Source organism: Capra hircus, chromosome 2 (genome assembly GCF_001704415.2).
Source record: "Capra hircus breed San Clemente chromosome 2, ASM170441v1, whole genome shotgun sequence".
In the NCBI taxonomy this organism is placed as follows: Eukaryota; Metazoa; Chordata; class Mammalia; order Artiodactyla; family Bovidae; genus Capra; species Capra hircus.
In genome coordinates this window covers 112,207,536-112,784,251 of record NC_030809.1, presented here as the reverse complement: position 1 = coordinate 112,784,251, position 576,716 = coordinate 112,207,536, and the positions used below count along the sequence as shown (strand labels likewise).

Here is a 576,716-nt window from a genome sequence, read left to right as displayed (position 1 = left end):
GTGAAGACAGAGGCACCAGCGGAACCTCAGAAGCCACAGAGGTTTCACTTTGTCGTCAAACATCAATCTTAGTCTTGGAGCTACACAAAGAAGCCACAAAATTCAAGAGGGACCATTTCATAAACATCAGCAAAGGAACCAACATTTACATATTTCCTGTTAAGCAATCTGTGCACAGTTTTCAAGCATCATTAGGAAGATAGAAAAGATGACCCGTGGTGAGGGGGAGACAGGAGAGTGAAGCTTTCTTTATCGCTCAGTGCTCTGAGCTTGCCAGCTTGCCTGGGAGAAAGCTCAGTCAGAATCCATGCCACTCATACAACTCATCCCTACAGTATCACGAAATAGTGACTACATTCCAAGTTGCTTTAGAAGGACAAAATAAAGGAGAAGCTCTGGAGCTGAATGTGTCCTGAAAGCCACTAAACATCCTGCCTCTCATAGCCTAACATTTTACTAAGAAGTGTTCAGAAGCTTTTCATGTTTCTTCACATGTTTAGTAAATTTTTATTGTATACTGGTCAAGAATGTAATTTAGTATAACAAAAGAAAAGTAAACAAATAAATACTATTTAAATACAAAGTATAAAGGTTATTAAAAAGAATGAGGTGGCTCTATCCATACTCACATGGCAATTATATATAAAGTTAAAAATTCAAGTTGCAAGATAATATATATATAACAGAACGATCTAATTTTTAAACTTCTTTTTAAAAAGATAATTGTGGATTCACAGGCAGCTATAAAAAATAATTTAGAGAGGTCCCATACACTCTTTACACAGTGTACCCTGATGGTAACATCTTGCATAACTACAGTACAATAATATAACCCGAAAACTGAGGTTGGGACAATCCACAAACCTTATTCAGATTTCACCAGTTTTATACGCATTGTATGTGTGCGTGTGTTTAGTTCTACACAATTTTATATTACCTGTATTCAAGTGATCATCACAACAGTCAAGATACAGGCAGATACAAATTTCTCTCCTGCTGCTCTTCTTTGGATGATCCATTTTTTCATGGAGCGGAGAGAGTATTGCTGTTAGTCACTAAGTCATGTCCAGCTCTTTGTGACCCCATGGACTGTAGCTTGCCAGGCTCCCCTGTCCATGGGATTTCCAAGGCAAGAATACTGGAGTGGGTTGCCATTTCCTTCTCCAGGGGATCTTCCCGACCCAGGGAGAGAATCCGTGTCTCCTGCATTATAGGCAGATTCTTTACCACGGAGCCACTTGGGAAGTGGAAAGAGTATTAGTACTGTCATAAAAGCAGAGGGAAAAAAAAATCAATCTGTTAAGTCATTCATAAGCTGAGAATTTTTATAAAATAGGATTGTAGGCAGGAGAAATTTTTTTCTATTTTACTTTTTACACTGCTATAATGTTTGATTTTTAAAAAATAAACATTTATCACCTTTTTAACATAAAAAGTAAAATATAGGAAATAAATATAACATGGAAATGTCTGGTTTTAAGTATAGCAGGGTCACAGTGAGCAAGTGGACAAAAGTATAAACATTAAAAAGAGGTATGATACTGAAGTGTATAAAATATAATATTTAGGGCTCTATTTTTCTATTATTAGTATACTACATCCAGTTGGGTTCTTCACTTAAGTAAGAACTAGTCACTTTAGAAAGAGATTCCAAAAAGCAAGAAAAAACTTTAAAAATTGACAGAAAACTAAAAAACTACAATAAATGACACTATATTACTTATCATTACAAGTTAGGGGACAATTAAATGCTTAATAAATGCCATTTGGTAAGAGTTTTCTGAGGAGCATAACTTTAATGATGTTTTTAAAAATCACATTCTTATACAGTGTTACTTAATTCCTTTTATGACTGATCAAAGATGTACTGTTAGCGTGTGGTATAGACTCAGAAAAACTCAGAAAAGAACTCCGTGATGGTCACAGTTTTCCAAAGGTGAAGGTTCCAGGAGCATTGAGAATGTTCTGGTGAGTTCTCTAACAGTGGTAATCAGAATTCAAACAGATGCTCAATGCCCATCTGTGGCAGGAATTTTGCAGAGGAGATCCAGGCATCTAAAATACTGTCAATTTAGGTCTTTTCCAAAGCTGAGATTCTATCTTGGGTAAAGAGTACTGGATCCAGAGCCAAAAACCCTAAGATTCAGCTCTGGTTTCTAAGGTATAATTTTGGGAGTCATACTGAACCTGTTTCATCATTTTGTATACGGAATGATATAATTAAGAGTGCTGTGTGAATGGTAAAAGTGCTGTCTGAATAATGTTATTTATAATCATTTGAGGATAATGCAAGGGATCTAAGCTAAAACCTTAACAGACATTATTTAAGCCAGCCATGAAGCTGACTTCTAAATGGTAAGGATTACAGAACCCATTTTCCAGAGAGGTTGTGGAATTTTACATGATGTATATAATTCTCAGTCTCTGGGACGGCATAGATACAGTCTTGATCACGAACAAGAAGTTGAATTGTGATTTATGCGGTACTATTTCTTAGTTGATAGAAATACTATGAAGAAGAAAACCAAAATGACCTTTTACCACGAATGTTGAAGTGTTATCACATGCCTATCATTTAAGCATGTCTAACCTTCTCTCTTATAACAAGCATAGGGTAGGCAATTTAATGTCATTCAAAAAAATAACAGAAGCAGTAGGAACTTGACAGTGTGCTCCTGACAAGAGCTCCAAACTGGCAAACCAACGGCCTGGGCCCTACAACTGAATTTACTGCTACCCAGTGTAACAGTTCTGAACTTTAAATAACTGATTTTTAAAATAGGGGTTTAGGATTGTTAGACTAAAATAGCTATTAAACTTTCAGTTTGAGTATCATAGATTTCTCAGATAACAGACCTCTTCACAATTATGTGCAAACCTACCTATTAAGCGAAATACCTCCCACAGTATCAATCCTTCATCACCTTTCAAATCTCCTTTCTCTTATTATATTGATGAGACTATGTACAAAATGGCCAAATTTTTATCCACTCATAATTAGGAGTTCACAACACACCACAGTTCATAGTCATGCCACTTCTGGATTTTATATATCTTAAAATGACAAATCCTTACCAACCTACGTATCTTTTCAAATAAGCTATTTCTCTGAAATAAATGAGGATTGTTAAAGTACAAAGAAATTGCTATGTAATTGTTTACGTAGATTTTTATAGGTTGGTTTTTTGAAGAGCACTCTTATTTTCTTTTACTTAAATCTCACTGCCCAAGAGCCAACAATTCTAGTGTTAGGATATTTTATGTGGATTACAATTAAGTCAGTACTTTAAACACTAGACAAAATAAAATTTCCTGCTGTTTCTGTTCTTGGATTTCCATTTCTTTCTTTGGACCCACAAATTTTCTACCGAATATAAGATACAATAGTAACACTTATTCATTGAAAGAAAGAAAAGAAAGCAAAAAGAAACACACATATGCCTTTTTTACTGTTATTTAAGCTTATTAGACGATCTCCCTTGTAATATAAAATTACTCCTCCAGGGGAAAAGAAAAGTCTTCAGAAGTTGACATTTTAATTAAGATGGATGCTTCTGTCTTCTGATGGCTTCATACTGATACCTACCTCCTCAAACAAGAGAACTCAGGATATCTGTAATTCTCTTCTCTACACACCTGCACCATCCTGTATGCCTTGATAACAAAGTGACTAGCAAAATACAAAAGATTTAATACCACCATAACTGCTATTATTCTTTAGGCCAAGTGTTTTGGCAGATTCCTAGCCTAGATTCTGAGAGTACTTGGGGGAAATCTGCATGTAAATTTTATGGTATATGATTATATTTAAAATATTAAAATTGAATGAAGAGCTTAATAAAATCTAACACTTGAACACAACCCAGCAACCAACCCAGGAAATCATGTTTTCCCATGCAAAGTTCACAAACATAGCTATGGATCCATTTCAGATTGAGAGAGAAAATGGGAAGACGAATCGTCTGAATATTTTCATAGCTACTGCTCCTGAAGAGTGGTGCTCCTTGCAAGAAAAGGATAGAACAAAGCTCTTAATGTTGCAGGTCTGAGAGACAGCTACATCAAAACCAGGTATAGTGGTCCCAACCCGAGCAGCTGGCAAACTGCAGGATGGATGTGGGCACTCTTCTGCCTAATAAAATCTGAATCAAACACTTTGCATCTCATTCTCCATGTGAGCTTTTTATGCAAACTTCTAAAGTGCAAGGAATCCTGGGGTGGAAGAGCTATTCTGAGAGATTTCACATAGTTCATGTAATTAGGGAAACCACTTCCTTTGATTGTAAGTGTTCAAAACAGCTGAATTTCTCCTATCAAAGGCACTCTGTGATTTGGGTCACCTCTTTTACTTTCTCTTTCATCTTTCTCAGGATGAGAGGTGAAGCTGGAGAGCACATTATTTAGCAGAAAAAAAGATCGTGCTTTTTGTTTTAGGGATTGAACTTACACTATTCAAAAGACTGTCATTTAGACTCTCCCTCTCTTTCTCACCCTCTGTCTCTTTCCTTCCCTGTCCAGGCTCTTCAGTAGCTACAGAGAACACAAGGAAAATGTTAGGGCTGACGGGAAACTGTCATATCATATGTAAAAGGATTCTAATGCTCATGTTTGGGTTTAAAAGATAATTAGAAAGAATCATAATCTGCAGGTTCTTGATCTTCACATTATGAATTTTTGTTGTTATAACAGTTGAGAGAGAAAGAGGATGCAGAAAAGGAGTCTCTTACTGCTTCCCCAAAAAGCACAGCCACCAGCAGCAAAGAGTGTAAAAGAATACTACCAATCTGTTCTTTCCTATATTCCTGGAGTATCCTTTTCCACTAAAAGTAGAACACAAGCCATTCAACGAGGTAGCTCACACTGCTTTTGCTATAGCTAACCTCAGCCCTGGATGCTCACGAGGTTTTCACTTATTCTAAAATACCTCCGTCAGTTTAATGCACAGTTAGGTTTGCCAGTGAATATACAAACTAAAAGAGGTAAAAACAAAAAATAATTCACCATTCACCAACTACTTTAATGTCCATATTCCTACTGAATGTAAAGCAAGATGAACAATACTGTCTATGCCACAATCTCAGTTTTCAGATTTCAGTTAAATTTTAGTTAATTAAAATTCCAGATGATTAATAAAACTAGTAATATTATCAGTCATATCAAGGAAAAACGGTTTTGAATCATATAAATAGAATGTGACAAAATTCTCTATAGTGACAGCAATCTCACTTGTATTCATTATATTTGGTCTTTATAGTTCAAAGTAAATATGACTAGGAAGGAATTATCCCTATTTTATAGGTGAAGAAACTTCGTTCCAGTGATGTTAGCTGACTCGCCCGACCTCCCAATTAGTAAAGGAAAAGCAAGAACAGATCTAGAACTTTAAAGAGAGCAGGGCACGATCTTCAATCATTCGGGACCCTAAATTTTTCTTATCATGGCTTGAAAAAAATCACATTAACTTTTCTTATCACATATTAACTCATAATAAACCAAGTCTAAAACATCTTTCCCTTAAGCTGTATTTTCCTCATCTTCTACCGACACTTGGCTTTCCAGAGTCTATGTATAAAATGTTTCATTTCCATCTTCAGACTCAATGTGCTCATTGATTGAAATCTTTTTAGGTTCTTATTCTTACCGAGTCTTTTAACACATCAACTACTTTTCCTATTATTATATTAACTGAATTAGATGCCACCTAAATTATTTAAGTAAGTGTTAAGAAGGACATGAGTAAATGTATTTAATTCCAGAAGGATTAAGTGGGTTTTAGGTACTCGTAAAAGCATGTACAAATTCACCTAATTTGTACATGGAAACTTTATTTCAATATTTTTATTTCAGAGACATCCTGGGTAGTCCAGAGGCTAAGATTCCATGCTCCCAATGTTGGGTTCAATCCCTGGTCAGGGAACTAGATCCCACCTGCTGAAACTAAGCCTGGCACAGCCAAATAAATACCTAAATAAATAAAATATTTAGAAGTATATATTTCAGTACCAGATAAACTTTGCCTTCCAAGTCGTAATACATCTTCTTTGTTCCTATCACTATTATAGCTCTTAGCTTATTTTTTTAGCCAGTGTAGTGAACACTTACTGTATGCCAAGCATTGTACTGAAAACCTCTAATTCCCTCTAAGGTACTCTGCAGTAGGTCAGAGTAGCATTCTCATCCCATTAATAGAAATGAGGAATCGGGGTACCAAGAGCTTGCAGAAAGAGGAAGCTAGTCAAGTGGCTGAGCTAGGGATACCACACAGGTCTGACTACAGAGCCCACACTTTACACCACTGCCTCTGTACCGAAGGCATTTATTTACAAGTTCATCTCTTCCCAGTTCACCTGTAAGATCCCCATGGGTTCTTCAACTTGCAACGCAGTTCTGGCATCCACTAAGCGCTTTATATATGGTGACATGGCTTCTGAATTAAGTTGCAACACTAAGGATAGACAGGGTTCTACATCCTAAATAAAAGAAGGTTTTAAAAGGGCATCATAACTGTCTGCAAATATCTGGAGGCTGCAGTGGAGGCAATGCTAAATGATTTATATGGCTCCAGCAGACAATACTAGAACCAATGGGCAGAGCTAACAGGGAGCAAATTCTAACTAAAACCAGTGAAGGCCTATAAGAGAGAGCCATGCAAAAGAAGAAAGGGTGTCTTTTATAAATTCCAATCACCACAGGTATTTAAAGTGCCCAGATAACAAGAGGATGAAGAAAATCATCTTGTAATGAGAGTCTCTGATTAGGGGAGATCAAGGCTCCCCAAATGCCAGTGTCAGTCTGCTGATGTGCTACATCCGGGGATAAATATTTGAACACACACACACACACACACACACACACACACACACACATGCCTAGATTCTAATCTGGAACTACTAAATCAGAATCCTTGGAAGTAGGGTCAAGCTATATACATATATTAATATTAACTTGAGATGTATTAATACATCTTCTGTTACCTGAATGTTATTGACTTGCAGATGTTTTAATATTCATTTACATAAATCGCTGGCCACAGGCATTAGTTTTCACAAAAATCCCCCAGTCAATAATGCCCACCAGGTCATTCTGATGTGCAGCCAAAATTAGGAAAATTGGGCTTGTGAGATCTTTGTCAATTTTTAAATTTCTGTAATTTTATGAAGGTATGCGCTCAACTGTCTCTTAATTTTATGACATGACTAAGCCTAGCACAGCGCAAGGTTTCCATAGAGGTGTAAACAGTCTTCTATGAAAACAGAGGGACAGTTTAACCCCCCTGGGAGGAGTGGAGGAGGGGAAGAACTTTTATGGAGGGGTATTTTAAGGACAACAGGCTTCTGACAGGCTGGAAGCAGGTAGAAATGCATTCAGTTGGAGGCAGGAAAGTACATTGCCCATTTGGAGAACATCCTGTCCTCTCACGAAGCTGATACATAGCTTGCATGAATGGAAAGCAGAAGAGGTTAAACAGCTTTTTTGAGGGCGAACTTTCTTAGAGGGGGCTAATGTCATATTTTTTTTTAATGTGCACTAAAAAAAAACCCTTATTTCTTGTATTATTTACTTTTTGTAAACTTATTTATTTAGATCAACGGGCTTGTGAGGGCTTAGTTTCCCACCAGGGATGGAACCTGGGCCCCCTGCAGTGGAAGCGCAGAGTTCTTATCACTAGACCACCCATCAGGGAATTCTCTGATGTCATATTAAGGAGTTAGAATTTACTCTATAAGTAACAGGAACCATCAAAAGTGCCTGGAGCAGAAAGGACATGATCTGATCTGGTGGGGTTTCTGTTTGTTTGCTTTGGTATCCACATGGCCGAAGTATCAGAATGGGAAAACAGATATTGGAAGGCAAGCGAAGAATGACTTGTATTAAGGGAAGCAAAGATGGAATAAGCAAACACCGATTCCAAAAAAATCTTCCTGTTTTCAACAAAATGTACACGGTTGAGAACACACCTAGATGAACACCAGAGCCCGGTCTTTCCATTCCAGGAACTTGTTTGGGAATCTGTGTGATTAGAGATGAGAATTCCACTGAGTAGTGTTGGGATGAAGTCATGGATACCTCCAGGAAATCCAAGAACTGGAATCAGTCCTGGTTGCAAACTGTTCTTAGTTACAGGGGAAGACATGAAATCATATCACACTAGTTAGTTGCCATCCTTACTACTGCTTCTGTTGTATCTTATTAATTCTTAAAACTTGTTCCTTTTCCAAATCTTTGCTTTGTAATCTACCCAAAGGTTACCTGAGGGTTCACAGTACTGAGTGATCTGAGCAAACCCTTGGAGAACTTACCTCCTACTAGCCTCCTGCCATTTCTGTAATTCTACTCTTGATTTTTTTTGGGTTTTAGTCATCTTTGATTATAATATTTTCTCTTATCTATATGCCACACAGTTTCCTAGCTGAAATGAAGAATTCTGCCCAGCCTTTTGGCTTACAAAACAACAGACAATACAGTCGTTAATTGATACTCATTTTGAAAGACTGATGATTTTGAAAACAGCTATTTGTATATGTAACAACAACTACTTTAACGGTTCCTATTTCTAAGCAGTTTATTTTTTCACTTCACCTCAAAATGAAATCACTGAATTCCTAAGCAACTCTTTCCCCACCTCCATCACACTGGGTATCCATGGCAACATGTCCGGAAGAACTGGTACACTGTGACATTTCATTGTTTAATGGAGCACCTAATGTCAATTACCATACATGCAACTTTATACGCGTATGCATTATTCACTCTCCTTTAGACTATGTAAGACATATAAGATAGTCTCTGAATTCCCTGGAGAAAATGCATTATCCCCTCTAGTGGGTAAAAGCCAGGCTAGAAAAACAAAATGAGTGTACGCACAAAGAATATTTAAGACCTCTGGGCTGCCGCTGGTTCTGCTGTTTCCACCAAGTTAGGATACACAGCCAATGGTTTGATTGAGGCAGACAAAAACTCTGCACAAATGCCACTACATGTAAAGCAACTATCATCCCTAAGGAATTGCTTTTTGTTTTTGAAGGTGCGGTGCTCACAGACAAGTCAAATTCTGTCTCTGACAGTATCTTAGTTATTTTAGTCACAGCCACATGTTTCAGCAGAGTTTTGATAGGTTCCAAAATCTTGTCAAACTCTGAATCCTAGGGCACTTAAGTTTCTGTTTAACGCTGATGTGATGATCCTCCAGTAGCAGTAACAATTACCAGCCTGACTTTCCTTCTCTCTTATTGATGATTTCATTATATCTCCTAAATAGCCACAGTGAAAAGAAATGCAAAGCCCATTGCACAGGGCACTTGCCTAGCAAGGCGCCTGGTACCTCGCTGAACCACTGAACTTGGTAATTCAGTTAACTAGCATGCCCTGGATGAAGTCCAGCACATACTTGTGTCATATTTAAATCTGCTCTTTAGTGAACATGCATTTAAGTTTTGGAACTACGAAGATTCTAATCCTTCTATTTTTCATAACCTCCTCTTTTACAGAGGAGGGAATCAGAAAGGTGAGGGACTCATTTCAGAGTCAAAGATAAAAATGTGAATTCCACTCTCTCCTTGACAGCATAAAAATACTGATATAGTCTCATAACCGCCTCCCCTCCCCTTTTGGTAACAGTGATGGAAATTCAGCAGATATCAATCTCCTTAAGCAAATATACATTGTCTATAAGCTGCTTTATTTTTCCATGTCAGTAATTATGGATCAAGATCATTGTTTTCCAAAGCAGTTTAATTTTCATTGAATGGGAATACTAGAATTCGTTTACCCAGTTCTCTATCGTTGAACATTCAAGTTGTTTCTAATTTTTCATGATTATAAAAAAAACCACTGTATACTCATCAGATGCACTTCTGTTACTTTCTTTTTAAATTATTTTATATATTTACCTGGCAGCACCAGGTCACAGCTGCAGTACTTGGCATACTGAATCTTCACAGCAGCATGAGAACTCTTAGTTGCAGCATGTGGGATCTAGTTCCCTGGTCAGCGATCTAACCAGGACCCCCTGCATTGGGAACATGGAGTCTTAGCCACCGGACCACAGGGAAGTCCTCAGACACACTTCTTTGCCCATGAACTCAGCTTATATTCTTAGTTGGGAAATGCCTGGGTCAAAAAGTATGCCTGTTTTGATACAGAATACACAGATGCCCTTTAGAAGTATGTCAGCTTAAGCTCCCTCCAATAAATTAAGAGAGTATCCATTTTCCCAGCCTTCACAGCAGTGAAAGTTTGCATATATTTTTATCAGTATCCACAATAGCCTATTTTTGGTGAAGTGTCTCTTGGTGTCCTTTTTATGTCAGTGTGTTTGGTCCCGCTTTAGTTCTTTACCATGTTAGGTAAGTGGGTTCCAATTCTAATATCTAATATCTAATTCTAATATGTAAAATTTTGAAAGCACAGTTTCAACTTAATTTTAATAAGTCAAATATAGATAAATCATTCAGTTAAGTTTCTCTTCTAAATACTCCCAGATCCAAAGCATTTGTGAGAGCATAAGTGTTAACAGTTTGAACACAAAACGTAGTCAGAGCCTTAGGCTGATCTCAGCAGACTATCTGGTCTTAACAATTTATTTGATTCTCTTAGTTTCCTCATACGCAAAACTGCTGACGTTGTACTTCATGGTCTCTAAGATGTACGGTTATTCCTTCAAGTATCACTGCAATCAAGGTTATATTACAACTGGTGTCATTTTAGGATTTTCATCAGTAGCATTCTTTTCTTTCGTTGTTGTTGTTGTTTAGTCTGATTCTTTTGCAATCCCGTGGACCGTATAGCCTGCTAGGCTCCTCCGTCCATTGGATTTTCCAGGCAAGAATACTGGAGCGGGTTGCCATTTCCTTCTCTGGGGGATCTTCCCTCCCAATCCAGGGATCAAGTAGTGCATAAAACAGTGACATATTTTAAACTGAAGGCATCTTAGATTTGATGAGACATGGTAGTACCTACCTTACAGAGTTGTGGTGAGAATGAAATGAACTTACCCTCCCTAGCAAACACTAGGAATGTTACTAACTATTGATACAGTGTTACATATTTCTATAACCTTGTTCTCAATATTTAACACTTACAAAATTGAGTTGAAGAATGTTTATAGTTCCCTGAAGCATATTTTATTACAAAACAGTGGAAAATCTTTCATTTTAAAATTATCACAGATAAAACAGGCTCTTGTTTAATGGAATTTAAAGGAAATTCTATTTGAGCAGGAAATGATCTATCATTTTGCACTTTCAGGAAAGAACCAGCTCACTAAATCCTAAAATCATGATTTTAAAGTCTTCAAATAGCTGTAGGAAAAATAATGCAAAGAACAGCACAGAAACTTTTAATTAAAGTCAGTGTAGCCATAATGTTTTCCATCTGCTACTCTGTCAAAAGATCGTTAGCAGATGCATAAACCCAAACCAAGCTGCTTCTTGGGAGCTGCAATTAGCAAACTACCCTGAGAAATACTGGAGAGGCCATCAAGGAGGCATGTGAGACAAACCCAGAGTCAGAGAAAAAATAAAACTTCTCTTTCTCTTGTTATTTCAATAGTTTCCATAAATCTTTTGCCTCTAAATTAATTCATTGTATTTCTTTTCAGTTCAGTTCAGTTCAGTCGCTCAGTCGTGTCCAACTCTTTGCGACCCCATGAATCGCAGCACACCAGGCCTCCCTGTCCATCACCATCTCCCAGAGTTCACTCAGACTCAAGTCCATTGAGTCAGTGATGCCATCCAGCTATCTCATCCTCTGTCGTCCCCCTCTCCTCCTGCCCCCAATCTCTCCCAGCATCAGAGTCATTTCCAATGAGTCAACTCTTCGCATGAGGTGGCCAAAGTACTGGAGCTTCAGTTTTAGCGTCATTCCTTCCAAAGAAATCCCAGGGCTGATCTCCTTCAGAATGGACTGGTTGGATCTCCTTGCAGTCCAAGGGACTCTCAAGAGTCTTCTCCAACACCACAGTTCAAAAGCATCAATTCTTCGGCACTCAGCTTTCTTCACAGTCTAACTCTCACATCCATACATGACTACTGGAAAAACCATAGCCTTGACTAGACGGACCTTAGTCAGCAAAGCAATGTCTCTGCTTTTGAATATGCTATCTACTGGAGTCAAAAAGAAATTTATAACTAAGGTGTGAGAGGTCTTCAACTAGGTATGCTTTAGTTAAAAGAGGTACAGTTGAAAGAATGTGTATGGTGGGAGCCAGGAAGGTCTGGATTCAAATTCTGGTTCTACCCCTTACTATGTGTCTTTGGGCATATAAATCCACTTCTCTCTATTGCTTCACCTGTGTATAGGTAGTAACTCCTAATTCATAGAGGTGTTACTTATGCACAAAGAGTGCATATAAGAGTTCAATAAGGGACTGCACATGTTATGTTTAGTTGATCTGCATAAATTATGGGGCTTCTGACTTCATGTCTTAATGCCTTTGCCCTAATCTAAGATAAATTTTACTAACATTATATTCCAAGCTAACATATACATTTCTGTATCCCTGTCTCAATACTCATCTTATTTAGATATTAGGCAATTGTTTCTTAAAGCTTTCCCAAGCAAGGTTTGGTTTGTTTACTAAAGATGAAGTACATTTTAGCTTTTTCTCATATTTATACCAGTTCCCATCATCTTTCTTCCTTACCAGTCTCTAAAATGTAAACATGCTTTTTTTTTTTTTCCAGAGATTCTTGATTTGAAAGATGCTGCTAATTCTTTTTTTACAGGTGATCTTTTTAACAGGATCCTCAGAAAAGCAAAATTTCTGTTTCTAAATAAATCAGTTATCAAAGTATCTTTCCACCACTGTGAAGAGCAGAGCAAGTCTAAAGAAAAGGAGTGAGAGTAGTAAGTCAGTATTAGACTTGTTTACATAAGAACAAATTGTTTAAATGAGGTAGAAACTGAAATGAGGGAAAGGGAATCCAGCTTCGGAAGAGTTTCCCATCAATGCAGATCCATCCATCCATCTTTTCTTTCTTTCTTAGGCTGGCTGAGGTAATTAGAAGGAAATGACCACTGGGTGGTCCTCTGCAGTGGAAATCTGCACTCTTATTTCTTGTTTCATTCGTTTTGTGATCAAAATACTGATGTTTACTGAGTGGTCTGACTGCTAATCCCTACTTCCTGTTGCATGTCCAAAGAAAACCACAAAAATAGCCCAAGTAGGATTGCGGTTTGATGAGAAAGCAAATGTCCATTCCAAAACCACAGGGCTGTCACATAAGCGAACAAAACTTGCAGGCTATTTCATTTTCTAAAATCCAGAAAACACAAACCTCCTGCTTGTTGCAGTGGTCACCACAAGAACTGAACATGTGGATGCTGCCTATCTGAGTATGTATCATATTTTTCTAAGCAAACCTTACTGCCCAAAATAGTCTGAGAGTTTCTGCAGTCCGAGCATTTCTCACTCTCCTTCCTTCTGGACTGATGATGAGAACAGGAAATGAATACTCTCTTTGTAAAGAAGCTTGCTTTACTTTGGACACCACCCTCTCCTCCATATCACTACTGGAATATTACAACATCATCTCTTTTTTGCCCATGATGGTCATTCTTTTCCTTGCCCCAACAATAAAGTATGAAACCCTGAATTTGATACCCTAATTTATATAAACCCTATGTAAGTGCCACAGGCAAGAGCATCGCACAAAACACTTTTGAACAATATTATATTTAGAGACAATGCCTCATTCTGTGGATTAAACATATTAAAGTTCCATAAGGAAATGTAATTATATTGTTTCCCAAGCACTTATTTTAATTATTCTTCAATGTATAATTTCCTGTTCATTTATAACGTACAGATGACAAGTGGCAAGCATACATCCCTCAATCTAGAAAATTAAAGGGAAATAAAGAAAAGAAAGCTTTCTGAGAAAACTCTTCTCTGGAATGAAATGCATCTTCTCTTCCACTCCCCAGTGGACTGACATTTTTAGTGTTAGGCAAGAAATACTAGTATGTAAGATAAAGCTCTGTTTCCAAAGACCGTATCTGAAATTTAACTTTGTTTTCTATTTTCAAACAATAAGGTAAAGGCTTCTAAGCAGAAAAACACAAGTAAGTGAGACTGCATGTGTAAGTCACTTCAGTCGTGCCCGACTCTGTGACCCTATGGACTGTAGCCTGCCAGGCTCCTCTGTCCATGGGGATTCTCCAGGCAAGAATACTGGAGTGGGTTGCCATGCCCTCCTCTAGGGGATCTTCCTGACCCAGGGATCGAACCCGCGTCTCTTGTCTCCTGCATTGGCAGGCAGGTTCTTTACCACTAGTGCCACCTGGGAACCCATGTAAGTGAGGTTGCTATAAAGATACTCTGAGATCCTTGTATTGCTGTGATGAGAGCTCTCATCAAGCTAAAAAGCCATAAAACAATATATGTTCTTTAGTTGTGGTCTCAGGACTAATACTGGAAAGCTGACATACACGGGCAATAAATTACTGCACTGAGAACATTCTTTCTGTTGTTGTTTAGTCACCAAGTTGTGTGAGGCTCTTTGCGACCCCATGAACTGCAGCATGCCAGGCTTCCCTGTCCTTCACTATCTCTCTGAGTTTGCTCAAACTCATGTCCATTGAATCAGCAATGCCATCAAACCATCTCTTCCTCTCTCACTCCCTTCTCCTCCTGCCCTCAATCTTTCACAGCATCAGGGGCTTTTCCAAAGAGTCAGTTCAGTTCAGTTCAGTCGCTCAGTCGTGTCCGACTCTTTGCGACCCCATGAATCGCAGCACGCCAGGCCTCCCTGTCCATCACCATCTCCCTGAGTCAGTTAGGAGGTACTATATGAGAGATTCTGGGCTTCCCAGGTGGTGCTAGTGGTAAAGAACCCGCATGCTAATGCAGGGGATGCAAGTTCAAGCCCTGGGTGGGGAAGATCTCCTGGAGGAAGGAACGGCAGCCCACTCCAGTATTCTTGCCTAGAGAATCCCATAGACAGAGACGCCTGGAGGGCTACAGCCCATATGGTCGCAGAGTTGGACACGTGACTCAGCACGCATGCATATGATTTTGCAGGGGATATAATTAAATGTGGATTAGAATGCACATCTTCCACAAAACATGTCAACTAATGACTAGGCAGTTGATTTTCAATATAGGAAGGAAAAAATGGTATATTCGTTTCTTCTCATTGTCACCTAATACTTTACTTATTTTTTAAAATATTTATTTGGGTGCACTGGGTCTTAGTTGTAGCATGCAAGCTCTTAGGTGTGGCATGTGGGATCCAGTTCCCTAACCGGGGACCGAACCTGGGCCCCCTGCACTGGGAGCAGAGCCTTAGCCACTGGAGCACCGAGAAGTCCCGCCTCAGTCTTTTAAAGATAGGTGCCAGTTGCCAGTTACTTGCCTCTCAAGTTCTGCACCCACACTTTGCTCTCCTTTGTAATGTCAATACTTGAGCTGGCTCCCATAACCACTTCTCCTTCGTTAGTGGGTGTGGTCTCAGGCTTTGTGAATGCAGACGCTGGAGGGTCACCACAGGCGTAGCAGAGGAAGGGGTGTCTCTCCCTTGCTCCTCGGTGTCTCCCTCCTCCAGCGTGACTCCAGGGCGCTTACCCTTCAGCAGGTCTCTCGGGCGCCCCAGGAGCTGGCTTCTTGTAACAAGCTCTGGACGCCACACCCTAGTGGGCAGCTTTCTGCCTGCCAGTTCTGGCCCACTGGTACCCAAGCAGGTGGCTTTATGTTCCCCAACTCTTGCCCACACGTAACCCACAGCAGGGATGTGTGTGGAACCACTCCAACCTAGGGCACTACATGCAACATTACCAGCACCCTCAAAAGTGGCTTCTTGTGAACCAACCCTGGGCCATGAAATGGCACCAAACTCCTTTGTTACCCATTCACAGCTACATCCTCTACAATGGGTCTCAACTACAGTGTGGGCAATGGGCCCTCTTCCAAGTTTGTTCCTTCCTTGAATATTCTCCCTCAGCTCCGGGGCTAGTGGCTGCTCCCTGTATTTCTGTACTCCTGAGTCTCTTTTACTCAGTTTGGAGGTTAACCACCTTTTACTAGTTAATAATTCTCTACATTAATTTTTCTGTGTGATACAGAGCTGGTACTGGGTGTGGTCCTAGGTTACAAACCCTGAAAAATAAGATTTTAGGGTTAGTTTGGTCGTGATGCAGTACAGTGGTAAAATTCCCCCATAAGGGGAAAGAGGATATTACAACCCATGGCAATAAAGAGGCAGCAACATGAATCATTTTGTCATCTGCGGTTAATTGAGGTGAAGCCCCAACTGAAACAAGGCCTGGAAGCCAAAGCGGCTGCTGTCCTTGACCATCATCGCAGAGATGATGAATATAAGGACAGAAGGGCAGGATGGGTTCTTCTCAGTGCAGTGAGGTAGTTACCAAGAGAAAATGAGGAGTCAGGTCCTTTAAACCCCAGCCCAAGCTCTAAGAACAAAAGCGCTTCAACAGCAGCTCTAAAAGGATTTTTTTTTTCCCCGCAGTAGCCACAGGACTACTTCTTCCAGAAATTAAAACCTAAGTTTATTGTGTGTGTTGGTGAATTGCAACATCAGTTGATTTCATAACCTCACTAAGTTCCCCTTGTGCAGTTAGAGCACTGACTGGGAAAGAATGGGACCTGAAGCCTGGAAAGGGGTACTGGATTCCATCCAAGATGGCTCAACCCCCAACGTCTCTCGGAGGCTCCCTTGCCTATGGAAGTATCTTGCCCTCCTATGTCTTAAGAGACAAGCCTTCTTTTGCTGGAAACTTTTTCCTGGAGAGCCTCATCTACGTACATGCTTTGCAAGGGGATGCTCATTGTTCTCAAGACTGGCCATAACCACTCACTGTCTCCAAATAAAAAGCTGCAGGGGGTCAGGTACATGGCATAATCCTGAAGTAAATCTATGTTATAGGCCAAAAAGATTTTTTTTTTAAATGTAAGATTTTGTTTATATTGGAAAAACTCAGGCAATATGTATAGGAATAAATATCAAAGGTGTTAGACCAAGGAGGGTGGCAATATATAGATAAGGATGATTACAGAGATATGGATGCACTTATCAGGGATTCCAGACTATTTCATTGGCGGACTAAAACATGAATGGCAGCCTACATGTAATGAACGAGGTTGAGATGCTAGAAGTTTCCTCGTATGATGTGGAGGAAGGAACAAAAGGCTCAGGAAGAAAAGAATACTGGAGTGGAGTTACGATGGGCAAAGTGTAAATACAGCCACCCAACTACATCTCCTGAGAAGGACCAGAGACACTCCCTTCACTAATACATTGCCAAAGGCATTAGAGAGAATAGCACTGTATCTCTGAAAAACTCCGTGGCTCTTCTCCTTTACAAACCAGGCATCACCAAAGAGGATGCCACCACTGGGACAGGCTTTCTGATTTCCCCAGGGATGAAGGAATACAGGAGTAGCAGAGGCCAAGCAGCAGCATTTTTTTTTTTTTTTTAAGATGAGAGTTATTCTGACTAGGGAGGGCATTGTCCACCTGGGAATTATTTATGTATTTATTTAAAAAAACATTCTGTTTTTTTATTTGTGTCATGTCTTGGTTGCAGCATGTGGGATCTTCGATGCAGTGTGCGGGCTTCTCTCTACTTGTGGCATGCGGGCTCTAGAGAGAACAGGCTCAGTAGCCCTGTGGCATGTGTACTCTTAGTTCCCTGACTAGGGGGGTCAAACCCACATCCCCTGTATTGGAAGGCAGATTCTTAACCACTGGACCACCGGGAGAGTCCCTAAGCAGCAGCACTTAATGCCAAAGGCAAGACTTTGGTGCACTTACCATAAAAGACAGCAGAGATGTACTGATAGCCAAAATGCTAAGGGACATTGGGTGTCCTTAGGAATGAAATCAGTGTGGAATCTACCAGAATATGACATCATCTATTAAACAGGAAAATCTCTAGTTCTGGCAGCCACTAAGTCACCACCAGGGAGTCAAACATCACACCCATTTTCTAGATCCAGGCCAGTTTACAGACCAGAGTCCTTTGATCGCAGGGAAGGCCAGGTATCTTTGAGGAAGGGCCCTGCTGTACTCTCACAGGCATAGGAAATCCTCCTCTGAGCATTCGCCAAAGGACCTGCTATTAATTACTGGATGGATAGGGTACTGGGGAGAAGGAAATGCCCAGTAGTTTCAGGAGTTATGAAACACTAGCTCTGAATAGATACCAAGTTCCCTGTAACAGGCTCACTGAGAAAGAAAATGTGTGTGTGTGCGTGTGTGCATGCTCACTCAGTTGTGTCCAACTCTTTGCAACCCCATGGACCATTAGCTCGCCAGGCTCCTCTGTCCACAAAATTTTCCAAGAGAAAGAAAAGACATGAACTCAATTTATAAATGGTTCTGTGTGATATGTTAGTACCAACTAAAAGTAGACATCTGCAGCCCCAAGCAGGGGTCACACCCAAGGAACAGCCTTTTAAGAAACAGATTTATTTACTGGTTGCTCTGGGTCTTCGTTGCAGCAGGAGGGATTCTCTTGTTGCAGGGCACATGCTCTAGAGAGAGTGGACTCAGTAGCTATGGCACGCGGGCTTGGCTGCCCTGTGGTATATAGGATCTTAGGTTCCCTGACCAAGGATTGAACCCACGTCCCTGGCATTGGAAGGTAGATTCTCAACCACTGAACTACCAAGGAAGCCCCAGAAACAGCTTTCAGGGAAAATCCTCCCAGTGGGCAGAACCTGGGTAGTACATGTAGAGACCCACTTTGTCTGGAATGAGAGATGGCCTGAGGTAGTATGCATTTATGCTAACTCATGGGTTATTACTTACAATTTGTCTGAATGATCAAGGACTTGAAAGTAACAGGATTAGAAGACAGATGACGAAGAATCTGGGGGAAGAGGTATGTGGATAAACGTCTAAGATCGGGCACAGACTGTGTCCCATATGAATGCTCACCAAAGAGCATCCATCGCAGATGAGGTGCTCAATAATCAGGTGAACAGATTATATCTTCTGCAGACATCATTCAGCCTCTTTCCCAGCCACTGCAATGCTAGCTCGATGGGTCCATGAACCAAGTGATGATGGTGCTGAGGATGGAGACTTAGCAACACGGACTTCTGCTTATCAAGGTGGAGCAGTCTGTTGCTCCTGTAAGGAACAGTAATGACTGTGATGTTTCTGCCAGCATCTCCATCAGCTGCCTCATGGCATGCCTTATTCACCACTATTTCCTTCCCTTTACTACACCTCAGCACCTCTGAGGAAGGAAACCACTTCACAGCAAAGGAAGGGCAGCAATGGGCTCATCCCCATGGAATTTACTAGTCTCACCACACGCCCCTTCTCTCAGAAGCAGAGATTCCAACCAGAAGGGGGAATGACTTACTGAAGTCTCAGCAGTGTCACGAGTTGAGAGACAATATCCTAAAAGCATTTCTGACTTAGAGGATGACGTATATATACGTTTTGAATCAGAGACCACTGTCTCCTGTATAATAGAATACACCGATCTGGAATAGACAGACAGAAGTAGGAGCGACTCCTGTCACTGTTATACCTAATAATCCCCTCAGAGGATGTTTTTTACATGTTTTTATTTATTTTTCTCCATGCCCAGCAGCATGTGGCATCTCAGTTCCCTGAACAGGGAGCAAACGGGCACCTGCTACATTGTAAGTGCAAAGCCTTAACCACTGGACTACAAGGGAAGTCCCCACTCAGAGAGTTTGTGCTCCCCATCCCAAATTTGAGCTCCGCTGGTTTGGAAGTCTTAGTCCCAGAGGATGAAATGTTCCCACTAGGGGACACATAATAAAGATTCTACTGAATTGGCTATTTGCCAGTTGGCTATTTGAGGTTTTCTTAATGCCACTGAATCAACAAGTATAGAAAGAGATTCCTCTGCTGATGGGAGTAATTGATCCCAATCACCAAAAAAAGATTTAGATTGTTGCTAAACAGTAGGAGCAAAGAACCCTGTCTGAAACTCAGGGGTTTCTATGAGATGAGTCCTAACACTTCCATGCTCAATAATAAAACTTAATGAAATACCATGACAACCAATGACAGCTGGGACTACTGAGGACTCAACCTTCAGAAATGAAAGTTCAGGCCGCCCCACCAAGCAAAGAGCTCTGACCAGCTGAGGTTTCGGCTGAGGGAAAAAGGAAACATGGAATGGGAGACAGGAAGACAGAAGGAAGACAGAAATCATGGCTAGTTACAGAAATGAGGACTGTAAATTAGGATAGAGCTTTGTGTATTTTTCCCTTTGTTTGACATCTGTATATTTATATCTGTATAATATACGTACACTTACTTGTGTATATTAACCATTTCTTTTTATCTCTTTTTCTTCTCTTTATTTTTCCCTAGCTTTATGGAGGTGTGATTGACAAATAAAAATTGCATATATTTAAGGTGTACAACATATTTCGATTTATGTATACATTATAAAATGATTACCACGATCATGCTAATTAATACATTTAACAACGCATGTAGTTACCTTTTTGTGTTGTTTGATGAGAACACTTGAGATCTACTCTCTTAGAAAATTTTACACATTATTAATGTCACCATGTGTTACTTTAGGTCTCCAGGACTTAATTCATCTTATGACTAGAACTATGTACCTTACACACAACTTTATCCACTAATCCATCAATGGACACTTGGGTTGCTTCTATATCTTAGCTACTATAAACAATGCTGCAATGAACATGTGAGTGCATGTATCTTTTCAAGACAGTGATTTTATTTCTTTTGGATATATATCCAGAGGTGGGATTGCTGGATCGTATGGTAGTTCTAGTTTTAATTTTTTGAGGATCCCTCCCCCATAACTGTTCTCCATAAAGGCTGTACCCATTTATATTCTCACCACAGTGTACGAGGGTTCCCTTTTCTCCACATCCTTGTCAGCATTTGTTATCTTTTGACTTTTTGATTTCAGCCATCCTAACAGGTGTGAGATGATATCTCATTGTGGTTTTGATTTGTATTTCCCTGAGGATTGGAAGAAAAGTTATGGCCAACCTAGACAGCATATTCAAAAGCAGAGACATTACTTTGCTGACTAAGGTCCGTCTAGTCAAGGCTATGGATTTCCTGTGGTCATGTATGGATGTGAGAGCTGGACTGTGAAGAAGGCTGAGTGCCGAAGAATTGATGCTTTTGAACTGTGGTGTTGGAGAAGACTCTTGAGAGTCCCTTGGACTGCAAGGAGATCCAACCAATCCATTCTGAAGGAGATGAGCCCTGGGATTTCTTTGGAGGGAATGATGCTAAAGCTGAAGCTCCAGTACTTTGGCCACCTCATGCGAAGAGTTGGCTCATCGGAAAAGACTCTGATGCTGGGAGGGATTGGGGGCAGGAGGAGAAGGGGATGACAGAGGATGAGATGGCTGGATGGCATCACTGACTTGATGGACGTGAGTCTGAGTGAATTCCGGGAGTTGTTGATGGACAGGGAGGCCTGGCGTGCTGCGATTCATGGGGTCACAAAGAGTTAGACACGACTGAGCGAACGAACTGAACTGAGGATTAGTGATGGTGAGCATCTTTTAATATACCTGCTGGATATTTTTATGTCTTCTCAGAAATAATGTCTATTTTCCCCATGTTTTACACACAAGTTGTTAGGGGTTAAGCTTATGATATTCTCTTTTGGTAAAAGAGTATTCAGAGAGATTACAATGGAATCTGAGGAGAAATTAATAGTCAGCAATGGATGACTTTTGGGATGGTATGTCTCCTTATTTTGGGGAAAGGGCGAAAACGTCTTCATTTATAAAAAGGACACATGTTCTTTAACTGTAAAAGCATAGCTATTTCATTATTATGAAAAAAGTGAAAGTGAAAGTCGCTCAGTCTTGTCCAGCTGTTTGCAACCCCGTGGACTATACAGTCCAAGGAATTCTCCAGGCCAGAATACTGGAGTAGGTAGCTATTCCCTTCTCCAGGGGATCTTCCCAACCCAAGGATCGAACCCAGGTCTCCCGCATTGCAGGTGGATTCTTTACTAACTGAGCCACAAGGGAAGCCCAAGAATCCTGGAGTGGGAAGCCTTTTGCTCTTCCAGTGGATCTTCCCGACCCAGGGATAGAACCAGGGTCTCCTGCATTGCAGGAGGACTCTTTACCAACTGAATTATATAGAAGTTCAAATGTGCATGGAGGTTGTACATAAAAGCTGAGTAGCCAAAGGGGCAAACTGTGCCAGTTACTGATCAGGTGCCTCTCAGAACCATATCTGTTGCTTTGTCCTGCCTAGGATGCTGGAGATAGACCCTATAAACATTTTTATTTTGCCAATAAACATTTTTATTTTGCCAGCTGGCGGAGTGCTGGGCGGTCAGTCAAGGGCACTAGAAGGCCACTGTAAGACATGGTAGAGGACTCCCCTTCCTCTCTACTGTGTGATTCCCGCCCCCGTGGCTACAGTTGCCAGCAGTATACGTGACAATGTTACTCACCCTCAAGTGGATTACTGGCACCTCAGTGGACCAGCTTCAACCTGCCAGCTCCCCAGCAGGTGGCTTCTTACATGCTAGCCACAATACTCCTGAGAACCTCACTGGAACCCCAGCAAACGGCTTCCTGTGAACCAGCTTCAGACGGTGGCACCATAGAAACCCCTCCACCAGCCAGGTGCAGCTACGTGCTCTCCACTGAGGTCTAAATTTCTCTCCCAAGTCTGTTCCTTCCTTTGGTATTCTCCTTAGGTTCAGCGGGGATAGCTGCTCCCTACCTTTGCCACTCCCATATTCTTTAGAGACTATTACTAGTTAGTAGTGTTGACCATGCTAGTTAGTAATTTTAATGTTGAGTCTTCACTGTTCAAATTACTGGTGTGGTTTCTGTTTCCTGATTGGACCCTGACTGATAATCTACTGGTTTGTACTGAGGCATCTCTTATATCATGGTATTACTCATTGGGCAGGACTTACTAACCTTACCAATGGTATGCTTTTCAAACTTAATTACCATTATTTTGATAATATTTTAAGTAAATAACAGGAAGCAATTGCAATTTCTTGAATTAAAGAAGAAGAGTTTGAAATCAAGCCCTATATACATGACAATGTAGACGCAAAAAATGATGGTGAACGGACACAGCTACCACCAACTTCTAAGGCAAGCCTTGCTGTTAAGGACTTCCTCCCCTTTAAAGAGTCTGGTCTCTGTCAAACACAATCTTCATTCCTTGCCTTATACTGTAAAATCACTGATTTCACAAGAACAGGGTCTTGCGAAAACTAAGGGGGAAAGCGTGTAGGTGTATTTGTGTGTATGTGTATATGTTTATGGCTCCTGCGTATTCACAGAGATCAAAATAATACAGTCACGCCAAGGAACCAACACATACAATATTTATAGGGTACTTTCTTGCTTGCTGCTTTTCTAATGTGCTTCCCTGCCACAAACTCGTAACATGGAGTCAAGAATCTGGAAATAATTTCAAAAAATTGACAAGTCCATAAAACTGTGGTTTCCCCCAACCAGATTTGTTAATGTTACTAATAACAGATCTCACTCTTTGGGGCACATGTATTTAAAGAAAGATTTTTATCTCCTTAAACATAAACAATACAATTAACTAAGAAATATTCTGACTTGATTAGAAGAAAATGGAGTTATAAGAAAAAAAGAGATGAAATATAATTAATCTTAAGGTCAAATACATGGCTAGATTTGTAAAACAACGGGAACAAAAATAGTTGGCTTCAGATAGTATGCTTTCAGGTCCCAAAGTTTCTGAGTCTAACTGTAGAAAGCAGAGAAAACCCCTTGGGGTGGGTCTCCTGCCGTGCCAGAGATTTAGATAGCATATTCTTGCCGCATCTTTCCATTGATCGATCACTCCCCCAAGCACCTGCCACCCGCTTCTCACCCTCTTAACCTTGACAAATGGCAGGTATTTTGCTCTAACTGAACAGAGAAGGCATTTATATATAACTTAGATGTTTTTCTAATATACCTCAGGGGAGAGGGTCTCTGGTATTAGACGATAAAGGAGATTAACAAAAATTTCCATAGCCAAAAGTGATGTATGTCTGTTTGCTCCACTCAGAGGCATTTTCTAGATGAGCACTCCTTTAAGCTATCCTAACATTTGTTCTATCCTGTATCAGTTCTTGTGCAATTAAGGATAGTGAGGCTACACTACCATGTGTAAAATAGATAGCTAGTGGGAAGCTGCTGGGTAACACAGGGAGCTCAGCTAGGTGCTCTGTGATGACCTAGAGGGTGGGATAGGGGTGGGGTGGGGTGGGATGGCAGGGAGGCTCAAGAGGGAGGGGATATAAGTATGTATATATAGCTGATTCACTCTGCTATACAGCAGAAATTAACAAAACATTGTAAAGCAATTATACTCCAATAAAGAAAAGGATATTGAAGTTATAATTTTATTGTTAAAAATAAAATTTTGTTAAGTAAAAACGTTATTAAGAAAATAAATAACAAAATAGTTGAAGCATATAAGAACCCTGGTATTATTTTCATTTATGGGTAAATCCTCAAGGAGCCAATTCATGTAAAATTTTATCTTTTTATTGTCACAAACCATCATTTTTTAAAAACTTTCTTATCAATAAAACAAAAAATTAAATCTATCAATGCATTCAACACTCCTTATATTTTGGGGGAAACTTCCAAAAGAAGTAAGAGTGGGAGAAGCCTTTAAATGGAATGGAAATGTCTGCAAATATAATATTCTACTATGCATAAAATGTTATGTGTTTCATTTCTTTTGTTATCATAAAAGCAAAGAAGTAAAAACAAGAGGAATATGCACAGCCTGATTGTTTTAGAATAGCCAAAGGAAAAAAAAAAACATTTTTTTTAAAGTAGTCTTAGAGACATAGAGACAATTGAGAACAAGAGAGAGAACTTCATGTGGAAAAAGAAAATGGAAGAGTCAGCGAGTGATCTTTTTGTTATCACTGTTCTTGGGTTTTGTCTCATTCTTCTATTGCCACATAGGACAGAAACAAAAGAGCCACTCCATTAACACTTCGTCACATTAAAATAATCATCCATGTCTATAGTTCAGGGAAATGAATAGAGATATTGCTATCAAATCAGAAATAATTCGGGAAATATGATATTTGCACTTTGCAAAGCTGCTGCTGTTGCTACTAAGTCACTTCAGTCGTGTCCGACTCTGTGCGACCCCAGAGACAGCAGCCCACCAGGCTCCCCCGTCCTTGGGATTCTCCAGGCAAGAACACTGGAGTGGGTTGCCATTTCCTTCTCCAATGCATGAAAGTGAAAAGTGAAAGTGAAGTCACTTAGTCGTGTCCGACTCTTCGTGACCCCATGGACTGCAGCCTACCAGGCTCCTCCATCCATGGGATTTTCCAGGCAAGAGTACTGGAGTGGGGTGTCAGTGCCTTCTCCACTTTGCAAAGCTGCTTCTTGCTTAAACATACATTTTAGCTCATGTCTTTTACATTTTGTGGTTCTTAAAAAAGTATTTATTTTTACTTATTTATTTGGCTGTACCTGGTCTCAGCGGCAGGATGTGGGAACTTCAGACACTTCTTTGGGGTATGTGGGATCTTTAGTGGCAGGATGTGGAATCTAGATCCCTGACCAGGGATTGAATCTGAGCCCCCTTCACTAGGAGCGCAGAGTCTTAGTTGCTGGACCACCAGGGAAGCTCCTACATTTTGCATTTCTGTATTGGTGCTTTCCATTTCTGGGTTAAAAGTCCATTCCAAGAACAGAGTTCAGTATGGTTTATAGGAAAAAAATCAATGAGGAAGTTTAAAAACTTATGAGAACATATCCCTTCTCCATAAGAGGAACTCTTTGCATTCTTAAGAGATTCAACTTAACATTCCTTAGTCCTTTAAGATACACTTCATAGATAAACTTTCTAGAAGACCAATTCTTTATTTTATTGATTGCATTGTTAAATACTATTGAAAATTGCACCTTACTGAATGAGACATAATTATAAAATTATAATACTGATCTTTACTAAATCTTCTAGAATTAGTACTCCCAGATGAGCCATGCCATCATCAAGGAAGTCATCAGTGTCACGACTCAACAACAGGAACCCAGCGTGCTGCTCAAGGAAGCTAGAAATCTGGATTTTCATATAAAATCACCTAAGTTTTAAATGCTGACAATAAACTTTTTAAAATTAAAGTACTGTGTGTATCAAACACAGAATATCTGCAGCACAGAAACAGCCACGGACTACCAGTTGGTAACACGTTTAATAATGATAACCGTGATGGACTAGCACACAGCTGTACACAGTGAAGCCACCCTCTCCACCTCCCCAGAGCCCTCCACTTCCTACCGTGTGATGCCTGGCTCACTTCACTCCTTTAAATTAGATTACCATCTGCAGACTCTGCAGTTTGCAGCCCTGATTTAAAACTACAGGTCTTCCTTGCAGTTCTCATTAGTTGGGTTCCTCAGTGTTGTAAATATTTGTCCTCTGACAGAAGGTTTAATTTTCGACACAGTCAAATTATTAAAACTAAACCTGTGAATACATATGTTAATATCATTTGCCCATTAAGGAAATAGTGAGCACTGAGCAAGGTGATGCACAGATGCACAAAGCCATTGTCTTCAAGGAATAGGTCAAGGAGATAAGAACAAAGGGATTTAACAGGATTAAAGAGGTGAACACTGAAATAAATGCAGTGGGAAACCTGCAGGCCAGGAGGCAAATGACTCCAAAATGGAGTGCTGAGTTGGGAGAATAAAGGCTAGATGCATGATAAGGATGAAGAAAAGCAGAGCAGCTGGAAGACTGGGGTAAATAAATTATGGGCAGAGAAGGGAAAGGCAGGCTTGCTGTTCTGAAGGTAGAGAAGTTCTAAGCTATGAGGTTTTACCCATAAGTGGCTGGAGGGAAGTGGAGCTACAGGTCAGGGAAGCGGTAGTGACAGAAGTCTGCAGTTGGCTCGGGGGTCCTTAAAGGGGATGCCAAATTCACTCAGGAGGGCTGACAGTCGAGGCCAGGACAGAAAACAGTGAGGCAGGCGCTGAAATCAAGGAGGACAGGGATGTGAGTGAGATGAAGTGACTGAAGTAGGCTGTATGGAGAGTGAGTCAGGGACGGGGGTGATGAACGCAAAGCAGGCTGATTTTCTTACATGGCTTAGAGGCCCATTCAGTCAGAGAGGACACCACCTTCTTTGATTTATAAGTTGTATGAAAAAAGGACGTTGTTTCTTTTTATAGTTAAAAGGTCATTCATTTTCCTTCTCATGCCTTACTTATTACTGAATCAAATTAATATCTTGAAAGGAAGCAGATTACCAAACATTACTTTAGAGGAGACAAATACATCACATCACACCCCACCCCACCTGTCTCCATGACTAGATTTCTTAATACAAGAGGATAAGAGAGATATTTGCTGGATCAAATGACTAAAACTGCACGGTAGTTTTCATTAAGGAAAAAAATTCTAAAGTGTGCTTCTGAAAATGTCCTATAGAAGCACAGACTATTCCTAGGTGAGTTGAAAGAACGTACAGAGGGGCCTGAAAAGAGAAATGGAGGACAGGTTTTCTTCTGTAGACACCAAGGGCGGCACCCTCCCCACACGTCTGGCTCTGAGTGCTCTTATCTGGGGCTGACAGGGTCACAGGAGAGTCTGTCTCTTTTCTAAACTCTTCTCTGAATGGAAGAGTTAATGGAGAATCAGCCTCCCTTCCTTGCAGGCCCTGCTAAGATAAACAGGTGTGAAATGTTTTTCTCTGTTTATATACAGTTCTTAAAAAGGAAAATTTCGTCCTCACTCATTCTGACAAATGGCTGTGGGTAAACATTCCAGAACCCTTATGCATTTGCTAAAACAAAAAGATTAAAAAAAAAATCCACCATAATAAAGGAAAAGACACATTTCAGATGCCACCCAAGTACTGGTTCTGTGTTCTTTAAATGCTTTCACCTACAGAACTCATATAGATTTCTTCCCCTTATAATTACCAACTCTGGAGCAAGCTAGAAACAAAGGAAAAATTCTAGAGCCCTATTGGTTAGTAACCACGTGTTCTACTTGTCTTCCTAAAGAATACTAAAAGATTAAGATGGCAAGTCCAGATAAATGTGCATTTAACTTTAAATGTCCACAGTGTTTCTCTGTCTATCAACTAAGAGCTGGAGAGACTCCTAAGTAGAATTCATGTTTACTTTATGCCACGTGTATGCAGAACCTCATGACAGCAAAGAAATCAAGGGAAAAAAGTTAACATAAACAGAAAGATTAAAATTGGGGACCATCGGGAATTCCCTGGCAGTCCAGGGATTAAGACTGTGGTTTCACTGCCAAGGGCCTAGTTTGATCCCTGGTCTGGGAACTAAGGGGGCTTCCCAGGTGGCACAATGTTAAAGAACCCGCCTGCCAATGCAGGAGAAGCAAGATACACAGGTTCAATCCCTGGGTTGGGAAAATCCGCTGGAGAAGGGAATGGCAACCTGCTCTAGTGTTCTTGCCTGACCAATCCTATGGACAGGGAACCTTGGCAGGCTACAGTTCATGGGGTCACAAAGAGTTGGACACAATTGGGCAACTGAGCACAGCACAGGACAACACTGGGAACTAAGATCCCACAAACCACGCAGCATGGGGAAAAAAACAACCTTCCGTGTGCCGTCAGTGATACTCTAGGGGAGCTGAAGCGGAAAACATCAAGAGCATATGAGTATACTTTCAAGGTGCTCTGCTCCGCATGATCTAAAACTAAGCAGGGGGTGAATCACCCATGTGTACAAAGCTGACAAATCACAGAGATGTTTTCCCTGTCTCCACGCTATTAGTTAGCTTAGTTGTTTTTTTTTTTTTTCTGATTATAAAAGTAGCATATGCTCACTGTTTCTTAGCACACATGGTCATAGTTTAGCTGCTAAGTCATGTCTGACTCTTGCCCTATGGACTGTAGCTCACCAGGCTCCTCTGTCCGTGGAATTCTCCAGGCAAGAATACTGGAGTGGTTGCCATTTTCTCCTCCAGGGGATTTTCCCAACCCAGGGGTCAAACTCTCGTCTCCCGCATTGCAGGTGATCTCCTGCATTGCAAGCCAATTCTTCACCAAAGCCCTTAACATACACACGTGCCCTTTTCCAACCATTTCCTTAGGACAAATTCTTAAAAGTGATGGATCAAATGGCATTTGAAGCCCTTAACACATATGCGTGTGCCCTTTTCCAACCACTTCCTTAGAACAAATTCTTAAAAGAGATAGATCAAATGGCATTTCATTTAAAGACTTTTGTCAGTCTCCTAGACTGCCCTCCAGCAGGTGATGTCATCTCAGACTTCCATGGAAAGTCGAACCTTCCCTAAACTCTCTCTCACCTTCTGACAGGAGCTGGCTCTCTTCTGCATTCCTCCCCATGGTAGCTACTGTCTCTTTCAGCACTTGCTCCTTGGGGCCTGGAGGGGAGCAAGGCGTCCTCCCGGCTCCTCAAGACTGCTTCCAGACAGCTCTCTCCCTCCCATGTCTAAAAGCTGAATCTATCATTAGATTGCATCATCCATTATCCTTTACAGTTGTCAGCATACAGTAACTCCAGGCAGCGCCCCTTCATCGCCTGAGGATTTCAGCTCCTAGTTCACTGCCATTTTCTCCAATTACAATTCCTGTCTCATAGAGCAGGAATGCTTACGTGCACATAAGCGAGCCTTGGACACTTGTCCTCTCAAGTCCTTGAACTCAGCTGCAACAATCTAATCCTTCATCACACCTCAGTGTGCATACCTTTGGTCACACCCTAGACCCTGCATGACCAGTAACTTCATCCTCCGTCATCCGACATCCACCCATCCCACGCTTAGATTTCCCTCTCCTTCCTTCCAGTACCTGGACTCCCACAACCTCCTGGCCTATACATTTTCATGCCACTCCCTTCCCAGAGGGGCTTCCCAGGTGGCACAAGTGGTAAAGGACCCACCTCCCAATGCAGGAGACTTAAGAGATGTGGGTTTGATCCCTGAGTTGGGAAGATACCCTGGAGGAGCATGGCAACCCACGCCAGTATTCTTGCCTAGAAAATCCTATGGACAGAGGAGCCTGGTGGGCTACAGTCCATAGGGTTGCAAAGAGTCGGATATGACTAAAGCGACTTAGCACGTATGGCCTTCCCAGAGGTCTTCCTTCCCCTCTTCCCCTCACTTAAATTCCAAGACAATTCACAGAATCCTTCCTTTAGATCCATCCTCCACTCCTCTATTCTGTTTTTACTTCACTGTACTCAGGAAAACTGCAACCCTGAATAAATTCCATGCTGTATCTACTCCACTCCTGTACCTGTAGAGCTGAATATGGCTGCAGAAAACCATCGCTGCTCAGTAACCAACAATATTTCTCCAGTCCAGTGGTTCTCAAATTTTTGGCATATAGATACTAACTGTTCCAGCACCATCTGTTGAAAATATGATCCTTTCATCTTCTCATCCTCATCTGAATTGCCTTGGGACCGCTGTCAAAAAGCTACTGACTAAATACGTATGGGTCTATGTCTAGACTCTCAGTTCTGCCTTGATGACCCATCCATACATCTTGACACCATATAATGTGGGTAACTGTAGCCTTAGAGTAAGTACTGATATAAAGAAGTAGTATAAGTCCTCTAACACTGTCCTCTTTTCCAAAATTGCTTTGGCTCTTCCAGTCCCTTCACATTTCCATATATGTTTTATAATCTGCTTATCAATCTCTGCAAAAAGCTGGCTGGTGTTATGATTTGGATTGTACTGAATATACAAATCAATTTCAGGAGAACTGACATCTTGATAACATATATTCTAACCCATAAACGTAGCATCTCTCTCCATTTATTACATCTTCTCTCACTCGTCTCAGCAATGTTTTATAGTTTTCAGCATAAAGACACTGCACAATTCTTTTGTTAAATGTATCCTTTAGCATTTCATTTATTTTTTCATAAATAAAACTTTACATTTTAGTTGGGGTACGTATATAAAACTTACTATCTTAATCATTTTGAGTGTACGATGCATTAAGTGTATTCACACTGTTGTGCAATCATCACCATTAATCAAACTCCAGAACTTATCATCCTAAATAGAAACTCTGTATTAATTAAACAATTCCCCACTCTCCACAGCTGCTATTAACGGTAACCACTATTCTACTTTCTGTATCTGAGTTTGCCTAGTTTAAGTATCTCATGTAAGTAAAAATCACATGATATTTGTCCTTTTGTGTTTGGCTTATTTCATTTAGCATACTGTTTTCACGATTCATCCATGTTGTAGCATGTAACAGAATCACACTCCTTTTAAAGGAATGAGGAGTGTAATTTCAATTAATTATACACCGTATTCGGAGAAGGCGATGGCACCCCACTCCAGTACTCTCGCCTGGAAAATCCCATGGACAGAGGAGCCTGGTAGGCTGCAGCCCATGGGGTCGCGAAGAGTCAGACACAACTGAGCAACTTCCCTTTCACTCTTCACTTTCATGCATTGGAGAAGGAAATGGCCACCCACTCCAGTGTTCTTGCCTGGAGAATCCCAGGGAAGGGGAGCCTGGTGGGCTGCCGTCTATGGGGTCGCACAGAGTCGGACACGACTGAAGTGACTTAGCAGCAGTAGCAGCTTACACCGTATTTTGTTTACCCATTCACCTGTCAATGGACATTTGGGTTATTTCCAACTGTTTCATATTTTTGTTGTATTGTATATAGTATTTTTTAGATGGTTAATTCCTTCCCTAGTTCACTGCCAGTATCAAAAAGGAACTCTTCATCTGCTCTCACAAACCTGCTCCACCCATGATTTTGCCAATCTCCCAAGATGGCAAATAAATCTTTCCATCGCCTCGGTGCAAAACCTGTGAGACTTCTTGACTCTGCTTTCACATAGCATGTCCAATGCCTGAGCAAATCTGGCTAGAACTACCTTTAAAATACCCCTCAAGAGCAACTTCTTTCTGCCTCCAATGCAACCTTCCTGGGCCCAGCCACAAACATCTCTTTGTCTGGATTATAACCCCAACTGGTCTTTCTGTCCCTGCCTCTGCCCCATATAGTCTTAACTCAACAAAGTATCCAGAGTGGTCATATCAAAACATTATAGTCATTTCATTTCTCTACTCCAAAGCACTGGTTGCTCACCAATTCCTCCTAATTGGAATCAGAAGCTCTTACAATTGTCTACAGGCCCTATCTTGTTTGGCCTTTTTACCTCTCCGGCCCCATTTCCTGTTTCTTCCCTCTTACTCACTCCAGGCAGCATGGCCTCCCGGCTATTACCCAACATACCAGGCACGCTCCCACCTGGCATCCGCGTGTTCCCTAGGCCTGGACTGTTTCATTTCCATGTTAAGTATACGGCTCCCTTTCTTTCTTCAAGCGTTTACTCAAAGACCACCTTCCCAAGTAGGCCTACCCAGATCAGCCCCGATAAACTGGCAACATCAGCTCCCTGCTGGCGTTCCTGCTTCCCCTTACTCTGCTCTATGTTCTTCTTTTCTTTTTTGATATAAGTTGTTTACTTTGGGACAATTTTAGATGTATAGGAAAGTTAAGAAGATAATGCAGATCATTCTTCTCACCCTGGCTCCCCTCATTTCAACATGCTGCATCACCAGGGAACGCTAATCAGAACTAAGAAACCATTACTGCTATGTTACTATTGACTAAACTCCAGACCTCATCTGGATTTCACCATTTTTTACACTGATGTCTTTTTTTCTTTCCTGTTCTAGAATCCATTTCAGGATATAACATTCTGTTTGGTCATCATGCCTCAATCAATCTCCTTTGGACTGTGACGGTTTCTCGGTCTTTGTTTCCCGAGATCTTAACAACGCTGAGGGGTAATGGCCACGTATCTCATAGAATGTCCATCAGTTTGGGTTTATCTGATATTTCCCTCATGACTAGACTGAGGTTATGGGTTTGAAGGGAAGAGGACCAGAGAGATGAAGTGGTTTTCTCATCATATCTTTTTGGAGACAGGTTACCATGTGACTTAACACTAGTGCTAATAACCATGATCACGGGGTTAAGGTGATATTTGCAAGATTTGTCCATTATAAAGTTACCCATTTTTCTTTTTCTATACTCTAGTCTTTGGAAGTGAGTCACTAAGTTCAGCTTATATTTAACAAGGGTAAAGATCTTTATAGTGTTTTAATATACTCTTTAGTTGGGGCTCCCCAGGTGGTGCTAGTGGTGAAGAACCTGCCTGCCAAGGCAGGAGACGAAAGAGACACAGGTTCGATCCCTGGGTCAGGAAGATCCCCTGGAGGAGGGCATGGCAACCCGTTCCAGTATTCTTACCTGGAGAATCCGATGGACAGAAGAGCCTGGTGGGCTACAGTCCACGGGGTCACAAACAGTCGGGCACAATGAAGCGACTAAGCACGCACATACATCTTAGGACAGACTCTACAACTATAGTTAGAATAACAAAAGCAATTGTTTTCCCACTAAAGGAAGCACTGTTCTATACGTTTTTAAAATACAGCGAGATAAACTGATTTTAGTCATTAATTGCTTAATATAATCTGTCTTCAAAAGCAGACCGGCTGTGTAGTCCCCTTCTTGAGCAGAGCCTACACGAACACTCACCAGACATCCCCATCCTTATCAGTGGAGCTGCTGTAGTGTAGCTAATTTTACCAAGCGCTGTTCTCCTGAAGAATAGTATCAGGGATAGGAGTCATATTGTCAAGTCATTAAGATTCCGATGGTCTCATTTCATTTAGGACATCTTAATTTTTCTCAGGTCATGAATCATGAACATCTGATATTAACACAGCTAAGAAAAAGCATCTTGGATTCCTTTCTTGGAAACATGTTAAAAACAACAAACCAGATAAGAACCATGGTCAGGAAAATCCTGCCTAACTGCCATAGAGCAGAACCTTTCATTCAAAGACGAACTAGTTTATTAAGAACTCAAATAATCAGCCAAACACGGAGAAGAAGAGGCGAAGAATGAAGCAGACTAGGGATGCAGGCTGTTCTTTTCTGTAGATTCAGGAAGAGCAAAACTTTTCTGAAAATCTTGCAAAAGAAGAGAAAGCTGAGATGTGATCTTTATTTTATTCCCTAAGTATTTCTCAATTATTTATGGTGGGCTGGGTACAATGCAGAGTTAAAAAAAAAATCAGATACAGATCCGGTGCTCAAGAAGCAGACACATGAGAGGAAGAGGGTAAGATTTGCTCTGTATGGTCCCAGAGAAGAAGACCACTAACTATGGCTGGAAGCTACATTATAAAGGACTTTCTAAGAATTAAGCTGTTCCAAAATTGAAGAGCCTGCATCGCACATGTCATCAGTGGCAGCAATCAAACAGAAACTGGTTGTCCTAACCAGGAGCAGGAATCAAGCATGAGTGAAAAAAAACTGATACAATGATCTCTGTCTTAGGGACTTTCTTATGAGTGACTTCTCGCCTTCACTAGAAAGCAGAGGAGGAAATTCTAGGCATCTTTCTAATACCCAAGTGATACAATTTTATTCTGAAGACTGGGATCCAATCATATCGATTTAAAAGCTATCTGAAATATTCACAAGTATTTCAGACAGTTTTGTGAATATTTGTGAATATTCACTTGTGAATATTTCAGATAGTTTTAAACTCTCCTCCAATTTTTCAGTTTTTAAATTGTTCTCTCTATATTAGGCTTTGTGTTCTCAAAAATTAAATATGTTCTTCATACTATTTTTCTTCTAGCAGCAAAGGCCAAGGTTTGTATAGCACCAGTTAGTCAGGATATAACAGCTTTACTGGAACACATTCATTGGTTTGATTTCAGCTCAGTACTTAGAACATGGCTGGAGAAAAATTATTAACTGAAATGTTTATTGCCTAGTATACTGAGATCAATAATAACTTTAATGAAAAGCTGAAATAACTGTTGTAACAATGTTATATATGGCAAATCAAAAATAACCTCCACGGGCAAGTAAATATGTAATCTGACAAAATTCTGAGAGAATTTTTTAAAATTTAAATGACTGAGAAGCAAAAATAAGAAGAATAGGGCTTTTGATTGCAAAGAGAAAAGACTCTGATAGTCAAATCAATGATCTGAAATATCATAGAGTGATGTTTATCTTAATGTAACTGCATTTCACATCACATAGTAAGAAAGTCATTTGTAATTCAGGTAACTTTCTAAAGTCCTCTTGGTCCCAGGAGAAGCCATTCTTAGAGCTTTTCCTCACTGTAAGTTTACCTCTCCAAAAGGTTTGTGTTAGCGTCTGACACATCAGTAGTACCATGCTTCCTCATTTAATTTACATATTTGTTCAACATGTGTCCAATTTTCTGTTTCTCTTTATAGCAGTTCACTTTGGGATGTCTTATCAGCTCCCAGGAACAGAAACATCTCACAGAAAACAGCTGAGTGATAAATAGCTGTTTTCTATATACCTCTGGAGTAGTGAATGCATCATGATCAAATACAGTGATTCATTATTCCATTATTTAAAACTGCTTATTCTTTAATTCAAAGTGATTTAGGTATGTAGGACAAAGTCCAAGCATGGCACTGTGAAATGTTTAAAATTCCCTAAGCGAAAATGGCATGTATGCCAGTCTAAAAAAGGTGCCAAAGCAAAGGTATTTATAAAAAAAAAAACTAATAGCTAAGAGCACTGTTACTGTGTAGCTAAATGAGAGCGGTACGGTTGATACAGTGAAAACAGATGAGCTCTATCTTCTTCCCAGCTCAGAGAGTAAAGGAAGAAAGTGCAGACATATCCATACAGGATGAATGAGAGGGCTGTCTACAGTGATATGATTTGGTCCCAAGTACCAAGGAACAGATACCTGACTCTGAGCAAGGCACAGTCCCAGGTGCTGTGAGACCGGCAAGAAGGGTGCTGTTTATATTAGCCAAGACTCTCTGAGTCTTGATTTCTGATCCACCAAATGGAGGTTATAATCTTGTAACGCAACTGTGAAGAGGAAGAGGGCGTGATGGAAAGCCCCTAGCCAAGTCCCCACTCACAGTGGTAGCTGTACTTGGTACAGCAATGACGAGCAGGACGGTGACAGCGTCAGTGACTAAGGCAATGGCTTTTCTTGCCCACAGAGAGTTCCCACCAGAGGTGCTGAATACACAGCATATACACGCTTGCCATTCCACACCCATGCTAAACCTTGGCACGGCTCTTTCCTGCAGAGTGTAAACGCAGCCTCTGGCGCTTTCTCAACAGAAGTTCTAGGAACCAACAAGTTGAAGTTTTTACAAAACATGACACCTGTCTGCTATTCTGACTTTACAGCATGGTTGTAAAGCTATAACAGGCAGTGAACAGTCACCCAAGTCTTCCTTGGTGCCAGGCACTCTTCTAGATACATTAAGTCAACTTAATTATCTCGACAACACCGGCATGGAGGTACAGTCTTAGCCCCACTTTTCAGAGGAGAAGACATGTTCATGTGAAGTCAAGTGACAGTCCCTTCCAGTCTTTCTAGAGTCACAAGGCAGTTTTATTCACATGTTGGATTAGCACATGAGCGTTAATTGGTATAAATTCAAAAGAGAAAAACTATGATTGTAGGACCTAAGAATGTTTCACAGAGAAGCTTCAGATGAAAGCTGAAGAATGAGTAGGACCTGCTCAGGCAGAGAAGACAAAGGTATTAGAGGTGAGGAAAAGAACGCGGATGACGTTACAGAAATGGAAAAGTAGGACAGAAGAACAGGTGGGGTAGAGGTGGTTTCAGGTCAGAAAATTAAAGGCAACGCTGGAAGGTCAGATGAGGACCCAAGTGGAAACGGTTTGGAATCTGAAGGTGCTTGCCTGAGGTTCCCATCTGTTTGATGTTCCTAATTCTGCCTTAAATTCATTATGTCCAATGACATTGCCAAGCAGGGCCTGTGCACAGGAGGTTCACCTGAGCATGGTGAATTAAGGGTCTCAAAAGCCTCCAACAGCAACAATGCCTCCACCACGAGTTGCACAAGGTGCCTAAAATTCCAAACTGGAGTTAACATACGGGTGGCCTGCACCTGACATGATTGGGCTAGGTACAGCCTAAAGTTCCAGTGGCATCAGAAACGTGGGAAGCCTGTTAGAGCACAGATTGCCAGGCCCCAGGCCCCAGGCCCCCATGACTCAGTAGGTGTGGACTGAGGCCCAAGAATTTGCATCTGTAACACATTTCCAAGTGATGCTTGATGCTATTGGTCCAGGGGCCACACTTTGAGAACCACTGACCTAAAAGAAGAGACCACAGAATGGGTAAATTCTGATTGGAGACAGAAAAATCCTGGGTGGGATTATCTTAATAATAACTCATGAAGGGACTTCTGAGTGAAAAGGAAGAGACTAATTATGTGAAGATACTGTAACAGATAAGTAAGGCACTAAGAATTGGGGCATCTGAAATAGCAACTTAAAATGGTAACTCTGGCATCCTTAAGTTCACCCTCTTGATGTTTAAAAATACCAAGTGGCAATTCTTGAGCATCATTTTGGACAAATTATCACAGAAACTATACCATAACTCAACGGCAGTTTATCAAGTATCCAAGATGTTTAATTTTTGTTTCTATTGGTCCCACCGATACATTGACATGCTAAGAGGATTTACAAAGAAAGTAAATAGTGTTATTCTTCTTTATTGTGCTCAAAAATGGGGGAAAATAGTAAAACAGCATTCCTACAATTAAGTGAATGCAAATAATTCATTCACAGCTGAAATGAACGAAATGAAATGAAAGTCACTCAGTCGTGTCCGACTCTTTGCGACCTAATGGACTATAGCCCCCCAGGCTCCTCTGTTCATGGAATTCTCCAGGCAAGAATACTGGAGTGGGTTGCCATTTCCTTCTCCAGGGGATCTTCCTGACCCAGGAATCAAACCCGAGTCTCCTGCATTGCAGGCAGATTCTTTACTGACTGAGCTATGAGGGAAGCCCAAAAAGCCATCTGCTGCTGCTGCTGCTGCTGCCAAGTCGCTTCAGTCGTGTCCAACTCTGTGCGACCCCATAGACGGCAGCCCACCAGGCTCCCCCGTCCCTGGGATTCTCCAGGCAAGTACACTGGAGTGGTCATCTACAGAACTGCAAAGAAGAGGAAAAAGGGTCTCTCAAGAGTTAATAAGATGGCAACAACATTAGCTATACTTCTATGAATCACTAAATGCTGTCATGTTGATAAAATCTATATAATCAAAGCTCTTATTTTTACTAAAGTTCCTTCTGAGTTCTGTTTCAATTTCTATTGCATTTTCTATCTCACACCAGTATTTCCCCCTTTATATAAAAAGTTACTGAGAGTTCCTGTTCTTATGACCAGTTTTGATATTTTTATCTTTTCTCTCTACCTATAAATGTTTACACTGTAGGAAAGTTTTGAATCTTGAATTTATCTGGCTTTCAATATTTCTACAACGGTAAAGGGGCTTCCCAGGTGGCTCAGTGGTAAAGAATCTGCCTGCCAATGCAGGAGAAGCAGGTTTGATCTCTGAGTTGGGAAGATCCCCTGGAGGAGGAAATAGCAAACTACTTCAGTATTCTTGTGGAGATAACCCCATGGTAAGAGAATACTGGCAGGCTACTGTCCATGAGGTTGCAAAGAGCTGGACATGACTCAAGTGACTTAGCGAGCATGCACGCACACAGAAGAGTCAAATCTGGTAGGAAAAAAAATATTTTTAATAAAGGAAGTGGGGTTTTATAAAAGGCAAGGCAGTTGAAGAAAGGGTCTCATATTTCAGCTTTTGAGGATTCTGCTTCCTTTTTATTCTTTTGGGGAAGAATGTTTCCTTCAAATCTTATACTTAAATCTGGTTTCCTACTTTGGTTAAATATCAATAGATTACAAATGCTTGCAGGCTTCCATCTCTCAGACAGGAAAAAAGTGCCAGGTACAGACTTGTCTGGTTCACACTATGAAGATGATGAACCACTAGTGCACAGGCTGCTCTCCTCTGGGTCGGGGGTTGGAAAGAGGGCACTGGGATCCATGGTGTCTTCCTCTGCCCTCTCCACTCCTTGCTTCAATTTCTGCCTAAGCAGTTTGGTTTGATCTCAGCTCATTGGGAATTTACCAAAAAGTATAATAATGACTTCTTTTCTTACCTTTGGCATATGAGCTTAAGATCAAACCATTTTTTCCTATTGAAAACTTTTTTAACAAAAATATGTAGCACTCTATAGGTAAATCTGCAACTAATAAAAACAAACTAAATTACCACTGAAAATCCTATAGCACTGCTATGAGAAAGCAAGGAGACGTGAACATTAAACATTTAAAAAGCACATACAGAGACTGGAAAATTTGTGAGTTGTGACCTACTAAAGTGGCTTATAAAAAACTTAACTCACTTGAACATCCTTAGAAAGTGACAAAGGTTGTCAGAACTATGACTTTTTTTGATTTTTTTTTCCTGTAAATATATGGGTTACACTGTGTTTACATTTGTCAAAACATAGTGATATGCATATTTCACTGTATGCAAATTTTATCTCAAAAGAAAACAAGCCTGCAAACACATAACTCTGGTAATAATACACACACTAAAATATTTAAAAGCAAACGACTGACACCTGCAACTCATCTTGAAATGCATCAAAATGGACTGATGGATGGAAGAACACACAGACACACATATGATAAAGTGAGTGTTTATGCTAATAACAGATCCTACAGGGTAGACATATAGATGTTCAATTTCACCCTTTCAACTTTTCTTTACGTTTGAAAATTTTCATAATAAAATGTTGGGGGGAAAAAGAAATATGAAGTCAGCATAGAAAAATATGAAAAACAAAGGAAAGTATAATAAAAATACCACACAGACACCAAGAAGACACCTGGATGATAGTGTATATGTTACTTTGTAACTTGTTTTTACCACTTAGCAATATATTATGAGTATCTTCCTAGCTTTTTAAGTAGTCTTCCAAATGCAATGGAATTCCACTATACAGATGTGGCATAATTTTCTTCATATTCATTTCTGTATAACTGAAAAGTAGAACTGTAATATATTTAAAGTATACAACATGATGATTTCAATATACGTATGTACTGTATAGTGTGATATGATTCGCATGATCATGATAATTAACATAGTCATCACCTTTCACATTTTGGGGGGAGGAAGGGTAAGAATACAGCATAATTTAAAAGATAATTTGTTTGTAGGACACTTGAATTATTTCCAATTCTTTATTATTTATTTGAAATAAGCAACTTATTAAATCCTTCTTCCTGCATATCTCAAATTACTTCCTCAGGATAAAGTCCTCAAAGTAAAATTTCTGGCTCAAAGGAAGGAAACATTTTAAGATTTTTTATATATTTGCTAAACTTTTCCCCAAAACATATATCAATTTACATTTCTAATAGGAGTATATCACAGCTCATAACTATCCAGATATATGATATTTAAATTGTAATTAAAAGCTTCCATAAATAAAAGTTATCTATGACCATTTGTTCTCCCAAAAGGACAAAGGCTCCTTTTTAAACAGTCTACAATAAGCAAACCTGTTAGCCAAATCTAGGTTTCTGAATATCATACTCCCACATCAGGTACCCTGAATCAGGGCTTCCTGAAGAAATGTCTGACTCCAGGAATGGAACTAACTGAGCCTGGAGCATCTTTTCATGCCAGGGAGTAAGGAAAGGCTAAAAAAACGATGGCGACACATCAAAAGGACATAGGAGCCAAACTGAAGGGAACTTACTTGCTAAATCTGGAACAATTTAAGCATGAAAGTGAATAACAACAGTAGTGAACTGTAACATTCCAAATTCGAAAAAGAATCCTTAAGTCTACAATGAAACAATAAAAAAATGGATCAATAAGCAATAAATAAATAAATGAATCAATAAACAAGTGAAGAAAGGAAGGAAGAAAGGCTCTCATTTATGCTAGAAACTTTTGCTTTCTACACTGTAACTGTCATAATAATATTTGATTCAAACGAGTCACCAATGGATGCTAAAGACATTGGGTAATATTTGTTGAGGGAAGATATTTACATAACCTCAAAGTATCTATCAATATCTTAATTATTAATTATGAAGAGAAAACAGGTATTTTTACTGGGGAGAAATTGGGTGAGCCTCTCTTAATCAAAGATTCATAATTAATGTCACCAATAATGGGACAAACTGACATAATAGGTCTTCCATTAAGATCTGCCAAGGACATGTATTGTTATGTAGCATTCCTACCAAAACTACATAACCTTAAACTAGGCGAGAGGGAAAGGAAATCAGATTAACCCCAAATGATGGATATTCTACAAAAACTTCCCAGCACACTTCAAAAATGTCAAAGTTTAAAAAACAAAGAAAGGCAGAGAAATTGTTGCAGATTAAAACAGACTAAATAGATTTACCATGAAATGCAGTATGTGATTCTGGATTGGGAAAAAAAAATGCCATAAAAAGCCATTATTGGGACAATAGGAAAAATCTGAAAATAGACTTGCATAATAGGTACTACTGAATCAATGTTAAATTTCCAATAGTTGCATTAGAGTTGTGTTCTTCAGAGAAGCTAAAGTATTTAGAGATAAAGGTACATTGCATCTGCAATTTACCCTTATGTTCGCTAGAAAATATGTATGCTGCTGCTAAGTCGCTTCAGTCATGTCCAGCTCTGTGTGACCCCATAGACGGCAGCCCACCAGGCTCCCCCGTCCCTGGGATTCTCCAGGCAAGTACACTGGAGTGGGTTGCCATTTCCTTCTCCAAAGCATGAAAGTGAAAAGGGAAAGTGAAGTCACTCAGTCATGTCTGACTCTCAGCAACCCCATGGACTACAGCCTACCAGGCTCCTCCACCCATGGGATTTTCTAGGCAAGAGTACTGCAGTGGAGTGCCATTGTCTTCTCCGAGAAAATATGTATGAACATACCCAAATTGATTATGTATAGAGAGAAAGCAAATGTTGCAAAATGTTAATTAGCTGTGATTCTGGAGGAATGATATGCTACAGTTCACGGTACCTCCTTGTAGTTTCTCACTAGGTGTAAAGGTTTTTCAAACAATGAAGTTTTAGAAGATATGGAAGCAACCTAAGTGTCCATCAACAGATGGACGGATAAAGAAGATGTGGTATATATTATATGCACAATGGAACACTACTCAGTCATAGAAAAGAATGGAATTTTTCCATCTGCAACAACATGGATGGACCTAGAGCTTAGTGAAATGAGTTACACAGAGTCAAATCCTACTGCTATCACTTATAGGTAGAATCTACAAAACAAATGGATGAATATTTTTAAAAACTAAGTTGTAAGGAACTACCAAAATTTTAAGCAAATGCCATTTTTCTTTTCTTTTTCTAAATCAGAAAAGTAACATATACTCATTAAACTAGAGGTCTACAAATAAAAGTGAAAATAGACAGCATTCCTCTAAATGCCCACATAAGCAGAATTAAAGAGTTCTATATAAACTTTTTCTACCTTTCACAAAACATATATATATATTTAACCAGACATTAGGTCATTCTTAAAGAGTTCCATGAGTGAGCCACAAATATGTTATTAAACGTTTCATTGTTTCTAAAACTCATTCGCAAAAATGACCAAGTGACACAGGACTGAATCCATAAACTGAAAAAAATCCAGAGCTTATAACTTTTATCTTATCACTGAGAAAACATCTAGCCACCAAGCCAACACATAGTTCATAAAGTATAACAAACATTTACATAAGAAATGCATATTTCCTTTCCAATAACTGCTAACCCCTAGTCAAAATTATTTACATCTTGAACACACGTTAAGTCAGTAAGCATGGAGACACTTTGCAATAACTTAGCGTGCATCTGTATCACTCACAGTCACTGGCTAAACCGAGCCCCAAAGCTGAAACTGAGTTTCTGTTTTTCCTACTTAGAAGTTTATGAGGCGTGCTCCCGTGGTTTGCTGTAATCAGCTCCAATTCTGAGTGATATGCACTCAAGTTAAATATCTATACGAGAGCAGGATTTGGCAGTTTCCAGTTCCTGCTTTCACTCCTGGGCTTCCCTCTGTCATTTTCCTGATGCTCTCTCAGACAGTAAAAAATGGTGCTGGGTATGGATGGTGGTGGAGTGAATGGGTTGCAATTACCATTTTCCTATCAAAACTTGTTTCACGTCTCAAAGTCTTTCTCATATCCAACAATCACGTTAAGAACATGTTCACTGTACTGAAGTCGTATGATGCTTAAAAATATTAGCAGACTTACATACTTCTTTGAATATAAATTTGATGGGACTGGTTTATTATCTGTTCTTATCTGGTCAAACTAGAGGTTTCAGAATTAAAAACTAGAGAATAGGGGGTCCGATCTGGATTTCATCCACCTCTACTGGGGCAGCTGTACATATTTCGCAAAGCTCTATTTCCCAACCTGCAGAATGAGTACAACAATGCCTGCCTATAAAGGGCTCAAGAGTTCACCAGATTTAAAAAAAAAAAAAGATAGGTTCAACTCCAGAGTAAAAAATAATTTTATTATTTGGCTACTATTTAAAAATTTGTTGATCACCACATGACTGGGAGAAAACTTTTGCTACATAGTAGCCTTTTGGTTTGGAGCACACGTTCGCTTTAAAAGCTATCACTTCTTAACGCTTTCTACAACCTACAGATAGCCCAAGGCAGAGGTATCTTAGTCCTCTGGCTTGGGTTCACAAATCATAAACACAACTGCTGGTCACACAGTCACAAAGCAGTGCTGGGAGGGAACAACACAAAGCGCTTTCTATTTTGGCCATTTCGGTTTCCTTCCTGAATCAACTGCTGTGGTTCCCTGACAGCAGTTAATGAGAAAAAGGAAATCATTCAGGGAGATTAAAGGATATTTATGGAAAAGTTCACTTTAAAAACATACTGAAAAGAACAATAATTAGCCAAAACACGGCATAAATAGAACTGACCAAAGCAAACTCCAGAGGGTAGCTATTTAAAGTTACTGACACCCTGAGCTCCTGCAAGTCGTCTCTGCAGCTAGCTTTACTGTGGGGTTTGGGTACCAAACTGAACGTGGGGACGATGCTGTGTCACTTTCCTAAAAAAGATGAAGGGCCTGTGTACAAGTTTTGAGCTCCACTAGGACCAGCGCCAATTCCAGACTCTGAAAGTCAAAATGTTTTTTCCAATTTTACAAGTAGAGCAGCTCTCTGTGTAGCACTTTTATTAAACAAAGTCCATCACTCTGCACTTCAAGTAGAGGTGAAATCCAAGAAGCTGGTATTGCTTCTATTTCAGTAGAGAAATAATGCTTTTTTGTTTTTCAAAAAGACAAGTCCTGGGGACCACAAATTCACCAGAAAGTGGAAAGGGGATGAAAACTTTACACACTACTCTTTACTGACCCCTTTTGGCTGACCCAGGGCAAAGCCTAAAGTCTGGGAAGACCTGAGCGCTCACCTCCCCAGGACAAGAGCTCAGAGAACATTCGGTCTTGCACGCCATGGAAAGAAATCCTCTCAGTTCGGATGACCCCTAGTAAAACTCAACCCTACAGCACACGTGGCACTGATTGCTATTTATGGGGCTCCCAGAATGGAAATTTGGGAAACAGCCTCGTGGATCAGCCCCGAAGGCTCTGCTAGGTCCCTGGCAGCCTGTGACCTCTGACTCTAGGTTGAAACGCTTACATAAGTGCTATCATGACCACTTCTGATAGCAGGAAAAGACCTTACCTCTTTCTCTATCTTGAGTAGCTTCTTTACAGCCACCTCCTTGTCCTGTGATATCCATTTGGCTCGATAGACACTCCCAAAACTCCCTCCACCGCAGTTTTCAAAAAACTGCAAGTCATCAAATTTAATTTGCACAAAGGAGGTACCGAGAGACGACATCTCATAATGACAAAGTATTATACTTCCACAAAATCTGCAGAGGGAAAGGGAAAAAAAAAAGCTGGATTAGAAACACTAGAATGAAACCTCTGAATTCCACTTTAGCTAATGTATACCAGGTCCTGTGGTGCTCCCACAAAGAGCCTTGATGACTTAGGAGGAAGAAAAGCAGAAGTATAAACAAATCAACATGAAAACACTTACCCTGGTAGCCCGAGCAAAATTCAACAGCAACCTGTCCAGACTCTGAAACACAGCTGTCCCCAGAGAAATGGCTCAGATTTCCCCCCCGACAAAGCCTGCAACAGCACTTCCTGCACATCCCCAGCAGCTCTGCCTAAAGGCTACCGTGTAACCAGGTCTCTCTCCCACCGCAAAGACAAACGGGAAGTGTGCTCTCAGCAGGAGGCTTGCACAGCTCTTCTGGCATCTGAGGCATGCCATCTCTCTGCGTTGTACTCACTTAACATAAAATATACATAACCTAAGCATCTGAGCATGCTGGCACAGGAGGGCCCAAACACTGCAAACAGAACGCACGCTCGGGGCTGGGATTCCAAAAGCAAGTGGTCAGCTTTGGGATGAGAGAAGAGCTGGCCAAGTGTTTTCCAGAAGTGGCTCCCTGGACTGTGTCCTGTAGCAGAACTTAATTAAAGAGCAGAAAATTTGCCCTTGACTACAATATATTAAGTCATCCAGTGATCTCTGCCAAGAATGTTTTAAAAAAAAACATTATGCTTGTTTCCAGAGGAACAGATTACCTTTCACAGAGATGACAGTGATATTTTCTGCAGTCTAAGGAGTTTCACTGTTCTCCAGGTAAGGGGTAATTCTTCACACTCTATGCCTAACCACAGATTAGCAGGAAAAACAAAACAAAAACCTACAACCAAGAACAAGAAGGTCTAAAATTTTGAACCCGCAAAAAAAGCAGATGGATAAAGAAGTTTTTAGACATGTTCTTCCCAAATTGTAAATCAGAATCTTATACTGAGGGAGCAAAAAGATGAACCCATATGTACCGGACATTCTACAAAACAATTCCCCTGGTCTCTTCATAAATGTCAAAGTCATGATTTAAAAGGCAGAGAAGCTTCTAGTACATGGAAGACTTCAAGAAACATGACTAAATGCAATGCATGATCACTGACTAAATTTTGGATCCCCTCAAAAGTGCAGGAGTCAATTATGAGGATTTTAGGGAAATTTGAATATTAACTAGATACATTAGATAATATTATTTTCTGCATGGCAAATAATGGTATTTTGGTTTTGGTTTTGTAGAAGGATGTCCTTGTTCTTGGAAGATATACTGGGTGCTATATCAAAGTATGATATCTCCAATTTAATTTAAAATAGTTCAACTCCCCTTCACCCTCCAAAAAAAAAAAGTGAATGGGTATAGAAAGGAAAGAGGCAAATCCAGCTCAATGTGAAGAACTGGTGAATCTCGGTGCCAAGTATGTGGGTGTTCTACTACTTTTCTGCGGAATCTGATTATTTTCAAAAGAAAAAGGAGGAGGGGCAATTTATATCTATTACACATGATAGTACAAATTCATATCTATTATAGATCTTAATGTGCTGCTGACTAGCCAATCCATTTTAGGAGCATCAGGTCACTGAAGAATGCTGATTTCTTAAGTGAAGTCAAAATTGACTCTACTTTGGGATGAAGGCAAGAGAGAAGACTGTTTATCCTCTGAAGTTTAAAAGATAGCTTTAGAATCTACATAAGTAAATAAAGTATCAAAATACAGTCAGTACATATTTGAGGCAAAAATGTTACCTAACTTTTGCTTCGATTCATATTTTGTTAATTAGAGAAAAAAAAGACCCCCCAAAATACAAAATTTAAGACCATGCCAAAGATAGGTACATAGAACATGCAAGTTTGTTCTTATCTGCAAAATGTTTGTTCAAAAAAATGCAAAACACTGCTTGTAAAAGTCCCTCAGTGTTATAAATACTATATTTCTACCATTTTTACTTTTATAAAAAAAAAATAAAAAATAGAACTCCCCTGTCCTACCCCTCCCACACCCAATTCTCTCTTCAGGGGGAACTAATTTCAACTCACTTAGGATTTTATTCTGATATTTATATTTCATATGATATTTTTATATCTATTAGTACATTCCTAAAAGTGTATTTATATAGCTAGTTCCTGATTGCCCCATTTTAGTTATTACCTATTCACTTCTCCCTGTGGAAGAAAAAGATTAGTTCTCATCCCCCATCCTTTACCTCCTTACATCAAACACGTCACACGTGCCCTATCCTCCCAGCGTCCGGCTCTACTGTAACATTCGGTTAAGTCAATAATCACTGTTTACAGCAGTCTGGCAAGGTAAACATTATTCCTGAGAGTGCTGAGCAGGACTCAATGACTTTTTCTTTCTTGGATAATTGTTCATTTCTGCCTGAGTTATTAGTTGTTCGGTTTGGTTTTTGCTGTTTGTTTAGCCGCTGGTAAAGAATCCACCTGCAGTGCGGGAGACCTGGGTTCAGTTCCTGGGTTGGCAAGATCCCCTGGAGAAGGGAAAGGCTACCCACTCCAGTATTCTGGCCTGGAGAATTCCATGGACTGTATATGTATAGTACATGGGGTCACAAAGAGTCAGACACAACTGAGTGACTTTCACTTTACTTTGTATACATCTAAAACGTATTCACCTCAAACTCTCTGAACTGCAAAACTCCTCTCAGTAAAGTAAAAACATCAGGTAACGGGGGAGGAGGGTCTATTTTTCTCTAGGAGACACTTCTCCCATACCTTTCACCTTGAGCAGTTTGGCTGAAGCAGTGGCTTTCCAGGTCTGATTGCACTGGCTTGTCCATCATCCTCCGCATCCTTCACCTCTTCCTCTGTGGGAACTCCTGGCTTCCCTTTCTTGGTTTAGTCTCTTACTTTGACAGAGCACATCTCCTGTTAGCTACCTGAGCAGAGTGCCCAGAACGCAGTTTTGCGGGGAGAATCTGTATGTCTTCAAATGTCTTGATTGGTAGTATGCAATTTCAGGTAGGAAATTATTTCCTGATGATTTCAAAATTGTTACCTCATACTCATCTAGTTTCTAATGTGTCTGTAAAGCAAGTCTGAAGTTACTCTGGTTACCAATTCTGCTTACATTATTCTTTCCTTTCTGAAATCATTTAGGACCTGGTATTCAACCCTAGAATCCTGAAATTAATAGGATATGCTTAGGAGTGAGTCTTTTTCATTCATTGGTGGCATATTCAGTATACTCTCCATCTGTGACTCATGTCTTTTAATTCCAGAAAATTTCCTTGTGATCTCTTTACACTTATAGCCATTCTTACTTCTTATTTCCTCCTCCAGCCCCCTAGACACACAGGAGGACAGATTTGCAATTCCCAGAACATGCTTTCCCATCTTCACACCTTTGCCCAGGCTAGGGTTTCTGTTCTGAATGCCTTTGCCTGCCCAGTGATGTCCCTGACCATCTCCTCTGAGCCCCACGAGCACAGTTAATTCTCCTTTTTCTGTGCCACAGCCCCTTTCTTTATCCTTTCATCTTTCCCACTTACTTCCCACCAGACTATAAATTCTTTAAAAGTGAAACACATTTCTATTTTCATATGAATCTTCAGTAGCTACTATGCAGCCAGCACATCACACCTATTCCATTCAAAAATATGTGTTGAATGAATGAATCAAAATCCAATCAAATAACTTCTGGCTATTCCTGTTATACCATTTGCAGCTGGAAAGATTACAATAAAAAAAAAAAAGATTACAATCAGATTAAGTAAAATCTGAGAACTATAGTTTTTATAAGTGCCCTCCAAAGGATTCTGAAGCAAATCCTGATCTGGAAACAGCTGCCTAGGCTTTCTGGGAGACTAAGAAGAGTATATTTGGGATCTCTAGGGTTAGGTCTCTGAGACTGGAGGAAGAGGAGAAGGGTGGAGAGAAGATGAGGAAGGTGGAAGAGGAGGGAGGAAATTCTTCCAGAACAAACAGAGATCTGAACCAGGATGAGATCAATACGAATAAATCCGAACCCTCTGGTACAGAGCAAGTCCAGGGTAACCTGAGGCAGGATCAGTCCCATCTGAAACTGAGCCGGAGGTACCAGAGAGAGGCAGACCTCTGAGAAGCATAGTTCTCAGGATCTTCACTCTGAGATGAGGCAACCAGTCAGCTCTTCCCAGAATCACTGTTACTCACTTTGTGATACATCCTGCCTTTTGGAAACTGGCTGTGTATGAATGGAACTATATAATTACTTGAGTGTTTTATTGGGACCATAAAAATTAAGTACCATCTGATTACCAAAGAGACTAAAAATTCTGGGGTGTATGAATACAGGTTTCACTCCAGTAAGCTTGGCAAAGCATCATGGGCTTAGCTAAAGAGCCTGACTGAGATTCCCACTGCCATCTACATGACTGTCTGACCACATATATCTCCTTTTCCCTTTGAGCTTTCCCTCCTTGAAAATCATTATTCTAAGAGGATCGATTTATGACCAGAAGAAAGGATAATCAGAGTTGCAGATTAATTATACTTAGAGCATCTTGGGGAAGATTGCTACCTGATCAAATTATGTTCTAAAGTTTTAGGTGTATTCTCCAGTGAAGACACTAGAATTTAATAAAAGTCATCCATATTAATGTATTTACATAGTACACCCAATCAAATGATGCTGTCATTCCACAATGTTAAAATAATTGCTTTTACACAAGAAAGAAAACTTTCCTCCATGCAATAATTCCCAGTCCTGATTCTGTAGCATCCTAACTCTGGTTTCATAAACTCTCAAAGCTGTTTTTAAATGCTAATGCTAAGTATCTACCACAGAGCACTGAAGAGTAAGTTAGAACAGGGATATGACAGAAATGAAAGTACAAGAGAGCATCACAACTCTGAAAATACTGAAAATCACTAACTCAGAGGTTGAATCGAATCACTAGAGTCCTCAAGTGGTAAGACTTTAATAACTACTTTAGTAGTAGAACTACTATGTTAGTAGTGGTAACATTTTTTTAATGTTTAAAAATTTCCTTAGGGAATTCCCTGGTCATCCAGTGGTTAGGACTCTGCATGTTCACTGCCTGAAGCCCAGGGTCAATCTCTGGCTAGGGAACTAAGATCCTGCAAGCCACAGGGTGCAACCAAAACATTTTTTTGTTTTCCTTAAATTAAAATTTAAATATATTTTTAAACTATTAATTGCTGAAAGCATAAATAGTACCATCAGCTTATTATCAAAAGTGGAACTATAGGAAGAAAACCTTAAAGGGAAAATTATTTTACTTTTCAAAGTTTTTAGCCTTCCAGTCCAAAAAAAAAAAAATGGGCTTTTGTCCTGGATTTTTGAAAAAGAGGAAAAAAGAAACCCATAAAGTTTAGAATGAGATAGATGTGAGTTAGAATTCTGCCTCTAGGGAATTCCCTGGCAGTCCAATGGTTAGGACTCCGCACTTCCACTGCAGAGGGCACAGATTCAGGGAACTAAGATCCCACAAACCGCCCAGCACAGCCAAAAAAAATAAAAGCTCTGCCTCTACCTCTTAGTAACCTTGAATCAATCACTCTTCTCAAGTCCATGGTATTTCCAGACCCAATAAATGAAATATCTGTTCTGTTACCAAACATTTAAAAATTGATAGTCCAAAAGTTACATGTTTGCACAGTATTATTTGACTTCTTAAGTCTTATTTCCAAGTAACAGATATTTGAACACAACATAGCTTTGATCCAAGAGAAAGACCCAGTTAGCTCTAGTAGCAAATCTGCACTGACCAGCTGTTAGGCCTTGGGCAGGACACCGAGCCTCTCTGAGCAGTTTTCTCCCTGGCAGTAATACCCATTCCATGTGGTTGTTGCGAAGCGGGAGATGCTGTGAAAGGCCTTGCACAGGGCCCTGCACACAGTACATGCTGCTGCTGCTGCTAAGTCGCTTCGGTTGTGTCCGACTCTGTGTGACCCCATAGACGGCAGCCCACCAGGCTCCCCCATCCCTGGGATTCTCCAGGCAAAACATTGGAGTGGGTTGCCATTGCCTTCTCCAATGCATGAAAGTGAAAAGTGAAAGGGAAGTCGCTCAGTCGTGTCCGACTCTTCGCAACCCCATGGACTGCAGCCCACCAGGCTCCTCCATCCATGGGATTTTCCAGGCAAGAGTACTGGAGTGGGGTGCCATTGCCTTCTCCGGCACACAGCACATAATACTCAATAAATGGAAACTGGCTACCTAATTATTTTAAGAAAGCTTGATATCATATTTAACCATCTACTTTTCAGCCTTTGTAGTTAGGATTGCTTTCCTCAATACTTTTCCTCTCCTTGTTTTCAGAATTGTTCTATATTATATCTCCATTAGTTTTGCAGAGCAAAAATAGATTACTGTATCATTGATCCCCTAAATCCTTATTATAGTATCTAAGTTTCTTTGTGTATGTTTTATATTTTCTCTTAATCCTCTCTTTGCAGCCCCATGGACTGCAGCACGCCAGGCCTCCCTGTCCATCACCAACTCCCAGAGTTTACTCACACTCATATCCATTGAGTCGGTGATGCCATCCAACCATTTCATCCTCTGTCATTCCCTTCTCCTCCCGCCTTCAATCTTTCCCCGCATCAGGGTCTTTTCGAATGAGTCAGTTCTTCACATCAGGTGGCCAAAGTATTGGACTTTCAGCTTCAGCATCAGTCCTTCCAATGAATATTCAGGACTGATTTCCTTTAGGATGGACTGGTTAATTTAAAAAAATGTAAATCTACTTATAAAAGGATTAACTTTATTAGAAAACAGACTCTTGGACTTTTTCTGGATTTTTTTATCTTTTAGGTTTATATGGGCCTATTATTTCTCAATTCAGAGCCTTTCTCCATCCTTTACGTATACTACTCTATTTCCTCTCTTCACAAAAGTAAAGTTAAAAGTTTATTTTCTGATACAATATAGGAAAAAAAAATGCATTTGTTTTGTCATGACCTGAATATGACAAAAAAAAAAAAAACCCCAACCCTCAACAAATTCCTTTGCCAGACTTGCTGCCCTAGTATTTATTTATGCTAGCATTATTTCAGCCTCCTTAATGAAGATCAGTGAATAAACTAATAAAAATGTGCTTCATCATCATGTGTATAAAAACAATACCACTTGGATTACAGTTCGGCAATTCTTTTTTTTTTTTTTTGCAAGTCTTTTTCAAAAAGGAGGAAAGCTCTGGGTTTGATAAACTTGTTCATAACATCAAGATCAAGGATGCAGAGATTCTGTTCCTGAACAGGACTGCTATTCTGCTATGATAGATAAGTTCTAGAAGACTAGCTAGAGACTAGGTATGAAGAGAACTAACCAGTACTGTGTCTACCCTAGCTGTTGCCTTCCTTCCTCCAAGGCTGCCAACAGAAAGCAGACTCTCTTGTCTAGAACAGGTTGCAGGGCACCATGAAGAGGATCTGGGTATCTAAGAGAAGCCAACTTTAAAAGCCTAAAACCTAGACCAGCTATTGGTCCACTTCCTTTCCACTCTCTCCTTTATCACATAAATAACATAAATCTCCTCAATAACATAAACATAATATAAACATAAATAAAAGATCACGGCATCCGGTCCCATCACTTCATGGGAAATAGATGCAGAATGGTGGAAACAGTGGCAGATTTTATTTTGGGGGGCTCCAAAATCACTGCAGATGGTGATTGCAGCCATGAAATTAAGAGACGCTTGCTCCTGGGGAGAAAAGTTATGACCAACATAGACAGCATATTAAAAAGCAGAGACGTTACTTTGCCAACAAAGGTCTATCAAGTCAAGGCCATGGTTTTTCCAGTAGTCATGTATGGATGTGAGAGTTGGACTATAAAGAAAGCTGAGCACAGAAGAATTGATGCTTTTGAACTGTGGTGCTGGAGAAGACTCTTGAGAGTTCCTTGGACTGCAAGGAGATCCAACCAGTCCATCCTAAAGGAAATCAGTCCTGGGTGTTCACTGGAAGGACTGATGTTGAAGCTGAAACTCCAATACTTTGGCCACCTGATGTGAAGAGCTGACTCATTTGAAAAGACCCTGATGCTGGGAAAGATTGAGGGCAGGAGGAGAAGGGGACGACAAAGGATGAGATGGCTGGATGGCATCACCGACTCAATGAACATGAGTTTGAGTGAACTCCAAGAGTTGGTGATGGACAGGGAGGCCTGGCGTGCTGCAGTCCATGGGGTTGCAAAGAGTCAGACACAACTGGCCAACTGAACTGAACTGAACATAAACCTCTACTTGAAGCACAGGTTAAATACTTCAGTTAAAGAAAAGAGACTTCCATGACATATTTTTTGCCAGAAATGTTACTAGAAGCAAAATACATGAGGAACAGAAATGTAGGGAGAAGGGGTACTGATGCCCAGAGATGCCCTGTGGAAATGTGCCCATGTTCAAACAGAAGCCTAGCTAGGAAACTCCGAGTAGGTACAACCCAGGACACGGGTCGGTGCCTTGTGTCAAACGACTACAAGTTTTGAGTGCTGAATGACTGGAGGCCTGAGGAAGAGAAGGAGGTCACAGTCTGACTATAGCAAAAAAGCATAAAGTGGGCATATTTCTATGAGTCGGCTAGAAGAGGAATTCATAGGTCTTGAGGGTGTAGGTTGGGGTGGGGAGAAAGCAGTTGCTAATAAGTAAGAAAGATTTACTCAGTCAATAAGCCCACCCATTCAAGGTCCTGCTTCTACTCAGCTCTTGTTTCTATTCTTATTTCTATTCTTGTCAAATAGAAAGTATCTCACCTTCCTGGCTGAGCACAATTTTGGACAAACCTAGAATGAAGGTTCCCCGAGAAGGGGAAGTATGAGAGTTAAAACTTGGTAACCTTGAAGTAACATGAAAACAAACAAACAAAACCCGGGGCATTAAAATTAGATAAGCCCAAAGGAAGACTCTACAGTATGTATCACAGAGCCAGAGGCCACACTATCTGTAGACAAGTTACAGATGGAATTCAGGGTTATCAGAGCTGCCTAACAAGAAAATATGCCATCCTGTTTAGTAGTGAGTTCCTTATCACTGAGCATGTTCAAGGGGAGTTGGGGAGGAGACTAGGAGAGGAATGAAGAGTTTCGTAAAGACCCACTCCAACCCTGTGAGTACACCATGACTAACTGACCTCTCCCTTCCCTTCTTAGGGATATAGTCATGAACCTGATACAGAGAGCCCCCCCCACTCCTGGAGGAACACGGTGATCAAAGTCAGTGACGGGATTAATGGAGATGATTGGGCTGTCCTCCTAAACTTCCCCTCCTAAACTGGCTGAGAAGGTGAAATTATATTTTACATTTCTATCCCACAACTATCTCTCCCTCTTCTTGACTTCCAAAGCAAAGAGCTTTTCTGACCTTGAAAGCCCCAGTGTGACCACAGAAAAATGAAAACTCTTTGGATGACGATGTACACTATTCTTTTCTCAGCATAATGGCATTGCATTACCCCATGCAGTGTGCTGGGCTGTGAAGCTCAGTGGTGCAGTACCATTTACCAGAACCAGGCTCAAGCTCCTCAAATGTGGGTGCTCCCTCAGGGGGAGTACCCAGCACTGTGAAGAAGGTATATGAACAAACATACATCTTACAGCATTGATTTTTCTTTAAGATTTGGGGGAAGAAACATGCTTGGCATTTGTATTGGTTTGTTCAATTAGTCAAATAGTACAGAAAAGAATGCCAAGGTCACATAAATTTTTAAGATTAAATGCAAGATCTGAGAGAAAGTGCTTGCTTATACCAGAAGTATTTATGGTTATACCTACAGATCCCTGAAGGAATACATTCTTCCCCTAAATAGGGGAACTTTTCTACATTTTAGTAGAAAAGTTCAATCAGCAAAGATTTACTCCATAATCTTCAGGCAGCAACCCTTGCCTTCTCTTTTCAATTTTCTTCTTTGGAGGTCCAGAGATGAGTCCATAAAGAATGTTGGTCCCTGAAGGTAATCTGTGCTCAAAATTAGCTGTAAGAATGGTTCCAACATTGGTCTTCTAGGTCATAATCAACCACTATTCCTATAGCTCTGAAATTCTTCAAATTAAAATGCACTAATTTTCAGATTCTCCTCCCCCTCCCCAAGAATATTACAAAGCTGTGTATAAATCGTGTATAAACCCAGAGGTATGCACAAGGCTGCTTTAGAAATCCTTATATGCAAAGCAAGAAAATAGTTATGAAAATCTGCTAGCCCTCCATGTACACATTAGTATAATCTGGAAACAGGGCAGGCTACCAAGGGCAAGCCTTAGCTGGGAACAGGTGAGACAGGCAGCTTTCTCTGAGTATAACTTGAGAATGTGGAAAACCCCTTCTCTACCACTTAGTGATGGCGGCTAAAGTTTCGGGCGCTGGTTGAAGCATTTCCATGTGCTGTCTCATATCCTTATGAAGCAGGGATTACTGTCCCCAATTTGCATGTGAGGAAATTGAGGATCAAGCATGTAAAAGTTGCCTAACTTAAAAATGACACAGCTGAGATTCAAATTCAGGTCTGAGTTCAAAGTCACAGCATTTTTTCCACCATAGTTTCCCCATGCTATCATTTGCCTTCTCCTTCTAACTTGTATTTTTCTTTCCCTCCCTTTAAACAAACTCTTTTCTTACTCTAGTAATTATCAGATTGCTTACCATTTACCTAAAGTTCAACATGAGGCTTTAATTTCCTAGAAGCCATCGTGACGTTGGGATTAGGATGTCAAATGCCTGGCTGCATTGTTCTCACAGCATCTTCTACTGTGGTGGGATTATTTAACTGCTATTAGGGCATAATCGATGGTTCAGGGGTCCATAGGATGGTCTGACACAAAAGCACCCACATATCAGTCAAACCAATCTACGCTCGAGCATTATAGCTCTCTTTCCTTACCAGGTAGTTTTCTGGTCACAGCTGGAACTCTGCTTATTTGTGTGTAGTGGGGCAAGGTTAACAGCCACACAAGAAGTAGCCTAAATGATCCCTGCAGTATACCAAAAGGTGCCTGAGCTGTTTCTATTGCATTCAGATAGACAGGACACCCTCTCTGTCAATCTGCCCTTGTCAAATAAAATGGAATAAATAAAATAAAATGGAAATAAAATAAAATGGAAAGCAAATGATGCAAATTAATTTTGATTTCCAACATCTCTGGATACAGATATAAGGCTATCTTATTCCAAGAAGGGTTATATCACCACAAACACTCTTCTCTGTTTTTTTTTTTTTTTTAATCACTGATTCTCTTTCTTTTCTCTGAAGCTAACAATTTCTAAAATCAACTATTTTCTTTCTCTTTCACTCCACACTAATAGTTTCACTCCATGTCTGACCCCTTTTCATGAAACATCACTGTCATTTCTCCAGTGTTTTCTCTGATGACCAGATTATTCACTCCACGCCCCTCTTAACTCCTGTTTATAATTTTGAAGCCCTATCAAAGTCAGTTTCACTGCTCCTTCCAGATAGGCACTCAGCCAATATATTGCCAATAACACTCACTCTTGTGCTAACTTAAAATACACAGCGTAGCCTGCCAAGTATCCTTATTTGGCAAGAAGGTCCCTTAGTTCCCAAGATCTTTGACCATCCATTTTTAGATCCTAATCCTCAGTGCTTAATATTTGGATATTTCTCTTTTTAATTTGTCCTTATGTGTTCCCTGCAAGAATAAGGAAAAGAGATCAATCATCTGTTTGCTTTCCTAGACAAGAAAAAAAATGTCCTTGCCATTATGGTCATTTACTCTGGAATTATTACCACTAAAACTTTTGATATAAACAAAAATATTTTCCAGTTTAAAAAAACTCTCAAAATAACCTCCAAAAAGTTATAATAAAAATTAAATTGCAAAAGATTAAACAGTACACATTGCTCTGAAAGACTATGTTTCTTTATCTTAATTCTCTCTTTCCAAACAAACTAAATTCGCATTCATTTACAATCTCCCAAATCTCTCACTATTGTAGAGGAACAGAAAACAAAGGCTCCACAAATGACTAAAACTATAATTAAAATGAAGCCATTCCATATTTTTTGAAAGTCAAAAAACGACATGATATTTCATTGTGGCGATGGGCCGGCTACAAAGAAGACATTAACTGTCTTGGATCTCCTGTTTACATTTTGTCTAAATGTGTCTGTCGGTTTGGTTCCACGGAATCCTAGCTGTTCATTTCAACGGAGGGTCAGGAGAGCAAGGTTTCTCCTAGAACAGCTTTAAGATTAAAATATGAATATACTTTAACAACCACCTTAGCTCAAAAATCATTGAATTAATTCTGTAAGTCGATTCTAATTCACTATCATTCATGAGAAGCTGCTTATTGTAATATTACTGGAATAGGACGCTAAATGGTGTTGCTTTCATTATTAAAGAAAGTAACAACAATAGTAATAAAGTTTCCCCATGAACAGTGCTTATGCAAGACCCAGAGGCGCATCAGAAAGGAACATTTTCAGCACTCTAACAACGATTGCCCCGTTCAGTAAGCAACTCGATGTCCTCTGGTCAGTTTTGTGTTAAAGTTTGTCTGCAAGCTGTCAGGAGCCAACGCGGCTTGGCGGCCGCCTCAGCCTTTACCCCCAGGCCTGGTGCACTTTCCCGGGCCCAGGAATCCGAGACGCCAGCGGGTCGGCAAAGGGGCCACCCTGGCGCCCGCGGGAGGCTCGGGGGCCCCTCGAAGTGCGGGAGGGCGCGGGCTCCACGCTCACGGCGCAGGGCCGGCGCGGTCGCCCTTGGCGGGATGCGAGCTCCTGGGCCGGCTGGCAGGAAAGCAGAAGTTAGTGGGCTCTCCTCGCCCGCGAACACCTCCGCCGGGAAGCGGCCTGCACCCTGCGCTGATTTGGGAGACTCGCGCCTCGCCTCGCGAGAGACGCCCGGGTCACCGCCGGCGAGGCCGGCGCTCTGGCGTCCGGGGAGGGAAGCGGCGACCCGGAGGCGCCGCACGGCTGGCCGAGACGGCCGGAGACGCCCCGGCTGCGCCCCACTCTTCCGGGCGCCAACTTCTGCATCGGATCCGCGCGAACTTCCCGAGCCGCTCCCGGCTGCGCAAGGCCGCGGGAGCCCGGGACGCCGGCTCCGGATCGGGCGGGGGTCCTGCCGCGGGGGCCCGGACCGCGGCAGGGCCTGGGCCCGCGACGCCGGGACGGGTCGCGATCGCGATGGGCCTGCCCCCCGCCCTCTCCCCCGCGGCCTCCGGCCTGGCCCCTTACCTGGCTCCCAGGCCGGGCGCGAGCAAGAGCCGGGGGCGCCGAGGCCCCGCGCGCGGCGAGGGCAGGGACGGCTACCGGGGTTCGAGGGGACGGCTGCCCGCGGCGCGGCTCCCACGCTTCCGCCCGAGTCAGGAGTTGAACATTCCGCCTCTCCGCCCCGCGCCAATGAGGAAGACAGCCACGGCAACAGCACCACCTACCTCCGAGCGCGGAACCGCCGGGCCTCCCTGCAGGCGTCCCGCACGCCCGCCCGGCTGGCCGCCCCGCAGACGCGCCAGACAGCCAGGCGGGGGAGGGCGCTCCGGCTCCCGGGCCGGCCCCCTAGGGCACCTTGCGTCCCGCGCCCTGGAACCCTGCCAGGCCGCCGCAGGCTTCACACGGCACCCCATACTGTGGGGGCGCGGGGAGAGGGGGTATATCTCTGCGCCCCTTTGTGCCTTCACATCTTTGCACTCAACTCATCCTTATCCATAAACATTTACTATGAAAAAAGCGCTGGGATACAAAGACGAGGGAGGTTGCCTCGTGCGGGCCAGAAGTTAATTATCCACTTGGGAAGAGGACCGACGTGTACAGATATTTCTAGGGAGATAGGGCTGAAAGCTGCTTCAATGAAATTATCAGTAGATAACCTGCATAATTTTGAGGAGGGGTCCTGGTCTGTTCCCCTGGTTGCTGACGTTAGCGAAGCCGATTTCAGATGAAACTAGAATGCATTCCAGGGGTGAGTAAAGGGTGGAAACCAGCACCGGGGAGAGAAGTTACGATCAGTGAGGAGGCTGGTTCTATGAAGCAAACGGGAGACGAGGTTCCAAAGATACGGGCAGCACAATCCAGGGCTCACTGAGTTTGAGTTTTATCATCTATGGACACAGGGGAACTGGGGAAAGTTAAGACTCCAAGGAATGAAATAGCTTTTGTGGGTTGTTTTTTTTTTAATGGTGATTTCGAGCAGTCCACAGTAGATGCAGGATGGGTTGCTAGGGCAAAACCAGGAAGCAGCATATGGTGACCACCTGGTTATGCGGTTATCAGGACTTGGCGCATACAGAATAGAATTAGAAAAGAAGAAACGGACTTGAGAGACATGTTTCAGGAAGAAGCCACAAGAACTGGTGATCCACTAGAAGTGAAAAGAAGAAAAAGTCAGAGATGATGCCAAGATTTCAGACCTGGGTGACTGGAAGAATGATGGTGTCATTGACAGAAATAGAGATAAGCAGACTAGGAGCTGGCTTTCTGTTGAGTTTGAGGTCATGGGAGGAAAAACCGGTAGAGATGCCACAGCTGAAACGGGAAACCGATTCAGAAAAGTGGTCGGGAGGGAAATACAAAATTTCTAAACCATTCATATAGTTAAAAATATCAAAGTGGAGATATGAGTGAAAAAAAAAAAACCCCACTTTCTAGTCTGTGATTCAGATTAATTATTTGAACTTTCCCTTTGATTAAAAACTGGAAATTTTAGCATTGATAGATTCTATTTGGGGAACTGAAAATTAGGATTAGTGAAAACTGTCACACTAAAAATGAAAAACAAAACTCTGGTATAGGTAATCAAAGAATTCCATAAACCATCTAACCATTAAAGGGAAAACTAAGGCTCTTTAGCACAGACCTAGGTATAGAGTGTGGAGAGGGCAATGGCAACCCACTCCAATACTCTTTTTTTTGTTGTTCAAATTTTATTTTATTTTTTATTTTATTTTTTTTCACTTTACGATATTGTATTGGTTTTGCCATACATCAACATGAATCCGCCACGGGTGTATAGTTCCCAACCCTGAACCCCCCTCCCACCTCCCTCCCCATACCATCTCCCTGGGTCATTCCAGTGCATCAGCCCCAAGCATCCTGCATCCCACTCCAGTACTCTTGCCTAGTGAATCCCATGGATGGAAGAGCCTGGAAGGCTGCAGTCCATGGGGTCGCTGAGGGTCGGACACGACTGAGTGACCTCACTCTCACTTTTCACTTTCTTGCATTGAAGAAGGAAATGGCACCCCACTCCAGGGCTCTTGCCTGGAGAATCCTAGGGACAGGGGAGCCTGGTGGGCTGCCATCTATGGGGTCACACAGAGTCGGACACGACTGAAGCGACTTAGCAGCAGCAGCAGCAGCAGCAGCAGGTATAGAATGATTCCGGTTATTTTACCCCACCTTCAAAGGCACTAGATTGTAATGGAAAGGACACTGGTATAGGAGCAGAGAACCTGACTTCTGGTTTTAGGCCTGCCAATTATCAGCTGGGGTATTTTGCTAGACGGGCCTCAGTTTTCTTCCCTGCAAAACAATATTGTCCATCAAATGTTAGCTGAAGTTTCCAGCTTTAAATTTCTGAATAATACTGCTTTAAATTTGGAGCATATGTCACAATATTTTTAGCCACAATCCCCTTCCTTTCCACCTGTTCTTTTCTTCATTTTATTTTTCCTCAGTTAATTAGGCTAAGAGAATAACCAGCAGGAACGGTGAATACTAAAGGGTAGTCTCATAGATATGCTGAAAGGATAACCCTGTAAGCATTCTCTTGTCTTCCCAGCTAGATTGCAAGGTCCTTGAAGTCATATATTCTATTGTATCTGTTTATAGTTGAAAGAAATATATAATAATTGTGTAATAAACTGATTTCTTCAAGTCTGATTTTTCTTGGGTCAATTTGCCTGTTTCCTTATGGCTATACTGATCTCTTTAGGTCCCAAACTTAATAAATATACTCTAGTGTTTATTCCTATGGTCAATTTTTATTCCCAAGGTCAACTCTGCTTTTTCAGACTTTCTAATCTTTTTTAAAGCATATTGGTTAATTCTTACCAGGCAGAGTATAAGTTAACAAATGTAAATAGCCATAACAAAGGAGAGCTAGTCAAACCTCTCTTATCAAGCTTTCCTATTCCTTTATTTCACATGTCTCTGAACTAAAAATAGATGTACTTTCAGCAGTGGGGTGAGTTAGAAGTCCTTAGCACCCTCTTATATCCAAGAATACCCTCCAAAATAAACAGGCAATGTCAGTAAAAAATCAGTATTTGCTATGCAAATATAGCTTAAAAGTCTCCTAGCCCCTATTCAATCAGATTGCCACTAAGTTCCTCTAAAATAGAAATTCCGGAGCTGCTATCAGTGGATCAGAGAAGTGCAGGCAGACCTTCCACTAAGAATGGAAGGAAAGGCAACTTGAAAGGCAGAAAGCATTCTGAGTATTCTTCACCCTTCTTGTAGCAATAAGACCTGCCATGCTTGTACATTGGAGCATTTTTTTCTAGCCACCTCAGGTGTCCGTCTTAGATTGTGACTGACTTGTGTTTGAATCATAACTAAGAATTGACCAACTTTAACACAAAAGTTGATGTTTTACCTCCTGCGCAATTTTGGATCCCCAGGAAAAAGGACATATAATCAAGCATGTTTTAAGATAAGTAGCCTTTACCTTAAACTCACAGATGAACCCCAGGTCATTTTCTGAGCTTAGATTTCACATCAACTTTGAGGACTAAAGGACTCACAAGAGTATTTTGGGTACCAAATTTGCTTAGGTTTTCTAGGACATGAAAGGAGCAGTAGGTCAAGAATAGAAATTGGAGACTTTTACAAAATTAATTCAAAAAGCATTTCTGAATGGCAGGCACTGTGCTGAGCTTTTTGATTGTAGCAGTGACCCAAATATGGTCCCTACTTTCAGAGTGCCATGGAAAAGCCAGTAAAGATACAAGTAGTGTGCTAAGTGAGCAAATATCCGGACCTACAGCAGGGCACCTGACACAGTTTCTGCGAGTCAATAAAGGCTTCCAAGGAAAAGAAGCCCTAAGTCCATATGAGAATGATGTTGAAAATTTGCTGGACAGAAAGGTAGGAAAGCTATTCTAGGTGAAGGAAATGGCAAGTACAAAGGCCCCAGAACATTTAACAAGTTCAAAGACTAAATCCCCTAGTAGCTGAGTAAAAGACATTGCCAAGAGGGAATAATAATCCTCATAGTGGTTGTAATAATAGTAGCCATAGCAATAATAATAACAGTGATGGCTAATATTTTCTGAGACCTCATGTCCCCTGCACTGAGCTAAGAGTTTTACACAAGCTCACACCACCTTATCTTCAAAATAACCCAACAAGGCAGTTTAAATAATCATCCTATGCTGTAGGGCAGGAAGAAGCCTTGGAAATCTTAGGCAACTTATCTTCCCTCATGGAGCAAGACACAAACTTTAGAGCTTATTCTTTTAGATTAAGGAGTTCTCCAACTATTTGGTCTTAGGATTTCTTTACATTCTTAAAAATCCTTGAGATAAAATAAATAAGCCATGCGATGTAATATATAGCATAAGATATATGGTCAATAATAGTGTATGGGTAGAAGAAAGCTGAGCGCCGAAGAATTGATGCTTTTGAACTGTGGTGTTGGAGAAGACTCTTGAGAGGCCCTTGGACTGCAAGGAGATCCAACCAGCCCATTCTGAAGGAGATCAGCCCTGGGATTTCTTTGGAAGAAATAATGCTAAAGCTGAAACTCCAGTACTTTGGCCACCTCATGCAAAGAGTTGACTCATTGGAAAAGACTCTGATGCTGGGAGGGATTGTGGGCAGGAGAAGAAGGGGACAACAGAGGATGAGATGGCTGGATGGCATCACTAACTCGATGGGCATGAGTCTGAGTGAACTCCGGGGATGGACAGGGAGGCCTGGAGTGCTGTGATTCATGGGGTTGCAAAGAGTCGGACACGACTGAGCAACTGAACTGAGGTGAACTGAATACACTAGTAATAGTGATAGTGTATGGTCAGTAATAGTGTAACTTTGTGAGGGGAAAGACTTACTGCAATGATCATTTCATATTGTATGCACATGTCAAATCACTTGATTTCGTGAAACTAACATAATATTACACATCAACTGTATTTCAAAATAAATAAATTTTAAAATACATTTTATATAAGTAAATAAGTCCTTGAGGATGTCAAATAGCTTTTGTTTATGTGAGTTATACCTGTTATAACCTGTCAATATTTATCATATAAGAAATTAAAACTGAAATCTGTTAATTTCATTTAAAAACAATAAAGCCATAGATTAATGTGAATAACATATTTTAGTGAAAAATAGCTATTATCCAAAATAAAAAAGCTAGTGAGAGAAGTGTCATTGTTTTATATTTTTTCAAATCTCTTTAATATCTGGCCTAATAGAACAGCTGGATTCTCATATCTGCTTCTGCATTAAATCTATTCCAGGATCACGTTACATTTACCCTGTGGAAGATTCTGCCATACACTCAAAAGGAGGACAGTAAAAATAACGTCTTAGTATTCTTATGAGAAGAGCTTTGACCTTACAGACAAAGGGTTTCTGGGCTGCATTTTGAGAATTGCTATCTTGGAATTTAAAGATGAACTCTTTGGGAGAGTTCATTGCTCTGTGCTTTGCCTCAAGAGGCAGCATCATGGGACAGCTGTGTTGAGCAGGATGCTAGACATTAGAAGTTCTGGAATGTGGTGCCAGTCCTGTCCCTAAGCAGCTGTGACTTAGCTGGGACAATGCTGCTTGACGGTTATGTGGGATGATAAAGGCCTAGGTACTGAATCTGGGGTTCTATTCACTGCTCACTCTTGCTATTGTTTGCTGTGCTCATCTTTAAAAATCCTAGATCTAAGACATTGAGCCTGCCATTTTTGTTTGCCCTTAGCCCTACATTATTGCAAGAAACTCATGTGCTCCTTCCCCAAAGAAATGACAGTTGGTTTTATTTTCTGGCAAGATTCTAGAGTTATTATTAAATGGCACTATTAAATGAAAGGCTGATAGTCACTTTGAAAGTGAACATTAGGAAGCCGCATAGACTCATTGAAGTTAAGATATATACGAGACAAATCTAGTTTCCTCTATTAGGATCATTGAGTACTGTGAGGACTTCTGCCAGTGGAACATGTCAAAATTTCTCATGATGACTTTATAAGTCAGAAAAGGATTTTAACTGATGACAGTATAATATAATAAATTGCTGTTAGAAACTATACCCCCAAAGTGCTGATGTCACTGAAGCTGCAGCGTTCTTTTTAGAAGGATTGTTAGACTTCCCTGGTGGTACAGTGGATAAGAATTCGCCAATGCAGGGGACATGGGTTCGATCCCTGGTATGGAAAGATTCCAGACCAGGAGAAACTGGTCATGCCATGGAGCAACTAGGCCCGTGTGCCACAACTACTGAGCCCATGTGCTGCAACTGCTGAAGCCCATGTGCCCAGAATCTGCTCTGCAATAAGAGAAGCCACTGCGATGAGAAGCCCGTGCACCGCAAAGAAGACTAGTGCCTGCTCACCACATCTACAGAAAGCCTGATCACAGCAACAAAGACCCAGAGCAATCAAAAATTAATTAATTAATTTAAAATAGAAGAAGAGATGTTGTTGGGTTCTCTCTAGCCTGCCCAGTTCAACATTTCTACAACTTGGATAAAGATGTAGGTGGCATGCCTATCTAGTTAGAGAATAACATGCATTTTGAAGGAATAATTAGCATATTATGTAAGAGAATCATATCAAAACTCAAAAACCTTTACTCACAAATCTTTATTGACACCTCACTGCCAACTAAATGAAGTCCAAGATCCTTAAGGCGTATTTAAAACCCTCTATTAGCTCACCCAAATTTTCCTCCCCAACATTATCTCCTGTCTCCACGGGCTTCATGTTGCTCCTCTCCCGCCGGCTCCTTCCCTCCCTCCTTGAAACTTTTCTCCATCAGCTCTCACTCTCATCATCACGTCTGTCCACCCAAGCATACTCTGTTCTTCCTCCATCACAGATGTGGCACTGGCAGGGTCTATTCAAAGATTATGTTACTGAAATCAAAAGGAAACATAAAATGTTACAATAGTCTGATTTCTGAAACAGATTTCTGTCTTAACAGATCCAGTAGAGATAGGTTTTCATCCACAGATAACTGTATCCGAGAGCCAGATGAGCTGGTAAAACATTATACATTATTTGGTTTTGTAGTCCCCAGAGCTTCTAGGAGACAGGTGGTGCTATTTTTCTGGATAAACCAAATTCTCAGACCAAAGCATCCAGACATTCTAGGAAGACCAATAGTATCCCATGTGATATTCAGAATATCACCAATTTCTTGGATTTAGGCACATAAGATTAGGAAGAAGGACTGTTCTATTTTTGCTATCTGGAAAAGCTAGAATTGTATTTCATAAGGTAATTATCAGCTGCAGTGAATAATTGCTCAAAGAATCAAGTGACAGCAGCCGTTTTTTATATAAAATTTTTAGTTATCTATATATTTTAAAAACTTTTGTTTTTATTTATTTATTTATGGCTGTGGTGGGTCTTTGTTGCTGTGTGAGGGCTTTCTCTAGTTGCGGCAATCAAGGCCTACTCTCTAGCTGTGGTGCACGGGCTGCTCACTGCAGCGGCTTCCACGGAGCAGAGTCTAGAGTGCAGGCTTCAGCAGTTGTGGCGCAGCAGCTTGGTTGCCCTGCAGCACATGGACTCTTCCCGAAGCAGGGGTAGAACCCATGCACCCTGCATTGGTGGACAGATTCTCAACCACTGGACCTCTAGGGAAGTCCAGATATCTGTTTATAGATTTTTCGTGGCCCCTCTTAACTGTAAACAGCATTCAGTTCACTATTACTATTACTAGTGTATTTAGTTCAGTCACTCAGTCATGTCCGACTCTTTGCGACCCCATGAATCGCAGCACGCCAGGCCTCCCTGTCCATCACCAACTCCCGGAGTTCACCCAAACCCATGTCCATTGAGTCCGTGATGCCATCCAGCCATCTCATCCTCTGTCGTCCCCGTCTCCTCCTGCCCCCAATCCCTCCCAGCATCAGAGTCTTTTCCAATGAGTCAACTCTTCGCATGAGGTGGCCAAAGTACTGGAGCTTCAGCTTTAGCATCATTCCTTCCAAAGAACACCCAGGACTGATCTCCTTTAGAATGGACTGGTTGGATCTCCTTGCAGTCCAAGGGACTCTCAAGAGTCTTCTCCAGCACCACAGTTCAAAAGCATCAATTCTTCAGCGCTCAGCTTTCTTCACAGTCCAACTCTCACATCCATACATGACCACTGCAAAAACCATAGCCTTGACTAGACGGACCACTGTTGGCAACGTAATGCCTCTGCTTTTGAATATACTATCTAGGTTGGTCATAACTTTCGTTCCAAGGAGTAAGCATCTTTTAATTTCATGGCTGCAATCACCATCTGCAGTGATTTTGGGGCCCAATAAATAAAGTCAGCCACTGTTCCCACTGTTTCCCCATCTATTTGCCATGAAGTGATGGGACCAGATGCCATGATCTTCGTTTTCTGAATGTTGAACTTTAAGCCAAACTTTTCACTCTCCTCTTTCACTTTCATCAAGAGGCTTTTTAGTTCCTCTTCACTTTCCGCCATAAGGGTGGTGTCATCTGCATATCTGAGGTTGTTGATATTTCTCCCGGCAGTCTTGATTCCAGCTTGCTCTTCTTCCCCCCAGCGTTTCTCATGCATTAGATGATGCCAATAGTCTAGTGTTTTCACTAGCCATTTTTCCTCTTCAATATGCAATTTTTAAATAACTGATATGTCTGGTCTCTATTTTCTTCATTTTGCTTGCCTGCAAAATGTCTGCAACCGGGTGATACAGTTTTTCTGGTCTACCTAGAAAGAGGCTGGAGGAAGGAATAAAGGAATGGCTACTTTCCAGCAGCTGGCCCACGACCTCTCAAGAGGGGATTCATTAGTTTATCAGAATCAGAAAATCCTGATCAAATGTCAAAGTCACATTTTTTATATTTTTATTTTGAAGTTAAAATTCTTCTACCAAATACTTTTATAAGTTCTACTTGGGTTTTTTTTTTTTTTTTTTTTTGGTCACCATTTTTTCTCACTTTTCAATGTCCACTCGTATTAAGGCCCTGTCCTAGTTGTAACACCTTCCAATTTAGTATCATCTGCAAATTTCATTAACATGCTATTTACTCCCTCTTCCAGATCATTAATAAATGCTATTTTCTTATGTATTAAATTTTGCAGCCGAATAGATTTAATTTGCTGTTGTAATTTCAGTGCATGTTTTCTAAAGATACGATGCAGTTAAGAATGGTCTTAACATAGGCTTAAATCCATACCTAGTTTATAGCTATTTTACTATTATGCAATTCATTTGTGTTCTCTAATCAGCACTGTTGTGAGCTCCATTGAAGCAATAATCTATTGATTTTCTCTTCCTTCTTTTTCAATACAGTCATCATCTTGGCTTTAAATACACAGCAATAGCAGAGTTAGCACTATTGTGTGGAGGTAATCCACCACTATTTATAAAAGCAAATTAAGTCTTTTATTCTCAGTGGATATTTTTCCACTGTTAAAGAAATATTCTAACATTAAAAATTATTTTATGACCATAATATTTGATTTAGTTAAGCATAGTATCAATTTTCTAAAAAGAAATAGATTCTAGAATTTTAAAGCAAGTAAATGTAATGTATATTACATTTATATATACTTACAACAGATATTTTATATAAATAATATATTCTATATATAGAGAGATAAAGATACGTTAGAAGTGTGTGCTAAACATTTTCTTTTATAACTAATCAGTTCACTGACTCCCTGACTCCTATAGGCTCTGGGGTGACTTTGTTCTTTATAATGGACTCAGACATGCCACCTTCAAATCACAGAATGAGATTCATTAAGCCTTTTTTTCACTTTGTGTCACACATTATCCTCCTTATTATAGCCAGTTTTCACTTTCAATGAGATGAGGCTTCTCACATGCCACTTATTTCTACTTAATGTTCACATATTCGGAGAAGGCAATGTCACCCCATTCTGGTACTCTCGCTGGAAAATCCCATGGACGGAGGAGCCTGGTAGGCTGCAGTCCATGGGGTCGCTAAGAGTCAGACATGACTGAGCGGCTTCGCTTTCACTTTTCACTTTCATGCATTGGAGAAGGAAATGACAACCCACTCCAGTGTTCTTGCCTTGAGAATCCCAGGGACGGGGAGCCTGGTGGGCTGCCGTCTATGGGGTCACACAGAGTCAGACACGACTGAAGCGACTTAGCAGCAGCAGCAGCAGTTCACGTATTGCAATTTTAAATCATTTTTTCAGGAGGTTAGCCTTCATGTTTCTGCATAATATTTCCAGGAAATAGTTTCTCTTCCCTCACTGTCAGTTTCTCTCTCTCTATTCCTCCTTATAAAGTTAACTGAGTATAAACCCACAGTAATCTTTTCGTTTCCATACTGAGAAATTTATTTAATCTCTACATCTCAATTTCCCCATCTGTGAATTTGTAATCTGTGAATTTGTAATCCTATGTGAACTTCCTGGGCCAGACCCCTCCCCTATATTCTGTGCTTTAACTCCTCTCTGAAGTACCTAGATAATTGTATCTGATGCACATTTCCTGAGTAGTTTTACAGATGCTAAAACCATCACCAAGTGGAAGAAATGAACTACTTGATCATGAGCATGTAGCTTCCAGACCTGCTAGTATCTGAGGATGAATAAACCCTGTGACACCACCCTGTAACCTCATCATCAACCAATCAGAGAATCATGCACAAGCTGATCTCAAACCCTACAAGTCCCCTCCCTCACATCGCCTTTAAAATATGTTGACTGCGACCTGCGGGTATGGCTCAGGGGTAGAGCATTTGATTACAACTTTGAAAAAAAAAAAAAGTCGACCGGAAAAAAAAAAAAGCATACCATGAAGAGTTGCGAGTTAAGTTTTATTTGGGGTAGAATGAGGACTACAGCCCAGGAGACAGCATTTCAGATAGCTCTGAGAGACTGTTCCAAAGAGGTAGGGAGAGGGTCAGTATATATGTGATTCTGGTGAAAGCGGAGTATATTCAATCAAGCACATATTTTTTGCAGCTGGCTGCTGCTATTCTCGTGAAAGTTACTGCTAGGTCATGGGGAGCAGACCTCAGCATGAAGGATGTTTTTTTCTTCTTCTTTTGGTTGTACCAGGCTGCAGGTGGGATCTTAGTTCCCCGATTAGGGATTGAACCCATGCCTGTTGCATTGGAAGCACAGTTTTAATCACCGGACTGCCAGGGAAGTCCCACCATGGATTTTTTTTTTATTTTCTAGATATGAGGAGATGCAGGAAGTGGGCTCATAAAGTCTCCTGAAAATATCTATCTGAAGGCTTATTCCGCCAGTTTTTCCCAGAGCTCCACCCACCCCAAATTTTTTTCAGGGGATATTGAAGGTTGTCTTCCCTGGTGGCTCAGTGATAAAGAATCCACCTGTCAATACAGGAGACATTTTTGGGTCAGGAAGAGCTCCCGGAGGAGGAAATGGCAACCATTCAAGTATTCTTGCCTGGGAATCCCCATGGACTATAACCCCATGGACAGAGGAGCCTGGCAGGCTACAGTCCAGGAGGTCTCATAAGAGTTGGACACAATTTACTGACAATGGAAGGTCAGCAGCTGCAGCAGTTCATGATTTAATTTTGTAGAGATAGATGGCAAGTATCAACTTGTAGTTGTCAAATGCTTTCCTGAAATCCATAGAGAGTTTTGGGCCTTTTGAACACTAGCTGTCTTGAACTCCTTGCTTGGCACCGTGCAATAAATGCTGCACCTTTCTTCACCATAACCTGATGTCAGTAGACTGGCTTTACTGTGTGAGGGCTAGGGACCCGTTTGGTTTGACAACAACTTGTCCTCTCATGGGCTTCCCTGGTGCTCAAATGGTAAAGAATCCACCTGCAGTGCAGGAGACCTGGGTTCGATTCCTGGGTTGGGAAGATTCCCTGGAGAAGGGAACATCTACCCACTCCAGTATTCTTGCCTGGAGAATTCCATGGACAGAGAAGCCTGGCAGGCTACAGTCCATGGGGTCGCAAAGTGTCTGACAGGACAGAGTGACTTTCACTTTTACTTTCTGTCCCCTCCTAATTGGCCTATTCATCTCAGAGTGTTGTTGTCAAGTTCAAATGAGATAGTTTATGCAAACATGTTTTATAAGTGGTATACAAGCAAATTAATGGTATTATGTTGTACTGAAATATAATAAAGGCAAATAGAAGACATTATTTTCATTGAGAAATTAAAGCTGCATTTCCACAGATTTTCCATGTAGAACTGTCTATTTTTATGACATGTTATCCTTTCATAATTGGCCCTAATCCTAATCCTAATTTGAATGCAATTCAGTACTAAATCTAAGATTTGAAGAGAAAAATGTCTGCATTTTAGATAACTAAACAACATGCGATTTTACATTCCAAGTTCCTAAATAGTTTCACAGTAAGCCTGTGAGTTAGAAAAGACATAAGTAAGTAAATTCTGTTTTCCTATGGGAAACTTTTTATTCTTTTTTCTTACTTTTGAAGTCTTAAAGAGTTGAATTTCAGCTGAAAACATTGAGCTAAAATTTAATTTTCTATCTAGAGCAAGTATTCTTAGGTAATATTTGAGATTCTATGAAATTCTCTTTTGTTTTCCTGCAAAAAACTTTGTTTCCCTCTGCTCCAAGGCTTAGGATAGTGCTCCAGGGTGGTTAAAAAGCTGAGTAGTGGCTGCAGTGGTAAAGAATCCTCCTGCCCATTCAGGAGATGCAAGAGACTCAGGTTTGATCCCTGGGTCAGGAAGATCCTCTGGAGAAGGAAATGGCAACACAGGCCAGTATTCTTGCCTGGGAAATCTCAGGGACAGGGAAGCCTGGCAGCTACAGTCACCGGGGGAGCGGGGTGGAGGAGGGAGGGGCGGAGGGGGGGCGGGTGTTGCAAAAGAGTCAGAGATGACTTAGCAACTAAAAAACCAAAAAGTTGCAAAGAGACTTCATGCAGAAGTGCTGACACAGGAGAAGCTCCTCAAAGGCCACTAGGAGACAAACTGGAACCTGGGGCCCGTTACTGGAGTGCTTGCACCTGAACAAATGTCTCCTCCAACGGGAGATGGTGCTGGACAGGGAGACCTGGCATGCTGCGATTCATGGGGTCACAAAGAGTCGGACACGCCTGAGTGACTGATATGATCTGATCTGAGCAGCAGAATACAAAGTAACTATAAGGCATTAAAAATAAGTGTATACATGCACAGTTGGGGGCAAATTATGAACAAGAAGATACAAAAAGGCCAAAATGCAACTGTCACTTCTGGAGGTTCAGGGAGCAAAAGCAGAGTACCATGCATGGTCCCTGCAAACAGCACCATCAAGGGGTGGGCAGACCACCTGAGCCAGCCCTCCAGCGCGACCCTCCAATCTACCCCATCCTCTCATCATTTGAGAAAATAGCTCACCCTCCTTCCCGAGGGGTTAGCAAAGGCACATGTTACTTGTTTTTGTTCCCTCTTGCTATAGCACGGATCCCAGCAAAGCCTTGCCCAAGTTTCCCGTCTGGCCTCTAATAAATTTCTGTTGATTAAAGAGTCCAAGGCCCCAGGGCTGGGCTCCAGAAGCCCCTCATCCTGCTAGAGGGTGAGTGTTTGGAGGAGAACTCGTCCCGCCCAGCCTGGGGGCCAACCAGCCTGCAGAGGGGAGCCACGTGGTCGCCATCTTCTCGGTGTGTTTCACCTGTTCCTCCAGGATGCGGCTCTCCCCCAAGGCAGAGCCCAGGGCCTGCGGAGCCAACAAGGCCTGGTTCCGGTTCTTCTTCTTGAGAATGGCAACTCCCATGGCGTCCTGGGTTTTACCCCACTCTTCTTGGGGCAGCTTCCACGCATCCTGGAAGAGAGCACAGCTGGCTGCCCCACTGGTTTTGTATTTTCAAGGGACCGCTGGGTGCCCTCATGCTTCTCTTTGGCTGATTCGTGGAAAAAGTGGCCCCTGCCCTCCAGAGCCACATCGTCCCAGTGGAAATAGAAGCCCAGAGAGAGGTAGGTGTTAGAGGACTGCAGAGACGGGTTGACTGCGGAGTGGACTGCGGCCTCCACCTCTGTGGAATAGTTCTCAAGCATCTGGGAGCTCTTGAGTAATTGGTAATAAGGAGAGAAGCTGAAAAAATGGTGTGGCTTGTCCTGGTGGCTGAGGATAGCTGAGTGGTTGGTTCTGAAAATTGTGACTAGAAAGAGGTTGGAGGGTGGTCAAGGTGTCGATGAAAATAATAGACAATCTGTAATAAGACTAGAAAAGTTTAATTTGAGCCAAGTTGAGGACTAGCCACTTTCACTTTCATCAAGAGGCTTTTTAGCTCCTCTTCACTTTCTGCCATAAGGGTGGTGTCATCTGCATATCTGAGGTTATTGATATGTCTCCCGGCAATCTTGATTCCAGCTTGTGTTTCTTCTAGTCCAGCATTTCTCATGATGTACTCTGCATAGAAGTTAAATAAGCAGGGTGACAATGTATAGCCTTGACGTACTCCTTTTCCTATTTGGAACCAGTTTGTTGTTCCATGTCCAGTTCTAACTGTTGCTTCCTGACCTGCATACAGGTTTCTCAAGAGGCAGGTCAGGTGGTCTGGTATTCCTATCTCTTTCAGAATTTTCCACAGTTTACTGTAATCCACACAGTCAAAGGCTTTGGCTTAGTCAATAAAGCAGAAATAGATGTTTTTCTGGAACTCTCTTGCTTTTTCCATGATCCAGCGGATGTTGGCAATTTGATCTCTGGTTCCTCTGCCTTTTCTAAAACCAGCTTGAACATCAGGAAGTTCACGGTTCACGTATTGCTGAAGCCTGGCTTGGAGAATTTTGAGCATTACTTTACTAGCATGTGAGATGAGTGCAATTGTGTGGTAGTTTTAGCATTCTTTGGCATTGCCTTTCTTTGGGGTTGGAATGAAAACTGACCTCTTCCAGTCCTGTGGCCACTGCTGAGTTTTCCAAATTTGCTGGCATATTGAGTGCAGCACTTTCACAGCATCATCTTTCAGGATTTGAAATAGCTCAACTGGAATTCCCATCACCTCCACTAGCTTTGTTCTTAGTGATGCTTTCTAAGGCCCACTTGACTCTTGATGAAAGTGAAAGTGGAGAGTGAAAAAGTTGGCTTAACGCTCAACATTCAGAAAATGAAGATCATGGCATCCAGTCCCATCACTTCATGGGAAATAGATGGGGAAACAGTGGAAACAGTGGCACATTTTGATTTTTGGGGCTCCAAAATCACTGCAGATGGTGATTGCAGCCGTGAAATTAAAAGACGCTTACTCCTTGGAAGAAAAGTTATGATCAACCTAGATAGCATATTTATTTATTTTATTTTATTTTTTTAGATAGAATATTTAAAAGCAGAGACGTTATTTTGCTGACTAAGGTCTGTCTAGTCAAGGCTATGGTTTTTCCAGTGGTCATGTATGGATGTGAGAGTTGAACTGTGAAGAAGGCTGAGCGCCAAAGAATTGATGCTTTAGACTGTGGTGTTGGAGAAGATTCTTGAGAGTCCCTTGGACTGCAAGGAGATCCAACCAGTCCATTCTGAAGGAGATCAGCCCTGGGATTTCTTTGGAAGGAATGATGCTAAAGCTGAAGCTCCAGTACTTTGGTCACCTCATGCGAAGAGTTGACTCATTGGAAAAGACTGATGCTGGGAGGGATTGGGGGCAGGAGGAGAAGGGGACGACAGAGGATGAGATGGCTGGATGGCATCACTGACTCGATGGACGTGAGTCTGAGTGAACTCCGGGAGTTGGTGACAGACAGGGAGGCCTGGCGTGCTGCGATTCATGGGGTCGCCAAGAGTCAGACACGCCTGAGCGACTGAACTGAACTGAACTGAACTGAGGACTAGCCCAGAATCCTGCTTCCAAGATTACTTTGAGAAACTGCTCTGGAGAAGCAAGGTTTTCAACATAGTTTTATATCGTGTGAAAACAAAGAACATTGAACAAGTCAGGGTTACGTTTCTTCAACGTTTCAAAAAAAAGAAAGCAGGGAATTCCCTGGCGGTCCAGCGGTTAGGCCTCCATGCCAAGGGCCCTGATTCAATCCCTAGTCAGGGAACTAAGATCCCACAAGCCATGTGGTGTGGTTAAAAAAACAAACAAACAGAAAAAAGACAAAACCAAAACCAGAACAGAGCAGTAGGTACCCAGTGAGTCAATGCAGTCTTGGCACCTGGGAAGGGAGGCTGATCATCAGAGGAGAGCCAATGTCAATGTCCAAGGGAAAGCGGTGTTGAACCTTAATTTTTTAACATGGACATTATTTACTTCTGGTCAGTAGGCCCTTTTCTTTAATAATTAGAGCAGTTGTACAATGTATGTTTGATAGGCCATAAGCAGGCTATTGGTTTTTTTTTTTTTTTTTTAGGCTATTGTATTTAGCATAAAATTCAAATTAACTCATGTGTAAACCAGAATGACTTCCCTGTATCTCCATATGTGAAAATTTCTTTCATCAGAGGCTGGAGGAAGGGGTGTCCCACGTCTGTTTGTCCAAACACTGTTAAGCAAGAGACAGACCCAAGGGACTGCCAAGCACACTGCTGAGAGTTGATTCTTTTCTTTTTATGTATAGACGGATTCTTTTATGTGCTCCCAATGCAGGAGTATTGGGATACATTTATATATAAGTGTATTCTTTTTTAAAAATTTATTTATTTTTAATTGAAGGATAATGGCCTTACAGTATTGTGTTGGTTTCTGCCACACATCAACATGAATCAGCCAGAGGTATACACATGCTCCCTCCCTCTTGTACCTCCCTTCTGCCTCCCACCCCTCTGGGTGGTTACAGAGCCCTGGTCTGAGTTCCCTAAAAACATGGAATGCTTCACAAATTTTCACGTCATCCTTGCACGGGGGCCATGCTAATCTACCCTGTAGGCATCCGATTTTAGTATATGTGCTGCCGAAGTGAGCACTGAGAGTTGATTCTTCACTATTTGCATCTCTCACAAACTCATCCTCCTGACACGTTCCAGTCTATTCATTACAAATCAGGTTGAATGATAAATCTCTGTATAATTTTCCCCACTTACAGTTCTTTCTTTAGAAGATCTTTTAGTTGAACTATGTAGGATCTTTATTTGCAGCATGTGGGATCTAGTTCCCTGACCAGGGATCAAACTCAGGCCCCCTCCTGCATTGGGAGCACAGAGACTTAGCCACCAGACCACCAGGGAAGTTCCCTGGATAGTAGTTTTTTTACTTCATTAATGTAAAGCAAACCTTACCAAACTTTTGTGGGGGACATTTCAAAATAATTGTAAGTCAGATGTGCAAAATCCTACTGAATTATTTCAGTTGAGTAATCAAAATTCAACCTCACTGAGCCAACCTTTGGAGAAGGAAATGGCAACCCACTCCAGTATTCTTGTCTGGAGAATCTCCATGGACAGAGGTGTCTGGCGGGCTACAGTCCATGGCATTGCAGAGTCAGATATGACTGAGCGACTAAGCGCAAGCCAGCCTTGGTCAGTGTAGACAACCAGTTTATCTGGATCATTTCACAGACCTCTCTAACAAGTTTCAGTGTTTCAGTTACATAGCTTAAGATCTATGACTAACACCCCCAGCCTCTGGAGGAATATGCTTTACGCACCTCTAGATGGTTCCGATTATTTCTGGTTCTGAAAGATCTAGATGCACAAGTTTTAGTGTTGACATCCTGTTATGAAATAAAGCTCATGGATATTCTTGAAGTCATAGGCTGATTTTAGTAGTTTTATTTCCCAAAATGTATGTAAGTGGAGGCCAAATTCAAGTTCTTACCCAGACTCTTTCTTAGACAAGTCACAGTGGACTTTGAGTGGTCTTATTCCATGAAAAGTTGGGAGATTGGTGGATCCTTTGGGACAAATGTTAATGAGGACTTTGACGTGTCAGACTCAAAGATTAAGGCTCTGACTACAATACAGCATAGGGACTAAGAACATGGGCTTTGGGTTGGATAGACCTTGACTGAGGTCTGCTTCTTACGAGCTGTGTGACCTTGAGTGTTTTGCTCAGCCTTTCTAAGCCTCATTTTCTTCACCTATAAAAATAGGATTTTTGTTTGGATTGAATAAGTCAACATATGTGCAGTGTTTAAAACAGGGCTTTGAGTTAGTGTTGCTGTTATTATTAGCCATATTTCATGCTAAATATTTTTTATTATCATTATTCAGTTATATGAATTGTTTTCTCTGGAATTAGTTTTTCTCTTTTATGGTACTAGTTTTCCTAGACATCTCTGATCAAATTAATCATTTTTAAAAATAACGTTATTTGTTTATTTTAGGCTGTGCTGGGTCTTCATTGCTATGCGGACGTTTTCTCTAGTTGTGGTGAGCGAGGGCTACCCTGCAGTTGCGGAGCACTGGCTTCTCGTGGTGCTGGCTTCTCTTGTTGCAGTTCACTGGCTGTAGGGCTCAAGAGCTTCAGTAGTTGCAGCTCGTGGGCCTAGTTGCTCAGTGGCATATGGGATCTTCCTGGATCAGGGATTGAATCTGTGTGTGTCCTGCAGTTGGCAGGCAGATTCTTTACCACTGAGTCACGAGGGAAGCCCAATCATTAGTTATTGTTTATATGTAAGAATGAAGAATTAGATTTGACTATTTTAGTTAGCTGTCATGGATTTTCTTTATTGTTGAGACATAGATTTTTTCCTGTAGGATACTTCCCTGAATAGGAAGACTGTATGGTAACCTCAAGTACATGGAGGAACTAGTGTGACAAGCAGTCCTGCTTTAGATGCAGTGAACTTGTACACATATTTTCATGGTGGACTTAGCCAGAACAGCAGAAGTAGAAATCTTGCCTTGGATTTCTTTTCTTCCTCATTTTGTGAAGTTATAACTTAAGATAGCTAATGAAAAAGTGTGCAGAAGGTGACCAAAAAGGTACTGAGGAAGAGTATCCCACTGGATGTTTAAATGAAAGTTTTGCTACAGCTTGTGAGGCCAGTTATCAAGTAGGCCAAAATCAGGAAAAATTAAAAATTGATAGAAATCCTTTGATATTAGGAAGGGCATCTAAAGTATCACTGCAGTCTTTGAGGGGTTGTCAAAAATAGCAGGGAAAAAACTGTCCCCTAAGCTTATTATAACTTAGGGGATTTTAAGAGAAAGGAAGAATGATGTCAGTGTGTATTCTGGGGATTTATCTTTACGTGAAAGGTAATGGCTTGGTTAGGCTCCCATGTCTCAGAATGCATCCCATGCTGAACGATGCCTTAGCACAGAACTGGGGAGGGCTTGAAGTTTCAGTCTTTCTTTCTCTCCTCACTAGTCTCTGAAATGAAGAGTTAGAGAAGAGAGGTTTACTTTCCCTGATATAAATTATGACACTTACCCTTATGAGGCAGAAGGAGAGGTAGCTAGTTTTGGTTTTAATTAAGACCACTTGCTGTTATCTAGTATAACTGGTTTTGGTTTTTGTTTTTGTTTTTGTTTTGTCATTTATAGTTTCCTTTCAAAGAGGATGACCCTAGTGATAGGAGGGTCTTCTGTTTGAACAATATCTTCATTCCCAGTCAGAATGGATATTTTTAGGTCTGGAGCTAAGAAGTAGCATACAATTAAGTTGATCTGCATAAAGAAGAAAGTGTGACTTAGGGTTCCTAAGGATTATCTGCAGACTGGAGGGGGTGGGGAGAACCTGGACTAGAAAGAGCAGAGCCTATGATACGCAGCAAAGAAGAAAGCTTTGGAGGACATATTATATTCAATGAGGATTTTTTTTTTTTCAAGGAAGATTTTTAAAAATGAAATACTGTGCAGTTCTGGAATGAAACCCACTTCTCCCATCTTATCTGCCAAAAAAAAAAAAAGTAAATCTGCATCGTTCAATAATGCTCTGATTTCAGTGGATTTAGTTTTTAATGAAATAAAACATAGCAAACAATGTGAAAACACACATGGGCTAACCAGACACTCAGCTTCAGGGATAAAAGCATATCGAATACAATGGAAGTCCCTCCCTGAATACGACTGGATAATTTATGGCGAAGGCTTAAAGGCTTCCAGTAACATGTATATGGTATATTGATGAAGGGACACACACATACATTTTTGTTCTAAAGAGAAAACTTCAGAGAAAAATACTCCCAAATCTCTTCCCTAAACCTCGCAATATTTTGGCAAAATTAATCTCATGATTTGGTTCCCAAACTTTTTTCGGTTATTTTTAGCTTTTTCCTCCTTGGGGACAATAAGACAGGCCGATAGTGAAGTCTCGTAGTTAATAACATAGACTTTGTAATTTTTTTTTGTTTACTTTTTATGTTGGAGTATAGTTGATAGTTTCAGATGTACAGCAAACTGAGGCTGTTATTCATATACATGTATCTGTTTTCAAATTCTTTTCCCATTTAGGTTTGTTACTTATCATTGAGCAGAGTTCCCTGTGCTATACAGTAGGTCCTTGTTGGTTATCTATTTCAAATACAGCAGTGTGTACACACTAGTCCCAGACTCCCTAACTGTCCTTCCTCCCTTCTCCTCCCCCCCCATAACCATAAGCTCATTCTCTGTTAGTCTGTTTCTGTTTTAACAGTATGCTTTGGAATCAGATACACCTGGTTTGAAATCCCACCTCTACCTTAATCGAAGCATGTCTCCTATATTGCAGATGGATTCTTTACCGCTGAGCAACCAGGGAAGCCTCTTATTTCTCTAGCCATCATTTTTTCTTGGTGCTCAATATCCATGCCCCATGTACAGATTTGATTCAGTTGCTCCAAAGCAGTTTTTTCTAATGACTAACAGAACTGTGCACAATAGACCTATAACACAACTGTGTATTTCAATTATCCCCATAACCCCTCCCCCCACAACTGTCTCAATGTTGACTTAATATTATTCATTTGCTTGTGTTGGTATTGAAAACAAACTCTTAATTAAAATGGCCCAGCATCACCTGGCTCACATAGAGTGCCACAAGCAATAATCCCTAACTTAATGTACCCTTCGGCTCATACCTCCAATTTAGTTTTTGAAACTAGGAATATAAATGGATTTCATAATGGCCTGTGAGCATCAGGTGACAGATTAGAATCACTAATGAAGAGCCACTTTCTTGGGAGGATTAACATTGTGTGATTGTTTCTAGGTTCCATGGTTCCTGTAATTGAACACCCAGGTGAGGCTAAAATCGAACTTCTTGAGTGAATTATGTATGTATGACTTGTGTTAACACTTTGGTTTGGTTCCTCATCTATTCTTGCACGGTGGTGGTTTAGTCACTAAGTTGCTAAGTCATAGACTCTTGAGACCCTATAGACTGTAGCCCGCCAGGCCCCTCCGTCCATGGAATTTTCCAGACAAGAATACTGGAGTGGGTTGCCATTTCCTTCTTCAGGAGATCTTCCCGACCCAGGGATTGAATCTGGGTCTCCTACGTTGCGGGCAGATTCTTTACCAACTGAGCCACCAGGGAAGCCCCCATGTATTCTTACATATATGACCATTTATCTGCTGATCAGAAGCATGAGGCTTTTCTTCTATTTTCACCTCCCCACTCTTTCATTCAGTAATTTGAAATGTTTTCTATTCCTCTGAAAATAACTTTTAGGTTGGGTATAGACAAGATAGTTATCCTCTGTTTCAATTATTGCAGTAATCCCTTAGTAAAACTCAAGTAACCCAAGTTTGGGGTGCAAAGGATGAGCAACACACAGGCCTCTTGAACTGCTCCTCTACCCAGGTCAAGTTCAAGAACTCAATGCCCTCGTGTAAGTTTCTCTCCTTTCCCCTCCTTTCATGATTGGTTTGACTGGAGACTCACAGGCATCCTTGAATGTTCTAAAGTTCTCTTCACTGTGGCTTCTTATAGCAGAGACGGAGAAAAGGCATTAATAGTTTTTGAGAACCAAGTACTCAGTATGCCAGACACTTCATATACCTAAACTCATTTAATCCTCCCCACAGCCCTTGTGAGGGCGGTGTTATAATTCTCATCAGCAGACATGGAAATTGAGGCTCCGAGGAGATCCACTGGCCAGTGTCCAAATGCGAGGGCTACTGCACACAGTGGGGGTTCTCTAGTAGGCAGTGCCAGTCGGAGAGAAGGGTTGCCTCTTGTCCTGCAAGTGAAGGTGTTGTTTGGACTACAGAGGGCCCTGACTGAGTCAAACCCTGATTTTAAGGCCCAGTGTATTTCTGCTATTGTGTATTCCTTCCCCCAAAGCTACTAACTTCACCCAAGAGAAGCATTTTAAGCATCTGACAGCACCAGGCCCTGAAAACTCTCCCTAAACAAGAGCAGCAACACTTTCAGACACTCGCAAAGTGTGCTACCTTCGCTTTAGTAGACGGTCAGCAAAAACGGTAGCAATATTCCTTTTCCTATATCCACAGCCTCGGCGCTGTGACCTTGCAGCTCTGCACATGGAGAGACAGAGCTACTTCTCCACCCTTTGAATCTTGTCTGGCCTCTTCACCCACGTTGGCCAGTGCAGTGCTATGGAAGTGATGGCGCATCCATTCTGAGCCCAGGCCTCAACAGCTCCCGTTCATCTACTTCTTCCTTGGCAACCCTTCCTAGTCAGCAAGTGAATAAGCCCAGGCTAGCGTGCTGGAGGATGGGAGACTGCACAGAGCAGAGATGAGGCACTCCATCGGAGGTCATCCTGGGGTTGACTGCAGGTGCTCGACGGAGCCCAGCCTATGTCTGGCTCAGGTGGCAGAATTGCCTTGTTGACCCATGGACTCATTGTTTTAAACCACTAATTTTGGAGTGGTTGATACACAGTGTTAATTAACTACATGTCTCACTGGAGGATGTTTTCAGATGAGATTAACCTTCCAATTGGTGAACTGTTTTTTAAATTGAAGACTAGTCTGTTTACAATGTTGTGTTAATTACTGCTGTACAGAGAAGTGATACAGTTATACACATATATACAGTCTTTTTTATTTCCATTATGGTTTATTATAGAATCTTGAATATAGCCCTCTGTGCTTGTTGTGTATCCATTCTATATACAAACGCTTACAGTTGCTAACCACAGCCGCCTACTCCATCCCTCCCCCAGACCCTTCCCCTTTGGCAACCACCAGTGTGTTCTCTATGTCCATGATGCTGTTTCTGTTTCATAGATAGGTTCATTAGTGCCGTATCTTAGATGTCATGTATAAGTGATATTATATGGTGTTTGTCTTTCTTTCTGATTTACTTTATTTAGTATAATAATCTTTGGTTGCACCCAAATGGCATTATATTGTTGCTTTTGTATTATATTATATTTGTTGCTGCAAATGGCATTATATTGTTGCTTTTATGGCTGAGTTGTATTGCATTGTATGCGTGTACCACATCTTCTTTATCCATTCATCTGCTTTTATTGTTTTTGTTCTGGCAACACCATGTGGCTTTCAGGATCTTAGGTCCCTGACCAGGGATTGAACCTGGGCCCCAGTGGTGAAAGGGCTGAATCCTAACCACTGGACTGCCACTCATCTGTCAGTGGACATTTGGGTGGTTTCCATGTCTTGACTATTGTGAGCAGTGCTGCTGTGAACATAGGGATGCGTGTATCTTTTTGAATTATCATTTTTTCAGGATATATGCCCAGCAGTGAGATTGCTGGATCATAGGGTAATTCTAGTTTTAGTTTTCCAAGGAACCGCTATCCTGTTTTCCATAGTGGCTGCACCAGCTTTCAATATAGTATACAATATAAACTCCCTCCAGCGATACAGGAGGATTCCCTTTTCTCCACATCCTCTCCAGCCTTTGTTATTTGTAGACTTTTTAATAACAGTTGTTCTGAATGGTGTGAGGTGCTACCTCACTGTGGTTTTTGATTTGCATTTCTCTAATAATTAGCAATGTTGAGCATCTTTTCATGTGCCTCTTGGCCTTCTGTCTGTCTTGTTTGGAGAAATGTCTATTTAGGTCTTCTGATCATTTTTTGATTGGGTTATTTTTTTGTTGTTGAGTTGCGTGAGCTGTTTATGTGTTTTGGAAACATATTCCTTGTTGGTTGCATTGTTAACAAATATTTTCTCCCATTCTGTAGGTTGTGTTTTCATTTTGTTTCCGTTTCCTTTGCTGTGCAAAAGTTTGTAAGTTCGATTAGGTCCCATTTGTTTATTTTTGCTTTTATTTCTATTGCCTTGGGAGACTGGCCTAAGAAAATGTAGGTATGGTTTATGTCAGAGAGTGCTTTGCCTATGTTCTCTTCTAAGAATTTTATGGTGTCATGTCTTATGCTTAAGTTTTCAAGCCATTTTGAGTTTATTTTTGTGTGTGGTAAGAGGGTATGTTCCAACTTCATTGATGTACATGCAGCTGTCCAACTTTTCCAACAGTACTTGCTGAAGAGGCTGTCTTTTTCCCATTGGATATTCTTGCCTCCTTTGTTGAAGATTAATTGACTGGAGGCATGCGGGTTTATTTCTGGATTCTCTGTTTGGTTCCATTGATCTGTTTGTTTTTGTGCCAGTACCATGGTGTTTTGATTACTGGAGCTTTGTGGTATTGTCTGAAGTCTGGGAAGGTTATGCCTCCTACTTTGGTCTTTTTCTTCAGACCCAATTCTGGGCCTTTTATGGTTCCATATGAATTTTAGAATTATTTGTTCTAGTTCTGTGAAAAATGGCATGGGTAATTTATAAGCCGGTAAACTTCAAGTAAGCAGATTGTCCTTCATAATTGGGTGGGACTCACCTCATTAGTTGAAGATCTGAACAGAACAAAGAGGCTGGCCTCCTCAAAGGAGGAAGGAGTTCCCTAGCACACTGATTTGGACTTAACTGCTCCATCAACTCTCCTGTGTCTGGCCCCACTGCAGCTTCCATATTGTGTGAGCCAATTCCTCATAATAGATCTCCTATGTATATACACATTTTATTGGTCCTACTTCTTGGAAGAAACTTGTTTAATACATGCAATAACTGATACACTTGGTGATGTAGTTTATCTTTCCACTGAACCACTTCCTTCTTCATCCTTCTAGAACGTCTGCATCTTGGCTGGTCCAGAACCTGTCTTCCCCCAGAGCTGCTGAGTCTTGTGTTCAGCCCTTTGTCCTGTCAAGAAGACTAGACCAGCAATGCATTTCCATTCCTTCCAGGTCCCTGTTGTTAACACACTGGAGACTCTTGCCCTCTGCCTATGGCTAAAGGAGGGGATGGAGGCCCCATGAGGGTCTTCTTGCAGTACCTGGCAATAGAAGAGGACTAGAACCTATTCTGAAAAATTTTATGCAAACTTTTGCTCCAGTTATTTCCTTATGTTTGTCCTCCTGTTGTAGGAGTCCACTCTTCTCAGCTCTCCCTGCCGAGGAAGAGTCTGAACCTTCCCCACAGGTGCCAAGTGGAGGATACTACTGCAGAAACCAGCTGTGCTTGCATGCCCTGGCCCCAGCCTCTTTCTTTCTCTAAGTCTGGAGGTTCTCCCATATCAATCAGTGCCCACAAATTCACTGTGCCTTGTGCTCACTTCCCTTTAGAGCAGGTCTTTGGACCCAATTTTTCCAACTTTAAATTGCCTCAAGAACAAAGATCCTAGCTTCCTGTAACCTTGACCTTCCCTAGCTGCTGGGAAAGCACGTGCAAAAGGAGCTAAAGTAAGGCAGGCACTTTTCCCATTCCCACGCTCTTATTCTCTGGGGTTAGTAACATTTCCTCCAGTTCTCCCATCCTTTGGTGTCAAGCAAAAGGCGATGGTAGTCTGATGACTCAGCCAACAGAGCAGTAAAGACAGACCACGGTTCTGGAGCTGCGACTGCCTCTGGGCCATCATGGCTTGAAGGAGGGCGCAGTGGCAAGTGGAGGCTTCCTCTCCGTGCTTGGAAACCCACGCACTGGGCGCTGGGTCCCCTAGCCATTGCTTCTCCTAGCAGCCGTGCCATGTGCTGTCAGCCTCCATCTCTAAGACAACATGGGAAATCATGGACTATGCCAGATATAGCCCGTAAAATGCTGAAGCCACTGTGGAGGACAGTATGGCAGTTCCTCAAGAGCTTAAGCATAGAATTACAAGTTCAGCAACTCCATTCCTAAGTAGGCATCAAAAGAATTAAAAGCTGAGAGTTGATATTTGTGCACCTATGTACACAGCAGCATTAGTCACAATGCCAAAAGATGGAAACAAATGTCCACTGATGGATGAGTGGATAAACAAAATATGGTATATACATGAAATACAGTATTTTTCAGTCTTAAAAAGGAAGGAAATTCTGATACATGGATAAACCTTGAAAACATTACCCTAAGTGAAATGAGCCAGACACAAAAGGACAATTATTGAAGTACAGCTGATTTACCTGGTTGTGCTACATATATATGTTTCTCTCATTATGGTTTATTACAAGATCCTGAATGTGGTTGCCTGTGTAATACAGTAGGACCTTGTTTATTTCCTATATAGCAGTTGGTGTCTGCTAATCCCAAACTCTTAATTTATCGCTTTGGTATCCATAAGTTTGTTTTCTGTCGGAGTCTGTTTCTGTTTTGTAAATAACTTCACTCGTGCCATCTTTTTAAATACTGCATATAAGTGACAGCGTATGATATTTGCCTTTCTCTGAGTCACTTCCCTTAGTATGATAATCTCTAGGCCCACCCATGTTGCTGCAAATGGTATTAGCTCATTCATTTTTTTATGGCTGACTAATACTGCATTGTATCCATTTAAATACCGTATCTTCTTTATCCATTCATCTGTCAGTGGACGTTTAGGTTGCTGCCATATCTTGACTAGTGTACACAGTGCGGCTGTGAACACTGGGGTACATGTCAGAATAGCGTTTTGATCTCCTTCCTCCCCTCTCCAAACCCCTTCCCAAGCTCTTCCAGAGACGAGCTTTGTACCTGTTTGCTCCCTGGAGCAAAAACATGGAACAAGTCTTCTGCTCATTTTTTGATTGGGTGTGTGTATATATGTGTGTGTGTGTGTGTATACCTGTATGAACTGTTTTTATATTTTGGAAATTAAGCCCTTACCAGTCACATTGTTTACAAATATTTTCTGCCAGTCTATAGGGTGTCTTTTGTTTTATTTACGTGCAAAAGCATTTAAGTTTAATTAGGTCCTGTTTGTTTACTACTGATTTTGCTTCCATTATGGATCCAAAAAAATAATTACTGTGATTTATGTCAGAATGTTCTGCCTATGTTTTCCTCTAGAAGTTTTATAGTATTCAGTCTTATATTTAGGTGTTTGATCCATTTTGAGTTTTGTATGCAGTGTTAAAGAATGTGCTGTTAATAATTTCATTCTTTCCCATGTAGCTGTTCAGGTTTCCCAGCACCACTTACTGAAAGGCCTGTCATTTCTCCATTAAGTAGCCTTGCTTCCTTTTTTTGTAGATTAATTGACTGTAAGTGTATGGATTTATTTCTGGGTTTTCTATCCTGATTCCATTAAGCATTGTGTTTGTTTTTGTGTCAGTACTGTGGTTTTGATTCCTGTAGTTTTGTGTATAGTGTAGACTGCAGTCAGGGAGCATAATTCCTCTACCTCTGTTCTTCCTTCTCAAGATTGTTTTGGGTATTCAGGGGTTTTTGTGTTTCCATACTTTGTTCTAGTTTTGTGGAAAATGCCACTGTAATTTGGTAGGGATTGCATAGAATCTGGATAGAATGGTCATTTTAACAATGACCTGAAGGATTGATCCTTCCAATCCAAGAATGTGGTATATCTTTCCATCTGTTTATTATTGTTGTTTTTCAGTCACTAAGTCATGTCTGACTCTTTGCGATGCTATGGACTGCAGCATGCCAGGCTTCCCTGTCCTTCACTATCTCCCCAGGCTTGCTCAAACTCATGTCCATTGAGTTGATAATGCCATCTAATCATCTCATCCTCTGTTGCTCTCTTCTCTTCCTGCCCTCAATCTTTCCCAGCATCAAGGTCTTTTCCAGTGAGCTCTTTGCATCAGGTAGCCAAGCTCCAAAGTATTGGGGCTTCAGCATCAGTCCTTCCAATGAATATTCAAGGTTGATTTCCTTTCAGATTGACTAGTTTGATCTCCTTGCTGTCCAGGGAACTCTCAAGAGACTTCTCCAGCACCACAATTTGAAAGCATCAATTCTTTCCTGTTCAACCTTCTTTATGGTCCAGCTCTCATATTCATACATGACTACTGGAAAAACCATACCTTTGACTAGATAAACATTTGTTGGCAAAGTGATGTCTCCACTTTTTCATATGCTATCTAGGTTTGTCATTGGACTTGCCTAATAGCTCAGTTGGTAAAGAATCCACCTGCAATGCATGTGACCCTGGTTCGATTCCTGGGTCGGGAAGATCAGCTGGAGAAGGGATAGGCTATCCACTCCAGTATTCTTGGGCTTCCCTTGTGGCTCAACTGGTAAAGAATCTACCTGCAGTGTGGGAGACCTGGGTTCAAACCCTGGGTTGGGAAGGTCCCCTGGAGAAGGGAAAGGCTACCCACTCCAATATTCTGACTTGGAGAATTCCATGGACTTTATATAGTCCATGGGGTCACAAAGAGTCAGATATGACTGAATGACTTGAAAAAAAAAGTTTTGTCATAGCTTCCCTTCCAAGGAGTGAGCATCTTTTAATTTTATGGCTTTAGTCACTGTCCACAGTGATTTTGGAGCCCAAGAAAATAAAATCTGTTACTGTTTTCACGTTTTCCACATCTTATTTGCCATAAAGTGATGGGACCGGATGACATGATCTTGGTTTTTAATCTAAGCCAGCTTTTTCAATCTCCCCTTTCACCCTTTTCAAGAGGCCCTTTAATTCCTCTTTGCTTTGTGCCTTTTAGAGTGGTATCATCTGCATATCTGAGGTTGTTGATATTTCTCCAGGCAATCTTTTTTTTTTTTTAATTTTAAAATCTTTAATTCTTACATGCGTTCCCAAACATGAACCCCCCTCCCACCTCCCTCCCCATAACATCTCTCTGGGTCATCCCCATGCACCAGCCCCAAGCATGCTGTATCCTGCGTCAGACATAGACTGGCGATTCGATTCTTACATGATAGTATACATGTGAGAATGCCATTCTCCCAAGTCATCCCACCCTCTCCCTCTCCCTCTGAGTCCAAAAGTCCGTTATATCCAGGCAATCTTGATTCCAGCTTGTGAGTCATCCAGCCTGGCATTTCACATGATGTACTCTGCATATATGTTAAATAAACAGAGTGACAATATACAGCCTTGATGTACTCCTTTACCAATTTTTGAACCAGTCTGTTGTTCCATGTCCAATTCTGACTGTTCCTTCTTGACCTGCATACAGGTTTTTCCTAAAATAGGTAAAATCTCTTTAAGAATTTTCCACAGTTCATTGTGATCCACAAAGTCAAAGACCTTAGTGTAGTCAACAAAGCAGAAGTAGATGTTTTTCTGGAATTCCCTCACTTTCTCTGTGATCCAACGGGTACTGGCAATTTGGTTCCTCTGCCTTTTTAAAATCCAGCTTGTATATATGGAAGTTCTCGGTCCATGTGCTGCTGAAGTCTAGCTTGAAGGATTTTGAGCATTACCTTGCTAGCATGTGTCTGTTTGTATCATCTTCAATTTCTTTTATCAGAATCTAATAGTTTTCAGAGTACAGGTCTTTGTTTCTCCTTAGGTAGATTTATTTCTATATATTCTTTTTGATGCAATGGTAAGTGGGATTGTTTATTTAATCTCTCTTTTTGATCTTTCATTGTCATTGTATAGAAATGCTAAGATTTCTATATATTTTGTATCCTGTGGTTTTACTGAATTCATTAATGAACTCTAGTGTTTAGGTTTCTGGTAGCATAAGGATTTTTTACCTGTGATACAATGTCATTTGCAAACAGTAACAATTTTATTTCTTTTTCAATTTGGATTCCTTTTGATTTTCTTCTCTTATTGCCATGGCTAGGACTTCCAAAGCTATGTTGAATGAAAGTGGTGGGAGTGGATATCCTTTTCTTGTTCCTGAGGAAATGTTTTCAGGTTTTCATCATTAAGTATGATGTCTACTCTAGGTTTGTCACATATGGCCTTTATTATGTTGAGATGTCTTCCTTTCTGGAGAGTTTTTATCATAAATTGGTGTGGAATTGTGTCAAAAGATTTTTATTTTTATTTTTTTGCATCTGTTGCAATGGATCATGTGGCTTGATGTGATGTATCACACTGATTGACTTGTGGATACTGAAAAATCCTTGCATCCCTGGGATAAATTCCACAGCATAAATTGATGATGGTGTATGATCCTTTTAATGTATTGTTGGATTCAGTTTGCTGGTATTTTGGTGAAGATTTTTGCATGTATATTCATCAGTGATCTTGGCCTCTAATTTTCTTCTTTTTTTTTGGGGGGGGTATCTTTGTCTGATTTTGGTATTAGGTTGATGGTGGTTTGGGAGTGTTCCTTCCTCTGTAATTTTTTTGAAATAGTTTCAGAAGGATGCTGCTGCTGCTAAGTCACTTCAGTCGTGTCTGACTCTGTGCGACCCCATAGATGGCAGCCCACCAGGCTCAAGAACACTGGAGTGGGTTGCCATTTCCTTCTCCAATGCATGAAAGTGAAAAGTGAAAGTGACGTCACTCAGTCGTGTCCGACCCTCAGCGACCCCATGGACTGCAGCCTTCCAGGCTCCTCTGTCCATGGGATCTTCCAGGCATGAATACTGGAGTGGAGTGCCATTGCCTTCTCTGTTCAGAAGGATAGGTTTTAACTTTTCTCTAAATGTTTGATGGAATTTGCCTGTGAAGACTTCTGGTCCTGGACTTTTGTTTGTTGGGAGTTTTTAAACCTCAGTTTCAATTTCAGTACTTGTGATTGGTGTGTTTATGTTTATATTTCTATTTCTTCCTGGTTCAGCCTTGGGAGATTGTACCTTTCTATGAATCCATTTCCTCTAGGGTCCATTTTATTGGCATATAAATGCTTGTAGTAGTCTCTTGTGATGATCCTTTGTATTTCTTCTGTGTCCAGTGTAACTTCCCCTTTCTTATTTCTGATTTTATTGATTTGAGCCCCCTCTTTTTTTTCTTGATGAGTCTGACAAAAGGTTTGTCAAATTTTTTTGTCTTTTAAAAAAAACCACTTTTAGTTTCATTGATTTTTTTTCTATCGTTAAAGTCTCTATTTCATTTATTTCTTCTCTCTTTTTAGGATTTCTTCTATTAACTGTGTTTTGTTCTTATAAGCTTAGGTTGTTTATTTGAGCTTTTTCTTGTTTCCTGAGGTAAGATGTTATTGCTATAACTTCCCACTTAGAACTTCCTTTGCTAGTTCCTATAGGTGTTGGATTGCTGTGCTTTCATTTTCGTTTGTCTGTTGGTAATTTTTGATTTCCTCTTTGGTTTATTTATTGGTCCATTGGTGGTTTTGTAGCATTATTGTTTAGACTCCATGTTTGGGGTTGTTTTTTTTTTTCTTACAGTTTTTACCTTGTAGTTGATTTCTAATCTTATAGCATTGTAGTCAGAAAAGATGATTGATTCAGTTTTCTTAAACTTACTGAGGCTTGTTTTGTCACCCAGCATGTGATCAGTTCTGAGAATGTTCCACATGCACTTGAATAATGTGTGTTTTGCTGATTTTTGATGGAGTACTCTATGAATATCAATTAAGTCTGTCTGGTCTAATGTGTCACTTAAGGCCTATGTTTCCTTATTCACTTTATGTCTGGATGATTTGTCCATTGATGAAAGTGGGGTGTTATAGTCTCCTACTATTACTGTGTTACTGTTGATTTCTCGATTTATGGGTGTTAGTTTTGCCTTATAATTTAGGGGCTTCTATCTTGGGTGCATACATATTTATAATGTTATATCTTCTTCTTGGATTGATCCCCTGATCTTTATATAGTGTCCTTCTTTGTTTCTTATAACGGTCTTTATTTTAAAGTCTGTTTTGTCTGGTACGAGTATTGCTGCTCCAGCTTTCTTTTAATTTTCAGTTGCACAGAAATCCTTTTTCCATTTCCTCACTTTCTATCTATATTTATCCCTAGATCTGAAATGGGTCTCTCATAGACAACGTATATACAGCTCTTGTTGTTGTCTCCATTCAGCCAGTCTATGTATTTTGGTTGGAGCATTTAATTTGTTTATATTTATGGTAATTATTGATTTCCCTGTGGGCTTAATGTTAAAGAATCAGCCTACCGATGCAGGACACCCAGGTTCAATCCCTGGGTTGGGAAGCTCCCCTGGAGAAGGAAATGGCAATCTACTCCAGTGTTCTTGCCTGGGAAATCCCATGGATAGAGGAGTCTGGTGGTTTACAGTCCATGGGGTGGCAAAAGAGTCAGACATGACTTAGTGACTAAACAACAGCAATGTTCCAGTTGTTGTCCTTTTGTTAATTGTTTTGGATTTGTTTTTGTAGGTGTTTTTTCCTTCCCTTCCTTCTTGTTCATGACTTGCTGATTTAATTTTAGTGTTACATTTGATTCCTTTTTCTTTTTGTGTGTGTATCTATTGTATTTTTCTGGCTGTGGTTTCTATGAAGTTTTTATATAGTAGCCTATAAAAACAAGATTGTTCTAAGTTGCTGGTCTTTTAATTTCAAATGCATCTCCAATATCCAGCATTTTTGCTCTCCTCTCCTCACAATTGCTGGTTTTCACATCATATTTGTGTGCAGATTATTTCCTATCTTTAATGTATGTTTGCTTTTACCAATGAGCTTCTCCATGAATAATTTTCTCATTTCTAGTTGTGGTTGTTTCTTTTTTGCTTAGAGAAGTTGCTTTAACATTTGTTGCAAAGCTGGTCTGGTGGTGGTAGTCTAGCTTTTGTCTGTAAAGCTTTTGATTTCTTTATCAAATTTGAATGAGAGCCTTGCTGGATAGAGTATTCTTGTTGTAGGTTACTCTCTTCCATCACTTTAAATACATGGTGTCACTCACTGCCTTCTAGCCTGCAGCTTCTGCCTAGAAATCAAAAGCTGTAGGAATTCCTAACCTTGTAGGAATTTCCTAGTATGTTATTTGTTGCTTTCTCCTTGTTGCTTTTAATATTTATTCTTTGTTTTTAATTTTTGTCAGTTGGTTACTTTGTGTCTGGACATGTATCTCCTTCGGTTTATCTTGCCTGGGATTCTCTGCACTTCCTGAACTTGGGGGTGACTGTTTCATTTCCCATGTTATGGAAGTTTTCAGCTATTATCTCTTCAAATATTTTCCCAATTCCTTTCCTTCTCTCTTCTCCCCTTCTGGAACCCCTATAATGCAAATATTGATGCATTTAGTGTTGTCCCAGAGGTCTCTTAGACTGTCTTCATTTCTTTTCATTCTTTTTTCTTTATTCCATGAAAGTGATTTCCACCATTCTGTCTTCCAGTTCACTTATATCTATTCTTCTGCCTCAGTTATTCTGCTACTTCAGTGTATTTTTCATTTCAGTTATTGTATTGTTCATCTCTGTTTATTCTTTAGTTCTTCTCGGTCTTTATTTCACATTTCTTGTATCTCAATCTGTGCCTCACTTCTTTTTCTGAGATCTTGGATCATTTTTACTATCATTACTCTGAATTCTTTTTTGGGTAGATTGCCTGGTCTCCAGTTCATTTAGTTGTTACTCTGGGGTTTTATTTTATCCTCTTCCTTCTTCTGGGTCGTGTTTCTCTGCTGTCTCATTTTGTCTAACTTGCTGTGATTGAGGCTTCTCTTCTGCAAGCTGCAGGCTTGGTTGTAATTCTTCTTGCTTCTACAGCCTGCTTCCTGGTGGATGAAATTGTCTAAGAGGCTTGTATAGGCTCCCTGGTGGGAGGCACTGCTTCCTACCCACTGGTGGGTAGAGCTGGGTCTTGTTCCTCTGGGCAGGGCCATGTCAAAGGGTATGTTTAGTGGGCAGCTGTGTCCTCAGAAAGACTTTAAGCAGCCTGTCTACTGATGGGTGGAGCTGTATTCTTGCCCTGTTTGTTGTTTGACCTGTGATGTTTCAAGCATGAACCCTACAGGCTATTGAGTGGGGCCAGATCTTGGCAGCCCTCCAGGAGAGCTCATGCTAATGAATACTCTCCAGAACTACCACTGTCCCTGTGTTTGTTCCTACAGTGAGCTGCAGCTACTTCCTCTCACTCCGCTTCTACAGGAGACTCTCCAATACCAGCAGGTAACGTGGCCCTGAATCCTGTGAAGTCACTGCTTTTTTCCCCTGGGTCCTGGTGTGCAAGAGACCTTGTGTTCACCCCCAAGAGTGGAGTTTCTGTTTCCCCCAGTCCTGTGAAATTCCTGCCATCAAACCCCTGACCCTCAAAGCCAGATTTTCTGTGGGCCTCCTCTTTCCACTGCCGGACCCCCAGGGTGAGGAGTCTAACCTGGGGCTCAGAACTTTCACTCCTGTGGGAGAGCTGCTTTGCTATAACTATTTTCTAGTTCGTGGGTTTCCCATCTGTAGGAGATGGGATTTAATCTTACTGTGACTATGTTCCTCCTGCTGCCTGGTTGTGGCTGCTTCTTCGTCTTTGGATGTAGGGTGTCATTTCTGATAGGCTCCGGTGTCTTTTGGCTGATGGTTGCCTAGCAGTCAGCTGTGATTTTGCTGTTTTCATCTGAAGCAGTGAAGTCACATCCTTCTACTCTGCCGTCTTGTTTCCACCTTTTGATGTCCTCTTTAACATTTCATGTTTATCCTTTTGCTGTTCATTGTGCTTACAATTGCTTTCACAATTTAAAAAACTTTAGAAATCTATGTACTTGCTTATTTAAATGATTCACTTTCCTATTGTGATTTTCTTTTTCCTATTTATTATTGCTTCTTTTCTATTTAGAGAATACCTTTCAGTAGTTTTTTTAAGGATAGGCTTAGTCTTACTATATTCTTTAATATTTTTGCTTGTCTAATAAATTCCCTCTTCCTCAGTTCTATATGATAATCTTGCTGATAGAGTATCCCCATTTGGTAGTTTTTCCCTTTTAGGATTTTTAATATATCTTGCCATTGCCTCCTGGCCTGTGATGTTTCTGTAGAGAAATCAGCTGATACCCTTGTGGGGGTTCCCTTGTGACTCTGTTTTTCTCTTGCTGCCTTTAGACTCTTTCTATCTTTAACTGTAACTAATAGTCATTTTAATTATACTATTCTTGGTGTGTGTCTGTTTGGGTTCATCTTGTTTGGGACTCTGTGCATCCTGTACCTGGATATCTTTTTCCTTCTTTAGGTTTGGGAAATTTTCAGCCATAATTGCTTCAAATATATTTTTTATTCCCTTGTTTCTTCTTATTCTGGATTCCAATTATGCATAGGTTGGCTCACTCTTATTATCCCAGAGGTCTTGCTTATTGCTTTCATTTTTTTTTTTCTCACTTGTCTTTCTGTCTGCAATTGTGATTGGATGATTTCCATTGTTCTAGCTTTTGGATCACTTGTTCATTCTTCTGTATTAGGTAGTTTGCTATTTATTGCCTTTAGCTCAGTTTTTGTCTTGGTAAATGAGTTTTTAAATTTTCATTGACTTCTCTTCATAGTTTCTACTTCCTTTTACAATGATCTGTATTTCTTTTTTCTTTTTTCCCTTGCTATCCCATGAGGTGTGTGGGATATCAGTTCTCTGACTAGGGTTTGAACCTGGGCCACAGCAGTAAAAAGTCATAACCACTAGACCACCAGGGAACCCCCTATTTCTACTGATAGCCCTTTCTTTCCTTCAGCATTTATATTACGTCCATTTTGAACTCAGTGTTTAGTAGACAGGAGACATCTGTTTCATTATTCTTTCAAGGAAATTCTCTTGTTCTTTTGATTGGGAGTAATTCCTCTGCTTTTTCATTTTACTTAACTTTCTCTGTTTCTCTGGACGTAGGAGAAACAGTTATCTACTTTGACCTTAAAGGGCAATTTTATGTGGGAGCATCCCAGTGTAGCGTGTGTGAGTGTAGTAATTTTACTGCGAGGGCTGTTTTTGGTATGAATGCCTGTCACCTCTTTTCTCTGTGTGTGCTGGCCATTGTCCCCTTGTTAGGGGGTGCAATTGGTGTTGTGTTGAACAGAGACTACTCTGGACACTGAGCAGGGCTTCCTCTTTGCTTTGGGGTTGTCTGTTAGGGCCAGGATCTGCTTCCAAGTTGAAATAGAAGCCCTCAGATGCATTTCTGAGCTGCAATGTGAGGTAGATATTACTGGAGTGCTCCTCCTGGGAGGCCCTTTCAGTTTCATGGGTGCTTGCACACTCCCAGAGCTCACAGATGCAGAGCCATGCCCGCTGTGAGTGTGCTAAGGGGCTGATATGGTGGGGCCCCGCCCCTCCCTTGATATGCAGATTAACAGTGGGGCTTTTATGGCAAACCTGGGCTCCATCCTGTGCACATCGCTGGTTGTGGCCTCGACTGCACTCCAGGCCCTTTGGCCTATCTCCGTGCAGCCAACCCCAGTCCTCTCCTCGGATCTGCAAAAGGACAGCTATTGTATGGTTCCAACTTAGATAAGGTAACTTCCAAATCCATAGAAGGGGGGTACAGTGAGTCCTCTACTTACGAACCTTCACGTTGACACTTTCAAAGGGATGAACGTGTCCTGTAAGCTCGTTGTTGCGCTGTTGTTGTTCAGTTGCTCAGTTGTGTCCCACTCTTTGCGACTCCATGGACTGCAGCACACCAGGCTTCCCTGTCCTTCACTGTCTCCTGGAGTTTGCGCAAACTCATGTCCAGTGAGTCGGTGATGCCATCCAGCCATCTCATGCTCTGTCCATTTTCCCCTGCCTTCAATCTTTCCTAGCATCAGGGTCTTTTCCAATGAGTCAGTTCTTTGCATCAGGGGCCAAAGTATTGGAGCTTTAGCTTCAGCATCAGTCCTTCCAGTGAATATTCAGGGTTGATTTCCTATAGGATTGACTGGTTTGATCTCCTTGCTGTCCAAGGGACTCTCGAGAGTCTCCAGCACTGCAGTTCAAAGGCATCATTTCTTTGGGGCTCAGCCTTTTTTATTGTCCAGCTCTCACATCTGTACCTGACTACTGGAAAAACCATAGCTTTGACCATATGGACCTTTGTAGGCAAAGTCAAGTCTCTCTTTTTTAATGTGCTGTCTCGGTTTGTACTGTTGTACTGTACTACTGTGATTTTCAACATACTGTACTATAAGAATAAAAATATTCTCTCTGTTTTTATCTTTTTTTGGTGTAATTTGTGTGAAAACTACTATAAACCTATTGCAGTGCAGTACTATATTGTGTTAGTTGGGTGCCTAGGCTAACTTTGTTGTACTTACATGAACAAATTGGACTGATGAATGCACTGTCAGACCGACACTTATTCATGTGTATGGGACTTACTATTGTAGCTTCTGGGGACTGGGGGTAGGGGGAAGTGGGGAGTTATTATATAATAGGGGTTTTCAGTTTAGATTGATGATGTTTTGGAGATGGATAGTGGTGATGGTAGCCCCCCCCCACCCACACACACCATGGATGGAGGATCCTGGTGGGCTGCAGTCCATGGGGTCGCTAAGAGTCAGACACGACTGAGCGACTTCACTTTCAGTTTTCACTTTCATGCATTGAAGAAGGAATTGGCAACCCAGTCCAGTGTTCTTGCCTGGAGAATCCCAGGGACGGGGGAGCCTGGTGGGCTGCCGTCTATGGGGTCGCACAGAGTCGGACACGACTGAAGCGACTTAGCAGCAGCAGCAGCAGTGGTGATGGTTGCACAGTGTGAATGGACTTCATGCCACTGAACTGCATACTCAAAAATGGTTAGAATGGTACATTTTATAATATCTATATTTTACCACAACCAAAAATTAAAAAGTAGCCCAGTATGGACCAAGTCAGGAGGAAGAAGGGTATTTGACTCTGTGTGGGCATCTAGGCCCACCACTACTCTAATATTTACCATTATGCACAATTCTCTCTGCCTTATGTTTAAGCCTGTATAATAAGTAATTAAGGAATTAGGTATAACATGCGTCATCCACAGGGAGAGATCATAAAGCAATGGCCCTGGCCTGTAAGAGCTGCTATTTGAAATGCAACCCCCTGCCTTGAGCACTTCAGGCTTCCTACTGCTCTGGGATGAAAGACAAAGCACCTCTAAAAGGCCGTGCAAGGCTTTGCCCACTCAGAGCCTGCCTTAGGTCTCCAGCACACCTTGCACCTGCTCACCCTTGCTGTCTCTGCTCTTCCACAGTGAGGTTTTCACCTTCTGTTCTTTATGCTGCTGAGGTTGTTTCCTCCTTAGACCATATTCTCTCTTCTCTCTCTGCTGAGTTAGCATTTTCACCCTTCAGAGTTCAGATCAACTGTTCCTCCACAGAAAACATTTCCTCACCTCAGATCAGCTTAAGTCCTCTTACTACATGTTCCAGCACCTCTACATCCTTCTTTGGAAGTGTCTTTATGTTTTATTGTTTATTTGGTTACTCTTCGGTTTTCATCAATAGATGATAAGCTCTAGGAGAACAGAGACCCTCTAGTTTTGCCTTATGTTGAATCCTGATTTCACTGAGGGCCTGGCACTCACTTATAAGCCCTTCAATCATTACTGGCTAATGAATGAATGAATAGAAAGATAACTAACAATATCAAACTATTAATAAGTTAAAGATTCTTCTCCAGTCTTTAAGTCATTGATGCTATGCTCTGTTCATCTAATACCACATTCTTCTCTGTGTAAGACAAGTGGAGGAAATGATTATTCCACAGCAAGAAAGGCAGTACATTTTAGATTAACAGGTAAAGGAAAACTATTTGAGGTAGGGGTTCATTTTTACAACACTACATTTTCTGCTCTGATTTTTCAAAAAAAAATTATAAGCCCAATGTGAAATCAGAATGACACTTCTTTTAATTTCCCCACACTGGTAGTCATTGATTTGCATTCATATTTCAGAGGAAATGACATTGAATTCAGGAGAAATCTATTTAACCTGCATGGCATTCAAAAATTGCTGGAAAAGCTTAGTTTCTGTACACTGTGCTAAGCAGGTATGTTAAATACTTAAATGTATAATTTTCTATGGGCGCTTTTGGTAAAAACGTTTCTTCTTTCTCACATCTTCTAGCAAACCTCATTATCCTTCTTGTGACCCTGTAGGCATCTCATTTTCCCTTGGCTTGTTTGCAAGTTTTAAAGTATTAACTGCATCTCCTGCTTCAGGAAGGGTTGCCTGGCTACTACTCTGTTTTTCCTGGGTGAATTCTTTTACTTCACCATCGCTACCTTGAATAATGGCATTTAATGCATTTTCCAAGAAGCCAGACATAATTAAACATCCCTTATCTTTATTAAGTATAGCAATAGTTATTCTCATTTGGAAGACCAAGGGGAATATAATGGGAGAGTATGTATTGATTTTGAATAATGTGGAATCCAAATTAAAATAAGGTCAAAAGGGGTCAGTCACCATGGAATTGGGAGAAAGGAAGGATGTCATGCAGGATACCAGCTTTTAAGTAAGATAGGAGTAAGGAAGAGTAAACAAGAGCAAAGATGCCCAAGGGGTAGGCTATCAGCTTCATTTTGTCAGCTTTTAAAATTATCTAGGAAAGGAAAACTATATAATGGTGGGAAAGCATTACACATTATATAAGGGAAACCGCAGCTGATACTAAGGTCTATGAGATGGTAAAATGCTGAAGAATAATAACTTCAATAAAATTTATTTGGTGACTTTTAAAATTCTCTATAAATTCTAGGCTTTCAGCTCGACTCTGGATAGAAGACATAATGTTGCATAAAACATCACCCCTGTACCTGGGGACCTTGAACTATTACATAAATGAACACAGAAAGGCATTTGGCTGAGGTGGCATTTCTCAAAGAGGCCTTTGACTGTGAATGTGAAAAGGGATTACAGCAGGACTTCTCAGAGCCTTGAATATGTTGATGAATACTGGGAATCATTTCTAAGAAGGGCGTATATTATGGTTCCCTAATTTTTTGAAGATGTCATCTTGGTTTTGTGTCTCATTCTGCAATTGTGTGTGTTTTGGAAGGAACAGTTTGTGAACTTGTGAGATTATAGCCTGAAATACACTCTGGAAAATGCTGACATTAGAAAACAGACATGGGTTGGGGAATTAAATTGTTTTGGAAATTTTTTCATCAAGTAGTATACCAATTGCTTAAATCACTAAAACAGTGGTGTAGGACCCATAATAGCTCTAAAATCCAGTGCCTCTTCATAGCAGCAGTATTCCTAACAGCTAAAAAGTGGCAACAACCCAGTGTCCGTTAATTGATAAGTAAGCAAACAACAGGTGGCATAGCCATACCATGGAATAGTACGCAGCCATAAAAAGGAGTGGTGTCCTGATACCTGCTGCAATGTGGAAGAACCCTGAAACATACTAAGTGAAAGGAACCAGACACAAAAGACTCTGCATTATATGATTCTGTTTATACAAAATGTCTAGGTAAATTCATAGACAAGGCAAGACTCAGTAAGTCCCCTACCTATGAATCTTTAAGTTGAGAACTTCCAAAGATGTGCATATGTGTTTCATCAGCATCAGGCATGAGTGAAACTGCAGCTTGCCCTCAGTCTCCTTCTGCTGACGGTCGTTCAGCTCTACCATCTCCCTCCCCCTTGCCCTCCTCCAGTCAGTACCTCTTCTTGCCTGTTCATCTGATGCCAGCCCCTGTATGCCAGTCATACTGTACTACTACGGTACTTTTCAAGGTGCTGTACTGTAAGATTAAAAATGTTGCGTTTATTTTTTGTGCTTGTTTTGTATATTATTTTTGTGAAAAATACTATAAACCTATTATAGTACCTATATACCTATTATATGTACAGTACCTATTATTAACCTCTGTAATTCATTGTTAGTTGGGTACCTAGGCTAATGTTGTTGGACTTACAAAACCTTAGACTTATAAATGCACTCTCAGACCAGAACTCATTTGTATATAGAGGGCTGACTGTAGTGGTTTCCAGGGACTGGTGAGAGAGGAAAGTGAGGACCAGCTGCTAGAGGGTATGGGGTTTACTTAAGGGATAAAGAGACTGTTCTTGAATTATATAGTGATGATGTTGAATAACCTTATGAATATACTAAAAACCAATGAATCGTATACTTTAAAAAGGTAACTTTTAGAGTATGTCAATTTTATTTCAATTAAAAAAAAATACAAGACCCCACCATACCAAGTGGTTATATCTCCTATATTATAGGAACTGAGAACAACACATCTTTTCTTGTCACAATTATATTTAATGAAGATACTAGTTATTATTTACAGAAGATATACATACATACAATTCCTGCACATTAAATGTAGCCTAATTGTGGAAACAGGAAAAAATGTACTCCAAAATTACATACTAAATAAAATAAATAAAAAGTAATTATTTGGCACAATATCTATTATATAGCAAATAAATAACTCTATACCATTGATTGAATGAACTATTTACAATCTATTTGAAAGTGCAAAACAATTGCTGAAAAATTAAGGTATCTGTAATAACATTTAAGTCCAGAAAATATGTGGGTTTTTTAAATCATTAACAATAATTAGCCAATAGTAAAGGTCTTTTAATGCCCAGGAAAATAATTTTGAAAAATGTTTTGTGCATATTGTGCTCTTCTGAAATGTCATTTTTTTTTTTAATCTTAACGCTGGCAATTTTAAGAACCTTGGAGTTTCTCAGTGGAATTCTTATATATGCAATCCTGATTTGTAAGTTTTAAAAAGTTATATTGTAAACATAAATATTATTCTATAAGTCATTCAAAAATTACAGACCAGTCTTCCCTAAAATTACATAAATAGCCAGAATGTTTTATAGTAATGTGGTCAGGTACAATTCCTTCAGAGGTAAGACTATGAAGATGGAAGAATACAGCCTCTAGTCTGGAGTTACATGGATTCCTCAACACCTTCCAAAAACCCCATGCTCAAGTCAAGATGTTGAGTTAGAAATTATGAAACTATACCACCACTGATGTAGCCAAATAAATACCATTTGTAGCACATCTCATCCTGTAAATACGCCTAGAAAAAATATCAGGAGCTTGATAGTTCTCTTGACAATGATATTTCTACCATACTCTTCATGTTGCTCTTATTTTATGTTTCAGCAAAGAAGATGGCACAACTGGAAATAAAATAAGGTGACTATGAACAGGGGATTTCTAAGTTAGAGTGTGCAAGCTGTATGCAAGTCAAAGAATTTCTTCTCTTGTCATGATGCTGGTAAGCTGAATGCAGCCCTGAGATGTCTCAGGATGGGTTTTTGCTTGTTTTATAGAATTCTCTAGTGACAGTATGGTCAGTAGTAGCATAAATGGCATTTTTGAAAGATTGTGGACGGAGGCAAACGTTGTTCTGGGCACTTGAAGTGTCTATGGTCGACGAGGCTCTAGTCTGTGTGACATCTGTGATAAAGTTCTCTGGTTGTCAATCACATTTAATTGCCGTACGTAACTCCGGACATCCTGATGGTTCTTATTAGCTTGAGCTGCATCAGGATCTATCGAAAGAGGAGAGTAGGATTGGCATTGCATAATGTTTGCATATAAGATACAGCTTTATTTTCTCCAACTTATTACATTTATCATGGATTCCTGGTTTCCATCAAGACCTTTCAACACACTATATTCATTGAACTGTTCCATCTCCTCCCTCCCACCCTTTTCTTCCTTGGAATCATGTATTTTGATCATTTTCCTTTGCATCAGATATTGTTTTAAAAAAACACCAAATAAAAATGAAAGCATCACCCAACAACCCTGGTTATATATTAAAATTGTTTCCCCTTGCCATCCCCCAGAGTGTATCACTGATCTCTACTCCCTTTGACCCAGAGGAGGACTAATGGCAAAAATACATAGGTCTCATTAGCTTCTAACAGAAGCACTTAACCCTGAGCTGACCTGAAGCAAGCCAGTGAGACTCTAAAGTCCGACTGCCCTGAATACTTGCAGACAACATACAGCATTACTCCATAGACTGTATGACGGTCCATACTCAGAAAAACAAATCAACTCAGGCTGAAGTCATGACTTCTACTAGACCTTCAACTCTCTGATGCTCTTTGTTCTGAAACCCCAGTTACCATTCTAGTTTCATCCACTCCCCAAAGCATTTGAGCACCAGAGCGATCGGAAGTCAACCGATTTCCCTAAAACCAGGCTGAAAGAAGAATAAAATGCCCAATCAGATGTCTATACAGGGAATAGACGTGCACGAGGAAGGTCATTTGACCTCTGGTGAATGGGAAAGATAATTCCCTTCAGAAGTGACTATCCAGCTCCTGCATCCTGCGTTGGCAGATCTTCCTATTTCTCTAGAGAAATGAGAAATCTGGATTTCTTCCCTGGAAATTCTTCCATCTTTGAATGATTACATTATTTCTGAATAAAAGGGGGGAAAACGCTCCATTTAGATCCAACACCTCAGCCATGGTCCAGGGGTGGCCTCTGACCCATGGATGCCAGAGTGGGACGCTAGGAGGGGCCAAGCTAGCCTGGACTCTGGACCAGCATTCTTTCTGCCATAGCACATTGCCTTCTGCAGTCCATCTGTTCTCCTTAGATCCATGCACCACTCCCAAAGACAATTAGAATGCCATCTGCATGGGGGGCGAAGGGGAGTGTTGCAGGTCTGAACACAGAAAAGCAGAGAGAAGATACAAAGGCCCCACTTGCTCTAAGAAGAAACTCATCAGTATAATTATCACATATAAACAATACCACAGTGCTTAATTTCCTTGCTTGTCACTGGCAGTGTGCTCTACATGTACAATATACTATAATTACATTGTACATATTCCCACAATGTTTATGAATCTATTCCTATAGCTTTATCTATAGATTGTTGACTTCAGAGCTGAGCAGCTGCTGTTTACTAGCAGTTACTGATAACTTCAACAAATGCAGTGGATATATATATATCCGCCCCCCACCCCCCATGTCTCTAGGAGATGTAGGAGAATGTAGGATTATACTTCCAAAGAAGCTTACAGAACAAAATATATTCTATCTTGGTTCTTGGACCTCATGGAGAACCTTCTCAAGGCTTTGAACCCTCTTAGGCATTTTGTGTTTAATTTCAGGAATTTCCTAGACCCCCCTGAAGGGCGGTGGATTCTAGGTTATGAACCCTTGTTGTAGTCATCACCTATATATTTTCATACTTGCTTGTATAACTGCTTTATGACCATGTATTTATACATATAGTACATTTCTAGATGAAGAGATATGAGACACTTTAATTTTGGCAGAATCCACATAAGAACAAGTGATGATGTGCAAGCTATTCTTGTTTTGGAAGAAAGAGGAGACATACTCATTTGGATAAAATTTTTTCTTAAGGATCTTGCTCCTTAAGACAAGACTATTTTTCCTAGACCCCCAACCCCCAGGCATTACAAAATAAATGTTTAGCAATTCTGGTATCCTGTGTTAGCAAACCCTTCGTTTGGGCCAGCCCTGTGCTAAGAGGAGCAAAGATGGCTCTGATGAATAAAATGAGAAACTTTAGTCTCTTGAGCACTAGGTTTATTGGAGGGGATGGTACTGGTAGCCTCACAGTCATGTCTATGTCAGTTTATCATGTTAAATTAATGAGCCCAATGGCTTCAAGTGACTCATACAATGACGTTGGCACAAAACTTTACAGGGGCCACCTTCTCACTCCCAGACCAGCTGGGGGGAGCCAAAGCTCCAAGCTCCACCCAAAGTCCCAGCCCTGAGGAAATAGTAGCACTGGCCCAGCACGATGATCTGGTGAGATGATGCCACTTAACTCCCAACAGTTTAAACTTGCTATTTATTATCAGTGACAGTTTCATGTTAAAGCATTTATTATACCAGCTGTTGTGCTAAATGCGCAGATTTAAGAAAAGCACCTTAATTCACTTAGAAATACTAGAAATATAATATGAATTCCTGCTAAGGGACCTTTTACAAGTGTGCCTGTACACGTTCAGGCAGTCTCTCAACACCCCAAGAGACAATAAATATTATCCTTCCCAGTTTATAAACGATGGAATGAGTCATCATGAGTTGATGTGAGTTTCTTAACATGAAGCGGTGAGTCATAAAGAGAGTTGGTTAGAGGCAGGATTAGTTGGCATTCATGCCTTAGTTGTCTCTACCCATTCTGGAAAGAACAAATGAACTTTCTGAGTTCATTCATAAAATAATATTCTTATGGTTGTTTTCTAGTTTTACAGCTAGAAAATCTTTAAACACAAGACCCTTGTCCGATGGCATTCACGATTCAAAGCGTCTCTGACACCATCAAATATTGTCCCGGCTTCCAGAATGTCTCTGTAGCCCATTAAAAAGGACTTAATCACCAAGATCCATATTGCGGCAGCATTTAACTTACTGAAGGGTTGGCTCCTGCAGTATCTCACTGTTCTGGCAGTATTTGCAATCATTCGCTAAAAAAAAAAAAAGAAAGAAAAACTGAAATGCAGGTAAGCTTAGTGTAGAATCAAAAAACAAAAACAAAAAACAAACCACACCATTATTTACTTTAGTGATACCTGGGACCATGAAAAATAGCAGGTTCTGATCTGTTGACCATCTGGAGACAACTGGTTGATATATAACCTGTTTAATTACTTGACAGAGGCACCCCCTACCACCCACATACATACACATGCAAGGTCTTTGTCAGGTGAGGAATACTACTGGCATAACTCTAGTCTAATTGCTTATTCCTTAGGATGTAAAAAGCCGGCTGTTGCTCCTGAGACTGAATCTTACTCTTCAGGACCAGTTCTTACCATCCTCTCTTGAGGTCACTGTGAATTTGCAAGAGAATTTGTAGCTATTCTAGGTTTGGAGAGGGTTTAGCTTGTCAAGTTCCTCACTGTAAACAGTAATGAGATATTCGATGATATTGGCAGAATAGTCATAGATGTTCTATCTCCATCCAGTTTTCTATACGCTAAGCATTATTAGCCTTTTTCATCTTCCAGCAAAAGTGTGTGTTTCAACACTAACCTTAATTATGTGATTCCCTCCCTCTTCCCTCCTTCATCCTTTCTGATTATAACGGTAACACATGCACATTTCAGACAAATCACAAAATCTAGAAAATGTTGAGAACTAAGTAAAAAAAATCATACAGAATATTGCTTCATAGAGTAACTTCAGCTATATTTTGGTACATTCCCTTCTAATATTTTAAAAATAAATATATAGAAGCATTTTTTTTTCAAGAAATGGAAGTCATATATATTTTTGTTTTGATTTAAATCGTTTCACATGGCATTATGACTTTTCCATGCCATCTGCACTTTAAAATCCTTTTTAAAAATAACCAGGTATTCAGTCATGTGGATGGATCATAATTTATTTAACCTTTGTTAATTTTGTCATTCAGTTCAGTTCAGTTGCTCAGTCGTGTCTGACTCTTTGTGACCCCATGAATTGCAGCACGCCAGGCCTCCCTGTCCATCACCAACTCCCGGAGTTCACTCAGACTCACGTCCATCGAGTCAGTGATGCCATCCAGCCATCTCAGCCTCTGTCGTCCCCTTCTCCTCCTGCCCCCAATCCCTCCCAGCATCAAAGTCTTTTCCAATGAGTCAACTCTTTGCCTGGAGTTTCAGCTTTAGCATCATTCCTTCCAAAGAAATCCCAGGGCTGATCTCCTTCAGGATGGACTGGTTGGATCTCCTTGCAGCCCAAGGGACTCTCAAGAGTCTTCTCCAACACCACAGTTCATTAAGTAATCTTAATTCCTAAATTTTGGCTACCATAAAAACTTATAAGGAAACCTATTGAACTGCACTCAACTGAGTTAAAAATAAAGAAAGGAGGAAAGAAATGGAGGAAAAACATGGGGCTAAGGTGCTGTTTCTGAGCCACTGTTTCTTGCCTCGGCCATTCTGAGGGTAACTGGGACCCTCAGTCTCTATGTAGCATCTCAGGGATACTTGCTCTCAAGGTTGTCCCTCAGAGATGGTGGGTTAATTCTAACATGAGCAGAAAATCGATAAGGTTAAGGCCAGGAAAAGAGACTTTCTAATCTCTGAGTAGCTGTTTAACTCCAGTCCTTGCTTTCTTCTCTCATTGACCCTCGGCTTGCCAAAATTAGAAGATGACTCTGAGAGAACTGACACAGTGTTAAAAAAATAACTTATTTGGGAGGAAATTTTTCTCATAGAAGAGTTGAAGCTTTACAAGTACACACAGGTGAACACTCATAATGCCTCACTGAATATTACTGCTTTGAGGACTCTGGCAAGCATGAAGGGACATGTGTCTGCAGTGGGTAATTTCTCATACACAAAGAAGCAATCGGAAAAGTTTGAACTTCACTTTCATAAAGGATCCTGAAAACCAGCACATTCATTGATCAGCATGAGAAATATATTACAAATACCTCCAAGAAAACGTAACATACAATGTATCATTAGCCTCTGATATATGGAGCCCTGAAATAAACAGGAACTATGATAATTTTCCTGCTAATTTACTTTAAGTTGTTTTTTCACTTCTCTAAAGGCTTTGCATCCGAAGGGCACAAGTATATTCCATGTAGAATTATTGTAATTCTTCAGATATTGAATGGAATGTAATTACTGAGAACCCTGGGAAATGCTGCCAGTATGCCCCTCTGAAGAATAATAAAACAATTAGCAGGGGTCAGAGACCTCTTCCTATACCATTTTGTAGAGAGTAATTGTTCTGCTTTTTAGTTTTGAAAGCTAAAACATTTCATTCTGACTTTGGTTTTAAGACTACTCTTTACAGCTATACTCTGAGGCTTCATAATTTTTAGCTCATTATGTAGTTTAAAATGTGAGAACAATTGTTTAAATCAGTAATTTCCAGCTCTGGAGTTCATTCTACCTTTCTAAATCTTTGATTAATTTTAACAATGGTTTTAATTTTGACGTATCTCTTTTAATTGTACTCAAAGATAACTTCAGTTTAACTTTGCAATCCAAATCTGGCTTTGCAACCAGGCCCATTCTTTTTCTTTGAGATGGCTGCACAATAATGTTAGAATAAGTAACATTAGCAGTAGCAGTGCCCGGACTCCATTAGCACTGCTGGTCAGTGCAGTTACAGAATGCTTTCTCAAGGCCAAAGAAGAGTTAACTTGATATTTTTAACCCTACCCTCGTTTGTACCCACTGACCCATGCAATGCAATGTTTAATATGCTACAGGTGCTTTCCTGGGTTTGCAGGAGAGTTCAGAAGTTCCCTTGTTTAACTATCTCCAGGGGCATAATGCGGAGAAGGCGATGGCACCCTACTCCAGTACTCTTGCCTGGAAAAGCCCATGGATGGAGGAGCCTGCTGGGCTGCCATCTATGGGGCTGCACAGAGTCGGACATGACTGAAGCGACTTAGCAAGCCAGCAAGCAAGCAAGCAAGGGGCATAATGCCTTCAAAGCTTGCCTACAGACACTGGCTCCTCACTGTTTGAACGCATCCAGCAATAAGGAACTCGTTACCTCCAAGGACAACCCCTTGCATTTTTCAGCATTTATGACTACTGGATATTTCTTTATCATTTTGAATCCAAGTGTTTGCCCCCTTGTTTTTCACCCCATTTATCCTAGCATCCTATCTCTGAAGCTCTTAAGCAACAATAAACATGTTTAGTTCTTTTAGGACAGTTCTTCAGATACTTGAAGGTAGCGATCATGGACATCTCTTCACCCCCACATCTATTCCGGTTCAGCCTAAATATCCCCATTTTCTTCTACAATTTCTCATAAGTTGCAGGTCTCTTCTAGACAGTTCTCTAGATTGAAGTCCACAATTTAAAAAAAAGCCACATTGCTGATATTTGAACTTCTAGTGAATTAATTAAACCTCTCAGCCCTCTTCACTGAACTTCCTTCTCTGTAGATGTGCAGGTGGTTTCATGGACCAATGTAGAGAATTTTGCATTATAGTCTTTCTATTCTTCTGCAGACTTAAGTCTGTGTGTCATTTTTGACAGCAGGTGACTGTTTATTCATTGCTATTCTCAGTGAAAGTTGGCAAAAACTAAGGTTAAAAGATATAGGCTTTATTATCCAACTGCCACAGCAGGGATGAAGCCAAAAATTATACCCTAGGCTTTGGGGCCCTGCTGGAGCAGGTTGGCCTGCCTGGAGCAGGCCAGGCAACTTTCCTACAATGCCAGCCGGTGAGAAAATACCTGATCACTCCAAAGCAGAGCTTCTCATCTTTTTTTGTTTATCCCATCCCAGCAAACCCGGGGTTATGACACATTCCTATTAGCAACTGGCTTTGTTAAAACAATGAAGTGTAATTCAGGGACAAAGTGAGGAGAACATGCTCCTTTAGAAGGCACCTGGATCAGAGCAGGTGGGCAGAGCAGGTCCTTCTCTACACCTGCCCTGACTCTGACACCGCCCCCACCCCCCACCCCAGGAAGGCCCCACCTTAGGGTTCACTCATCAGCCTATGCTGGTGTATGCAGACCAAGAATGCCAGGCTTCCCCGTGGGAGTCCACATTCCAAATCTCCCAGGACCACCACTTTCCTTGAGACTAATCCTAAATACGGGTCTTCAGAGCTTATTTGCAAGAATTATGTTTATACAATTCCTCACCTACAGGGATGAGAGAAGGACCCAACTGAAAGCTGATGAATCTCCCTCAGGATGTGAACTCACATGGGGAAGCTCAGGAAGGAAAAATGAGGTAGCAAGCCAAGGTCTCTGTAACTACCCTCAGGTTTTTTTTTTCTTTTTCTCAGTGTTTATTTTGAAGTAATTTCAAATTTTAAGAAAGTTTGCAAGAGTAGTCCAGAGAACTCACATATAACCTGGTGAATGTGTCTTAACAAGACCAACCCTTTTAAGGGCACCTCCCAGGCTTTGGGCCTGTCCTATTGGGCAGGTCAGTGGGACAGTTGACCCATGTGAGAGTCTGGTCTGGATAAAGGCGTAGACAGTGCATACCCAGTGACCCTGGGTCAGGTATTTATTGATTATATTAAATATATTGTTTATATAAATTATATAATATATATAAAATATAATAGTGAAAGTGAAGTGAAGTCGCTCAGTCGTGTCCGACTCTTTGCGACCCCATGGACTGTAGCCTATCAGGCTCTTCCGTCCATGGGATTTTCCAGGCAAGAGTGCTGGAGTGGATTGCCATTTCCTTCTCTAGGGGATCTTCCCGACCCAGGAATCAAACCCGGGTCTCCTGCATTGCAGGCAGACGCTTTACCGTCTGAGCCACCAGGGAAGCATACCATCAGTATTATTTCTGTATCAAACTGTAAACAGAGCAACCCAGAGGCAGATGTCCTTCCTAGGGTCTGAGCTGCAGAGTGACCAGCACAAAGATGCCATCGAGCAAGGGAGTGACCAGCTGCGGGCAGTCAAGCCCGGCCCATGTGAGAGGCCCTGAGGCTGCGGTCCCCAGGGCAAATCTCCCGCAAGCTCGGAGGCAAGTAATTCCTACCCCTTGAATCCAAGATGTCAGAGAGAGCTCTTCTCAGATGGGTCCTTGGGGTCTGGGCTTCCCTGTTTACCTTCTCTGGCACCCTCCCCTCAAGGATGGGCTGGCCACCTTACACCGTCACTCCTATCCAGATGGCCAACGGCCCACCAGGTCTCCGCAGCCACCTCCCTCTCCTGCCAGCTCTGTACTGACTTCTGTGCCGAGCTCGCCCTTCTCTCTCCTGCCCCTGGAGGGGAGCAGACTCCTGTGGCTGCCTTTCAGGTTCAGGCCAGCAGGCCCTCCAGGCGGTAGCACCTGGCGCTCTTCCTCTCCCAACCGCCTCCCCCTCATAGCACTTGCCAGAACAGCCTTCCTCTGCTCAGGCCAAGCTCCCTGCCTGCTCCCTTGATTAGGCGCTCCTGCCCTCAACAGTTTATGTCTTTCCTTCTATTGCCCCTTGAGACCTTTGCCCTCCTTGTTCTTAAAGGTCTGCCGGACTGCTCTCTCCTTTCTTCTCTCTGCCCCTTCTGATTTGACTCTGCCCCTGTCCTGTCAGATACAGGACCTCAGTGAGTTACTCCTAGCTTACCATGTGTAAAACCACATTCACACCATTCTGATTATTTCACTCAGATCCCCATATATTGGGACAATAATTTTTTTCCACATATATATGTAGAAGTATATCTGCCTGTCACCTGCTACGATTGTGCCCATGACAGCAACCAAGGGGAAATAAACGCATGGTGAGGATCAGAGATAAAAGATAGAATGGCCCAGGAGCTGAGCCAGTCTTCAGTATATGTATCCCCGAGGAAGAATCCTGGCTCCTGTCTCATCCTGCAGATCTTTAATCTAAGAGGTGAGTGGCATACAGATGCAAGCATGTAATAAGCATGAGGCTCATGGTACACTGTACATACGATGCCCATGGACGTGGCAGCGCAGGGGTCTCTGCGGGCACTTGCAGAGTACTGCGCACCTCTGTGTGCAGGCACTAGAGGACTGATCGCGCCCCACAGGGAGGAGGGTGGACAGAGCAGTGTCCACTGAGGTAATGTATTGGTAATATAAGGTGCTTGGGACGTTCTGCTTAATCAGGTTTTCTAATAAAACAGAAAAATGCATTTGGGTTAAATCGCTACATAAATTCCTTTATAAATGCCTTAGTGTATTGTCCTATCTCGCTAAGTCTAACACCGGAATAGGGTTAATTCTTTTATGCAACAAATATTTCTTTCATACTTAGGACACGCCAGACACCTTTCTTGGTGCTAGAGAAACATCAGTGAACTGAATAGATCAGATACCTGGGCTAGGACATTCCCATTCTAGTGAAGATAAGCAATGGAGAGACAATAAAAGATCATTTTAAAATGTGAAACCAGTGGTTGGAGCAAGGTTATCTGTTGAGAATCAGCTGTCTGGCAAGGTGTGGAGCGTAGAATGTTTGAAGAGTGGTCAGGGAGGACTGCTTGGAGGGAGGGACGCATGAACTGAGGCCTGAATGATGTGAAAGAGTCAGGCTGGTGAAGGCTGGACGAAGACAGTTTCAGGCAAAGGTAACAGCTAGTGCAGAAGCCCTGAGGCTGAAAGGAAGGAAAGCAGGTTTGTCTCCCTAACTTGGACTGAGTACAGAGAAGATGAAGTGTGAGATGAGGCTGAATGGGTGCTCAGGGTAACAAGTCTGGATTTGATTATATTATATCGTATTTAACACGGTTTTATTTTTCTCTGATACAAGAAGTGACCTCTCTTTGCATTTTGCTTTTTCACACCTTTTTAAAAATAGAAGTATAGTTGATTTACAATATTAGTTTCAGGTGTATCACGAAATGATTCAGTTATGCATATACATGTATAAATCTATATATTTTTCTTTTCCATTATAGTCTGTTACCAAGATATTGAATATAGTTCCCTGTGCTGTACGGTAAGTCTTTGTTGTTTATCTGTTTTATCTATATTAGTGTGCACCTGTTAATCCCAAACTCCCAGTTTATCCCCTCAACCCTGGTTCCCTATTGGTAGCCATGTTTGTTTGCTATGTCTCTGTGTCTGTTTCTGCTTTGTAAATAAGCTCATTTGCATCACTTTTGAAGATTCCACATGTAAGTGACATCATATGATATTTGTCTTTATCTGACTGACTTCATGTAGTATGATCTCTCGGCCCATCTATGTTGCTGCAAATGGTATTCTTTTTTATGCCTGAGTAGTATTCTGTTCTTAACACACACACACTTATGTATCATATCTGCTTTATCCATTCATCTGTCAATGGACATTTAGGTTGTCTCCATGTCTTGGCTATTGTAAACAGTGTTGCTATGAACACTGGGGTGTTATCTTTTCTAATGAGATCTTTCATCTTTTCTGGATATATGCCCAGAAGTGGGATTGCTAGACCATATGGTACTTCTATTTTTAGTTTTTTTAAGGAACTTCTATACTGTTTTCCATAGTGACTGTACCAATTTACATTCTCATCAACAGTGTGTGAGGGTTCTCTTTCCTCCATACCCGCTCTAGCATTTGTTATTTGTAGACTTTTGGATGATCACCATTCTGGTTGGTATGAGGTGGTCCCTCATTGTAGCTTTGATTGGCATTTCTCAAATAATTAGTGATGCTAAACATCTTTTCATGTGTCTATTGGCCATCTGTACGTCGTCTTTGGAGAAATGTCTGTTTAGGTCTTTTGCCCATTTTTTGATCAGGTTGGTTGGTTATTTTTCAGTTGTTTGAGTGATTTGTGTATTTTGGAAATTAAGCCCTTGTTAGTCGCATCATTTGCAAGTATTTTCTATTCCTTAGGTTTCATTTTGTTTATAGTTTCTTTTGCTATGCAAAAACTTATGTTTGATTATGTCTTAATTGTTTATTTTAGCTTTTTCTATTGCCTTGGGAGGCTGACTTAAGAAAACATTGCTACAGTTTATGTCAGAGAATGCTTTCCCTCCGTTCTCTTCTAGAAATTTTATGGTGTCATATCTTATATGTAAGTCTTTAAGCCATTCTGAATTTGTTTTTGTGTATAGTGTGAGGGATTGTTCTAAGTTCATTGACTTATATGTGGATGCCCAGACTTTCCAATACAACTTGCTGAAGAAACTCTTTTCTCCATTCTGACGTCTCTTTTGTTACTGTTTTGAACTAGTTTCACATCTCTTATCGATTTTTGTGTGTTATGTTTTATTTTCAACTGCATGTAATCTAAAAGCCAAGGGCTACTTTTTGGATTTCTTTATATTTCCTAGCAAAATTTTTTTGCTTAGACACTCTACACATATTTAATTGCTTTGAAACATACCCTTCAGAAAATCTACATTTAGCCCAGATCGTGTATTCTGTATAAAGAAGTAAACTTTCAAAGTCATTGGAAAGATTTCTATTGTGTTGAAAAGGTCTGGGAAATGGGTAGATTTGAACACTTCAAGTTTTACTCGGAGATTCTTTTTTCCATAGCTTGATACAAGTCCAGTGCTCTCACCATGAGTCTTATAATAATGTTATTGATGATAGAAAACAAATTGTTGCTAATAATATAATAGCATGATTAGTGATACCCAAATATAATGATTCAAAACATTTTTCTTCCTTTATGAATTAGCTTCTGTTAATGTTTCCAGAAGAATAGAGGTTTGCCTCAGGCTTCTCATTCCAAATAAAATGACTATCTTAATATTAATAAATAAATTCACCTAAATATGGGTATGTCTGAAATAGAAGCAACCTCCTAATACAGCAGCAACTGTGGCTATCAGCATGCTTCATGCAGCCTGGGGTAGTGGCAGCCGGCCAGCATATTATCCTCTGATCCATTGCTAGTCTACCTCCTAAATGTTATAAATATTCATGTATGCCATAGAAAGCTACAAAGGGCTTTATTCAAACATTTTTTTGAATACTCCTTTATGTTTCCCCCAAATGAAAGAATGTCTTTTTTTTTTTTTTTTGCATAGGATCAGAGTGTGAATTCTCTTTTGTTCATACTCATAAATCCTGAAAACCAATATGCAACAAATTCTCTAATCCTCATTTCATACCCCAAGGGTGAAGAGGTTCAAAATAAAAATACTTAGGATTGGCATGGCAGCTCACTGTGACTGTGCAATGCTGCCACCAAAAAAAGCATCTGTGTCCCCAACTACCCAGGTGACTTCTGCCCCTGGCAGGGACTCCCTCAAGGGAGACAGCCTACCAGCCCCATGAAGGCCGCCAGCTTTGCTCACCACTGTGGCCTTGCTGATGAATGAGGGGGAAGCTGCGTAGATATCAGCCTAGAAAGGGAAACACTCACGTCGTTCCCCAGGAATACAGCACTAACAGCAATCACTAGTGGGAGTTGTTAAGTGGCCGTGGTAGTGGTATGGGAGCAGGGTGGGCTAGCTTATGGGGAGAAAAGGTTAGAAAAGTTGCACCAAGTGCCAGGCTGGTCAAAGCCAGGTTTAAAAAACATAATCAAACCCTTTTTTGAAATTCCAGTTCATTTTTCAGTAATACCTAACTCACAGAAGGGCAGTTATAAAATGCAGCTTTCTCACAGTGTGATTTATCAAATGAAATAAAATATATCACTGCTGGAGCAGAGAACGGTTATAATAGTGCTCTTGCAGTGTTCTTTCTCTCCTTTTCTTTCATAGTAATTACAACCCCTTAATTTTGAGTGTTGGAGAAGACTCTTGAGAGTCCCTTGGACTGCAAGGAGATCCAACCAGTCCATTCTAAAGGAAATCAGTCCCGGTGTTCTTTGGAAGGACTGACGCTAAAGCTGAAACTCCAGTACTTTGGCCACCTCATGCAAAGAGTTGACTCATTGGAAAAGACTCTGATGCTGGGAGGGATTGGGGGCAGGAGGAGAAGGGGACGACAGAGGATGAGATGGCTGGATGGCATCACCGACCAATGGACCTGAGTTTGAGCGAACCCCGGGAGATGGTGATGGACACGGAGGCCTGGGGTGCTGTGATTCATGCAACACGACTGAGCGACTGAACTGAACTGAACTGAATTTTGAGTGGGGCATTGGATACCCAAAAAAAGGGCTGCACATTCTTTCTTTTCATGTGACTGTGTTTCTTTGTCTGATAAAAAGTGAGCCAAGTGGTTAAGTGCAATTCTGGGTCACATCCCTATAGGGAAGAAGCAGGTCTTCACCTTTTTCCTTTCCCCCTCCCTCTAGCTGGAATGAGGGTGGTGCTGGTCCACCATCTTGGCCCATATGGAAGGTGAAATGGCACAAGAGAAGGCTGGAATTGTGACTGCTTCCTGGAGCAGAACTTCCAGACCTAGACATTTAAGTGAGAAAGGAATAGACTTATCTTGCATAACCCAACATTAATTCAGGCTTCTATTTTTGCAGCTGAACTGCTATCTTAGCCCTTCAGTTGCTTTCAAGCAAAAGTGGACTCTGTCAGAGCAGGCTGTGAAGGACCTCTCTCCTCACTGCCAGGCATGTAAGAACACACTGCTGTGGGCACGAAGTACAGAGATGGGGAAGGGGAACTCCCTTAATGTTCATTAAATACGGTCTTGACTTTTCCTTCCCAGGTTACAGATGCGACACCAAGATCTAAAGATCCAAAGGAAACAAATTTCATCCTCCTTGACAGGTATTTTTGCTTTTCTTGTTTGTTCTGTTCAGTTAACATTAATGATCAAAAGTTCTAAAGCTCAATCAACTCTTTAGGAGACTGACTTCTACGCCTCTGTGCACATGTATATTTTATAGTTAAATGATTCTGTATTTCTGCCTAAGTGATCTGGAAGGTTCTTTACCTATTTGCTATATCTTTCATTTCTGGAAAACAAGTTTTCTCTTGAGAAATTAGGGAACTATGTTTAATTCTCCATACTAATAAGTGAACAAATACTGTTTTTACTTTGATCATAGAATTATTAAACTGACACAACAATAGAGATGTTCACACCCTAGCCTTGGTATGGGTGGAGGGGGAGACTGCTAAGAAATATTTGCCCTCTAGCACAGACTTTAAAGAATCTGTACCAGAGGGCAAATTCAGTTGGTAAGAATCTGTCTGCAATGCGGGAGACCTGAGTTCAATCCCTGGGTTGGAAAGATTCCCCTGGAGAAGGAAATGGCAACCCACTCCAGTATTCTTTCCCAGAGAATCCTATGAACAAGGAGCTGGTGGGCTGCAGTCCATGGGGTCGCAAGACTCAGACATGACTTAGTGACTAAACCACCCCACAGGGTGTCTTTGAGGAGTGTGGACTCAGGTGCCATTTCCTAAGAAGCTTAAGATGCAGGACCTGGTGCCCAGCACTTGCTGCTGTTCTTTACCAGGCTGAGCTTTGCAGTCAGCTCATTCTCAAACCTGAATGGTATGATCTTTACAGGTTGAGTGTGGGATGTTTTCAGTTCTCCCAGAGTCACACATATTAGCTGGATTTCAGGAAACAATTAGAACAGTTTTTCTGGTAAGAATGCTTATAACACTCTATGACTTCCAGAAATAGTTAATTACCCTGGCCCCACCAATGATTCCCCAGGGATAGCCAGGGGGTGGGGGGACACCATCCCCATTTTCTGTTGGGGAAACTGACCCATGGAGAACTTAAGGGACAGCTACAAAGTGATGAAGCTGACTCTCATGTCTCCTGAACTCTCAGCCCTGGGCTTTTCCTGTGGTGCCACGTTCACTGCTGCAAAGTATACCCCGGGCACGTGCTCATCCACACAGAGATAGTATTGCACCTTCCCATCCATGTGGGCTGCGGCCAAAGGATTTAGAAGACAATGGAGCATTCCATGAACATGCACTATGTCGCTAAAGAAAGGTTTTGGCAAGACCTGCCTTATTGCTTCACAGAAGATGAGAAAATTAGCTGCAAAGTAACGAATGCTTTTGGGGGGGTGGCGGCTGGAAAACAGTGAATATGCACCACTTCCACACAACTGTTCCTTATAAAAAAATTTTGTTTTCAGTTAAGGAAGATTTTCAAGTTCCCGCCCTGAACTCTGGAATAAGCAACACACATTCAGGTGACTACTCTATAACAAAGCTCTTCTGTAGAGCCGCCTTTTACCTACATGCACTAAAGTCAGCCTCGGCATATCAACATTTCAAAGGCATCCTGGGGCGGTCTAGCTCCACAAACAACAAAACAACATGGAAGTCACTCTGGAACATTCGTGCATTTTAGCAACAGGCAGCCAAGGCCGAGGCACACAGCTAAAAAGCTAGCTGCTGCTGAGGCCGCAGCACACACACTATTCAACCGCTGAGGCCGCAGCGCACACACTATTCAGTTTCACAAAGGTGACTGACAGACTAAACGAGGTAGCCAATTTGAACCGAGTATTTCAAAACTCCTTTATGTGTAACTAGCTTTTCAAGGTGGCAGCGTATATGGAAATTATTTCTTTTATTAGTACAAATGCAAATTTTTATTTAAAAAAAAACATCGTGGTTAAGGTTAACAATACTGTACACGTACCATTTTTTCAAAGTTTACTAGATTGTCAATGAACGTCTTGTTCCCCTCATGAGTAAATGTCATATCTGCAAAGAAATAAAAGTCACATTCTAATCACTAACAGAAATATGTCATACAAAGAAACCACAATAGCACCATTAGATTATGCGGAAGGATTTGCATAACACTGCAGCTGAAAAAAGCCGATAATAGTTCCTTTTATGTTAGGTGTTTAACTTTCTAAAAGCATTTTACCTGAGCTTAGTTAAAATTTCCAAACTAACCCTCTATTTCACTCAAGTCTTCCAAACCACACACAGATTCCCTGCTCCTGCAATAATTTTGCCAACCCTTTCAGAAAAGTCTGGGCAGAGGGGAGACGCTGAGGAAGGTGGGAAGCTCAGATCATTCTTCCCAAGGAGGTCAATCTGATTAGGCACCTGTTTCTTTTCTTCCCCGTACACTCATCACTGGCTCGTCCTGTGCATTTCCTTGGAATTACCTTTAATGAGCAAAGGCATGAAGGGGATGAGAGGAGGGTCCAGTTTGGCTACTGTCAGCCTGTAGGCCCGGTGGTTTCTTGAAGGATCCTTTAGAGAAACAGAGATGCTGGTTAAGGACTCAGGAAATGTACACCACCCCCTTCTACCTCCTAACCCAACCCAGCTTTGTCATCTCCCAATCAGGTAGTTCTGAATCAAGTGTAACTACAAAAGAAAGGTAAATTTGGTTAAACAAATGGATTTTTGTTTTAAAACAACTTCCCGTATGACAGGAAAATAAATAGATTTTTTGTTTCCTTTCTTCGTTGAAAGGAAGATACGCCTCCAGGGATCAAGGGAAGAGATCCCCTTGGAGAGCCAACACAAAATGCTAAACAACCCCCAACCACAACAGTCCCCTTCTCCTGGGAGCACGGCCTCCTTCCAGGGAATCCAGCTCACCCTCCCAGCTGCCTTGCGCTGCCAGTCTTGACTTGCCTTCTGTGAAACTCTCCTATGACTCCTGCCAAGTCCCACTCACTCCTTCTCTGTGAACACCTCCCTACCAATGGGGAAAAATAATTTGGCAAGCCAAGGAAAATGCAGCTTCCAGACCCTAGCCAACCTGTGCTGGATGGAAAGGAGCCCATTACACTGCTTTTCTTAGTTACACAAATTGACCTTATGTGGGACATAAGTCCTCTTTAAGTTAGTACCTGAGAGTGCCATTCATTAGTCAGACATGCTTGTTTTAGCAGCACTAAAATGGGGTCATAAACTTCTTAAAGTCATACAAGGACAGATAAAATTTCTGAAATGAGAACTTCAGCTAATCAGAAATTGGATTAATGCAGACAGTGAATGGAATAAAGGAGCCACTGTCACTTACCATTAAACTTTCAAACTCTGCATAGAACTTCTTGAACTTGCTTGGCAGTTTCTGTTAATGAAATGAAAATGCCACGCTTATATGTCAGATTCAATATTTAGATATGTATCGTGTGTTACCATTTCTAGGGGAAATGGACTTCTTTTGGCTCTTAATCAAACATCTCTAAGACAGGCTAGACTGTAATCTGTCTTGTCATTTGAGGATAATCTTAGGGATCTCATCTTTTTAAAAGTCCTAACCTTAGTTGAACCTAAATTAACTATGGATGCTTTTGGTCTTACTGCTTTCTATAATGTTTTCTGAAATGGATTATTCATAAAGAGGGCCGTATTCCCAGACTACAAGTGGCTCGGCATTAACCCCCGCCCCTCCGCTGTTTTAAACTCTCAAATTCCCACAGTGAAGAATTTAGACCAGAGATGATTACAATGAAAAGTTTTAGAAACTACCTAGTTCAACCCTCCGCTCCCTTTACCATGTAACCTATAAGAGAACAGGGATTTTTATCCGTTTTTTTTACGGCTGTATTCTCAGGGCCTAACAGAGTAGTAGCAGTATGTCAGGCACATAGTAAATGCTCAATACATCTTTATTTGGCTAGATTAAACCTGTGTTTTATAGACAGAAGAAATTAACCATCAGGTTAAACGACATGCCAAAGCCACACTGCTGGTGATGGTCAGAGCCTCTGTAATTCCTGGCTCCTGCCTCCTTTTCTCTTGCTTCTCTTCTAGGCGCTATGCTTTCCTACACAAGCGTTTCTCCCACAGGATTTCTCTGCCCTGCTCTAATACAAAAATTGGTCATTCTATCAATTTAGTAATTTCTCATGGTTTTATCTTGACAGATGATTCGAAACCATTGACTGTACCCATACATTTATACCAGTAGGTCAGTGAGGAATCATTTTTCAATCTGTTGGTTCTCACTTTGCTAGGTCCTGAGCCCATAGTAAAGCTGAACTTTTCTGACAGGGCCACACAAAGAGCAGCATGATGTTCCCCGTTCGAGACCACCAAAGTGCTGACCAAGTCTGCAGCCTCGAATGCCCCGCTCAGTTCTGCTTCACACAGTGACGTCCACTGGCAACAGCTGACTCACCTGTCAGGCCTCTGCAATCCCCTCGAAGCTCCTCTCTCTCTTTTTTCTCTCTTCTGTGAATGGGTTTGACCTATTCCCATTTAAACACTATTCTTGTTTAGTTGCTGAGTCATGTCTGACTCTCTGCAACCCCACGGACTGTAGCCTGCCAGGCTCCTCTGTCCATGGGATTTCCCAGGCAAGAATATTAGAGTGGGTTGCCATTTCCTTCTCCAAGGGATCTTCCTGATCCAGGGACCAAACCCACTTCTGCTGGGCAGGCAGATTCTTTGCTGATGAGGCATTGGGGAAGCCCTTAAACACTGTAGAACATCTTATTTTGTTTCTAGGAACTTGTATCCTCATAATCTCTAAACTCTTTGTCCTAGCGCCTCTTTTCAAGCTGGGTTTCAGGGAAACCTGATATCCTTGTTCAGTGGGGAAGTTCAAAGGGATGAAGGCTGGCGTGGACATCAAGGGATACAAGAGTCTCAGGCCCCATGGAGCGTTCAAATCACCATGCTCAGTGCTAACTCTCCGTGAACACAGACAGCTTATAAAATGAGGAGCTGATGGAATTTGGGGTCATGTCCGTCACTCTAGTTCCTTCTTTACTTAGCTGGCTTTGGGGTCAAAGGCAGGAGTGCACATGGGAATAAAACTTGCGTCTCCCTATACTATCATCTATGCACACCCTATGGGCTTCCCTGGCGACTCAGTAGTAAAGAGTCTGCCTGCCAGTGAGGGAGACATAGGTTCAATCCCTGGGTTGGGAAGATCCCTGGAGAAGGAAATGGCAACCCACTCCGTATTCTTGCCTGGAGGATTCTATGGACAGAGAAGCCTGGTGGGCTACAGTCCACAGGGTCAAAGAGTTGGACACGACTTAGTGATTGAACAACAGCAACAAAATCCACACTCCATGCTTCCAGAGCAGGGCTTCTCAAGTGGAGTCAACTTTTACTCACCCTCGTTTGGTAATGTCTGCAGACCTTTCCTGATGCCAAAACTGGGGTGGGTGGAGGGAGAGGTGCTCCTGGTTATATAGTAGGTTGAGGCCGTGCGTGCTGCTTAGCCTCCTCCGTGGCACAGGACGGGCCCCTCCACCCTCATGCATACAGGAAAGAATGATCCTGCCCAAAGTCATTACCACTGGGGCCGAGAACCTCGGCTCTGGGTCCTCACTCCCACTGGCTTTATCTCCGATGAGTCTTCCCCTCTCTGTGGAAGCATCCCCTGTGCCCTGTGCTTTCGCTCCATTTTCTGTTTTGTTTCACTGACTGCCTCACACCTGCTCTCTAGTTCCTGGAGGGCAGGCGCTGTCCCTCAGGCTGCTGCTGCTGCTCACTGCTGTGGTGTGGGAAGCACGTGGGAGGGGGTCGGCAAGGCCAGGAAGATGAACCCAAATCAGAGATGCTTGAGAATGAGAGCTCTCCCTGCAGAATGACCCAACTCCATTTCACCTTAACAGATAAAGGCTTATACAGGATGCGAGGGGGGCTCTCCTTTTTGCAGCAACATGCAAAGATGGGAACACAAGCTCACAGACTGAGGTGTGTCTGCCTCTCCCTGTGGAATGAAGGACTAGATGATGAAACTCCCTTTCTTGGCTGCCTGCATCCCGTTCCCCCCAACCCCAAGCGGCCTCCTGTTTTTCTCTTTAGACCACATGAAAGGGGACTCTGAGAGTGTTCCTCCATGCTACAGCCTTAAGGTCTAGCTCCTATTATGTGTACCTCGACCTGGCCTTCCCCGACCCCCATGAGCCTTCATACCTTCTTTGATTTTCCCAACCAAATCATTTGGACTCTGCAAGAGGATTAAATGCTGGAAACAGGTAAAGGAAAGCAGACTCTCTGAGAGGTTACCCTAGATTTCCAAAGATTCCAAGAGCAGAGGCTTGCACCCTGGCTTCACGGATCAGATTTCTTGGCAGCATTAACTTTCACTAGCTGGAAGATGCCCGGGATGTGTGGAACACGGGCCTCACCAATTCCCTCATTCCTATATTCGGGAGATGAGCTGCTGTGTGCTGCATCTGCCTGGAATTTTCAGAGAAACCCAAGACAGAAGGACCTGTAAGGACCTGTTCTATAAACAGCGGAAATGCAGAGGCGGGACAGAGGGAAAAAAACAGATTCAAGAGGGAAGTGGGGAGGAAAATGTTTCAAGGAAAACATTTAGAGATGCAAACAGCTGACTTTGATACTTTTTTAAAGCCTCCTTGCAAGTTAAGTCTCTCTCATGTACTCCTTGCCCTCTTTTTGTGTCCCACTTACATATACTTTTTCTATTTTTAGTAAGAGCCTATTTTTGTGTCTGTGTTCTGTAAGAGATTAGTATTTCTTTGACTATATACCACATGTAAAGAATCAGGCATATTTTGAGTACTTAGCTAATGAAGAACGAAGCTCTTCTCTAGCACGAATAACCAACTGTCAACAAAACATTCATTGTATTTGCCATAGAAATTCACCACACACCTGCTAAACTTTTGCACCAAACTGAATTCTAGCCAACTGTTGTTCCTTCCTGCCCACAGAGGTCTGCCAGGTAGTTAGGAGATACGTGGTCCTCAGCTGGGCCAAACAGTTGGCCTTCTGGCTAATTCTCCCAGGAGCAAGATGACTACTTGGATAAAAATGGACCTTCTGTCCTCACTTAATTACAGATACAGCTTATTTCAAAAGCAAGAGGCAGACACCAGAGAAGAACAGGATCTGTGAGCAAGGCCTCTGAAGTTAAGCAAGCAATGCTGTTGATTCCAGTTATACCTAGGAACTAGACTTATTATTATTTATATTGTATACAGCAAGAAGCTCAGAACCCCCCTTTTTTCCTCCCCAGTGCATTGGACAATGCCTTTTAAAATTCACTCTCTGAAAAAAAAAAAAAAATTAAAATTCACTCTCCGAGGCAAAAGGAGACAGGTCACCTCCCTCAAAGTGTCCCACCTTTTCCACTGTTATATCAGTGTGAGTGATACTTTTGTTAAAAAGAGCTCACTGGTGAGCTTGTGTTTTTGTTCTTAAGGCAAAAGTCACAGCTGGGTCTCTGCTGATGCTTACCTCCCACGTTAGTGCCAGGCGGCTCACAGCTACATTACTTAGTCCCATGACGATGGCAAAAAAGGAATTCAGATTTTTGTACTCCTTACAGCTGAAACACAAGAGGCACATGTTATAGTAAAATGCCACTTTTGAGAGAGATAATCAAATTAGAGTTCTATTTTCTGATGGTCATTTAATAGTCGTCAGGACTCCTTTACGAGAACAGGCACTGATAGATTTAATGCTTTAGGTTCCACTTGGGTGACTGTGTTCTGCTGTTTGATTTTTTTGCTGTAATATTAGAAAGGTGATAATTTTAGCCATCTAGGTTCAGGTTTTGAGAAGGAATTTCAAGACACCTACACTAGGCATTGCTATTATAATCCCAAAGCTTGCTAAAAGCCCTGTGGATCTGGAGGAAAACATCTCACAGGCTAGGAAGAGACACAGCAAAATGTCCTTGGAGAATTCCAGGTCAATGCTGGACATCTCAGGCTCTGGTAGCAAGAGAGGGAAATAAGGAAATGATGCTGATGCTGCTGCCGCCGCCAGGGCTTCTAGCTGCCATGTAATGCTTCTAATCTGTTGAACAGTATCAATTTATAAATCATGATCCCTCCAGTGCAGGAGACCTGGGTTCAATCCCTGGGTCAGGACTATACCCTGGAGAAGGAAATGGCAACCCACTCCAGTATTCTTGCCTGGAAAATTCCATGAACAGAGGAGCCTGAAAGCCTGGGATTGCAGAGTTGGACATGACTGAACACACGCACACATAGCTAATAACCTAAACAACTGACGGAAAAATAACCTTATTTTTTCTGTAATTTTTCAATGTTGATGAAGCCGATCATTTTGAATCTGTACTTACATCATTATTAGCTTTTATGAATATATATTTGTGAATAAGAATATTTTGGAACAAGACCAAAGGTTCTTATCAAAATGCAACATTTAGTCTAGGTACTTGGTTTAACTTGAGAAGAAAAAAAAAGGAATCTTCAACTTCTTCATACCCGCTCCTTGCAAAGGGAAAGAAGAATTCATTTTGCAATGGGCACAAATCCTTTACCACAAATCAGTACAGTTATCTAAGTTGACTACATCGTAATTAAATCTTGTTTGGATTAGCATTTTTGCAAGAGGCTAATTAAATTGCTGCATTTGCTCCCTGTGTTCTCCTTGCAGAGTGCTTCATAAATGGCCTGTGTGGAAATGGGAAAACAGATTTAGAGAAGCTATGGCATGTCTCTCGCAGTGCTGGGGAAGCGGTGGGGCTTTATGTGTGCAGGGGTGGTCAGGGGCTGAGAGCAGCTTCAGAGACCCCAGGCTGAAGGTGGCGAGGAGGGTCATAGACACGGCTGGCCTTTGTCCTCTCTGTGTGCGCATGAAAGGACATGCAGGACTGCTTTTGTGCTCACTGCGCTGGTCACTTGATCACCCTAGGTAAGTCACAAAATTTCTCTCTGCCTCGGTCTCCCTCACCTGGAAAAGGCAAAGATAACATTTGGACCCCCAACTTCACAAAGTTCTGGGCAGGTCAAAGAGCTTAAGCAGAATATATGGAAGTTCTCCAAAAATACCACGCGAAACATACTTCCTGCCACGAGGTTTACATCTCATGCGTGAGGATCCTGGTTTCTGAATCTAAGTCTTCTCCAGCTGGATTGTGTGAAGAGTTCTACTGTGCGGGATAGTGCTGCTTAAATAACGTTTAAATAATATAAGCCAATTTATCCTGAAGGCTAAATTCACCCATAATCAGAAGGAAGAGGGAGATAAGAAAGACAAAAACACTAAACAAACAAAAAAAAAGATAAAGTTCCCTAGTTCCTGAAAGGCTCTCCTGTGCTGCTCTGTAAAACAGCAGCATCAGGCCCCTACAGGTTTTCCATCTCCATGTCTGTGTGCAGACTTCCTCTCTCCTCCCTCGGTGCACGCGGCCCTGCCAGGCTAAGGTGAGGAGAGGAGGTGCCCTAGAGAGCAGGGAAGCGCATACTGTCACAGCTTCCACAGTCATCTCCTTCCAGATAGAGACATCTGACCCCCGCAATCAGCCGATTCAAGGCTCCTGGGAAAGTGGCTGCACTCCGAACCAGAAATTCATAAGCAACATTTTACCCAATCTTTCTTTCAAAAGGCATTTTTTTTTTTTTCCAAATTAAGAGATACCAGCATTTGAATCTAAGGGCTTTGGATATCCCGCAGAACTCCCAAATTTTTGGCAAAATAATTCAAGGCATTTGGCAAGCTGGCATGTGCGAAATGTCAAGCAGTGGTTGCTTCTTTGTTTAGCTCTGGAAATTAGACTCTGTATGGGATCTAAACTTTTTGGCTCAAGCAAACTGCCCAGCTGGGGTCACTTGTGCTCCCCACCTTCCTAGGCTAGAGCTCCCTGCTTTTAGAAAGGAAAGACGTCTCCCAGCCACAAGCTGCATTTAGCATTTTATTTTTAGCGCTGTGGTGATACCAAAAACATGGAAGTAAACAGGAGGTTGTCAGGCATATCTAAATAGCAGGAGAAGATTAAATTCATGTCAGGGAGAAATCTAACTGGCCCCTGTAGTAAATAAATTGTTTCCCACGAAGTGCTGTTAAATAGAATATTTATAAGACGCTTGCTTTTTCTGATGTTTATGGAGATGATTTTCATGGGCCAGGTTAGCTCGTCTTTATGCATTTTATGGATTTTATCTCGGCTGAGTTGGAAGCATGGTTTTACACGCATGTTCCCACTGCCCTCTACTGGCAAGAACGCGTCAAGTTAGACCTCGACTCACCCAGCTTTTAAAACAGAACTTTTGCAGCAGAACTTTGCTGACAGAGCCTTGAAACTGAAGGAGGCACGCAGTCTCAGTAGTTCAGAGCAAAAAGAGGTCATGATTTTAACCTGAGCATCAGCCCTGTAGGATGCTAATTTATATATTGGTGTCAATATTACAAAAGCTAGACAAAGCACAGTTCTCACAAGAGTTCAGTAATTCTTAAGCCCCTGTGGTTGGTGTGTTAGTTGCTCAGTCGTGTCCCCAGACTCTTTGTGACCCCATGGACTGTAGCCCACCAGACTCCTCTGTCCATGGAATTCTCTAGGTGAGAATACTGGAGTGGGTTGCCATTTCCTTCTCCAAGGGATCTTCCTGACCCAGGGATCAAACCTGGCTCTCCTGCATTGCAGACATATTCTTTACCATCTAAGTCACCTGATGCATACACAGATTTAATATCTCACTTTGCTTTTTAAGGTGTAATCTAAGGGGACAAAATGAAACCACAGCTCAAATGTTTTTCCCTCCCCGAGTGAATACTTACTGGGCTGCGATCTTAATAAATTTTTTTAAGAGCTGAACACGCTTGCTAGGCTGAGAACAAAGGCAAATCTCAGTGACAACCCAAAACTGAATTTCATTAAACCTCCTCAGGAACAAATCCAAGTTTGCTGTGGTCTTTTTAAAATGATGCCTTCCAAATGTGTGATAGATTAGCTCCAGCTAGAAGAAAGGAGAACAGTGTCACATCTTTGTTTTTAAGTCAAAACAACAGCTTGCTCCTCCATTTGACATGGCAAATTGACACTGGTCAGCAAACATGAACACAATCACTGACTGGGATTCAACGTGAACTTCAATTTGAAGACCTCAAGGGCTCAGTGAGGCTTGTCGAATACTGGAACTATAAACTAGGTGCTATTGACTTAATATACTCAGGAAAACAGAGCTTATTGCAAATTGTAAAGATTTTTCTTTACTCTCAAAGGCTTCATAACAGGCTTTATTAATATACTCAATATTTTGCAAAAAAAACAACCTCTCACAAGGCTTTAACATTGCAGCATGTATTCACATTTGCAGGCAACACCCAGAACTGCCATGCGCTCAATGGAGCACCTTACCTCATGCACACAGTTGAAGAGCTCCCAATCATAAATTGTCATCTGGTAGGCCAAATCTTTGGAGCTCATCAGTTCGAAAGTTCCCATTGTTCCAACGGTTGGGCCCTCCTGTTCAGGCAAGGGAGTCTATGAATAATAATATGAAAATATATTAGAATCTCAAAACAGACAAGCTGAATGCTGTTAGGACTTGGAGGGGAGAGGATTCTGAAGATGCTTTAAGGAATACCTTGAAACTTTGATTTTACCCAGAGGAGAAAAAAGCCTTTGCTCTTAACGCTCACTTGCCTCCATGCGTTTTTATAGTAACCATTATCACTCTAATCAATTCCACTGACTGAAAAACATGGACCATGGCAAATAAGATTCAGTGACAACTGACCTGTGGAGGTTCTCTTCTGTGTGGGCCTGGGAGCTCCCTGGAAACAATTCCTTTTCCCTGGCAAACATACAAGAAGTTCTGTTTCCCATTGAGGCTGTTCCAAAGCAGGCACTAGCATCGTGGTTTGGGTGTTTAGCTACTTCCTATGGCAGGGGTTGGTTCAGTGGCAGAGCTGCTGTATCTCCACCTCTCATAATACACCACCTGGGACTACTAGGTGAAAGAAGGCTCTGTGACTGCATGGGCTTATGTGGGATGTTCAGTTCCTCCACTTTCTGAGAGACGTAGAGCTAGCAATGATAGTCACATGGTCATGGTGTGTGGACCTAGGCATCAGAACACTAAATTCTGCTACTTTCTGGAAGACCCTTGGTCAAAATTTTCCATCCAATTTATATACTTCATTTTTACTTTATGAGAAATGAGTTAGGGTGCTTTTCCTTAATAAAATGAATGATTTGCATATACTAGAAGCTTTACTTATATTCATACCCATTGATCTACAATAACAGTTTAAAGTTCTAAAAGTCACATGAATTAAAAGATAGTTTCCCCAGCATGATACAAAACGTATTTGGATATCCAGTATTTAGGTTGGAAGTACTAATATTGTTCACACTCTATTATCATTCATCATTGTCATCATCACGCATAACCTTGACATTCTCTAAGTGCCTGCTGCTTTCTGGGCATTTGAAAGTTTGCAGTTTAACAGAGGAATCAGCTCTGACCTGTGAGTACAGCACTGCGTGTCAATAAAGAATCAGCTGTTGGCATTTGTTTGCATGTATGTATAAAGGGACAGACAGAAGCATCAACAAACACCTGACTCCCAGATATATGGAAAAACAGGTGAGGAAACATGAATGGGCTTTTAGGAGGTAGTGGGCATTTGGAATGAATATGTAGCCTTAAGAGGTTCTTAGAAAAAGAAGCTGGGCTTTAAAAGATGAAACTGGGCAGGTTTAGAAGGGCAAAGTTTTCCCTGAGTATCCGGGACGGTGGGTCGTAGGTTGGAGGAAGGCAGCAGAGGCATGAAGGTGGGGATGTGACTTGCTTGGCAGGACCAGAGAGTTCAGGGGAACAGAATGGACCATGTTAGCAAGCCTTGGAGTGCTCCCTAGGAATTAGGGTTCTGTAATAGAGCAGGTTAGTGCCCGTTTCAGGGCGCAGCAGATCCTGAATGTAAACCCCACTCTGGTTACATAGACTTGGATGATCCCCTAATCTGCTGACTGTTTTTAGCTCTTATGAGTTGGGGACCCACTACCTAGTACCTAGGTAGCACTCTAATGGCAGAAAGTGAAGAGGAACTAAAGAGTCTCTTGACAAGGGTAAAAGAGGAGAGTGAAAAAGCTGGCTTAAAACTCAACATTCAAAAAACTAGATCATGGCATCCGGTCCCATCACTTCATGGGAAACAGATGGGGAAAGAGTAGGAACAGTGACAGGTTTTACCTTCTTGGGCTCCAAAATCACTGTGGATGGTCGGCGACTACAGTCATAAAACTAAAAGATGCTTACTACTTGGAAGAAAAGCTATGACAAACCTAGACAAAAGCAGAGTCATCACTTTTCTGACAAAGGTCCATTTAGTTAAAGCTATGGTTTTTCCAGTAGTCATGTATGGATGTGAGAGCTGGACCAGAAAGAAGGTTGAGCACCAAAGAGTTGGTGCTGGAGCTTTTAAACTGTGGTGCTGGAGAAGACTCCTGAGGGTCCCCTGGGTAGCAAGGAAATCAACCCTGAATATTCATTGTAAGGATTAATGCTGAAGCTAAAGTGTCAATACTGTGGCCATCTAATGCTAAGAGCTAACTCATTGGAAAAGACCCTGATCTGGGAAAGACTGAGGGCAGGAGGACAGAGGGGACAATGGAAGATGAGATGGTTGAATGTACCACTGACTCAATGGACATGAGTCTGAGCAAACTCCAGATGATAGTGAAGGACAGGGAGGCCTGGCGTGCTGCAGTCCATGGGGCCGTTAAGAGTCAGACATGACTTAGTGACTTCACCACCACCACCACCTAGTACCTAGGCTTGTTAAGAGAACAGGATGGGGATAATTTAAGTGTGGCATGTGAGCAAGCGCCCAGCACAGAGGGGGCCCCCGCCTTCCCAGCTGTGCTGCACCAATGCAGAGGCAAGGAAGAGTGAGGAGCGCAGCACCTGTGTGCACGAGCCAAACACTGTTGTTGCTGATTCACTCTAGGGCCGGAAGAGCAGGGCACAAAACATGGAAGGAGAATCATTATTCCAAAGGTTTGAAGCTTAGGGGACTGACTTGAAGCTAATGGGCAAGTAATTTATGGAAACAAGCAGTATGGTTTCAAGCAGGTTAGGTCCCAGGTAGGAATGTCAGGAAGCTCTTACATGCTCAGCAGGGGGACTGTCTCAGGCTCTGGCTGACTGTCCACATCCTGCCTTCCCTCTTGCCTGTCTGCTCTGCTGTGGACCTGTCCTCTGTTCCTTGGGTTTGCTCTTTCCTCCGTCTGAGTCCTCATCTCTTTCCCTTGAGGCCTTATGGCTTTCACAGAGGGGATAAACTAGCCCAACTACAGGGAAGATGGCTGAGCGCCAAAGAATTGATGCCTTCAGACTGTGGTGCTGGAGAAGATTCTTGAGAGTCCCTTGGACTGCAAGGAGATCAAACCAGTCAATCCTAAAGGAAATCAATCCTGAATATTCATTGGAAGGATTGATGCTGAAGCTCCAATACTTTGGCCACCTGATTCGAAGAACTGACTTAATTGGAAAAGATCCTAATGCTGGGAAAGATTGAAGGCAGGAGGAGAAGGGGGTGACAGAGAATGAGATGATTGGATGGCAGGACCAACTCAACGGACATGAATTCGAGCAAACTCTGGGAGATGGGGAAGGACAGGGAAGCCTGGTGTGCTGCAGTCCATGGGGTTGCAAAGATTCGGACACAGCTGAGCGACTGAACAACAACACGGAAGGTACCATAGAATATTTTCAGTCATGGATGCCAGAACATCATCCTGAATCCCTTTTGAGAGAAACAGAAACCCCTGTTGAATCTCTACTTTTTATGAGTGAATAGGGCTCACCAAGCAAAGGGCAGGCTGACTGCTTCCCTCCGTGAGCCACCAGGGAGGCAATCTGAGCAGTACAGAGGGTTCCTCCATCTGAAGGGGGAATTACATGCTGGCCCCATAGGAAGCAGATTCCTGGACCATTTTCTTCTAGATATCCCTGTGGACATTTCCTACAGATGAAGCACAGAAGAACCTATGTAGGGTCTGCATTACACAGACAGATCTGAAAAGTGCCCACACAGAGGCAAAGAACTCCTATAGACTTGACTTTGCTCTTTTTCCGAGCTGATTTCTCTGTTAAGCTTGGATGGGGTGATTAGGAGAATAGCACTCTTATGCTCCCATTGTCCTGATGAGGAAACGAAGACATTAAAAGGAAGTGCTGATTGTCAGTGACAGATGGCTTAAAGCAAGCTGCCACCCCAGCGTCCTCTGTCCCCGGGCTCCCACATGCTGTACCCGGCTCTGCGATGACATCTGTCTCACCGGATGCCACCACACTCTGGTGTCCCACACTACACTATGAGCTCCCTGGGGTGCAAGGACCATGATGGATATTTTCAAGACCATGTTAGAGCCAGAATCATCCACCACACCTGGAATGATATAGGTTAGGCCCCAAAGAAAAACCTAAGGAGCTAGTGAATGGATAAAAGTAGAAGCAAATTACAGTACAATGGGGTTTTATTGTAGTTGCTCTGTACTAACATTTATGCTTAAAATGTCAAGAAAGGAAAGCTCTAGAATCTGAGCCCTTAAGCGACTAGGACGAACTGATGGCACTACCAATTCTAGACAGCACTTCGGCACTACGGCTCATTCTGTTCCAGGCTGGTTGCGTTAGTTTCATGTCCCAATTTGACCATGATTATTGTAAGGACAGAGGCTCTGGGACACTGGTGCAGTGTCACGCAGATGCTGGCACTTCATATTAAGTATGTGTTGATGGATCAAAGGTCTGACCCACATTCTGTACTGCAGTCATTCTGTGTAGGACTTTTCCTGGATGGACTGTCCTTAAATCTTTAGAAAGCTGGAAAAAGAGCTTCATGCCTACAGTTTTGTGACCACTCCTTAGAAATGATGACATAACTGGCAGGCCAGTGATGGCAGAGCACCAACAGGGAAGAAGTCAAGCATGTTCACGTCCAGATACTTGCTGCAAAGTAAGCTCCTTGCAATTACACATGACTTAAAATGGAAGACTAGGAAGGACTGAGAGCTTGTAAGGCTGCAGGACTGTGTGCAAATAAACAGAGGCTTAAAAAGTTAGTATCTTCCCCACAGAGAGCTGGAGATGGTCCACATTCTGCATCTGTACACCATGTCATCAGACACTGCGGCCAAGAACCAGCTGGCAGGAGAGGCCCAAGCCCCGAGTGGCAAATGCATCACACAGCACCTTCAGCAGCTCTGCAACTAAACTGGCTTTTGCTGGTTTTTGCTGCCAGGAGAGGGTAGTATGACTCATTCATGCCATTTCCCTCCCCAGTCTCTCAATACTGGGATGTATTTATTTTCAGAAAGCAGTGGATGTAGATAATGAAAAATCCATGAAAAGGACTGTGAACAGACTCAGATCAGACAGTGCTGGTGGGTGAGGGAGGTCAGGAGAACTCATGCCCCCTTTGCAAAGTTCCTCTCCAGGTGAATTCAAGAAGTCACAAAATCTGCTTAACCTGTGCAGCTGCACAAACTAGCTCTCCCCAGGTCAGAAGGTCAGAATCACAATGAGGCTAAGCAAGCTCTAGAAAGTCCAAGGAGGGGAATCTTGATTTACCTACAACATCTGATCTGATTAAACTGAACGTATTCATGCATCACACATGTAGTTAAATTCTCCCCCCTAAAATGCAATCCAGCTTCCTTGGTGGCTCAGTGGTAAAGAACCCATCTGCCAGTGCAGGAGTCGCAGGTTCGATCCCTGGGTTGGGAAGACCCCTAGAGAAGGAAATGGCAACCCACTCCAATATCCTTGCCTGGGAAATCCCATGGACAGAGGATCCTGGCAGGTCCATAGGGTCACAAGAGAGTCAGACATGACTTGGAAACTAAACAACAACAAAACGCAACACGCCATTGTGCTTGTGTCGCACTTTTCTTAGTAAAGAAGCCCTGCGTGTCTAACAGATGGAAAAGGCTAGTCCCCTGAGCTGGCCCCACAGGCTCTCGAAGATACTCCAGTAGCTACTCATTTCCATGCCTGACTATTGAAGGAGAAACAGAAATGAACCCCACCAGAGCATAAAGGCGAGAGGGCCACACTCGTTAACACAGTTGATGAAGCCTTTGCTCAGAGAGCTGTGTGGGGCTGTGAACAGAGTTTTGGAGACTTAGGGAAGACAGCTGGCCTCTGATATTTCCCACACAGGATGGAGAGAGCCCTTTCAGGGAATGGCATTTTCCCTGGACCATAGAGTGGCTCTGTCATAATGCATTTCTACATCCCCCTAAGGGGCAGGATAAATCGCAATGTCTTGCCTTAAAAAAAATTATTTCTATCCTGGTCTCTAAGTGTTCCTGTTTTTTAATATCAATATTTACATTGGGGACGTTTCAAGGAGGTGAATTACTACAAAGAGTTCTGAAAGCTGAATTATGCCCCAGTCATAGGGCAACTTGGTGAATTTCCACAAAGGAAAATCTAAAGCTCAGAGCGTCTCAAATGAACACCTGAGGCTTACCTAATAGACAGGAGAAAAGAAAAAGACAAGTAGCATTCAAGAATTTTTTTAGCAACTGAGTTCAATGTGACTGCAAAATTAAGCTCCAGACAAGTTTTTCTGATTGCAGACGCTGCTCCAAGGCGGCCATCCACACCTACCAGTGAATCGAATTGCTCTCGCGGGCAAGCAAACAGACGTCCATTAATGGTGAGCGTTGTAAATACTGAAACATCATTAGGTTTGAGCACCACCTTTTCTGTGAACATAAAAAGCATGAGATTGCCTATTAAATGCATCTGAGATTTGCTGTACTGCCCTAATCACACCAACAAATTGCCAGCTTGGTGAATTACTGGAACGTGCATAGTGACTGCACAAAATACTGTACTGAAGGGATCCACTGAATGAAAAAGACACAGCAATCACGCAGGCACACAGCACTCAGGATGCCATCAGAAATGACCCCAAAACAGGGATGGAAATACCCGAGGGTCCATTTACCCAGCTCTGCATACAAAAACCGCACCTGCTACTTGTCTAAAATACAAGTTCTGCTTCTAGATGGTAATTAACGCCCAGCCCTTTGGAGATGACAGTATCACTTTTAGAGAACTTAGGGGGTTTTCTGAGATCCCACATGACTTTTGATGTAAAATTTATCACTATTTTTTTTCACTCATTCCCTAATTTGGAGGACAACTGCATTATTAGATGAAGTCTCTTATATTTAAAATAGTTCATACAAAAGATATTTATTTAGCATTTACTATATGCTGGACACTGAGGATACAGAAGGGAACGATAACCAAAAAAAAAAAAAAAAAAATAGTCCCCAAAGAGCTTAGATCAGAGTGAGGGATGCAGACAGTGGCAAAGCATCAGAGAGGAAGCAGTGAGGAGGAGACAGCAACAGAGCAGGGAGGGAGGCTGGGAAGGATGGATAAGGGGGAATCAGAGACAGGAAGGAGCAGGGCCTCCATGAGACCACGTCAGGAAAACCTGAAGGCTGCGCAGGAGGCACCGGGAGAACTATGCGAGAGTGTGCCAGAGGGCTCATGGTGGACAGACAGACGTCCTGGGTCGTGTGCACCAGGAACAGAAATGGAGGGGGACATTTTGGGAAGCCAAGATATATTTTAAAATTCTGCCTCAGTGGAATAATTTGCCTTTAAATGCGGCAGAAATGGCCTCCCTCGGATCCTGAAGGATCCTCCAGTGAGTATCAAATCATTGCTGGACAAGCAAGCCTCCCACAGCCTCTCACTGCAACGCGTGCAGACCCTTCTTGTCACCTGGACAGTGACTGCTTATTCACTGCCTCCCTCCTCGCCAGCCTCTGAGCCACTTGGAGGCACAGGCTCTGCATACACCTCCCCTCCTGTCACAGCCACACGTAGTGGCCAGTAAGTTCATGATGGATGAAAGCAGGCAGTAGTCAGGTAATCCCGTGGGGGAGAACACTCCTCACTTTGTCGATGAGCTGAGTTCCTGCCCTTTCTACTGGGAAAGGAGGGAGACATCATCAGCCGAAAAGAACCAGCCTGTGACCACCTTTAACTTCAGACTCATGAAAACCTATAGCCTTTAGCCAGAAAAGCCAGGTGTCCTCTTAGGGCCCACATGTCTCAGAGCTCCAAGGCCTTGAACTTCTTTTTTGTCTTAATTGAAGTATATTTGATTTACAGTGTAGTGTTATTTTGGGGCTTCCTTTGTAGCTCAGATAGTAAAGAATCTGCCTGCAATGCGGGAGACCAGGATTTGACCCCTGGGTCAGGAAGATTCCCCTGGAGAAGGGAATGGCAACCCACTCCAGTATTCTTGCCTGGGAAATCCCATGGACAGAGGAGCCTGGTGGGCTACAGCCCATGGGGTTGCAAAGAGTCAGACATGAATGAACAACTGAGCATGTTGTGTTATTTCAGGTATATAGCAAAGTAATTCAGTTATACGTATATATGTATTTCTACAGACACACACACACACATATATATTTTTTCAATTCTTTCCTATTATAGGTTATTACAGCATTAAGCTTTTCTGTTTAGGGTTTATAGGAAAACTCCAGGCTGACATCCACACCAGAGACCTCATTCCAGCTGCCTCTTCATCTCTTTCTGCTTCAGGGTAGGCACCTACTGGATAGAGGATATTAAGACACTAGCCCAGCCCACTTCTAACCACCTTCATTTCTGTTATTTGTGGGAGCACACACAGCACTTGTCCCTTTGGATCAGCTTCAAAGGGCCCCACTAACTGCCTGCCAGGGTTCTGTTTGATGGCATAGTCCCCTCTACAGAAGGCTCTTACCTCCCCCGGAACTCATCTTGACGATGATCAGGCCTTCCCCGGAGCCCAGTTTGTCGGCAACTGCGCTGAGGACTTCCTTCACCGAGGCGGCCACTGGTACCCGGATGGTTGTGTAGGTGTGGTCCAAGCAATAGACTTTAAACAGAACTATTGGGAAGACAGCAACCATAAGATAAATTTGTCTTGGGAGTTCTTAAAAAAAACCCATAAGCTATGCAAAATGTTTGGATGTATCCTCCAAAATTTGCATCGCCTTGCCATTCTTATGACTTGTATTTATTTGTGCTCATGGATGCCTACACTTGTCGTCTTCTAAAACTTACCTTAGCGTTGGTCTAAGAACAGTCCATGACTGCCAATCCCAGTTACAAAAACCACAACAGATAGTTATGAAAAACCCACACACAGGTCATGGGAAAAGAATGAGAGGCATGTTTAGGCACGTTTTCAGGGTCTGCCCTTGGCTGTGAGTGTTTCTTTTTCACAATACAGGAGCGTTGTGTGGTAGGCAGATCACTAGATTCCCACTGCCTAGTTCAGTGGTGGCAAGTCAGCATTAACACTCTTGCAGACAGGAGTGCTTCTGCCTGGGGTCATGAACATTTGCTAAGATTCCTGCTCACTTGTCCACTGGTGTGTGTACTCTGAGGCCTGGGCACATGGCTTGGGTGGTGTTCAGTTCAGTAGATCTGCATGTGGTATCCACACGTTCAGCTCTGAACACACAAGTCCTGGAAGTGATTCCACCTCCTGGAATTCTAGAGTTTGGGGCACCCCTAAATTATAACATTCGTCTGTGGCTGAAGATGAAAATTTCAGCATGATCATTTTATTTTGGCTGTGACTCTTCGAAGAAATCTTAACCAAGCAAACAATAGCAGCTGGCATCTGGGCCTCCCTGATGGGCACTAACAAGGTAGTGGTCAGGGCCGGGGGCACTCTTCCTGGGTGGGGGCCCTGCTCGGCAGGTGAGCAGCTGACCCTGGTGCTCCACCTCTGAGCTGCTAAATCGCTTCAGTCGTGTCCGACTCTGTGCGACCCCATAGACGGCTTCCTACCAGGCTCCTCTGTCCCTGGGATTCTCCAGGCAAGAACACTGGAGTGGGTTGCCGTTTCCTTCTCCAATGCATGAAAGTGAAAAATGAAAGTGAAGTCGCTCAGTCGTGTCCGACTCCTAGCAACCCCATGGACTGCAGCCCACCAGGCCCCTCCGTCCATGGGATTTTCCAGGCAAGAGTACTGGAGTGGGGTGCCCTTGCCTTCTCTGACACCTCTGAGAGGCATCTGCAAAACACCAACCACCTTCCAGCCACCTTGACAACTGGCCCCTGAGATAATCTTTCTCTCCTTCAAGGAAAGGTGGCAGTGGGGTAGAGGTAGAATCAGAGAAGTATGGACAAGCACCTTGGCTCCAGGTACCAAGTTAAAGGACAAAAATAATTGGAATTCCAAAGGCACCTCCAAGCAAACCATCTGGAGTGCACAGAGAGCCAAGAAAAGCTATTCTGGGGGCCCAAGGGGTGATGCCCAGAGGGAAGATTTCATTCTGACTTTAAATAATCTACACATGCTGGAAAAGAAATCTCACCTTCATCAGAGCCACGGATAGGCTGGCGCTTCTGGGCTCTCTCATCGCCTGTGTTGAACTGTTGCAAAAGAACTTTGTGCTGTAAAAATAATAACAATAGTAGCTGCCATAAGGGGAGGATGACAGATGAATGTCTGCAACTCAGAGGACACATGTCTGAGAAGCAGAGTCAAGAAATAAAGAAAACATATTTTGTATTTACAGAGACATCACTGTCACATATTGCGATGTTATATTTCTGGAGAACTGTCAGTCTACAGGGCACAATTAGAGAATCCTGATCCATTGCCACTGACCTTCTTTTGTGGAGCCTTTGCATCTTCTGAACTACGAGAAACAGAGAAAGCACATTATTTAATACTGTTGGTACTATTAAATTTCTTCATTTGTATATAACTTTAATCTTGTGTTAGACATGAAATCACAGCATCCCTTCAAGAGGGAATATGAGCCTCCTTATTTTAATACCAAGAGGCCAAAGCACAGAGAGGACAGCTAAGAGATCAGCTTTTGTCCCAGGCAGATCCCTGGTCTAAGTGAGGCTAAAAGCTGGGATTGCTCACTCTCAAAGTATATCTAGTTAGCCAGTATTTAATCAGTGGCTCAAAGGACAGCATGTGCAAACCCGTGTTTCCACTTAGAGGACACAAGTATTCACCATTAACAGCTTTGGCAGCATAACGTGAATTTCCCAGGTAAGTAATTCTCTTCAAACTTTGCTTAAATACCACTGACCACTGTGGTGTTGGATTCCCTGCCTTGAACCAAAGGGACCCAGGTTTATTGAGTCAGATGTCCAAGGAGGATCTCTGGCTCCCCAGGCTTTCTCTGGGCAGCTGTCCGGTGCAGAAGGCAGCTGAGCAGAATCTCCACCCTTTTGTTCACCTGGCCTGACTGCACCCCCTCGCGTGAGGCCCACACCACTCAAATCAGCTTTCACCCTTTGTGGGGACAAAGGACTTTTTGGATGATGATGTGATTGAGAGTCAGCAGACACTTACTTGGTGAAAGCTCACCCCAAAGCCAAGCCCTTCCTTACATTTGCTTGACAATCTTCTCCAGCTCAGGCAGTTGCTCCTTGAGGGCAGCAAGCATCCGGGCATCATCTGATACAGACACATAAAACTCCTGTAATTGGCAAAGATCACAGGCTTTTAACAAGAACTGCAAAAGGTACGTAATTCTGCAAAGAGCAACAAAGACATGTCCCTATGTCATCTGCCTCACTAGCATCTCCAGACCATGGTTTCATGGACTAGGGACAAATAAGAAAATGTTATAGCATGTCTAAATTCAACATGGCAAGCAAGAAAAAAATTTTGGAAACTGGTAGTGATGCATGCGTTCCATTGTGAGTATAATTAATGCCACTGAATTGTACACTTAAGAATGATTAAAATAGCAAGTTTTATGATTGCTGTGTTCTACCACAATAAACAAATTTAAAAAATTTAAATAGCAAATGAAGTGTTTATATGATATTTATACAGAAGGCAAAGCAACGCAGTGTTCTGGAATGGGTTATTTTATAGTCTTTAAGAGCACTTCTTTCACCTCAATATTTTTTTTCAGGGGAATTTCAATATTTATTTTGAATATTATTTTAGTATTTGTTGTTTATTTAATATTTACTACTAGTCGTGGTTAACTGTTGGTGGTAAAAGTACAGCCATGGTTTTTAGCACTGCACCGCAGTTTTGTGGAGTTTATGTCACTAACTCGGGACTCTTCACTGATGTCTGGGATGGTTCCACCCACTGAGCAGCAGTATCCATGCCCTGCTTTGTGCAGGGGCAGTGGGCTCCCCAGCAGAAGCCGAGAGCTGTGGCAGCAGCAGCATCACCATCATTCTGACTCATCTGCAAAATGGTCCTTTACTCCAAGCAATGGGTAGAAGCCATAACCCAATGACCCAAGTGGCTATTGCTCCTCTACATCTTCAAAATCTTTCACTCCATAGTCTTGAGGGACTCTCATCATCCACCTTTCCTCCCAGCCTCATTTCTCTGCCTGCCAAATGATATGACTAAAAAGGAGTGAGTGGGGATGTTTCCTTTGGACAATTCATTCTTAAACAGACTGTTTGTTGCCTTTTGCCTGCACAGAAGTAAGGTCCTCATCTCAGTTTCTGAGGACAGAGTGAATCGTTAAGGATTAAATGCTCAGGTCACTGGTGTAACGTGGGCTGGAGTCATGGGAAGGAAAAGGAAGTTCAGCTTAAATCAGTGTTTACAAAGTACATCATGGCCCTTTAGAACCACTTCATGGGCCTAAGAATTCTTTAATAAAGTTATCTGCTCCACTGTACTCAAAAACATCACCATGTGATCCAGTAATCCCACTTCTAGGAATAGAACCAAAAATAGACCTGTTTGTACAAAAATGTTCATTACACTGCTCTTCTAGGAAGGTAAAAATGGAAATGATATATTCAACAATATGGGAAGAAATAAATATATCTGTGGCATAGCTACTCGAAGGCCATTAGAAAATTTTATTAGAAAGACTCTACTGACATAGAAAAATCCTTACATAAAGTAGAAAAGGCATCCTGTGAAATGATGGGTACTATGTTGATTATAACTACAGAAAATATAACAAAGAAAGCAACTAAATGAAAATACATCAGAATGCTACTACCAGTTACTGAATTAGACTGGCAGGATAATGGATGATGCTTTTCTTTATACTTTTCTGATAGTACCTTTCTGATGAATGAACATGTTAACAAAGTCTAGAATTTGTGCTTACACTCTCTCTAGGGAAGCTGCCATGCCTGTGGGTGGTCCCTGTATTGTAGGACAAAGACACACTCTTGGAAGGGATGATCCCCACATACCTCCAGGAAAGCCATGGCCACATCATCCTCTTGTAGGATGTCTCCATACATGGCAGCCCACTGCAAAACCAGGCGGATGACTCGCCTCTTGTTGTTGAGGGCATAATCCATTTTCTCTTGTTCTGTACCTTGTGAAGGCTGTGCATGGTAAGTACCATGGAGTCAAGGAAGAATATCCAGCCATTTCACTTCACTACTTTTACGAGCAAAGGTAGAATGACAGATCCCAGCTCCAGGAAGGCCTTTGGACTGATGGAAGTTCTTCCTTAGGCCCTCAAGAAAAGCCCCACCTGCCTAAAAGTTCTGGACCAAATGCATACAAACCCAGCGGACTTAGCCTTGATAGTAGCCCAAAGAATTAGACTTGCATGGCTCTACTTGGACTTGTGTGTTGATAAGAATTCTCGTCGCGCCTAGCTTTGGCTCTCATCATATTCCGTGCCTGCCCTTTGCACTGCCTTCTCTTCTGTGGGTGGTAACGCTTCCTGCTGTTGGGCCTAACCAACTCTCTTTGGCTCCCACAATTCTGGACACATCTCTATAATCCCTCATTATATGCACTTCAGTTAAACCCTTACAAGTGGGTCTCTGGTCCTTCTGGAACTGTGACTGATATAAAAAGTATACGGGAAGTTAAGCGAGGCTGAAGATGATAAACCCACTGAGGGTTAAGATGAGGAAATCTTCCTACTATATCCGTCTTCCGGTGAGGGACTCAGACACATTTTCTATGCATCCTTCTCTTGTTTAGAACCATAATTTAATTCACATTGGCTTTTCAGGCATTAATGGCTAGGCATCCTAACTATAAACTCTTTGAGGCTAGGTTAATACATTATTCTTCTTATATTCTGAACCATGCCTAGCACACTGATGCTTCCATGGAAATTTTACCCATTAATACAACAGATACTTGATAGAGTGTCTACTCTGTGTGTCTGGTGAAGGTCCTTGCTCTCAGTTGACATTCTTCTGTGGATTACAGTAGGGAGAACAGAACATGTGATCAAGAAAGATGTTAGATTAGACATACCATTCCCTTTTCAGTGATTTATAGTAGTTCATATTATAGACAACTCATTCATAAAACAGTTTCCTCTTTTTACCTGGCACTTGCACACAGAGTACCTCAGTTAAGCCCCACTTTATAGTCTTGTGATGAAAGACATTGTTCTTTTTCTACAAGTTAGCAAACTGACAGTAAAGGAGTGTGAACGACCAAGATTACATTGTGAGTTTTAAATCCAAGACTGATTTTAAATCCAAGACTCCGAATTCCAACTAGTTTAGTCCCCATTACACAATATCGCCATGCCTCATACCTGGCTGCAAGACTGAGCATGTCCTAGCTTACAACCATGACTTAAAAGACACCGTAGAAAACTGTCCCATGGCAGTGCTGTACTTGGGAGCTAAACCAGTCAAGGGCCTTTTCTAAAGGGACTATAAATAACGATCAAGGCAAATGACAGAATCTTAAAGCAAAGGTTTACTGCATGTAAATGGGTTGCAAAATGGCTTTCATAAATTGAGCACGGGATTCACAAAAAAAGAAAATTGCTCAACCTGTATTGCTACAATTCTCTTTGAGCTTACAATAAAACAGGGAAGAAAGATCACTTTATGTGAAAATTATTTCTTTTCTGATTAACCCTTTGATCTCTTGCTTGTAGGCACACATAACTCAGTTTTTCTTTCCAAAGAATTGTAATGCTGGCCATTACATTTTAAGACTTTTTAGAGTACCTTGTAGTATAGTCAGGCACGTGGTGGGTACCAAATGGGTAATTCTTGGCTGATTGAAAACCACGTATTCATTCATCTACAAGTCAGTAAGAGAGAGAGACACTCTTTCCTACTTGGATGAGGCTGAAATGTTTGAAATATCAAAATGATAGCAAGATGATATAATTCTAACTTTCTAGGTTACCTTGACTTGGATCAAGGAAGCAACACAAACACTTGTGTACTGGATCCAGAAACATCAGCTGCAAGCCTGTGGCTAACCTAGAGGGACTTAGTGTAGAATGCCTAAATTGTCATTGTCTCGGTGGGTCAGGCAAAGATTCTTCTTGTCTTCTCTCTTGCTGGGGAAATCTGTCTTTTGTCTACAGTAAAAGATAGAAGAACACAACTGGAAGGATTAACATGTTTAACACTTCAAATGTGTGTAGAGCATTACAGTTTATAAGAAATATGATCAGTGTGCTTACATGATCATGTAACGCTCTCCACAAACCTGAAGGGTAAATATTTACAGAGGAGGAGACTGAGGGTCAGAGAGGACTTCTGCCCAAGGTTGTTCAGTGAGTAAATGGCAGGGCTTACATACCCAGACAGGGCTCTTTCCATTATCGCCACCCCCATGGCCCAAACAGTGGCTATAGTGATGACACACTAGTGCTTGGGTTCATGAAATTATTAGGAGTAACTGCATCTGGGAAGCAAAAATCCTAACAGGAGAGGTTTCTTCTTCTCTTTTCCCTCTCTCTCCCTTCCTTAATTTTTTGTTGAATTCCTAGCTTTCTAGAGATGACTCAGCTGGTCCAATCCTGAAACCTGATACTAAGGCAGGCTGACTGCCTGCCACTCTTCACGTATACTCCATAGCCTCCTGGAGCTAGAATTGACTGAATCCAATCAATTGGATTGGAAGATCCAGGAAGAGGCTTTCCCTGTTTTTCTTGTGAAAGTTACATATGTTTGCCTCTGGAAATAAACAAAAGGAAGCATTGATTTGTTTCACAAAGTCTTACCTTTCCTCTTTCAGGTATTTATTTACTAAGATGGAATGGGATTTAATAGCATTTTTATAGCTGAATCCTGGTATGTGCTCAAGGATTCGGCCCCTCCACAGACAACATACTATTCTATTCACCAACAGTCTGCTGAACCAGATTCTCAGAGGACACAGATAGGACTTTACATGTAATTGATTAGATGGTTACAGGTGAGGTACTGGGGCTTCTGTTTATCCCCATGACAACCTATCCAGGTGTTTAGAACATTTATGTGACTTTTAGATTTTATTTAACTCCTACAAAAAACAAGTGGAGAGAGAAAACTATATTCCCTTCAGATAGTAATCAAAGAATAAAGAACATCTCACCAGGCCCCTTGTCTCAATATGATGTCAAAAATGCACCCTAACAACAGTAACATTTCAAATCTAGTATATTCATAAATTCACATACATCAGAAAGGCTGCAAAAACCATTACTTTTTGTGGTTAAAGCTGGAGTCATAATGTGTTAACCATTTGATGGAGAAAGTCTAATGTGGAATAAAAATCTGAGTCTTCTCTGGCACAAATAACAGTTTAAAAGGATTACTAATGCATACCACACACATTTTTAACATATGAAGGACACTATTGAAAATACATACTTAGCTAATGTCTATGTCAAGAGTAGATTAGTAAAGAATATAAAATACATGATAATCTAATGATTTATTATCAAGAAATACATGTATAGAATAAGAATAAGGTCATGACCCATAATATCATGACAGCTGGATTCTGGTAAGAAGCAATATGGCTACTCGAATTCATGGGGAAAAGAGTCACAGAAAGATAATATGGTTCTGGTATCTGATTCTCGTACCTCATAGAGTGCTAGGTTAAAGTCTGTAAGAGATTCTGGAATTATTCCCTGAATTGTTACTTTCAACACAATTAAGAAAAGGCCAGAACAGTCAAAGTGGCCAAATGCATCACTCGGATACTAAGGTGATTTCAGATGATTCACAGAATCATAGAATCTGAGTTGTAAAAGTCCTCTGATGTTTGTCTCCTTCAACTCCTCCATTTTAGAGGCAAAGAAACATGTAGAGTGAGGTGAAGTGATTGTTCTGAAACTTATCAATGGGATTCTTAGAACGAGAACTCGGTTCTTACCTCCCTTCCCAGTACTCTGTTGACTTCTCTATGTTATTGTGTGTCTAATGTTATTCTTTCTTTATCCAAACATATATTATGCAGCAGAATTAGGTGACTTAGCATTTTGTTGGATAATGGAAAAATTTATCTGAGATACAGAACCTATCCCCCAAAGCCCTCAGAGAAGGCAAAGCACATATAGAAGACCAAGATTTAATGGTTGCAGCCTTCACGATCTGAGAACCAGGAAGGCAGGACCCCTCGGGTCTGAATAGACCCTCTCTGCTATAGTTTTAACCACTTCTCTTGTTCAATGCCTGTTGCTTTAGAAAAACGCTAAAATTACTGATGATTCAGATCCTAACGACGTTTCTCATTATGGTAATAAGAACTTTCACATCCAAGAGCATTAAATCAGAATCCTTCAGCAACATGGATGGACCTACAGATTATTATATTAAGTGAAGTAAATGAGACAGAGAAAGTCAAATATTATCACTTACATGCGGAATCTAAAAAAAAGATACAAAGGATTTACATACAAAATTGAAATAGACCCACAGACATAGCAAACAATCTTATGGTTACCAAAGGGGATAGAGGAATGGGGAGAGATAAATTAGGAGTTTGGGATTAATATGTGTGTGTGTGTATATGTAGTGTGTGTGTGTGTTGGTTGCTGAGTCATGTCCGACTCTTTGTGACCCCATGGACTGTAGTTCACCAGGCTCCTCTGTCTATATATACACATATACATATACATATTCAAATATTGTTTTAGTTTCAAGTGTAGAGCAAAGTGATTCATATATATGAATCACTTTGCTCTACACTTGAAACTAAAACAATATTTAAATTAACTATACTTCAAAAATTAAAAAATGAAAACAAATACAAAAAACAGAATCCTTAAGAGCAGGAACCATGTCTTAAACTCTTTGTGAATCTCTGCATTTCCTAATAAAGGACTGGGCACATGAAACATAAAAAGCCTCGAATGTTTACCTTAAACTATTCAATGACACTGTTTGGAGTACTACATATAATACTATTTTCTTCATACTTCTCCCCGCCCCCGTTCACCCCAATCCACAGCTCTTTAAAGTGAAAGTTGCTCAGTTGTATCTGATTCTTTGTGACCCCATGGACTATACAGTCCATGGAGTTCTCCAGGCCAGAATACTGAAACGGGTAGCCTTTCCTTTCTCCAGGGGATCTTCCCAACCCAGGGACTGAACCCAGGTCTCTCACACTGCAGGTGGATTCTTTACCAGATGAGCTACAAGGGCTAGGTAGCCTATACCCTTCTCCAGCGGATCTTCCCAATCCAGGAATTGAATCAAGGTCTCTTGCATTGGAGGCAGATTCTTTACCAACTGAGCTATGAGGGAAGCCCAAGTGAAAGTCACTCAGTTGTGTCTGACTCTTTGCAACCCCATGGACTATACAGTTCATGGAATTCTCCAGGCCAGAATACTAGAGTGGGCAGCCTTTCTCTTCTCCAGGAATCTTCCCGACCCAGGAATTGAACCCAGGTATCCTGCACTGCAGGCGGATTCTTTACCAACTGAGCCATAAGGGACGCTCTTTAAAGGGAAGCTCTTTAAAACTATCTAAATTACCTTTAATTCCATTTTGTTGAGATATTGAATAAACAACTTTATATTCAATGTCACCAGGTTAAGTCTACAACAAATACCAACTTCTGGCATATTTTTTATATAGAATATTTCACTTATTGGGTACTTAGTCTACAGGCTCACAGGCTTTTAGAATGACTAAATCTTCATTGAATCAGACCAACTCCTTTGACATCACAAAATCATGGATGAGGACAAACTGGATCTGCTTTCAACAAGGTATCTGGGCTGGGATTCAGAAGAGGTGAAGGCCACAGAGCCTTTCTACCCAGCCAACAGCAGGTTTAATATTCCATTGAGTCATTTTCCTCATGCCGGCTCTGCTGTTCAAACACTATAATTATTTCATATATTTTTACCTAGTTATTATCTTACTCACCACAGGCACCTGTAATTTTTCTGTATTTTTTTTTTTTACTGCTCATTTACTTATTCTTAATTCAGCTAATAATGGTTCCACGTATTCAAATTATCATGGGGAAAGTAAGTGAAAACCTCCTAGGATGTAGAGGCAGCAGATTCATTACAGCCTACAACAGGGAATAAAATATTATGTATACTTTTTGCAGTAAGTACATGCTAATTATGCAGCTATTTATAAAACACTTATCAACATTCAAACTGATACTCTTCAATGTTGTTGTTTTTTAAAACCCTGCTTTGCATGCAAGATCTCTGCTTGAAGCTGAAAACAAACTTTGGGGGTCATCTGCCCACTGACTCAACAAAGCTTTGCTATATTCTTTACCTTATGCTATATTCGTCTCGTGGCGTACAATCACTTGTTTTTAGAGGGGCAATATTTATAAGGGGCTTTAAGGTTTATAATGTACTTTCACACACATAGCCTTATTTGATCTTCACAACCTGGTGAGGAGGGTAGGGCAGGTATAATTACCCCTATTATACAGGCAGGGTTCAGGGAGGTTAAAGATAATTGCAAATAATATAGCTTATAGGATATAGGTTTTAAACACATGTCTCCTGACTTCAGAACGCTTGTTCTTCCCACTGTATTATGGGCCCCTTTACTACCCAGCTTGCCTTTTGAAGCACCTCCCCTCCCCCATCCTGAGCACTAAGTCTGTCCCTTCCTTGATGTGACATATGCTTGGGAACTCAAGTTCTGGAATTAGACCACCTGGGTTCATCTTGCAGCTTCCCCACTTTTCTATGAGACCAGTCTCTCCATCAGTAAACTTCCTAGGATAGCCGTTGAGGAGGAGATGAGGCAATACTGGTGAACCACTTAGAGCATATCTCCGACATACCAGGTGCTCAGTTAAAGGTTAGCGATCATCAATATTATGACCGCTCTACCTCTGGAAATAATTCAGAATCTTGAAATGGGTGGTTTTGGAATTCTTCACAAGACCTGGCATTCCTGGGCTGATCTCTGTGATTAACACAGCTGCTCCTCTGTCTATGTGCACCTGTTAACTTGGAGCTCACAGAAGCTCTTCCTACTTCTTATTTTCTTGCTCAGAATTTTTTTTTTTTTTCTCACTGATTTTCAGAATTCTCTGTTTTTAGAAGTCTCTAGTTCTTGGCTATTTTTAGTTTTAGGTAGTGAAAGTGAAGTCGCTCAGTCGTGTCCGACTCTTTGCGACCCCATGGACTGCAGCCCACCAGGCTCCTCCGTCCATGGGATTCTCCAGGCGAGAATACTGGAGTGGGGTGCCATTTCGGGGGCTTATACTCAGAGCAGAGCAGTTAGGACTTGGTCTAATGCAACATATTGCTTAGGTTCAAATACTGTCCCAACCCTTGTTTTTGTTGTGGTTCAGTCGCCCAGTCGTATCCTACTCTTTGCAACCCCATGGACTGCAGCATGCCAGGCCTCCCTGCCCCTCACCGTCTCCTGGAGTTTGCCCAAGTTCATGTTCATTGCATCTGTGATGCCGTCCAGCCCTCTCATCCTCTGACACCCTCTTCTCCCTCTGCCCTAGATCTTTCCCAGCATCAGGGGCTTTTCCATTAAGTCATCTGTTCACATCAGATGACCAAAATACTGGAGTTTCAACTTCAGCATCAGTCCTTCCAGTGAGTATTCAGGGTTGATTTCCCTTAAGATTGACTGGTTTGATCTCCTTGCTGTCTTAAGGGACTTTCAGGAGTCTTCTCCAGCACCACCGTTCAAAGGCATAAATTCTTTGGTGTTCTGCCTTCTTTCTGGTCCAGCTCTCACAATCGTATGCAACCACGGGGAAGACCATAGCCTTGACTATATGGACCTTTGTCAGCAGAGTAATGTCTCTGCCTTTCAACACACTGTCTAGATTTGTCATCGCTCTCCTGCCAAGAAGCAAGTGTCTTCTGATTTCATGGTTGCAGTCACCATTTGCAGTGATTTTGGAGCCTGAGAAGAGGAAATCTACCACTGCTTCCACCTTACCCCTTCTATTTGCCATGCAGTAATAGGGCCGGATGCCATGATCTTAGGTTTTTGTTTTTTTTTTTAGTCTTAAGCTGGCTCTTTCACTCGCCTCCTTCACCCTCATCAAGAGGCTCTTTAGTTCCTCTACACTTTCTGTCATTAGAGTGGTGTCATCCACATATCTGAGGCTGTTGATGTTTCTCCTGCCAATCTTGATTCCGGCTTATACCTCATCCAGCCCGGCATTTCTCCTGATGTGCTCAGCATACACTTTAAACCAAAAGGGTGACAGCAGAGAGCCCTGCTGTACTTCTTTTCTGACCATGAACCAATCAGTTGTCCCATACAGGGTTCTAACTGTTGCTTCTTGACCCACATACAGGTTTCTCAGGAGACAGGTAAGATGGTCTGGTATTCCCATCTCTCTGAGAGTTTTGCACAGTTTGTCATGATCTACAACCCTTTCTAGTAGGTACCTTGCTGCACATTATTTATCTGCTCAGTCTCACTTCCTTAATGTAAAAAGAGTACACATCTCCCAGGGTTAATATGAGGCTGAGAAAGACACACATAAAATATTTTGTAGAACAGCTGATAATCTTTCAAAGTCATTTTCTTTGAAAGAGGATACTATGTTCATAGCATCATCAAACTAAGGCTTGTTATTTGAAATAAACTCTCAAATTGCATACTTGCAGGAGTAAATTGCTCTCATAGTGACACATAGATCAAATATTTTTTCAGAAACCAAGTAAGGGACTAAAATGATAAAATTTGGCTCCAACAGAATTTAAGCTGACAATCTTCCTTAGAAATGCAAAGAATATTCCTAAAAACATGGCGTTAAGAATCTGATGCCCTTTTGTAAATCTTGGTTTACAAATTTTGGTTAGTGTTCCTCTTAGAGAATCCAACTCAGCTTATAAAGAGAACACCCCCAGATCATATTCACAAAGAAATAAGAGATGGATACTCTGCCTTTTCAATAAGGAAACCTATTGTATTTACTCTGTGTAAGGCAATTTTAGCTAAAACTCAGTGTTCAGTAAATATTTGTGGAATTATCTGAACAAAATGATGGAGTTTTATTTGCATATATTGATTTCAAAAGATCTACAGCATATACTGGTAGATGAAAGAACACATATGTTTAAAAAGCATGTATAACATGATCTCACACACATAAAATTATACATGTATATACTTTCTGAAAGATTTTTCATAATTCAACGATGAGACACCAGGTGAACTTTGTTCTCTTTTTCTGTAAATTGAATTTTTTCACAGTAAGAATGTTCTATTTTTAACGATGACCAAGCCATCTATATTTAGAGAAATGATATGCAAAAATTAATAGTAGAAAAATGGCTGTTTGTTTAGTAACAAAACATACATAATTATTTACAGTATGACCCATCCTTATATTTCAAAGCATATATCTAAACATATAGAAAAAAGACTGAAAGGCTACATATCAAAATGTTAACCATAATAATACCTGGTAAGGTTATAAGGGGCGGGGGGTTAATTTTCTTTTTAAAGATGACCAGAAAATTGAACTGTATTTTAAGTGCAGATTTTAAAAAGATTAAAGAAACTAGAGATGAAAAGTACAGAAATTGAACAAATATAATTTAAGAAACTCATTATAAAGCACTTGTATTCATCAGGCCAAATCATGTCCCAAGCATATCTAATGAATAGAGTCTCTCTCATTAGCACATAAAAGGCCTGAAATATTAATGTTAAACAGAGTTCTACCATCATCTCCTATGCTAAAAGCAAAATTGGAGGAGACGCACAATGTGGATTAAGGACAGAAAGACGCCAGTGGCTCAGAGCTCAAGTCTTTTCTGTACTAGTAATTACCTTTCTCTGAGCAAATCATAATTTTTCATTATCCTCGTTTATTGATTTGGAAAAAGAGCAGTGAAAATACTGGCTTCTTCATAGGGCTGCTATGAAAAGTCACACATATTAATAAGTACTTTAAACACACACACCAAATCAACGCACTTAATTTAAGTGCTTTAATGGAACGCAGTTAAGTATTTTACTATCCCCAAATCCCATAACAACATGGGTATTAGCCCACTTGTTCAGTTTTACATTCTAGCTCCCTGTCACACAAGGACATGGTGCTAAACAGTTTATAAGTGTTTTTTTTTCCCTGACTGTTCATCTTCTATTTCTCCACTTTCTCTATTTTTCTTTATAGGCAGCCTCTGAAAAACTATTCAGTGAAGTGCTTTGCCTTCCTTTGACCAAGACGTCACCCACCAGTCACCCAAGCTACTCCCAGGGATGTGGGAATGAGGCAAGGGCCCAGGAAGCTGAGCTGGTAAAGAATCCGCCTGCAGGGCAGGAGACCCCGTTTGATTCCTGGGTTGGGAAGATCCCCTAGAGAAGGGATAGGCTACCCACTCCAGTATTCTTGGGCTTCCCTGGTAGCTCAGCTGGTAAAGCATCTGCCTGCAATGTGTGAGACCTGGGTTCAATCCCTGGGTTGGGAAGATCCCCCAGAGGAGAGAACAGCTACCCACTTCAGTATTCTTGCCTGGAGAATTCCGCGGACTTTAGCCACCAGATTCCTCTGTACATGGGGTTGCAAAGAGTCGGACTTGACCGAGCAACTTTCACTTTCACTTTAGTCTAGCAGCTGTTCCTTCGTTGCCGCCCGCAAGGTTCCTTTCTAAGGCCTGGGCTCTAAGGATTCCTTCCATTCTCTGAGTTACCCCATCCTTATTGCTTAAGTCAGTTACAGTTTGTTTATGTTACTTATGATTGAAAAAGAAGCTTATGTAAGGAAGCTATATAGTATCTCTCTGGAGCCAAACACACTAGAAATTGAGTCCTTAACATGGTTTAAACACACTTAACACACATGATCTTCAAAGATACAGCCCTTTCCATTTGCCTGCCTGCAGCAGGATGCCTTCCTGGCCTCCCAGGCATTACAGGACAGTAATTCTTGTTTTATTCCCAGTATCTAAGGACCGGACTTAAGCTGTCCTATATGGCACCCACTAGTTACATGTGGCTATTTACATTTAAATTAATTGAAATTAAATAAAATTAACAATACAGTTCCTCAGTCATAGAACCCAATTTCAAGGCTAGTGGCTACTGGGCTGCACAGATACAGAACATATCTATCACTATATAAAAAAAAGTTCTATCAGACACTTTATTTGGTTTCAACAAATTAGGCCCACTTTTATTTTAGCCAACTGAAGCACAAATAAACATGTATCATGCAATAAATTTCCAAGAAATGTTTTGAAACTCTAAAGGATAAGCTTTTGAAAGAGTAAGTTGTGAAGGAAAACAGTGCCACACCCCAGGCTTGGAATCCTAACACCTGGATAAATCCTAGTTCTGCCACTTGCCTTGGACATGTTTGTTTTTGAAGCTCAGAATTCTCACTTTTAAATAAAACTGACACTAACCCAATAAACTCCTATAAGGATAAAGAGGTATAATATGGGTCAGTGGTGTCTGGCACGTGAAGAGTTGTTTCAAAACAGAACAGTTAAGAGAATCTGAGTTCTCATGTGGCAGGGTGTGAAGGGGGTGGTCTGAGGACGCTAGGTAGTGCAGATGGTACCCAACCATCCTGACTCCCTCCATCTCTGAGAAAAGTTAGAACTGGACATCACAGGCCTCCCTTGAGCCTACTGTCCACTTTTCCTGCCTTTGCCCCCCCCTCCACATCGCTACCCCCCACCTCCACACCTAGGCATGGCGCAGATTTCCCTCTATGATCTACTTTCAACACAGAGGTCAATGCTGTGAATGTTCTCAATCAATTCTGAAGGAGAACAAACTAACAAGGGAAGAAATAAAAATCTGCAAAAAGACTATCAGCTTAGTATTTGGGGCTCTGAGCTGTCAAGATGATATAACTTGGCCCATTATCTTCTCTCATCCTTCGTTTGGTTTTGTTTGCCTTAAGCTTATCAACATGCTAACTGTTGGGGAGAAAAAAAGTCTACACTCAATGGTGGTTTTAATTTTTCCTTCCAAAAATCTCAAAGGTCTAATAATGATTACCATGTATGAGCTAAAAGAGCACAGAAAGATCCTGAATGTGTTAATTTTACTTGAGAAAAACTGAATATGAGCCAGAAAGAGTTTATAATATATTTAAGTCTCATTAAACTGTCATTACTTGGAAGGATAGTTTCCAGGCAAATAAACACCCAAATCTCACTCTTGCAGCATCCTCTGAATAGCATATTCAACTCCAATCTCCTATTCTCACACCTTCTGTTGACTTCAAAGAGAATTATGAACAAGGAAATGAGAATCAGGTAGGGCAATTATAATTCTGAAAAAGGAAAACATGCCAACATTGATTGGATTGCTTAGAAAAAAAGAAAGCTATTCTCCTTCCATATACTTAGCTGCTCAAAAAGGCCAAAGTGTTTGGGGGCCTGCATTTTTGCTGCTTTAAAAATAAAGCAGAATTGGAAAATACACTTTCACATTCCCCCAAAGTTGAGGGTTCCACTCATTAATGATATTCACTTCTTTTATTCAGCTTCTGTCTTCTGAATGTTCCCTCTGCCAGACACTGTGCACCAGCTGGTCAACCACTGAAATGCTGCCCCCCAAATAAGCTCAAGAGCAAGTTACCTAGAGGAACCACCATTAGAATTTCAAGTTTTGTATCCTTGACATAAGTCAATGGGATAATAATAAAAACAGCCATAAAGGGATAAACATCAGTATCTAGAGGACAGGGTTGACTAGGATAAATGTGAAAGAAAAGTGGCCCCACAATGATACCTTGTATATATCTCAGCAGGTCCGCAGTCTGATTAAACTACAGCTTAGAGGGACACAAACAAATCACGGTCCATCCTGCCAGGCGCAAAGTCTGTCTCCAAGCCTAGGATGTGATCCCTAATAATACTCCCTAATAATAGTCTTCGCCATCACCTTTGGTAGTCTACCTCCCAGGTGTGTATATTTCTCATCAGCATCAGCTTCCTTAGGTAAATTGGCTCATGTTTCTCTACACAGGTAATAAGGAGAAAATCCTTAAACACGGCACATGAAAACCATGCCGAGGAGAGATCAGAAGTCTGTGTGTGTGTGGGGGTGGTTAGGCAGGGAAACTGCTGATGTTTCAGAGTTTGACAAGTGCAGAAAGCATAATTCTGCCTCAGTCATGACTTACCTTGAGAGCATGGGATGAAATAATGGCCTTATACATGGGGGGGTGTTGTCAAGGGAACAGACTTTTCACAACAAAAGGATATTGGGCCACCAGAGCTGGGCAAAGCTGGGTATTTGGCATAAAAACACAGTGCATCATAACAAAGTCATTTAAAACAGAATCTGCAGGGGAGGAAAACAAAGCAGAGAAGGAGTTACATTCTTGTAGAAATGTTGAGGAAAGCAAGAGTATCTATTCAGTTGTTCTTGGCCAATGGTTATATGTTGGCTTGGGGTATTGTGGTTTTACTACATGAAGAAGCATGGCATATGAAAATAAAAAGATGAACAGAGCTTGAGATCAAAACTCAATTTCCTTAGGACAGTGGACAAAAAGTACAATAAGTTTAAAAAGAGACAGACTTGTAATAATGGCGCTGGTCACCTTAGCTACAATAAATGAAAAAAATACATATATAATTAAAAAAACCACACATGAGCAGTGCCATGTATGCAGAATTAAGATATGGTCACTTCTTTGTCTATTTCACACCATCTGTGTTTGGTCAATGTCTATTTTCTTTATTGCTTTTCTACCTTCTATTTCTAGAAGGATCAATAAAAGGTGAAAGGGTGATAGAATTATGGAAAAAGGACATGGTAAGAGCAGAGAACTGGTGAGGGAAACAAAAGCAGCCAAAAATAAAAAAAGAAAAAAGAAAAAACCTGTGAGCAATAACTGAAGCAAAACAAAAGCTCTCTAGTAGATTAAAGTGGTATATGTCTTATACATGAAGCTGTTTTGTAGATAGGTAAGCAGGGAGATGGCAAAAGAAATAAGGCAAGTCCCCCCAGACATGCTTCATTTTGAATCTGATGCTGGTTCTTCATTGCAAAGACAATATTATCCAGGCAACCTTAAGGGGAAAGCACATAAGGCAGCTCTAAAAGCCTTAAGAATACACGTGTTGAAGTTTTGGAATTCAAGATGCAATGGGGGTTTTCAATTAAAAAATGAACCGCCATGGCTGAGATCTGTGAAACTCACAGAATTTTTCAACTAGAAAATGGTGAGAAATGCAAAAATTTTAACTATATATACTGAATTTCCAGTGTCTGTGTTTTAAATTAACAAAATTATCAAAGTTGGAATCAGCGACTAAAGGTTTAATCATTACACTCATTTAAAAAAAAACCTAATAATTGTCATACAACATTATGTAAGTTTAAAGTACACAATGTATTGATCTGATACCCGTATATATTGCAATCTGATTACCACCTTAGCTTTAGTTAATATCTCTGTCATGCCACACAATACCAGTATACTTAAAAACAAAATGAGAAAAAAAACTACAGGAAATAAAGTTCAGTATTAAAATATGATGGGAACTTAGTTCTAATATCAAAAATGGAATGGTCAGGAGCCGCAGCCTACACGATAGCCATGCCATGCGCTGATTTCTGGGCTTCAAGTTTTTAAGAAGCAATCATCCAGTCCCCTCCCCTTTCAGAAGTGACTTTAAAAGGAAGAATATGTTTGTTCTTCACGGGTAGTAAAAGTCTTACAGATCTTTTCTTAGATACCATCGTCTCTAATGCACTAGCATGTTCCTTTTTGGTCAAAATCACTTTAGAGAAGATGCTGGTTTTTTTTATTATGCAATCACACATTCTGGGCTACAGTTAATCAGAGGGGAAAAATCTGCTGTATTTTTCCTGACCTCAGGTCCTAGAAATATGATTTATTTGAGGTTATGTTTGCTTCTTGGAAGCAAGCTATCCCCTTGTAACTGATCCCTTCAGGATTTCCTTTTTCAAGAAAAGATCTTACCACATTCTCTTTGCTCAGACATCTTCAACCGCTTCCTCATGCTTAGCTTCACATCTAACACACTTGAAGATCTGGACCCTAATTCCTAGGCCCTATCTTCTCTCCGACAGTTTGGTGTTCACGAGAGTCTAGCACAGCCAGAGCATCTGGTCCTTCTTGTTTGTTTCTGGGTCAGCACTCATGTTGCCCCTTAGGATGAAGGCTTCCATCTCCAGTCTGTAGTCACTGATTACCAGCCTTCCTTCAGGGACATTTCAAAGCTATTTCCTCTGTGACTCTCTGCCTGGTTCCTCTCAGACTTTTGATCAAGCTGTTTGCATATTCCTTTTTGTCCTCCAGGAGGTTATGAGCTTTCTGAGGACAGGAGGGTGCTTTCTTATTCACATTGCTTTGTCCATAGCATCCAGCTTAGCACCAGCCCAAGAAGATCCTCAACAAATACTGAACTGAAAATAAGTGCTCTGGAAACAGATCCTGACTTTTCTATCTGCTACGCCCCAATTAATTCACTACATTAAAAACCTCAGACAGTCTATTTACACAAAATAAGAAACTAGAATGAGAAGATAAAATAAGAAGGTAGTCAGCGGTAAATACTTTTAAAGGAATAATAATAACAACAACAATAATGCTAACTTTACCTTGAATATAGTACAAAGATGACAGAAACAGATTTTGAACCACCACTAAGAGTTTTGGACAAATATTTGAACTTTTAGTGAGAAATCTTCTATGGAGCTCAATGCACTTAAAATATTAGCCTATTATTCTGAGAGACAGGACAGTAGCAAATTATTTTTTTTTAAAGAGCTGAATGTGGGCTGATCCAAAGTCACACATAAGATGGTAACCAAAGTAGAGAAGCATATCAAGCTCTAATAGCAACAGTTCACTGGTGAGATTTATCTCATTCACCATCAAATCTCTGTGTAATAGTTAACATGGCTAGTTCATTGAACACTGGTATTATTAGTTGATTTTTTTTCCTCCCCATAAGATATGCTGAAGTCCAAATCCCCAGGACCTCAGAATGTGACCTTACGTGTAATTGGTTAAGATAATGAATATGGAACCTAATCCAAGATGATTGGTGTCCTTATAAAAAGAGGAAATTTGGACAGAGAGACAAATGCATGGAGAGAAGATGGTGTGAAGTGACACAGGGAAAATACCATGTGAAGATGAGGATGAGCGATCCCTCTACAAGCCCAGGGGTGCCAAAGAGTGCCATCAACCCACCCCTCAGCCCGAAGTCAGGCGAGAGATCTCAGACTCTCCCCACAGCCCTTGGAAGGAACCAATACTGCCGGCACCTGGATCTTAGACTTCTAGCCTCTTGGACTGAGAGACATGCAAGCCACCCCAGATAGTGTTACTTTGTCACAGCGGTCCTAGGAAACTAATATGTGTACAGTTCCACTCTGTGGCAGTCCAAGAATCTCAGAAAAAACCACTTAACTCCCAGTTGGAGCAAGATTGTGACTTTTATGAAGGCAGCTTCTAATCCTTTACGGAAGTAGACAGAATTTAAATTATAACCAAATGGTTACCTATGGAAGATGGGATTTAAATGATAACTTAAGAAATGCCATTGGAAGGCTACCCCTAACATGTATGAATGAGATTGGGCCATCTACAAAGCACAGCCAGGATGAGCAGGCAAAGTAGGGTTTGCAGGATGCTCTTCTAATGATCTCACACATGACCCGTTTCTAAAACTGCTGTTGATACAGTACTGAGAATGAATTCAGAATTTGTTCTTTTTTTTTTTTTTTTATAATGCTCTGCTCAGATTTAATGGATGTAACTCTTCTAGGTGTTTACCTGTTGCTTCATTTAAAGCTGGCTCAAGGCGTATCGTTTCTAGAAAATGCTCTAAAATTTTTTCAGGTGTTCCTGACATCACAGTATACCTGGACGAGAAATAAAACCATCATTAATTTTTCAAAAGTGGGCAAATCATTGATATATAGTTTTTTACATATCTAAAGATTTTTTGAGATCCCAGAGAACCATACTGACTCAACTCATAACCCATATGGTAAAAAAAAAAAAAAAAAAGATCATGTACGTCATCAAAATCACACAGGAAGGCAACAGAAAAATCACAATTGAAGTAGTTACTAAAACATTCTTCTTTTTTTCCATACATGAGACTAAACTTCTTGGAGAGTAGCTCCAGCAGGCTGGGAACTTCAGCCTTGCTCCACGGGGAATGAAAGCGAACATGTAAATCCCAGGGCAGCTCAGGGCTAGGGGAAGTGACAATAAACTAGGTTATCCATATATGGGTTACTTGTTGCAAAATTTCAGCCCGGTACTGGATTCCCCTGCCTATTTCTGGAATGCTGCGTATCTCCCAACTGTACACTGGAATGTACTTTGGAAATGCAGCTAAAAATAAGAGAAAACAGACCCCTAAAACACCAACAAGCAAACAACCTCCCATAACACTGAACAGGAAATAAATCAGCAGTAGAACGTCCATATAGTTTCAATGTCAAAGATAAATTATTTGGCAGGGTGGGGGATATTAGGCATTATATCAGGAGATCCAGCCACGAAATCCTTTAATCAACAAGGGAGGATGTATTTTTTTAAACGGAGTGTGGGTTATTTCAAAGTCATACTCAAGACTGTCATAGGCAAAATACTTTAGGGTGATCTGGGTGGTCCTGTTCCAAAGTTCAGACTTTGCTTCTCTGCTCGGCATTTACACTTACAGCAAAATGACAAGAAAGGAAAACAAAATTCTCTCATGTTTAGAAAGCAGTGGTAGGATTCAGTTCCAGGAGAATTCCATTTTCTTCTCCTCACCAATATCCCTTCCCTGCCTGTTTGAGACCCTGGAGGAAGGGTCTTGAGATCCCAAGAATACCTCTAATGTATGAAATCTCAGGGTCTTATCCTCTTGCCTGAGGAAGGGAGGAAGAGGCAATCCAACATAACGACCCTGTGCATATGAACATGCAGTGAGTGAAACCACTCTGGTTTTAAATGAGGTAGCAAACTCAGTCTATCTGGGAGGCAACTGTTACTTACACTTATTGGGCATGTGTTATGCGCACGTGTGTTGTGCGTGCCCACATGTATGTGTGCCTGCACTCAGGACCAAAAGGAAGCTGAAGAGTTCAATCTTTGAAAAGAATCTGGCTTTGCAGCCTATGAGAGGAGCCAGGAATAAAAAAGTCTACTTCAAACGGCTGACCCTTTTCTCAAAGTAGACAGGGTAGAAGAGGGTTTTTCCTCTTACAGGCAATGACTATTTGAGGGCTTCCCTGGTGGCTCAGACTGTAAAGAATCTGCCTGCAATGCGGGAGACCCGGGTTCAATCCCTGGGTCAGGAAGATCCCCTGGGAAAGAGAATGACTACCCACTCCAGTATTCTTGCCTAGAGATGCCCAAGGACAGAGGAGCCTGGCAGGCTATAGTCCGTGGGGTTGCAAAGAGTGGGACATGACTGAGCAACTAACACTTGCACTTTCATTTGAGGGAAGGAGAGGGCATATCTATAAATGACTTTCAATACTTCAAGGGCTACATTACATAAACCAGTTACTTTCTATTCCACATGGCTTTGGGCAGCTGTTGCTACTAAGCTTCCAGCTCTATAGCTGGCCATGTGACTCACAGATCAGTTTGAAATTGCTTCCCTTGCCAAAAGTTTAACTCTAATAGAAGGTTGGCTTCCCATCCTGGTATTCTTGGTTAGGACATCCATTAGCTAGGGTATGTTATCTGGTCAAAAAGAATAAAAGTTTCCCTGGGTGGCAGTCCTTCATGCTATTATCCCACTAGTGAGAGAAAGTGGTGTCCCTATTGTCTGCCCAGCTGTCAATCAGAGGCATTAGGGCATCCGTCTGTTTCTGCCAAAGGCTCTCTCTGGTGGTACAGCTGCCTGGCCTTATCCTTTCCCTCTCTGCAGCTCCACAGAAGGGGCTGACATTCTCTCAGAGCAGGGCACTCTGAAGCTGGGAAGCGGGCAGGGAGCTTCTGGCTTGTGATCTGGCAGGTCCAGGCTTAGCTGAAAGACATGTCTGCTTTGTTTCAGGCTGGATGCTGCCAGATGCCTATTGCTTGCCCTTTGTTTAAATGGAGGACTTGAAGACCAGATGGTACAGCTGTTTTCAGTTTACTGCATGAAGAAGCCACTCTAGTGCACGTTAGAGAGAACCCTGACAGGTCAGGCTATCCAAGCTAAGGTGAGGTTTTAAACCTGTGACAGAAAATCTCCTGACACCAAGTTTGGAAATGAGGACACTTCTGCCTGCACCTAGAACCAAAAAGGAAGTGGAGGAGGGTGCCTGACAGAGACCATCTTTCTGCAAACAGGATGGAGCTGAATGTCTGGGTGGTTGATAGTCTAAGGAAAATGTAACACGTTAACTGAAACAGGAGTAGTCATTTCAAATTCCCTCTTATTACAACCACATAACCACACAGTGGAAGATATCCAAAATGGTAATGTTTGAGGGCTTCATATAGTTTATCTATCATGAGAAGTACTGTCTTGCTATTGACATTGTAATATCACACTCAGAGTTGAGTGGTTTGAGGAGAGTCAGGTGGCTTTCAAAGTTTAAAATGCAGGGAGTGGGTTCCAGGACCTCCACAGATACAAAAATCCATGGATGCGCAAGTTCCCTAAATAAAATGGGGTAGTATTGCATATAATCTATACATATTCTCATATACTTTAAATCATCTCTATATTGCTTTTAGACCTAATACAATGTCAATGCTATGTAAATAGTAGTAGATACAATATAAGTGCTATTTAAACAGTTGCCAGCATATGACAAATTCAAGTCTTGCTTTTGGGAAATTTTAGGAAACTTTTTCCCCCAATATTTTCCATCTGCGGCTGGTTGAATCTGTGGATGTGGAAACCAAAGATACAGAGGGCCAACTGTATGCATAAACTGCTCTGGATTTCTCAGGGTAAAAGTGAATCAGAAAAATAATGTTATCAGCCCCAACATGGTGACCCTCTTTGAGCTGAAAAAGGTTAATTTCTGAGGATACAGAGGTACTAACGTACCCTAAACTTTAAAGCCACCCATAGACACGGTTGTTCCCATGTCTTCCAAGTTGTCCAGAACGTCAGTCAAAACTCACTTACACGGCCCCCACTTTCCAACTCTTGGCTTGGGAAAATTCAACCTGGAAAATGACCCCTTGGAAGAGAGGCTTTTTACTCTTCTTGATTGGCATGGTGCTCTGTTTTGTACGCCTGATATTTCCAAAACGGTGTACTGTGAATATGCACATGTCTTTGAATTATATAAGGAATGCATACAAATTGGTCTACCAGACACAAATAAGGAGGTATTCGATTGACCAAAAAGTTCATTTGGGTTAAAAATCTGAATGAAATTTTGGGCCAATCCAACTATAACAGAAATCAGATCCAGGCCTAAAATAAAATTAATATATGTGGGCTCTCTTTTTCCTTTTAGTTTGAGTTAATAAAAAAATCTATATTTGGAGAGCACTCTGAATACAGTGCTGTTATAACTTGCAAACCCTTTTGATCACTGCCCCCACCACACCATGAAGAGGTGAGGGAAGGGGGCCTTCTGAGGACATCTTTAAGGTTACAGGGAATTTTCAAGGCTTACTTTTTCAGGTAACAAAATTTTCCTGAGACATCTGAGGCATTATCAAAGAATGTAGATGATCACATAAAACGGTCTAGTTATATTTAAGAGCAACAAAGAAAATCCCTGGGGGTAGTCCCAGCCTTCACATTAAAAAAAAAAAATGTTTTCATTCTTATCCTCCTTTGTTGGCTGGAAGGACAATTGTTGAAAAACATTTGCACGAGAACATTTTTCAAGAATTTATAGTTAGTGAAAAGTAGAAAAATAAAGAATTCTGGACAGTAATTTTATAGGTTTGTAAGCGAAAAGTTTGTAATATAGTCTATTTTATGTCAGCCCTTTTGAAATATACTGCTTTGCAACATTTAGTAGATAATGTTAAAGATATATTTATATATTAGTAGTATATTTTGTTAGAGTAATTTGTGAGGCTAAAGGAACACAGACTCAGAAGTTGCTCAAGCTGGACTTGAATGCAAGCTCTATCATTACCAGTGTTGTAATCCTGGGCAACTAACTTACTTCTCTGAGCCTAAAATTTTCCACCATTCATTAAAAGAGGTTGTAATTAGGATTAGATAAAATATGCAAGATACACTATGGCTCTTCAGTAACATTCTGTTTCTTCCTCTCTTCTTTGCAGATATGTTGACTCATCCAGATGAAATGTCTGAGCCTTAGGCTTTCAGTCTAAACAATAAAAACTCATCATTTATGGTGAGTGGGCTGATTAATGGGAACAGCCCATTTACTTGGCAAACAAAGAGAAATACTTGGGATGCATTCTTTTCCAACACAGTCTTTGGCCACATGTCTTTAGCTACAGAATTGGTGTTTTTATTACTCTAAGATTAAAAATTAATCTTTATTTTTAAAATAAGATTCTGTAATTTTCTTCCATTTCTTAGAATCACATTTCCTAATTCCTCTGTCTTACTATTCAAATGTTGATACATTTGATTAAATCTCATGTAAGAAGCTGTAGCAAAAAAAAAAAAGAAGCTGCAGCAAAAGATGGAACTGAGGACACATATACTGAAAAAGAATCAGTTAAATGGGTGATCTGATGTTAAATGGGAAGCAAATACCCTTCTGAAATTTGCAGGAGTAACTACGGATGAGGTCTAATGTATGGTTCCGGCCACGGTCAATAGACTGTTTCATATATGAAGTCTGGGTTTCCATCAAAGATGCTTATGCAGATAACAAGACGAAAACACTTCTTGAGAAATCCTACATATGAAATTCAAATGCCAAAGGTTCTCCACACCCAGGGGCCTGTGTGTCCCTCAAGCTGCCTGGCATTCCTGTCCCTATTGTTCTTACCGATGCCTTCTGCTCCAAAGCTACTACAGTCGAGCATAGTATAGAGGAGGCATGCTTAGAGTAGGGGAATATTCTGTCTGGAATTAACTCCAGGCAGCACCAAGCTCGACGCAGTGCCAGAAACATTATCCTCCACAAGATGTGTGATTAGTCAATAGAGAGAAAAAAACAGTCACACAGGCTGCCGTCTTCCACAAGAAAAGGAGAACGTGCTATTGTAGAGATGATGATACCATGTGAAAAGGTTAATCATAGTCTGGCAATTGCAGTGTTGGAGGCAAACCTACTTTTGCTGAGGCTGTGAGTTTCCTTGATTAGAAGCCCTGTTCCCTGCTGGGACCTTCTCCAGCACCAAGACATCTTGGTCATGTTCTTTAAGTCTGACTGTATTCGCCTCAACGTCCTGCAAATACAAATTACACCACATACAGATGTTGCCGTTTTCTCAGACAATGACAAAAATTTCAAATGCTTCAGAAACTCATTTTCTGCTTGTGATGCTAATTGTTGCGTCTACAAATTAAGTCATTTTCAAAGTCAAGGGCTGGAACGGTCAGAGAGGACCAGATGAGGTTGGAGGCACGTGGTTTTAAAAAGCTACTTTTACCCACGATTCAGAAAATCAGCAGAGGAGAGAGGAGTGGCTGTGCTCAGAGGAACCTCTGGGAGAGGGCGGTACAGCAAAGAGAGATGACCCAAGCCACTTAGTCTCTATAAAGCTATGTGGCAAATAGCACTCCACTCCACAGAGTTGTTGCATTCTCATCATCTTCTGAGGGCATATAGTTTTCTTAGGAGTGGCATGTTTTTAAAAATCAAAAGACTTTCAAAACTATCAGTTTGAAGCTTGTTAAAAATATTGTTCAGGTACTCTGAAAAATTTTATAGAGTACATCCATGATAATGGTCCTAATCTGATTCTTTCAAAGAATTTTGTGGCTGAGTATAAATTCCATGTGTGTAAACTTTCAAAAGTGTAAAGTTCACATTTCAAAGTCATTTAAAATAATTTATTTAAAAAATTTAGTGTGCTTTTTCTCATCCTTTGGCTCCTATTTGAAGACATAGGATAACAACCAAGTCAAATTCCATATGGTGGGGTTTTTTCCTGTATTATTTAATTTTTAACTTAATTTTGCTCACATTAAGAGAATATATTCCTAAAACAAAGTTTGTTGTCAGGAATCTTGCCACGAAAGGGTAGGGATAGGTGTCCACACATAAGGAATGGGAATGAGATTGTAAATCATCATTAAATAACACCAAAGTTACCAGAAAGCACAGAAGGTGCATTTAGGATTTTAGCGGAGGACTCAGAAGGATGCTCAGGCTGGGAGGGGCAGAGGGGAAGTCTGCTCTGTGAGCTGGCAGGGATGGGATAAGAGCAAAGTGATCCTGGAGGGAACAGTCTCTTTGGGTGAGGGGGAGAGACCATGGCCACCTGAAAGGCCAGGACCGCTGGCACACTGTTAGATGCCCAGCAATCCACAGTCAGGCCTCCACCTCTTAAGCTGGATTGGCCCTCCCAAGGGACCAGGAGCTGGATGACAGCGAGAACCCAGGGACCATCTATTCTAAATGTCACCCACTCTCACTAACACTGTCACAAGCTTCCATCTACCACTCCAACTATTCTTCTCCTACTTGTCGAAGTCTGAAATTCCTTGAGGGTGAATCAATTGGATGTAACGTACTTGAAATGAAAATGCTTGGTGGAATAACCATGGTGGACATTAACTGCCGCTAAAATGTAGTTACTAAATAAATTCAGAGGGTGGGAGAGGATATAAGGTTCAGATCTGGGAAGAGATAGGAGGTTTAGGATAGAGAAACATATGGAGAAGGAGGAGAGGACAGACACAAAAGGGGAAGCCTAGGATAGCAAAGAGAAATGACTCAGACTGTGATATTTTGCCAAGGCATCTCTGTGTTTTAATGCTCATGAACTGGTTCAGGTGTGTGCAGGGTTATTTGGTCTGGAACAGTGTGACATATTTACAGCTTTACTAGAATATCACCTCTGAACCCCAGAACCCACACCAGCACACTGAACATACCAGGTCTGTAAGCAAGGCTCTTTGGCCCTAGAGCATTCATTAGTCACTGCGCTGCTCGAATAACACTACATCAACCCTTCACTTATCAGGCAAAAGTGGAAACAGGGAGCCCCTCAGCCACACTGCGCCTCAGACTCACCCTCAGGATCCGGTTGAAATCCTCCTTGTCTACTCTTAAGAAATGGCAGTTATCTTCTCTCAAGACGATGGAGGCAGCTCTCGGGGCATCATTCACTAGGGCTAACTTGCCAAAGTCATCGCCCTCATGCAGGGTACAGACCACACCCTGGAGAGAACAAATCATGCAGATGAAGGTGATCCCTGGAACAGGACACACACCCACCCGCCTCACACCACAAGCCCCCCTGCCCCGAAAATACTGAATATATATCAACAGGCTGTACCCAGAGATGTCACGGGGGAGGGGATCACAGAATCACATTATAGTGTTTCATTTTTCTTTCATTGAGTAATATGTGCTAGGATCTAACTTACATATCTACTTTATCATCCATGAGTCCCAGAAAGTTCAGTGTTACTCTGAGTATAAAAACTTGGATAATATATGATTAGAGAGGCCATAATGTCTTTTCTACATTGAGTAACAATGGTGTAGCAAGTTTAACTATAGTATTACACTGTTAATACTTAGAGCCAGTAGTAAATGCAGCATGATAAGGTTTCAAAAGAAAAAAATATATACCTTGCCATAAATGACTACATTCACTGATCCTTTTAGAATAATGTACCAGGAGGTGCCTTCTTCCCCTTGGTTAAATACTAGATACAAAAAGAAAAAAAGACTTATGACAAGAATAGAAGCACATCAATATAAATTACAGCTTATCAAATCATCATTTTAAAGGCCTCAGAATTATGCATTTAATTCCAGAAGGGGGAAAAAAAAAGCTAGCAAATACTAACTTATTCAGGTGGAACATTACTTCCTTTTCTTCAGAACATGAAATAAACAGGAACACTGTACTCCTTGCTATGTCCTACAGATATATGTTTACTATTAATTCTCCAGCAATCCATTCCTTAAAGCAATCCACTTGCCTCCACAATTCATCAAAACTTACTAAGCTATAGAACATAGTTTTTAAAAGTAATCTGACCAATAACATGAAGTTTGTTATCATTTAGTCGCTCAGTTGTATTCAATTCTTTTCTGACCCCATGGACTGTAGCCCGCCAGGCTCCTCTATCCATGGAATTTTCCAGGCAAGAATACTAGAGTGGGTTGCCATTTCCTTCTCCAGGGGATTTTCCTGACCCAGGTGTCAAACCCACGTCTCCTGTATCAGCAGGCAGATTCTTTACCATTGAGCCACCAAGAAGCCCAGTGTGAAGTCTGAAAACATGCAAATCAGCACTACATACTGTTGATGGATACATATCTACATATATTTTTTAAAAAATGGGTTGGAATGATTACCACATGATATAGGGTAGGAGTTACCTTGGAGAGGAAAAGAGAAGAATGAGATAAAAAAGGAAACAGAGACTCTTCAGATGTAGGATTTCATTTTTTAGAAAATATAAAAAATGAAAATATGAAAAAATAGAGTGTCAGGTTAGTACTTGATAAAAGTGTTTTTAAAAAAGGGTTTGTAACACTCTCCAGTGATTCATCTGAAATACTTAAATATTTCATAATAAAATGAAAACTGTCCAAAAGATTGAAGGAAAAGCACAAAAGAAGTTGTAAGTCACCAGTAATATAAACATTTTTTAAATGTTAATGTGAACATTTAAAAAATAAAGAAAAAACATTCTTATTAAAGTAACTATCGATATTAGATGTACACTTTTGAAGACTAAAAGTAAAATATTTGAAACATCGATGTTAACTCTCTTTGCTTTTACAGTTCATGGTCTCTGTTTGTTTGACTAACACAACTCAATCTGAAGAAAGAGCAAGATTTTCCAAAGACGGTCTCTTCGAAAAGTTAACAGGTATCCATTAAAAATGTTTTCTATGTTTCATTAGGTTAAGGTAGTATCAGTTTAAGTGGTGTGAAATTTTTCCTTATTGTAGAACTCCCGAGAAACAGAGCATGCTGGTTTCCAAGAAAAATTAGAGGAGGCGTTTTGTGTCTTGAATACCCCACTCACCATGTTTTCCAAGAATGGTTTTGTAGGAGGAGTGGGAAATGCTAGTCGAAATAATTCTGCTCACATTTATTAATATGAAATTTCAGTTTCTTAAGAGGCCCTCTGGCTTCCCTGGTGGGCTCACACAGTAAAGAATCCACCTGCAATGTGGGAGACCTGGGTTCCATCCCAGGGTGAGGAAGATCCCCTAGAGGAGGGCATGGCAACCCACTCCAGTATTCTTGCCTGGAGAATCCCATGGACAGAGGAGCCTGGCGGGCTACAGTCCATGTCTGAAAGAGTCAGACACAACGGAATGACTTAACACTTTCACTTTTAATTTCTTGCTCCCAAATATGATCATAGAACTAAACACGACATACTTACTGGAGAGATACTACACAGTGAAAGTGAAGTGAAGTTGCTCAGTCGTGTCCGACTCTGCAACCCCATGGACTGTAGCCTACCAGGCTTCTCAGTCCATGGAACTTTCCAGGCAAGAGTACTGGAGTGGGTCGCCATTTCCTTCTCCACTACATAGTAGTACTACATAAATCTCTGGGCAAAGAAATTCTCTCAGGCTTGGAGTTGATAGTGGACGCGTGAGAAGCAAGCAGGAGAGTACGCTATTCTAAGTAGCCTCTCAAGAGACAGATTAGGTCTTCCCAAGCCACAAAACTGAAGTGAGGTCACTGTGTGAAGGTTTTGCTTGCACTCTGCTCTGAAGACAGTGTGACTTCATCCCACCCTCTTTAAACACGACCTTGAGCCAGCAGGGGAGGGAACAAGTGGAGATGCTGGCTGGTAAGCCCTCCCGTGCTGGTACCTGACACCCACCAGCCACAGCCATGCTGGGAATAATCACGGGTCCAGAAAAACAAACGCGCCATGTGACATCCTGGCAAGTCTGTCTCAGGCCTAAGAAAAGGGAGCATTTACAGTCAGGCTCCAGGGGCACACGCTCAGGAGGGGGCACGCCAGGCACCGCGCACCATTACAGCCTTCACTTACACACAGTCCCTCCTTTGGCATGAGACTCAAAAATGAGAACCGCTGCCAACTCCCGTTTCACCTAGAAGAAAAAGAGAAAGGGTGCAGGGAAGAGCCGGATTTCGGGGTGTGGGAAGGGACTTGCTCTCTTTCAGCGCAAATTCCCACCCAGCCGCCTCCCACTCGGCCTGGCTGCTCCTCCCACCTAGAACTTCCACTACATGGGCCACTAGGTTTTGGTTCTTTAACTGGAGTATAGTTGATTTACAATATTTCAGTAAAGTCATTCAGTTATACACATATCTACTCTTTTTCTGATTTTCCATTTTATTTTATTATAAAATACTGAATACAACTCCTCATGCTATACAGTAGGACCTTGTTATTTATCTGTTTTATATGTAGTAGTTGCATCTGTTGGGCTTCCCTGGTGGCTCAGACGGTAAAGCGTCTGCCTGCAGCGCGGGAGACCCGGGTTTGATTCCTGGGTCGGGAAGATCCCCAGGAGAAGGAAATGGCAATCCACTCCAGCACTCTTGCCTGGAAAATCCCATGGATGGAGGAGCCTGATAGGCTACAGTCCATGGGGTCGCAAAGAGTCGACACGACTGTATCTGTTAATCTCAGATTCCACATAGATTCCTCCTTCCCTTCCCCATTTGTAACCATAAGTTTATTTTCTACATCTGTGTGTCTGTTTTATAAGTAAGTTCCTCTGATTCCCTTTTTAGGTTTCACATATAAGTAATATATGATCCGTTTGTCTTTCTTTGTCTGACTTCGCTTGGCACGATAATCTAGGTTCATCCGTGTTGCTGCAAACGGCGCGACTTTGTTCTTTTTTATGGCCGAGCAGCAGGCCACCGCACGTGTATCCCACGTCTTCTTTAGTCATACATCTGTCGATGGACAGTTGGGCTGCTTCCGTGTCTTGTGCCCCTAGATTCTTGACACTTTTACAAAAGCTATTTTATATGCTCATTCATACAAGATCAGCATCCCAGAGACTGTTTACCACATGGTTGCACGTGCACGAGAGCTAGGCAACTTCTCTGCCTATCTTTTGTCTTGGTGAGAAGGTGAGAGTATCCACAGTATCATGGAACTCTTGCTCCCGGAGGTTGTTGCTTGCATCACACGTCATGCATGAGTGCAAACATGTTGGAAAACTCAGTGTCTTGAAGTTGAATGATTAAGCTTAAATGTGGGAAGAGATTTTTAATAGAATATTTATTTACTTATTTGGCTCTGCTGGGTCTTAGTTGTGGCACATGGCGCCTTCAGTTGTGGCCTATGAGATTTAGTTGCCTGACCAGGAGTCGAATGCATGCCCCCTGCGTTGGGAGCAAGGAGTCTTAGATAACAAGAGGGAAGTCCCTGTGTGGAGATTTTGATAGCTGTTTCTTTTTAAATTCCAAATTATGGTCCCAAATTATGGCTCTGTCTCCCTAAGAACCAAATAACCTGAGAACTTCCACAGTGCCTGGGGACCTAGAGTTTGAGCTATAAGCCTTCCCCTCCCCTCTCCTACCCCTGATTCTTCCAAGGTTGCGGAAGAATCATGCAGGGTGGAGACCCAGGCAGCAGGTAGGGCACGGGGGTCTCCCGCACTCCCCTCTCCAGCATGAGCTTGCGGGGCCTCGGCTGCTTCCCCTACAGATGCGGGAGCCCCCTGGGTGAGGCCCCTGGGCGCTGGACGTATCCCACCATGGAGAGAGTGAGGTGACAGGGTGGTGGTGGGAGGGTGGGCTGGACCAGACCCCTGGATACCCCGTGTAGGTGAGCGAGCTTCCCGACCTGAGGAATGCAGGCGGGGTGGGGGGGGGCATGTGGAGGCAGCCCTGTCTGGGTTAAAGGGGGAAGGTCTGTAGCACTCCACTTGGGGTTGTGGTGAATGCCTCACTGCTCTCAGCAGAGACCTGGGCTTTACAGCCCAGAGCGGGGACTGCAGACGCTGCCACCGAGTGGCACTGACAGCATGGTATCACCTCGTGAGCTGGGAACGAAAGACCCACGAGGCGGCCAGACACCGCGGAGGAGCCTGGCATGTCATTTGCGAACATGGCATATAATCTGTAGATGTTGGAACAACTTTTTATTATCATCATCCTCATTATTCTTAATTAGTAGCATATAGGAGACTTACGTTGCCTGGAACTCAGGTTTCTGTGCTCCCCCTACGGCAGGAGGCATTTCTGCCCACTGCTTTTCTATAATGTCCTAATCATGGAAACGTTCAGAGTCAGATACAGGCATTGGGCCATTTTCCATCAGCAAGTGTTGCTCTTATGCCCTAAAATATCTGAACTAATGTGCTTTGGCACCTTCTGCTTCTTTTCTCAATTTGGCAGCAAACCTGGGTGGAGCTGGGCCCCCTGGGCCAGGCCAGGTCATCTTGATTTCTCTCGCTGCTGCCCCATATGGCTCTTTATTTCATGGAAGGGACTGAAAACCTATCTTAAGGCCTGGCTCTGTGTTGAATTATGGCAGGTTCCAAGGCTTGGGAAATTTGAACTATATGCTCCAATTCCACTCACATCAGGCTGCTCTAATATTTAGGGCAACTCCTAATAACATGGTAATACTTGATCCTTCTTTGGTGATTGTATGTAGGTATAACTTCCTTAGCATCTCAGGAGAGCGAGAAGGGGTGATTTATGAGGTAGAATTTAGGCATCCTGTTCCTCCCTCAGACTATAATCCTCTCCCCCAGTCCTCACTGTGCATTTAATTCAAAGTGCCCCCAACCATGCTCAGCTAAGAGACAACTTACTGTGGTAGAAAGATGGGATAAGGCTTTAATGTGAAGGAGTTCTTCATAGATAATTTCTAGGTCATCCATGGTCCTCTGTCCAGGTCTACAAAGAAAAAAGTAACAAGGAAATAATGAGATAAAAGTCATTACTAAAGTTTGAAATACAGAAGGGGCTTCAGGGGTCAGTAAAGCATGAAATCAGGGAATTCTTAGGAGAAATCCTGATAAAAAGACCCTGGCAGGAGGAGAGATGATGCTATGATAATTCCTAAAGGGAATTTTGACATGAACCTGTTCCTTAATAGAAGCACGTGGGAGAAATCAAAACTGCACCTAATCCTCTTCCCTTCCAACCTCAGAGGGAAGAACATCTCTGCTCACATTGTAGTTGGCTAACTTAGGTCTCTTACTTTGTAGATGATGATTCTACAAAATTACCTTTCATTACTACCTTAATTAACATCAACAAAGTTATCTTTTAACATCACCAGGAACTGCTGGTTCAATCAGTTTGATGACTGACACACATTTCTTGGGATCCTATGTGATATCTTAGCCTAGAAGAATAATGCTGCTATCGCTTTTGTTCTGGGTTATGTAATATGCTTCTACCGCAGGACTTAGAGGATTTATATAAACCATGTTTTCTCACCTCCCTGTGGAAGTGAGGACATGAGATGAGCAGAAGGCAGATAGGAGTGTGTGGAATTATTACGAAAGGGAAAGTAGGGAAGAATACATCACATTCCCCAAACTCTGTCCCATGGTCTACCACTCTTCCATGAGATGTTAATCAGTATACTATGCACAGTTTTTCTTTTCCTATAATTTATTCTAAAACTACTATCATATACCTTGCCTTTAAGAATGAGGTTTGGACACATTATGGACATCTTGGCATGGGAGGACTGAGAGGATTTCTTGTCATCTTTCATGTCAGTAGTTATTCTGAAATCAGTTCACTTCAGTCGCTCAGTTGTGTCCGACTCTTTGCAATCCCATGAACCGCAGCACGCCAGGCCTCCCTGTCCATCACCAACTCCCGGAGTCCACCCAAACCCATGTCCATTGAGTCGGTGATGCCATCCAACCATCTCATCCTCTGTCGTCCCCTTCTCCTCCTGCCCTCAATCTTTCCCACCATCAGGGTCTTTTCAAATGAGTCAGCTCTTCGCATCAGGTGGCCAAAGTTTCAGCTTCAACATCAGACCTTCCAATGAACAACCAGGACTGATCTCCTTTAGGATGGACTGGTTGGATCTCCTTGCAGTGCAAGGGACTCTCAGGAGTCTTCTCCAACACCACAGTTCAAAAGCATCAATTCCTTGGTGCTCAGTTTTCTTTATAGTCCAACTCTCACATCCATACATGACCACTGGAAAAACCATAGCCTTGACTAGACGGACCTTTGTCTGAAATCACAACTCGTGTTTAATTTTACATCAACGGGAAAAGGGATGATTGGTCAGTAATCTGGATCTTCTATTGCTCTCTGCAATATAAGGAACCCTAATTTTTTGAAACTAAACAAACAAACAAACAAATGTGTTATTAATTCTGAGAGCTCTAGGAAGTCACTCTCCACATTGGTGGTCAGGGGGCATTTACTCTCAGCTGACTATTGTAGTCATGAGTGTTACTTATTACATAATCCTCACGTGTGTTATGCACTGTCCTAAAATTTCAGTAACTTATGGTATTATTCAATGTTACAATATACAAAACCTTTAAACCTCAATGAGCTACCAGCGGTGTTCCATTATTCTACTGTCTAAAGAATGTTCTCTGGGAATTCCCTGGTAGTCCAGTGGTTGGGTCTCCATGCTTTCCTTTCATTGATGTGGCCTGGGCTTAGTCCCAGGTCAGGTAACTAAGATCCACAAGCTGTGTGGCATGGCAATTAAAAAAAAGAAAAAGAGTAAATCTTTCCTTGATCAAGTAAATTCAGGAAGTCTTGCTGCTGTACTGAGCAGAGCACTGAATTTAGAGGTTGAAGATCAGGTTTTAACCGTCGTGCAACCCCTGACCAGTCACGTGACGTCAGAGACTCAGTTTCTTCTGTAAACTGGGGGCAATATCTTTGTGAGAGTAATGTGAGAGCTAAAGGAAGCAGCACATAGGAAGGTATCTGCATATTCATTTGTGTAAGTGAAAAAAAAGCAGCAGCGTGATATCCAAAACTCAAGCCCTTGCATAAGAAAAATGAACTTAAAAATTAACTATGACATTTGGTTCAGCAAATTATATCTAGAACTTAGTCAATTGTTAGATAAGTTCTTTGAGCTATTGAAACTGAATTATAAATCTTCTAAAGTAGTTGCGTTAGATAATCTGTAACCATATCTTGGATCAAAGGGGGCTAATTGGAAGAAAACTCTTTGTATACCTTGGGCATTACCTTCTCAAGGACAGCTTTAATATGAACCAAAGAATATGATAGCCTTCTCTTACAGAAACAAAGAGGACTGTTTCTACATTTCCTAATCCTGCCTGTACAAAGACAGGTACTAAATCCACGAACCAGGGAGATGCCAGCCAAGTTCACCTCCTGCCAAGGATTATCACTTAAGGACACATGCGGAACGCAGAAAGTATGGGACCCACAGACACCGAAGGAAAAGCTACGGCCACAGGGATTCTGAGGGAGCCAGGCCTTCTTAGTAAGGGGCCTAATCTACTACTTGACTCAGACATGGGGATTTTGAAACTGGGACCATTGGAGATTTAAAAGTCAATTGAGTCACCCCAGTCCATCGACTGCTGTTGAGGCAGCTAACGTGAAAGCCTCAAGGTGGGCATAATAGGATTATGGCTCCTCAGCACGAGGAGCAGCCCTGCTGTTCCTGCTTCTTGACATCAGCTGCAAATGGCATGGACCCTCCTAGAAGCTTGGCTAAAGGAGAAAACAGTCACCGAGTCTCATTCTCACCTCCACGGGGGCGGGAGTAGGGGGGCCTATTACAGAGGGAGACGAAAAACCTATCTGGGAAAAGAAAGGTCAGAATTTAGCTCTAAAATCTATATCTGAATTTAGATTCAGAGTTGAAATTTGGGGAGCAGATGTCTACAAGTTTAGGAAGAGGGTTCACACAGTATCAACATGAAATCCACACTGATCAAGTCTTACAGATTGAAAAATTAAGTGCTGCCTTTAAGATCTACAAATCCCATTATGTTGAAAATCACCAAATTTCATCCAAGAGTTAAAATATGATGATGAACAATGTGCCCTGCGGGCTCTTCCTGTCTGCCAGGCATCTCTCCTCAGTGTCTCTTAGGGTCTGTTGTTTCTCTGCTCACCTCATGAATTGCGCTGTGCCCCTAGGCTGCCTTCAGCTCTGTTCTCACTTCCTTCTACCTTGTCTCCCTGGGAAAAGTCCCCACTTTTCATCTATGTGATGCCGAGACCTAAATCTTAATCTCCAAACAGATTTCTTTCTTGAGCTCCAATAGCTTTCTGACCATCAGTTCCCAGACAACCCACAAACTCAGTCCGTCCAGAAGTGCTCACTCATCATCACACGAAACTTTTTAAGCTGGTCCCAGTGGACCTTTCTAGACTCATCTCTCCTCTTCACACCTTTCCTCCTGGCTAATGTGCTCTGTGCTTGAGGCATAACCGGACATGTCTCCAGTTCTAAAACATGAAGTGCTCTTTCACACCTCTCAGACTCTTCACGTGTTCTTCTCCTTGCCTGGGATATGTGTTTTCTGCTACAAGCCCAGCTCAGATGTCCCCTCTCTGAGGCAAAACTGGTTCTCCAAAATTTATTCTTTCAAGGCACATGGTCCAACTGCTGTCGCAGTTGAAGCATACTATGCAGAATGTTATTTGCTTAGAAATCCATGACTCTACACTGCTCTTCTCAAGAGAAGCAGCATCTGGTAGCACAAAGGGCACTGTGTTAATATCAGAAACAGGATTTGAGATCTAAAATAGGAGCTTCCTAGGTACCCAATTGGTCTAATGCTTGGTTCCTACATCTGTAAAAATAGGGATAATAAATAGGATTGTTGTAAAGATCAAATGAGCTAATATACACAAATCACTGATACACTGGAAATATGGTGCCCATGCAGGATGACATGATAAAGTGGGAGGTGTTCAATACATCTCATTGGATGAACGCACGAGTTCTCGTGATTTCTGCTGAATTCAGGGTTTGCCCTGGGGAGGTGGCAGCAGTACCAAGGACCAGTTCTTGTTCTGTATCCTGAAGGCCTTATGCTGTTATCCTCCGCACTGAAGGTCCAGTAAGACAAGAAGCCCATGACCCAATTCTCTTTAACAATAGTACACATATGTGACGTGGTAGGCAGTTAATTATTAATGGAGGGAGGAGACAGGATGAAAATGTTGGACCTGAACTCTTACTCCAAATCCCATTCGAAGATAGAAAAGACAGATTTTTTTTTTTTTTGGTAGGATTATAAATTTACTCATCCAGTTTTAAGAAATTATCAGCTAAAGCTACCCCGTCTAAGTCAAGTTCAGTGGGGGCCTGAACAGAGATGACTCAAAAACCAAGCAGCACCTGCTGGATTGGCTCCTTGTTTTGGTCAGAATTTTGCCTGCCATGCTAAACATATAACAGGAAAGATGTTTTAAAATCCAAAACAGCACTGAAATTAAGTCACGCCACCGTGACAAACCACAAAATAGTACTATCGGCAAGATCGGAGTGTTTCGGGAATTCTTGGCTGATAGGAAGCAGATGGGGACAGGATGGCTGAGAGAGGCCTGGAGGCAGACACAGCTCTGCACTCACAGAAGGAAACCGGCACAGGAGGAAGACAGCACTGCTGATAAGACAAGGGCAGGAGGAGGTCCCAGGGGTTCATCACATCACCCCCTCCCCCTCCACACGCAGGGCAGGGGCCGGCGAGCAGCAGGCTGCCCAGGCTCCAACTTGAGACCTGCCAAGACAAATGTCCAGGAGGGGCCTGGAAGGAAGCGGAGCCCTGGGCCCTCCTGCCAGACACAGAGGAGGGGGAGAAGTGGGAGCTCTCCCAGGAGGGACTTCCTGGGAAGGGCCCCATTCCTGGGAGAGCCTCCTGAGTTTGGCAACTGGTGGGAGGACAGGAGGGAGGGGTTCAGCCTGCCTGCTCCCCAGGTGCCTCTCATAGAAGGCAAGGCCTGTCCCGAAGCACAGCCCCCACTGCCTTCAGGGGTGGGGGAGCTATTGGCCAATCTGAGGAGACCCACGTGGAACTCATTCTACCCCTGGTCCTCCATTCATCAGCAACCAAAACCAAGAAATAAAGACATCCATGGGGCTTGCTGGATGCCCCGGAGAAACCCATGCCAGCCGTGTGAAACCAAATGGAACAAAGCCTAGAGACAGTTTAGTCTCTGAGTCCTAAATACCATTCTGAATGAAAGGGGGGACAACAACAACAACAAGCCTGTGGTCTACAGCGGTCAGTGTCATCACAGGGCAGGCCACTGTCGCTGGGCGGTCTGCCCAGACAGCAGCCGTCCTTTTGGTCCTGTTCACAGCACATGTTTTAACGAGGTGAGAGAAGTCAGGACGGCAAGGTGAGCAGAGACTGGCGTTAGAAAATGAATATCTTCACAGCTGACAAAGCAACAAAAGCGTTCATGAGAGGGGTGCCGGGAGGGGCTTCCATCAACATGTTGCTAGGGTTGAAGGCTGAGGGAGGTCCCGGGGAGGAGGCCAGATGGAGCCGAAGTCGGCGTGACCTTCCTGTGTCCGTGAGTGGGAGTCAGATGGGAGCCCCTCCCCCAGCCCAGCGGCCCTAGAGCTTGTGGCTGCAGCAACGGAACAGGCCAAGCCTTGGCCGGGACGCCAGCTCAGGGCTGCTGTGCCATCTGGTGTCTCAGAAAAGGCCTCTCTGCTCTGGCCTCAGACAAAGCTTCTCCCCTCCATGTGCGCCACCTACTTCCCCACCATCATCACTGAACAAAGTCGCATTTTACAAGCAGGTTTCTGGTGGCAGACAGGGGCATTGAGTACCTCTGATGCTTTGGTCTTTGTAGGGGCAGACAGGAAAGAAAAATGGAGAAGGGATCCCACAAATCAGCTCCCAGCCTGTTCAAAGAGTCATGAAAGGGTCCCCAGGGCTGAAGGCAATCTGGCTTTCAAGAGCCAAGGGAACACCGTGCCCCGATCGAGCAGGAGGAGGGACCTCGCGTGTTACCTTCACAGAGGACCTGCGAGGCCAGGGAAGTGAATTGGCTCTCCGGCTGCTCTGAGCGGCAGCACGTGAATGTACCTGGTCTTTACTCGTCCTTCTCTAGATGTCACCGGGAGAGGCATTAGGCATCCCTGCTTCTTTACAAACCTGCGTGGTGCCACATTGATGGGGATTTGCAGGATCCTGCTGGGGAAAGGCCTAGTTTCTGCAGGGGACGCATTCTGGCGGCAATGTCTAGTTACAGACAAGATAATAAATGGGGATGGAGGGAGAGGCATTTTCTACATTAAAGGATGGAAGGGCTCAGGTGATATTGGAAGCTGCTGGTAAATACAATTTTATCAAGGAATTTATCAAGGTCAGAGACAGAGCTCTTTGGTTATTGGAACGTGGATAAAATGAGGGATTCACCCAGGCACCAAGCAGGCACGCTGGCATGGCCAGTGGTAACCTGGGCAGGTGAAAGACCAATAACCCAGTTCTTCTAGACTTGTGACCCAGTAGACCTATTCCCTGGTGCGTGGGAAAAATACCCAGAAAAGTCAGTGTTATAAATATGTAAGACCTGGTCAAGCACCAAAATAAAGGAAATGCTTACTATTTTTTTCTTGGGGCTGGAATGCTTTATTTTGGTGCTAACACTCCACCTCAGTCCATCTGATTCTCCTGCTTTCATTTCTCAAGCATGGGGCACTTTCCAGTGCTCTTAAAAGATTTTCTCGAGATTCAACTCTTCCACTTCCCTTAAAGGAAAGTTTGGTGTGGTTTCCCACCCCCTTGTCTAACAAACCAGCACGATGTGTTTGTTTCTTTTCTTCACCTCCCAGGACACTTGCTTCTTAAGAGTTAGCTCTTAAGTATTTGAGACATTCCCAGAGCCTGGTGATGGGCCATTTAAGGCATCCTCCCCAATTCTGTCGGCTCATTTCCCTGCCACACCACAACCCTCTCACCTTACCCTCAACCCAGAAAAGGACATTTTAAGCTTATCAGATACATTTTCTCCATTCTGTTCTCAAAGTTTTTGATCATCTTTACTATCATTATTCTGAATTCTTTTTCAGGTAGTTTGCCTATTTCCCCTTCATTTATTTGGACTTCTGTGTTTCTAGTCTGTGCCTTCTTTTGTGCAGTATTTCTCTGCCTTTTCATCATTTTTTAAAAAACTTATTGCGTTTGACGTCTCCTCTTCCCAGGTTTCAAGGCTGAATTCTTTCTTCCTTTTGGTTTCTGCCCACTGGTTGGTCCAGTGGTTTGTGTAAGTTTCGTATAGGGTGAGGTTTGTGCTGAGTTTTTTTTCCCCTCTGATGGGCAGGGCTGAGTGAAGTGATAATCCTGTCTGCTGATGACTGAGTTTGTATTTTTGTTTGTATTTTGCTTGTTGTTTGGACGAGGCATCCTGCAGAGCGCTTCTGGTGGTTGGGTGATGCCTGGTCTTATATTCAAGTGGTTTCCTTCGTGGAAGTTCTTACCATTTGATCCTTCCTAGGGTTAGTTCTCTGGTAGTCTAGGGTCTTGGAGTCAGTGCTCCCACTCCAAAGGCTCAGGGCCTGCTCTCGAGTTTTGCGTGGTTCTGCATATTCTTTTCCAGTGGTCAGGTACTCTGGTCTGCTCTCAGCTGGAGTTCTGCAAGCATCTCTGTATCTGAAGGTGTATTCCTGCCATATCCATGGAAAGAGATGTTCTCCACATCCACCTACTCCTCTGCCATCTTGTTTTTCCCTTTTAAGCTTATCAGATACGATTAGACATTCTCTAGTTCTGACTGCAAACCCTGTGTACATGGGGATTCTTCCCTTCTTTGTGAAGTCAGAAATGAATGCAGTTTAGAACTGCTGTTAAGGGTAAAAGCCTCGAGAATATTTGGGAGAAATGAGGTCATCCCCATCAGGACATGGGGTAAAGGTTCCATAATTCGGTGCCTCTGAGGCCTAAGTGTTTGGGGACATTTGTGATTTGAGGTTTTTCCAGTTCAGAAGCTAAATATGCCAGAAATTCTCCCAGCAAAAGCATTTACTATCAGAGCACAATAGAAGTGTACCATTAAACCTTTTCAAAGGTACAGCCACAAATATTTTCCTTTAAAATACCTAAGCAGCAAGTTGAGAAAAACAAATTTGGATGGAAGCAGATAGTTATAGCTACCTGCATTTGTGTATGAGACATATATATCAGATAGAAAATGCAAACGTTTTTTGAGGAAATGTTATGTGGCTATATTATTTTTCCTTTATAAAAATTAATTTTTCATGAATCAGGGACAGAAAGATATTTCTTTGCATTCCACTGCTTGTTCAGTAAATCCACCAGAAAAGAATTTGAGGCTATCTGCTAGAGATGAAATACTATTACTCATGAAAAAAAAAGAATAAAATTGGATTTGGAGTAAGCAGACTTGGGCTCTGTCCCTGGTTTAGCTACATATACTACTGCGTGATGAAGAAGACACTCAGAATCCACTAAGCTCAGTTTCCCCATCTGTAAATTGTGGGTAATAACATTAGCACTACTCTGTTCTCACAGTTAGTCTGAGGTTCCAAGAGGGGATGTAAATGCAGTCACTATATATAAAAGGTATAGTGCAAATCATATTTAACTATTATGTTTTGTCTGTGATCCTGACGTGTGTTGACATGAATTTTTTCTACAGTAGATGATATATCTGAACTTCAGGTCTATCTGGGCTTCCCTGGTGGCTTAGATGGTAAAGAGTCCGCCTGCAGTGCAAGAGACCTGGGTTTGATCCCTGGGTTGGGAAGATTTCCTGGAGGAGGGCATGGCAACCCACTAAAGTATTCTGGCCTGGAGAAACCCATGGACAGAGGAGCCTGGTGGATTACAGTCCATGGGTTCACAAAGAGTTGGGCTGAGCAACTAAGGACAGCACAGCATAGATCTATATAGTCATCATTTAATGAACTGAGACTAGTCTGTAGTAACGATTTTAAAATCAGATTTCCATGACATGTTTCCTCAACAATGCTCAAAGAACAAAGCCAAGAGACCGTTTTGAAGCCTTTTTGGCCTGGGACAGGTGGTAGACCGCAGAAGAGAACACAGACTCGAGTCAGAAAGACCTGGACCAAATCCGAGTCCCCCTCTTTCAGGATAAACAAGTGATTTAACATAAGCCTCATTTTCTTATTCATAAAATGGGGATAATATTGACAACTACCTCAAAGAGCTGTTGAAAGAATAGAATCAGACAATTGTTGAGCACAGTGCCTAGCACACATGTGCTCAATAAACGTTGGCTGTAATTAAATACTATTGTATTTGTTTTTCCGTTTACAATCCCTTGTGAAACTGGGAAAGAGTAAGAAAGATAGCGCTAGGTCATGTCCGACTCTTACGATCCCACAAACTGTAGTGTGCCAGGCTCCCCTGTCCATGGGATTCTCCAGGCAAGAATACTGCAATGGGTTGCCATTTCCTTCTCCAGGGGATGAGAGTAAGCAGGTATTAAACTCATGTTAGAGTTTAAGAGACTTGTAATCTGAAGATGTTGGGGGACTTACTGCTAACTTGGTAAGACCAAAATCCAAGGCTTTTGTGCTTAGTGTAACTTTCACTTTATTTAGCAGACTCTTAGGTCAAATGCATGTATCTCAAAAGTTGTCATTAAATTCTCAAAATGCCATTAATTCTCCTCTCAAAAAGCTCAGTATCCGGCATTCTATCTTTAGTCTCGGGCCCTCCAATCCATTCTCTACAGATAGCAGAGAAACCTACATACTGCAAAGCTGGCCATGCCACACCTCCCTTTAAGCTAGTCAACGGTGCTCCAAATGGCTATAAAATAACACTCAAGACACACAGCGAAGCAGACGCCCTTCAACCTGACCTCGGCCTAACCCTCCAGCCACATTTACCCACATGCCTGCTCTGGGGCACACCTTTGGTTCCTTACTGGAACTTTCCTGACATTTTTCTGGCCCCACCCACCCCTGCACCCCTGCTAGGCTAGGAATTCTTTCTTTGTTCTAGGAAGAAGGGCACTTCTTATTTTCTGCTGTGGTTAAAAAGAAAGGGTTTGAGAATCAACCTAAACACCCAACAGTGACAAACTGATCGCACTAAGGAGTATTCAAAGGATAGACTACTAGGCACCTATTAAAAGCCCCACCTTTATAGCACGGAGAATGCCATGCTATATTATTAAGTGTAAAACGTTAGGAACTGAAGAATAATCAAGGGATAGGTACCAACGTGTTAATGATAATAATCTCTGGAAGATGTGATTGGCAGGTGTTATTTATTCTTCTTTGACTCTTTTGAGTACTTTCCAAATTTTCTATGCAATGAACAGATCAACTTGAACATTAAAAAGGCATAACAATCTTGAGGCAATCTAATAATGATGCCTAAACTGTAAACGGCAGCTATATCCATCTTTTTCTCTCCCAAATCTGGGTCCTAATAGCATCAATCCATAGGTTGGTTCTTGGGCATGTAAACATGAGGTACAAGGAGTAAACTGCTTTCATGGGAGGAAGGCAAATCTAAACTCTAGAAACAGCCTACTTAATGCAGTCATTTATTCTGGTAAATTCCACAAACTTACACTTAGGGCACAGCCGTCTTTTCAGGAAAAACAAAAGCAAAGTTCATCATGCGGTGAAGGAAAAGGCTCCATAGTGAATTTTTTTATTTCCTAAAGATCAGCTTTTAGTCATGCTTCTGTTTTCATTTGATTTGCATCTAAGGATGGAATTTTTTTCACTCTAAACATTCTCTTGGCATATCCCAGCAGAAATCACAAGCCTAAGCACTAATGGTTTTAGGCTTGCTAATCTGGGTCCCACTGAAGAAACAAATTGTCCTATAACTATCAGGATTTTAAATATCACACCCTCCAAAAACAGGTTGGGCAGGTAAAGACTATTAAAACAGGCTCTGCTAATGAAGAGAAAACTCACAATCTCTCGCGTGCCCTCTAGAGCACATGTGTGGAACAGCAGGTGGTGGCTGTCTAAACAACTCTTTCTTCTTTCTGGTATTTTCTCATATCATTTGATTATCTTAAATTGTTTCCTTTCAATCTTATGCCCCACAGTATATGTTAGAAAATATTACTCAAGCACATGAAATAAATGAACTTAAGATTATGAGTTTCTGACCATTTGGTGGACTCCAGAACCTGCCAGCAATTCAAATATACATATATAATTTATATAAATATATATGTATTTGTATATATTTCCTGGTGATTGCAGCCATGAAATTAAAAGATGCTTGCTCCTTGGAAGAAAAGCTATGACAAACCTAGACAGCATATTATAAAGCAGAGACATTACTCTGCCAACAAAGGTCCATACAGACAAAGCTATAGTTTTCCCCGTAGTTATGTATGGATGTGAGAGTTGGATCATAAAGAAGGCTGAATGCTGAAGAACTGATGTTTTTTGGAAGAAAAGTTATGACAAACCTAGATGGCATATTATAAAGCAGAGACATTACTCTGCCGACAAAGGTCAGTATAGACAAAGCTACAGTTTTCCCAGTAGTCGTGTATGGATGTGAAAGTTGGATCATAAAGAAGGGTGAGGGCTGAAGAACTGATGTTTTTGAACTGTGGTGTTGGAGAAGACTCTTGAGTCCCTTGGACTGCTAGGAGATCAAACCAGTCAATCATAAAGGAAATAAATCCTGAATATTCACTGGAAGGACTGATGTTGAAGCTGAAGCTCCAATACTTTGGTCACCTGATATGAAGAGCCAACTCATTAGAAAAGACCCCAGTGCTGGGAAAGATTGAAGGTAGGAGGAGATGGAGACGACAGAGGACAAGACGATATGGCATCACTGACTCAATGAACCTGGGTTTGGGCGAGCTCCAGGAGATGGTGAAGGGCAGGGAAGCCTGGTGTGCTGCAGTCAGTGGGACTGCAAAGAGTCAGACACAACTGAGCGTCTGAACAAAAAGCAACAAATATAAATTTACATGGGCTTCCCTAGTGGCTCAGCGGTAAAGAATCTGCCTGGCAACGCAGGAGACTTAAGAGACACAGGTTTGATCCCTGGGTCAGGAAGATCCCCTGGAGGAGGGCATGGCAACCCACTCCAGTATTCTTGCCTGGAGAATCCCGGGGACAGAGGAGCCTGACAGGCCACAGTCCCTAGGATTGCAAAGAGTTGGACATGACTGAAGTGACTGACTACATATAAATTTATATATAATTTATAAAATACATATAAAATTTAAATATATATACATATATATAATTTCATTTTTTCCCCCTTCTTCTCAGGCCCAATTGACAAGCTTCTAGGCTTTTAGGGAATTTCAAAATTTCAGACAGACCTAGAATTAGATTCAGGAAATGGCATCCACTTCTTTTGCCTCCTGCCGGTAGGCTGTTTTCTGATAGACAGTTTCTAAACAGTGGAGAACTAGGTCTCACTTTACTCGGAAGAGGAAGTTGGGAGCCTTGTATGGCAAGAGCCTTCTTTGTCTCCTGAAGCCTCTCTTCGTCCAGCTGGCCTCAAGCTTGTAACATTCTGTTTACCTGCTCACTCCACACCTCTTTGTCCAGTCCCTTCTCCAAAGTACTTGCTCAAAGGTAGCCAGAATGTATGCTTCTGCTGGTAAGGGTCTCTACTGTATCTATTTGCTGTAGGGTACCCTCTTGTTTATAGACTTATAAACAAAGCAAAATCAAAACAATAAGCTCCAGAAGCTCATTTCAGGTTTGTTGGCCCTGTCTGGAAGCTGCAACAACAGCGCCATCAAACTGTCACTGTAGTACAGCACTTGCCCCCAAAAGCCACCCAGGTCTGCACCTGTGAGGCCGGGTGGGCATTGTGAGTCACTCTGCCTGCCACCACATAAAAAGCTAATTTCGCATTCAGAATATATGTTTTTTTTTTCAATACCAATAGCAACAAGAGTGTGCCAAAAATTCCCCCTGAAGCTCTATTCTGTTTTTTAAACTACAGAACATTCTTTCATAGTTTGACAGTTAAAATGCCGCAGTTAATGTAATAAACAGAGAATTTTTCTAAGTAGCCTGTCAAAACAAGTGACACTTTTTTTTTTTTTTGCTAGCGAGTCTCAGATTCAGAACAATAGGAAGTACCTTTCAAAGCAACATCTTCATTATACAATCAAATTCTCAAAGTAATCTTCTCATCAAAGAATATTGTGTTATTTCTTTCCCAGTAATTATCAGAGTTCTGCAACCTCCCGGGCAGTGGTGACTATTATAAAATGCAGCTGTGCTGAGCTACAATATTGGGGGGTCCTGAAGGCAATGGCACCCCACTCCAGTGCTCTTGCCTGGAAAATCTCATGGACGGAGGAGCCTGGTAGGCTGCAGTCCATGGGGCTGCCAGGAGTCAGACACGACTGAGCAACTTCCCTTTCACTTTTCACTTTCATGCATTGGAGAAGGAAATGGCAACCCACTCCAGTGTTCTTGCCTGGAGAATCCCAGGGACGGGGGAGCCTGATGGGCTGCCATCTATGGGGTTGCACAGAGTCGGACATGACTGAAGCAACTTAGCAGCAGCAGCAGCACCAGTCAATATGGAACCAATACAGCTCATGCCTCCACATTTCCTAGTGACTTGGCAGTTTGGGCAGTCAAAAGTCAACATTTTCAGGACCAGCGGGTATACCATCAAGTTCCTAGGAGCAAAGGGCTCAGCTGTTCTCTGTAAGGACAGCAGAGACAGCAGTAATTCTTGATGAACTCAGCTTATTTTCTTTCCACTTAAAGTACAGTAGAAGTTTCAAAGGTTATTATCTGATAAAAAATGGTGTGTGTATCTGTGTGTAGAGTCAGAAGTCTGTCTCATAAAATTAGATTCCTTCTTCACTCTTCCATCTATTAGGGACAGTCATTCGCAAAGAAATAAAAGCTAAGAATACTGAGGCACAAGAAGAACCAGCAGTTTAATTCCAACCTTCGAAGTTTCATAAAGCCTAAAAAGATGGGACAATCCTAAGGGCACCCAAGATGATGTATCTTGGGATACTGGTGAAACCTGTACTCTACAGCCAGAGATGGGCTGGAAAAGTCCAAACTTTGTAATGTAACTTTCTCTGAAGGATCTCTGAGTTAGTGCTGTATGGAAGGAAAAGAAATACAGGCTACTCTTTCTAAGGGACACTCATGACATCAGCCCTCAGGCTCTTGCAAGGGTGTATCAAACAATTGGCACAAATATCCCTAGCATGCTGTCTTCCACACAGCCGGCGCTCAGTATGTTTGTGGCATCCAAATCTAATTTGGGAGTGCCTAATCCCCACCAGGTGGCGCTAGTGGCAAAGACCCCACCCCCACCCCCTCTTCTGCCAATACTGGAGGCAGAAGAAACATGGGTTCAGTCCCTGGGTCAGCAAGATCCCTTGGAGAAGTGTATGGCAACCTACTCCAGTGTTCTTGTCTGGAGAATCCCATGGATAGAGGAGCCTGGGGGGCTACAGTCCATGGGGCCGCAGAGTCAGACGCAACGCAAGCGACTTACCAGGCTGTTAGCACGCACATTCCACGGGATTACAAACTCTCCAAGGGCAGGAACCATTTCACTACTTTCAAAAAACCTCTTTGGCAGATGCTCAAAAATATACATGAATTGAATGGCATCTCTGTCTCCCTTGAAGCAACTGAGAGCTGAGGGAACATCAGAGCTGGGGCTTTATGTTCATTTGTTCATTCAATCACTCAGCAAAGGTTTGCTGATAGTCCGCTTGGTGTAAGGCGGAGAGCTTGGGATATGCCCTTTTCTAACTTCCACATCAAATTCAGTTTCCCTCTTCAGGTCATGTTCTATTGATGTACACTACATTTTCCTTTGTAGCATGCAATGCAACTGTTATTAAATGATTATTTGCAAAGCTAGTTGTTAATGGTCTGGCTCCTGCCCTAGACAGAAAGCTTCAGGCTGGGGGTGAGACCCTCTAGTTTAATGCTGCAGCCTTTGCAATTAACATGGTATCTAGGATAAAACAGATGTTCAATAAATATTGGTTAAACGACTAAATGAATGAAGTAAAATGAGCTATGCCTTCACCTTTAAGAAACTCAGTTCACAATAATGTTTCTCAACAGAGGCTTTCTGTTCAGGGCAGCTTCTTATTTTGTAGGGTTCTAGGTAGTGGAGTGTGTTCAACATCCCTAGGTCCTGCTACTGCCCAGCAAATACCAGCACTGTGGCAACAAAACCCCCTCCCATGATTTCTGATGCCTGCCCCTCGGGGCTGGCCTGCATCTGTTTCAGAACCACTGTGTGATATGGGCTTGAATGAAGGTGGCAGCAAGAAGGGTTGGAGCCAGGACATGAAGCGGAGGTAAACAAGGGACGGTGAGACACGGACCACAGGGAAGAGGGAAGAGAAGCGTCTAAGGGCAAGAGCACAGTGTAGCGTGAGGGCCGTCATCTGAGTTCCCCAAATCCAGGGTATTCTCCCGTCTCTCCACCCCCCACCCCCACTGCCCCACCTCATGGTCCTTCAGAGCTCAGAGAACATCAGTTGCTGGGCAGGTTTCTTGAGTACCACTCATGATGAGATCAGCGAAGCTCTGGCTTTTCTGTTTGGTAATTTTGGATTTTCCAGCAAAATTTTTGTTTGAAGAGAGGGTTTTGAAGCTAAAGGAACTGAGAACCATGGTTGTGGAGTTAAGGATGATGATGCTAATTGGGTCGAGGGAAGGCCTCTGAAATACATGGTGTGCAACTAAAAGAAAGCTGTGACAAAAAATGAGCTATGCTGAGGAGCCTCCTTGCAGCTCAAAGTAAGGGCAAGGGAAAGGGAAGAATCCTGGCGAAAGGGAAGGAGCGTGCAGTGAGAGGCTGTTTGGAGGTGGGGCCCACACCAGGAAGCTGGTCTGAAGGACACGGGAGATATGTTAAAGTGCAATGCTTCTGTCGAGACCCACTGATAAATGGAGGCTGGCCAAGCCAGTGACTCAGAGTTGACACCCACAGCTGGCTGGCACCAGTTGCCGGGTGGAGTGGGATTTCATTTCCAGCAGAAAAACATAAACCCTGTGTGCAGTGGTTGCAGGACCATGTGCCAAGCCACCCTTTAGTGAGAAGGTTTCCCTGAGGCTAGAACTGAGGCACATGCTTCTTCGTGCGCCCCACAGGGATCGTGGAGTGTCCCAAAGAGCTGAGCCTCGAAGAACTGATGCTTTTGAACTGTGGTGCTGGAGAAGACTCTTGTGAGTCCCTTGCCCTGCAAGGAGACCCAAGCAGTCCATCCTAAAGGAAATCAGTCCTGAATATTCATTGGAAGGACTGATGCTGAAGCTCCAATACTTTGGCCACCTGATACAAAGAATTGACTCATTGGAAAAGACCCTGATGCTGGGAAAGATTGAAGGCAGGAGGAAAAGTGGATGACAGAGGATGAGATGGTTGGATGGTATCACTGACTCGATGGACCCGAGATTGAGCAAGGTCCAGGAGTTGGTGATGGACAGGGAAGCCTGGTGTGCTACAGCCCGTAGGGTCACAAAGAATCAGACACGACTGAGTAACTGACTGAAACAGAGAAAAGGCTAAACAGAGTCTTTCTGGATTGATCTGATTAAACACTTGAGGGTCCTCAACTTTAGCGAGCAGGTTGCTACTGATGCTCAGGTAGGTTTCCACTGAGCTGGATGGGAGGCAGCACCTCACCGAGCGAATGGAGGCCCTGAAGAGTTAAGAGAGCAGTGGTGTCCTCTTGTGTCTTTAAGATGAAAACCCTGATTCTAAAAGATATGTATACCCCTATGTGCATCACAGCACTATGTACAATAGCCAAGACATGCAGGCAACCTAAAAGCCCATCACCAGATAAATGGATAAAGAGGTGGTATATATATATTGATACAACGGACTATCACTCAGCCATAAAAAGAATGAAACACAGATGGACCTAGAGATTTTCATACTAAGTGAAGTAAGGCAGGCAGAGACAAATGTTATACGGTGTCACTTATATGCTGAATCTAAAAAGTAATACAAATGAATCTATATATAAAACAGAAAGACTCACAGACATAGAAAGCAAATTTATGATTACCAAAGGGGAAAGCGAGGGGGGAGGATAAATTAGGAGTTTGGGATTAATAGATGGCAACTGCTATACATAAAATAGATAAACAACAGAATTAACTCTATAGCACGGGGAACTATAGCCAATATCTTGCAATAATCTATAATGAAAATAATCTGAAAAAATATATAGAACTGCATCACTTTGTTGTGTGCCAGAAACTGACACAATATTGTAAATCAACTGTACTTCCATTTTTTAAAAAAGAACATGTCTTCAAGCTAAGGAGAGAAGGCTCTGCATGGGGCAGAAGAATGTGCTGAATGAATGAATGTGGCCTAGGAGAACTGGCATGAAGCCTGCAGTCCTGACGTCCTCTGTCCTGCTGCATTAGAAAGAAGGGGGCTGCCCCAGTCTGGCACAGAAGCAGAGCAGTTTCTGTTTGTTATGGACCAAAGGTGGTTTAATACGTGGACTCCGTTTTGACATCCTGAGCCAACTGCTAACAGTCTCCAGAGTTTTAACTCATGCAATAAGGGAAATGGAACTATCTGGCTCAAACATAGCAGAATGTAACAGGAGGCAAACACCGCTGCGTCGCCCCTCTGTAGCCTCTCCTTTGGCCCTGGGTGAAGTCAGGCCAGGACTTTTGAAGTCAGCCGCATTTCCCTCCGCGCAGGGGCGAGCCTCGCACAGGGCGGCCCCAACGACCAGCTAGGGGCTCTCACTCACGGTTTGCGGAGGACCATCCTCATGTGGGCGTCCGGGCCCATCTGCGACAGCAGCAACATGGTGTCCTGCAGCTCCTCATCACACTCCTTCTTTTCCTCCTCCGTAGGCAAAGGGGCGTCCTCGTGCTCATCATCCAGAAATCGATAAAATAAATACTTGTCTTGGAAGTGATGCTCCTGATCCACTACGGGAAACATGGGGGCAAGCGTCAGCTGTGGGCACCTCTGCCTCCCAGCCCGTTTACCAGAAACGAATGATGGTGTCGGGCAAGACGGCCAAGTGGCAGCAAGGCGGTGGGACTCCTCACCCTTTCCCCGTGGCCTCGCCCAGGGCGGTGCAGCTGGAAGAGGGGACCTCCGGGTTGCAGTCATGTACCTCACAGCTCTCTCTGACTCGCCCATCTCCTGAGCTGCCCTGGAACTCTCCTATGAGAACCAGCCAACTTCCCGGAGATGAGCCCTCTGACCAGTGAAATTGCCTTGATGACATTTTCTAGTGTGTGGGTTACACATCCCAAAGAGGAAAATGACCAACTGCCAGATCATGCTCTATAGCGGTTTTGTCAAAGTACAGACTTAAAAAAACCTGACTTTATCAGCATCATGATTTTTTTTTCTTTTTATATGTACTGTTTATAACCATGTCTGTCTGCACTTTAAAAATTAAAATAAAATTGTCTGAGCAAAGCTGACAAGACCAACCATCTAGGTCATATACCCCGAGTATCTAATAATAATTTCCTTCTAGTTCAAGTTTTAAAGAGTTTTTTTTTTAAATCATATTGCCTTTAAACCAGAAGATTTAGATCTCTGAAAGCCAAAGGCATGAACTTGGTTTATAATCTGTCATCTATGTATCTTAAAGTTTTAAGCCCCTTTTCAGGAGGGAGCATCAACACCATCCAAAGATAAGGAGTGATAGATCCTTGCTGCTCAAAAATATGAATCAGCATCATCTGGGAGCTTGTTGGAAATGCAGACGCTCTGAATCAGAGTCTGCATTTTAACAAGAGTGCCAGGTGTTCTGCATACACAGTAAAGTCTGTGAAACACTGGCAAGACCATCATTACATTCCCAGGTATTAAAGGAAAGATTTTAGTAGTTTGTCTGTTTGGAAAAGTGATCTTTAAACAAATGGCATGAAGAGTTAAACCACAGTCCCACTCCTGTCCTGCTTAGATATCAGGGGCTACAACCACAGAGCTACGGTCATTGTGTGGGTACACAAATTGGCTCTCCCAGAAAACGCAGGTTCTGAATTCATTACTCTCATGTCATCAGCCGGGCCACACACTTCATTGCTCTCATTTGGCCGCTGCATCAGGATTGCTGTGCGATGCTCAGAGTATAATCACGCTGTCAATGAACCGTGAATGCAAACTAATAAACATAATTGGAACTGATGCACTCGGGTTGCAATTTCATTTTCCCTTCATACGTTCTCCCAAGTTAGGAAGGTACAGTGGTGGAACGCTGCAATCAACGGCATCCATTCGCTGCATTCATATTGCTAAATGAAGACGCCAGCTCTGTGGGTCCCTAAAGAGATCATAATTCTTTCTGGCCCATGTGGGAGTGCGGCCACAACCAGCCCAGGGAAACACGCTGAGCGTTTCTTGAGGGTTTTCCTGGGACCGCGTGGCATCTTACCATGGTTGAGAACGCTGTCTTCCACCAGGACTTGCCACATGCCCACAGCCTGCGTTCGGGAGTGAACACACGGAGTCTGCTGCAGCATCCAGTCCACTAGCTCGGTCCCCACACAGCACTGTCTGAAGAGTGGCGGGACACAAAGGAGGGGAGGTCACCCACTCGCAGATGAAGGATGGGAGACAGCTTCTGAGAGGAGCCCCTCCTGAAGGGCATGGTGCCCTTCTACCCTTTGGCAAACAAAGCCCCACATGATATGGCCACAGGTTCTCAAACTATTGTACAAACCAATAAGACCACTCAACTCACAGGCAACCGTCTAGGCAAGGCGGGTTAAACATCGAGAGCATCATAAGTTGCAGCCCCAGGGGAGACAGAAGGGTTGCTAGGCAAGAAGCATGATCTGGCAAGTGAATCCCAGGGCCAGAAACTCTAAAGCTGGGCCCAGAAAATTTCAGGGTCAAATGAAGTGTTAGTCTCTCTGTCGTGTCTAACTCTTTTCGACCCTATGAGCTGTACCTTGCCGGGCTCCTCTGAGGATGGAATTCTCCAGGGAAGAATACTGGAGTGGGTAGTCATTCCCTCCTTCAGGGGATGGTCCCGACCCAGGGACTGAACTTGGGTCTATTGCACTGCAGGCAGATTCTTTACCATCTGAGCTACCAGGGAAGTCAAATGAAGGCAGAGCATAATTCTGACTTCTTTCCCCTGAGCTTTGTGAGGAATGAGTTAAGGTTTCTGAGGCCCTAGGAGGTGCTCTGTGACAGGCTCTGGATAAGTGCAAAATTATATACCACTTTCTATTTTCAAGTAATACTACTGAGCTTCCTCAGAGGGGTGTTGGGAGAAACAAGCAATTAGTGATGCAAATCTCTTTGAAAAAAAAGTTCAATGTAATGAACATCAGCACTTCGACAGAGCCTGTCATCTGAAGAGCTCCAAATGCTTTCTGTACAGGCACATACTCATCACTATGACGCCCCTCAGGGGTCAGGTGGTCAGGATGGGCAAACTATTAATATGTGCATTAGTTAGGAAGTACAGAACCACACACATGTTTGGAAAACTTCTGTGGGGAGAGGAGTGTTTGTGGCATGACTATTCAGTGGAGGAAATGGGATGACGTCGTCTGAGGGAGGAACCCTAAGGGACAGAAGCAGCTGGCTGCCCACAGCTGGATCTAGGTCACTGGTGGCCTCACCTCCTGTGCGGAGGATGCCACCATCTCTGAGGCACTGAGGCTGGTTGCAGCCCAGGGAGTTCCTCTCTAGTTGAACCGGAGGGGATTCCTGGTGCTGGTCCATTCTAGGAAGAGCGTAGCCTGGGAGGAGTCATGAGATCCAGCACCAGGTCTGCTACGTATTAGCTGCATGACTGTCTATATCATTTCAAATTTCTGGTTTTTAGTTTTTTTTTTCATCTATAAAAGAAAAGAGGAGGAAAAGATGGCCTCAAAGGCCATGTCCATTTTGAAGATTCTAGGAACTCTGAAATCTATCAGAGATCCTGGGATGTTCTAATCTGGATCTGACCCACCACCCAAGGAAGGTGTCCTGTGAAGGCTATTAGATTTCCAGGATTTACAGACTATTACACATCAGAGCCTCAATGGGCAAAGAGGCACCTAGTTACTCTTCGTCCTGAACTAAATGTATGATCTGTCATGTTCCTCTTCTAATTTGAGAATTTATTAATGGGAAAAGTCATGTAAAAGTATAAAAAAAATCAATTTAATGTGGCTTTTAAGTCAATGATTACTTTTACTAAAAAAAGCACACGGAATTGAGATGATCCCAGGGCTTTGGGGCCCTGGGACAGAGTATAAGGATCTTGTAGTCAGAACAGAGACACACGGTTGTGCCACTTGTAGCTGAGGAATCATGGGTTTCCTCTCGATTAATGACATTTAGTTATTTTAAGCTTCACAGCTGACCTCTGGTGTGGTGATCACTGGGGGTGACACTGCATCTGGGGAGACTTCGACCCCTAACGCTGCTGTGATGCTAGAAGGGGGGAGAAGCAGGAGTGGGGGAGGGGACGAAACTGGAACCAAGATCTGGGGCCAGGCACTCAAAATGTCCTGCAGGAAAAAGAAACCATGCCTCATGGGTCATTATCAACAGATCATTAATTTTCGTCATAGGGTGTGGAATAGACTTAACACCTATGTTTCAGGGGTTTAAAATCTTACTACTATGCAGCAAGAAAGAGATTACGGTTTCTGACTTCTAGTTTCCAATATTTGTCACCAAAGATGACATCTTTAATGGAATTTCCCTAGCGCAAGTCAACACTTGGGAAACCATAATCACATTTTAAATTAAGGAAAATAAATTAAAAAGTAAAAGGTCCTTCAGCTGTATGAGACTTTGAGAGTCACTTGATTAGTTAAAGAGGTTGAGCTCTCTCCCTGAGGCTACAGATAGGTGTTTTAACCTCTACTTCCCTCAAAATTATAGTGGTGTGTAGAAACTATAGACTTAAAAAAAAAAAGCATGAACTTCCAGAGTTGAAGGGAAAGGCTTCCAAATGTAATCATCCAAAATGGTAGCGGGTAAATATTCATATTATAAGGGCAAGAGGAGCAATCTGTCCTTAGAGACAGAACATGTCCCAAGAGGAACATGCTACTGATTAAAATGTTTCTCAAATCCCATCAAATAGAATTCCAGAATTCTATTAAGAAGAGGCCATTCTAAATGTAACAAATAGGGCTTTCCCTAGTGGTCCAGCAGGGAAGACTCTGCGCTTCCAATGGAGTGGGCGTGCGTTCAATCCCTGGTCGGGGAACTAAGATGCTACATGCCCGGCAGCACGGCCAACAAATTAAAAAAAAAAATAAATGTAACAAATCATTTTGGTCTTATAAACATATTCATGACAAATGCAAGCAGAAGAGTGTTAGTTTGCATGGAAAGCAGAAAAAGTGATCCTAAGAGGAAGAATTTGCAATTCATTTCCAGCTTTCCTTTGCAATAGACTAGATTTGAGGCAATATACTCACTGTAGGGTGAGTCAGGAATAATTTTATAGGTTCTAGCATGGTTGACAACCGCTAGAAAGATATATATCCTTTGTGGTAACTTTAAAATTTGTATTCTAGCTTTCCACTGTCTTATGAATTTGGTTCATGTGAATCAAATAGGTTTTGACTCACGCTAAGTCTAATGGGTTCTGAGATCATGTCTAGGCTAAATGAGAAAGAGGGCCCTACAATTGCTGAAAGAGGACTGTGAGTCTGAATCATAGGTGCAGGGAGAGAGAGTGAAGGCTTATGTGCCATAAACAGGCCATTCTAGTTCCTGAATCCTTTTTGAATTGATAAAATCAAGTTCAAGGTGAGACATGAATCCTTCATTGACGCACTATGGTTCAGCCATCTCAGAAGGTCAACTAAATCACGTGGCCCCAGTCTTTATCATTTCTTAACTCCAGTGGCAGCCATAATGAGTCTTTACTCTGTACGATTAGAGGTGTGAAAGAGTTGACTGTCTTACTATATCCATACTACAATGAAATCCTACATTAGAAAGTAAATTACGTATAAGGGCATTTTGTATTATTTTCCCTCCTGTATCCTTAGGGTTTGAAACACAATAATGCTTGATGCCCAGTAGGTACTTAACAAATGTGTAGAATGAATGAAAGAAACTTAGAAGTCAATCAACCTTGGTTTAAATCCTGGCTCTGCCACTCACTGGATTTGTGACTTGATCAAGGAAAACTATTTAATCTCTCTGAGTCTCAGATTCATCATCTGAAAAATGGCCCAGTATCTACCCTATAGGTTGTGATGAGGATGAAATGAGATAATGTATGGAGAGTGGTCTTTCTTGTTCAGGGCTTCAAGTATAAACGAACACTCAGTAAATGTTAGTTGAATCTCATCTAAATCTAGTAGTTTTCCTAAATATACTGGCAAACAGAAATAAAAGTTTTCTTTTTGTTGTTCACATTTAAACCAATGTCTAAGCAAATTAGTTTAGGAGTAATTCCTGGGAATATCAAGGCTAATTAGAGTTAAGTGAGGATCCAAGGTAAGCTCAGAAATTCTAAAACCTGGAGGATTATAAAACGTGCTGCCTGTCGATGGAAAACAGGGAAACGTGAGTTTGTTGTAATTTCACTATTCATATCACACATACCTGTATGTCTTTAGGTGGTATTTTCTGTCTCTTATCATGTGAGGTGCTCGAGAGAGAATGGCGTTTCGTAAAATTTTTCCAGCCCTGAGGATCTTCTCTGAAGGAACCTGAATTTTCATCAAGTGAGAGGAGGGGGAAAAAAAAGGAGGAGAGATTATAGATGGAAAACAAACGAGATAAATCTTTAAATCACTTTTCAATCTGACTCTGTGCTTGAAAAATACAATTCATTCACACATATGCATTGTTCACTTGTGTGACATGTCACTGTTTTATACTGAGAACCGAGACACACTGATATGTATTGTTTCTAGAAAGTGTATTTGCAGTTTCCTGATGTGCTGCTCTGATATATGAACCACTTCTCATAGTTACTTAAGAAACTAGCTCTGATGGCTCATCAACCCACCTACATCCCATTACCTTGGTAATGGTGTTAGCAGGACGAAGAGGAACGTGAGGTTCAATGAGAGGTGTCTGAAAAATAAAATGTTAAGGCAAAAGAAAATTAAACAAAAGTTCACTAAAGAAAATTATGGGTTGGGGATAATAAGAAACATCTATTTTTATAAAACTCAAAATAGAATTAAAAAAACAAGAGATAAAATCTGCCTAGAGAACTTGAATGCACAGGCATTCAAAGGGCAAGGTTAGACCACTCTATTTGCCAAAATTTAAATATAAATTATTAAAAATAAAAAAAACCAAACAGGAATGATTAGATGTTTGTAGGCTTAATGAGAAGGGAATCAAGATCTACTCAAAGCATAACAAACATCAGGGCAGAAGAAAAAGCAAAACAAGATAAACATGAAAAGAGATTAAAATGATCTATCTCAGAGGACAGGGAGATAGGATTGTTTAAGAATGGAAATGAATGATTTCATCCTCTCTCACGCAGTTAAGATTCTTTTCCTGAAATCTGTATTTTTAGAAAGTTTTAATTTTTAAATGATGCTTCTTGATGGTTTAACACACTCACATTCCTTGAACCCACTGGGGCAGCTAGACTACCATCTCTTCCATTTGCAAAATGGTATACAAAGTTTTCAAGGTTCTGTGACTGTCAGAACAGCTCTAGGATTTAGAGAAAGCGCTTATAATTATTCACATTCTTCAGATGAAGGTGCTGAATTGAAATTTCAGGGAAACGACTTGCTATACAGCTACACAGCTGAGTCCCCTAGTCCTGCTTAATCTTCTTTGCTCTCTTTTTCTGAAATATCTGGTAATGGTGTTTCCCAAACAGAGGAGAAAGACACATTCCATCAAAGACTGTTAGAACCATCAATACAATGCTATTTATGCTACTTCCAAAAGGTAAGAAGATTTACGTACAAGATTATTGTGGGCAGAATAATAGCCCTCAATGATGTTCATGTCCTTATCCTCAGAACCTATGAATATATTAGATTACATGGCAAAAGGGACTCTGTGGATGTGATTAAGTTAAGGCTCAAAATAAGATTATCCTGATGTTTCTAGGTAGGTCCAATGTAATTGTAAGGTCCTTAGAAGATGGACAAGGGAGGCAGAAGAGTTAGAACTGGAGAGATAATAGGGAGAGTAGGCTCAGCCTGATTTTGCTGGCTCTGCTGGTGGAGGTGGCCATGTGCCAAGGAACAAGGGCAACCTCTGGAACATGGAAAAGGCAAAACAATGTATAATCATGAGCTTCCTCTGGATGCTGCAGAAGGAATGGGCCTGGTTTTAGCCCAGAGACTAATTTCAGACTTCTAAACTATAGCACCATAAGGTTACTCATTTCTGTTTTTTTAAGCTTGTGGCAATTTGTTACAGCAGCCACAGAAAAATAACAGATTATTATACTTTACACTAATCACCCTTACTTTTTGCAAATAGAAGCCATGACACTGAAAATAAATTAGTAGGTTTTTCCTTTGTCCCAATTAAAAAATATAATCAATGGGGAAAATAAAAATCAATATTAATTTTAAATATGTACATAAACATATTCATGTCATGCATGTATAAACATACACCTTTTTTATCAACAGTAAATTCCAAATGAGCTGCTGCTTTTAATATTACAACAGAATTAGGAAAAAAAGGGAAAAGAATCCTATGTTTTAAGAAAACCACAGATGAGAAAGAAAGATTTGCTTACAATGAAATTACTCTGAATTTAAACATTTTCATCACCTTGCTGGCATCTAGTAGACATTTTTTCCCTCTTGAAATCACTAGAGAACAAATGTCAAACAATGTTATAGTATTTTAGCAGCATTCTGTGTGCAACCAGCATAGACCAAGGAATGTCAATCTGGTCCAATTCAACAGCAGCTTTGAACAGAGCCGACTTTGTTCTGACATAGCCCACAGTCTTTTATGGAAGACCTTTCATAGGAAAGGGATCATGAGCTCAGAGTCCCGTGTTTGTACCACCTCCTCAAAAAAGACAGGAGAGAATTCTGTGATGCCAAATCACCTGGAAACATGTTCAAAAGTGGGAGACCAGCATGTATGAGGGCCCTGGAAATGTGTGCAATCAAAACTCTTGATTATTTCTGAGCTGTGAGTTTCCAGTATTCCTGTATCTTGTCTCTTTACATTACATAGGTTGGTATATGTCTAGGTTATACATGCCTGGTTATATACCCAGACTGTAGAAGCCTCTGGTTTTTCTTGAAAATAATAGCAGAAACCCATTTCTTCTTCCTGTCTTGAAAGAGAAGTGCAGGTATATGTGGTCTAGAGTAGACAGGTATAGGATAAGCTTCTTTTCTATGGGGGAAAAAAAACCCTATTTTTTCTTTGCAGTGGTCTTTGAGAGGCTGGCTGAGCCAGAGGTCAAGAAGATGCCCATGCTCGAGAGTTAATGATGAGTGTTTATTCTTTGGTAGGCACTATGAAACATTATTTGAAGACTGCATCTTTTTGTTTCTATAGAAATGACTACATATAAACAAAATGCTAGCAAGTAGTCCCTAGGTAATCTATTTGGTTGGACAGTTCCCTTTTTGCTTTCCTGGAACACTGAAAAGAAACTACTACCAAAGCTGGGGAAACATCGGACTTCAACCAATATTGTTCCTTTGATTTGCAACTTCTAACAGGGCAAAACATACACAAGATTTCCTTTTAGCAAGCTAATCTTAGTGCCAGTTCCAGGACCAAGAGGCTGTTTAATCTGTTGAAAGGCAGCTTTCTCAGAACCTTCCCTGGCTCAGAGGTTTCAGGTTTGGAGGCAACATAATGAATAGATGCTTTGAGAAGGGGAATAGTCTCTTTATTTGAATTAAACCTCCAAGGAACAAATGCAGCATGAAAGCAGAGAAAGTTTTATTTGGGTGGTAGGGGGAGATAAAAACTCGTTTTTGAAAGGGACTCTGTATTCACTTAGGCAAGCCTCTAGGTCCTAAGAGCTATGTTGGTGCCTAGCAGCTGTGTGCTGTGAGGTAGGGGGCATTTGTGACAGGTAGGCTGGGTCCCTGGGGCACAAGGTCACTGCCAATGCCTGTTCAGGAGTCCCTTACACAGTGACTGTGACTTTATTGCTTTTGTATCTGCGTACTCTGTTTCCTTGTTAGTTTCCCTTCACTTTCAAGTAAAGTTTTTATTTTTGAGAATTTCATTTTTGTGTGCATGCTAAGTCTCTTCAGTCATGTCCGACTTTGTGACCCTACGGACTGTAGCCCGCCAGGCTCCTCTGTCCATGGGATTCTTCAGGCACGAATGCTGGAGTGGGCTGCCATGCCCTCCTCTAGGGGATATCCCTGACCCAGGGATGGAACCTGGAATCTCTTACATCTACTTGAATTGGCAGGTGGGTTCTATAGCACTGGGAAGCCCTCACTTTAGCTGAGCTTTAGCAAAATGAGGACAGGAATTTCAGTTTATAAATGATGAAGGACAACAGGAGAGGGAATGAAGTAGGAATGTGGAGATTAGTGAGAGTCCAAACAAGAAAAGCAGCCCCAAAAGCAGGATCAAGGATTTCCCGTGTCAGCCTTTTACACGGGTTATCTTCTTATTACACCCATATTTTATTGACAGAATGAAGGCCAGCAACATAATGGGCCTGAGCTCACACAGCTAACACCTGGAAGAGCTGGGAGGTGAATCCATGTCAGTTTTATCACAGTGTCTACGCTGCAGGAATCCACGCCACCTGCTCTTTCCTCCTACAGACATCATGGCTCACACTGTGGGAGAGATAATATTCTGTTGAATTAAAGTTCACTGAGAAAAATGCTTCTACGCCCTTCTTGGTTGTCAGGAATCAGACTCAATCTTATGTATTTCCAGAAATGAGTGTTCACAACGTCCCACTGAGATGACACGTTAGCATCATGTACCATGCTTGGTCTGAACTGACTTTTTAAAAAGCAACTTTGTGAAAATGAAACATTTGGCATCTAGGAACTGCCCTTCTAGGGCTGAGACAAATATATAAGGAACACAGGTAGCAGTCAAAGTCCAAGCAGGTAAACAGAGAGCAGTCTATTTCTGTGGAGGGAATTTAACCCTAGGAACTAGCTTCACAGGTGGTGGAAGAGCTAAGAAGCTAAAGAGACGATGAGGAAGTCACCTGGATGCTAGCCAAGCAGGTAGCCCTCAGGAGTGGGGACAGAAGGAGGAGGAAGCATTACTAGAGCCAAAGTCAGATGTCTGGTGGGAGCTGGATCTCCGAGGGTCGTCCCTTCCTAGAGGACCCGGCACACGAGCGCAAGACTGTCCCGCATTCAATCTCCCTCTAACCATAAACCAGAGAAATAAGGGAAAGAATTTCATTTTATAAATGATTAAACAGAAGACAGAAAGGAGGAGCCTGTTGAGATGATAAAAGCTAGAGAACCAAGCCTAAAGGCAAAACCAAGGACCTGTAGAGGTCAGCCTCCCTGTGATGCACAATGGAGCATAGAGAGGGCAAAGTATTGCTTAAAGGACAAACAGCCCAGGACCCCCACAGAGGGTGTTTGCTGTGACCACAGAGTGGGCTTAGGGCTGCCCCCTGTTCCACTCCAGCTCTCTCACCCTCTCTTACCCCATATATTCCCAGCCACACTTCCTGTTGGGCTCCGGCAAGGAAGTTGGACAGTGGGTAGCACAGAGTGGACCTTCACTGATGCTTCCTGGGCTGGTTCCCAGGACTGCTCTATAGTTTGATTTAAAGCCAGAAAATGTATATCACAAATGAACCCTAGAAGAAACAGACCCCCTCTCCCATTAAATGTCATACATTTTAATACATCAATCATGTTCTGAGGACAAAAATTCTTCCTCCCTACCTGAGTATGAAAGAATCCGAATTGGGCTGTGAAAACATGATCCTCAAAAGCTAGGCAGAGAGGACAGATAAAGGCAGAGGTATTCAGCTTTCTCTCTGTTTTTCTTGGCTTTCTCCCCTGAAGACTTCCCTCAGGAGTGACCGTAATTGGTTTTCGTTTGTTTCTGGAGAGGAGATGCATTCTAGTGCTTTTTATTATGTTTATATTACTACTGAAAAGGAGAGGCAGTAAGGGAAAATATTCCTTTTGGCACCAGAGCCAATTCAGAAATACTAATCAGGTGATGAAAATACGAATTTAGCCTCTATTACAAGATGCACAATAACTCCCCAGTAGATCATAATGAGGTATAAGGCACTGTAATAGGCCTCATGAAAAACCACATTCAGGCCCTTTTCAAAGGGTGTAATTCTTTTTACTCCAGTATTTGCTCATAGAAGCCTTTTGCAAGGCACAGCATTTTAAGCCAAGAGATAAGAATAACAAGGTAGATTGGGACACAAAGCTCATGGCAGAAGTCTGGCAACCCAGTGTAATAAAAAGTCATATAAGCCCACATCCAATTCACGTATTTAATGAAGGCATATTGTGTGCAGAGCAATGTGCTCGGCTAAAGGACAGACTCTGATAAAGTACCTGGTCTAAATGTGCCCTAGATCTTTGGGGGAAAGTAGAACTTTTTATGAGTTAAACAATTATTGAGAATCTGAGTCAATGAATAAATGGATTTTAAATTCATCTCTTCTCAGTTCAGGTGAGAAAATCTTTAGGAAGTAAGAAGAAACATATTTAATTTTTTTTAGTGAAAATGATATGCTTTTTAGGAGTTACATTCCTTTATTTTGGCATTATGGGAAAATACAACTGAAGTCTTAGAAATGTAGGTCTCTAAATTGCAGCAAGATACTCTATGACCCACCTCCTAGATTAATGGAAATAAAAACAAAAATAAACAAGTGGGACCTAATAAAACTTAAAAGTTTTTGCACAGCAAAGGAAATTATAAACAAGATGAAAAGACAACCCTCAGAATGGTCTCCCATTTTCTCAGTTATTTTCTCAAATAATTGCAAACGAAGCAACTGACAAAGGGTTAATCTCCAAAATATATAAGACACTCATATAGCTCAATATCAGAAAAAAATCTAATCAAAATAGGCAGAAGACCTAAACAGACTTTTCTCCAAAGAAAACATACAGATGGCCAATAGACATATGAAAAGATGCTCAACACGTTCACTATCAGAGAAATGGAAATCAAAACTACAATGAGGTATCACCTCACACCAATCAGAACTACCATCATCAAAAAAATCATAAAAAATAATAAAAGCTGGAGGGGACATAGAGAAAAAGGAACCCTCCTGCTCTGTTGGTGGGAAAGTAAATGGTAATAGCCATTATGGAAAACAGTGTGGAGATTCCTTACAAACCTAGGAATAAATATATCACATGAGCCAGCAATCCCATTACTGGGCATATACCCTGAGAAAATCACAGCTCTAAAAGGGACATGTACCATAATAGTCATCGCAGCAATATTTACAATAGCCAAGACATGGAAGCAACCTAGAGATCCATTGACAGATGAATGCATAGAAAAGTTGCGGTACGTTTATACAATGGAATATTACTCAGCCATAAAAAGGAACAAATTTGAGTCAGTTGTCGTGAGGCAGATGAACCTACAGCCTCTTGTACAGAGTAAAGTAAGTCAGAAAGGGAAAAACAAGTATCGTATATTACTGCATACATATGGAATCTAGAAAAGTGGTACTCATGAACCTAGTAAAGAATGGACTTGGAGACAGAGTAGGGGAAGGTGAGGATGGGACAAACTGAGAAAGTTGCACCAACATATATACACTCTCATGTGTAAAATCAGGCTTCCCTAGTAGCTCAGAAGGTAAAGAGTCATCTGAGTTTGATCCCTGGGTCAGAAGATCCCCTGGAGAACAGAAGAGCTACCCACTCCAGTATTCTTGCCTGGAGAATCCCATGGACAGAGGAGCCTAGCAGGCTACAGTCTATGGGGTCACAAAGAGTTGGGTACAACTGAGCGATGAACACTTTCACATGTGTTAAATAGAAGGAAGATGCTAAATAACACAGCAGCCCAGCCTGGTGCTCTCTGATGACCTAGAGCTGGGGGATGTGGAGAGGAGAGGGAGGCTCAGGAAAGAAGGGATATATATAATTATGACTAAATATAATTGTCGTATGGCAGAAACTAACACAAAATTGTAAAGCAATTTTTGACCAATTAAAAATAAATAAAAAAGAAATGTATGTCTCACAATAATTATGATGAGTACCATTTTTTGGTTGACCAGATGAAATTAAAAGAACTAAATCAGACTCATACCGATGTCATCACTTTGAAATAACTCTGTAAGTTTCCCATTTGTTAAACAAGGGAAAATTCATCTGTAGACCTCTTTGGCATCTATCAATGGGTTTTGTTGTTTTTTGATTGTTGTCGTTTTTAAGTTTTTCCTAATTCAAAATTGACTTGTAGATTTCCAGTTTCAGCTTCAACTTGTAAAAACGGTCACTTCTGCTGTTACAAGAAAAAGCTGAACAAGTAAAAATAACAACTTCTTTCAGGTTCATCAGAGAACTGACTGTCAAGAAAACTGTCACCCTGAAATCTGGCAAAATAGGAGAATCCAGTCATGGCTGACATTCGTCTGCCTGGATTGGGAGCCACATACAAGTAGGAATACTTAAACAGTGTTAAATTAATTAAACCAGGAGGCTACTAGATTGACGTGGTTCTAATGCTTAGAGGCCTGTGTAAGCAACCCAAAATCTCAGCGTGTACGCCTCAGGGTTCTAAGGTTGAAACTCAAGGACAACCAACCATAGCCAAGCAGGCTTTACACTTGGCCAATCAGTAATTTCCTAATTTTGGCTTCCTTTTCTCTATAAAATTACTCCTCAAGCTTCCACTGGTGGCGTCCTCCTAACCATTTCCAGTTTGGTGATGCCAGATTTGAATCAATTTTTGCTCAAATAAACTCTTAACATTTTTATTATGCCTCAGTTTATCTTTTAATTATGGTAATTTTAATGAAACTTGATGGAGGTTGAATGGGGAGTAGCTTGAGACTGAGAAACTTCTGGGGGGTGATCTTAGGTGGGGCCCACAAGTTTGTGGGTTTTACCCTTAAGAACACCACAAGGGTCTTATGGTGACAATTCTCATGACTCTGGCAGGGGGAGGAGAAGAGTGAGCATTATGATATATATCCAAATAAATAGAACATAGCCAAGCCTACTCTCCAAGGACTTTGAGAGTTTATCCTACCTGGGGATAGGGCATTTCTTTGTCTCTAGCCTCCTCCAGCCTTTCTGTCTCACCTAAGGGAAGAAAAAGCAGCTAAGAAACAGTTGTGAAAGTCCCATTGCAGGGACACAGGCCTACCAAATGACTGAGATTTAACCATAAGATTATAGGACTGCCCTTCCCACAAATGCCCCTCACCATGCCAATATCACACAGTGGATTATAGCTGAAAGAGATTTCTATCCAGACTCTATCTCAGGAGGAGATCTTAGGGAAGCCCGAACACAGCAGAGAACACTGAAACAAGGACATTAGAGGAATCAGAAGACTCTGGAATCTATATGGCTATAGCAGATATTAAACACAGCCCAACTCCCAGCCAGATTAACATAAAACCTCACTCTGAAGCTTATTTATCTCAGTTTCTATTACCCAATACATCATGCCTGGCTTTCAACCAAAAATTACAAGGCATGCTAGAAGTCAAGGAAAAAGAATCTGAAGAGAGAAAATAAACATCAGAGCCAGACTCAGACATGACACAAATTCTGGGATTGTAAGAGGGGAAATTCAAATGAACTGTGGTTAACATGTTAACTATGGAGCAGTATTCCATTAATAATACTAATAAAAAGTAGGCAATATGCAAAAATACATTGTGTAACATAAGCAGAGAAAGCAAAACTTAAAGAAACATCTTCCTTCCTTCTCCTTCCTCCATAGACCAGCCTCAGAGAAGGAAGAGCAGAAGGCAGATGGGAATTGGAGAAGGCAGGCCATACACCTAACAGTGCTGGAGCCACCAGCCCAGCCTCTTTAGAGATTCAACCCCACCAAAATCTAAGAGTTCAAAAAACTGGACCTAGCAAGGTACCGTGGAGATTCACAAACCTATTCTACAGTTGATATAGACAAGCAAAACACTCAGAATAGCCAACACATTTTTGAAGGAGCAGAACAAAGTTGCACTGATGCTACTCCACTGTAAGACTTACTATAAAGCTGCTGGAGCCAAACAGCATGCTATCAGCAGAAGACAGATATTGAGTTGGCCAAAAAGTTCATTCAGGTTTTTCTGTACAATGTTATGGAAAAACCCAAACTTTTTTGCCAGCCCTATAGATCAACAGAACAGAAAGCCTAGAAATACACCTACATAAATACAGTCAATTGATCTTTGACAAAGGAGCAAAGACAAAACAATGGAGCAAAGATAGTCTTTTCAATAATGGTGCCAGGACCACTGATGTCCACATGTTAAAACAAATGAATCTGGACACAGATATTATATTTTTCACAAAAAGTAACTCAAAATAAACATAAATTAACATAAAATACAAAGCTAAAATAAAACTCCTAGAAGGTAACATAGGAGAACACCTACATGGCCTTGGATATGGCAATGACCCTTTTTGTTGAGGTTGGGTCAGCCAATCTAGAGTGTCTATCATCTATTGATTATTTTCTATATACTAGACAGATCACCCAAGGATCCTACAATGGAGGACAGTGAGAGAGTAAGTGGGTGCCTCAGTGCTGTGAACAGGGGGACAGGATTGAAGCCCAAGACTGTCTGCTCTCAGAGCACCTGTCTTCCCACCATGCCCTGGGATCTCTAGGTTACCAGTTTATCATGAAAGGAGATAACTCAGGAATAGCCAGGCAAAAAAGATACATAGCGCAAGGTATGAGGGAAGTGGCAAAGAGTTTCCATACCCTCTCTGGGTGCAGCACTGTCCTGGAATCTCTATGCGTTCACTAACCTGGAAGTCTGGCAATGACTTTTTAGATACAATACCAAACGCATATAAGCCATGAAAGAAATAACTGATAAACTGAACTTTCATTAAAACAAAAATCTTCTGCTCTGTGAAAGACAATGTCAAGAGAATCAGAAAGCAAGCCACAGACTGGGAGAAAATATTTTCCAAAAACACCTATCATAAAAGACTGTCACCCAAATTATATAAAGAACTCTCAACCCTGAAATAGAAAACAAGCTGTTTAAAAAAGTAGACTACAGGCCTTAACACACACCTCACCAAAGAAGGTATACAGATGGTCACCAAAGAAGGTATACAGATGGCAAATGAAAAGATGCTCCCCATCACATGTTACTAGGGAAATGTAAATTAAAACAAAAAGATACCACGCTTCCCTGGTAGCTCAGATGGTAAAGCGTCTGCTTACAGTGCGGGAAATCTGGGTTCAGTCCCTGGATCGGGAAGATCCCCTGGAGAAGGGAATGGCAACCCACTCCAGTATTCATGCCTGGAAAATCCCATGGACCAAGGAGCCTGGTGGGCTACAGTCCATGGGGTCTCAAAGAGTCAGACATGACTGAGTGACTTCACTTCACTTCACACACCTATTAGAATGGCCAAAATCTGGAACACTGACAAGCCCAAATGCTGACAAGTTTGTACAGCAACAGGGACCCTCATTCACTGTTGATGGGAATGCAAAATTCTGTAGCCACTTTGGAAGACAGTTTGGCAGTTCCTTACAAAACTAAATATGCTCTTATCACATACGATTTAGCTATCAAACTCCTTGGTATTCACCCAAATAAGTTGAAAGCATATGTCCACATAAAACCCTGCATGCAGTATGGATAGCAGTTTTATTCATAACTGCCGAAACTTAGAAGCAACCAAGATGTCCTTCAGTAGGTGAATGTATCAATAAACTGTGGTGCATCTTTATTCAACACAAAAGGAAATAAATTACCCAGCCATGAAAAGACAGGAGGAGTGCATATTTCTAAGTGAAAGAGGTCAATCTGAAAAGGCTACAAAATATGAGTCCATTAGATTGGACAAAACAGGAAAAACTTAGGCAACACTAAGGAAGCAATGAAAAGATGAGTAGCTGTTAGGGGTTGGGTGCACGGATGAATAGGCAGAGCACAGAGGATTTTTAGAGCAGTGAAAATACGCCGTATGATATCACGGTGACGAATGTATGTCATTATATATTCGTCCAAAGCCAGGGTGAATATTAATGTGAGCTGTGGACTTCGGGTGATAATGATGTGTCAGTGTAGGTTCATCAGTTGTAACAAAAGCGTCCTCTGGTGGGAAATGCTAATAGGGGCTGATATGCATGTGCAGGGGCAGAGGGTATAGGGACACCTCCGTGCCTTCCCCGCAATTTTGCTGTGAATCTCAAGCTGCTCTAAAAAAAAGCCTTAATTTAAAAATGGACATGACTAATCCTTAATAAATGAAGTAATATTTTTTAGGGCCTAAAGTGACAAAAAATTTATGGATTAAGACTGAATGTTGTTATGGTTGCTAAGTACCAATGGGAAAGAACATATTCAACTCAACACAGTTAAGAGTGATTACTTAGGAGATGGGATTATTTCAACCATAATTTTCATGTGTATATATCACTGAGTTGAGACTCCTCAGTCTAGCCAAATAAATAAACATGTTCATATTTTTTTTAATTGTGGTAACTGAAGTCTCTTGAGAGTCCCTTGGACTGCAAAGGAGATCCAACCAGTCCATTCTAAAGGAGATCAGTCCTGGGTGTTCTTTGGAAGGACTGATGCTGAGGCTGAAACTCCAGTACTTTGGCCACCTGATGCGAAGAGCTGACTCACTGGAAAAGAGTCAGCTGATGCTGGCATGGTTTGGGGGCAGGAGGAGAAGGGGACAACAGAGGATGAGATGGCTAGATGGGATCACTGACTCAATGGACATGAGTTTGGGTGAACTCTGGGAGTTGGTGATGGACAGGGAGGCCTGGTGTGCTGCAATTCATGGGGTCACAAAGAGTCGGACACGACTGAGCGACTGAACTGAACTGAACTGAAGTCTGTAGTTTAGTCTCACTATAGTTTAGTCTCTGAGTCTGACTATTTGGCCAGGCTTACAGAGCAGAAGAAACTTCAGTGTACTAAAGGCTGCTTGGTGAGTCCATAACCCTGGAACAAAGAGGTCACGACAAGAAAAGTGCTGCCCAGATGCTTCGGCTGAGTGGGCCGGCAGGACTATTCTTTAGCAGGTGCTAGCAAATGGTTCGAGTTCCTCCCCAGCATTTCCTAATGCGATGCTGGAAGATGGTATGTTTGTAGGATGAGCAAGCCTTATTCTACAGTAAAGATTGCCTCTGATTTCATCTGGTGGATAAAATCCTGTTAGATACTAATCTTTCTTCTAATATATGGATCTTCTGAGCATTCACTTCCTAGGAGGCATGTCTACATATCTACTAGACATGCCTAAAAGCCAGATATTTGGTGGCAAAAACTAAAACTTTAATTTTTTGGAGAGGCACTCATTCTTAACAGTTGGAATATTTTCTTTAAGTTCTTACACAAAGTGGTTCATTTTTTCCTTATAAATTGGCCGGATTAGGCACAGATTTTCTCTTCATGGTCATATAAACATATTACTATTAAATTTTCATTTCAGTTATAGGAGCTAAAAGATGCAAAATAAGCCAACCATATTATTCCACACAGGCCGCTGTCCACTGTGGTATATCTACCCTCACTAACCATAATTTTCATGGAAATACAAACTCTGTGATAGATAAGTAAACCCCCTTTTCCTCCTCTGCTTACAAATCTAAGCCTTGGCCTCATCATTCATCCCTTCTTCCATTACAAGAAATTCTGTCCACAAAGTCCAGAGTTGGACCAACAGCTCGTATAACTCAACACCAAAAAAAACCAACCCAATTGAAAAATGAGCAGAAGTACTATATAGACATTCTTCAGAGAAGATATACAGATGGCTGGTAAGCACATGAAAAGATGCTCAACATCACTAATTACTAGAGAAATGCAAATTAAAACTACATTGAGGTATCACCTCATACCAGTCAGAATGGCCATCATTAAAAAGTCTACAAATAATGAATGTTGGAGAGGGTACTGGAGAAAGCAATGGCAACCCACTCCAGTGTTCTTGCCTGGAGAATCCCAGGGATGGGGAGCCTGGTGGGCTGCCATCTATAGGGTCACACAGAGAGAGGGTATAGAGAAAAGGGAGCCCTCCTACACTGCTGGTGAGAATGTAAGTTGACGCCGTCACTATGGAAAAACAGTATGGTGGTTCCTCAAAAAACTAAAAATAGAATTACCATATGATCCAGCAATCCTACTCCTGGGAATATACCTGATGAAACCATAATTTAAAAAGATAATGCACCTGTATGTCCATAGCAGCACTGTTCATAATAGCCAAAACACGGAAGCAACCTAAGTGCCCCTGGATAGATGAATGGATGGATAAGGTGTTGTGTATATGTGCATACACACATACTCACAGCGGAATACTTCTCAGCCACAAAAAAGAACAAAACAATGCCATTTGTAGCAACATGATCAAACTAGAGAGTATCATACTAAGCGAAGGAAGTCAGAAAGAGAAAGACAAACATCATGTAACTTATACGTGGAATTTAAAATATGGCACAAATGAACCTATCTGAACAGAAACAGAGATCAGATTTGTGGTTGCCAGGGGGTCAGGTGAGGGATAGGCTGGGAATCTGGGGTTGACAGATGCCAATTATTACATTTAGAATGGATAAACAGCAAGGTCCTACTGTATGGCACAGGGAACAACATCCAACCTCCTGGGATAAACCATATTGGAAAAGAATATCAAAAAAGTATATATGTGTTAAACTGTAGCAGAGATTGGCACACCATTGTAAATCAATCATACTTGAATAAAAACGCAAAGCCCAGAATTAAGCACTGCCTCTTTTCCCATTCCAAATTTGGGAACAGTGTGTTGAGCACTTTTGGGAAACAGTGAATTTAAGATTCAGAGACACGGTTCAAGTCTTGAAACTTTAGTGAATTGGTGCTTATTAATATACAAATCTAATAAAAACCATCACATTTCCTTTTAGAACCTCCAATTTCAATTTGGGCATGGTGGATTCTGGAAGATAACATTTATTTAATACTTAAAAATAGGATGAATATAGAAAAGCTATGGTTGAAACTCCACTTTCCTGGAAGCCAGGGAACAAGGCTCCTGCTGGGTCCACTCCAAAAGCAGATAAGTGGTTTACATAACGTGCTTCAGAAAAAGCTTTTGTACTGAAGATGCTAATTGGCATATACAAGCCAATATCAATACATGTCCTGTCCCTTACTCCTCCCCCCTTCACAAATGGTATGTACGTACATTGGCTTGACCATGCTTCTCTTACTTAATATCTCTTAGAGAGCTTTTCATATTAGAACATAAAAAACTACCTCATTCGTTTTTTTTGTTGCTACAGGCACTCCTGCGTAACTGCATGGTATGCTATTGTATGGTTATGCTATAATTTGCTTCACAATAATTTGTTGATACACATGTAGTCTTGTTCATCTGAGTCTACTGTATGTGTGTGCAGGCTAAGTCACTTCAGTCGTGTCTGACTCTTTGTGACCCCATGGACTGTAGCCCGCCCAGCATCTCTGTCCATGGGATTCTCCAGGCAAAGATACTGGAGTAGGTTGCCATTTCCTCCTCCAGGGGATCTTCCCAACCCAAGGATGGAACCCATGTCTCTTACATCTACCTGCATTGGTAGGTGGGTTATTTACCATTAGCGCCACCTGGGAAGCCCAGGTGAGAAATTATGGGATACCCTATCCCTGGTGGCTCAGACGGTAAAGCGTCTGCCTACAATGTGGGAGACCCGGGTTCAATCCCTGGGTTGGGAAGATCCTCTGGAGAAGGAAATGGCAACCCACTCCAGTACTCTTGCCTGGAAAATCCCATGGACGGAGGAGCCTGGTAGGCTACAGTCTATGGGGTCGCAAAGAGTCAGACACGACTGAGTGACTTCACCTCATTTCTATCATTTCTATGTTCTTAAAAACCCAGGATTCTCATCGTGGAAGGAAAAAAGACATAGCTTTGAAATAATGACCAACCAGTAGCAATGAACATCTTGAATTTTGGAATCAAGTCTTCTTAAGAAAAATGGCTGATTCCAGGGATAAGAAATGTATAAGATGAGCCTGGACTATCTTGTTATGAAAGCTAGGAAGAAAGCTATCAAAAATTACAAGCATTGTGTCAAAAATGACCCAGAGCTACCTTGGGTACACAGAATCATAGATATTTTAAGGCAAAAAGGGCAGAGAAATGATCTCATCATTAATCCACCTATTAAGCACTACCTATCTGCCCAACACAGTGCTAATTTTGCTGAGGAAATAAAAGACACAACGGTATTATTTATTATTTCTCTGCCTATGCTCTCCAATATATTAGTCACTAGTCACATGCAGTCACTTCCATTTCAATTAATTAAAATAAAAAATATTTATTTCTCAGTCTCATTAGCGATGTTTCAAGTACTCAACAGCATACACGCCTTGTCTCAGCCACGGTCAGCTGCTGTCTAGGACCATGAGCGTGTCCTAAGAGGTCTATAAGCTTCCATCTCTACCATTCTCAATTTCATGGTCCAGAATGACCCCACAGCTAATATGGGTCAGAGGTCACTCTGCCTAAACCCCTACAATGGCTTCTCCGGCCACTCGGAGTGAAAGCCGAATTCCATACAATATGCAGTCAGCTCGGCTCTTCGTCACCTCTCTGATCTTACGCCACTCTCTCCTCCTCTGCTCAGTCCACTCCCACTCTACTTCCTGCTTGGATACGTCCTTCCCTGTACCCCCACGGCTCACACCCTCACCTCCTCCAGGTCTCTACACCTTCTTAGGGAGGCCTGTTCCGCCCATCCCAGAGTATTAAGGATCACTGCCCCAAATCTGGTATTCTCTATCCCTCTTCCTCTAGTGCTTATCATACTCGACATTTTATGTATTTGTTTCTTATCTGTTTTCTCCACTGAAATGTCATCTCTATGAAGGCAAGAGCTTGGTTTTGCTCACTGTTCTACCCCCTCGCATGACACGCAGCTGCTACTCAAATGTTTACTGAATGAACGAAGGAATTTCTTCATGGGTTCATTTGCTCTAGCAGGCCATCAGTGTTTGAGCGAAGAGAAAACTCTCTGAGAGCTGGTGAGGGGTAACTTATATGAAGGGATATTGAGAAGGAAATGACTGTTGGTTTCCACTGCCATGAAGAAATGATTTCAAGGGCTTGCAACTGAGTATAAGCTTTTTAAGAGAGAGGACCATTAAATAATGCCTCGCTTCCTGCCTTTTTTTAAAAAAAAGGACTGGCGTTTGTGTTTGATAAAATGAGGAATATAATGAGTGCTTCTGAAATTTTAATATCTGTATGAATGACATGGGAATCTCATTAAAATGCAGATTCTTACTCCATTGGTCTAGACTGTGACCTGAGATTCTCCATTCCTGTCTAGTAATGTTGATGCTACTGGTCTGTGAACCACACTTTGAGCATCAGGGAATTAGATAACTATGAGTAGCATCCTTTGGATCTGTAATTTCATAACTCCTTCCTTACTAATGGAAGAAAAACGAAAGAAAAATGTCGGTGTTTCCTAAAAAATGAGTCTAGTTGATACAATGATAAGGTCATCACCTAACAAGATTAACATTACCCCAATAAACCAGTATGTTTTCTGGTTAAATGAATCATTTTCCAACCACTTTTATTTTTATTTTCTGAATACTCAAGTATTTCACAGGAAAATGAAATATTTATGATTTATTAAAGAAAATTAATTTGGCCTGTAAGAGTTATTTGAATGCTATACTTAATATTCACAAAAACATACTTCACAATTTCTAAATTACAAATAACTTATTTCAACCAAATTCATTATATAAATATTTAATAAAGCCTCTCAAGCATAGGTATAACACAACATAATCCTTTTATTACTTTCCTCAGGGAATAAGCGGAAAAAGTCACATTCAATATTTATGACATTGGTATTCGAAAATGAAGGAGTGTTTAAAATGAGAATCTGAATATCAGTAGCGTAAAGTATTTTCAGAATTTGCTGGGTATCTCAATCTGCATTCTTATTCTAGCTAGTGGAGGCAGAATAGGGATTTCCTAATAAAGAAAACAGTCTGGAAGAGCCATAGAGACAGGAGAAGGGATGACTCAGCTGGGGGACAAGGCTCAAAGCACACTGCAGGTTCCCTCAAGCCAAGCCTCATGGCCTCTGCCACAGTGCATCCCTGCTGCTCACAAAGTACACAGGGTGGATCCCAGAAACTCTGCCACTGCTCACCCCCAAACCCAACCTCTCCCCTGCTACCCTCACCAAAAGATGGATTCTGCAAAGAGAGGCAGTTTGGGTCACATACTTGGGTTTTAATTGTAGGACTGGACTTCTAAAAACCAGACTTTGAAAAACCCTGAAGTTCACATTCCCACCCTATCCCCAAAAAAGGGAGAAATGGCTACCAACCAGGGTTGTTAAAATCTAAGTGTAGGGAACAGATTTGTAAATATAAACATGCATACTTATATAACATATAATCAAGATTACAGTTATCTTATATATTCTGAAAGAAAGGCAAAGTTCCCATCTCTTAAAATTTGGAAGTATTTTCAAAAATAACTCTTTGCAAGCCCATTTGGTAGAGATTAATCCTCAAAATTATGTAACATAATCACACACTTTTAATAACATACATATACACAGCAACCTATAATATAATGAACTATCATGTTATACAATTCTAGTTTGAATAAAAACATGTATAAATCTCAACTTATTCCACAGACATTTGAGAATGTCCTCTGTACTGTGCTAAGCTGATTCATTAGAATTCAAAGGGGATTATTCTGGTAAATGATGCTCAGTGTGGATAAGTGTGTTAGGTTTGGGCTACAAAATGTTTAAAACTGAGATTGACCCAATTAGAGAGACACCCTCTGATACAATCTGGGAAGTTATAAAGACTATTTGAATCAATCCACTACAGTTGATTTTTCTCATCCTGGTGCTTTAAAGATTCATAATCAGGACATTAAATGATTTCAAGAACCATTAGGACACTTTCCTGGTGGCACAGTGGATAAGAATCCGCCTTCCAATGCAGGTGACGTGGGTTCAACCCCTGATCTGGGAAGATTCCACATGCTGTGGAGTAACTAAGCTTGTGTGCTACAACTACTGCCCCCGTGCTCTGCAACAAGAGAAGCCCCCCTTCCCCATTCCCCTCAGCCAGACTGTGAGCAGCAATGAAGACCCAGTGCAGCTAAAAATAAATAAGTAAAAAAGAATCATTTAGGGTTCTGAATTTCTTGATTTGAGAGATCTATGGATCACATTCCCTACAGACATCAATTATGTTCTGAGTTGACCTTTGGGCCCCTCTGCATCTCCTAAATTCCCATTACTGAAAACTTTTCAATGCTTGTACCACAGTTATTTACATTATTTTTCCCCAAGTGCAAGACAAGCTCCTTAAAACAAAAAATTGTGTTCTTGTTATCTCAGAATCCCCATAGTGCTTTGTTCACAGAGATTATGCATTACATATTTATTTATTATGTGGAGAAATCTCTGAGGTGCTTTTACTTGGCTATGACATGAAAAGAATGGGGAGAATTTTCCCCTTTTCCTTTCTGAAATTTCAGTTTTACTCTTCATGGTGAGATACAGAAGGGCTAGGTTTATTGGATGTTAGCTGATAATCTGTGGACTACTTTACTTTTCCTTCTTCCTTCCCAAGAATAACAATTCTTTTCCGTTCATATCTGTAAAACTGTATTTTAAGACCGGAAGGGAGAAACATTAATTTAAACTTGACACCTTTGTATTTCCTCTAGATCAAGGAAGTTCTTGAAAGCAGATTGTCCTAGACACATGAAACCATCCTTCTTTGTCATCTTGGCTTCCTCTTGTTTTTCTCTTGATAGACGCAAGATCAGTTTTGAGTTTTCCCTGTATTGTTAAGTATTTCTGAATCTTTTTAGGCACTTATGACAATTTCATACAAGTGATGGAACCTCCAAGATCCACATACATACATTCAAAATTCTACATATAGTTAACAGGCTTTTAGAAGTCCACTCACATATCCTAAATATAAAAATGTGAATTCCTAATACTCCAGAAATCCACTGCGAGACAAAAGCCCAAAAGAAATATGTACATATATTCACCAAGAGGCATACACTAAATGTTCAGAGCACAGCCATTCACAATAGCTTACCAACCACAGAAGAGACAATAGGTTGTAGTACATTCCCAAAATGGAATGAGAAGAAACAATTTACAACTGCATACAATAATGTGGATAAACATCCCAAAGAAAAGAAGGTGGAGTTGCTCAGTTGTGTCTGACTCTTTGCGACCCCGTTGACTGTAGCCTGCCAGGCTCCTCCATCCATGGGATTTTCCAGGCAAGAGTACTGGAGTAGGTGGTCACTTCCTCCTCCAGGGGATATTCCCAATGCAGGGACTGAACCCGGGTCTCCCACACTGCAGGTGGACAAACCTCCCAGACACAACATTAAACGAAAGAAGCTGGATATGGAAGGTATTACTAGGTGATCTCATCTACTTAAAGTATAAAGACAGATTATCTTTAGTTGGAGGAGTGGCTAGAAGGAAACAGGAGCTTCCATCTGCGATGGTGGTGATGTTCTGTTTCTTGATTTGAGTTCTGCTTACTTGAGTGTGTTTGCGAAAATGTATTGAATTAAATGACATGCATTAAAAAAATGTATATGCTAATTTTCAAAAAAGAGTTAGAAGAAAACACCTGTTTTAGAGTAAGAAAATAACTTCATTAAAAAAAAAAAAATAGGGGCTTCCCTGGTGGCTCACTGGTAAAGAATCCACCTGCCAGTACAGAAGACACAGGTTCGACCCACGGTCCGGGAAGATCCCACATGCTGCGGGGCAACTGAGCCACGCGCCACAACTATTGAACCTGTGCTCCAGCGCCATAAACCGCAACTACTGAATGCCACTCACTCGAGAGCCCACGCTCCGCCACAGGAGAAGCCACCACAGTGAGAAGCCCGCACACCACCACCAGAGAAGAGCCCCCGCTCATCACAACTGGAGAGAAGCCTGCACAGCAACTCGGCACAGCCGAAAGATAAATAAAAATAAAGTTATAGAAAAAATCCAGAAAATATTTACCAACCTTCCATTATACACAGAAAAGAAGTAAAGGAGACCTTGGAATCCTGAAACAGCATTTCAGCGGCATCTAGTCCTTTATGATCCTGACACAGAGCAGTCTGTAACCCTTAAATCTCCTATGAGGCTGACTCAAAGGAAAAAAGAGAATGTTTGTACGCATGGAAAGCACCTGGCAAAAACGTTAGCACCAGCAACCTCTAGAGAGGGCGGCCTTCAAGACTTGGCTAAAGAGTGAGCCTAGACCACCTAGCACCTTTAGACATATTCATTCATTTAGTGATTCTGAAACAGTCTGGAATACTGACTGCAAATGTCAAGTCTCTACTACTTAAGACACCATTATTGCCTCAAAGGTATGTAAAAACACGAAAAATCAAAACAAAGAGAGTATTACAGTAAGTCAGCATAAAACTAATGTTTTCACAGCTATTTGATTTAAATACTAGCTCTATCAGGCAAAGCATACCTTTTTCTGGGAGATCACTCTAAGTAGTAATAAAGTGTTAGTGTTTTATTTATTCATATATTCAATAATAAACAGAAAATGATCTCATTCTTCTCAGCTATGACACTTAAGATGTCCAACAAGTAAACTCTTAAGAGAATGACAAGTGGTTATTGACAACCAAATATAGGTTTCTGAAAGTATCAGTTGATTCTGTCAAAAGTCTCAGAAAAATTCTCACAAATTTTTTGAGGTAATGTATTAAATTCGAAGTGACACACATTTAATGTTACATGTTGTAGAAACTACGATGTATGTTTTTCTAGCTTTTTTTAATTGAAGTATAGGTGATATACAATATTATATAAGCTATAGATGTACAATACAGTGATTCACATTTTTTAAAGGTTATATTCCATTCATAGTTAAAAATATTGGGTATATTCCTGGTGTCATACAATACATCCTTGTAGCTTATTTTATACATAGTAGCTTGTACCTCCAAATCCCCTCCCCTATATTGTCCCTCCCACCATCCCTTTCTCCATTGGTAACCACCAGTTTGGTCTCTATATCAGTGAGTCTGGTTTTGTTGTGATTATAGTCACTAGTGAGCTGTATTCTTTAGATTCCACATATAACTGATATCATACAAAGTTAGTCTTTCTCTCTGACCTATGTCACTTAGCATAATGCCTTCCAAGTCCATCCCGTTGTTGTAAATGGCAAAACTGCATTCTTTTCATGGTTGAGTAGCATTCCATTGTATACATATACCACACCTTTTATCCATTTATCTGTTGAGGGACACTTAGGTTGCCTTCCATATCTTGGTAATTGTAAATAGTGATGCTATGGACATAAGCATACATGTTTCTTTTGGAATTAGTATTTTGTTTTTTGGATATATACGCAGGAATGGAATTGCTGGGTCATATGGTAGTTCTATTTTTAGCTTTTTGAGATATCTCCATAGTGTTTTCCACAGTTGTTGCACTAATTTACATTCCTACTGGCAGTGTACACAAGGGTTCTCTTTTCTCTACACCCTTGCCTATAGGCTATTTGTGTTCTTTTTGATGATAGCCATTTTGACAGGTGTGAGGTTATACTTCATAGTGGTTTTGATTTGCATTCTTTGGATGGTTAGCGATGTTGAGTATCTTTTTATGTGCCTCCTGGCCATCTGTATCTGAGAAACCTGTACACGGGTCAAGAAGCAACAGTTTGAACAAGACATGGAACAACAGACTGGCTCCAAATAGGGAAAGGAGTACATCAAGGCTGTATATTGTGACCCTGCTTATTTAACTTATACGCTGAGTACATCATGAGAAATGCCAGGCTGGATGAAGCACGGGCTGGATGAAGCACAAGCTGGAATCAAGATTGCTTGGAGAAATATCAGTAACCTCAGATATGCAGATGACACTGCCCTTATGGCAGAAAGTGAAGAGGAACTAAAGAGTCTCTTGAGATGAAAGTGAAAAAGGAGACTGAAAAAGTTGGCTTAAAGCTCAATATTCAGAAAACTAAGATCATGGCATCCAGTCCCATCGCTTCATGCCAAATCGATGGGGAAACAAGGAAACAGTGTCAGACTATATTTTGGGGGGCACCAAAATCATTGCAGATGGTGACTGCAGCCATGAAATTAAAAGATGCTTGCTCCCTTGGAAGCAAAGTTATGACCAACCTAGATAGCATATTAAAAAGCAGAGACATTACATTGCCAACAAAGATTGTCTAGTCAAAGCTATGTTTTTCCAGTAGTTGTGTATGGGTGTGACAGTTGGATCATAAAGAAAACTCAGTGTCGAAGAATTGATGCTTTTGAACTGTGGTGTTGGAGAAGACTCTTGAGAATCCCTTGGACTGCAAGGAGATCCAACCAGTCCATGCTAAAGGAAATCAGTCCTGAATATTCATTGGAAGGACTGATGTTGAAGTTGAAACTCCAATACTTTGGCCACCTGATGCGAAGAATGGACTCATTGGAAAAGACCCTGATGCTGGGAAAGATTGAAGGCAGAAGGAGAAGGGGATGACAGAGGATGAGATGGCTGGATGGCATCACCTACTTGATGGACTAAGCTCTGAGAGTTGGTGATGGACAGGGAAGCCTGGTGTGCTGCAGCCCATGGGGTCACAAAGAGTCGGACACAACTGAGTGACTGAACTGAACTAACTGAACTGAACTTGACCATCTGCATGTCTTCTTTGCAAAAAACATCCATTCAGGTCTTCTGCTCATTTTTTAATTGGGTTGTTTCCTTTTTGATAGTGAGTTATATGAGTTACCTATACATACTGGATATTAACCCCTTATTGGTCATATCATATTTTGTCCCATTCAGTAGGTTGTCTTTTCATTTTGTCAAGGAAACCTTTGCTGTGCAAAAGCTTCTAAGTTTAACTAGGCCCCATTTGTACAATGGATTTTCCTTAACAGTCAGGAAATGCATATACTTTTCCAGGTCTTCCTTATGCTCGTGTCACCAGCCAGCGTCAGCACTAAGAAATTAGCAGGTGGGATTCACAAAGTCAGAGGGATGCCTGGTGCAATCCTCAAGGGGCACAAATGGATGAAAGTCAGTTAGCTGAACCCCATTTGCATAGGTATTTTATAGAGACAGAGGGCCACAGCTGCCCTGGGTGACTCAGGGAAGCCTCTCCAAAGGCAGCAGGATTTGAATGAAGTGTTTAGGAGGATTTGATGGGTGGAGAGGGAGCAGAATGGCACTGTAAGCTGAAGCCAAAAATCATAGAGCAGAATTCAAGGTATTCTTGAATGCTTGAGTGCCCTAACCAGGCTGCAGCAGAAAACTGGAGTTGGAGAAGCTGGAAGAAAAGTGCAGCAAGACGCTTCATGTGAAGATGCTATAGATTTAGGTAAAGACATTGAATTGTCAGATTATCAACTGCAGTAAAATCATACACTGAGTTAATGGTTTTTACCTCTTTCATCTTTTTCTAAATTACAAAATAACACAAGTTCACTGGACTGTATAAAAATGTTAATTATACAAACCACTACTCAAAGATAACTATGAGTAGCATTTTAGAATATTCATATTAATCTCTTTTGTTTAAGTGTGGGTTTGCTTTTATTTTTAACTCAAGTACAATCATACTCTAGATAAAATTCTATATTTTCTAACATAATATTAAAGCATAAACAACTTCACATCTTACTGCAAACTCTTTGTAACTATTATGGAAACATTCCTTTAAATGTATACAGCATAATTTAATGGTTCTCGTGTCATTTCATCTTTATATTGTTTTTAGTAAGATTCTAATATAAATATGCTATGAATTTAGGTAAAAAGTTCCCCTCACTCATATTTATTTTCTCAGAATCAACTCCCAAAAGTAGAATACCTAGGTCACAGATTCTGGTTCTGCCACAAACTGATAAATTATGAAGCCTGCATTGAAGGTAACTTTGGATAGGACATTTCTTCTGGATAAACTTTAGAAAAGTGATCTATCTTTGGCCTCTTGAATGTAGCTGTTGGCTTCTGTCTTAAGATTAATAAATATTAATGTAGAACAAATTAATCAGTTAAGACAAAGAATTTCCAACAGGAAAACACAAATACATTTTCCCAGTTTCAAAATATGTGCTTTGCAAAATGCCTTAAGCCATTATTTTAATAACATAGCAACTCCCAGTTGGGAAAGGTAAGATAATTACCTTGAGAAAAAGCGTTCTTTGTCCTACTCCTTGAAATGGAAATTGTGCACTCAATTGACTTTTATACAGTCTTCTGTGTGTAGGTGTATTTATCTATATTGATTGGAAATTTTAAAAGTTGTTTGTTTTTTTTTAAACCTGAAACAACCTCGTACGCTAAAGCTACAAAATACACAATCTTAGTACCAGTACAGGGCAAGAGCATAGAGTGGCAATACAGTTAGTCTTTGTTATGCAAAACTCCTATATCAGCAAACACCTTTTAATGTTTTCCACAAGTCTGTTAAGCCTTTACAAAGTTCATCAAAACAAAAATAATCAAAGGCCTAAAAGGCATATCATATAAAATATGAAAACAAGGCAGAAAAGTAACATACTACATAACATACCCAGCTCGTTTCACATCTGACTCATAAACCAGGTTCCCCAAACACGGCTTTTTTTAAAAATCAAGTTGCTCTAATGCAGATGATGTTTTTAATTAGATATGCAAACTGTGTATCTTAAAAGGTCAAAGAAATAAATAGCCTGATCTATTAAGCTTTAAAAAATTTGATTGCACTTATATTTTTCTTTCTTTCCCTCTCTGTATTTTTCTAATTTTCTAGAGTGTGCATAAGAAGAGAAAAAAAAAAAACCTCAAATTTTAAAACCTTACTATTACTGGAGGTGTACGAGGCCGATGGAGGCTTAAGCATACTTTAGAAACTTGGCATTGCTACCTCAGGGTTATGGTTTTTTATTCAAAGTAATTTGAAAGGCTTTAGAAATACTTGAAACATCTGCAAATACAAGGAGAAGGAATCAAATGTTACTGTGTTCTTTTATTGACTAGAAACTTAAACTGAGGACATAATTTTTTGGGGGGGAGGTATAAGATGAGGATTACTGCCCACCCTCAGGACAGATTTTCACAATTTCTCTTCAAGAAAGCAGAAATGTTTGGCTGAGTATCACAAAGCTTCAACAGCCCCTTGATTAAAGCTTTCAGCTGGACTGGGGTTAATCATTATAAGATTTAGTGATTAACTGGCTGTTTTCAGAGAAAGCACCAAGTATCTTGTTCCCATCTGCTTCAATTACATGAGGTTCCAGATTCTAGAGGGGTTGGGTTTGCAGCCATGAAATAGCCTAAGGGTGGGCAGGTAGCCACGACCTGATATAGTGGTGACACAGACTGCTTTGGGCACCCACCCAAGACAAACTCCACTGCTTCCCTCTTTTCTTGTCTCTACATCTATCTGGCCTTGGAAACACTACAAACCTCTGTCTTGTGCAGCTGAAAAACTAAAGAAACGATAAGCTGCATTTTAAAGTAAATCGCCTTTCCAAATAGAGTAATATGTTAGTGCCTTACAGTTTAAAATCCGAAAGAGATTTTAAGAACCAAAAGTTTTATCCTTTTTACACAACGGGGTTCCCTGCAGGGTGCAGATGACGGTTTCAGACTCTTTGTGACCCCGTGCACAGCAGCCCACCAGGCTCCTCTGTCCGTGGGATTCTTCAGGCAAGAATACTGGAGTGGATTGCCGTTTCCTCCTCCAGGGGATCTTCCCCACCCAGAGACCAAACCCCCATCTCATATGTCTCCTGCATTGGCAAGCGGATTCTTTCTCACCAGCACCTCCTGTGAAGCCCCATATGCGGGTGAAGCACCAGAAACAGACAAGAGGAAGGAGGGGACAGCTTCAGATGTTCATATGTTTGGGCCAAAAGTGAGGGAAGTACTTCTCCATGCGATTTATTCTTTGTATTAAATTATCTTACTTCAAAACTTCGCAAGTAAAATGCTCTGAATGATTCACTGTGCCTGAAAACACCATAGATAAATGGTCTGTTACCAACTGGTAACATCATTGCTTTTTCTGATTTAAGTAGCCACTTTGAGAACTATTATATCATTAGGAGTTTAAACCTCGGAAATCTTAGCGTGTTTTTAAAGAAGGAGCACATGGGAATCTTTATGAAGATAAAAAGCACAGAAAACCTTGAGACTACATAGTTCATATAAAAACTGTTCTCAGGATATACAGGCACACACATGCTGGAGTGAAGGACAAGGCAGTGAAAGTGGTTTTCCTGTCTTGGGTTGCTGGATGGGAGACGCTGTTCGCTTCTTTCCTCATCTCATAGGTTAAAGGTGTTTCAGAATAGGATTCCAGAAAAGAGGACGAAGGAAGCTTTGCAGAATCACCCTATAAGGGACTATTTTGGGCTCAGGAGAAGATAAGAACAAATATTTATTAAGTAAGATATGACTTCCTTGGTGGCTCAGATGGTAAAGAATCTGCCTGTAATGCAGGAGACCCAGGTTTAATCCCTGGGTTGGAAAGACTCCTTGGAGAAGGAAATGGCAACCCCCTTCAGTATTTTTGCCTGAAAAGTTCCATGGACAGAGGAGCTAGGTGGGCTACAGTCCATGTGGTCACAAAGAGTTGGACATGACTGAGCAACTAACACATATGCTAAGTGGTAGAAATGGCAACCCACTCCAGTGTTTTTGCCTGGAGAACCCCATGCACAGAGGAGCCTGGTGGGTTACAGTCCATGAGGTCGTGAAGAGTTGGACATGACTGAGAGAACACTCACTCACTCACTCACTCACTCACATGGATTATCTTACCAAAGTTGTATTTGATGAGGATAAGATGTTACTGCTTTGATGAGGCACTTGTATTATTCCCATTATTATATTGTCACCCTGCTTATTTAACTTCTATGCAGAGTACATCATGAGAAACGCTGGGCTGGATGAAGCACAAGCTGGAATCAAGACTGCCGGGAGAAATATCAATGACCTCAGATATGTAGATGACACCACCCTTATGGCAGAAAGTGAAGAAGAACTAAAGAGTCTCTTGATGAAAGTGAAAGAGGAGAGTGAAAAAGTTGGCTTAAAACTCAACATTCAGAAAACTAAGATCATGGCATCGGTTCCATCACTTCATGGCAAATAGATGGGGAAACAGTGGCAGACTTTATTTTTTGGGGCACCAAAATCACTGCAGATGGTGACTGCAGCCACGAAATTAAAAGACACTTGCTCCTTGGAAGGAAAGTTATGACCAACCTAGACAGCATATTAAAAAGCAGAGACATTACGTTGCCAACAAAGATTGTCTAGTCAAAGCTATAGTTTTTTCCAGTGGTCATGTATGGGTGTGACAGTTGGACCATAAAGAAAACTCAGTGTCAAAAAATTGATGCTTTTGAACTGTGGTGTTGGAGAAGACTCTTGAGAATCCTTGGACTGCAAGGAGATCCAACCAGTCCATGCTAAAGGAAATCAGTCCTGAATATTCATTGGAAGGACTGATGTTGATGCTGAGACTCCAATACTTTGGCCACCTGATGTGAAGAATGGACTCATTGGAAAAGACCCTGATGCTGGGAAAGATTGAAGGCAGGAAGAGAAGGGGACGACAGAGGATGAGATGGTTGGATGGCGTCACCGACTCAATGGACATGAGTTTGAGTAAACTCCGGGAGTTGGTGATGGACAGGGAGGCCTGGCTTGCTGCAGTCCATGGGGTCGCAAAGAGTCAAATACAACTGAGCGACTAAACTGAACTGAACTGATTATTTCCATTTCACAGGTGAGGAAATTGAGGCTTCCAGAAGGTTAAGCCTCTTATCTTGGGTCACATGGCTGGCAGGTGGCAGCTTTGGAACAGGAATCCTCTAGGTAACCACCATTCTATCCTGCCTTCTATGGATAAGGTCCTTGTCCTTCTTCCCTCTGAAGTAAGACTGATTTTTTTTACAGAGTCAATCTGATCATGTTGCCTTTCTATGTAAAACCCTCCAACAGTTTCCCATTCTTCCTGGAATGAACCCAAACTTCTTAACATTATTCTAACGGCTCTTCATAATTTCCCCCTGCCTACCTCTCCAGCCTCATTTTCCATTCTTCCTCTTGCTCCAATTGCTCAGAATGTTCGCCCCTCAAAAATGTCAAAATCTTGTGTTTCGCAAGTTTTGCTGCATCTATTCCTTCTTCTTATAACATGTATTCCTCTCCCTTTTCCTGACTTCCTCATCCTTCAAGTCCCAGCAGAATGTACCAGGCCCTCCATCATCTGCTGCTAGAGGTATGATGTCCAACACGGTAGCCCCTAGCCAGGTGTGATCATGGAGCACTTGCAATGTGGCTAATCTGAGACGAGATGTAGGAAATACATCCTGGAGTCTGAAAACGAAGTACCAGGACAAAAAGTAAACTATATTAGTAATGGTTTCCCTGGTAGCTCATTGATAAAGAATCTGCCTGCCAATGCAGGAGACACAGTTCCAGTCCCTTGATTGGGACAATCTCCTAGAGAAGGAAATGGCAACCTGCTCCAGTATTCTTTCCTGGAGAATTCCATGGACAGAGGAGCCTGGCAGGCTACAGTCCATGGGGTCACAAGAGTCAGACACGACTGAGTGACTAAACAACAATGACAACTAATGGTGAAATGTTGAAATGAGAATATTTTAGATATACTGGGCTATATAAAATGCATTATTAAAAGTAATCTTACTTTTTCCTTTTTGAAATGCAGAGAATTTGAGGATTACATACGTGACTCATGTGTCTACGGGACAATGCTGCTTTAGGGCATCCAGCACTTTCTTTAGTAACAACACATGGCACAGTTGTAATTATTTGTTTACTATTTGACATTTTTACCAGACCATGAGGTCTAAGAGGGTGGGCTGTGTCTGTTTTGTTCCCCCTGGTGCTCCAGTGCTGACCACAGCAGCTGGCATAGTGTACTTAAACTGAACTGTTGAAATAGCAAAGGCTAAGAAAAGGAAATGGCCATCCACACCAGTATTCTTGCTTGGGAAATCCCATGGACAGAAAAGCCTGAAGGGCTACAGTCCAGTGAGGTTGCAAAAGAGCCAGAAACAATTTAGCAACTAAATAACAACAACAAAACAATGATTGAGGAGGTTAGGGATTCCAGGATGGAATGCAGACCTTGAGCAAAGAATCTGACTTTATTACAAACGTATGAAATAAAGGGATAGAGTGAGGGAGGTGGGGCAGGTGCTACTTAGATAATTTAAGAAATGAGTAGAGTTTGTAAGACTAAAAGCAAAAACACTATACATTAACACTCTATTCCAGCTGATAAAGTTTGCTTCTCATAGGGGTACAGGTAAGCAAAACCACTACCCATGTATGCTGGAATTAGAAAATTACATAGATGGCAAATGGTACAGCGCTTTCCTGACAGCTCAGTTAGTAAAGAATCTGCCTGCAATGCAGGAGACCCTGGTTCGATTCCTGGGTCAGGAAGACCCACCCGAAATGGGATAGGCTACCCACTCCAGTATTCTTGGGCTTCCCTTGTGGCTCAGCTGGTAAAGAATCTGCCTGCAATGTGGATAAACCTGGGTTCAATCACTGGGTTGGGAAGATCCACCAGAGAAGGGAATTTCTACGCACTCTATTATTATGGCCTGGAGAATTCCATGGACTACAGTCCATGGGGTCACAAATAGTCAGACATAACTGAACGACTTTCACTTTCAGATGGTACAAGTCAAATTTATCACTATTAGAGTGGGATCTTTCAGCCAAGCAAGGAGAAAAGGCTAGAATGACCCATTTAGTAATGGATTAACAATTAGATAAATCAGTATGAATTCATACTTAGCTAAGTATAGATACAGATAGGGGTGTGTGTATGTATATATATACATGTATATTTATAGATATGGATTATGCATGGGCTGGGACACTCACATATATTTCCTTGCTGTTTCACCTGAGAAGGCTTAGAAGCAATGTGTGGGTGCTCAGGAGCTCAGCTGTGTCCAACTCCTTGTGACCCCATGGACTGTAGCCTGCCAGGCTCCTCTGTCCATGGAATCTTCCAGGCAAGAATACTGGAGTGGGCTGCCATTTCCTCCTCCAGGGGGTCTTCCTGACCCAGGGATTAAACCTTAGTCCCTGAATCTCATGCACTGGCAGGCAGATTCTTTGCCACTATGTCGGTTGGGAAGCCCGCCTTAGAAGCAGTAACACCCCAATAATCCTAGGAGTAACAAGGACATCTACCACCCAAATCTGGGCTTCTAATACTAGTCTTCAATAAAAGGAACCAAGGATCCTTTGCAAAACAACTCTTGCCAAGATGGGGACAGGAAATATAAAAGCATCTAGTTGTGTCGAAAAGTGTCCAAAAACATAAAACAAAACACAATGATAGAATATGTCAAAGAAACACAGGAGCCAACTTAAAGAGCTACTAGTGGTCAATGCTGGAACAATTTGACCAATAAAATAAATATAGTGATACTGGGTTATAATCCAAAATATAAATACCCATGAGTTCATGCTGATATGAAAAATAACTGAATAAATAAATAAATGTGGTAGACGAGAGAATACTTCACATGGAGGAATTCCAAATGATGTACGCTGATACCTGCTATCAGGGAGGCAGAGCATGACTCCCTTCGCAAGTCTGGTCTGTGCATAGCGACTTTCTCCCAAAGAGTTCAGTATGGAAAAGGGATGACTTTATAGTGGAGAAACGTGGAAAATACTACTGTAACCAGATAATCCAAGTCAACATTAACAATGGTAAATTGCCTTAATAGTATGTATTCTTGATATGGTGTGATAAAAATGATCTATCTCTGGTCTTTTCCCTGAAAAGCTATGATCTGAGCTTGATTTTGATAAAAAAAGTATCAGACAAATCACAACTGAGGAATGTCCTTCTAAATAATGGACGAGTTTGCTTTAAACCTGCCAGTACTTCAGTGACTTTTCTGAGAAACTGGAACAGCCAAGGAGCCAAAGGAAGCAGGACCACTAAAGATGAAGTGATAGCCTTGAAGGGATGGATGTAGGAACAGAAAAGGGTACTGTAAAAACAAAGGGAGTTTGAATAAACAGTGGACTTTCATTAATGATAATGAATCAATACTGGTTCATAAAAAATGCTAAAAGAAGCTGTCAAGTCATAATTCTCTATCCTTTAAAATATCCTTTAGGAATGAAGGTAATGGAAAGACATTCTCAAATGAAGAAACATGTTAGCAAATTTGTAGCCAGCAGACCTGTTTTACAAGAATTTCTAGAGGAAGTTCTTCAGTCAGAAAGGAAATGATACCAGTCAGAAACTTAGAACATCAGAAATGAAGAACAGCAATGTAACCAAAAATAATTCCCCAAAATGGGAAGGGTATGACGTGAATACTAACTTTTACAAGATATAGATAGCTGTTTGAAAAAACAATATTGCAGAGGAAATTCATTCTTTAATATTGTTGAGACAATATTAAAGTCCTTTAAAAAACTTCACTGAAAAAAGTAAGACATGAAACTATATATACAGTGTAAACAAAATTTTGCTACTATGTATTAAATATAGAAACAAAGCTCTGGGTGGTGGCATTTACAGATTTTAAAAACCAGTTTTATGTTTCCAAATATTCAAAATAAGCACTATTACATTCATGATCAGGGGAAGATAACCATGATTTTAAAAATTCACTGTCTTGCTAGACTTCATCTAAGACTCTTGGCATAAACATTTCCTTTTAGGCACACAATATAAGCTTCAATGACTCATCTGAATGTAAATTTGGCTCACAGACTCTAAAGACAGAATGAAACAGATAAAAAAGAATTTCTGTAATATCCTAGGACAAATAGGATTGCCGCTATCATCTACTGGCTCAGAACCCACACCCAAGTATCTCAAAAGACTTAACAAGATCAAATCCTGTTAATTTCCACATCATACATGTTAAGAAGACAGTGAAAAAGAAATTACGACTCTGACTGAATGGAATGCATGGAATTTCTAAAGCACAATGCTTCCTGCAATCAAAGCTATTGCAAAATGTAATGTCAACATTATTCTCATAACTGCTTCTGTCCTATTTATTTCTTCATAAACAAGGGATGAAGACTAACCCTCAAATGAGATATTGACTGCATTATGATGTTATCTGAGTACACCAGAGGAAGGGGGCTGATTTTTTTCTAGCGGTCAGCTGAGTGTGCTCACTTGGGTGGGATAGCGAACAGCTACTATTTCCTGTCCCCCGTTCTTCCACGCACAGACACCCCCATGGTCAGAGCTGAGCCCACAGTGGTATCTCACCCACACTGACTCAATATTGGGGTAGAGGGATCACATGTCCGTGTCCTTCCCCAAGGTTTTTGAACAGCAACTGCTGGGGAAAAGCCAGGACTTCTTGGTGGCCATGTTTCCAGGCTGGAGAAGTGGAAGCAGTCTCTGGCTTCTGTTATCCTGAGGTCAGAGCCACACCTGCTATTCCCGTGGACTTCACTTTTAAAGTGGCTTAAAAAGGGTTTCTACCACCTGTATCCTCCATAGTCTCAAGTTATACGGTAACTTAGTAACTGTATTCTATTAGGAAGGAAAACATTCACAGAAATCCTTCGGGTTCAAGTGACATGGTTCTTACAACCCGTGCATTATTTTGGCACTTGACTCCAATCTCTCTCAGTACTACATTCTGATATAATTATTCTTTTACTCATCTGTGTCCTAGGCAGTTTAAGCTGTTAGGCTGTTTGCTCTTTGAAGTCAAGAATTGGTTTTATTGGACTTTATCTCCAGAATCAAAGTATGTATCTGCATGGCACATAGTAGGCACTTAGTAAGTGTTAGTTGATTTTAAAAGAATTAAATATGATCATGTTGCCCCTACTATAGAATTACTTCACTCCCTCAAACTTAATTGGAAATTTGTGGCTAGGCTGGAAAAATTAATTAGGAAAAGGGGGGCTGTTAACCCATTTAGTAATATAAGAAACTATAAAGAGAATAATTAAACTAATTAACAAATTGTTTCAAGCAGGTCACAGCCATTTAAATCATATAGAAATAATTTGCGGGCTAAGTTACAAATAATATCCCTCTACCTATTCATTAAAGTGGGTCCCTGAGGACGTCAATTAAGTCACACTTTGTTAGCTTGACTCATTTTCTATTTTTACTTGAAAATATTCCATAAATCAATCTGTTATTAACCTTCTGTTTGAAAGGTGATACCTGCAGTTATACACAAAATTTGCTCACAAACACAAACTCTCTTAAGAGTCTACAAAATATAACAGGGGTGGGAAGAGCCAAACCTAATAAAATTCTTGCTTATATTTGTCTTATTTTTCGTTCTTCAGATACATTCTAACTTTATTCATGCCCTAGGCGTATGCTACTCACTATAAATATCCCAAATCAAATCTGATCACCACTCTCTAATATTTATTATCATTAACTGTTGACTGGATAGGGGTAGAGTACAAAAAGCCTAATCACACCTCATTCCTGCACACTGTCTAATATAATGACCTTCAAACTAGGTCTCCAAATTCACTTCATCTTCAGTCTTCCCTTTCTTAGTTGTCTGAGCTGTATTCTTCTGCGAGGTGGGGCCAAGAACCCTGAAGTCATCCCTGACTTCTCCCCTCCTCTCTCACCTCACTTTTAACTCATTAGAAAATCTGACTCCATTTTCAAAACCTACCGAGAATCCCACACTTCCCACAACCTCCAGTGTAACCACAATATCTCTCTTTCTCCATGAGGTACCACGCCAGCTGCCTAGGAGTCAAAGAATTTAGTGACGTTGCTATTTAAAACTATTTCCATCCCCTCTGCTTATTTATGTCTACAAATCTAAAAGCCACTGTTTACATATCTAAAAACCAAGAAGTGGGGTAGAATTGATGTTAACCCCTTGCTGCATCTAGATAACAAATTCATTTTTAAAAAGCACCCATCATTCATTGATGCATTTCCAGTTACTATAATTTACTTTAATATTTAATAATGATTTCTAAAAATATATAAAATATTTATTTTGTTTTAGCAACTGTATACTACTATTAGCACTAAATTGAAAAGAAAAAATTTCAAAGGAGACTAATGGTCATTACAAATTTTAAAACACTAAGATTTAAACTTATATACTTATTTTTGATACATAACGTATAGAGGATGATCAATAGGGACTTTCAGTCACAAAAGTACATTAGAACATGCAGGTGCAACATGAATCCTGGACAGCTCACATTTTGACACTTAACAAGAAGGAAAATTACCTTCTATTTTAGACACTGTTATGTTTGGGTCTCTGTTAGTATAGCTAAATCTGTTTATTGACTAATATATTGGCATAATTAAAAGTAAACAGGCCTGGACAAAGATTCATTAGAATAGGATAAAAGTCTATGGGGTAAATAGAATGGATATATGACTGAAAGGAGGGAAAGAAATAGTACGACATGACAACTGGTAAAGAAGAGTTTATTCATATATTTTAAAGTAAGCAACAAAATCCTTCTCACAATACTCAACCCTGAGTTAAAAGACAGCTATCATTCTATAAAAACATGCTAGTCAATACAATCACTTCTGGGGAAACTGACTTACAGAAATGGAACTCAGTATCTTTCTATGGACTTGCAGACAGATACCCCTTCATTTAGAAACGTGAAACTATCAACAACATATTAGACTGGAAGACATGAGTGAATGAATGATGAATGAATGAGTTGGATATTTTGGCTAACTGGAGGTTCCCAAGTTCCGAGTCATCTTACAAAAGAAAATAACATTTACTATTAATATTTCCACTTTCATCCAAACATTTTGTGCCAAGTTAACGAAAACTTCAGCTGTCGAGTTAAACATGTAGAAACATTGGAATGGCCACCAGAGGGAGCCCAAGTGTTTTTCTGAATGTGTCAGAGAGCAAAGAGAAAAAGACAGAAAACACACAAAATATAAACCTGGGGGAGCCCGGGACAGGTGCATATGCTGGGAGGGATCATTACCTGTTTCAGTAAAAAGAATATCTTGTTGAATGATGATAGTGCCATTGTTGCAATATGTTATGAATTCCTTTTCTAGGTGGTTGTACATTGTTATGTTTTGACAATTTAGATAGAAGAATTGGCTAAACATAATATTTAAAAAGCTCACATACCCTAAAACTGGAAGGTGCTGGGTAGACTGCCATGATGACATCCATAATTCTCTCTGGGGCCCAAAACAATCCAGGTGCCTTCTTCAGCTTACCGTCTTACTCTCTGCTCTCTTATAGTGCTTACTCTCTGCCCTATTCATCTTTGTAGTCAACTTCGGGTGTGGTTTCCTCACTTTGTTTGGGATTGGGCTATCAAATTACAGCACTAAATCGGTGCTTGGTGTGACTTGGGAATTGTTCCTTCTCTTGGCTGAGCCAAGTTACACGGACATTAAGATGAACGACTTTTCATTTGGCGTCCTGCTGTCTTCCCAGAATTAAGCACTGGACCAAGTCCTACCAGGATGCAAGAGCACCTTCATAAGGCTTCCCAGACCCAGTCTCCTCCCAAACTAGAACCCACTGGACAACCTCAGTGATCCCCATGCTAGGATAATGTCCCTGGGCTGAGGTTACAAAAAAGGCTATCATCTCATTTAGAATGAAGTTCCAGGAAACCGTAATGTAATGTTTTATATTTGCAGGCAGTGGCCAAGTTTGGGAATTCTCCCCTGAGTTATCTTATTTGATCTCCCAACAACCCTTTTGCTGTGGGTGTCAGGGAATCACCATTTTATCAATGAGGAAACTGAGGGTCATGGACCTAAGACTTGTTCAGTGTTACTGGTTATTAAGCGTCAGGGACAGAAGTCAGTATACCTCTGAAGGCACAGATTATAACAATGAACAAGTATTGAATCTGGTCATACTAGTGTCTTCTGAGACACAAATAAAATTCTCCCCTTCCTTTTCTGTCAAACTACAAGTAAGCAGAAAGCAAGACACAAGCAAATTTAATGACCTCACACCTGTTTTACTAGTTATTTTCATGGTATGCTTTCTTAAGTTTCTTTTTCATGTTCCGATGGGGTAATTTTTTAATGTATGCAAATAAATTAGCAGAAACCAAATTAAATTTCACAAGGATAGGTCCTCTGTTGAATGCTGCTAGATTTAACATGTTGATTAATGCCTTGAATATGGAATCAAAAGCATTCTTATTAAACTTAACAATGATACCCAATCGGGTGGGGGTGGCTGGCACTTAGGAGAACTGGAATGAAATTTAAAGTGACCTTGACAATCGGAAAAGGAAAAGAGGTCAAAATTCAATAGAAAGCTTTGTAGAGTGATTCATTCAAGAGAAGAGGGGGGGAAAAAAAAACAAAGGAGAACCACAGAAATCAGAGAGCACCGACTGGGCAATTATAGCAAAAATGGAGCTGGAGATCAGAGTGAACAATAGGCTTCAAAGGCATCAGCTCTAGATCTGTCATTTTTAAAAGTAAGGCATGATATTGGGAGGGACAAATAGGGGGGAATTCAAGCTGATTCCCCAACTACATTTAAAAGAGATCAACCTTTACGGGAAAAACTATGGTGCTTTGTTGGAACCCTGAAATGCCTGAAGCTTAGAAGCCAGATACTGACAACTTTGCAAGGTCTCCTAGCAAATGAGAGTCTGAGATAATGATAAGTTTTTTATTTTAAAAGATTCTGAAAAGTTCTGGTACTCTCTTCCTTTGTTCATGCAACGTTCTTCTTTCCCTTCTACCGGGGCAACATCTACTTTCCATCAAGAGGGCATGAAGGCTTTTCCTCCTCCTCCAGGAGGCCTGCCCTGAGCCCTCCCCTCTGGGAACCCCACTGACCCCTCGTGTCTCCGAGAGAACTTACTGGGGGAGTGCTGCGCTTGTGTCATTTCACTGGTCTTCCAGGAAGCCCCTTGCCTCCCACCTCTATGCTACTACTCCTACGTTGCTATAACTCCTACTCTGCAAATGGGGAAACCGAGGAGTAAAAGCTTAGGAACTGACTTAGCCACCTTCACTTGATTAGTAAGCAGCAGAGCTGGACTTGACTCACGCCTCTGAGGCCGTGCCCTCACGCCACACCCGCCCAACCACGTGTGCTCACAGCACGGCACTGCTTGCTGTGCTCACATGCCGTCTCCGTCCATCTGCAGCTCACTGAGGTGCCACGCTTTATTTTCAGAGCCCCACGTGGGGCTTGGGATGGACCAATCCATATGCATTCAATGAAAGGCTTTCAAACAATTAGATGGCATTCTGTGGGAATTTCTGAATCATTCTTTGACTGAAGGAAAACAGAAAATAAAACAAAGTTGAAGAGAATCTACACATTTATAGAAACTGGAAATAAGAATTCTGAACAAAGCCAGATCATACTACTAAAAGTGGTGTTACAATTTTCTATTTAAGGAATTCTAAAGAATGCAAATTGTTAAACATAAATTTATAATACCTCTGTGTGTGTCTGTAAATGTACATGTGTGTATATGTACATCTATCTATATTGTAATTGTATCTAAAGATAAGGAGAACTATGACCCTCAGAACATGACCCTCAGTTTCTTCATAAATGATGATAAAATGGTGATTCCCAGACACCCAGAGCAAAAGGATTGTTGGGAGATCAAAGAAATAGAGGAAAACAATACAAAGGGAAAGACTAGAGATCTCTTGAAGAAAATTAGAGATACCAAGGGAACATTTCATGCAAAGATGGGCACAATAAAGGACAGAAACGGTATGGACTGAACAGAAGCAGAAGATATTAAGAAGAGGTGGCAAGAATACACAGAAGAGCTATACAAAAAAGATCTTCATGACCCAGATAACCACGATGGTGTGATCACTCACCTAGAGCCAGATGTCCTGGAATGCAAAGTCAAGTGGGCTCTAGGAAGTATCACTACGAACAAAGCTAGTGGAGGTGATGGAATTCCAGTTGAGCTATTTCAAATCCTAAAGGGTGATGCTGTGAAAGTGCTGCACTCAATATGCCAGCGAACCTGGAAAACTCAGCAGTGGCCACAGGACTGGAAAAGGTCAGTTTTCATTCCAATCCCAAAGAAAGGCAATGCCAAAGAATGCTCAAACTACCACATGATTGCACTCATCTCACATGCCAGCAAAGTAATGCTCAAAATTCTCCAATCCAGGCTTCAATAGTATGTGAACCATGAACTTCCAGATGTTCAAGATGGATTTAGAAAAGGCAGAGGAACCAGAGATCAAACTGCCAACATCCACTGGATCACAGAAAAAGTGAGCGAGTTCCAGAAAAACACCTACTTCTGCTTTATTGATTATGCTAAAGCCTTTGACTGTGTGGATCACAACAAATGGTGGGAAATTCTTCAAGAGATAGGAATACCAGACCACCTGTCCTGCCTTCTGAGAAATCTGTATGCAGGTCAAGAAACAACAGTTAGAACCGGACATGGAACAACAGACTGGTTCCAAATTGGGAAAGGAGTATGTCAAGGCTGTATATTGTCACCCTGCTTATTTAACTTGTATGCAGAGTACATCATGAGAAATTCCAGGCTGGATGAAGCACAAGCTGGAATCAAGATTGCCGGGACAAATATCAATAATTTCAGATATGCAGATGACACCACCCTTATGGCAGAAAGCAAAGAAGAACTAAAGAGCCTCTTGATGAAAGTGAAAGAGGAGAGTGAAAAAGTTGGCTTAAAACTCAACATTCAGAAAACTAAGATCATGGCATCTGGCCCCATCACTCCATAGCAAATAGATGGAGAAACAATGGAAACAGAAACAGACTTTATTTTCTTGGGCTCCAAAATCAATGCAGATGGTGATTGCAGCCATGAAATTAAAAGACACTTACTTCTTGGAGGAAAAGTTATGACCAACCTAGACAGTATATTAAAAAGCAGAGACACTACTTTGCCAACAAAGGTCCGTCTACTCAAGGCTATAGTTTTTCCAGTGGTCATGTTTGGATGTGAGAGTTGGACTATAAAGAAAGCTGAACACAGTAGAATTGATGCTTTTGAACTGTGGTTTTGAAGAAGACTCTTGAGAGTCTTTTGGACAGCAAGGAGATCCAACCAGTCCATCCTAAAGGAAATCAGTCCTGAATATTCATTGGAAGGACTGATGCTGATGCTGAAACTCCAATACTTTGGCCACCTGATGTGAAGAACTGACTCATGTGAAAAGACCCTGATTCTGGGAAAGATTGAAGGCAGGAGGAGAAGGGGACAACAGAGGATGGCATCACCAACCCGATGGACATGAGTTTGAGTGACCTCTGGGAGTTGGTGATGGACAGGGAGGCCTGGTGTGCTGCAGTCCATGGGGTCTCAAAGAGTCAGACATGACTGAGAAACTAAACTAACTGAAAGAGAACTATAAAGTATTTTAATATTATCAACTCAGGGGAACATGTTTGACACCAAATTACTATTAGAAAAGAATCCAAATTCTAAATGACCTGTAATCATTAGATTACTTTATCCAATCTGATAACACTACAATTTTCTCTCCTAAACCTAAGACATACTTTGCAAATAATTTGAATTCAGTTTGTAAAAGCAAGGATAATAAAAGTTCAAGTACACCAAACAAACAATACTATATATATTTTAGTCTCACAGTCAATTGAGATAACACGCTATTAGCACCCAGTTACTAGGGTAAAGCATCTGCCTACAATGCGGGAGACCCGACTTCGATCCCTGGGTCAGGAAGATCCCCTGGAGAAGGAAATGGCAACCCACTCCGGTACTCTTGCCTGGAAAATCCCATGGATGGGCAGAAGCCTGGTAGGCTACAGTCCATGGGGTCGCAAAGAGTTGGATACGACTGATCGATTTCACTTCACTTCACTGGTGATGAATATAATCGCTTGCAGCGCAGGATAAAATATTTCTGAAGACAGCGATGTAGTCACCCATAACTCTAGAATCAGCAGTGTAATGTCTTACTGTCAACATGACATCATGTTCCTTGCGTGGTAGAGAGTGGAACTAATTCTCAGCAGCACAGCCAATACCAAGCACCCTCCCCTCAAGGCCATGCCATCTGTTAAAGGGAGAGCAGGCAGGGGCTGGCGGCTGGAGAGATTGGTGAATATCATCTCTTTTATGATATTTATTTATTCTTTAATGATTATCACTTTCAACCATTAAACACATCTCAGGTTCTCTGTGATATCTTGCTCAAGTCAAATTCTGATTACAGAAAAGACTGAGAACATATTCAAAGCAGGGCTACATGGTGTAAGAAACCATTGACATGACTTCAGCATTCAAAAGTTCTGCTCTATAAAAATGCAGACACCCTACCATGAGAGCACCGAATCAGTCACCAAACATCATTCATAATATTATAAAAGAGAGTCTAAAATATATTAAGGAATCATAACCTCAATACACCCTGAAAGATACCCTTTTATCAAGCAATCTCACAGCAAGCCCATCCTGTGAACACTGGCAAGAACATTCAGAGGTTACCAACACATGGCTTAACTGACAGCAGAAGATCAGATCATCAGAATTCCCTGCATTAACTATTTACTCTGCAGAGGAAGGACAACTATATATCATCTTTAAAATTCAATCAGAAATAGAAACAGACTTATAGATATCAAAAACAAACTTATGTTTAGCAATAGGGAAACAAACATGGTGGGGGAGGGATAAACCAGGAGCTAGGGATGAACACACACACAACTACTGGAAATAAGATAGATAACCAACAAGGACCTACTCTACAGCACACTGCATAGTTCCCTGTATACAGAGAACTCTACATTCTGTGATAACCTCTATGAGAAAGAATCTGAGAAGAATGAATATATGTATAACTGAATCACTTGGATGTACACAGGAAACGAACGCAGCATTGTAAATCGGCTCTATTCCAATAAAATTAAAAACGAGAAAAAAATTTCAATCAGAACACCACTGCAGAAGCTAGACAGAGAGAGAGAGAAAAGCATGGACCAGCTTTTATATGAGGAGAGGAAGAGATGGAATAAAGAGCAGAAAGAAATTGAGCAATGGCCTCCTGCCCCATAAAATACATAACTCACAAACACAAAGACAAACATTTCTTCAGAGACCAAGAGCTGAAGTTGTCCTTGGCACCTTGGACATTAAGAGGCTGTTTCTCCCAGGAGGTGGTACAAAGTCAGTCTTTGCTCACTGAGCTGGGCTTTCTAATAGGCTAGCTAAGGAATGAGTATTTACACACTGCACAATGCATAGTTTGGGGCCCGCAACACTGCTAAGTCTAGTCTTCACTTTGGTGATAAGCAACTTGTCCTTCAGAATGAAAACGAGCAGCTTGGGAGTTCCTGCTTTCAGCATCTGGTTGCTTTGCTGTCCTGTATAGAGCGTCGCACACTCAGCTAGTCACACGTGTATTGCTTCAGTGTGTGACAGTGCTGGTTAAACCATTCTCAACCTAGAACAGAAGGACATGGCTCCTGGGACAAAGCTGTGAACTCTGGCCAAGGTATCCTGATAAGTTCTGGATGCCTACTAGTCATGTTTTAAAGTAGGATTTTAAAATGGTGCTTCACCATTTACCATTGGTTTGAATTCAGTTTCAAAGCTGGAGTTGAAAGGTCTTGGACAATAAGGAGATCAAACCAATCAATCCTAAAAAAAATCAACCCTGAATATTCATTGGAAGGACTGGTGCTGAAGACAAGGAGATCAAACCAATCAATCCTAAAGAAAATCAACCCTGAATATTTATTGGAAGGACTGGTGCTGAAGCTGAAACTCCAATACTTTGGTCTCCTAATGTGAAGAACTGACTCACTGGAAAAGACCCTGATGCTGGGAAAGACTGAAGGCAGGAGGAGAAGGGAACTGAGGGTGAGACGGTTGGATGGCATCACCGACTCAATGGACATGAGTTTGAGCAAGCTCTGGGAGATGGTGAAGGACAGGGAAGCCTGCCGTGCTGCAGTCCATGGGATCACAGAGAGTCAGACATGACTTAGCGACTGAATAACAACAACAACATGGGATATTCTTTATTTTTTAAAGGTTTTTTTTTTTAATGTGGACCATTTTAAAAGTCTTTATTGAATTTGTTACAATAATGTCCATTTTATGTTTTGATTTTTGGCTGTAAGGCATGTGGGATCTTAGTTCTCTGAACAGGGACCTAACCTATACCCCTGCATTGGAACATGAAGTCTTAACCACTGGACCACCAGCGAATTCTCTATGGAGTTTAAATTTTTTTTTTAATGTTTTAAGTTTGTATAAGAATACACAGTTTCCGTTCTCTTCATCTGGCCTAGAATCACAGCCAATCTAAAATAAGATGCTGTCATTTAATTGGTAGAAAACACTGATTTGCTTTCTCTAACCTTGAAGAAGAGCAACAATAGAGATGTTATTATAGTTCCTAAAAATTCCTAAACTTGCTAACCTATTGACCCTAATAGTTACTTGCTATTTATTCTTCTACTGTGCTCTCCTTAATGAGAATTTTCACAAATCACGTAAACTATGTCCTTACCATTTGCCATTTAAAAGCTTACGTCTTTATAATAATTTCCAAAATTATTCCTCATATAAATAACCCATGATCTTTTTTTAAGTTTGGGAAGCTTAAGTAATCTACTTAAAAAGAGACCTACCAAATAGTTTTGCAAGACCCCCAGGCTTGCTTCTTATTAACTGCTGGCATCATTTCTTCCAGGGCTTGGGAAATCCTTGGGCTCTGAGTTGATAGTGCTTTGTATTGGGAAAGTATCCTTGCATACTTCACAAGAAGCTTGCTAATCACACTGTCAATGCCTAAAACATGAAGATCTCAAATGATCCTTTTAGAAACAAGATGTTTGTAAATCAGAAAATGGAATTTTTTTCTTAATAGCCTCCTGAGTCTATTTTCTGGTTCCTTCCATACTGAGGAAGAAATGTATAACTTTCTAAAACTACAAAACTCCTTAGCAGTTGCCTCTCAAAAGAGTGGAACACAATAAGCAACAAAGTCTATCTAAGCAGAAACTATTATAGACAAGCTCATTTCTTCAAAGGGCAGCCTTAACATTCAACTAGAAAGCTTTCTTTTCATTGTGAGTATTTTTACCTTCTGTGTTAAACACGGTCAGCCAGGTATGGCACTCACAGGAGACGCACGAAAAGAAAACTTAAGCAGATCAAAGAGAAAAATCTATAAAACCAAAGGCCACAAGCAACTGCAACCACGCCAAAATGGTTTCCTTGCTTTATTAGTTCAATGGTCATTTTTCTAACACTGTTATCAATTATTTTGCAGGTTCCAGAATCCGGTGTGATCTAAAGTTGAATGATGTTCCTACCAACTACAGTAAGTAGTAAACAAAAGAATCCAGCAAGTTAGCTGTCAGCCTATTTGTTTCTATGAAAAGTGCAACTTGTGAAAAGAAAGTTCCGTTTATGAAAGGTAAGCCTGGGTCTGAAAATAAAATATAGCTGGCGAGGCAGCTAAAACACCACTTACTGATGTCTGATATTGGATTAAAAGTTAAACATGGTGATTAACAAAATCAAGAGTAGGAGCTAAAAAAAAGAATATATTCTTTATACAAAGAATCTGTTTGGACCCTGAGACAATAGCCTAAGTGCTTTTGTTTCAGTCTGCAGGCATATTATTGCTATTAGAGAAACATAAAGGGTCTATAATATTGCCCCACATGTAAAGAAGGTAAAGGATGAAAGAAATCATCCAAACACAACTTGTCTCTTAGAAAGGAAGTAATTCAATTAACACCACTTTAAGGCTCTTAGGCTTCCTTTTATCTTTCTAGAGCTTCAACCCTACTCATGAATGTTTTTCATCTTATTTGCTTTATTTTGACTGATGGCATTGGAGAGCTTTCTGAATAACAAGCAGTGACATTCTATCCACTCCACTTACTGATAGAGAAAAGTATGCTTCCTTTTCCTAGAGAATTTGTCATAGAATGACCCAAACAAATACAAATAAGCATGCATGATGACTAGTTACTGGGCAGATAGCCTGGCCAGCCCCTTAAATCTTTGAGGGCAAGATGCTGTTAAAGTCCTTGCATCTGACTTTCTATGAACTTCAAATTCTTCTTTTGTTATGAAGCGAGCTACGTGACAGCTGGTAGGCTCTCTACTTAGAACGCTGTGTCTGTTGTTCCACTGCAGGGAGGTCCAACCTAAAGGTCACCGGGTGTCTAAGAGAGACTGAGCTTCCTTTTGAAGTTTAGAATATGTGAGACCTCCTAGGGCCTGGCCATTCTGGGTGTGCTCTCCACACCACTGAACGTTCCTTGATGAGGAAGCACCAGGCCCTTTTAGCGTCTTTATTTAGCTCATGATCCACGTATTATTTGTTACAGTGTGCTTTGGAATATCCATGTCCAAAATGATGCCAAGTTCGATTACTTTAGAGTCTAAGAGCTATTTTTCAGACTCTCCATGAACCTAGAGCTTTACTCAACACACACAGATATATTTTTAATAGCAAAATACCATTACAAAGGTTCATTGAACAAAGGTATTTTAAGAAGGGGTAGGAGACATTTGTTTATGTCAAAAATGTCCTTTGGACACTTGGTCCACATCAAAAGGTCCTTGAAATTTGGTTATATCCAAAAAAGCACATAAGCATATTTGGTCCATGGCAAGTGATTTTGGAAAGGACAAATAACAAAGTCTTTTTGGCATGGACCAAATGTCTCCATGGATGTTTTCAACAGGACCAGATGTCTTTCAAGGTTAAGGAGAGCCATAAGATGTAAAAGGATAATTACTTTATAAAGGGTAGGATATTTTTCAGAGGAGAAAAAATAGGTAGTAAATGATATAAGACTTGATAAAATAATTATTATAACAGTCTTCACATTTACTGAGCTCTACTGTATGAATCTCTATACTTGCCACAGATGATCATATTTAATATTCATGATGGCCTCTTAAGAAAGTTACAACCAACATCCACATTTTAAAGACGAGGCAAGGATATCTATAGAAGTCAAGAGGCTTGCACAAAGCCCCGCAACCAGGAACTGAAGTCCTCTGCTGAACCCAACCGATGAGGATTTGATGTGACATTTGAAGTGATATTGCTAGGTCTTGAACCCAAGTTTGTGGTGGTACAGCAGTGGGTCAGAATTCACCACCAGCCCTGTAAAACCAGCATTATGAAAACAGGAAGACCTAAAGAAATCTAGAGGCAGACCTTTGAAAAGCAGTACGAAATAGTCTGAAATTACCACAGACACAGGACCAAAAGCGGGGGAAAAAATAGAAAAGGGTGATAGTTCTGTAACACTGCCACCAGGGACAGCAACGGAGGCACGCAGTAAGTTGATCCATCCCAGAACCACCAAGCACCACTTCAGGTTAATCCTTACACACTTCCACATTAACCCTCCCATGCTGTTGTCTCAATTTAGATCCCAGTCAATATCATTCATATTATTATGTGCATGCAAACACTACCAGCCTTAGAAGGAGTACTCGGCGCTGGTTCTTGATAAAAGGTTCATCCTAAACTGCCGAGGCTCTTACCTGTTTGCCCTAACCAATTAGATAATTCATTATTTTCGACTTCCAAAGAGAAACATTAACTCTAATGTATTTGGGTGCACTTATAAAATCAACTGGCCTCAAATTTCATATTTTATATTTCTATTATGGAAAAACAGTTTATTTCCTATGTGCCATTAAACTAATGATTTGCTCTACTGCCAGTATGCATCATGGGAGAAAGAAAACACTTAGCAACGTTTGCCTCTAGGATAACCTTTCTTCGTACTAGTTAATATCAAGGACATGCGATGACCACGTCAAAGCCATTGCCCTTCTCCCCTTCATATTTCACAGTGACTCACCCACAGATGCCAGAGTAAGATTAGAAAAATATTTATGACTCTGTTGAATATGGATAAAGAGCTCTCTTTGTTGATAGGGTTACCACAATTATTTTTTTTTCCTTATGACGGTTTTTAGAAATTAGGCAGAGAAAGAGAGAGTAGTTACTCACGTTCTCCTTGTCAGGAATCCCTAGAAGGGGAAAGAGAGAAAGAACATGAGTTAGAAGATCAGCTTGGAAAATGGAAATGAAATCCCTTGCTGAAGCAAACCAAGTAAAAATTTGATGTTTCCAATTTGTCTTTCCATAAAAATGTACATAATGCTACTTGGGAAAATAGCAGCACCTACCACAATCTGTAACATAAACAAATCAGTGAGTCAGAGCAGGGCTATGTGCCAGACAACAAGATTTCATGCTTGTTCTGCTTTTCCACCAGATGCTTTACTCTCCTAGAGGTAAAAATCCATCCCTGCTTATTTTATACCAAGTGAGCAACTAATTCCTCTGTCTTGAGCACCAGAACACTCAGACTTTTAGAAAAACATGTCAGACTCTTAAGTTGCAATTGTTATAGTTTTACAAGGCAAACCACCTCACACCATTCCAGGGATCTGAACTTGGCGGCAAGTTGCACATAAAAACAGCACCAATTACCAATTACCAGCACACAATTTTTATTTTGGGCACAGCCAACTCTTGCTACTTTCAAATCAGGTGTGAGCACAGCAATGGCTGTTTCCAGGGATGTCTCAATCTTCTTTGCAAATAAGTTATTCATCCATTCACTCATTTACAAACATTGGCTCAGATGGTAAAGAATCTGCCTGCAAGGTGGAAGACCTGGGTTCGATCCCTGGGTAGGGAAGATCCCCTGCAGAAGGGAACAGCTACCCACTCCAGTATTCTGGCCTGGAGAATTCCATGGACAGAGGAGTCTGGCGGGCTACAGTCTACGGGGTCATAAAGAGTTGGACAGAACGGAGCAACACACTCACTCACTCACTCAATGTTTTTAATAAGAAGCCACACAGGACTTAAAATATTGGCATTAAAAGCACCAAGCACCCATCCTGATAGGCAGCAGTGAGCAGGAGAGGGAAGAAAGGAATAGACTGCTAGGAAACATACCCTAATTAAACTTTGACCCCCATAGTATCAGGACATTAAAGCTCTGACAGAAAACAAGGGGATGGAGAGGGCTGTTCTCTCAAGCAGAGTATTAATGAACATGTTTGCCATCACTTCCCAGATGGCTCAGAAAGAGTAAGGGTATCTCAAGGTCAGCACTCAGAAATTCATCTCGAATCCATCTAGCCATTTATCCTTCCACCCATCCAACAACCACTTATAAGGACTAGATTTGACTGAATGAGGAGATACAGGGTTGTAACAGAAGCTTACTTTCTGGGAGGTTTAATAAGACAAACGCAGTTGTACAAATCCTCATACTGGAGTGGATAGAAGTTAGGGTATCTGTAGAGAAATAATATTGAAAAGGTAATCTCAGGACATGTAGGAACCTGAAAGTTGGGCTAAGGCATTAGCAGTCTTGGAATTTCACTTTCTATGGCTGGCAGCGGACCATCATTAAAGGTTCGGAGCAACAGAGTGATTTGAACAAGAAAAAGAAAGGAAGGGACTTTTCAAAATTAAAAGACATTTAATATATAGAAACCGGAGACAATGACATGGGTCCTTGATTGAAGTCCAGAGACATTCAGCTGGGGAAATCTGGACTTGGATTCGGGGGGGCTGTTATTAAGGAAAATCATACTAGCAATCGGGTGTGATAATGGTGTGGCTTTTGCATGGAAAGGTCTACATTTTCAAAAATGTCTGCTGAAATGTATATATATGACTAGAAGAAGAAAATATGGCAAAATGATTGTATGAAAATACCTATCAAGTTAATAATAATCACATTCAAGTATTAGAGTTTAATATTAATTAAATCAAAGTGATGAAAATACAGGTGTTAACTGTATCATCCTGTATGTTTGTAATTTGTCATAATAAAAAGTAAATTGGAAAAGTTCTATGTAAGTCAGGTGTAGGGTAAACCAAGGGTGAAATAATGAAGATTCACAGCCATTGAGCCATCTTTGCTCTCGGGTCAAGGGTGATGAGGCCCTCAGCCAGGGGGCTGCAGCAGGGAGAGAAAGGCAAGAGTATGAGCACTACAGAGGAAGGAGCAAGGGGCGGACCAGTGATTAACCTCAGTGGGTGGAGGTGAGAGAAAAGAGGGCTCCAAACAGCGGAGGCCTAGCACCTCGTATGGGAGGACAGTGAAGTTATGAACGGAAATGGGCTTTTAGCAGAAGGATGGTTTGTGGGAATCACCATGTGCTCCATTATCGACACTGTGAGTGCATGAGGCCAGCAGGACGAGCTGGTGGAAGGAAAACCAGCAGTCATTCGGAAAGTTAGGCTGCCTTTTGTAAGACTCAAATGGAGGTACTGGTTTCAGGAAGGATCTGTATCAGCTGCAAGAAAGGATGCAGTGATTGAGAGGAGAGTATAGAGAAAAAAAGAAAAACAGCCAAGGCTGGACTCGAGCAGTGACTGAGCTTCCAGATGAGGGGAAGAAGTACCCATGAAAGAGACAAGAAAACAAGTGGCCAGAGAGACCGAGAAAACCAGGATAATCCGGTGGAGCATGGGACCCAAGGGAGAATGGAGACAACATGGAAACGCTTACTCAGTCACAGAGAATGGGGAATAGTAATGACTGAATCTGGCTATTGGTTGGTCACTGGAGAATTTAGATGGCTCGAGTTGGAAGTCAGACTTTGAGGGGTTAAAGAGTCACTGGTGTTGAGAAAATAGTAGCTCACATCATTTGGGTTCTTATTATACACCCAGTGCCCTTCTAAACGGAGAGGCCCAGGTGGGGCGGTGTTAAAAACCTGCCTGCTGAAACAGGAGATGTGGGTTTGATCCCTGGGTCAGGAAGATCCCCTGGAGGAGGAAATAGCAACCCACTCCTGGATTCTTGCTGGGAAAATCCCCCAGATAGCGGAGCCTGGTGGGCTACAAACCATGGGGTTGCAAAGACTTGGAAGTGACTGAGCACCACGCAGGCACCCTTCTAGACATTCGACGCATGCGCTTCTTTCAGTCTCCCAAGAAATCCTATGAGGAAACTAAGGCGCAGAGACATTAGTGTCTTGCCAGCAGCCACACAGCTAGGAAACAGCACAACTGGGATTTCCAACTTGGTTACCGATCATCCCTAGACCAGCCAGAAGAGAAAAATCAAGAACAGGAGAAGAAATGAAAGGAAAGAAAGACCTCTCCTCCATCATCCGCCTCTCCAAGGACAGAAGAGAAGCTGAGAAGGAGAATGCACAGGCTGCCCAGAAGCATGAAACAGAGGGAAAGGGAGCTCGCTTCAGATCCGGATCAAGCGAGGAGAAGGGTCACCTGTAGGGAGTGATCAGTTTGAATGAAAGAGTGAGAATTCAGGTATTCAAGAAGACATGAAGGGTGGCTCTGGCTCTGAGATGCTTGGAGTGGAAGCGCTGCTTGATCCACCAGTGTGTCAGCGTTGAACTGCTACAGCATCGGAAACCCCAAGGCTTGCTGCTTTATCACACACACATGGACAAGAGCCAAGTTAAGGGACCCAGAGCCTCAACAAGCAACTCTCAGGGATAGTACTGAGTGCTAAAAAGATGCTTCCAACATGCATGAACAGATAGACTCAGACACAAAATTACTTTGAGTCTAGTGGGCACCCATTAGGAAAGAGTATCACAGAGAAAAACTTCCTTTCTTTTATGAGCAGACAGAGACCGGTCTCCTACAAAAGGCTCCGAATTTGAAGAGAGCATGATTTAAGAAGAATAAAGAATGATTCATGCTGCTTCTTCCCTTAAGAGCATCAAAATAAGCAAGAGGTGGGGCACTCAGGTGTCTACATGTGACTGAGATAAACACAGTTCATGAGTCCCATTTTAAAAGAGCCCCCAAACCATACTTTAAGATGAAGGTCCTTTGAGAAACATGCTGAAGTTCCAACTAGCCCCAGAGCATACTTCCCTCTATCAGCTAAGGCCACATAATTATATTGTAGGAACAATTTTTTAAAAGAACCCAAGAATGGGCTGGCGGATCTGTTTATCCACAAGAGTCTGGAGATTTATTCTGTCAAGCTGGCGTTAGACATATTTCTTTTTGTCACATGAAAACACATACCGCACAACAAATTTTTAGATACAAGTGTTCACATTTTTCACTTACTATCATTGTTAGAGCCCGTTTCCATAACACCATAAGGAGGAGCCAGAAGTCCCGCCATGTACTGCCGATATTTCTGAAAGACAAGGTTGTAAACTTAGTGCACAGATATTTACTCACTTTGCGCATTCATGTGTTTACATGTTAAAAAGAAGAAAAGCTGGATGTCAGTAAGCATCCGAGTCTTGTATTTATAGAGCCATGAAGCGTGCTGTCTGGGCTCTGTGGCCTAAAATAAAAATGCTGTGTTCTAAAGAGGTCTTCCCGGATGAGACTGAAAGTGCCCCTGCCTGGGCAGGGGGTTCTATTGCAGCCCACTCCTTCACGTGTTTGTGATTGATTAACCAAACAGTGTGGGCTTTTACCCTCCCCTCCACCTTCTGGCTGGCTTCTCATGCTCTCAAACACGTGCTTAGGTTTTTGTGAAGGAAAAAGACATTTGGTTTTTATAGATGCAGATACAAATAAAAGTGCCACCTTCCTAACAGGTGAATGGCACTCAATCGGCTGTCTTTCAAAGCAAAAAGAAATGCATCTCTAGAAAGTGTCTGATGTGAAAGAAGCTGATTCACTACCATTTGCCAGCTTCCTTTTACACTGTACACCTGCCCGTTATGTGACCTCCAAAGAACCTGTGGTATGTTGTCAAATAGAATAGTTTGGCTTCATTTAGAACTATTTAGATCCTTCTGAATTTTCTCCCTCTGACTTTTGGTCCAGACGTGCTTTAAAACCTGAGGCTCAGTGATATATATTAGCGCCGGGAGTCTGTGCTGTTTTGAAGGAATAAGGCTTGGTGAGCATACAACAAGCAGATCAAGCTCCCAGTGAGAGAGAAGTGACATTTACGAAGAATGGAATATGAGTGCGAGACATCCTCTCTTCTCAGGTAATAAATACAGCCTCCTCCCCTTGCAGAATGAAAGCTGGGCAACTTTATTTGTTGTGTGGTGTCATGTATATTTATGGTTTATAATTATGATGGCACATAAATGTTAAACAGCATAAAAAGAATCAACACTTCATAATGTGCTTGTGGGTTACACAAACGTCAGCAGAAAAGACTTCATCTGTAGCAATGGGCAGCTGGCAACACGCAGTATTTGAGCAGCCATCTGGCCCATTTGGTAGATTTGAATGGTGTTTGTAATGTAACATTGATGAGCTCTTAAAAGAGCCTTCTTCTAGTCAAGATGTGACTAGCTTTTTTTTTTAAATCCTTTTTTCTTCTCCTTCTGAGGCAACTATACTAACACCTGCATGCAGACATTCAAAATCATGATTTCTCTCTGCCTCTGAGTTAACTAATCACTCAAACATACCCATGGGACCAATCCATCACCCTGAATTCCTGACATTTCCTTTTGATAATTTCCTCGTTCTGCTTTTCCTTTTTCTTATGATACCATCTACTCGTCTTCCTCATGAGAAAGCACCGGGCAAAGCACATTTCTGGGCATAATGTTATGCTGGACTCTGAAAATACAGGCTCAGAGAGAGCAGATGGGGGCTAGGTTACGTTCTAAGAAGGTTCTATGACCCCCTACAACCTTTTGAGGTATTCCTCTCACTGTTAGCAACTCCATTAACAGGCTCCTGAAACAAATAATTCATGTTAAATTAAAGGAACAATTTTGCTTTGCTTAGAAATGTTTTGGATGCAGCAAACGCACTTGTCTCGGGCACCTTGAAATCAATTTCCATGAACTCCATGGAAGCACCTTCCTGACTCCTAAGTGAACAGGACTCTGCCTTCCTTCAGCTCCATAGCAGGGGGTCTAGGGTTTGCTCACAGAGCGTGTTACTAGAGCAGTCACTCCTGGGAAGGGAAAACAGAGTAACCATTCAGGGAGCAGAGTGCGGGCTGCGTTCTGGCACGCAGATGCACTGAGCACCTACTGTGTTCTCACTGTGCCCTAGACACTGGGCTCCCTGCAGAGGCGGGCAGGCACGGCCCTGTGCACTTAGAAAGCATCACTCTCCTGCAACAGCACAGGAGGACGGCTGCACTCAGTACTGGGTACTCTGTCTTGCACATAATAGAAAGTTAATATATATCTGTTGGCTTTTGGAATGTGAATGGAAATTTTCATACATACATAAAAATAGAATATCATACCATATACTTAACATACAGCCTCAATAACTGTTAACTCTTGACTAATGTTATTTCATCTACAATCCTATCCACTTGCCCCTTCCAGAGTTATTTTGAAGCAATTCCAGAGATATCATTTAATCCACATACATTTCAATAGGAATCTCTAAAAGGTAACGATTCTTTCCCCCCCCTCAAAACAAAACCATAGTACCACTATCTCAACTTAGAAATGTAACATCTCCATAATATTCGGTCAGGTTCAAATGTCTAATTGCTTCATATATGTCATTGCTGAATTTATAAATAACTTATTAGATACATAGATGAATGGAACAGAAAAGAGTGCCCCAAAATAAACCCAGGCACACATACATGGCCACTTAATCTACAACAAAGAAGCCAAGAATATACAGTGGGGGAAAGGACAGACTCCTCAATAAATGGTGTTGGGCAAATTGGACAGCCACTTGCAAAAGAATGAAACTGGACCACAGTTCAGTTCAGTTCAGTTGCTCAGTCATGTCCGACTCTTTGTGACCCCATGAACAGCAGCATGCCAAGCCTCCCTGTCCATCACCAACTCCTGGAGTCCACCCAAACCGATGTCCATTGATTCGGTGATGCCATCCAATCATCTCATCCTCTGTCGTCCCCTTCTTCTCCTGCCATCAATCTTTCCCAGCATCAGGGTCTTTTAAAATGAGTCCATTCTTCACATCCGGTGGCCAAAGTATTGGAGTTTCAGCTTCAGCATCAGTCCTTCCAATGAATATTCAGGACTGATCTCCTTTAGGACGTACTGGTTGGATCTCCTTGCAGTCCAAGGGACTCTCAAGAGTCTTCTCCAACACCACAGTTCAAAAGCATCAATTCTTTGGCGCTCAGCTTTCTCTACAGTCCAACTCTTGCATCCATACATGACCAGTGGAAAAAACGTAGCCTTGACCAGAAGGACCTTTGTTGACAAAGTAATGTCTCTGCTTTTCAGTATGCTATCTAGGTTGGTCATAACTTTCCTTCCAAGGAGTAAGTGTCTGCAATCACCATCTGCAGTGATTTCGGAGCCCAGAAAAATAAAGTCAGCTACTGTTTCCTCATCTATATGCCATGAAGTGATGGGACCAGATACCATGATCTTAGTTTTCTGAATGTTGAGCTTTAAGCCAACTTTTTCACTCTCTTCTTTCACTTTCATCAACTGGACCACAATCTTACACAAAAATTAACTCCAAGTGGATGAAAGTCTCAAACACAAGTCCTGAAACCATAAAACTCCTGGAAGAAATCATAGGCTGTAGGCTCCTTGACATTGGTCTTGGTAATGTGTTTTTTGGATTTAACACCAAATGTAAAGGCAACCAGTGCAAAAATCAGTAAGTGGGACTACACCAAACTGAAAAGTATTTGCATGGCAAAGGAAACAATCAACAAATGAAAAGGCAAGGTATTAAATGGCAGAAAATGTTTACAAATCATATATCTGATAAGGGGTTAGTATCCAAAATAAATGAATATAAAAAATGCAAACTCATAGATACAGAGACTAGACTGGTGACTGCCAGAGGTGGAGGGTGAAACATCGGTGAAATGGGGTTTAAAACCTATTTCTGCAGAACCCTGAGCTCCTGGAGGACCCTCAGGCCCGGCAGTAAATAAGCAGAGCCTTCAGCTCCTATGGCAACTTGAGTGTCTTCACTTTTAGCTGATACAGAATTTAGAGTTCCAAGAGTAATTTCATTTGAAAGATGACTTTTGCTTCTGAAAAGTAAAAGTCTACAAACAACAAGATTAAATAATGTTTAAACTCCTAGCAAAAAGATGCTATTCAGAGGAGGCATTTCTTCTTCCATGAAGAAATCAACAAAGACCAAATTAGGATTTGCCCCTGTGAAGTGCTAGGGGGGAGAGGAATAAATTGGGAGATTAGGGACTGACACATATGTACCACTATATATAAAACAGATCACTAGTAAGGACTTACTGTGGAGCACAGGGAATGCTACTCAATACTCCATAATGGCTGCCGCTGCTAAGTCGCTTCAGTCATGTCCGACTCTGTGCGACCCCATCGACAGCAGCCCACCAGGCTCCCCCATCCCTGGGATTCTCCAGGCAAGAACACTGGAGTGGGTTGCCATTTCCTTCTCCAATGCATGAAAGTGAAAAGTGAAAGTGAAGTCACTCAGTCGTGTCTGACTCTTTGCGACCCCATGGACTGCAGCCCACCAGGCTCCTCCATCCATGGGACTTTCCAGGCAAGAGTACTGGAGTGAGGTGCCATCGCCTTCTCCAATAATGGCCCATATGGGATAAGAATTTTAAAAAGAATGGATATATGTATACGTATAATGGATTCAGTTTTCCGCACAGCATAAACTAATACAACACTGTAAATCAACTATAATCCAAATTTTAAAAAAAGAAAAAGGGTTAGACATCTATGGTTGTAGACTGGCCAGATGACAAGTTACCAACAGAACCGGAAAAACTAAGAATTTAACTAAGATGCATCATAGTGCAATGCTGACCTTCTCCAAGTGAGGTGTACAGACCCCCAGGGTACCACCCAGCAGGACAAGAGGGGGTGTGACAGGGGTTAACAAGCTCTTCCTAGAGCTTAAATTTTATTCTATGTCAAGTAGTTGAAAGGAGTACTTTTATACTTTCATATTATGGAGCAGAAAACTAAATTTGCATACATTTTAAAGATTAAAGCATGCAACTTCAAAGAAATTTGAGCTTGCTGCTGGCTGCTTCTAGCTACAAAGGGTCTAGACCCCGGGCATTATGTATTGATTTCCTCTGCATTCAGAGAACTTCAGTGGAAAAACCCAAGTGCTTCTAATGTAATGGAAAGCGTGCAGATGCTGGATTCACACAAGAACAGAGTCAATTCTGATTCTGCCATATGCTATCTACGTGAACTTAAGTTACCTCAGTTTCCTGGGTAAGGAACTTGGGATAATATCAGCTATCTTTCAGGGCCACTGGGAGGATGAGAAATAAACTCTAAAGAAGTGCTCAGCATACACTAGGGACTTAATAAATGATTGCTGATGATAATAAAAATAATAATGAGGAGGAGGAGAAGAAACAATAAACAATCAAGAATTGATCAAACAAATCCCAATATATTTGATGATATATCCCAGGCAGAGTCTCCAGCTTTAGGGAAAAATACTCTCTAGGTGACTTTTTATTACTGAGGCCACTGATACACACAACATAAAGATCCACAATACATCCACTGAACTGTCTAGTAAAAGGAGTTGTAAAAATAACATCTTAAAGAGTAGATGTTCTTAAGTCATTTTATAATATACTGCCTATTTTCATACCCACATGGGAAAATAGTCCAAGGAGAAAGGAAAAGCACAAGAGAGTAAACCCAGAAATAACTGAACAAAAATCAGTAAAACCTTGTAGCCATCAGAACAGTTTTTGGTTTACAAAATCTTAAAAAAAAATTTCTCTAAATTATAATTGGCCAGTTTATAAGGCAGTCAGTGAATGGAAGAAGTCCTCAGGCCAGAGAGGCTAGAAGCCTGTCCTAGAAGGAGGGGAGAGATGTGCCACTGGCTATCTTAATGTTTTCTGAGAAAGCTGAGAAAAGACAAAGTATGACAGTCTTCAGTTCAGTTGAGTCGCTCAGTCGTGTCCGACTCTTTGTGACCCCATGAATCGCAGCACGCCAGGCCTCCCTGTCCATCACCAACTCCCAGAGTTCACTCAGACTCACGTCCATCGAGTCAGTGATGCCATCCAGCCATCTCATCCTCTGTCGTCCCCTTCTCCTCCTGCCCCCAATCCCTCCCAGCATCAGAGTCTTTGCTAATGAGTCAACAAACCTCGTCCATCTCTCAACTCCTTCACTACCCCGTCAAGGCCACTGAGCAAAGCTGGCTGGAAGGCTGTCAGAGCAGCCACCAGGCCAAGGGAGGCTGGGGGTAACCCAACTCTGCTCCAAAGTCTGGAGCCCCAGCCTGGGCCACTCCCTCCCAGAGCACGGAACACTTCTCTACACAGTGGCTCCACGTGGCCCAGCTGTAGCCCAGCAGCCAGATACAAAAGTTGGGCGGCATGTGCTGGAGGAGCAGGCATAGTAGAGATACGTCACATTCTAAAGGCCAGTCTCAATTTGCCAAGCAGGGGACTTCCCTGGAGATCAGTGGTTAAGACTTCACCTTCCAATGCAAGGGGTACAGGTTGCAATCCAGGTCAGGGAGTTAAGATCCTACAGGCCTCGTGGCCAAAAGAACAAAAACATAAAACAGAAGCAATATTGTCACAAATTCTATAAAGCCTTTAAAAATGGTTCACATTTTTAAAAAATCTTAAAAAAAAAAAAATTTGCCAAACAGGACTCACAGAGAATAAAGGAAGGCGGGCAGCTTGAACCCTGGCTGAATCCTCTGTGACAAGAGAAGAAGGGGGCCCTGTAGGGCAGAACTCCCCACCCTGGAGGTCGAGACCTTCCTAACACACAGGCCTTTCCTAGATGTTCTCCGAGCTGCTGCCCGCTGCCAAGGTGTCTAGGCTGCCAGCGTGCCACGGTCACCACGCTCCCAGCAGCCAGGCAGAGACCTTGGCTTCTAGTACTGGCCTTCCCAGCAACTCCCCCCTTTCACCACCAACTCCATCCACCTAGGAGGTCACCAAGTTGTAGGAAAAGCGTAAATACCATCCTTAGGTTGGGATATCAGCACCAGAACATGACAAACAGGAAGTCATGAGGACTATGGACAGGCCTTGCTGTAAACACCTGAGGGCAGGAGGGAGGCACGTGCGCTCAGACCAGGGACACACTCACGACAGCCCGTGGTGGGCAGTGTCCAGGGTTGGGCAAGAACAGAGGGGACTGCACCAGTGGGGTGGGGATATGTCCTGTCTTCATGTACCAGTCATTACATCTGTACTAGATTCCCCCAAAGTATTGAAGCTGAGTTCATGAAATGTAATGACAAACAAGTCACCTGGACTTTCTCTGAAAATATCCTGAATATACGGTAGAAGAACGTAGAACAGGGATATAAAATTCAGGCTCCCCTCTTTTTGTTCGTTTCTTGGCAATAGTTATTTCTTTACAACTTCCATATGCTATGTAAGGTATGGTGGGGAAATGGACGTAGCACACTGCTCTAAAGTCCCAGAGATCTGGAGAATTTTTAAATGTGTGAAGCATAGATGAGAGGGGAGAAACACAAAGCGGTTGTAAAGGGAAATCTCCCAGGAGAATTTTCCTGTTTACCCTGTTAGAGCCGTATGGACTGCTTCTCTCACAGCAGGTCACTGGCTGGACCAGTTCACCTCTTATGCCAACTTCTTTTGCATCCTTGTTTCTTGATTTCTATAGCATTGACCTCACAGGGCACAAAGAACTTTCATCGCCTCTTCTTCAGTGATGTTTAATTCATCCTTTGGCTCTACTACAGCTATTTCTAAATGGAGGCAGAATTCTGCTTGCCAACTCCTGGCCATTTTAAATTCATGAGCAACCTGCAAGAGCTGTAGTTTGGAGGGTGATAATGACAACAATAGCTCTAATGGAGGAAGTTTTCCAAACCTGAATCACTTAGGAATCCTAGAGTAAAGCCTGAGTAAGATGATACTGCAAGTGAGCAAATACAGTCTCCCTCCAAAATCTGTTTGAAACTCTCTCCTACTGGCCTGTAAAGGTGCAGAGATCCCAACCAAAAGGTGGAGGGACCCTCGAGTACTCTCAGGTGAGATCAGGGCTGCAGAGAATATCGTTAGGCAGCCCTCACTCAATCACAGAGATGAAGTCAGATTAGACCTGAAGGAAAGGAAGGGGAAAATGCATTATCAGTCAAGGAGATGCGAGAGGCACAGTGGGGTCCTCATAGAGGTGTCCTTATGGGCTTTGCATCTAGTGAGGGGACAGCCATTCTCATCTGATCATACAGTCATCTCAGTGCAGGAGCTAGAAGGAAAAGAGTACACTGAACATGTGGCCGGGTGGTGGAGCGTGGGCCAAGTTCAGATATGGGGCTCAGGGCAAGGACATGGAATATGAGACTGAGGAGGCTTGCAGGTAAGAACCAGGGGGCTTCCAGGTAGAGGGAACAGGGGTGGTGTGGAGACGAAAGTGTGTCTGGCAAGAGAGGGGAAGTCACTACGAACAGAGCAGTGCTCGGGCCAAACGGCGAGGCTTGGAGGCCATGATGGAGGTTTGGAACATTATCCTCGTACAACTGGAAGCGGTTTAAGTGGAGAAGTGACAAGGACAGATGAGTGTTTTTAACAGATCATTCTGGCTGCTGTGTGGAGAACGGTTTTGATGGGAAAACAAGAAAGGCATTAAGCCCTTAAGGGGAGGACAGGCCTGGATGTGGCCCCTCAAAGGGGCCTGAGTCTGGGAGAGAAGGAAGAGAGAGGAACATGGACAGAGGGTGGTAAAGACCCTTTGTTCCTCAAGGCCAAACAATCTCCAACCACCTTAGACTTACTGATAACAAAGACTCAGATTTCTAGCTGAAGCACATTCAACACACGTGCACTTTTAATATGACTAAAAGGTTGAGGGATTTCAGGGCGCTCACTGCAATGACTGTGTTAATCATCTTAAGTTAGTGCACACCCTGCATCTTTGAGTATGATTTAGTTAGCCATGTGATTCAGTTAGCCACTCAACTTTGACTGAGTTAGCCATGAGCTTCTCTTAGAAACATTCAAATTGAGAGGAAGACACACACAGTAGGTCAATGCTACTTAATTTAGTCATAAAATAAATGGCTCTGGAGCTGTTACTGCACAGGAAATCCTCCTCACCTCTCTTTTTGCTAAGCCTGAACTTACCACAGTCCATCTAATGTATAAATGAGATTATGAGCACCGTCTCTACATAGCTGCTGCCTCCTTGTTTATAGAAAAACCTACTGATTGACATTTTATTTAACCATATTTGTCTTCAAAGTGATGGATATATAGTCATTCTCAATTAAAATGATCAAGCCCAGTGCTTATGAAACTAACAAGAATATTGTAAAACATATCATGGGAACAAGCAAATTTCAAGTGTTTCAATGCTGACACAGAATTAGGATGCATCAGTCATTTAAAAACCTAAAATGAAGGATCATTTCACAGAAAGTAATAGCCTGAGACTGTCATAAGAACACAGAAGAAGCTACCAACATTTTGGTTTTGCTTTCTTGCTCTACAATGTACTTTATAAAGGGCAGCAGGCCGAGCAGGAGGCGGATGGTGAGGAGTGATTCGGGAGGTTCTGTGATCTGGACGCATCCCGTCAAATTCATATGTTGAAATTCTAACACCCAACGTAATGTTGTTAGGAGGCAGGACCTGTGGGAGGTGTTTAAGTGTGAGAATGAAGGATCAGCACTCTCCGAAGAGCTCCCTAGCCCCTCCTGCCAGGCGGGGACACAAGGGGGAGTGTGCATCCCGAGAGGGCCCTCAGCAGAGGGCTGGCACCCTGACCTCAGACTGCCAGTCTCCACAACCAGGAAGAATCTTTTTCTGTTGTTTAGAAGCCACCCCGTCTGTGCTATTTTGCTATAGCAGCCTGAACAGACTAAGACAGTGGGGTAGGAGGACTTTCCTGGCCCAAACACATACCTGAACTTCCCAACTGAGAGGCACTTCTTTAGTTTTTTACTTTGCCCCTCAAAACTTGAAACCACTGGGTCACAGGTACTATGCATTTCTGTGCTTATTTCCTCTAGAAGCATCCACCAGCTTCCCAGCTGTCCTATCTCCTTAATCCCAATCCTACCCTGAAAGCCCAGGGGGCATGCAGGATTCCAGCTTTTGCCGCATTCATGAATACACAACAGCGGTCCTTTTTCCTCTCTAGGATGTTGACAGAGCTCCACAGCCTGGAGTTGGCCACTTCCCAGCTTCAAATATGCTAGACCTTTGGAGCCTTTGTACTTGAATTTACTAACTCCTGCAGCGTTCTGCTCATACACATGGTGCCTTACTTTCTCCATGTCCCTTCACAGGTAACATTTCTATTCTGCTCCAGGTTGTGGTAAACAACCTTGAGACATCCTTGTCAATCCAACACACACACTGCCTGCCTATGTCCAGGGAATCATGGTAATACAGCCCTGTGCGGTTCTGGAAGCTTCTGTCTATTATGGAATACTGTACCCCTTGAATCCCTTGAGTGGTTCCTGGTTCCTGTCATCTCTCCATGTTAGATCATCCTGAACTTTTTGCTTCGAAAGAAGGGACAGGAGAAGCATGAAGATCAGTTGATGCTGATAAAACAAGACCTAAACTCAACTCATCAAAGATCTCTAAATACTAATCAATTTTGTTATTTAAAAGAACGTACAGTGGGATAGAGCAGCCGGTCTGCTCTACCAGAATTAGCACCAAAATGCACTCGTTAGTGAAAATTTCGTTTTAAGAGACCCATGTATGAATCTAGCTGGAAAAAACTGGCAGCCATGTATAAATAGATGATGGTAGAAAATGATTCATTTTATATATTCCAACTTATTTTTTTGCATATTTCTGCCTATTGCTATTGCTTTCTAAGCCACATTTTAAAATAAGTTTGCCTGTTGATTTTGTTTTAACTACCCTCTCTATCTCCCACTCTTCCTCTCTAGTATAAAAATTGTCATTACTATAAAATTTACAAAAGCACGTGCTAAAAAATTTAAACTACATGGTTTGTAAAATGAAAAGAATGATTCTCCCCTGTCACTCCCCTCCACCTACTGACCTACCCCCCTACTGCTGAGTTAACCACTGCTGATACTCATTTCTTCTGTGGATCATATGGTACATTTCAGTTTGTCCTTTTTTTCTCTCCAATAATATATGTTGGATAGCTTTTGCTATCAGAACACATTTTACTCTTGCTTTCCTGTTAGACACCTCATTTTGGGGGCTATACTCCCATTTAGCCCAACTGGGGGAAATCTGGAAAATAATATTGAGTCTGCATTAGCAACAGATCTTCTCTGAGTTGCAGGCAAAAAGATAAAGATCATATACACAGCTCTTATCAAGTGGTGATTTCAGTTGTATTCTTGACAATGAGATAGAACTGTAAAAATTTAATTCCAAGGCCAACAAATATGCAAGCATATCACTCAGAAAATGTCTTTGATCTTTCTGACGGCTTTATCTAATTGGTGTCATTATGTTGTAACTCCATCGACTGCCAACTGCATTTTTTTGTAAACTTGGCAAAGGCTTCCCATGTCATACATTTGAAGAAAAAACATTGCCTGTGCTCTCTCCCCCAAGACTGTCAGAAGAAAAAAAGAAATTTAATTAAATTTCAATCTCTGACAGTTTAAAATAATAGAACAGAAATTATAAAACATTATGGATGGTGGCTGAATATGATTAGTGTTAAAAGGAACCAGATTTACTGATTTTGATAACAGTGTTATGGGTTATATAAGAAAATGTCCTTGTTCTATTGGAACATACCCTGAAATATTTAATATTTAGGAATAAAGGGAGTACAATGTCTCAACTTATAAATGATTCAGAAAAAAATTTAAAAAGAGACAAAGAATGATAAAGCAAATGGGGCAAAATGTAAATAATTGGCAGAAATGAAACAAAAGGCTTAGGGGAATACTTTATATTATTCTGAGTGTATTTAAAATAATAATAAAATTCAAAGTTTCCAAGAAATGACAAGAAATCAGAGTTGAAACTTATAAATGATTACTCTCAGGGCATTTGGGGGCTTCCGTGGTGACTCAGATGGTAAAGAATCTGCCTGCAAGGCGGGAGACTTGGGTTCAATCCCTGGGTCTGGACGATCCCCTGGAGCAGGGAATGGCTACCCACTCCACTCTTCTTGTCTGGAGAATGCCATGGACAGAGGAATCTGGCAGGCTACAGTCCCGGGAGCCACGCAGTCAGACACGCCTGAGCGGACACACTGGCTGAGTTTATTCTGTCAACATCAGCCTTCCCCAACTCAGCTCAGTTTGTTACAGGCTCCACCCCCAATTTGTAGGTCCAGCGGCCTCTGTCTCTCCCGCGGATGGTTACCGAAGTGGAAGCCCTGTCCCTACCAGCTGGGAAGATCCAGGGCGGTCCCTGGGTGTCTAGGTATCTAGCATGTGGGGTGGAGGGGTGCGGGGGTGGAAAGGGCTACAGAGTCACAGCCTCCCCCAAATCCCACCCGGTGTGCTTGGTCCCATTGCTGGGCTTTGATCCTGACTTCGTATGTGTCCATTCCTTTGCTGGGACTCAAGTCCGACTCTCAGTGAAGTCCACAGCCCGCTGGTCCTTGTCTGTCCCTTCCCTAGAAGGTATTTCTTGTCCCTTGTATCTCTCATTCTAGGCTGGAAAGCTGCCCAACCTTGACCGACGACCCCAAACTGCAATGCAGTCACTTGGTCCAGCGTTCGTTCGTTTGTTCTTCCTCTGCCGGCAAACTTTTCTCTAGGCCCCAGCCACCAGACCAGAGGACCCTCTTGGTCTCAATGCCATCCTGGATCAAAGGGGACTTTTCTGGGCTCTTCGAGTAGTCATTTTGATTGCTGGCCACAGCCCTCAGGGGTCAGCCTTACAGCATCTGTGCCCAGGTTTTCCGGGAAGTCCCTTCTGTTTTCCTTGTATTCTCCACTCTGGGCTGTCTTGAGGCCTGAGGACAGCAGCTGTTCCATCTCCAGTGCAGGCAGAGCTGAGGAGTCCAACTGTCCCACAAAGAGTAACCTCTGATCACACACAAACACAGGCTGATTTCTGCTGCAATCTAGAAACTCAACTTCAAATGTCAACTCTCAGAAAATAGCTAAGCTACACTGGGCTTTCCTATAAATTCTCTCTCTAGCACTACAAGGAAAGAAACAACCTTTCCACCAATCAACACAGAATCTAAACAAAGATACAAGTGTGCTGTGCTTATGAAAACCCAAAGTATAAAACATGAATTTGTGTTTTTCAACACTTGTAATATGTAAGTATTCTTGATTTTACTACAGGTTTAAATAAAATTCCTGATGACTTAAAAATATCATATTTTGCCCTAATCTATATGGGGCTTCCCTGGTGGCTCAGATAAGTAAAGGTTCTGCCTGCAATGCAGGAGACCTGGGTTCGATCCCTGGGTCAGGAAGATCCTCTGGAGGGGAGCATGGCAATCCACTCCAGTATTCTTGCTTGGAGAATCCCCACGGACAGAGGAGCCTGGTAGGCTACAGTCCATGGGGTAGCAGAGTCAGGCACAACTGAGCTACTAAGCACAGCACATATGGACATGGGTTTTGGCTCAGACAGTAAAGCCTCTGCATGCAATGCAGGAAACCCCAGGTCTGATTCCTGGGTCAGGTAGATCCCTTGGAGAAGGGAATGTCTACCCACTCCAGTATTCTTGCCTGGAGAATTCCATGGACAGAGGAGCCTGGTGAGCTACAGTCCATGGGGCTACAAAGAGTCAGACATGACTGGGTAACTAATACTTTCACACTACTTTCATTGAATACACTGAGGTATATTTAGGCTGGGAGAAAAAAATTAAAGCACATTGCATTAGAGACTTAGAACAATTTGGAAAGAAACCTTCAGGGGGTGGAGGGGCACATTATTAAATATTCCTTATAAGCCTCACTGGGAGAGGAGATACTGCCAACTACTTTTACACACAGCACAAAGCTGATGTGGACAAAAAAGGATTCTTCCTGTAGTGAAAATGTCAAGCTGAAAATGGCATCTTTAAGGAGAGATGTGGGGATAGCCCATGAGGAGGGCAGCCAAGTGAGGGACCCTGAATCTGGACTCCGAGACCCATAAAGAGTCTTGTCTGAACCTTCTCTGCCCACCCTCAACCCCCTACCAAATGATGACATTCTGGTTCATCTTTGTTCTTTCCTCCAAGCAGAGATGGGTCAGTCCAGCCTGTCTACATCCCAAAGAGCTGGGACTCCTGCCCAAGTGCCTCTTCACTGCATGTATGGGTGTAGGGAGCTGGTCAAAGGGAAGGAAATTAATCTAGAAGAAAATGCTGACTGGAGGGGGCCTGTCCAAATGGGCCCACAGAGTGATGGGGTCCTGGAGAAAGGTATGGAGTTGTGAGGGAGGGTGGAGAGAAGAAAGCACCAACAGAGTCACTCAGAGCCAGGTGATGTGGAGTGTGTGTGGGGGGGTGCTGGGTGGCTGGTGGGGTGCTCTCAGAGGTACAGGACTTGGCAATCATGCTGGACTTCCTGGCTTTCCTACGCTGACCCCAGCTCCTTCCCTTCTCAAGTGTGGCCCTCCTTGCCATCTGGTTATCTATGGTGATCTCCACCTCCCTTTCAGATCTTTGTCATGATCTTGTTTTGACAATCTTCCATCCTGATGTTTGACCTCTAAACCTCCGATCTCCTATATGGAAATCCTCTTGGTACCTACATCCCTATTCTCAGCTTGGATCCACTTCTGGCCACTGGTTCTCCTGCTATCTCCATCCCAAACCAGACTCCACACAGTTGGGCTCAGGTTGCTCCAATGCCCAGCTTCCAGCCTGCTGGCCCACCCCTCTGATGCTACCAAATAACATGGTTCCTCCAAACATCTCAGCCCCAAACTTGTCACGCTGCCATTTATGCTTCTCAGCTGCAGTTGACAAGAGAGTTGTCTGCACACTGTAAAGTGCCATCAGATGCTATTTCTGAGTATTACATACAGATACAAACTGGAGAAGGCAACTCCAAAGATGAGAATTTCTGTTTAAAAGCATCCTAGAGAATGTCCACCTCCATTTCATTAGTTTACCCAAAGCTGAGTCTGCAGAGAACACTAACTGTGGTGTAGTTTGTCTTTCAGGGGTGACAAAAATGTTCTAAAATTGATTGTGGTAATGGTACTACTACATACTAAAAGCTATTGAATCGTACACTATAAGTGGACACATGGTATGGTATGTGTATTGTGTCACAATAATGCTGCTTAAAAGAAAGAAAACCGTAAATGGTCTACAGGGTGTGACCCTAACTTACCCACTGTATCCACCTGGCTGTCGGAGAGAGGGATCAGACAAAGATGTCATTTTCCAGAAATCCTGGGTGGGCTCTGCTGAAGCATATACCCTGATTTTACCTGCATGAAGCCCCAGGCTGACCATCCCTCCTGCAGGCAGCTCCCCATGCAGGAACAGTGCACACCAAGAGGATTGGCATGTGTAGGTTTCTTGATGCCTATAGCATGCAGAGCTACGCCCACTTTTTTCAGCATTTGATTTTTCCAAACAAAGGGAGAAACCAAGCACATAAAACCCAACAGTGAATTGATGAGCAACTTTGCATATATATAGAATTTCCAGGCAATAAAGCATGCTCTCCAACAAGCTTGTCTTTGTTTAGAGGAAAATTATGCTTTGCTTTCACACAATGCCCTCTGCCAAGCCCAGTGTGCCCTCCTAATTTAAATTAGTCTTTCAATTGTATGATCGTTCCAAAAGAAACTAATTTTCACTACACTCATTCAGGGAACTTAACCAAAACTTGCATTTTTGTTGGGGGAGGTGGCAAACCCACACAGTGAGGTTTTCTGCTTTGCCACAGTTTTAAGATTAATCATTTTCTGAATATCTATAAATATTATTTTGATTATGTGAATGGCTTTAAATAGCTGTTTATGAAAAACTCACAATACTGTAAGTCTGCAAAGAAATAAGCCTAATATAAAATGTGAGCAAGAGAATGATACCCAAATTGCACAATTATATTCTAATTTGTAGATTATAATTCAGTGTGCCATAATAATTTATCCTGAAAATTATGTTATCTCAAAAAGAAAGATTAAAAAACTGATTAAGATAACTTTTCTCACAAATCCAAAAACACTTCATTCCCTGGGTAATTTCATTCTGTCCTACCTCAATAAGGACATTTCAAATCAAAGACCACAGACGGAAGGTTAATAAATCTTGACGGCTTCAATAGGCTGTTTTCTTATTTATGTTAAATTCTGTGTGAAGTTCAGCACTTCATATAATCTGGCATGAAATGGAGGGTTTAAAAAAAAGTTTAGAACTTGGCTATTCAAAAAATGTCTTAATGGTATCTATTCCTCACTACTGGGATATTTCCCAGAAAGGGCACCATTTCACTATAATTTTTTCTAAACAGAGCTATGATAGAAGGGAATACCATGACCTTGGGGAGCATGAGAAATCTGATCAACAGTGGCTTAATTTTTTTTAATTGTCATAAATATACAGCTCATTCTATAAATTCAAAATCTGGACAAGTTAATCATTCTAAATGGCTTTGGGGCAAATTCTGTTAGTTTGGTTTTTTTGGAGAAAGTGTTATTTTTATCCTTCGCCTTTCTAACTCCCTCCTTCCCTATACAAAACAAGATATTCATCTCTGAATGCCCTTGGTAACCTAAGCATATATATCTTGGGGACAAATTACGTCAGCATAAAATTCAGAATTGGCAGTCTCAGAGAACAGAGTCAGAAGTAGGTTTGCTATTCAGAAAATTAAACCATTTTAGTGATAATTAAAATCACAGAAAATTATGAATGGAACTCAGGAAATACATCTTTTTTGGCAGGTTCATATACGTCACAAATCAATACATACGGTTTAATCTCAGGTAGAGCAGGCATTGTAAAGTTTCACCAAAAGCAAGGAGTAATTGAACACTCAACTCTTGGGTAGGGGAGGCTGCAAAGGTGGAAAAAGGGTCTCAGATGCCTTAAAAAATATTCCCTGGCTCTGTTCTCTAGCAGTTGCCTGTGACAAGTTCCAAAGAGCCGAAGTTTTAATTAAATACTATGGAAAAGTAGGATGCCACATCCCTTAAAAAAAATCAGAGTGGCTCACAACAGGACAGGGAATCAAGAGTAAGTACTAAAAGCAGAATCCAGCTGCTGTCTCAAAAAGATTAAAAACAAAGAAGAATTGAAAACATTAAAGGAAAATGGTCGCAGGGATGCTGCCAAGGGAGCATTTAAAACAGACCCGGAAAGTAACAACAAATCGCTCCCCTCTCTGCCACCTTCCCTCACATACCAGAAGCCATAGGGAGAGCTCGAAAGGAAATTCAAAACACACTTCTTCTGTTTGGTATACTTTGAAGATGCTCAGAGGACAAAGCAGCAATCAGTCAATGAACACATAGAAAGTTTAAGACAGTTCAAGTCCAGTTTTGTGATGATTATTATATAATGTTCAGTGCCCACTTTAGAGGCCAAAATAGTGTGTGCAAATGCCTAAGTAAGTAGGAGCTTTTTTCCAAAGGTTGGCACACGCTGGTATAAGAAAACAGATGGCAAGACATCTATGCCATTATTTTGGGCTTCTCTGAAATGCCCCCTTGGAGCAAAGATTTCAGCACCCACCTCTCACAATGTCACAGATGAGCTTTCTCTTCTCATTAAAATTTTATTCTTGCAGTCAGTCTCAAAGCTCATGGCAGACTCAATTCCTATTCAGACCGAAATGAATGTATCATTTTTTCCCCTGCTTCTCCAGAGTCACTTATCTGCACTTCCAAAATAAATCTTTGGCTTTTTACAAAGTGACTCTTCTACTCTCTCTCACTGAATCCTTTCCCCTAGAAGGAAGGGAAGTGGGAGGGGGTGCGGAAGGAAAGGAAGAAAAACATAAGAACCAGAATTATAACCAGGATAAAGCTTAGCCCTGATTTTCTACTGTAAGCCTTACAGTGAAAGGCAATTTAAAATTCGGATTCAATACCAGCAAGTTAACTGATGTAATACACCACATTAACAAAATGAAGGCTGAAAATCATATTCTCATCTCAACAAATATAGAAAGAACATTTGATAAAACTCATCATCCTTTCAAAATAAAAAACTCTCAACAAAGTGGATATAGACGGAACACATCTCAATAAAAAGGCCATACACAACAAGCCCACAGCTAATATCATATTCAACATAAAAAGCTGAAATCTTTTCCTCTATGATCAGAATGCCCATTCTCACCACTTCTATTAAACATGGTATTGGAAGTCCTAGTCAAAGCAATTATGCAAGAAAAAAAAATAAAAGAAGCATTCATACCCTAAAAGAGAAGTAAAACTGTTATTATTTACATATGATATACTACATTTATATACATATATAACCTTAAAGATGCCACCAAAAAACTGTTAGAATAAACACATTCAGTAAAGTTGCAGGATACAAAATCAATACACAGAAATCTGTGGCATTTCTATACACTAACAATGAACTATCAGAAAGAAAAACTAAGAAAACAATCATATTTACAATTGCAGCTAAAATATCTAGCAATAAATTTAACCAAGAGTTGAAAGATCTGTATATTGAAAACTACTAGAAAATAATGAAAGAAATTGAAGAAGACACAAATAAATGGAAAGACAGTCCAAGCTCATGAATTGGGAGAATTAATATTGTTAAAATGTTCATACTACTCTAAGTAATATACAGATTCAATGCAATCCCTACCAAAATTCCAATGGCTTTTTTTGCAGAAATAGAACAAACCTAAAATATATCTGAAACCATAGAGACTGTGAATAGCCAAAGCAATCTTGAGAAAGAACAAAGCTGTAGGTATCATACTCCCTCAAACTATATTAAAAAGCTATGGTAATTTAAACAGTATGGTATTGGCATAAAAACAGACCCAAAGATCAATGGAGCAAAACAGAGAACCCAGAAATAAACCCACATGTATATGGTCAATTAATTTATGATGCAGGAACCAAGAATATACAATGGAGAAAGGATAGTCTTCTCAGAAAAATGGTGTTGGGAAAACTGGGCAGCCTCATGCAAAAGAATGAAACTATATCACTATCTTATACCATTCACAAAAATTAACTCAAAATGGATTAAAGTCTTGAATGTAAAACGTGAAACCACAGAACTCTTAGAAGAAAAGATAAGCAGTAAGCTCCTTGACACTGGTCATGGTGATAATTTTTGGAATTAATATCAAAAGCAAAAATCAAAGCAAAGGCAAAGCAAAAATCAACACGTGGTACTATAGCAAGCTGAAAAGCTTCTGCACAGCAAAGGAAATTATTAACAAAATGAAAAGGCCACCTACAGACTGGGAGAAAATATCCACAAACACTATATCTGATAAGGAGTTAGCACCCCAAATTTATAAAGAACTCATGCAACTCAATAGAAAGCAACCAAACAACTCAATTAAATCCTGGGCAGAGGGTTTGGACATTTTTCAAAAGAAGACATCTGGGTGCCAACAGGTACATGAAAAAGCACTCAACATCACTGAGGATGTGGGGGAAAGGGAACCCTTGTGCACTGCCACTCTTGGTGGGAATGTAAGTTGAGGCAGTCACTATGGAAAACAGCACAGAGTTTCCGCAAAAAAATTAAAAGTAGAATTATTATATGATCCAGCAATTCTACTTTTTGTATTTATCCAAAAGAGATAAAAAATCTAACTCAAAAAGTTACCTGCATGCCCATGTTCATTGCAGCATTATTTACATTAGCCAAGTTGTGGAAACAACGTGTCCATCAATGAGTGAATGCATCATGAAAATGCGGTGTGTGTGTGCACACTTGTATACATATGGTTGTATGTCAAGTATATCGCAATTACATAAAGAATCTGGAAGTCAGTTTAATAGGAAAGCAATGTTACACAGTGCAGAATGCCTAAAATCTCTATCAGAGATGTGCTATTGTCAAGTGTTTCATCCATGAGGAAGTTATGAATGAAATTAAAAGGTCTCCCCACAGACCCATTGATAGCATTCATCAGACTCTAATGTTCTCTGTAGATCACTCTACACCAAACAGGCAGTAAGCATGTTCCCTGAATGATGGAAGAAGAAGCAAGAAGGTAGCATAGTAGTTTATGGGGACAAGGCTATGGATCACCCTAGAAACGATGTACAACTGACAATTGTGACAAGTCTTGCCCATGAGAGGTCCTATGGATGCACAGATATAAAGCTCAATATTCAGAAAACAAAGATCATGGCATCCGGTCCCACCACTTCATGGGAAATAGACAGGGAAATAGTGGAAACAGTGTCAGACTTTATTTTTTGGGGCTCCAAAATCACTGCAGATGGTGATTGCAGCCATGAAATTAAAAGACGCTTACTCCTTGGAAGAAAAGTTATGACCAACCTAGATAGCATATTCAAAAGCAGAGACATTACTTTGCCGACTAAGGTCCGTCTAGTCAAGGCTATGGTTTTTCCAGTGGTGATGTATGGATGTGAGAGTTGGACTGTGAAGAAAGCTGAGTGCCGAAGAATTGATGCTTTTGAACTGTGGTGTTGGAGAAGACTCTTGAGAGTCCCTTGGACTGCAAGGAGATCCAACCAGTCCATTCTGAAGGAGATCAGCCCTGGGATTTCTTTGGAAGGAATGATGCTGAAGCTGAAACTCCAGTACTTTGGCCACCTCATGCGAAGAGTTGACTCATTGGAAAAGACTCTGATGCTGGGAGGGATTGGGGGCAGGAGGAGAAGGGGACGACAGAGGATGAGATGGCTGGATGGCATCACTGACTCAATGGACATGAGTCTGAGTGAACTCTGAGAGTTGGTGATGGACAGGGAGGCCTGGCGTGCTGCGATTCATGGGGTCGCAAAAAGTGGGACATGACTGAGCAACTGAACTGAACTGAACTACCAAGCATTTCAGCAGAATTTTCTCTGCCTTGGACCTCAAGGATTGGACTGTAGCATTGTGAACGCAATATTCCAGTGAGGAAGGTGAAGGTTGGAGGTGCACTTGGAAGTGAAAACTATACTGGTGGTAGCAGGGTGTCCAGCCACGATGAAAGGAATCAGGTTTCAATAAAGGTACTTTAGAGGCATATTTCTTCAAGTCTTTGAGGCATTCTTGGAACGCTTTCTTCTGAAGAAGACAAGGATGTTAAGATTTGCCCCTAAGAAGTGCATTATATTGAATATGACAGTGGCTAATACGCCCCTGAGACCCTAGCTAAATAAAAAGATATTTTTAAAAAATAGAAATAAAGTTGTCTTAACATTAAAAAGAGTCTAGAATCTTGAGTCAAGACTCCTGTGCTAACCTCCCGTGGTTTGGGGCAGCAATCTATGAGTCTGCTTTGTAAGATGCAGAGGGCAGCAGGAATGCAGGTGCTCTTGTTACAAGGTTTCAGGAATGTTTTTTAAGCCCCACACCAGCTTCCACTGTCTTTAAAAGGGGCATCAGGGAAGTGCTCTCATCTTCTGATACTGCACCCCAAAGCCTTGCAGTTCTCCTCCATGGCTGAGCTCTTGGTACCTGTGCTTGCGCTTTCTCCTGCCGGGCCACTCCCTTGCTTGGGTCTCCTGCTGGGTCTCACCCATTTATCTGTCACAGCTTCTAATCACAGAAGTATGATCAACCATCACCAATGGGTCCTATTATACTCTGGGCAGATTTCTAGCATCATCTCTGAGAGGTCATACGTTCCCATTAAGCAGCAAAGTGCCTGATTTCTCTTTCTGACACCACCCTGCAGCATAGTACCCAACAAAAGTTGGGACCTCAGGAAAGCTGATTACGTAAAGTGTTGGTCAGCTCAGTCGTGTCCGACTCTTTGTGACCCCACGGACTGTAGCCAACCAGGCTCCTTTGTCCATGGGGTTTTCCAGTGCTGGAATGGGTTGCCATTCCCTTCTCCAGGGAATCTTCCTGAACCAGGGATCGAACCCCAGTCTCTTGCATTGCAGGCAGATCTTTACCATCTGAGTCACCAGTTGTATAGATGAATCTATAATGAATTGTCATCCATACATGGGAAAATGTTCGTCATGAGAATATTTTTAATTTTCCAATTTTCTCTTTTAGTTATCAGTTCACAGTTGTACTCCAAAGAATGCCACAGCTGAACCAAGCCATATGGATGTTGGCATACATGCATGCTAGCCTGGCCAACACCACATCCTACTCATTCATTCTATGCACCTCTTTAATTTGTATTCCTTTGAAAGCAGAGCCTGAAATGAGGACTTGGATGCAGCTCATTTGGGAAGTGATCCCAGGAAGCAGGAGGAAAGAGCAGGAAAACAGACCAGGAAGGAGGGAAAGACAATACAGGCTGTGTAACTGGGTTGGTTAACCCCCTGGGGACCCATGTAGAATGCATCTCAGAATTCTGCCTCCAAAAGACAGGTCTGGGGAATTTATCTGCAGATTCCCATCCCCATTAATTGAGGGCTACTTCCAGAAGCACTCTGTGCCCCCAAACTTCCAAACTATCCAGAGGTTAGGTTGTACAAACTCTTGTGGTTTAGAAAGAAACGGCGAGGCAGGGAATAGTTGAGGTGGGGCATGGATGTGCACAGGAACTGTCCATCCAGCTGCAGCTGACATGGAAGGCAGGCCACAGCACACAGTTAACCATGGCTAGGGGAAGGGCAGCATAAGTAAATAGTTAGGGTCTTATATCATGTATTTCTGGATGGTGAAACTAAATTACAAACTTGACTCCAAAATACAATTCATTAACTCCCTGGTGGCTCAGCTGGTAAAGAATCCTCCAGCAATGTGAGAGACCTGGGTTCGATCCCTGGATTGGGAAGATCGCTTGGAGAATGGATGGCTACCCACTCCACTATTGTGGCCTGGAGAATTCCATGGACAGAGGAGCCTGGTGGGCTACAGTCCATGGGGTTGCAGAGTTGGACCCAACTGAGCAACTTTAACTGATAAAAAGAAAATGCTTAATGAGGCTATGAAGATGTCCCAGCTGGGCCTTGGGGACAGAGTTCCCAGGAAAACAGATACTCTTCCAGCTGATGCTTAATAATATCCAAGATTTCTAATCTCCCCCCCAACCCCAACTAGCCCTGACTCTTACCATCCACATTTCCTTTCATCCCCAGTCATTCATGGGGTCAAGGGCTGAGAATTGCCCTACATTCTTCTCACTGTGATTTCTTTTCACCTTGTAAATTGGTCTCCATGACCATTTTATAAAAACAAGTGAAGGTAGCAGCAAAGGAGAGAGGAGGAGGGGCTTGCAGATTGGACTGAATTCAATCATTTAAAGATCGCTTCCCCTTTCCTCTCTTGGGCTCTGATAATTGATTAGAAAGAATTCCCATCTACCTTATACGCTGCCTTATATGTGCAAACGACAGTAAACGTATACTGCTTAGCTTTCTGTAAGTATGTCTGATAAAGCTCCTTGTAGTCACCGTCATCAGAATTTTCTATGCCAATTAGAAAAAGGACAGACCAACTGCAGTGCCTTTGTTATTTTTTACCTGAACCTCTGAGCACGCTGTTTCTTTATTTGGTAAAGGTGACGTCAGGCACCCACCCACCCCTCCCCAGCGCACGTGCACCCTCCATTGATGCAGCCCATCTGCTTCTGCTCCCACCACACGGAACAACTGTCAATGAATTTGGCCCTTTTGTTTCTTGCAATCAGTCTCACTTTTCCAACATGAGCCTCTTAGCTTAATACTGGCCCAGAATTTTGAGATAAACAGATGTCATGGCAGTGAGATGAGGAAAAGGGATATAAAACCAGAAATTGAAGCTGGCTTCTAAAGAAAATGTCTTCTAAGCAGCAGCAGCAGCACAGAGAGGGCTTGGGGCAGTGAAAAATACTGTATCTATCGTAATGTATACATGTTGATACATTTGTCCAAGTTTATGGGATGGACAACACCAAGAGAGAACCATAATGTGCTGACCCATGGACTCTGAGGGATTATGAAATGTCCCTGAAGGTTTGTCAGCTAAAACAAATGTAACAAACACTCTGGTGCAGATGTTGATAATGGGGATGCCACGCCTGTGGGAGCTTTCCTAGTGGCTCAGTTGGTAAAGAATCTGCCTGCAGTACAGGAGACCTGGGTTCGATTCTCAGGGAAGGAAGATCCCCTGGAGAAGGAAATGGCAACCCACTCCAGTACTCTTGCCTGGAGAATTCCATGGACAGAGAAGCCGGATAGGCTGCAGTCCGTGGAATTGCAAGGAGTCAGACATGACTGTGTGGCTAACTTTAACTTTCATGCATGTGGGGAGGGCAGAGGGTATACAGGAAATCTCTGCACCTTCTGTTCAATTTTGCTGTAGAGCTACTAAAACTGTTCTAAAAAAAAAATCTATTTTACAAAAATAAATAAATAGAAAAAAAGAGGAAGGGAGGAAATAGGGAAAAAAAAAAAAAGGAGGAAAGTATAAACCAAGATTGAGAGAAATCAGAAAAGACCAGGGACACATGCCTGAAATTTAATATCTATCAGATGTCACAGGGCAGTATTTGTTGAGGTCATGGAAGATGTTAGGTAAAGAAGGTAACAAAGGACAGAAAATCAGGGCTGATTTCTTGGAAGTCCTACCAGTGTTGTCACACAGGGCCCAGTGTTGAGAAAGGCTCTGTCCTTGGTTTAATGCTCTGCTGTTTCCATCCTGGAATTCTTAATTTTTAAACAAAGGCCCCACATTTTCCCTTTATACTGGATCCCCACAAATTATGTATCTAGTCCTGAGTAAAATAATAGGAATTGTGAGATTTCAAAGTCTTTCCTTCGTAGGCTAAAGCCCAGCACGAAAATACTTGCAGGATCATTCTCAAAGCACTCCCTCCTTTCCTATGGATCCACATTAAGCTGTCTTGGTTTAAAGGCAGGAGGAACTTCAGGCCTCCGTGCTCCTTGTCGCATGCATGCAGCGGACTGGTGCAGAGCTGCAGGAGCGAATGGGCACTCTGGTGGATTCGTGCTGAGAGCAGGAAGGCTTAGTGGACAGAGTTCTAAATGGGTGAGATTCTAAACCCCTTCCCTGGCTTCCTTATTTGCAGAAGTGGGAAAATAATACTCTCCCAAATAACTGATGCTTACCCTTCAAAATGAGATTTACTCACCTACAGCCTAACTTCACCTTGAGGAAAATGCCTTAAAAGTCATCTGTAGTACTGCCTGATTAAAAATCTACTTTCCTTAAAAAAAAAAAAAAAAAAGAGCAAAAGAGGCAACAAAGCTCCCACTGGTCCCCAGGGACCACTGTGGAAATGGCTGTCGCCAGGCTTCCAATTCCTGACTCTGAGCCTTGACTCTTATCAGTCATCAAACTTCCTCTCCTTAAATAGAGCCACCACAAATGTCACCACCAGCTTTCCTCGGATAAATCCAGGAGTCTGGCGTCAGAACTCCAGCTGCCAAAATAAAAACTCTCTAAATGACTGTCGGTTCACGCTAGATCTTCCTTCCTCCCTCCTGTGGTTCTCAGGTCACTGTTTGCCACCAGGATGCGTCTTCCAGTCTTGCTTTCAGTCCTCAGGAGTTCACCCTAGTGGCTTTTTAACTTGACAGCTGTAAAACACTAAGACATAATTCCTTTTTTTCTCCTAGGGCTAAAGAAAAATACCAGTGCCCCTTGGGGGGCATTCCCCCCAAACTGCACAGATGCACAGTCCAACTGAAATGGTTTTGCACACTGTAGGATGTTTTCCTTCTCAAAATCTGCTAAGAGAAGACACATTATCTACAAGTTTAAATAAATGGCTTAGTTCTGAATCTTACAAAATGTCTATCCATACATTTTAATTTTTCCTTGCTGATTAACATTAAAAAGTAAGGCAGATACAAACAGAGATACACTGGTTAGCCTGAATATATGTATATTCATGTCCATTTGATTAAAGCTCATCCTTGTGTATAGACGTGTCCTCTCGTGAAACCTTGTTCTGTCAGTGGAAATTGCAAGTGGAAATGACCTCCATGGGAGAAGAGGCACTTGTTATTTGGACGTGATCCTAATTACAAAGTAGCTGGATGAGCAGAGACCAAATACTGCCCATGTTTCTAGCAACAGGACACAATTTGGTCTCTCAACAATTGAAAGCTGTTTGTAAGCAAACAAGACCTCTTTACTGACATTATTACTATGCATAAGTATTATTGCCAAAGCCTGAACAATGGAAGTCCAGTACAAATGGACTTCTTTCGTTATAAAACATGCTCAAAAGATGTTAAAAGCCCATTAACTTGAAAGTAGACAGTGTTATATGATCTCTTCTAGCTAAGTAGTAAGGCAAAAAAAAAAAAAAAAAAAAAACACGAGTGCCACAACCCTTAAAACGTTAACTTTATAAATATTAAAGGAGAAATTCTAGTTTGTGAGTTCTCATTCAAATAGACCTTTGACAAGATACATATGATTTTCCTGGTATTTAAAACTAGGTCCAAATTGCCTATCAATCTCAGAAACTGCTCGTCAGCACTGACTCTCTCTTTTCCTCCTCTCTCCTTCCCCTCAGTGAGGAGGTATCTAGGAAGTGGATGAATGCTCATCCTTATTACCCCATAAGTGGTTACCAGCCCCAGGAAGATGGACAGCTAGGCTCTTCGCCAGATCAAATTTCCCCCATCAGGCAGCTGGAGAATATGAAGCAGCTAGCAGTTAGCTGCTCTAGCAACATGAAATCACTATCACTCAGATAAACATGGGAAACTCTTGAAAAAGGCTGTTTTCCATTTTTAATTTGCTCTTTCGTAGAAAAGGGGGAAAATATCAAGCTGGTCATAACAAGTCAGATCATTAAATTGATATTGCAAAGGCCATTATGGATTCAGAATAGCTGTAACAACATTCACATCTTATAGATAAGATAGAGACAACATTAAAGACTGAGAATTATCCTTATTTTCCAAAAGGAAAAATTGAAGAGAGAATCAACTTATTTGTGTGCAAATGAAAGGTGGAGCTAATATTAAAATTCTCTATTCTGCTCCCTCCTGCTGGATGCCACTTCACCAAACAAACACCCTCCTTGTTTCACCATGGAAATAAATGTTAATGATTTTTACTAAGTATTTAACTCTCTGATTTACACATGGTGTCTAGTTAGCCTACCCTGGAGGGTCTCTGTAAGAGGTAGTGCTGCACAGTTGAAGAATCAGTGCACTGAGATGTGGGAGAACTCAGTTAACTTGGAAACATCCCCTCTTTGAGCCTCAGCTTTTTTGCCCATTTGTAAGGGCATGACTGGGGAAAAGTGGGACAAAGTAATTCCCAGTTGTACAGATGTGAGAGTTCGACCATAAATAAGATTTCAGTTCAGTTCAGTCACTCAGTCGTGTCGCTAAAGAATTGATGCTTTTGAACTGTGGTGCTGGAGAAGACTCTTGAGAGTCCCTTGGACTGCAAGGAGATCTAACCAGTCAATCCTAAAGGAAATCAACCCTGAATATTCACTGGACGGACTGATACTGAAGCTGAAGCTCCAATACCAAAGTATTAAAGCCACCTGATGCCAAGAACTGACTCATTGGAAAAAACCCTGATGCTAGGAAATACTGAGGGCAGGAAGAGAATGGGATGACAGAAGATGAGATGGTTGGATGGCATCACTGACTCACTAGACACGAGTTTGAGCAAGCTCCAGGAGATAGTGGAGGACAGGGAAACCTGGCGTGCTGCAGTCCATGCGGTCATAAAGAGTTGGACACAACTGAGCGACCGAACAACTTTACAGATAAAAGTCTATAATTCTTCCAACTGCTGAACATGTTTCTGATTAACCCCACACCTTTCCTGTGCATGGGTTTTAACACACAACACTTTAATATTAGCCAGTCACTTCTTGAGCAACTACTTAGGGTCAGGCCCCTGGGTGATGCACTGAACAAAGATACAGAATCCCATCCTCTACAGCTCATACTCCAGCAGGAGATTAACATGAAGCTAGGAATTATGATACATGTAGCAATAATAAGCGCTTTAAGGCATATCTCTACAAAGTGCCCTGGGAGCTCAGAAAAGCAAAAAATGGGGGAAAATTTAGAAGCTTTACAAAGGAGATAAAAACCACATGGGGCTTAATAGCTTGTATGAGTTTCCTAAGCAGGAAAGAGGAGAGTGGCCTCCCAGGCAGAGGGAAAGGCATGTGCAAAGGCTCAGAGGCGTGACAAAATCTGGTAAGCAGAAGAAATGATGAGAGCAGATGGTCATGGTTAATATAAGAGTTTTCAAGAACAAAGATCAGCAGAAAAAAATTTTTTTCCATGAAGAGATAGAGAAAAAATATCTTAGGCTCTGCAGCCCATACGGTGTCCTTTGCAATTACTTCTCTACCACTATAACACAAAATCAGCCATAAACAATATGTGAAAAAATGAATGTGGCTATGTTCCAATAAAACTTTATAAAAACTGGCAGCAGCATGGCTTTGGCCCAGAGGCCATAGTTTTATAACCCCTATCATAGAGCATAACAGGCGATATGAACACAAAGGCAAGTTGGAAACCAGACTGAAGAAGTTCCAATGGGCATTACAGAGATGCTTGAGAAATAGCATTTTTACTTTTATTTTTAGTAAAAGAATGAGGTAACAACATCTGTATGCTAAAAACGATAATAGCATCGTGGTGTATGGACATTTTCATATCTTGTATTATTAAAATAAAACCTATTAGCTTTCTTTACTTCACTATACTTTGACATCCTCAAATTAAATTTAGCTGTGTGCTTAGTTGCTCAGTTGTGTATGACTCTTGCCACCCCATAGACTGTAGCCCTGTCAGGCTCCTCTGTCCATGGGATTCTCCAGGCAAGAGTACTGGAGTGGGTTGCCAGTTCCTTCTTCAAGGGATCTTCCCAACCCAGGAACTGAACCCAGCTCCCCTGTATTGCAGGCAGACTCAACTGACCGAGCTACGAGGAAGCCGTAAATCTAGCTGGGACATGCTTTCCCAAGAATATATAGAAATCGGACTCTTTTCAACCAAGCAAGCATCTGGAAACACTTACAAAGCACATCATGTCCCACTTGGTCTGAAACACCTGGCCAAAAGAATAGTAACAGCTTTACCTCTTTAGTAAAAGCATTGCCTATAAAACTAGTAAATCTGACTTCTGTCTGATATAGAGCTATAGGAAAGTGGTACTATATACCTACACAGGAAATGTTTTATTTAGTATGCAAAGCACTGCCCACCCGCCCCCCCACCCCGACCGCCAATTCATAAGGGCAAATAATAAGGAAGTAAGAAAGGCAACATTTGCAGAAACTTTGTTTCAAGTCATACAGTAAAAAAAAAAAAGGACACATCTATTATTGTGGCTTTTTCTGTCAGAGACTGCTGGGCGCCAGGTCACAGAAGTGAAAGAGAGACTTTGCTGTCAGAGAGTTCACAGTCTAGAAGAGAGGTCAGCAAAGGTTTTGTCAAGGTCTAGATAGTAAATATATTACACTGTGAGCCTTATGGTCTCTGTGGCAAACACTTAACTCTCTGGTTGTACCAGGAAAGAAGCCACAGATAACATGTAAACAAATGGGTGTGGCTGTTCCAATAAAGCTGTAATTGTTTACATATCCATAGTTTAGAAAAAGGGAGAAGGCAATGGCAACCCACTCCAATACTCTTGCATGGAAAATCCCATGGATGGAGGAGCCTGGTTAGGCTGCAGTCCATGGCGTCGCTAAGAGTCGGGCAGACTGACCAACTTCACTTTCACTTTTCACTTTAATGCACTGGCGAAGGAAATGGCAACCCACTCCAGTGTTCTTGCCTGGAGAATCCTAGGGATGGGGGAAGCCTGGTGGGCTGCTGTCTATGGGGCTGCACAGAGTTGAACACAACTGAAGTTACTTAGCAGCAGCAGCAGCAGTTTAGAAAAAGAGGCATCATTAAAAATATGTTCAGTTCAGTTGCTCAGTCATTTCCGACTCTTTGCGACCCCATGAATTGCAGCACCCCAGGCCTCCCTGTCCATCAGCTCCCAGAGTTCGCTCAAACTCATGTCCATCGAGTCGATGACGCCATCCAGCCATCTCATCCTCTGTCGCCCTCTTTTCCTCCTGCCCCCAATTCCTCCCAGCATCAGAGTCTTTTCCAGTGAGTCAACTCTTTGCATGAGGTAGCCAAAGTACTGGAGTTTTTCAAATATGCAAAGCCCTACAAAGGAAAGGCACAGGGTTCTCTAAAAACGCAGGTTAGATGGACAGGTCCAAGAAGGCTCCTATGAGGAGGAGTGGGTAAACAAGAGAACACACGCTAAGTCACTTCAGTGGTATCCGACTCTCTGCGACCCTGTGGACTGTAGCCCACCAGGTTCCTCTGTCCATGGGATTCTCCAGGCAAGAATACTGGAGTGGGTTCCCATTTCCTCCTCCAGGAGATCTTTTCTCCCCACCCAGGGATTGAACTCATGTCTCTTATGTCTCCTGCATTGGCAGGCAGGTTCTTTAGCACTAGAGCCACCTGGGAAGCCCAGACAAGACAGAGGAATAGCAAGCAGTGCAGAGAGGTAGAGATGAGTGGGAAATAACTGATACAGAGAAGCCCCGGGTCAGGGGTGGGGAACATCTGGAAAATGCTTTACAAGGTACATCTCAGATGCAGCTTAAGTGCAAAAGCAGCCAGGCTGTCAGGGATCTTGGATTCTATTCTAAGACAAGAGGAAACCACCAAAGGTTTGGAACTTAGGAAGAACTTGATCAGTCTGCATTTCTAACAGATTCAGAGGTGTTGGTGGCAAGAGGCCATGCCTGGAGACCAGCTGGGAGCCTCAGTCACTAGGTCAGGCTTAGTTTGGCTTCCACCAAAAACAGACCCTGAGAAAGGTGTTCTCTTCCAGGAATGTATCTGGGAGGTGATCTCAGGAAGCACATGTCAGAGAGTGGGGAAAGTGAGCCAGGGAGGGGGGTGGGGCAGAAAAGCCAATAGTGGGTGTATTGGTGAGTGAATTACTGCTGGGGGCCCGTTGAGGAAGTGAGCTGAACACAGGTCAACACTGTCCCATGGAGGATTGTAGAAGCTGGGGTATTTGTCACCGGTACTTGCCCCTGGGAGCATCAGATCCCTGTCACTTTTGAGCTGGCTCGTCAGCTGTGAAGATTCCTCAGCAGTCTGGGTGGGGTTTGAGCGTGGGGGAGAGGGTAGGGAGCGGGGAAGGCAGGCCACTGCAGCTGAAGATGAATTCAGAAATGGGCCAAGGGTATAGGGAGTGAGCTGTCAATTACCTTTGCTACAAGTAAGTTTTCCGTTTCATCAGAGTAGGTAAGAAAAATACACATGATTTTCAAATTCTGTCAACATTTCTTAGATAAATCTCTCCCTTTCTATCAAAGACTGAAGGGTGCTAAACTGAAGTATGTTTCATATGTATTTTACCTTCATGCTACAGGGGCCATATTCAGAATATTTAACAACTGAAGAGCAAAGGCTCTGACCGTTTAGAACGGACCTTGACCTTAAAAACACACACAGGTGCGGACTAGCTGAATACCAGTCCTGCCACATTTCCTAAAGATGCTTCTGTTGGTAGGAACAGAGCAGGCACAGCTCAAAGGCAAGTGCAGAATTTCCATGTAAGGGGGAAAGCTTCTGGGCCTCCAGTTAGATAATGGATAAGAAATGTATGAATAAGAAAATGCTGCCTGACAGGGTGGCATGAGGAAGTCAGAGGTGATCTTGGGTGAATGCCTTGAAGAAAAAGCATATCTGATGCACACTGACATTGCACATGTGACCCCCAGACAGGTATGTGGGTTCTGCATCTGAACACGATCTACTGACTGCAAACACAGGTTTTCTAACCAATCTACCTCCCCACTGTAGATGGGGAATAAAAATACTGGTTATCCAAATTACAGTCCAAGGTCAACCTGAGATAAGGTAAAATATTTCAAACCGTTTTCACGGCTTGCAACTCGGAGACACTGCTGTCGGCCTGTCATCCCAGCAAGCCACGGCCTCATACATTTTAACAGCTCACTGCTGGCTCCCTGGGCCTGGGGTAGAGTTACACGGGTAGAGGAGAATTTAAACACTGTGATCACAGGTCACTGTTGAAGCAAAATTGCTGTGGCGGCAGTTTAGTTACTAGAAGAAGCCTAATCGATGAAGACAAAATTGGTCTGGTACCACAGCTCCTGTCCGACTCCATGAGGCCAATTATTTCACGGCCTATATATATATCATTCCCCTTCTAGACTCAGAAATGACTCTCACACATGGTGTGTTCTTTTTTACTATCCTAAATACAAGTTAAGGAAGCACTCAATACTCCTGCCTTCTTCCACACTATATTTTGCATCTCATTTCACACTACCTGAAGTAAGAGCTGGGTTGGGTTTTCCACGGTCCCGAGAACCAAGCGTGAGTTGAAGCAGAGATTGCTAATGGGAGCAGGCTTCCAATCAACCCCACCTTTTCTTAAGGAGGATTCAAATATCTTTTGGTTAAAAGTTTCACCAGGTATGTACCTGGTAGACGTTTTCTTTTTTAAAAATGTATTTATTTTTCAATTGAAGGATAATTGCTTTACAGAAGTTTGCTGTTTTCTTGGCAGAATTTTTCTTAATGTCTAGTCCAATTTTCCTTCTATTATATGTTTGACCAATGACCTGGTCTTTCAAGAGTCTTCATCCATCTCTGATATGAATGTTTTGGGCCTCTTGGCAGAGAAAATATATCTTTAAGATTGTGTTAATTTCTTTATATACATATTGAACATATTATTTACACATATTAAACACACTGCTTTTAAAACTGGCCTCCTCCATGTGCTTGGTCATCTGCTACCCTGCCCCAACTCCATCCTTCCAAGTCATCAAATAATTAGCAGCTAATAAATTCAAGATTTAATGAGATAACATGAGTAAGTACAACAATTTGACACAGAGCAACTAAAGGCAGGAAAACAGTCTGGTGCTCCAAGCAGGCAGCACTTCAGAACTCTTGGATCTAGTTTATGGCTCCTAACAACAGTTACCATGACGATGATGGATGATAGTGGTGACGATAATGAGGTTAATGTTTGCTGCTGCTGCTGCTAAGTTACTTCAGTCGTGCCCGACTCTGTGCGACCCCATAGACGGCAGCCCACCAGGCTCCCCCACCCCTGGGATTCTCCAGGCAAGAACACTGGAGTGGGTTGCCATTTCCTTCTCCAATGCATGAAAGTGAAAAGTGAAGGTGAAGTTGCTCAGTCGTGTCCGACTCTTTGCAATCCCATGGACTGCAGTCTACCAGGCTCCTCTATCCATGGGATTTTCCATGCAAGAGTACTGGAGTGGGGTGCCATTGCCTTCTCCGTAATGTTTGCTAGAACCTTACAGTCTGTAGAGCACTTTCACAGGTTACCTCATTTAAACTTTACCCAACCTTACAATACAGTTATTAACAGAACAGATATCCTTATTTTTGCCAATGAAAAATGCATCCAGAGAGGAAGGGACCTGCACATTGTTAAGTGACTCACACGGTTATAAACCAGAGGATGAAGATATAAGCACAGACCTTGAGATTCTAGAATCTTCCCTCACATCACGTGGCCTCCTACTTCCTCCTCCTCTGGCAACTTCTCATAGTGCACTTATTAATTTCCTTCTGGTTGAAATTAAACCTTGTCTTTCAGATACATGAATTTTAGCCTTAGAATCACTCCAAACTCCTGCACGCCATCAAATAGCAGTTAGAGAGGCCCTGAGCCAGGCTCATTAACTATATAAAGAAGGCAAAACTGGATCCATACTCAAGGCATCCACGGATTTAGCTAGTCCCAGAGGACACAGGGGGCTTCCCAGGTGGCACTTGTGGTAAAGAACACACCTGCCAACTCAGGAGACATAAAAGATGCAGGTTCAACCCCCAGGTCGGGAAGATCCCCTGGAGGAGGGCATGGCAACCCACTCCAGTACTCTGGCCTGGAGAATGCCATGGACAGAGGAGCCTGGCAGGATACAGGTCAAAGGTTGAAAGCGTTGCACACGACTGAAGTGGCTTAGCACACATGCAGAGGACACAGGAATGCAAAGAGAAATTCATTTCAGGTGGATACCCATAAAGGTTAAGAAGAAAATATGAGAGAGAGGAGAAAAATGTCAGCTAAAACCAGTCTGAAATAGAGGAAAAAAAGAATATTAGCTAAATATTCTCTAAGCATTTCACACTGCGCACACCATGGCAGAAATCAATCCAATAAATCTAATTTGAGAAATTTAATATACATTTAGAAGAAAAATACTAGATTTACTTAATTATCAACAGCCCCTTATTGAAACCCATGAATACACCACAAACATATTTTTAACACTTTCCCATCTGTCTATACCAAAAAGCTTATCATCCAAATCTACTGGAATAAGGAATTTCTCCCCCTCTTCTCAGTTCATTGAACACCACAGGGTGGCTATTTTCATTACCTTTTGCCCACCGTTTTCCGTGATCCATTAGACAGCAGCTTCACAAAGTTTCATAAAATATTTTAAATGAAGGTACTTCACTGAGAGGCCACTGATGAATTTCTCTGATAAGGCACGCACAGTATTCTCTCTCAATCCAGATCCACAGAAGTACAATTAAAAAAAAATAAACCGCAAATGTGTTGGAGTAATAGCAATGCTAGCTATAAAATTTCAGCACTTTATAACAACAAAGCCCTTTCACTTATATTAACACATAGTATCTCATGTAAACCCTGCTGACAACTGAGAGCAAGTCTTATGCTCCTCGTTAGAAAAGGAGAAACTGAGTGGCTGGTTCAGGACATGAACCCAGCAGCACAGGCTGCTTCCTTCTGTTTGGAGAAGTGCTACAAGCTCCAGTCCAGTGCAAGGGCCTTATCTTGCAGTCCAGCTAAAACTGTATAATAGGATAGAGAATGAAACATTTTCATGGATGGCAAGGACTTCATCTGTCTTAAATCTATTGCTTATTGATGCCAAACGGGAGATAACCAGAGAACAGAAGTTACAAAAGTCACTCGATTTAGTCAGTAAAGAGCTCAATAAGCCTCATCGAGTCGCTCTTATACAATTAAAAAATGCTTGGTTGTCTGATTCCCCAAAACATATCATATTAGAGAAGAAAATTATAAAGGTGAGAGAAATGGCTAAAAGCAGGCCATTGCGAGTAGTAAGAATTGACAGCTGACCATTTAGGAAGGTCAGACAGAAGCAAAGAGCAGAGCAGCTGGGAGCCATGAGACCCACACACCCGTCCTCAAGCTCCCAGTACTTCTGTGCTGCACACCGGACAATAATGCCTGCCGAGGATCACGCTCTCCAGGTAAACATCAAGATGCTCATCACTGTGTTTCAGGAAATAGAATCCACTTTTTAAATGTATATTTAAAAATTAGTAACATAAGAAGCACCTGAGTGTTTAAAAGGGGTATTCGGACAACGTGACCAACTAGAATGACTCATGTCTCAAAGGTTCTGGATAATATTGATTGCTACAGATGAACAATGCATGAACCTGTCTGTGTGCCCAGGCTTTGCTGTTGAAGTTCTGCATTAATTGTCTCACTGAATCCTAACAACCAGAGCACAAGGTAGATTATTTTGGTCTCTTGACTTCACCGATGAGAAAACTGAGACACGGGGAATTTGAGAAACTTGCCCAAGTCGCAAGCTTGTTAGGGGTGGTTTCAGGATTCGAACATAGGCTGTTCAGCCCAAAGTCAACACGTGGAGCCAAGGGGCCATTTGGCTAAGAGTCCACTGTGCCAGTTTCTAACTGTTGGCCTCGTACAGCCAACCAGAGGAAACCTCACTTTTCCAAAGTTTACTTATCAATTAGTCATTTGGAATTCAGGCTTTCCATCATTCATTCCACCAACATTTCTTGAGCATCAGCTGTGTGTCAAGACACTGTACAGCGTGCTGAGGACACAAAGATGAACAAACACAACTCCTGCACTGAAGAAGCTAACGGGGGAGAAGGAAGACAGACTTGTAACGGTGAATTACTGCACAACGTGCACTTCTGGAAGGAAACTCTGGTGTCAAGGAAGACGCAGTGTCATGCCTGGTAGTTAGCAGCCTAGAACCGCACTTTTTAAAGAGTGTGAGCACTATTGAAACTAACAATAGCCCTGACCCCTGAGCCTCCCTAAGCTTCCCTGAGCCCTAAGTCCAGCAGAGTTCTGGGGCGGAAGGCAGGGCGATAGACAGTACAGCGTGAGTGACCCTTAGGTCTCCCATCTTTAATGATGGGAGCCTCTCATTCTGGTCAGCAAGGGAATATGAGATTCGCACTCTCTCTTCCATATGCTGGTATGTAGCTGCCTTGACCAGCTGTGTATAATGCCCTCCCCCAACTGCAGGCTATGCAGGTGTTTTCCAAAAAAGTATATGGAAAAAAATAACCTCTCTCACTTCATTATATAAATAAACCAACCACTACCAAAATAAAAAGGGAAAAACTTCCACTACACCCACCTTTGGTTTCCTGAATAGCCTCTTTGGGAAGCAATTCAGTGTACTTTTCCCAGAAAACTTGGTTGCAACCTCCCTATTTTTATGTACGTTTGATGAGTTATACAAATAATACATTCTCATTATTTAAAAAATCAAATGATCAGAAAAAGTGATAGTTTCACTTTACCCCCTCACCCAACCCCTCTGGCCAGCTCCACTGTTAGTAGTCTAGTATATATTATTCCAGAACTTTGTGCATTTGCTTACATATCTAAGTATGCATACCAATCCACAGCTTTAGGCTCATTTTTAAAGTACATGGAATCACATCAGTATGTACTGTCCTGCAGCTCCCTGTTTTTAAATTAACAATATGGCCTGAAGACCCTTCTATACCACTACATACAGATCTTTAGCTTCTGAAACTGCTCCACAGTATTTCAAGTTGTAAATAATTTTAATTTAGTTAACCAATCCTCTACTGCTGGACATGTAGGGCTTTCCCAGTGATGCACTATTACAAACAATACTGAAAAAAAGACTCAACAAATAAATATCTTTGTGAATATGTGTAAGTAAAGTTTTTTTTGCTTTGTTTTTCTTTTCCTGAATTATATTTAACCTACAATACTATTTTAGCTTCATGTTTAGAACACAGTGATTCAATATTTTATTTTTATTCGTATACACTTGATAGAAAGTTACTGTAAAATATTGGTTATATTCCCTGTACTGTACATTATATCCTTGTATCTTATTTTATACCTAGTAGCTTGAACTTCTTAATCCCCTACCTTTGTCTCACACCTCTTCACTTGTAACCACTGGTGTGTTCTCTGTATCTGTGGGTCTGTTTCTGTTATATTCATTCATCTTTTATTTTTAGATTCCACGTGTAAGTGAAAACATACAGCATTTGCCTTTCTCTGATTTACTTCACAAATCATAACACCCTCCACGTCCATCCCTGTTGTTATAAATGACAAAATTTCATCTTTTTTAATGGCTGAGTATCCATCATGTGAAAGTATTTTTGGATGAAAGTATCTAGACCTGGAAACAGTTCTCCCAAATGGTTTTATTTCAAATTTTATAGATACTGCCAACTCAGCCACAAATTTTGATTCACACTTGTAACCCTGCCAACAGAGTACGAGAATACCTGCTTTCCCACAACCTCCTCAACCCTCGATATTTATCAATTATTTCCGTTTTGTTTTTTGTTGTTTTTAACAAATCTGTTGGGTAAAGAAAGCATATTTAATTGCTGTTTTATGTTTTTCTAATTGTGCTCTGCTGTGTGCTGTGCTAAGTCGCTTCAGTCGTGTCTGACTCTTTGCAACCCCATGGACTGTAGCCTGCCAGGCCTCTCTGTCCCTGGGGATTCTCCAGGCAAGCATACTGGAGCGGGTTGCCATTCCCTTCTCCAGGGGCTCTTTCAAACCCAGAGATCAAACCCCTGTGACATGTATCTCCTGCATCGCAGGCGGGTTCTTTACCTCTAGTGCCACCTGACTACTAGCGGTATTTACATATTTGCAGGCATGTGTGCTGAGTCATGTGCAACTCTTCGCAACCTTATGAACTGCAGCCCATCAGGCTGCTCTGTCCATGGGATTTTCCAAGCAAGAATACTAGAGTCAGTTGCTATTTCCTCCTCCAGGGGATCTTCCTGACCCAGGGATCAAACACACATCTCCTGTGGCTCCTGCAACGGCAGGTAGATTCTTTCACCCCTAGGCCATCTGGGAAACCCTTTACATATTTATTGGCCATTTACATTTCTTCTTTTTTTTTGAACTACCTGTATATTTTGGTTACCTATTTTTCTAGCTAGTGGCCTTTCCTTGTTGACTGATAAGATACTTGATTTCTTTATTTTAGAGGGGAAGGTAATTGTGTAAGCCTTCTCATCTAGGTGATGCAAACTTGAATGTCAACCACAGAAACAATCAAACTGCAATCTGGAAAGTTACCATATTCACCAGCTGTAATTCTAGTCCTTCCTAGAAATGAACAGACTAAAAATAGATTCCCTGCAGTCAGCACACACAGAATCTTTCTGGATACAACCTCACGTGGACATTAGAATGCCCTGAAGTAAGGGAACAGGTGAGAACGTGAATGGGTCTGACAGCACCACTCAGCATCACTTTGTGAGTGAGTGGGACCAGGGAAAAGATGATGATTAGGGGAGAAAACATTGCTGATAAACTTTGTGCTTGTGCTCAGTTCTGTCCAACTCTTTGCTAACCCATGAACTAAAGCCCGCCAGGCTCCTTTGTCCATGGAATTCTCCAGCGAAGAATACTGGACTGGGTTGCCCTTTCCTCCTCCAGGGGATCTTCCCGACCCAAGGATCAAACCTGCATCTCCTGTGTCTCCTGCATTGGCAGGCAGATTCTTTACCACTCTGGCACTAAGAGGTTGGGCAAAAAGGACCCAGACAAATATGATGGAGGCAAAATCACCACAGTCACTTTTCTGCCTCTAGTTGTGTGACCACCTCTCTAACCTTACACTTTGCTTTTCACATGAGGTGGTGCATAATTAATTCACTGGAAGTGCAGATTCTAATGCAAAGAGTACCAACTTCAGTAATTTGTTCTAACAGATTCAAAGCCTAACTCCCACAGCAAATTAGTAATGCTGGCTGAGTCACGGAGGGGTCACAGACAAAGTTTCTTCAAATCTATCTGCCTCTATTCTTAGTAATCATCTTAGAGTGAGAGAACAATAAATAACAAAGATCCATTCATATCTCAGACTTCTACTATGTTTGGAGTCACATAGCACCAACTTTGCAACAGGTCAAAGATTCACTGCTCTCAAATCAAAGTGGAAGGTCCCTCAGAGCTAATGCTCTCCGGGGCTGAAAAGTAGAAATGAAGACAAGGCTGCAGACCAGTGCTGGGTGGGGTGTTTCCCAGGGGGGAGGTAGCCAGGAAAGAGGGAGAAGTCTTCGACCTGAGAGGTCCGTCCCAGGAGGGGGAACAAGTTGTGTCTGGATGTGCTATAGCCCATCAGGGTGAACAATGAAGCCTGGAAGAGCAAGGCTCACCAGGAGTAAAGAGCAGCTCATAGTCCAGGTCTTGAATCATTTTCTTTAAACTCAATGGTGGCGATAAAGAAGACTTTAAACCATTGCATCTGTACATATCTTTACTCCGTGCTGAATGACTGCATGTTACGGGTGGATTCGTAAAGAGAAGGTAAGCAGCTCAAGGGCCAAGGGGAAAGACTTGTAGGTACTCTGACAGTTTCTACAAAGTACAGTCTCAAAATTCTGCCAAGGTTGTAACAAATGGATGACAGTGGAAATGTCTTGGCTTCCTAAGTATCCTCTAATAAATTATCTCATATTTTACTTGTAACCTTAAATGTAATTTTAAATATACTTGTATGCACTCACATAGCAACATCCCTCTGAATTCAAAGTTATAGCAGAAAACATGAGACTGTTTCAAGGCAAGATGAAAAACAGGATCATTCTTTGAGTTCTGAGGAATCTCCCAAAGCCTACTCATGAATATCAGCCATCTATCTCTCTGTTGTCTGGCTGCACTGAGGATTCAGTCATAGACACGTTGTATTTACTGTGAAAAAATTATTGGACTTTGTATTCAATGATTTACACTCTGTCCTCTAAAGTAGCATCTTCAATTAAAGAGCCCAATTACCTTGCCTGAGCTGGTGGTGTATTAGAACAATCAATTGCATTTGACTAATGCACCCAAGTAATGGCCATTCAATAAATGTGCTCCAGTCAGTCTGAACTGTTGTTAGACAAAGAGAGCCTGGGTGAGAGGGTTTACATCACTGTTGCTTGTGAAGCTGGAAGGAGAAGCAACAATAGCCTTAGTGCTCATGCCCTCAGACAAGATTTCAAAAATGTGACATCCAACTCACAACAACGGGAGGGCATATTTCGTGATCTAATACTTTGTGGGGGACAATATAACTGCAACAGAACCCCCATTAAGTATTGAATAATATATCGTAAGTATATGCAACCAGGGCTTGGCAACTAGAAGGCCATCCAGCTGGCTTGAAATACTCCTTCACCTAAAAGTTGTAAATTATTAAAACAGGCATAACAAAGATTACTCACTAGAAGTCAGGCAGTCACATATTTTAAAAAAGAATAAAAATATTGTCCACATAAGTCCCTGAAGAGTTTTGTTAACAGATGCTTAAAAGTACCAGTAAAAACTCTTAACAATTAACAAATGCATTTGATAGAAACAATAAGGTTGAAGCAATATGATAATCTACACATTGAAGAATAGCTGCCTTCAGCAGAGAATGAAGCAAATTTGGAAGCAGATACCATTTAGAGACTAAATACAGGTAATTCAGTTATTTTTTTTCTCAGAAATGGGATTTCTTTTAGATAGAGAAATTCTATTATCTTTTAATACTACATCAAAGACAGGGTATGTACAGGAGAAGGATGCTGGACCCAACACGGGGAAACTTGAACCTGGGTTCTGCTACTTTCCAGTTGTGTGACTCAGAACAAACAGATTCACATCTCTGAGCCTCAGCTTCTTTATTCATAAAAATTGCAAACAGGACAATAACCAACTGCCATCCAGCACTATTGGGAGGATTAAGCAACCAGGTAAGAGTAAACTGCAAAGTGTCTGGAAGACAGAATTTTCTCAGTGAAAGCTTTTTGGATCTGAAGGATTTATCTAGTTTTAATACACACTTGCCTTGGGTGTCCATTTTCTGATTTCAGTAATATGGTTCTTTCAAAAGTTTGTTGCAGCTCTCCGTTACAATTGCCTTCAGTGCCAAAAGCAGTTAGTTTCTTCCTTTTGTCAAAATGTATAATATCCATTTTTGTGGTCTTTGAAATGGGAAAATTATTGCCATTTTACAATTGAAACCAGAGGCGCAGGGGGATTAAATGATTGGGTGAAGGGTATGGAACAGGTCAGAAGCTGAGATAAATCACCTAGATATTCTGCCCTGCCCTCCACTACACCCCACCTAACTCTGGACTCTGTGAGGCATTTCTCCAGGTTCTGAAAATAAATTTCCTATGACTGCCACATCTCCCTTGAGTCAGCTCTCTCCCCAGCAGACAGGATGCCAATACCCATCAAAATGCTCTGCTGATAGCCTTGACACCTCAAAAATCAGGGGAAATGGGAGGCAGGTGAATTCACAGGTCTCTCTTTTGAGCAACATTCTGAGTCCATTCAGAAGTCACCGAAGTAAGAGAGTCTCATTCATGCCTCTCATTCCTTTTCTGATTAGGAGGTTTTCAGATAGCATACAGGCTGGTTTGAACATGATGGAGCCCTACAGAGAGCAGTAACTGTCTCTTTTTCTCTCCTAGGAAATATGTGATTCTCTGTGAATTAAAAGCAGGGAGCCACTAGTAAAGTCACATATAAGTAGGTTACCTGAATCTTAAGTAAGCAAGTAATATATATTTTCCTTAATTCTAATAGAAGTTTGCTTAATTTGAAAAATATAGAAGTTTTATACCAAATTTTAAAATTGAGTTAACGGTGCTATAGCTCTTTTCACAACATTTCAAAAGTTCTGATCAAAACCTAAATATTTCTAAGCTGCTGATTCTGCTAGCACAATCCCTAGGCTACATTCAATTAGATGGTTTTCCATAGGATTTTTGATAAACTTAAATTTCAGCTTATAGAGAAGACAAAACTCATAAAGTCATTTTAGGAATAAGAAACAGGCATAAAGAGAAATAACCTCACCCAGCTATATCCATGCGTGCAGCAGCAGATTGCTGGTGATATCTGTGGTTATTCTATAACATTCCATAGCAACTGAAATGAGCCATTACCACCTAGAATTAATTATATGGTTTCAGAATTTCGTTACTGAAGCCATAGCCCCATCTTGGGGCTCATTTGCTAGGCTGTAGCCACTCCAGAACAGGAACAAGAAAACAAATCCTGACATAAACCAATACAGACCACACAGCTGCTTAAGATGGATAAAAAGCTTAAAGATTGAGTTGGCATTTTTTTTCCTCTCTCCCACGAGGCACAAAAGTCTTCACAAGTTTAACTGGATCCTCATTTCAAAAAGGACATGATGGATAGCTTCTCAAAGCTGGGAACTGGCTTGGCAGTATATGTATATGAAACATATATCTATATAGATAGATACAGAATATATAATAGATTATAGCATACAGTGTCATGAACTACATTCCTATTATGGGTTATCATATCATGGAATATGATTTTTAAAAGTCTGGAAAAGCAGTGTAGGAAGATATCCTAAATTCCTCTAATTAAGTAGCTCAGTTCAGTGGCTCAGTTGTGTCTGACTCTTTGCAACCCCATGGACTGCACCATGCCAGGCTTCCCTCATCCCTATCCATCACCAGCTCCTGGAGCTTGCTCAAACTCATCTCCATCGAGTTGGTAATACCATCCAACCATCTCATCCTCTGTCGTCCCCTTCTCCTCCTGCCCTTAATCTTTCCCAGCATCAGGGTCTTTTCCAATGAGTCAGTTTTTTGCATCAGGTGGCCAAAGTATTGGAGCGTCAGCATCAGTCCTTCCAATGAATATTAAGGATTGATTTCCTTTAGGATTGACTGGTTTGATCTCCTGGAAGTCCAAGGGACTCTCAAGAGTCTTCTCCAACACCACAGTTCAAAAGCATCAATTATTTGGTGCTCAGCTCTTTTTATGGTCCAACTCTCACATCTATACATGACTACTGGAAAAACCATAGCTTTGACTAGATGGACTTTTGTTGACAAAGTAATGTCTCTGCTCTTTAATATGCCATCTAGGTTTGTCATAGCTTTCCTTCCAATGAGCAAGTATCGTTTAATTTCATGGCTGCAGTCACCATCTGCAGTGATTTTGGAGCCCAAGAAAATAAAATCTGTCACTGTTTCCATTGTTTCCCCATCTATTTGCCATGAAGTGATGGGACAGGATGCCATGATCTTAGTTTTTTGTTAATGTTTTAAGCCAGCTTTGTCTACTCTCCTCTTTCACTTTCATCAAGAGGCTCTTTAGTTCCTCTTCACTTTCTGCCATAAGGATGGTGTCATCTGCATATCTGAGGTTTTGATATTTCTCCTGTCAATCTTGATTCCAGCTTGCGCTTCCAGCCCAGCATTTCTCATGATGTACTCTGCATATAAGTTAAATAAGCAGGGTGACAATATACAGCCAAATTAAGTAAGCTGCGGGCAAAATCATCAGTTACTGCACAGCGCTGACAACAGCAGAGGAAAGTGAGGCCACAGGAAAGGAAGTGGAGTGAGGAAGGAGGTGCCCTGAGGGTGATGCAACACACCCAGGGCACTGCAGTCCCTGGGACTCCTCTTAATTTGAGTTGAACACCCTCCTGGGAGGGAAGAGTTCACCCTTGGGGATCCCCAACTATTAAGCACCTAGGATTTCCTCTGTACTATCTCCATGAAGGGTGTCAGTGATGGCATCTGCAGCTCACTTGTCATGGAAAGACACCTCACTTGTACATTTCATATCATACACTATCTGAGCTTAGACTTCCCTTTAGGTATCAGATACAATCTCTGCCTTCCAGATGCCTGCGTCAGACTGAGTGGATAAACAAGTGAGCGCCCATTCAATAACAGCAATAAAATTATATTAGGCTGGACATGCGAAATTACCATGTTTGGAAATCGGAAGTGGTTGAACATCAGCCATTTGGTATGGTTTAACTTAATATAAATCACCAAAATGCAGTGAGGGGCCAAATAGCTTAGAGACTGGGCTGAGAAAACCTGGAGATTGAGGCAAATTGTTTCAAATACATTCCCTAACCCCATATTCCACCCACAACAACATGGGTGCTAAGTTGCTTCAGTCGTGTCTGACTCTTTGCAACCCCATAGACTGTAGCCTGCCATGCTCCTCTGTCCATGGGGTTCTCCAGGCAAAAATACTGGAGTGGGTTGCCATGCCCTCCTCCAGGGGATCTTCCCGACCCAGGGACCAAACCTGAATCTCTTATGTCTCCTGCATTGGCAGGCAGCTTCTCTACCACAAGTGTCACCTAGTAAAGATGGGTGAAGATATTTAAACATTAGAAATCAATTTTTCATGATTTTCAAACCAAAATCCAACATTAAGTTTGTTCAAGAGTTTGGACTTCCTTTGCTTTCTACTATTTTCCTCAAAATAATCAAGTATAAAATTAGCCAGAGGGAAAGAAATTTTAACAAAAAGGTTTCCAATATGGTGATTTTGAGGGGTTCAAAATAGTACCTACTAGTGTTTATTTTTAAACTCATCACTTTTCGACAAGACACAATATAGAAGAATTTATCGAGGCCTCCAGCTCATCTTCTTTTTCACGATAAACTTTCTATGTGATGAGAACGTGACTGCTTCTGAAGAACTTTCCTGCATTATCTTATTTAGGCTTCTAAAAACATCATGAGGTGAGAATTAGCATTCATACTTTACCGAAAAGGAAATGAATTGTTCTAGAAGTTTGCTTAGTGGGGAGGAAACCCAGTTCTGTTTTTCAACCTAACCTTTGGCTTCTGATAGAGACTCTGATTGGCTTCAGATTCTGATGTGCAAGCACCTAATTAAGCACGTACAAGATGCCAGGCCCTTGATTAGGGGATTTTCCTAATCAGGGTACTGTTCATCTTCTGGCAAACACTTGAGCAGGAAGTCAACCCTTTCTTTAAGTGTGCAAAAACTCAGGAGTCACGATATTCAGTTGTGTCAAAAGAATACAGCTCAGCTTTTAGAGAACATTCTCTGGAGAGACGGTCTTCTCCATGTAGGCTCCTTCAATTGTTCATATTAAAGAAGGAGAAACAAGAATGAGACCTGGACTGTGTCACTTAAGTGTCCTTGTGTAGCCTCAAGTTGAAGAAACATTTCTGGGATTTTTTTTTTTTTTAAACAAAGGACCCCAACCTCCTGGTTCCCTCTATGCTATGTGACTCAGATGAAGAAAAATTTCCTTGTCCACAAAAGCTAAGGACAATATAAAGTGGTGATATAGAGTTATTTGTTAATAAAAGTGCCTTTTGAAGAGGCTTTTCCAGGTGGACACTTCACCATCATCACAAATCTGTCTCACCCGCTGCTCTAAAGATATGCCTAGGATGAGGCCTGCCAAACAGTAGGAGTTAATGGATAAATGGAAAAAAGCAAAGGAATAGCTCACAGAGACATGGGGTAACCAAGGCCAGTCCCTCCAAGACTGAGGAGTATCTCAAAGAACAAAGATGCCATAGCCTCTCCTCACACCTGAAAGAAGTTAGTTGGCTAATGCTAATTAGCAGAGGAATGCTGCGCTTATTATGCTCGAAAATTAAAGATCTTTGCTTTATGCTATGAACTGTGGTTGATAATATGGCTCTCTTATTCAAACTTAGGACCAGCTCTCAACTGTTGTATGGATTTGGAAAAATGCTTCTCCAATCATCTACCATCCAATTCCTGAACAAATATCAAAAACTCCTGTGGAGGAACACGGGTCTAAAGACAGAATGACACGTGTGAATAATTATTATTGTTGTTTAGTCGTTAAGTCATGTCTTTATGACCCCATGGTCCAAAGCTCCTCTGCCAGGCTCCTCTGTCCTTGGGATTTCCCAGGCAAGCACACTGGAGTGGGCTGCCATTTCCTTCTCCAGGGGAATCTTCCCCACCCAGGGCTCAAACTCATGGCTCTTATATCTCCTATCTCCTGCATCAGTAGGCGGGTTCTTTATCACTGAGCCACCAGGGAGCCCCTGTGAATGATTATAGCATTGCTCAAGTCTTTGGAAGAACTCCCATTCATAGGATGGTCTGAAGACCACAGGACTCATTTTGCAACCCTGCTAAATTTAGCTGGAAACAGTAAGTACTGGAGAAGAGTTGCCTGTCTTTGCAGCTCAACATACCACTTGGCTGCAGAGAGAGCTGCGCTGCTGATAGATTTGTCCTGACACTAGTATTCTGGGAAAATCTTTCCTTCTGCAGGGTTCCAAATGTAGCTCAACAGATACTTACAGTTTTTTACCACCACTGATTTTTAAAATTTATATTTTTTGCTTTTGTTTTTGAGTTCAAAGCTCTTCCTATGTTCCCCTTCTGGAACAGGAAAACTATAGAACGCCGCTTAGTCAAGATGAAACTGGAACTATAAACTTAGTCCTCAGAATTAACGGGAAGGGTCAGCTTCAGACTAATAGCTGCCTCTATGGTTTGGATCTCTGTATAAGTGGCACACCTTTAAAGAAAATAGAAGCACAATTAATAGGGGAAAATTATACACATGACTCCTACCCCCACCCCAAAGTTTCCTTCCCCTCTGTAGGTATATATTATTAGGCAGTCTGCTCTAATTTGGCAAAATGAAATACAAGATTCGTATTTTCCAGAAGCACTGGGATGTCTAAAGAAATTTAGAGTTTTCTGTAGATTGCAAATGAACCTTGAAGCACAGGTCTTTCTTTCAGTTAAGTATTATCATTAAGGATATGAGTTTTGTGAATAATATTGATCAAAGAATATTTAATTCATGTTTTTATTATTTCAGGGATTGATTCCTGGGATGCTTGTTTTGTTAGGTGGTCCCATAATCTGTTCATTTGTTCACAATGCAATTGCAAGCTGGAGGACAAGAGCCCAACCACTGAAGCATGGCACACCCACTCTGGTTTCTCTGTCACTGACTGCCACTTAAAATCTGGATTAACTTAGGTATGACATGATATGAATTTATGAAATATATTCCACTTTCTTCCTTCTCATGAAGTTCAAATATATTTTAGATTCTTCAAGCCAAAAATGGCTTTAAAGATAGTTAATAAAAATGTAAAAAAATTTCTGAGCCAAGTTACTCCATGTCACATAAACCTTTCCCCAATGTAGTCAGAGCTTAAAAGGTTCAATACAATTTCTTAAATGTTACTCCCTTTACGTTTATGGATTGGCAGGGATGGATATTAGTCTGTGCCCATTTAATCAAGACAAAACTGGGAAAGGGCAATGGATTTAGTTCCCTCTCTCACCACAATTTATGATAAAGATGAAACACATAGCTATATCCTCAGTCATAAATCCATTTTACTCACAAAGTGCTGAAAAGTTAGAATTTTCCAATCATTTCTGGTTTTAAAGTAATATATGTACATGTGGATGGTGAGAAATCTGTTGAGATAAAGCAAAGGGGTATGTTCTTGGACCTCTGTGTTTAGGTTCAAGAGTCTTTTCTCTTGGATGATTCCTTGGGCTACAAGTAAAATCAACTTGTTTTACTTCTACTCCAGTCGTAGGTTAAAATATTAAAGAGTGTGTATCTTATTGCTGCTGTGACATTCTGCCCCCTTCCCATGCTGAACTGCCTCAGAATCAGTCAGTGTTTCCCCAAGGACACAGGAAGACCTGAGGGAAACAAAAAACCCAACTGAGTGTCTAAATAAAAAAATTTTAAATCCAAAGCACAGGAAGTCAAAGCAGTTTTTGTTTTAGTAACCATTCTGGGGACAGAAAAGGCTTTTGAGTTTCAAAACTTTGGTTTAATTTGAAGGACAAATTCTATGAGGTTTACACTAGAAACAGTAGGGTAGGGAAGAATGTATGATTTCAGAGTTAGTGTTTCATCCCCAAAGGAGATCAATACAACGGAATTGATGGTGGTGGCAAGGCATGTTTGAGGGAGGTGTCTGGGGAGAGAAGACCAATTCAGCAAATTATTGGTGTGGGTCAGGGAAAGAAAGAGGCCCACCCCCTGACCACTCCATTATGGGGTCAAATCCCAGTTGAGTGAGGGGGCATCTCTAAGCACAAATCTCCATTTTGCATCCTGAGTTGAGGGTCAGTATAACCCAAGAATGGAGGTGTGGAAGAGCATGCAAACACTAACAGAAGGCTCATGAATGGATAGAAACCCCTCCCTATTCCTTCCAAAGTCAGAAAGGAACAGCGATCCCAAACACCACCTATACTTTAATAGCACATAAAAAAAGACCAAGAAATAGGACAGCACAAAGAAGCCAACAGAAAGCTCTCTTTCAAAAAGAAGATGATGCTCTTCAAAGCCAAAGGCTGTACAAAGATTAAGAAATGAGAATCTCCTTCACATTCAGAACAACTAGGCTCTGGATGGCTTTACCTAGAGGGATTTCCATGAAGTAGCTGGAGTAGAATTTGAATCACAGTGGGTTCGGGAGTGTGAAGAAAGGGAAGAAATGGACCCAATAAATGTAGACAATCTTTTTAAGAAGTTTGGCTATAAAGGGGGGAGAAAAGGATGAGAAGAGATAAAAGAGTGTGTGGCAAAGATAAAGCTTTTGTCCTATTTTTTCTTTTAAGATGGGACTGGCTGAAGTCCCTCTACACTCTGATAAGAAGGATCCCCTAGACATGCAAATCTGGAAGATATAGGAAATAGAGGAAATTGTACACATGTGGAGGAAAGAGAAGAGGAAAACCTCTTCTCTTCTAACCGGAGGAAAGGTAGGATGCATGAATACAAATGGTCAGTTTTAATTAGTATATATTAGAATACATAAGGATAAAAGGATAATTGGTCTGCTGAACTCTTTATGATTTGTGCTGACCGTGGTGAGGAAGATGACCAACACCACAGAGGCTAGTTACTCCACCTGTGAAGGGATGAGAGAAGACGGAAAGGAGTAAGCAGATGGGGGTGAACTCGTGTGAAGCTGGGGAGAACAGGGGAAGAGAATAAACTGACAGCTGCAGGGCCAGACTTTGCGGGGAAAGAGACGTACAAACCATTGTTAGAAAATCCAGCCCTGTGTTCCGAGATTAGTTCTCCTCTTCATCTTGGTGAGCTCCTTAAGAAGCTTTCAGTAAAGCCCTTCATTGTCTTCCAAGGCTTTCTGGGTCATGTTGCACTTTCACCCTGTTGAACTGTCCTCAAAGCAATTTACTCCAGGTTATGTAGGTAGTAAGATTTGCTGGTAGGAAATTAAGATCTTGCATAGTAAGAGGTGAGACTGTCTGCTGAATGCGAGGTAGGGAAGTGGTTTTGTCAAAGACCGGGAGAAAGTAGAGAAGTTGTCACATGAGTGTTGGGGAGAATGGCAGGAGTGTATTAGGGAAACTGAAGAATCACTGAGCTATACTGAGGGGTCCAGTTGAGACTGGAGGTCAAAACTTTACCATAGCAACCATCTGGATAGTGGTTTTTCTCTGAAAGTGCAGTATGGTTGGAAGCAGGAGAAAGCACTCAACTGGATTAAGCATTGGTATCCTGCTGTGTAGGTGTTAAGATTTTAACTTCCCAGTACTAGAAAGGTTCATGTCTAAGTATCCAATACTATAATGCATGACAAATAGGAATTGCTCACTAGATCTTTATTGACTGGATGAACAGGAAAACAAAATACTGGTAAGAAGGTGTTGAAATAACAGGCCATGGTATCCACAATTGATAGGGAAGGCAGTGGAGACAAGAGGGGGCTAAAAGGGGAAAAGTCAAGGGGATCAAAGGTTCCTCGGAGATTTCTCAGGTCTACCAGTCACATGAGCAGTATCACCACTCAAGAAACTTTGAGTCTTAAAGCACCCCCAGCAGCTGATCCAAGAAGCTATTAGGCCCAGTATTGACCTTTAGTTCTTACCAAGAGCAACAAGCACCTCCTTATATACTATCATCCCTCAGTACCCATGGGGGATTGGTTCCAGGACACTCCCAACCTTCTGCAGATTCCAAAATGGGCATATGCTTTAAATGCCTTATATAAAACGGTGAAGTAGAGTCAGCCTTCCAAATCTGCAGATAAGGAACCTGTATTGGAGGGCTGCACATATTCCTCTTTACAGTGTTCAAAACTCCCTTAATACAGAAGAAATTAATGCAACACTGTAAAGCAACCATATGCCAATAAAAGCTCATTTAAAAAGAAAATAATTTCCCTGCATGTAATATCTTTCTCATTCATTCTTTAAACCTGCTGTTCCTCTTTGTTTATGAACTTTTGCCCTAGCTACCATAGGTTTCTTTCTCCTTTCTCTCTCACCCTCACTCACTTTCCATTTTCAACTGGTGAAAATAATCCTGGCCATAGCAGATATCATTAAAGATGAAATTCAGGATGTCTGCAATGAAGACAAGGAAATCCTTACATTTCAAAACTAAAGAAGTCAAAGTCTCTTACAGTCAGTGAAAATGGATACATTTAAAAATAGTCACAGCCCATACCTTCTTATAATCAAACTGCATTTTGGCAAGTACTTGCATTCAACACATTTTCCATTCTTAGAGTATTGGTTATATTTTAATTATTAACATAAGTCTTTCTCCTATTAATATTTTATTGCAAATGTTCACGATTTCTACAGTAGGATGAGTTGGGTAGACTTTTGAAAAGTAGTCCAAAGATGTTTACAGTAGTGTTCTGATGAAGGATTTGAAAAGGAACTTTTGGACTACACCTATTTGCTGGGGTTTGGCATAGTCTCGATTTCTGCTTGAATTTCCTGAAAAATCACAATAAGTTATTTCAGGAAAAACAGTTGCCAAACTTTCTGACAAGTCACAATGAATGGTTAAATTCTAAAAGATCAACCAGCCATCTTTTGGCTCCCATCTCCTCTTTAAAACCAAGCTATTTTGAGAATTTCCATTCCTCATGCTCTTTTTCTTCCCAGCCCTGACACTATTTGTATCCCCTCAGTGGCATTTTTGTTTTTTAACTCAGGAAAACTTAAATAAGTTCCAAGATTGCAGAAGAGCCTTATTATTTGATGATTGTGGGTCTTGTCTGGGAAAAACTCCAAACATAGATTTGCCATTTTAAGCAATTCCTTTGAATTCTCACTCTATTATCAGCAATAGTTCAGTATTATTGGTTTATTATTGATTTTTTCCCTTCCATTTACATAAGTTAACGAGGCACTCCAATTTTCTCTTCTCTCTTATGTTTTCTTAGTTTTTAAGTCCCTGAAGGACTACATTGTTTTAGCTTTTTGAGTTTTGGAGGACACACACGTGATACCTTGCCATTATCACAAACCCGTAATCTTTTCCCCTTCAGCACCATGACTATTTCTTCTTTATAATCTTCCTTCTTTCTCTTTACCCTACTTTAATATAATCAGCTGCCACATTCTGTCAATTTTCCCTTTAAAATCTATTTCAGGTTTACCTTTTTCTCTGACTTCCCACTGGCACTAACCTGTCACAGGCCATCGAAGGTTCTTTGACACTCTCCCAGCAGGCTTTCCTGCACCCTCCTCCCCTCTCCACCCCCACCCCCAGGCCCCACCACACACTCAGTCCACATGGCCCATTATCCTGCTTAAAATATCCTGGGAGGACAGGAAAGCATCTCCTATGCATTTGGACACACCTCTTAATTCTCACAGTCCAGCATGATAAATGTGACTTTCCCCACGTCACAAATGAGGAAGCTGAATCGCCCAAAGGTTAGGCAGCTTGTCCCAAATCATCCAACTTGTAAGTGTTCCAGTCACTGGCCCTTAAATTTGAAGAGGGAAGAGTTGTCTGTGTTGTAACAGAAAAATAAAACATTAACAGAATGGAGATTTGATATTTACTCTCTTTATAGTCAAAGAATTAGACATATGTACAATTATTACCATATCAAGGGCAATGACTGTCAAGAGACGGGGTTTACACCAGACACGTAGAAATCAGAGAGCCTGCTCTCAAAGAATTTATAATCTAATTGGTCAGCGTATGCCTCTAGTACATGCTGGATATACAGCACATGCTAAATAAATATTGTTCAAGCCAAGACCAAGGAATGGAAAGAGTTTGTTAGTCTCTTTCTGGCTTGTCATAAGATGCTTCTTAATATAAAGGGCTCTGACACTTCCTCCTAACCCAGTCCCAAAGAATATCAGAACAATACACTGTTGGGAAAAAAAAGAAGTGGAGATTACTGGGCTGCCTTCCAGCCACAGACCTATTTATTTTTCCCTAACAACAAGATAACTATTGCTGGATATTATTATGGGATTTTTCCATATATCATTTAGGTGGGACAGTGATGACCCACTACAGCCTTTTAAAGTGCTCTGGTCTTCTGCCAGCTTACCTCACTCTACAATTTTATCTTTGGTTTTTATTTTTATGATTATTCAAACTTCCCATTGCCTCACCAATTCCTCATTTGACCACTGCTGCTGTGGACTACACACCTCGACAAAGACCCCTTGGAAAGGGTCTTTTTCACTTGCGGTGGGCTCCTTAGAAGCAAGTTCTTGCCACGTTCAACATTTTGGCAAACAAGGACAAGTTCAAGGAAATTGGAGGCCGAACTCGACAGAGCACTGGGTGCAGCTGCTGGCCCAGCTGTGCAATGATTCTCAACTGGTCCATTACCTCCAAAACTCAACTATTCAGCACAGCCTTCCCTAGTCCAGCACTCCTGTTGGTCTAATATATTTGGCAACAGCCATTATTTCAGAAATGAATGCTCGTGTATATTTATAGCAAATCGCGTGCCTGCTCTATCAACAATTAAAGAGATTAGGATTCAGCAGACATATTCCTCTAATTAGGACAAGATGGAAGATACAGCATACAGAATGCTGCCGTTTGGTCAAGGTTTATTCTTTCTTAACAAGACTGCCATGTTGTCTCTCATCACTCAAACAGCCCCTCACTCCCAGGGCCACCCCATTCCCTGCATGACATTCACTGTGTCTGTCCCATAGAATTTTCAGGCAGGGGATTCTGTTTGCAACTGACATTTCCAGTTTCCCCTTCCTCCCTCCCTCAAACCACACTGGAGGCTTGAATGGACTGTTTCAAGGCTAGTTTTGAAAATAACGTGGACAGCACCATGTGGCCACTAAGTTCACTCAGTTACACCCTTTCCCTGGAGCTTTGGTGGATGCTATAAGCTCACACTTCTGTGGTCTCTCCTCTGAACAAAAGCCTGAACTCAGTGTCTGGGCCATAAATTCCATCTTGCCTCGCTCTTGCCCATGCATTATTCAAGCAATCTTCTCGGTGAAGCCGGCATGAGAATTTCCCTGAGTAACAATCAGTGAGTGCCTTCCGCGCTGTTCTAACGGGAAATGTAGGCTATCTGAGAGAGTTCCACCCATTCACAGTCTTGATAATGAAATATGATAATCTAATTTGGTAAAAATAAACTGTGAAATCAGAGATTTGAAGCAAAAACTTTAAAGATGCAATTCAGACGAGCAATCAATGCTTATTCAGTTTCTGTACTATCTCAGCTTTCTCCCTGTGCAGATGCTTAAGTGATGCTAAATTAAATAATTGACAAATTTTTAAAACTGCTGGAAATTACCATCTGTACTTAATTTTGGAATATAAAAAGGTCCATAGAAAACACCCTTTATGATTATTTTGTCTAATAACAGATATGAAACAATACAAACATCCCAGTCATAAAAATATAATGCGTTTCAAGCAGTCTGGTTTACATATTCAAACAGTTTTTCAAAACAAAAGACCACAGGAGGAGTGAAAAGCTGGGTTACCAATCCGTCTTTTCAAATGAATGGCACAAGAACTAAGTTTTCAGTTTAAAATCTATCCCTCTAGCCCTCACCTCCCCACAAAACCAAAACCCAAACCCCAAAAACTCACCCACAGGCTTCCTATAGACAGTAATGATCACATCACTTTTTCACATTTCTCTTCTGGATAAACCCTGGGCTAAACTGTTCTCTGTTAAGAACTTTATTAGGTTGGTATTCCATTTATACAAAATGAAGTCTAGGACTGTAAATAAACATGCTTGAGGCTTCCATGAAAACAGAGAAAGAGAAACAAGCTCCCTGCGTGGGAACACACTGGCAAATACGTGGATAAAACGAGCTGAAACTTACACCAGACTCTCCTCCCAGGTCCAGCTCAGCAGGAGCCCCTAAAGGTACATTCTAGATTTTTTTAATCCATGTTCTGCTCCTCTCACTGAGGGGACTACTCAGGCACATGGTCAAGTTGCAATCAGCGTCTCCCTCAGTGATGTATGAGAGCTGGGCTGATTTATCTCGTCTTTCTGCAGCATATTAGCACTAATGTTCCTGCGTCTGCATCCTACCTTTCTTTAGCCGTAGCCCGGGCTTTATCATTGGTAATCTAAATTAAAGAGCCAGTGAACAGAAAAGGGTTGTTGTCCCCCACCCCTCCCTGTTTTCCATGAAACAACTGCCAGGCAGTCATTCCCGGACAAGGATTGCACTGTTTATTCTATACTGAAGAGCCTCCTCTTCAGTATCCCATTGAGACTGGAAGACAATTGCGAAAGGAGAGGACCAGCGAGACTGTCTTAGTTCAGAGGTTTACTTATGACTTATTCTCTAAAGCGGGGCAGATGGCCTCAGGAATTACTAGAGAAAGCTGTCATTTGCTGGGTTTTCCATCTAGAATACAGAATTGACACTATTTACAACAACAGAGTAACCTGATCCTCCACTTACTGCCCAGGGTGCAGCACACCTTTCCGTGACTTTTTTGCCCCCTGAGAAATCTCTTCCTTTCCCCACTGATGTTTATTTTATACATGCTTCAATGTTCAATTTAATGTGGAATATGAGTACTATGATTTAGCAAGTTGAACACAAGAAGCATGAAGTCCTATAAAAAATGGAAGGGAAAAAAATCAAACATATTATTAACCTTGTTATAACTTTCTATCAACAAACTAGCTGAAGCAGGAGTACAATGCTCTATTTAATTCAGGAGTTGTCAGTTCCTGTAAGATACATTTAAAATTTTCTCCAGCTCCACAAATGTTTGGGAAGAGGAAACATATCAATAAATTTTCATAGGAAAGTTTTTGATCTCTTAAAAATGTTGCCATCTCAGCAGTACCTCAATGCTTTTAACTCAGGTTTCCAACAATTACTGGAATACTACTAGGTTTGTTTTCACATTTGAAGCAACAAAACTTCTTTAACAGCTGTTAGGCAGCAGCATTTGTGGGTAACTATAGTAAGTTTCATCTTTATTTTTGTGTATTTTGTTAAAATATTGTTTTAATAATTTTAAACATGTATACTGCATTTTTAACTTTGCTTTTGAAAATTAATAAACTATGACATAGACATATAATATAGACTTGCCACTTTTCATGGATTTAGAATATTAAATTCTCTAGTTCCTTGATATTTGCATTGCTTCAATTTTTCATTATTAAAACTATGTCTCTTGTCAGAAACTCAAAATACTCACATTCCAGGCCCTTGTGTCCCCTCCAACCCCTTCAAAAAAAACTGAATCTTGAACTCTCTGCTTCCCAGCTCTTCTCAGAGTTGCAGTCAAGACAGTACATTCAGGAGGATTCCTTGAAGACTATCCAGAGTACCAATTCTAGATTGTATCTCTGGGTTAAATTTTTCACATTTATATGAATTTCTACACTGTAGAACTTGTTTATATTGAACTGCCCCACAAACATCCAGGGTAATTATTTAAAATTTTAAATTTGGGCTTGCCACTCAGTTGTTTAAAACTCTGCATAGCTTCCCGTTATTCTTAGGATGAAAGCCAAAGTCTTTATCACGGCCTTCAAGGACTCAGTTTTATTTCACTCGGAAGATAAGCCCACCTTCCCAGAACTGACTGGCTGGGATTCAGAACCATCAGTCAATCAAGTATTGAACCCCTGCTCTTTACTGGCCAGTCAGCTCTGAGCATGGTATCTGAGCACCAGTACAGGATGCTGAGAGAATTCCAAAAGCAAACATATAGACCTTTTCTTTTAGTTTGAAAGTAACATACATGAATAAGATCTTATTCATTCACATGTCAGCTTATAAACTATGACAAAGCAAGTCAGACTCAAACATGCAAAGTGAAGATAAAATCAAGCGTAAAAACAATAAGATGAAATTAAACATTGGATGAATGTTAACTGAAACTGGCAGGCTAGAGGAGAAAAGGGGAAACAGTTAAGAAGAAGAAACTCCAAATAAGTATTGCTCAAGCCTGGTATTCTTATGCCTCCAAGGTCTGTGGCTCACATGAGCTAAATTAGACTTACATTTTTAAAAATCAATTATTCCATGACTGTGCTTATGGGATTCTTCCTAAACAATTTCTAGATTTTTATTACATTACTGTTGATATTACTCTCCTTCAAAAGTTCTCTTTATTTTCTCATGAAAACAACTGTAAACTTCATCAGTTTTTAAATAAAATGGCCAAGGAGCCCAACAACACAGCACCATGAAAATATGGGCTTTTTCATAACCTGAAGATCTACTTTGCAGTTAACCAAGAGCAACATCGTCCTTTCATGCAACTTGTATGTAAGTTCATACATAAAATAATGTGAAGTCCCAAAGACATATGAAGCATCCACTAACGAAACCTTGACATAGTCCAGTGTGTTAGGAATTGACACCACAAGGCCCCACGAATCCCACAATATGTCCTATTCTTCTTGCCACTGTTCAAATAATTTATACTATTAAAACCTCCCCTTGGAAGAAATTCTAAGACTTGAAACCAAACTACTCTGTTCAACTCACAGCTCTGCCATTTACCAGCTATATGATCTTAGGTAAGATGCTTAAACTTATTGTAGCATGGGTGTGTTAAATTTATCTGTAAAGTGGGATAGTGAGAGTTCTGCTTCTGGTCATGAATGTAACACCCCAGTTTATAACAATTATAAACTCCAAATAAAATATTAAAAACAACAACTATTTGAAGGCACTGGAGAGTAACCACAAGCAGGCAGAAACTCATGGGAAGTTGACACTTGGAAGAACAGTTCTCCATAAATTACCCATTTTTAAAAACTGCTTTACAACTAAGGGCGGGCCCAGTTGGTCAGTTCTACAGGGTGGCTATATCTCAGGTAGGAACTTGCCATCTTACTGGCTAGGGAATCAGAGGATAGAGTTCAGAGAGAAGACAGAAGCTGACAAAATGAAGGAGGAAATACAGAGAGAAAAGGAAACTCCAAATTCAATATACAAAATCTGATGAAATTTACAGCTGATGCCAATACTATATATATGTGGAACAGATTTCAAGCAGCCCAGCTAAGGTGAAAAGAGCTAACCAGATTCTGCTGCTGTCTGTCACAGGGAAGACACATTTGGAATTTTGAATTCAAGTTCCATCAAGTTCCATTAATTTTAATTAATACTCTTGATGGGTGTATAACCAAATTCAGAAGCTCTATAACATTCCACTCATAATGGCCACAGGACATTCCAAAATTACTAGTTATGCAAAGAATCAGAAAAATGTAACTCATCCTCAAAAGAAATGGTAATTCATAGAGACCAACTCTGAGATGATGAAGATTTTGGAATTAGCAGAGTTTAAATCTGTTATAACCGTGCTAAAGGATATTTTAAAATTCACAGCAGAGAAAAGTAAAGTATAAAAAAAGAGAAACAATTGGAAATTTGATAACTAAAAGATACAATATCTGAAAAAATTTCACTGGCTAGACCTAACAAACAGAGGAAAGTAATAAGTATCAGTGAACTTGAAGACAGAAAAATATAGAGTATCCAATCTGAAGTGAAAAAAAACTTTAAAAATGAACAAAACCTCATGCTCTAACTGAAATTTCAGAAAAATTAGAGAGGAAAGAATGGGCAAGAAAAAAATTTTTGAAGAAATTATCTAATTTTGCCAAAATTCAGTTTAAAATACAACACAAGTCTGCAAATTCAAAAATTCTTGTAACCTGCAAATAGAATAAATAAAAAACAAAACAAAGTAAAAAATAATGCCAAGGGACACCATATTCACATTGCTAAAATTCAAAGACAAAGAGGAAATCTTGAAAGCAACCCGGGAAAAATGGCATGAACAGGAGAAAACAATACTAATTTTTCATCACAAGTAATGGAAGCTAGAAGATAACATAGTGAAACCTTTAAAGTACCAATGGGAAAAAACTGTCAAGCTAGAAGTCTATATTGGGCAAAAAAATTCTTAGACAACGAAGGCTTCCATTGTTTGCAGATAACACAATTGTTTCTAGTCATGTCTGATTGTTTGTGACCCTTTGTAGCCCATCAGGCTCCTCTGACCATGGGATTTCCCAGGCAAGAATACTGGAGTGGGTTGACATTTCCTCCTCAGGGGATTGTCCCGACCCAGGATTCTTCCTGACCCAGGGATCGAACCCAAGTCTCCTGCGTCTCCTGCACTGCAGGTAGACTCTTTACCTGCTGAGCCACCAGGGAAGCCCTCATAGAAAAATCATTAAGAAATCTAAAATTGGTGAATAGTACCTACCTCATATAGTTGTTATAAGAATCAGATGAATTTAAATTTTAAATTCAGAACTGTGCTTGACACCTATATATGCATTAAAAACTTTTTAAAAATACATCTAAATATAAAATCTGGGAGTGTTACATATTAGCTTATTGACAACGAGTACAGATTTATTTGTCAGAATAGCTAAAAGAGAGGCTACTTTAAGGAATAAGATTATCTTTGGTTGGTGGCCCAGGTTATGAAAATGTTAGTCACTCAGTCGTGTCCAACTGCGACCTCATGGACTGTAGCCCACCAGGCTACTCGTCCATAAAATTCTCCAGGCAAGAACACTGGAGTGGGGTGCCATTTCCTTCTCCAAGGTTACGGAAGGGTTCAGGGCAAATAAAACTTGGGAGGCCTAGAGAATGATCAGTCCTGGCATTCCTAAAATAGGAAGATGAAGTTTGTTATGGAGGTTAGACTGTTTGTTACAGTTTGTTACAGAGAGTTACAGTTTGTTACCGTCTACAGAATGATAATTTTATATGTGATCTATTATGTGTATAAAATTATATAAAATAATAGAGTTGTGCCTAATGAGCAAATAACTTGCTGTGACCTATGTAAGTACTCTCCTGGCAGAATATCCATGAAAGCCTTGAAGTGAAAAAAAGGCAGTTTGTATAATAGTATATTTTACACTATAACTTAATTTTCAATGCAAAAAAGATATGCAAATATGATAACTGCATTGCAATGTACATAGAAAGTTTTCTGGAAATACCCAAATAAAAGTGTTAATTAGTAGTAGAGAGCCCTAGATAGTGGGAGCAGGATGGACTTTAATTTTTTACTTAATATCTTTGGCATAGTTTGAATTTTTTAAAATATTGATATTTTTACTTTGTAATTAAAAAAATAAATCCCTTACAGAAGCAAAAAATGCATCAACACTCAAAAGTCACAAGGCTTACAGTATTTGTTTCCTAAGTCAAGTAAGATGAAAAGGACACTTCCTTTGTGTTCTTTAAACAAAGGTAGTTTTATTTAGACATCAAGAGCATATTCCAGATGTGTTTGCCCCTAAAATCCCTCCCAGCATCCCATGAATTAAAAACTCCGGTAAGGTCAAAGTTTCAGTCTGTCTTCACAGGGAGGCTCATTAGAATAGAGAGCACAGAGACAATGAAGGTCCTGATGCCCCTGGGAGCCCACTTCACCCTAATTCATGCTTTCTGACTTCTGAACCAATCCAGGAGCTGGTTTCCCCTACTCCTTTCCCTGCATGCGTGGAGATCATGGAGACGAATCCAGATCAGAGACAACCCATCACCTCAAGAGGTACAGCATTTTAAGTAGAATGACCTTAGAAAATGTTTAATTCATCGACAGACAGCCAACCACTCTCCAGGTCGGGGAAGCAGAAGTCTACAGACATAATTTGCTCAAGGTCGCAGGGTTACTAAGTGAGCACAGCAGGTCTCTTGAGCCCCAGGGTAGCACCCTTTTTATGATCTTGGAGAAAGGGTCTAAAAGGTCCTATTGGTGCTGGACCAGAGGCTATGCCTTCATAAACAGAGTAGATACTAGGATGCAGGTTTGACCAGGAGCAGAAGACAGTCATCTTCCTGCCTTTATCACAGACCTTCAAACTGGACTGCGAGCACCAAAAAGTGACTTTGTTATTCATTTACTCTCATTACTAGTGTTCCATAAGATGCATATACACTTTCTCTACAAATAATCCATTAGTACAGAAGAGGGAAGGTTTCCTATTTGAGATGTGCTTTCTGGCCACATCATTCAGAGATGCTTTTAGTATATAACTAACACTAATGAAGGTCTCTTGTTAGAATGTTTTCCACATTTTGGTCAGGCAATAGGAAACCTGGAGAAATAATAAATTAATGCAATGTGTACTGCTATGATCTATCATATTGGGTTTTTTTTCCCTCTATAGTGGGAGTTATAAATCAGTTTCTAAAGTTTAAGAGGTAAACCAATGAGTAGGTTCTGGAATTACTTAGAATCAATAAATCTAAGACCAATTTAACCAAATTGCCTTGCAAACCTGTCCAGAACCACAAAGGTATCCCTCATTCCTCTCCACTAAAAGAAAAAGAAAAACTCCCAAAGAACAGTCATGAGAGCATTCACGGCTTTTACACGCATAAAAATCCGTATGTAAGATCTAAAATAACGGATAGGCTCTAAGAAATCTTTCTTGCTGTTTATCAAGACAAGTTCTCTAAAACCTCTCCTAGAGGTGGTTATTTATTAACATTGATTTCTGGCTACAATAATCACAGAATAATAAAACTGTTGCCTGGATTCAACATCACATTTTTCCACTAATAGCAGAGAAGCCTTCCAACAAATTATTGTAAGTTCCTCAAATACATTAGAAATATGATTCCTTTATGTGTACCCTCACGTGTGCAGGAATACATCTTGGGATTAAGGAGATGAATACCTATGTGCATTGTAAGAAGCTAAACGAGGATACATAAGTAGCAGCCCCTGGCTAGACATGAATGCTACTCACATTTATTATATTGCCACCTGCCCCCCTCCCAGACACTTCATTACTAATGATTTTCCAACACAAAAGCTTTTAAAAACTTTGATCTTTTGTGAAAATTCAGTAGGATAATAAAAACCTTCCAGCTGAACAAACAGACTAGGGCAGCAAGATCATCTCCTTAGCATTTGCCACAGAAAGTATCATCTGCCCTGACTCCACCCTGGTGTTTCATTAAAGTGATGTCGTTCAAAATATGCAAATGACAGTAATAATTTGAGCAAACAAATGAATTAGGTGAGCCTCTATAGGCAATTTACTTGGGGTAATTAAGAATGCTAAGTCAAACAAATTATTATTTTAAATGGCAAGTAAGCTTTAATTAAACTTGATTTCTATACTAAAATGAAACTACTAACCCAACAGAAGGCATCCTGTGTGAATTAAAAGGCAAAGTGCCAAGCAGAGAAAAAAACTAATGTACCCTTTGCTTTTTGATTCACCAGATTAGGACCAGGTATAACTGTATTCTCACTGGAACGATCTCACAGAGAAGTATTTCTGTGCATGAATTTAGTATTGATATAACGCATTTGGGGTGCCTCAAGCACTAATATATTTTAAATGGTAAGGATGCTAAGCAAAATTAGAACCAACCCAAACCTAAGGTAATTTCTCTCCAACTAGCATCTCAAATTTTTTCTACCATTAAGAAAGGGAAACCAGCAGACTGTAGCCCACCCGGATTAAGAGTTCTTCCTAGGGGTTAGGGGAACATGGTGACCCATAGGAGAGCCTCCACAGCTATGCTAGCCACCAACCAAACATACATGTGTGTGATGGAGCAAACCAATGGGCCCCCATCGATAAACATGGAAATAAAGGTGCCCAGAGAGGGAGGAAAATCCCCAGAACCATCCTGAGATGGACAAGGCTAAAGCATGAGCCTATTAAAGTAGACTATACTTGTGTATTTACTCCTACAGAACAACATAATAATTACAGACTATTTTGAAAGCTTCAAGTCTTCTCTGAGACTAGACATAGGTACGTCACTTCTCTTTAATGCTTTGTCCCAGTACCTGTAATGGGGCTCGGATTAGACCCCAGCCGCCAGCGCTGGCAAGCAGAAAAGCCCTCGCAGAACCACCTGTTTTCTTCCCCACATGGAGCACCTCTCCTGGCTTAGCCTCCTGGGTCTTCACTCTTCAGCCCAGTGCTCCTCAGGAACACGCAAGCTGAGTCCCGTCGTCTCCGCTCCTGGCTTTCTGGTCAGGCCGGGTGGCCCAGCGCAAGCGTCAAGGAAGAAGCTACCAGTGGGAGCGGGTGGTGGCCGGACACAGCAGGGAGGGGCCTGGAGAAGTCATTCTAAGTCACTGCCTCTGGCACCTGGATCCAGTCACCTGCCACACAGGACCATTTTCACACGGTCTCGCTAAAGAGTCTGCCCTCAGGGGGACCCTAGGTATACTACTCTAATACTCATGACCATGGGAAGGAGGAGGTGTCAAGCCTGTGTTCCAAGGAGCGGAGAGAACTCCAGACTACTCCATTTTCTCTTCTGGACTTGTGCCTTCTCTCTGGAAAGGCAGCCATGAACTGACCTGAGGCCTCTCCTCCTATCTGAGCCCACCCCTGGCCAAAGCGGGATTCATTCATCCAATAACCACTGTCAACATGGCTTCCCTGGTGGCGCAGATGGTAAAGCATCTGCCTGCAAGGCGGGAGACCCGGGTTCGATCCCTGGGTCGGGAAGAACCCCTGGAGAAGGATATGGCACCCCACGCCAGTATTCTTGCCTGGAAAATTCCATGGACAGAGGAGCCTGGTAGGCTACAGTCCATGGAGTCGCAAAGAGTTGGACACGACTGAGAGACTTCACTTTCTTTCACTGTCAACATGTCGAGCCCTACACTGCGCTCAGAGCACAGAGCAAGACATCGTCACTGTTCTCAAGCTGCCCATATTCCACAGCCAGGCAAGAGACGCAAATAAGAATTACAAAATAGTGTGCTGGAAAGAGCATGGAAGGCTCGCATCTGAGGAGCAAGACAGGCAGGGGAGGGGACAGAGGGAACCGCTTGTGACTGAACCTCAGTCCCATTGGAACGTGTCCACCCCTCCAACCCACCGGAAGGGAGCAGTGCCTGACATGAAAGAGCTTTGTCTCTCGAGTTAGGGCAGAAATTCCAAGAGTGCTGGGGTCTTGGTGTGCTGTGAGGGCTCAAGAAATGCTTGCTGAATAAATGAATGATCTAAGAATCTGGACGTGCCCCTGGGACATTTTGGGGACAGAATCTTGGCTAGTGAGGATCTCAGAGGTCATCTGATAATCCACCCCTCTAGAATGTATAGATAAAAGACTTATTTTAAAATATCTGCACAGAGGAAGTGTGCTGGGCCCATGCAGTGTTTGCAGGTGGAATGGATAGATACGATGTGGTAGATCCAGTCAATGAAATATTATTTGGCAAAAAAAAAAGAACTCCTGACACAGACTACACCCCGGATGAATTTTAAAAGCTTCACTCTCAGGGAAAGTAGCCAGACACAGAGGCCACATGGTATATGGTACCCCTGATAAGAAACATCCAGAAAAGGCAGTTTTAGAGAGAGAGAAGGTAGAGCTGTGGTGGCTGGGGGTAGAATGAGATTAACTATAACTAGGTAAGAAGGTTCTTACCAGAAGGATAAAATGTTCTAAAACTGGACTATGGTGACAGCTATATCACCCTGGACATAGACTAACTGAATTGTTTACTTGAAATGGTTGGATTTTATGATATATAAAATATACCTCAAAGTTGTTTAAAAGTTTTATAAGAGGAGTCATAAGTCATACATTTATACTCATGCTGGTATGAAGGGAGCTGCTACATGTTTGCAAAAACAAACTAGCCCAGATTTGAGAGAACCCCCACCCCATCTGCTCATTCCCACCCTCAGGGCCTTCCATCTCCCTTCCTAAAAAGTCTGCTTGTAGACACAAAGCAGATAAGTGGTTCCAGGACTGGAGGGAGTGGGGATGGGAAGTGACTGCTTAATGGGAATGGTTTCCTTATGAGGTGTTGGGTCAGTTCTGGAACTAGATAGTGGTGATGGTTGCAAAATATTATAAATGTACTTAATGCCACTGAATTGCACCCTTCAAATGGTTAAAGTGGTAAATTTCATGTTTTGTGTATTTTACCACAATTTTTTTTAATCTACTTATTTTTTTTTAAGGCCATGTTTGAGGAACATTTTCACATTTCCTTTCCATCTGCCAAATGCCTTCCCCAGTAGCCACAGAGGGGCCAGCTGCTGTCCCCAGCCGCCTCATGTCAGGATGTCTTAGTCCAGGTGACAGCATAGCTCTCAACAATTTGCTGCATGCTCTCCTCATTTTTCCCCTGGTTGGCAAACATCAGACATTAATTAAAAAAAAAAACACCTGGGTTTGGTTTGCATTTTAATCCTGCCCACTTGAAACTGGCTGGCATCATTCAAAACAACATAAGAAGGGACGTTCCCAGAGCTGTCGGACCATCTCATTAAGTGTTGCTTCCGAGGCTTCCTGACTCCCCGAAAGTGTAGGAGGCAGTGACTCCTCTTGGCATGAATTTAACCATGCCATATTATGAAATACCTACTGCTCAGTCAAAAATTCTGCAGGTCCACAAGGTTCTAGGGCTGCCTGTTTCCACAGAAGCCAAAAGCTAGCCTCTCCTGAAATCACTTCCACATGGTTCCTATGGCAAATGTCCTAGGTCGCTGGGATCAATGATAATTCCTGGATTATTTCTTTCACAATATCATTGGCCTCAGTATTTCTATCAGACAATCTGAAGGGTGTGTTAAAACATTCTTTCCTTTTTCCCCAAAGGGATGACAGTTGCTAAAGAATTCAGTCAGTTGCCCACTGATTTAGAGCTAGAACCAGGGTCTGAACATGCTCAGGATTTATGTATTTGATTGCTGTACACAGGAAGTAAGAATGTTGAGCTGTAAAATATTTTCTACCTCAAAGATGACATTAAACTGATACTCTCATTTTAGAATTGCTTAAAATACGCCTGGTATTGAATGAGCTAGGGGGAAAAAAACAAAAAAAACAACCTTTCAGGTTTCCAGTTGTGAAACAGTATTTGGAGAGCAAGTACTAAACGCTAAGTGTCTAAAAGACCTCCTCAGAAGAAATCCTTACTGCCAGCCAAAAATCGCAGGAACACACTGTGGCTGAATGTTTAAATTGTGTTTTTTAGACACTGGATAATTTTCTGATCATTAAAGATAATCACAGCCAAACCCAACAATAAAAGTAATTGAATCTCATGCTTGAGAAGCACACAGCTGATTCACGGTGAGGAGGAGGAGACGAAGGAAGCACATGAGAGGAGGTCAGAAACCCAGGAGTAATTTTCCCGCCTACGTTGAGCAGAGCCTGCCCACACAGTGGACAAACCAGCGATGGAAGCCTGTCCTCACTGCCTGAGTGCCCTTCCCCGCTAGGACCCACACTCCCAGGTGGTACCTGAAAACCGTCTACAGGTGTAAGAGATTTAGCCCGGCCTCTGCTCCAGGTCAGGTCATTAAGATAAGGTTTCCAGGAGAGGACAGAGCGAGGCCACCGCCACTCAGGCCTTGGCAGACTGTGCCTGCTCCGAGGCTCCCAGGGCACTGGGCACACACAGGGCGCCTGACTGTCCCAGCAGTGCACAATGACCCACCATAAGATACAGCCTAACTTGAGGAGTGTGCATGAAAGTTTTTGCCTTACATTTATACCAGCTGCATTAAATCTTAAAGATGTCACACTGACCCTGTCTGAAAAGGATTTACAAGCTAATGGCAAAAATACTAGCAGCCATCAGAGATAAGCTAACCAACCAGCTGGTGTCAGAGCAAGGTCTATTTCTGCAAACATTTCATGTGTATTTATTTTGAGATCAAGCTGGTGGTCATAGAGAAGGTCTCAATGTTTTGGCCAGAAAAGAGATTCTCCTGTGGGAGCCTTGTGTAACTTTCTGAGCATCAGTATTATCATCTATAAAATGGGTATTCGGGGCCACAATCTCAGACACATAGAATGCTTGCAATGGAATCATGCTAAGTGGGATAAATAGAGACAAAAAGTGACCTCTGTCCTTGAGAGTTGAGCCGACATTTCTACTTAGCTCAAAAGAGTGGCATGACCCCTGTCTTATTCTTTTCCCTTACTCCTCTTATCTAATTATATCTTACATCCTATATTCCATGGCCATGCCTCTCATACCTGTCACCTTTTTCTAGTCTACAGTCACCCTTGTAAGGCCTTATCCTGGCATGTGAGACCACTCTTATAAATTCCCAGTTCACAGACCACCTCCAGCCTCCCCCTCAAACTATCCTGCACTTTTCAGTCAGATCCTTCTCATTCATAATCACTGTGTTGACATCACAACTCTAAAGACTCATCAGTGTCCAAGGGATCAAGTCCAGATTCCAGACTGGCTTAGATTCTTGTCCACGTTCCTATCCACAAATTCTCTGCTCCACCCAAAATAACCCTCAAATGCCTTTAACTTAACCACCTCTGCAACTTTAGCCCTATATATTGCCATGACCTGGGTGCAGACTATTCTACAAAACAGTCACCACAGTATCTCCATCCCATTTACTCTTCCCATATGGCGACTTTAACGTGTCAAAGGCTGAGTCTACATTCCCTCCACCTGAATCTGGGTGCGCTTGTAACTATGACCAAAGTGGCAATGGATGACTTAAGGTAGGTCATCAAACTGAAAGCACTTCTGCCTGGCTCTCTTGGGATACTAGCTCTTGTTACCCAGCCTTCCTGCTAAGAGGGAGCCAAGCAGACATGTGGAAAGGCCATGTGTAGGTGCTCTGGTCATAAGCACCAGTTCATCCCAGCTGACAAACCAGCATCAGCTCATAGACATGCAGCCTTCAGTTGATTCCAGCCCCCAACCATCCTCTGAACTTCCCCAGACGATCCTACACGGAGCAGAAACAAACTGTTCTCTCCCATCTCCCTGCCCAGCTACCCACTATGCTTGATCCAAGTTGCAGATTCATGAGCAAAAGAAGAGTATGATTGTTTTAAGTGACTATGTTGGGGTGGTTTGTTCTGTAGCAATAGGTAACCGGAATAGACTAAAATACCCTCCCCTTCTTTTTGGCTTTCTCAAATCCTACCTGGCTTTCAAAAGCCCAGTACAGATCTCACCTTGTTCATGATCATAAGCTCACTCCAAATGATCTCTGCCTCTCTCTTGCTTGAAGCTTGAACAGCACTCAATAAAGACCTACCATAATGGACCATAATCTCCTTGAAAGGGAAAACCATGCCTATGTTTATTGAGAACACTTTCCTATCACTTATCAGAATACCTTATACATAATAGGAGGTCTCTCTCTCTTTCTCTCTCTCTATACATATATCAATGGATAATTTTCTAGTCTCCAGAGTAAAATGCACATAGTAGGTACTTACATGATATCATGACACATGCTTAATATTAAAAAATAGGAAAAAAGACAAAAAAATGATCTTTAAATGGAGGATCATGTGGCAGTAGGAAATTCAAACTTTTCAAGACTTTAAACTGCTTTTCTACCGAGTAAAGTAGATGCTTTTTAAATTAACAGTGTAAGTTCAGGAGTATGTGTGTGTGTTTTCAGCCCAGTTGGTGTAGACTTGTATGTAGATTTATATGTCTCGTTGGGAACTGTTCCTTTGTTAATAATTAAACTGTATATGGGAGTTTTGAGAAGTGGCAGTACTATCCATGTTCTGTGGTTGTGTAATTATTCAAGCGTAATTAGAATACAGGAGGGTTTAGAGACAGGCAGAATGTTTCCTGTCAAATACGATCTGTATCAGGAATTCTTAAATTGGGGATCATGTCCCCTCCATGGCTGTCACTGGATGGGCTTCATGAAGTTCATGCCTAAAATTACGTAAAAAATTGTGTGCATATTTGTATTCTAAGGCAAGTAATGGGGAAACACCAAAGCAGGTTTGGCTCTGCCACTGCCTGGCATGGTGGCCTTGGGGAAACCCTTATAAGCTCCTTGGACCTGCTTCTGGATCTACTTTACTGTAAAGATGGGGGGGTGCACTAGAGCCATCAAGACATCTCAAGGCAGTGTCTCCAAGAAAGGCCCTAATGGAAGGAGAGGGCTATTGCACTTGGTGTTTTTCCATTGTATTTTCTTTCCTATAAAAGAACAATAATATTTTGAGTAAAATATGTATCTGTGTTTACATTTGTTTGTTTAATAAACTTTAAGTGCCTATGATGTGACAATTGCCGGTTATGAATTTCCCACCCAGTCTTTGAGACTTGGAAATTACTGAATAGACCACTCCAACACTGCACAGAATTCTAGAAGATAAAGTGGACAATAAAAATATCAAAAACTAACAGCACAGAAGACCCCAAAACCAAAGGATTCATCATTAAATGGGCAGAATAGGGATTGTGCAAAAGATCAAGTGGACACAGGGTACTACGTGCGAACCAGGCTGATTAGGCTAATCTGTACTACAAGCTGAGGGTCCACTTGCTCCCCTGCCTTCCAGACTTGCATGCTCAGTTAAGAGAACAGCTTTCCTCCCTAGAGGAAACTCTTTAAAGATACAGAAGTAGATACTCTCCTTCTCAGAACCCCTGAACCAGCTCTCAAAGGAATAGAGAGTCAGAAACAAAAAGCAAGCAAACACAGGCTTAATGGAACGGAAGACATATAATGAGTAATTTGGACCCAAGGATAATCTGAACATAATTCTTCTCATGCTCAATGATTTCAATAGGGGAAGTATGACTTTACAAAAGCTTTGAGTTACAGATAAAACAAAACCCCCAAAACAGTAGGTTTTCAGCACTTAAGAGGACGAAAAAATGACATTATTCATCATTTCTTGGTCCATCCATTGTCTCCTTTAATGTTAGTATATTTAAACTTTTAAATATATATGTGTGTGTATATATATAAGACTCAATATGCCATATTTTCTGGATGTCATTTGAACGATGATGTGACCCTACCAAATATTCAATAATATTCTATGAATGAGTAAATAAAGTTTCCTAATAAAGCCCAAAATGTCAGTAAACCAAGGACCTGGCTTTATAAGGAAGCTGAACCATTTTTCTAAATTATCACAAATAATATCCACAGTATATTTCTTTCATTAAAAGTACAAGTATAAATGGAGATTCTCAGTTTGTTGCTGCTAAGTTGAGGATGGGGCATGGAGCTCTACACAAGGAAGGGGCTTTTCTCTGCTTGGTGTATGGGGATCAGGGTAGGGGTTAGGAAACAGTCTTGTTTATTGCCCACATTCGAGAGCTGTGGTTAATTTGTGCTTAAGAGAAAATAAGTGCAGTAAAGAACAACATAAGGTACAAGTAAATTGGGTTTGGTTTTCTCCAATACATTTGTGTTTCATGCAATTCTTTCCCCTGGTTCTCCCCCATGACTAGGCGATTGGTAAATGTGACATACCTTTCTAGACTTGAGATAAATTTGTACAAGTGTGAACAAAATGCCTAGGGCAGAGAAAGTATTTGGGGTGTCCAATATCTCCAAATTATATTTAAAATGTATATATAAAGTCTTCTGGAATCACCTCCACAATGAAGGCGATCCTATGATAAAATAAAAAAAGGCGTATCTATGCAGTAAAAACTAAATATGGTACTCATCACCAGCATGTTCAGAAAGACCTTAAGTTTAAATACTCGCTTTATAATATGCATTAGATTCCTTAGACAAAGCTGCCTCAGACTTCTTCCTTTTGGTCGTAAATCAAATAACCAAAAGCTGATATATAATGGTATATTACTTCATCTTCTCTAAGTCAATCATTTTAGAATGAAACACATTGCAGGCAAAATAAAGGTGGAAAATGGTAAAATATCTTTCAGTCTAATTTCCCAATGTAGTTAGAGGTTGGATTATTTGATCACCTTGGTACGATGGGCCAATCAGGACTTTGAGATCCCTACAAAGTGGGCTGAGGTTGAAATGAGGGAGACATGTCCGAGGCAGATGGCCTTTCACATCATGATTTGTACAGAGACATAAACATATCTCATCTCCCAGGAAAACAGAAGCCAGACCTTCCAATGATGCAGATGTAGGAAATAACAGGAAAGGCTAAAATAAAAACAGATATCTTATACAAAGTATCTCTAGATTTTTCTTAAGTATCTCTTGATTTTTCACCTCAGGGTCTTATAAGAAGCATGACCAGCACAGTAGCCACTTCATATTTGTTGAATTTAACTTGATGTTATAGATTCCAGTTTCTTCATAAATGTCAGTGAGAACGAAACACTACACCCTATTTAGGCCGCTGGTGAGTAAATATAAGTGTTTTCCTTATATATATTGCATTCAACAGGGTTGAAATTGCAGGGCGGGGGGTGGATTGGTTTATTTGTTTATTGGTTTGTCTGTCTGGTTGGTTGGTTTGTTGCTGACATTGTTTAATCACAGGACAGTAAGAGAGAAAGAGCACAGCCCAAATTATGAGGTGTGCAGTCGGATAAGACTAGCTTAAATCCTACCTTCTTCACTTTACTAGCTATTCAAGCTTGGGCAAGTTCCTTAATCTCTCCAAGTCTCAGATTTCTTACTTATAACATGGATTAATAATCCCTACTGGCGAGGGTATTAAGGAGAGGTGGCAAGAATACACAGAAGAACTGTACAAAAAAGATCCTCACGACCAAGATAATCACGATGGTGTGATCACTCACCTAGAGCCAGACAGCCTGGAATGTGGAGTCAAGTGGGCCTTAGAAAACATCACTATGAACAAAGCTAGTGGAGGTGATGGAATTCCAGATGAGCTCTTTCAAATCATGAAAGATGATGCTGTGAAAGTGCTGCACTCAATATGCCAGCAAATTTGGAAAACTCAGCAGTGGCCACAGGACTGGAAAAGGTCAGTTTTCATTCCAGTCCCAAAGAAAGGCAATGCCAAAGAATGCTCAAACTACCACACAATTGCACCCATCTCACACGCTAGTAAAGTAATGCTCAAAATTCTCCAAGCCAGGCTTCAACAATACGTGAACTGTGAACCTCCAGATGTTCAAGTTGGTTTTAAAAAAGGCAGAGGAACCAGAGATCAAATTGCCAACATCCACTGGGTCATGGAAAAAGCAAGAGAGTTCCAGAAAAACACCTATTTCTGCTTTATTGACTATGCCAAAGCCTTTGACTGTGTGGATCACAATAAACTGTGGAAAATTCTGAAAGAGAAGGGAATATCAGACCACCTGACCTGCCTCTTGAGAAACCTATATGCAGGTCAGGAAGCAACAGTTAGAACTGGACATGGAACAACAGACTGGTTCCAAATAGGAAAAGGAGTACGTCAAGGCTGTACATCGTCACTCTGCTTATTAAACTTCTATGCAGAGTACATCATGAGAAACGCTGGGCTGGAAGAAGCACAAGCTGGAATCAAGATTGCTGGGAGAAATATCAATAACCTCAGATATGCAGATGACACCACCCTTATGGCAGAAAGTGAAGAGGAACTAAAAAGCCTCTTGATGAAAGTGAAAGAGGAGAGTGAAAAAGTTGGCTTAAAGCTCAACATTCAGAAAACAAAGATCATGGCATCCGGTCCCATCACTCCATGGGAAATAGATGGGGAAACAGTGGAAACAGTGTCAGACTTTATATTTTGGGCTCCAAAATCACTGCAGATGGTGACTGCAGCCATGAAATTAAAAGACGCTTACTCCTTGGAAGAAAAGTTATGACCAACCTAGATAGCATATTCAAAAGCAGAGACATTACTTTGCCGACTAAGGTCCCTCTAGTCAAAGCTATGGTTTTTCCAGTGGTCGTGTATGGATGTGAGAGTTGGACTGTGAAGAAAGCTGAGTGCCAAAGAATTGATGCTTTTGAACTGTGATGTTGGAGAAGACTCTTGAGAGTCCCTTCGACTGCAAGGAGATCCAACCAGACCATTCTGAAGGAGATCAGCCGGTGTTCTTTGGAAGGAATGATGCTAAAGCTGAAACTCCAGTACTTTGGCCACCTCATGCAAAGAGTTGACTCATTGGAAAAGACTCTGATGCTGGGAGGGGTTGGGGGCATGAGAAGAAGGGGACGACCGAGGATGAGATGGCTGGATGGCATCACTGACTTTATGGACGTGAGTCTGAGTGAGCTCCGGGAGTTGATGATGGACAGGGAGGCCTGGCGTGCTGCAATTCATGGGGTCGAAAAGAGTCGGACATGACTAAGTGACTGAACTGAACTGGCCAGGGTTATTAGGAAGATTAAATGAGACAATATATATGATGCCTGCTTAGCATAATGACAAACTCACAGTAAATATTAGGCATGTAGCTAATCTTACGTTTATTATTACCTCATTAAGTCAGAGTTAGGATTAGACAAAATAATACATAGAGGCACTTACCATGGTTCTTGACATATAATTAATGCTAATGCTCAAGTTCTAGAAGGACACAGTTTAATACACATGAGCCATCTTCCTTACATAACTCATGGAGTTCTCTTACAGGACAGTTCTCCTGGCCACATGGTTTTTTGTGCCACGGGAGTTCACGTGTAGGTCTATCTCAGGCATACATCAAACACCTGATGAGTCTCTCACTCAGTGTTAACTCTAAAAATGTTTGCCGGTTGTCAGAAATAAGAAATAGAAAGCATCAGCATCTTTGGATCTGCACTGAGAATGCTAGGAAACATGACTGCTTTAATGCGACACTTGTGGATGCTGAAAGCACTAGCATCAAAGACACTCCCATGTAGCCATGAGCTATTTTCAGCCCTCCGTGCATTTCCTGGTTCTACCTGGATGCGATATGTGCACACAAAAGCAATTTGTCATACATGCCACTCAACTAATTATGGCCTGAGTGATCTCGTGTGTCACGTCCTCAAGCTCTTCGCATGACTCATCATTCAGATGGGAAGCAGGAAGCGCTCCCCTGGGGCTGGGGGTGGGGGAGGAAGTCAGAAGGATGCCACACCTTGGGACAATAGCCTTCCTACCAAAGCAGTGTTGTTATTCTCAACTACCCGGCAACACCCAAACACAGCATGTTTAATCACCCCATCAGAAAGGAAGACCGGGGCTGTGAGTTTACCCTGGTGTCACATTTGAGACATCATGTGACAAAGAGCTATAAATACAACCACGGGCCCATTCCACTGACCCCTGGTCCAGGTGATGTCTGGTGGTTTCAAAGCACCGAACCTCCAGTCTCAAAGCACAGAGACTCATCCCCTTTCAGCTTATTCTGGCATATCTCTTGGAAGTGACAGTTACTGCTGGTGCCAAACTCAGTGCCAGTAGGCAGAAGTGGATATATTTTGCACCTATTTATGCAGACATACATGTCCAAACATGAGCAGTTTTGGGCACCTGAAGAAAGCTACTAGGAAAAGTTTTGTTGCCAAGATTGTTTGCTATTTATCAATTCACATTTTTCAAATAAGTCAAGTCTACACCCAGGTATGACATCTTTAATTGCATAGAGAGTATATTTCCATAAGTCAAGAGTTACCCCACTTTTCCCTCCTGTTCAGAAGATCTGGAATGGCCAGAAAGATCACCCTCATTCAAGGTCAGAGAAAGCTGGAAGAAGGATGTTCAATCTCATTCTCTTTCCAGCTGTAGACCCAACCCACACTCCAGTCTGAAAATGGAAACCTTAGAACAATGAAAACCTCACTAGCCTCAACTCTTTCATGACCTCAATCTTCCACTGCCACTGAGACCTGCACTTTAGAAGAAGAAATGGATAATGGCTAAGAGATCTTATTATTATAGACTTGTGTGTTTTTTAAAAAGCAATTTATCAATGTTTAATTTCTCACAAACACTGAGAATATACTCTAATGATTTATGCTCGTAAGACATAGTTAAATTATGTATCTAAAGTTAATGAAATTCTTTTGTTTAGTGTTTACCTATGCACTAGACACTCAGACTCTCGTAACTATACAAGCAATGTTTTATCTCATTAATAGGTGAGAAAACTGGGGTGCAAACTTCTGGCTCAATATCACACAGCCAGGGAGTGATAAAATCTCATTTGACCCAAGTCTGTCTGACACCCAGGCCATGTGCTTTCCACCTGAAAAATTATCCCTTCTATTCATTTATGAACTTGCGTATTAGGACAAAATGTGATTGCACTTGCCGAACAATGTAGAAATGATATTCTATCAATCACTTTTTTTTTTGGCTGGGCTATGCAGCATGCGGGATCTCTGTTCCTCAACCAGGGATTTAACCTGCACCCTCCTGAAGCATGGGGTCTTAACCACTGGGGTACCAGGGAAGTCCCCATACACCCTGTCTTAGATGCTCCTTCCTCTGAGGTTTCTGAAGCTGCCTCTGCTATCTTCCACACTTGGTTTGATCCTGTTTTTCTAGAATGACTAATGGGCAACTCACTGAGCACCTGTGAATGATCAGATCCTGGAACAAAAGTAGAATTACTTCAACCCTTTATCCAAGATTTTTAACTCCAACTCTACAACTCCACAAAAAGTATCAAATCTTTCAAGAGAACGAGAGACCTTGTACCAAATGCCGATTGCTGATCAGGCCAAGAAAAACAGCAGGCGATATAATTTTAAAATGCATTCTTCCCTGTAGTTTCCCCCAAATAGATAAGGATGAATTATTGCTGGGAATTGTACTTTGCAGCCAACAGATCCAGCAACCAACTAACTTGAGATTAGCTTCCTGAAGAAGTGTCTCCCAGGAAGCAAAAGGATAAAAACATTAACTGTAAAAATAAAAATAATTTCCAGAAGAAGTGGTAGACAACAAAATGCCTGAAAGTTTTGCTTTATAGTAATATGTCTTTCAGTTCAGTTCAGTTGCTCAGTCGTGTCCGACTCTTTGCGACCCCATGAATCGCAGCACACCAGGCCTCCCTGTCAATCACCATCTCCTGGAGTTCACTCAGACTCGCGTCCATCGAGTCAGTGATGCCATCCAGCCATCTCATCCTCGGTCGTCCCCTTCTCCTCCTGCCCCCAATCCCTCCCAGCATCAGAGTCTTTTCCAATGAGTCAGCTCTTCGCATGAGGTGGCCAAAGTACTGGAGTTTCAGCTTTAGCATCGTTCCTTCCTAAGAAATCCCAGGGTTTACCTCATTTAGAATGGACTGGTTGGATCTCCTTGCAGTCCAAGGGACCCTCAAGAGTCTTCTCCAACACCACAGTTCAAAAGCATCAATTCTTCATCACTCAGCTTTCTTCACAGTCCAACTCTCACATCCATACATGACCACAGGAAAAACCATAGCTTTGACTAGATGGACATTAGTTGGCAAAGTAATGTCTCTGCTTTTCAATATGCTATCTAGGTTGGTCATAACTTTTCTTCCAAGGAGTAAGCGTCTTTTAATTTCATGGCTGCAGTCACCATCTGCAGTGATTTTGGAGCCCAAAATATAATGTCTGACGCTGTTTCCACTGTTTCCCATCTATTTCCCATGAAGTGATGGCACCAGATGCCATGATCTTTGTTTTCTGAATGTTGAGCTTTAAGCCAACTTTTTCACTCTCCTCTTTCACTTTCATCAAGAGGCTTTTTAGTTTCTCTTCACTTTCTGCCATAAGGGTGGTGTCATCTGCATATCTGAGGTTAATGACATTTCTCCTGGCAATCTTGATTCCAGCTTGTGCTTCTTCCAGCCCAGCGTTTCTCATGATATACACTGCATAGAAGTTAAATAAGCAGGGTAACAATATACAGCCTTGTTGTACTCCTTTTCCTATTTGGAACCAGTCTGTTGTTCCATGTCCAGTTCTAACTGTTGCTTCCTGACCTGCATATAGGTTTCTCAAGAGGCAGGTCAGGTGGTCTGATATTCCCTTCTCTTTCAGAATTTTCCGCAGTTTATTGTGATCCACATAGTCAAAGGCTTTGGCATAGTCAATAAAGCAGAAACAGGTGTTTTTCTGGAACTCTCTTGCTTTTTCCATGACACAGCGGATGTTGGCAATTTGATCTCTGGTTCCTCTGCCTTTTACAAAACCAGCTTGCACATCTGGAGGTTCACGATTCACATATTGCTGAAGCCTGGCTTGGAGAATTTTGAGCACTACTTTACTAGCGTGTGAGATGAGTGCAATTGTGCAGCAGTTTGAGCATTCTTTGGCATTGCCTTTCTTTGGGATTGGAATGAAAACTGACCTTTTCCAGTCCTGTGGCCACTGCTGAGTTTTCCAAATTTGCTGGCATATTGAGTGCAGCACTTTCACAGCATCATCTTTCAGGATTTGAAAGAGCTCATCTGGAATTCCATCACCTCCACTAGCTTTGTTCATAGTGATGTTTTCTAAGGCCCACTTGACTTCACATTCCAGGATGTCTGGCTCTAGGTGAGTGATCACACCATTGTGATTATCTTGGTCATGAAGATCTTTTTTGTACAGTTCTTCTGTGTATTCTAGCCACCTCTTCTTAATATCTTCTGCTTCTGTTAGGTCCATACCATTTCTGTCCTTTATCGAGCCCATCTTTGCATGAAATGCTCCCTTGGTATCTCTAATTTTCTTGAAGAGATTTCTAGTCTTTCCCATTCTGTTGTTTTCCTCTATTTCTTTGTATTGATCGCTGAGGAAGGCTTTCTTATCTCTGCTTGCTATTCTTTGGAACTCTGCATTCAGATGCTTATATCTTTCCTTTTCTCCTTTGCTTTTTGCTTCTCTTCTTTTCACAGCTATTTGTAAGGCCTTCCCAGACAGCCATTTTTCTTTTTTGCATTTCTTTTCCATGGGGATGGTCTTGATCCCTGTCTCCTGTACAGTGTCACGAACCTCATTCCATAGTTCATCAGGCACTCTGTCTATGAGATCTAGTCCCTTAAATCTATTTCTCACTTCCACTGTATAATCATAAGGGATTTGATTAGGTCATACCTGAATGGTCTAGTGGTTTTCCCTACTTTCTTCAATTTAAGTCTGAATTTGTCAATAAGGAGCTCATGATCTGAGCCACAGTGAGTTCCTGGTCTTGTTTTTGCTGACTGTATAGAGCTTCTCCATCTTTGGCTGCAAAGAATATAATCAATTTGATTTCAGTGTTGACCATCTGGTGATGTCCATGGATGGATAACTGGGGCATGGTTCAAGACGGAGATTAGAGGAAACAATCAATGAGTGAAATGAATGTCTTGAGGAAGAAAATCACAAAGCTGTCAGGAAACATTTTCCCAGTCATAAATGCCTGGTCACAAAATATATCTCAAACAAAAACTTGGAAAAGCTATTTCAACGCATATGACAATTGATTACCAGACAAAGGATATGAACCAGTTATTTGGAGATTTAAAAAAAATACGAGATGCCCATGGATATTTTAAAAGATGCTTTCTCACTAGATGTCCATCAACAGATGAATGGATAAAGAAGCTGTGGTACATACATACAATGGAATATTACTCAGCCGTAAAAAGGAACACATTTGAATTAGTTCTAATGAGGTGGATGAACTTACAGCCTATTATACATAGTGAAGTAAGTTGGCAAGAGAAAAACGAATATGGAATCTAGAAAGATGGTCCTGATGAACGTATTTTCAGGGAGGCAATGGAGACATAGGCATACAGAACAGACTTGTGAACACGAGGCAGGGAAGGAGGGGGTTTGACCAAAGGAGAGAGCAGCATGGAAACATATACAGTACCATACATCAAACAGATAGCCAGTGGGAATTTGCTGAATGACTCAGGGAGCTCACACCTGGGAGACCTAGAAGGGTGGGGTGGGAGGGAAGCTCAAGAGGGAGGGGACATATGTATTCATGCTGATGTATGGCAGAAACCAACAAAATAATGTAAAGCAATTATCCTTCAAGTAAAAATAAATAAAATGTTAAAAAAAAGAAGATGCTTTCCCTCACTCATGATTAAGGAAACAAAATAATATTAAGACTCCATCATTTTCCCTGGCAAATTTTTCAACCTTTGAAATTAGTGCTGAAGAAATGGTAAAACAGTATGCTCATACCCTGAGAAGAGTACAAACTAGTGTAGATTTTCTGCAGTGTAATCAGAAAATACTCACCAGATTTTAAATTTCACATAATGCCCATATAATTCCACAGGTATGTACTTGCCCCACAAAAGTACATCAGATGTATGTATAAGAATGTCCATACACACGGACATTGCCCCACTGTTTATGAGAACACAAACCAACATAACTGTCTATCAATAGGGTAATAGGTTAAATAACTAGAGTAATCCAGACAGTAGAAAATTCTGAAGCATAATGTGGTTAATCTGAATGGACTGAGACAGAAAGGTCTCTCAATGGAAAGAAGCAAGCTATAGACACTGTGAATGATGCAATCCCATTTATGGAAGTATGCAAATTTAAATGTTTTTAATGTATATATCATTATATCATTATTGCTCATCACAAACCACTGCAAAATTTAATGGCTTAAAACAATGACTTATTTCTTATAATTGTGTTGGGTTCTCTGGGTGGTTCTTCTGTTGGTATCACTGGAGCTTACTCAGGTAGTTGGAGTCAGCTGGGGTGGGGGTGAAGGGATGGGGTAAAATGGACTCACTTCTCCCAGGCCTCGGCTGGTGTGGCTGAAATGACTAGACTGGACCACATGGTTCTTCATTTTGGGCATCTCTGCACGAGGGAGGAAACACTCCCAGAGCACAAGCATGAAACTACAGGTCTGTACAGGCCAACATGCAAAGTCAAATCACTCCCTCAGCATTCTACTGGTCAAAGCACATCTCAGTCCCAGTCTGGATTCAAGAGGAGAAAAGCAAACTCTGTCTCTAGATTGGAAACACTGCAAAGAATCTGCGGTCATATTTAATCTACCAGTTCACAGGTATGCATCTACCTATCTCTAGCTATGTCCAGCTTTAAGTATTTGAAATGTTCATGAAGAAACAAGATGATTTCCTCAAAACTACACTGAGATATCACCTCACACTAGTCAGAGTGGCCATCATCAAAAAGTCTACAAACAATAAATGCTGGAGACAGTGTGGAGAAAAGGGAGCACTCCTGAACTGTTGCTGCTGCTGCTAAGTCACTTCAGTCGTGTCTGACTCTAAACAGCAGCCCACCAGGCTCCTCCGTCCCTGGGATTCTCCAGGCAAGAACACTGGAGTGGGTTGCCATTTCCTTCTCCAATGCATGAAAGTGAAAAGTGAAAGTGAAGTTGCTCAGTCGTGTCTGACTCCTAGTGACCCCATGGACTGCAGCCTACCAGACCCCTCCCTCCATGGGATTTGCCAGACAAGAGTACTGCACTGTTGGTGGGAGTGTGAACTGATAGAGCCACTATGGAAGATGGTATGGAGATTTCTTAAAAAACTAGGAATAAAACCACCATATGACCCAGCATTCCCAATCCTAGGCATATACCCTGAGGAAACCAAAATTGAAAAAGACACATGTATCCCATTGTTCACTGCAGCCCTATTTACAATAGCTAGAACATGGAAGCAACCTAGATGCACATCGACAGATGAATGGATAAAGAAGTTGTGGTACATATACACAGTGGAATATTACTCAGCCATAAAACAGAATCCATTTGAGTCAGTTCTGATGAGGTGGATAAACCTAGAACCTAGTATACAGAGTGAAGTGAGTCAGAAAGAAAAAGATAAATACCATATTCTAATGGATATATATGGAATCTAGAAAAATGGTTCTGAAGAATTTATTTACAGGGCAGCAGTGAAGAAACAGACATAGAGAACAGACTTATGGACATGGGGAGAGGGGAGGAGAGGGTGAGTTGTATGGAAAGAGTAACATGGAAACTTACATTACCATATGTAAAATAGATAGCCACCGGGAATTCGCTGTATGGCTCAGGAAACTCAAACAGGGGCTCTGTATCAATCTAGAGGGGTGGGATGGGGCAGGAGATGGGAGGGAGGTTCCACAGGGAGGGGATATATGTACACCCATGGCTGATTCATGTTGAGGTTTGACAGAAAACAACAAAATTCTGTAAAGCAATTATCCTTCAATAAAAAAATAAATTTTAAAAAAGTCAGTGAGGCAGGAGTGAGTGTGGCACATTCCTGTAGGTTTCAAGGAGTTAGCATCTTTATTTTATTTTCACTGAATATCATAGCGGGCATTATGTCATTATTATAGAAAAGCTGGAAGTTTTTAATGCAGTGCTGAAAGGGTGACAGTGATAGTAATTTTACAAACAAGAAAAAAAGAAAAGAAAGAAAGAAACAAGATGATTTCTTTTGGTAAGAAGAGCTGGGAATGTGAGTGGGGAAGGAAAAGGAAGAAACTTATTTTCTATTTCATGCCTTTCTATACTCAGGGCTGGCTCCATGAGCATGAGAACTGTGAGGTAGCTGGCTTAGGGCCCCACACTCAGGCTCTGGAAAGTTAAATGCTCTGCCGTCACCATCTTGAAGTTGTTAATAATTTTGTCTTTGAACGTGCGCTTTGTAAGTGAAGTCCAATGGGACAGCGGGGCATGTGTGCGAATGAAGAAGACCGTGCACCATGCACGCCTGCTGTTCCCTGATGCCCTGTTCACCAACAGCATTCACACGCCCCCTGAGGACAGAATTCAGGTGGACTCTTGGTGCCTGGGAGTTCAACATAAGTCAGACTACAAGGTAAGCATGTTACATCTTCCACTGAGCAAACCCTGGTGCTACAGCCAGAGTCCCAGCTTTCTGGGATAACCAGAACTTGCTCTGAACACAGTAAGAATGCCGAAGCACTGACAAAGGAATGCTATCGTAGCCTTCCTTATTCGTGTTACTTCCCTGGATTAGCCAGCTACTTACACTGAAAATACCAAGGAGGAGAAAGGAAAGCTAGGACAACTCACAGTCCCTTTCCTTTCAGTCTTCCCTTACTTGTCTGTAAGCTAAAAAGGTGGGCAGAGGGTGTGTGCATCAGCTGAAGAAATAAAAACGGCTGAATCAGCTTTGTGCATGGTTTCCACCCTTCTGCTTAAAAAATGAAACACCTATGCATGTATTAGGAAACACTGTGTAATTTCACTAATTCCACATACAAATGACATATTCTTAGCATCACTTTTCTAACACTGCACTACGGGAAGATAAAGAGTAAATCTGTGCTAATAACTTAAATTTAAAATTTGTCTTTACTTAGAACAACATTATATAGTAAACAAGAAATATGATGAGTTCAGATTAAGAAGAAAGAAGAAAGCAAAAAGCTTTATATTTTAGTACCCTTTTTGTTCCTCTGGGGAAACATTTTTATTTTGCACTGGGCCCCACAAATTATGTAGTCAGCCTTGTTTATACTCTTTGACTTTGTATACATATGTCCTACTTCTGCATTTTAAAAGAATAGTTTTTTTTTTAAACCATACTGCTCTCTTCTTTCACATTTTAGTTTTATGAGCTTTATGCTACCCCTTACTTCAAATCATTATCATAGACCTGTTTTTAAAAAAACATGATAAGATCTGCAGGCTAGCAGCTGGGAAGAAAAAAAAAAAAAACAGGTACCCAAATGAAGAAACACTTTTAGTAAAAACAAAGGCCATATTTCATATTATTCCCACTCTCCTTTTCTTTTATGGGCAAAACACTCACTGATTTATAGCACTTGAATCATAGTCAGCACAAAGAAATTAAGCAAGAATAATATGTCAGATTAAAAAACCCAAACCCAATTTTATGAACTCAATTCATGACAGCTGCACTATCAACATAAATATTTATTCTCTCAAGGGCCATGGATGCAAGGTCATATACACCACAGGGGACGCTTGCCTTCATTGGTACGCATACAACAACTCAGGAAATGCAAAAATAGAGGTTATTTACAGACATAACTTCTTATAAAATTAATACCAAAAGAATTTCCCATGTTTTATTTACTAGCAAGATATCAATGTTGGTATCCTAGAGTCATAATAATTAAACCTCTCTATTCAAATTGAGGGAAATATCATTTTTACACTTTTTATATTTTTAATATTGCCACCTCATGCGAAGAGTTGACTCATTGGAAAAGACTCTGATGCTGGGAGGGATTGGGGGCAGGAGGAGAAGGGGATGACAGAGGATGAGATGGCTGGATGGCATCACTGACTCGATGGACGTGAGTCTGAGTGAACTCCGGGAGCTGGTGATGGACAGGGAAGCCAGGCGTGCTGCGATTCATGGGGTTGCAAAAAGTCGGACACGACTGAGTGACTGAACTGAACTGAAACATGTGTATTAGTTTGAATTTTCACACTTTCACTTCTCAGTAATGAAAAACTAATATTCTACCACAAAGCCTATTACATGCTTGACTACAATTTTTTGAATTGAACCATAGTTACACTTTGCAATTAAGTTTTCAAATTTAAAGATAAGATGATGCTGATAGGAGATTCAAGTTGTTGGAATTTAATGACATAGTAAAGCAAACAGAGAAAGTAAACTAAAACCCTGGCAGGTATGCTAGGGTCAATTTGTGTAAAGAATGTGATACAAAATATCCTGAAACTTTTAGAATTAAATTTTTTTTTTTAAGGGGTTGAAAAAAAGTCAATTATCAGCTTTGGAAGTCTTGCCCAGTAATCAATCAAAGAATATTCTGCATAAAATATTCTACAGAAGATGCCCCAAAACAGGGGGTTGCTACTGCAGAAGATAGCTGTGGCTGGGGGCAGGGGTGAGAGAAAACTATACTTTCATTATAGATACTCTACCCTAATTTTAGAATTATTATTATTATTTTACCAAATGCATGCATTCCCTAGTCTCAATAAATTAAATGTCTCTAAAATAAAAAAATAAGATAGTCTTTTTCACTTTGCATAATGGGCCATGCTTTAGCTAATTTTTAAAAGTATCATTGCCTGACCATCAGATAGGAGAAAATATTTGCAAATGAAGCAACTGACAAGGCATTACTCTCCAAAATATACAGCTTATGCAGCTTAATATCAAAGGGAAAAAAAACCCCACCCAATAAAAAAACGGGCAGGAGATCTACATAGACGTTTCTCCAAAGAAGACACACACAGAGCCAAAAGGCACATGAAATGAGGCTCAACATCACTAATTAGAGAAATGAAAATCAAAACTCTAATGACATACCACCTCACATCCATCAGAATGGCCATCAAAAGATCTACAAACAATAAATGTTGGAGACAAGAAAAGGGAAGACTCCGACACTGTTGATGGGAATGTAAATTGGTATACAGCCACTATGGAGAACAGCACGGAGGTTCCTAAAACACTAAAAATAGAACTACCATGACCTAGCAATCCAATTCCTTGGCACGTACCTAGAGAAAACCATAACTGGAGAAGATACACGTACCCCAGTGTTCACTGCAGCACTATGTAAAATAGCCAGGACATGGAAGCAATCTAAATGTCTATCAACAGAGGAAAGGATAAAGAATATTACTCAGCCACAAAAAAGAACAAAATGCTGTTTGCAGCAACATGGATAGATCTTGAGCTTGTCATACTAAGCGAAGTAAGTCACAGAAAGTTAAATATCATATGATATTGCTTATATGTTGTATCTAAGAAAAGGGGGTACAAATTAACTTATTTACAAAATAGAAGTACAGATATAGAAAACAAGCTTGTGGTTACCAGGGAATAACCTATATGGGACAGAATCTTAAGGGGAAAAAAAGAGTGGATATATGTATAACTGATTTAATTTGTTGTATACCTGAAACTTACACATTGTAAATCAACTATACCCCAATAAAAAAATTTTTTTAAAAAGAATGAGGAAAAGAAAAAAAAAAAAAAGTACCATTGTCTAAAATTGTCCAGTTAGTTTTATGGGCATCATTAAATGTGGGTGGGGGGGTAGTATGGAACTGAGAATTCAAAACCACACTTACATGAAAAATTATTAAAGTTCAATCATTTTGGGACTGAATACAAAATATTCAAATATGCTCTATTTAGAGGAACAATGGATTCATAATTAGCATTTTCGTTTTGACCACAGAACTTAGCATTTTTTCTAATTATTTTTTTTCATCACAAAAAAGTTTCTAGATAAAAATGGCAAAACCTTAGAGCCACAGTGAAAATTATTTTTCTATCTCCAACTGCACCATCACTAAGTCTATAAAGATGCATTAAATTAAGAGTAAAGCTTCATTGCATTCTCCCACGTAAACATGCTATCTAATCTGGTCTGGATCATTTTGATTCTGTGGAAAATGGTCCTTAATTCCCTTGGAAGTAACAGAACTCTTTCAAGTTAGGATGGCCTTCTTTTCAGAAAAATGTACACACACAAAAATATTAGGTTTGCAGATTTCTCAGTAACTGCTCCATAAACTCCCAGGGCTCACAAATTTCAGAGAAGAAGCACCTGCTCTGGATGATTCCTCTTTGCTGACTCTACCCATAGACCTATGTGCCAATAGACTAAATAAAGTTATTCTACTACTTCAAGACAAAACACAAACATTTGGGTGTAACCCTAAATTTTTCCTAAGCTAACAGAAAGCTCTTTTTATGCCAGAATTCCCCACAGCTGAATTCAGAATACTTAAACTATATTCTTGAGACTAAGCTGGCACTAATTTAATGCTAAATAATTAATATGTAAAAAAGATGAGACTGACTGCTGGCACTCAGTTGATGGTCAATAAAATTCACCTTTTATCATTAGTTACTATTCACATAGAAAGACCCACCAAGCAAATGCAAAATACTAACAACCACGATGTTTTTCACGTAGATCTGCCCTTTTGACAGATGCCGCGGACGCTTCAAATAGGATGCTCTGGGGGCTCACCTTCCTCCTACATGAGATGGGAGAAGACTCCCCCAAGTTCCGGAGAGAACACACGGAGTGATGTGGAGCATTCTATGCCTCTGATGAAAGACATTTTCACATGTTGAGATATAGGGGAGTCATTCTGGCTTACACACGAGTTAACTTGAATTTTATGCTAATTAAAATCGCCTGTTTGTGGACTATCAAACAAACATCATATATCTGCTCTTATTAAAGAAAAAGGTTCATTAACCAGAAGAGAATGTCTATGTTATAGACAAGGATTAAATGCATCCTTTCCTGGGGCACTAATAGTGGTTCTCCTTCAGTGAAAAGACTCCCTTCCCAGGTGCCAAGGCCACACTGACTGGCTGTACATGTGCTAGTTTGGTTTGCTTATTTTGAAACCTTGAAAAAGAAATATATCCCTGACTTGTTTAATGTTCTTTGTTCTGACAAGACATAAAACAGTGCTGAAAACCCTGCATCTCCAGAGCAGCATCTCAGAGTAACCTGGGAGCTGGCTTCTGGGCTGGTCCTCAGTTTGCTTCAAATAAAACTCTTCTATTCTTATTACTGACTGTTTATTATCTTCACTGCCACCTTCTGTGACCCAAGGGCCTAGGCTGCACCAGGTTCTGCAGAGCCCCAGGTTCTGCACCAGGTTCTGGAAGCCCTAACTTCCAGATGAAGCCCTGCAGGCCTCCACACCCGGGAGACACCGAGTGGACGCCCTGCTGCTGCTGCTGCTGCTGCTAAGTCGCTTCAGTCGTGGCCAACTCTGTGCGACCCCATCGACAGAAGCCCACGAGGCTCCCCTGTCCCTGGGACTCTCCAGGCAAGAACACTGGAGTGGGTTGCCATTTCCTTCTCCAATGTATGAAAGTGAAAAGTGAAAGGGAAGTCGCTCAGTCGTGTCCGACTCTTTGCGACCCCATGGACTGCAGCCTACCAGACTCCTCCGTCCATGGGATTTTCTAGGCAAGAGTACTGGAGTGGGGTGCCATTGCCTTCTCCAAGTGGACCCCCTAAGTGTGTCTGTAATAGTCCTTAGTTCACTCTGGGTCGGTCTTGAAGCCACATTTGGCCTCTTGCTCAGGGGTCTCTTGGTCCCAGCACCTCTTGGCTCCCAGGTCTCTTGGTCTGCTTGAAGAATGGCAGCGCTCTGGGCCTTCATTTCCCATGAACTTCAGCAAGCCCAGATGTTGGCCGTCCTGATGCCCAGCCCCTGATCTCATCTCAATCTGTCCTTCTCAGCATCCTTGTCTTTTTGATCACCTGGATCCCCAGGAGCGGATCCTCAGGAAGACCCTTAGCCTGCTCCCAGCCATCCAGCCACAGACAGATCTGATTTAGAAATTGAACTGCCAAGAAGAAACACCTATGTGAAGGGGCTGCTGTCATTCCTTCTAGATGCTGTTCACTTGATCTGGAGGAGGGGTCTGGGAGATGTCAGAGGAGACATCATCTGGGCTGGATCATGGCACAGTGGGAGAAACAGGTGGTTGGAAGCAAAGGGAACATTCAGCGAAGAGACTGGGAAGGCAGGATTGGAGTAGTAGTTAGTAAACCTGAAGTTGGCATCTGTTAGGGGCTGTTTCACTGAAGATGTGACCTTTAGTCTCTGGGTTTGTTGTGTTTTTGCTCCAGGGAGCAAACAGTTACACAGCTAGTCTCTGGAAAAGCTGGAGAAGGACTTCAGGAAGGTGAAGAAAGAAATAAAAAAACGTGTTCTGATATGCACCCTTCTGTTCATAGGAGCACTATTCACAATAGCCAAGACATGGAAACAATCTAAATGTTCATCAACGGGTGGATGGACAAGGCAGATATGATACATATATTCAATGGAATACTGCTGCTGCTAAGTTGCTTCAGTCGTGTCCAAATCTGTGCAGCCCCATAGACGGCAACCTACCAGGCTCCACTGTCCCTTGGATTCTCCAGGCAAGAATACTGGAGTGGGTTGCCATTTCCTTCTCCAATGCGTGAAAGTAAAAAGTGAAAGTGAAGTCGCTCAGTGGTGTCTGACTCTTTGTGACCCCATGGACTGCAGCCCACCAGGCTCCTCCATCCATGGAATACTATTCAGCCATAAAAAGAATGAAATAATGCCATTTGCAGCAACAAGGATGGGCCCAGAGATTATCATACTACATGAAGTAAATCAGAAAGAGAAAGACAAATACCATATGATATCACTTATATGTAGAATCTAAAGTATGGCACAAATGAATTTACCTAGGAAACAGATTCACAGGTATAAAACAGACTCGTGGCTGTCAACAGGAGGAAGAGTTGGGGAGACATGAATTGGGAGTTTGAGATTAGTACATGCAAACTATTATATATAGAAATGGACAAACAATGCAGTCCTACTGCATAGCACAGAGAACCATATTCAATATCCTATAATGAACCATAATGCAAAAATATGAAAAACAATGTATATATATGTATAACTAAATTACTTTGCTGTACAGCAGAAATCAATGAAGCATTGTAAATTAACTATACTTAAATGAAAAAAAAGAAAAGAAAAGAAAACATCCCTGTTCTCTTCTCAGGAAAGGCCAGGAGGTTCTGATGGGCTCTCGTCTCCATGAAGAGCTTGAGGATGAGAGAAGCTTGCCCTCTCACTGAGAGATGGGCTATGACCCACTTGTGTCCCATCAGAACAGGTGTGTTCCATCTGTGGCACCTGGATCCTTTGCCTGTGTCCGGCAGCATCTTTCTGTCAATCCCACTGGTATCAGCCTCATGATGACAGCTCACAGAGGAGGTTTTACTCTGGCAACTCTCCAACTGTCCCTGGCAGATACTCTGTTCTCCTCCCAGCTCCAGTCCCTGCATGAGCCTCTGCTGGAGCTCGTGTCTATTCACACTGTAAGATTTATTTTCATACATTTCTCTTCATTAGACTGCAAGCTCCTTGAGAGTGACAGCCTGTTCAGATCTCTGTCCCTGTGCTTAGTGCAGCCCCTGGCATTTAGTGGATGCACAGCTAATGCTTGCTGGCATGATTTAGGCTGATATGAATATGTGTATAAATTAGTAGAGGCAATATGGCTGGAAAAGGATGAATTCTCATCCTTCAAATTTAGGGAACTTCGAATGCCAAGGTAGATAGTTTCACCCTCTCCCCAGGCAGCAGTGAGAGCAGCGCCATGTGACTGAGCAGGCCCGCGTGTCTGAACTGCTGTTCCACCTGTGTGTTCAGCCTTTACTGCTTCCCAAGCTATTTACTGGGTGCTTCTTTGGGGCTAAGAGATAGATTACATCACATCAGCTCTTCCTCCCAACCATTTCTGATAGGATTATTGTCCTCCTCACCTTTTTTAAAAAATTATTTTTATGAAGGAGGTTCAGGAAGATTGTGACATTCCTGAAGACACAGAATTGGTTGGAAGCAAGACCAGGACTTTCATCATGACCCAGTCAACTCTCAATTTTTCTGAATGTTTGGAAGTTTGAATAAATAGTTGGAAGAGGAAAGAGACAAGTTTGATATTTCAGACCTAAAGGAAGTATGTAAAAGAGGCCAGGATGAGGAATCAGTTCAGTTCAGTCGCTCAGTTGTGTCTGACTCTTTGCGACCCCATGAATCGCAGCACTCCAGGCCTCCCTATCCATCACCAACTTCTGGAGTTCACCCAAACTCATGTGCATCAAGTCAGTGATGCCATCCAGCCATCTTATCCTCTGTTGTCCCCTTCTCCTCCTGCCCCCAGTCCCTCCCAGCATCAGGGTCTTTTCCAATGAGTCAGCTCTTCGCATGAGGTGGCCAAAGTACTGGAGTTTCAGCTTTAGCATCGTTCCTTCCAAAGAAATCCCAGGGCTGATCTCCTTTAGGATGGACTGGTTGGATCTCCTTGCAGTCCAAGGGACTCTCAAGAGTCTTCTCCAACACCACAGTTCAAAAGCATTAATTCTTCGGCGCTCAGCCTTCTTCACAGTCCAACTCTCACATCCATACATGACCACTGGAAAAACCATAGCCTTGACTAAACGGACCTTTGTTAGCAAAGTAATGTCTCTGGTTTTGAATATGCTATCTAGGTTGGTCATAACTTTTCTTCCAAGGAGTAAGCTTCTTTTAATTTCATGGCTGCAATCACCATCTGCAGTGATTTTGGAGCCCCCCAAAACAAAGTCTGACACTGTTTCCACTGTTTCCCCATCTATTTCCCATGAAGTGATGGGACCGGATGCCATGATCTTCGTTTTCTGAATGTTGAGCTTTAAGCCACCTTTTTCACTCTCCTCTTTCACTTTCATCAAGAGGCTTTTTAGTTCCTCTTCACTTTCTGCCATACCGGCAATGTCATCTGCATATCTGAGGTTATTGATATCTCTCCTGGTGTCAGGAAGCATTTAACAGGAGACTTCCTATGTGCTGTTTTGGATCTGTCAGGAATTCTCTATTCCTTATTAATTCCTGAATATTCAGGAATTAAGAGTAGAGGCAAGCCTTTCCCCGGGGGCTGAGGAATCCAGGCATTTCCTTCATTAGTTTTTCTATACGGTGATAAGCACCCTCTTCCTTTTTATGAACCATATGGTAAAAGTGATGATTTACAACCCTCTCTCTTTCATATGGATGACCTCATGTTTCCATGTAAGTTTTGATTTTATCTCTCCTGAAAAGGTTGACTTCCCTGGTGGCTCAGACAGTAAAGCAGTAAAGCGTCTGTCTGCAATGTGGGAGACCCGGGTTCAATCCCTGGGTTGGGAAGATCCCCTGGAGAAGGAAATGGCAATCCATTCCAGGATTATTGCCTGGAAAATCCCATGGACAGAGGAGCCTGGTAGGCACAGCCCATGGGGTCGCAAAGAGTTGGACATGACTGAGTGACGTCACTTTCACTTTCTTTCACTTTCTGCTGAAAATAGCTATCTTGTAAGACAGTATAAATACCTACACAATGTTGAATAAAACACCTTTGCTCCATCAGAGCTTTGGTCCCCGTGTCTTGCTGTCTCTCTCTCTTTTTCAGGCTGCTCCCCTGGAGCACAGAGGCTCTCTGAGTTCACTTTCCTGACTGGGCTTCTAAGACCCTCTCGAGAAGGCGCTCTGCTCCTTCACCTCATTGAGAGGGCGCCTGAGGCCTCCGTGAACAGAGCAAGCCCCGTGCCAGGGGCTTTATTGGCCTTCTGCGTAAACCAAGGAATATCAGCCTCTTTTTCTCTCCTTTACTTTCTTATTGTTAGGTCGGTAGAATAGGGAAAAGGAGTCCAAAATGGCAGTGGCTAAAAGACAAGGAAGGGAAAAGCCCACGAAAATAGAACAAAAGAAAGTCCGAGGACTGGAGTGAGGACCTCAGGTAAAACAAACAACACTCCTGGCTGGCCCAATATACATAGGACAGGCCCAGGGAGAGATAAACATATAAATAGAGGACCCAAAGCCAGCTCTCTCTCTCTCTCTCTCTCTCCTGCGTGCTGGGGCGCTCTTCCCCTTGTGTCTTTGGATTGACGTGCCCTCACGCCTCGAAGATGGATTTTCCTGCTATCTTCTAAATAAAATAGAGCTGTAACACTGATTTGTCTAAGAGCTATAACATGGTCCATTCAAGACCTGAGAGCTATAACACAGTCTATCCAAGACCTGAGAGCTGTGACACGCCGAGGGGGCTTTAATGTCTGTCACTCCAAATCTTTGTTGTGACGAGACAATGAACATACATACGAGGAAGTGAGAAATAGATTTTAGGGCCAAGATCTGATAGATAGAGTGCCTGATGAACTACGGAATGAGGTTCGTGACATTGTACAGGAGACAGGGATCAAGACCATCCCCACGGAAAAGAAATGCAAAAAAGCAAAATGGCTGTCTGGGAAGGCCTTACAAATAGCTGTGAAAAGAAGAGAAGCGAAAAGCAAAGGAAAAAAGGAAAGATAGAAGCATCTGAATGCAGAGTTCCAAAGAATAGCAAGAAGAGATAAGAAAGCCTTCTTCAGTGATCAATGCAAAGAAATAGAGGAAAACAACAGAATGGGAAAGACTAGAAATCTCTTCAAGAAAATTAGAGATATCAAGGGAACATTTCATGCAAAGATGGGCTCGATAAAGGACAGAAATGGTATGGACCTAACAGAAACAGAAGATATTAAGAAGAGATGGCAAGATTACACAGAAGAACTGTACAAAAAGGATCTTCATGACCCAGATAATCACGATGGTGTGATCACTCATCTAGAACTGGACATCCTGGAATGTGAAGTCAAGTGGGCCTTAGGAAGCATCACTACGAGCAAAGCTAGTGGAGGTGATGGAATTCCAGTTGAGCTCTTTCAAACCCTGAAAGATGATGCTGTGAAAGTGCTGCACTCAATATGCCAGCAAATTTGGAAAACTCAGCAGTGGCCACAGGACTGGAAAAGGTCAGTTTTCATTCCAATCCCAAAGAAAGGCAATGCCAAAGAATGCTCAAACTACCGCACAATTGCACTCATCTCACACGCTAGCAAAGTAATGCTCAAAATTCTCCAAGCCAGGCTTCAGCAATACGTGAACCGTGAACTTCCTGATGTTCAAGCTGGTTTTAGAAAAGGCAGAGGAACCAGAGATCAAATTGCCAACATCCGCTGGGTCATGGAAAAAGCAAGAGAGTTCCAGAAAAACATCTCTTTCTGCTTTATTGACTATGCCAAAGCCTTTGACTGTGTGGATCACAATAAACTGTGGAAAATTCTTCAAGAGATGGGAATACCAGACCACCTGACCTGCCTCTTGAGAAATCTGTATGCAGGTCAGGAAGCAACAGTTAGAACTGGACATGGAATAACAGACTGGTTCCAAATAGGAAAAGGAGTACGTCAAGGCTGTCTATTGCCACCCTGCTTATTTAACTTCTATGCAGAGTACATCATGAGAAACGCTGGGCTGGAAGAAGCACAAGCTGGAATCAAGATTTCCGGGAGAAATATCAATCACCTCAGATATGCAGATGACACCACCCTTATGGCAGAAAGTGAAGAGGAACTAAAAAGCCTCTTGATGAAAGTAAAAAAGGAGAGTGAAAAAGTTGGCTTATAGCTCAACATTCAGAAAACGAAGATCATGGCGTCCGGCCCCATCACTCCATGGGAAATAGATGGGGAAACAGTGGAAACAGTGTCAGACTTTATTTTTTGGGGCTCCAAAATCAATGCAGATGGTGACTGCAGCCATGAAATTAAAAGACGCTTACTCCTTGGAAGAAAAGTTATGACCAACCTAGATAGCATATTCAAAACCAGAGACATTACTTTGCCGACTAAGGTCCCTCTAGTCAAGGCTATGGTTTTTCCAGTAGTCATGTATGGATGTGAGAGTTGGACTGTGAAGAAGGCTGAGAGCCGAAGAATTGATGCTTTTGAACTGTGGTGTTGGAGAAGACTCTTGAGAGTCCCTTGGACTGCAAGGAGATCCAACCAGTCCATTCTGAAGGAGATCAGCCCTGGGATTTCTTTGGAAGGAATGATGCTGAAGCTGAAACTCCAGTACTTTGGCCACCTCACGCGAAGAGTTGACTCATTGGAAAAGACTCTGATGCCTGGAAGGATTGGGGGCAGGAGAAGAAGGGGACGACTGAGGATGAGATGGCTGGATGGGATCACTGACTCGATGGATGCGAGTCTGAGTGAACTCCGGGCGTTGGTGTTGGACAGGGAGGCCTGGCGTGCTGCAATTCATGGGGTCACAAAGAGTCGGACACAACTGAGCGACTGGACTGAACATAACGAGGAACATACGCTTGCGTGACAATTCCCAACTGTGCTAAAACATCTCCAAAAAATTATTAACAATACCAGGACTCACCAGGTAGTGCAATTATTATTAGGAATTCATTTAAGGATTTTATTAATCTTCAATTATTAATGGTCCTCTTGCTTAATATTCCATCTCCTATGACAAAACCTTTGGGATTTATGGAAAATTGTGGTAGACTTAATGGATTTAGAAGTTATGTACATTAAATATTATGAAAAATGAAACAGACCATGAAAAATATATTTGAAGGAATTACCAGAAAGGGTTAATGTCTTGATCAAATACAGCATTCACATAATTGGATGAATAAATGCCAATCTATGTATGAGTAACATGTCCTGAAAGAGGTTGTATGTATAATCAGTAAAGAAATACTGAAGAAAATCTCCTCCATCTCAGCAGTAATCAAACACAACAACAATATGATGGAAATAAAAATACACATGTGCTGTGCTTAGTCGCTCAGTTGTGTCTGACTCTGAGATGACAAAGACTGTAGCCCACCACACTTCTCTGTCCATGGGGATTCTCCAAGCAAGAATATGGGAGTAGGTTGCCATGCCCTCCTCCAAGGGATCTTCCCAACCCAGGGATTGAACTCAGGTATCCTGCATTGTAGGTGGATTCTTTATCATCTGAGCCACCAGGGAAACCCAAGAATACTGGAGTGGGTAGCCTATCCCTTCTCCAGGGGCTCTTCCCTACCCAGGAATCGAACTGGGGTCTCCTACATTGCAGGGAGATTCTTAACCAGCTGAGCTAAGAGAATGTGTTTGTGTGTATAAGTATATACACATATATATATAAACATATATAAAATGGTCATCCTGACCAAGGCTGGATGTAATAGGAATGCTCAAATACTCTTGGTGGCAGAATAAAAACCACTGAAAATAAATGTGATCATATTTATCAAGAGCCATAAAAGTTTTCATACCCTTCAACTAGTATTTCTTTTTCTGGGAATTTATCTTAAGTGATTCTCAATGTATAGTCCAGGGACAGATCAGGGATCTAGGAGTTCATGAATTCAAAACTCTTTTCATAATATCACTAAGATACAATTTGCCCTTTTCACTCTTATCTCTTACAAGGTCACAGTGAAATTTTCCAGGAGCTACGTGGTATATGAAGATATTATTCTGACAACTAAGTGAACGTGTGCTTGTAGGACTGGAATTTGGCGGTGATTTTGCACCTTATTCTTGCACTTTTAATAACCAGACCACATAGGCAACGTCTAATCACAAAGCCTCAAACAAACGCCACTCACTTGGTCTCTAAAGTACTGATGGCCATTATCACTTAAATCCGGCAGAAACCCCAATCTGGAAGCAGAATGTCTGCCAAAAGGAAGGAATAACAGCACTTGGGAAAGTTAACACAGACTAGCAAGGAGCCAACATATCATTCAGTCATAGACCCTTAGCACAGGACAAAGACGCCGCCCAGGGCCACACAGAAGCAGCGAGTGCAGAGCTGCAGAGTGGATACCTGAGCCTGGTGCTGGAAGACAGGGGTTCTCGGTAGATCCAGCTGGGGAGTTTTAAGGAGCTGTGATGCCTAGCCCCTGCCATCTAGAGGTCCTAGTTTCATTGGTCTAGAGATGGCCCATCATGGGAATTTTCTAACTCCCAGGAAATTCTAACATGGAACTAGTTTTATGAATTACAATTATAAATGATGAAAGAAACCAAAAAGTTCTTGCTTTTCAAGTCACATATTCTGATACTATATCAACTGCTGCCTATATGTTATTCTTTCCATTCACATAATCTGTGGCTGTGCCACCTTGAATTTGCAAACCAAAAGATGAGTGGAAGGCCCTGAATTGTTCAACTTATAAGGCACCTAACATTCAACATTAACTTGGACCACTGCTGTCAGCAAGGCAGGATTTCAGTAAAGGTATATTTACGTTACAAATAGGTGGCCCAGGATGCTTTCCAAAAAGGCACTCAGCAAACTTGGGTGAAACCAGGAATAGTTCAGAATTTCAGGCCAGAACACTAGACCACATCAAGAGCCTTCAGAAGGTCTGTCTTGCATTTATTGGTTTGAGCTAGACAGCTCAAAACACTGAGGTCAGTGAGATCAACCAAAGCAAGACTGCAGGAATTCGGAGCTGCCGACTTTGGGGCAGGATTTCCTGCTGCTCCTTCCTCGGTGTCAGACACCCTGCCCTGGTGACTGGGCCCTAACCTCTCCATGGGGGCCTGCAGACTACACAGGAGTGGAATTCGGCCTGATGAGAGTAGGAAAGTCCCATGACCACAGGGCTCCTGACACATAAAGAGCTTAACAATATCCCCAGTCCACACCACGAGTTCCTTCTGAAAGTCTCAAGCTCTTAAAAGTTCTCCCAACTCACACTGTCTTTGCCTGGGGGACCCATTAAACTTCAGAACAGATCTCTCCAGTGATAACTGAACAACAAACAAAACACAAAGCCAGACATTTGGAAATATAACGCATGACACCCTCAAGAGAGCAGGCAGACCCTTAAACAAGCTGGCGCAAGCCATCCAGGACGGGAGAAGGCAGGCCAGCACAACACAAGCGAGGAAGCCCAACCTCTTCTGTGTGGTCAGTCCCTTGGGACAAGGCTCCCTCAAACACTATAATTTGGTTAACTGACCCCAGTCCTTCAGGGAAGCTGAAAAACGGCCTTGTTAGCCACACAAGAATTCACCAGATCTCTTTGTCTTTGGATGAAATGATAGCCTGCATGGAAATAAATCTCTCCCTGCCCGCCCCCACATCCCCTTCAGAACCCTCTATCTTTCCTGTAGTACCTTTCAGTTTGGTATCAGGGTGATTTGTGTTCATGTTCATCTGTCTTCTATGCTAGATCCTAAACCAGAAAGACAGATATGGTGCATTTTGTATCTCCCCATGGTGGGAGCCACGTCTGCTTGCTAAGTATGACAGAAGCTTCTAGAGATGAAATTTCCCAAGAGGCATCAATTAACACTGAGCTGAGCATCTCTTTAGGAAGTATACAGACTGACCGGTGAGCTGAGAGAGAGAAGAGGGGTACCGCTAGATTAAAGTGTAGGGAGAGGGCGGGGGAGTTGCCAACCGCCTGCTGGCACATGCGTAACCAGAGGAAGGATTTCAAAGCCTCTACCAACAGCACCTCCTAGAAGACATGAACGTCCACTGCACACTCCTGAAATGAGCACCCAAAGGAACACCGGCTAAGAAGGAATGACACTGCTTACGGCACCCTGCCAACAGCCCTGCCAGCAACATCTGGGCACTTCTGGCACCTGCCAGCCAAGCCTTGATCTGTTCAGACCCCCTGGTCATCATCTGAGAAACAGTGAGATCACAGCTTTCAGAGCTGGTGGGACTGCAATTCATCAATAATGTAGCAGAGTTTCCCATAAACACGGAGGACTTCATATAGTCTGAGAGCTGCAGGCATTTAGAGGGTGAAATACCATCACTCCCAATCTGTTTCCTTGCCCCAAATTCATTTTTAATAGATGCCATTCACTAAATACATGTATTTAATATTAATGCGATAAATGTAACTCTGCCTAATTAAGAACAAATATCTTTATCTTCTGGAAACATTTAAGATCATCCGGCTAAATAAACAAATCCTTCACCATCAGAAAAACAAGTCACTACTCCCCGCTTCCACTCTCCCCCCACAAATAAAGATGAAATCAAATTATGTCAGTGCCATGGTACATATTTAGGTCTGGTGGAACTTCATTAGAAAAGCCAGAGATGCGTTAGAGTATAAAACCAAACTGCAAGCTGCTACATGTAATTATTTCCCCACTGAAGAATAGATAAGAATCCATCCTGACCTTGCAGGGCATGCGTCCTTCTTTTCCTTTTTCTCAGTGTTCTCAGACATCCAGTGAAGAGCTGTCCTTTATCTGGACAGCAAAATGCACCTTCATCGCCGATAATTTCCTGTTAGGATCTGTTACTGTTAAGAGGATCTTGGTCCCGAGAGAGAACCAGGGCTGGTGCCTCTCTAGGAAAGCTCAGGAAGTCTTTTCTGATTGCCTCTGACTGCCTATGTGTATATAGATCTTTTTAACTTTAGTTACCTCCTAGTAACTTCACTCCCTTCCTCTCTGGATCTGAATCATTCTGCCACCCCGTGGAAAGGCTGGCGGACAGAGGAGTGAGAGCCTGGGGCAGGCATGAAGTCCTCGTCAGCCGAGCAGGCTTCCGCTCAGTTTAAAAGCAGCAGAACTGTGAGCAGAGAGGCGGGAGAACCAGCCAACAGGATGTGTGTGGCTGGAGTTCCTGGCACGAAGTCTTGGCTTTCATGTTTATTTTTGGATGTATTTTTCTTAGTCCTTTGATGCAAATTTCTGGCCTGGGAAGTAACCCTACAGTACAAGCTCCAAAGTTGCCAAAAAGTCAGTACAGGCCTCTGACTTGGGAGAAAGCAGGTCACTTGGCTTTTAGGCTCTGGTTAATCCTCAGCTGGGGGTGGGGGAGACCCTGCATATTAACAGGCAGGTCAGGGGCAGCCTACCTGAGGGTGGGTCACAGACTTCAACAGTTATACCCAGAGTTCAACATCTATGCATTTATTTGAAATATCAGTCTACCTTGAAAGGCCACCATTAATGCAAAAGCAAAACAACCTGAATTTTTTTGCATGCTAAATAAAGTATTAAAACCCACACAAAGGGCTTCTGAGATTTTTATGTTCTAAGATACTATGTTTTAAGTATTGGGCTTTAATTTTTCTGACAGCCCAAGACAGATAGGAACATCAAATCTATTCAAGCTGGAGCAGATGCCTCTGAGAGGTATATTATTCCAATATGGTTTTTAAAGTGCATCAGCAAAGACTAAGCTGCTGTTATTTCCATAATTCCTATTCTCATAGTGGCTTGAAAGATTACTAATGGAAAAGGGCTTTTTCTCTCTGCATAGTCCAAAAGAGGCAGTAAACAGAAATGGCTAAAAAGCTTTTCAGTCCAACAACTGCCAATATATCTGGTAGAATCGAGAAATAAAACACTGAAAATTAGGGAATAGAGATAGATGTAGAAATATTTCTTTGGCAATATTCATTACTCTTAGAAATATTCTTGTTTACAAACTGCATTCTTTTCCTAAGAAAGAAACATGCACACATCTCTCATTTTTATCATTCTATTTTATATCTCAGAAAGCATAAAAAATCATCAGCTAACAATACTTGCTGAGGCCACAGACATGTCTGGGGAATAAACTCTAGTGGATCAATCACTGCATCCGAGCAAGAGTTCTCTGTGATATTGTAGGTCTTGGTTCGGAGAAGGCAGTGGCACCCCACTCCAGTACTGTTGCCTGGAAAATCCCATGGACGGAGGAGCCTGGTGGGCTGCAGTCCATGGGGTCGCTAGGAGTCAAACGCGACTGAGCGACTTCACTTTCACTTTTCACTTTCATGCATTGGAGAAGGAAATGGCAACCCACTCCAGTGTTTTTGCCTGGAGAATCCCAGGGACGGGGGAGCCTGGTGGGCTGCCGTCTCTGGGGTCGCACAGAGTCAGACATGACTGAAGCGACTTAGCAGCAGCAGCAGGTCTTGGTTAGAATAAAATCACAGAGCTTCTGGGTAACTATTTCAGCCAAAAAGCCACTTTTACTGTGGCACGGCTCAGACTACAAATTTAAAATACTGCTTTGTTTCTAAAAACTCTAGTTTCATTGCTGTCTTTAAATTTCAAATAATTTATTCAATTTTTCAATAATTTATTTCAAAATACAGAGTATGTATTACTCTGAACATGTTCAAACATAGCTTGCAATGAAGGAGAGTTTTTGCCCAGAATGATGTTCATGCAATTGGAATACAGGTGTTAGATCTCCAGTGCAAATACCTCCCAGTGGTATCTTTTATGAGTCTGATGGAGAGTGACTCCCCAGTCTACTTCTCTGAACACATTGGACTCATATCCTCATTCAAGCCCATGTGTTTGGAATATTCCATGTAAAGATGGCAAAATGCACTGTAAACCTGAGAGCATCTTCATCCAAAACATCAGCCAGAAAGTCAGGAAGAAAACCGAAAAAACCCTTTGTTATTGGTCTAACCACTGACAACCTTAGACTGTGTGTGCTCAGAAGACATTCATGGAATTGAACAGTAAATTGCTATTTATTTATTTCAAGAACCACCAGCAGTCATAAATACTCATAATCTTGGATCGAGTATTAATAATGGCTTAGAACTCCCAAACCAACACTTAAACTGCTTTGCCATTTAACTGCCTTATCGAGGATATACACTGCCTCTAGAGTCAGAGTTTAAATTACAGTTCTCAAGATGGTACTTCGACTTTTAAAATTTTATTCTGAAATTCAAAAACATTACTTTCTCCTTTCACTCGTACTTTTTCCCTCCCCCCTCCAAGATGCTATTAAAAAATGAGATGTTTTAAAATCTAGTTAATATTTGTATTAAGTTCTAATATCAAAGAAGTATGAAAAAAGAGGGACGTATTATTGACCAACTCTGAATAAAGCCACTGTAATTCACTTAAGCTAAGAAAATATGACCTGATTTTGAGATGGAGCAACCTAGCGCCCTCGGATATGACCATAAATTGACAACTGAAACACGGAAAGAAAGAGGAAAGAAAGTAGCTTTCATTAAGGAAGATCGAAAGATTTAAAGATTTCATTAGGAAAGTAGCTATTAGGAAAGATATAGGGTACAAAACAAGCATCAAGCTGCTACCGCAGTTATATCTTGGGGAACGTTTTGTTGATTTGATATATTTGTATAGATGATTGACAGGGAGATGATGATGGACACGGAAGCCTGGTGGGCTGCAGACCAAGGGGTCGCAAAGAGCCGGACACGACTCTGTGACTGAACCGAACTGATAGGTGACTGAAAGAATGCTCTGGTCACATTTATGACAATTTTTTGATATGAATTTTCTGATTTTTAAATTTTTTATTTTTTAAAACTTTTTATTTTATCTTGGGGTGTAGACGATTAACAATGTTGTGCTAGTTTCAGGCGAATAGTGAAGGGACTCAGCCATACATATATATGTATCCATTCTCCCACAAACTCCCCTCCCATCCAGGGTGCCATATAACATTGAGCAGAGTTCCATGTGCTATACAGTGGGACCCTGTTGATTATTCATCTTAAAAACAGCAGTGTGTACACGTCCATCCCAAACTCCCTAACTATTGCTCCCTGACGACATTCTCCCCACCACCTGGCAACCATAAGTTTGTTCTGAAAGTATGACAGTAATTTTTAAAAATACTCTGGGTGCTATCAATCTGACCTACAACATTAATGACAATATAAAGCAAGAATATTTGATAAAAATTAAATAGAATTTCAATATCTCACACGTAGGTCTCTGAGTGTGCATTTGCTGAGAACTGACAACACTTGCCTCTGATTAGGATAGGAAGCAGGATTACCAAGCTCTCTGTTGCCATTAAAGTCTCAAGTGTAAGATTTAAAACAGATAATTCACTCAGCCTGTTAAGGAGCTTCTTTAGACTGGGCTACCTGTTAGTGATTAGACACCATCATTTCCTAGATAGAAGTACTTCAGACTCCAGGTCCTCATCAATTACTTTGCTGTTCAGTCTCTCAGTCATGTCTTTTTGTGACCTCATGGACTGCAATACACCGGGTTCCCCTGTCCCTCACCATCTCCCGGAGTTTGCTCAAACTCATATCCATTGAGTCAGTGATACCATCCAACCCTCACTGCTTTCAGTTCAGTTCAGTTGCTCAATCGTGTCCGACTCTTTGCAATCCCATGAATCGCAGCACGCCAGGCCTCCCTGTCCATCACCAACTCCTGGAGTTCACTCAGACTCACGTCCATTGAGTCAGTGATGCCATCCAGCCATGTCATCATCCTCTGTCATCCCCTTCTCCTCCTGCTCCCAATCCCTCCAAGCATCAGAGTCTTTTCCAATGAGTCAACTCTTCGCGTGAGGTGGCCAAAGTACTGGAGTTTCAGCTTTAGCATCATTCCTTCCAAAGAAATCCCAGGGCTGACCTCCTTCAGAATGGACTGGTTGGATCTCCTTGCAGTCGAAGGGACCCTCAAGAGTCTTCTCCAACACCACAGTTCAAAAGCATCAATTCTTCGGCGCTCAGCCTTCTTCACAGTCCAACTCTCACATCCATACATGACCACAGGAAAAACCATAGCCTTGACTAGACGAACCTTAGTTGGCAAAGTAATGTCTCTGCTTTTGAATATGCTATCTAGGTTGGTCATAACTTTTCTTCCAAGGAGTAAGCATCTTTTAATTTCATGGCTGCATCACCATCTGCAGTGATTTTGGAGCCCCCCAAAATAAAGCCTGACACTGTTTCCACTGTTTCCCCATCTATTTCCCATGAAGTGATGCGACCGGATGCCATGATCTTCGTTTTCTGAATGTTGAGCTTTAAGCCAGCTTTTTCACTCTCCACTTTCACTTTCATCAAGAGGCTTTTTAGTTCCTCTTCACTTTCTGCCATAAGGGTGGTGTCATGTGCATATCTGAGGTGATTGATATTTCTCCTGGCAATCTTGATTCCAGCTTGTGCTTCTTCCAGCCCAGCATTTCTCATGATGTACTCTGCATAGGAGTCAAACAAGCAGGGTGACAATAAACAGCCTTGACGTACTCCTTTTCCTATTTGGAACCAGTCTGTTGTTCCATGTCCGGTTCTAACTGTTGCTTCCTGACCTGCATACAGATTTCTCAAGAGGCAGGTCAGGTGGTCTGGTATTCCCATCTCTTGAAGAATTTTCCATAGTTTATTCTGATCCACACAGTCAAAGGCTTTGGCATAGTCAATAAAGCAGAAAGAGATGTTTTTCTGGAACTCTCTTGCTTTTTCCATGACCCAGCGGATGTTGGCAATTTGATCTCTGGTTCCTCTGCCTTTTCTAAAACCAGCTTGAACATCAGGAAGTTCACGGTTCACGTATTGCTGAAGCCTGGCTTGGAGAATTTTGAGCATTACTTTGCTAGCGTGTGAGATGAGCGCAATTGTGCGGTAGTTTGAGCATTCTTTGGCATTGCCTTTCTTTGGGATTGGAATGAAAACTGACCTTTTCCAGTCCTGTGGCCACTGCTGAGTTTTCCAGATTTGCTGGCATATTGAGTGCGGCACTTTCACAGCATCATCTTTCAGGATTTGAAAGAGCTCAACTGGAATTCCATCACCTCCACTAGCTTTGTTTGTAGTGATGCTTTAAGCGACAAAGTCATCGATAACGAGGGAAGTCTCCAAGAGTGCTTGCCACACAATGGACCCACTATGCCATTCCTCACAAGTGAGCAGGCAGATGAGATGAACACGTGAATTTAGACCCATGATTCAGACAATCTAATTTTTACTGTGTGGGAACTAGAGCCTAACAGTGAGCTTCTTGCCACACTGACAGGAGAAGCAGGATCCACCTGACTGTTCTTCCTGCCATTTAATGGTTCAGTGAGGGTTCTCCCTGAATCCTGAAGCTCTGTCTTCCTTCACTTTTGATATCTGGCTATCAGATCAAACTCAGACTTCAGTTTTAATGTTGCTTACAGATCCTATGTACCAGTGTAATGAATGGCTGGATTGCCAACTCTGTTATCTGACATAATCAAGGAAAAGGTGTTCTGGTTATCCAATATTTTGCTAGCAGATTAGTGTTACATGTGCCATCAATAGATCACCCAAATTCAAATAATAGGTTTTACTTAATGATATATTATACTCTGAAATAATATTATTGACTTGCTAGTTTACTTTCTGTCTCCTCCAAGCAGAACAGAAGCCCTGGCCCAGCAAGCGGCAGTTCTCTCAATCTCGCTCACTGCTCTTATACCTGACACACAGGAGATCCTCATTAAGCGTTTGCTGAATAAGTGAACAGTAGAATAAACAGAAGTTGATCTTTATTACTCAGAAGGTAATTTAGAATTTCAATTTCTTAGGAGGATCATGCATTGTAAATGCACAAGTGTGCCCATGAATAAAGTTCTGATTCACACAGGCAGCTAGATAATGGAGTTCTCTGCACTCTCACTTCAGTCAGTTAAAATGCTGGAGAAGCACCTAATTTGCACTTTGCACTTGGTTGCATGAACAGGTAAGTAAAGTATCTTATTAACTTCTTGCTCAGTATGAGGTTCCACATTCTGACCTATAAAATAAGAGGTTAGACTAAATACTCCCTCCATCCTTTTCAGCTCACTGACAGGGGAGACCAGAATCATGCTGTGAGGTTACAGGTGAAGGGCTGGACCCACTGCATTACAAAATCACGTGGCAAGGTTTGGGATACTAAGGACCACCTTCTACATCAATACCCATATTTAACAATCTTCCTCCTAGGGAAATCTCTGTGAAAAACAGCCCACCCTAAAATATACTCAAATACAATCCAACTGAGGGATCAAATGAGTCAAATCAACACATCGCTAACAGTGAGGCATCCAGACATTAGGAGCACCCTAATGTACTCAGAACTCCGGGAGATGGTGATGGAAAGGGAGGCCTGGCGTGCTGCGATTCATGGGGTCACAAAGAGTCAGACACGACTGAGCGACTGAACTGAACTGAACGTACCCAGCATCACCTTTGGCTTCTCCTTGCCAAAACTGTTTGACTTGACCTAATCAAACCCTCAGCACTAACTTTCATTTTCAGGAAACCCTGGGGTAGGGGTACAAAAAAGATACCCTCATGGAAGCAGTGAGGAGGAGGGAGACTGGCTTAGATATAACAATCAAATGTAACGCATGATTCTTTATTTGAGCCTTGTTGGAAATAAAACAGATATAAAAATACTCACAGAATAAATTTATGGATATTTATGGGGAAATTTCAGCTGTGCACTGGGTATCAGATGAGGATATTGCCTTTAATTTTGTAGGTGAAATAATGGTATTATGGGTATGCAGCAGGATATTCTGATTGTCTGGAGATATATGCTGATGTTTAGGATGAAATTTCATGATGCCTGACATTTATATTAAAGTGGTTCAGTAAAAAAGAGGAATATGGCTATATGTTAACAACTGCTGGACCAAGTGAGAGTGCAGTCTTTCATTGTATTATCCTTTTTGATTTCCTTTATGTTTGAAAATGTTTTAAATACATTTTGTAGAATGTTCACAGGTAGCAACTTCTCAAGAACTTTTCACAGCACTGGGGCCTCCTAATTAAAATAATTTTTTAATTATTGCCCTCAAACCATCCTCGACCAACAACTTGAATAAGTCATCACAGATGAAAGCAGTTATAATGACACACATCACAAGTAGGAGTCATTTTTTGTTCTTAAACCAGTCTTCCAAATTTCCTTTTGGAAAAGACTTTTTGGTTTACCTTTTAAAGATCCAAAAAGCAGCTTATTTGCCTCAAGCCTGGGCCCTTTTAATTGACAGAAAACCTCTCCACACAAACCTCACGCAAACCTACTTTGGCTTTGCCTTCCTAAAACTCGCTTTTGTCTCTGAACTTTACAGAGCTGTTGGAGCTCTTTAATATTTTCTAAGAGGAACATTTCAAACAAGTAACCCTGCAATTTATTCACTACTGCCAAGAATAAAAGTAACAGGTTTCACCACCAGGGCCTTCCAAGGCTTGCAGGACTTTCAAGGCAAAGCATCACTCACTCACCTGCAGGTTCGCTCCCTTAATGCATCTGGCATTTGTTTGGCTCTGGAGGAAGCAATTTGATTACACAAAATTCTTTTTAGATCAAGTTTAAAATCTTAGCCACACTGGGACAAGTGGTAAAGCTTGCCAGCTCGATGGGTTAACACTTGGCCATACTGAGCCTGGGACAAAGATAGGGAGCAACCACAGGTAAAAATCAGAAGCTTGAAGAACTGAAAAGGAATAAGCATAAAAGATGAGAGGGCCTAAGTGCTCCATTTGCCATGACTGCATATAAGATGGTTTATTCTCCGTCCTTGTAAATGAGCATGGTACCCTAAGGGATGCTGGTCAGCAGCAGGAAATGCACCCGCCACCAGGACTGACTGCTCCAGCCACTGCTGTGGCACCCGTGCATTTTAAGCTGACAGGGAACCAGCCATCTTTATGTCCCTCGTTTCCCATACCTTATTATGGGGCACTTCATTTTTAAAAGCATTTAAATGAAGCAGATGTTAACCCCATTCAGCCCACTTTTCCAGGGATCATGTCAATGATGATTTTTAAAATGCCAAAGAAAATGTCAAAGTATTTTGTTCCATGGTTAAGAATACATTTGTGGAATAGGAGGGAGGAAATACATAAAACACTCTATGGTCATTCAAGAAATAATTATCATGTATGTCAAACCACAGGAAATTGAGCAAGCGCTAAATTAAAAAATAAAAAAAGAAGAAGGATGTCTTGTGTCAAAATGCCTTTTTCACTCACTCATTTCAAAGACAAGTTTTGAAAATTAAATTCCATCCACTGGCTGAGAACAGAACACATTAAGGCTTGACTAAATGCCATTATCCACGTGGTGCTCCCTGTCTTTTCTGCAACCACGTTAATTGACAAAGCCGCCTCGAGGCTCACCTCCCATAGTGCCTTGAAGTCCTTCTGTTCGATGCGGAGCAGCTCACTGCTCTCCCTGGTAACGATGGTCGCATGGCGTGGAGTGTTGTCCAGAATGGACTCTCCAAAGGCTGTCCCGATTCCCAGAGTGCAGATGGTCACTGCGTCCTGAGAACCCCAAAAACCGGTTGTTAGAAAAGTCGACATCTTATCAGTGGATGAGTTGTGTTTTCTCAGAAGTAGACAGTTGACCCTTGAACAACGTGGGAGTTAGGGGTGCCAACCCCCTCACACAGTAGAACATCGGGAGTATATCGTGGTTCCTACACATCAACAGATTCAACCAGGCACAGACTCTCTTATACTGTCGTATTCACTACTGAAAAAACTCTGCTATGAGCGGACCCACACAGTACAAACTCGTCCTGTTCAAAGGTCAACTAATTTCTATACAGTAAAACACTCGGTTCAATTGCACAGTTCAACAAGCTTTGACAAATATATACACCCTGTAATCATCACCCAAATCAAGACAGAACATTTTTGTCACCACTGTGACTTCCCTCATGCCCCTTTCAAGTCAAGACCGTCCTTTCAGAGGCAGTTGATCTTCTGATTTCTAGCACCATAAAGGAATTTTGCCAGTTTTAGACTTTACGTAAAAGGACTCAGACAATATGCCCTCTTTAGTGTCTGGCTTCTTTTGCTCAACATAATGTCTATAACATTCATCCATGTTGTCGTGCGGATCAGCTGTTTTTTCCTTGCCCTGTGGACCACTGCATGGATATGCCCCAATTTGCTTATCCATTCTCCTCCTAGTGGACATTTGGGTTATTTATGGTTTGGGCATCTTACGAAGAAAGCTGCGGCCAATCTTGTACTGTCCTTTCTGTATGCGTGGTTACCTTTCTATATGACTACTATCTCTGGGTGTCCCAGGTGGCACTGGTAGTGAAGAATCTGCCTGCCAATACTGGAGGCACAAAAGACGCGGGTTCAATCCTTGGGTTGGGAAGATCCCCTGGAGTAGGAAATGGCCCCCCCACTCCAGTATTCTTGCCTGGAAAATGTCATGGGCAGAGGAGCCTGGCGGGCTACCGTCCATGGTGTTGCAAAGAGTCAGACACGACAGAGCAGCTGAGCACTACTACCTCTAAGAAAATGTGGGAAATTTTTGGAAGATGAACTTGCTTTTGTTCCCAAGTGAGAGAATTCAATTACGATATTTAAATAAAACACCAGAATAGGGATACTGTTATGTCAGCCTGTCTTAAAGAGACCAGGAAAATGAAGGTGATCACGGTTGGTTCACGAGGCCCTGCTGCTGCTGCTGCTGCTAAGTAGCTCAGTCGTGTCCCACTCTGTGCGACCCCGTAGACGGCAGCCCGCCAGGCTCCCCCATCCCTGGGATTCCCCAGGCAAGAACACTGGAGTGGGTTGCCATTTCCTTCTCCAGTGCATGAAAGTGAAAAGTGAAAGTGAAGTCGCTCAGTTGTGTCCGACTCATAGTGACCCCACAGACTGCAGCCCACCAGGCTCCTCTGTCCATGGGATTTTCCAGGCGAGAGTACTGGAGTGGGGTGCCATCGCCTTCTCCTGAGGCCCTAGCACACAGATAGCAAATAGTGCACAGCCAGATTCTAGTTGTGCCTGTCCGACTACAGATTCCAAGCTTTTTGTATTATGCTGCCTCCCGCAGCCACAACACAGTAAAAACAGCATCCAGTGAAGTACAGTGCAGGAAGCTTATAAAATGTTCTGAATCAATGACTTAAAAGTTAAAGGTGTGCTAAACAAGCAATTTCCTCTCTGCATGCACCATATGTGATAATACTTGGGTTTAATCCTGACTCGCCTCAAGCAAGGCAAACCCTTGAAATCACCTGGCTATTCATTTTGCAAGGAATTATCGACTAAGGTACATACATCTAGGAAATCCTGAGCTACAAGGCACAGGTTTCCTTTCATGCATCTAATACATGATAACAGGAAAATGTTATTAAGATCAAGTTAGTGACCTTATAGTCATATTAGTAGGACAAATGCCCCTATGAATCCAGTTCCTTGAACCATAGCAAATTGCTTCTGCACAAATATTACCATATAAAATTGTGTTCAGGAAAATAAAATCAATAATACTTCAGAAGAGAATGAGAGATCAAGGGGAAACCAAAATGGCCTGCTAATAAATTTTCCAGAAAGACAGCTACAAACAAACTCAGTCAGAAAAATATCCCCAGGAATGAAATATTAATACCCAGCAAGTCAGATGAAAGTAAAAGTGAAGTCGCTTAGTCGTGTCTGACTCTTTGCGACCCCGTGGACTGTAGCCTACTAGGCTCCTTGGTCCATGGGATTTTCCAGGCAAGAATACTGGAGTGGGTTGTCATTTCCTTCTCCAGGGGATCTTTCCAACCCAGGGATCGAACCCGGGTCTCCCGCATTGCAGGCAGATGCTTTAACCTCTGAGCTACCAGGAAAGCTCTAGTAAGTCAGCAAGTCAGATACTTCTGAGTAATTTTCAAATTCTAGTAAAAACACAGGATGGATTATGATAAATCACAGACTTTCACAAATTCTCTAGATTACCAGGTTTGCTCGAAGATCCCACTAGCCTACTTCATTTTTAAAAAATCATCTGAATCCTTCAGAAAGAACTCTTTTAGCCTAATTTATACTCTCCAGTGTAAATATCTATTTTAAAACCTGTCAGGGATGAACCATACCTATTACTCCTGCCACTATCCATGTAGCTTAATTATCTATGATTATCTACAAAGTATAATGCGAAAGAACTCTGAAGATCTGTTATTTATGAGCCAGTTATAGATTTTTACAGACCAAGTTGTTTCCTCCATTTCTCACCTCCTATCCCTGACACACGTCACCAAAACATATACAAAGACACAGGCTTTGAAAGTCCAATTGTGAAAATCAGTCACGTGAGTCCATCTTCTTGCTAGCGAGCAGCTCTTATAAGAAAGACAAAAGACTGAAAGTATTCTTGGTCTTCCCCAGAGAGTTTAACATGACCCCTGCCTCCTCCTAAACATAAGAACGTCTTGTCATGTTAGTGTTGCCCAGTGCTCTCCTCAGCAAAGCCTTGTGCATCAGGACCTCTGCACAGAGGGGCACTGGCCCCCCTCATTCCATCCAGTACCTTTGCTCATTCCCAGTATCCCAGGCTCTCCCACCAGGGCTGAGTGTGGGAGCCCACCTGCCTTCATCTCCTCCTTCATACTCCATCCTCTCAAATGTAAGGACAGGGAGTCACAAATACAAGATACGGTCTTGAAAGTAGGACTGTAAAACCTCACCTGAAACAAGTGTGACTTACAAATTCAAACTCGACTCTCAGCAGACTAAGTATGTTCAGGACAAATTTACTTAGAAATCTGAATGGACTGGGGAAGTGTGGATTGGGCACTGGAATAACTGGGCACAGGGAAGAAGTCCTGAGAAGAACATTTTCACCCTAAAGATGAATCACTGTCTCTGCAGTCCCTGAGGGTCAGGCCTTGTTTACATCTGAATTCCAGGCAAGGACCTGCAAAGTGCTTAGAAAATAATTATCAAATAAAGACATGTACATTCCAATGTTCCCTCATTCCAATGTTCTCAATGCAGCAGAACCGAAATGCATTGCTCAGTATGTATACTCAAAGGCAGGATAGATGAGAGCCACGTGAATATGAGTCAGCGAGGCAAACACACTCTTATTTTGGTCCACACTCCCAGCTCACCAGATCCCTGGAGGTCAGAGTTCCAAGCCTGAAATCCTGTAGAGAAGCTAAATGCATGCCTTTGCCTGCGGCTGCAAGTGTCCACTTCTGAATGCAATGCTATCATTCCTTTAAACTCAGACATCCACTGAGATCTGTTCATGTCTCTCTACTTATTAAATAGGGACTGTTCAGACTTTTATTTTCTGCTCATTTGCAAATTAATGTTCATAAAGGTTACCGAAAGGAAATATTTACAGAGACAGAGAGTGAAGAAAGCAATCAGCACAAACTGTGAAACATCCACAGTGAAGAAATGTCCCATTTTATATTAAGATGGCAATTTATTTTGAGGATTTTCAAACATGAAATGAAGATTTAAAAACTGGAGTGTTTTCAAGGATGAAGGTGGGTTTAGCAGATGCTGCTGGAGTCCTGCCAGAGCCTCCCCACCCATTTCTCCCACACTAGCCCTACCCTCAGAAGCAACCTTTGGTTTCTGGACAATTCCCACACATACTTGCAGTCTCCCTTTTCATCTGCATTGCTCTGCTTCAGGGCAGAGTGCTGGACAGTTAAAGCTTGTCAGGTGCATCTTCCAAAGAGGCATGACAGTAGGAAGATAAATACCCCAGCTTCTACCAGACACAATTTGTTAGACGGTTCCTGGAAGGAGTGAGCCCAGCTGCCCACAGCTGAACTCATCTACACATTTTTATTGGCATTCATCATTCCTTGTCTCAATTCCCCTACTTCCTTACAACACTTCCTGGGGTGTCCTCCATAAAAACCACTGCAGCCAGATCCTTGTCTCCAGATTGGCTTCTGGATAAACATGAGGTTGGATTAGCTAAACCAGTCTTGAGCTGTGAGTCCCAAGGTACACTGAGACTTCTGGAGAGGTACTGGGCCAAACCTGCATGCCCAAAGAGATTCTGTAAGAGCAGCAGAGGCCAGCTTATCACTGACTACTTCACATCAGACACACCCGAAGAGCAATATCCCTTGGGCGTCACCTGGGAAGACCTCATTGTGTTTCCCGGAGAGGACGCAGGGTCTGAGCCCAGTCTACTATGTAACTAGTGGTGATGGACTCTCAGAAAAAGAATTAACTGTGGCATGATACTGAGATGATACTTGGTTTCTCCCTCCAATCTGACCTGGCTCACTCTCATCTGTCAGTCCACTTGATCAGTCCTTCTCCTACCTCCTGAACACTTAATGACCTGCTCACCCTGAACAGTACTAATCTCCCGTGCATCCTGTATGCATGTGGATCTCCACGTGTGTGGCTGGAGCACAATGCCCCATGTGCCGCGCCAGGTGTCTTGACTATGATGTCTCCTTAATTCTTCATAACATTTAAAGGAGATAATTTCAGTGCTCTGCACCATGGCTGATTCAAAAGAAATGCTGAATAAAGCGATTCTTACTGATGATAGTATTAAATACTTCACAATACTGTAAAGCAATCAATCAATTAAAAATTTAAAAAAACCTCTTTCCAAGACTCAATAGGAAAATTAATTTTGATTAAGTATTAATTTTAGCCATACAGGTTTTTTCAACCAGCCAATTGATAGATTTATTGACTACCTAATCATTCCAAATCACCAGGAAAATACAGAACATTTGGCATTGCTCCCCTCTCACCTTCTGGCCCCAATACTGGGGCTCACTTGACCCTCTCCTACAGGATACAACCCATTCAGCTCTTCTCTTCCTCATCAGGAGAGACGGAGGCAATCAAAGCCAGAAACTGAGAAGCGTGAATGCGTTACTGCTTTTCCCACTCTGATCATCGCGTGCCCCATTCTAACGGAGTTCCTGTTTCAGCTGGAGAAACTGGGTTTCTGTCTTTCTGCATCTGTCCTGACAGCCCACCTGGTATCCTAATTCTTCTCAAAGTGGCAGACTGCCTTGTTCTGACAGCCCTTCCTGGCATCCTTCCGACACCCGGCCTGTTCGTCAGCCTGCCTGGCCACCCACCTCCATCGCGGAGCCTGTTTCCTGCCTCGCTGTCCAGCACCCAGCCCTACCCGTCACGTTATGCCTGCCTCTATCCTTCACCATGCTGACCTGGGGGCTGTGCTGCTTCAGTCGCGGGCTTCCTACCTCCTGACCAGCACTGCCTGCACACGCCTCTAGATGGCGCCCACCGTCACCTAGAAGAGGAGGTTCTACCTACTCCAGCCCAGCAAGGCACCAACTGAAGTCACGAACAGTGTCTTGGACTGTAATGTGTTTCAGCCGGAGAGGGAAATCATAACCCACTCCAGTGTTCTTTCCTAGAGAATCCCGTGGACAGAGGAGCCTGCAGTCCATAGGGTCGCACAGAGTTGGACACGACTGAAGCGACTTAGCAGCAGCATGAGTTTTAGCAGAATAGGTGGGGTCTGGCTATCTTCGCTCATAAAAGTTGGTGTGAGGTGAGTTACCAAAGATGTCAACAATCTGGCCCGGGGGGACGGCAGGGAGCATCAGGCATAGGTAGGGTTGGGCAGAGTGAGGGTAGGAATCCCTGGGAGGCAGCAGAGTGAGAAGACGGGGCGCCTTGCAGGCCTAGATTCAAACCTCACTTCTGTCAGTTACTGGTCCCGGGCTTCTGGCAGAATGCTCCCAGGAGCCTCAGTATTTTCATTTGCGAAATGGTGCAATCTCTCCCACAAGATTATTAGTAGAATTCAATATACACAATAGATAGTCCTACATGGTTCCTGGCACACAGGTGCTCCACAAAAAAAATAATAATAAAGGAAAATATTATTTCTGACTTAACCTATACATGTATATACATATGTCTATCTCCATTTCTAAAAAGCAAGTTATGTTTTTCTACTACTGAAGTAACAGAGAATCTCTTATTCATTTTGTATTAATCTCCAATTAATGATGGCTTTTTCAACGCTTAAATTCCAAGTTTCTCTATCCCCAGTCTGGATGTCAAGTGGTTTGAATGATCTGCAAAACACTTCAGCTCTCTGGGGGAGCATGTATTCAAAGGAACCCTTCTGACGAATCCTGCTGTAAATCAGAGAATCCTTTTGTATTGCAACTAATCACCCCTGTATTTATCTGCTTTATGTCTGGACGATGGTATACTAGGTTTTCTTAAAGTAAGCATTTTCGTATGAGGCATTTTGTTTGTTTCATTACAAACATAGCTACATAGCTACAGTATGAAGATAGGAACAGTGTTAAGAAACGCCATGGTTATGTGTCACTGGAATTCAAGCTAATACACATGGACCTTGCAAATGATATTTATAAGCAGCCACAGAAATTCAATTTACACAAGTTAGACATTCTGATGAAATTTAAAATAGAAGAATTTTCTGTGGTAAGTACATCGATTTTTGACTCTCCTATAATTTTAAGGAGTATCAGTTATTTTACTATGTATGCATTGCATACATGCTCAGTTACTCAGTTGTGTCTGACTCTCTGCAAACCCATGACTGTAGCTCACCAGGTTCCTCTGTCCATGAAATTTTCCAGGCAAGAATACTGGTGTGGATTGCCATCTCCTCCTCCAGGGGATCTTACCAATGCAGACTTGAGCCAAGTCTCCTACATCAGCAGGCAATTTCTTTACCACTGAGCCCCCTAGGAAGCCCATTTTATTTTGTGTATTTAACCCAATTCCTTATTAATGGCTCAAGAAGAGTTAATTGTCTTACCACATATTTATTGCTTTGGATACTTGTTGGGTTCATACCAAGGAACAAACTGGTCCTTAAAGTTTGTAGACCCTGAAATAAATTTTTACAAAGCAAATACTTTTACATATGTTAGACCTATAGGCCATACTTGCCATTAAGTTTTGTTGTGCTGGGTTTGTTTCACGAGGTTGAATTTAGTCTTGAATGTAAGGAGTGCTCCAAGTCCTTTTAGAAACTGTGACATCTATTTTCTCTTAGTTTATCCTGTTCAGCAGGTTTTGAAACTGGAAACCTAAGTATGATAATTGACATTTGCTTTTCTCCCTGTATGATGCCATTCCTCCTTCATTCCTCTCCCTTCCCTGTGTTCCATTCCCTCTCCTCTCCCCTCCTCTAGACAAAACCAAATGGGGCACTTTGTAGGGAATGCTGAGATAATTATTGTGGTTTTTAATCATTCATGCCCTAGTCATTAAACATGCACCACTGGAATGTAAACAATGTTATCTTCGTATGTTAATTGTTTATAATATTTTAAATAAAGAAAAAATATGAAAATTTAAAGAAAATAAAAATTTAATGGAAACTAATCTCTGAATTTGTCAAGACATTAGGGTGTATGTGCAGTCTAAAGGATTTGCTACCAAGCAGGAAGGCAAAATACTTCTAAGACAAATGTGCTTTTCTTCCTGACAAACAGCAAAGCAAGTTCTTCCCTGGAATCAGCATTAGACACAGCTGAACAAGATCAGGCAAGCTGGCTGCAGGAAGGTTCGATGAGACTGGCCCAGTATTAGCATCTGATAACTGAGTCAGGGAGGCCAGCCTCGTCCCAGGGGGCAGCCAGTCTGTCTTGCACCATGGCTCTCTCGCCTCTGCCTACACCAAGAATTACATGGCAACAAAACTCAGCCCAGTATGCAGAGGTCCCAGGCTGGATGCTAAACAAACTCTAATCAGGTCCCAACAAGGAGAGTGACCTGAGCATAGACAAATATTAAGACTGCAAGCAACCACTGTGGACAAGGCACCTTTCAGGTTTACTGGCTTGAGACATGGGTTCAGAGAATGTTTCCTAATGATAGCGATGTCTGAAAATAACGGATCAAAATGAGAATGCATCAAGGAAGCAGGCAAAAACAGAAAGAAGGGGAAAGGTAAAGCAACATGACAGAGAAACATGCCTGTCCTCCTTTTACAAATATGCAACACTTAAAAACATCTTTAAGACAAGAGGGTTTTAAAAAACAAACAAACAAAAAAAACACCCCACATTTTACTTTGCGGGGGAAATCAGTAAGAGATCATTTTCCAAAACTTGCCACAGAACTTTACAGATGGAGGAGAGGGCAAATAAAGTGATGACCAGCGGAAAACACAGCGCCATTCTCTGATCCCGTGAAATGGCTGAACACTGTTAAACTTCTTGCTCTTTCGAACACAATGCGCATTTCCTTTTTCTATTCTAGCACTGCCCTCCTGTGGTAAAATGGCAACATTGCAACCTGCAGCATTCCACTTTAGCCAATCACCTTTTCCTTAAAAATAGTAAGAAAAAATCACGGAACCCCTGCTCTTGGTCAAGCTTCGTACTAAGTGCTTTAGACGCATTAACTTATTTAAGGTAGGAACTAGTATCTCCAATTTATACATACTCTAACTTGTTTGTGATCACATAGTAATTAAGTGGCTCTGAGAATTTCAAAAGAAGACTGATTTACATGATTGTGCATTGCATTAGGTAAATATTAACATTATAAATAAACATCTGTTACAGAAACATAGATAGGGGTTTTAATGAATTACTAAACCATCCTATTCCTTATTTTGCAGTGTATACTTCTATTTGCTCTGCAGCCATCAGAAATCCTTTCATGTGACTGGGGAAAGGTTATACTTTTTTGGTGTAAAGATTAGTTTAACCTTCTTTATGTTTAGATTTTAAATAGTTACCAAAGCAAGATTAAAACAGTTACCATACCACTCACAAAATCTGCAGAAAAAAGCAGGACCTTGTCTCTTCTCTCCCACTCACACAAAGTGGATATTGTCTGAGATAATGAGCTTTATAAAACCATTGTTTTAAAGCTTAATATTTGTTTATAACCTGTTCTAATGCTCACTACTAACCTGAAATCTACCTAAATATTAATGAGGAAAAGTCCACCCACAGTATTATTCATTCTAATAGGAATGTAAATCTCTGGCTTTTAGCCCATTAAGTTAAATAGGCACTGGAGACAGGCAGGCTGTTGAGCACACGAGCTCAGCTGCGGATATCCGAAGGCCCGCAGGTCCTGCCTAGACTTAGGTAAGAGACCAAGAGCGGGGGCAGGTCTTGCTGGGAACTGAAGGGTTCATCCTTGACATAATCTGGGACGCCGAGTAGAAATCTACATGAGCCAAGTGGGGACACTCTGGTCTGGGATGGGGAAGGGGTCTGCGGGCAGGGCCCCTTGCTAGGCGTTCTCAGTTTCATGGGGTAAGAGAGTGTCTAGGCAGGAGAATGTCTGTGAAGCTGGGAGAGATGCCTCCCACAACCGCTCAGGGACACGAGGTAGAAGTACTTCCAAGGTACGTTTTGTTTTATGGAGCAGTGGAGTCAATATAATTGATATCAATTGATATAGTTGATAGGAAGGCATTTCCAAGGATGGTAGACTCTAAAAAGTTCACCATAGTTATAGGAACAGGATAATCCATGTATTTCCCAAAGTTCTTACCCGCACACAGCTTCACGGCTGTAACACAAGAGATGAAAGCACCATGAGACCAGTTCCTCAGGGAGGGTCTCAGGGAGGTAGGGCCACATCCCTCTCCATATCCAGAGCTTTGGGTTTCTTCCCTCCAGTCCACGCTTGAGGCCTTGGACTGGGAGAAGGCAAGGAAGCAGAATTGAGCACTGGCCTTACTGCATGAGAGCAGATTCTCAGCAGGATTCTGTACCCTCATCTGCCGGTCCCGAGCAAAGAGCAGACCCACAGGGTGAGGCTACGGTCAGTAGACAAGGTCCTGCCTCCCCAGCTGGCAGAGAGTGTTTCTAAACTGACTGGCAAGTATTTTGCTGGGCTGACCCCAAGCAAAACTGGGAGGTGAGCCCAGTAGCTTTTTCCCTCTCCCCTCCCCTGCAAGGAAAGGGCCTTACTTTACTTGTAAGTTCACCTTACTACCCACCGAACGTTTGTGTTTTCATCCTTCTCCCAAATGAGGAATCAGTGGCTTTCTTTGTTATAATGCTGGCCATCAGTGTGATCCAAGGAGGTGGAGAAAGATCCACCACCCTGTGACCACCACGCATCCTGGCAGTATCTGGGAGCATGCGCCCTTTGTATCTGTAACCCCTCCCCTACACCCAGGTAGCCGGACGCACTGCACGTGTGATTAATGTTAAGTGAGGTACCAGCAGAGCACTGGATTGGGCAAGGAAGTCAGGTGATTTCCAGCACTATGGGTTACTACTGTGTCATCCTGGGTAGGCAACTCACTCACCTGTGTCTCAGCAAGATGCAGCACAGCTGGGTTAACCTAACAGGCAGCTCAAACGAAAGAGGGCAAGTGAAATGCTTTGGAAAGGATGAGAGTTAATACTACTCTGCTCAGAGGGTATCGCCAATGAGAAGTAAGTATGACCCTCCATACGGGGTCCAAAAAATTCAAGGAGGATCTGTCAAACCAATCATATGGAGAGCGAGAAGTATGTTTTCTTACCCTAGAGAGCAGAAAAGTTTAATATAAAGGGTGATGGGAAGGGAGAAAAAGTAATATATTGAGACTCACAGGAAGGTAATATAAATTTATGAGCCAAAGATAATATATTTCTGCTCCGTGTGTTCTTGAAAGTTATATCTTCGTATCATGTAGAAGAAAAAGGGTGATTTCTTTCAGAAAAATTCAATCAATAATACCTAATAAATGTATAATATGAAAATACTGTACCAGAATCTGTGAAGGGTTTTCTTCCTTCTGTGTTCCTTATTTCAATCAGTGGCATCACCAGCCACCTCTTCATCCAAGTGAGGCTCCTCCCTTTCTCTCAATCCCACCCCCCCAACCCATCAACACCAATTATACCCGTTTCACCTCTACTTTGTATATACCACACCTTAATCTCCCTCCCTGATCACCCCTACTTCTCAATCCCACCTTCCAAGTTAGAAACCCTTTAAAGGGATGGGCCATGTTCATTTCACTGTTTGTCTTCGGGTCTAAAGCAGGTGTTCCCCAACAGTAGGCCTTGGCGGGCGGCAGAGGGGGCGGGAGTGCAAACACTTGAAAGGAGGGACTTGGAGGTGAGGCATGGAGCTCTGAGCTGGAATCCGAAATGCAGGACGGTGGCTGCACGAGCTCCAGGGGAAAAGCTGCTCCTCCCCACATCATTCCTAAATGGCTCAGCCCTCACTCCATCCCTTCCCTCTCACATCCTCTGGATGGCACCTGTACAAGCACAATGGTCAAGAACTTGAGTCCTAGAATCACAACAACCCAATGGAAGAAAAGCTATGACAAACCTAGACAGCATATTTAAAAGAAGGAACATTGCTTTGCCAACAAAGGTCAATATAGTCAACGCTATGGCTTTTCCAGTAGTCATGAGAGTTGGACTATAAAGCTGAGGGCTAAAGAACTGATGCTTTTGAACTGTGGTGTTGGAGAAGACTCTTGAGAGTCCCTTGGACTGCAAGGAGATCCAACCAGTCCATCCTAAAGGAAATCAGTCCTGAATATTCACTGGGAGGACTGATGCTGAAACTGAAATTCCAATACTTTGGCCAGCTGATGCAAAGAATGGACTCATAGGAAAAGACTCTGATGCTGGGAAAAAGTGATGGCAGGAGGAGAAGGGGACGACAGAGGATGAGATGGTTGGATGGCATCACCGACTCGATGGACGTGAGTTTGAGCATGCTCTGGGAGTTGGTAATGAATAGGGAAGCCTGGCGTGCTGCAGTCCATGGGGTCGCAAAGAGTCAGACACGACTGAGCAACTGAACTAAACTGAATGGCTGTGTGCCCTGGGGCAAGTTATTGAGCATCTGTGAAATGAGACTAATCATAGCACTGAATAGGGGAGGGCAATGTAGGGTGTAGCCAGTGAAATAAAGCTTGTAAAGTGCTTTGCATAAAGCCGCTCATAGTGAGCGCTCTGCTACCATTAGCCATTCCGGCCCTCATCTCGCCATTCTGGCTCAGATAAAACCCCACTGAGGAGCCGAAACTCAGAGGTTAAGTCTGGAAGTTTATCTCCACCATCTCCTCTGACTCCAAATTCTCAGATGAGAAGGGAGGCATGCTGGGCAGGGTGAGACTTGAGGCAAGTAAGTGGAGGGCAGGCTAGCAAGAAACGCTGCTGTACCCCCTTTTAAAGATTTGAGTCTTTGCTGTTAACTCCACGTCTCTTTACTTAATTCTATCTTAGTCTCTTTAAATTTTTCTTCTTTTTCTTTTTTGGCCCCCATCCACCTTTTATTTGTATATGAGAAGTAAGAAGAACGTGAAATTGGGAGTGTGTCTGGCAGAAATTCAAATCTTAATTTAGCCATGTACATTTGTGTGGCCCTGGGAATGTTATACCTAAGGTCACTGAGCCTTGTTTTCAAGCTCCTGTAAAACAGGACGTAAAAGATGAAGTCAACGAATACCCAGGGGACCCCAGCACAGTGTGACTCATGAAGGCATGTGGTGGGGTCCACGGCAGGCATGGGCAGTGCTGGTGCTGGTCTCCGGGAATTCCAGGTCTTTCCTGGCTTCCCCTCCCATGGCCCACTGCCCAAACCCATTTTGCCTCCCATGATAGGGGCATATGATAATTAATTTTATGTGTCAACTTAGCTAGACTATGGTAACCAGTTGTTTAGTCAAATAGCCTAGATTCTGAGGTAAAAGCATTTTTTAGGTGTGATTAACACTTACAAGCAGCACTTTAAAACAGATTACCCTCCATCACATGAGTGGGCCTCACCCAATCAGTTGAAGGTCTTAAAAGCCAATGTCTCCCTTGCGGTTTCCCAGAGGTGGAATTCTGCTTCCAGAATGTGACGTAGAAATTCTCTCTGAATTTCCAACTTTAAGATTAACGTCTGTAAAGTCTGCATCATCTGCTTTCACCTGAATTTCAGCCTGCCAGCTTGCCCTCAGGATTTCCAACTTGGCAGTGCCCACAATCACATAGCCCATTTCTTAAAGGACATGTCTGCTATCTATATATCTATCGGTCACCTGTTGATACTGGTTACCTGGAGAACCCTGACTTATACAGGGTACCACTCTGATTGGCTAACCCACTGCCTTGATTTGGCCACATGACTACTGGGAAGAGACCCAGAGTCCATTACAAGGCCAGAGCAGATAGCAACGACCTTTTCGTTTCTCTCTTTTGAGTCACTTGCCATGAGAGAAGTGTCAGCCGTCTCACTCATTCTCCTTAGCTCCTTTCTCTTGTGTGGTTGGAATTCTATCTTCTCCTTCAGAGCTGGCTGGATGGCTGGGTCCTCTGTCTATTTCTCCAGAGGGCTGGAGGCTATAGAGGTCAATAAGTCTTCTCTCCCTTATTTCTTAGGGACTCTACAAATCAATTCAGAAAACTCTGGCTGGGACTGTGGTTGGATTCTGTGAAGTACACAGAAGAAGAAGCAAAAAGCCAGCTTTGGTATAAAGCTAATATGAGAATATGAGAAGACTAAGCCCAGCTTCATGCCAAATAGAAGAGAAAAAAGTGGAACCAGTGACAGATTTTATTTTCTTGGGCTCCAAAATCACTGCAGACAGTGATTGAAACCACAAAATTAAAAGACTATTGCTCCTTAGAAGAAAATCTATGACAAACCCTAGACAGCATATTAAAAAGCAAAGATATCACTTCACTGACAAAGGGTTGTGTAGTCAAAGCTATGGTTTTTTTTTCAGTAGTCATGTACAGATATGAGAGTTGGACCATAAAGAAGGCTGAATGCCAAAGAACTGATGCTACTGAATTGTGGTGCTAGAGAAGATTCTTAAGAGTCCCTTGGACTACAGATCAAACTGGGATCAAACCAGTCAGTCCTAAAGGAAATCAACCCTGAATATTCATTGGAAGGACTGATGCTAAAGCTGAAGCTCCAATTCTTTGCCCACCTGATGCAAAGAGCCAACTCACTGGAAAAGACCCTGATGCTGGAAAAATGGAAGGCAAAAGGAGAAGAGGGTGGCAGAGGATGAGATAATTAGGTAGCATCACCAACTCAATGGACGTGAGTTTGCGCGAACTCTGGGAGATAATGAAGAACAAGGAAACCTGATGTGCTGCAGTCCCCGGGCTCACAAAGAGTTGGACAAAACTTAGTGACCAAACAACAACAAAGCCCAACTTAGGAAAGTTCTCTTCACTGGAGCTGAGGTCAAAGCCATAGCTAGAATCTAAAGTTAAAGTTTACTAAACATTTTTTTAAAATCCACAGCTGTTGCTCAGCTATTCTTGGCGAGCACCCCACACTGAGAGATAACTGGTCAAGGGCAATACTCAGGCAGCCCCTGGTCAAATACTATTTTAATACCATCAAAATCTCATGCCAGCTTAGCATCTGAGGTGTCAGCACATCGCTGCTGGTGATCTTTATCTTCCCTTAAGAACACCTCCTCTGCCCTTCCAAATTCTTCCTGCCTCATCTCTCTTCCCTGCTTTGCTTCCCTTCTCACCTTTCTCCTTCCTAACTTTCATCTTCCTTCCTTTTCCTCTTTCCTCACCTTTCTTTATTCAGCTTTTCTGCGTCACCATCATCACTCATTAAGAACCAGCCAGAGGAGGAAGATCATCCTTTTCTAGGCCCTGTCCCCTCCACACATCCATGCAGGTAAGAGCAGGTGAAGGTTAGCATCAGAAGCCACTCTGAGCACAAAGGTCTGGAGGGGACCCACCTGGACAGCAGTCTGCAGGCAGAAGGTATGCGGAGATACAGGGCGTGAGAAGATCTGAAAGGATGAGAAACAGCCAAGAGAGAGGGAACTGCTTCATCATATTTCTTCTGAGTCAAACAGTACAGAGTGCTGGCTAAGAGCATATGTTCAAGTGCCTCACCGCTTATTCATCTTGGTCCCTAATTTCTAGATATGATAGTTGAAACTAGTTAGTTCGCCAGTCAAAGACTTGGTTTCCTCATCTGTAAAATGAAACAGTAATGTGACCCACCTCACAGGGTTAAAGGAGCAAGTACAGTTACGTGCTAAGAACATTGCTTGCTGCTGCTGCTGCTGCTAAGTCACTTCAGTCGTGTCCAACTCTGTGCGACCCCATAGACGGCAGCCCATCAGGCTCCTCCATCCCTGGAATTCTCCAGGCAAGAACACTGGAGTGGGTTGCCATTTCCTTCTCCAATGCATGAAAGTGAAAAGTGAAAGTGAAGTCACTCAGTCGTGTCTGACTCTTAGCGACCCACGGACTGCAGCCTACCAGGCTCCTCCGTCCATGGGATTCTCCAGGCAAGAACACCAGGGTGGGTTGCCATTTCCTTCTCCAATGCATGAAAGTTTAAAGTGAAAAGGAAGTCGCTCAGTCGTGTCCAACTCTTAGTGACCCACGGACTGCAGGCTACCAGGCTCCTCTGTCCATGGGATTTTCCAGGCAAGAGTACTAGAGTAGGTTGCCAGTGCCTTTTCCAAGAACACTGCCTAGCACATAACAAATATCCAAGAACTGCTAGCTGTTCTCAGTCCCACTGGAAAACTGAGGCAACTTATAAGAATCAAAACCCTTTGGGCTGCTCTGAAATTCAAGAGGGAACTTGCCCTGCAAGAGAGGGCAGGAGGACAGTACCATCGAGGCTGGCAGGCACAGGTTCCAGGCAGTTCCTCGTGGAACTTTTGATGCACAGATGCACTGAGAAGGTATACTCTCAGGTGAGGAGGACTTGGGTACTGGCCTGAGACCCTAACCCTCCATGACAATGGGAAGAACACAGGCTACTGTACTCCAAACTCCAAATGTCCACTAACCAACAGTCTACTCGTTAGATGATAACTGCCCACAACTCTAATATACACACAAATTCCTACAAAGTTAAACCTCAAATGGAGTATGCCATAGATTTTTCTCACAGTTGAAGTGTGCCACATGTGGAAAAGGCTTAGAAGCACTATCTTAAACATGGTATTTGGCTGGAGATTATTTGCCCCTTTAATTACTTGACCTTTCTTCATATTTCTTTCCAATTTTGTAGTTAGCTGATTCTCTTCCTTCAGTTTTTATCTGAATCCTGATATATGTGAATATAAGACTCAGAACATTTTCATACTGAAGCTGGACGGCAGCCTCTAGAGGGGTGTCCTTTTGAGACAAGAGTTTCTTGGCTCTACGTAGGAATGTTCTGTACATGTAGGCCACGTGGAATAATGATGGTGAAAGGGTCACTGCAGATGTGAAAGGAGAGTCTAGGACCCATTCCAAACTCACAAATATGATGGAGGAGGCAGCAGGAATATGAGTTTCATCTACTTAGGACACCACGCTCCTCAGAGGTGACTGATGAAGATAAAGTAAGCCCATGTTTCTCGGCCCTCCACATTCAACGAGATGAGGTAGAGAAATGGTGAGAGGTATTCGGGAGACTGCCTTGACCATGTTTCCCTGCATTGCTGGAGCTCACAAAAGGCTGATAAGAGGGGCTTCCCTGGTGGCTCAGTGGTAAAGAATCTGTCTGCCAATGAAGTAGACACAAGTTTCATCCCTGATCCGGAAAGACCCCGCAGGCCACAGAGCAATGAAGCCCATCCTGAGCCTGCGCTCTGGAGCCCAGGGACCGCAGCTACTGAGCCCACGTGCCCCGGAGCCCCTGCTCCGCAAGAGGAGAAGCCGCTGCGACGAGAAGCCTGCAAGCACAGAGCGAGCCACCCCTGCTTGCCACAGCTAGGGACCCAGCGCAGCCAAAAATAAGTTAGAAAGTTTAAAGCTGACAAGGGGGTCACTTCTAAGGCAGAGAAAAGTCAGGGACCCAGATTCAGGAGGATCTAAGGAGGAACCTCGGAAGACTTGCTTCTCTTTCCCCTTTGCTCACGTTTCACCTCACGCGAGAGCAGTTTCCCACTGCTGGGGGCTTGGTTGCATTTTCCTAACAGACAGCAGGCTCCTGGGGGGCACCCGTGCGCCTCTGCATTTCATGTTCCCACACCTGGCGCCATACTTACATCGTGGAAAACACTCACTATGTATGTTTCTTGAGTAACTTAATAAAGGAATTCAACACATACTATGGAACTCTGTACTACGGGAAAGATGAAATGGGTCTGAAAATGTAATCTTGATAGCATTCAAGACAGAGGGATAATGTATCATTAAAAATAACAATAATAAATCTTACTTTCAGAAAATAAAAAGAATATGGTATCTTACCTGGTGACTGCTGGTCTCAGAAACTTTAACATCCAAAGACCCTGCCAGGACAGCATACCAGTTGGTTCCAATATCACCTTGTCGAAATACTGGAAAAGAAACAGGCAGGGAAGCAGGCCAAATGTAAGCTGGTTTTACCATGTAATCTGATAATTTCTCACTGACTGTTGAGAGCCCAACTTGGACCTAGATGAGATTCCTTTATCTATTCCCACCAGAGCATATCATAATTTTCTTTCCCTCTTTTATCGACAAAGCAATATCCTATTTATTTAACATTCCATGAAGCAGAACTCTATTAAACAGAACTCTTTTATATTTACACAGTAGCAATAAGGGATGATAACCCTAAAGGCTATAAGATTCTTTGAATGTAAGAAGAATTGTCTGGTATTCTCTGTAATTTGTCTTAAAGACACTTCATTGTGTTGTGATACTTGGAAAATCATTACTCTAGATGGGGTATGTATTAAAAAGACTATGTGACTCAACAAAACCAGATCACCACCCCCAACCTCACAAATCTATTTATATTAAAAAACAACATGTTTTCCAGAATAGAATGTCTCATTTTAAGCTAACCAATGACCGATTAAGAAAAATAAAATCTGTTTTAAAAGTTTTAACTACCATATTGTCATTGTTCACTTGCTACTTTGTTGTATAAACTCACTGCTTTTGGGCATCAGGAGGTAACCACTCTTTGGAAATGATTCTCAGCAGAAATTTCTGAACTCAGTTTTGCTTTACTTTTGTTATCTCAGAGACAAAGCATTTAGCTATTTAGTGAGACTCCTAGTTCCCACATCCTAGTTAAGACCAATAGTATGGAAAGTCATTCTGAAACACTGGTTCAAAAATCTCATGCAAACCCAACTACCCTTTTAAATATTCTAGCTAAGTAACTAGATGGAATGATCTGATATTTTAAAATTCTTTTCACAGAATCCTACCTCAGAAGTCAAGTGGCTCAATGAAGAATCACATGACAACTCAGTGGGACAGTCGAGTTCTGGCAAGGCTAGGGCTCACTGCATAAGAGGAAGCTTCTGGGAGCCGTAATTAATGATGACAAGCTGTTTTAAACTCTCTGACTAAAGCATGCTGTGGAAAGGCAAGAACAACAATGGTATCCCACCCGGTGCAATGACAAGCTTAAGATGGGGGATTGATGAGTTTATAGCTGGCCCCGCCAGTAACTCTGCTACTCCTAGCCTTTGTAAGTGACTTACTTTAGATTTAAGGCTTTGCCTTTCATGAACTTCTTGGCCCCCAAAGACATTATCGCTTGCCAATCAAATTCACATTACATATCATAGAAGACTTATTTTGAAAACGGCTGTAAGAAACAGAAGACAGAGTCTTATCTCTAAAAAAAATAATGTTCCCACTAAGTAAGAATAAAAAATATTGGTTTGGAAACAATATGTCTGGATGATTCTTTAAACAGAAGTGTGGCTGTGCTTTGTGTGCGCACAGGCAAATGTCTTGAAGGACACACACAAAATGCAAACAGCAATCTCTGGATGTGGGGATTGTAGGAGATATTTGTTTTGTCTTCTAAATTTTCTACAATGATGTTGTGACAAACCCTGTTAGTTCCCCACTTGAAATCATGCCTTGAACATGGATTATATACAAGTTCCCACCCTCCTCCACAAGGCCAAATACTCAGAGCATATGAGGTGCTTCCCTAGCTCCACCGGGGTAACCATGATTGGTCTAAATCAATCACGTGGTCCCATAATCTGTGCCAGTGATTGGTTTAATCAGAGGCACATGATGCAATTCTGGCCATTGAAACAACACAGAAACTCTACTGGAGGACTTCTGGAAAAGAGATAAGAAATAGTCCTTCAGCAGGAATGTTTTGTATCAGCATGCAATGCCTCCAATTGCTAGAGCTAGTTGCCTCAGAACCACTTGGGACAAATCTGAGTACAAAAACCGACACCTCAAGATGAACAGCAAAAACAAATAAACCAACAAAAATATGAGAGAAACCTGAGACCTTAATAATGTCATTGAGACACTTAATCATCCAGCCCTGAAGCCATCCTACCTCAGGACTGCTTATACATGGATAACTGATGTTCCCTCCTTATAGGAATCATAGTTGAGCCAGTTGGATGGGAGTTTTCTGTTACCACAGTATAAAGCATCACAACAGATGGTAATAGCATTACTTTTTAAAATAAGAATATACTTGTATATTTTTTAAATGCAGCTGTCAACCTATCATTTTACTCCCCCCACCCCTTAGTCACATCTGAAATAGATGTTATCAGTGAGGTTAATTCAAAACATTACCATTGTAAACCAGCTGTGCTTTAATTTTTAAAATGACTATTATCATTAGTTGAGACCTTTTATCTTATCTTATCCTTTTGCTGTTACTGTTTAGTCATTAAGTCGTGTTCGAGTCTTTATGACCCCACAGACTATAGCACACCAGGCTCCTCTGTCCATGGGATTCTCCAGGCAAGAGTACTGGAGGGGGTTGCCATTTCCTTCTCCAGGGGGTCTTCCCAACCCAGGGACTGAACCTGAGACTCCTGTGTCTCCTGCATTGGCAGGTGGATTCTTTACCACTGAGCCACAAGGGAAGCCCATTTAATATCCTATTGGCTCCCATATTTCTTGGGTTACAGAAAATAATTATATATTAGAACTTCCAAGGATCTTGCTGAATATATAAATCCCTCTATCTCCATCTGAAAAGGAGGCTGCCCTGGAAGAACCATTTACATGCTATGAACAAAGGAGTTAAGGAAATGCTTAATAGAACTGAATAAACAAGGAGAGAGAAATGTCAACCTCATAGCTTTGATTGAGCTCAACTATCTGGCACAAAGACACCCCATTTGCTATCCATCCCCACAGCATAACCACAAATGAACACAAACGTATACATGAAAACACACCACTGGAGTTGCATTTCTTACATGTTATTCCTTTTTCCAGATTCTCATAATAACCGCATAAGCAAATCTGATGAAGGAGATTTGGGTGAAATTTCTCAAAAGCTTTAACTTCTTTCAGCCGTGTGAAGATTATATCCACATCTTCACTGGATCGTTCCAGTGGTCTATAAAGGGGAGAAAAGGCACAAAGCTGTATCAGAAAGAACTTACTGGAGTCCACATGCATTATTAGTCTAAATACAAACAGATTAATGGAAATATACGAATTGCAAGTGTTTTACTGTAAACATTTATTCCCCTACAACCGTTACAAATATTTCCAGGCCTAGAGCCTGTCATATAGAGTGAAATAAGTCAGAAAGGGAAAAACAAATATATATTAACATATATATGTGGGATCTAGAAAAATAGTACAGGTGAACCTATTTGGAAGACAGGAATAGAGACACAGATGTAGTGAGCAGACTTGTGGACACAGAAGGGGAGGATGGACTGGGAACCAGACTGACATATGTGCAAGCCATGTATAAAACAGATAGCTAGTGGGAACGTGCAGTATAGAACAGGAAGCTCAGCTTGGTGCTCCGACCTAGACAGAGGAGAGGCTGGCAGGGTTAATGGAGGTCCAGGAGGGAGGGCACATATGTATAGATACAGCCGATTCACTGCGTTGTACAGCAGAAACTAACACAACACTGTAATACCCCAATAAAAAAAAAGAAAGAAAGAAAATATTTCCAGACCTTTGTCTACTACTCACCCTAAACGACTGAGGGTGAAAAGTCACAATGACTGCAGATGGTATGATATAGTGATTTATAATAAAAAACACAAAATTATAAGAAATTGTTCACTGTTCCTTGCACAGAGCTAAAACTCTTGCTATTTCATATATAAGAGTCACAGGGGTATCTTTGGCTATATTTGGCCTTTTGTCCTCAGATCCTGAAATGCTTAAGAGTCATAAAGGTGAAATGGGTGTCAAGCTCCTTTCCATCACAACTGAGTTTATATTAACAAAGTGTCTTTGGGAAACTCCTAGGTAACCTAAGGATGGGGACTGGTTGCCTGGAGAACCAGTCATGGGACTAGAGGGTTGGAAATTTGAGCAGCACCCTCTGACGTTTGGGGGGGCGGGAGATTGAGTTCAGTCACCAATGACCAATCAGTTTCATCAAGCACGCCTACGTACTGAGCCCTCCCTAAACACCCCTCAACAGTGGGGCTGAGGTTGGTGAACACTTGGAAATGTGAGGAGTGGCACCAGGAGAGGGCCTGACTGCTCTGTGCCCCTTCCCATACTTCGCCTGTGCTTCTCTCCTACCTGGCTCTTCCTGAACTATACCCTTTTATAAGAAACCTAGTAAGTAATTGTTTCCCTGAGTTCTGTGAACAGCTCTATCAACTTCATCCACTCAAAGAGGGGCTCGTGGGAATCTCCAATTTACAGCTGGTCAGTCAGAAGCACAACTGTAAGAGCAAAGACAAACTGCAAACTGCAGAGGTGGGACTGTCTACAGGTGAGTGTGAGTGAAAGCCGCTCAGCTGTGCCCAACTCTTTGCGACCCCATGGACTATATAGACCATGGAATTCTCCAGGCAAGAATGCTGGAGTGGGTAGCCTTTCCCTTCTCCAGGGGATCTTCCCAACCCAAGGATCGAACTCAGGTTTCCCACATTATGGGCAGATTCTTTACCAGCTGAGCCACCAGGGAAGCCCTTTTTAACTACCGAGTCACTGTTTTCCTGCTTTTTCTTCTTCTCGTGGTTCTTCAGCTCTACAGGATGAATTTCACTGTCCATTATTAAAAACTTTCTAAGTCAGACAGCAAGGTCAGACAGAGGTTAATTCCTCTAAAGTTAAAAAGACACAAACCAAAAACATTTTCAATAAAATAAAATTCTTTTGAGTACTACATAAATTTTAATGGTAAATAATGCCTATTGGCAGTACCACAAAAGAACATTAGAATATGTTTATGATCTTGAAAGGAGTGGTTTTAATACTTATTTATAACTTTTTATCCTATTTACCTTTCAAATTAATGGCATTCAAATAAACAAGACTTAACATTGCAATATGAGTTATCAAAATCTGGAGACATAAGAGACCTGGGTTCGATCCCTGGGTCAGGAAGATCCCCTAGAGGAGGGCATGGCAACCTACTCCAGTATTCTTGCCTGGAGAATCCTCATGGACAGAGGAGCCTGGCGGGCTACGGTCCATACAGTTGCACAGAGTCAGACATGACTGAAGCAACTTAGCACATGAAATTTTAAATGACTCTCTGCCAAACACATCCTTTCATGAGTCCACATTCATTTTAATTATCCATTCAGTAAACTATATTGCTTTCCTATTTATATAAGATATCTTCCCCTGAAATAACAGAGATGAACAAGAAGCCAACCCTACCCTCAAGGAGCTCATACTCCAGTCGGGAAGGGAGCTCCAAAACCAGAATCAGAACACTGTATGGTGAGCATGGGAACACACATGCCCACAATGTTCTGGGCTGGACCTTCTTTTACTACAAAGAATGCAAACATGGAAACTACCAAAGTCAGGTATATGAGGGAGAGCAAAGGTTCTGGATTCCACCTGCTGCCTATACTCATTATGCAATGTGAAAACGTAATATGGTCTTAAACCTTAATGCAGTCAATTTGGGATCATCTAGGGACCATTGAACCAGTTTCTGGATTAGTCAGAACATAAGATAATAACACATAGGCATCTTCATGGGAAGATGTACAATAACCTTAAAATCAGCCAAACATCTCCTCTTAGATGACTTCTGTTGGTTGACTCTATGATAATAGACATTTGCGAATCCTCTGCCTCGAGGAGGGCCCCCCTCTTCACCAATCTGCTAAGTAAGCACACCCCCACCCTGGGCTACATCCCACAGAAGCTCCCGGAGACCTTCCAGGACAGGGGGTGCCAACACCCAGCAGTCAGACCTCGGGCAGGGGTGCAGGAAGAAGGTGAAGAGGGAAAGGAAAGGAGGGAGGGGAAGGCAAGACTGCTCTCTGCCAAGTCGCCTTCCCAGAGTCGTGAACAGAAGGCTCGCCCAAGAAATGGACGATAACAGGCTGTAATGGGACCGTTATCTTCTGGGAACGTATGGAATGCTTGATAACACTTCATTTGTATTTTTTCTAAATTTCCAGATGCCTTCTGAAGATCAAATAAATGTATTTCAGAACACTGGGGATAAAGCTAAATAAATACATTTGCATTAAAATGACTTTGCAGTTTGTTTTGATTCTTTGTGCTTTAACAGTAACTCGGGGTTATAAAAAGCTTGTCCCCATTCCTACTGAACTGTTGAGTCTGAGATAATACATGGAGCTTTATAAATTATAAAGGGCTACAGAAGCTGTTCTTAGTATGAGTACCTTCAGCTTCACTGTTGTCATTGCCACAAAGACCTTTTAAAAGAATGAATAATGTGCTTAAAGACAATACTGAAGTTCTCCTGTGGTTTTGGAAGGGTTTATAGATAGGTGTGCATGTATATTTTTCTCTATTATAACAACAGTAAAATCTCAAACAAATGTACTTGATAACATCAGCCTTTCACTACTGACTTCTTAAAGGGCTTTGAAATATTCATCTTCACAGCCTTGTTAGATGAAGCAAGTATTCTGAAATCTTTTTTTCCAGCAAAAACATTATAACAGAGGCTAGGTAAGTATTAATATACTAAAATCATGTGTTTATAAAGCCAGTGATGACATGGATATATCAAAAGTCTTTGAAACTCAAGATGTTTACCACTTATCATGTTAGCATTTTAATTATATGATTATTAACCACTTAGAATACTGAAATGTTGACTCTTTACTAATTACAAGTTTTCCCAACAACATCAACAAAATTCAGAAAGAAGGTGTTGAAATGCATTCATTTGATCTGCAAACATTTACTGAGTGTCTGTACAAGAGAAGAAAGGACTCGATGACACAAAGCGCATGGCTCCTGTGCTGAGGAAGTTCAAACTGAGTCAGCGGGAGTTGTACATGCACAGCAATTATCAAGGTGATATGTGGTAAGAAGGGCAACAACATAGGAAAGAAGGAAATAAGAATTCAGAAGAACAGATATCACTGGTGAATGCAACTTCTATAAAGACTTCCTGAAGGCACAACTGAAAATTCTTCCTAGAATCAGTTCTTCCCTGTTTCTCTTTTAATTCCTATTGTACCACCATTTTTCCATCATTTATTCCTAAAAATGTGGTGAGTCACTAGGGCTCCTCTCCCTAGAGACCTGCTTTACCGGCTCTGCTCTCTGTGAATTTCTTACCCACCAGTCCCCTACCACACACACACACACACACACACAGATATATACATATATACAGAGATGTACACACACAGGTATACATATGTACAAACACATACACACAAGCACACACATACACAATGATAAAGATCCTTTGTTGACCAAACTGGAGCTGGACTCCTGAATCTTTTCCTAGACCCATCTGTGTACTTCTTTGTAAAATGCAGTTTTAGCAAGAATCTCGCTTAAAAAGTCAGTTTAACCAGAGCCCTCCGTTCTTGATATCTGACCACCCTCCATATCTGATTGGGTTTCACATCCTCCACCATCCCCCAGATGATACCTAATCACCCTCGTCTTCAGTAAAAATCCAGTCAGGTCAGTTTACCCAGAATCTCCCTTACCCTTGATGTTTTCTCTCGGTAATTTTCCATCCACTGAGCACCTCCCTAACACACACACACCTTGCTCCTTGACTATAAGTTCCCATTTGTCCATGCTGTGTTCAGAGTTGAACCCAATCCCTCTGCCCCACTGTAAAATCCTATGACAGTGGTCCTCATAGCTACCTCAACAGTCCTAAAAAACTGCTTACTGCCTTTAACAAGCGTCGGTGAACACCTTTTTCATTAACAACACACACACACACGCACACACACTTGAGCACATCCCTCAACTCAACCAATTGCCAAAATTCTCTCGTCTCTTGAGTCTGCCTGTGTTCAGGGTGACTCTGAGAAAAAACCCCTTATGGTTCCGAAGACCCCAGGTGCAGCTGCAGCTTTTTATCTCCACAGCTGAGACCGACTATCATAATGAACACCATGACCTCTGTGACCCTCCCAAAATATGCCCTGCACATCGGCCGCCAGGGAGCAGAACGTGTTAAGTCTGCAAATTCCTTGTCTAATGCCGCTCTATTTAGAAATCATGCCCCTGGCTTCTATGTCTCCATAAAAGAGTGAAGAACAAATGGCCCCCCAAGGGTCCCAAACAAGCGAGTTGGGGCTGGAGGTCACCAGGGGCACCACTGTGGCCCTGAGCAAACAATAGAGGGGGCAGAATACCACCCTCCTTTACTGGCAACCAGTGTGTCATCAGTCTCACGAGAGAGAGAGATGCCAGCTCTGGGGCCCAGGGCTGCTTGGACAGTTGAAAAAGCCTGTCATCAGGCTGAGGGCAGGATCAGTCTTGCTAATATCTAAACAAGGCTAACCCCGCATTTATTAGTGAAAAGAGAAAGGGAAACCTTTTGACCAGGCTCAGTGTGCTACGGGTCCTCTCATCACAAATACAAAATCAAAGTACAGCCTGGCCCAATTTTAACAGACCCTTTTCAAAACCCTTCTCTGACTGCATGAGCATCTGACCTCAGGATGGAATAATCAAGCTGGGCACACACCTCTCCACTACACACTGCAGTCAGGGGATCCCAGCTCCCAGCCAAACCGGATGCTTACTGGACTCCAAGCATCGCATCAAGTAGAATGCTTTCCTAATTTTCCTCAGATGATACACTTGCTCCATTAGCATTATGTTAAAAATAATTTCTTTTGGCTCCTTAGCCTTTTAAAGTGGCTTCTGGGATGACTCATAACTGATGCCTCCTTACAACTGCTTTGCAGAGAAGTCTGAAATGACGGCTTTTTTATTTTTTCTCATGCAATTTGCACCATAGCATGCAGATGCTCTCAAAAATCATTCCACAGTACTTAGTGCTGCATTCAACTTTGAGATGACGCTGTTCAAAAAATTGCCACTGCAACCATTAACCACTTGGAGACCTAAGACCCTTAGGTTGTGAGGATTAGAAAAAAGGAAATGGGAATCTCTTGAGATCTTTCTGCTAAGTCTTTTCTCAGTGCTCTTTATTCCTGGGCAACAAGAAGGAGACTCTTGAAGGAGAAACAAACTGAAAAAAGGAAGGCTGAGGATAGGGGAATGGGGAGGACATTATTTTTAAGCTTTTATGCGTTCCAACCTATGGGCAGCAGCAGAGGGAAATGCGTTTTGAGCAGGCAGTTTGAAAATGCCTTCCCCTCTGTGGATCAGCTGGTTGAAAATCTCTGGCTTTAAAAAAGGGTATCGGGTATGCTACCAGGATGGTAGATAATCTGGTCCCCGTGCCCCACTCCAGCTATCTGTTTCCTTTGGCCCTTCTGAAGAGGAAAAGTTAAAATTTTACATGACCTCCTGTTCCTTCTACCCTCTGTAACTCAGCTTGCTCCTTGCAAAGTCTGGATCACGTAGGTCACGTAGTCTCAGAAAGTGGGGACATACTTACAATGCTAGGAACTGGAGCTTATCTCATTCACCCTTGTCCTGCTCTTTGCAACTACCCAGCCCCTGCAAACCTGCTTAATCATGCCTGTCTGTGTAAAGGTCAAGCATCCCCCTCCCCACCTCGACTGTGGTTCCCACGTGCCCAAAACCCCTTAGTTTAAACCAGCCTATTAACAGCCAGTGTTGCCCACTAGTCTGTCTATAAAAACTCTGTAACTCCTTTGTTCGGGGCTCAGAGCTTGGAGTGTTAACTTCTTTGGGTCTACCGGTGTAATAAACCTGAGTTCTCCAACCCTCCGAGTGTGGTCCTTGGTTTCTTGAGTCCTGGTTTCTGCAACACTGCCTCTTCTAGTCTCCTCCAGACATACAGGTGTCTCTGTTGCCCCTTAAAAGGCCTCTGCCCCCCCTGAGAGACTCGCAACAACTATTTCTCCTGCCAGGGACGGGCTTCCCAGGTGGCTCTAGGGGTAAAGAACCTACCTGCCAATGCAGGGGACATAAGAAATGTGGGTTGGATCCCTGGGTTGAAAAGATTCCCTGGAGAAGGAAATGGCAACCCATTCCAGTATTCTTGCCTGGAGAATCCCACGGACTGAGGAGCCTGGGACAGTCCATGGGGTCGCAGAGAGTCAGACGTGCTTAGCTACTAGCACATCTCCAGCACCCTGAACAGTGTCTGGAACACTGTTGAAAGAACAAAGACATTTTTGTGCCTTTTGTATTTGTACTTATAAATGTATTATTATTTATTATTGAAAATGAAGAACATTTCAAAGAAAATTATATTACTTTTTGGTTAAGAAGTATCTTCCCTGGTGGCTCAGTTGGTAAAGAATCTGTCTGCAATGCGGGAGACCAGGGTTCAGTCCCTGGGTGGAGAAGGTCCCCTGGAGGAGGCAATAGTTACCCACTCCAGTACTCTTGCCTGGAGAATTTCATGGACAGAGGAGCCTGGTAGGTTATAGTCCATGGGGTCACAAAGAGTCAGACACAACCGAATGACTAACACTTTCACTTTCACTTTGGTTAAGAAACTATCAGTTAAATATTTGTTCTTCTTGATCACTTAGATCAAGTTAGAGTAATAATAGATCCTCACACTTCCAATGTTCCCAGTGAAAGAATACAGAAAGAATCATTTCATTTTTTATATTAATAGCAGCTTAATTATTGACCAAGATTTCTTGTGGGATCCATTTATTTTTTTTTTTCATGTGAAGCCATGCTAATTTTCATGACTAATTTAGTACATCTAAATATTAAAAAATGTGATATTACTCAGCCTTTCCTGAATGTAAAAACCATATGAAGAATGGAAATAATGGAGTTCTAAAGCTGTAGCCCTGAAACAGCGATTGGTACCATTTTTTAAGATATACACTCAAATCCATTCAAGTAGGCACAAATGGAAAATAGTTCTAAAGTGAAGTATATAAAACAGCACCAACAACTACAAGAGAGTTTATCATTCTTGTGTGGAGGTAATTAGGCTGCTTGCATGGTAACTAATCTGTCCTGCCCCACAATACTTGCAATGGATATAAGGATATTTAAATTGGAGGGGGCAGGCCTGAATTTTACTTTAATTGATAAACAACCTATAGGAGTAGAAAACTGAGTTTATAGGCATACTGAGGGAAGACACATCTCCAGATGAGCGATGGGATCATGGAAGCTTGAGTTCAGTTCTCATAAAGAAGAACACAGGCAGGAGGACTAAATAATAGGAATTCCTGGGAAGAGCTCAAAAGAGGACAGAAAAAGGATTTAGTATGTCAAGGTGGGCAACATTTTGACCTAGAACCAAAAATTTTCAACCAGAATTTATTTCATCAATTTATCAACCCATTACTGAAGAACACCCAGTCAAAGAAAGCCTCAGACAACAGTCAAAGAAAGCCTTATCGGTGGCTTTAGTTCACTAACAAAACCGTCTCTATATCTGATGCTACAGATTGATCAGTTGAGCAACGTGTAGAATGGCAATTTTTAAAAAATATATGGAATTTTATATTTATTAAAAACTCTATTGTTTCAATACAAAGAGAAGAGAACATCTACTCTTGCTATGATGGAGTAACTGGTGCCACAGTAAACAACTTAAAAGTTGAACAAAATACAGGAAGCAACTGTTCTCAGGCATTAGATAACAGGTAATGCAGGACTATGACTAGGAAGGATGGAAATACAAGAGGTGATCCACACAATAACTTTGACAGTTTGCCTGGAAATACTTTGTGGAACACAGACATGGAGGGAGAACCCAAGTAGAGCACAGCAGTATCGCGGGGCTGGTGGGGCACTTATTGGCATTCAGGGATGCTGAAGTAGCTGAAACCTGCAGTGAAGTGACCCCGAAAGAGGGAAGTTGTTCATAAAAAGGGCTCCAAAATTTAGCAGAAGGGTCTTCTTGACTCACTAGCTGCCAATGTGCAGTCCAATACTCATGCAGAAGCCCAGCAGGCAACAGCTTCTGGGGAGTAAAAGCTGAACAGAGATTCTGGAGGTCACACAGTGCTGAGGGATATAGCAGCCCTGACCAGCCAGAGTAGTCAAACCTCACCAATCACCCTGGACCTTCAACTGAGACTAAAAAAGACCATTCTAGCTCCAAACCTAGAATTACCCTAACAAGGCTGAAAAATAAGCCTCAGTAGAAACAAGCCTCAATAGAAACTTACTGATCAGTAAATAAGTTACCTGCCTATGGAAACAGAAGGTAACATGACTTAAAGAAAGTAACAAATTCCAGACTCTTTATTTATTTATTTACATTTTATTTTTTTTTATTTAAATTTATTTATTTTAATGGGAGGCTAATTACTTTACAATATTGTATTGGTTTTGCCATACATCAACATGAATCCGCCACAGGTGTACACGTGTTCCCCATCCTGAACCCCCCTCCCACCTCCCTCCCTCCAGACTCTTTAATATGAGAGGATCACACTGTCTAGCATACAATCAGAAATTACCACATATATGAGGAAACAGGGAAATGTGACTCATAATGGGGAAAAAAGTCAATAGAAACAGACCCAGAGATGATAGGGATGGCAAATATACAAAACAAGGACTTTAAAATAGCTATTACGTTTAAGGACTTACAAGAAAAGATTAGCATGAGTGAAGAGATGAAGAATATCAGTAGAGGAAACAGACACTATCTAAAAAGCAGCAGATGAAGATTCTAAAACTGAAAAGTACAAAATATGAAAAGGAGAAATATTCACTGGATGGGCTTAAGAGGAGATTGAGCCCTGTGGGAAAACAAATCAGTGAACCTTAAGGCAAAGAGTAGAAAGTAACCAAAACTGAAACACGGCGAGAAAAAAGGATAAAAATTGAACAGAGACTTGATGACATGGGGGATAATAACAAAAGTTTAATATATATGTCTGAATACTCTTTGGAAGGACTGATGTTGAAGCTGAAGCTCCAGCATTTTGGTTACCTGATGTGAACAGCTGACTCACTGGAAAAGTCCCTGATGCTGGGAAAGATTGAGGGCAGAAGGAGAAGAGGGTGTCAGAGAATGAGATGGCTGGATGGCATTACTGATGTAATGGACATGAACTTGGGCGAACTATGGGAGATGGTGAGGGACAGGGAGGCCTGGCTTACTGCAGCCCATGGGGTCGCAAAGAGTCAGACACACCTGGGTGACTGAACAACAACTGAAGTCTCAGAAGAAAAACAGAGAGAAGATAGGAAAGAAAAAAATATTTTTGAAGAAAGAATGGCTGAAATTTTTCCAAGTAAAGTGGCAGTATATAGCTCCAGAGAGCCTAAACTGTTATGAAACAAAATTTCTACTTTATGAGTATAGTGTAGTAAAGATGGGCACAAAAGCTTTGTCATGATCTCCATCAAGAAGTGGGACCAGGCTTCCCTGGTGGTTCCATGGTAAAGAATCTGCCTGCCAACGCAGGATACATGGGTTCCTGGTCCAGAAAGATCCCATGTGCCATGGGACAACTAAGCCTATGTACCACAAGTACTGAAGCACAAATGCAACAAGAGAAGGCGCCACAACGAGAGGCCTGTGCACTGTAAGAGTGGCCCTGGCTCACCACAACCAGAGAAAGGCCCATGCAGCAGTGAAGACCCAGCACAGTCCAATAACTAAATAAAGCTATTTTTTAAAAGAAGAAGTGGGGCTTGTGAATGAATCCAGATGGGGAAACAGTGGAAACAGTGGCTGACTTTATTTTTTTGGGCTCCAAAATCACTGCAGATGGTGATTGCAGCCGTGAAATTAAAAGACGCTTACTCCTTGGAAGGAAAGTTATGACCGACCTAGACAGCATATTCAAAAGCAGAGACGTTACTTTGCCAACAAAGGTCCGTCTAGTCAAGGCTGTGGTTTTTCCAGTGGTCATGTATGGATGTGAGAGTTGGACTGTGAAGAAAGCTGAGTGCCAAAGAATTGATGCTTTTTTTTAATATAAATTTATTTTAATTGGAGGTTAATTACTTTACAATATTGTATTGGTTTTGCCATACATCAACATGAATCTGCCACAGGTATACACGTGTTCCCTATCCTGACCCCCCTTCCTCCTCACTCCCCACACCATCACTCTGGGTCATCTCAGTGCACCAGCCCCAAGCACCCTGTATCATTGCATCGAACCTGGACTGGCTATTCGTTTCACATATATTATACATGTTTCAATACCATTCTCCCAAATCATCCCACCCTCGCCCTCTCCCACCTCATGCGAAGAGTTGACTCATTGGAAAAGACTCTGATGCTGGGAGGGATTGGGGGCAGGAGGAGAAGGGGACGACAGAGGATGAGATGGCTGGATGGCATCACTGACTCGATGGATGTGAGTTTGAGTGAACTATGGGAGTTGGTGATGGACAGGGAGGCCTGGTGTGCTGCCATTCATGGGGTCGCAAAGAGTCAGACACAACTGAGCGACTGAACTGAACTGAGTGAATCCAGGCTAACCCCGTGACCAACAGAATGTGGTAGAAATGATACTATGTCACTTATATTATCAAGTTGTATTACCTTCAGCAAGTTGCTTAACCTCTCTGGGCCTTGGCTTCTTCATAACCAAAAGGGAGCTGTAGGCCTAAATTATCTTGGAAATTCTGTCCATCTTTAGAAAGGCCTATCTTCTAAGAGGAGTAATATACTGAGACAATAAATAAATAAATTGCTGTCATTTAGTCACTAAGTCGTGTCTGACTTTTGCAGCCCCACAGACTGTAGCCCACCAGGCTCTTCTGTCCATGGGATTTCCCAGGCAAAAATACTGGAGTGGGTTACCATTTCCTCCTCCAGGGGATCTTCCTGACCCAGGGATCAAACCCAAGCCTACCACATTGCAGGCAGATGCTTTACCACTGAACCAGAAAAGCCCAAATAATAAATATGTAAAAATTAATCAGGGTAAAATGAAAAGTGTTGCCCTATAATTACTTTGTGGCTCAGACTCTAAATATCTTAACCAAAATGAGACTAGGACTTCCAGGTCTATGGCTAAGGCACAATGCACTCAGGAGTTTGACTGGAGTAATGTTCTCTGTATGTTTAGTTGGCCATGGCCTACAAAAGGGTAGAGGCTACCATTAGCTAAAGTTATTAGTAAACCAAAGATTCCCTAAGGCATGGTAGGATGTAGTTTTTACAGATAGAGTCAAACACTTCTTTCACAGTCCTCAGGCTTTAATACTGAGTAGACTGTCTAATAAATCTAGAGAAAATACTGAATAAAATTTCACAATAAATTCTTGTTAGACTAAAGCCTTTTGTCATACTCACTAAGTCCAAGACAGCATATTTCCATAGTTTCAATACAACAAATGCCAGGGAAAACAGATGCCTTGAATTTCATTCTTTTGGGAAACAGCTTTGGGTACCCCTTCAGAGTGTAAAATGGCCAGAGCAGTCCACACAAACACATTTCCAGCACGCCTCACTGCAGAGAATGAAACGCCCCAGGCAGCAACATGATTCATGCCAAGGGCATATGGCAGGCATTATGATTAGTTAGGGATGAAGATTCAGTTTGACAGGTTTTCTTTTTGTTGTGAGTCATTTCAGTTTTCAAAGTGATCAGAATTAATAGTCCAGACCAAGTAGGCTGGTATCTAGAACGCTGATTTAATAAAAAGAAAGCCAGCCTTGCATATAATTTCAGGCAAGATTTGAATTATTGCATCCAGCAGTTATGACTACTCAGGCAATAAGATGCCTGGAGACTGAATTCCCAAAGAACCAGTAGCTGGACAAGGCCAATATCAGAAAGGGATCTTGTCACAGTTGTGTGTGGTCCATTTAGTAATAGGATATTATGACACCCCATCTATGCCAAAGACAGATTTAGTTTGAGAGATCATAACAGATTTCCTAAATGCCAGAAGCTGGTCTACCTCATCTAGTCCTCTTCGGAGGGTAGGGAGCCAGTCCTTAGAGCCAACAAGAATCAGATGCTCACACCGTCCCAGCCCCAAGTCTCCACGCAAGCAAAACACGAAGGACCTTTGATCTATAGCTTTTGTTCATCCAAGCAAAGATAAAAGGCATAAGAATTCTGAATTTCAGACTCTAATCTCTCATCCAACAAATTTATTGCATGTTAACCAAGTGCAAAGTACAATGAAAAGTTTTCTGAGAATTACAGGAATAAGACGTTCATTCTGCCCTAAAACCACTTCTGATCTCCAAGAGGATCTAAAGTCTCTATATAAATGATGAAAATGCAAGGATGAAAGCAGTCATATGGGTCCATGAAAAGACCCACAGAGGTCTATATAGTGACTCCTAGGAGTTCAGAGCTAGATGAGACAGGAATGCGTGGATAAGGCTTCACAGAGAACTTTTTCCTTCCAACTTTCAGCTTCCTACAGCATTTAAGCTGAAATTTGAGCTGGGTCATGGAGAGTGGACAGAAATTGCATAAGCACAAGCACAGGGGAGAAGGTTTCCTAGCAACAAGATGATAAACTGAAAGTGAAAGTGTTAGTCATTCAGTCATGTCTGACTCTTTGCCACCCCATGGAATTCTTCAGGCAAGAATACTGGAGTGGGTTGCCATTCCCTTCTCCAGGGGATCTTCCCAACCCAGGGATTAAACTTGGGTCTCCCCATTAGGCAGATTTTCCCACATTGCAGGCAGATTCTTTATCTAACAGATTCTAACAAGATGATAAAGCATGAGCAAAGGCATGGAGGTAAGAAATTATAAGCCAAGAGTATCTAGTAGATTCAGTGGTTTGAAGTTCCAACGGCCTCTCAAAGAGGAAAACTAAGAAATTGGACTGGATCCCTACTAAGGGCAGGGCTGGAATGCCAGCCAGTGAGTGTAAAGACTTTATTCTGCTAACCAGAGGGGACCAGCAGAGATTTTAAGAAGACTGAAGAAATCAGAGCTATCATTTTGAAAAATCAGTCTGCGAGCAGGGAATGAGCTGGAGGAGAAAGGGATAAAAGTTAAGGGGGCCAATTAAACAGAGCTTTAGGGCTCCACTTGTCACCTTCATTCAGGTGTAACAGCCATAACTCTCTTCTCCTCTCTGTAATGCCCACCTAGAAGTAAGGTGACACTAAGTCCAGGTTTTCCTGGGACAGCCACAGTTATACCTACAGGCCCAGTGAAACTATTAATAGTGTCCCCATTCACTCTCACAAGTATCCTAGTTTGGACAAGTTATTATACATGCCCCTTTCTTGGATTGCCTTCCTCATTCCACCTCTCAGCAGGTGCTCTGCTAGACATCAGGGAGGCAAAGCCAATTCCTACACTTACTGATCAGCAATTATGTGATGTTTGTCTCCCTCCCATGGACAGAGGTGGAGAAGGCAATGGCGACCCACTCCAGTTCTCTTGCCTGGAAAATCCCATGGGTGGAGGAGCCTGGTGGGCTGCAGTCCATGGGGGTGGCTAAGAGTCGGACACGACTGAGCGACTTCACTTTCACTCTTCACTTTCATGCATTGGAGAAGGAAATGGTAACTCACTCCAGTGTTCTTGCCTGGAGAATCCCAGGGACAGAGGAGCCTGGTGGGCTGCCGTCTATGGGGTCACATAGAGTTGGACACGACTGAAGTGACAACAGCAGCAGCAGCAGCAGCATGGACAGAGGAGCCTAAAGGACCATAGTCCATGGAGTGTCTAAAGATCTGGACATAGTGACAAAACACACAGTTGGCTTTTAAGGCTGTTCTGCCACTGAACGCTCATTCTTCTGGGTTTAGAGCTTCTGCAGTCTTGTGCCCCAGCTCCTGGACAGCAGGGCCAGGCCAGAGCAGGAGGTAGCTCTGACTGCAAACGTGCTGGTGTTGGAGAGTGGAGGCGGGACGGCAGAGGAGGTGTAGGAAGACAACATGGGGATCCTCAAGGCTGGGGCAGGGAGACATGGAGAACAAGGGCCCTTCCAGCTGTTGATGAGTAAGGTTCCGGAAAGTCTTCTCTCATCTGCAAACGTCAGTGGGTGTGCGAAGATGATGAAAGGGTACACTGAATAGGGAAAACTAAAAATGTAGCTCGACCGCATGAAAGTCATCCTAATTACAGTCATTTATTCGAACATCATATGAACCATTTGTCCATAATTACAGTGCTGTCCAGGAACAAATATGTAAATCATGAAAGGTGTCAGATCATTTTTATTGTAGTTTTATTTAATTAAAATAGTAAGTTCTCTACAGTATGTTTATAATGTAATCATGGTTTGTTATTCATGCGGCATGATCACTTGCTTACAATATTAATTCCTTCTAATACTAATATGCCATTGTATGCAGTAAAAGACCTGGATTTCTCAGATACCTGTGAACTTTTATGGAAAAGTTCAAAAGCCATCTCAGAGTGCTCGCCCTGGTCCTCTGTATGTCTGAATCATCACAGCTAAGATGACAGAAACCCAAAAAAGGAAGGCTCCAAACCATACATCTGCCCTGTTTATTGTAAAGGCTTCTGCATACCAAACCTTCTATCCAAATGTAAGGTGATTTATCTATAGGATACGCCATCCAAGTGCCAAGAATGGGGTATGGCCTTTGTCCAACTGACAAAGACACCAACAAACACACTACGGTGGGCGCCCCTTCTCCTGGGTTGAATGTGAAGGGACCTTCACCGGGCTGGAACCCCCGCAAGCCTATCAGCAGGTTCGTACTGGAGAGAAACCACACTTCTGTGCTTCCTGTGGTCTTGCTTTCACTGAGGCATGTGCTCTGACGAGGCAGGATGGACTCATAAAGCAGAGAAATCCTAGTGGCTGGGACAGTTCTGTTTATAATCATCTTTCAGTTCTCTCTCCATTAGGATCGATTGCAGGCTTTCTAACAGAGTCATTAACTTGCCCAGATTTTTTTTTTTGTATTTCCAAGATCCTGCATCCTCATGGATCTTAAATAAATTTAATAAATTTATTTAATATAGCTTAATAAATTTAATATAGCTTAAAATAAATCTAAGGACATGGTTCCCACCCCTTAGAAAGGCTATGGTCATTTCTAAGCAGGAATAAAGGAGGTATTTACAGGTAAGATAACACTGCTATTAATGAGTGAGAATTGAATGAATTTTTCAGTTGGCAGACTCCTCATCAAGAAATCTTTGGTTCTTTTCCTAATTTGGTGCTCTGCTTGGTCCTTTAGGACTAGTCTTGATCAGAGTTTTACACGATTGTCCCCCTTGTGCAGATCTGCAAGCAGTTCGGGATGCAAATATAGCCTCTTTCCTAGAGCACATTAGCAATTTGGTTTATCCTTGTCATTTTAATTCTTCCATTTTTCAAAAGAAATATTTGTTTTTCTTAAAAGTTGCGACAATACTTAGGCGAACTTACACCTTTTTCAAACTATATATACTGTATTATATATTAAACGAATAATTGCTACCTGTATAAGAGAAAGGATGGCTAATTACTGAAACCACGTACAAGCCCCTGTGTCCTAGTCCTTTGAAGTAAAAGGCTGACTCAGAGTTAATGACTAGGAAACATGAAAATGCAGAAATAAAGAACAGCTGTTGGGCAGGGAAACTGGTAACAGTTTAGACTGAAAATCCACCACATAGAAACACCAAACTCCTAGTTCCCTGAAAGATATGGATAAAGCCCAGACGCACATTTCTGAGTAGTTTATACAGGAAGCAGACCCCCGCCAGACAAAAACTGCTGACCACAAGAACAAAGATCCTAGATGGCTGAAAGCAAAAGGTTGATGATGCTCTAAATTTCACCTTCATGCCAACCAGTCCAAGAACTGTGCATAAGCTGATCACACACTCTGCGGCCCCCTCCCTCACACTGCCTTTAAAACCCCTCCCCTGAAAGCCATCACGGAGTTTAGGTCTTTTGAGCATGAACTGTCCGTTCTCCTTGCTTGATTACCCTGCAGTGAACACTGAACTTTCCTTCACCACAACCCCGTGTCAGCAAGATCGCTTTGCTGTAAGTGTTTGAGTGGATACAGGTCTGGCTGCATAAGATTACCATATCAGTAATCAATTCACTTCTGCATTTGAAAAAAAACCAATGTAAATGTGCAAAAAGTGGCATCACATTTCTGGGAGGGCCAAGATTACCAAATGAAAGGAAGAACAATCCAGCCATTCCAGTGGAAGCCAACCTAGTGAGTTTAAACCAAGAAAGAGATGAAGGGGTGGTTGCTGACATTTCCTAGGAAACCTGGTTGCTGAGCAGATGCAGAAAGCAGTTCCTTGCAATTCACTACTAGCAATCCTGGCTTTAGAACTCAACCAGTACAAGTGAATAAAGAACACAAAATGATAAGAAAATAAACGACTCTTCCCCCACACCCTGGGCAACTTTAGCAGAGGGACCACAAATAAGTACCACGGTGCCTAACACATCATAGGTGCTTGATTATCCACTTATTCAATCAACAAACATGCTAAATAGTTAATGAATTGTTGATTCATTAATTCATTTTGTAATGAATTTTAAAATAAACTCTTACTCTATTTTAAATGTTTATTTTCATTCTCTGAACTCAGAAAATTTCTTTGCATTACTGTCCAAGTTTCACATTACTTTCTGTGTTTTGGGAAATAACAGTAAAATAGCAATTGGCATTTCAGTTCAGTTCAGTTCAGTTCATTTCAGTCACTCAGTCGTGTCTGACTCTTTGTGACCCCATGAACCACAGCACGCTAGGCCTCCCTGTCCATCACAATCCTGGAGTTCACTCAAACTCATGTCCATTGAGTCGGTGATGCCATCCAGCTATCTCATCCTCTGTCGTCCCCTTCTCCTCCTGCCCCCAGTCCCTCCCAGCATCAGGGTCTTTTCCAATGAGTCAACTCTTTGCATCAGGTGGCCAAGGTATTGGAGTTTCAGCTTTAGGATCAGTCTTTCCAATGAACACCGAGGACTATTCTCCTTTAGGATGGACTGGTTGGATCTCCTTGCAGTCCAAGGGACTCTCAAGAGTCTTCTCCAACACCACAATTCAAAAGCACCAATTCTTCGGTGCTCAGCTTTCTTCACAGTCCAACTCTCACATCCATCATGACCGCTGGTAAAAGCACAGCCTTGACTAGATGGACCTTTGTTGGCAAAGTAATATCTCTGCTTTTCAATATGCTATCTAGGTTGGTCATAACTTTTCTTCCAAGGAGTAAGCGTCTTTTAATTTCATGGCTGCAGTCACCATCTGCACTGATTTTGGAGCCCCCCAAAATAAAGTCTGACATTGTTTCCACTGTTTCCCCATCTATTTCCCATGAAGTGATGGGACCAGATGCCATGATCTTCGTTTTCTGAATGTTGAGCTTTAAGCCAACTTTTTCACTCTCCTCTATTACTTTCATTACGAGGCTTTTTAGTTCCTCTTCACTTTCTGCCATAAGGGTGGTGTCATCTGCATATCTGAGGTTATAGATATTTCTCCCAGCAATCTTGATTCCAGCTTGTGCTTCTTCCAGCCCAGCGTTTCTCATGATGTACTCTGCATAGGAGTCAAACAAGCAGGGTGACAATAAACAGCCTTGACGTACTCCTTTTCCTATTTGGAACCAGTCTGTTGTTCCATGTCCAGTTCTAACTGTTGCTTCGTGACCTGCATATAGGTTTCTCAAGAGGCAGGTCAGGTGGTCTGGTATTCCCATCTCTTTCAGAATTTTCCATAGTTTATTGTGATCCACACAGTCAAAGGCTTTGGCTTAGTCAATAAAGCAGAAATAGATGTTTTTCTGGAACTCTCTTGCTTTTTGATGATCCAGCGGATGTTGGCAATTTGATCTCTGGTTCCTCTGCCTTTTCTAAAACCAGCTTGAACATCTGGAAGCTCATGGTTCATGTATTGCTGAAGCCTGGCTTGGAGAATTTTGAGCATTACTTTACTAGCATGTGAGATGAGTACAATTGTGCAGTAGTTTGAGCATTCTTTGGCACTGCTTTTCTTTGGGATTGGAATGAAAACTGACCTTTTCCAGTCCTGTGGTCACTGCTGAATTTTCCAAATTTGCTGACATTGAGTGCAGCACTTTCACAGCATCATCTTTCAGGATTTGAAACAGCTCAACTGGAATTCCATCACCCCACTAGCTTTGTTCGTAGTGATGCTTTCTAAGGCCCACTTGACTTCACATTCCAGGATGTCTGGCTCTAGGTGAGTGATCACACCATAGTGGTTATCTGGGTCATGATGCTCTTTTTTGTACAGTTCTGTGTATTCTTGTCACCTCTTAATATCTCCTGCTTCTGTTAGGTCCATACCATTTCTGTCCTTTATTGAGCCCATCTTTGCATAAAATGTTCCCTTGGTATCTCTAATTTTCTTGAAGAGAGGTCTAGTCTTTCCCATTCTGTTGTTTTTGTCTATTTCTTTGCACTGATCACTGAGGAAGGCTCTCTTATCTCTCCTTGCTATTCTTTGGAACTCTGCATTCAGCTGCTTATATCTTTCCTTTTCTCATTTGCTTTTCGCTTCTCTTCTTTTCACAGCTATTTGTAAGGCCTCCTCAGGCAGCCATTTTGCTTTCTTGCATTTCTTTTTCTTGGGGATGGTCTTGATCCCTGTCTCCTGTACAATGTCACGAACCTCCATCCATAGTTCATCAGGCACTCTGTCTATCAGATCTAGTCCCTTAAATCTATTTCTCACTTCCACTGTATAATCATAAGGGATTTGATTTAGGTCTTACCTGAATGGTCTAGTGGTTTTCCCCACTTTCTTCAATTTCAGTCTGAATTTGGCAATAAGGAGCTCATGATCTGAGCCACAGTCGGCTCCCGGTCTTGTTTTTGCTGCCTGTATGGAGCTTCTCCATGTTTGGCTGCAAAGAATATAATCAATCTGATTTCAGTGTTGACCATCTGGTGATGTCCATGTGTAGAGTCTTCTCTTGTGTTATTGGAAGAGGGTGTTTGCTATGACCAGTGCATTTGCTTGGCAAAACTCTATTAGCCTTTGCCCTGCTTTATTCCATATTCCAAGGCCAAATTTGCCTGTTACTCCAGGTGTTTCTTGATTTCCTACTTTTGCATTCCAGTCCCCTATAATGAAAAGGACATCTTTTTTTTTTTTTAATTTTAAAATCTTTAATTCTTACATGCGTTCCCAGTCATGAACCCCACTCCCACCTCCCTCCCCACAACATCTCTCTGGGTCATCCCCATGCACCAGCCCCAAGCATGCAGACATAGACTGGCAATTCAATTCTTACATGATAGTATACATGTTAGAATGTCATTCTCCCAAATCATCCCACCCTCTCCCTCTCCCTCTGTGTCCAAAAGTCCGTTATACACATCTGTGTCTTTTTTCCTGTCTTGCATACAGGGTCGTCATTGCCATCTTCCTAAACTCCATATATATGTGTTAGTATACTGTATTGGTGTTTTTCTTTCTGGCTTACTTCACTCTGTATAATTGGCTCCAGTTTCATCCATCTCATCAGAACTGATTCAAATGAATTCTTTTTAACGGCTGAGTAATACTCCATTGTGTATATGTACCACAGCTTTCTTATCCATTCATCTGCTGATGGACATCTAGGTTGTTTCCATGTCCTGGCTATTATAAACAGTGCTGCGATGAACACTGGGGTACATGTGTCTCTTTCAATTCTGGTTTCCTCGGTGTGTATGCCCAGCAGTGGGATTGCTGGGTCATAAGGTAGTTCTATTTGCAATTTTTTAAGGAATCTCCACACTGTTCTCCATAGTGGCTGTACTAGTTTGCATTCCCACCAACAGTGTACGAGGGTTCCCTTTTCTCCACACCCTCTCCAGCATTTATTGCTTGCAGATTTTTGGATCGCAGCCATTCTGACTGGTGTGAAGTGGTACCTCATTAACCCACAGCAAACATTATCCTCAATGGTGAAAAATTGAAAGCATTTCCCCTAAAGTCAGGAACAAGACAAGGGTGTCCACTTTCACTGCTACTATTCAACATAGTTCTGGAAGTTTTGGCCACAGCAATCAGAGCAGAAAAAGAAATAAAAGGAATCCAAATTGGAAAAGAAGAAGTAAAACTCTCACTGTTTGCAGATGACATGATCCTCTACATGGAAAACCCTAAAGACTCCACCAGAAAATTACTAGAGCTAATCAATGAATATAGTAAAGTTGCAGGATATAAAATCAACACACAGAAATCCCTTGCATTCCTATACACGAATAATGAGAAAGTAGAAAAAGAAATTAAGGAAACAATTCCATTCACCATTGCAACGAAAAGAATAAAATACTTAGGAATATATCTACCTAAAGAAACTAAAGACCTATATATAGAAAACTATAAAACACTGATGAAGGACATCTTTTTTAAGTGTTAGTTCTAAAAGGTCTTGTAGGTCTTCACAGAACCATTCAACTTCACCTTCTTCAGCATTACTGGTTGGGGCATAGACTTGGATTGCCATGATATTAAATGGTTTGCCCTGGAAACGAACAGAGATCATTCTGTCGTTTTTGAGATTGCATCCAAGTGCTACATTTTGGACTCTTTTGTTGACCATGATGGCTACTCCATTTCTTCTGAGGGATTCTTGCCCACAGTAGTAGATATAATGGTCATCTGAGTTAAATTCACCCATTCCAGTCCATCTTATTTCGCTGATTCCTAGAATGTCAATGTTCACTCTTGCCATCTCCTGTTTGACCACTTCCAATTTGCCTTGATTCATGGACCTAACATTCCAGGTTCCTATGCAATATTGCTCTCTACAGCATCGGATCTTGCTTCTATCACCAGTCACATCCACAACTGGGTGTTGTTTTTGCTTTGGCTCCATCCCTTTATTCTTTCTGGAGTTATTTCTCCACTGACCTCCAGTAGCATATTGGGCACCTACTGACCTGGGGAGCTCCTCTTTCAGTGTTCTGTCTTTTTGCCTTTTCATACTGTTCATAGGATTCCCAAGGCAGGAAAACTGAAGTGGTTTGCCATTCCCTTTTCCAGTGGACCACATTCTGTCAGACCTCTCCTCCCATCTTGGGTGGCCCCACACGGCATGGCTTAGTTTCTTTGAGTTAGACAAGGCTGTGGTCCGTGTGATCAGATTGGCTAGTTTTCTGTGATTATGGTTTCAGTGTGTCTGCCCTCTGACGCCCTCTCACAACACGTAAATAAAATTGGCATTTAGTGTTCTTATTATGGTCCAATCAATATTGCTGTTGTTTAGTCACTAAGTCATGTCCAATTCTTTGCGACCTCATGGACTGTAGCACACCAGAATCCTCTGTTCTCCACTATCTCCGCAAGTTTGCTCAAAATCATTTCCATTGAGTTGGAGACGATATCTAATCATCTCATCTCTGCTGCCTGCTTCTCCTTTTGCCTTCAATCTTTCCCAGCATCAAGGTCTCTTCTAATGAGTTGGCTCTTTGCATCAGGTGGCCAAAGTATTGGAGTTTCAGCTTCAGCAACTGTCCTTCCAATGAATATTCAGGGTTGATCTCCTTTAGGATTGACTGGTTTGATCTCCTTGCAGTCCAAAGGGCTCTCAAGAGTCTTCTCTAGCACAATTGGAAAGCATCAATTCTTTGGTGCTCAGCATTCTTTATGGACCAAAGCTCACATCCACAGTACATGACTATTGGAGAAACCATAACATTGACTATACGGACTTCTCTCAGCAAAGTAGTGTCTGTTTTTTAATAGGTTGTCTAGGTTTGCCCTGGGATTTCTTTGGAAGGAATGATGCTAAAGCTGAAACTCCAGTACTTTGGCCACCTCATGAGAAGAGTTGACTCATTGGAAAAGACTCTGATGCTGGGAGGGATTGGGGGCAGGAGGAGAAGGGGACGACAGAGGATGAGATGGCTGGATGGCATCACCAACTCAATGGACATGAGTCTGAGTGAACTCCGGGAGTTGGTGATGGACAGGGAGGCCTGGCGTGCTGCGATTCATGGGGTCACAAAGAGTCAGACATGACTGAGCGACTGAATTGAACTGAACTGAGGTTTGTCATAGCTTTCCTTCCAAGCAGCAAGTGGCTTTTAATTTCATAGCTTCAGTCCCATCCACAGTGATTTTGGAGCCCAAGAAAATAAAATTGTCATTGCTTCCACTTTTCTCCTTCTATTTGGGACCAGATGCTATGATTTTAGTTTTTTATTTAATGTTGTGTTTTAAGCCAGCTTTTCACTCTCCTCTGTCACATTCATCATGAAGCTCTTTAGTTCCTCTTTGCTTTCTGCCATTAGAGGGTTATCATCTACATACCTGAGGTTGTTGATATTTCTCCTGACTATCTTGATTCCAGCTTGTGATTCATCCAGACTGGCATTTTGCATGGCATAGTCTGCATAGAAGTTAAATAAGTAGGGTGACAACATATAACCTTGACATACTCCTTTCCCAGTTTGGAACCAGTCAGTTGTTCCATGTCCAGTTCTAAATGCTGCTTCTTGACCTGCATACAGGTTTTTCAAGAGATAGGTAAGGTGGTCTGGTACTCCCATCTCAGTAAGGATTTACCACAGTTTATTGTGATCCACACAGTTAAAGGCTTAGTATAGTTAATAAAGCGGAAGTATTAATAGATTTTTTTTCTGGTACCCCCTTGTTTTCTCCATGATCCAATGAATGTTAGCAATTTGATCTCTGGTTCCTCCACCTCTTCAAAGCTCAGCTTGTACCTCTGAATTTTGGTTCACCATACTGCTGAAGCCTAGCTTGAAGGATTTTGAGCATAACCTTATAGGCATGTGAAATGAGTACATTGTATGGTTTGAACATTCTTTGGCATTGCCCGTCTTTGAGACTGAAATGAAAACTGACCTTTTTCAGTCCTGTGACCACTGCTGAGTTTTCTAAATTTGCTGACATATTGAGTGCAGCACTTTAACAGCAACATCTTTTAGGATTTTAAATAGCTCAGCTGGAATTTTGTCATCTCCACTAGCTTTGTTCATAGTAATTCTTTCTAAGGCCCACTGGACTTCCCACTCCAGGATGTCTTGTTCTAGGTGCGTGAGCACACCATCGTGGTTATCTGATTAAGACCATTTTTGTATAGTTCTGTGTATTCCTGCCACTTCTTAATCTCTTTCTTCTGTTATGTCCTTACCATTTTTGTTCTTTACCGTGCCCACCCTTGCATGGAATGTTCCCTTGATATCTCGAATTTTCTTGAAGAGTTCTGTAGTCTTTCCCATTCTATTGTTTTCCTCTACTTCTTTGCACTGTTCATTTAAGAAGACCTTCTTATCTCTCTTTGCTATTCTCTGGAACTCTACATTCAGCTAGGTATAGCTTTCCCTTTCTCCCTTGCCTTTCATTTCTCTTCTTTTCTCAGTTATTTGTAAAGTCTCCTCAGACAATCACTTTGCCTTCTTGCATTTCTTTTTCTCATGTTGGGAAGATACCCCTGGAGGAGGAAAAGGCACCCTACTGCAGTATTCTTGCGGGAGAATATCTTGGACAGAGGAGACTGCAGGCTACAGTCCATGGGGTCACAAAGAGTTGGACACAGCTGAGCATACAGCACCCACACAGAGCTGCTTCATCTCTGGTTGCAAAGAATATAATAATCTGATTTCAGTATTGACCATCTGGTGATGTCTATGTGTAGAGCTGTCTCTTGTATTGTTGAAAGAGAGTGTTTGCTATGTGTGTTCGCTTGACAAAACTCTGCTGGCCTTTGCCCTGTTTCATTGTGTACTCCAAGGTCAAACTTGCCTGTTATTCTGGATATCTCTTGACTTCCTACTTTTGCATTCCAATCCCCTATGATGAAAAGGACATCTTTTTTGGGTTTAGTTCTAGAAAGTGTTGTAGGTCTTCATAAAACTAATCAGCTTCAACTTCTTCAGCATCAGTGGTTAGGGCCCACCCTTAGATTACTATGATGTTGAATGGTTTACCTTGGAAATGAACCGAGATCATTCTGTTGTTTTTGAGACTGCACATAAGTACTGCATTTCAGATTCTTGTTGACTATGAGGGCTGCTCCATTTTTCTCCCTTTCTTGCCCACAACAGTAGATAGAATGGTAATCTGAATTAAATTCACCGATTCCCATCCATTTTAGTTCACTGATTCCTACAATGTCAATTTTCAATCTGCCATCTCCTGCTTGACCAGCTACAATTTACCTTGATGCATGGACCTAACATTCCATGTTCCTTTGCAATATTGTTCTTTACAGTACCAGATTTTACTTTCACCACCAGACATACCCACAGCTGAGCATCATTTCTGCTTTAGCCTAGTCACCTCATTCTTCATTCTTTCTGGGGCTGTTAGTAATTGCCCTCCACTCTTCCCTAGTAGCATGTTGGACATCTTTTGACCTGGGGGTCAAATCTTTTTTGCCTTTTCATAATGTTCATGGGGTTCTCCAGGCAAGAATACTGGAATGGGTTGCCATTTCCTTCTCCAGTGGATCACATTTTGTCAGAACTCTTCACTATGACCCATCTGTCTTGGGTGGCCCTGCATGGCATGGCTCATAGCTTCACTGAATTATGCAAGCCCCTTTGCCACAACAAGGCTCTGATCCACGAAGGGTATGTACAAGTATATTCAATCAATTTACTTGCTTTATGTATATTAACTCATGTAACTCTCCCATTAGCCTTATGAGGCAGGTATTATTACCCTGCCGATAGGGAGACTGAGCTTGGAAGCATTCAGGAACTCCCCAGATCTCAGCCCGTCAGGGTAGCTGAGACCTGGAACCTGGTCCATTGACTGTACTCTCCACCAAATTTTCAATCAGGGCCACGCACAGATGTGTGATTGCTCCAGGCTATTCATAACTGATAACATTACATGCTTTCTCTGACTGTTGATTCAACTGTGTGCTTAGCAGAAAGGCTTAGCAGAGCTTTGAGGAGGGCAGAGGAGGAGGACAAGCCAGTAGCAGCCTTCAGCTTCACCTCTGCTTCCTTAAGCAATTCAGCAATGACCCAGATTTGCACACCTGCTCAACAAACAAAAGCAGCTGGGCACACACACCCCGCCAAGAACAACACCAACAAAAACTAAGCTTACATTTAATTAGTGCCACTTTCTTTAGAAGGGAGTAAAACTGTCTGTGGTCAGTCATAAGCACCTTGTTAAAGTGAATTTCCCACCCTTGAACACATTCTTTGTGTGGAGTCTGGTAAGCCTAGAGTTACCAGATTTTGCAAACAAAACTACAGGACACCCGCTTACATTTGAATTTCAAATAAACAATGAATACATTTTTAGTATGTCTTATTGCAATGATCAAAACATTTAAAAATGTGTTGTCTGTTATGTGAAATTCAAGTTTAACTGGGTATCTTGGATTTTATCGGGAAAATGTTGTGATTTGTGGTTGCTGAGGGGGTGGGAGTGGGGTTGGGATGAATTGAGAAGTTGCGATTAGCAGACACAAACTATTATATGGCATGAATAAACAAGGTTCAGCTGTATAGCACAGGAAAGGATATTCAATATCTTGTAATAAACCATAATGGAAAAGAATATGAAAAAGAATATATATGTATAACCACATATATATATGTATATATATGAACCACTTTGCTATACAGCAGAAATTAATACAACTTGTAAATCAACTATACTTCAATAAAATTTCACACAAAGACTCGTCTACATTACACACAGGAAATGGAAATAGTGACCCCAAGCCTGTGTCCCTCACTGCTGCGTTTGTGCTTCTCTGGACAGCGCTCATCCTCCCAGGTGGCCTTCAGTGCTACGTGAGGATGCACAGAGAGCTGCAGGACAAAGAGGATGCTTCTACCCTGAGCATCAATTTTACTGAAAGATTTCTGAGAAGAAAGGTTTTGCATCTTTGAAATTTTTTAAAGGACTTATCACATGAATATGTAGTAGATTTCTGGCTTTTTGTCCTGGCCAATGTCAAGTTTTTTCTTGAAAACCAGTAGGCCATAAATATTTCTATGTGCGGCAAAAATACTGCACATTTGGTACTTTAGATTTAGATGGGAATTCCCCAGCATCAGCACCGCAGTGCAAGAACAGTGCGCAGCATCTCTGGCGGGACCTGATTATGCTAACGTCACCAGCTCGTACAGCTGGCATTCTTCCGCCTGAGTGTTCACGCCAGGAAGTGTGATTTCTTGATGAATCCATAGAAGCTTTTTATTTTTTTTCCCCTTCTGGCTGCAAATAAAAACCTTCCTGGCTCTCTCAAATCAATATAGCTTCCTACCAGAATTGCTCAAAAATGTGGTAAGTCAAATATTTTGTTTATAAACACAAGACTACAATAGCTCCATTTTCTGTTTAGTGAGTGTCCCAATAAGATAACTCCAATCAAGAGCTTTTAAAATGCTATTTTTCTTTACATTTTAAAATGCCGATACATATTTTGATAGGAACGACTGCCTGCTGGTGCATTGCATTCCTCCAATGACCTTGAGCTCCCTGACTTGAATAGCTCCCAAGTTTTACCCGGTAGAGAACTGGACCTATCTATGTACACAGAGTGTAAACATTTTGTCCTAGTCCATTAAAAACCCATGCATCAAAAAAATAGGAATCACTGAAGACCGTGGCACCTCACGTCACCCCATAACTTTTCATAATGAACTCAGCAGTGAAGATGCCGGCAGAGCCGGACCACAGTTATTTTGTGCTACACAAGAAAGTAGACCCCAAAAGCATATAATATATTTACATGTTTGTTTCAGAGAAAGGGTTTATCTTTGTGGAGATACAAACGAACTCAAACCTTTTTATATCTTAGGTGGGAAAAATCCTGAGCTGTAACTATACAAAACTATGACTCTCATAATAACATCCAAAAGCCAATTAGGCACATTTTGAAGGAAAGTTGCCAGAATTGTTGCAGCTCATGACAGCAGATTTGGCTAAAAGCAGGACAATCAAAAACAAAACCAAACATGAGAATGCAGAAATTGCTTGTAGCTTTCTTTGTGAATGGTTTCAAAATTATCTTCAAAGGTAAAATTCACAGGATAGAAGAAAATGTGGTAAAAACACTGCATAACAGCTATGCCCAAATCTCTTTTTGGCCAAAGAAGAGGCAGACAAGGTGAAAAGATGCTCCTATCAAGCAATTCCATCAAACAACAAATTGTGCTCAAAAAACCTTGGCTGAAAGACAGAGGTTAACATGATAAAGCAGCTGGATAAAAACAGGAACATAAATGATTTTTCCCAAATCCTTATATAAACTAAATCCATACATATATAAACTAAACATATATTCACATGGACACTGACTGAGGCTTAAAAACAAACACATGAACAAACACATAAAAGTTGGCTATGAATTTTCAACAACATACATCTTAACGAGAGACAACAGAACTACCAGGAAGTCCGAAGATCAGCAGAGCTGGGCTGGAGATTCAGACTTGGGAGTCATCAGCAGGCATATGTCAGCCAAATCCATGAGGAAGATGAGATTGTTCAGAGAGAGAAAATTGTCTAATGAGATAAACAAACTGAAAATGGAACTCCATGGAACACTTTTTTTTTTTTTTTTGCTTTCTTAGAAAACAAAGATCAGGTTGCCAACTTGTTTTTTCAGAAAAATTTTAACACCTTAGAGGCTTCCCTGGAGGCTCAATGGTAAAGAATTCGCCTGCCAGTGCGGGGGACATGGGTTTCATCCCTAGTCCAGGAAGAACCCACATGCCATGGGACAGCTAAGCTGGTGCAGCACAACTACTGAGCCACGCTCTAGGGCCCGTGAGTCGCAACTACTGAGCCCCTGAGCTGCAACTACCGAAGCCCCTGCCCCTGGTGCCAGCGCTCCACAAGAAAAGCCACTGCAATGAGAAGCCAGCACACCGCGGCTAGAGAAGAGCCCCCACTGATTCCACCTTCAGAAGGCCCACAGCCAGCAAGGAAGACCCAGTGCAACCAAAACTAGATGTCTTAAAAACATTTTTTTCAACACCTTGGAAATAAATGTCTGTAGACATGAATTTTTAAATTTTTGTTTCAAAGTCAGCTATCAATGAATTTCAAATACAAACTGAGAAAAAGAGAAAAGGAATATGATAATCAGTGAAAAGAAGTTTGAAACACTAAAGAAGGAAGTTTAAAAAAAATAAGAGGGACATGCATGAGTCGGAACTGTAATGAGAAAGAGAATGAGTTAACACTGGCTAGGGAAGAGTTAGAAGAAAGAGAGGGATGGAAGCTGTGGGTGGAGGAGTTGGCAGGAAGGAACGGTCAGGCAGTTTTATGCTACAGAAGTAATATTAACATAAGGACCTAAAAATGTTACCTGGTTTTAGCAGTAACAAACTCATAGGCAAACTTTGCCAGAGTAGCTTCTCTGGGAAAATAAGAATAGTATGGGTTCTTTGATGTACATATTTTATTTTTATACCTCTCTGTTGTATTTTTTACATGAATGTTCATAGTAGTTTAACTTGTATCAGCTCCCAAACTGGAAACAACCCAAATGTCCATCAACAGATGTTTGTAGAAATCAGTTCTGTATATCCATGCAATGGTGTCCTACTCAAAAATGAAAAGATATGAGTTATTGATACATGTTGCAACACTGGTAAATCTCAAAACAATTATACTGAGTGAAAAAAGCCATCCACAAAAGACTACTGATTGAATGATTCCACTTAAATAAATCTCTAGAAAATGCAAACTAGTCTGTAGTGACAAAGGCAAATTAGCTGTTGCTTGGGGTGAGGGGTCTGGGGAGGGGTTGGAGGCAGAGAATATAAAGGGGCACGGGAGGATTTAGGGTGATGGGTTTATATTGAAGGTGATGATGGTTTCATGCGTGTATACATAAGCCATAATGTACAAGTTGTATAATTTAGATATGTGTACTTTATTTTATGAACTTCTACCTCAACAAATCTGCTTTTGATAAACATGTAATGAAACAAAAGTGAGAATTCAGTTCTTCAACTGAACTAAAAAATATTCTAGGATATAATAAATTTGTAAAATAACTTGTTTCATTAAAATGATAAGCCCACTGCAAGGGGATAAGAACTCTAATTCACATGGAGCACTGAAAAATAAAACAGCCTTCAGATCCCAGTCCAGGAAAATACCTTCCACAAGGCTGGCTATACCAGGGTTCAGAACTGACAGCTACTTCATGTCCTCCCCTTAGGCTCACAACCTGAACCCAAGGTCTGAAGAAACAAGGAAAGTTCCTTAACAATGTGCAGATTCCCTACAAACACCCACAGCTTGTTCAGCCGGCTCTTCCACTTCTATCTCCTAATAGTGGCAGCCAGAACAAAGAGACGGGAACCTCATCCATGAACAGTAGGGATATCTGTTCACGGAATATGGAATATCTCCAGATTCTCTGGTCAACTCTGCTGGACGTGCCCACATCTGACGCTCCTCAAATCAAGAAAAGATAAGAGGAAGTCATTGGCTGTGGCTAGACCCAGACTCACACACATAGAACTTCAGCATCCAGCACTGAATACTCAACATGGGCTGAACATTTTCATCTCATGACCAGCCTCCCCAGTGCCATGTTGATCCTTTAATCTGGATCCTCTGTTTCTGAGAGATGGCAAGGCACTGGGCACAAAAAGATCATCCTGGTTCTCCCTCTTCTTAGACGAGTGAAATAGAAGTTAGGTTTGCAGAATATTAAACAGAGGTCTTCAAACACAGGTAAATTCTTTTCTGAAATTTTCTATTACTATCTATACCAGGTTGAATAGTGTCTCTCAAAAATTCACGTCCACCAGAACTCAGAATGTGACTTTTTTTGGAAATAGTATCTTTGGAGATATAATCAGTTAGGATGAGGTGGTACTGAACTAGGGTGGGCCCTAAACCCAATATGATCGCTGTCCTTATACGAGGAGAAGACACGCAGAGACAGACACAGAAGAAAGAAGGCCATTTTCTGATGGAAGCAGAAGACTGCTGGCAACCGTCAGAAAGAAGCAAGGAATGAACCTCCCCCAGAAATTTTACAAGGGTCCCCCACCTCCAGGCTATGCACTGGTACCTCCCCTCCCATAAGATCAGCAGCAGCATTAGATTAAGGTGCATAATAAATGCACTCGAATCATCCTGAAACCATCCTTGCCAACCCCATTTGTCAAAAAACTGTCTTCCACAAAACCAGTCTCTGGTGCCTAAAAAGTTTGGGACTGCTGCTTTAGAAGGGGTGTGGCCATGCTGACTGCTGATTTTGGACTACTAACCTTCAGAATTGTGAGAAGATAAATGCCTACTGTCTTAAGCCACCCAGTTTGTGGTAATTTGCTACAGCAGCTGGAGGAAACTAACACATGGTCACACAGAAATTCCCCAATCTAGCACAAATTCAATTCACAGGCCATCATCCAGTGCTGGTTCCAACTCTGCCTGGTGCCAATTTATTTCTTCCATGAAACTAAAAACACTCTAGACAGGTAATAAGCCTTTTGTCAGCCTTCATGACCAAGGAGGAAGTACTTTAGACAGATGCTATGTCCAGCATAATTCTCTAGAGTCCCCACAAAAAGGGCAGGTCAATGTATTCCTAAGTTCAGTCACTTCAGTCATGTCCAACTCTCTGCAATCTCATGGACTGTAGCCTGCCAGGCTTCTCTGTCCATGGGATTCTCCAGGCAAGAATACTGGAGTGGGTTGCCATGCCCTCCTCCAGGGGATCTCCCCCACTCAGGGATTAAACCCGCACCTCCTACGTCTCCTGCATTGCAGCAGATTCTTTACCATTGAGCCACCAGGGAAGCCCAAGTTCAGCAATGCTCATAAATTAAGGTCCTCTCCATAGGCAGCCAAAATGAAGACTTCCTGCTGCATTTCACTGGATCTGCACTCCCTCCTGTTCTTTTATTGGACAGATAAGATTATGTCTGCTCTTTGAGTTCCCAATGAAAAACCAAACAAAATAAAAGTAGGGAATTCAACAACCTATGTAGGCCTATAGGACTTGGGGGGTGGTATTTCTGCAGGTTCCATGTTTATTCAACCATCAAATAAAGTTTTACTTGGCACCTACTTTGTGGAGTAAGTATGTAAGGAAAGAAAGTGACCTTAATGGAGAATAAGAAAGACTTGAGTCATGTAATGGTAGTTACTATTGTTGAGTAGTATTTACATTATGTACAGAGTTTCCTTCTTAGCATGATCAAAACACATCCCCCAAAAGGAAATGTGAATGTATACACTTAAAATTTTGTAACATATATCATCAAACAAAGATTTTTTGAAAAGGACAAACTAGATAATATCTTTATTACTAGAGTTTCATTCATTAAAACTGGAGAAAAGTGAAAATGAAGTCATTCAGTCATGTCCGATTCTTTGTGACCCCATGGACTGTAGCCTGCCAGGATCCTCCATCCATGGGATTGTCCAGGCAAGAATATTGGAGTGGATTGCCATTTCCTTCTCCAGGAGATCTTCCTGACCCAAAGATTGACCCGGGTCTCCTGCATTGTAGGCAGATGCTTTACCGTCTAAGCCACCAGGGAAGTTAAAACTGGAGAAGTAGACATTAATTATTTATAAACAAATTCCTTCAAAATATCTGGTTGGGGAATTCTCTGGTGGTCCAATGAGTAGGATTCTGTGCTTTCACTGCCAACGGTGCAGGTTCAGTCCCTGGTTAGGGAACTAAGACCCTACAATCTGCCTGTATCATCTACCCCTAAAAATTAATGGGTCACTTTCTCTTAATTCATACCTTACTGAGTCCAATCAATTCACAATTTATGTATACCTGGTCTCAGGAGCAGGGAATGTATCACTTGCATGAGATGATACTCAAATATGTTGAATATATGTGACCCTCTTTTGTTTTCTTGTCTATTCCTGCTTCTGTTTACTGTTTTCATACCACCTACTCTGGGGAATGTGGTCTGACCTCTCAGACTCAGGACCTGTGTTCATGCTCTCAGAGCCTGATGAGTACTCCACACCATGTATGAAAATATGTTATATACTCCTCTGGCAATGTATTTGGTGTCTGAGTCCTGATGTCTTCTGTTCCCTTTGCATGAATGAGCCCCCAGCGTTAGGGTCACACATAGTGCATTGCTCCTAAGATCAACGGTTTCATATGCATAGCACAAAGGTTTTTACAAAGGATTCTTGCAAAATTTATTTCCTTTGTTGTGTGAGTCAAGATACCGATTAAGTGGGTTTTACGGTGAATGGATGGTATGGCAGAGGATGTGCACCACTGAGGAAGACATGGGGCAAAGAGCAGTTCTGGGATATGAGGCCTCCTTCTTCCTTGGGATTTCTCCTACACATGGGGTCATCCAGTTAGAATACAGTTTACCTTGCCATCCACACACTCGTACCAGGCTCTCCTCTGGGAGATCTCAATTTCAAAAAAAAAACAAGTTAATGCCTTTCTTTCTTTACTAACTAGAAGGCAACAGCAACACTCAGTGCACTGGCCCCTACGGCTCTACAGGCATGCTGTTACCTCCCTGTGTAGCCCATGGTCACTCAGAGCAGAGGCTTCCCAGGTGCAGAGGCAAGGTTTCGTCACTGGTCCACTTGCTCTTTCTCTGTCTGAACATCCACTGTCTAAGACAGTGGATCTACACACAGGCAAAGATGTCCAATGCCCAATTTACATCATGAGATTCCCATCTACAATCTTGTGTTAGACAGTGATATGGTGCAAATACAAGGTGGGGACAATGGAAGCCTGAAGCCAGGGGGTAGATGGAGTTGTCACTCGCCAGCTGGGAGTATCTATGATTGCCCACCTCGTCTTCTTCTGTCCACTGTCTCTAACATGGGACAAGTGGAGCCCCAGCCCCAGACAGAAGGCATCTTTCTACAGAAAAATTCAGACTCTGGGATTCCAAAAATCCCAGGTAATTAATAATTATCACCTGAAGTAGCTGAGTGAGAATGAAGGTTGAATGGAAGGGAGGCCCCTTGACCAAAGGACATTTTTTAAACCACTTTTGGGACTCTGTAAGTGTGTAGTTGCTGGTGAAGGTGTAACCATCCTGACAGTCTAAAAGAAGAAGCAAGGGGAGCCAAGGTAAGGGTGGTCTCAGGATGTGAGCTTGCGTGTGGAGAGGCTGGACTGCTAAAGAGGGAAGATTGCTAGACAGAAGATAAGGAAGGGAAGAGGCCATACACATTCACCATTTAGCGTCACTCATACACCCTAAGTGGTAGTGCAAGAGCACCTTTGGATGGCTTCTTTAAAAGATGAGATTCCTATCTTCCACACGTCCTTTAAAAAAAAAAAAAAAAGTGGAAACAGGAGGACACTTGCGTTGAGAGTTATCTTCCTAGTATCCACCAAGCTCATGCATTTCTGTTTTCCGGTCATGCAACTTTAACTCAAACACTTTTCTCCTGGGCCTCATATTTTTACTCTTTCCGTTTTTTCCTTCTTCCTTCCTGATATTCCAAGATTCCTTTCTTTCTCAGCTTCCTTTAGCCACTTTTTCAAAATAGGTCTTCGATGACAATCCTCCTACTTCTCCTGTATCAGAGAATGTCTTGATTCCCCCTTCATTCCTGAAGGTTATTTTCACGGGGTATAGCAATCTGGGTTGACAGTTCTTTCCTTTTAGCACCTGAAAAATATTACTCCACTTCATTCTGGGCTCCATGAGAAATCTATTGTCATTCTAATTGTTTTTGCCCTATAAGGTATCCTTTCTGTATTGATGCTTTTTTTTCCCCCTTTGTCTTTAGTTTTCAGAATTTTGATCAACTTGGCATGGATTTCTTTGGGTTTACCCTGGTTGAGGTTCACTCAGCTTCTGTAATTAGTAGGGTTATTTCTTTTGCCAAATTTGGTAAACATTCAGCCCTTATTTCTTCTAGCAATTTTTCAGCACCATCCTTCTTTCTCTCCTTCCAGTCTAAGGGTCATAAATGTTAGATCCTCTGTTATACTCCCACAGACCTCTGAGTCTCTGTTCCTTTTTTTCATTCTATTTCCTCTCTGTTGTTCAAATTGGGTAATTTCTATTGTTCTGTCTGCAAGTTCACTAATTTTCCCTCTGTCTTTGAGCTCATTGGTTACCATGTCACTCTGTTATTGAGCCATCCATTGAGTTTTTAATTTCAGTTAGTATATCTTTCACTTCTCAAATTTCCACTTGGGTCTCCTGTATTTCTTTTATTTCATTGCTAAGGCTTTCTATTTCTTTGCTTAGACATTCTCTTTTCCCCTGTATGTTCATAATTGCTTACGGAAGCATTTTTATGATCACTACTTTAAAATCTAGGTGGGAAGGACTGCTTCATCACAGCCAGGCAAGAGTGAAAGTGTAGGCTGCACACTTGATCTTGCAGGGTTTTCTGTGGTGTTTGTTTGAAGTGAAAAGTTATTATCTAAAAAGTTTTCTGCCTTACTGGGCTCCCCCTTTCCTTGTCCTAGAGACAGCAGGCTTTTCTTGAGGAATTATTTTTGTCTGTATTAAGCGGCATTTCTGGAATACTGTCTCCTCCAGCACCCAGTCTGGGATACGTGAGGCAAAAAAGAAAACTCAAGGAACTCACCACTTCAGCTCAGTCTTCAGACAAAAAGGGCCCATGTCAGTCTGCCTTCTCTCCACCACACGGTCTTTTTTCTGTTTGTTTTGCATATAATGTCCAGAGTTTAGGGTTGCATTTAGTGGGAGAAATAAGGAGAATTGAGTCCATTTGTCCAAAACCAGATCTTTATAGCTGTCTTCTTAGCACCATTTGTAACTGGGTAGTTACAATTTCACAACTGTCTTTTGTATCAAAAGCAAATGTGCACCAACCAGGAACTCATTTACAGAGGCACACTATCTCCAGAGACAAGATGTTTCCAGGGACACGGCAACCAATGAGCCATATGTTGTTTATTTGTTAATCACTTGCCAACTCTGGCTTTATTGATAATATCACTTCTGGGTTTCGCAGCAGCCCGCATGCCTCAGCTGTGATACTTTGCTTCCTTGCTGTTTAGTATTTATCGTGGTGAAATTGACTCCCTGCTCTTCTCTCCATCTGTTATAGAGAAATAACGCCCTGGGTTTTCCTAATTGTACTCATGTTATCCTACCACTTGTCCTCTGCACCTCTATGCCTTGATTTTTCATCTTTCCTTACTTGGACATTGCCGTTTGCCTACATTTTACGTGGATGATCTCACTCTAGTTTAAGCCACAGGCTAAGCATTTGCCCTGCACCTTGCGTGTGAGATATTTTATTTTTGTTTTCAGTCCTGCTGTCTTCCTAACAACAACATTCCACAAACCAGCACAGACTGCAACTCACCCAACTGTTAACCAGGCTGGAAAAGTAGGCCTATTAGCCATGTCATTTGTAAAATATAAAACATCAAATGCAAACCCAGACTGTGGTCTTTCTTTTTCCCAATGTTCTGTCAAACTGATATGATCTGCATGATGAACACTCTGGAAACATCTCCACTTGCCTTTTGAGACACAGTCCATATTCTCTGGTTTTTCTCCACCTGGTTAGTCATTCTTACACAGTTTCTTTTGCTGGCTACACCTTTTCCCCTGAACCCTTGTAGGAAGATAGTAGGACTTAATAATTGGTCCTCTTCTCTTTAACAGTCACTTTCTTGATGTTCTTCAGTTTCTCAGCTTTAAGTACCATCTATGTATTAATGATTCCCAAATCTACACATCTCCAGCTCAGACCTTTCTTCCAAACTCCAAAGTCACACATCCAATTCCCTGCTCAACATCTCCAGCTGAATGTCTTAGGGGCTTCCCAAACTCAAAATGTTCAAAACTACACTCCTCTTTCCCTTCAGACTTGCCCAACCTACAGCCTTCCCCATCACAACAGATGGCCCCATGATCCTTACAGTTGCCCAAACCTTGGATTTATCATGGGCTCCTTTCCCACAGATTCCCACATTCAATTTATGAGCAAGTGCTATTGGTTCTCTTTTGTCATGATCTCTAATGCTGTCACTCTGACCCAAACCACTATCATCTCCCACATTCTGGTTAACATCTGGTTAACATCTGGTTAACATCTGGTTAACGTCTGAGCTTCCTGGTCAACATCTCCCTGCTTCTATCGCTGCCCCATCCCCCACAGCATCTTTTTACCATCGCTATCACAGTGATCTTGTGAAAATGCAAAACAGGTTATGTTATTCCTCTTCTCTAAGCCCTGTGGTGGCTCCCTACTTGACTCAGAATAAAAGCCAAGCCCTTTACAACAGCTGTCAAGTCCCTACATGGTCTACCCTGATTCTTTCACTTCCTCTTCTACTCTTTCCCTCACTCACTTCACTTTACCCACAATAGTCTCCTTACTGTTCTTGGAGCAAGCCACGCGTGCACCCACACCAGGGCCTTTGCACTGGCTTCTCCCATTGCTAGAATGTTTTTACCCTAAACATATGCTTGGTTAACTCTCTTGCCTCTTTGCTAAAATCACACTTTCCCAATAAATCACATTCTAACCAACCTATTTAATACTATAACCTATATATCTCCACTAGCTCACTTGATCTCTTTCTGGGCTTTGCTTGATTTTTGCTGGGTTTTTTTTTTTTTTTTTTTTGTAACATATTATCTCCAAACATAGCATACAATTTATTTCATGTTTACAGGGTTTTTTTTAAAACCTATATCCTCTGTTAGAATATAAGCTTTATGAGAGTAAGGATTTTTTGCTTTGCTCACTGAAAAAACTTAGGCACCTAGAAGGTGTTTCCTAAGGACTCCTAGGAAGGAAAAGTTATGACCAACCTAGACAGCAGATTAAAAAGCGGAGACATTATTTTGTCAACAAAGGTCCATCTAGTCAAAGCTATGGTTTTTCCAGTGGTCATGTATGGATGTGAGAGTTGGACTATAAAGAAAGCTGAGCACTGAAGAATTGATGCTTTTGAACTGTGGTGTTGGAGAAGACTCTTGAGAGTCCCTTGGACTGCAAGGGGATCCAACCAGTCCATCCTAAAGGAGATCAGTCCTGGGTGTTCATTGGAAGGGCTGATGCTGAAGCTGAAACTCCAATACTTTAGCCACCTGATGCGAAGAGCTGACTCATTTGAAAAGACCCTGATGCTAGGAAAGATTGAAGGCAGGAGAAGGGGACGACAGAGGATGAGATGGTTGGATGGCATCACCGACTCAATGGACGTGAGTTTGAGTAAACTCCGGGAGATGGTGATGGACAGGGAGGCCTGGCATGCTGCAGTCCATGGGGGTCGCAAAGAGTGGGACATGACTGAGCAACTGAACTGAACCAAACTGAAGGCTCCTAAATATGTGTTGAATAAAGGGATCAATCTCATTGCCATGATTCTTCAACTATTCAGAAGATATTTATCTGGGAATCTGTTATTAAAAAAATCATACTTCACTGAGCTGGTGAGGTGAGGAGGGTAAGTTCTGAGGGGATCTTGCTTCTGGTGCAAAGTGTCTGGCTAGCCAGGTATGACTTGCTCCAGGGACAGTGCCCAGAGGGGGAGAAAAAGCAATCATAAAAGTGAGATCATCTAAGTTTAAGAGGCTTTGTATAACCAAAATTGAGGCCTGCTGCTGCTGCTGCTGCTAAGTTGCTTCAGTCGTGTGTGACTCTGTGCGACCCCATAGACGGCAGCCCACCAGGCTCCCCCGTCCCTGGGATTCTCCAGGCAAGAACACTGGAGTGGGTCGCCATTTCCTTCTCCAAAATTGAGGCCTAAAATACACTAAAACTCTGAGATTCATATACATTTTTGGTGGGGGTAGGGGAGAGAAGCCAATTTCCAAAATTAATAGGATTTGATTTATATGAAGGGTAGACTATTTTATTTTTTAATTAAAATTTTTTAACTTAAAATTTTGATTTTGGCCCCACAAACTGGCACCTGGGATCTTATTAGTTCCCTGATCAGGGATCAAACCAGCGCACTCTACATTGGAAAAATGGAGTCTTAATGACTAGACTACCAGGGAAATCCATATCATAGACTACCAGGGAAACCCATATCATACATGCACACAGCTCCAATAAACTTGGTTAACTTGTATTCTAAATCCAAAGGGCCAGAACCAGGATGGTATGGGGACAGGACAGACACCTAGACAGCAGCAAACAAGGAGTGACAGACAGCTTCCGGGTGGTCGGGAAGAGTCAGGCAAATAAAACAAAAACAGGCAGAACTTGAAAAAACACAAAAGCCAAACTGAGGCACTTGATGTTGAAACAGATAACATACATACTTCAAAATCACCATATTATAATACAGGATACTAACATGTTCAATACACTGAGCCTCAATCATTAAATAAAAGGAAAATGATACCCAGCATACTTCAGGAAAGCAGTCTTATTAAATAGCACTTATAAATACCATTAAATGCCGTTTCTATTAGAAATACTAAATTATGCCAAGTTTGGAAGATTAATTGGGATAAACTTGATATTCATCCCAATTAAACTTGAAATTAACTTCTCTGTGATGCTGAATAACTGAAGACTCACTGTTCATAAGTATTCCATTTGGCTTTTGGCCATTTGTTTATTGCTGGGTATCCAGAAATAAATCTTGGGTTCTAAAGCAGAGTAGTCTGATCAACTTAAAGATTTCAGCAGGTTTGTAGAACTCTGGGTAATTTGAGGTTATCACAATTTACAAAACATGGACAGAAAATCCTTAATTGGCCAAAATATCTGGGGGATGATAAGACTTGGGGAGGTATGCTAGGATTAGAAGGTTAGGTCAGGTAGGTAGGCTAAGTTAGAAGACACAAATAACATTTCCCACATTTTCTATCATAAGCCTTTTTTCCCTTGAGCTTGCTACTAATATTAGAAGGAACATACTTGAAACATCAGTATAGAGAAGAGGGAATGGGATTTCATCCCATCTTGGTCCATGGCACATACCAGCCTTGTGGCCCTGATTTAACTTTTCTAAACCACAGTTTCCTTATCTGTAAAATACAAATAATACCAGCTATACTACTGTCTTGATGAAAAGCAATTTGAAGAGATGTATCAAAGCTCTTAAACCTCTTCACACACATACCTTAGTTCTATGGGTATCTCGTTCCTAAGGAAGCAATCTCAAACAAAGGAACAACCGCTCATAAATGATGATGGCATCACTGAGAACAGCAGTAATCATCTTAAACGTCTTGATTGTCCAACAACAGGAAAAAAACAGTGCCACAGGGTTCACTTGATTTGCGCCAATAAAAATTAGATTAACAAAGAAATTTTAATAATCTAGGAAAATGATCATCCTATAGGGTTAATTTTAAGAGGCATGAAATCTTAAACTACAAACTCAAACAGGTTAAAAAATACCCATGCCAAAAATCCTGTAGGAAAACACGCTAAAGTTTTATGACCATGTATTCCTGGTGATAGGATTTGCAGAAATAAATTAATAATTATAAGCCAGAAATGCTTTGATTTGGCCCCAATTCAAATGTACTTCAAATCACAGTTCATTACCTTTCATAAGCGCCTGTCATTCCCTCTGGGAAGGAGAAAGACCTGTCAATATACGTCAACTTGTAACACTCTCGCAGAGAAGCAGGGTGTGTGTGCCTATTGTCAGCGCTCAGCTGCAAGCCAGCAGCAGCTCTCACAAACCGAGAGAGAAAAGGGTGTAGCGAGAGCCACTGCTCACGTGTAACACGGAGGAGTCGCGCTGCTGTCTCAAATACCTGCTTCAGCATCTAAGCATCAGTGGGGCTTTTGGTTGTTTGTTTTCTTTTCTCCTATAATTTCCTTTATTACTCACTTTTCATTTTTTAAAACCCCTTTTAATTCATTCAATACAAACTCTGTAAGATAAAACTCCCACCGTTTAAGTTTCTACTGTATATTTATAAGTAGAATTCAGCACACAAAACAATTTTAGGCCTGTGTTGCTTGTCTTCATTCAAAGGAAAGAAATTCAAAGCTATTCTATTTGTAGAGGCATTCTTCTTGCAGAATTTGACTGCAAAATTCTTTACAGGCAGGTAAAAATCAATAGTAGGTAAATAAATAGAAGAAAATCAAGGTTAGCCAAACTAAAATGGAAAGAAGAGAGGCTCCTTTTTAGATAATTTTCCAGCATTGAAAAAATTATTCCATCCTCATGTTTTACGTTATTATTGTTCACTCTCCCTAATACCTATACTCCTTCCCTAAAAGTGATGAATAAAGTATACAAATTCTTTAATTATTTCAATTTTGCAATTTGACTGCTTTACAATTCTCTTTCAGGTAAACCCAAACAATATCAAGCTTAAGTAACATCCACTTTTGATTTCTGTAAGCTTCTATGAGGGGCAGCGTCATTGCTTGTTTCTGCTGTGGATATTCTGGATTAGGACTTCTAATGATAGAGGCCAAAGAAGAAAAAATTGACCATCTAAATCCAAAGGGTGTTTTTAAAATGAGATTTACTTTAATATCCATAATCTGTTGGGATGTTGAATTCTGAAATGAACCTCTAAGGTTGTTAAGATAAATATCCTATGAAGTGCTGAAAAGGTAGAAGCAAAGCAATAGAGATAATGTAAAACTCAATTGAGGAAACGATAAGGTGCATTCACAAGCTGATAACGTACAGAAGATGAAAGAGCACAATAAAATTGTATTCTCTTCCCAGTCAACCAGTTGGTCTCTAAGTTTGGCTATGCTTCGGAGATCTGCCTCAGAGTAAAGCTGCCTTTTTATATGATCCCGTTGGTATTCTCTGTAGTTGCACATTTTTGTATCAATAGGGGGCCTCCCCAATTATGCTCTGATAACCTGGATAATTAAACAGGGACTCCTGGTCTAAGTATTTTCCACAAATAAAATGTAAAACTTTGTTACTGATTAGACAGCTCTAACTCTCACAAATCAGATCTTCAAATACCACCAAGGAATATTTTACAATGAGGCTGCTGCATGCACGGTACCTTAACATCAGCAGACACTTTACTCTCAAGTTCTCTTTAATTTTTGACATGACAAAATGTATAAGCATATTGCTATATCATCTAACAAGTTGATGAGGAAATGCAAGAATCAATACAAAAACATTATCAAAAGGCAAGTGATAGACTAAGTTAAGGCAAGTGATAGAAAAGTTCCTTAGGATAGTGAACAAATCCTCAACATGAAAAATCACTGGAGTTTATAGGTACTCTGGAGACTATAGCATTATCTTGCTCTGAGAGGCGCATTTTTCTGAAAGGCCTGCTGTCAGAGAACACAAACCACACAGAGGTACCAAGCGAATTCACCACTGATAAAACTAAACTGGCTAAATATGAAACTCAAAAGTTCATGAGTAGGATGGGATGTTGATACCACCATGAGTCAGCCATCAACATCCATGGTCAAAAGTACACCCACAGATTTTTTAGAAACTCATTTAAATGAGAGTGCATTTCCTGATTTGTATGCAGCTCGTCAATTCTCTAGGGACAGCTTTCTTTTTTTTTCTCAACAATTATTGTAATGAAGAATAAAAATGAACAGCATTTTAAACATCTTTAAGTAGTAATATATGAAGGATAAACCAAAATTTCAGGATTTATTCCTTCCACCATTCTCTGAAATAACCTTTGTCTATTACATCCACAAAAGCAATAATATGCTATGCTGCTGCTGCTGCTGCTGCTAAGTCTCGTGTCCGACTCTGTGCGACCCCACAGATGGCAGCCCACCAGGCTCCACCAACCCTGGGATTCTCCAGGCAAGAACACTGGAGTGGGTTGCCATTTCCTTCTCCAATGCATGAAAGTGAAAAGTGAAAGGGAAGCCGCTCAGTCATGTCCGACTCTTCGCAACCCCATGGACTGCAGCCTACCAGGCTCCTCTGTCCATGGGATTTTCCAGGCGGGTTTTATAAATGGAAAACTCAGCTTTCGTCCTTCTTCACTGCCATGTTTCTCTCTCCTGTGGTTTTCCTTTAACACTCACATAGAATGCTTCACTTCTGACACTTCTGGTCACCCTGCATGGTGGCATGGGTGAGACAACAAGCAAGTCTCCAATAACAGCTGGATGTCCTACAACTTAACTCAATTCTGACACTATCTACCTGGAGATAGGGTCAGATCTCACAGGTCAGAGTTCAGTTCCTCAAGTTTGGGCTCCCCACCCCTCCTCCAGATGCCAGTGGCAAACGCAGGTTATCACTTTTGCTTTTGACCAATCAAGCTATAGGTTAGAGGTGCCAACTACCTTCTCCTTGGGTTCAATTAATTAGCTAAAGGAACTCACAGAACTCAGGGAAACACTTACTTACATTTACCAGCTTATTAAAGAATATGACGCAGGATATGGATGAATAGCCAGATAAAGAGAGACATAGGGCACAGTCTGGAAGGTCCCCATGGAGGTGAGGTGTGTCATGCTCCCGTGTGGATATGTTTGAATCCCCCACTGCTGGAATTTTATGAAGCTTCCTAACATTAGACATGGTCAATTATTAAATCCATTTCCAGAGCCTCTCCCCTCCCTGGAGGATGGAGGGGGTGGGGCTGAAAATTCTAAGCTTCTAATCATGGCTTGGTCTTTCTGGTGACCAGACCCCATCTAGGAGCCCACCCAGAGTTGCATCTCTAGGACAGAAGATGCTCTTAGTACTTTGATCACTCAGGAATTTAGAAGGGTTTCAGGAGCCCTATGTCAGACATAGGCTCAAAGACAAATAATAGGACAATAGATGCTCCTAATGTTTTTATCACTCAGGAACTGACAAGAGTTTTAGGAGCTCAGTGCCAGGAACAAGGGCCAGAGATGAAAATGTATATATATCTTACAGTTGCTTTCACAAAATAATGCCTCATAACCAAACAAAAGAGCACTATCACATGTATTCAGCCTCTGCCCCCATCACAGGCACTAGCCTGACCCATGTTCTCTACAATACCTCAGCCACCAACCACCTATTCAGTAAAGAATGGATTACACTGATTTAAATTCATACTACATGATCTCTCAGTTCATTAAGGACCTTTGATCATATCTGACTTTTACAAAAACCTGCCCACCCTCCCTAAAATACCAGTACCCTCCATTTCTTGCCCTGTTCTCTACCTTGTCTTCCTGCATTAGTCTAATCACTTTCTGACATTATAATATAGATTTGTCCATCGCCCTGCTCGATCACTCCTTATCCTTTTACCTTTGGCCTAACAACCTTTTTTACCATCTAACTTTTCCTGTTTTGTTCACCACTGTATTCCTTACTGCCTGGAACAGTATCCAGCACATAGCAAGTACTCAACAGATATCAATAGCTTTCTGAAGGACTGGTTGAATTAATTAATGTCTTCCCAATGAATATTTAAATTCATGAGGTCAGAGTCCATGTCAGATTTTCTTACTAACCTATCCCCATTAAGAATGTCCGGCACATGGAAAGTGGAGAGTAAAATCCTTGAATGAATGAATAGTAGGAAAGGAGAGGACTAAAATCATATCTTTTTCCTACAGAACAGGGTTGAGGAAGGCGGAAAGGAGCATTAACAGGGAAGAAGGGAAAGCTGGAGGAGCGACAAGAGTGGCGAGGGACACTAGAGATAGAACTTTCCTATATCTCAAAGCTGTTTAAAGAGTTTATAAAGAGAACATCTAAAGTTTAAGAACTCAACTTGTTTCTGTAACATGTTCAATAAGTAATAAATCAACGACTAGAAGAAAAAGGCTGTCAGAGCCTGAACACCAGGGAAGACATTAATGTCTTCATTTGAGGTTTAAACAGAATTGAAATGCCACATACAGTATCAAGAATCAAATTATCAAGTTTTAAGCAATGTCAACTTCCCATCAAAGGTCTTCTATTTGTTTTTAACATGTCTAACAATTAACCCTTTTCTAAGGGCCTTTGCACTCATTTCACATACCAGCAAAGTAGTGCTCAAAATCCTGCAAGCTAGGCTTCAACCAAGAAATGTGAACCAAGAAATTCCAAATGTACAAGCTGGATTTAGAAAAGGCAGAGGAACCAGAGGTCAAATTGCCAATACCCGCTGAATCATAGAAAAAGCAAGGGAATTTCAGAAACACATCTACTTCTGCTTCATTGACTACACTAAAGACTTTGACTGTGTGGATCACAACAAACAATAAAATTCTAAAAGAGATTTCTCACGTGCCTCCTGAGAAACCTGCATGCAGATCAAGAAGCAACAGTTAGAACCAGACACGGAACAATGGACTGGTTCCAAACTGGGAACGGAGTACATCAAGGTTGTATATTGTCACCCTGCTTATTTAACTTACATGCAGAGTACATCATGTGAAATGCTGGGCTGGATGAATCACAAGCTGGGATCAAGATTGCCAGGAAAAATATCAACAACCTCAGACACGCAGATGATACAACTCTAGTGGCAGAAAGTGAAGGGGAACTAAAGAGCTGCTTGATGAGGGTGAAAGAGGAGAGTGAAAAAGATGGCATAAAAGTCGACATTCAAAAGTATTTTCTTGGGCTCCAAAATCACTGCAGACAGGGACTACAGCCACAGAATTAAAAGATGCTTGCTCCTTGGAAGAAAAGCTATGACAAACCTAGACAGAGTATTAAAAAGCAGAGATGTCACTTTGCCAACAAAGGTCCATATCAAAGCTATGGTTTTTCCAGTAGTCATGTATGGATGTGAGTGTTGGACCATAAATAAGGCTGAGCACTGAAGAATTGATGCTTTTGAACTGTGGAGCTAGAGAGGACTCTGGAGAGTCCCTTGGACAGCAAGCAGATCAAACCAGTTAATCCTAAAAGAAATCAACCCTGAATACTCATTGGAATGACTGATGCTGAAACTGAAGCTTTAATACTTTGGCCACCTGATGCAATGAGTCAATACATTGTAAAAGACCCTGATGCTGGGAACGATTGAGGGTAGGAGGAGAAGAGGGTGACAGAGGATTAGATGATTGGATGGCATCACCAACTCAATGGATATGAGTTTGAACAAACTCTGGGAAATGGTGATGGACAGGGAAGCCTGGCACGCTGCAGTCCATGGATGGGGTCACAAAGAGTCAGACATGACTTCGGGACTGAACAACAACAAGGGCTTTTAAAAGTACTTCTCCATTTAATTAAATAAGAGAGAAGCTCTTGAACTTTCAACCAATTTATAGGTAATAATCCTATTGAGCAACTGATCATAATTAATATGCTTACATTTTATAATTGTATTCTATAAAATATTTTCAGAAAATTATATTACTCATTTTAAAATTATTTTTGACATATAGTTGCTTTACATTACTATGCCAATTTCTGCTATACGGCAAAGTGAATCAGTCATACATATATATATGAAAGTGAAAGTCACTCAGTCATGTCTGACTCTTTGCGACCCCACGGACCCTATACAGTCCATGGGGTCTCCTGCATTGCAGGTGTATTCTTTACGAACTGAGCTATCTGGGAAGCCCACATATACATATAACCCCACTTTTTTTGATGTATTACTCATTTTAAGAATGCGTCAGCATGATTAACACATGCTCCTTGGTTTCCATGGTAACAATTACAGGGCCAGGCTCTTGACCACCATTTGTGTGTTAGAGAGGCACCAACATTCCTCCTTGAGAATACACCATTGCCCCTACAACTTCACAGAGAAGGGCGGGACCACCATTAGGACATACAGTCTTATTTGGCTATCAAATGAGGATGTAATTATCTTCCATGTTTGGCCAAGTCCAAAGTCATAAAACTCTCCATTTAACCAACAATACATAACAGCAGTACTCCAGGAATCTATTGAAAAATATTACTTCAAAGTCATTGGTATCCAATGTTATTAGCTATCATTAGATGTGAAAAACAATATTTATGGAAAATTTTCTGAAAGAGATGCATTCCACCTATTTTTAAAACAGCCTAAAATCTACCCTGGTATAAAATTATGTGTGCTAAGTCGCTTTAGTTGTGTCCAACTCTTTGCAACCCTATGGACTGTAGCCTGCCAGGCTCCTCTGTCCCTGGGATTTTCCAGGTAAGAATATTGGAGTGGATTTCCATGCCTTTCTCCAGGGGATCTTCCTAACCCAGGGACTGAACCCATTTCTCTTATACCTCCTGTCTTGCAGGTGGATTATTTACCACCATTGTCACCTGGGAAGTTTTAAACAGTCAAAAAGCTGTATATTGGCTCCCTCAGAGAAATGCTCTCCTTTAGTATCCCTTTGGCATTATGCTATCAAGATATATTGAGAGCCCTATGAAACGCATTACTGAATTCACTATTGGGATGTTGTGGAGGATATTGTTCATCACACTGCACAGTATCTTCTCCATGAAGTTGAGGAGATCAACAGGTTCCAATATCATCCTATTTAATATGAAAGTGAAAGTGTTAGTTGCTCAGTCATGTCCAATTCCTTGCAACCCCATCGACTGCAGCACGCCAGGCTCCTCCATCCATGGGATTTTCCAGGCAAGAATACTAGAGTGGGTTGCCATTTCCTTCTCCAGGGGATCTTTCCAACCCAGGGGTTGAACCCAGATCTCTGCATTGCAGGCAGATTCTTTACCATCTGAGCCACCGAGGAAGCCATACTTACTTATTATATTGTTGTAATATACTTACTTATTAGTTGTTCTTCTCTGGCAGAAATAATTTTCATTTGTAAATACTGAACAACGAAATAACTGTGCTTCCTTTTTTGTGCTAATCATGAGAAATCACAGTTTTAATGATCATATTAAAAAAGAAGAAAAGCTTAAAATTAATTATCTAAGTTTTCTCTTTAAAAAGCCAGAAAAAGAGAGCAAATTAAACCCAAACTAAGAAGGATAAAAGGAGGAAAAAAGCATAAATCATTGAATTTCTCAAATAATAGAGAAAATCAACTAAAAATTGGTTCCTTTAAAAGATTAACAAATTGAGAAGCACCTAGCAAAGTCAGTCAAGAGAAAGAGAGAGCAGACAAAAAAATAATAGTATAAGATATGAAGGAAGAAACATCACTATATATCCTAAGGACATTAAAAGGATAATAAGAGAATACTAGGAACAACTCTATGCCCATAAGCTTGATAACTTAGATGAAAGGGACATACTCCTTGAAACAACTTATCAAAATGGACACAAAAGAAACAGAAAACATGGGTAGTCTTCTATCTATTAAAGAGATTGAATTTGTCACCAAAAAGCTTCCCACAAAGTCTACTCCCAGTCAGAAGACATCTATAAGACATTTTAAGAGGAAGTAACATCAATATGCATGCATGCTAAGTTGCTTCAGTTATGTCTGACTCTTTGCAACCCAATGAGCTGTAGCCCACCAGGCTCCTCTGTCCATGGGATTCTCCAGGCAAGAATCCTGGAGTAGGTTGCCATTTCCTTCTCCAGGGATCTTTGCTACTCAAGGATCAAACCTATGTGTCTTATATCCCTTCCATTGGCAGGCAGTTTTTTTTTTTACCACTAGTGCCACCTGGAAAGCACAACAACAAAATTATACCACTCTTTTAAAAATAAAGGAAATAGAGAAAACGGAAATGTTTCCTGGTTCAAGGAAATCCATTCTTACCCCTGTGTTCAGCTTTGTCCTGGCAACCCTAGCCAATGCAACAAAGCAAGAAAAATGCATAATAAAAGACAGAAAGATCAGAAAGAATAAGTAAAACTACCAGTATTCACAGACAATAAGATTGTCTAGATAAAAATATGAGGAATTTACAAAACAACTACTAAAGCTGAACAACTGTCCTAAAGTTGTACCGTTAATAAAATCAAAACTGGATTTGAGCACAAACAGTATGGCTCCCAAACTCTTAACCCCTACGTTAAACTTTCTACTTAGAGAAGAGCATGCAGCTACACTTGTATTAGCCAAAAACCTCAACACAACCACTACAGTATGTATTTGTAGCCTCATCTGATGCTTTGGAAACAGAGGTTCAGAAAAATTAATAATGTCACCAAGATCACAGGGCTAAAGGGTTGGAAGTGGCAAAATTTGAATCCAGGTCTGGCAGACCTTAAAACAAGGTTGAACTGAAAATACCATATTTTCCAGATTGGATAAGGAAACAATGAGAAGATCGAGATCCAGATGGTAAGGTCCTAAAACAAAGCAGTAGAATCCAAAGGCCAAGAGAAGCACTGGCAACTGGTTAGGTATAACAAGGGACAGAGGAAATGCAAGACACAGGTAATGCAAAGTTTTGAGAATGATAGTTTCATTAATAAAACAGAAAAGCAAGGAGGAGAAACTGATGGAGAAGAGAGTTAAGAAAGATGAAATCCGTTTTAAACAAGCTGAAAATCAACTTGTTAGGCTAAGGATAGTTTTGACAGCAAATGATAGAAAACCTAACAGAGTGGTTTCCAGAAATACAGTATATTTTTCTTCACAAAACAAAAAAGCTGAAGGTAGGCAACTATTGATTTAAATTCAGCAGCTGTACAAAGTCAGAACTAAAGTCTGTGCTTCTCCTGGCCCTTCCTTCTGGCATTATAATATGGGTACCATAGGCCCAAGGTAGTAATTTCAGGCAGAAAAAGGAGTGTCAAACACATCTGTATCTTTCATCAGTAAGGCAAAAGCTATCCTAGAAGCCTCTAACAGGGTTTTACTATGTCTTATTGGCCAGAAGTGTATCCCATCGGCACCAAGCCTCTAGGGAGGCTGGAAAGATAAGTATTTTGTTTTTTTGTAACCTCTCTAGCAGAAGTAGGTGAAGGAAAACAATTTCTGCCCCAGATTATTAATGGGATATTTGATATGGGAATGTCCGACAGGGAAACAAAAGGGCATCTAGTCTAGAAGAGAGAGCACGGAGACAGAATGTGAGCAATGTGCACAGTTAAAACCCAGGAGTGCACTGGTGCTCCAAGGAGAGCGTGAAGAGGACACAGGGCAGCAATGGTGTTTTGTTTTTCTGTCCATGCAGGGAAAGCAAGTAATGCACATGGATGCAGCTGAGTAAACACGGCGCCCAGCGCCTCTGCTCCAGCCGGTCAGATTGTTTGCTTTCTCTTGTGTGACTGGGTCTTTCCCTGTCCTCCTCCCCACCCAGTTAGTTCCGTCCTCTTTCTCTTTCCTCGGTCTCTCAGTTTTCCCAAGACTGTCTCTCCTTTCTCTTTCCTTCAACTTTGAATTAAAGGTTGTTGTTGTTTAGTCGCTAAGTCATGTCTGATTCTTTCGTGACCCCATGGACTGTAGCCCGCCAGGCTCCTCTGTCCATGGAATCTCCCAGGCAAGAATACTGGAGTGGGCTGCCATTTCCTTCTCCAGGGAGTCTCCCCAAGTCAGGGATTGAGCCCACATCTCCTGCATTGGCAGGCAGATCCTTTACCACTGAGCAACCTGAGAAGCCCATGAATTAAAGTACTGGAAGAAAATCTCACTCTTCACTGCCACCATGCAAGAGCATAAAAATAGATTTAAATCTATCTAAAGAGAAAGTAGCTGCCTTGGGTTTAGGGAGATGAAACAAGATAAGACGCAGCTACTCCAGAAGGGCTATGAAATCGTATAAGCACATAGAAAATCCGAACTAAAGAGCATCTGCCCATCCTAGCCTCACTGGAGGAGCATGACGTCCATTTGGGGGAAGCTAAACTAAGACAAGACAAATTTGCTTTGCTGAGTACGACTCTCCCTGACGACTCTTTCAGGCTTCCGGTCTGTGCTCAGGAGACCAGACTGCAGGGCCAGGCTGAGAGGAACCAGGAGCCTTTTTCTCAGGCCTACTGCTTTGTGAGCACGCCGTTCCCCATGTGCCTCGGATCCGAGGTGGTCCAGTTCTGATCGAATTTTTCCTTGCCTATATCCTACAAGCACAGGTAAAAATAAGCACCGCAGAACTTAATCTTGACTACACACGAGGGTGTGATGTTCTCTAAATGCTCCACACGTGCATTCCCATGTTTTGGAGCTACCATGAGATGTCCCTCAAGAAGCTGTAGAGAAGATAGTGGCCAAGCATTTACATTTCAAGAACAGTATATTTGCTAACATCACAAAAAGAGATCACTTGACATGCACTCAGAATGCAAGTATATAACCCTTCTGTGAAAGACTGTCAAAAAAAAATCAAATCAATTAATAAAACCAGTCAAGCCCTAGAGCCAAATACCAATTTACAGGAAATACAGGGGTCAAAGGGACATATTAAAAGACATCATGAAGGTATATTTAAAATTCAGACTGTAAAAATCTACCTGTTTCTTCAACAAATGTATCACAAGGAATAAAAAGAGAGAGCTATAGGGAAAATCCAGAGATTGAAAAAGACCTAGAATTGTAAAGTAATTAGCCTCCAATTAAAATAAATAAATTTATATTAAAAAATGATACTAATAAAAATACCTAGATACATATCAACTAAATACAACTTATTTGGATCCAAATAAAAACAAACTGCAAAAAAGAAAAAGTCATGAGATAAATGGGGAAGTCTGCACTCTGACTGGATATTTGATTATATTAGGAAATTAATATCAAATTTTAAAATATGTGACAATATACTTAGAGTCCTTAGGTACTAGATATATATATATATATATGTGTGTATATATATATATATATTTACAGATAAAATGATACTATATGGGACTTGTAAAAATCCTGGGAGTGGTGGGGGACAGTTCAGTTCAGTTCAGTCACTCAGTCGTGTCCCACTCTTTGAAATCCCATGAACCGCAGCACGCCAGCCTCCCCGTCCATCACCAACTCCTGGAGTTTACGCAAACTCTTGTCCATTGAGTAGGTGATGCCATACAACCATCACATCCTTGGTCATCCCCTTCTCCTCCTGCCCTCAATCTTTCCTAGCATCAGGGTCTTTTCCAATCAGTCAGCTCTTCACATCAGGTGGCCAAAGGATTGGAGTTTCAGCTTCAAGCTCAGTCCTTCCAAAGAACACCCAGGACTGATCTCCTTTAGGATGGACTGGTTGGATCTTCTTGCAGTCTAAGGGACTCTCAAGAGTCTTCTCCAACACCACAGTTCAAAAGCATCAGTTTTTCAGCACTCAGCTTTCTTTATAGTCCAACTCTCACATCCATACATGACCACTGGATAAACCATAGCTTTGACTAGACAGACCTTTGTTGACAAAGTAAGGTCTCTGCTTTTTAAAATGCTGTCTAGGTTGGTTATAACTTTCCTTCCAAGAAGTAAGCATCTTTTAATTTCATGGCTGCAATCACCATCTGGAGAAGGAAATGGCAACCTACTCCAGTGTTCTTGCCTGAAGAATCCCAGGGACAGGGGAGCCTGGTAGGCTGTCGTCTCTGGGATCACACAGTCGGACACGATTGAAGTGACTTAGCAGCAGCAGCAGCAGCAATCACCATCTGCAGTGATTTTGGAGCCCCTCAAAATAAAGTCTGTCACTGTTTCCCCATCTATTTGCCATGAAGTGATGGGACCAGATGTCATGATCTTCGTTTTCTGAATGTTGAGCTTTAAGCCAACTTTTTCACTCTCCTCTTTCACTTTCATCAACAGGCTCTTTAGTTCCTCTTCACTTTCTGCCATAAGGGTAGTGTCATCTGCATATATGAGGTTATTGATATTTCTCCCGGCAATCTTGATTCCAGCTTGTGCTTCTTCCAGCGCAGCGTTTCTCATGATGTACTCTGCATAGAAGTTAAATAAGCAGGGTGACAATATACAGCCTTGACATAATCCCTTTCCTATTTGGAACCAGTCTGTTGCTCCACGTCCAGTTCAAACTGTTGCTTCCTGACCTGCATACAGATTTCTCAAGAGGCAGGTCAGGTGGTCTGGTATTCCCATCTCTTTCAGGATTTTCCACAGTTTGTTGTGATCCACACAGTCAAAGTCTTTGGCATAGTCAATAAAGCAGAAATAGATGTTTTTCTGGAACTCTCTTGCTTTTTTTGTGATCCACCAGATGTTGGCAATTTGATCTCTGGTTCCTCTGCCTTTTCTAAAGCCAGCTTGAACATCTGGAGTGCAGAGCAGCGGTTGCGCAGTGCAGGAGGGAGTGGCCGAGAGGAGATACCCCACATCCAAGGTCAGAAGGAGCAGCCGAGAAGAGTTACCCCATGTGCAAGGTCGGGGCAGCTGCCATAAGGAGATACCCCACATCCAAGGTAAGAGAAACGCAAGTACGACGGTAGGCGCTGAGAGAGGGTATCAGAGGGCAGAAAGACTGAAACCACAAGGACAGACAACTAGCCAATCTATCACATGGACCACAGCCTTGTCTAACTCAATGAAACTAAGTCATGCGGTGTGGGGCCACCCAAGATAGACGGGTCATGGTGGAGAGGTCTGACAGAATGTGGTCCACTGGAGAAGGGAATGGCAAACCACTTCAGTATTCTTGCCTTGAGAACCCCATGAACAGTATGAAAAGGCAAAAAGACAGAACACTGAAAGAGGAACTCCCCAGGTCAGCAGGTGCCCAATATGCTACTGGAGATCAGTGGAGAAATAACTCCAGAAAAAATGAAAGGATGGAGCCAAAGCAAAAACACCACCCAGCTGTGGATGTGACTGGTGATAGAAGCAAGGTCTGACACGTAAAGAGCAATACTGCATATTATGCAATATCAGGAATGTTAGGATTGTTAGGATACTGGAATATTAGGTCCATGAATCGAGGCAAATTGGAAGTGGTCAAACAGGAGATGGCAAGAGTGAACATCAACATTCTAGGAATCAACGAACTAAAATGGACTGGAATGGGTGAATTTAACTCAGATGACCGTTATATCTACTACTGTGGGCAAGAATTCCTTAGAAGAAATGGAGTAGCCATAATAGTCAACAAAAGAGTCCGAAATGCAGTACTTGGATGCAATCTCAAAAACGATAGAATGATCTCTGTTCGTTTCCAAGGCAAACCATTCAATATCACAGTTATCCAAGTTTATATCCGACCAGTAACGCTGAAGAAGCTGATGTTGAACAGATCTATGAAGACCTACAAGACCTTTTAGAACTAACACCCAAAAAAGATGTCCTTTTCATTATAGGGGACTGGAATGCAAAAGTAGGAAGTTAAGAAACAGCTGGAGTAACAGGCAAATTTGGCCTTGGAATGCGGAATGAAGCAGGGCAATGGCTAATAGAGTTTCACCAAGGGAATGCACTGTTCATAGCAAACACCCTCTTCCAACAACACAAGAGAAGACTCTACACATGGACATCACCAGATGGTCAACACTGAAATCAGATTGATTATATTCTTTGCAGCCAAAGATGGAGAAGCTCTACACAGTCAGCAAAAACAAGACCAGGAGCTGACTGTGACTCAGATCATGAACTCCTTATTGCCAAATTCAGACTTAAATTCAAGAAAGTGGGGAAAACCACTAGATCACTCAGGTATGGTCTAAATCAAATCCCTTATGATTATACAGTAGAAGTGAGAAATAGATTTAAGGACTAGATCTGATAGACAGAGTGCCTGAAGAGCTATGGACAGAGGTTCGTGACATTGTACAGGAGACAGGGATCAAGACCATCCCCAAGAAAAAGAAATGCAAAAAAGCAAAATGGCTGTCTGAGGAGGCCTTACAAATAGCTGTGAAAAGAAGAGAGGCGAAAGGCAAAGGAGAAAAGGAAAGACATACCCATTTGAATGCAGAGTTCCACAGAATAGCAAGGAGAGATAAGAAAGTCTTCCTCAGCTTTCAAGGAAAAGAAATAGAGGAAAACAATAGATAGGGAAAGACTAGAGATCTCTTCAAGAAAACTAGAGATACCAAGGGAACATTTCATGCAAAGATGGACTTGATAAAGGACAGAAATGGTATGGACCTAACAGAAGCAGAAGATATTAAGAAGAAGTGACAAGAATACACAGAAGAACTGTACAAAACAGATCTTCATGACCCAGATAATCACGATGGTGTGATCACTCATCTAGAGCAAGACATCCCGGAATGCAAAGTCAAGTGGGCCTTAGGAAGCATGACTACGAACAAAGCTGGTGGAGGTGAGGGAATTCCAGTTGAGCTATTTCTAATTCTAAAAGCTGATGCTGTGAAAGTGCTGCACTGAATATGTCAGCAAATTTGGAAAACTCAGCAGTGGCCACAGGTCTGGGGGACAAGTGGGTATAAATAAAACAACATTGAATGTGACTTGATGACTGTTGGAGGCGAACAGGGTGGAACCACAGAATTATTATACTATTCTTCTTTTATATATGTTGAAATTTTCCATAATAAACTTCAAAAAATAAAAATTAGAATAGAGCTATGCCATACCATGTCATTTTTTCTTAAGTATTCACATCAGCCAAGAAAATAAGGGAAAAACAGAGGCAGATGCTGGTGCCCAGTCAAGCCCTTTCTATGGCAGAGGGGCCCATTTTGAGGACTTGCCCTCAAGGTTGCCGAGGCTATTTCATCCCTGAGGAAGAGGACGCCTCTGGACATCTCACCCCGGTCCCAAAAGTACTTTCTATAATTAGGGAGCTGCCCTGAAGCTGAAGGTAAAATGATGACTACAGTACAACACAGCAATACAACACAACATCAAGAGAGGCACAGAAGGAGTAGACAGGCAATTGTGATGACGCCTGAGTTGTGCTATTACATTGTTGGACAAAGTGTAACAAAGAGTCCTATGGGAGCACTCAGAAGATCCTCTAACTGGAAGAGGTGATGACCAAACTGCCCTGAAGAATTCCCAGAACTATCTTCTGATTATAATTCAATTCCCAAGCTCTGTTGCTCTAGGAAGAGGATGAGCTGGCCAGAAGTTGTAAGTGTCCTGATCTCCTGGCAGCTTTGCCTCTCCTTGTAAATGCACCACACGGCCTTCTAATAACAACTGGATTTCCATACAGCTTGCCTAGAGAAGGAACACGTTAGCCAAAGGATGGCAGTATCCACTTCTCTGATGCTCAGTTCCGTTCAGTTCAGTTCAGTTGCTCAGTCATGTCTGACTCTTTGTGACCCCATGGACTGCAGCACACCAGGCCTCCCTGTCCATCACCAACTCCTGGAGCTTACTCAAACTCATGTCCATCGAGTCGGTGATGCCATCCAACCATCTCATCCTCTGTCGTCCCCTTCTCCTCCTGCCTTCAATCCTTCCCAGCATCAGGGTCTTTTCAAGTGAGTCCGTTCTTCACATCAGGTGGCCAAAGTATTGGAGTTTCAGCATCAGTTCTTCCAATGAATATTCAGGACTGATATCCTTTAGAATTGACTGGTTGGATCTCCTTGCAGTCCAAGAAATTCTCAAGAGTCTTCTCCAAAACAACAGTTCAAAAGCATCAATTCTTCGGTGCTCAGCTTTCTTTTATAGTCCAACTCTCACATCCATACATGACTACTGGAATTATCAAATTAATAAACTTTCTGATTTTTATAGGTTCTCAACGGTTGGCGCCTATATATCTATCCCTGAAAAAAATGCATTAATTCTTGATGTGCTGACAAGTCAGAATTTCAAGATTGTAAGACCAGCCCTGAATCCTGGGTAATGCCATCCCTTGGAACCTGCCTAGGTAGACACCAGCCTTCCCCAGCCTTCTGCTCTGCATGCTTCTTTGATCTTCTAGATTCCTTAAGGCTGGGACCGTGTCTGATGCTTCTTTGATAGCTGAGTCATCCTCTTTCACCATGTCTGCCTAAAAGCATTCTTGTTTTTAACAAATCTGTTTCTTGATTTCTTTCACTCTCATTCAACCCCATCAAAAATAGCTAACTCAACATCTATTTAGGAATCAAGTCAGATGCAAAGAACTATGTAAGGGACATTTTTTTAATGAAAAATTAATAATTTTAAAACTGTTCAGCTATTTTGAAAGATGACAACCTTTTTCACATACTCATACTCTATTAACTTCCTTTTCTGCTTAGGTGGTCCACAAACAGTTTAATCAACCAAGGACCTCCCTCCACCCTATACCTTTAACTGAAGATCAAGAAACCAAACATCGTCAACTCCTTCCCAGACAAAGAACAACTTTCATCTCCAGTGATTTCTCTGTTGATCACTTAGGTAGATTCTTTGACCTGTAATAGGGGATGGCAAACTTTTTCTTCAAATATCCGCAGAGCAAATACTTCAAAAGCTGCGAGCCACACAGTGTCCGGCTACTGCACCGTAAAAGCAGCCAGAGACAGCATGTAGCCGAATGAGCATGGCTGTGTTCCAGCAAAACTCTGCTTGTGGACATTGACATTTGAATTTCATATACATTTCATGGGTCACAAAAGATTAATCTTGTGGTTTATTTCCAACCACTCAGAAATGTGAAAAACATTCTTAGCTCAGGAGACACACAAGCAGCTGTCGGATCTGGCCCATGGGCCATAGTTTGCCAACTCCTGCTCCGCAGTGATGAATATTGGCAACGGTTCACTATACGTACTGTGAATGTGTGTGGTCCCTTCATAACACACCCTTACCAACCATGAGAATTACTATCTGTAACGGTTCTTAAATTCACAAGTGGCAAAACTTACAAGCTTGTGGGAAAAATATTTTCACTAATATTTTTAAAAATGGTCAACACATTTTTAAAAGGTATTTTGCATATTAAATATCTTTTACATATCTCAAATCCCAAATAGTGGGGTACTGTGTAATACATTTCTAGTTACCATCCCTGCCCAAAAAAAATTTGTAAGATAAATGAGGCAGCGCTAAGCTTGTTTTGCTTTGACAATGTTTCCTGTTGAGACTTTTTTCAATGTATTTTTATTCATCCAAATGTTCAATGGCTTTCTGACTTTTAAAATTAGTATTCATACACTCTCACCTTCTGAGTTGTACCATAGTCCAAGAACTTGGATGCGTGATATAGAAAAAGCTTTAGATTTTGTTTCTTCAGCCTAATCCACTGCTGCTGCTAAGTCGCTTCTGTGCGACCCCATAGACGGCAGCCCACCAGGCTCCCCCGTCCCTGGGATTCTCCATTCAAGAACACCAGAGTGGGTTGCCATTTCCTTCCTAATCCATGTATCTACATATTTTTAACCTCCCTCCCCTTACATAAGCTTATAGAGCATTGCCTATCTATGACAACTTCCTAGGCACACTTAACAAACATTTCTACTGGATTATTTTCCTTGTTTTTGTTTATTTGTTTGTTTCAGCTTTCATTACACATCCTTTACTCCTGCAGACTTTCTACTTGAACTCCCCTTTTTATTTCCAATCCGCCGTTGCTCTTAACTCCCCTTTTTATTTCCAATCCGCCATTGCTCTTTTTCTAGCTGTCCACAACAGTTGACGCTTGCATGATACATATATCTAAACTATATTTCCCAGCTGTGGAAAAGGTCCCAGCATCATTTCCCCAGACAGGACATCAAGGATCACTGTACCATTTCCTCTTTGCTTCTGTGTGTGCTTGCAAAATCCATAATCGAGAGTTTTAGAAAAGCAGAGCATATGTTTTTATACTCTTGATTTGGTCACAAGAGGAATTTGTGGTTGAGATGAAATGAGGATATTTATCTGCCATACCTAAGTGTCCTTGTTCACACTGCTCCCACAATTTTCTGCCTGAGAAAATTCCCCACAACCTCCAAGGACAGGAACCTGTGGGAAGCATCCGTGGCAGACCTGCTGAGGCTCTCCTCTGCATCCCCAAAGCATTTCATGCATCTCCATTAAAGCACTTATGACTGCATTGCGCTTGCTTGTTTATGTAACTGTCCCACCCCCACCTGCCCACCCCACTAAGTCAATAAACAACTTTCATCTTTTCTTTTTTTCCCCTACCTCCCCCATGCCCAACACAGCGCCTGGAACAGAGCATCAAGATTGCACTTCTCAGAAATATTCAGGGCAGTGTCCCAAAAGGAATGACTTTGGGGGCCTCCCCAGCCAACTTCCATCAGCATCCTTAATCTCCCTCCTCCCCTAAAGAGTCAGCAATCTAAGTAAAAAATGCTTAGATTTTTTAAATTGGGGAAAAAAAAAAAACCCACTTGAAAACAAGTATCTCAAGGCCCTCTTATCAAGAGACTGCCACTCTTAAACTCTTCTTCAAAGAAATTCTAGCAACAACACCGTGGAAAATGCAAGGTTCTCTTAACACTACAAAATAATATGCTTATATGGCACCTCACAGTTTTCACATTACTTTCACGATTTTGTTTTTCCATTTAGCCCACTAACCCTTGGTAAGACAGATAGCGTTAGCCTCATTTTTCAGTCACTCAAGGAAATAAAAGTGACATGTCCAAGATCAGAGCTTGTGGTTGATGACAGCTCTAGGCCTAAAATACTTAATTTGATTAAGGGTTAAATCTTACATTGATCTGTCTACTCTCCAGCACTCCAGGAAAATTAGGCTTGGTATCTATGGAGGATTCTATCCCCAGCTCCACCCTTGAACATTCTGTAGTATCAGATTAGATTGTGACACTATGTTCTAAAAATCCATTCCAAACAAAAATCATTTGGGCAAATACACATTATAAAAAGAGTCAAATATGCCCCACTTGTGTTAGTACTGTTCTATGATTTTTGCCATAAGTACTTACTGACTAGAGGGTTGCCAGTGAATTACTGACTGTTCAAAAAATGGCATGCCATGAATTTCTGCAAATGGAAATATGCAGCCTATTATCTAAACAATTCACTCAGGAGGAAGTACCATTATTTATAAGGACAAGAGCTTGATTTTCTCTTCTTTGATAATTTGTCTTCCCTAAACTATTAAATTTAGATTACTTATCGCATTAGCAGGCTCTTCACTTAGCTTCTCTACATAATTCTCTATGATTTAAACGTCACTTCAATTCTCTTACTATTTATTGCATACAACTCTTTTAATATTAGCATATATCATCTTAGACGTAAATAGGGCAATGTCTGCCAAAACATCTTGCTACTGTGTGGTAATTGAAAGGCAAAATTATTCCTCAGATATATTAAGTTATTCAAATGAGCCACATTTAGTTTTTTTCCAATTATTTAATTTTTTCAACAAAGGCCTACATAGTAAAGTATGCAGAGCATGTCACACTTAAGATTTTCAAGTTTGATCTGGTTTCGAATCTGCTAATTGTAAAAATTTCAATATGGCAGAGTGCAAAATATTTCCCCCAAATGCAAATAGAGATGTCATGCAGATAACTGCAAGACATGAATCACTGCCCTGCTGCATCAAACTGGAAAAATCAGAGGCAGTTCACTCTGCAAGATTTCTTACCCAGTTCTTAAAAGTTCAGATGCATCACCTTTTAATCAGGGCAATAAGCTAATTGCTAACATACTGGGTAATGTTTACTGCTAAACCCATAATCTGGACAAACAGAAAATTATGCTGTCAGAGCCTGCAAACAACTGCAGTCCGCTGTTACACACTGCACCGTCCTTACACAGGGCTGTCGTCGGGAGTTACAGTGCTTTACTGTTTTAATTTTTTTAGAGTAAGGGTCTCTTCCCGAGAGGTAGGGTATTAAGACGGAAGCAGTCTCCCGCGTGACCTTCCTAACACAGACCTTGAGCGAGCGACTGCGGGGGCAGAAGCTGAGAATTTCAGAAGGCACTCGACAGCTCAGCTGGGTCCTTCACACTTGGCTTTCAGGAACAAAAAAAAAAAGCACGTTACTCTGCACCTGCCTCTCCACCCACCCTCCTCGAAACTTATTTACCCCTAAGGATCTAAACAGCCAGCAGAAGGTAGGAATCTAGTCTCTCCGGTGATGCCTAGGAAAATAAACCCCTGACCGGAGCTCCGAGCCGGGGGTCGAGAGGGGCAGGGGGCGAGGAGAGCTTGAAGGAGGGGCGAGGGGGACCCGGAGGGGCTGGGGCTCCCCCCACTGCGCCTCAATTTCTCCACCACGTGTGAAAATCTGGCGCACCAGGTGCCCCATGACAGACCGGGATCTGCGTCTCCTGGTCCCAGGCGCGGATCCTCCGCTCCCTCCCCGCTCGGGGACCCTCCTCCCGCGGCCCCGGCGGGCGTCCCCGCGGCGGTCTCCGGGCAGACAGCGCGCAGAGCCCCGGCCGGCGGGGGCCCTTCCCCGGCTACCTTTTATCCAGGCAGGCGATCCACTCGGCCGAGGAGGAAGAATGGGCAGCGTGCGCAGCGACCATGATGGGCAGCGGCGCGGTGTCCCCAGGCTGCGGCGACCTCCCGCGCTCGCTCTGCCTGCGCCTCGCCCGCGCCTCGCCAGCCGCGCGGACCCGCTCCTCCCCGCCCGCCTCGCGCCCAGCGCCGCGGCGACGCGCCCGCCCTCCCCGCGGCCCGCCGGGCGGGGGGCCAGCAAGGGAGGGGACCCGAGGGGCGGGCCGCGGGGACCGCGCTGCACTGCGGCGCCCGGGGGTGGGGAGTCCCGCGGTCCCGCCCGCCGCGGGGAGGGGGCTGGGGGGCGACCCCGGGCGGCAGCCACCTGCGACAGGTGGCTGCTGCGTCTCCGGGAGACCTGGGCCGCACCCCTCACCTCGGGGCCTCCGGAGCGGGGAGGGAGCGAAGGCGCCGCGGGCGGGGGTGGGGGGACGGGGACGGATGTCAATGTCTATATATTTTTCATACAGCAAATGCCACTAAAATGGCTGCTGCCTCTCTGTTTCCTTAGAAACCCATTAGTCTCCCTCAGCAGCTGTCAAAACTTGCTGGCGTTTCCTGCTCACCTTCGCTGTTTCTCCTTCAGAAAGGGATGGAGAGGAGGACCATCTGACTTGGCCTGGAGGCACCCTCAGCGGTCCCAGTCTCCCCTGGGAGGCCGCGGGAGGCCTGGGATGGAACGCAGAGGCAGTGCAGGCACGGCTGGAAGCCCAGAGGGCAGGCCAGGGCCCAGAACGGTGACCAGTGGTGACTATTGTCGTTTAATCACTAAGTTGGGTCCGACTCTTTCGGACACCATGGACTGTAGCCCGCTAGGCTCCTCTGGCCATGGGATTTCCCAGGCAAGAATACTGGAGAGGGTTGTCCTTTCCTTCCTTCAAGTCATGACTGAGGGTTGACAAACTGAAGTTTCCCGCCTTGAACCTTGCACTTGCTGGGGCTCCCATCGCCTACTCAATGAAATACACACAAGCACACAATTAAGAATGGTGAGCAGTGGGGCCACAGCAGAACTGTAGTTCGGATCAGGGACCAGGTTCCCACCACCCTTGGGTAACCTGAGTGGTTGGCCCCATGTGTCCTTCATCCTGTGTCTGGAGTGTGGAAGGGATGGTCACTACACCTGTCTCTGGTAGGTGTACAAAACAAATGATATGCTTAGAAGTTCAGTTGCACTCTGTCAAAAATCAAATTACACACCAGCGGTTGCTTAGGAATTAGGGGACAAGTTAAATCTTTTAGACTACTACCAAGCAGTGTTTTGATACTGATGGTGCATTTGGAAACAGACAGTGAGAAAGGAGATAGAGCGTTGCTAACCTCACTCTGTTATTTTTTTTCTCTCCTACTCTCCTCTCATTCCCCTGCTCAAACAATGTTTGAGGAGACTGGAGAGAATGAAACAGCAGGTGCATTCTGACATCCTAATAAAAGCAGGTGCATTTTATCCCAATAAAACTCCTCCAAAGAATCACCATTTCCCCTCTGCTCCCTAGCCAGGATCTGGTCTCAGACCTACCTCTGTTCCCTCAGCAATATTGCCTGGTTCAGTGCTTGTCCCCCAGGTAACCTCCATCCTGTGGATTTCTACTGTGTTGAAGGTAAATAACATTTGAAATGTTATACTATACAATGTTATACTATGCCAAAGGTATTTTTGTTGTTGCTTTTTTTCAGGACAGAGGTATGAAGAAGATGAGTCTCCTATATTTATTAAGATTCACTTATAAAGGCATCAGAGAGCTCTTGAGAACATTCCAAGGTCGCCAAATGCTTTCTCAAAATGCCTTTACTCAGAGAATATTTAAAGGTAAGGAGCTAGAGGAAAAAAGGACTGCGCATGACCTGTCATTACTGGAGGCTTGGAGTTGCTATAATTTTTAGCTATGATACTAATAATAGTCATCATTTATTGAACATCCACTGAGTGTCAGGTGCTGTGCAGAGTTCTCTACATGTGTTACCTCATTTAATCTTCAGAACATTCTATGAAGCAATCAGAAGGACAGATGTCAGGGTTACTCCACAAGGAGAGAAAAACGTCTTTGAAAATGTAATGAACTGGAGAAAATTGTTTATCAGGACTTCCAGGGAGAGTGTTGACTGGCTTGGAAAGAAGATGTTGATGAGCTACTTGGAGTGGGAGGGAAAACCCCAGGCCCCTGTTATGCTTGTTAAGGATTGTGGTCTGATGAACTACAAGGCCTTTGTTTTGCCCTGCAGGGACCCTGCCTTTCCTCTAAATAGAAATTAAACAATCATTCAAAGAATATCCTTTTGAAGGAGCACCAAGAATCACTGACTTCCCAGAACAGGCACATGTCCCTATCCAGCCCTGGATATAGGTTCCAGTCACTGCAATATACGCACTGGGACACTGAGCCTTGAGAGGGGTTCGTACCTTGCTGGTGAGACCCTGGCTACTGGAGCAGGAGGCCTTGAATCGGATTTGGGTCTGTCTGATTCCACAGCCATGGCACTGGGCAACAGTGTAACTGGTTTTCTCTATAGCATAAGGGTAGAAGACACGTCAAAAATGACTGCTCAGGGGATAAGAGTTAAATGGTTATAAACTGTTTTTATAATAATTTAAAAAATAATAACCTGTCCAGTAGGGGAAAGGAAAAAAGAACATGTATTGATCTTTAGGCAGAGAATAAATAAAAGTGTAGATAAAAAGTAAATATTACTGAGAATTCCACCATCTAGAGATAACACTGCTAATGTTTTAGCACATTTAATTCTATATTTTCTATTTTTAAAAGATACAATCACACATACACCCATAAACACATGCATATAACTTGCTGCTTTTATTCAAGCATGTATATATGAAAAAAGTATGTATATATGTGTATGCCTGCCTGCTAAGTCTCTTCAGTCATGTCCAAGTTTGTGTGACCCTAGGAACTAAAAAGCCTCTTGATGAAAGTGAAAGAGGAGAGTGAAAAAGTCGGCTTAAAGCTCAATATTCAGAAAGCGAAGATCATGGCATCTGGTCCCATCACTTCATGGGAAATATATGGGGAAACAGTGGAAACTGTGTCAGACTTTATTTTGGGGGGCTCCAAAATCACTGCAGATGGTGATTGCAGCCATGAAATGAAAAGATGCTTACTCTATGGAAGAAAAGTTATGACCAGCCTAGATAGCATATTTAAAAGCAGAGACATTACTTTGCTGACTAAGGTCCGTCTAGTCAAGGCTATGGTTTTTCCAGTGGTCATGTATGGATGTGAGAGTTGGACTGTGAAGGAAGCTGAGCGCCGAAGAATTGGTGCTTTTGAACTGTGGTGTTGGAGAAGACTCTTGAGAGTCCCTTGAACTGCAAGGAGATCCAACCAGTCCATTCTGAAGGAGATCAGCCCTGGGAATTCTTTGGAAGGAATGATGCTAAAGCTGAAACTCCAGTACTTTGGCCACCTCATGCGAAGAGTTGACTCATTGGAAAAGACTCTGATGCTGGGAGGGATTGGGGGCAGGAGGAGAAGGGGATGAGAGGATGAGATGGCTGGATGGCATCACTGACTCGATGGACGTGAGTTTGAGTGAACTCCGGGAGATGGTGATGGACAGGGAGGCCTGGCGTGCTGCGATTCATGGGGTCGCAAAGAGTTGGACACGACTGAGCGACTGAACTGAACTGAACTGATGGACTGCATCCTGCCAGGCTTCTCTGTCTACCTTTAAATATTCTTGTCTCCAGACAAGAATAGTGGAGTGGGTTGCCACTTCCTTCTGCAGGGGATCTTCCTCACCCAGGAATCAAACTAGTGTCTCGTATGTCTCCTGCATTAGCAGGTGGGTTCTTTACTATTACAGCCACTTAGGAAGCCCATACATGTGTATCAATACATGTATTCATACAGACTTGAAAGCATTATTTTAGAGGCTATTTTTTCTACTGGGAATGAAAAAATGCTTTGTGTGTTTAAATGAAATTTTCATTAAAAATTTTTACTGGCTATGAAATATTCCAACATATGAATGTAATTAAACCTTTTGTTAAAAAAGCTGAGATATAATTGACATATTATATTAGTTTCAAGTATACAACATAACGATTTGATCTCTGTATTCATTGCAAATGATCACCACAATGTCTCATTAACATAAAGCACCACACACAGCTATGGTTTTGTGGGTTTTTTTGAAGAAAACTTTAAAAATTTACTCCCTTAGTAACACTTTCTTTTGAGGCCTATAATTTTGATTGGCAAACATCTGCTTAATCTCCTTCCTATAGCTTAGCCTTCAATTAGAGAGCTAAACATCTCCACTGTTGATCTCTAAGGAGATAAGCATGAGAAATGGCAAGACCCAGGTGTGTTAATGCTGTTTTACTAGTTATAGAACATTGAATGGGTTCCTTAATATTTGAGTTCCATTTTGTTCATCTGAGCAGAGGTTCAAAGTTAGGCATTTGAGGACAGACAACTGAGTTCAAATTCCAGCTTCATCTTTTACTAAGTAAACACTTAAAATGAATTGCTTAGCCTAAGACCCTATTTCATCACCTGTAAAGTGTAGAAATTAATGGTGCTATACATGAATATGTTGCTTGTAAAACATTTAACATAAGTGCCAACCATGTGGTATGCCCTCAATAACTCTTAGCTATTATTATTATTATTCTCTGTACAATGAAGATAAATAGAATCTGCCTTCTGCATTTTACAGGGACTTGGTGACTATCAGTTGAGATCACTTGTACTAAAGGGCCTTGACCTTTGTAAATTGCAAGTGATGACTGTGTAGAGAATAAGGGATGAATGTGCCTCCCAGAGAAACAGCAAAGCTTTCCAAGAACTTCTTTAAACTTAATCTCACAATCTTTTCTGCATTCAGTCTAAGCCTAGCTCTACCATTTCCATAGGACAGCTATAGGGACATACCTCTGTGTAGTTATTGCAATGTGTATTAATAGATCAACAGCACAGTAATTGAAAAAAGAAAGTGAAAGTGTTAGTCGCTCAGTGGTGTCCAACTTTTTGCGACCCCGTGGACTGTAGCCTGACAGATTCCTCTGCCCACGGAATTTTCTAGGCAAGAATACTGGAATGGGCTGCGATTCCCTTCTCCAGGCGATCTTCCTGATCCAGGGTTTGATCCAGGTCTCCTGCATTGCGAGCAGATTCTTTATCATCTGAGCCGCCAGGGAAGCAGATGTGGGCTAGGGCTTTGGGAATTTTCATTTTCCATTTTCCATTCTGTAAATTCTATTGAAGATTGAGCATTCACTCACATCCATGTAAAGGGAGAATCTGATTCACCATGTTTTAGGTACCTCATGGAAGGAGGCTTATTAAAAAACATCTAACCATCACTCCTGCTGGTGAAATAACCTATTCATGGAAGAAACTGTACTTTCCAGATGAAGTTATAATAGCAGTCTTAATGTCTTCTCTCACTGTCCCTTTCAGTTCAGTTCATTTCAGTTTAGTCACTCAGTCGTGTCTGCCTCTGAGACCCCATGGGCTGTAGCACGCCAGGCTTCCCTGTCCATCACCAAAACCTGGAGTTTACTCAAACTCATGTCCACTGAGTTGGTGATGTCATCCAACCATCTAATCCTCTGTTGTCCCCTTTACCTCCTGCCTTCAATCCCTCCCAGCATCAGAATCTTTTCCAGTGAGTCAGCTCTTTACATCAGATGGCCAAAGTATTGGACTTTCAGCTTCAGCATCAGTTCTTCCAATGAACATTCAGGACTCATTTCCTTTGGATTGGTTGGATCTCCTTGTTGTCCAAGGGACTTTTAAGAGTCTTCTCCAACACCACAGTTCAAAAGCATCAATTCTTCAGTGCTCAGCTTTCTTTATCGTTCAACTCTCACATCCATATGACCACTGGAAAAACCATAGCTTTGACTAGGTGGACCTTTCTTGGCAAAGTAATTTCTCTGCTTTTTAATATGCTATCTAGGTTTGTCATAGCTTTTCATCAAAGGAACAAGCATCTTTTAATTTCATGGCTGCAGTCACCATCTGCAGTGATTTTAGAGCCTCCAAAAATAAAGTATCTCACTATTTCCATTCTTTCCCCATTTATTTGCCATGAAGTGATGGGATCAGATGCCATGATCTTAGTGTTTGAATGTTGACTTTTAAGCCAGCTTTTTCACTCTCCTCTTTTACTTTCATCAAGAGGCTCTTCAGTTCTTCTTCACTTTCTGCCATAAGGGTGGTGTCATCTGCATATCTGAGGTTACTGATATTTCTCCCAGCAATCTTGATTCCAGCTTGTGCTTCATCCAGTCCAGCATTTCACATGATGTACTCTACATATAAGTTAAACAAGCAAGGTGACAATATACAGCCTTAATGTACTCCTTTCCCAATTTGGAACCAAATTTCTCTTCAAGAAAATCAGAGAAACCAAGGGAACATTTTATGCAAAGATGGGCACATTAAATGACAAAAATGGTATGGACATAACAGAAACAGAAGATATTAAGAAGCAGTGGCAAGAAGAACTATACAAAAAAAGACCGTAATGACCCAGGTAACCATGGAACATCACCAGATGGCCAACACCAAAATCAGATTGATTATATTCTTTGCAGCCAAACATGGAGAAGCTCTATACAGTCAGCAAAAGCAAGACCAGGAGCTGACTGTGGCTCAGATCATGAACTCCTTATTGCCAAATTCAGACTGAAATTGAAGAAAGTGGGGAAAACCACTAGACCATTCAGGTATGATCTAAATCAATCCCTTACGATTATACAGTGTGAGAAATAGATTTAAGGGACTGGATCTGATAGACAGAGTGTCTGATGAACTATGGATGGAAATTCATGACATTGTACAGGAGACAGGGATCAAGACCATCCCCAAGAAAACGAAATGCAAAAAAGCAAAATGGCTGTCCGAGGAGGCCTTACAAATAGCTGTGAAAAGAAGAGAAGTGAAAAGCAAAGGAGAAAAGGAAAGATATACCAATTTGAATGCAGAGTTCCACAGAATAGCAAGGAGAGATAAGAAAGACTTCCTCAGCAATCAATGCAAAGAAATAGAGGAAAACAATAGAATGGGAAAGACTAGAGATCTCTTCAAGAAAACTAGAGATACCAAGGAACACTTCATGCAAAGATGGGCTCAATAAACAACAGAAATGGTATGGACCTAACAAAAACAGAAGATATTAAGAAGAGGTGGCTAGAATACACAGAAGAACTGTACAAAAAAGATCTTCATGACCCAGATAATCATGATGATGTGATCACTCACCTAGAGCTAGACATTCTGGATTGTGAAGTCAAATGGGCCTTAGGAAGCATGACTACAAACAAAGCTAGTGGAGATGATGGAATTCCAGTTGAGCTATTTCAAATCCTGAAAGATGATGCTGTGAAAGTGCTGCACTCAATATGCCAGCAAATTTGGAAAACTCAGCAGTGGCCACAGCACTGGAAAAGGTCAGTTTTCTTTCCAGTCCCAAAGAAAGGCAATGCCAAAGAATGCTCAAACTACCACACAATTGCACCCATCTCTCACGGTGGTAAAGTAATGCTCAAAATTCTCCAAGCCAGGCTTCAGCAATACGTGAACCGTGAAATTCCAGATATTCAAGCTGGATTTAGAAAAGGCAGAGGAACCAGAGATCAAATTGCCAACATCCGCTGGATCACAGAAATAGCAAGCAAGTTCCAAAAACATCTATTTCTGCTTCACTGACTATGCCAAAGCCTTTGACTGTGTGGATCACAATAAACTGTGGAAAACTCTGAAAGAGATGGGAATACCAGACCACCTGACCTGCCTCTTGAGAAATCTGTATGCAGGTCAGGAAGCAACAATTAGAACTGGACATGGAACAACAGACTGTTTCCAAATAGGAAAAGGAGTACGTCAAGGCTGTATACTGTCACACTGCTTATCTAACCTTTATTTAGGGTACATCATGAGAAACGCTGGGCTGGAAGAAACACAAGCTGAAATCAAGGTTTCTGGGAGAAATATCAATAACCTCAGATATGCAGATGACACCACCCTTATGGCAGAAAGCAAAGAAGAATTAAAGAGCCTCTTGATGAAAGTGAAAGATGAGATTGAAAAAGTTGGCTTATAGCTCAACATTCAGAAAACGAAGATCATGACACCTGGTCCTATCACTTCATGGGAAACAGATGGGGAAATAGTGGAAACAGTGGCTGACTTTATTTTGGGGGGCTCCAAAATCACTGCAGATGGTGATTGCAGCCATGAAATGAAAAGACACTTACTCCTTGGAAGGAAAGTTATGACCAACCTAGACAGCATATTAAAAAGGAGTTACCTTACTTTGTCCATGAAGGTCTGTCTAGCCAAGGCTATGGTTTTTACAGTAGTCATGTAAGGATCGGAGAAGGCAATGGCACCCCACTCCAGTACTCTTGCCTGGAAAGTCCCATGGTCGGAGGAGCCTGGTAGGCTGCAGTCCATGGGGTTGCTAAGAGTCGGACACGACTGAGTCTTCACTTTCACTTTTCACTTTCATGCATTGGAGAAGGAAATGGCAACCCACTCCAGTGTTCTTGCCTGGAGAATCCCAGGGACGGGGGAGCCTGGTGGGCTGCCGTCTATGCGGTCGTACAGAGTCGGACCCGACTGAAGTAACTTAGCAGCAGCAGCAGCATGTATGGATATGAGAGTTGAACTGTAAAGAAAGCTAAGTGCCAAAGAATTGATGCTTTTGAACTGGTGTTGGAGGAGACTCTTGAGAGTCCCTTGCACTGCAAGGAGATCCAACCATTCCATCCTAAAGGAGATCAGTCCTGGGTGTTCATTGGAAGGATTAATGCTGAAGCTGAAACTCCAATACTTTAGCCACCTGATGCGAAGAGCTGACTCATTTGAAAAGACCCTGATGCTAGGAAATTTTGAGGGCAGGAGGCGATGGGGACGACATAGGTTGAGAGGGTTGGATGGCATCACTGACTTAACGGACATGAGTGGGTAAACTCCGGGAGTTGGTGATTGACAGGGAAGCCTGGTGTGCTGTGGTTCATGGGATCACAAAGAGCGACTGAACTGAACTGAACTGAACCATGATGGTGTGATCACTCACCTAGAGCCAGACATCCTGGAATGTGAAGTCATGCTTAGGAAGCATCACTATGAACAAAGCTAGTGGAGGTAATAGAATTCCAGTTGAGCTATTTCAAATCCTAAAAGATAATGCTGTGAAAGCGCTGTACTCTATATGTCAGCAAATTTGGAAAACTCAACAGTGGCCATAAGGCTGGAAAAGGTCAGCTTTCATCCCGATCCCAAAGAAAGGCAATGCCAAAGAATGTTCAACCTGCCACACAATTGCACTCATCTCACATGCTAGCAAAGTAACGTTTAAAATTCTCCAAGCGAGACTTCTATAGTACGTGAACAGAGAACTTCCATTGTTCAAGCTGGATTTAGAAAAGGCATAGGAACCAGAGATCAAATTGCCAACATCCACTGGATCATAATAAAAGCAAGAGTTCCAGAAAAAAAACATCTACTTCTGCTTTATTGACTATGCCAAAGCCTTGGACTTTGTGGATCACAACGAACTGTGGAAAATTCTTAAAGAGATGGAAATACCAGATCACCTTACCTGCCTCCTGAGAAGAAACAACAGTTAGAACCAGACATGGAACATTGTCCCTTTAAACATGCTCAATGAGGGTAATTCTATCCTTACCACTGGATATAATTTTTCTCTCCCTTATAGGTAATATAAAGCATTATTCTTTCTATTAGACTATCCAAACCAATGTATTACTAACCTAGCAGGTTACAGTCCATGGGGTTGCAAAGAGTCAGGCATGACTGAGCAACTATCACTCAATCTTTATTTAAAGATTAGAGTTCTCTCCTCCTCCGCCAGCTAGAGCTGGTCACAGGCAGGTGTCCAGCCCTCAGGAAGGAGGATGTGGTCAGCTTCTTCTTTCCTTGCTCATCTCTGCTCCTTCTTAATACCTGCTGGCTTTTACTCTTCCAGGAACAGAAGAGTAAGGAGGGGAGGAGAAGAAAGGAACAGTTACTTGGCTGGGATGGTTGTAAGATGGCATCACATTTTCTGGGACTGACAAGGTGTCTTTCAGATGCTTCCATGTATTCTTGGGCAGCCTCCTTGCTGGCCTGCAACATGAGCAGGCGTCACTCATCTGGTGACAGACCTAACTCCCCATTCAGACCTGGCTCTCCTGAGGCCCACTTCAAACTCCCTTTCCCTCTAGGAGTCCCAGCTTATCCTCCACTCACATCCCAGGTGTCCTCTGAGCAGGACTTAAAGTGGCTATAGGTTGGTTCTCTCTTGTGTGGCCCACAGCGGGTCAGTAGAAACACTCGTGCCCACTTTGCTCCAGTAAACTGAATGCAGACCAATCCTAATGACAGCACTCTTCACCGTTGCCAAAGATGCTCACCAATCCCTCTCTCCTGATCTTTAAGACTTCCAGGGCGAGAGTCAAGTCAGACATCAGGCCCCTGTCCGCACCCCCACTGACTCCCAGCTGTAGGGAACTGTTCATGGGTGGCCTTTTGAAGCCCTCCCTTCCCTACCCTTGATCCTTTGATGGGAATCACAGCACAGCTCTCACCAAGAAAATACTCCTCATGGAATCCACCCTCTGTTTTCACTTCTAGACCCTTTCATTTACTCCATTGGGTGAGGTGTTTGCTGCTGCTGCTGCTGCTACTAAGTCACTTCAGTCGTGTCCGACTCTGTGTGACCCCATAGACGGCAGCCCACCAGGCTCCCCCATCCCTGGGATTCTCCAGGCAAGAACACTGGAGTGGGTTGCCATTTCCTTCTCCAATGCATGAAAGTGAAAAGTGAAAGTGAAGTCACTGAGTCATGTTCAACTCTCAGCGACCCCATGGACTGCAGCCTACCAGGCTCCTCCGTTCATAGGATTTTCCAGGCAAGAGTACTGGAGTGGGGTGCCACTGCCTTCTCCGGGGTGAGGTGTTTAGCCTCATGAAACTGGTCTTTGTTATTTGATTGAAATTCTGCATCTTGGCACCTTACCTTGGAATTTCATATCTATTATATTTTGGCGGTTCATATGAAATTTGAATTAAGCATCTGGATAGGCCAGTGAAAACTGAATTGTCAGCTTCCTTTTTCATACCTTCAACATTAATGCCTACTCAACCAAGACAATTGCCTTTTCCAGGCAAGGCTGTCCATGTGGGAGTTGTAAGGAATACCACACTCATTAGGGAAGTACAGCTCACTGGTCCCCTGAGTTTTCTAAAGAAGAAATGTGTAATTTAAAATATCTGATCAAGAAAGCCCCAATTTGTGGGTTATAATAAAGAACTTTGTGGTTTTGATTTAAAACTTTGAAGATTTGTGAATTTGGTGGGGAGTATATTTGGATTCGGAGAAGGCAATGGCACCCCACTCCAGTACTCTTGCCTGGAAAATCCCATGGATGGAGGAGCCTGGTGGGCTGCAGTCCTGGGGTCGCTGAGAGTCGGGCACGACTGAGTGACTTCACTTTCACTTTTCACTTTCATGCATTGGAGAAGGAAATGGCAACCCACTCCAGTGTTCTTGTCTGGAGAATCCCAGGGATGGAGGAGCCTAGTGGGCTGCCGTCTATGGAGTCTCACAGAGTTGGACACAACTGAAACAACTTAGCAGCAGCAGCATATTTGGATTAAAGTCTCAAAACAGCAATAAGTGGGGATAGAAAAGTGACTAAAATTTCTACAGTAACAAATATTATTTTTAAAAAATTTTATCCATAAGGCAAAATCACAAATGACCCAAATATTTACATTGCTAAACTATGTACTACTACATTTCTTTGTGAATTTGGGGGGCACTAGAATTAAAGCAAACACTAAAATATTATGAACTCAAGAAAAAATAAGCTTGGGATTATCTGCCTTCAATTTCCAGATTCATAAAGGATCACTGTAAAAGTTTAAGTTGGCAGTGGTTACACTCCCTGTAAAGAGTCTATGTATGGTCCCAGGCCCTTGTTTCACAGAAGGATGCAGGTACCAGGCAGAGTGGTTAAGGCACTGGCCTTACGATCCAATGGATTTCTATCATTGTGGGTTTGAACCCCACTTCTGCTTCAAGTAGATCTGCTTTTCAGGCTTCCCTGATGGCTCAGATGGTAAAAAAAAAAAAAAATCTGCTTGTAATGCAGGAGACCTAGGTTTGATCCCTGGGTTGGGAAGACCCCCTGGAGAAGGACATGGCTACCCATTCCAGTATTCTTGCCTGGAAAATTCCATGAACTGAGGAGCCTGACAGGCTGCGCTCCATGGGGTTGCAAAGAGTCGGACACGACTGAGAGTCTAACACAATGCACACTTCACAGAAAGATAAAGTATACAGTCAAGGGACATAGTTAAAAAGAACCACCTGTCTCCAAAATTATTCAGTTAAAATTTGTGACTTAGTTATGGAAGCAAGTCCTAAAAGAAGAAAAATCTTTTGCTCCAGAAGTAAAATTGTCTACTAGAGAAACATACTTACTTCTATGTAGAAGACTGGCATTGTTGTGTTATTTCATTCAACAGAAGAACTTCCTGCCTAGTGGGAGAGAGCTGTGAAAAACCGTGAATGCTCCAACTGGCCACCTTTCCAGAATAGACTATTCCTCTGGAACCAAGACCAGCAAAAATCACTGTTATGCACATCACTCAGATCCAAACTAGGTGTAAGGACTAACCTTACAACCTGTTGCACAAGTGCCAAAGGAAGGCCCCTTTATATGTGAAAGTATTCTGTATACCGCTTCCTCAACGTGAGTGGTGAAGTAACGCTAAGGAACTTGGATAAACAATTTGGGGTGAGGAAAATGTCACCATATCACTTAGGCCTATTTTCTAGTGGAATATAACTATTTTGGTGAATTGATGAGCTGCTACTGCTCTCTGATATTGTGTGAGAGAAGTGTGGTACATTGTTTAGCTTGGAAAATTTCTACCTGTGTTATTATACATATTTTCATATCAATAGAGAAAATTACCATTAAAAACAATTTTGAATGAATTACAGTCATGGAGATCAGCCATGGGATTTCTTTGGAAGGAATGATGCTAAAGCTGAAACTCCAGTACTTTGGCTAACTCATGAGAAGAGTTGACTCATTGGAAAAGACTCTGATGCTGGGAGGGATTGGGGGCAGGAGGAGAAGGGGATGACAGAGGATGAGATGGCTGGATGGCACCACTGACTCGATGGACGTGAGTCTGAGTGAACTCCGGGAGTTGGTGACGGACAGGGAGGCCTGGCATGCTGCGATTCATGGGGTCGCAAAGAGTTGGACACGACTGAGCGACTGAACTGAACTGAACTGAGCTTTTCTTGTAATTTCTTCTTCATCTGTAATCCAGTATGGGCTCCTTCAGATTTCAAAACCAGATTACTTATATAGTAGATTCCACAGAGAAAATAAGAACAGAAAAGAGAGAATGTGAATAAAAATCTTATTGGTTACATTAAACCAAGAGCACGTGGAAATTGACAGAAATAAAACAGAATTGTCATTATCATTAAAAGCAGTACCGGTCACATCTTAACTGGGCAATAGCCTGATGATGAGTTGAGCTCTTCTGCTTAGGTGGCACCAACATTTACATCAAAAATTGGTAGTGCTATACAAGTCAAGAAGATTTTTACCAGCATCTCTGGATTAAAAGTATCAGTCACTTCCAGAAACAGAAAATAACTCAGAAGGTTGAGCAAGAGGTCAAGAAGTGAACACACGGTTCTTTACCCACTGTGACCTGCAGGGAAAGGGCGCCACACACCTTCCCCTCTCCACATTCCCACCAGGGAGGTGCCAGCTCTGTCTGCTTTCCTGCCTGATGACCCAGAGTCCTCCCTGCCCTTGTTCCCTCAGCTCCTCACCTCCACCAGGAGCTGCAACACCAGAAATGGAGCCTTCCCTTCAGATGAACCTAGGCCCTGACCTGCTTACAACAGGCCTGACTATGCCAAGATCGCCCCCATGCCCACCCACCCAGTAACCGTGCAACAGACTGGAGAGAGAGATGGAGGCTTTTTCATTTTTTACACCCATCAATTCACCTAGTCATTCAATTCAGTAAATATATATTGAGTCCCTGCCATGTGCCAAGCACTATGCTAGGCACTGAGGGAAGAGTGGAGAGCAAACAAATGTCCTGCTCTCATGAACGCAATTACGGTGGGTAACATGAGAGAGAGGCAAACGAGCACATATATATATTGTATGATCAGTGGAAGGAAGTGCTATGAAGAATAATTAAGTAAAATAAAGGAATACTGAGATGGAGATCGGAGAAGGCAATGGTACCCCACTCCAGTACTCTTGCCTGGAAAATCCCATGGACAGAGGAGCCTGGTAGGCTGCAGTCCATAGGATCGCTACGAGTCGGATACAACTGAGCAACTTCACCTTTACTTTTCACTTACATGCGTTGGAGGAGGAAATGGCAACCCACTCCAGTATTCTTGCCTGGAGAATCCCGGGGACGGGGGAGCTTGGTGGGCTGCCGTCTATGGGGTCACACAGAGTCGGAGATGGGACTTCTCCTTGGTATAAAGCAGTCAGAGAACGCCCTGGCAAGGTGACATCTGAGCGGAGCATGGGACCCGTCTACACACCACCTGTCTCATCCTCAGCCAGTTGCTCCTCCTCTGCTGCCACAACAGGTGACGGGCCCCGTGGTTCCCCACAACCCATGGTTTCCCAGCCACAGGCCTAGAACATCTGGCTTCTCTCCCCAGACTCAGCTGAAAAGCCAAACTGCAGGGCCTTGTTTGTTGAGCATCTGCCAGTGGGGCCAAATGATGCCATCCAGAAACTCAGAGCCTTTAATTCCCCTGAATGGACTTTGACCAGTGGTAGACAGGAAACTGGAGGTTACCAGGCAGATAAGCCCTCTCCCTTGCTCCCTCTGATGGACTGTTTGGCTGCACAGTTTTGCCATACAGCCAATCTAGAGTCAATCAGTGTGATCAAGCCTGCTTACTGGGTGTATGGGCTGGATCATGTTCTACAAAAAGATGTGGAAGTCTCCCATGAATGTGACCTTATTTGGAAACAGGGTCTTTGCAGATGTAGTCAAATCAAGCTGAGGTTATTAGGGTGGATCCCATTCCAATGCAACTGATGTTTTTGTAAGAAGAAGAAAAGACAGAGATGCACAGAATATGGTCATGTGCTGGTGGAATCAGAAATTGGAACGATGCATCTATAAGAGGAGAACATCGAGGATTGCCAGCCAACACCAGAAACTAGAAGAGGCAAGAAAGGATCTCCCTTACAGGTTTCAGATGGCTCATGGCCCTGCCAACATCCTTGATTTTGGATGACTAGCCTTCAGAATTGTGAAACAATCTATTTCTGCTGTTTTACAGGGTCCAGTTTGTGGTGCTTAGTTACAGCAGCTCTAGGAAACTAATACACAGAGTGACCAGCTATGTTGGGTTGTATCTCCCAAATAAAGCACTAACAGTCCTTGCCTGCAACTCTGTTTTCCAGAGAAACGTGACTATGACAATCAGAGACCTGAACAAAGTGAAGGATGATATTTGAGAGGTTATTTGAGGACAGAGATTATAGTAGAGAGAAGAGTTGATGCAAAGGCCCTGAGGTGGCAATGTACTTGATGTGTTAGAGAAACAAGAAGAAAGCCAGTGGGTTTGGGGAAGGAATAGGGGAAGGGTATCAAGGGATAAACTCAAAGAGGGAGCCAAAGACACTATCCCTGGAACTTTATAGCCCATAGAAAGGACTTAGGCTTTTTTTTTTTAACAATATATAATTGAACTGTAATTTACATTTAGATAGTAAAATTAACAAATGATAAGAGTATAATTTTACGAATTTTTTTATGTACTGCTACGGTCTGAATATATCTCCCCCTACCCCCCAGAACACATATGTTAAAATAACTCCCAAGGTGATGGTACTAGAAGGTGGAGCCTTTGGGAAGTGCTTAGGTCATGAAGGCAGATATTTAATTTATAAAAGAGGTCCAAGAATCTGCCTGCCAGTGGAGGAGACACAAGAAGCGTGGGTTCAGTCCCTGGGTCAAAAAGATCCCTGACGGAAGAAATGGCAACCCAATATTCTTGCCTGGGAAATTCCACGGACAGGATAGCCTGGTGGGCTACAGTCCATGGAGTCACAAAGAGCTGGGCACCACTGAGCAACTGAGCGCACGCGTGCGCACACACACACACACACACATGCACACACACACATGCACACACACATGCACACACACACACACATGCACGCACACGAGAGGTCCAGAACAGTTCCCTTGTCACCTTCTTCCTTGTGAGGGTACACTAAGAAGTCTGTACTCCAGAAGAGGGTACTCGCCATGTTTGTACTCTGATCACAGACATCTAGCCTCTAGAACTGTGAGAAATAGATTCCCATTAATAATTGGGCTGGCCAGAACACTCATTTGGGTTGTCTGTAGTAGTGTACCAAAAACCCAAACGAACATTTCGGCCAACCCAATATAAGCTACCCAGTCTCTGGTGCCTTGTTACCCCCAGATGGGCTAAGATACATGTGTTTAGCTTTGTGTGACCATCCATATCAAAATGTGGAATATTTCTATCACCCCAGAGAATTCCGTCCTGTCTTCCAGTCAATACAACCAATCCAAAAATGACTATTCTCATTTTTATCGCTGCAGACTTGTTTGACCTGCTTTTTAATATTAAATAAATGGAACCATATAGTACATACTACTTTTGCTTGAAATGATGCTTTTGAGATTCATCTAAATTGATATATATATATATAAATATATAAATTTCACTTTTTTTACTGCTGGGTAATATTTCATTTCCTGGATATATCACAATTTGTTACATATTCTCCTACTGATAAATATTTGGGTTATTTGCAGTTTAGGTCTGTAGTGAATGAAGCTGCTAAGGATATTTATGTTTGTTTTTTTTTTTTACGTATCCAATCATTTCTCTTGGTCTAAACCCAAGCGTGTACTTTCTGGGTTAATAGGGGTAGGTTTATATGAACTTTATTAATTTTACAAAGTGACTGCACCACTTCTCGCTCCTGCCAGAGATGCGTGATGGTCCCCTTCACCGCATATCCTCACCAGCACTTAGACTGTCGATCTCATTTTAGCCTTTCTGGTATGTGTGTAAAGTGATTTAATAATGGTTTTAGTATGCTATGTCCTGGCAACAAAGGGTAAGCTTCTTTTCGTCTGCTCATTCATCACTTAGACATCTTCTTTCTTGAAGTACTTGTTCACATCTTTTTGTCCATAATTTATGTTTCTGTTAAGGCCACATCCCATTCCCAAAGTCTGCATTAGTTATCTATCGTAGCATAACAAATTACTCTAAAACTCAACAGCTAAAACAGAAAACATTATTATCTCTCATCATCTGTGGGGAACCTGACGGCAGCTGAGCTAAGCTCTGGTTCAGGGCCTCAAACGGCCAGCGAACTGTTAGCTGGGTTGCAGTCATCACCAGGATGGGCTGGGGCCAAATATTACACTTTTTTTTTTAAGGCCATGCTGTGCGGCGTGTGGAATCTTACTTCCTCAAGCAGAGATGGAGCCCATGCCCCCTGCCTTGAGTGCCCAATGTCTTAGTCACTGGACCGCCAGGGAAGTCCCGAGACTGCACTTCTAAGCTCACTCACTTGAGCCTCATTGTGAGTTTATGCATGATTTTTGTTAGGCTGGTAAAATATTGAAAAGCTTAAGACACCCCACCACTCTCACTGACCTCTTGGTGCCCAGGATCTGAGGTTGAAACAGCACGTCTAAAGGGGTAGATAGTGGGAAAGACAGACTCGAGCTCCCCCAATTAGGTGTGGGAGTGGGGCAAGGAAAGAGGGTTAATAATCTAAAAATACTCAGGCTCAAAGAAATGTAACTGTTTGAAATGAATCACTTTTATCAAGCTCCCACTCTCACCAGCAGCTTAAAAGAATAACAGCAAAGTGTTTCTAGGCTTCTTTAAATGCTCATTTGATCAGCAATTTCACCTGTGGAAATTTATATCAAAATTAGAATCCACAATGTAGAAAACATTGTGTACAAAGATGCCACTGAAGCATCATTTATTAGAAGTCTAAATTGTGGAACTATTAAAGAAAATACCTATTCCCTCAAAAGAATTCCCTCAAATTAAAAGTAGTCATTGTAAGCGCTTAAGTAGTAGTGTTATAGGAAATGCTGAAATTGTAATGTTAGGTGGAAAACGATGAAAATCATTACAATGTGATGGTATTTATTTACGCACAGAGGAACAGATTGGAAAGGAAAAGTATAGTACATGAGTTAGAAATAATAGGGTAATTCCCCCCACTTCCAAAATTTTCTGTTTATTTTTAAAATTTCAGACATCTAAAAATAACAGTTGCCATCCCTATTGTAAACAATGAATTTGATGAAATATAAGCGAAACAAATTACCTTATTTTTCCTTTATTTATTTATTTTCCTCAGCTTTCTCATTTGAAAATGTTCAAGCCTACAGAAAAGTTGGGAGACTAGAACATAAATGCCTGAATATTTTTCACCTGGATTTACCAACTGTCGTCCCATTTGTTTTCTCTCTCTTTGTATAATATGCACACATATTTTCAACCATTTGAGAGTAAGTGGCAGACACTTTAACACCGTGGTCTTAAATACTATCACAAGGATCATCTCAGAGCAATGACATTCTTCTACCTTCTACAGTTACCACATTTGAGAAATGTAACATTGTTCTATCCTATTAACCGATATAAAGTTTATATTCAAATTTCCCTAGTAGACCAAAAATTCATTTTTGTCTTTTGCTTGTTTGTCTCTGTTTTTCACAAGATTCAAATAAGGGTCACAAATTGCATTTAGTTGTTATGCGTCTTTAGTTTCTTTTGATCTAAAACAACCCCCTCAACAGTGATTTTTTTTTTTAATTCTTTCATGACATTGGCTACTTTAAAGACTCTAAGCCAGTTATTTTGCATAACATCCTTCAATTGTCTGACTCTTTCCTCATGATTAGAAATGACTTGAATTTCTTGGCTATACTCAGTAATCTTCTTTTTCATGGAAAGATTTTACTCTTTCTCATGTCCTGTGAAAATAGGAAAATCTTTCATGTGTTTGTTAGAGATCAACCGGAGATTTTGTTTCGGTGCAGTATTAGTTGCACTCAGGTATGTATATCTGAATTTCATAATTTTGTCCTCCAGAAAATAGTAATTGAGAACAAGCAGCTTAAGAAATCTGAGCACTTGAGAGCCAGTATAAGTAAACTCTAAGTCCCGCAGCAGAAAGAAGGGGTCCGTCTGCTTTTTAACCACCCATGTGCTAAGTCACTTCAGTTGTGTCCAACTCTTTGTGACCGCATGGACTATAGCCCACCAGGCTTCTCTGTCCATGGGATTCTCCAGGCAAGAATACTGGAGTGGGTTGCCATGCCCTCCTCCAAGGGATCTTCCCAACCCAGGGATCAAACCTATGTCTCATGTCTCCAGCATCGGCAGGCAGGTTCTTTACCACTAGCACCACCTGGGAAGCCCCTGAACCACCCATGGCTAATCTATATAAAAGGAATGTTTCCTATTCTTTATTTCTTTATATTTGCCAGGTTGGTCTGTAAACCAAACAGGGAGTCAGTTGGTCATACATTTCAAGATACTAGGGCAATGGCACCCCACTCCAGTACTCTTACCTGGAAAATCCTGTGGACGGAAGAGCCTGGTGGGCTGCAGTCCATGGGGTCGCAAAGAGTCGGACACCACTGAGCGACTTCCCTTTCACTTTTCACTTTCATGCATTGGAGAAGGAAATGGCAACCCACTCCAGTGTTCTTGCCTGGAGAATCCCAGGGACAGAGGAGCCTGGTGGGCTGCCGTCTCTGGGGTCACACAGAGTCAGATACGACTGAAGTGACTTAGCAGCAGGACACAGTCCTAAAGGATAAAATCATTTCCTTAGCCACTGTTCAAGTGGTAACAGTGTGTGTGCCTTCAACAATGTTTTTAGAACTTTCAAGTCCTGAAAATACCTGACTTCTGAACTAAGCAAGCAGAATCTAGGCAAAGGAAAGTCTAAATTTGCTTTATAAGCTCGCATGCTACGGCTGAAAATAAATCACACAAATTCATATGCATAAGGGCCATGGCAAAGATGTTGAGTTCATGATAAGGTCCTCTTACTTGAGACTTACAAGTCTGGGACCTACTGCTAGAAAAGGCCTTCTGAATGCATCCGAGGCACTGGCTTAACCCCAGGGATGATACAATTGTTTGAGCCTGTGCCATCACTCTTACCTCATTTGCTCATAACAGCTACTGATAATTAATCACAGGATTCTTTCCTAGTAGCCTGGACACTACCCCAGAAAACTTCCCAGCACAGTACTACAAGCAAATTAATAATAATTTGAAGTCAGCACGTAAGATAAATCTTCACAACATTTAAGAAGATTTTTTTTTGAAATCCCATCTAGTTTTTGGCTTCTCAACTTCACCTGCACATGAATGGCAAGAACCTGGAACAATGGTTCTTATGAGTGACCTGCAGATAACTGACAAGCTTGTAATCAGAGCATGTTGACAAGGTGATCCAACAAGGGAAGGAACGGAGAGTGTATTAGGGTTGACTCTTTGCTGTGACATATTGGACTCAAACTCTGTAATAGCTGAATCACAATAGAAGTTTATTTCTTGAAATAATCATGGAATAATTGAAATAGTCATGAAATAATCCAGATTGGTTCTGGGTTGAGGGGATGGGAGTGTGTGAGCTTCATTCCATGGTATGATTCCATTTATAGGACATTCTGGAAAAGGTTACACTAGAAAGACAGAAAACAGACCCAAGATTGCTAACAGCTGAGTATAACTGGGGATTCCTTGACTACAAAAGAAACGCTTGAGATAATGATCCTATTCTGTATCTTGAGTATGATAGTAGCCATACAACTGTATGTTGTATGAACTGAACACTAAAAACTGTGCGTTAAAGAAGATGATTTTAAAGTTGTATGTAAACATATACTTGGCCTTGTCACACAGCATGTGGAATGTTAATTCCCTGACCAGGAATCTAACCCAAGTCCCTTGCTTTGGAAGCACATAGGCTTAACCACCGGACCACAGGGGAAGTCCCTGTTTCTAGATTTTTTTTTGATTGTGCAGGCATGGGTGTCCCAACCACTGCATTGTTAAAAGTGGTCAACTTTGTATTAATTGTAGAAGATAGGGGAAAAAAATTGTTTATTGAATCAACTTTGGCCAACCTAATCAGCTATTTTAGTAATAAGTGTATATTTGAGCCAAGCAGATGGAAATGGTGTAAACTGAGGAAAATGAAGGTGAATATATGGGCAAAGTAAACACACACAAAAAAGGCTTGTTTCTTTTTTAAAAACATTTTTATTGAGGCATAGTTGATGTACAGTATTTACAATATTATATTAGTTTCAGATGTATTACATAGTTTTTCAAATTTTATAGACTGGGACAGTGCTGGCCCACTGGCAGGCACAGCTGGGTCCTGGGGTCTGGCTGCAGGGCCCAGTGGTCCCACAGCTGGTGACAGGCTGGCTCCTGACATACCTGCCTGCAGGGTCTGGGGCACCCCAAAGCTTGCATTGGTCTACTGGTGAAAGGAGCCAGATCCCAAGGCAGCTATCTAAAGGGCCCAGAGTGTCTCAAGGCTAGTGTCGGTCTGCTGGTAGGTAGGGCCAGGGCCCAGCCAGACCCAGAGCTGGTGCTGGACTTCTGGCAGGCTGTGGGGCTGTGGTTGTCCTGGGGCTGGGGTCTGTCGAGGCTGGTTTCGAGCAGGCTTGCTGGTGGGCAGGGCCAGGACCCAGGGAACATGGGGGCTGACATCTGCCAGCTGGAGGGTGGAGCTGGTTCCCAGGGTCTCTGGCTGCAGGGTTCTGGGCATCCTGGGTTTAGCGCCTGCATGCTGGTGTGTGGGGCTGCATCTTGCGCCCTCTGGTGGGCAGGGCCATGTCCAGGTGCGGCTGTGGGCTCAGCCTGTCTGTTCGTAGAGGGGGCTGTCTCCTCATCTAGTTGCTTGGCCTGAGGTGTCTTTCAATGCTGGTGTCCCCAGGTTGGTGAGCAGCGAGGCTAGTAAGCTAGAGGGAGGGCTCCAAAGTGATGGTTGCCTGCCCCAGTGTCCGTGTAGTAGAACAGCTCCCAGAAACGGCTGTCACCAGTGTCTGTGTATCCAAGGCGAGTTCTAATTGCTCGCTGCCTCTCTAGGAGACTCTTCAAGATCAGCAGGTAGGTCTGACCCAGGCTCCTTTCAAATTACTGTTTCTCCTCCTGGGACCCGGAACATGTTAGAGTTTATCTGTATCTTTTAAGAATGGAATCTCTATTTCCCATAGCCTTCTGGGTTTCCCAAAAGCAAGCTCTACTGTGGAGGGGGGTGCAGCAGAGAGGGGGTGAAGCGGGACTCAGACCCTAACTCCTTGGGAAGAACCTCTGCAATTATAATTATTCTCTGTAATTGTAATTACGGGTGGTCCACCTGGAGCTATGAGTCAACTATGCCACAACTCTGTCCCACCTACCCATCTCATTGTGGTTCTTTCTTTACATCTTTAGTTGTAGAAGATCTTTTCTGGTAGGTTCCAGTCTTCTTAATCAGGAATTTTTCTGTTAATAGTTGTAATTCTGGTATGCCCATGAGAGGAGGTGAGCTCAGGGTCTTTCTATACCACCATCTTGGGAACTCGCCAAAGTCTTGTTTCCAACCTAATCCCACCTTCTTATTAATGAGGCGCCATCTACGCATCCATCTGTCTTCATTTCCTAAATCTCAGGGTGAGTTTGTCCATTTTGTTCCTTTGCTACCAGATTGAATTTTTTAAAAAAAATTTTATAAATGCCTTATAAATTATGCCAATTTAAAAATAGAGGCTAAAAATCATTATAATGTGATGAAATATTCTCTGATGACCTATTATTAATCACAATTATGATACTCTAGATTGTAATATACAGTTATTTAATAACAGAAAAATAGCATCATAGTTTTATTTCTAGATCACTAAAAGAATGCTCATTTAACAGTTAAACTCCAGCATTTCAAGAGATCTTAAAATAAATGTATATTTAACATGATTATGACCTTGTCTGAATTTATCCATTACATTATGGTTTTTATTATATTACTCGAGCAGCCAGTTCACATGTAACAAGTTTGTTTTTTTTCCTTATGGGAATAAACAATTACCCAAAGGCAGAAAGGTATTAAAAGCACTGGATAGTCATCCATCAGACTTTATTTGGCCCATGTCCTACCATCCTAGTTGAGTATTTAGTCAGAAAGATCACAGTTCCCTGAGGAAGGCCTTTGTCATACAATGACTCAAGGTTATGTGAAGGTCTCTCACAGGGCAGCTTGGTGAGCTTCCTAGCCAGACTTTGTGTCTCTGGGCTTTCTAAAAAGTTAAAACTTAAAATACACTGTGGATTTCAGAGGTCTCTACTGTGGTCTTCATACTAGAGCTTGCACAGGAATTGCAGGAGTAGAGTACGTTAGACAGTTTTAAGGGGAGTGATTTCCAGCCCCTCAGAGTCTGTATTACTTCTGCTTAAATCTGATCTGCCTGAGCACTTATGCTTGATCAAGGCATTGTGCCTAGTCTTTCCGAGCTCATCACTCCCAGGCATCTCTCTCCTACTTCCTAAAATAAGGCAGACCTCTCACCCATCTGGAGTCCTGCCAGCGGGCCTGATTTCAGGCTGTGAGTGCCTACAGGGACACTGCCTTGATCAAAGCACTGGTTTGTGTCCCCGCTGTGTGATTTCAAGAAAGAAGAGATAAACATTCCATGATTATCTGCTGATCAGTATTACATTTTCAAGTCTCTAGAACATGTATCAGAAGTGAGTTAGTGTTTTATATTTTCTTGTACAGTCATCCAGACTCATAAGAGAAAATTTGTGATAAGCTACTACATAAACAAAATTTGACACTATATATTCATTTCTTACTTGGATGCATTTCCTGCTTGTTCTTGCTCAGCCACTTTCTACCAGTTTATTCTACCCTATGATGTACTTATCAGATATCAGCTTAACAAGAATATTTGTGGATTCTACTGTAAACAGTCATTAATATGATTTTCATAAATTCAACATGTAAAAATGGCCAATCATTTGTTGTTGCTGTCAAGTTCCACAGAATCTTACCATATTTTAGCAATAAGTGATACATATCTACTAGTATATGGACTAATTAAAAAGGAAAAAGGATCCATCTGTCTCATTAAGATATATAGTTCCAGTAACACTTTATTTATTATGATAATCAGTATCAATTTTAATAATGCATTTATGTCATTATATTTAGTTGCTTACTAATAATGGTGATGATAATTTAATCCAGAAGAAAGAGTTAACACTTGGCTTTACCATTTCAGGAAGCAAATATTTTACATTTCATCTTATACATAATTTTTGTTGCAGGAAAGTATGATAAAATGATTCACTTTTTAAACTTTCAAATATCAAAAAATTCAATGGGTAAAGTAGACATACAAGTTAAAGGGGGAACAAGAATGTAAATTTTCCTAATGTTGAAAAAGAGACTTCATATTTTTATTGAGATATAATTGACATATACTAGGTTGAAGTGTATGACATAATGACTTGATATTTGCATATGTTGTGAGCTGATCACCACAACAAATCTAGCTAACATCACCATACATAGTTAGAAATTTTTTCTTTTGTTCAGAACTTTTAAGATCTACTCTTTTAGCAACTTCCAAATATGCAGCACAGTACTATTAAACAGAGTCACCATACTGTACATTATATCCTCATGACTTATTTCATAACTGGAAGTTTATACCTTGTGATCAACCTCATACATTTTGTCTTACCCTGGCTTCCCACCTCTGGCAACCGCCAATCTGTTCTCTGTATCTATGAATTCAGGTTTTCTGAGATTTCACGTAAAAGTGAGATTTTACAGTGTTTGTCCTTTTCTCTGACTTTTATCACTTAGCATAATGCCCTCAAGGTCCGTCCATGTGTCATAAATGGCATGTTCATATGGGTTTGGGGGGTTTTTTCATATGGTTTTAAGAGTAGTGACAGTGCATATAAAATTGCTTTGCTATTCAGATTATATTATCTACATTAAAAAGAGTTGTAAAGTCTCAGTGCAGGCTATCCCAAAATATACCATGATGGCACATTGATTATTTTGAATTATATTGTTTGAGAAACAGTTGGTGCAAGAACACTCTGACCCTCCTTCTCTCTGTCTCCTTGGAAGCAGGAAATAAATCTCTCCTGTGAAATGTGCGCTCCCTGCCTCTGGAGGTAGAGACACAGCCTCAAGGCTAGAGAAAGCCTGTACAAACAAACCTGGTTGCTTTTTTTTGCTAATTTATTACCCTAAACCCAAACTCTGTTTAGATTCTTCACTGACTAAGAATCCAAGCCTAAATTCCTTTGTCCTGTCCATTCTGTACAAATTTGTTGTTTCTTTGTCTAAAAAGTATCAAAGCTGCCTGCTTTGGTCACTTGTTAGGTCCTGTTTCTGTAAGATTCCATTTGTATGAGTGAAATCTGCTTTGCTTTTTTTTTTTTCTCCTGTTAAGCTGTCTTATGTCAATTTAGTTACTAGATTAGTCAAAAAAAAAAAAAACCAACAACAACAACCAAGAAGGGTAGCAGGGAAATTTCCCTCTTTCCAACAGAGTGGAGCAATAAATAGGTTTTTGTTAAAAGCCTCAGTATTATAATAGGACTACAGCCTTTGCTACTATATAAATTTATGAGGAAAACTTTCAGATGTTAACATAAAATGTTTGAGAAGGCACATTGTTTTTCAAAACTATTTTAGGGAGTATATAAGCCAAAAAATTCACTACTCTAATGAGATAAGATCAATGGCCCCAGTGTTCTGTTCCCAGATCTATTATAAAATTAAGCATTTCTTTCACTTTCTTCATTTGTCTTTATTTCTCTAAATATAAAATGGAAATAATAACTCTCCTCTTGGCCAGAGATGTCTGCAGAATTCTTGCCAAAAGAAAAATCCCCTGTGTAATAGAAAGTCGCATTGCTTGTTAATTTACTTGCAAACTACTGACAGATTAGAAATAAAAACATTTACTACCTTGTTCTTTTTTAATATTTGTTAGAAGTTATTGCAGAAGAATCTGAAAATAAATGACCATCCACTATCCAAGAGTTCTAACAAGAAAGGTAATTCAGAATCTCAGAGCTGGACTTGCCTCATAGTGCAGTGGATAAGAATCTACCTGCCAATGCGGGGGACACGGTTTAGATCCCTGGTCCAGGAAGATTCCACATGCCTCAGGGCAAGTAAGCCCGTGTGCCACCACTACTAAGCCATGCTCCAGAGCCCGTGAGTGGCAACCCAAGATCGTGCGCCACATCTGCTGAAGCCTAGAGAAGCCACCACAATGAATAGCCTGAGCTCCGCAGGGAAGAGTTGAGCCCACTCCCTGCAACTGGAGAAAGCAAAGAAAAAGCAGCAAAGACCCAGCACGGCCCAAAATCAATTAATTAATTTTTTAAAAAAGACTCTCAGAGCTTTAAGACAACCATTTCTAACTTTATCTTTTAAAATGTCTATTCCCTTTATTGTCTTAACATGACTATTTTACATAAATAAACACATCTGTTGAAAACAACAAAAATGTGAGACAAGCAGATACAAGAATTTTTAAAAGTTCATATTCCTAAATCTCTTTTGATGAGAGTTTTTAATAGTTTTCTATAAGTTTATAGATATACAGTTTGCCCATACTTCAGTTTCTGTTCTCATTACTGAGTGATACTAACCTTGGTTCCTTCACTAAAGAAAAGGAATATTATTTTATTCACACATTTAACAAAAAATTTATTTCTTGTGGATTTAGCCTGTGCTAAATCACTGGCTAGGGCAGCAATATTGCTGTGTGTGGGAATGTAAACTATGCAGGATTGGGAGTGAAAGAGGAGATTAATACAATATCTTGGCACTTACATAGTCTGGAAGCAGATCTGGACATTCTGGAAAGAAATTGAATGGCTGTATAGCTATTTATATCAGTCACTAAACGTCTTTAAGTAACTATTAACACTAAACATTTCTGGGAGTAATTATCCAGGCAGTGAAGACAACCACAGAAATAGAACAAAGAGAAAAAAATGTCACGTGAAATTCGGCCTAAATCAAAAATCCAGTCTCTGCTTAATGATGATGGTGTCTGAGCTCACATTTACAACACAACACAACACAATATCTTAGTTATGCAGTAAAAGTAAAAATGGTAATTGATGCTGGCATCAGCCAGCTTTGGACTAAATAACTTCTGGCGTTGTTTCCAACAGGCTTGCATGGGAAGGCTACACTCTGAGCACAGAATTAAGAGAATTCAGTTACGTAATTGGTGATTGTTTACTGGCGTCAAAGTCTTTCCCCACCAGTAGATAAAACCACTAATCCAACCAAGAATTAGAATTTTCTTGCTTCTGATGGGAAACACTTTCCATCTTGCAAGGGTGACAGTGAAGGGTAGGACAGGGCAGAAAAAAAGGTTGCTAACCATCTAGGCACAACTTGACAGTCTTTGGACAAGTTCATTAATCTTTGGCACCTCCAGCAGAGGGCAGGCAGGTATAGGGAAAAGAAAAGAAACAGACCTTTCTCTGTTTCATTTACTGGTGTCCGAGCCTTGAGCAGGAGAGTGAGACCATAAAACTGAATGTGAGAACTGAAACTGCAAAGCCATCTTCACTACCTATACATTAATATTCACAATATGACTGTTCCATGACCTTCAACATTTTTGTCAGAACATTTAAACTTTCTCACTATCAGTTATAAATGTGTGGGGAAAAGAAAGAATAGTAAAGGTATCATTTATTTAGTATATTATGATGTGAAACATTAGATACATTGAGAGTTAAAGTGTTTCATTTCTATGTAAAAAAAAGATTATCAAGAGCACAGCGCTTACTTTCTTGTTGTAGAACTTACAATAAGAAATGAGTATCTTTTCTATGTTTTGGCTCATCTCTAAATTTGAATCAGCCTGCAGCATGGCGTCCCTTGCACTTTCAGTATCAGTATCATCAAGAGTTCCTTGAACAGCAACTCTGAAAAGATAGGTTACACACTGTTTCAACCACTAGCCTCAACTCAGGTACCAAACCAATTGCCTTGAATGTGTCTCCACCCAGCCCTGCCCAGACGCCACCTGCTGACTCCCAGCCCAACCACCCATGACTAACTCCTCTGCAACTGACCCTTCACACCCCAAGGGCTCAGATCCTTGGGGAACTCACTGGACTGTGCTCATTTAGGTAGTGGCCACCTGCCTGTCAGGTTTCTATTGAACTCAGCTTTTTTTCCTTTTTTTAAATCAAAATAAACTTTCCTCTCAAGACGTTTTTTTGTGGGGACTTTGACACACAAATTTGTATAGAAATATCAGAAGAAATAGCTGGCCAACCAGAAAATGCCTGTGTCTGTAGAGGAGAATTTGGGGGTGGGGGTAAGGGGATAGAACAGGCAAGAGATGTTTTTTTGTTGTTATGAGCCATGACTTTTAAATTCTGTACGTCTATTACTTTGCTACAAACAGAAATTCAAAAGGGAAATAAAACGGCAGGCTTATTTCCTCTGAAATAGGGTAACAATATTTGATTAAATTAGATAAGTAATTGTGGAGCACTTATTATATGCCAAGTGTTGTGCTGGGCATGAGGAAAACAAATCAGAACAGAATGAACCCGCCTGGAAACAGGCCACAGTGACCTGAATCCTTCAAGTGGCCTCTTAGTGGCCTTGTGGAATGAAATCCAATGTACTGCTTCTAACTGTTACAGTCAGAATGTAGAAACAATTTGGGCAAGGTATGTATGCAAAGTCAAGCGTCTCAGGAAAAAACGTGTAAGATTCAGTTGACAATATCCAAGAACTGAGGGATGTGTTTCCAAGCCCAGATTTATTTATAGCTCAGATTCACTGAGAAGTTCTAGTGTTACTCAGTGGAGTCTCCTGACAATTACTCTCTTGATGATGAGTAAGTTTTCCTTGCCATTTATTAAGTTCTTGCTGTGCTCATATCCTGCTAGTTTTAATTCTCTCATAGAAAATGGAACATTTATCTTGCCATAATAATGCTTAATTGAATATATGCCTGCCCATTGCAGCAAACAGAAAGGAAAGGCTTATGTTATTATGACTACATACTATAATTCTTTAGTCTTTCATACCAACAAATTCTGAGAACTTGAAACATATACTGATACGTAATGGCTTTTTAAATAATTTAAACAGTCCTAAAATATTAAAATATGTTTCTCACATAAGAGAAAAGACAGAATCTCTAGAGGAGTTTTGAGTCAAATCTCACTTCAACTTTTATGTATTTATCAGCTCCTCTTTTTTGCAGTCTTTCTCATGTGGCCCCACATTAGCATTACCTGGGAGCTTCTGAAAAACCAGCACCCTGGACACACCCCAGTGAGATTCTGATTTACTCAGTTGCGGGAGGAGCCTGGCCATGTGCATTTGTTTAATATGTCCAGAGATGGTTCTAATTTGTAATTAGGGTTGAGCACTATCGCCTGTCACTTCAAGCGGTTCTCGAAGTGTGGTCCCTGGGCCAGCAGCATCAGCACCATCTAGGAAATAGTTACGAATGCAAATTCTCAGGCCCATTCCACCCCAGTGAATCCAAATTCTGGGGTGGAGCCCAGTAATCTGCATTTTAACAAACCCTCCATGTGACTTTTGCACTGTCAAGTTTGATCCATTAGACTGAAAAGAATATTAAAAACCAGAATGCCAGGAGAATGGAGTTAATGAATGAGAGATCATAGAGCTAGGTGGGCTCTCTTCCTGGGGTGTAGGAAGCTCTGTTGTAGTGTGGGTGCAAGTGCAGGCCTTGCTGATGAAGATGCTTTTTTTAATAATAAGCTGACTCAGTACAGATCACACCTTGGTGAAGTGAGTCACACTAGGAAACTAGCCTGAACCTGTTATACTTTTTTGTATCAGATGAGGGAGATTCTTGGGGAGAGAAAAGGAATATTCATTGGAAGGACTGATGCTGAAGCTGAAACTCCAATACTTTGGCCACCTGGTGTGAAGAACTGACTCGCTGGAAAAGACCCTGATGCTAGGAAAGATCAAAGGCAGAAGGAGAAGGGGACGACAGAGGTTGGATGGCATCACCGACTCAATGGACATGGGTTTGAGCAGGCTTCAGGAGTTGGTGATGGACAGGGAAGCCTGGCGTGCAGCAGTCCATGAGGTCACAAAGAGTCGGACAAGACTGAGCAACTGAGCTGAACTGGAAGTCTTCTGAGGCAAAGATAAGGTCATCCATCTCATCCCTGGATTGTACTTGCAGAATAAACAAATGCTGAGTTTCTGATCATTTTATAGGGTTTCCAGCTTCCCAGTGAGGTGCTCCAAGAGCTGCCATGTCCCTTTTGGACAGGATTTTAAATTCTTCTCATTATCAAGGAGTACAGGGTGAGGTTCCACCATGCAGTTTTTGCTAAAATAATAACTGTGATAATGCAATATAAACGAAATCAGGTAGTTCAACTCCTGCTGAGTGGACCCAGTACCTTGGAAATGGGAAGATTTCTTCCTTCATATGGTCTCAAGATGAGGATTATACATATTTATTGGAAGATTAAGGTCACGCTAATTATTTTTAAGTTGATCTCCAATCTTGGAGAGAACCTAATTTAGTTGTTGGGATTAATTAACATCTCTAACCATCTCAGAAGATTGTATTAGCAGGGACATTTGGAGTTGAGTTTAGAATCTAGAGCATAGTGCTCAGCATATTCTAAAGATAGGGAAGACAGCTGCTCAATCCATCCATCATGATTAATATGGTGAGTGCTATACTCATTATAATCAAAATCTACAGAGGAAATATTCTTCTGGAAATGTCAGAGGCTCATTAAAGCTGGTTATGAGCAGGAGAAAATAAGGGTAGGACTCTACCTGGATAGTTTGCCAGCAAATTTTAAACTAAATGCAATATTTAATCCTGTTGTGTCCTTCTGGGACTGTATAGATAAGGCCAATCATAGGTCTGGGGAACTGGCCACAGAATTATTTGTTGCTTTAATGATTTTAGCCCAGTAGGTTTTCCCAGCTGGAGTTGGCAAGCGAGAGAACTAGATTTCCTTAAGGCAGGAATGAGTAACATTTAACACAAGGAAGCCTCTCTATTCAGGGTAATCTCATTGTCATGATAAATTGGGAAATATGCTCTTAAACATCTTCTGTAACAAGTTTATCAAATTTACATAGGCTATTATTTACATATTTAATAAATGTGCTTTTTTACTTTATTTTTTTATTGAAGGATAATTGCTTTACAGAATTTTGTTGTTTTCTGTCAAACCTCAACATGAATCAGCCATAGGTATACATATATCCCCTTCTTGTTGAACCTCCCTCCCCATCCCACCAGCCCAGGTTGATACAGAGCCTCTGTTTGAATTTATTAGCCATACAGCAAATTCCCATTGGCTATCTACTTTGCATATGGTAATGTAGTTTCCATGTTACTCTTTCCATACACCTCACTCTCCCCCCACCATGTCCATAGTCTATTCTCTATGTCTGTTTCTCCATTGCTGCCCTGTAAGTAAATTCTTCAGAACCATTTTTCCAGATTCTGTATATATGCATTAGAATAAGATATTTATCTCTTTCTTTCTGAATTACTTCACTCTGTATAATAGGTTCTAGGTTCATTCAGTTCATTAAAACTGACTCAAAGGCATTCCTTTTTATGGCTGAGTAATATTCCACTGTGTATATGTACCACAACGTCTTTATCCATTCATCTGTTGATGGGCATCTAGGTTGCTTCCAAGTTCTAGCTATTGTAAATAGTGCTGCAATGAACAATGGGATACATGTGTCTTTTTCGATCCTGGTTTCCTCAGGGTATATGCCTAGGAGTGGGATTGCTGGGTCATATGGTGGTTTTATCCCTAGTTTTAAAAGGAATCTCCATACCATCTTCCATAGTGGCTGTATCAATTTACATTCCCACCAACAGTGCAAGAGCGTTCCCTTTCCTCCACAGAGTCTCCAGCATTTATTGTTTGTAGACTTTTTGATGATGGCCATTTTGACCAGTGTGAGGTGATAACTCATTGTAGTTTTGATTTGCATTTCTCTAATAATGAGCAATGTTGAGAATCTTTTCATGTGTTTGTTAGCCATACGTATATCTTCTTTGGAGAAATGTCTGTTTAGGTCTTTTCCCCACTTTTTGATTGGGTTCTTTGTTTTCCTGGCATTGAGTTGTATGAGCTGCTTGTATATTTTGGAAATTAATCCTTTGTCAGTTGGTTCATTTTCTATTATTTTCTCCCATTCTGAGGGTTGTCTTTTCACTTTGCTTACAGTTTCCTTTCCTGTGCAAGAGCTTTTAAGTTTAATCAAGTCCCACTTGTTTACTTTCGTTTTTAATTTTCGTTACTCTAAGAGGTGGGTCATTACTTTAGTAGCGTGTGAGATGAGTGCAATTGCGCGGTAGTTTGAGCATCCTTTGGCGTTGCCTTTCTCTGGGATTGGAATGAAAACTGACCTTTCCTAGTCCTGTGGCCACTGCTGAGTTTTCCAAATTTGCTGGCATATTGAGTGCAGCATCATCGTTCAGGATTTGAAATAGCTCAACTGGAATTCCATCACCTCCACTAGCTTTGTTCATAGTGATGCTTTCTAAGGCCCACTTGACCTCACAATCCAGAATGTCTGGCTCTAGGTGAGTGATCAACCATCGTGATTATCTGGGTCATGAAGCTCTTTTTTGTACAGTTCTTCTGTGTATTCCTGCCACCTCTTCTTAATATCTTCTGCTTCTGTTGCTGCTGCTGCTGCTAAGTCACTTCAGTCATGTCCGACTCTGTGCGACCCCAAGGACGGCAGCCCACCAGGCTACTCCATCCCTGGGATTCTCCAGGCAAGAACACTGGAGTGGGTTGCCATTTCCTTCTCCAATGCATGAAAGTGAAAAGTGAAAGTGAAGTCGCTCAGTCGTGTCCAACCCTCAGCAACACCATGGACTGCAGCCTTCCAGGCTCCTCCGTCCATGGGATTTTCCAGGCAAAAGTACTGGAGTGGACTCCCATCTGCTTCTGTTAGGTCCATACAATTTCTGTCCTTTATCGAGCCCATCTTTGCATGAAATGTTCCCTTGGTATCTCTAATTTTCTTGAAGAGATTTCTAGTCTTTCTCATACTGTCGTTTTCCTCTATTTCTTTGCATTGATCGCTGAGGAAGGCTTTCTTATCTCTGCTTGCTATTCTTTGGAACTCTGCATTCAGATGCTTATATCTTTCCTTTTCTCCTTTGCTTTTTGCTTCTCTTCTTTTCACAGCTATTTGTAAGGCCTCTTCAGACAGCCATTTTGCTTTCTTGCATTTCTTTTCCATGGGGATGGTCTTGATCCCTGTCTCCTGTACAATGTCACAAATCTCATTCCATAGTTCATCAGGCACTCTATCTATCAGACCTAGTCCCTTAAATCTATTTCTCACTTCCACTGTATAATCATAAGGGATTTGATTTAGGTCATACCTGAATAGTGTAGTGGTTTTCCCCACTTTCTTCAATTTAAGTCTGAATTTGGCAATAAGGAGTTCATGATCTGAGCAACAGTCAGCTCCTGGTCTTGTTTTTGTTGACTGTATAGAGCTTCTCCATCTTTGGCTGCAAAGAATAAAATCAATCTGATTTTGGTGTTGACCATCTGGTGATGTCCTTGTGTAGAGTCTTCTCTTGTGTTGTTGGAAGAGGGTGTTTGCTGTGACCAGTGCATTTTCTTGGCAAAACTCTATTAGTCTTTGCCCTGTTTCATTCTGTATTCCAAGGCCAAATTTGCCTGTTACTCCAGGTGTTTCTTGTTCCTACTTTTGCATTCCAGTCCCCTATAATGAAAAGGACCTCTTTTTGGGTGTTAGTTCTAAAAGGTCTTGTAGGTCTTCATAGAACTGTTCAACTTCAGCTTCTTCAGCATTACTGGTACTCAAAATTCTCCAAGCCAGGCTTCAGCAATATGTGAACTGTGAACTTCCTGATGTTCAAGCTGGTTTTAGAAAAGGCAGAGGAACCAGAGATCAAATTGCCAACATCTGCTGGATTATCAAAAAAGCAAGAGTTCCAGAAAAACATCTATTTCTGCTTTATTGACTATGCCAAAGCCTTTGACTGTGTGGATCACAATAAACTGTGGAAAATTCTGAAAGAGATGGAATACCAGACCATCTGACCTGCCTCTTGAGAAACCTATATGCAGGTCAGGAAGCACCAATTAGAACTGGACATGGAACAACAGACTGGTTCCAAATAGGAAAAGGAGTACGTCAAGGCTGTATATTGTCACCCTGCTTATTTAACTTATATGCAGAGTACATCATGAGAAATGCTGGGCTGGAAGAAGCACAAGCTGGAATCAAGATTGCCAGGAGAAATCTCAATAACCTCAGATATGCAGATGACACCACCCTTATGGCAGAAAGTGAAGAGAAACTAAAAAGCCTCTTGATGAAAATGAAAGTGGAGAGTGAAAAAGTTGGCTTAAAGTTCAACATTCAGAAAACAAAGATCATGGCATCTGGTCCCATCACTTCATGGGAAATAGATGTGGAAACAGTGTCAGACTTTATGTTTTTGGGCTCCAAAATCACTGCAGATGGCGATTGCAGCCATGAAATTGGAAGATGCTTACTCCTTGGAAGGAAAGTTATGACCAACCTAGATAGCATATTCAAAAGCAGAGACATTACTTTGCCCACAAAGGAAGGTCCATCTAGTCAAGGCTATGGTTTTTCCAGTGGTCATGTATGGATGTGAGAGTTGGACTGTGAAGAAAGCTGAGCGCTGAAGAATTGATACTTTTGAACTGTGGCATTGGAGAAGACTGTTGACAGTCCCTTGGACTGCAAGGAGATCCAACCAGTCCATTCTGAGGGAGTGGGATTTCTTTGGAAGGAATGATGCTAAAGCTGAAACTCCAGTACTTTGGCCACCTCATGCAAAGAGTTGAATCATTGGAAAAGACTCTGATGCTGGAAGGGATTGAGGGGCAAGAGGAGAAGGGGACAACAGAGATGGCCAGATGGCATCAGTGACTTGATGGACGTGAGTCTGAGTGAACTCCAGGAGATGGTGATGGACAGGGAGGCCTGGCGTGCTGCGATTCATGGGGTCGCAAAGAGTTGGACACGACTGAGTGACTGAACTGAACTGAACTGAGGAGGTGGGTCATAGAGGATCTTGCTTTGATTTACGTCATCAAGTGTTCTGCCTATGTTTTCCTCTAAGAGTTTTATAGTTTCTGGTCTTACATTTAGGTCTTTAATCCATTCTGAGTTTATCTTTGTGTATGGTGTTAGGAAGTGTTCTAATTTCCATCTTTTACATGTAGCTGTTCAGTTTTTCCAGCACCATTTATTGAAGAGGCTGTCTTTGCTGCATGGTATATTCTTGCCTCCTTTGTCAAATATAAGGTACCCATAGGTGCATGGGTTTCTTTCTGGGCTTTCTATCTTGTTCCATTGGTCTATGTTTCTGGTTTTGTGCCAGTACCATACTGTCTTAAGACTATAGCTTTGTAGTATAGTCTGAAGTCAGGAAAGTTGATTCCTCCAGCTCCATTCTTCTTTTTCAAGACTGCTTTGGCTATTCGGGGTCTTTTGTGTTTCCATATGAACTGTGAAATTTTTGTTCTAGGTCTGTGAAAAATGTCATTGGTAATTTGATTGGGATCACATTGAATTTGTAGATTGCATTTGGTAGCATAGTCATTTTTACAATATTGATTCTTCCTACCCAGAAACATGGAATATCTTTCCATCTGTTTATGTTGTCTTTGAGTTCTTTCATTAGTGTTTTATAATTTTCGGTGTACAGTTCTTTTTCCTCCCTGGGTAAATTTATTCCTACCTATTTAAATATAAATAAGTACTTTTAGTAGAAAAACTCAGAAAAATGCTAACTGGGGTAGAGATATTGGAATAAATTAGGATATATTACATAACATGAATTTTTTATTAATTGCTAAAAATGTCACCACTTTTTTCCTCTCCTTTATATATTATTTATATTTAAAGGTATGTAATACTCTAGAAAAGTTTCATGCATACAAGGATATTTAAATGTCATGAATATATCATCTTGTAGATATTGAGAAACTCCATAGGACTCCTTATGAAAGATACTAACTGGAAGAATTTTAAGAATACAAAAAAATAAAAGAAAATAATAAAATTAAATCTACTCTTTATAATGAAATGCAAAGAATTTATACATAGTTGGAATGTGTAAATAGGAAGAAATAGATCAGTAATGTATTAAATCCTAATATGTCAATCATCCTATGTGGTCATAATTAAAGCATATTATGATCATCACATGCTTTCCTTGACAATAACCTCTCAATTATCTGCTGTCAGATAATTAGAACTGCTAAGTCAAAATGGACCACAGTCAATGTATTCTTTTCATTTTTTTTTAGCTCACCAGGTCTTAGTTGTAGCACACAGGAACTTCAATCTTCCCTAAGACATGTGGAATCTTTAGTTGTGGCACATGGGATCTAGTTCCCTGACCAGGGGTCAACCCCTGGCCCCCTGCATTGGGGAGCCCCATGGAGTCTTAGCCACTGGACCACCAGGAAAGTCCCGGTGATATTCTACAATAATGCCTTTCATCAACAGTTTAGGCTATTATGTTGAATTTTATATCACTAAAAAATGAAAATTAGAACATGCTAAAAACCTATTTGTGATGGGTAATATATTAGTTATTTATTAATTAACAAATTCCCAATATGGCTGCTTACTCCTTGAGCCAGCAAAGAGAGTCTCTTGAACAGGTCAACTACAAAATGAAGTCTCACACAACATCACATAGGAGGAGGAGCAGCATCCATCCCTTCTGCCATATTCTGTTGGTTAGAAGAAAATCCTAGATCCTGTCCACACTCAAGGAGAGGGGGGTTACACAAAAGCTTGAACACCAGAAGCAGGATCATGGAGGCAGGGGGGTGGGAGGAAGAGAGATACTGTAGAGACTGTCCAACGCAGGTAACTTACAAAATCTGCCAGCATGTCATTTCCCCCAGCTATGAAGCAGGAGCCCATGGAGCCCCTAAGCCCCACGGCTGGTCGTTGTGTGCATTTAAATGAATATAAGGCAGTGCCTGACAAATAATGGCCCTCAACAGACAACAGTTAACACCTCTGTCCCCCTCTCTGTCCCCTTCCTCCACAGTGGGACAGAGTAGCTCTTCTTTTGTTTCTTATCTTTGCATTTTTTGTTTTGCTCCTTGATGAAACAGGATCCTAATAATGCCAGTCCAAAACACAAAATCAGGATGCTAAATTCCTGACTACTTGGTTGGGGGGGTGGGGGAGTGGCAAGGGCAGGTGTCTCTTTCAGTCTTGCTCTGAGAATATTGCTTTGGGATAATGAAGGATACTTACCTAAAGGTAGTACAGAGTATAGTTTTCTTTTTAAAAAAAACTTTTATTTATTCATTTATTGTATTTTGGCTGTGCTAGGTCTTAGTTAAGGCATGTGGAATCTTTAGCTGTTGCATGTGAGATCTAGTTCCCTGATCGGAGATTAAACTTTAGTCCCCTGTACTGGAAGCGTGGAGTCTTAGCCACTAGACCACCCAGGAAGTCCCTATTTTTCTTAAATTAGTACTGTGGATCAAGAACAGTTTTGACTCTGAAGACTGGAGAACTCATTTCCTATAGTTGTGGGTAAAAAGAGCTAAGCAGAGAGAAAGAACAGTTAGCTAGATCCCCTGCCCTCCCCTGTCTTCTGGCCTCACAGTTCTCTGCTGTGGTCACCCTGCAGAGATGAGATGAGTCCCCTTACCTAATTTGGTTCAGAAATCCCAGACTGATGCTGCTGCAAAAGCATCTGTAATTGTCACCCTGTCCTCCAGCTCACTCTTCCACACCCACTGGGCAGTGTTTGACAGAGCTGTTCGTGATCTTGGTTTCCTGCCTCAGACTTTACAGATTGCTGTCCTGGACCACTCTTGGTACCACCAGTGTTAGGCTGGGTTCTCCAGGAGGCAGATGCTAAGATGGGATTAGATATGCCAAAGATTTGTTGGGGGAGGTGCCGGTGAAGGACAAAAGAGGAGAGAGCAGAGGAAGCAGAGAGTCTTTAGACCATGATGGTAACGTGGGTTTGACTCCTGAGAAAGGGAAGATTGGGAGGGAGAGCCTTCATCCTCAGGGCACCGACCTGGTCCTTCACTGTCTGCATGGCCTCGGCAAGAAGCTGTGTAGACTCCAAAGCTATTTCAGCTGAGGGCTGTAGGTCAGCTCTGCTCCCTGACATAGGTTCTGTTAAACAGAAAAGTGAACGTGAACTCGCTCAGTCATGTCCGATTCTTTGCGACCCCATGGACTGTAAACTACCAGCCTCCTCAGTCCGTGGAATTTTCCAGGCAAGAGTACTGGAGTGGGTTGCCATTTCATTCTCCAGGGGATCTTCCCAACCCAGGGATTGAACCCAAGTCTCCCACACTGCAGGCAGATGCTTTACCACCTGAGCCACCGGGGAAGCCCGCTCTGTTAAAGCAGATCTGAGCAATGTGTCTATGTGGCTGCCATAGGTGATGGGATGTGTTTCCAAAGTCAGGATTCCTGTCAACACCTTTTGAGAGACTTGCGTAAAGAACAAAATCCCTTTTGAAGGATGTTTTGGCCAATTTGGACCCTGCTTTTTTAAACGCAACAGCGTTTGGGTATTCTACATCATACAAGGCTTCCAGAGTTAAATTTCAGCATCTAGTACTTAACAACTCTAGAAATAGTATTAAAAAACCAATACTTTTTTTTGTGAGACAGATTTCTCAGTAACATAGATTTACATACTGGAAATGTGAATACCTAGGGTAGGAATTTGTGCTTGACTTCATAGTCACTGTAGACAATGAAGATTTTCTGAGCAACAGTAAGACGCTGCAAGTAACCACATACAGCTGTCTGTTCAGCATCAAATGAAGGGTGTGGAGCTTTATAGGTACTTGTATAGAAATAAAAATCACCCGAAATAATTACAACCCTACAGCGCTGACTTATCAAACAAATATGTGTTGGGTGTCACATCAGGTTCTGTACTAAGTGCTGGTTTGACTCATTCACAATAATCAAAGGTATCCTGCAAAGCTAAATGCTTACATGTGATTCATGTGGTATCTTATTGTTTAAATTAGCATCACTGCAGTAAGGGAAATATTATTATTCTCATTTTACAGATGAGGAAATTGAGAGAATATTTAAGTAACTTATTGACAGCAAGGCATTGTGCATTCATTCACTTAGCGAATGTTTCTTTGGGCACAGCTCGCCAAAATTAGACCACATAGCGTTCTAAAGGTCAGCCTCAGGATTTTAACCCAGGAGGGGGGACGCAGGGAAGTGATGTGAAAAGGTTTCCAGTTTTCAGAGACCCCCTCTGCCTCTAATGGGCTCTGCGAACAGAGGAAACCCTCAGGACCATTTTGAAGAGGAGGCTTTTGGAGTGGTTCAAGTGAAAGAAGAGGTGGCAGTCAAGGGAGGAGAGTAGATGAATCTGAGAGATATTTAGGAAGCCAAAATCTTCAGCAATTGGTGAGTGATGGACCTGGGGTGAGGGAGCGGGAGGTATTAAAAATAACTACCAGGATCTGGCATGAGCCAGTGAGTACATAATGGTACTACTTGCTGAGATCAAGGACACAGGTGAAGGCATAGGTCTGAAGGGGAAGGTGGCATTCACAATGAACCCCTTAATTCCAGCTTGATTACTATCACTGGGGAGTCAATCCCAAGGCCACTTGAAGTGACGGGTTCACCTTCAGCTTAGTTTACTGGTCTCAGAAATACCTACAAAATTTTCATCTTCCCCCTAGAATGCACTCTTCTCCCTGGCGTCAGTTCTCTCTTAAAACATAGGATTAATTGCTTATCATTGTTGTTCAAAAAAATATTTTTATCTCCCTCCTTCATTTCAAGGAATAAAATCCAAATGTTTCCCAACCTACCACGGCTGCCCCCAGCATACCTATGCCCTGTGAGCACTTTCCTGTCCTCTGATGGGCCTCTCAGAGTTGCTCTCATAATAATCTCACCGGTTAATTTGTCTTTCTCCTGCTCCTGAGAGGCAAGGATCCATTTTATGGGCCCTGATCTTTAGCATGGAGCTCTGCACTTCCACACATGGTAGGTCAGTATTTCCAGCACACGGTACTCTCCATCTCTTTCTTGCTCACGGGTTGCTTCTACTCAGTCACATTTGCTGGTTTCTTCCCATTTTCCCACCTCTTAAACTTCACCTTACAGATAAAGTACCACAGGGCTCAGTCCTTTGACCTCCTCTGCAGCTACATTCACTCCCACACTGATCTCATCCAATTCCATGATTTAAGGACAATCTCTTACACTGATGATCCAAAATAATATCGCTGGCCAGATATCTTCCTGGAGCCTCAAATGGATATATCCACATTTCTATTCAACATCTTCACTGAGAGGCCAGTAAACATCTCAGATTTACACATGTGTAACTCCACTCCAGTTTACCCCTTAAAATTGATCCCATCTGCTGTCTTCTAACCTTACAGTGAATCGGCCTCAAATCCATGAAGTTAGACTTGCTTCCCCCTGATCTCTTATATCGCACAGCCAAGCTGTCATAAAATTCTCTGGGCTTTACCTTCAAAAATAAGATTTCATTTTGTGTTACCTTCACTCCTACCACATTGTTCCGGGCCACCACAGTCTCTTAGCTGGACTAGTGTGGTAGCTGCCTAATAGATCTTCCTGTTTTTATCCTTAACCTTTGCTTAGTTGGGGCTTCCTTAGTGGCTCAGACAGTAAAGAATCTGCCTGCAATGCAGGAGACCCAGGTTTGACCCCTGAGTTGGGAAGATCTCCTGGAGAATGGAATGGCAACCCACTCTAGTATTCTTGCCTGGAGACTTCCATGGACAGAGGAGCCTGGGGGTCATAGTTCATAGGGTCACAAAGAGTCAGACACGACTGAGCAACTAACACTTTGTCTTAGTTAGGATAAGCTAGTTTGCCATATCAAATATATTCCACCCCCACCCCACCAAACTTAGTTCAACCTCTGGAGTCTAATGTCTGATGACCTGAGGTGGAGCTGATGCAATAACAATAGAAATAAAGTGCACAAGAAATATAATGTGCTTGAATCATCCCAAAACCTCGTCCCTGGTGCCAGAAATGTTGGGGGCTTCTGGCTTAAAGAACAAGCTGCTTGCTTTCTTCTGTAACAGTCAAGCACTGGGTCCAGGTGTGGAAAGCAGCTCTCGCCAGCCTGCCATTCTGTACTCAGGCCGCCCTACTCTCCTAGGCATATACTGTGAGTTAAGAGGGGTAGCAGGTCTGGTCCCTGGGCAAGGGACCAGCTGCATCCAGTGACAAGTCTATACGGTGGCAGAAGGAGAATGGGTTTGGATCACCTGCCAGTCATCTCTGTGATATTCCCAAGAGCTCGTTCTCACCATAGCAGCCAGACTTTCAAACAAAAATAAGTCATTCCTCTGCTCATAGTCTCTAGGGAGGTCCCCGCTTCTCTCACTCTCTTCTGACAGTGGCTCCCAGTGCTGTGCACCATCTCAGTCCCATTACTTCTCCATCTCATTTCCTTTTTCTTTCCTTTTTCCCCTCACTCTCTCCATTTGGACCACAGTGGCCTTACTGTTACCCAAATGTGCCAGCCATGCACCCACCTCAGAGCCTCCATGTGGCCGGAGTCTCTTCATCCAGATGCCTTGGGAACTCACCCTTCAAGACTTTCCTCCAAGACTTTCCTCAGAGCCAGCTTTCAATAAGGCTGACATTGACTCCCCCACTTAAAACTCTGATTCCACATCCTGCTGTCTCACATCTATACCCAATCAGTTCAGTTCAGTCGCTCAGTCGTGTCCGACTCTTTGCGACCCCATGAATCGCAGCACGCCAGGCCTCCCTGTCCATCACCAACTCCCGGAGTTCACTCAGACTCATGTCCATCGAGTCAGTGATGCCATCCAGCCATCTCATCCTCTGTCATCCCCTTCTCCTCCTGCCCCTAATCCCTCCCAGCATCAGAGTCTTTTCCAATGAGTCAACTCTTCGCATGAGGTGGCCAAAGTACTGGAGCTTCAGCTTCAGCATCATTCCTTCCAAAGAAATCCCAGGGTTGATCTCCTTCAGAATGGACTGGTTGGATCTCCTTGCAGTCCAAGGGACTCTCAAGAGTCTTCTCCAACACCACAGTTCAAAAGCACCAATTCTTCAGCGCTCAGCTTTCTTCACAGTCCAACTCTCACATCCATACATGACCACAGGAAAAACCATAGCCTTGACTAGATGGACCTTAGTCAGCAAAGTAATGTCTCTGCTTTTAAATATGCTATCTAGGTTGGTCATAACTTTTCTTCCAAGGAGTAAGCGTCTTTTAATTTCATGGCTGCAGTCACCATCTGCAGTGATTTTGGAGCCCAAAAAAATAAAGTCTGACACTGTTTCCACTGTTTCCCCATGTATTTCCCATGAAGTGATGGGACTGGATGCCATGATCTTCATTTTCTGAATGTTGAGCTTTAAGCCAACATTTTCACTCTCCTCTTTCACTTTCATCAAGAGGCTTTTGAGCTCCTCTTCACTTTCTACCATAAGGGTGGTGTCATCTTCATATCTGAGGTTATTGATATTTCTCCTGGCAATCTTGATTCCAGCTTGTGCTTCCTCCAGCCCAGCGTTTCTCATGATGTACTCTGCATATAAGTTAAATAAGCAGGGTGACAATATACAGCCTTGATGTACTCCTTTTCCTATTTGGAACCTTGATCATTTTCTTTCTCACCACTTACCACCTTCAAATAGTTTATGTAATTTCCTTATTTAATGTTCACTGTCTTTTTGCTCAACTAAAATACAATCTCTTTTACTTACTGTTGCTTTCCCAATACTTAGAAGAATGCCTGGCCCCATCACAAGTGCTCAACATTTGTTGAATAAATGCCAGAAGCTGAGAGGAAGGCCTAGTATTAGTAAGTGCTGATTCAGACTCCATCCCATGGTTAGGGGGTTAGGAACTGCTACCCCCCTAAATGCGTGCCAAGTCCCACGAAGGGAATCAGGAAAAGCAACCTCCATAGCTTGGTACAATTCTATTCCCATTACAACAGCACAAAATCAAAACCAATTAATAAAGTAAAACCCCATAATGTAAATGTCTGCTGGTGTACCACAGCAGAAGTGTCGTTTTCATTGGAATGGGGCACGCTACATAATACTCAAGGCTATTGTTCCTTTCCCCTGCGGTCCCCACCTCCTCTCTCAATAAATTAAGTATGGTAGCTTATTTAAATGACTGCTTTAGAACTCTTACCGAAGAGAAGGAAAAACTCTCATGGTTATTACAGTCTGGAACAACAGAGCTCACAATATCCAGGGACCATATACCAGCTCAGAAATAAGCCAGACTCACTAAGCCTGTGGCCAGGAGAAGAATCTAGTGCAGTTTCTTGCCGTAATTTATATTTCTCTGAGCTGCTCATGGTTCAGGCAGTGAGCTAACAGTCACCGAAGGAAGAGAAATGTCAATGCCTGAGGTTAATCCAAGGTTTTTTCTTTGGCTAAGTGGCCCTGAGCCCTCTGCAGTTGCTCCTGAGACCTACCTTAAGCCTTCCTAAGCCAGGAGAAATGCCTGCAGGCTGTCATAATACCGACTGTCTTGTTCGCTCTGGCTGGAGAGCTTGGGCTGTTGCCAAATTCACAGATTTATTGTCTGAATCAAGACTTCAGCGAGTTCACGTTGTTGCCACAGACAGTGGCTCCTGCAGATATAAAGTAAAAAAGAATGCATAATTAAATTTATTCAGCAAATATTGATTGAGCATCCAGTATGCGCCAAGCACTGCCTAGGGCATTCAGTGATGAACAAAATACAATGGTCCTTTTCTCAGAGCCTGCAGTTTAGTGAAAGATGCTGACAAGCAGACAGACGATTACATACGAGTGATAAAGGCTGTGGCTGAGAGTGCTATGTGAGAGGCACCTGGCCAGATTTTTGTATGTTGGGGTAGACATGAGGCATGAAGGAAGCCTCCACCAGGAAGAGTGGACCTGATGTAAATGCTTCCTCAAGTGCTGAGGGGAAAAAAATGTTTTCAGATTAAGGAGAGTGTTTCTTGGTAACTTTTGTGTCTGGCAGAGAATTTTGCTTTTAAAAAATTAAGAAGATTGGGGGCTGAATGGGACAAATGGAGAGATTGGGTTCCACATATATACACTATTGATACTAGGTGTAAAATAAATAACTAATGAGGACCTACTGTATAACTCAGGGAACTCTACCTATTGCTCTGTGTTAAACTAAATGGGAAGGAAATTCATAAAAAAGGGGGATATATGTATGCATTAGCTGATTCACTTTGCTGCACAATAGAAACTAACACAGTATTGTAAAGAAACTATACTTCAATAAAAATTAATTTCAAACAAATGAAAAATTAAGATCAGATTAGATTTGGCTTCCAATACTTGTATCTGTGTTACTGCCCTCTTTGTTGTTTCTTTTTGCCTCCTGCCCCATTTTTTCCTCTCCCCATTTTTTCCATAATAATTTCATCTGTTGAGAAACAATGAGCTGCAGTTTCACAACCTGTTTGTTATATTTCTACTGCAAACACTCTGCTGCTCACCCTCTAGTGGTCGTCACTGATCCAAGCCCTCCTGGTAAATATCGTACATTAGGTTTTGAAAATGCTTTTAGTCCCCGCTTTCTCCAAGATTTCATCTTGTCATTTAAATGACAGGGAAGAAAAGATTCTTGGGGTATGAAAATTTTGGCAAATTACGAACTAACAGGCATCAATTCTTCAGTAAAAAAAACAACAACAAGCAAACCAAAAATCTTTCATCCGTAAAGGCACATAATACAGCCTATGATTTCTGAAAGTTTAATTATTTGTTAATTATTATTAATTAATAATATTACTATTAACTAATATTTTAGGTACTATTGTCTTAAGGGGATCTCTGCAAGAGTGTCAAAATTGTATTTTCTGTGCTGTAGAGCTATGTTTTAGTAAAAGGTCTCCCTTCTCCAAGTTACCTTTTGATGAATCCCAGACACTCAGGATAAGCCTGGAATCACACCCATTAGCCAATACACCTGTACTTGGAAATATCATCTAGCCAAACTAGTTTCTAGAAAGTTCTTCTGCCTTTCAAAATATTACAGAATCTTGCTTTTATTCACTAACAAGTATTTACTAAACACCTACTTTGTGCCTGAGACCTTATTTTAGAGACAAGTAGAATCTATTATCTACTATCCAATCATGTCTTTCTTGGATAGTGGTGGGTGGGGGAAGCTATACCATTAAATAAATAGTATGCTGCTGCTGCTAAGTCGCTTCAGTTGTGTTTGACTCTGTGCGACCCCATAGACGGCAGCCCACCAGGCTCCCCCGTCCCTGGGATTCTCCAGGCAAGAACACTGGAGTGGGTTGCCATTTCCTTCTCCAATGCATGAAAGTGAAAAGTGAAAGGGAAGTCGCTCAGTCATGTCCGACTCTTAGCGACCCCATGGACTGCAGCCCACCAGGCTCCTCCATCCATGGGATTTTCCAGGCAAGAGTACTGGAATGGGGTGCCATTGCCTTCTCCGAATAAACAGTATAGGGAATTAGTATTACAGAAGAACTCGGATATGGCTTCTTGCTGACAGTAAGGAACACATTAATTCATATAAAAATACATTTTAATTCATATCATTTAGAGCAAGACTAACCTGCTCTAAAAATTAATATTTAAATTTGTCAATATTATGCATAATCATCATTTTAAATAATACTAAAAACATAATAAAAGTGAGCAATCTCCTATCCTACTCTCTCCTCACCACCAGTCTACTCCCTAGAGACAGCCACTTTTAACTTGATTAGCTGGCTCATCTGGCATTTACCTCTACACCTAAAATAATATGCCTGTAAGGGTGACCACATCCCCAGTTTCCTCATAGGTTACAGTGTACATCTGTTGTCCTGGCATAATTATCACCAGTGGCTTTCTTCACTCTCAAAAGCATCTCTATTGATAAATTATCTAACTGTCATATTTACAATGAATCATTACGATTTGTTGCCTAAATGCAGGATCTTTAGACTTATGGTAACTGAGTCCTCTACTTAGAAAAAAAATTCATTCTCCTCAGTTATATAATTTGGGGTTAAATTCAAAATCAATGTTTACCCTGTTTTGACTATGCATTGCTAAGCCAAGTACTTCACTGTGACATTGTTATCTATCTTATATAACTTTTTGTTTTCTCTGAAATAATTGCCTCTTTAAAATTAACTTTGAGGGTACCTCAGTTTTTTCCCCAGGTGCTTTAACAGAGCTATGAAATGCATAAGCAACAGTTTTTCCAAATGTTCAGGCTCTTCAGACGACTTTCCCCATAGCAACACTGTTCCTAGAGCCCTCTGTCCTTCTGTTCCATTCCAGACCCATTTGCTCTGGATATTTTGCACGGCTGTTATCCTGAGACTTCTCTTCAAATTCTAAAAAGATCGTTTTTCCAGAGAATTCAAAACCCAGTCAAGCAATTGAAATGTAAGGACAGAACTGTTGTTGTTTAGTTGCTGAGTCATGTGTGGCTCTTTTGCTACCCCTTGGACTGTAGCCCACCAGGCTCCTCTGTCCATGGGCTTTCCCAGGAAAACCACTGGAGTAGGTTGCCATTTCCCTTCTTCCTAACCTAGAGATGGAATCCATGTCTCCCGTGTCTCTTTCACTGGATTCTTTACCGCTGAGTCATGGGTTTCAGCAAAAAAATGAAGAATGCATAGAACGATAGAAGCATAGCATATTGATACCCCAACTAATAAAATCTCTGAATTTTTTCTTCCTGCTGAGGAAATATAAATGCTATATGGTCTCCAAAAATGAAAACCATTTATTACTTGGAAACAAAAGCAAAATATCAGGAGATTTAAGCAGCCTTCTGGGTTATGATCTAAAACTGCAAAGCCTTAATAGTTGTGGCATTATGGAAATATGCTTGAAATTTATATTTATGAAGAGAACAAACATTTAAACCTAAAACAAATTTAGTTTGTAAGGAGTGGAAGAAAGAAGGTATGTCATCTAGAGGAGTTATTTGATGATTTATGATTAAGAACACAACTTGAACACATAAGGTAACTTAGCAAGAGGTTTTGTTCTAATGTAATGGTGCTAGTTTTAAACTTTAAACATCTTGAAAAGGCAGGGGAATGTATGAAAGTCTCAGCTGATTCAGAAATAAATAATGTAAAATCAATAGTTTTAGAAAAGATCCACATTTGTCTTCCTCTCTACAGAATAATTTCCATCTCTTTCAGAATCAGGTAAACTCTCTTTATCAATACTCCAACCTCAACCAATTCATTGTACTTATCTTAGTCCCAAGGTTTTCCACAGAAATAGTAAAAGGAAAAAAAATGCTCCTGACTTTCTGCTACTCTGTCCAATTAATTTGTTCGTTCAAGGAATAAAAATTCTTGAGAATCTATCTTTCTTCAAGTTTACGCTTATCTCCACCTCTCAAATATATTTAACATTTTACAAATAACTTTTATTTGTCCTCACTTTCCTTTTAACTTTCTGGGGATCTCCTGAGAATGACAATGGAATTTTCCTTTTCTTTCTTTTTGTTTTTTAAAGCCTAAAACATTTCTTTTCTGGCCTTTTACAGAAAAAGTTTGCCCACTCCTGCTCTTGGAATTTTCTAAGACAGAAACGTTGATTCTTCACTTTCTCTTCTGCTGTTGTTTTTATCATAGACACGCAGACATGGAGAGATGTAATTACCCCTTGCTATTCATTTGTGTCCAGATTTACTAGTATGATTACATCATCAGTATGTATTATATCAAGGATAGCTTTTATATCAAATATAATAAGGTGGACCCTAGTCTAAAAAAGCCTTTTTACAGCCACTAATTTAAGTGATAAATATTTATATTGACCCCCTAGAACAGATGGAGGAAATATTATTATCCTCTGAGGTAAAAAAATATTGATTTTGAAAAAACTAAAAAGGTCTTGTCTTAGGAGTGTAATCCAATCTTTTTTGGCTATTTTGATTTGAAAATTCATAAAGAACAGAAACTATAATTACAATTATCTCTCTGCTATCAATTAAAGTCAGTGATCAAATATCAAATATTTATAATTTAAAATTATTTATATATTGCTACCTAAAGTTGGGAAAAAATTTTCAATATTATAATGATTAGTGAAAAAGAAAACAAATTTGTCCAAAAGTTTTAGAGTTAATTGACGAAGATTAGGATGACTCAAATTATTGTGAAATAGACTTCTCCTATATTGTATGATTTTTTTAAAAAGATACTTAGAACAATAGTTGGAAAGAAGACATATAAAGCTATATTTTTAAAAAATGATACCCAAAAGAAAAGTATGTTTTTATTACCTGTACTATGAAAATAAGCCTTTTAGAAGGAAAGATTAAGTCATACAAAAACATTCAAAACATATAAAATGGATCAAAGTCAATCATTTCAGCAATTTGTACTCCTAAGGCAAAGGATAAAGTTCAGCTACACAAAGAGTATCCAATTGAGTGATGGACTCAGGCAAGTCACCTTGGCACATACACTTCAAGCCCTGAATGAAGGGCTATCATACCCTGCCATAACCTTAGAGAAGTAAATCTGAAAAATAATAAGAACAGAAGTAAAGACAACTTAAAAATCTAAATATACTGTATACGCACTTTTTAAAAAAGTATACTGATCAGTGTTGCAATCACTGTAATATTGTTTCTTTTTCTCTGTTTAAAAAATGTGTTTAAAACATTTAAGAAAATCTAATATACTAGACTTGTGGTTTTAGTTGAATGAAAAAATGTTGTTTAGCATCAATATTTACATACAGAAATTTAGCTTATTAAATTTAGTTTTTGTAAGAGAGCAACAGAGGATACAGATAAGAAGCAACAGTTAGAACTGGACATGGAACAACAGACTGGTTCCAAATTGGGAAAGGAGTACATCGAGGCTGTGTATTGTCACCCTGCTTATTTAACTTATATGCATGAGAAATGCTGGACTGGATGAAGCACAAGCTGGAATCAAGATTTCCAGAAAAAAATATCAATAACCTCAGATATGCAGATGACACCACCCTTATGGCAGAAAGCAAAGAAGAACTAAAGATCCTCTTGATGAAAGTGAAAGAGGAGAGTAAAAATGTTGGCTTAAAGCTCAACATTCAGAAAACGAAGATCATGGTATCTGGTCCCATCACTTCATGGCAAATAGATGGGGAAACAATGGAAACAATGACAGACTTTATTTTGAGGGGCTTCAAAATCACTGCAGATGGTGATTGCAGCCATGAAATTAAAAGACGCTTGTTACTTGGAAGAAAAGTTATGACCTACCTAGACAGCATATTAAAAAACAGAGACATTACTTTGCCAACAAAGGTCCATCTAGCCAAAGCTATGGTTTTTCCAGTAGTCACGTATGGATGTGAGAGTTGGACTATAAAGAAAGCTGAGCACCAAAGAATTGATGCCTTTGAACTGTGGTGTTGGAGAAGACTCTTGAGAGTCCCTTGGACCGCAAGGAGATCCAACCAGTCAATCCTAAAGGAAATGAGTCCTGAATATTCATTGGGAGGACTGATGTTGAAGCTGAAACTCCAATCCTTTGGCCACCTGATGCAAAGAACTGCCTCATTTGAAAAGACTCTGATGCTGGGAAAGATTGAAGGCAGAAGGAGAAGGGGACAACAGAGGATGAGATTGTTGGATGGCATCACCAACTCAATGGACATGAGTTTGAGTAGACTTCAGGAGTTGGTGATGGACAGGGAGGCCTGGAGTGCTGCAGTCCATGGGGTCCTAAAGAGTCAGTCACAACTTGGCCACTGAACAACATTTCTGATTTAAGATAGTTGTTGATATCTTCAAATGCTTATATGAGAATATTTCATTCTGCTTGATGTGTGAACTTACAGTTTCTTTATATTTTCTTTCCTTATAGTTTCCTTTGTATTTATGGGTTGTTTCATCAGAGGACAATTTTCCTCAGTTTGATATGCATGAAATTCCATTTCCTTGTTTTTGCTGTATGTGGGTTTCGCTTTCCGTGTGTTCATTTCTATGGTATTGGCGTGTTTTCAAGCTTCTTGGCTTAATGGCATCATCTCATGTTAGTGTAGCAAAGTCAAGGTACTTTGTTAGGTTTAGGGGGTGTTTTCATGGGTAAGGAGGGCTCTGAGTCCTCTTATGTTTCCCTTTGCTCTTGCAGGAACCTCAAGTTTTTCATTTTTCTTTTTTCCCCTTTTCTTCTTTTCCTCTCCCCACCCAATTGCCAAACGGGATTTTTTACCCTTTTTTTTTTTTTGTATTTTTTTCCTTCTCCAGAGCTATGAGTTTCAATAATTGCCCCTTTAGTTCGCACTTGTCCCTTGAAATCACTTATACTTCAAAAGTTCCTTCCCTGAAGTCCATGCTTGTGCCTGGACACTTTTTTAGTATTTTCAGACTGAGGGTAGACGTGGTGTTTGTGGTTGTAGATTAAAATCCAGTTTAGGCTTCGCACTACCTCCTCTATTTTGCTTCCCTGCATTTCTGGTTCTCCTTTCACTTGCTCGAGAGCCTCAGGACAGGGCAAGTTTGTGGAGGGAGGGTGAGAAATTGGGCTCTGGGTTTTTATCTTTCTCTTTTTATCCACAGTTATTTTGAAGTTAGGACATTCTCTGTCTTCTGGTTGTGCTAAAGATGTGATTTGAGTATAAATTCACTTTTTTTCTTTTGCTATTTGTATTGTTTGGGGAGAATCCATGAGGGAAAAAGTAGATAGATACACTACTGTCATTGGCTGAACCTACCTGGAGGTCCATTCACTAAATTTTTATTGACTTTGGCAAATACTGAGATTTTGACTACTAGTTTTCATCTTTCATTCTTCCTTGCTAACAAAAGCTCAGTTTGCAGTGGAGGAAGTAAATACACACATTTAAAAAATTTTGATTTTCAGGATCCTGTGGTAAGGTGACATGTTTTTTTCAAAGAGCTACAAGGAGACATTTACTGGGTAGGGTTTGCAGGAAAGTCTCAACCTTGTAAAAATGGTCAGATTCAGCTGGAAGTACCTTCTATTCTTTTCCTTTTTTTCTTCCAGGAATTTAGATATGATACCTGAAAGGGGAGTAGCTATCTTGTGACCACAGGATAAAAGTCAAAAGCTAAGGATGATAGAAGAGAAAAATAGAAGGAGCTGGAGTATCTGAGGGCCTGCATCAGCCCTGGATTGCTTACTCTCAGCTTTCTGCTTATGTAAGTCTTTCTTGATTAAGTCCCTATTTGTCAAGTCTATTCAGAGATACATGTGTTGACCAATACCTTCATTTACTAAGGCATTTCCTCCTTTGTGCTGTGGAGATGGTCATTTTCACAGCTCAGCTTGTCTAGGGCTCCACTGATTTGTTGCATATTGCTATTCCTTGTATATCAGTTATATATTATGGGACTTAAGGTTTTCATCATAGAAGAATGCAGAGAAGATGATAAATATGCCCATAGATACCTTTCTTTCATAGTCTCTGAACTTTTCTTCATTTTGTACGTCCTTCTGATAATAATCTCACCTATAATTTATAAATAAGCAGGGCTTAAATGCCCATTAAACAAGTCAGTAGCCAAGTTTGCCATTCACTTATTTATTCATAGTTCACTAGGTGAACTACAAGGAACTTCCCCAGTGGTTCAGCAGTAAAGAATTCACCTGCACTGCAGGAGACAAGAGTTTGAACCCTGGGTCAGGAAGATCCCCTGGAGTAGGAAATGGCCTGGAGAATCCCATGGACACAGAAGCCTGGCGGGCTATAGTCCATGAGGTCACAAAGAGTCCGACATGCCTGAAGCACCTGAGCACGCAGGCATGCATGTGCTCTACAAAGCTTGCTATCCAGGCGTTGGGTGACACGTGATGCTGCCAGTGAGGGGTGTGTGGCATGAGCATGCCAGCTGTGGGAGCAGGTGTGCCATGGTGTGACATACACTTGCTCCAGACGGAGGGAGGTAAACAGGGCGGTGCTAATTTGGGAAGACAGAAGGCAGGGGAGCAGAAAGAAGGTTACAGGAGGTCCATAGAGAGGGCTCCAAATAGGAAACCTCAAAGAAAATATCACACCTAAGTTAAATAGAACAATGCTTGGGGTGTGTCATGCTTAATCTCTTTTCCTTCTGTTATCCCAATGTGGGTTTATATTCCCTAGCAGAATTCCTTACACATAGGGAGTGCTCAGAATGAAGGATTAATATGATAAACTTTGAGGTAGGGTGTAGTTCTTTTTCTAATGAAATCTATGATCTTGGACTGTCTGGATATTTATGCTTGATTTCTTCATTTCTGAGTAACCCTTTGTTATAAAAGGGTACCCAGGATTTGCTTTCATTGGGTGTGGTAAGAGATGCAGACACAGAAATGACTGCAGGAAGACCTTTTATACCCACATAGCCCTAGAAATAGAGGTACAGCTCATCATGCAAGGCTGCATAGGGAAGTACCAGGGTTCCTCAGGAGACAGAGGGAACAAGGGAGAAATGTGGGCAAGAGTATTTACTGTGGTTTCTGTGGGGAGGACTGGGAGAGACAGGGTAAACAGGATTAGGACTGGCAAATCTGAATAATGTTAGCAGGCGCTGGGGCTGTACCTTGTTGTCAGGTACCAGGTCCTGGAGTGATTAGGGCAGGGAGCTAGTGGCCTGGAATTATGAGCCCAATGAAGGCTGGGGTACAGGCTGGATTGGATGGTTTACATATGAAAGGTGAATTATTTGCTATCTCTAGGAGTTAGCTAACCCTGGGAGGAGCAATCCTTCCAGGGTCAGCAAGGCCTCAGACATCAAAGCGGCAAATCCAGAAAGTAGAAAACAGTATTATATACATTTTTTGCATTTACTTTAGTTTCCTGTGAATAGCATCTTTTAAACTTTATTTATTTTGGGGTGTGCTGGGTCTTTCTTGCTGCACTCGGGCTTTCTCTAGTTGCAGCAAGCAGGGGCTACTCTTTGTTGCACAGGCTTCTTATTGTGGCGGATTCTCTTACTGTGGAGCACAGACTCTAGGGCGCAGGTTCAGTAGTTGTGGTGAATGGGCTTGGTTGCTCTGTGGCATGTGGAATCTTCCTGGACTAGGGATCGAACCTGTGTTTCCTGCATTGGCAGGCAGATTCTTAACCACTAGACCACCAAGGACATCCATGAATAACATCTAATAAAGTATTCTTGGTAAATACAAGCTAATTCATAAAGTAATTCTATATTCTGTAGTGCTCTTCACTTAGTACATACGCTAAAATTTACAGACCAACAGATACTAATACAGCTCCTGGTGTTGGGCTTGTAAGCCCTCAGTAAGTAAGGTTTAATGAATCCTATAGAGATTGTCGATGAAATATTAAAGGCAACCAACAACAGCACAGATAACCCATCATGAAACTGGGACTTGACCATAGGCATCATGTTTCCTAAAGCATTGTGTTATCCAGTAAGACCATGCTTTGACCACTGCAAAGGCCTGTACAGCTGCTCCTGAGAAAGTCTAGATAATAAACTTCAGGTAAAGCATCTCACTTCTAGTCAGAAATCAGGAACCTGTTCAAAACAACTGACTGGAGAATTTGAGGAAAGTTCCAGGAAGAGTTTTCCCCATGTCTGCTTTCTGGACTTTCAAAGTCCTGTTGAATTTCCTTCCCAAAGATGAATCATGGCAAGCCTGAGTGAAGTCTCAACATTTGGTCGTCTCCAAAGCATCAGTAATCACTGCAAGCCAGCTGCTGCTAAGGCAATTAGGAAAATTCCAACACTCTGAGCTGATGGTCTCTTCACTTTTGGGCAATAAAACAAAGCGTAAGAGACCCAAAGAAATCGTCAAGGTCATATCTTTATTACTTCCCAGATGTGCCACTTTTCTTTTTCTCTACTTCCTAGAACAACAAAACAGTCATTATCTGTTAGTCATAAACCTTGTGATTCAGCTCTGTGATTATTATTTTCTCCGATTAAATAAACTGTATATACCCTTCACAATTTGATTTTGAACTCAAGTGGCCAACTCTGGCTGCTTAGCTAGAGATGGAAGTTTAGGTATTAATGTTTTCTAAATGTTGCTTTAATAATTATTTTAACCTCTCATCTTACTCTCACCTTGTCGGAAATTATGGCCTCATTGGATGTTTGCTCTACAGGCTGCAACTCGATGTTAACCAACCTTGGTAAAGACAGGCTCACTGGTCGGCAACCAGTCAGGCTTGTGTCATTTGTATTGCCAGCAGAAGAAAGAAATTTTATTTTCAGTTGCTACTTCTATACCAGGAGAGTTCTTGGTTTATAACCTCAATATAGATAGCTTCTTCCCCATGACTTAAATAGCAAAACACTATTACAGTTACAAACCATTTAAGCAAGCATAACTAGCATTATATTATGTGTAACTAGCAAGATATTATATTCATTTCTATTAATATAAAACCAAGCAAAAGCATGAATGAAATAAGTATTAATGGTATGTAGTCCATTCTTCTTTCTCAGAACCATAGTAAGTGGCTTTCTCTTAGAGGAATAAGTCTATATGGCATGGGTGTCATTTTAGTTCATTGTGCTTTGCTCTTAATGAAAAAAAAAAAAGACTCATGTTAATAATAAAACAAAGAGTTTATCAAAATCTATAAAACTTTGATACTTTGTGGCATATTATGAGCACGTTCATGTCAATTATTTTATTCTGATTTATAGAAACTGTATAATTTCCCCACCCAGAAATAATGCTGAGATATATATATGTATGTGTGTGTGTGTGTGTGTGCATATATATATATATATATAAATATATAATACATATTGAGTAGAGTTATAAGGGAAACTGTTTCACAATCTTTTTCAGATGTGTGTGGAAAATAGCACTTGGAGTGCATTGTCCCACTGTCATTAAGTATTTTTTAAAAATCTCAATTGTAACGATTTCATATAAAGCCATTGTACAAATTATCATAGTTTATTTTATCAGTCTTCAATGATTAATTATTTGGTTTGTTCCCAATTTGTTGCAATGAAAAACACAATACCCCCACTAAAAAGAAAGAGAAACAAAAAAGAAAAGTAATAAAACACAAATATAACTCTACAAAGTACTTCTTTCTAGCTCAGTAATACGCCTTTTGTTCTTCCAGGGAGAAGTTTCTAGAGGAAACAAATGCATACTAGTAAACTTTTAAAACAGCTCCCCTGATAAACTGAAAACTCCATATGGGTAGAACTGTGTCTCACGTTCATCCTTATAGCCTCAAGCCCTGGTCCAGTGCCTGACCTGGGTACACATTCAGTGCGTATCTGCTGCTTATCTGTACTTTTTAAAGATTTTCTACAATGAACAAAAGCTCCCACCTATCCATAGAAGGTAATGGCACCCCACTCCAGTACTCTTGCCTGGAAAATCCCATGGACAGAGGAGCCTGGTGGGCCGCAGTCCATGGGGTTGCTAAGAGTCGGACACGACTGAGTGACTTCACTTTCACTTTCATGCACTGGGGAAGGAAATGGCCACCCACTCCAGTGTTCTTGCCTGGAGAATCCCAGGGACGGGGGAGCCTGGTGGGCTGCCGTCTATAGGGTCGCACAGAGTCGGACACGACTGAAGCGACTTAGCAGCAGCAGCATCCATAGAAGGTGGCACTGGTTGATTAACATTGAACTTTTAGAGTGAGTTGTGGCCTCCTGGTGGAATACTACAGCTCTGAGAATAATTCTACCATGAATGTTAGTTGATATTTTCTGTCACTTTAATGAGTAAGAAGGGCTTCCCTGATGTCTCAGATGGTAAAGACTCCTCCTGCGATGCAGGAGATCTGGGTTCGATCCCTGGGTTCAATCCCTGGGTTAGGAAGTTCCTTTGGAGCAAGGCATGGCAACCCACTCCAGTATTCTTGCCTGGAGAATCCCATTAGACAGAGGAGCCTGGTGGGCTACAGTCCATGGGGTTGCAAAGAGTTGGACGTGACTGAGTGATTAAGTATAGCACAGCACAATGAGTAAGGCCAAAGGCAGACAATGGAGACATACTTTGAACTTCACTCATTTACCAGTGATGTGATTGACTTCTTTGCAGAATCAGATAATAGGAAGAATATTTTCTTAATTTTTCGTGCCATTCGCATTGTAATGGATATAGACAGGATACACTTTTAGTTTAATCTGCATTATTATCATTTTCTCTGACATGTTCATAAGTCTAGACAATCAAAAAAAAAAAAAAAGTTAAATCCTCATTCGTAGAATTTCCTGATTTCCGTGGTGTAGATACTCCAACCATGGCCAATTTCAAGTTGCCAATGTGATGTCACTACATGTGGTACTGGGCAGAGATGTGCAGCACACACTATACTGTGGTATTTTCCCCATGCAGGTACTTAATAACCTCAAGAATGGTAATAAAATGTGGTAAGGTAATTAGGAAGGGATTGACTTTATTTATTACCTTTGTTTTTAATATAATTCATTTAAATGCAAATATGTATATTTGTATCTAATATATTACAATATAGTATAACTTGTATATAAGAATTTTATATAATTTATATAAGATTGTATATAATCAAAGTTTGAATAGCGGCTGTGTTGAACACAAACTGAAGAATCCTTGAAAATGCAACAATTGCCTGACCCCAACACACTACCACCCGGAGTTCTGTTGGAAGAGGGTTGAACCTGCAATAGCACAGCTGCATCAAGCTGAACGCCATAAGGCCCAGTCATAGCTGCTGATCAAAATGGCAGAATGTTCCTGATGACACATTGGTTTCCATTCCTGCCCTTGTCGTTGCTCGTCTTGTAGGAGCACAGCCATCATCTCTGTAACTGTTTCCCCAAGGTCAGTTTGAATTGCATTTTTGCCTTTCTTCAAAGAATCTGCCTGCAATACAGAAGACCCAGGAGACTTGGATTCAGTCCCTGGGTTGGGAAGATCCCCTGGAGAAGGGCATGGCAACCCACTCCAGTGTTCTTACCTGGAGAATTCTGTGGACAGAGGAGCTTGGTGGGCTATAGTCCGTAGGGTCGCAAAGAGTCGGATACGACTGAAGCGACTGAGCCTGCGGGCACGCGTATGCCATTATCAAGGCTATTAACATCACTGTTTTTAGAGCCCTTGAAAGCAAAGTCTAGTCATTCCTGTTCTATCTCCCATTCCACATGGGTGAGTGTGAGGCTGAAACCCTGGCCGGGAAGGGTTTAGGGAAGCAGGGCAGAGACCCCACAGCTGCAGGGTATGAAATAAAGAGGAACTGAAGAGGGTGTCTGGGCAAAGGCAGGCTGGGCAGACATCAAGAAAAAGGGCCAAGGTGTCCCTGGGTCTGAAGTTAAGTATCTGCTCCCACCAGGGCCAGCCACATTAAGCAGGGGCATTGGTTTGGAGCGAGTCAGGAGTGTCCCTAAGGCAGTGACAAATGAATAGTGTTAAGGAAGATTTCAAGGGAGACATTGGCCTACTTGAAAGAGCCGTGATTAAGAAGGCCACAATTGCTTTCAGAAATAAGCAATACAAGAGAAAGCAATTTTACTGAGATGGGTACATTGGTACCCATTAGTCACCGATCACTCCTGTTAATCTATTAACAGGAGTTAAGCAATTAAATCTATTAAACAGTGCTGGCATCTCTCAAGCCCATGGAACCTCTCCCCTCACCCCCAGCCCCAGTTTCCACTATTTTCCCTGGTTGCCCAGGATGGTTACCAGACTCCACAATAAGCGGAACTTTCTCACAGCATCACAGTGTCCTCATTCCTTGATATTCCTGCTAGATGGCAGCCTAGAGCACAGAAATCACTCTTCTATTCCATAGATTAAGGGAATATTATGTTTTATTGGCCTCTAACTGTGCTTCTCCAAGTCAGATCTGAGACTGGCAGCATCAGCATTATCCAGGAGCGTGTTAGAAATGCAGATTCTTGGGCCTCAGACTTAAGGAAGCAGACCCTCTGGGGTGGGACCTAGGCATCAGTGTTTTAATGAAGTCTTCAGGGGATTCTTAGGCATTAAAATGTGAGAAGCACAGTAAATATATCATACTATAGTTGGTTAAAATCACAGACAGGCCATCACAATTCAACTCTCTGGTCTAAATACTGCCAGAAACAGCTGCTCCAAGTTGACTAGCTTTTCATCTGGGATGTGTTTACCTTGAGATTCCCACATCCACTACTATCTTCTTCTTGGGAATCATCCAAATTGTTCCAAACATGTGATTCTGTGCACCTATAAAGCTGTCAAATTAGAGGGGAAAAGTGAATTATTATTTGCAAAGAGTGATAGAGATATTCCAACACCACTTCCTTTTCTCCTGATTTCCAGTGTCCTCACAGTAGAAACAGTGCCAAAAACAAAAACAGAGTATGTGGGAATTAAGTTGTCATGTAATTTAAGCTGTATTTGTACAAAGAGAATCACTCTCCAATAGACATATATAAGAATTGTTCTTTCCTGTTGTGTTTTAATTTATCAATTATGTACATTATCTATCCATGGCAAACCCCACAATATATTATAATAATCCAGTTGAAGCAATACTCATTGCGTGATTCAGTTCAGTTCAGTTCAGTTCAGTCACTCAGTCAGGTTTGACTCTTTGTGATCCGATGAACCGCAGTACGCCAGGCCTCCCTATCCATCACCAAATCCCTGTGTTCACCCAAACCCATGTCCATCGAATCAGTGATGCCATCCAGCCATCTCATCCTCTATCATCCCCTTCTCCTGCCCTCAATCTTTCCCAGCATCAGGGGCTTTCCAATGAATCAACTCTTCACATGAGGTGGCCAAAGTATTGGAGTTTCAGCTTCAGCATCTCTCCTTCCAATGAACACCCAAGACTGATCTCCTTTAGGATGGGCTGGTTGGATCTCCTTGCAGTCCAAGGGACTCTCAAGAGTCTTCTCCAACACACAGTTCAAAAGCATCCATTCTTCGGTGCTCAGCTTTCCTTATAGTCTGACTCCCACATCCATATGTGACCACTGGAAAAACCATAGCTTTGACTAGACAGACCTTTGTTGGCAAAGTAATGCCTTTGCTTTTGAATATGCTGTCTAGGTTGGTCATAACTTTCCTTCCAAGGAGTAAGCATATTTTAATTACATGGCTGCAGTCACCATCTGCAGTGATTTTGGAGCCCCCAAAAATAAAGTCAGCCACTGTTTCCACTCTTCCCCATCTATTTGCCATGAAGTGATGGGACTATATGCCATGATCTTAGTTTTCTGAATGTTGAGCTTTAAGCCAATTTTTTCACTCTCTTTTTTCACTTTCATCAAGAGGCTCTTTAGTTCTTCTTCACTTTCTGCCATAAGGGTGGTGTCATCTGCATATCTGAGGTTATTGATATTTCTCCTGGCAATCATGATTCCAGCTTGTGCTTCCTCCAGCCACACTACTTTATTTAGTGTTTTAAAATTAGGTATTATTTTCTTCATTATTAAAGATACATGCTTAGAGAAAAAGAAAAGATAATAATCAGTATTTTGACCTAGTTTATCCACAGTAGCCTGATTCAATCAGCCAGTCAGATGAATCCTTTAAAAAATCACTTTTTGATGTGATATATAACCAATTATACATTTTACTTTATTATTGCCTGATCAAACACAGCTAGTCAATCATATAGCCAACAAACATCCTTTCTTCCATGTATTGTGCAAAACCTAGGTACTTGAAGATAAGTAAAAGTCTGATAGAGACAGATGGTCACACTAACCACTGGTGTGACAAACACTTGCCCTACGTGGTCTTGTGGACATTGTCTAAGCTCTTCTATCTTTTAGCATAGGTACCAATCTGTCTTCTTCAAGTAGCACATTATATAGTACCTAAAAGAGACAGACACATATTAAGAGCTCAGTAAACAATTAAAAATATTTAACTTCATTTCCATCTTATTTTGTGCTGTGTAGAGTGCTACATCTTCCAAATGTTTATTGCATGTAATCAGTGTTGTGCTGATAAATACCTCTCTAGGGGAAGACAGCCTGATTGGTAGTGTTTGCTGATCTCAGTGGGAGAAATCCTCCCACCATGGCTAATTTCATGCCACTTAGTAGGTAATAACTGACTTGTAGAAATTTCGAGAATTTAACAGCCAACTAGGAGGAAACGATAGGAGCTACATTTTTTTAAAAAATTAAAAAATAAATGGTTGGGGAGATATTATAGTACAGCTTCTGTAGATGATTAGAAATGTAATAACTTTTGTACAACTTAACATTACTATGAAGTGTATGTACAGTTTGTAAATCTATCCTGTTGCTACAGAAATGGGTATAATAGAAATACTCAGATACATAATAGCTTTATATATTGAACAATGTAGTAATATTGTACACCTATGGCACCCCACTCCAGTACTCTTGCCTCGAAAATCCCATGGATGGAGGAGCCTGGTGGGCTACAGTCCATGGGGTCACCAAGAGTCGGACACAACTGAGCGACGTCACTGTCACCTTTCACTTCCATGCATTGGAGAAGGAAATGGCAACCCACCCCAGCGTTCTTGCCTGGAGAATCCCAGGGACAGGGGAGCCTGGTGGGCTGCTGTCTATGGGGTCTCACAGAGTCGGACACGACTGAAGCAACTTAGCAGCAGCAGCAGCACATATAAGGGCTTCCCTGGTGGCTCAGTGGTAAAGAATCTGCCTGTAATGCAGGAGACCCAGGTTCTGTCCCTTGGTTGGAAAGAGCCCCTGGAGAAAGGCATGGCAACCCACTCCAGTATTCTTGCCTGGAGAATTCCATGGACAGAGGAGCCTGGCGGGCTACTGTCCATGGGGTCACACAGAGCTGGACTCAACTGAAGTGACTAAACAGCAGCAGCAGCAAGTCTATATAAAGAATTTCAATATTCCTGATGGAATAGTTGAAAGTATGTATAAAAATGATAGGTTGTGCTTTCTTTGGGGCTAGGGGAAATTTCTTTTATTATTATTATTTCCAATAGAATAAAGAAAGTTGACATTCTGATAAGAGCTTTTTCATGGAATGTAATAACAATCACCATCTTTTCATTGTAACATGCTAACACATAGTTATTTTACACAAAGAGAGGGAAAGATATTGTTGAAGATTTTATCAATTATATTTACTTTTTGAAAAGAATGAAGTAACATCTATTTTTTTCTTTTAAATAACAGATTGCCTTTATTGAGGAAACAGAGGTGGTTAAGGAATTCTTTGCACCTGAACATGAACAAGAAAATATGTTTAAAGTTCATTGCAGCATTCATTGTAATAATGAATTAATGGAAGCAACCCAACTGTTTCTCAACAAAAGGATCTATAAAATGAAACAGTATCCAGAGGTTAAATAAATGGATTAAATCTACATGTATGAACACAGCAAGAACTAAAAAACAACATTGGATGAAAATTAGACCATGTACCATAAATGTCATATAGGTTAAAAATTTTAAATCTATAAAACAATGCTGTATATTTCTTGTGAATCCAGTTGTATGTAACAGAAGCAGACAAAATGTGGCCTGGCTATACTCCCAATTCAAGAGTTGTTTTCTTAGAGAAAGGTGAGAAATGAGCATGGTAAAGGAAAAACAGGGAACTTTAACTTTGTGATAATAATTTTTTGTTAAAATAAAGTAATAAATGTTATTATTAAAAGGAAAATAAGTTTAATTAAAGCAATTATAAAATGTCAGTATTTGTTAATTTAGGAAGCTGGCTTATGGAAGTTTTTATATTATCTATTGTTATTTTGAAATGTTTTTCATTAACAAAACTACAAGTGAAACAAGAAAATAGATTGGTTCTATCTGCAAAAAATGTAGATATGTCCTTCATGTTATAAATTGTCAGAATAAGTAATGCATGTAATAATTTGGAAAGTTAATGAGTATTTCCAAACTGCAGTCCATTTTTACTTTTATTTTGATCAATTGAAAGTTTCAAGGGAATGGACTAAAGAAACCAAAGGGAAAGAAAGCAACAAATATAAAATATTAAATTAAAATATATACTCTATTTCTTTGAAGGATAAACAATCTATGGTCTGATGTAGCAATTTTTTATGCACCAGTAAGGGGACAAGGTGGATGGGAACATCTTCAGCTTTGGTTGTTCAGTGCAGCTGCTCAGTCGTGCGCTATTCTTTGTGACCCCAGGGACTGCAGCACACCAGGCTTCCCTGTCCATCACCAACTCCCGGAGCTTGCTCAAACTCATGTCCATTACGTTGGTGATGCCATCCAACCATCTTATCTTCTTTCTTCCCCTTCTCCTCTTGCCTTCAATCTTTCCCAGCATCAGGGTCTTTACAAATGAGTCAGTTCTTCACATCAGATGGCCAAAGGATTGGAGGTTCATCTTCAGCATCAGTCCTTCCAATGAATATTCAGGACTGATCTCCTTCAGGATGGACTGGTTGGGTCTCCTTGCAGCCCAAGGGACTCTCAAGAGTCCTCTCCAACACCACAGTTCAAAAGCATCAATTCTTCAGTGCTCAGCTTTCTTTATAGTCCAACTCTCACATCCATACATGACTACTAGAAAAACCAAAGCTTTGACTAGACGGACCTTTGTTGGCAAAGTAATGTCTCTACTTTTTAATATGCTGTCTAGGTTGGTCATAGCTTTTCTTCCAAGGAGCAGATGTCTTTTAATTACATGGCTGAAGTCACCATCTGCAGTGATTTTGGAGCCCAAGAAAATGAAACCAGATTGCAAAGATATTCAAATATAGAGCAAAACCAAAGTACATCTTCAAATTGACAACACTCAATAAGCAGGTGTTCTAGAAATTCATCACAAATTAGCCTAGCAAAGAATGCACAGGAGTTTTACTGGGAAAGCTCGTTGTAAGTTTTTTATGAAAGAAAACTCAAATAAATGGAGAGCAACGCCATTTTTGTGGTTGGTATGAATTAATATTGTAAATGTTCCATTTCTCCCTCTATTAATCTATAAGTTTAATGCAATTCCAATCAAAATCCAAGCGAAGTTTTTACGGAACTTGAAAAATGTATTCTAAAGTTTATATGAAAACATAAAAGTCTAAGTGAAATTTGGAAAAGGAGAAATGAAGACCGTCAGTAAAAATAGACTCAGTAAGAAACAGATTCATGAATATATTTACAAATATCAGAACACCCTTCTTAAGGGGCTTACATGGAGGATACAAGATTTGACTCATGTATCGAGTCCAGAGGCAAGCAAGGGTTGATACTGAAACTAAACAATGCTATTAATGACCCTAAGTCACTCTAAATTTTCCTGACCTGCTGTTCGTAATGTGTAGACATTTCTCCCTACCCTTATCACCTCAGAGTATTGTACCTCCAGGCCTCATATCTACATTCTAGAAAAGAAACGGGGAAAGAGATTAATGGTTTTCTCTTTTAAATGGTAGTCCTTTTAACTTGGAAAAGTAAATTCCTAAGGGAATTTTGCCTACATCTTATTATTTTTAACCATACCATGTGGCTAATCCTTGCAAGAGAGAGGCTGAGAAAACAAATAATTTTTGCTGGGAATATTGCTATCCCAAACAAAGTTGGAATTCTATTTATAAAAAAGAAAGGGAGAATGGATATTGACTACATAATTAGAGTCTATATTAAGGAGGACATACTCTTCTAATGATAAACAACCAAGCAAATCATCAGGGTATTGCTGGCACAAGTCAGACAAATTGACCAAAGAATGGATCAGGATAAGAGAGGATAGGATTAGATGGAATGGAATGGAACAGAATGTACAGAATACTCCAGACAGACCCAGGTGTATATGGGAACTTATTTGATAGAGGTAACTCCACAAGTCAGTCTGAAAGGGATGGATTATTTAAAAGATGCTATTTGGTCCACTGGATAGAGAAAACTAAAGTTGAAACTTTGTTACTCACATATAAAGATGACTTTCAAATGGATAAGAGACCTACATGTACAAAGTTAAGTCATAATAGATATGACTACATGAATATTATGTTCTATTCAGTGAAGGACACACAGATAATATTCACACCTGATGACCATTTGGAAGAACATATATACTATGTTAAAAATTGACCAGGGATTAATATTTAACAGTGCTGTCAAAGAGAACTTTCTGTGATGATGAAAATATTCTGTATCTATACTCTCTGATATGGTAGCCACCACCCACCTCAAGTTACTGAACATTCAAAATGGGGATAGTATAACTGAGAACTCAGTTTAAATTTTTAATTAATTTTAATTTAGTCATACATGGCTCGTATCTATCTATTGGACAGTGCAGAACTAGAGTGTTCGAAGAATTCTAGAAAATTAATAAGAAAAATACAAGACAGTCCAATAGAAACATATAAATAGATCAGGAAGCCTAAACAGCTAGCAAGTATATGCAAAGATCCAAATCACAATTAGAGAAATGCAAATTAAACAGAGGCATGCTTATCATTCATTATATTGGGCTCTGCTGATTTCTGCTATTACTTTGACACAACAGATTTGTATTTCAGTTCAATATTTCCCTAAAGAACATAATGCTTTATGAGACCTGTATTGCAGAAAATATCTGAATATTGAATTAAATCTGTAAGAACAGAGAGAAGAAAGGGCCAAGAAGAAGAGAGCTGGTGACATTTCACAGGTATTCCAGGAGGCTGCTCTGGGTGCAGGTGTAGATACTGTCTTTCAGACAAGCTTCTCAGTCGAATGTGTCCATTAATCCTCTGCACCTGAAATGATTTACCTAATCATGTGGCCAGGCCTGGGATTTGATTCCTACAGCATTATGAAGCTTTAAGATTCTCTCCTCTTTCTTTCCCTTTTCCTCCTTTAGAATTTTGTAGGAATGGGTTTGTGGAAATTTCTTTTGCTTTTTATGGAAGCTGATCTTGTAAATCTTTCTTAAACTAAAGAATATTCAGAGCTGCAAAAGAAAAAAATTGGACACTCGTATTTTACTGCACTTTTCCTAAGGCACTATCATGATCTCTTTATAAATTTACTTTCTAATTTTTTAATTTCATAAATATTGATAAACTAATGACCTCAGAAATCAGAAGTGATACTTCAATTTTAAAACTGGATCTTTCAAATAATGGAAATTAATGTCTTTGTGGATTTCTAAACATTCTTTCACAACTTTCCTCTTCTTCAAAATAAGCACGCCCCTTGAATACTGGCAATCATGTGCTAGTAGAAATTTTAGGTATACAAATTTGTTTCATTCATCACCACCATTATTACCAGTTATCACTCTGAAAGTCAAAGCGTTAGTTGCTCAATTGTATCTGACTCTCTGCTATCGCATGCACTGTAGCCCATCAGCTTCCTCTGTCCATGGAATTTTCCAGGTAAGAATACTGGCATGGGTAGCCACTCCCTTCACCAGGGCATCTTTCTGACCCAGGGATTGAACCAGGTCTCTTGCATTGGAGGCAGATTCTTTACTGTCTGAGCCAACACGGAAGCCCCAGTTATCAGTCTACTTCCAAATAAAAATCAAACTGGAATTTAGCACATATCTGGTTATTGAAAATTTTAAGTATTTCCATTTCCAAGAAGAGAACCTGAGCAATTAATCACATTCAGAATTTTAAAAAAAAAAAAAGCAGTTTCTTAACTGAAATAATTCTTTTGCTTCTCCCAAGCCAGGAAAAGAAAAAAATGTTGGAGCAAATTCAGTACATGACTGAGATCTGAGAGGTTTTACGAAAATTTTTTACCTGCTTCAGCCTTGCTAACTAGTTGACATCAATTACTACAGCTTGTTGGGAGGAAGATCTTTGTGGGTTTTCTATTTGTTCTTTGTCTTGTTTTTTTTTTCGGTTGTTGCTGATTTATTCATGTCATTTAAGCACATATATATGATATATATATATATGGAGAAGGAAATGGCAACCTACTTCAGTATTCTTGCCTGGAAAATCCCATGGCCGGAGGAGCCTGGTAGGCTACAGTCCATAGGGTTGCAAAGAGTCAACACGCCTGAGCGGCTTCACTTTCACTTATATGTACATGTATGTATATGTCTCCTACTACATGCCATATGTTGTTTTAGGCCCTGGGAATGCAATACCCTTGAGCCCTTATTGCACTTATAATCCAGAAAGGGGAAACAAACAATTAAGGAATTTAAATGTCATTAAATGCTCCTCTAAGATAAAGAACACTGTGAGAGCTCATAGCAGAGGCAACCAGAGTAGGCTAGACTAGCGATTCAAGTCAGGCTTACTGAATAAAGGGATAGTTAAGCAGAGCCCTGGAAGATGAGCCAGACCCAATCCTGTGGGGAAAAAAGTGTGAAAGGAATGCATTCCAGGCGCAGGGAGCTAGCTATAGCAGGGACTAGCAGATGAAGCTGGAAGGAGTAAGTTACAAACAGAAGCATGGGATGATTAGATGAACATTTCACAAACAACATTCTGCCTGCAGGGTAAGCATGGAGATCGACTAAATCTGTCAGGAATCCAAATAAAAGCACAAAGATAGAGAAAAAGGATTTATGGAAAAGGTAAATCCCCAACATGGCTGATTGATTAGCTGTGGGTGGTGGGGTGGGGAGAGAGCATTGACCCCAAGCCTTACCTGAATTTTAGCCACAGTGGTGAGCAATTAATCACTCAGTTACCTCCACCCAGATGCAGGGGAGGTTGGGAAATGAGGGTTGGCTGTGTGCCCATAAATAGAATGAAGTGGGCTGAGGAGCACATTGCATCATCTGTGCTTTAGTGTCAGCCAAAATTGATTCAACTTCCCAAGCTGAGCTCCAGATCGGTAGGTGCAATTGAATACTAACACGTTTGTTTTCACCATTTTTCTGGGTGGAAGAGCATTCAAAGGTTGAACAATCACTTGGAGATTCCATGTTTTCTGTTCTACCTGACAATGTCTAGTTCAACTTCTCAAATAATTCTTCCCCTACTTTTGTTACCGAAAGCAGGGTCCAGCTGCTTGCCACTCAAAAGCCATCAAAGAGGCCAGGTTGGTAGAAAGGAAAGTTTGCTTTATTTTGGATGCCAGCAACAGTGGGATTAGGGGTAAGGAGTAGGGATGCCTGAGGTGACTATCCAGAGGCTGACTCCCCTCCTGACAATCAGTGGGCAAGAGGTTTTAGAGCTTTTATAGGCAGACTGGGGCTACCTGCAGAAACAGCAGTCAAATCTGACAGTCATCTTGAAATCGGTCATTGGTGGTCTGACCAGCGTCATCTTGTTATAAGTACAGTTAGTCTTCAGTTCCAGAGTCAGTTTGTTTCCATTTCCTGAGGCCAGTTCTCAGAATTGTGGCGACTTACATCATGGTTACCATCTGGTCATCACGTAATTAACTTCTCCACCTGGTGGGGGTTTCAGTATCTATAAGACAGCTGATAGAATGTGGCTCAGAAAATTATCTATAGTCCTTGAGAAGGAACTCAAAGTCCTTGACTATTCTTAATGACTACATTATTATCACTTAATCTCCTTTGACTGTTTTCCCCTGTTTCTGCATGTTTTCACTTCTCTGATTAAACTTATTCTTTGCCTAAGTTTTTCTCATAGACTAAGGCAGGCAGAGGACGGTGGGGGTGGGGAGGGGCAAATACCACAGGGTCCTGCTCCGTTTCACTTTCATTTTCTGAGAAAATAGATTTTTAACTTCCGTGCTTAGATACTTCTATGTTTTCTCTTTCAGCAAAATATCATCTCAACCACGATGACCATATTAGTTATCTATTACTATTTTTTTAATTTCTCCAAAATTTAGTAGCTTAAATAATCACCTATTATTATCTCTTGTAGTTTGGGGGTGTGGGGATTGGTCATGAATTCAAACAGGGCACAGTGGGAAGCATGGTGACTGTGTCTGGGATTTCAGCTGGAAGAGTCCAGGCCTTGGGAGTGGAGCCATATAAAACTTGCTCATTCATGCATCTGGAAGTTGATGCTGGCTTTCAGCTGAGGCCTTCCAGTCCTCTTTACTTGAGCCTCTGCAACTGGTTTGACTTCCCACACAGCATAGAAGCTGGTTCCAAGGCAAGTGTCCTGAAAGGGCCAGGCAGAAGCTAGAGCTTTTTTTTTTTTTTTTTTTTTGGCTGCTCTGGGTCTTAGTTGCAGCATGCAGGATCTTTCTTGCTGTGTGTGGGATCTTGCAGCATGCCCGATCTTCAGTTGCAGCATGAGGGAGCTAGTTCCCTGACTAGGGATAGAACCCGAGCCTCCCTGCATGGAAATGTGGAATCTTAACCACCAGACCACGAAGGAAGTCCCTGAAGGTGCATCATTTTTGTGGCTCAGCTTCAGAAGCCACATATCACCACCTTCATCATTCCCCACTGACCAGGGCTGTCACAAGCCCTGTCTAGACTCAAAGAAGAGTACCTACATGCCCTCTCTTGTGGGGAGAGGTGTTAGTCACATCTCACAAAGAACATGTGAGATGGGACCAATATATTGGTGCAGCCATTTTTGGAAAATATCCTACAATGATCAATTCATTTTAATTTGAAAGAGAAGCACAAACCTCAGGACAGCTTTGGTGTTCACCATTAATCCTTTTTAAACTAGTGTGTCTGAATGGGTCTCTCTTCTAAAATAGGTAAATGAAATGAGCGACTACATCTTTAGTCCTCTCTAAGTTGTCAATGAAAACACCTCTTCTTACTCAAAGTTCCTCTTTGAAGATAATTACCAGAAATTGTACTAGGAATAAGCCAGTAACATAAAAGCAACTCCGCTACAGCTAATTGGACCCTTTGAGTGGCAAAGTGACAGAATTGAATTCAAGCTATTTTAAATAGGTAAAGATTCATTATTTCATGAATCTGAAAAGTCTAGTGGCTCAGATGGACTCAGTCCTAGCTGGATTCAGAGACTCAGAGGATCTTCTCAGTCCTGTCTCTTTCCATTTCTCAGTTCTTGATTCCTCTGCCCTGCTTGACTCCCAAGGAGGTTCTTTCCATGTGCTGACACAGATGGGTCACCAGCATCTCCAGACTCAAACTGACTTGAGTGCTTGTATGATCTCAGGAGATCAGCTTTCTGTACGCCTCCTCTTTGTTATTGTTGTTTAGTCACTAAGTCATGTCTGACTCTATTGTGCCCCCATGAACTGTAACCCACCAGGCTCCTCTGTCCAAGGGATTTTCCAGGCAAGCGTACTGGAGTGGGTTACCATTTCCTTCTCCAGGGGATCTTCCCCACCCAGGGATTGAACTCCCGTCTCCTGCATTGGCAAGTAGATTCTTTACCAGTGAGCCACCAGGGAAGCCCAACCCTCCTCTTAGCATCCTTAATAATGCCTGGGAAAGGATTCTGGACCTGTTTGGTCAGATGGGGGGAGTCACGGTTCTGGTATGTATTAGGATTCTCCAGATAAACAGAACCAGTAATATACATAGAGATATAAAAGGTGATTTATATAGGAACTGGCTCATGTGTTATAGAGGCCGAGAAGTCCCATGATCTGCCATCTACAAACCAGGAAAGCTGGTGTTATAATTAACTCTGAGTCCAAAGATCTGAGGATTGGGGTGATTATGTAAATCCCAGTATAAGTCCAATAGCCTGAAAACCAGAAGCAGTGAAGTCCACGGGCAGAAGATGGGTGTCTCAGCTCAGGGTGAGCTAATCTGCCCTTCCTCTGCCTCTTTGATCTACTCCATTCCTAACTGATTGGATGGTGTCCTCTTGCACTGGTGAGGGTGGTCTTCTTCACTTAGTCTCCCAATTTAAATGCTAATCTCTTCTGAAGATGCTCACAGACTTACCTAGAAATAGTGTTTCGCCAGCGATCTGGGCATCTCTTAGCCCAGTTAGGTCGGCATACAAATTTAACAGTCACAAGGTGGAAGGAAACTCTGGCCAGCCAGAGTCACCCTCTGGCAGGGACCCTCAGTCATAAGATCCAGGATCTTAGGATTGGCCTCCCCAACAGATGTCACAGGAGTAGCTCCTGAGTGAAACAGTCCCTGGTATCAGTAGCTCCTGATACCAGATGACAGGTGTATGGAGTTGAGCTCCAAATTTAACAGCTGTAACCAAAGCTAGTATAAGTTTTAATTCCTCATCAAATTTTGGTCTAGACTTTTGGTAGAGCTGAAGGAAAGTCAACTTATCAAACTCAAATGAGCAACCTCCTGCACACTTAATGCTATTGAGTGGGGTGACTAAACCATTTCCACTTTGTAAGTTTAGAATGTCAGATTTTTCTCATAACCATATGTTCATTACTATTTTATCTTTGAAATAGCATCATTGGACTTCGATCTTAACCTACACTGAGGTTTATAGGTCTCCTGTGGAAAGCTAAGTTTAAAATCTACTTGGCATTAAATCATAAAGGAGAAATAACCTGCCTTACCCTGTTGGAACATGAGTTATGAATTCATGCTTAGGTGTTTTATGACTACATATCATAACTTTTATTAGTGGTTCCATTAATATTGCCAGTCACGAGCCATAAAATCAACTCTGAGTGTATCCATAGGCTTTTATGAAACTCTTTCTGAATCACTAGTTTTTCTGTAAATCATGTAAAACATCTTTGTAAAAGAGTGAAAATCCAGATGGTTTTGGTCTAGCATTCACATTTTCTGAGAGTCGAATCAGAGCTGCTCACCGCTGAGGGGGCATTTAGAAGTAATCAGGTCCTATCCCTTTCTTCCAAGGGGAGTGCAGGCAATCGATACTGTTAGTAAAATGAATGAATCTCCATGACACCATGCTGCTGGTAAACATATTACCTCACAACATCCTAGGTTTCTTTTGTTGTTGTTTGCTTGCTTTTAAGAAGAGTTCTATCTGTCAGAAGAAATACATTTGAATCAGTTCTAATGAGGTGGATGAAACTGGAGCCGATTATACAGAGTAAAGTAAGCCAGAAAGAAAAACACCAATACAGTATACTAATGCATATATATGGAATTTAGAAAGATGGTAATGATAACCCTATATGCAAGACAGCAAAAGAGACACAGATGTATAGAACAGTCTTTTGGATTCTGTGGGAGAGGGAGAGGGTGGGATGATTTGGGAGAATGGCATTGAAACATGTATAATATCATATAAGAAATGAATCATTAGTCCAGGTTCGATGCAGGATACAGGATGCTTGGGGCTGGTGCACTGGGATGACCCAGGGGGATGGTACGAGTAGGGAGGGGGGTTCAGGATGGGGAGCACGTGTACACCCATGGCAGATTCATGTTGATGTATGGCAAAACCAATACAATATTGTAAAGTAATTAGCCTCCAATTAAAATAAATAAATTTAAATAAAAAAGAAATCTGCCCTGATTGTTTTTCTTTTGGGGTTTCCCAGGTGGCGCTAGCGAACCCACCTATCAATGCAAGAGATGTAAGAAACACAGTTTTGATCCCTGGGTCAGGAAGGTCCCCTGGAGGAGGGCACAGCAACCCACTCCAGTATTCCTGCCTGGAGAATCAATTAGCCTCCACGTGGCAGATGCTACACTTCTCATTTCCAGATGACCAGGCTTCCTGGGGTTCCACTTCCTCGAGCATCATGTCCTCTGTTCTGTCCAACTCTCTGCGTGTGTCACGGTTGCCTTAACCAACTGCATCTTGACTACTTGACTTTGGCCATGTTCCTGTCTTCACTGGGGATAGTTGTTCATTGTCTTATAAATTTGTCAGGCCCTTAGTTTTTTGGTTCCCATTTATGCATCTTATTCACAGTGATATCTCAGGAGACAAGTCAATTATTTGCTGGAGTCCAGATACCTTATTTCAAGGCCTTTGCTGGACCAAAACAAAGAATCAAAAAAAAAAAAACCCCCAAGATGAGCTTTGTCTGGCATTGTCTCTAAATGGAACATTAATATCAGTCTATGGTTTGCAGCATCCTCTTTCTTCCTACTTTAAGGGAGACTCTTCTCTGGCTTTGATCATTGAGTTGTCTTTTCTTTCCCCCTGAACCATCAAAGACTATACAATGTTTCACTGATCTCATCCACAGAGCCTGGTAGGATTCTTGGATGTAATCGTGGCAGGATAATATTCTGAGATGTTACCTGAGATTTTCTTTCCTGAATTTCTTTTACTTTTCGACTTTATTCATTTAGTCAATGCATTCATTGCCTCCAGGACAGGTTGTTACAGCAGAAAAGCAAAGGAAAAGCTTTTTAAATCTCTGAAGGTTGCGCTTTTGGACATTCACAAAAAATCCCTCAGCCCAGAGGGAACTCAGGTCAGAAAAATTAGATGGGGAAAGTTGTGTTACCTGCAGTCAGAGTCTGCTTTTCTTGCTGTCACACCCCCTGCTTCTCTTCATCTCTACCTGTGGTCTGTTGAGCTACATGAATTTGTTCAGATTAGAAAAAGAGAAAGGAGAAACCCTCTGTACGTTTGGAAATCCAAGACCAGAAGAAAACATGGGTTCCCCCGAGAAAGATGCAAGACGTGAGGGTTTTCTCCTACCCAGAAGGAGCAGAATGGGTGGAAGTATCCAAATGATGTATCCAGGCAACCAAAGATAGCCTCACAAAGCCCTGCTCTTTCCCGTGCAACTTGGGACCCAGCAGAATGATTTCCCTTGAGCCTGAGCATAACACAGAAGTTGAAAGTCATGCTAAAATAGAGGCTTAAAACAGAAATTAGTGAGTACAAGTAGATACTGTGTTACTTCACCCAGATTCCCTTCCTAGTGTCAGTTCATCAAATCTCCAGCAGCTGGGAATACAATCTTCAGAACCTATGCCCCCCACCCCCACTCCAGGAAGTGACCTCTGTCCAGTACTAACTGATGCAAGAATAAAATGGCCTCACCATCTCACCTCAGTTTGAGACAACTCTGAAGAGCCAGCCTAATTCTAGAATTCTCCAAAGGACTGTCTGAGAATCAGTCAGCTGAATGCAACCACTTTGCAGGAAAACTTCTTGCTCTGCCCATTCCTGCCTCCCTCGCTTCCTTCCAGGTTTATCTCCTAAGAACTCTCCCCAGTAAAATTTCTAACTCAGGTCTCCCTTTCGTTCTGTTTCCAGGAAACCCAATCTAAGACATCCACATAACTGAGCTTGTAATTTGAGAACTCATAATTCTGCATCAAACATAATTTTTCCAAGTTTGGAGATACATTATTTTAGAGACTCCTGGTGCGTATACGTTTTTAACTCTGCTCATTTTTGGCTTCAGTTCTCTTGAACCAATTTTACTTCTACTCTCTGCTGTCTGATAATGATTATGAAAGTGAAGCAAAATAGGAATGGAATGTTTTAACCTTTACTGTACAGCATGTTACCATCAGTCCAAACATTAGACCAGTGTCTCCTGAGCCATCAATGTTTCTTTTTAAAACCTATTCTCTTAGCAGTTTCCACACATGCGATCCGGTATTAACTAGGGCCCCCATGCTGTGCACTGTATCCTCATGTCTTACTTATTCATAGCTGGAAGTTTGTACCTTTGGGCCATCTTCTTTTCAGTAAAGTAAAACGACTCTTTGCTTCATCTTTCTTGTTTTTCAAAATGTCATCTCCTTCTAAGGTTTTAGCTTTTATTTTTCAATCATATAAACTTCACTAATTTTATATCTTAAGATGGATGATGACTTCAGGTCCCCAACCAGTTTATAGAGACCTCCTCTGCAAGTCCCACCTAAGAGTTCTAGGCGATCACTTCAGATTGTAGGGGTAGTTGGCACCTTCTGTTTCATTTGAAGACTTGAAAGCCTCAGCTGAAACTGACATAGAAAAGTCTCATTTAATGCCCCTAATAAGCAATAACTTAAATACCTGTCATCAAGTCAGTATTTAAATTCAACCAATGTATCCAATACAATGGAAAACCATAAAACCCCTAAAAGTATTCAGGGTGATTTATGGATAAAATCATGACATGAAAAATGTCATTGTCAAATAAAAAATAAGTTATTGAAGAGTATTTATAGGCAAAGAGGTTTTGTGTTTTTATTTTTAAACAGATATGTGTTTGACAGATATATGTATATAAATACACATATCTTCATATATGCATGGAAAACATTAGTGTATTAACAGCAATCATATCTGGGGAATGGAGTTGTGTGATTTGAGAAGTGCACAGAAGAATTATTCTCATTTAATATTCTTAAGTATTTGAATTTTTATAACAAATCATTATTTTAATAAATTAAAAAAGAGCACTTCAGTGAGAACATGTAATGTAACTATTCTGTTCTAGTCTGTTTATTTTAAAGTAGGCTTTTCAAGATCACTAGCCTGGGAGACAAATCTGAGTTTCACTGTCAGTTCTGCTATAAACCAATTTAGATATAGAAATAGGCTATCCAAGAGGTAGCATTATTTCATTGTTTTAAATTTTTTCCAAATTTTTGTATGTATAACTGAGTCCTTTATTGTATACCTGAAATGAAAACAACCTTGTAAATCAACTATACTTTGATAAAGAAATATTTTAAGTATCCAAATAATTTTAAAATATTTGTAAGTTATTAAAGAACATATATGTAACATGTAAATTATGTGGCATGATGTTATGCCTCTCTATGAATTTGTTATCCAGCACAAAATCTTGAAATTTGACATTAACCCACATTCTCCTCCCTTGCTATCCTGCCCATGTAACCATCTGCCTGAGTTTTGCATTTATCAGCCTCTCACTTTTGAAAACACATAGTTTTGCACATGCCTTAGCAACACATTTTGTCTTGTTTGTTTTTAAGTGGTGGTCTCACTATAGTATGAATCTTCTGGGAATTGCTTTTCACTCAAAATTATGTTTCTAAGGCTCATCCTTGTAGGTAGCTGTAGTTCACTGATTTTCACTGCTGCGTATTACTTCATTGAGTAAATAGACTATCACAATTTATTTCCTGTCATTGGATTTGGGGGATATTTCCAATTGTTTCTGCTGCTACAGAAAGTGCTGCTATGAACATTCCAAAACATGTGCAAATTTCTCGAGGATGTATACGTAGGAGTGGAATTTTGGAATCCATGTAGATTTACAAGAAATTGCCAAATTGGTTTTAAAAGTTACTTATAAATTTACACATACTGTACATCATAATATACACTGAAAATTCATGTTTTTCCACATTCTTATCCTTGGCTTTGACAGGTGTTTAATCTAGTAGTAATGTTAGTCGCTCAGTAGTGCCCGACTCTGTGTGACCCCATGGACTGTAGCCCGCCAGGCTTCTCTGTCCATGGAATTCTCCAGGAAAGAGTACTGGAGTGGGTTGCCATTTCCTTCTCCAGGGGATCTTCTTGATTGAGGGATCGACTGAGGGTCTCCTGCATTGCAGGCTGATTCTTTACCATCTGAGCCACATATCAACAGTATTTCAAATGGGGTCTTAATTTCTATTTTATTTACTAAAGAGATTGATCACTTTTTAATATGTGATTTGGCTACCTGCATTTTTCTTTTGTAAAGCACCTGTTCATAGTTGTCTATTTACAATGCCCTTACATTGTAGGCGCTTCATGAATGTTTGTTGACTAAATGGATGAATTCTCATACAGCAAAATAAGACTTAGGAGATGTGCTTGTTAATTTAAGAATGATGTTTAACCACAAAGAACTATGGGCCCTACTCCCTTCAGTTCAGTTCAGTTCAGTTCAGTCGCTCAGTCATGTCCAACTCTTTGCGACCCCATGAATCGCAGCACGCCAGGCCTCCCTGTCCATCACCAACTCCCGGAGTTCACTCAAACTCACGTCCATCGAGTCGGTGATGCCATCCAGCCATCTCATCCTTTGTCGTCCCCTTCTCCTCCTGCCCCCAATCCCTCCCAGCATCAGAGTCTTTTCCAATGACATTGTATTTTACTTTCATTATATAGTCAATGTTATATGACTGATTGATAACTGAGCTTATTCTTTTGCATGATGGATTTTTTATTTTAAAAAGTCTTTATATAATTATCTTAAAGATAGTTTTTGCATATTATCTTTGGGAAAGTTCTATTATTTACTTTTAATAGCAACAGAGGAGTTCTAAATCTTGTTCTAGTAGCTAAACAATGCAAATTGTGCTTCTCAGAATTAAACATTTTTTCAGAAAAACATGAATATTGGATCTAATTCCAACAAACAAATTAGCAGGATTTTTTCTAACAGAAAATGAATACTTTAAGTAAATAGCTTTGTGGATGTGCTTTTACTCTATGTTCAAGAAAAAGTGTAAACAGCTATTCCTGTCACTGTTGTGTACTAATTCTTGTGAACAGATATGTCATTAGAAGAAAACAATATTGAGAAAATTCTATCAATTACCTTTATTTTTATGATTTTTTCCTAAATATTACCAAATTAGAAACAGGCGATTATTACATAATTCTGTCTGACAGGTGTTCCACAGAAGCATGATTTAAAAACTACCTTTCTCTAGTGAAACCAATTAAGTAAGGAAGGCATTTGACAGCAAAAATTTAAAAAAGTTGGATTGGATCCTTTCTCACTGCCTTCGTGAGGCGGAGGTGCTCCTTACCTGCTCCCTGCCGAGGCTGCTGAGGTGCCTCAGTCCACCGATACATGATTTTCTGCTGTTTCTTGGCAAAAATGGCAACTGGTGATGCTGTTCTGAAGAGACTGGAGCAGAAGGGTGCAGAGGCAGATCAAATTATTGAATATCTTAAGCAGCAAGTTGCTCTTCTTAAGGAGAAAGCAATTTTGAAGGCAACTTTGAGAGAAGAGAAGAAACTTCGAGTTGAAAATGCTAAATTGAAGAAAGAAATTGAAGGATTGAAACAAGATCTAATTAAGGCAGAAATTCAAAATGGAGTAAAACAAATACCATTTCCATCTGGTACTCCACTAAAAACTGATTCTACAGTTTCTGAAAATGAGATACAGTCTATACCAATCACAACCATATCTTCTGGTGCTAAAGAGCAAGTAAAAGGAGGAGGAGGAGAAGAAAAGAAGATGAACGAGAAAGCTGAAAAGAAAGGAGAGAAAAAGGAGAAAAAACAGCAACCAGTAGCAGGAAGTGCTGACTCTAAGCCTGTTGATGTTTCCCGTCTGGATCTTCGAATTGGTTTTATCATCACTGCCAGAAAACACCCTGATGCAGATTCTTTGTATGTAGAAGTAGATGTTGGAGAAATAGCCCCAAGAACGATGGTCAGTGGCCTGGTGAATCATGTTCCTCTTGAACAGATGCAAAATCAGATGGTGGTTTTACTTTGTAACCTGAAACCTGCAAAGATGAGGGGAGTAGTATCTCAGGCAACAGTGATGTGTGCAAGTTCACCAGAGAAAGTGGAAATCTTGGCACCTCCTAATGGATCTGTTCCTGGGGACAGAATTACTTTTGATGCTTTCCCTGGAGAGCCTGACAAGGAGCTGAATCCTAAGAAGAAGATTTGGGAGCAGATCCAGCCTGATCTTTACACTAAAAATGTATGCGTGGCTACATACAATGGCGCTCCCTTAGAGGTGCAAGGGAAGGGAGTGTGTAGGGCTCACACTATGGCCAACAGTGGAATAAAATAAAACACTTCAGTTTCTGAAATACATTAGAGAAAACAATAAAAAGAAATAACATTTGTCACTCAAAGCTAAAATACAAAAAAAAAAGTTGGGATTTCCTTGGTGGTCCAGTGGCTAGGACTCTGTGCTCCCGGTGCAGGGCACCCGGGTTCAATACCTGGTCAGGGAGCTAGATTCCACATGCCACAACTAAATATCCTGCATTTAGCAGCTGGGACCTGGCACAGCCAAAAAAAAAAAAAAGTCAAATAGGAGTTTTACTTCTACATGTCTTCTCCAGTGTGTCTCCTAAGGATGTTATGGGAATGTTCTGCTCAGGTCTCCCTCCAGAAAAAAAACTTACCACTTAGCTGGATCGACAGAAATAATCAACAAACCATCTATAACAGAAATAAGAAAGAGTTTTATTTGAACCACACTGAGGATATAGCCCAGGAGACAGCCTCTTAGATAACTCTGAAGAACTACTCTGGAGAAACATGTTTTTTCAATACAGTTGTATATCTTGTCAGAACAAAGAACATCAAAGGAGTCAGTGGTACGTTCCTTAAATGTTAAAAAAAAAAAAAAGCCAATCAGCACATACACAGCAAGTCAGTGTGGTCTGGACACCTGGAAAGGGAGTTTTATCACTGAAGGAAAACCAGCATGGGCATCCCAGGAAAGGAGGCATTTAATCTTTGTCTTCAACATGGACGTTCTTCTCTGCTGGTCAGTCACCTTTTTCCTTAATAATTAAAGCAGATGTACAATGTATGTTTGATAGGCTGCAAACAGAATGTGTTAGCATAAAATTCAAGTTAGCTTGTGTGTAACTCAGGATGACTTCCTCATACCTCATTATGTAAGAATCTCTCATCAGCTGTAAAAAGTGCAGTTAGCCAACAAGCTCCGTCTGTGGGTGCCTTCAGACTCTGCTTCAGCCTTCAAAAAAGGCCACTCATCCAGGGTAGGCCTCGGTCTCTGGCTCGGCATGGTGAAGGTAGCGGCCATTTCTGCCCTTAGTGGGGATCCTCACGGGCAAGCTCTGCTCTTGAGCTCCCCATTATGCTCTTAGCCAAGACTGTCAGTCCCGCTGTCATAGTCTGAGGCTGTCTCTCCCCAGTGCTGTTTCCTCCCCAGTTCATCATCTCTAAACTCTGTTTTGGCTACCCTTCAATCAGCCTTTTGCCCTCCTATCTCTGTCTGGTGTCAGCTTCCCCCAGTACCCAATTGCCACATGTTTAAGTAAAATGCTGGATGGTAGCATTTGTTTTTAGTGACATGCATATATAGTATGTAGATGACTGAAGTCCACTAAACGGAAAACCTATTAGTAACTATTTTAATTGACTTTGGATTGCAACAGTAGTGATTGGGCTTTTGAAAGCAAGCAAATGTTTCCATCATATAAAACCATGGATTTGAGAAATGTATCCATAGCTTGAAAATGCTTTACATTAAAAAAATTTTTTTACAAGTGGTAATAGTCAATGTAGAAAACCTCATGGCATCATTACTTGATAATACTGATATTAGCGGCTATCATTTATTGAGTACTGACTCTATGGCAGGAAATGTGCTAAGCATTTTACATACATTATCCCATTTAGTTCTAAAGGCTGATGTCTAAACAATATTAACTCATGAATTAGTTAATTGCTCTTAAGAGTTTCAGCTTTAGCCAGGAAGTGCATTAATACTAGATCTGGAAATTGCTATCCTGGCTATATAATGAATGCGTTCATTCAAATGTTAATGTACAATGGTGGATCTTGGGAACAGAAATGTTACAGTGTTTATTAGCTTAGTCCAGTAAAGTGTATTGGAGAAAGCAATGGCAACCTACTCCAGTACTCTTGCCTGGAAAATCCCATGGATGGAGGAGCCTGGTAGGCTGCAGTCCATGGGATCGCTGAGGGTCGGACACGACTGAGCGACTTCACTTTCACCTTTCACTTTCATGCATTGGAGAAGGAAATGGCACCCCACTCCAGTGTTCTTGCCTGGAGAATCCCAGGGACAGGGGAGCCTGGTAGGCTGCCATCTATGGGGTCGCAGAGTCAGACACGACTGAAGAGACTTAGCAGCTTAGCAGCAGTAAAGTGTATACCATAGGAGTAATTGTGAACTTTGTAACTACTTTATTTATTTAGAGAAAGTACTATTTTCTCTAGGTGAAAAGAATCACATTTCTAACACATGACTTGGAAAATGATGATAAATCTGTTTGATTTATACCATTTCCATTCATGCATTTCTTTTGAAATCTGAGTCAATGGGTATGAAATACATTTTTCTTACATAGTGCACCATCAGGCCACTCAGGATGGCTATTCTCTTGCTCTCTGTACATCCCCTGCTTGACCAGTGCCTGGTGAACATGATTTCCCCTCCCACTCTGCCACCTATCGATTGTTCTAGAATGACTCCTCCTGCTAGTTTATTAAAGGGATACATCCGCCCTCGGGATGGTTGTGAGGGTGGTTAGTCTGAGGAGATTTTAGGGACATGCCCTAGACTGTGATTTCCCTGGTAACTGATGAGCCAATCTGACGTCAATTCTGCCTGTGAATGATAGCTTCCTTACCCCCATGCCCACTAGACGCCATGTCCTGTCTGCCATCTACAGTGGGATGTTGCCCCAGGACCTTTTGCTTCAGAGGTAGGTGTAAGATCCCCTATCCAATAAACCATTGATGTCTCAGTTGCCATCTCTGGGCTCTTTCTTTGGTCTTGAGGCTGGGCAACTACAAGGCTTGCAAGCCTTGGCTTGCAGGCCAGTAAGGAGTATATCAAGAACAGGAAAAGTTGCCTGAGAGTGGAGTCAACACTACCAGCTCCCAAGGTGTGGATCCCTGACTATTTTTCATGAGGTTGGATTTAGTCAAATGCTTTTCCTATCATTGATTTTTCTTCTTTAGCCTGTTTATATGTTTTTTAAATGTTGAACTATCCTTGCCTATGTGAAATAAATGCCACTTGGTAATGGTTTATGCTTTTTTTTTAATGAATTGTTGGATTTGCTTTGCTAATATTTTATCGAGGATTTTGCATCTAAGTTCTTTTTTGTTTCTTCATTGCTGCACATGGGCTTCCTCCAGCTGCGGCAAGCAGGGGCTACACTCTAGTTGGAGTACACAGGCTTCTCATTACGGTGTCCTTTTATTGTTAAGCACAGGGTCTAGGGTGCTTGGGCTTCAGTAGTTGTGGCACATGGGCTTAGTTGCCCTGCCTGTGTACTCTTGCCTGGAAAATCCCATGGATCAAGGAGCCTGGTAGGCTGCAGTCCATGGTCTCGCTGAGGGTCGGACATGACTGAGCGACTTCACTTTTCACTTTCATGCATTGGAGAAGGAAATGGCAACCCACTCCAGTGTTCTTGCCTGGAGAATCCCAGGGACAGGGAGCCTGGTGGGCTGCCATCTATGGGGTCGCACAGAGTCGCACATGACTGAAGTGACTTAGCAGCAGCAGCTGTGGGACACAAGATCTTCCTGAACCAGTAGAACCTGTTTCCCCTGTACTGGCAAGTGGACTTTCAACCACTGGACTACCAGGGAAGTTCTGCATCTAAGTTCTTGAGAGAAATTGGTGAGTAGATTGCTTTTTGTACTGTTTTTGTCTGGTTTTGGTATCAGAATAATACTGGCTTTATAAAATGATTTGGAAAGTGCCCCCTTTCCTTCTATTTTCTGGAAGAGTATATAAAACATTAATTTGTTTATGTAAAACATACATTAATATCTTTAAACATTTGATAGAATTTTCCTGTGGAACAATCTGGGCCTGGAGATTCTCTTTTTGGCTTTCAGGCTACAAATTTCATGTTTAAAGAATCATGTAGATTAATTCATGCTGGTTGAGTTTTGATATTTTGTAGTTTTTCTCTGGCTGTTTTTAAAGGAAAAAGGAAAACATTAAACACGAGAGTCACATATAATATGCAGATTTTACTAGTAATTTGAGACATTTGCAGAGTGTGAAGTATCTTCTACTCAGGATTTAACTATTATGGACTTGTTAATCATGAATTTAAACCATTGCTAAGTGTAACACTGAGGGCCTTGTTTATTGGTTTTTCTTTCTTTCACCCCAAGTTTCTGACTTTATTGGTTCTCTTTTCAGATTACTGAAAGTAAATGATTCAATTTTTATGCGACTCAAACACCAAGGTCCTATCATACATGGAGTCTAGAAAATAGAAACCTCTTCTGCTATTGAAATAATACTCCAGATTGTTGTTGTTTTGTCACTAATTCATGTCTGACTCTTTTCAACCTCATGGACTGTAGCCCCCCCAGGCTCCTCTGTCCATGGGGCTTCCCAGGTGAGAATACTAGAGTGGGTTGCCACTTCCTTCTCCAGGGGATTTTCTCGACCCAGGGATCGAACTCATGTCTTCTACGTTGGTAGGTAGATTCTTTACCACTGAGCCACCAGGGCAGCCCCAATACTCTGGATACGTGTTTGTATTTTTACAGTTGTATTGGTCTCATACACAAATACAAATAGCAGGATAAACATGCCTTCCAATGATGATGAGCATTTAAGAAAATGCATATATTCGTTTTATAAACCTAGTATTCAAGAATGTTTCCTGTTTTACATCTCTGCATCGTTTGGGAGTATTTCTTCTGTGTGGTCTTGATTTTATAGGGTGTATTGGCTAGTGTAATGCTGACAGCAGTAACACTATGCTGCTGCTGCTGCTGCTGAGTCGCTTCAGTCGTGTCCGACTCTGTGCGACCCCACAGACGGGAGCCCACCAGGCTCCCCCGTCCCTGGGATTCTCCAGGCAAGAACACTGGAGTGGGCTGTCATTTCCTTCTCCAATGCATGAAAGTGAAAAGTGAAGTCACTCAGTCGTGTCCGACTCTTCGCGACCCCATGGACTGCAGCCCACCAGGCTCCTCCGCCCATGGGATTTTCCAGGCCAGAGTACTGCAGCGGGGTGCCATTATAAATTGCAGTAAATCAAATTAACTTCATTACAATGCTCCTGGTAAAAGTTAATCAGAGAAAAATGTAAATTTTATTTCCTTTATTGAAAAGAAAATCTTGGATTGTTTAATATGATACTTAATAGGGAAAAAGCCAGTTGTTTGAGAACACTGAGGAATGGGAAAATCATTCTTTTACTTTGTTCAATTAAAGATAATTGATCAAAGAATTGCAGTGTTCCCCCTTCTGAGACAAACAGGAGAATCTTCAGTTTCAATGTGTTGTTTTCACTTAAGAATCATTTTCTAAAAATTTTGAGTGTACTTTTCATAGCGTTAAACAGAACACTATTGTAACTTTGTTTTGAATTCAACTGCTGCTATCTGCTGATTAAAAATTAAAAGTGCATTTAGGGTGCTTTCAAAGGCACTATGAAGACCTATGAAGAAACATAGGTCTGAGGTAAGAATATTTTCAGCTTTTATAATAACTCACAATAATCCATGATTTGGGACTTACATTCTTTTTTTCATTATAGAAATTTAAAAGTATACACTTTAATGTGGTTTATGAAAATATCCAATTATCCATGACCCTCCAAACATTCTAACAGAAAAGGAACCCAATCAACTGAGTGGCAATTCAATGATACCGGGACAGAGAAATTTAATTCCATGACCTAGGAAAGCCATCTGAGGAGGGTGCTTTTCTTGTCTTTTTTAGGCCTAGTGCCTTTCATTAAGCCTGCTCTACAGCAGACTCTCAAAAAATACATGTTCATTAAACAGCAAATCTTATATTCACCTGGCTTCCCTGGTGGCTCAGACAGTAAAAAATCTGCCTACACATGTGGGAGACACACGTTTGATCCCTGGGTCGGGAAAATCTCCTGGAGAAGGAAATGGTAACCCTCTCTAGTATTCTTGCCTGGAGGATTCCATGGACAGAGGAACCTGGCAAGCTACAACCCATGGGGTCACAAAGAGTTCAAGGCAACTGAGTGATTAACACTTTCACTTTCATATTCAAATAGCTTATTTTTTTCTCAAAAGGCCTGGGTGCCTGACACACAGATGAATTATATAATACAAAAGAATACTAATGACTTTAATCAAACAGAAGGAAATGGAACAAGCAAAGAAACAAATTCAAAATAAATTAAAAAACAAGTTTGGAGGTGGTAAAACAGCCTTTGATTACCATATGGATTTGGTTTCACATGGACAGACTAAAAATACAGTGACTCATAAACATGCAATTAAGTATTATGGAATTTTTGAATTGACCTTTTTGCCTTAGGCATCTTACCCTCAGGTGAGTCAAGTATTAGCTAGGCTACTATTAGTAATCCTTAGACAATTACGGAAATTTTTTGCTTTACACTATGAAAACTACATACCATCTCATAGGACTTGGACAACTATGGTCTACCACTAAACATAGCTCCCTTCAAAAGTAATTTTTTCCAGATAATTGCCCAAGAAACATACTGGAGAGGAAGTATACACTGTCCTGAACTGAAAGTTGCAGATTCCAAATGTCAGTTGCCAATTCTTATTCTCTTTCTGGGAGATCCCCTTCTTTCTGCTCCCCATCCCTCACCTGCTGCCTGCAAGGTCCTTAAAGTTGACTGCTGCCCAACCTGCTCATTTAGGGCTGGCCCCACTTTGGCTAGACGTGGGATCAGCCTCTACGTGGAGTGTGGCCAACCTCATTCCAAGTGCCATACTCCTAGGTTCACTGTCACATGACTGCTGGGGAAGAGCACTTCACTTCATTCCAGTAGTCAGAAAGCACATAGAGCTTGGCACCATGAGGCAGACTGTAGCCGCAGTGATGACATTGCCAACGCAGTGAGAGTTGGCTTGCCTCAGGCTAACGCCGCATCTTATGTTTGTTTGAGGCAAACCCAGGAAAGCCAAGATAACCAAGAGCATACTGAAGCCATCATTCTTGACTGGGTCAAACTACATCTTGGAGAAAAGTATGAACAGCAGGGATTTGAGAAAGAACTATACGCATAACTTACCCAATCACATTTTCACAATTGTTTGATTGAATTTCCAAACACACAAAATTAAAAAAAGAAAATGCACTTACTATGTTCGAGAGAGGATGAGATGGCTGGCTGGCATCACCGACCCGATGGACGTGAGTCTGAGTGAACTCCGGGAGTTGGTGATGGACAGGGAGGCCTGGTGTTCCGCGATTCATGGGGTCGCAACGAGTCGGACATGGCTGAGCAACGGAACTGAACTGATGTTGGATTTTGAATTTAAAATGGACACAAAATGTAAGCATATTGCTTCAGTCTTTGGCTGGTTTAAAACGTTCCTCTGGGAGATAAAGTATCCACAAACAACACTAGGCACAAACTGTTCTATAGGATTACCCTTGTATATTTTCAATCTTAGGTAATTTACCACTGCAGAAAATGACTCTAGGATAAGCTCCCAGGAATAATACCCCGAATCTTACTACAAAACTGACACGAGAAAGAAACCACCATGGCTTAATAGCGCAGGGCTTCCTTCAGGCTGATGAAAATGTTTCGGAACTAGAGAGAAGTGGTGTTTGCACAGCTGTACTGGATGCCGCTGAATTACTTTACAATGGTTAGTTTTAGGTTACATGACTTTCGCCTCAAGAAGAAAAAGTAAAAACGACAACAAAGGGAAAGAGGAAAAACTCGCCACCGTGTTCCGCCACCTCTGAGCACTAAGATCTAGGCACTTGACTTTCCTGTCGCGTGAATGCCAATGTCATTTCACAAACATGCTCCTTGCAACCACGATGCCCTCTGAAAAGCAGACAGACTTGCGTGATTCACAGCAGCATATGGGACATCGCGTAGAACTTGTTCACGTTTCTTAGTGCAGGCTTTCTAATCGCTAACACACAGGTTACTGTCTGTCTGCTAGCAACAAAGTACACTTGAGGAAGCACGACTCCTAATATGGAGATTTAGTAAACTAGAGAAGGCCATTCAAGAGATGGTATGACTATATGACTTACTACATCCTCCTTGCCATGTGAATGTCATGGATATTGACTGAGAATTTAAACCTAAGAGAGAAGAAACCTCAGCACATTTTATCAGAAGACCAGGCAAAGGCTTGGTTTCACAACAACACCATTTCTTTGGGGTGGTCAATATTATTTGGAGTATATACTCCATCACTTGTTAAATTGGCCTGCATGCTTCCCGGCATCACTTCCCAGGAAGTATGCTTAGCCACTGACCTATCTTAGAGGGGGCACCAGAGATGCCACCCATGAAGATATCCACAAAATTAAATGTTTTATGTATTTTTAATGGAAATATAGCTGATTAAAAATATTAGTTTTAGGCATACAACAAAGTAATTTGTTGTATGTATTTTCAGATTATTTTCCATTAAAGGTTATTACAAGATACTGAATAGAGTTCCCTGTGCTATACGGTAAATCCTTGTTGTTTATCTATTTTATGTGTAGTAGATCATATCTGTTAATCTCATACTCACAATTTATCCATACTTCCCTTTGCTCTTCAGTAACAACTGAAGCGACTTAGCAGCAGCAGCAGCAGCAGCAACCATAAGTTTAGTTTCTAGTTTGGGTTTTGCATATAGATTCATCAGATTCATGTTGATGTATGCCAAAAATCACCAAAATATTGTAAAGTAATTAGCCTCTAATTAACATAAATTAATTTTAAAAATTAAAAGTATTATTTTTTAGATTGCACGTGTGTTATAATATTTGTTTTTCTCTGACTTTCCTCCCTTAGTACGATAATCTCTAGGTCCATTTATGTTGCAGCAAATAGCATTACTTCATTCTCTCTTATGGCTGAGTGATATTCTATCACATGTGTACCACATCTTAAACCAATCATCTGTTGATGGGTACTTGGGTTTTTTTCATATCTTGGATATTGTAAATAGTGCTGCTATGAACAATGGGGTGCATATATCTTTTCAAATCAGAGAATTAGAGTTTTCTCTGGATGTATGCCTGGGACTGGGATTGCTAGATAATATGCTAGCTCTATTTTTAGTTTTTTAAGGAAACTCCATGCTGTTTTCCACAATGGCTGCACCGATTTACATTCCAAGCAACAATGTACAAGGGTTCCTTTTCCACATACCCTCTCTGGCATCTAATTATTTGTAGATTTTTTGATAGCCATTCAGGTCAGTGTTATGTGAGGCATCACTGTGGGTTCGATTTCCATTTCTCTAATAATTAGTGATGTCAAGTGTCTTTTCATGTGCCTGTTGGCTATCTGTATGTCTGCTTTGGAGAAATGTCTGTTTGGGTCTTCTGCTCATTTTGTGAATAGGTTGGGTTTTTTGATATTGAATCATTTGAGCTGTTTGGATATTAACCACTTGTTGGTTGCATCATTTGCAAGTATTCTCTCCCATCATATAGGTTGTCTTTTTGTTGATGGTTTCCTTTGGTGTCATATGGCCTCAGACACATAGCCAACATGATACTCAACAGAGAAAAGCTGAAAACCCGTCAGCTACAGTGTGGAGTGGGCTGGTGCTAGGGCCCGGCAGGAATGGAGGTAGCTGCAGGAATGGAGGTGATTGTGCTGCCACTTGGGACTTAAGCTGCCTGCACACAGGCCTCTCCCAAGACCTGTCCACCCCAAATCTGGCCTCAAGTGATAGTGTGGGGTGGGTGGCACTGGAGAGCTCCCACTGGGTAACCAACCACTATGTATTCCTCTCCAGGGACTGTCTGCCCAGAGATATGCATGGCACTGCCCTGTGTGTGGGCTGACAAAATCCCCCACCACGTGCTGACAGTGGGTTCCAGTGCTGGACCTGTCTCCCTGTGAATGTGCTGACATGGGGCTCTGAGGTTCAGCCTGAAGCACACCCCAGGCCCTCCAGGCTGTCTCCGCACGATTAGACAGAGTCCTATCCCAGGGCCTTTCTGCTGGAGATTTAATGTCTACCTGCTCTACATTCTAGCTGCCCTGCTCCACACACCTTTGGGACTGAAAAGGGTGGGGAGGTGGCGGCTGTCAGCACTGCTCTCTCTCCACTCTGATTGCTAGCAAGGCAACATGTACACATGCCTTGCAAACAGGGTCCGGGCCACTCCAGCTTCTCTGACCCACAGACCTCCCAGCAGGCAAGGGGCTCCCCAGGGCGAGAGTCTGCGCATGTGGACCTTCCCTGCGTCACAGATCCCTTCCAGGGGTGCGGATCCCAACCTGATGCCTTTTCTTTTGGTCCTATCCAGTTACACGAAAATCTTTTTTTCAGCTTTGGTTGTGTAAGTGGTCTTTTGCCAGTTTTCAATTGGTTTCATGAGAGAATTGTTCTACATGGAGGTGTATTTTTGATGGGTTTATGGGGGAAGGTGAGTTCTAGGTCTTCCCACTGCACCATCTTGATGCTCCCTCCCCTAAGTGGCTTTATATCTATAATAATATAGAATTTTATGCTCACACAGAGTATAATCTGGCTCAGAGGGTCTGGGCTGATCTTGAACCTCTTATAATTGCTTAATAATGTCATCTCCTGTCTGTCATTTTGGAGATGAGTGGCAGAGGGTATCAGAGATGAGTGCCCCAGATGATGCTTGGATAAGGACATAATCAATATAAACCTCCAGATTCTCAGATAAAGCAGAACTAGAAAAGTAGTCTGATCACACCAAATTGTGGCACAAGACAAGAAAATTCAAACAGCCCTGGGGTGAGACAGCAAAATGATACTGTTGATCCCTCCCAAGTGAAGTAAACAACTGGTAGTCTAGGTGGAGAGGGCTAGAAAGCAAGCCATGGTCAAGTTCATGGCAGCCCAACATTAGATTGGACATGCTGCCATTTATTCAATTATGAACCACATCAAGGACCAAGTCAACACAGATGGAACTATCTTATTCTGCTATGTCTAGTCCTCAGTAAAACCCCAGAAGCCATGATTTGTTTTGAGGGGACATACTTGAGATTTGAAGGGTGAAATGTATGAGCAATGAACAACTGGAAAGAAAAAGATTTTTAAAGGATATTTAGAAATGGGAATACCAGACCACCTGACCTGCCTCTTAAGAAACCTATATGCAGATCAGGAAGCAATAGTTAGAACTGGACATGAAACAACAGACTGGTTCCAAATAGGAAAAGGAGTACGTCAAGGCTGTATATTGTCACCCTGCTTATTTAACTTCTGTGCAGAGTACATCATGAGAAATGCTGGACTGGAAGAAGCACAAGTTGGAATCAAGATTGCTGGGAGAAGTACCAATCACCTCAGATATGCAGATGAAACCACCCTTATGGCAGAAAGTGAAGAGGAACTGAAGAGCCTCTTGATGAAAGTGAAAGAGGAGAGTGAAAAAGTTGGCTTAAAGCTCAACATTCAGAAAGCGAAGATCATGGCATCTGATCCCATCACTTCATGGCAAATAGATGGAGAAACAGTGGAAACAGTGTCAGACTTTATTTTGGGGGGTCCAAAATCACTGCAGATGGTGACTGCAGCCATGAAATGAAAAGACGCTTACTCCTTGGAAGGAAAGTTATGACCAACCTAGATAGCATATTGAAAAGCAGAGACATTACTTTGCCAAAAGGTCCATCTAGTCAAGGCTATGGTTTTTCCAGTGGTCGTGTATGGATGTGAGAATTGGACTATGAAGAAAGCTGAGCACTGAAGAATTGATGCTTTTGAACTGTGGTGTTGGAGAAGACTCTTGAGAGTCCCTTGGACTGCAAGGAGATCCAACCAGTCCATTCTGAAGGAGATCAGTCCTTGGTGTTCATTGGAAGGAATGGTGCTAAAGCTGAAACTCCAGTACTTTGGCCACCTCATGCGAAGAGTTGACTCATTGGAAAAGACTCTGATGCTGGGAGGAATTGGGGGCAGGAGAAGGGGATGACAGAGGATGAGATGGCTGGATGGCATCACCGACTCGATGGACATGAGTTTTGAGTAGACTCTGGGAGTTGGTGATGGACAGGGAGGCCTGGCATGCTGCAATTCATGAGGTCACAAAGAGTTGGACATGACTGAGCGACTGAACTGATAATAGCTCAAAAAATTAAAATACTTATGTTTAATTCTAGTATGTTCAGAATCTGTATGCTGAAAACTATGAAACACTGAAAGGAACCAAAATCAATCTAAATAAATTGAGATATATTATGTTCATAGACTGAAAGTATCAATATTGTTAGGATGTAAAATTTCCCCATATTGATCTACAAATTTAACACATCACAACCAAAATCTCAGTAGGAATTTTCCAGATACTGATTTTAATATCTTTTCCCATTAATAGTGACAAGGGCATCAGTTTTTTAACCAAATTATCAACAAAACTTCCTTTACTATACCCTTAGCAGTTACCTACTTACTGGATAGTCATGTATTATGCTAAATCATTGCAGTCGTCTGCTGCATTACTGCAAAACACTAATGAAGTGCTCCAGTCACAGATATGAGGTATTACTAGCTGACTTTGATTTGTTATTCCAGGACACACATGCTGGAGACTGGTTCACCATCTAGGGTCACCAGAGAAAGTATCCCTTGGACCTTGCTTAAGGGGCCATCCCAAGTTCTCTTTGCCCCATCATTGCTGAAAAGTGCCACAGCTTTCAGGATTGGGTCCATGCTTACCACCACAAGGTAACGGGATGTTAGTGGAGCTGCTATTATTTGCTATTATCTCCCATGACCCTCCTATGAAGTGGATATGAAGATAAAAATTACGCAAGCGTATCACCTCCTTGCATTAACTGGGACTGTTATTACTTACATGTTCCACTGGGTAAGATCCTTAAAACTGAGATTTCACCAAAAATAAGTTAACAAACAGAAATAGGACTTCAAGCTCATGGGTATACCCCACTAAGTACTCCAGATATCAGGGATGGATCACTCCTAGCCCTTCTTAACACTCTAAGCATGAAATTACTAGCTATATCTGACTCCCTACTCATACTTCAACCAGTTTAACCTCTCCAGTTTGTCCTTTTGATGCTGAGCAGTTTATCCCACAGGCTTTAAAACTCTTGCTATTCAAAGTGTGGTCTACGGATCAGCAGCATCAGTATCACCTAGAAGCTTGTTAGAAATGTAGAATCTCAGACTTCACTGCAGACCTGCTGAATAAGAATGTTTTACCAAGATTTCCAGGTGATTCACATATACATTAAAGAGTGATAGACATTGCTTACAAGGACTTAGCTCTACCTTCCCATTGGTTAACTAAGTCCTTGTGAAGACATATTGGGACCCAGTAACAATAATCAAGGTCAGCTGTGCACCACAGAAAATGATCACCAGACAATCTAATGATTGTTCCTACTGGTTATTTTGTTGGTCACTGAGGGTCCCTTTCACGATGAAAGGGAACTTTTCCTCCAGAATTTAATTTGCCACTCCACAGCTAGAGAGGGTTGGCTTTACCAAACAGATTCACTGATGAGCTCTAATAGCTTCCTGGTGGCATCTTTAGAATTTTCTATGTATACCATCATGTCATCTATGAAAATTGAGTTTTACTTCTTTTCCACTTTGGAGTCCCTTTCTTTTTTTTCCTCTCTGATTGCTGTGGCTAGGACTCCCAAAACTAGGTTGAATAAAAGTGGCAACAGCGGACCTTCTTGTCTTGTTCCTGATCTCAGAGGATATGCTTTTCGCTTTGCCCCACTGAGAATGAGGTTAGCTGTGGGTTTGTCATATGTGGTCTTTGTCATGTTGAGGTATGTGCCCTCTATGTCCATGTTCTGGAGTTTTATCATAGATGGGTGTCGAATTTTGGGAAATTTTCCTGCATCTACTGAGATGATCATACGGATTTAATTCTTCTAGTTTGTTGATGTGGTGTGTCATACTGATTCATTTGCAGGTATGGAAGAATTCCTGCCCCCTTGGGATAAAGCCCACGTGCTCATGGTGTATGACCCTTTTAATACATTGTTGGCTTTTATTGGCTAGTATTTTGATTCTTTTTGTGTCTACGTTCATCAGTGATATTGGCCTGGAATTTTTTCTGGTACAGGAATTTTATAGTTTTAAAGTGCTGACAATATTCTGTGTGACAACTGTAGCACATTGTCTTGATTTGTCTTGACTCACAGACTCGCACAAAATTAACCGAGTGAATGTAACATTCAAATGGAAGTTCTCTGGTTGACCTTACTGGGATGAACACTGTATAGTTTTGCTTAAAAATCTCCTCCTAACAAAGTAAAAGATAGCTGCCGCTGTTCCTCAGTATAAATAACAGCTTTTCCAAGACAAGAAAAGACAAGTTTTGCAGCAAAAACTGGCAATCTTGCCCCAGGATGAAGGGACTTAGAAACACATTCCAAACCCCACTAAAATGGAACCTCTGTTCTGAATGTAATATAGTTGGACTAATTATAATATTGGCACCAGTGAGGGAAAGTGTTAATAGTAATAATAATGATGATAATATATTGTTTACTATTTGACAAGCACATGCATATATGAATACAGACTAAATCTCATGTTATACAATTTTCAAAAACTGGCATTCTTACTGTTAGAAGCCTATGGTTAGTGACTGCTGAAGGAATGTGCAGAGTGTGTGGTATGACATGCCTATTTCTCTCCAAATGTGTAAGTAGAACAAAAGGTGCAGTAGTTTAAGAATGCCAGGACCAACCAAACCAGTGGTGCGTTCTTTTTTGATATATATAAAGTTCTTCACACCACATTTTTTCAAGTGCACCGGGTTTAGCTATAAGAAAATTCATTTGGGGGCCAGAAATTAATCATATACAGTATGCTGAAAAAAAGTTTCTTCAAGAAAAACTATTGGCAAACCAGCCTAACACAACTCTCATTCAGTTCAGTTCAGTCGCTCAGTCGTGTCCGACTCTTTGTGACCCCATGAATCTCAGCACGCCAGGCCTCCCTGTCCATTACCAACTCCCGGAGTTCACTCAAACTCACATCCATCGAGTCGGTGATGGCATCCAGCCATCTCATCCTCTGTTGTCCCCTTCTCCTCCTGCCCCCAATCCCTCCCAGCATCAGAGTCTTTTCCAATGAGTCAACTCTTCGCATGAGGTGGCCAAAGTACTGGAGTTTCAGCTTTAGCATCATTCCTTCCAAAGAAATCCCAGGGTTGATCTCCTTCAGAATGGACTGGCTGGATCTCCTTGCAGTCCAAGGGACTCTCAAGAGTCTTCTCCAACACCACAGTTCAAAAGCATCAATTCTTTGGCGCTCAGCTTTCTTCACAGTCCAACTCTCACATCCATACATGACCACTGGACCACATAGCCTTGACTAGACAGACCTTTGTTGGCAAAGTAATGTCTCTGCTTTTCAATATGCTATCTAGGTTGGTCATAACTTTCCTTCCAAGGAGTAAGCATCTTTTAATTTCATGGCTGCAGTCACCATCTGCAGTGATTTTGGAGCCCCCAAAAATAAAGTCTGACACGGTTTCCACTGTTTCCCCATCTATTTCCCATGAAGTGATGGGACCAGATGCCATGATCTTCGTTTTCTGGATGTTGAGCTTTAAGCCAACCTTTTCACTCTCCTCTTTCACTTTCATCAAGATTTTTAGTTCCTCTTAACCTGTTAAAACTTCACAGTTATGGCACAGAAATTAAGGTACACGTTGAAGTTGGCTGACTTGTTTTTTGGCTTCCTCTCCAACTGGCTGCTCACAAGGCCACAAAGAGCCCATAACACTAGTAGTCTTTTCCCTGGTCTTTACTTACACAGTCTTATCATGGAACTTGTTGGTTTCAGCAATGAAGGGAAGACTGATGGTCATATCCCATCAATCAGGAACAGGACAGGGACCTATCTTGGATTAAAGGAGTTTAATTCTGACTTACAGCTGGTACAAACAGAGGGCAATGCTGGTCAAATTAAGCCTTTTCCTATATACTTATGCTGTGAAAAGTTATTCAAAGTGTACACTCACATAACCTCTTAAAAAAATCACATGACGGAAGATGTTAATGTTCATTTACGTAGTAAGTTAGTCATCCGCAGATGTGTGGATAACGGAAATCTAGCATAACTCAAACCATACAAACTCTACCACTTGCTCTTGCCATCAGAATTTGGAAATCTCAGTTTAAAACACTTCCTCTACCAAGTGTAGTGAGGGGCAGTATGAGCCACCTACCTGCAATTTCTTTTATATTTACAAAATGCTGACTCTTGATGAGGAGAGACCTTTATTTTTAAAACAATTATATTTTTAAAAACCTAAATTGGGTAACTTTATTTTCAGGATAAGAGTTGATCCATGTTTTCCATTTATTACCATACACAAAACATTTTATAAAAAATAATAGGGTAGACTGCCACTTCAACATCTTCATGTAAAAACTTCACAGTGCAAGAAAGTGATTACTATTAAGTATGAAGACATCTAAAGCCAGCTAATATTTTAATTATAGGCCAGAATATTTTTTTGTGATTCTTCCTAAAAACTGTTGGCACACTCATTTAATGCCCAGGTTACAAAAATCACTTAGTATCACTTCTTACCCTTCAGTATATTTTTAAAATCTACATAGCATCATACTAAATGCTGGTGGGAAAGAGAGTGTAAGACTCTAAAAAACTTCTCAGGTAGCACAGTAATTTAAAACCGACTAGGAGAAAGCATCCCCCTCCCCAAATACTTCTGCATGTAATTTTCTGTCCCTTAACCACAGTAACAAAGTAAAAAACCATTATACCTTAAAAAGAAGCTAAAAAGGAAAAGATTTCACTTCTCCTTTGAAAACATCACTTCTTACCTCTTAGAGAAATTTTCACTTTGTGTGTGTGTGGGGGGTTGTTTCATAAATAAAAATATCAAATTTATGTCAGTTGTACAAATGTTTCATTTAGGAAAGAAAGCAAACACTTTGATTCAGAGGATTTTAAAATATTTCATCACTACAAGAAAAGTGTAATTTTAAGCTAAAAAACTGTAACACATTTAGCTAATACAAACCATCCACTGGCGTATCCTATTGTTTCCCATAAAATGCATAATTAAGGAGTAATAGGTCAAAGATCTCTTCCCAATGTCGGTCACATTAGCTAATCAGCCCCGGGCAAACTCCATACACCTGCAGCCTCAAGATCCTCCTTTCTTACCTGAGGGTCCAGGGCTAACAGCTCTTTAACGTCCCTTCCTATTTACAAATTTGTGTAGAATTGTTAAGCTTGCATAACCCTTTTGAGAATGAGGTGTTTCAACTTGTATTTTCTCCATAAATTTCCCCATGTAAGTATTATAGCTCTTCTCTAAACATTTAAAATCTTACTTTAAAATTTATTCTCAATGTATTTCCCTGTCACCTTAAACGATGAGGGAAGACTAACAACTTAAGTCTCGCGGCATCCTGCTCTCCTAGGCTAGGTGGCTGACGGTGATTGGCAGATATTGCTTGAGACCTGACTCCATCGGGGCAGCTTTGGGCCATACTCTTGAGTCTCAAAACAAAGATGATACCACCTGTTTGGTAATTCTTAAGCCTGACAGAGTTATCATTATATACTAGATACACCAAAAATTTGTACACTACAAATTACCATATGAATGCAAATGATTTTTGTGATAAGCCCAAGGTGACTTTCTTTCCTGAGGAAGTATAGATATCCTGATCAAGTATAGATAGATATGTTTTACAACATGTTTTTCGTCAATACTCGTGCATTTATGGTTTTAATCCTTTGGTTCCGTGACTTTCCTCCTATTGTCAACCTGTCTCCTGCTTCTAATTATGCTTCTAGTTGCAACATTTTGTGTCTCTTAGAGTCCAGAAGTCTGACCTTTCCACAGATGAAAACCAAAACCTAAAGATCTGTTGCTTTAGCAAATGTCGTATCTTCATTACTCACTTTAAAAGTGTGATTTTCTAACTAGGCAAGGCATCAGACTCATCTAGGAAGTGTTGTAAAAATTGAGATTTCTGGGCTACGGCTACAGTCTGATTCTGTATGTCTAGAGTAGGACCCAGAAAAACCCTCTCAAAAGCTCCCCCAGGTAATCTCAACAATCATTAGTATAGTTTCTAGGATTCAATGTTCTGCCCTCAATTTCTTAAATTCAATTTAGAATTTTAGCAGCTAGTCGTTTTTAGTACAAAAATTTCCCACTGCATTAATCATAAGCACATTCAAAGTAGACTGCCCATGATCTTGGCTTAACTCAGTAGGAAACTAGTCTTTGCAATAAAATTAAAAAATGATGAATTAACTTCAGAGTGAAGACAATGCATGTAGATGCTGAAAGGTGGCTGGCTGTATACACTTACAGGGTGCCTGTTTGCTGCCTTAATCGCAGTCTGAGGATCATTCTTACTGCATCTGTCGTTACTAAATCAAATCTGGCAGAACTCCTCTAAAACAGAAAGATGGCTAACCGCCTACTCAGTATTAAGGAACTGTTTCTAGCAGACATAAAAGTATTTTTTTAAAAAACGACCACACAGCTTCCTATAGAAATGCAGACTTCACACTTCTGAAGTCTATCGTAAAGAGAAAGTTGACCAAAACTACTGTTGCTTAAAAATATGTTCAATTAACTGTGAAAATATAGGTGTAAAATAGGTACAACTTCGTCCTTTACGAGATTCACCAAGTGTAAATGAAATTAATCTTCCACCTATGCTACCTATCCAAATAGTTAACTGTGAACACGACGCATGAAGTATTTGGTATAACGTAGTTCTGATACCACCCCTTCCAAATTTAATAAAAAGCCACAACCAGATTTTTCCAGGGGTCCCAAGTGTGTCTAGGCACTGCGGAATGTCGTCATGTCTTTTGGCTCTCTGCTGGGGACACACCAGTCGTCAGCCTCGTGGTTGGTGTTGTAATGCTTCCAGGCAGCTTTGTTATACACCGGGAGTCTTTCTATTGATTCTGTTGACAGAGCCTGAGAGGAAAAGCAGGAACTACATCAGGCACTTTTTGGGGAATCCATTGTTTGAGAAAAGTCTACAATGGCAAAAAGTTTACTACAAATTAAACTATACTCTATACTGGATTTGTATTTTATCAATCATAAAACCATCTACATACATTTTAAAATAGAGCACACATTTGAAACGTGTTACTTACTAAAAGCTTCCGGCAACGGCTCAGTGTGCATGTTGAGGTTACTGCATGCAGTATTCTCTAACCAGCCTAGAAGTTGCTAGTTTGGAGTTTTACACAAGTGTCATAGACATTCTTATAAAATCTGATCAACAGAAATTCATTTTCAACAGAAGTTGAAAAAGTCAGTTAAGTGTAAAAGCATAAAAATTCACATAGGTACCTTAATATATGTAATGTAAAAGCATTGAATGAAATCTGAGTTTGAGCCTGTGTCTTTTCATACCATTAAAGGCACCAATTTTAGTTATAGCATATGTGATTTCCACATCATGCGGAGCTGACCCTCAGTATCACTCCCAACCCCACATGAACACCAAAATCTGCCGATACTCAAGTCCCTTATATAAAATGCTGCAGTATCTGCTTGTCATCTACACATATCCTCCTGCACACTTTAAATCATCTCAAGATTAACTACAATAGCTAATACAATGTAAATGCTATAAGAATACAATAAATATTACGTAAATAGTTGCTGATGTGCAAGAAAATCAAGTTTTGCTTTTTGCAACATTCTGGGTTTTTTTTCTTCAAATATTTTTGATTCATGCTTGGATCTATGGATGCAGAACTCAGGGATATGGAGGGCAGACTGTAATTTCATGTTTCCAACATTATCGCCATTAAGTCACTGTTCTATTTTGGCTTCCTGTTTATCACTGGGATAAACTACATTCCTCATTATCTTCAAACTAGGATATGTTGTTAAGATTTCAACTATAAGCAAAAGGTATTCCCTAAGATGCAGAAAATATTAAACTAGAAATGTAATTCCAATAATGGTAAGGAAGGACTTTATTTTTAATTATTCTGTAAGACCTCCTGTATTCTATCTTTTTCCAAAATGAAGCTAAAAATCTTTCACCTATACTTATATTTTTTAATGCCAGAACTGCCATAACCCCTTGATCTATAACAAAGCAAATAAAAACATTATATTTGATGATAAAAAGGGCAACATGAAGGCAATATTTTCAAGTTCCTCACAACTGAGATGGTTAAGAAAGAAAACTTTTATCTTCAAAGAACTTAACATTTTCAGACAAATTTACTTTTTCTAATGTAAAGTCTTCAGCATTTCCTATCAAATAGGTGCCATCTAGTGGCCACGATAAGAGTGACTAGAGTCACTAAAAATGGAGGTACCTACCACCAGTCTGCGGCTGAACCAATCCAGCACACTGGTGGGGCTGAGGGCTTTCTATCCCTGTAACATACATTGCTGTGTCAGATAAACACATGGAACATCCCAGGTAAGTCTGCTTCCACCAGGTGAGCTATATGCCTACCAAGGGTCACCTGTAATTGTTCCTAAATTTGTTAATATATTTAAATCTGTCACTGTAATTTAATCTAAATATTGCTTTTAACAAAGCACACAAAAATGTAGGGGTGGCAAGGGGGGAAGGTTCTCTGACAACTAAGATGACGTTTCATAAAGACTCGTGAAGGAAAGTTATATAAAAACTGCTGTCAAAAAAGAGAAGACAACTGTAAGGAACTGCATAAAAATCAGTAATGATTATGCACTTGGCTGTTTCTTTGATTAAAGAAACCAAAACAATGTACTGTAAGTATAGCTTCTGTAAGAAAGACAATTAAAATTTCAATCTGAAGAGCCACATGCAAATGAAAGGCCTTAGCAAGTATATCAAAGACTGGTCAATTAACGTCCATTCATGCATCTTAAATTACAAATTTAATTTTAACATAACTTTTTGACTGCCCACTTTAACCCAATTTTTCTTCTACTAACAATCATAGTCCTGATCACTATGGGTAAGAGCATTTCTTTCCTACAAAGAGATCATTTGTCAAAACAGATGAGATCCTTGTTAAAAAAAAAAAGAGAGAAAACACATCTGTTTGTATTTTAATAGCATGAAGTAGAAGAAAGTCTCATTACAGTTAAATACTGGTATCTTACAATCAAAAAGTCCCAGAAGTACCATTAAGTACAAAAGACTATGGTCTTTACCTTAATGTAAATGACTGCATCTGTCCCATAGCCCTCTAGGGAATAGAGCTTTAGGTCTCCTTGGAAATACTGCGCATAAAGGCGTGATATGGGCAATCCATAACCAAAACCAGCCTGTTTGAGAAAAAATGAAATTTTATTCAGAAAGCCACACACTGAAATACTTTTCTAATTAAAATAAATGGTACTGGAGTATCCCAGGGCTATCAGAGCCTGCACCTAAAAGATTTGTTAATACTTGAGTAGGGAAAGTGATCAAGCTGCAGCCTAGTCGAGCACTGTATTAGATGGCTTCCCTCTGGTCATTTGAAATTCCTCTTTTTCCTATAAAACAACCTGTGGGGGTCTAGAAAAAGCATGCTTCTCTCCTCTTTACTGGCCTGCTCCAGAGTATCCCTATACTGCTTTCGGCGTTATCATTTAAAACATGTTCTCTCTTTCAGGAGCAAGAGTAGAAAGACCTGGTAGCAACCTCAGATGCATCTCATGACTTCATACCATTAATTCCAGCCTGAGTCCTGAACCTGGAGAGATCCCTAATAGGTCGACTCTCTTAATACTCACTGACACGTCATCTCCCGCACTTAGAAATCTTCAAAGCACCCCAACACCCACCGACCTTCACCATCTCCAACCCATTGCCTTGGGATAAAAATCCAAGCTTCTAAAAGAGCACTTTCAAGATTTAACAAAATCAGGTCTGTGCCTCCCACTTCCCAGTCCAGCTGAAGTAGACCTCCTGCTCCTAAGTTCCTCAAGCACATCAGGTTATTTTTCACAGCTGTGTCTTTGCTCATTCTGTTCCCGGTATCTGGAATGGCCTTTACCTGGATAAATCCTATCAATTCATTAATATGAAGCAGAACATTTGGATAAGTGTAAAAAAACAAAGTATTTTTTATCACCAACTCAGGTGTTTAATGACATTTCATAGAATAGTTTAGTGAAGAGGGTATGTGATTCAGGAATCGATGCTATTAACAAATCCAGGCTCTGGCCTTATCTACCGCCACCATTTTTTACTTGACTTTTTAAACCAGAGTTTCTGTTTGCCCGTCCAAATAAACTACCCATTCTCCACATTTCCCCTTGTCCTGGGAGGCTGGCCTGAGTTGATGTGAGCGGGCTTCTGTGCCCTCTACTTCTGTGTCTAGCCGAAGGGGAGGCCAGCAGGAGTCTGCAGGGAGCCATTCAGGGTCGTCATCCCCTGCTCCTGGGCAGGCTAGGCCCTGGGGAGTAAGCAGCTGCTCTCTAACGCTCCTTTCCGGGTTCTGCTGACTTCTCCTCCCTGAGTCAGGTGGTGACAGCTCTGCTGCTGCTAGCCTGGATTCCTGTACTATCCCATCCCTCTTTCTATAATTTGTCTCTTTATAGATTAGCCTTCCATGAAGTATCATAATTTGAACCCTCTCTTTCCAAGTGAGACTCTGACAGGTACTTTAACCAGTTCCATTTCTGCACGAGCAGATGGCTCAGGATCCCGTAGTACCCAGTCTACTTCATCACTGCCTCTCCCTCAGCCACACGCCTGTGGACCCCTCAGGCTTCCCTGTAAGTAGTTAGAGAAACTAACTTTCGTTTAACTAACGCTAACTAACACGGTGGGCTTGGCCCAATGCTGGGTCTGCACTGTGTCCCACACCAGCCAAAAGTGGACTGCCCTGTCACTACAGCCTCTCTCGGGGCCAGGCCCAAAAGACAGGAGTGAAAGCAAATCCTACCAGTGGGTGGAACTCGAAGTGGCCCACCTACATGGCCCATGGGCAGCAGCAAATGGGCTGGCCGGTCAGAGACTTGGAAAGAGCAAAGCTGGGTAACTGACGAGGAAGAGGGAAACGGGGGTAGTCCTCTCTGCACGGCTCATGGCATGGAGACATTCCACTCCTGCAGATGCGCACTGAAGGCACCCACGTGAAGGCAGCTCCCAGTAATCAGCATGACCGGATGGCTGCCCCAATGCTTGCTTACTGGTCCCCTTACAAAGGGGTCATAACAGCAGGAAGGAGGCTCTGTGAAAGCTCAACCACAGGCTGACCCTCGGGAAGGCTGTGTAGCTGTGTGGGCAGCCTGCGTCATGTCAATCCTCCTGTTTTTCTTAAAAATCCACATACATCTTGCATCCTAAACAACAACTCTTACACAGCATTTACTACGTGCCAGGTACTATTAAAAACTGTGTTGACATATATTAACTCAATCTTCACAGTAATTCAATCTTAAGGCTGGGGAAATTGTGGTACTGAAGGGTCAATAATATTCCCAAGGCTGTATCCTAAACAACTCTTACACAGCATTTACCACGTGCCAGGTACTATTAAAAAATGTGTTGACATATATTAACTCAATCTTCACAGTAATTCAATCTTTAAGGCTGAGGAAATTGTGGTACTGAAGGGTCAATAATATTCCCAAGGCTGAACAGCTAGGATGTGGTAGAGCTGAGAATGGAGCAAACAGTTTAAATTTAGAGTCTGGACAAGTACACTATGCTGCTCTCCACAAAAATTCTAAAATATGTGTTTACTACAAAAGGAGCATGTCCCTTTTCTCCACTTAGAGTAAAACTGGAATCTAAGAAGATACTCATGTTTATTTGACCTTCTCTGTCCTCGGGCACATGGATGCCTACCCATATCTCAACTAGAGCAATCATTTAAAAGGTTTGGTAAGACATGAACCGTATTGCAGCTGTAGCTACAGAATCTCTGCTGTTTAACTAGAAAGTGCTGTGCAGTTTGAATGAAGTCTTCTCAGTGACTTCCTAGGAAAGAGTCTAAAATAAACCCATCTTAGACTGTTTTTCATCATGTTACAAAATAACTCCAGGGTATATGCCAGAGAACCGTCAAAGCCTGGAACAACAAGAGTTTTGGGTGAGAGATTTGGCAAAGCACTTTTTTGGGGGTTGGAGGACCAGGACTGAGTCCATTCAAAAGCTAATCTTATTAACCTGAAAAGAGGTGACTGATTTTTTTTTTTTTAAGCCATCAACACAACTGTTATTTGAGCCACAGGCAATTAAATTAATTAGAACTCTAGTATTACCTCTGAGCCTCAAATATGTAGTCTTTCTAATTACAAATACTTGAGGGAGAAAAAAAATTACTAAAGATTAAATCAGTGTTGACCAAATACTAGTAAAGCTGGTAATTTAGACTTCACATTAATAACAGTATATCAAAATGTGGTTTACCACATGATAACTACTGACACACCACTATCAAGCTTGGCAATAAGAACTCTCAAACTCATCATTTTTTAAAAAAAGCATTTCAAAAACTATAAATTTCGGGGAAAGTGTTGTTGTTTTTCTCTGATAGCTTTCCCTCATCCTGTTTGTGAACCCCACACAATGGCTTAACTGATTTATGTGGTAACCTCTTTTTTGGCAAGTCAAAAAAACCCACTTCACGGTGTTTTGATCACATACCAGGGGCACTGCTCGGGATGTCTCGACACGAGGCCGGGGTGCAGTGGAGTACATGTAGTTAAAGAGTCGGTCGATTTTCCTCAGAGGAACACCACCTCCGCGGTCACTCATCTAGGGACAGAAAGGATTATGCCCTGTGACCAAGTCCCAGAAACAGCAAAATACCCACGCACGCTGTGTCACCATTTAACTGTGGCTGACGAGCCCTGCTTTTCAAAATGAATACCATGAGATTCAAGTCACAAACATAAACATTTCCCCCACTGCCGGACTTAATCCCTCTACTACATAGAATTTTAAGATATAAAGAACTCCCCGGCGATACAGAGTTTCAGTGCTGTTGTTTAGTGACTAAATCATGTTTGACTCTTTTGCAACCCCACGGACTGTAGCTTGCCAGGCTCCCCTGTCCATGGGCCTCTCTGGGTAAGATTACTGCAGTGGGTTACTGTTTCCTTCTCCAGGGGATGTTCCCAGCCCAGGGATCAAACCCGCATCTCTTTTGACTCCTGTGTTGGCAGGCGGGTGCTCTACCACCGAGACCCCTGCGAAGCCTGCTTTCAATGCTGCGGTTTTGTGAATTACTGCAGTCACACTAATGCCGCAGCACATGACGGGGAACAGGTCTAGCTTATCTTGAAAGGGAAAGTGAAGTCGCTCAGTCGAGTCCGACTCTTTGCGACCCCATGGACCAGGCTCCTCCCTCCATGGGATTCTCCAGGCAAGAGTACTGGAGTAGGTTGCCATTTCCTTCTCCAGGGGATCTTCCCGACAGGGATTGAACCCGGGTCTCCTGCAATCCAGGCAGACGCTTTAACCTCTGAGCCACCAACAACAAATTTGTAATTGCTCTCTGGCAGGCAGTTTGGCAACCTGATTAAACATGCATGTACCCTTTGACCCAACAATGCTTATCTTAAGAAAATTATGAGAAAAGCATGCAAAGTATGTATGAGAATATCCATCACAGCACTGTGCAGAACAGCTAAAACTGGATTATCACCTAAACAGGGGGCTATTTAAGTAAACTAATATACATTCTAAAACAGAATACTATTTTGCCATTAAATATTACATAGAACTGTAGGTACTGGCATGGGATGTTCATAAAATATTGTTAAGTAGCAAAAAGATGGAGAAACATTTATAACATTCTAATTCCATAAAAATTACAGAAGTCTATAATGAAATATAATTCTATTTCAATGGAATTATAAGTGATTTTCTTCTTTGGGGGCTTTAGTTTCTTAATCTTTTTCCACAATTACTCCTATTATGGTAAAAAAGTATAATTTTCATTTTCAGGGAGGAAAAAATAGAACCATTTCATTGTGTTTTAAGAGTCTCATCTACAAGTAATTCCACAGCATAGTCTCCTAGACAACTTTCTGGTGAGTTATAAAGGACATAGTTCTTTGTATTGTTCTTATGTCCTTTTCCAACTCAAATTATACGCTATACTGAGTTTGGTAATTTATTTACAGATTATCTTCATTATGTTTTCCTCCAATTAACATGGAACATATTTCCCTAGCTTGTCTTGGAGTCTCTTGGACTACAAGGAGATCAAGCCAATCACTCCTAAAGGAAATCAACCCCGAATATTCACTGGAAGGACTTATGCTGAAGCTCCAATACTTTGGCCCCCTGAGGCAAAGAATCAACTCAGAAAGAGATATGGGTGCTTGGAAAGACTGAGGGCAGGAGAAGGGGATGGCAGATGATGAGATGGTTGGATGGCATCACCAACTCAATGGACATGAACTTGAGCAAACTCCAGAAGACAGTGGAGGACAGAGAAGCCTGGCATGCTGCAGTTCATGGGATCACAAAGTGTTGGACACGACTTTGCAACCGAACAGCAACAACACATTGTATAGCTTTATCTTCTAATCTACGATAGCCATTTCCTCTAGTCACAAAATCTAAATTGATTCTACTATCTACAATATTCACATGATTGTGATATTCAAACAAACCTGCTTTTAACATATTGATAGATAAAAACCATACTGAATTATATGTAATAAAAAGTCAATTTGAATGGCTTATAGTGTTAGTTGCTCACTAACAACATATAGTTGAGTTTTTATAGTCTCAAAAAATTTTCAGTTCAGCTCAGTCACTTGCTCAGTCGTGTCCAACTCTTTGCAACCCCATTGACTACAGCACACCAGGCTTCCCTGTCCATCACCAGCTCCTGGGGCTTGCTCAAACTCATGTCAGTTGAGTCAAAAAACTGTGTGTGTGTACACACACACACACACACACACACATATTACTCTCACAATAGAAATTCACAGATATTTTAATTTTTAAAATAAAAATCTGCTTTGAAATGCCATTTGAAGACTTGCCTCTGATATGTCTATCATTAGATAATTGCAGTATAAAAATATACAAGAACATTAGGAACTTGTATGTAGCATTATGCTTGAAATTGTTCTTGGCTATGAATTCAAAGCCCTGTGAAGAGATTTATTTTAGTAAGATGAATAAAGGGCTCTGGGTATTTTCTGAAATGTATCAATTTGTTAATTATTCATCCTTCAATTTTATGCTCTGCTACATATTTACTGGTAACATGAATCAGAAGCATGGTTCTACAAATATTAAGTAAGTAAAAAACAAATTAGAATAGATACTAAGATAAGAAGGCACAGTTCAATAAATATTTCGTGATTTTCCTTAACCTCTGGCCAGAAGCAGTACAGCAATCTAGCAGATATGACACAAGAAGTGATCTCTAGCCATGGGACAGAAGGATAAAAGCAGAGTGGAACAGAAAGGCCAGAGGCGCCTTTGAAAAGTGTCACCTCATTAGAAGTAAAGGGGTCTTCTAAGCCATAGGAGCATAGTTAAAGAATGATAAAGGTAACTGCTTTTGCGCTGTAGCCAAAAATGTAATACTACATTGCAACCAAACCTGGGGCCAGTTTTTAAAGTGGTCAAAAGTGTTTCCACGAAACTTGTGAACAGATATTATACCAGAGAACCTGAGTTCTTCGTGGAAAAGGAAGGAGGGAATAATGGAGAGACAGACAGACATTTGGTCTGGGTATCTTCAAGATAAGAACGGCACTCTGATAATAAATATACTGTAAAAGAGATGTGGAAATTTTAAAATCTCTGAAGACTATTTGAAGAAAAATGTGAGAATCATAGAAATACAAAACTATGCCAAGGGAAAGTAAAGAGATTGTGAAAGTGGAGGGTGGTGTGGAGTCATGTCAACAGGAAGGCGGAGGAAGAGAAGTTTGCCAATTACTTTTAAAGTTTTCTCCTTGGTGCATGAAACCACCACTTCTCAATGTCACCCAACCGAGACCTGCCATCCCTAATGTCCTGTTTCTCATAACACTACGCTCCCTGGCTAATGTATGTGGATTTTCAGGTCCAAGGGAAATGAATCATTACTAACTTGATGACAGTTCTGAAGGCAGGAAATTTACTAACCTTGGACTCACCCATAGCTCCCGAAGTTTCTTATACAACAGCTTTTTCAAGGTCAGGTGTGTAAAAAAAAAAAAAATGCCAACAGTGAATGAACCAAGATGTGTAAGTTTTAATTTATCAGATATGTGGCTATAATACTTATGTCACTCACTGCAATTGGACCAAACACCAAGTCTGAAAGAGCAGTTAGACTTGTAAGTTAGAAAAAAAATTCTAACTTAGCAGAGGGATAATAAGTTAAAAATGTCAGTAATTTGAACAGCGAAAAGAATGGGGAAAAAAATTCCAGGCCTTGATCCTGAAAGTCTACAGTAAGTGATGGGGTTCAAAGCTCTATATAAAGAGCTAACAAGGGTAGATGCAGTCATACAATTTGGATTTGAAGAGGCAGAGCCTAATACAGCTAAGACTATTTACAAACACTTCTGGAACAGCCTGTTCAAGACCCTTATGAGCTTTGCTTTTTTAAAACAGCTTGATGAAAATATAATTCACATACCATACTATCCACCCATTTAAAGTGTACAACTCAGGAGCTTCCCTGGCAGGCCAGTGGCTAAGACTCTATGCTCCCAATGCAGGGGGCCTGGGTTCAATCCCTGGCCAGGGAACTAGATCCCATATGCCGAAGCTAGCAGTTTGCATATCATGTGCTGCAATTAAGACCCAGCACAGCCAAATAAATATAAATAAACAATGAAATTTTCAAAAAAGTGTACAACTCGTGGCTTTTTAACAAACAGGCATACTTCTGAGATATTGAAAGTTCAGTTCCAGACACCACAAAAAAGCAAATATTGCAACAAAGCTATTCACTTGAATTTTTTGGTTTCCCAGTACCTATAAATGTTATGTTTACATTTATACTGTAGTCTATTAAGTGTGCAAAGCATTAGACCTAAAAAAGGTACATATCCATTAATTTAAAAATAAAAACCAAAAAACCAATTAGAATAATATCAAAGGTCATTGATCACTATAACAAACATGATAATGAGAAAGCTTGAAATATTGTAAGACTCGCCAAAATGTGACACAGAGAAATGAAGTCAGCAAATGCTGTTGGTTAAAAGGACACTGACAGACTTGGTCAATGCAGGGTTGCCACAAACCTTCCGTTTGTAAAAAACGCAGTATCTGCAAAGTGCAATCAAGTAAAACAAGGCAAGGTATGCCTACATTCATAGGTACGTGCAACCATTTCTCCAGTCAATTTTAGAATATTTTCATTACCTCAAAAAGAAACCCTGGACTCTTTATTGATTACACTAAGTAACCACTAATGTATTTCTTGTCCTTATATATTTGTCTGTTCTGGACACTTCATAGAAAGGAAATCATATATAATGTGTGGCCTTTTGTGTTTAGTTTTTTTTTACTTGATGTATTTTTAATGTTGCAGCATTCATCTTGTAGCATGCACCAATACCTTACTCCTTTTATGGGCAAATAATATTCCACTATATACTACATTTTTGTTGATCTATTATTCAGTTGATGAACATCTGGGTTGTTTTTAGCTCTTGGCTGTTGTGAATAATGTTACTATGAATAAACTCATTGTTTAAATACCTGTTTTTAAGCTTTGGGGGTATATATCTAGGAGTGTAACTGCTGGGTTATCATGAACATTTCTTTACACCAAACAGGCAGACTCCCACAGACCAGCACAGAATGAGTCTCTGAGTGCCTAAGAGCTCAGTGACTACTGATCCATGCAGTGATGGATGACCACAAGTAATGGAACGCAACTGCAGGCCAGCATGCTAAAGCACATGAAACAGAAGCAGAAAAAGGTATGAGAAAGGCCATGCCGTAGCACAGCTGTTGTCCCAAAGCAGAAGACAGGCGGCTTATTTTGAATCAAATAAACCTTAATGGGCAAGTAGCTGACATATAACTAACCAAAAAATAGACACATATTAACAACTGGACTGGAAAAAAGTGATATATTCATATTAGTTTTTCAGCTAACAGATGATACCGCCATATATTCATTTGTGATTCATTCTTTTATATGAATAGCCAAGAGGGATAAATAGAAAAAAGTTCAGAGGAACTAGTAGAGAGAGCTGAGGCATATTAATTTTTTAAAAAGCAACTAGTATTACTATCCTCAGAGTGATAAAAGAGGAAACCAGGACAGAATGCTATGAAAAAATAATAAAAATAACAGTTCCTGGGAAATTTATAATAATAGAAACAAAAATCCAATAAGAGTTGGGAATTCAAGGTCAAGAAATCTCAGAGTAGAATGAAAAGTTAAAGATATAAAAAACAAGAGGAAAAGATAAGAATAAATTAGAGGGCCATTTCATGAAGCCCAGAATTTTTGAAACATAACTATCAGAAAGATAAACAGAAAAGAAGAAGGTACCATGGAAACAGTGGAAATTCTAAAAGTCCCAGCTCAATGGGTACAAAAAGGCCACTTCACGTCACATCATTAGGAAATTTCACAACAGAGCTGAAGAACTTAAACTTCACTTAAAACCGGTCAGACACAAAGAAACAGGAATTTGAAAAAGCATTAAGTCTTCTCAAAAGGAACAGCAGAAGTAATGTCAGCAGAAACAGTGGAGAAAGGAGCTCCAAAATGTCCCCCATCAAAGCACGAAAGCAAAAAGGCACAAACTGTTAGAACTCTGGAAATTAACCACAGGCTTGTAGCAATACAGGGAGTATGTACTCAAGAAAAACAATGACCTCTGTGGTATTTAACTTGGCTTTTCTCGACCTCCCATCCCCACTACCAACAACTTGCAACCAGAGTGAAACCAGCAGCCTGACAGCCACTGGAAACACTGTCTTTGTTTGACCTTTGACCTGATTCTGAGCTCCTTAATGCAAAAAGTCTTGCATGCTCCTACTCCCCATCCTCAGAAGTACTTATCAAAGACAATTAGAGGTAACTGATTAATTTGATGGCTGCCTGAGGCAGTCTTTGACAGTTAAGGCAAAAAACAGGCTACCCAAAAAACTTGGGTAGGAAAAGCTAAGGAATGAGATGTCCATAGGTGCTTACAAAAACTCAAGGATATAGTGGGAACCTAGACGGTCATGCTCGCTTAGGGCTATGTTCTGTAAGGACCTGAGAGAGTCCTAAGCATTCATCTCCACCTGACCTTGAAGCTCTGTACAAGCAGAATGTAAAGGTTAAGTCAAGAGTTGTCAACAGCCTGATTCAACATTGAAGGTGTGACCCAAAGTGCACACAGAATCCCTTGACAAAGACTGGGAGAAGGCATTTAAGGAAAATTCAGTTCAATCATTAGTTGACCACTAAGCAGAAAGCACACACAACAAAGAATATAGACTTCACAGAATTAGTTTCAAAAAGTCACTAAACAATGTCCAAGAACAAAGGAGAAGCTCCAGCAAGACAGTAGGAGGGGCTAAATTGCATCTAGAATCAAACCCCATACCCACCAGAAATGCTCAGAGGGCTCAAACAAACTCTGCGTACCCCAGGACCCAGAGACCCCACAGAGACTGAGACAGAACTGTGTTTGAGTGGCTCCTGTGGAGGTACGGGTCAGCAGTGGACTGCCGCAGGGGCAGGGGCTCTGGGTGCAGCAGACTTCGGTATGGCCTAAGCCCTCTTGGAGGAGGTCGCCACTAACCCCATCATAGTGCTGCCAGAACTTACACAGAACTGGGAAATAAACTCTTGGCGGGCATAAACAGAACTTTGTGCATACCAGGACCCAGGAGAAAGGAGCAGTGACCCCACAAGAGCCTGACCCAGATTTGCTTGTAAGTGTCCAGGAGTCTCCGGCAGAGGCGTGGGTTGGCAGTGGCCTGCTGCAGGGCTGGGGGCACTGAGTGAGGCAGTGCATGCATGGGACCTTTTAAAGGAGGTCGTGTCTTCACTACCTTCGCCGTAGTTTGGGCCAGGTAAATAATAGGGAGGGAATGCAGCCCCACCATCAACAGAAAATTGGATTAAAGATTTACTGAACATGGCCCTGCACATCAGAACAAGACTCAATTTCCCCCTCAGTCAGTCTGTCCCATCAGGAAGCTTCCATAAGCCTCTTACCCTTCTCCATCAGAGGGCAGACAGACTGAAAACCACAATCACAAGAAACTAACCAATCTGATCACATGGACCACAGCCTTGTCTAACTCAAGGAAACTATGAGTCATGCCGTGTAGGGCCACCCAAGACAGATGGGTCATAGTGGAGAGTTCTGACAAAACGTGATCCACTGGAGAAGGGAACGGCAAACCACTGCAGTATTCTTGCTTTGAGAGCCCCATGAATAGTATGAAAAGGCAAAAAGATAGAACACTGAAAGATGAACTCCCCAGGTCAGTAGGTGCCCAGTATGCTACTGGAGATCACTGGAGAAATAACTCCAGAAAGAATGAAGGGATGGAGCCAAAGCAAAATCAACACCCAGTTGTGGATGTGACTGGTGATGGAAGTAAAGTCTGATGCTGTAAAAAGCAATAATGCATAGGAACCTGGAATGTTAGGTCCATGAATCAAGGCAAATTGGAAGTGGTCAAACAGGAGATGGCAAGAGTGAACATCGACATTTTAGGAATCAGCGAACTAAAATGGACTGGAATGGGTGAATTTAACTCAGATGACCATTATATTTACCACTGTGGGCAAGAAACCCTTAGAAGAAATGGAGTAGCCATCACAATCAACAAGACAGTCTGAAATGTAGTACTTGGATGCAGTCTCAAAACCGACAGAATGATCTCTGTTCATTTCCAAGGCAAACCATTCAATATCACAGTAATCCAAGTCTACACCCTGACCAGTAATGCTGAAGAAGCTGAAGTTGAATGGTTTTATAAAGACCTATAAGACCTTCTAGAACTAACACCCCAAAAAAGATGTCCTTTTCATTACAAGGGACTGGAATGCAAAAGTAGGAAGTCAAGAAATACCTGGAGTAACAGGCAAATTTGGCCTTGCAGTACAGAATGAAGCAGGGCAAAGGCTAAAAAGTTTTGCCAAGAGAACGCACTGGTCATAGCAAACACCCTCTTCCAACTACACAAGAGAAGACTCTACACATGGACATCACCAGATGGTCAACACCGAAATCAGACTGATTATATTCTTTGCAGCCAAAAATGGAGAAGTTCCATAGAGTCAGCAAAAACAAGACTGGGAACTCACTGTGGCTCAGATCATGAGCTCCTTATTGCCAAATTCAGACTTAAATTGAAGAAAGTAGGGGAAACCACTAGACCATTCAGGTATGAGCTAAATCAAATCCCTCATGATTATACAGTGGAAGTGAGAAATAGATTTAAGGTTTTAGATCTGATAAGAGTGCCTGAAGAACTACGAACAGAGGTTGGAGACATGGTACAGGAAGCAGGGATCAAGACCATCCCCAAGGAAAAGCAATGCAAAAAGGCAAAATGGTTGTCTGAGGAGGCCTTACAAATAGCTGAGAAAAGAAGAGAAGTGAAAGGCAAAGGAGAGAAGGAAAGATATAACCATTTAAATGCAGAGTTCCACAGAATAGCAAGGAGAGATAACAAAGACTTCCTCAGCGATGAGTGTAAAGAAATGGAGGAAAACAATAGAATGGGAAAGACTAGAGATCTCTTCAAGATAATCAGAAAAACCAAGGGAATTTTTCATGCAAAGATGGGCACAATAAAGGACAGAAATGGTATGGACCTAACAGAAGCAGAAGATATTAAGAAGAGGTGGCAAGAATGCACAGAAGAACTATACAAAAAGATCTTCACGACCCAGATAATCACAATGGTGTGATCACCAACCCAGAGCAAGACATCCTGGAATGCAAAGTCAAGTGGGCCTTAGGAAGCATCACTACAAACAAAGCTAGGGGAGGTGATGGAATTCCAGTTGAGCTATTTCAAATCCTAAAAGATGATGCTGTGAAAGTGCATACTCAATATGCCAGAAAACTTGGAGAACTCAGCAGTGGCCAAAGGACCAGAAAAGGTCAGTTTTCACCCCAACCCCAAAGAAAGGCAATGCCAAAGAATGCTCAATCTACTGCACAACTGCACTTATGTCACACGCTAGTAAAGTAATGCTCAAAATTCTTCAAGCCAGGCTTCAACAGTACATGAACCATGAACTTCCAGATGTTCAAGCTGGATTTAGAAAGGGTAGAGGAACCAGCAGACTGCAAAATCTGATGGGAATTCAGCAGGACAGGACTGCTTCCTTCTGCAGAAGGAGAGAAAAGCAACATTCAACTCAATAGCACCAGTCAATTATGCTGCCTTGTAAGTGCCCAAATTTTATCCTTCATTTAAAAAATTACTCAGCCATTAAAAAGAATACATTTGAATCAGTTCTAATGAGGTGGATGAAACTGGGGCCTATTATACAGAGTGAAGTAAGCCAGAAAGAAAAACACCAACACAGTATACTAACACATATATATGGAATTTAAAAAGATGGTAACGATAACCCTATATGCAAGACAGCAAAAGAGACACAGATATATAAAACAGTCTTTTGGACTCTGTGGGAGAGGGAGAGGGTGGGATGATTTGGGAGAATAGCATTGAAACATGTATAATATCATATATGAAACGGATTGCCAGTCCAGGTTCGATGCATGATACTGGATGCTTGGGGTTGGTGCACTGAGACGACCCAGAGGGATGGTACGGGGAGGGAGGAGGGAGGGGGGTTCAGGATGGGGAACATGTGTATACCTGTGGCAGATTCGTGTTGATGTATGGCAAAACCAATACAATACTGTAAAATAATTAACCTCCAATTAAAATAAATAAATTTATATTAAAAAAAAAATAGAAAGGGTAGAGGAACCAGAGATCCGACTGCTAACATCCATTGGATCATCAAAAAAGCAAGAGTTCCAGAAAAAAAGGTCTACTTTTGCTTTATTGACTATGGCAAAGCTTTTGACTGAGTGGATCACAATAAACTGTGGAAAATTCTTAAAGAGATAGGAATACCAGACCACATGACCTGCCTCTTGAGAAATCTGTAAACAGATCAGGAAGCAACAGTTAGAACTGGACATGGAACAACAGACTGATTCCAAATAGGGAAAGGAGTACGTCAAGGCTGTATACTGTCACCCTGCTTATTTAACTTAAATGCAGAGTACATCATGAGAAACACTGGGCTGGAAGCACAAGCTGGAATCAAGATTGCGGGGAGAAATATCAATAACCTCAGATATGCAGATGACACCACCCTAATGGCAGAAAGTGAAGAGGAACTAAAAAGCCTCTTGATGAAAGTGAAAGAGGAGAGTGAAAAAGTTGGCTTAAAGCTCAACATTCAGAAAACGAACATCATGGCATCTGGTCCCATTACTTCATGGCCAATAGATGGGGAAACAGTAGAAACAGTGGCTGACTTTATTTTGGGGGGCTCCAAAAAATCACTGCAGATGGTGACTGCAGCCATGAAATTAAAAGACATCTGCTCCTTGGAAGAATAGTTATAACCAACCTAGACAGCATATTAAAAAGCAGAGACATTACTTTGCCAACAAAAGTCTATCTAGTCAAAGCTATGGTTTTTCCAGTAGTCATGTGTGGATGTGAGAGGTGGACTAGCAAGCTGAGTGCCGAAGAATTAACACTTTTGAGCTGTGGTGTTGGAGAAGACTCTTGAGAGTCCCTTGGACTGCAAGGAGATCCAACCAGTCCATCCTAAAGGAAATCAGTCCCGAATATTCATTGGAAGGACTGATGCTGAAGCTGAAACTCAAATACTTTGGCCACCTGATGCAAAGAACTGACTCACTTGAAAAGACCTTGATGCTGGGAAAAATTGAAAGCAGGAGGAGAAGGGGACGACAGAGGATGAGATGGTTGGATGCTTCACTGACTCAATGGACATGAGTTTGAGTAAACTCCAGGAGCTGGTGATGGACAGGGAGGCCTGGCGTGCTGCAGTCCTTGGGGTCGCAGAGTCAGACACGACTGAGCAACTGAACTGAACTGAAACAAACAACAATCAACTTTAGGGAGCAGGGAAGCAAATGATTTTTAGACTTGTTACATAATATTCTCTTAAATGTCTGATTTTCAACAAAAATTATAAGATATACATATCACATGGGTGAAAAAGAAATCAACAGAGACTAAACTTGAGGAAACTCATATTTTCTAAACAAAAACTTTAAACCAGCTATTTTAAATATGTTCACAAAACTAAAAGAAATCATTTCTAAAGAATTATGAGGATGATGCCTCACCAAATAAATAACAGCATATAAATATAGAAATTATATGAGAGAGTGAAATAGAAATTCTGGAGTTGAGAAATGCCATAATTACAACTGAAAAAAAATCACTAGGAGGGCTCAACAGCAGATTTAAACACATGGAATGTAGACTCATCAATAGTGAAACAGCTCAAGTGAAATCCTGTCTGAAAAACAGAAAAAATACAAAAGAAAGAAAATGAACAAAGTATAAAAGACCTGCGGGACTCCATCAAATGTACAGACACACACATATTGAGAATTCCAGGAGCAAAAAGACAAAGGAACAAAAATAATATTTGAAGAAATGATAAATAAAACTTCCTAATTCTGATGAAAAAGATGAAGCTCTTCAAACTCCAAGTATAACAAACTCAATGAGACAGATCAGCACCTGGACAGATTACAATCAAACTGTCAAAAGCCAAGAAGAAAGAATCTTAAAAGCACAAGAAAAGTGACTCTCACATACAAAATATCCAAATAAGAGGAACAGCTGGTTTCTGATCAGAAACCAGGAAGACCAAAAGGCAGTAGGATTAACATTGCTGTTGCTGTCAGTCACTAAGTCGTGTCCAACTCTTTGCAACCCTATGGACTGCAGCATGTGAGGCTTCCCTAGCCTCCACCATCTCCCGGAATTTGCTCAAACTCATGTCCATTGAGTCAGTGATAACATCCAATCATCTCATCCTCTGTTGCCTCCTTCTCCTCCTGTCCTCAATCTTTCCCAGCATGAGGGTCTTTTACAATGAGTCCTCTCTTTGTGTCAAGTGGCCAAAGTATGGGAGCTTCAGATTCAGCATCAGTCCTTCTAATGAATATTCAGGGTTGATTTTCTTCAGGATTAACTGGTTTGATCTCCTTGCTTTTCAAGGGACTCTCAACAGTCTTCTCTGGCACCACAATTCAAAAGCATGAATCCTTCAGCACTCAGCCTTCTTTATGGTCCAACTCTCACATCCATAATGACTACTCAAAAAACCATAGCTTTGACCATATGGACCTTTGTTGGCAAAGTGGTGTCTCTGCTTTTTAATATGCGGTTTAGATTTGTAATAGTCCTTCTTCCAAGGAGCAAGGGTCTTTAAAATTTCATGGCTGCAGTCACTGTCTGCAGTGCTTTTGAGCATTACTTTACTAGCATGTGAGATGAGTGCAACTGTGCGGTAGTTTTGAGCATTCTTTGGCATTGCCTTTCTTTGGGATTGGAATGAAAACTGACCTTTTCCAGTCCTGTGGCCACTGCGAAGTCTCCCAAATTTGCTGGCATATTGAGTGCTGCACTTTAACAGCACCACCTTTTAGGATTTGAAATAGCTCAGCTGGAGTTCCATCATCTCCACTAACTTTGTTCATAGTAATGCTTCCTTCAAGACGGTGGAGTAGAAGGATTAACATATTCAAAGAAATGAATATAGAAAGAAAAAGCCTATCAAACAAAAATTCCAGAGCCAGTAAAATTATCCTTCAAAAATGAAGGATAAATTGAGACATTCCCAGATAAGCAAAAACTGAAAGTTTATCATTGATAGAACTCTCCCATCAAGAAATGCTAAAGGGAGTCCTTCAGCCTAAAATGAAAGAATACTAGACAGTAAATCAAATCCACATGAATAAATAAAGAGCACCAGGAAAGGTAACCACATAAATAAATATAAAGAATAGTTTAAGTGTATTTTTTCGTTCATAACTTTTTTCTCCAGTATTAATTAAAAGATAAATTCTATAGGGCAATAATTATCAACCTGTGTAGATGAGCATACAATGTATAATGACATATCTTATATGACGATAGCAACCCAATGATGGGGACGGTGAGGGGACAGACCTATCTAGGATCAAAGTCTGTGTATACTATTGAAATTAAGTTAGTATATAATCTGAACTAATTTATAAATTAACATGTTAATTATAATCTCAGGATAAGTACTAAGAAAATAACTCAAATATAATTACAAAACAAAAGGAAATTAAAATGATATACTAGGAAATATTGGAAAAGGTTAGTTTTCATTCCAATCCCAAAGGAAGGCAAGGCCAAAGAATGCTCAAACCACCGCACAATTGTACACATCATCTCACATGCTAGTAAAGTAATGCTCAAAATTCTCCAAGCCAGGCTTCAGCAATATATGAACTGTGAACTTCCAGATGTTCAAGCTGGTTTTAGAAAAGGCAGAGGAACCAGAGATTAAATTGCCAACATCTGCTGGATCATGGAAAAAGCAAGCAAGTTCCAGAAAAACATCTATTTCTGCTTTATTGACTATGCCAAAGCCTTTGACTGTGTGGATCACAAGAAACTGTGGAAAATTCTGAAAGAGATGGGACTATCAGGCCACCTGACCTGCCTCTTGAGAAACCTATATGCAGGTCAGGAAGCAACAGTTAGAACTGGACATGGAACAACAGACTGGTTCCAAATAGGAAAAGGAGTACGTCAGGGCTGTATATTGTCACCCTGCTTATTTAACTCATGCAGAGTACATCATGAGAAACGCTGGGCTAGAAGAAGCACAAGCTGGAATCAAGATTGCCGGGAGAAATATCAATAACATCGGATATGCAGATGACACCACCCTAACGGCAAAAAGTGAAGAGGAACTCAAAAGCCTCTTGATGAAAGTGAAAGAGGAGAGTGAAAAAGTTGGCTTAAAGCTCAACATTCAGAAAACGAAGATCATGGCATCTGGTCCCATCACTTCATGGCAAATAGATGGGGAAACAGTGTCAGACTTTATTTTTGTGGGCTCCAAAATCACTGCAGATGGTGACTGCAGCCATGAAATTAAAAGACGCTTACTCCTTGGAAGAAAAGTTATGACCAACCTAGATAGCATATTGAAAAGCAGAGACATTACTTTGCCAACAAAGGTCCGTCTAGTCAAGGCTATGTCTTTTCCAGTGGTCACGTATAGATGTGAGAGTTGGACTGTGAAGAAAGCTGAGCACCGAAGAATTGATGCTTTTGAACTGTGGTGTTGGAGAAGACTCTTGAGAGTCCCTTGGACAGCAAGGAGATCCAACTAGTCCATCCTAAAGGAGATCAGTCCTGGGTCTTCTTTGGAAGGAATGATGCTGAAGCTGAAACTCCAATACTTTGGCCACTTCATTCAAAGAGTTGACTCATTGGAAAAGACTCTGATGCTGGGAGGGATTGGGGGCAGGAGGAGAAGGGGATTACAGAGGATGAGATGGCTGGATGGCATCACCGACTCGATGGACGTGAGTTTGAGTGAACTCTGGGAGTTTGTCATGGACAGGGAGGCCTGGCGTATTATGATTCATGGGGTAGCAAAGAGTCAGACAAGACTGAGCAACTGAACTGAACTAGGGAAATACTATTCTAACCAAAAAGAGTAGCAGAAATGGTGAAATAAAGGACGAAAAAAGACATGAGATATATCAACAAGAAAGGAGAAAATGGCAAAACGTAAATACTAGATTAACAATAATCATGTTAAATATATGTTACTTGAACTTTATATATGGAATTTAGGAAGATGGCAATGACGACCCTGTATGCAAGACAGGAAAAAAGACACAGATGTGTATAACGGACTTTTGGACTCAGAGGGAGAGGGAGAGGGTGGGATGATTTGGGAGAATGGCATTCTAACATGTATACTATCATGTAAGAATTGAATCGCCAGTCTATGTCTGACGCAGGGTGCAGCATGCTTGGGGCTGGTGCATGGGGATGACCCAGAGAGATGTTGTGGGGAGGGAGGTGGGAGGGGGGTTCATGTTTGGGAACGCATGTAAGAATTAAAGATTTTAAATTTTAAAAAATAAAAAACTAATTAAAAAAATGAATAAATAAAAGGAGGACATTGGCAGGATGGATTAAACAATGATTAAACCATATGATGTCTACAAGAGACAGACTTTAGATTCAATGACACAAAAAGGTTCAAAGGAAAAATACACAAAAATAGACACCATGAAACCAGAAATCAAAAGAGAGTTGAGGTGGTTATCAGACAGAATATACCTGAAGACAAAAATTGTTGACAAAAATAAGGAAAGACATTTTACAGGGATAAGAGATCAATACAATAAGAAAATATAAAATTATAAACATGCATACACTTAACAACTGAGCTCCAAAATACGCAAAGCAAAAATTGACAGAATTATAGGGAGAAGTAGACAGTTCAACACTAATAGTTGTATATGTCAATACCCCACTTTAAATTATGGGTGTGCCAAACAGAAGATAAACAAGGAAACGAAAGATCTGAACAACACTACACCAACTCAGCCTAATAGCTATGTATAGAACACTCCACCCAACAACAACAAAATACACATTTTTCTCAAGTACACATGGAACATTCTCCAGGATAAACCATATGTTAAGCCATTAAATAAGTTTTAGTAAATGTAAAAGGACTGAATTCATACAAGGTATATTTCTGCCACAATGAAATGAAACTGGAAATCAATAACAAAACAGAATGTGGAGCACTGACACATAGTATGGAAATTAAACACATACTCCTAAACAATCAATGAGCTCATCAAGAAGAAATCACAAGGAAACCAGAAAATAACTTGAGATGAATAAAAACACAACATAAAAAATTTATGGGATAGAGAAAACACAGTGCTAAACGGAAATTTATAGCTGTAAGAGGACTCAAACCATCAACTTAAACTTCCAACTTCAGATACTAAAAAAGAGCAAACTACAAAGCAGACAAAAGGAAGAAAATAATAAAGGTGAAATTAATGATATCAAGAGAACAACAGAGAAAAATTCAGTGAAACAAAAGGGGGCGTTTTGAAAACATTAACAAAATGGACAAAATTTTAGTTCAGCTAATCAAAAATAAGGGTGTGTATGTGTGTGTGTTAGTTGCTCAGTTGTATATGACTCTGTGCGACCTCATGGACTATAGGTCCACCAGGTTCCTCTGTCCATGGGATTCTCCAGGCAAGAATACTGGAGTGGGTTGCCATGCCCTTCTCCAGGGGATCTTCCTGACCTAGGGACTGAACCCAGGTCTTCTGCATCGCAGGCAGATTTGTTACCATCTGAGCCCCAAGACTCAAATCTGCAAAATCGGGAATGAAACTGGGGCCAGTACTACCAACCTACAGGAGGCAGCAAACAAAACTTTCCAAATAAAAAGAAATGCCAGGAGGCAAAGCGTCTGTCTCAGGAGGCTGAACAAATAGCTGAGGAAAGGAGAGAAGCAAAAGCAAGGAAGGAAGGGAAAGGCACACCCAACTAAATGCAGAGTTCCAGAGAGCAGCAAGGAGAGACGAGAGGGCCTGCTTCAATGAACAATGCAAAGAAACAGAGGAAAACAACAGAAAGGGTCAGGCTTGAGACCTCAAGAAAACTGGAAAGATCAAAGGAACATTTCATCCAAAGATGAGCACAGTAAAGGACAGAAACTGTAACGACCTAATAGAAGCAGAAGAGATCAAGAAAAGATGGAAGGAATACACAAAACAACTGCACAGAAAAGTTCTTAATGATCCGGATAACCACAACAGTGCAGTCTCTCACTCAGAGTCAGACATTCTGGAGTGGGAAGTCAAGTGGGCCTTATGGAGGCGCTGCTGCCAATAAAGTTAGTGGACGCGATGGAATTCCAGCACAGCTATTTAAAATCCTAAATGATGATGCTATTAGACTGCTGTACTCAGTACGTCAGCAAATTTGGAAAACCCAGCAGTGGCCACAGGGCTGGAAAAGGTCAATGCTCATCCTAAGCCTCAAGAAGGGCAGTACTAAAAAATGTTCAAACACCAGACAACTGCTCTCATCTCCCATGCTAGTAAGTGTGTGTTAGTTGCTCAGTCATGTCCGACTCTTTGAGACCCCATGGATTGTAGCCCGTCAGGCTCCTCTGTCCATGGAATTCTCTAGGCAAGAATACTGGAGTCGTTGCCATGCCCTTCTCCAGGGGATCTTCCTGACCTAGGAGCAAACCTGGGTCTCCTGCATTGCAGGCAGATTATTTACCATCTGAGCCACCAAAGAAGCTTCCCATACGAGTAAGGTTATGCTCAAAATCCACCAAGCTAGGCTTCAGCATTACATGAAACGAGCACTTCCAGATGTTCAAGCTGGGTTTAGAAAAGGCAGAGGAACCAGAGATCAAACATTCACTGCATCATAGAAAAAGCAAGGCAATTTCAGAAAAACATCTACCTATGTTTCATTGACTGTGTGGATCATAATAAACTGTGGAAAACTCTTAAAGAGATGAGAATACCAGACAACCTTACCTGTCTCTTGAGAAACCTGTATATAGGTCAAAATGCGTAAGTTAGAACCGGAGATGGAACAACTGACTGGTTCAGGATTGAGAAAGGAGTATCACAAAGCTGTTTACTGTACCCTGTTTGCTTAACTTATACACACAGCATATTATGCAAAACCCTGGGCTGGATGAGTTACAAACTGGAATCAAGATTGCCAAGAGAAACATCAACAACCTCAGATATGCAGATGATACCACTCTAATAGCAGAAAGCAAAGAAGAACTAAAGTCTCTAAATGAGGGTAAAGGAGGAGAGTGAAAAAGCCAGCTTAAAACTCAATATTAAAAAAATCTAAAAAAAAGAAGAAAAAAAACCTAAAAATAAATAAATAAATAAATAAATCTAAGATCATGGCCTCCCTCAGAAGATCCCATGCGTGTGACTGTGGTATTGGAGAAGACTCTTGAGAGTCCCTTGGACTGCAAGGAGATCCAATCAGTCCACCCTAAAGGAAATCAGTCCTGAATATTCACTGGAAGGACTGATGTTGAAGCTGAAACTCTAATACTTTGGCCTCCTGATGCGAAGAGCTGACTCATTTGAAAAGATCCTGATGCTGGGAAAGACTGAAGGCAGGAGGAGAAGGGGATGACAGAGGATGAGATGGTTGGATGGCATCACAGACTCAATGGGCATGAGTTTATGCAAACTCTGGGAGTTGGTGATGGACAGAGAGGCATGGCGTGCTGCAATCCATGGGGTCACAGAGAGTCAGACACGACTGAGTGACTGAACTGAACTGAAGATCATGGCATCTGGTCCCATCACTTGAAGGCAAATAGAAGGGGAAAAGGTGGAAGCAGTGACTGCTTTCCTCTTCTTGGGCTCTAAATTCACTGTGGATGGTGACTGTAGCCATGAAATTATAAGATGATCCCTTCCAAACAGGAAAGCTATAAGAAACCTTGATTGTGTTAAAAAGCAAAGATATCACTTTGCTGACAAAGGTCCATAGAGTCAAGGCTATGGTCTTTCCAGTAGTCATATATGGATGTGAAAGCTGGACAATAAAGAAGGTAGAGTACTGACAAATTGATGCTTTTGAATTGTGGTGCTGGAGAAGACTCTTGAGAGTCCCTTGGAAAGCATGGAGATCAAACCAGTCAATTTTAAAGGAAATCAACCTTGAATATTCATTGGAAGGACTGGTACTGAAGCTGAAGCTCCAACTCTTTGGCCACCTGATGTGAACAGCTGACTTGGAAAAGACCCTGATGCTGGAAAATACTGAAGGCAGGAGGAGAAGAGGGTAACAGAGGATGAGATGGTTGGATGGCATCATTGACTCAATGGACATGGACATGGCATACTCCAGGAGACGATAAGGGACAAGGAAGCCTGGCATGCTGCAGTCCATGGGGTCATGAAGAGTTGGATGATTTGGCAACTCAACAACAACTACCACCAAAATTACAGAAAATAAAAGGGATTATGATGGAAAACCATGAACAACTGTATACCAATAAATAAGAAAACCTAGGTGAAATAGACAAATTCTTAGACAAACTACAGAAAGTAACTCAGAAAGAAATAGAAAATCCGAATAGATGTATAACAAATGAAGAGATTGAACTGGTAATCAAAACTCTTTTCACAAAGAAAAGAACAGGCCCAAATGGCTTCACTGGTAGATTCCACCAAACATTTAAAGAATCAATACAAATCCTTCAAAACCTAAAATACAGACAAGGAAGGAGCACGTCTCAACTTACTCAAGGCCAGTATTATCTGATATCAAAAGCAGACAAAGATATCACAAGAAACTACATACTGATAAATATCCCTTATGAATACCGATGCAAAAATCCTCAATACCTATCCCCAAAATGCACGGTTGGTTCAACACACAAAAATCAATCATTCTATTACACCAACTGGTAGACTTCAGAACAAACACCACATAATCATCTCAACCTACCCAGAGAAGGCATCTGATAAAATCCAACATCCTCTCATGATACTGCTGTAGTTGTTGTTTAGTTACTAAGTCCTGCCTGACTCTTTTGTGACCCCATGGATTGTAGCCCACCAGGCTCCTCTGTCCATGGTATTTCCCAGCAAGAATACTGGAGTGGGGTGCCACTTCCTCATCCAGGAGATCTTCCTGGCCCATGGATCAAACTCATCTCCTGCACTGGCAGGCGGACTCTTTACCACTGAGTCAGGGAAGCCAGTTTCATGATATACACTTAACAAACTAGGAATGAAAGTAAGCTTTCTCAAACCTGATGAACAATATTTACGAAAAACCCACAGCTGATATCACACTTAATGATGAAAGACTGAAAGCTTTCACTTTTAAAGAAGAAAACTTAACTTGTATGTATGTGCTGTATGTTTAGTCGTTCAGTCGCGTCCAACTCTTTGTGACCTCATGGACTGTAGCCATCCAGGCTCCTCTGTCCATGGAATTTTCCAGGCAAGAATACAGGAGCGGGTTGCCATTTCCTCCTCCAGGGGATCCTCCCTGCCCAGGGATCAAATGGGAGTCTCTTAGTCTCCTGCGCTGGCAGGCAAGTTCTTTGTACTAGTGCCACTGGGAAGCCCTAGTTGTATGCATCAGTTCAGTTCAGTCGCTCAGTGCTACTCTTTGTGCCCCATGGACTGCAGCACACCAGGCTTTCCTGTCCATCACCAACTCCCGGAGTTTACTCAAACTCATGTCCATCGAGTCGGTGATGCCATCCAACCATCTCATCCTCTGTCGTCTGCTTCCCTTTTTGCCTTCAATCTTTCCCAGCATTAGGGTCTTTTCCAGTGAATCAGCTCTTTGCATCAGGTGGCCAAAGTATCGGAGTTTCAGCTTCAGCATCAGTCCTTCCAAGGAATATTCAGGATTGATTTCCTTTAGGATGGACTGGTTGGATCTCCTTGCTGTCCAAGGGACTCTCAACAGTCTTCTCCAACTGTTCAAAAGCATCAATTCTTCAGCACTCAGCTTTCTTTATGGTCCCAACTCGCACATCTATACATGACTTCTGGAAAAACCATAACTTTGACTAGACGGACCTTTGTTGGCAAAGTAATGTCTCTGCTTCTCAATATCCTGTCTAGGTTGGTCACAGCTTTTCTTTCCAGGAGCAAGTGTCTTAATTTCATGGTTGCAGTCACCATCTGCAGTGATTTTGGAGCCCAAAAAATTAAAGTCTCTCACTGTTTCCATTGTTTCCCCATCTATTTGCCTTGAAGTGATGGGACCAGATGCCCACGATCTTTGTTTTCTGAATGCTGAGTTTTAAGCCAACTATATCACTCTCCTCTTTCACTTTCATCAAGCGGCTCTTTAGTTATTCTTCATTTTCTGCTATAAGGGTGGTGTCTAAAATGTGCCAAAAGCCAGGGAATAAATAAGTAATTGAGAGGGTTACTAAGCCCAGATCAACTACTTAATGAATTCAGTTGAATAAGTAAATAAATGTTTGTTTTTAATAGCATAATAAAAAAATAGCTCATTATATCAAAGAGTTGGACATGATTTAGTGACTGAACAACAAAAATAAACATGGAAGAAGAAAAAAATGACTAAAAGTTCTCCTAAGATCAGCAAAAGAAAAAGATACCAGTTCTATTCAGCATTGTACTAGAGGTTCTAGCCACACCAATTAGGCAAAGAAAAAAAAATCAGATTGGAAAGGAAGAAGTAAAATTATCTCCATTTGCAGATGACATAATCTCGAGTAGAGAAAATCCTAAGGCGGTCACAGAAAATATTATAAGAACTTATAAATGACTTTGGCAAGGTTGCAAGACACAAGATCAATACACAAAAATCACTTATAGTCTTATATACTGGCAATATATAATCCAAAAATTAAATTAAGAAAACAATTCCACTTTAAAAGCCCCAAAAAGAATGAAATATCTAAGAACAAACTTAATAGATGAAGTGTAAGATTTGTGCACTGAAAATCGGAAAACTTTTTTGAAAAAAAAAGATTTAAATTACTGTAAAGACATCCTGTTGTTCATGAACTGGAAGACTTACTTGATTTAAACAAAGAATTTGATCCCCATAAAAACTCAAGCTGATGTTTTTTTGCAGAAACTGACCAGAGATACCTAAAATTCTTATGAAAATGCGTGGGAACCCACAATAGCCAAAAAAAAGTTGAAACAGAACAACAAAGTTTAAGGAATCACATTTGTCAATTTCAAAATTTACAACCAAGAAATAATAATCAAAATGTTCCTAAAGCGAGATATGCAGACCAATGGAATAGAATTGAGAATCCAGAAATAAACATATAAATTTATAAGCAATTAAATTTTGACAATGATGACAGGAAAATTCAAATGAGAAAAAATAGTCTTTTTACAAATGGTACTGAGAAAACCAGATTATCTACAGGCGAAAGAATGAAACTGGATTCCCTATTTCAAATCATTTACAAAAATTAACTCAAAATGGATCAAAGACCTAAATGTAAGAACTGAAACTTTAAAACTCTTAGAAACAAAGGCATATATTATTGTGACTTTTGAATTAGGCAATGGCTTCCTACATGTGACATTAAAAGCACAAGCAATAAATGAAAAAAAAACAGAATAATTCTTCAATAATTTAATTGCAGAATTGAAATTCTTCAAAATTAAAACCTTTGTGTCTCAAAGAACACTCAAGAAAGTGAAAAGGTAAGCCACAGAATGAGAGGACACTGGCAAATCATATATCTCATCAGGGACTAGTATCAACAAGAGAATATAAACAAATGGAGAAAACTCTTACAATTCAACAATAAAAAGACAACCTACTTAAAAAATGAGCAAAGGATCTTAATTGACACTTTAAAAAAAATACCATGAGATATTAGAATTAGAATGGCCGAAGAACTGATGCTTTTGAACTGTGGTGTTGGAGAAGACTCTTGAGAGTCCCTTGGCCTGCAAGGAGATCCAACCAGTCCATTCTGAAGGAGATCAGTCCTGGGATTTCTTTGGAGGGAAAGATGCTGAAGCTGAAACTCCAGTACTTTGGCCACCTCATGCAAAGAGTTGACTCACTGGAAAAGACTGATGCTGGGAGGGATTGGGGGCAGGAGGAAAAGGGGATGACAGAGGATGAGATGGATGGATGGCATCACTGACTTGATGGACGCCAAGTCTGAGTGAACTCCGGGAGTTGGTGATGGACAAGGAGGCCTGGCATGCTGTGATTCATGGGGTCGCAAAGAGCTGGACACGACTGAGCGACTGAACTGATAATCTAATAGAACGGCTATAATCAAAAAGACTGACAATAACTAATGTTGGTAAGGATGTGGAAATATTGCTACCTTCATTCATTACTGATGGAAATGTAAAATGGTACAGTCACTTTTTAAATGAGTTTGGTATTCCTAAGAAGTTAAACAGTTACCTATAGACAATTCAGCTTTTAGGTATATACATAAGAGACCCGAAAACCAATGTTCACTTATACACAAATGGCAGCATTATTTATAATAACAAAAAAAATGAATGGATACATGCTATAACATTATATTGAGTGAAAGAAGTCAGTCACAAAAGACTACTTATTGTATGACTGAATTTTTATGAAGTGTCCAAAACAGGGAAGTCCGTACACAGAAAATGGATTAGTGGTTGCCAAAGGGTGGGGAGAGGGAGCAGTGAGGAGCGACTGTTAAAGAGCACTGGTTTTTCTCTTGGGAGTGAGGAAAATGTTCTGAAATTAAACAGTGGTATGGTTACACAATCTTGTGAACACACTAAAAACCACTGACTTGTGTATTTTAAAAAAAGAACACTAGATACCTTCAAAGTCTCTGAAAGATGATTACTTCTAGTTTGGAATTCCACGTATGAACTTAAATACTGGGAAAATGGCAACTGAGACTAGGCAACTGAGAGGGGAGATGCTCTAAGAGAGCTAACTCCTCAGCTACCATAACCAAAAGCCAATATCTGCTGTCTAAAAAATTTTCATTTCATAAACGGCAATATTAGAAAATGTCTTTCAACTATAGCAATACGAAAAGAAATAACAAAAAGCCTGTCTCTGAGCAGTGACCTACAAGTGGCAAGGAACTGACACATTTCCTTTTCATCTCTCTGCATTTATTAATTCGATACAAAATTTAAAATGATTATTTAAAAAAGAGAAACATCATCATACTCTAAGAAACTGAGCTATCTAAGAAAAATGTAGTAGAAATGGCCTGGGACTAGGGTCCATGAACATGAATTTGAGCAAACTCAGGGAGATAATGGAGGACAAAGGAGCCTGGCGTGCAGGAGTCCATGGCATCACTAAGAGCTGGACATGACTCAGAAACTTAACAGGGCTCAAAGGACTGGCATCCTGTCCTGTGTCACTTATTGGCTATTGAATAATGAGTTAATCACTGTGTCTAATTTCTGTAAAATTGAGAATAAAATTACCTTTGCCCCTTACTGAAGAGCTGTTAGGAAAATCAAATGAAACACTTAAAAGCAGATTTAAAAACATTGTTTAAAAAGGAGAAATTATGTCCTATCTACATAATACTGTAAAATACCCAAATATTTTAAATTTTACTTATCAAAGTAGATATCAAACTGGACAGACATGATTCTGCAAAACTGTCCGTCTCCAGGGTTTACTTTAACCTGAATCATCTGGATGAAGGGTCAGAACAGAAACAGACTCAAGGGAAAATTTCATAACCTGTCAGATAAATGAAACGATGTGCATATTATCTAGCAGGAAGAGGGTTTCTTTCTCCTAAGAATAAATTACATCTTCTGGAAAACATGTACATGTCTGTACATTAGTTTTAAAAACCTAAAAAAACAGCACTTACCTTCACAGTCAAATCCTCTTTACCCAGTGTGACATGGACCTGAATAGGCGGATAAACACCTTTGTCAGCGTGATGCTCCATCGTTGCTCTCATTGCATTCTGAAATACATAAGGGTTACGTTAAAAATACAACTTTAAAGAAAGAGAGAAACAAAGTATAATTTTCAAGTATATATGCACTCCTTGATTTTTTTTTTAATTTAATGAAAACATGCCTAAGAATCATAATTCATAACTCAATTTAAAGGACTACTTCTAAAAAAAAAGTCAGTTTTGGAGGACTTGGTAGGTAAAAATCCCAACTAAGTTCTGCATATTTTCTAAAATCAGAATCTCAACATTTTTAATTAGCTTTATATGAAAGCAGAAAATTCTACCCAAATATTTTTATAATTTGGTAGATAATGGGCAAAGTTTATTTTTGAAAACAGTCTCATCTCTATTTTAAAGAACCATTTTAATTGTCATAAATTGCTTTAAGAAAAAGCGATTTTTTTCATTTAGTACTAATAGCAAGTCTTATGATGATGTAGAAATAAATCTAATTTACTACTAATTGGAAACTGGAATATTTGTTTACACAGTAAAACAGTTTTGACCAATTTCTACAGGATACAAGGGTACACAATGTCAACAGAGCATAAGCACTAAGCAGTAACATGACATGTAGCATTGAAGCAGGAACTGCTAAGACTACACACAGTTTAAAGGGCAAAAGGCTGGACTGCACTTGGAGTGTGTAGCCCTGGGACAGAGTCCCCAGAGGAAGACGTTCTGTCATCTCTACCGAAGGCTGTTTAAAATCAGGTTTCAGCCATTATTACTGATATAATATAAAGTCTGTTACATAATATGGTAATATTTCTTTTATTAAGCATCACAGGGAACGAGATCTTTAGGTGACTGAAATTTCAAGGAAAAAATTACTTTAATCCTTTAAGTGCAAATCGTTTATTCATTTAACCACTTCGGTAGAAAGATTTTTGTACGATATCAGATACATTCTTGCTGTCTTAGAACCAAGAACATTTTTCAGTCTTTGTTGTTCTAAGACAGTCAGCTAGTTTTTCTATGTTTCAGTGTATTTTTCTTTTTTCATGATCAGGCTGAAAGCCACCTCGTCTCTCTTCCACCTGCTCCTGGCTGAAGACAAGGTAACCACACTGAGAGAGGCTACAGGCTTAATATGGGGTAATATTTTCAGCCACATGGACCCATACTCCTCATCACACACTTTCCTGTTTACCCGCAACTGTCTTTGGTATGCTGCTCAGAAAAAAATTTACTCTCAACATTACGAGCACAATTGTATTCAGTTTTCAAAATTTGTTGTAAAGAGCAAATGTAACAGCAGAAGTCACATAAGTCAATGTAAGTGACTTTCTCCACAAAAATGCATACAACGCATATGGCAGTGGGACTGTGGTCCTTTAGGGGTGGAGAATCTTCTTCTAAACATTTCGCTTTGTAAAAATACAAATAAAACTGTATCAAGCACCTATAATGTGCTGCCATTGTATAAGACATTTAGGATGTTATTCTCAATCTTCATAGCAACCTGGGTAATAATACTGTCCTTGTTTGACAGAGGAGGAAACTGAGGCTTGGGGTTGAGGGGCTTGCACAAGGTCACACACATCTTAGGTGGCAGAACTGGAATTCAAATCCAGGTCTTCCTGAGCCCCAGGTCTGAGCTTACCACTACACCGAGGGCATCAGTGTTGACCAACAGCTTATCTCCACTGATGTGCCATGAAACACCAAAGGATATCTTTTAATGAAACTGAGGAAAACCTGGTAAAGTATTTAAACTTTCAAAGCAGATTCCTAACCTTAGGAAAGGACTGATAAAGGTGATGTAATACTATGTTACAAACCTTGAAAAGTTCAAACACCATGTGATAGAGATGGGATGGTACATAAACCACTTGTATTGGCTGTCCTGGTGATTTTGCTACAGAGCAGAAGAGAAAAATATGAAAGTACAGAGAGATGTGCTTAAAGCATTTTAAAGAATATATTGTGTAGTGCTGAAAAGAAAACATTTACTATGGAGGCTAGTACTACTGGGGGGAGAAGGGCTACACCAGTTTTTCACTTTATCTGTTTGAATGCTGGGCTCACACAGTTTATCCCTGCCTGTGACAACATGAGCCCTGCAGTCACTCTTGCAATCCTGCATAACCATCTACCAACCCATCTTCCCATTCTTGTCTATGATGGTTGAGTCTGTTTAAGACAGTCTTACGGTCAGAATTTTTTCCTTCCAAAAAGGAGTGTTAAAGTCTTTAAATTCCATGGTCCAACTCACATAAATACATTCTTTCTTTTAAAAAGCCATTTGTTAATTGTTTCACCCAGGTGGGATGCTTTGTTTTATTCTGGGCATTTCTGTGCATATAGATTCAAATAAAAACTTTGAGCTAGCATTGACTTATCAAGGGCCACTAATTCTACATTCAAACATGTAATAGGAGCCCAGTTGGGGGTAGAGAACAGATAATAAGCACAGCAGAACTTTCAGTAAAGGAGTAAGAGTCGCCATACCTCAGAATTCTCATTCAGCCAATAAGCTGGACTCTCCAATGAATAAACTGGCTCTCGGAAACACAGATGGTACATCTGGAAACTGCCCACAGCAGTTCAGGTTCCCAAACTATCACTTGTGCCTTGTGGTTCTTATTCACTGAATGTACTATTATGGCTTTAGAAAAACCAGGCAACTCTATTTTCAATGGGGCAACTTCTTCCACTGCCCTCCCACTCTAAGGTCCAGAATACAACTCAGCAGAAGCCTATTTAATTTTATTCTTCTTACAGGGTCATTCTAACTGAGGTAATGTCTCCCTCTATCAAACTACCCTACCTCCAGGGAAAACAGAGAGAGACTCATCAATCTCCTTCCGAGGCATCTAAACCTTTTGTGTCCAAAAGAAGACCATCAGAGATAATCAGAGTCTCAAACAGATGGACATCTTTCTTTCTTCTTTTACATCTCCAGTCTTTTTACTTCCTCGACAATAAAAAATTCGTTTACAACTAGGAAGTAGAAATCTTAAAGGGTAAACCTTACATTAGCGAAATACATATAAAAGTCAGATGTAATTTTCTTGAAAGGATTAGTCGCTCAGTCGTGTCCGACTCTTTGTGAGACCCATGGACTGTAGCCCACCAGGCTCAGGCTCCTCTGTCCATGGAATTCTCCAGGCAAGGCTACTGGAGTGGGTAAGCCATTCCCTTCTCCAAGGGGTCTTTCCGACCCAGGGATCAAACCCGGGTCTCCTGCATTGCAGGCAGATTCTTTACCGTCTGAGCCACCAGAGAAGGATCACTTTTTTCTGTGACTAGCCAGGAAATAAACAATATGCAAAGGACCAATATTATCAATTAAAATAATGAAAATGGGAAAGAAAAAGGTAAAATGTCTTTCAGAAAAAATCCAACTAAATTAAAAAATATACATATATACATACACACACATAAATACATATATTTTTAACATGATTTCTCTCCCTCAGCTTTCATATCCAATAAAGAAGTTGTTTTATATTAAAACAAATCTAACTTATCATTCCTTCTCAGATAATCATAACACTAATCATTAAGGAAAAGGCATCAGGCTTACCATTTAGTTCTTCAAGTTCTAGTTCGGGAGAGTTAATATAATACAAATCACACAGACGCCTAGCATTTTCATAGCCATCTAGTGTGAATCAAAACAAAAAAGTCATTAAATAAATTTACTTTTGCTTCATGAAGATGGCAATAATATATAGACAAATGAAATTTTAAAGCTTTCTATAGAAAAAAATATACTTTAATAATCTTAGTTTGGGGAGGTCTTTTTAAAGTATGACATGACAAAGCCTAAGGCCATATAAAGCAAAAAGTGACAGATATGATTACAAAAAATTTTTCAAATATCTGTATGGGAAAAGACACCATAAACAAAGTAAAAAGAAAACCAGCAGATTGAAGAAAATATTTACAATACATGTAACGAAAATTTAGAGTTGGTAAGGGTTTAGGGAATACTCACTTTCATTCATTGTTTGATACATTTTTGGAGTTATAAAATTTTAAATGTATTTCAAATATTTTTAATTCTAGAAATCCTGCCTTCTAAAATACTAGCAAAAGTCAGCACATATATAAGGATGTCTACTGAATACTGTTGGTGATAGAAACAACAGAAATATGCATCAATAGGAGTATGGATTAATACATTCTGATACATCCCCAACAGTCATTCAAAAACCTGGTGTATATCCACATGTACTACACATGGCACGATGTTTGTAAATTTACAGAAAAACATACACAAAGTATCCCATGTTCCAAAATCAGCAACTTAAGACCAACAATTATGTGTGTGCACAAGCATACATGGTACAAACAGAAAAAGCTGTGGCAAGATACAAGCCAAACTATTATGAATTATGGCTTCAATATAGGGAATTAGAAAGGAGGGAATAAGGAAATATTTTGAAGTCAAACAGATACCCTCATAACATCATCATGGTATCAACAAAACATTCATCCTATACATAGTACACAATTAGCATTATAAAGCCATTTTCAAACCCATGCATGGGTTATATCATTTTATCTCATGATTCAAATAACTGCTTTAATAGCAAGAAAAAACACTCAACAATTTTGATTTTGGCATTCTTTCTGAAAGGAGAAATGTATTTACCTTTAATAACTTCAACCACATTGCAGTTTGGATTTATACTTCCAACGTGTTTTCGATGAGATAGGCTTCCTTTGCCTTTTCCACCAAATAATAAAGCTATAAAAAATTAAAAAACAAATAAAATAAGCTAAAATACATAATGCCGCTGTCTGGATTTGAATACTGTTTCTCTAATTGGTACCAAACAGTAGGACAAGTATTTTCCTTAAAACATAAACATTTTACATAACGTTAAACATAAATTTAAAACCCGCCTTTCAATGGCAGTGTTTGCTTTCCTTAATACAAAAAAAAAAAAGTAAAATTAAATGTTCTCCCTAAAAGGAAGTTTTCTAAATAAATGTAAAATATACCAACACAGATTATTTAGCTTCTTCTCTTGACTTCCAGACACTTACAGTGCTGATTAAGTAACATTCTAATTGAAATTCGACTCATGTAGAAACGATCCAAAAAATACTGAACATTCTGGCTGGTGACAGGATCCACCCCGAAGCTTTCCTTGTATTCAACCACACCTTCAGCCATTGTGGGTATCACGTCATTGTGTCGGTTCCTGATCCGTATCACAGTGTCTGTAAAGCTAAACAAATCTGTCTGTCAAAACAGCCAAATATTTTGGCAAGTGAATGTGATACTAAAATCTAAATATAGCCAATTATACTAGACAAGAAACGCCTAATTCAGTAAATGAAGCATCAAGGCATGTTTTCTTACACTTATTTAAGTATATTTCAGACCATAAAATATACCATCTCTATAGAGATGTTTTCAGTTTAGTTGCTCAGTCGTGTCCGATTCTTTGTGACCCCATGAATCACAGCAAGCCAGGCCTCCCTGTCCATCATCAACTCCCGGAGTTCACTAAAACTGTCCATCGAGTCGGTAATGCCATCCAAACCACCCATCCTCTGTCGCCCCCTTCTCCTCCTGCCCCCAATCCCTCCCAGCATCAGGGTCTTTTCCAATGAGTCAACTCTTCGCATGAGGTGGCCAAAGTATTGGAGTTTCAGCTTCAGCATCAGTCCTTCCAATGAACACCCAGGACTGATTTCCTTTTGGATGGACTGGTTGGATCTCCTTGCAGTCCAAGGGACTCTCAAGAGTCTTCTCCAACACCACAGTTCAAAAGCATCGATTCTTTGGCACTCAGCTTTCTTCATAGTCCAACTCTCACATCCATACATGACCACAGGAAAAACCATAGTCTTGAGTAGACGGACATTTGTTGGAAAAGTAATCCCTCTGCTTTTGAATATACTATCTAGGTTGGTCATAACTTTCCTTCCAAGGAGTAAGCGTCTTTTAATTTCATGGCTGCAGTCACCATCTGCAGTGATTTTGGAGCCCAAAAAATAAAGTCTAACACTGTTTCCACTGTTTCCCCATCTATTTCCCATGAAGTGATGGGATCAGATGCCATGATCTTCGTTTTCTGAATGTTGAGCTATAAGCCAATTTTTTCACTCTCCTCTTTCACTTTCATCATGAGGCTTTTTAGTTCCTCTTCACTTTCTGCCATAAGGGTGGTGTCATCTGCATATCTGAGGTGATTGATATTTCTCCCAGCAATCTTGATTCCAGCTTGTGCGTTTTCCAGCCCAGTGTTTCTCATGATGTACTCTGCACAGAAGTTAAATAAGCAGGGTGACAATATACAGCCCTGACGTACTCCTTTTCCTATTCGGAACCCGTCTGTTGTTTCATGTCCAGTTCTAACTGTTGCTTCCTGACCTGCATATAGGTTTCTCAAGAGGCAGGTCAGGTGGTCTGGTATTCCCATTTCTTTCAGAATTTTCCAGTTTATTGTGATCCACACAGTCAAAGGCTTTGGCATAGTTAATAAAGCAGAAATAGATATTTTTCTGAAACTCTCTTGCTTTTTTGATGATCCAGCAGATGTTAGCAATTTAATCTCTGGTTCCTCTGCCTTTTCTAAAACCAGCTTGAACATCTGGAAGTTCACGGTTCACGTATTGCTGAAGCCTGACTTGGAGAAATTTGAGCATTACTTTACCAGCGTGTGAGATGAGTGCAATTGTGCGGTAGTTTGAGCATTCTTTGGCATTGCCTTTCTTTGGGATTGGAGTGAAAACTGACCTTTTCCAGTCCTGTGGCCACTGCTGAGTTTTCCAAATTTGCTGGCATATTGAGTACAGCACTTTCACAGCATCATCTTTCAGGATTTGAAACAGCTCAACTGGAATTCCATCACCTCCACTAGCTTTGTTCATAGTGATGCTTCCTAAGGCCCACTTGACTTCACATTCCAGGATGTCTGGCTCTAGGTGAGTGATCACACCATCATGATTATCTGGGTCATGAAGCTCTTTTTTGTACACTTCTTCTGTGTATTCTTGCCACCTCTTCTTAATATCTTCTGCTTCTGTTAGGTCCATACCATTTCTGTCTTTTATCGAGCCCATCTTTGCATGAAATGTTCCCTTGGTATCTCTAATTTTCTTGAAGAGATCTCTAGTCTTTCCCATTCTGTTGTTTTTCCCCTATTTCTTTGCATTGATCACTGAGGAAGGCTTTCTTATCTCTCCTTGCTATTCTTTGGAGCTCTGCATTCAGATGGTTACATCTTTCCTTTTCTTCTTTGCTTTTCACTTCTCATCTTTTCACAGCTATTTGTAAGGCCTCCCCAGACAGCCATTTTGCTTTTTTGCATTTCTTTTCCACGGGGATGTTAAGAAACTCCAAAACAAAAAAAAACTTGTGAAATGTAATTATTTTCTTGGAACTCCTAAAAGTAAGGGCTGCCACAAAACACAATCCTACAAATATGAAGGGTTTTCTTTAACTATCATCAACTAAGATTATTTCAACACCCACTATGAGGATGGGATCCAGGCACAGTCAGCATAAGAGAAGACAGAGCACTTGCTTCCAGGGAACACATGCTCTGTAAGGAATGAAGATGAATGAGCCAATAAAGGCTGTCTGTTTTGGAACCATTCCCTAGGTTCAAGAGAGAAAGGGCCACTTAGAAAAGTAGAAAGGAATTCTAATTCCATTCTATGAGTTTAAAAAAATGGGAGAAGAAAAGGTGAATGTGTGTTCAAAGAAAAATCTTCAAGCTATCCGGCATTTCTATTTCTGTCACTTGAAGACACTACTGCATGGCTTTGCCAACAGACATCCATCTAGTCAAGGCTATGGTTTTTCCAGTAGTCATGTATGGATGTGAGACCTGGACCATAAAGAAAGCTGAGTGCTGAAGAATTGATGCTTTTGAACTGTGGTGTTGGAGAAGACTCTTGAGAGTCCCTTGGACTGCAAGGAGATCCAACCAGTCCATTCTGAAGGAAATCAGTCCTGACTATTCTTTGGAAGGACTGATGCTAAAGCTGAAGCTCCAATACTTTGGCCACCTGATGCAAAGAAATAACTCACTGGAAAAGACCCTGATGCTGGGAAAGATTGAAGGCAGGAAGAGAAGGGGACGACAGAGGATAAGCTGGTTAGATGGCATCACTGACTCAATGAACATGAGTTTGAGCAAGCTCTGGGAGTTGGTGATAAACAGGGAAGCCTGGTGTGCTGCAGTCCATGGAGTCACAAAGAGTCAGACACAACCCAGCGACTAAAGTGAACTGAACTACATGGCTAATTTAAAGAAGTAAATAAAAGAGGAAAGAAGTCTTAGTTGTGAAGTAACAAAATCTACCTTGCAATATAGCCATCAGAACGCACACTTCCAAATGACTGCTTCCTCATTCAAAGTCTTCAGAGTCATCACCTTGACTACTATTAACCTATTCCAATGATGCTCTCATTGCTCAAAATATTTTTGGAATTCTTAGTTTATGATTAGTTTCAAAACCAAACTGTGAATCCAAAATACAAACAACAAACTCCTCGAAAACAATTCATCATTTCTAGTTACTTCTTAATCATTTATTTCACATCTCTCTTTTTTTGTCAAAACCAAAATAGTGTTATTTTGCCTGGCTGCTCAAGTTATTTTTTAAAAATTCAGCTCTGAATGACTATTTTCCGAAGGTTTTTCTGCATAAGGTTTACTTTTAAGTTAGACTGGATGGGTCTAAATCCATTCACTCTCCATGTAAGCCTAACGTTATTTTAAGACTTTTTGTGCACAGACAGTATCTTTTTTTGCACAGATAGTATTATTTCAGTAGTCATTTTAAAGAGTAAATGACATCAGCTGTGTAAATTTTGCTGCATACCTACGCAAATTCTTGTTATTTTCAAACCAAAATCATGTTTAAAAAGTGAAATGTTGCTACTACCTTTAAAGACAGTAAAAAAAAAAAAAAATGTGTAACGGACTTGGAGGACAACAACAGGGACAGTCTTAAGTTCTGAGCAACATTCACTGGAAAAAGCAGGTAACTTGCCTTAGGGGATTATGAGGCTTATTAGTCCTGGTATGTTGACTATTAATAGGTCACATTACTTACATTGTCTCGCAGACCACAGTTAATAAACTACAGACAAGTTTCTGTCTTGTAGGCCTTCAGTGTTTGTTGAAAGTTTAGTTTCCAATCTTTCAAAATTAGGAAATCTAACTTAAAAAAGAAAAATAACTAGACTTGCAGTTTTTCTTATACCCGCCCCCTCAACACACACACACATATCACGTGATCTGGGCAGTGTTTCTGCTGGGCAATGTTCAGTAGAGCTGAGAGGCTGTCCTGTAGAAGCAAGCACTCATCACCAAGTCTTCACTAGTCTCCTACCATCCAAGTGGCCCTGAGACCACATCAAGATCTCCCCTGATCACCACATTTGAACTGCATCTTTCTTTACACTAGAGTGAAGAGAAACGTGAAGTTTTTCTTATGCCCAGTCCAATTTCTGAATTTATGTTACCTGGCTGGCCTGTATGGACTGTGACAGATACATATACCATCATATGTTCTAAAGTAGTGAAAAACCAAAAGTTAATCAATTTCCCTAAAATGATCCAATAGCAATACATTTACATTTTTATATGATGTTCAAAGAGTATATGAGGTTGTTTTATATGATGTTCAAATAAGGCAAAACAACTGTACTTACTCATAAATCGTTTTAGCATCTTCAGCACTTTTGTCCTTAAACTCAAGAAGCTCTTGAAGACTCTGGATATACCTAAAATGTAAATCAACCCCTTGTAAGACTGTTCTTTTACATTTTGAAAGTCCAATATTGTGAGAATGATCAAGAGGCATTTTAAACATTTCTTTACTGTTAATTAACTTTTAGCAAATTATGGTTGAAGTGGGATTTGTATACCCACGCACATTCAAGCAAAGTTCCTGACAGTAATTAGAAGGTACATTTTCTCCTTAAAACGTAGGTTAAATTTGATTTGAGAATTTCCTACTTTTTTTAAAGTTCTCTACTCGAAGTAGTTTTTACATTTCTTAAAATTACCACTGTCCATCGCAGTATAAATATACTGATGGTCATGGGAACTGAGTCTGTCACCAACAATTATGTGATCTTGGGCAAATGACTTAACTTGTCTTAGTCTCAGTAAAATGTGGAGGCCAGCTTACCTTGGTCTAAGAATCTAACTTAAATGTCTGTTTTAAAACCTTAATTTTAGATGTTATGTCCAGTCAGCAGATGCTTATTGAAAGTCTACAATCTAACACATGGTTCTCCTGAACAACTGAACGAAAACACAAAAGTCATGAAAATGCTCGTTTTTAATTTACCTAAAAATATGATGGAGCAAATCACCTGGTAAAGGAGCAAAATGAGGAAAGTCAAATGCCTCTCTGAAGGTCATGCAGCAGAGGACAATGGCAGTGCAGGGCCAGAGCCAAAACACCTATCATTCAATGACCTTCTTCAGTGTAATGTCTCCTTTGGCCGGACCTTCAGCTGCCATATTTTAGTAGGCGTCCAGGGGCAGTGCAAGTGTTTTAAAAATCTGCAAATCCCCATGTTGGTTTGGAAAGTTGTTTCTGACAAACAATATGCCCTACTGCATGCCAAGGCATTCCAAAGTCTAGTGATTCTGAGTCTACTGTTATGACTTAACCCTTACTGTTCATTGGCAAGAACAATTATGCTTTAATTCAGAAGATACTGAAACCAAGCAGGACCCTGTGGGGCTCCTGGGCACAGAAGCCTTTCCATGTCTCCAATTTCATATTTGTAGGGAACAGACTCCAGTCTCCATGACCTTCCTTGAGGTCCAAAGGGCAGGTTCAAACAGGTGCTAATCAGGGGAGAGAGAGGATGCAGAGACAGGGGAGAAGCAGCCAAGAGACAACAGTGCAGGCCTGCAGTCAGTCTGGTTTCCCCTCAAGAGATAGACATCTCTGAATTCTTTCACGGCACTAAAACGCCCAACAAAAGAAAGATATTAGCATTTTTCATCCCAGAAGGTTTGATAATCTCAAGAAGCACATCAGGAGACCACCTGAGGCCAGATTAAAGGCCTGCACGTACCCTGATCATTATCAGCAAGCTCTTCCTTGAACCACTGCTATAAAACTCCTCACCAAACGTCCCTGGGTTGGGACACACAGTTTTTCAGGGCAAGATCCTGCTGTGTCCTCCATTGCCTGGCAAAGCAATAAAGCTATTCTTTTCTACTTCACCTAAAACTCTGGCTTCAAGATTCAATTCAGCACCAGTGAACAGAGGAAGAGTTTTTGGCATTAAATTGTCAACATCTACAATGTGTTAGGCACAGATATTTTTAAAATGTAACATATTCTACTTTTAATGATTTTTTTTTTTAAAAAAAGGAATAAACCTCCATAGAAAATTGCATCAGAGTTCCTAAACAAATGCCTCTTACTTAAACCACATTTCTAACTATTCCATTTTTGGACTGGAAAGTATCTGATTATCAATTATGGAGCAGTCATTGTTTCTTTCACTTATTTTAAAAAGGTGACATTATATCAACTTCTCCCATAATTATATTGCTTACAACAGGAAAGCTAGGATCTCCATAAATCATAATTGGGAAATGCCTTGCAACTAAATTTTTCCATTTACGACAACTCTGGCAAACTCTTTTGTTTGAAATGTATAGTGGGTAACAGAATAACACTTTTAATAACATTAACAAGAAAGGCTGTATACAAGTGGCCACATATGCATACACACCCTTAATAGCTCTACTGTCATTTTTAGAAGAGAGATCATAGTTTCTACACAATTCTAATAACTTCTAATTGGTTTTAAATGGTAGAATAAATATTTTAACTTTTGTGACTTATAAAGATGTACTTCAATAAGATAAATTCAGTTTATAAAAAATATTTACACCCTTTAACACATTTTATTAATCTGACTTCAACATACAGCAGTAGAAACAAACAAATCTGAGTTTGAATCCCATGAATATTTTTGCCTTAGGCAAAGGACTTAATCTGTAGGTACCTCCATTTCTTCATCTGTAAAATGGATGTCCACTGGGCAGGGTTATTGAAGGGATTAAAGGCAAAGTATATTAATCTCTAGCTATCAATTTATGGTAGATATTTTTATTACATTATAAAATAATATCCTTGGAGATTTAATAACACGAATCTTAAATACAGTGTCTGTATTTCTGTGCATTTCTGATTGTTTTTTCAAAACCAAAAAGTAGTACAGTCCAGGATTGAGGTGACAAGCCCAGATACACCCAAACAAAGGAGGAGGAATGCTGCTACTACCTTGAGACACCACTGAAGAGTAAAAAAGTATTTGCTTTAACTTTGGGTAAAGTCTACAACTCTACTCAAATTGCAAACACAAGAACAGTGAATCTTACCAGCTCTGTACCAACTGAACTGATGGTGTCCGGAGAAGATTATCTGGAAGAAGACTTATTTCTTTCATTATATTTGCCAATCTCACAGGCAACTCTTGCCGCAGAAACATAAATGAGGTCTTTTCACAAGCATTCACAGATCCTGAAACCAAATACAGTGTGAATAGCAGTAAGTGGAAGCCAGAAGGCAGAGAGAAACGCAGAGTTATTTGGCAAGTGATACCATCACCACAATGACAAGAAGAGGAGCAAGGGACAAAGCAGTCCAGTCTCTAGGGCTGTGCGACATTCTGAACCACCTTCCAATCACACTGTAGAGCATCAGTGAGGTTACTTTCCTATCTCCATTATTCACATCTCCCATCTTAGAACTAAGACAACCTAGGCAAGTCTGAGCAAGGCACAGTCTGATTAACATAGGACCTGTAAAAAGCCTATCCTATATAACCTGTTGCTATCATTTTAAAAACTTGTTTCCTAACTTTAAGTTTATAAGAAAAACCTGTCTGAGAAGCAGTGGAAATTCTGACATGTTCATGAGAGGATTCATTGAGTCCAGGTAGAACCACTATACTAATTGCCATAAGCAAAGAGTAAATGAAGAGTAGTCTTTCCGGCAACAGAAAGCAAAAGCTGCCAATGCCTCCTCTGCGATCATCTTCAAGCTTCTCCCCCAGTAGGTTCTATTCAATTGTCTGATTCCTGGAAAGCAATCTGCTCCTTCCTCCACTCCTACTCAAGATGCTAAGCAGAACAGCTGTAGAATCGCATTTGGCAAGCAGTTCCATTTAAAGTTAAACTAAAAAGCCATGTTATTTCAGTGATGCATTTTAAACTCACTGATTTGCTCTTTTAGCAAGAGACAACCATAGCAAAAACTAGATTGTCAATAGGAATAATCGTATTAAAAGAAAATATTTTCTTGGGGAAGTTTAATGGCATACTTGGGAAAGAGGTCAAATTCACCGTCTTAATAACACTACAGTCATTTTAAGGTAAAAACAAAAACCAAGAGCTTTGAACCAAACAAAATCGACACTGTAAACCACAAGTTTAAGTAGCTAACTACGCTGCTATCTTTCAAGCCACTAGTGATCCGTTGGTGACCAAACCGACTCACAATGCAAAAGATAACTCTTGTCTAGTCGAAATTTTGACTTGATTAGTCTTTCCATTTCACCTTAGCGCCCCATTATGAGAAGTCAAAGTTAAATGCCTGACTTTGCAATTCCTCTGCATCTTTTCTTGAGAAAACCAGGAAGCACTCATCTGAGAAAGAGGAAAGCGGAGAGTCACTTTGGTAAACAAACCCCATAGCATACTGTACCCATGCACTTTACACGTGCTGCGGGCTCTTGTTGACGAAATGAACTGTACGGTTGGTGGAAACTTAAGCCAGTGGCAAGGAAAACATTCTATGAAACACCGGGCCAGTCAGAACCTGCTTCCCCTATCAGCATGCCACTTTTATGTAATCATCATATGCAAAACTGAGCATTTATCAGCACTCTGCAGAATCTGAACGTGACTCCCGGAGGTGTCAGCACACTCGCCTCTCACTCGGGCTGGGCTCTTCCTAAAGCGCCTGGCTGGGAGCGCGGAGGTGCACACGTGCGCTGAAAAGAGGTTCGAGCCCCAGGCTTGTTTTTCAACAATACACGGGGAGAAGGCACACTCTCCCAGTTATCTCTCGGGGGCGCGGACGCCTGCACCTGAGCAGAGGGATCCGTCCGCGAGGGACGGAGGAGGCGCCCGAAGCGCGGGAGAGACGTTGAGGAAGGGGGCGCGCCGGCGACGAGAGGGCACCCGCGCGGGCCGGGCCCGGCCCGGGTTAGCGGCCGCAGCTCCCGGCTGGGGTTGCGCAGGAAGGCCCGAAGCCCGGGTCCTACTCACCGAAGTCCAGGAACTGCTTCATGGAGAGCGGGGATGGCGAGAAGCGCGCGTAGAAGTCCACTTGGCCGGGAACGCCGCGTTCGGGCGCCGGGCCGGAGCCCGAGTCCGAGGTGAGGCTGCGGCTGACGCTAGGGCCGGCGGCGCGCAGCCCGGGGCCCGGGCCGGCCGAGGTGGCTACGCGAAGCAGCCGCGCTAGCCTCATGCCGAGCCGCGCCGGAGGAGCCGGAGCCCCGGGCGCCAGGTCGCCGCTCCGCCGCTCGGCCGGGTGGTACGTGAGGGACGTGGCGGCCTCGGGGGCGGGGACCGGCTGTCACCGCCGCGGCCACCGCCCCCCTTGCCGGAGCCCGGCCCTCCGCGCCGCTGGGCGGGGCCCGGGGAGGGGAAGGAGGCGGGGAGAGAGGCGGGGATCGCGTGCGGACCGCCCCCGAGTCAAAGTCCCGCCCCTCGCGCCGCGGGGCGGGGCCCGGAGAGCGGGAGGGCGGGGTTTCGCGTGGAGGCCGAGCAGCTACGAGCCTCTCGTGGTGTGGCGCGCCTAGTCACAAGCCCTTTGGAAACAAATCCCACTTTCCTGCTTCCTCAGGTCTCCTGTCCTCCGCCGAAAAGCTCTAGCACAGGATCGACATCCGCTTCCAGGCACCACAGTGTGTTGCAGAAACGCTCCAAAAAACAAGCCCATATTTTACGGAGGAGCAAACTGAGACCCCAAAAATTTTCAGAGCAGACCCTTGCCAAACAGTGGTACAAAAGTACACATGGTGATTACTATAGAGCGTGGCCCTAAATAATAGCGCAACGACTCCCGTCCCAAGAGAAGAGAATTGGCGGCTCTACTTGAAGCTTTATCTACCGTCATTCTCCGGCTGGGCAGCAATGTATATAAAGGCTCCCACAACTCCGACTGCCCTTCTCTTTAACTGTCTTAGCGTCACAGTTTGATTGCTCCAACTTTTGCAGTTTCCAAATAGTGAATATAAGACTAGAGAATTTCTAATTTCGATTTAATCGCCCAGAGCTGCGAAGGCTGTCTATAGTGAAAATCACCACTGTCCCTTCTTGCCACTGCTCCTCCATATATCTAATCCTAGTGGTTTGTTATGTCTTAGATGCCAACAAAATTACTTTTCCTTCGGTGTGTAGTTTAATTTAAAATATACACTTTATATATTATACAATTTTAAGATTTTATATATATATGTATGTATATACATAAATATTTACAGCATTTATTGGTCTAGAATAACATTTCTATTCTCCATATTCTGATCTTGGGTTGTGTAAAAACATATGTGTAAAGAATGAGATGAATATCTTTTTAGGGTGTATTAGTGTTACGAAACTGCATTCATTTGCCCAGCATGCAGTTCTGAGATGCCAAGGTTTGCAGGGGAAAGGTTTATAAGTCATGAGGCAGCCAAGAGAGGAGAAGGGAGACCAAATCTTAAATTCACCTTCCTTAAGGGAAAGAGTGTGGGATATTTATGGGACAAAGAAGTTGGGTGACCTGAGGCCTGGGGAAAGGTGACTGGAGATAAGGAAAAGGTGAAGAAAATGGTAGGGTGGTATCATCTGAGGGTGGAGTGTTTGGCCTTCTGATATCAAGAGGTTCTCCATCCAGCACTCCAGCAGGCCCAGCTGAATGGTTGGTGGTCTCAGCTGATCTGAACTGGGCAAGACTAGCTCCATGTTCCTAAAAAACAACTTTTGAAACCATTACTATAGTGACCCATCCATCAGAGGTACTGCCTCTAGAGGACAGCTAAAGGAGTCATGATTGTCTGAGCTACCTGACGAAGGGCGTGCAGTGTGCAGGAACAGTGAAGGCAAGTTTGAAGTGAAGTTACTGATATTACTGATTAAGCAAAAGTTATAGTTTAAGGGATCAAACTGATGACTGCCCTCAGTTTCATTAGTCCCACGGGTTTAGCTTGAAGGAAAACACTGACCACTTTTATAGGTGTAGGTAGTTGAGGGTTGGAGTAGAAGCAGCACTTAAACATGTTTTCCAAAAGTGGTGCCTCTAAGAATTCTTTCAGATATCTGTTAACCTGGTGGTTGTTACCATTTTGGTAAAAATTTCTTAGAGGAAGCAGTATGAACATAAGACTATGAGATAGGTAGAGAAAGTCGGAGAAGGCAATGGCACCCCACTCCAGTACTCTTGCCTGGAAAATACCATGGATGGAGAAGGCTGGTAGGCCGCAGTCCATGGGGTCACTAAAAGTCAGACACGACTGAGCAACTTCACTTTCACTTTTCACTTTCATGCATTGAAGAAGGAAATGGCAACCCACACCAGTGTTCTTGCCTGGAGAATCCCAGGGACGGGGGAGCCTGGTGGGCTGCCATCTATGGGGTCGCACAGAGTCTGACACCGACTGAAGCGACTTAGCAGCAGCAGCAGCGAAGAAAGTAATCAAGTCTTTTTTATATATTTGCTGTCCTACCAGCCATACTCTGTACCCTCCAAGTGTGACCTTCCTTCATCTATTCTATGAATGTTTGTTGAAAGCACATTATGTAAAGTCCATCATCGTCAAAGTTTTACACATATCTTCAAATATTAGACAGCCTGCTCCCTAAAATAAGGATTATGTTTGCTCTGAGTGACCCAGACGGCAGATGGAAGACTTGGGGATGGAAACTGTAGGGAGACAGATCTCACCCTCGCGTGGACAAACTTTGGTTCCAGCCCTTTGACTATGAAAGGGGCGACCTTAGAGGAGGAGGGGGTTCTTGTCAATGACAGAGACCAAAGGACAGCTTTTTAAGGAGGCTGTGGGGAGGGTGATAGCAAAGCTGTGTGGTGCTATGAACACACCCTGGATTCTGGTGTCAGATCCTCTTTCATGTACTGGATATGTGACCTCGAGTGAATTACCTTTCTGAGCATCAGCCTCCTTCCCTAGAAAGGGGGGAAACTGACTGTCTCATTGGGGGTGACTGTGAATAGATAGTGTAGCCATCTGTGTTAGCACAATGCCCAGGATATACTAAACACTCAGATTCCATCTTTTTTTTTTTTTAACCATTACTGCTGTTTTTTAAAAAAAATTATTTCCTTATTAGGGTTTAATCGGAACCGCTCACACACATTTTTCATGAAGCAAACTATATCAAAGGTTTGGTAGAAGACAATTTACAACTGAACATTAGCCATCCTTAAAATAGTCCTCAACTGTTCCGCAGCTCTCCTGCAGCCTCCAGTCATGTGGCCTTCCTCCTCCTCCCCTTCCTTCCAGATTACTCCCTGAGCTCTGAATTCTCCTCACACTAGCATACACAGTATAATCGGCTTCCTCAACCTCAATTTGCAACTCTGCTGCTTTCCACCCGAGCATGTTGAGGTGCTCAACTGAACATTAACTTGTGTGAAAGTACAAAGGTGAGGCAGAAAGCTTGGGATTTATTGTGTCAAGGTTCATTCACCCAAAAACCAATCCAAGTTTTCTTTTCTTCAAAGTATATTCACCAAACTTCCACCCAACTTATAGCAAATGAGTATATAAAAACAGATACAAAATTGCATCAGCTTTTCACTTCTTGGTCAAAGGCTGAGGATCCAGAAACTGGAGAGAGTGTTAGATATTTTTTAGATATCTGTTAGATTGATGGCTATTAAGACTGTGGTAAAAATATTTTAGAGGAAGCGATATGAATTAATAAGATATGAATGAAGTGATATGAAAACATAAGATATGTATTCAAAGGTAGAAAGTGATCAAAGGGTGGAATATCTTTCATGAATTACCAAAGGGCTATATTATTTAACTATGTACATATAAAGTATAATTGTAATTAAAGGCTCTCTAAAAACTTCTTTATAGCAGACTTGGGTGGATTCTCTAAATTCACTGAGATTGTGTGATTATTGTCGGATTGATTTGGCTGAAAATCATGTAAAGCAATAGGAAGCAAACTGAACTATGCCACCCTGTCTCCTTTATCCTGTGGCTTCATGGGGCTCAGAGGACAAGAGGAGAGAAAAGTGATTATTCATTCTCCTGCTTCTTCCTGCTGGGCCATGACTTGTGTCCCTTTTAAGTATGGCCATAGCTCCCTTCCTGTGCCCAGGGAGCCCGAGAGGCGGTACCAGGTTCCCTCTCCTGCTGATTGGGGCGCTTCACTATCTCCATCTCTACTCTGCCCACACCTCTGCAAACAGTCCCTGAAAACACTCTTCAGTTTCCTCTTTGAGTACCATACCATTTCCTGCCCCAGAACCCTGACTGCTGCTTTACAAAGGTAACTTTCAAAAGACATAAAATCATGTCTTTCATGCAACTGCAAAATGAACACATCTCTATCACGGTGTGTACTACTTTTAATATCTTATGATTTTATCAATTATATCTCATTGAAGCTGAAAAAAATAAAATGAACACACTAAAATTTTAATTAACACTTTCATTAAATGAAAGACTCAGAAAAGATACTACAACCAGTTCAAAGGGGAAGGCAAAAAAAAAATAGGATTACAGAAATGAATTTGTAAAGGGCTACAAAACTGGCTTTTCCCCTTAGGAGTCAGGAACCCTCCACCTCTAACTGATAGAACATATTTGCCTGGATATAGGCAAGAATATAGGTTTTTACAGGAGTCATGTACAGATGTGAGAGTTGGACCATAAAGAAGGCTGAGTGTCAAAATATTATTGCTTTTGAATTGTGGTGCTGGAGAAGACTCTTAAGAATCTCTTGGACAGCAGGGAAATCAAACCAGTCAATCCTAAAGGAAATCAACCCTGAATATTCATTGGAAGGACTGATGCTGAAGCTCCAATACTTTGGCCACCTGATGTGAAGAGTCAACTCATTGGAAAAGACCCTGATGCTGGGAAAGATTGAGGGGAGGAGAAGGAGGGAGTGACAGAGGATGAGATGGTTGGATAGCATCACTGACTCAATGGACATGAGTTTGAGCAAGCTCCGGGAGATGGTGAAAGACAGGAAAACTTGGCTTGCTGCAGTCCTTGGGGTCACAAGGAGTTGGACATGACTAAGCAACTAAAGAACAACAACAAAGCAGGATTCTTTTTTTCTGTAAGTTGGCTAAGGCTGTTTTTTGTTTGTTTATTTTAAAAATCAATTTATTTTAATTGGAGGCTAATTACTTTACAATATTGTGGTGGCTTTTGCCATACATTGACATGAGTCAGCCATGGGGGTACATGTCCCCCATCCTGAACCCCCCTCCTACATTGCCCCCCATCTCATCCCTCTGGGTTGTCCCAGTGCATCAGCTCTGAGCGCCCTGTCTCATGCATTGAACCAGGACTGGCAATCTGTTTCACATATGGTAATATACATATTTCAATGCTATTCTTTCAAATCATCCTACCCTTGCCTTCTCCCAGAGTCCAAAAGTCTGTTTTTTACATCTGTGTCTCTTTTGCTGTCTCGCATATAGGGTCATCGTTACCATCTTTCTAAATTCCATATATATGCATTAATATACTGTATTGGTGTTTTTCTTTCTGACTTACTTCACTCTGTATAATAGGCTCCAGTTTCATCCACCTCATTAGAACTGATTCAAATGCATTCTTTTTAATGGCTGAGTGATATTCCGTTGTGTGTATGTACCACAGCTTTCTTATCCATTCATCTGCCAATGGACATCTAGGTTGCTTCCATGTCCTGGCTGTTGTGAACAGTGCTGTAATGAACACTGGGGTACGTCTCTCTTTCAGTTCTGGTTTCCTCGGTGTGTATGCCTAGCAGTGGGATTGCTGGGTTGCATGGCAGTTATATTTCCAGTTTTTTAAGGAATCTCCACACTGTTCTCCATAGTGGCTGTACTAGTTTGCATTCCCACCAACAGTACAAGAGGGTTCCCTTTTCTCCGCACCCTCTCCAGCATTTATTGTTTGTAGACTTTTTGATAGCAGCCATTCTGACCAGTGTGAGATGGTACCTCATGGTTTTGATTTGCATTTCTCTGATCATGAGTGATATTGAGCATCTTTTCATGTGTTTGTTAGCCATCTGTATGTCTTCTTTGGAGAAATGTCTGTTTAGTTCCTTGGCCCATTTTTTGATTGGGTTGTTTATTTTTCTGGAATTGAGCTACATGAGCTGCTTGTATATTTTTGAGATTAATTCTTTGTCAGTTGCTTCATTTTTTCTCCCATTCTGAAGGCTGTCTTTTCACCTTGCATATAGTTTCCTTTGGTGTGCAAAAGCTTTTAAGTTTAATTAGGTCCCATTTGTTTATTTTTGCTTTTATTTCCATTACTCTGGGAGGTGGGTCATAGAGGATCCTGCTGTGATTTATCTCAGAGTGTTTTGCCTATGTTTTCCTCTAACAGTTTTATAGTTCCTGGTCTTATATTTAGATCTTCAATCCAATTTGAGTTTATTTTTGCGTATGGTATTAGAAAGTGTTCTAGTTTCATTCTTTCACAAGTGGTTGACCAGTTTTCCCAGCACCACTTATTAAAGAGATTGTCTTTTCTCCATTGTATATTTTTGCCTCCTTTGTCAAAGACAAGGTGTCCATAGGTGCGTGGATTTATCTCTGGGCTTTCTAGTTTGTTCCATTGGTCTATGTTTCTGTCTTTGTGCCAGTACCATACTGTCTTGATGACTGCAGCATTGTAGTATAGTCTGAAGTCAGGCAGGTTGATTCCTCCAGTTCCATTCTTCTTTCTCAAGATTCCTTTGGCTATTCGAGATTTTTTGTATTTCCATACAAATTGTGAAATGATTTCTTCTAGTTCTCTGAAGAATACCATTGGTAGCTTGATAGGGATTGCATTGAATCCATAGATTGCTTTCGGTAGTATACTCATTTTCACTATATTGATTCTTCCAATCCATGAACATGGTGTATTTCTCCATCTATTTGTGTCATCTTTGATTTCTTTCACCAGTGTTTTATAGTTTTCTACATATAGGTCTTTTGTTTCTTTAGGTAGATTTATTCCTACGTATTTTATTCATCACAATGGTAAGTGGGATTGTTTCCTTAATTTCTCTGTTTTCTCATTGTTAGTGTATAGGAATGCAAGGGATTTCTGTGTATTAATTTTATATCCTGCAACTTTACATATTCATTGATTGGCTCTACTAATTTTCTGGTGGAGTCTTTAGGGTTTTCTATGTAGAGGATCATGTCATCTGCAAACAGTGAGAGTTTTACTTTTCTTTTCCAATCTGGATTCCTTTTATTTCTTTTTCTTCTCTGATTACTGTGGCTAAAACTTCCAAAACTTTGTTGAATAGTAGTGGTAAGAGTGGGCACCCTTGTCTTGTTCCTTACTTTAGAGGAAATGCTTTCAATTTTTTGCCATTGAGGATAGTGTTTGCTGTGGGTTTATCATTTATGGCTTTTATTATGTTGAGGTATGTTCCTTCTATGCCTCAAAGCAGTACTCTTGCCAGCTCAAGTACAGAAAACCCAGTTCAAACTTCCTTAAGTAAAAGACCATTGTTTTCTGAAGTCACTGAAAGACTTTTCAAGTGGTAAACCCAAAACATCAGTGTGTCCTGCTCTCCTCTTCTTCTTTCTTCCTCCCCATGTTTCAGCCCTGCTTTTCTTGGTGTTGGGGCTTCTTGTGACACTTTATAAACTTCACAAAGCTGACTCCTTTCCTATTTCAGAAACAGACAGAGTAGCA

The 576,716-nt window shown here is 41.3% G+C and overlaps 3 protein-coding genes and 1 pseudogene across 10 annotated transcripts in view; 1 reads left to right on the top strand and 3 right to left on the bottom strand.

The window, feature by feature from the left end:
• LOC102183919 (mitogen-activated protein kinase kinase kinase MLT) overlaps positions 1 to 58,261 on the bottom strand; it is a 169,857-nt gene extending 111,596 nt beyond the window's left edge. The window contains exons 1-2 of one of the 3 annotated variants that reach the window (XM_018064757.1): positions 58,155 to 58,261; positions 44,592 to 44,784 (exon numbers count right to left, since the gene is read on the bottom strand). In XM_018064757.1, the coding sequence (XP_017920246.1) occupies positions 44,592 to 44,750 (159 nt within the window). In that variant the 5' untranslated portion in view covers positions 44,751 to 44,784; positions 58,155 to 58,261. The other 2 variants (XM_018064740.1, XM_005675949.3) reach the window with 2 other exon arrangements.
• RAPGEF4 (Rap guanine nucleotide exchange factor 4) lies at positions 98,737 to 428,297 on the bottom strand. 5 transcript variants are annotated; one of them, XM_018064697.1, is made up of 31 exons: positions 428,059 to 428,297; positions 367,267 to 367,409; positions 364,322 to 364,410; positions 346,596 to 346,742; positions 241,713 to 241,785; positions 237,639 to 237,658; positions 191,534 to 191,587; positions 191,111 to 191,217; positions 186,966 to 187,087; positions 185,316 to 185,499; positions 167,453 to 167,537; positions 164,701 to 164,761; positions 162,296 to 162,372; positions 161,732 to 161,878; positions 159,823 to 159,938; positions 154,431 to 154,519; positions 150,877 to 150,955; positions 137,713 to 137,863; positions 135,913 to 136,001; positions 135,170 to 135,200; positions 134,874 to 134,952; positions 133,286 to 133,432; positions 131,137 to 131,234; positions 124,869 to 124,994; positions 124,289 to 124,467; positions 120,998 to 121,088; positions 116,847 to 116,897; positions 115,978 to 116,065; positions 115,497 to 115,561; positions 102,988 to 103,042; positions 98,737 to 100,123 (listed from the first exon to the last, which is right to left on the bottom strand). In XM_018064697.1, the coding sequence occupies exons 1-31, from the start codon at positions 428,121 to 428,123 to the stop codon at positions 99,996 to 99,998; spliced, it is 3,036 nt and encodes a 1,011-aa protein (XP_017920186.1). In that variant the 5' UTR covers positions 428,124 to 428,297; the 3' UTR covers positions 98,737 to 99,995. The 5 variants fall into 5 exon arrangements, with proteins under 5 accessions (XP_017920186.1, XP_017920195.1, XP_013824267.2 ...); XM_018064706.1 differs by lacking the exon at positions 191,534 to 191,587 and having other exon boundaries at positions 428,059 to 428,218; XM_013968813.2 differs by lacking the exons at positions 346,596 to 346,742; positions 364,322 to 364,410; positions 367,267 to 367,409; positions 428,059 to 428,297 and adding an exon at positions 337,897 to 338,235.
• LOC102185958 lies at positions 504,443 to 505,659 on the top strand (annotated as a pseudogene). Its single transcript, XR_001296356.2, has one exon. The product of XR_001296356.2 is annotated as an aminoacyl tRNA synthase complex-interacting multifunctional protein 1 pseudogene (transcript).
• PDK1 (pyruvate dehydrogenase kinase 1) lies at positions 521,688 to 569,485 on the bottom strand. The gene is made up of 11 exons (XM_018064684.1): positions 569,098 to 569,485; positions 567,205 to 567,346; positions 564,498 to 564,569; positions 559,865 to 560,049; positions 559,467 to 559,562; positions 558,393 to 558,470; positions 556,645 to 556,721; positions 554,768 to 554,866; positions 530,041 to 530,151; positions 526,611 to 526,724; positions 521,688 to 524,408 (listed from the first exon to the last, which is right to left on the bottom strand). The coding sequence occupies exons 1-11, from the start codon at positions 569,297 to 569,299 to the stop codon at positions 524,268 to 524,270; spliced, it is 1,317 nt and encodes a 438-aa protein (XP_017920173.1). The 5' UTR covers positions 569,300 to 569,485; the 3' UTR covers positions 521,688 to 524,267.

Coding starts and splice junctions, on each gene's coding strand:
- RAPGEF4 (XM_018064697.1), bottom strand. CDS start 428,123: ATGGTCGCTGCGCACGCTGCCCATTCTTCCTCCTCGGCCGAGTGGATC. Junction 154,520..159,822: donor AACTCACAGCCTCAGCAAAA/GTAGGTTTGCCT, acceptor TTTCTCGTCCAG/GTATACTGTGATGTCAGGAA. Junction 116,898..120,997: donor GCCTGGCACTAACGTGGGAG/GTAAGCATCAGC, acceptor TTTCATTAACAG/AAACTGCCAAGCAAGTTCAA.
- PDK1 (XM_018064684.1), bottom strand. CDS start 569,299: ATGAGGCTAGCGCGGCTGCTTCGCGTAGCCACCTCGGCCGGCCCGGGC. Junction 559,563..559,864: donor AATGTTACTTAATCAGCACT/GTAAGTGTCTGG, acceptor AATTTTTTATAG/CTTTATTATTTGGTGGAAAA. Junction 524,409..526,610: donor ATGCAGTCATTTACATTAAG/GTAAAGACCATA, acceptor TTTTCCTCTCAG/GCTCTGTCAACAGAATCAAT.